Raw genomic sequence first — 576,716 nt, forward strand, 5'->3', positions numbered from 1 at the left:
TTTTCTAAGTAGTGCCGGTGTCACCTGGATTGGGGGTGGAAATAGTGATGGTGTCCCGGCCCAACTTCCTCGTGAGTAGGGGTCTGTGTTGAACCTGCAGAGTGTAGTGTGTGGGGATGCACGCGTGTACACATGGGAGGGCAAGTACTGCTGTCGTCCAGGAGACTCCAGGTGAACCTATTCTCATGGGGCACACATAGTTAGGGCTCCAGGGGAAAGCAGGCACAAGCTCCTGGCAACTAAAGGGCCGCAGCAAGCAATTAGGGGTTCACTAGAACCCAAAGCCAGGTGACAAACGCAGAAGTTCTTTGAGCTAAGTCAAAGACTGGGGCATCTATCTTTGATTTCCTCCCACTGCTCACTGCTCTGCAGTGTCCTGCTGTGCCATTCCTGCTTATGGGGACATCCACATTACACAGGGACTCAGAAAGCAGGACTAAGGATTGAGAGTAAGGCCAGGAGGAAGGTGCTGGTCCTGGGAAGAATTGGTCCCTGGATTCATATTCCCATCAGGGCTTAGAATGAAGCTGGCTTTCCAGGATAGGTGAGGCCCCAGGGCAGCTGCAGCATCAGGCTAGGCATAGGTGCTAGCAGAGAAGGAGCAGGCAGGCTTGATTAAGGATTCTGTGATTTCTTTATTGGGGCAGGGATGGACATCATTCTGTAGAGGTCTTTGTGCTGGCCTGTGTGCATTTCCACACAGATGTACATATGCATACACACCATGCCAGTGCTCTGGGGCCAAGGTCAAGCTCTTCTCACAGACAGGGATTAGAAAGAGGCTGCTTCTGGATTCTGAGGCTGTAGTCCGGACTCAGGAGAGAATCCATCGGTCCCAGGACAGAGTGTAGCTGACAGTGCTGGGGTCCAGGTGCTCTGCTGGGAGGAGCTGGGGCTGACAGAGCCAATACCGTCCCCCTCCCTACCCTGGCTGGTGGTTGGGTCCAGCCCTGCTGGAGGCAGGTTCTCAGGCTCTTTGTGGCCTCAGCTTAGAGACCCTGAGTGCTTCTTAGGCCACGAGGGCCCTTTTCCACGCTAGGCACATCAGAGGACAACCCTGCGGTCCAGGTGATCCCCTCGCCCACTGCGCTGGTGTCTTACTTCCAGGTGCTGTTGCTGGACTTTTTCAAAGTGCTGCAGCAGCTCTGTGTAGTCGATGCTGGGGGAGTCACCTTTCTGGGACTTGGGGGCAGCTTTCAGACAGTCTCTGGGAAAATGGACAGAAGTCAGAGTCAGTGTCTGCATCATGGTAGGTGCTGGTGGGGTTCAGTCTCTGGGCACCTGTGGGTCCCTGCCCAGCGACATCTTCCCAGCAGCCAGACCCATAGTGCTTAGGGTCCCATGTCCACCCCCTTTCCTGCAGCTGGTGGGAACAGCCAACCCGCTGCTTGGATGTCTCTCAGCCTGTGGGGCTGTTGATGGCGCCTGGAGCGGAGCAGGCATTGCATGGGGAAGCACTTCCTGTTTACCAGTGGCTCCCTTTGGGGTGAGAGCCAGGGCCAGCAGCCAGCCAGGAAGGCAGCTGGGGCCTGGAACAGGGTCTGGGGAGAAGGGGGAGGCGGTAGCCCAGCCCTTTCTCTGTGGTATGGCTGAGACTGCAGACAGCTGGGATCAGTGAAGTCTCTCTGTTGGACCTACAACTTGGCAGGCCTTGGGTCCCAAGGCCTGTGATCACTACCTGCTCCCAGAGAAGAGCTTATCTTACCACAGGACATGCTGACCAACCTACACTCCTTCCAATTGATGGACCAATCCTGTAGCCTCACATCAGCTGGGTTCAGCTTGCCACCCAGGGCCCAGTCCCATTCCTAACTGTCCCTCCAGCATATCCTTATTCTGTTCCCCACACTCCATTCTGCCTAGAGCCCTGGCAAAGGGTTTCATGAAGGCTGTGACCCACTCAGCTGAGCGGACTCCCTGGGACCTCTGGGTTGGTGAAGAGGCTGGCCGAAGCTAAGGAAATAGGATAGCAGACCTGGCCTAGACATCTGACCTTAAACAAAAATCTCCATCCTAGTCTGTAAAAGAGGTTGCCACAGGAGACATGTCACGTCCTGAGTGTAAGGTTCCCTCCGGCTGTGACATGACAGAAACTTGCCTGTGTCTAGCCCCAGCTCAGGTATGAGATGGGTAGCTACATACAGCTCTACCTCTCCTGGAGCAGGCAGCCCAAGGCCTGGTACACCTGGCTACTCTGTCTAGAGCTCCCACGATGGCACCTTCCCCAGTGAGGTTGGCCAAGTGAGAAAAACTAATGGCTTTAAGCCTGAAGGCACTGCTGTGGCCTGTTGAATTTCAGGCTAGGAGCAGGGCACAACTACTCCCAGATGCAGCTTTGGGAACCTGAGTGTACCTCCCACACCCTGGCCCACGCTGCTCCTTTCCTCTCTCTTGAGGAGGACACACACTGCCTGAAAACATCTTAGATAGCATCTGTGGCCAATGTTTTTTCCTGGGCCTCGAGCCACTGCCTCCTGAGCCAGGGCTTGATCACTGTTGGCTGGAGAGCGAAAGTGGCCTGGTGATGCCCACTTGGTTGTCACTTGGGGCTTCTGCTGCTGGCTGACTCCCCTGGGAATGAGGGAAGGGACCTCTCTGGCCCAGCAGCTACTGGTATAGGTGCCGCTGTCCTGGAGAACAACCAGACTCCTAAGGGGGCAGAGGGACTTAGAGCAGGTAGTCCTAGGTCCAGGGTGTGGCTAGCTGTTATCCAAGTCATTTAACCTGGGACGGGAGAGATTCGAGGCCACAGAGAGGACACCGGGGATAGGGTGGGATGTGTGCCCAAGAGTCTACATGCTGTCATAACACCACCATTAGCGAATGTGGGGACAAAGGTCCAGAGAAGGACTATTGTGAGGAATTGAGGGATGTTCTGATTAGTTTTGTCAACTTGGCACAAATGAGTTACTTGGGAAGAGGGAACCTCAATTAAGGAACTGCCTCTAGCACCTGGCCTATAGGTATGCATGTGGGGCACTTTTTTGATTAATGATTGATGTTAGGTTGTGCTACCCATAGGCAGGTGGTCCTGGGGCAGGCAGGCAAGCAAGCAAAACAAACCTACAGAGCAAATAAGTAAGCTACAATGGCCTTCTTTTTTTTTTTTTTTTGGTTTTTCGAGACAGGGTTTCTCTGTGTAGCCCTGGCTGTCCTGCACTCACTTTGTAGACCAGGCTGGCCTCGAACTCAGAAATCCGCCTGCCTCTGCCTCCCAAGTGCTGGGATTAAAGGCGTGCGCCACCATGCCCGGCTACAATGGCCTTCTTTACTTCAGTCCCTGCCCTGACTTCCCTCAGTGGCTGGACCATTACCCGGAAGTGTAAGATGAAATGAACCCCTTTCTTCCCAAGTTGCTTTTGGTTAGTGTTTTGTCATAGCCATAGAAAGCAACTTAGAACAAAAAGATACCGAGGCCGGGGAAACAGCTGTATCTTGCCCTCTGGAACCTCCTCCATGGTAGAGGGATTCTTCCCACCCATCATGACCAGCCTTGCTGCTTGCTCGGGACAGCATCTCATGTACCTCAGGCTGGCTTTTATAGCCAAGAACACCCTAACTGATGGTTCTCCTGCCTTCACCTCTCCAGTGCTGGGACTACAAGCATCATCTCCTCCCCCACCACAATGGCGTGCTTTCTTCCCCACGATACTCAGGTACTGGGTGACAGGGATACCTGGCGGCAGGGTGGAAGGTGGCACTCCCCTGCCACCCACCTGTCCGTCTACCATGAGCTTTTCTTTCAGAGGCTCCTTCTCTCCGTACTAAGGATGGTTAGAAAGCTTGAGGGTGGCCCATGGCCCCAACCTTTAGTAAGAACGCAGAGGGACGGGTGGTGAATGTGGAAATCTCCCCAGCTGTTCTGTTTGCAGGCGGCTGCCTGCCTGCCAGCTGCCTGCCCCACCCGGGGCTGGGGCTGCCCACAAACCCTTTCCAGAGTGTGAACTGGCCCTCTGCACCCCAACCCTGAAACCTGACTCCTCCTCCAGCTGTCTGATGTCCCTTCCCACCTACTGTATCCATGCCCAAGTCTACATTCAACTTTCTCAGGTCCCTGCAGAAGCCAGAAAGCTGAGACCCCTCCAACACCTCCTGCCCATTTAGTACACATATGCACAGACCAAGAAACTGGGAGCCCAGAAAGGGTATTGAATCTGTGTGAGGCCACATAGCAGATCCCATTCTAGGCCTGAAACCATCCACTGACCCACATTAGAGCCTTCTACATAGAAGACTCACTCACTCCTTAGACTCAAGATATTCCTGAGGAAACCCTTTTACCTAGTTTCTTTCTGGGGATTTATCTTGCCTTGACTCGGACAGCCTTCCCTACCTTCCTAAGACAAGATATTGCCAGAAGAGCCCTGAGAAACAGCTCTGGGAAGCTGCAGGGTTTCTGGCTTGGCCCGAGGCCTGCCCCAGGGCAGTGTCCTTCCAGGTGCCTTCTACCTTCCTCCTTCCTCCTTGCCTCAGTGCCTACCCGGATATTGTAGGGTCAATGTACAAATCAGGCTGAGGAGGTGTGTTGTCACCTTAAGATCTTCCTACTTTCAGAAGCAGGAGATATCCATTCGGGAGGGATCCAGACACCAGCCCAACCCCACAGTGGTGTCTCTGAACCCTGGGTGTATTCAACCCATCAAACACTTCACAGATTTCACTTGGTTGACACCCAGAGCTGACAAGACACAGTCAGCACAAGGCTGACTGGGAAAGCGGCAGGAAGGGGTGGACTGGGCAGCAGGCAGGGCAGCCTATAAGGTTGGTTTGGAAGACACAGGGTCACAGAGACCTGAGTGCAGCAGGCTGATCCTGAGGCTGTCTGCATCTACCCTAAAGGCAAATGCCCAAGGCCTTTGCTGCAGCGAGGCGCCAAGGCCTGCTGAGTGGCTCCAGTGGCCTAGGAGGGAATTCTAGACACACAGGGCAGCTGATGTAAGCTGGGTGCACTCCATTCAGCGTAAATCTTCTCAGTGGCTCTGCTTGTTTCCATGGTGACCTGACAAGTGAAATTTTCCATCTCCGATGCCAAATGCCTGTGGATGAGGCAAAGCCTCCAAGGGTTACCAAATATAGACACAGCCCAACAAGCTGTGGGGCCAGGGCCAGCAGAGGGTTCAGGGTGGGAGCTTGGAACCCCTTGCCTAGAGGGTGCCAGCTTGGGCAACTCAGCCATGTTCTTCCTGAGAGCAGGCTCCTGGTGGAGTAGAGCAGGTATATTCTTGTTTCCTAATCCTTTGGAATGATGGTGGGCAGGTCCTGATGATGTGGGAGATCTCAGAGGGCCAAGTTTGAGCATCTCATAGAATGGAATAGCAAGGCATCTAAGCCTGTGAGGTGCCCAACTCTGGACTTTTTTTTTTTTTTTTTTTTTGTTTTTTTGTTTTTTCGAGACAGGGTTTCTCTGTATAGCCCTGGCTGTCCTGGAACTCACTTTGTAGACCAGGCTGGCCTCGAACTCAGAAATCCGCCTGCCTCTGCCTCCCGAGTGCTGGGATTAAAGGCGTGCGCCACCACGCCCGGCCCAACTCTGGACTCTATCTGGCTGTCTGTGTCTGGGACCCTGACTTACTTGTCATCCCTAGAGCTCCTCTCTCCAGGGACTTCTGCTGGGCAAAGATCTCATACTTAGGCCTGGTCTCTCTAAGCTCCCCCTGCCTGCTTGGGAAAGCATGCCTATATATTTCTGACCTTTAAACACTCCCAGAACCTCCATTTTGGGATCTGCTGTGGATTTGAAGACAAGAGAAAGGTACTTGTGGAGTGAACAAGGTTAAACGACAGAGGGGTAAAGTAGGGCCCTTGGATCTCCCATGGAACGGGCCTGGAGGGCAGTGCCTGGGGCCCAGCACTCACTCAGTCTGCAGCAGCTCAGGGTTGGGCACACACTGGAGCCGGTGAGAGAGCAGCTGGAAGGCACTGCTCTGGGGCAACAGCATGAGCAGGCCGTACAGGGCCTTGATCAGGTATGGGTTGTTCTTCACGTCCAGCAGTTGCAGGCGTAGATCTGCAGCAGGGCAGAAGCCAGGGGTCAGGAATCCTGGGCCTGCTCTAGAATACACTGCCCAGATCCCCTGCCTCAGCCTAGCTGGGAAAGAACTGGAAGCACTGGACCCGGCCCTGCTAGGCTGAGACCTACCTGCCTAAGAGTTAAGTATTTGCTCCTCCACAGACAGCCAGGCCTGGGCCTCCTTCTCTCAGAGAATTTTAGCCATTTCTATGACCCAATTTCTTCCTACCCATCCATTTGACTGACGTATCTAGCAGGCCCTCAGCCTGAGATCCCCAAACCTGCTGTTGGGTTAAGCCTACCTTCCCTAGGCTCAGCTGCTTCCTTATAATGAGGGCTGGGGGCTTGTAGAGTAACAGATTCCCCAGTTGGTGCTGCACGTGCCAGCACGTGAGCTATAAATAGGATGAGCTAGAGAGAAAGAGTGGATTAGGGCTTTGCTAAGGGAGGGCGGATGGGAAAATGCCTTTGTGTGTAGTGAGGCGCACACCAAAGCTCAGAGTGTCCAGGAGGAGATTTGAATATCCAAGTTAGACATAGCCACTTACCACCTCAGCCCTTCAAGGGCACGACACTCTCATTCTCTGCCCAGCATCTATGTCAATCCTAGAAGTCTGAACCTGGTTCTGGCCAGCTGTACCTCATCGTGGCTATGGCCTGCCCGAGGCTGGGTAGGGAGACTGGATTGCAGAGAGGCTCTCCTTCCCCTCCTGGGCCTCTGTGGTAGCTCTGCCCACATCTTAAACCTTGGCAGACATTATTTGTAGACAATGAGGCAGAGAATAGACCTTTCAGAGAGGAGACCTGCATCTTGGAGTCTGGTCTTGCCTCCCAGTAGGACAAGGATGATGCTGGGAGCCTGAGCAGCCAGGCCCTGGTGCTAGGTGCCAGAAGACTGGATGGCTTCTTAGTGCCCCCTCTTAGCCCGAGGCAGAAGTCATAGCACCTATGAAACTGTAACATTCATATCTGATATTGACCCAAGTTTCCCAGCATAGAACTCCTACAGTCCTCAGTCTCTAAAACAGCCTTTCATGCTGATTGAGTTGAAGGTTGAGCTGATTGCCAATGGCCAAGGTAAATCACCCATGCTTAAATAATGAAGCTTCCATAAAAGCTCAGGACTGCGTTACAAGTACACTCTTCTCTTCCTCCATTCCCACCGTAGTGTATCGTAACAATTGCGGTTCCTAGAGCTCTGTGAGACACTCAAGCAAAGTAATCAAACCTAAGGTCGTGTGTGATCCCTGATGGATATAGCTGGGTGCTCAGAAGCCCAGGGCTGGTGAGATTGGATGCTGGCTCCAGGTAGGCTCTGAAGACTGAGCTGCACTGGAGGATGCTCAGCCAGCTGGAGGAACAAGGAGAAGCATCTGCTGGGGTTACAGACGAGTTAATCTGCAAGTGTGTGCGTAGGGAAACTTTTTGTTTTGTTGTTCAAGATAAGATTTCGCTGTGTAGCCTTGGGTCTGTAGAACAGGCTAGCCTCAAACTCAGAGATATATCTATCTGTGCCTCCTGAGTGCTGGGATTAAAGGTGTGTGTCTCCACTGCCCAGTTAGGAAAACTTTTTACTATGTACACAGCTGTGAAGAAGCCTGAACCTACTTGCAGTTCTTTCTTCCCGCTGGGCCTTGAGGAAGCTTGGTTTGCTTAGCATCTTTGCTGTCGTCGTCGGTGCCTCATCCATCTTATTCCTGAGTATGAGTTGCTTAGGGCTTCTTCTTGATTAGCTTAGACCTGCCTTCAAGTGAATCCTTCTACCCTGAGGGGCCCTCAGGCAGTGAGATGCTAGGCAAGGTAGGCTTTGGACAGGCTGAGGTCTTTCTCCTGTTCTGCTGTCTCCAGGGCCTGGGCCATGGCAGCACCAGTAGGTGCTTAGAGCAGCTGGTCCTTTAAATGTGAGGAAGCTGGGGGAGGGGGAAATTCTTGAGCCCCTGCATTTGTTTTTGGGTCCCAGGGTAAAGGCTCATCACTCAGGTCAGAGATGCTGCCAAGGAGCAAAGGCCCAGGTGGCCACCTAGGCTAGGAAGGTGGCTAGAGCCAGGGCTACCTCTGGCTTCTCCACTACACTGTAAACACACGTGTGTTATCTGGAGTGCTGCCTGCTTTGGGGAGCAGGCGCTGCATGTGTGGAGGCGCCAAGTGCTGTGCTTGCCCAGGCAGCCGCTGCTTCTGCACATTTAGCCTGGGTGTTACTCACCAGGCAGCGCTTGCCCAGTGGCTCCTGGCACATGGCGGCTCCTGGGCAAGCAGGGATCCCTATAGCCCCAGAGAGTCAGGGCAGAGGCAGCAGGCTGGGGAGGGCAGCGAGGGACAGCCCATGGCAGGCTCTGGCTTAACATTCTGATGGGTTTCATGTCAGCACTGGCCTGTGTGTATGTGACCCATTTTGAGGAAACAGACAAAACTAAGTTCTGATGCCACAGCCCTGTCCCACTGCAGCTGGCCCTTTATCACCAATTGGCACCTTCTCTGATACTACATTCTTGACCTTCTAGAAGACTGCTGGGCGCATCGCCCTCTTCCCCTCTCTGAGCTCAGTTAAGAGTGGTATCTGAAACTGGCTCCATACCTCCCCCTCTGCCTCCAGGCCAGCAGAAGGCAAGGTAGATCTATGGCCCTGACAGGATCTTACATGTAAAGATGGGGCACTCAATTAGCTGCACCAGTTTGTCCACCTCTGTGAGGAAATCCACTGTGACTTCCAGGTCCCCACTGAGTGGGCAGTCAAGGAAAGTCTCCTTATTAGAAGTGTCTTTGCCCAAGGAGTGGCAAAGGATGGATTCCAGGGAGTCTATTTGAGCTTGGGCTCAGAATTCCATGTGTCCCTTCTCCAGACCTGGTTTCCAGTCTTTCAAAGTTGGATTTAGCACATGAAGGACATAGATCCAATCTCTCTGTTTTTCTGTTCCTCTAAATGGGGTGTGGCCCAGCTGCTCCTTTTGCATGGGTGCTTGGATTCTGCTCCTGAAGTGGTCCTCTGTCTACCTGGGCCCAGGAAGACACTTACTGTGGCCCTGCAGCTTGGTTTCTGCCTGAGAGGACAACCCAGGGAAGCTTAGAACTGGCCAGTGGGTCTTAGTGTCTGGGTCACACAGTTGGCCAAGACAAACAGCCTCAGGCTGTGAAAGGGTGCCAGGCAAGAACACTTAACCCTTTCCTGAAGCCTTCCTGGCCCTAGCTTCTATCTCCTCACAGCAGGAAGGAAGTCTTACTCCCTGAACACTGTTCTGATCCTAGGTCATAAACAGGTTCAAAGGTGAGGTTGTTCTGACTCCCAGCGTAGATTAAAAAAACCCCTCTGACTATGGATGCCTTTTGGTGAGGCAGGTCATTATGCATCCTGTGTATGTGTGGTGGGCTCCTGCTCCTTCTTCAAGTTTCCAAAGTTAAGACATGTGAGCCAGCCCTGCCTGCAGGTTTTCCCAGTATATTCTTATACCGAGGCCTTTTCCATCCAAAAAAAAAAAAAAAAAAAAAAAAAAAAAAAGTTGTGGTGGAGGGGCTAGCAGGAGAGACCTGTCTCTTTCCTAAGGCAGGAGGTGGGCGGCACCTCAGCCAGTCTCCACTCCAGGCCTACCTCCCCTTCAGGAGGTCTAAAAGGGTCTTTAGAAGGAGTTGATGACAGCTCCTTCCTGAACACACCATACCACACCACACCACACCGCACAGCACTCCTGGTGGGAGGCCTTGGTGATGTCCCAAGCCCTGGAGGTGGTCACAGGAAATGGCAGCAAGGCCACTCTTGGCCCTCCCTGGGGGATGGATGACAATGAGAGGATACAACTTCTGGATGAGGTCATAGGCGTGGCGGTAGTTCTGGGTGAGGAAGCAGAGGGACACGGTGGTGACTGGGTTGTGGCACCAGGAGCGGTACAGGCAGCAGAAGAGGTTCTGGCTTTCCTGAGGGAGAGTCGAAGCAGTTAGAAGGCTTGGCTTCCTGTCACTGCATCCACACAGGACCTGAGGAGGAAGGACCTTGAGGGGCTGTGACATGGGGCTCTTGGGGGCCGCTGGGCTGCCAACTCAGCATTGGGCTGTGTTTGGCAGCCCAGCTGGGAACGAGCTGTCACAAAGGAAATGCTGACAGCTCCTTAGACCCTGTCATTACCTCCTGGCCTCACAGAGCCACGTGGTAGTGGCAGCAAAGGCCTAGTCAAAAGTGAGCCTACCCTTTGTAAGCTGGCATTTCTGCCACTGGCAAAATGACAGTAATTGTCTCTTGGAACTCTGTGGTCCCAGCACCCAGGCTGGGAAGAAGTTCTGTCCGGGCCCAGGCTCCTCTCTTAAACCCCAGCTTCCCCTCCTTTCCCCACCCAAGTCCACCCTGTGCTCTCAGTACCAGGAAACCCATCCTGCAGACCAGCCCACAATGAGGGAGCCCCGAGCCCCATCCTGCAGACCAGCCCGCACTGAGGGAGCCCCGAGCCTGAGGAAAATTCTTACGGCTTCTGTAAATGTCTGCAGGGAACCACAGGAGGAAGGCAGCGCTGTGGCCTGGATCATTGCAAACCACTTGGCCTCAGATGTCCTTATAGACATGGGCTTAAATGCCCTCGAGACTCCCAGAAAGAGGTTGAGGTAGGGTCATGCTAGGCAGGGGGCAGAGGGAGAGCGACCCACACCACGACTGGGAAGTAAGTCCCTGGCACCATGATGGCACTAGTCCCTGTAAGCTGAGGGAAGCCCAGAGTATTGGCTTTCTGGCAATTGCTCTGCTCTTTCTGACCAACCTTTGGGCACCCTTACCCAAAGCCTGGGACAGGAAGCAATGAGGTGTCATGCATTTTGATGCACTTATGATGATAGGCATTTTATGAGACAGATGCGTCCAGCTGGAAGAGGGGCCAGAGCAGGGAGGAACACAAGGAGAGCAATTAACCCTTTGTTTTCCAGGAATATTTCAATTTTTACCATGCGAAAGGGACTTTGCTGTTTCCAAAGGGACAGTGAATGGTGGGGGAGGAACTGGGAAGACCCTGTGGTGCTGGCCTTGAGCTGTGAAGACTCCCCGTTTACCAGTCTCCTGGGAGCGGCTGAGGGGTGAGCTGGCTGCCTAGCGCTGGGTGAGAGGGAGTACCGGGGTCTGCAGGTCCTTGAGCTGGTTCCTCAGCTGGAAGAGCTCGGTGGAGGTGAGCAGGATGGTGTTGAGTGTGTGCACCATGGTGGACGCGAACTTGAGGTCCTCCTCCCGAAGCAGGATGTCTGCCATTGAATGGAAGATGTTCTCCGCATTCAGCAGGAGGCAGAGCTGCCTGGAAAACAAGCCAGCAAAGGTTACACCCCGGAGGCTCTTCAGGGTCCTAGAGGAACCTGAGCTTTACTAGGACTGTAGGGGGCCTCAGGGCTGGGGTATGCTTGGGAAAAGGACCCCCCCAGGGGTTACGGCAACGCACTGAAGACCCCTTTACTTCCCAATATCACCTACCTTGACCTAGAAACCATGGCACACAAGCTCTATTTGTGCCCCTCCTCCCTCAGAAAACTGTCAGGCCTCTGGATAGTAGGAATGCCTTCCTGGGGTTTCACATACAGCAACAAGCCTGTAAGTTATATCATGAGTGTCTCCCGTATATATCAACAATGCCTCCCCACACCAAGGTGGTTCTGCCATCTTGGATCCTAATTCTCTCTAGACTCCATCTTCATCTGAGAATGTCTCCACACACAAGGAAGTCTCTTGGACTAAGTAAGAATGCGCTGATCACTTCTGGCCTTGCTTGAAGGGATGTGTGCAGGTTGTTGGGCCCAACGGCACTTGTGGGCTAAAGTAACCCTATGTCAACCAAGTGGCATAGGGAGGTAAAATGACTGGACCATAGTGGTGCCTGGCTCCCCCGGCCTCACACATTTCTTAGTAAGAGCTTGGGGTAAGAAGTGGGCTTTGAGAATGAGGCTCTGTTACAGAGAGGTTCCTAGAGAATGAGGAGAAGCAGGCTTCCCAGGGTTCCTGGGGCAAAGTGAAATAACAGCAGATTGAACACATCCTGGGGTCAGACTGCGAGGGGCAGTGAGCAGCAAAGTGTGCCTGCTTCTTATTGGATAGAGACTAGTGGTCAAAGTAACTTGTTCCCATGGTCTTTGGTGTGAGGCTGATATCTTCTGCCTGCCTGCCTGTCCTTGTACCAGGGAAGCAACACCACAGAACTAGACAAGGGGCAGAGGCTTCAAGGAGCTGTGTACTGAGCGACATGAACACCCTATGAGGCACCACCCTGTGAGACACCATGCCTCAGAGCTACCTCTTGTGTGGGACTTGATCAGGGCTGATTTCTTGTTTCACTGTGAACACCAGCCATGGCTTTGCAACTAGACTTGAGACAATTTTGCCATACCCCCCCCAGCCGCAGCCCCAGCCCCAAACCCCAGAGCACTTGGTAACAGAGAGACAAAACCATGAATCCCAAATGTGTTCAGCCTAGATCCCATGGACCCAGCAGGCTTGACCATGAAAGACAGATAAATGAGGTGGGGATGGAGGTGGGAGGAGGGAGGAGCCATGAACAAGGGGTTACTAAATCTCCACTGCATAGCCACCCAGGTGATCCATGGCCACTCCTATGTGGATGGGCAAAGGCCTTGGAGCCCTATAGTCTCAAACATAGCCAGGTGACCCCTATGTCAGCTTAGCAATTTATTCCTTAAATGGGGGCAATACCTGTCTAAAATGAGGGGAGCAGCCAGAAGGCAGCAGGCCAATGTTTGGTGTATGGCACCTGGGGAGAAGAGCCTCTGTGGTACAGATGACAGCCAGCATGCAGATGGGAGCCTCCTGTAGGACTCAGACAGCACTTCCTATCCCCGTTCACCCTGGAGGAGCCCCGTCTCCAAGGCCATGGGACAGAAATGTTCAAAAAGGGCAGGCTGGGAGGGAGTACTGACAAATGGCTGCAAGTGTCCATCGCCCACAGCTGCTGCCGCCGTTTCTATGACAGAGAGCAGCAGCTGAATGGCTGCCAGGCAGTGCTTCCCAAGGACCCCAGGTCAGCCTGGCTGGGATGTGCAGAAGCCGGAGTCCGGGGTGGCACTCATGTGTGCATGGGTTAGGGATGGTTTGGACAGGCAGGCACCGTGGTCTCCTGCTGTCCCAGAGAACCTGAGAATGCTGACGGTCGGTCGATTCTATAGGTCAGGGGGAGAGTTTTCTTGTTGTCACTTGTTCCTCCCTACCTCACCCAACAGCCATGTCCCTCTTCCTTTGGACTTTGTCTCCCAGCGGGTTCCAGTCCCATGAATATATGTTCAAAGTGGCCTAGAGTCAGTGACTTCCACATGAGCCTCATTGAAGGGACTCCAGAGGGGACAGTCCCTGTGGATGTCTCCCAGGCATTTGGAGCTTCACAGGGCCACAGTGCAACTCTTGGTGTCCCTGCAGATTTGCCTTCCTGCAGCAGTTAACACCATTACACTGCTGACCCAGCCTCATGGTCACCAGCTCCTCACCCCGGTCTGGCCATGCACTTGGGGCTTTGCCTTGGTATCCCACCTCAGCCTCATCTCCTCTGGGAATGGGCCACTGCCCAGGGAAAAAGTCAGCCATGTCTTGCTGGCTCAATCCTAACACACCTCTCAGTCTGACTTCCTGCTCATTAAAAAAAAATTAATTTTAAAAATACTTATTTTTATTATTTTTAATGATGTGTCTGTCTGTGACTTATTATAGATGCCCATCAAGGCTGGGGACCTCAGACTCCCCTGGAGTTGCAGATGGTTGTGAGATGCCTGCTGTGGGTGCTGGGAACCAAGCTTGGGTCCTCTGGAAAAGCAGTATGAATTCCCTTGGCATCACACACACCTGAAAATGTCAGCTGTGTGTGATAGCCTCAGAAGATGGAAATGAAATCCTGAGAGTACCTTGGCTAGACTAGTCATATCTGTAAGCTCTGGGTTTGATCAAAACACCGTGCCTTAATGAGTGTGATGGAAGAGCCACTGAGGACAGCACCCAACATCAACCGTGGACCCCACATGCATGTGTGCACACACGCACACCCACATGTGAAAAACAAGCCCCTCTACACATGAAAAATGGAAAACTCACAGACAGGCCTATGGAGACTACTGTCCCTACTTCTGACACTTCTCGGCTCACTCACAGGCAGGTCGAAGCATGCTGTAAATGCTCTGGCTGGCAGAGAACACATCTAGACTTGAACTTAACCCTTCACCAAGCATGCCAACCCAGAGCTGCCCCGCCCTGTCTCCTGACTCCCCTGGGAGGCCAGTCCATCCTAGGATGTCTCCAGAGCCTGTGCTTCCATGGCACCCTCCTCCCCAGCTTTGCTAATGTAATGAAACATCCAAATCAATAGCAAGAGTTTCTTTGGCTCATGATTCTGGAGGGTCCAGTGCAAGCCTGAAGGCTCCCTGCCGTTGGGTATTTGTCAAGGATGGACTCCCATGTTGGGAGTATGGGGGGTGGGGTGGTGGTGGTGGAGCAAAAACACTTCCATCAGAAGCCAGGAAGCAGAGAGAGACTGAGGTCCCACAATCCCCTCCAAGGGCATGTTCCCAGTGACCTTCCAACAGTACCACCCTGGGGACCAAGTCTTTATCTCTGGGAGGTACTACCTCTGTTCTAACTACAGTATCTTCTCACCAGGTGTGTCCTTTGTGAAAGGCCATAGTGGGGAGTGGGAAGCTGGGAAGTGGTCCCTAGAGGGCAACAGTGGAAGTCCTGCCAAGGCCTGACTTTCAGCCCTCCTGATGCTCTGGGCATCTGATGATAACCTGGGGGACTCTCTGGCCAGCAGCTCCCAGGACTCCTGCTGGGGGTGTTTCTAGTCCTTCAGCTAGGACTTGTGATAAGGGGAAGGAAGCAGAGGTGGAGCCACTGTGTCAGAAAGGCACAGATGGCAGGCAGGACCCTACAGGGCAGTGCAGGGCAGGGCAGGGCAGGAGGAGCAGCTTGTCTAGTCCACAGTGCTCAAATGGTAAAGTGCCTTAGGAAGCAAGCCTGCATGGGGGGTGGGGTGGGGGGGGAGGGAGAGAACACACACACAGAGAGCTTTAAGTCAGAACAGGATGCTTGTATCTCCTGTCAGGAAGTAGAGGAGGGATAACCTATCCCAGGACGGCACACACAGCCACAGATTCCATGTGCCTAGCCATGGAGTGTGAGCAAGGTCTTCCTGTGTGTGTGTGTGTGTGTGTGTGTGTTTTTCCTAATTTGCAGAGAATTGTTGTCTAAAGGGAGGACCTGTGCTGCTAGTGACACACATGATGGGGAGGGAAGGGAAAATGGAGACTTTAGAAGCAGCTTTCTGCCCTGAGTTTGTCCTCATCACTCGGCCTCTTGTGTGCCTGTCCCTGCCCACGGGCGGCCTGGCAGATGGCTGCCTTGCAGGGCTGCTGCGTCATCACTTCTCTGCTGAGTCCCAGCCCGGCTTGAGCTGCCTGCTTGGCTCTCAAGCATAGCGCCAATAATGGAACACAGCTTGCAAGCATTACACATTTGCCCATATTTTTTAATACCCATATTAAAGTGCTATTCATCATGAGACAATGGCCTGGAAAGTGCTTGGGGACAAGGCAGAGAGGGGGCAGGAGGGAACCTAAATAGGAGTGTGGAGGCCCTCCTATGCTCACCCAGACATGGGTCCATGTCTCTGTCTATCAGTAAGAAGCCATTCGTGTGGGGCTATGACCTAGGAAATGGCAGGAGGTAAGTGGCTAGGGTATGTGTGTGTTGTTTGGGAAGGAACTCTCTTGGAGGCAATGGGCTGTTGGTCCCCACTGGGGCTCTATGCCTATCAGGCATAGCCCAGAACCTTGTGGATGTGGTTTTCCCCTCACCATTTAGTGCCTCTGGGTGCTCTCTAGGTGGGTGATGGCTGCTTCCTGCTCCTCCATTGGAAGTCTCTAGGGCTTTCAAGGGAGCAACTGAACACCTCTGAAACCCACGAGAGGGGCTGTCACTTTCTGGTCAGAGTTGAGACAACACTGCTTTGTCCAGAGATCTCTGGAGGGCTGGCGTCTGCTGGAGGTGCTGTAGCATACCTGCCTGGCTGCTGTGAGCCTGTTTATCATTTTCATGTAAACCGCCACCTTGGTCAGACACCTGAGGGAAGCTCCATCCTTGGACTCTGGTGGAAGCTTGGGTGCCTAACACCCTACCCTAGGGGACCCACCCACTAGCTCCAACACTAGGGAATCCTGCCCCAAGGCAGCTGGGAGGAAGGTCTCACTGGCTTTGCAGTGCCTTGAGCCCTTGGGTGACTCTAGAGCCATCAGTTACTCTATGTGGCTAGGACAGACAGGAGAAAGCTTGATCTAGAGCTAGAGAGGAGCCAGGCAGCAACGGTGGTCTTCCTCTAGTGTGCCTTCCTCCTGCTGACTCCTCCCAGGCAAGCTGAACTCCGCATGTGGCATCAGGAATGTCCTGAAGGGCCCCACTCCTGTCTATCCTTCCAGTACAAGCTAGCATAGTTGCAAGGTCAAATGAGCCCTCCTGCTCCACGTATCCTTCCCAGGTGCCTTGGCCTCATGCTCCAGACATTCATGTCGGCCCCCTTCCTGGATTCTTCTGGCTTTGACTCTTGAGTCTTGTAAGGGCATGTTGCTACCCCATGGTTCCTGTGGCCTGATTTGTCTTATCACAGCATGAGGGGGTGGTGGCACTGACATATGACCTGAGGGCAGCAGGGGAGGGGGTTATGCCAATTACTGGGCAAGCAGACTGCTGTCTACCTCTCTCCTGTCTCACCCTCCTTCTTCAAGCCTGGCTTCTGACCTCCAGCAGGGATATTTGGTGTGTGTGGGGTGCTCTGCCTGGGAGGAAGGGAGAGGCTCCAGTCAATGTTCTCCCACCAGCTGGGCAGACGGTGCTAACCTGCAGGGCGTTGTCAGGAGCCAAGCCTGGGCGAGTGGGCACAGGTAGGGAAGGGTACCCAAGATGGGTAAAGGGAGGTTGGGGATGACTGATCTCCAGGCAGGAGTCTCAGACACTCTCGACTGTCTCAATGTCACCATACTAAAATGGCCACTGGCAGAGTGCTGACAGCTGGCCTGTGGGGGACACACTCAACTACAAACCTGCTGAGCAATGAGACAGCAGCTGGGCGCCCACCATCCTTCCACCACAGCCTCCCCCAGTGGCTATTAATAACGTGCATTCCTGCTTCCACTCTCACCTGCCTCCATGCTGGCCGGCCAGTGACAGGCAGAACACTCAGAGTAACCTTCAGCTGGCAGGTCTCAGGTGGAGGAGGGTGTCCCAGCTCTTGGAGAGCTCCCCTAACCCTGTCCTGGCTCCTGAGTGCCTTCCCTCTGTTACACGAGGAACAGGCTTTAGATAATTTCATTGGGTACTTCCTGTTACAAATGGCTCTGCTTGACACATCTCATACCTAAGCGGAAATCCCCGCACAGAGCACTGCCTTGCTTGGTTCTTTGTGCCTATTTTTATAGTCTGGCATCAGGGCTGTGGATTCTTTCTGCCTCTCACCTAGGTCCAGAGATCTCTAGTAGGTGCCCTCAAAGATAACCTGGGCTCAAAGTGATACCTTCAAGCCTGCCTCTGCAAGATGGGCAAGGGGCACAAGCTCCGGGGTCAGTGCCCTCACCTGAGGGCAGGGCAGAGCCCTCCATCTCTCCCTTCAGCTCAGCCTCCTATTCAGTGCTTTCCTTCTCCTCTGGCCCTTCATTCCCACCCACAGCAGAACCACACATGGAGGGGGATTCTTGCTTCTTCTCTACATTGGCCACTACCTGATTTTCATCTTCCTTTAAACAGCTTGAGACTGGGGGGTCTGGATACTTTCCTCCAGAGTCTCCAAGCCAACAAACCTGGGTGCAACCTAGCAGCAAGGCTAGAAAATGCAGAGGCCAGAGCCATCCCCAGAGAGCAGGGGCTATTCCCTCCCTGCCTAACAGCTGGGTTTCTTCAGGGTTTAAAGAGAAAGCGACTTCTAGTCAGAAGCCAGAAGCTTGGGTGGGAGGAGTGGGCTCTCAGCCGAGGTTCAGAAGGCTCTAGAGTCCCAGTGCTCCCTGCTCCTCCCCCATTTCCTTCCAACCCCCCCCACCCCGCTCCCCAAGTATGAAAACTGTAAATCTGTTTTATTTCCATCAGTCCTAGGCAGTGTGCCCCTCAGGGCAAAGGGAGCCGTGGTAACTCTGCCAACTCATGCCTTAAAAATCTATCGTGTTTAATGCAGTTGATGTGTCTGATACACTTAAGTTTCTCGGGAGGGGAAGGAGGAGGCAGCAGCATGAGGGCTTGTTTTTCTGGGTCTTGCTGGGAGTTGATGGAAAGGGGACAGAAGATGAAGTGAGAGGAAGAAAGGGGCCTTTTGTCCTCCGTGCTGTTTGTCCCTCAGTTCAATAGAAGCTCCTGCCAGGCCGGAGGAAGAGTTGTCATAGACACCTGGGTGGGCTTACCCCAGGATGGTCTCATGAGGGTGGGAGCTGTCACATGGAAGCTGACCTTTTGCTGAGGCAGCAGGTCCTTACTCTGAGCTTGCTCTAGGCACTGAAGTTACAGGGAACAGTGGCAGAGGTGACTTCTGTTTCTTCCACAGCACAGGTAGAGTTCAGGAGGCTCTGCCTTAGGAAAAGTTCCCCAGAACAGAAGTCATCTTGTGATGGCCAGGGACCTGCTGGGTCTTATTTTCCACATTTGTTAAATGCTTTTCAAGGCACACCCACAGGTACTACCTGAGCCTCTTTTGGGCTATATTCAGGCATCCTCTTCCTTGTTAGGATAGCTTCACTCTCTTCTTGTCTTGTTCCCAGCCTGTTCCTAGTATCCCTTCCCAGAGCTGTGGCTGGCCCTTCAAGATCAGTTCTAGCTCCTTCTTGGGCATACAGATTTCTCAGTCAAGAGAGGAGACTGGAATGAAGGAAAGGATACTTGTGAAACTGAAAAGCAACAGCTAGGAAGGTCCAGGAGCCTGGTGAGCTGGTGTGGAATTCAGCCTGCCTGTGGAGCTCCATGCTGAGAGGCTGTCTCAGCTGGAGTTTCTACTGCCATGACCATAAACAGCTCAGGCAGGAAACGGTTAATTTCTTCCTACAGCTCGTAGTTACTAACCAGGGAATTCAGGGCAGGAACCGAAAGCAGGAACCTACCCAGAGGCTGGAATGTGGAGGCCATGGAGGAGAACCACTTACTGGCTTGCTCCTGGTTTAATCTGTTTATACCACCTAGGAGCACTATCTCAAGAGTGGCATTGCCAACTGGTGAGCTGGGCCCTCCCACATCAATCACCAGTCAGGAAAATGCACCACAGGCTTGCCAACCTGGTAGGGGGCATTTTCTCAAGTGAGGTTCCTACTTGCAAAATGTCAAGTTGACATAAACCAGCCAGCACATAAACCTAGGGGTAAAATGGATCCAAGTGTGCTCAGGGAGTTTGTGAGGTACTTGGTTTTGGTGGTTATACTTTCAGAGGCTGCATAGGTGTCTGATTCAGCTAGGTTTGCGTTAGTGTCCCAGATAAGGTAGTACCTTATCTCTTATACAAAGATATCCCTCAGAATACAGATGGATGCAGGTCACAAAGTAGGGGCCTGAGGCAGGGAGAGATGGGAGATACCCTGGGCCTGGGCTGAGGGAGTGCCTTAGTGTTGAAGACAGAGGCAGCACACAGAGGACAAGGCTGGTGAGCAAGGAGAGGAAATGGGGCAGCTCTGGCTCCTGCCTGAAGAGCAGTATTCTTAACTCCTGCCTTCTGCCACTGTGGGCATTTTCTCTGCCACGTCCTGTCCTCCATTTCTTTCTCAGTGGCCATAAACAAAGGACAGCTGGTATATTCTTGACATCAGGCAGTATTCATGTGAAAATGCTTTTCCATGTACACAGGTGTCACTGCTACACTGCCCTTTCTACACGAGGATACAGATGTGGCACAGAGCAGAGGTCTCACCCTCATCCAGGTCCAGGTGGCCATTCTGCTAAGCACCAGTTCTTTCAGCTGCTACCTCACTACACAGCCAACCCACAGGCCCAGGTGGCACAAGGCACAACCTGAAACTTGGTTTACAAGGAGATACTAAGGATAGTTCTGCTATAGGAGCCACTGGAGCCCTTTTAATTATTATTAATAATTAATAATTAGTTAATTATCTTCAGGGCACTCTAGGCAAGAGCTCTACCACTAATCTGCCAGTCCACTGAGGCCTTCTGAGCCCAGGCTTCCCAGAAGCTCCTGCCCCACAGTCCCAAGGCCGTGTAACTGTGAGCCACACTGCACTGAGGACCTCCCCTGTGGCAGTGACCACATCCAGTTGCAGCAATGTTAGCCTGGGATCCATACTTGGCATCAGTTGCTGGGGCAATGGCTTGTGTTCAGGGGCCAGGAAAGGAGCAGGGCCTAGAAACTGTGTGCACAGCTCACAGCCAGGCTTGAACTCAGATCACAGGAGAGGTTAACAGAAGTGACTCCAACAGCAGGTTCCCAGAAACCTCTGTCAGGGGTCCCAGGCCAGCTGCTGCCTAAGATCCAGAGTGGGGGATTTTAGAATATTAACTTCTGGTCCCCAGGGAGATATGGTCAAAGTTGCCATTCTGCATCCAGGGCTGGTACTGCCAGGGAAACGGCACCCTGAGTCCTAAGTTCCCTGGAGTCTCCTTGGTGATTATCCGAGAGCCACTGACACAACTGCTTTCCCTCTGAAGCCCTCTGGGCTCTGACCTTAAGCAAGACTTTCTCCTGAGAACATGCTATGCCTTCCCCACAGAGGTGCTTGCTGTGAAGAGGCTACCCAGCCTGGCATGCTGCTTCTGGCCTCAGACCTTCCTGCTGAATATCTCTCTGTCACTCTCCAGCCTGGCTCACATGCTCCAACCCTTGCAGGACAGAAGAAACTTAAGTCCAGAACCACAGTGGGATCAGAATCTGGTCTCTGTTTGGCCAGACTGTATGGCAGCAGTAGAAAGAACCAGGCCACCTCTCTTCTCCACCTAAGGGCTCCATTCCTACATCTTGAAAGCCAGGGCAGAGATGGCCCTTCCCTTCATCTGCATCGCTTCCTCTCCAAGCTCAGGAGCAGGCTCTGGGAAGTAGGAACTGCAGTGCCCAGGGTAGAGTCGGGCTGTGCCACGATCCCCTTGAACGACTGGGGTGTCCCTTGCCCAACAGCATTTCTGTTCCCCCATTGTTCTGCTCAGCTTCTCTTTCTTCATCTAATCATTCCCAAGTGAGGCCTTTCGTTCTAGGCCACGGGACGGCTCGCCATTACTGTTTATAGATCCCCAACGTTTACAGATGGGTAGCACGCCCTTCCTTCTACCTTGCAGTGTGCAGCCAGACACCCAGCCCTTGGCAGGGCTTCCCTGGCTCCTCTGCTCTACAGTCTGAGCTGGTGTGGGTGCAGCAGCTCCAGTGTGCATGTGATCATGGACTGAGGTGACAATGCATCCCTTTAAACACTGGCCTTGTCGCTGTGGATCCAGACCAGGGATCCTGACAATTGCTCTGAATGTCTCCATACGACTCAATGTATTCCGAGAGTTCTAGTCTGGGCCTGCCATTCTGATTTCTGGAGGTACCTCTCAGTGTAAAGCTACCACGCCTGGTCCCATCAGTGACCTCACCTATCCATGTGGGCCCCCCTAAAGTTAGGGAGACGCCCTACTTGAGCAGCTCCTGGATCTTTGACTATGATGTTGGGTCCTGCACTGAGACCCCTTCTCTGGAGACTAGTGTTTTACCTTCCCAAGCTTCTTCCACAACAGGCCTGAGAGGTACTGTCCAACCTGCCCATTAGGGTGGCTGCTCCAGGCTCTGGCAATGACACCTTGGAGAATATGGGAGAGAATTTACCAGCACCTTCAGGAGCTGTGCAGCTAGAGTCTGGGCTCTGACTTGGAGATCTGGGCAGAAGGCTCCACCTTTACCTCCCTAGGCCCTTTGTCTTCACTTCTGCCTGGTATTATACCCTTCTCTTCCCTGCTGGTCTCTGCCTGCTGTGTATAGTCCTAACTTTCTCTAGTCACAAAGAAGGAAAAAGAGACCCAGGACTCTTCCTGGCATCCTCATCTCAGACAGCGGCTTCCTCTGGTAGCCTAGTGACATTCACAGACGATGACAGTGCTTCGTTCAGGAGCTGAAACAACCAGAGCATCTCTGGTCTTCACATCTTTAGTGAGATTTTATGAACTGAGATGGCTTTCTGTGGCTCTTTACAAGTGTCCACTTAAAGAGCACTGAGCTAAGCAGTGGGAAACAGAAGAGGAAGTTAAATGCTACTACCCACTCCTGGCATCAAAGAACAAACATCAGAGCAGCAGCACTGCAGAGCTTTCTGAAAAACGGTAACAAGCTCAGGGTCTACAGGGCAGATATGGTGAGAGAAGACGGCACAGGGAGAACTGGTGTCTGGAGGCAAACAGAAGGAGGTTTTGCTTTGTACCCTTCTTACTACTAACCCAGAAGGCTGTAAGTATCCCTTCTGTGATCATCTTTTCAGGGAATTTTAAGATATATGAAGTAGGCTTTGGTACAAATCTTTCTTTCCCAGGAAACCTACAATGGATTAAATGCATAAAAATAAGGAAGAGCCTTAGTCACGAGGTGTCCTTGAGAGTCACCCTGGAGGGTGCATCTGTCCCAGGACATGGTTACAGCTCAGGCTCCCTGTGAGCAGTGTCAGTGACCTTCCTCACCTCAGGATCCCACGGTAACACACTTGAGCAGAGATCAGTCATCCACACACCAAGAAATGAAGGATTTTAACACACACATGTTCTGGCCTTTGTAGAGAAGAGCTCCTCTGGCCCCAAACCACTGTGCTCCAGCTTAGAGTTCAGGGCCATGTCTAATAAGTTCAAGGCTGCCTGGGATCCCTAGTTCAAAGCTAGCTCAGGCAACTTAGGAAGAACTTGTAAAATGAAGACAGTTTAGTGGTAGAGGTCTTACAGGGCATGAGTTTGAAGGCTAGTGTGGTAGTAGGCAGGGGAGAAGCCATAGAGCAAGACTCAGGGAAGGTGGTACCTCATCAGTGGATGGCAGGACCCTGGCTGGGAGATATGGTGGCAGTGGAGGCAGGGCATAGGGACGGCTGCACATTTAACAATGGAAACAAGCATTTTACAAATGAGAGGATCAACAGCCGGGAAATGGTATTTTTAGCTACTGTGGTTCTTTGCTTCAAAGGCGTATGTTTCATCTAAAACCAGGCAAACCTCCTACAAAGTCTGCCTGTTTGCAAGGAGTGATTAGCATAATACGAGTGGGAAAAAAGGCTGGGCTCCTCATGGAGGCAAGAGAGCTACTATAGGGGAAGCTTTCTCCTGAAATAGAATTTAACAAGTGACAAAGTCTCATCAATGGAGCTGAAGCCCCTCTTCACTTGGAGCACTCACCCGGCCTCACACAAATGTCCTGGTTGGTACCATGTGTGATGCTTAAATGCAGTCAGAGGTTGGCCTGGCAGGTTCCGGTGGTGAGAGGGCTGGTGAGAGGGCTCAGCAGGTGGGGTGCTCGTTGCCTGAACTGACAACCTGAGATCTGTCTCCTGGACTTACACAGTGGAGGTGGACAACTGATTCCTGTAGCTGTTCTCCAACCTCTACACCCCATGCCTAACATATATAATATATGAACATAATAAACAACTGTGAAAAACTTAATAGTGCTTTTGTCTTATTCAATTTCCTCTAATTTTAAGCCTCAGGGGTCTTGGGTTGCCCATCCAGATGTCCTTTTTGAGGGGGTTGGTAAGAGTCAAGTCAAGGGTAACCAAGAATGGGTGGCAGGCAGAATAACCACGAGGTCACAGTTAGTGACACCTGAGGGAGGCAGTCCATTAAGGTCACAAACCATGGGTTGGATAGAGTTGCCTCTCATCTTTTTGCTCAACCTATGGCTACATCTTTAATGTCTGTCTTTCCTTAGCTGGACACTGGTCAGCAGCCTAGTTATACACTGTGAAAACCCTGAGACGGTCCTCAGAACACCACAGGAATGAGACAGGCTGTGACCTACCTTCCCAGAGCTTTAACTACAGAGACAGGGAACACTTGACAGCTGTTCCACAGGCCTCTCTCTGGCTGTGACCCTGGGCTGTTCCACTGTTCTGAGGGGCTGGGCTTCAGGTGGCAGCTTTGCTTTCTACATTACACAGAGCTGATGATGAGAATGAGACGGAATGGAGGGCAGTCATTTATCTACCTTGGGCTTCCCCCAGGGACAGGATAGACAGGCTTTCCTGTGGAGGGTCCAGAAGACGGGATCAGAAGCAGCAGGCGAGTGACTTGGGGCAGCCACACAGGCTTCAAGGGCAGGTGGGAGGAAGGGGACTCTGGGACTTGCCAACTGTGAGGGCTAGGCTTCCGACAGAGACGGGAGGGAGGGAGGGGTCTCTTTCAGGAAAGGAGAGGCAGGCAAGGAAGGGCTCAGCCCATGGCAGAGGAAGGAAATGGGCCTCCTCAGGAGAGATGACTGGGTGAAGAAAGTCTAAATTCAGAGGGACCTGAAGAGAACCGATGGAAGCAACATCCCTGAACAGTCAGTCACTTGACAGGGGCCGCATGTTTGGGGGCACAAAGGTCTATAACTTAGTTCATATGATCTGGTTACATCATCTTTCCCAAGAACACAGAACTGGCTACAGTGCAGCAAGATTCCTTGTCAAGCAAGCTGGCTGCATCACCTTCCTGAATAACCTTTGGAGTTTTCTGACCATAACAGCAGGAGTGGGGTGAAAGGCTACAGCTGTCACTGTGGCTGAGTGAGTCCCTTGATTTCTTTCAATTTTCTTTGGGCAGGCTCTGGGCCCCATATGCCTTCTGATCCACAAGTTCTAGAAACGTGGACGAGCCAAGTTTTCATTTCACCTCATGCATACCTGTAACTTAGAGCGGCTGTGACGAGACAGGTTCTCCTGGGGACTCAGGCACCCCATGAGCCAGCTCTGGCCCTTTAGTGGCTCACTGGGTTCTGCAGAGCCACCTGTGAAGCACGCAGCCTGTGTTCCCCTTCACTTCTGGGTCCCTGCTCCTCTCCGTCTCCTTTCAGCCCGTGGACTCGGAGCAGGGTCAGAAGCACCCTGCTCTCCCACTCCCACTGGGCTTAACCGACCTTTCATGCCTCAGCTTAGACAAAGTTTTTTTCTGGAAGTTTTCCTGGGTTCTTCCACCCCCTGAGCACCCTACCCCCACCCCATCTGCTCCCACATAGCACTATCATGCTGCGATGCTACTGCTTGTGACCATGACTAACCCTGGTGGGCAGGGCCTAGCTGCTCACTGCAGTGGGCACCAGGCCTGACACAGTGAGTACCCAGGCAGGCTTGCTAAGTGATGAATGGCTGCTTGGTGCTTTGTGGGCCAGCAGCAGCCACTTCACCCCGCCCAGTACTATACACCAGGTAGATTCTCAACCACCCTCACAGCTGGGGAGCCGATGACACCTGCTCCCAGCAGCTTCATTCTTAGACCGAGGGCTCTTGCCTGGCTTGACAGCTGTGGCCTAATTTCCAGGGCTATCGCAGGGCTCCTTATTTTTACCCACTTGGTATTTTTCATTACTGATGCATGGGGGGTGGTGAGAGATTAGAGGTGGGGGAAGGGTGTAGATGAATGAGAGACATGGCTGCTGGGGGGCTGGAGTCAATAGTCAGGTGGGATAGGAGGTGGGGATAGGAATGGGAGTGGGTTTGGACCAAATGATTTTCCTTTAAATTTATTAAAGCAATGCCCCACCATCACATTCCTAGATTCTCCCCAGTAAGCACTTTCAACAAGGTCACAAATGCACTGGCTCTATAGATTTTTGGCTCCAAACCACATTTCAAGCAGCCTTTAAAAGCCAATCTTGGCACAGCTTCACCCAAGCCTGAAGAGAGAAACTAGGGCACTTTTATGCTTTGAGAAAACATCAGATCCAGGTCACAGCTTCCTGGCTTTGTGGAAGCTGTGGGGCACCCTTTTCCTACTGGCCTGAAATTGCACACCCTGTCACCATCTCTGTACCAGAGAAGGATCACACACTGGATGGCACTTCTTTCTTGCCGCTTGTATACCTATGCTATAGGGCTACCTTGGAGCAGGCAAGCATTACAGTTCAGAGTTGGTCTGGGGCCTGGGGTATTCACAGAACACACTGCTATACTAAGGGAATCTCTGATCCGGCCTCCAGCTAGGTATGCACTCTTCAATTCTCCAGGCTTTGACTCCCTGGATGCTTGCACACATCTTTCTTGGGACTATGGGCTGTATGCGTCCATCCCAGCTACTACACAAAGGCAGCATAGGTAATTGGTTACTTAAAATATAACTGTAATCTCAGCCCTCCTATGGTGAGAGAGGAGATGGAGACAGGAGAATCCCCAGAAGCTCACAGGTCAGTCAGCTTGGCTTAAGAAGCACAGTGGAAAGCAAGGACTGATACCCAGGGTTGACCTCTGACCTCCATAGACACCATGGGATGCATGCACTTGCACACACACAGATTTACAAACAAGAACCCAGTTGACCTTTAAGGACTCTCTGGCTGCTGCTTGGGACTTGATGTGGGAAGGAGCATGAAGCTGGCTCTGCTAGGACCAGTTCCTCCATCTCTCTGGGTGTAGAGCTGCTAGGAAAAGGGAGGCACCAGCCTTGCATGTGTGCTGCCCACAGGCCCTGGCCACCTCCTCATTGCTTGTGAGTTTTAGATGACTGAGCTGTGTCTAGCTTACAGGGAATACCTCCCAAGCATAAACTGGAAATGGGCAGCTCTATGGTATGGTCTTAGGAGTCCCTCAACCCCTAATGAAAGCATGTAAATCACTAAGTATGCCAACTGTAAAGGACCTAGATGCTAAAAGGGTAAGGCATGCCACAGAATGAGTCACTGCCGTGTATGCATGTGGGGTAGGCAGACGAAGACCTTTCCACCAATCAGTAAGAAAAACACTGAAAAACCAATGGAAAAGTGACATGAACAGGCTCACCATAGGAAGATGTCCAGAAGGCAAGTGAGCTTTAAGTGTTCAGCTCCACCAGTCTCTAGGCAATGTGACTAAGAGTACAACTGTACCAGAAGAGAAGAAGTGGTGCAAGCACCCTACAGAGCATCTCCTAGAACTGTGATGTGTTCCCTTGAGACAGGGAGTGGGATGGGGCAGTGTGGATGGCCAGGGGTCTAGAAGACAGACTGGGAAAGACACATAGATCAACTGAGCATTTACTTCTGCCTGAAAGGATGGCAGCTAATAGAGCCAAGCAAGATAATGAAGAATCTGAAGATGTCAAGTCAAGAGGTCTTTATGTGGCTGCTCTATGGGCTGACAACCTGAAAGAAAGGGAGATGCTACCAGGGCAGAGAGCACAGTTGCTTCTGAAAAGAGTTAAGATCCTCCCAGGATCCTGGTGGAGTTCAGTGCCATGGTTCCTCCAGGTCAGGCCCACCAAAGGTCACTGTCAGCCATTCTCCAAGAAGCCTCTGCTCTGTGAAAAGGGGAACCAAACCAGCTGATATGGAGTCTGGTCCTGGTGTGGAAATGGTGAGATGTGGGCTTTCAGGCCTGCTTTGCCTACCATGTGGGAGAGCCACTACACTTCTCTGGGAGGAACAACAGGAACTTCCTGGCCCCTTCCATGTGTGCCTCCTGGGAAGAGTACTGAGGCAGCACGGTCTTTAAGCTTGCCTGCGAGTGTTCATGGCTGGTGCATGCAGATATCCCGCTCGTTATCCAGACAATCACTTTCCCTTTCTTGTACACAAGTTCCCACATCTCGGAAGAAACCTCAGCTCTGGGGTCCATACTCCTGCAGATCATACTCAAAGTCTGAGAGTGGAGGAAGTGGGGTCAATGCCTTACTGTTACAGGGACATTAAAATAAAATGCTGACAGTAATAACAGACCAAAGCCTACAATGTCCTCAGGGCTGAGGCAGTCAACTTTACAGAAAGTTCCATTGTCCACTTCAGATTCCAAGGACCTCTTTGGTGGGTTTTCTCACCTTGCATTATGAAGAGGCACTTGGCATGACCCTCCCTGTGGACTGCCTTCTATGGTCACTGTCTTGGCAGGGTCTGGCACAGCAGTTCCCCCAGGCCAAGTCCTTTCAAGGGCTATTGTCACCTATATTCTAAGATGGGGGCCTCTCCTTTTTTGCAGAGGCAGCTGGTCTGGAGGTCTTTCTCTCTCTCTCTCTCTCTCTCTCTCTCTCTCTCTCTCTCTCTCTCTCTCTCACAGACACACACACACACACACACTCATGGCGTAGGGGGCTCGGTGATAACCCTAAGAGCTAAGAACAATCATGAGAAGGATGAGAAGAACGAGCTTCATAAGGATATCAAAGGCAGCCCCAGGAAATGTGTGCAGACCTGATAGCAGGAGCAAAGGAAGGCATCTTAAGGAACGCACCACACAATGGACAGGATGCATCCGGACCTGTCTTTCCAGGAGTTTACAAGCACTTGGAAACTAAGGACCCCACTTATCTGTCCAGGCTCTCATGCAGAGGAAGGCAGAAGGGTGCAACATGGCTTCCAGCGGCCAATTCCAAACCTGCTGCTAATTTTTTTTAAAGGTTCTATATAAGAGTACACTTTTAGCTGGTTGCTAATTCACCAAGCTATCTGTGTTATCAATGTCAAAACTCTGTAAGTTTCCTGGTATACTTAGGCAACGTCTAAACAGACCCAGAGAATTTCTACGTCCATCTGGAAGCAAGCTCACAAGCTTCAGACTGAATTCGTTATCACGTTTTCAGCCCCTGAAAACCTTTCTCTATAATCACCCCCCAGTCTGCCAGCTGTCTGGGCTATGGGGCTGAGAGCTCAGGTGTATAGGCTTTAAAGCAGGTACTGTGTGAGAGGCTGGATGGGGGCCAGGCAGGTGCCACTTCCTGTGGTAAGGAGCTTAATACTACACACAGTGGGCTGAGCAATTTCCCACCTATCTGTTGCTGAATCTTTCTTTCCTCCAGTGCTTCCTGGGAACTGCAGCACGCAAGTTGGCTTACGGGGAGCTTCGAAGTGTGGGCTGTTTTAACCAGGGCTACCCTCAAGGACACATGGCTCCCTCTGCCTGTACACCTGTGCTCTTTAACACAGCCTTGTTCAGAGTGTATGGGGGTGCTGCTCTTGGAAGTCCCAGGCTCCCTCTGGACAGTGGCCTGCTCCTCCCACAGGCCTCAGGAGGACCTAATGAGCCCCAGCTTAACCTAACAAGGCCCATCACATGTGGTTTCCATTTCCAAAGACAAGACAGCCTTCTCAGAGGGAGTGCCAGCGCATGAGTATGCTGGGCATGTGGACTGCAAGGAGGAGGATGGCGGGCCCCAGCTCTAGAAAGTTCTAGGGATGCTGGGATGCTAATTTCTTGTCCTGGCTCAGGGTGCCTGCATTTTTGTCCTTTGTAAGGACACAGTTTTGCCTGTGTCAGACTGGACTCCTCCGACCACAGAGTTGTTTCCAGTTAGAGCTGAAGTGAGGGCTGGTAGCTTCTGCTGCACAGCCCAGATAAGAATCTCACGTCCCAGCCCCAGGGCCGGGCTGTGGCACATAGGGAAAGTTCTACAAGATTCATACAAGGAGCTGGGCAGACTTTAAAGCTGTCTAGAGATGTCTCTTCTGAGCAGGTGTTGGCCATTACAAGGTCTCCTCCTGTTTGGGCCAAAGTCTCCTTCCCTCAGCTGGGGACCCACTCAATATGGCCGCAAACTAAGAAAAGATCAAATCCCACTTGCAGTCCCAGTAGGACTATCAGGATGGCTCCTCCCAGACAGATTCAGATTGGTGTGTTTGCTGGGGCAATTTATTTGTTTTCAGTACATGAAGGCAATCCCTTAAAGGTGACCAGGAAGAGAGCTGACTGAAGTCCCTTACACCACTCTTGGAAGCAGGGACCTGAGAGCCAAGCATGGGTTTCTGAAATGACAGCGTAACCAGGGCAGGGATTCTTGACTCTCTGCTTTCTTTAGCTCAGCACAATGTTGGCTTTTGGGGGCCTGCTCCCTAACAGGTGAGGTGATAACTACAAAGATTTACAGGCCAGAGAGGAGGGTGTCCCCGGGAAAGAGGACTGCAGAGACTGGGGGAGTGCTTGGAGGATCCTGAGGGTATGAGGGAACTAAGCCTGGAGGGGTGGGGTGCTAACCCATACAGGCTGCTTGTGGAATTTCCCAATCATGGAACTAAAGAGTGGCTTCTCCTGACACTCTCCTCCCTTGCTCTACCACCTACCTCAATGGCCCATTCTACCCATGCCAGTCTTTATGACACAGGGCTTATATGCAAACCCAGGGCACTAGGAAGGGAGTGGTAATTCGTAGGAACTTGTATTAGGGATGTTCGGGAGGGGCTGCCATGCCTGTCTGCAATGAGGCCTCAGCCTGGGGTCTAGGAAGCCCCATGTCTCTGTTCCTTTCCTACTTGGGTCATGTCTCATTCTCTCAGGACACCCACCTCATCCTAGAAGTGCGCCTGCCCCTGGAAGTGTACTTGAGACTCATCTACCATCAACTGGGCGGTCAAGCTGCAGACCTCGCATTCACAGCACACAGTGGCTTGTTAAAAATGGAAGCATTCTCTGGCAAGTGCTCTCTGCAAGGCAGCAGGGAGGAAGAGGAGGGGAAAACGCACAGTTGATGGAGCCAAAGGACGCTGGCCAGAGGCCCTGTTGGCAGGCAGAGTGGAGTGTCTTCAGACTTGCTACTTCCCAGCACAGAAGCGGGCTTGTAAAGATCACAGCTGTTGGGTTACGCCAGGGTTCATATCACAGCTTATCAAAGAGGCTAGCTTTTCTCCCTCCTTTCCTTTTCTCCTGTGTATAAGTGGGGTGGTTCACAGGCAGACAAGGCCTGGGCTTGTTCAGCTAGCATTAGCATGAAGGGTGGGAAGAGACTGGAGGAGGGCAATGCACACCAACACCTACTTTAGACAGAGTTGGTTTAGTGGGGCTGGGCTGGGTGCTGGTGGGTGCCCTGGGCACTGGGGATGGTGACAAAGCTGGCTTTAGGACACAAAGTTCAATTATCCATCCTCCCATGAAACCTGCTCCCATTCTCCACGGACCACAGGGCAAGTGGAGGCCAAGCTCATGTCAGGGGCTGAAGAGCGGCTTCCTTTCATCTCAGAATGGCTAGACAGGCACTAATAACATTTGTGTTTTAGCTGGGTGGTGGTGGCACATGCCCCTAAAAATCCCAGCACTCAGGAGGCAGAGGCAGGTAGATCTCTGAGAGTACAAGGGCAGCCTGGTCTACAGAGTGAGTTCTAGGACAGCCAGGGCTACACAGAGAAACCCTGTCTTGAAAAACCAAACCAAACCAAAAACCAAACATTTTTTCTTTTATGGACAAAGCAAAAAAGACTTGGAAGTATGTCTTATGTTACAACTAAGAGAAATTGGGATTTGAACCTGCGCTAGCAGGCTAGTTTTTATGTCAACTTAACACAAGCCAGTAGGGCATTTTCTTAGTGATTGATGTAGGAGGGCCCAACCCATTATGGGTAAGCCACCCTGCGCTTGTGGTCCTGGGTTCCATAAGAAAGCAGGCTGAGCAAGCCACTTTTCTCATTTGTACCATCTTCTTCAAACTGTAGGCTGCGCCTTAACTTCCCTACAACCAAACCAACGGAAGGGCCTCGACCTAGATTCGGGCCTGTGAGGCTGGCTGGAATATGAGAGTTTGGCACCATCCTCATCTCAATTCGTGGTCTAAATGCCTATGTCCACAAGGTAAGGGGCTGGGTGGACATGAGGCCAAGCTGGAGTTCTGGCCTTCCACTCCTGACTCTGGTTCCACATCAAGATGGTGTTTCCCACTCTGGGAAACAGTATGGGGTGAGGAGACGGAAGAAAATGGTTCCTCTCTGTGGTGAGAATCCACCAGAATTTGTTTTCAAGAGCTCTGGTTGCCGTTGTCTTCCCACAGGAATGGCAGCTGCCCTGGGCCCTAAACACATCACTGCACCAATAATGGCTTCTAAGTTGCTCACAGGAACAACCATTTATCTTTCTCAGTGGGCAGAGTTAGGGACCAAGAGGAGCAACTAAGCAGCCAGAGGAGGGGGTGAAAACCATCCACTGTGTCCTCATCGGGCCTGTGGCTCCATCAGTGTGCGCACCATTAGATGCCCTTCATGCTGTTTTTCTTCGCCATGAAGAGGCCCAAGCTTAGTGTCCACTATCTTTTCTTGAGTGCTTTCCAGATTTATTTATTTATCTATCTATTGGTACCAGGTTTCTCATTGAAACAGAAGCTGATCAATTCATCCAGGCCAGATAGTCAGTGAGTTTCAGGGATCTACCCATGCCCCACTGCAAATGCTAGAGTAACATTGCCATGCCCTGATTTCATTCAAGTCAGCTTTGGGGATATGAATAAGTACTTGTGTTTGTGTAGCATGTACTTAACTGATTGAGCTAGTGTAGCTCAGGCTTGCTTGGTTCACTACGTAGCCTAGGCTGGCCTTGAACTCACTAAAAATCCTTTTACCTCGGTTTCTCCAATGCTGGGATAACAGCTGTGAATCACAATACCTAGTTCTAGTGTGTTCCCTCTTTAGAGTTAACAGCAGAAAAGAATTCTATAAGTGAAGGTGCAGGACAGCAGTTAACCACCGCACCTCACTAAAGCCTTCATCTCTTGTGCAATTATGGAAGCAGGAAGGAGCTGTGCATCTGTGATGCCAGATCTTGACCTGGGGAGCCTCAGAGCCCACACTGAGACAGACTAGGTGTGTCTGAGACAGACTAGGGAGCTGGCAGTGGCTGGGCACTGGCTTGGAAGGCAGCAGGCTCTCAGGGTACTGAAGGCTGTTTTTTGGGTATGGTGGCAGACAAGCGGATGGCTAGAGCAAAGGCCAAGGGGAAACTGTAGTGAAGGATTGTTGTGCCAGTCAGGGCTAACAGACCCTCTGTGGTTGTGCTGGGTAGGGTGAGGCCTGGCCTGCAGGCTGTGCTTAATGCCTTCTCAGAGGGAATTCTTGAGGGAATTCAGCTCTGGAACAGCAAGTGATTGTCATGCTGGATGAAGAGATGAAGGACCAAGGGATGACCTTTGGGACTGCTCTTGAGCCGTTGGAGGAGCTGGGACCAGGTAGTCCTGGCCCCAGTTCCCTACCTGTTCAGGAGTCCCAAGGGACAACATAGTGGATGCTAACTTAGCAGAGTGAGGAGTCTGCAGCCCAGCTCCATGCAATCCTAGTTGGCACACTGTTACTAAAGCACACTCTCCTTAAGCAAAAATGAGAATTCACTAAGGGGATATTGAGAAGACAGCAAAGTCTTACTGGCCTGAAGTCTGTAAATAGAAACATGGCAGTGGCCTGGTTACCAGCTTCATGGAGTATCAAGTAGGGAGGAGGCCCAAGCATGTCTGTGCCACCTGCTTTTCTGCTCTGTACAGTCTGGGGATGCTGGGTACCATCTTGAGCTCCCAAGGCTCTGGGCTGCAGCTGGCTACTTCTATCTTTTCCAAAGCCCCCTCTCTCCACTGGTTCATTCTGATGAGCCAGAGGAGGACTGCTCATCAAGAGTGCTGACACCTTTGTAGTCTGGAAAACCACCTGAAGTTAACTGTCACTCATGTGAGGGGATTCTATTGTTTTCATGTATGTGGGGGTCTCTTGAGCTGTATCTGATGTCTGCTTCCATCTCTTAACTGGAACTGTGCAGCTCCATGGGAAGAAAACCATAGTGATTTTCCTCTCGTAGCCAGTGAGCTCAAGGATCCATTTGTACTGTGCACTCACTGACTGCTGCCACTGCCACTTGAGCCATTTCTAGACTACAGTGGTTCTCAAATGGTACGCTCTTGGGTCTCCAGCACACTGGACAGATGCTCTACAGCTGAGCTGCCTGCCCAGCCCCTGAATATTGTTGATTGTCCAAAACAGGTGGGGGCAGGTGCTACTTGCACCTGGTGGGTATCGGTCAGGGATGCTGTTTAAGCATCCTAGAGCTCCACCACAAAGAATTACCTGGCTTCAAATGTCAGAGTGCTGAGACACCAGAAGCCCCTTCCTCCTGCTGCTCCGTCCCTTTTCATGGGTCAGTTCTTTGGCCCAGTTCCAGGGTGTCTTCAACTCCACTCTCTGACCGTAACATAGCCTGTGTTTTTCTCCATCAAGTTCCCTGTCTCTTCCTGTCCTGTCTCCATCTCCTGGGTTCACTCTGAGGCTGAGCAGGCTTCTGTGTCAGCTCCCAGATCTTCTTCAGGCTTCATCTTCCCTCCTCCCAGCTTCTCTCCCTTCCCCTCCCTCCCATCTTTCTGGTTCTTCTCAGCCTCTTCAACTAGCAAATACGAAGCTTCTTAGGGCTCAACCGCAGACTCCTTCCCTCACTTGGGATTCCTTACTCCCTAAGAATGAAAGCATAGAGCAGAAGCAACCAAAAACACACTTTGCACAGGGTTGGTGCTGAGCAGTTATCTGTTGACTGACTGCCTGCATTATCCATTTCCAGACTCTGCATCTTGGAACTAGGTTTCTCTCTGAAGCAACAGACTGCTGCATCAACATTTACTTTTGATGTTCTCAAAGCAACTCAAATTCAAGCATGTGACTGTCTTTACTCTGACAACTTGCTCAGGGCTCAGGACCTGAATGTTGTCTGGACTCTCCTTTCCTTTGTCCCTTCTGCAGTCCATGCACTTGACAATCAGCCAGTCTCACTAGACTACAGTCTCCTGACTGTCTATCCATCTTGGCCCTTCTAACCTGTTCTCCCAACACAACAATCTCTTAAATCAGGAGTCTGGTCACATCATTTCCCCAGCATGTAGCTCCTCACTGACCTCGGAGTATGGTTAAGAAGCCACTCAACTGGGCTCTTTGTGCCATACAAGGTTAAGAGATCCTCTCTATGTTGGGTGGAGTAAAGACTGGTCTGGAGGCTGGTCTCGATACCAGCTCAAACAGATAGCACAGTTCTTGAGGAGACTCAGCTCTGAACAACAGCAGCTCACCATGCTGAATATGCTGAATCCCCAGAGAGCAAAGAGGAAGGGTCCATGAGCCTGCTCAACTTTGTGTTCAGGTCACAGGGAAATGAACTCTTCATGTATGTTCCTGCCTTCAAGTTCTCTGTGTAGACTGCAGCTCTGCTGGAACCACCCAGCTCCTCCACCCTTGCTGCCACACCAATACAGTCTGACCCCCTAGCACCTTCACATTTAAGAACCCCACTACCTTGAGGCTTCGATTCCATTGGTCAAGAGGGAAGCCAGGAAATGGGGAGAGAGAAAGAAAGCAGGTGGCTGCTTTGTCACAATATACAGTGGGGGAGACACAGCACTGACCTGATGATGAACGGGCCTCTGGCCTCCAGGAGCTTCCGTTCACTGCTGAACGTCTGCAGGAGGTTGATCATGAACTTGTAAAAGTAGGAGTTCATGGTGGGAGTGGAGGGGGAGCCTTCTAAGCCTTTGGTACCTGTAGAGAAAGAAACAGCCAAGATTTAATCTGACTGTGTGTCTACAGGTAATGAGACAGAATACAACTGTAAATGCCAGAGGGCATGTCCCCCCCCCCCAGCACTCTCGTGTGTGTGTGTGTGTGTGTGTGTGTGTGTGCGTGCGCGCGTGTATGTGTGTAAAGAGATGAGAGAAAAGTCTCCAATCAAGGGTCACAGACTGGAAGCACGGATTTTATGCCCAAGCACATACAATTTATTGGTTTACTCCTAATGAACATCTCATGTGTAAGACCTCCATTAGGTGCTACAATAAAAGCAAAGTGGAGCCTGGAGGGATGGCTTCGTGATTACAGGCATGTATTACAGACTTGAGGTTGATTTTTAGCACCGGCATCAGGCAGCTCAAGACCACCTGCAAGTCCAGGGGATCTGACACCATCTTCTAGCCTCCATGGGAATCTGTACTCATGCACACACACCCACACATGGTTACACATACATATAATTCAAAATAAAATACATCTTAAAAATAAAAACAAATGAACACAATTCTCCCCATTATCCAAACAAATTAGATATCTGTGGGGTTTACTTTGCACAATTAAGGACAATGGCCAGTCAGAGCATAAAAAGGTTAGACAGACAGCTAGGCATGGTAGTGTATGCCTTTAATCTCAAACCTTGGGAGGCAAGAGCAGGACAGGCGGATCTCTATGAGTTTGAGGCTAGCCTGGTCTATGTAGTAAGTTCTAGGACAGAGCTATGTAGAGAGACCCTTTCTCAACAAACCAAAATGACAAAAACAAAAGAGAGGTTAGACAGGTGCAATTACTACATGGTCAACAAAGCTGGCAGCCCCTTGGGCATAAGACAAAATCCCTTCCCTAGTGCTGAGAAAAGAACTAAACGGTGCACACAGTGACTGGGCTAAGGACAACAGACCCAAAGCAGGACATATTTGGAGCCTTGCCTAGCACTGGGAACTAGGTGAAGGTGTTCTCAGGTGGAACTCCTCCAGCCTGCAGAGCCCTGGCTGGCTGTGATACAGCCTCAGCTGAAAGCCTCACACCACCCCTCCCTCCTTCGGCCTGCTCCTGCATATGTGCCCTTAGTGAAGCTTTTAGCACTGCGGGAACAAGGGGAAGGCTGACGGGATGGATGCTGTCTTATTCTGGTGTGGGCTACTCACATGTCCCACAGGATCAGCTTTCCTTTTTGCTGAAGTGTCAAGGATGGGGGGGGGGGGATTTCTCAGTCTGCCCAATGCAATATTGGGACATCTTTGTCAAAAAAATAACAGCTTTATTAGAGCCTCATTCTTGCCCCATTAAAGCTTGCCTTTTACAGATTCTCAGAATATTCTTAAAGTCGTACAGAATCCACCACTAACTGTAGAATACCTTAATTACCCCTCTACTGGAATCTGTACCTGTTACTTTCACTTCCCAGTCTCTCCTCCAAGCCCTGAGAACAAATCCTTCTCTCTATGGACTGGTCTATTCTGGACATTTTGCATGGATAAATGGAACCTAATAATGGCTTCTTTCATGCAGCATAAACTCAAGGCTCAGTTTGGCTGTATATATTTATTTTTCATTCTTTCTTATCACTGAACAATGGACACACCATATTGCATTTGTTAATTCATTAAGTGTCGAGTACTTAGTGGCTTCCACTCCGTGTCTTTATGAATGATGCTGGTGTAAGCAGCCATGAGTTCTGTGTGGACTGGCTTCCTTTCTCTTGGCTACACCTAGGAATAAAACTGTTCGGATCCTGGGGGATCCCTCACCAGGTCACTTTCCCCACTGGCTGAACTGGAGTTCTACCTTCTTGGCATCCATCCTCTCGGGCATGTTACCAGTCTTTCACTATAGCCTTCCTAGTGGATGGAAGGTGGTGTTACACTGTGGCTTTGTAGTTCTCTGGCGATACTATACACACACACACACACACACACACACACACATACATAGTACCTGTGTTTATCTTATAAATTCAGCTACTCAATTCCTTTGCCTATTTTCAAAATTGAAATACTTGTCTATTTATTGTTATTAGAGTTCTTCATACATGAGGTTCTTATCAGGTAGATGGTTTAGAAACATTTTTTCCTATTCTTCGGGTTTCTTCCCTCTTCTTGTCAGGAACGTGTTCCACTACAAGGCTACATCTCCAGTCTATGTTCTTGATACTATCCTCTGAAACAAAACTGTTTGGGCTGGGATAAATTTCAGTGGTAAGAACATTTGCCTACTGAGTTCAAGATCCTGGCTTAACTTGCAAAACAAAACTCTCGTGGTGCTGCACGGCCCCGTGCATGCATGCTAGGGGCTTCTGCCACTGAGATACAAACACTGCCAGTCCCACAAGACTGGGTAAGTCCAGTACCATCTTTTCCCTTTGGCTGCTCAAGTGTTTGAGACCGTAGGGTTAATTTAAACAGGGCCAACTGAGGCAGCACATGCCGTCCATTTCTGATCTGGCCTCTCTGGTTTGGAAGCCTCTTTTCCTGAAAGGGCAGGCAGGCACTCCAAAAGCATCAGGCTAAGTGCATAAAAACAGGTAAAAAACACCCAGGGCATGGCATTACGAGCCTCCCAAAGGAGCTCACGGTTGCCAGTGGCCACAGTGGCACTGAACCCCAGGAGTCCTGCGTTCTGTTTTCTCTTCACCATTAGAGGGAAGTGACTGGGAATCAGAAGGCATTTTTCGTTTTTTCTTCCCCTTTCCCCAGCTGCAGCTGCTGCATCCTTCAAACCTGTCATTCTCACTACAAACCCCTGTACCTCCAAATCCTGCTACCTTCAATCCCAAGATCTTTCTATACAACCCTGCACCCTTCCAAATCCTGCCATCGTGAATCCCAAGACTTTTCTAGACAACACCCTCCCAGACAACTGCATGGGAAGCCTGGAATGAAAAGCCAGCTTAAGGAGAGGCTGCATCCAACTTTCTGCTGTTTGTTCTGCACTGTCCTGGGTCCTGTTGAAGGCAGCCTGGCTGTCCTGGTCCTGAGTGACTTTGAAATGGCAAACAGTCTCTGCTCCCTGGCCCAGAGGGGCTGTTTGCATAACTGTGTCAAATTCTTACACATCAAGAAACTTCAGGCCCAGCTGGGGTTGATCTTAGAAGAAGTGGCTGAAGACACAGCTGTTGTGGCAGCCCTGCTTCCCCATCCTCACCCACAGGAGATAAATTAAGTGTCATGCCTGCCTACCTATCCCACACTCCTAGGGACATGTGGACAGGAATCCAGCAGACAGTAAGCTTGTCCTGGGTGTGTATCTCTGCATTATCTGGGTCTCTGTTTCCTTCCTGCTTTTCTATGAGTACTCCAGGGTCATCCCACTTCCAGGCCTAAGGCCACTAGGCTTCAAAGTACTTAAAAGGACAAAAGGACCAATGAATGGAGTAACCATAAATAAGTCCTCCCTGGCTGTGGCCACCTGGGAGCCCTAAGGAGCTAAGTATTCTGGGAACACTGCCGTTCCAGCCTCACAGAGCCATGGAAAGTCAAGCACCAAGCATGGTGCCTGGTCTCAGTTTCTTAATCTATAATAGGGGCAGTAAGAGTGCCCAGCAACGCATGCCACATGCCCTGCTCAATAAGTGGAGTGTGTGTGACATCAGCAAATGTCTCCTGGCCTGCAGCACTATGTGGAGCAGATTGCTTTCATTCCTTGTAGAACAGGCTGGACATGCAGGGAGAATTAGGATCTCAAACTCATAGAATTCTGCTGGGTGCTCAGGGAGAAAGAGAAGGAGTTATCTGTGACCTGCTCCATCTCAGCAAACAGACTGGCCCAAGACAACAGGAGAGATGGCTTGGAGTTACCCTGGACACATTTCTGTTCTTCTTAGGAAGGGCTCTCATTGGTCCAAATGGACTCAGTGCCTAGGCTAAATGGTAGTGGCCGTTAGTGGAGAGATAGAAAAGCACATGGGACAAGTGATTCTAGTTCTTAGGAGCAGTGTCCTCTGGGACACCTGTGAACTCAGTCCTTCAAGGAAGCCCGTTGTTCAAAGACCACAGACAGGAAAAAGCCAATGATCCCCAACTGGAGCTATGCACCTTTGCCAAGATTCAGCTGATGGGAAGCTTAGGTACGGCACGTTAGGGGGAGCCACCCAGAGCCCCAGCGGGGCCTGTACTGAGTGCGGCCATCAGGAGCAGGACTTCTGATCTTAGAACCTCACTTGCAGGAAGACAGTGCACCCATGCAAGGCACAAGTCCCAGGCAAGAAAGGCGAGCTGTTAGTGTTCGCTGGTGACAGCAGCAGGGTCTGTGAGAACTTCCTCCACCTTAGTTTTACCTTTTTGCCCAATCTCCTCTGACCTCAGCAGCCTTCAGGCCTGCTGTCTGGAGGACTCAAGAAAGAAGGCTCCGTAAGCCCGGTAGACTCTGGGCTCTGTTCAGGCCTCCCCTTTGAGATACAACAGACTTGAGATGGAACACTGTGCTTCCGGCAAGCCGACCTGCCCATGCCATCACATCTCACCTGGAAAGTGAGTTTAGATCAAAGAGAAGCCACACCCTGCTCTGCACGGCTTCCCTGCTGCTGTCTGGAAAGCCTAAGAGCTCGGGTACAGACTCTTGAGGTAAACTTGTCCCCCATCCTAAAAAGGCATAAAAAGAGTCTCCCTCTTTTGCCATGTGAACACCAACTTTCTTTAGAGAGCCTGCCATGCTGTCTCCTCTGATGCTGGGCCTTGCTCTCTCGCCGTGGAGTGCCCACCGTGTTGTTGCCTTTTCTGCCTCTTTTGTCTTTTGTGTTTAAGAAACAGCTAATACATTTTTCAGTTGCCAGTAATCTGGCTCAGTGTCCTTTTGAGTCACCTGTCCTATCCAGAACCTAAGGTTCTTAGCCAGGGCTGTGGGCTTGGGAGGGGGTGTGGGAAGAACAAACTGGCCCAGGAGTGCACTGATTTCCGCCTCACTGAGCCTGCACCTCCCAGGGGACAGCGCAAGCGCCTCCACCAGCCTCTTCTGCCCACCCCTGGCTCTTGCTCATCTGGTTGGCAGTCTGTAGTGGCTCTATCTCAACAACAGTTGGTGCTCTCCATGCCTGAGGATAGGTAGAGCTGGGCCTGGTTCAGTAGCCTGATTTAGGGCATGCCTTCTAGATCTGCACCTGGACAGAGGTGTACTAGCAAACTTCTCCCTCACCATTACCAACAGTGCAATTTTGTAGGTCCACTCAAATGGTGGACAAATTGCTTTGGTGAGAACCAGCAAGCGAGGAAGGAAAGAAGAGGGCTGTGTGTTTCAGGGGCTCTTCCTGAAGGGCTGACCCAAGGATGACAGGAATGTGAGGGAGAGTGCAGTCTCTTAGCCACACAGATCTGCCTTGTAGTTCTGGTTTGGGCAAGGAAGAAGCCTGTGGGGCTCTGGAAAGAAGCTCACGTGACTGACTAACTGCTCAGGGGCAGACAGATGCTGTGGGGAGCCCTCTGTATACAAAAGACAGGCCGGTGTGTGGTGGCTGGGGAGCCAGCCCTGCACATGTTGCTAAGTGAAACCTGATGTGGCGACATGAGAATCTGCAGAGCGTCTCACAAACAACCTTCCCTGGGATGTTTTGGATTGATTGAGTTTTGTGGCTATGACGTGAAGGAGCCTCACATGTCAGGATAAAAATAGCTCTGGCCTCAATAGACAGCCTGAGTTACAGTGCAACAGAACCAGATGCGAAAACATTAGCCACTGAGCGCAGACTCCACTTGCAAGGTTCCAGCTTCCTTCTCAACCCCATTCCCCGCTGTCCAACTGAAGATTTGCTGTCTGGAGGAGGCAGGGATGGCCAGAAGGGTAAGGGAACAGGTCAGACCTGAACTCGTGCAGGCCATGGAGACAGCTGGCCTGTCATCTGTGTCAGGGAAAGGAATACCGTCCACTCTTGGCACAGAAAGTGCTTCATGAAGCTGGGTGTGGAGGTGCACACCTTAAATCTCAGCATTCTGAATGCAGAGGCAGGAGGATCTCTTGAGAGTTCCAGGCCATTCTGGCCTATAGAGGGAGCTCTAAGACAGCCAGGGCTACCTAGGGAAACCCTGTCTCAAACAAAACAAGCAAACAACAATAACAACAAAAAGAAAGTACTTCATGGAAGGGGAATCGATTGGGAAGCTGGCCTAGGTCAAAGGGGATGAAGGGGAAGGAGCAACTTCCCCGCAGAATTGAGTGCTTGAAAGAGAAGGAAGCCAAGGTAGGTTTCTTTTTCCTTTGGAAAGAGGGAGTTGTGGGATTGGAGGCAGCACCTCTTCCATGGCTTCATGGATAAAAGGACACGACACCAACCCCTGCAACCTGGTCCTGGAAGTAACCACCCAAGATAGGAGCTGGAACCTCACCCATATCTGGGAGGCGTTCTGTTGTTTGGCTCATAAGACAAGATAATGGGTCAAAGAGGGAAGGGCTCAGGTAATTCCCAGCTTTTAGGGTAGTGGTGAGTCCACACTGCCACCTGCTCTCAGGAAGGGGCTGGCACTGAAGCAAGGGCTAAGGCCAAGGGTGGTGCTAAAGGGAGAGGGCTAGGACTGACAAGACTAACCAATAAGGAGTCTTGTTGCAGGACCAAGGGACATTCTTCCTGGACAATGGGCCTGGGGAACATCAGCTCACTCTTGGTGACCTGTTCCCAGCCATCCTTTATTTTGATCATCTCTCATCCTTGATGGGTACCTGCTGTTAGGGACTCATACGTGAATAAAACCTAGCTCTTGTAGCCTGAGATGTACATAGTGCATACAAGACATTTGGTAATCCTGATAAAATCTGAGTCTAGAAGCGGGGATGATCTGTGTGCTTGCATTTCTATGACCTGGGCGATTTCAGCTTTGGGACCTCTGCACCTTGAGCCAAGGTTTCCTCACAGCCAAGAGGAGACAGGCCAGTTCCACCATCCACCCTGACAAGCTGGAGGGGGGTAAAGGGAAGGCAGCTTGCAGAGGATGTCACCAGAACTGACCAGAGGGATCCAGTGATACTAAGGATGGATATCAGAGCAGTTTCTCACTACAGAGTATTGATTGATCTCAGCCCTGCCTATGGAGTAGCTTCCGGAGCCCCCAAGCACTCCAGCCTGGTTTAGAAGATAAGGAGGTAGTGCCTGAAGCAAGAACCCACTACAGGGCACAGGTGGCAGATGTTTCTGCTGCCTCTTAGAAGATTAAAGATGTATAGGCCTTTGAGGTTCAAAGAGCAAGAGGCAAGGCTCTTGGAGAAGCTGTGATACGGTCAAATGTGGTTATAGTAAGCGGAAGGGAGGACAGGAAATGAGGCTCTATGTAGTGAGAGGCCAGAATGGGGTCCTTGGAATCACTGTGAAGAACTACTTCTCTGGGAATTCTAGAGCAGGTTAGGGCCACAGCTGGGAAGAGGCCACAGCTGGGAAGACCAGCTCGGACTGCTAGCTAGGCTCCTATGCTCCTCCCCTTAGGAGAAGAAACCTTCAAGGGTTTTAAGTGGGATTAGCCAGGTACAAATGTGTGTCACCACCCTCCATCAAGGGACTAAAACATGCTCTCCTCTCACTGGATGGAGCTGGGGTGATCCAGGTGAACAGTCCTATAGAGGGGTTAGCTTAGTGCCAGTTTCAATCAGCACATGGCCAATGTTGGCAGCTATTGTGACCACTGTTACTACAGGGAGAAATGGCCTAGTTCCTGAAAGCCTCCTGGGTGTCTTACAGGTCTTGCTTGTCTGGTGACAGGAAGATACTGCTGACATCTGGTCATACTGGCCTGGGATGCAGGGAATGAAATGGAATTGAAAATTCTACCTTTGCCCTTTTCAGACCTAGAGATGGAGACATTTCAGTCAAGTGACCCCTGCAGGGTATGTTGCCATGGTTAGTTTTTAGCCATCAGTGGTGTTGGGAATCAGTGGTGTTGGGTGCTTGCTGAGCCTGTACAAAACCATCCCTAGTTCCTCCCTGGTGGTGGTGCATACCTGAAATCCCAGCACAGGGGAGGTGGAGGTTGGATGATTTAAAAATTAAGATTACCCTTGTCTACCTGATGAATTTAAGTCTAGCCTGGAATACATGAGACCCCACTTAAAAAAGAAAAGAAAAAGAAAAAGGAAAGGAAAGAAATGAAATGAAACGAATAGGCCACAACAAGAAGGCAGGTCATGGCAGCCTGGAATTTCAGGCCGACTTTCAGACCTTCCTTGACCCTTGGCTGAGGATTCAGAGAACAGACACCTGGGTCTCCCCAGGCTTTATACATAGCTGAGAGCAGAACTGTCTAAGGCCTTGGGAGAAAAGGAGATGCATGCTGGGAGCTCCTGGGTCCTACTAACTGTTTTGTGAATGCTCTGGGTCAAGGTGGGCCCACAGAGGCTTGCTTACTGCCCCTTCTTCCCACAGCCTGGCAATACACCTGCAGATTTCTTGAGTCAGGTATAGACGGTATATAGTGAGCTGAGCCTAGGAGCCCCCAGGGTAGGTGCTGGCTTTGCTCAGAGGCCCTTGCCTAGGCAGCTCTCCTGTTGCTCTGGAGGTAGTTCCTTTCTGGTCACGAATGAAGGAGGTGGGGCCCAGACCTGGGTCTCTGTGCTGGAGGGAGAGAGATGTTTATGCTAAGTCAGGCATGAGGAAAAATCCCATGTGGGCAACTCTGTCTCCTCCAGCACCCTAGGGACCACTGTAGTGGTGCATCTGGGCCAACATAGCACTCACCCAGGCGTGTGATGGGTCTTTCCCCCCACCACTGTGTGGGATCTGCACCATTTGAGTTTACAGATCTAATGTGAAGGAGGGGCCATTGATTTCCCTGCAGATGCCCTGACGTTGCCTTCTAGAAAGTTCCTGCCTGGAGGAGAGTGAAGTGACCTCCTCTCACAGGAAGGACCTAGCACTGCTGTCTCAGGCTCTCAGAGTCGTGTCCTAGAGAGGTATAAGACTTGAGGCAGGAAGGGCTGGCCTGGCATCCTCTGTCCATGCGCATGCGTGTACAGGAGGAGACAGAACCACAGTGAATGCCTGGGAAGTACTCTGGGAAGCGTGGCCAGCAGAAAAATGAGGACACTTCCTGCATGCTTTCTGACCTCAACACCACCCCATAAGGCAGCTGTGCCAGGAGAAGGCAGAGGACAGACTGGCTTCCTGCATTCCTTTATTACTGATTTGATCCTGACCTTCCAGAGCCAGGAACACACTTGTAAACTCTGATGCCAGCTGCAGATGTGCATGTATGAACACATCTGCCCAGGGGGTCTCATAGCTCTGAATTCCACAAATGGCTCAGGCTAACTTTGTGGCTCCCAGTATCATGGGTTTGTGAAAGAAATCACAGGACTGGATATAGGCACTTCCCCAGGATTCTTCCCAGGACTGACTTTTTTACCATCTGGGATTTTTGTTGTTGTTTTTCCTATGATTTCTCAGTGTCTCTGGCTGAGGTGAGTCATTCTGATAGTTTCTGCAGGCCAGGGTAAGAGTCTCTACCCTTTCAGCCTCATTAGCCGCCTACCCATTTTGGTGGGGTGAGGAGCTGAGATTCAGAGTTCTCTGCAGGGTAAATGTCCTCAGCTCTTGTCTCTAAGCAGTGGCTGATCTTGATATCCCAGTGTCCCAAGGAATCTTGCAGGACCCCAACTCTAAGGTGGGTGCCCAAAACAGTTTTTTTTTGGTTCATACCCTCAGTAGCATGAACCCACATTTCAGCTATCAACTTCTCTGTGCTTGGGAGGGAGAGAAAACATGCTAATAGATGAAGGGAAGGACCCCTGAGGGTTCTGGGAGCACTAGGTATCGCAGTCTGCTCAAGGATCCTGCTGCTGTCACTCTGAGGATGGAGAAGATGGTAGCATGCTGTCTCCTGGCAAGGAAGGACTGAGGGCCACTGCAGGACTCCTCTCTTCTGGGTTCCCTGTCCCCATCTCTCCTATCTGAGGAAAAGCCTCTCCCTACCTCACTTAGCTCCCACTGTTCTGTACCACCACACTTGATCTCTATCATCTGTCCCCAGTCTTGGGGTTGGCTCTTATATGCTGACTTAGAGACAGAGGGTACACAGTGAACTCCTCTGCTGAGGGACAGGAGGTGGGAGCCATAGCACGGGTCCTGGCATCAGGATATGGGGGCTGTTTCCTTGACCACAGCTAATGACTGCCCAGGGGAAGCTGGTCTCCTGAGTGAGGAAGTGATGGCATCCTGGGGAAACGGGAGGGAGAAAGCCAGGCTGGGCTAGAGTTCATCACTGTAACCCAGCAGAGAGAGCATGCAGCAGCAGAGCCTGAGGCCTGGGCTCCCATGTGCTTCCTGCTACAGGGCTCGAGTGACCCATGGCTTTCTTTGTCATGGATACGTGTCCTCAGCACACGGCCTGTGATCTGACTTGGCATATCCAGGGGTACATCAAAGCCTGTGGAGCTCAGAAAGTACTGCGAACTTCTCAGACACTGGGCATAGTGTCTGGCCAAAAATCAGGGAGCTTCTACTGGGGCAGTGCAGGTATAATATGGGCCTGGCTGGGGCTAGGGCCCAAAGTGCTACAGAGCTGCAGGAGGAACAATGTCACTGAAAGGTTGTGAGTCTATGGGAAGCTAATGAGGTCCTGGTGTCTGGATGGCATGAGGGGTTCAAGGGACAAAGACCTGGCAAACATCTAAGACCCACCAGGTAATTTGCTACCAACCTGTGTCCTTGGGCCTTTTTAAGGCTCACATGGCTGAGGGAGGTGGTCTCTGCCTGAGAAGAGGAGCGGGTGGACAGCGTGGCCGGGGAGAAGAGCTACCTGCCATTCCGAAGGAACCCAAAGAACAAGCACTATGAATGCCTTGGCTACCTTTGCTTGCAAGGACAGCCCGGAAACAGCATGTTTGAATTATCCTGTCTCTTGCCTGGGCTGCCTGCCATGCTGAGCTATTCTGAGCTTCAGTGAAGAGGAAATGGCTGCCTAGCTTTCTTCCACCTGTGAGACCCAAGACTGAAGGCCCTGGCTGGCTGCCTGCCTGTGGAGAAATTGTCTCAGAGGGTTTTGTGCTTAGTCAGTGGTTTAAAAACATCAAAAGAGCTGAAGATGAGGGCTGTGAGGGTCTCTTCAGGGGGCGAATGGAGAATGAGCCAGGAGGCAGAGGCTGCCTCTTGTGGTAGAAGACCATGGGCAGGCAAGCCACTGACCCTCATAAATGGCAGAACACATTTATAAATGACTTCCTGGGCTAGAATAAGACTCAGTACTCCTTAGGTCAAACACTTCAGGGAAATACTTACTGGGAGGGTTTAGTAGGTTGGCTCTGCCGGAGGTGGGCACCTGAAGCTCCGAGTGGTTGACTCGGAGGTCAGGGCCATCAGGTGCGCCTGGGTCATCCGTCTGGCCTGCAGGGGAGGAGGCAATTTCTGCCAACACTTCCAGATCCTTCAAGACAACCTGGGGAGACAAGCGGAGGATAAAGGACAAACTCCCTACTATGAGCTGAGCTGATGTGGTAGAGGTGAAGTCAGTGATGAGGGGTGGCTCACAGGGCAGGAGGCTCTGTAGACCATGTGCTGCTTGCCTGTCGTGAGAGCCACAGAGATTGTAGCTGTCAGAGTGCTTGGGAAAATGCGGTGAAGGTATGGATTAAGAGGCCACTGACGGCAATGCCTAGGAAAGGAAGCTGACCAGGGTGACGAGTCTTCCTCCCGCAGCTCTCCTCTCTGTATCTCCTCTCTGAACAAGGACTGCAGGGGGCTCCTTGAGATGCAGGTTCTAGGCAGTAAGGTGAGCCGTACATAGGATGCATCTCAGTTTCTATATTGTATGAGGCCTTGGCCCTGTCCATCCCTGTCCATAGAACAGCTGTCACTGCAGAGGTGACATCAGGCCACACAGAGTCCAAAGGGCCCTCTATGCTTTGGGTGCGATTCTGGCCTCCTTTGCTAAAAGGCTTCCTAACACCCAGTCAGGACTGTCTCTCAAGTGTTTCCACTTAGCCTTGGATGGACGAGGCAAGGCCTCTTCAGCTGCCTACCTGCCTACTGCACTCTTCTAAAGAGAGGCATGTTACTCTGGGCCAGGGCCCTGTGTTCCTCTTTCCTCTATGGCTGCTCTTAAAGGGCCAGTAGCCCTGGAAACTACACCATCTTCACTTGACACTAGAGCTGCAGGATGACAAAGCTCATCCCATTGTGGCACTAGAGAAAGGTCAGTGACATGCCCTGTTGGGAAGGCATCACCGTGGATACAAACCCCTTTGTTTAAGTGTCATCAGTCCCAAGACCTGCAGTCTACACTCCCTCCACAGGAAGTCCCTCCCACTGCAGGTCCTTCAAGCACTTTCTGCTTCCTGTTCTTCAGTTCTCAAGAACGCCTGCCTCTGCCTCACCCACAGGTATAGCCCTAGGACTAACCCTGGCACCCAGCACATGATCAGCAAACATCAGGTGACAATAGGGACAACTGTGCCTTTTACTGGGCTGCTCTACACCCAGGTCAAGAAAGAATTAACCACTGGGGGGGAAGGGGGGTGAGGGGGTGTGTGGGCAGGAAGAACCACAGTAGGTAAGGGACCAGTGGAAAAGCTTCAGAGCTCTGTGGGTGGGGCCGATAGGTTAGCTAGTGGAATATGGCAAATACAAGGTCAAGATAAGGCTAAGCTGAAGTTCCTTTTGGGGGTGATGAATGTTCTGGAATCAGTGACAATGGCTACTAAACCCTGTAAGTACAAATGTTTCCCAAGTGAAGACAGGGTTATATCCTAATATACAAACTGCAATTTGAAAATATCATGATCATGAATACACTCCACACACCCAATCTATGAACACTAGAGTTCAGCAAAACAGTATACTACAGAGGACAAACTGCTTCCTTTCAAGATCACAAGGCTAAGTAGGAACTGCCTGGCATCAAAGAGTCTAAAGAATGGTGTATACCAGCGACCTCGGCACTTGGGAGATACAGGTTGGATCAGTTTGGGGTTTGGCAGAGGGCTCTGTGGATACAATGCTTGCCACGCAAGCCAGAGGACCTGAGTTTGGATCTCTAGCATTCATGTAAAGTCAGGCACAGTGGTGTCCTATGCTGCAGTAGAGAGAGGAGACAGGCAAATCCAGGGGCCTTGTAGGCCAGTCAGTCCAGCTAAAATGGTGAGCTCTGGGTTCAGGGCAGGTGAGATGGCTTCTGAGCAGATAAAACCACTTGCCATCAAACCTGCCAACCTGAGATCAGTTTCCAGAACTCACAAGGTGGAAGGAAAGGCCCAGCCACCGCCATTGTCCTCTGACCTTCAGTAGATACTCATGCCATGGCATGTATGCATGCATGTAACAGTGGGAAGGATCTGGTGTCTGAGTATGACAGTGGTCCTATCAGTTCTGGTAACAAGCCAGTGTTGTATCCTATGCAACTGGGTTGTCACTTTTTTTAGTTTCTGCTGGCCAGCTTTCCTGTACCCTTGTTGAGGATCCCTTTGCATGCTGACCCCCCTATTTGGCTATATCACGTTTGGCACACGATCTTAACACCAGTATCTTGGCCTCCTCCAGGATGGTCCTGACATCACTCACACAGATGTCATCCCTACTGTTCCCTCACTATAGGCACTGAAACACTCTCTAGCCCTTCCTGAGCTTCTACCCTGCTGCATCAGAGCTGAGCTGCAGGAGGCACTGGGCTGTCGGAGGGAGTCAAAGGCACCCTCGCCTATGACTGGGTACAAGAAGCAACAAAGCTTTGCCAGAAGCTTACCGCTGACTGTCCTTCCATGCACTGGGATTTGGGTTTTAGTTGCTTTTGGAATGAGTTGCTGAGTTGTGGGGAATGGATCTGTAGTGGCTGGAAAACATGGCCCCACATAGCCCTGTCAGATGGCAGGAGTAAAACTTGGCCCCATGTCAGGCCAAGAACCAGAGGACCCTAGGTGGGTTTGGGTTGCAGGCCTAGGGCTCTGTTCCCTGAAGGGAGGAGTATCTGTCAGGTTCACTGCTCCAGGAATGGAAGAGACATAGGGAAGAGGATGTGGTGGGGAAGCAGATGGCACAGTTATGTAGAGTTTTAACTCCCCCCCTCCATTTCACAAGTAAGTCACAGGTCAGGGATGGTAAACTAGATCTAGGACTTGGAGTTGGGAGACAGTATGGGGTGACTCACCCAAAAATAAACAGCACGGCAAGAATGAAGCCAAGAGTTCTACAATAACTGAACAGTTTCCATCGGGGTGCTCCTACCCCTAGGCGTTACCAAGAGAACTGCCTGTGAACATTCACACTAGCTGAGCAATGTAAAGGTCCCTCTGCTGATAAACACAATGTGGTACATCCACTCCACAGAATATGACCTGGTCATAAAAATAAATGAGGAAGGGGGACATGGCTCCCTCAGTGGGTAAAAGTACTGGCTGTACAAACATGATAAGCTGTAGGACACATTTGTAATGCCAGTGCTCCTACAGTGAGATGGGAGACAGACAGCCGGGTATAAGCAGTATATCAGAGGTAACAGAGGCCCTGACTCAATAAGGCAGAAGGGAAGACTGACTTCTCAAAGTCATCCTTGATGTGCACACATCACACACACAAGTAACAAAGGACACTGGACTCTGCAGTCGTCCTTGATAATGGCATGTGCACACATCACATACACAGATAGATAAAAAATAAGGATACTGGACTCTAGCAACAGGAAGAGGCTTATAAACTCTTGTAAGTCAAAGAAGGTAGACATAGAAGGCTACAAACCACAACGATCACATGAAATGTCTACAAGAGACAAATCTGAAAAGATGAAGGTACATTTGTGGTTGCCAGTAGTTAGGGACGAGACTTCTAACGGGCAGAGTTATTTTCTTGGGGGGAAGGGTATGGAGATGAAAGGTCCTGGGACTAGGCAGCAGCGATGGTTGTGCAACCTTATAAAAACATATTAAAAAAACTGCTGAGTTTTGGTATATGTAAGAAAAAAATATAAGAACTAAGGCAAAGTTTCAAATTGGTAACCTAACTCCCATTCAGTGTTGCTTGCACCAGTGCCCAAGTGGTCGTTCTTTCTATGATCTGACAACTGATTCAGACTCAGGAGAGATGATGATGAAGAGAAGGTCACCCTGGTCTCCTAGAACTCTGTTTCTTCCAGTCATGCTGTCCTTCTCAGATCTGTCTGTGCAAGTGTACAGGGTCGTATGCCCTCTGAACAACAAATCCTTCTGGTCAAATGCTCCAAGAAAAGTATGACCCAGCAAGGCTAACTGGGGCATGGCACACATTATACCAGGCCAGCTCTTGCAAGAACCCTGGCACCAGTACAGGCACATAAGACACTAGATATCCAAAAGGCACCTCTTTCCAGCTGAAGTGATGATGCCTAGGAAGACCCAGTAGCATGCAAAAAGAATGGCCTGTACAAGAACGGAGCAGCTCAAGAACCAGGCTATAAGGGACAAGGAGACCAGAGGAGCAAGCTATAGTTGAGAACTAACACTCAATCACCATCAGTGTTACCTTATACTCGACCCAAGGAATCTGAGATTTGTACAGTCACCAGTTCAACAAAAATACAGAGTGTCTGCTTCATACACAGCTCTGGTTCAGAAACCCAAGCCTGCTAATCAAACTACTCAGGGTTTTGTGGTCAGACATTCCAGATTTGCAACTCCCATCCTACATCAGTTAATGCCGTTGAACACAGATCTCCTCTTCCTAACACCGACTGAGCAGCTCCCATGGTTCAGCTTTGACTATAGGAGACACAGGGCTACACAGGACACACGCACACACGCATGCACGCACGCACGCACGTGCGCGCATACACTGTAGGGTATACATCTGAAGCATTCTCTTAACTAGCATAAGCTGCTTATGGATACAGAGAATAAGGCGGTACATTCTTGTGGTGGTTTAGCTCCAGAGAAGGATGTGGGGTGGAGGGATATGTAGTCAGAAATCAGGCTCAAGTGGTAGCTAGGTTGGGCGTCCCAAGCTTATGACCCATACACAAGAATCTGGGTTCCATTTAGCGGGTAATAGCATCTGTTTCCCTGTATGTACAAATGGAAGCTTGATAATGCAAGGCTGCCCCGAAGGCTGTGAGGCAAGCTGGTCCTCTGTGCCGAAGGATTCAACCATCAACTGAAAGTATTAGGTGATGCACAGAACATATAAAGGTTTTTCCCTTTTCTTATTTTCTAAACATTGAAGCGTTAACAGTTATTGCCATAGTGTTTAATTGTATTAGGTATAATATATCACTGAGAGATGATTTAAAGTGCATGGGATGGGCTGGTGAGATGGCTCAGTGGGTAAGAGCACCCGACTGCTCTTCTGAAGGTCCAGAGTTCAAATCCCAGCAACCACATGGTGGCTCACAACCATCCGTAACGAGATCTGGTGCCCTCTTCTGGAGTGTCTGAAGACAGCTACAGTGTACTTACATATAATAAATAAATAAATCTTTAAAAAAAAAAAATAAAGTGCATGGGATAATTATGTAGGTTATATGCAAATACTGGCCCATTTTATAGAAACAATATGAGCATTTTCAGATTCTGGAATCCAGAGTGTCTCTGGAGTAATCCCCCATGGATACCAAAGAACAAGGGGACTTCAGTGCACAGCACAGAAAGCAAGCACAAAGTGTCCAACATCCCACTCTTTGTTGTTTTTGTTTTGTTTTTCGAGACAGGGTTTCTCTGTATAGCCCTGGCTGTCCTGAAACTCACTCTGTAGACCAGGCTGGCCTCGAACTCAGAAATCTGCCTGCCTCTGCCTCCTGAGTGCTGGGATTAAAGGCATGCACCACCACGCCCAGCCAACATCCCACTCTTATTACAAGATTTTTAATCCCAATACCAGGCTGTTAATGGCCCTGGCTTGGTGATGAGATGGGAATAGCTGTTCATACCGAGGGCTTTTCATGAGAATGTGCAGCATCCATCTCTGCACTGCTGCCTCCTGCCCACTGCTGGACAGGAGAGCAGAGCCAGGAAGGCGGCACTTTTTGCATTCAGAACTCTTTTATCCTAGAAAGTCTAATATCAAATGGCAAATGAATGCAAATTACACTTCAATTGCACAATTAAAGCCGGAAATGCTGTCTACAGGTTCCTTTGGTGATCCAGCCACTCTTCCTGTGCTTACAAAGCAAATGATTTGTTTCTAGTCCTAGGGATTGGCAAAAAGCCCACAGCCCTGCCTGGGGCACCATACATACACAGGTGCACACACAATGAACTGACCCTTCCTGCCCCTTAAATAGTTAGACCAGAATTGAAGGAGGGAGGGGACTGCTTGAGTGAAGGGCAGGAATGCTGTACGGTGGATACTGTGTACGGAAGGCACTGTGGGGCTGTAGTGGCTCTCTGACATTAGTTCAAGTGATCAAATCCCATTGCTAGCTGTTTCTCAACATAACCCAGCTAGGATCCTGAGCCTTTTGAAGCAACAATCAAACCGAAGATCTGGCCCAGGGAGGAGAGCAATCGCAGAGAAACGTCTAGTCAACAGAGCACTGAGAAAGATGAGCAGAGACCTGGCTTTGAGTCTCTATGCCCAGGCCAAGGCTGTGGTGCTCTACATTTCCCTGGAGACCCTACAGTGTGGGTAGGAAGCTATGGGACAAAGATCCCTGCTCAAGGACCCCACAAGGCCAGAAGGAAATGCCCCAGAACCACAGACATGTGGCCAACCTTGCTCCACCCCCAGAAACCCAAATCTAGTTCCTCTGCCAATGAGCAGGCTGTCTGGGCTCATGCCCGAGGCTGGCCTGGAGTCCTGGCTCCAAGGATGGGGACTAGCTCAAAGAAAGCAGGAGGAAGCCACACCAATTAGTATGCACTACACAGCATTTTTGCAAAATGAATATAAAACACTTGTGCTTTCTTTTTGTGTGAGAGAAAGAAGAGGGGAGGGGGAGGGAGGTTACAAGAAAGCAATATTCTGCAGGAATGGGAGCGCCTGCTGTTACCATGGCAGTGGGTGGGGGTGGGGAGGGCCCATCAGCTGGTCCCTGGTTCTGCAGTGCAATGTGCTGCCTTGACTCCTTGCTGGACTGTAAGGGTCAAGGTTGAAGACCATGAGTACAGACAGAATCTGCCAAGGTGTCTCCAAGGGAAGCCTCAGGAGTTGGCAGAAAAGGGCTTCATATTTCCCATGGGGTAGACAGCAGAGAGAAACCCAGGGATTCCTCAGATGATCCCCTTTGTTGGAGACAACTTTATAGCGTCAATTGGCTTTTTCCTTAGGATAAATGTAGATAATGACATCTGTCATACTCAAGGGGTGGCTCTCTCCTGGACAGTGCTGTTCTCTTTCACTGATCTAATGGGCATTCACTACCCTAATACCTGCCCTCTGCCCTTCCATGACACTGTGGTTGTTCCTCTGTCCCAGTTTATAATGCTACAGCCTGCAGACAAACACTACAAGTTCAAATCCCCACACAGGGGCGCCTGACCTTGTCTCCAACCAACACTGGCTCTGAAGGCCCAGGCAATCACTTAGCAGATAGAGGAAGATCTGCAGCATAGGGAAGAAAATAAAAGATGCATAGTTTGGAATAGCTGCTGCCAAAGGAATAGATGGACAAACATCCCACTGAGCTTTAGGAAGCATTAGGAAGCCCTAGGTTTACACAGCAAGCACTAGCTAAGGCTTTCGATGTCAAGTGGTGCAGCTCCTTTGAAGGGGAATCTTTCTTTCTATTGTCAGGATACTCCCAGACTGTGCTCTCCCCAGCGCCGGCTGGGAGGAAGCTGCAAGAATGTTCCCAAGAGGCATACTTTGTACTGGTGAAAGAGATGGATGCTGCTCCGGACTCTGGAGGCTGCACTCTGGCCAGTGTCAGCCAATGCCAAGGAATATCTGAAGTCTCTGTGCAGAACAGCTGACTGTCGTGCCCTGTAGGTGATCTGGGTCGGGTCAGGCTGCCCCTCATGCTGTGAAGCAAATCTGACAGGAAGGGCAGAGGCACGAGGCCTGGCTTCTACAGGATCCTTGGGTTTTCTGCTTCTGCCCACATAGAAACTAGTTCCTTTTGTTATAAAGGGTATAGCTCAGTGGCCAGGCCTCCTCCATCCCTGACCACATATAACTTGGCTCTTGCTGCCCTGGGGCTTGGGGAATCAGCCAGAGAATTCACCATAGAAGCCAGAATGAAGGCCAAGAGCAGTGGGAAATGCACCCACAGCAGCTGGCACTGGGGCTGAGGCCTCAGCCTTAGACACAAGGTAAACAGGAGCTGCGGAAGGCAGCAGGCAGGCTGGCATTCTGAGCAGAGCTGTGGTCTACATGGCATGAGAACCCTGCCTTCTGCAACTAGATGAGCAGTGCCCCAAGGAGAAAGGCCAGAGTTTGGGAGGTGAGCAGCTCTGTTCAGGTATGGACACATTTTCCTTCCCATTAGAAGGGCACTCAGGTTGCTTTTAGGTGTCTTGGCAAAGCAAGTTCTAGCTATACGCATACTCAGCACACAGGTAATGTTGGCTGACACTGAGCACCTGTCCTAGGGGATGTAGGCAGCTCCACGCCCCCAAAATGGACTTTGGAGATCTTTTCTATGGGATTGCACGAAGGCCCAGTACTTAATCCTGTTGTCATTTCCACCAAGTAATCATGTAGATTGATGAGGATGATGCTGGTGGTGCCCCTTTCAGGTACAGAGAGAAGAAAGACAGCTCAGGCTAGGATCAACGGAGAGACCAGACTGCTGTTCTCCAGCCCCTAGCCCCATAGGCTTTCCTTCCTGCTGACCCAGCCATTCCACGTGTACTGCCCTGAGTTCCTGGCTCTTAGAGTTGCAAATTCTGAGTGCACACACATATACATCCTTAGAGTTCTAGCACCAGGTGATGAGCTCCAGCACTGTGTGAGGGGAAGATTTCCTGACTACCCCCAGAGCTCTGCTTAACCATGGCTTCCTGGTAAGCTTCCCACAGCACCTGGCCTGAGAGATGGGGACAGGGCTGGGTGGGACCAGCACACTCTGTGCCAATTTGGTTGTTCACCTTCTTGTAAAATATTCCTGAGTCTAGACAGACTTCTCTTAAAGCCCACACTAACCTGCCATTATAAAGAGTGATAAGGGCTATGTGGGAATGGATATAAAGACAGATAGATGGGTTCTGGCCCAGTTTTAATGTACAGAAGAAGGTGGACTGGGGACAGAGACAGTCAGAAAGAGGACAGAGAGAGAGGGAGAGAAGTAAAGACGGAGGAGAAGAGAGAGGAGAGAAAGACGGAGGAGAGGAGAGAGGACAGAAAGACAGAGGAGAGGAGAGGAGAGGAGAGGAGAGGTGAGGAGAGGCAAGGTGAGGTCATACATTGGCTTCTGAGTGATTCAGGAAGCCATCTAGAGATCTTGACCAAATTCCTTAACTTCTCTGGGTTCTTTAGAATAATTGTCCTCTTGGGAGAAATGGAAACACCGAGTCCTATTGTGAGGCTGTCGGAAGGATGAAGATAGGTGCTGAGTTCAGGGTGCATGAGAAAGCCAATGAGAGGATTGACCTCTGTCACCTGTGGGGAGTAGTCCCCTTCTGGCCGAGAGCTGGGGGGCCTAGCTCCCACAGATCTCATGCTGGTCCACAGTTGTAGCTCCCAATCAGACATATGCACCACAGTCTCCTGGGATTTTGTGAAAAAAATTCTAATGCCCAGGCAGCAAGTCCCCGCTTGAGGGTACAGCTGGGAGAACCTGGGGTAAGGCCCAAGCAGCTGCCTCTGAACACTGCAGAGGGTTCTGACTGTAGCCTGGCTTGGATGGTGCTGCAGGGCTTTGATGACAAATGGCCTCTGAGAGTGATCACTGAAGATTCAAGGAGAGATGGGCACTGGGGGCCTGCAGTGTGAGCAGGGAGTTTACCCAGGCGTTTAAACAACTCAGTCCCTATTCTAGGAGGAAGCTGAACCAACAGAGCCCTCAGTTTATGTCTTCCTGCTGCTAGCAGGCCTGCTTTTTGGCCATCCTTCTCAGCCCACCCTCCACCTTCCATCAGGAGCCAGGCCTCGGCCTTCTTTTCCACTGCATTCATGGCAGTGACTGCCCTCAGGTCTGTCCCATGGAAGTGTCTAGACAGACATAAGCATGCAAACCCTCAGGGCCCACAGAGCTGGCTTTGTGCAGGGGGTGACTACATGCTCTGTGGTGACTGCGTCCCCTCAGTCTAGGGTGGCTAACTGAGAGCTGAGAACGTGAAATCTAGAATGAGAAGCAGAGGTTCTCTAGATAGACACAACTATTATTGGCCTGTCCTTGGCAAGGACTTGTTGACAAGGACTCACCTGAGAAGTGCTACAATCTCCCTAGGTGCCCAGCAGTGGCTTCTGGTACTTTTGCTGGGTTGTGGTGTATGTACAGTTGCTGAGGCGTTGGACCAGGGGTCCTGGCTGTCCCTAGGAGGAAGATGCTGGGACTGGGACAGGACTCCAGTGTCTTCTTGTTGGCTGTTACCATTTGGGAGAAGAGGGAAGTAGGAAGCTGCAGGGTCAGCTGTGGCAGAGTAGGGACACACAGCATACAGTGCTGTGGACAAGGCCCCTGTGGCACTGTGGGAGAGAACCCAGGACCTCCATCTTCCCACATGGAGCAGACTCCTGGCTGTAAGAACGAAGCTCCTGGCTACTGACGTTACCTTAGTGTTGTGGATGAAGATTCTAACCTTACTGGATGATCTGACTTTAAAGAAACCTGTGGACTTGAGGCAGGAGGGAGGGGTTGTTTTTGTTTGTTTTGGAGAGTAGACAGAATGAAAACTGGAGTGAAATAAAAATTGAGGCAAGGAACCGAGAAGGAAAATAAGCCCCATTCTTAGGGAAGACACCGCTTTAGAGCACACAGTATTAGTATTCCAGGGAGTGGAGTCAGGACCACACAGTCAGAGCTGGAAAGAACCAAGGACAATCCAGTCCAACTTCAGCATCTTAGAGAAGAAAATTGGTCCTGTAGAGAGCTGGGTGGCATTAAGACCAGAGGCCTCCTGAACTCTGAGACCTCTGTGATCTCAGCCATTGGCCTCAGCTTTTTAGAAGACCAGATGGAGGACAGAGAAGGCTTCTGGTCTGGGCCTGGAATGAAAGAGCTGCCGACTCCCTGTCCCATCTGTGAGTAGTCTAGAGGCAGCCAACTAAGTGAAGGGGCAAGGAAGCAAGGTTAAGGTCAAATGCTCAGAGGGAGAGGGCACATTCATAACTGAAGGCCAGCCAAGGACAAAATTCTATTAGGGTAACATGAGACCAGGCCTGCATGAAGCTGTATCCCAATGTGAGATGGCCCCCTGTTCATGGCAGAGCCTGTGTGGATTTTAGAGCACCTGGAATCAGATCGACCCAGGTCTCCATTCTAGCTCTTGGCTACATGATCTTGGGTAAGTTATCTTCCGTCTGCACAAACCTCCTCATAAGTCATGCTGGGAGAATTCAAACTATCCTAGCACTATTGGGCAGATTTGCTGAGACAATAGATGTTGTATGTTACTGACAAACCTAGCATCACCTGGGATACAGGCCTTTGGGTAGGCTTACAGGAGATTATCTTGCTTGTACTAATTGAGTTGGGAAGAGCAGCCCATTGTGGGTACCGTTCCTTGGGCAGCGAGTAAGGAAACTGCAGCATGCATTTGCTTTCTGGTTGTGGATGTGTTACTGGTTGCTTCAAGGTTCTGCTTGACTTATCCCACTCGGATGGGCTGTATGGGCTGTATGGGCTGTATGCACAGTTGAATGTTTGAGTGAACTCTTTCTCCCTTAAGTTGCCTTTGTCAGAGTATTTTACCACAGCAAAGTTCACAGGAAAAGGAACGAAGCCGTAAGATAGATGCAGTGGAACCGGCCTTGTGTATGTGCCCTGGCTTCTCACAGGCACACTGCGGCATGGTTCCTTACAAGCTTGCCAGTGAGGCTATCAGGAGGGCTATCACTGGCTCCTTAAGTTGCCTTTAATAGAAGTGCCTCTATCTAAGTACAAGTCCCCATATGGAGGCAGATCCTGAGAGATGGCCAATCTTCAACTGAAGGCCCTCCCTCTAGGGACAGAAGAACTCTGTCACCTGGGAATCTACAAAGACTACAGCCTTCTGATACTATTCATCATAGCTGTTGGTTGTGGGGCTTCCGTTTGAGGGAGACTTCATGTTAATGTCTCTCTTACCACTATACAGAGTAGGAACCCCCAAGCTCAGTTGGCCAACTCAGCAGACTGAGGTGGCAAGACTCCTTGACAATGGGGAAATCAAGGTGGTACTCAGGACGGTGACTAGGTGTACTGAGAAGAGACTCAATGGGATGACAGGGCTGCCTGGCCTTGAGACTGGGTCAAAGGTAGCCCCAGCTGGTGCTCACTGCATTATAAAGGCGGGAGGGGGACTTCCTGCCAGGCCAGATGACCTACATTTGATTTCTGGAACCCATTTGATAGAGGAAAAAACTGATTCCTACAAGCTATGCTCTGACAACACACACACACACACACACACACACACACACACACACACACACGCAGGGTAGGGTGGGGAATAGGTATAAAATCAAAATGTAAAAAACAAAGGTGGCCTTTTCTTAACCTGCTTGGGGCCCTAAAGGGGGCGCCTGCCTGGAGAGGCCTCATTTGTAGGATTGCTCCTTCAGTTACAAATGAGCCCTGAGAAGGCCTTTTGGCAGTTTGACTAGGCCGAGCAATGCCCTCTCTCTTGAGGGCCAAGAATTTCTTCAGCTTTTCTGTTCCTTTTCTCTAGAGTCCTGCACGATGAAAACAGGTTTAACTTCCTAACTCCTACCAGGGCAAACCCTTTCTCAGGTGAAGCCCAGGGCATAGCAGGCTCACCCATGAAGCCTCATCCTATTGGTGAGGAATCAAGAGGCCCAGAGTTGGAGAGTAGTGGGAGAGGCAGAGAGTACACCAGTGAGAAGTGCCAGCTGCTCGAGGATGCCCAATTTTGTTTCCCTCTGGGCTCAGTCTAGGCAGTGGGTGCTCATAGGTCTGGGTACTTCTGAGACATCCCATTGGGCTGATGACAGGAAAGGCAATGGTCTGTCTTAGATCAGGGCCTGTCACTGTACTTTCAGGGAACTCTGAGTGCCTTTATAAGAAGTCCTTTCTCAGGTGCCCTAAGCTATCCCTTATATCTACCCCATGGCTGCATTCAATGCCCATGGACTGCACCGAAGCTGTGAGCAACACTCCAGAATGCTACCTGGCAAACTTGCTAGGAGGGTGGAGCTCATTCTTTTTGCTGCTTCTGCACCACTCATGTCAGGCTATAGTCAGCCAGCAACTTCTCATGACAGTGACTTTGAAGTTAAACGAGGGGAAAAGCAAGGAGCATTTCCTGGGTTGGTAATCTTTGGAGACCTGAGATGCTGAGGCAGGGTCTGCTCAACAGGCCCCACTGCTGAGAAGACAGGTCCAAAGTAATGTGGGATCCAGCAGGGCCTACTTACTGGTCTCAAGGGTTTGATTCTGAGAGAAAGACATGGCTGCTGTGGTCCTGATGTCTCTGCCAATGATGATGTTCTTTCTGCTTCTCTCCCTGGACCTGAGGCAGCCAGCTGGAATCCTTTCTCAGCTAGTATGAAGGATGATGCTTCAACACTGTGGAACATGCTGACGACAGGGCTCTAAGGAGCAAGGCTGGCAGTGAAAGTCAGCTTCAATCCAGGGCTTCTGGGGAGGTTGAGGGAGAGGAAGAACATGCAGAGGCACTCTCCACTTTCCTACTACCCACTGCCTAGCTTCCTAGGACATACAGAACACAGGTTCCTTAGCCTGCTCTGTCCAGAGGCAGATGGGAGACAGAAACAGGAGTATCCGATGTTTAGGTGTTGGCTGGAGAAACTGAGGGGAGACATGAGGCTCATCTTGCTGAGGTCATGTGTATCTCTGAGGTCTTCTACAGAAATGACCTCCAGAATCTGAGGAGCCTAGAGTGGACTAGAGTCCTCCTGCGTACTGGGTTCTGTGCTGAGCGCCATGTGAAGAGACTGTTTACTAGAGTCCTCCTGCGTTCTGAGGAACTCACTCTGAGGAGCTCATTTAACCTTTACGACAAGCCTAGTGTGAGGAGCCTTTGTTATTTCTCCCTGAAGGGAGCGGGCTAGCTTTCTTGCTCCAGGTCATCCAACTATTAGGTGGCAGAACCTGGATGGACTGATCTTTAAGGCCCGTGTACTTAGCCACTAAGGTGCACTGTCACCCAGGAAGAAAACATTACCAGGAAGGGTTGCCATTCTAGATCACAACAAAATAAAAATGTTGTCACTTTCACTGATTGTGAATACGATCCTCATATAAAAGCCTGAGGTGTTACTGAAGGACAAGATGACTTCCTGGGTATAAAGCCTTGTTCCCGCGCAGAGAAGTCAACATTTTGAAAAAGTTAATTTCTCAATAGATGAACTTAGGACAGGAAGGTGGCTGTGGGCCAGGGTGTAGGGAGAGCTATGTCTCTGCATTCTTTCTGTAAGGTAAGTGTGGGTGGTACAAGCTTCAGCTCATGGGTTCAGGAAGGTTCTTATACAAGGCCACCATGCAGGATAGCCCAGAGGTAGGATTCTGACCTGAGGCTGGAGGCCAACTGTCCAGGCTGTCCACATTCACTCATAGGGAAAGGTATGTCCTTCCAGGCCCTTCTGAGACCGAGTGGTCCCCACTCCCATGAGAATTCTAAATGGTGGCTGGGAAGTACCTATGCACAAGAGGGAAGTGTCATCTGACGTCTCTGGACCCAGCTCATCAAGAAGGTAGAGAGGATCCTGTCTTAAGGCAGCTAACATTTGACACCTTCTGGGCAAAGGAAGCAGCAGACCCTAACATGGATCCATCAGGAAGCTCTGGGCATATGGCCTGTTGGGGAAATCAGGGTCACATTCCTCATAAAAAAGAAGTTATTGGATCTATAGCTAAAGGGAGGATTTCTACTTCAGTGACAAGAATATTAATCTGACACCTGCAAACTGTTTCTGACAAAAAAGGATTCAATAATGTCTACAAAGAGCAGACTGTAGGGAGGAAACAGCCACTTATTCTGAATAAAGGAAGAATAGACAAGGATTTTAGAAGGGTGTGGCCTACCAATCTGTCACTCTGGCAGAGCTAAGAAACAAAGGCAGACAAGACATTCTAGTGAGGCTACAGGCTAAAAAGACTGCAGATACAGTGTATGGGAGTGAGCCAGGTCTCTAAGCTCTGCCTTCCCCATGCTTGGCTCTTGCATCATCAACACCTGGTACACACTGTCTCCTGGGGTTAGTGGCTCTAAGCCACAGTGAGGAATATATGGATTTATCACAGTAGTACTGAGTGAGAAAAACATTTGTAACATATGTAACAAATAGAAGTCCTAAATATACAAAGAGTTTCCTCATATCAATAAGAAACGTGGACAAAGGATTTAGGGCTGAAGTGGGAGGGACTTTTTCAAAATATAAAAACATTCATACTGAATCGAGAATCTGCACAGAACAAAGGGCCAGTGATCCTTCTGGAGAACTCGGGATGAAGTGGGATGACACCATTAACCCAGTGCCCACCTCTCCAGGGGTTCTTTATGTGATGGGGCACAGGAGTGGCAGTGAAACAGCTGAGGAGATGGGGCTTGGCTTCAAACAGAACTCAGTTGAGTTTGGGCTCCAGCACCGCTTAGGTGTGGGTAAGTAACAGCTTTAGTTTTGTGTGTGTAAAAAATGGAAATAACAGACTACTTCCTCTCTCCCCAAAGGATTCTCTAATGCTAAGACCAGAGTCCAGCATGGTTTGTGAACCCCAGGAGGCTCCAGGAAGATCAGAGCAGCTTTTGTACAATTCACAAAAAACCCACCAGGGAACACTGCCTCGATACCCTACAGAGGACCCAGGAGTGGACTTCCACAGCCAAGTTCACAGTGTGTCCTCAAGGTCAAACAGAACAGGCTGGGGACACTCAGGAACAGGATCCCAGTGAATAATGAAAGTGTGGCATAAACCTGACTCACCAGTGATTATCAAGGTACCCAGGTCCAAAAGGCAGGAAAGGGAAGCCATTCTCTCATAGCACCCCTCCCCTCATCCACCACAAAACTGTCCCCAAGATCAGCTTTAATCTGTCCTCATGAGGCTCACAAGATGTGCCCCAAAGCCCTGACAACATTTAGCACTTCAGCAAATCGAGTTTCCACAGCCGCAACCTGAACAGAACAGTTTAATGGACTGCATCTCCTGTGCTCCCGCTAAACACACACACAAAAGCCAATTCCAAGCAAAGGAGGCTGGATGGGATTAAAGAACTCAATTTAAAGGACTGAAGACTCAGCTGCTTCCAGTGAAGCCCCACGGAAAGAGCCAATCAACAGAGTCTTCCCTTTCTTCTGGCTCTGAACTGTGGGCCCAGCTCCCTGGTGAGTCACTCCCAGCTCACAGGCAGAACGGGGCCACACATCCACCTGGGTTTCAAACCGCAAGGGGTTGTGGGAGGGAGAGAGGAGGTAGGTTGTATTTGTGCATGAGGAGCCAAGGGTATGCACAGACCACCGGTTTGGGATTTTCTGGAAAGGTAGAGAACCTGAGAGGTCCAGGAGGGTGACACCTGTTTGTTGGCTTCTTTCATCAGCTCAGGTTCAAGAAAGCAAGGTCAGGATGCAGGGCAGTTGCCAGGGCCCTAAGTGAGCCTCACACCAGCCCAGGAAAGACCAAGCTGCATCATTCCAAGGAAGTTAAGCAATGCCCTTGTCTCCCAACCCCAACCCTGTCTGCCCCCATGCTCCCATCGGGTAAGTCATAGGCAACTGCTATGTGAATACAAGGATAGTGACTCCCCAGAAAAGGGAGAGGGTTACACCGTGGCTTAGACCACCAATTAGCATTTAATACACAGCCAGAAGGATCCATCTGGACGGCGGAGGACTGTATCCCTGCAAACAGGCATGCCCTGCCTCTTGGCTGGGAGGCAGGGGAGCCCTGGCAAGAACCTTCTGTTCAAACTCTGGGGCAAGTGATGCTGACTGAGAATGAAGGCAGAGGGATGGTGAGCTGGAGAGTTCCATCTCCACCCAGGCCACCCTCTCCTTTTCACACTAGCAGCTTGTGAGCACCTCAATAAAGCAAGGCTTTGGGACCGATTTTAAGTTGGTGGCCCAAGTGGGCTGCAACTGAAACAATGCAACCACATAGCCCTTTCCACATGTCCACTTCATCCCAAAATGCAGGCATTACTGCTGTCCTCAGCAGACAGAGGGAACCGAGGCTGAGGAGTCTGGACAGGAAGGCAGGGTTATGCTTTGTCCTTAAGCAGGCTAACCACACTCACAACTACCTGCCAGGGACAACAAACTCAGGCACAGTTTGTTATAAACTCATGTCCTGTCACAAGTATTCCAGAAGGACCTACAGAAGAAACATCCTTCCTCAGAATGCTACATGCAGTTTTGGTTAAGAACACAGCGCCAAACAGTCAAGCATATCTAAGCAGTGAAAACTCCCATGGCTCACTAAAAGGAAGGCTGGATAACTGGTATTTCATACAGAAGGCTAGGATTGGGGACCTACCTCATCAGATTCGTCAGATAATGTCTGAAGTAGGATGGGGAAGAGGCTGTCTGTATGCCGGAACATCTGGAGAGCAGAGAAGGGGCACTCATGAGTTCCCTGACTCAGACTGGGCTCAGTAAGCTACTGGTCTGTCATCCCCCTGCTCCCTCCCTAGCCCCCCGAGCACCTGACACTCTTCTGCTTGCCAGGCTTTCCCTAGCTGGCCATAACCCCAACACTGAGCCTGGGCAGGACCTAGAAACCCAAAGTGGACCTTTAGATGACCACTGGCCCTCTGCGGAGCTGGGTCCAAGCTCACCTTTCGGGGAGTTTTGATGTAGAGATGGTAGAGCCACTTCAGAACAGCAATCCTGGTCATCATCCCAATGGTTGTGTCACTAAGGTGACAGTTCAGGACTTGAACAATCCCGTCCAGGTGCAGGGTCACTGGAGCCCTGTCAGTGCTGTAGAAAATGAAGCCTTGAGTCACTCTGTGCCCATGAGCCACAGGACCCTGGGGACTGGCAAGCAGCTAAGCAGATGGCAGTCACTTGGCTCAGTCCAGTGGCTCCAAGGAGGGCTTGCTTCTCTGCTTCCTTTTGCCCTTTGAAGGAGCAGAGTTTGGTGCAGCTATGCTGTCCCTGTGTGGGGAGGAGGAAGCCATGCGGCTGGACTCCTCGTCACGTCACTCTTCTGGACCAGCACAGCTTGACTCACGGGCAGAGTTGGCCCACATCGGACCTCTGACCACAACATTCTAGACACTTAGCATCCTCAGGGCACCAAGCCTGATGAAACCAAACTAATGTCTAACAGCACAAGGACAGGTCCCTGAAATACTCTATGGCATCCAAGACCGTTCACAAGCAAGTGAAGAACACTAGCTCCTCATTTTGCCACCCCTGCACCTGGCCCAGGACCTGTCCTAGAGAAGCTGGAGGGCTGCCTTCCAAGTAGGAATACTGTTTGGGACAGGGCATGAGGTAGGAGCCTCCTGAGAGAACACAAGACTGTTGAGGCAGTGCTATAGTGCAGCCAGGCTTGGAGCTCCCAAAAGCTGAAGCTCTCCGGTCTCTCCGAACAGACAGGGTGCAAGAAACCTGGGGAAGGCCAAGTGCTTGCTCAGTGACTGGGAAGCTCTGACCAAATCGGCTCTCCTGGAACTCAAGAGATCCTGCTTCTGCCCGAGTGCTGGGATTAGAGGCGTGTGGCACTCAGGTGAGGCCAGGTTCCAAGGCAGGGGCAGCACAGGCAGGAGACTTTGGGAGCTAGAAGCTCCTCTTCTAACATCACACTGCATCCCCCCAAGGTGACGGCAGTGCAGGCTGTATTTTCTGTGTACTGGAGCCAGGCAGCTCCACTGTGCGGCTATGCACAGTGGTCTTTCTTGGCCTTTCCAGCCACTCAATTATTCATCTGACCAAGAACTTGATGGCCATGCTTTCCTCATGCGCCTGCAGACTCTCTGAAGCTCATGACTTCTAGGGGGCGTGGCTCTATTACTACGAGGCAGAATTGCTGTTTAATACACACTGGCATTTCTCTGGTGCCTGTTTCAGGGATGAGTGTGGGCATTTCATTCTCAGGGGATAGGATGATCTCAGTATGTGACACAGTGACAGAACCCAGAATAGAGCCTTTGCACAGAGGAAGGCAGCCACTGTGCTATTCCAGGAGTCACATGGCTAGGAGTTCCTGATGGAATTTGAACATTTCAAACTGTCAAGGCTTTGGCAGCAAATGATAGGCAGAGCCAGGGTGGCAGATACAGTGGCCATTCAAGCCCTTTATCCTGCTCTCTGTCCAACAGAAACACAGTTGAAGCACAGATGGGCTTCGACAATTTTTAGTTTCCAAGCCAAAGTTAGCTTTCATGTTTTAACTAAGCCACGGCATTAGCATATCAACATACAATCTTATGGCTAGAACAGCTGTCTCAGTGGTAAAGGGGATGCTTGCCACAGTCCAGGGCCTTAACGAAGCAGGTGGATACTGAAGGGTAACTGCCCTTTCTCAGCCACTCTTTGATAGCCCTATGCCCTAGGGTCTACATTGGGTCCATTTTCCAGCAGGAGTCACAGGGCAGTTGGAATGCTGCATGTGCGTGCCAGCATGCATATGCGTGTGCCTGTAGACCACTGCTACACTTCAGCTGAACCAGCCCTGGCCATCCCTTCAGGTTGTTGGTGCCAAGTCAAGACCACACAGTAAAGAAAGAAGCTGGCAGCTCTGTAGATGATGACACTCTTCAATGACACCTCCTCCCCCAATCCCTAGCAAGGTGTTAGCTTCAACCAACAATCATGAGGTCATGGAAGGGACTTCAAGGTTCAGGCAATCTGCCAATGCACAGAGGAAGAACCCTGGGCCCAGAGGCAGAGTGAGATGCACCTAAGTCAAGAGGCCAAGGGCTAAGAACTCACTCTCTTAGCTGGAGACATGCTTCTGAGTTGTTTTCCCTCGGCTAGTTCAAGGTGAAGGTCATGGGAAGAGGGAAGCAGCTGCACAGTTATCTCTGTGGCCAGCACAGTGAGCTCCAGATCCCACCTGCCCTTGAGCATGCGGCTCCGGCTGCTCTGGTGGGTGGTGCTGGCTGCTGAGCTCTGCCTGTGCTTGTGGAGAACCAGAGCTGTGAGACCTTCCCAGAGTGGGGTGTGCTTGCCCAAAGTGGTCGGCTTCCCTCTACCGGGCCAAGCCTGAGATGCATGTCCTTGGTTCTGGCTAAGCTATCATGAACAGAATAGTACTCATAGGAGATTTAAAATACATTTCTATACCGGTTCCAATATGTCTAGACAAGCCACTCCTAAGAGATTCCGAGTTATTTCAAGGCATCTTCAGCAAATAATGAGTCTTACATGAACATATACTACAATATCCACATGCACTGCACTGCTGCCACTTAAAGCACAGAATCGCCCAGCCATGCTTTTGACGCCACAGCACCCAGTGAGCGGGTCTTTCTGGGAGGCAGCCCTGTATTTCTGAAGTGCATAACTTTCTCTTCCACTCACATTATAGCTGACATCAAACTGAAGAAAGGTAATTGTGAAGAGAGAGCTTAGGAATCCAGTGTTGCCTTTCTAAGACATCAGGTCAGTGCAATCTTTTTAATTGGTAGTGTCATTCAAAGTTGGGCAGCATCAGCTTCTAGACTTTTCTGCAGGTTGTGGCACAGGGAAGACAACCACACCAGGACAACAGTCCTGAATGGTCACTGGTGACACCATGGCTCTTGGCAAGGCCCTAGGTGTCAGGGGGGAGGTCTGCACAGTGACACCTGTCCAAAAACCTGCCAAATGTGTCAGAGAGGCCAATGAGCACCCTCCTAGAGCTCTCCAGCAATAATAATCCAGCAAGCTAAATGCTGGTGATATGGAGCCAGAAAGGCTCGGACCTTCACTTCATCACTAGTTAGCAGGGTGGCTTCCAACAAGAATTTAACCTCTCTGTCCCCTCTCCTCGTTTTCATTATGAGGATAAGGAGGTTCTTGTGATAACCAGGGTAGCCAGTGCAACCAAGTGCCAGGCACTGCTCCAGGCTTTTCACATATGTAACTCATTGACATCCCATTCCTCTCTGGGGTCAATGCTGTCACTACCCCAACAGTTTACACACAGCCCACAGGATGAGAACTCCAGAGGGCTTCTCTCCAAAGGAGAGGTGCACCTGGCATACAGACAGACAGCAGTGGTGAAATCCTCCCTCAGCTTTGTCTTGCTTTCTACCACACTTTCTCCATTCTGCTGTCTTCAACCTCCCATACAGCTCCAGCACTGTGGAGGGGAGAGGAGGTTAGACCCCTTTGACTGTCTATCCACTGAGACTCTCTGAGTGGCCGAGCCTGGGCCCCAGACAGGGGTAGAAGGCATCGTGGTTTTAGTGCGTTGACCCCCTGTACCCAGTTTGATCCCTGCCTGGCTATGGATTTGGAATTTTGTTTGGTGTGTATTTTCCTACACAGCTGTCATTAGACTTTCTGAAGGCTGGTGACCACTAAGAGGCCAGTGACCAGGAGCAACCTTCCCTCTAGCCACTGCTCGTAGTTGGCTATCTGGGTAGTGCTCTGGATAAGCAATGCATGAGAAGATGGGAGGGCATCTTGTTTTGTGACACCCTGAATGATGCCATCTGTGGGAGCTCAGTGGCCCTGGAGGGAGCAGGCCAGAGGCTCTGAGTGTCCGATCTGTTCTCACAACTCCTGTGGCTGCTGCTTCCAAGCACAGGCAAGGCTGCACATGACGAGGCTGCCACAAGATGGTCGTCCTGCACCAGTGAAGCACATGGGATAATCTTGTGTGTTGTTTCCCTGCGAGTGTTCTTAAAAGGTTAGGTTTAGCATTGTCTCCTGAGTGACAGGGATGGTGAATTAAACTGGCTCCAGCTCGCTGGTTTGACCTGTAGAGGAAATCAAGTCTCTGTAGGCCCGTCCAGCTGAGCATGCTTTCAAACTGAAAGAGAAGTGGTAGAAGGTCGTGCCACCCCTGCAGTCCATCAGTCACACCGTTTATGTTCCTCCATTTCACCGTCACCCCCTGAAGCATGACAGTCTCTGTAGCCCAGAGTACAGTGCTAAGTAAGCCACACAGGTTTTTTTTGGCTACAAGTGGGAGCTCATAAATCCCCTCACTGACTCTACCATTCTTCAGTGCATAGTGCTCAGACTTTCAGAGGACTCACATATGCCCTACATTTCTGCCCATTCCTCCAACCCTGAGTTCCAAAACCCAGTGTCCACACTGGGCTTCCTCCCTGAGGATGCCTTGCATGCCTGGGCGGAGTCTAGATAGTCTGAGTCACACTTCTTTTCTCCTTGCAGTCCAACTTAGGAATGAGCCAGCACAATCTGGTTTAGTGTTAGCTAACACCTAGAGGCTGCCCTTCCCATCCCTCTCATCTGTTCCATCCTGTCCATCAGAAAAGCTGCCAAAACTGCATGGTACTGGTACAGTCACAGACAGGTAGATCAATGGAAATTAATCCACACACCTATGGTTACTAGATCTTTGACAAGGGAGCTAAAACCATCTAATGGAAAAAGGACAGCATTTTCAACAAATGGTGCTGGCACAACTGGCGGTTATCATGTAGAAGAATGTGAACTGATCCATTCTTATCTCCTTATACAAAGCTCAAGTCTAAGTGGATCAAAGACCTCCACATAAGACCAGAGACACTGAAATTAATAGAGGAGAAAGTAGGGGAAAGCCTCGAAGATATGGGCACAGGAGAAAAATTCCTAAACAGAACAGCAATGGCTTGTGCTGTAAAATCAAGAATTGACAAATGGGACCTCATAAAATTGCAAAGCTTCTGTAAGGCAAAGGACACTGTCAATAAGACAAAAAGGCCACCAACAGATTGGGAAAGGATTTTTACCAATCCTAAATCTGATAGGGGACTAATATCCAATATATACAGAGAGCTCAAGAAGTTGGGCTCCAGAAATTCAAATAACCCCATTAAAAAATGAGGTTCAGAGCTAAACAAAGAATTCTCAACTGAGGAATACCGAATGGCTGACAAGCACCTGAAAACATGTTCAACATCCTTAATCATCAGGGAAATGCAAATCAAAACAACCTTGAGATTCCACCTCACACCAGTCAGAATGGCTAAGATCAAAAATTCAGGTGACAGCAGATGCTGGCGAGGATGTGCAGAAAGAGGAACACTCCTCCATTGCTGGTGGGATTGCAAGCTTGTACAACCACTCTGGAAGTCAATCTGGAGGTTCCTCAGAAAATTGGACATAATACTACCGGAAGATCCAGCAATACCTCTCCTGGGCATATACCCAAGAAGAAGTTTCAACTGGTAATAAGAACACATGCTCCACTATGTTTATAGCAGCCTTATTTATAATAGCCAGAAGCTGGAAAGAACCCAGATGTCCCTCAATAGAAGAATGAAGACAGAAAATGTGGTACATTTACACAATGGAGTACTACTCAGCTATTAAAAACAATGGATTTATGAAATTCTTGGACAAATGGATGTATCTGGAGAATATCATCCTGAGTGAGGTAACCTAATCACAAAAGAAGTCACTTGATATGCACTCACTGATAATGGATATTAGCCCAGAAACATAGAACACCCAAGAAACAATTTGCAAAACACAAGAAAGTCAAGAAAAGGAAAGACCAATGGGTGGATACTTCATTCCTCCTTAGAATAGGGAACAAAATACCCGTGAAAGGAGTTACAGAGACAAAGTTTGGAGCTAAGACGAAAGGATGGACTATCCAGAGACTGCCCCACCCGGGGATCCATTCCATAATCAGCCACCAAACCCAGATACTATTGCATATGTCAGAAAGATTTGCTGAAGGGACCCTGTTATAGCTGTCTTATATGAGGCTATGCTAGTGCCTGGCAAATACAGAAGTGGATGTTCACTGTCATCTATAAGATGGAACACAGGACCCCCCCAATGGAGAAGCTAGAGAAAGCACCCAAAGAGCTGAAGGGGGTCTGAAACCCTATAGGTGGAATAACAATATGAACTAACCAGTACCCCCAGAGCACGTGTCTCTAGCTGCATATGTAGCAGAAGATGGCCTAGTCGGCCATCATTGGGAAGAGAGGCCCCTTGGTATTGCAAACTTTATATGCCCCAGTGTAGGGGAATGCCAGGGCCAAGAAGCGGGAGTGGGTGGGTAGGGAAGCAGGGCGGAGGGAGGGTATAGGGAACTTTTGGGATAGCATTTGAAATGTATATAAAGAAAATATCTAATAAAAAATAAATAAAAAGACACGAGAAAACAAACAAACAAAAAACAAAACCAAAAGGAAAAGCTGCCAAGCCTCCTTCTCAAACACATCTTCCATCCTGCCAGCTTCTCAGTCCAAGCCGCTGTCCCTTCTTCCCAGCCACATGACCTTCCCCTAAATCCATTCTGTATAGAGTAGCCTATTTCCCCACTCTTCTTCATCCCTAAAATAGATATAATGGTTCTGTCAACCCTGGGACTAGCAGACCCAATGGTCTGACACAAGGTAAGCACAGAGCCCGGCTGTGGGAGTACTTCACCATTCACAGTGGCTTGGTCCCCTACCCCTTTACAGTTCTCCTGTCTCCTAGAAATCTGCTGGTTAATTTGTTGTCTGTCATTAAAGTGTATTGAAGTCAGGATCATATTTAAGGACTGACTCTTTACATTTTCTCCTTACGTGGACTGACTCCCCAGGCAATGGTTCAACGTAAAGTTCAGAGGAAATCACTGTAGAAATGTCATCCACTTTAGGCACAGGTGCTAATGCTTCAAAGAAGCAGCTTCAGCAGGCAGGTCAGCAGACACAGGCCAGGAGAGAACCATGACAGTTCTCTCCCAAGGGGTTGGCAAGGCAGGCTATGACTTTGCTCCCTGGCCTGCACTGCCCCCCTGTGGACGCCTGTCCTATGACACCCATCCCTGGGAGAAGGTGGGACCATTCTGGTGCCTGTGCCTGGATCACTCTCTTGCCTGCTGTGCCCTTCCTTCCTTCTTCCTCTCCATGCCTCCCCTGACCAGAGTCTGCCTTGCCTTGGATAAGGAAAAGATGCTGGGCAAAAGGACCTGCAGCCCCAAAGCCATCACCACACATGGCTGGGTTTCTAGGATGTGTATCTACAGACCTCCAGTGGCTTCCCATCTTTCCCAAAGGCCTTCTGTCCAGAGGCACTGGGGAGAGGGTGCCTGTGGCCCTTCAAGTTTCCTCAAATATCTCCTTTGTGTATCAGAAACTCCCCCAAAGAGTGGCCTCAGACAGTTTCCTTGGGTCTCTGCTGCAATCTCTTGCACCCAGAAAGACTTAGACCACTGGCTTTTCACAAAGCACTTACCTGGCTGAGGTGAAGACATTGATGCCACTTCCGAAGCTGGAGTCACAGGAACTTGGACCTCCTGTGGGAAGAAGAGGGACAAGGTGATGCTTCCTGAAGCCTGCCTACTTGTCTGTAGAGACAAGACCCTGCTCTTTCCTCCTCAGCACCAACTCCTCCACTTAGGCTCCTGAGAAGGAAGCCAAGGATCCAGCACTTTTGCAGGCCCCAGTGCTCAGCTAGGCTCAGGGCTCTCACAAGCTGGGGACACACTCATGATGAATACAAATGGGACATTTCAGAAAGGTCTGAAGGTCCAAGGGCAGTGGCTGTACATGACTTAAGTTATGCAACATCGTGGCCAGCAGGGAATGCAGGTCAAGTTCACAATATGACGAAACAGAAGAAAATGCGAGTGTTGGCTAGGTGCACATCACTGGCAGAAATGTGAAGTGGTGTTGCCACAGGCTGTACAACAGGCTGGAAGCTCCCCAGCAGTCCTGCTCTAAGAGCCCCACCCAAGAGCAATGCAAGTCTGCATCCTGCATCTTATGCTAGTGTGACCACCTACCATAGTCAAAAGGTGGACACAGCCCACATGCCTATGCATGGATAAACAAACTAAAATATTATTTAGCAATAAAGAGCAACAGGTTACATAGTAGATGAACTTTGACATGCTGAGTCAAAGAAGCCAATTCCAAAACTACACAGCAAGATTCCATTCACTGGAAACGATTAGAACAGGCGAGTCTGGAGACAGAAGGTAGGTTAGAGGTTACAGAGTACTGGAGAATTTTGGGAGTGTGGGGTGTGCTGGGCAAGGACTTTAGGTTGTTGATGATGTTCTAAAATTGGTTGTGATAATTATACACTCAGTGAATGAACAAAAGTTGCTAATTGTACATGTTCAGCTGGGTATGTAGAGTTTATAAAACCTCAATAAAAGGGTTAAAATGATTCTGGGAAAGAATTGTAGCCTTGAACTCTGCACAAGTCCCTTAGCATGTAGCCAATTCAAAACCTTTACTACACTTAGCTTTCTGCTGCAAAACTCAAGCAGGACAGGACTGAGATAATCCCAACCTTTTCCTTTGGCGCTTAATTAAGTTATCTAAAGAGCCAAGACTTTGTGCATCTGGAAGGCTGCCAGTGGGTTCTCTTCTAACCCCAGTACTGGCCAGGCAATGACCACTGCTCAGAGTATGAAGGAAAGGAGGAGGGGTCAGCAGCGTGAGGTGCTCAGATATGGGGTCATTACCACCAGTCAGTGCTGAGCCAATGCAGCCCCAACAGGATGCACTGCAGACAAAGGACTTCGATCGCATCTTTCCAAAGTGCTTAACTTCAGGATGCATGAGAGAAATGTGAGTCCAACTCGTGTGGAGAGGTGGTCAGCAAAGTGACCAGCCAGCCCTTCATAAGTGTCAAGACTGGAGGTGATTCAGAGGACAGCAATAGGTGTAGTGTGGAGTTTTACCTATAAAGGGACAGGAGGGGACAAATGGGGTCAGCAGTGTCCTAACATATTTCCAGACAGCTCAGAGAATATACATAAGGATCTCTTTTATTCATTTTCCGTACACTTAAAGTGATCTTCTAACCTGAGGAGAATAGTTAGACGATGGCGTGCCAGTCGTGGGGGCTGAGAAACCGAGGACACTTCCATGACGTGCTCTAAGCCAGACAGCAGCAGGAGCCTGCAATTTCCCAGAGTCTCACACACACACACATACACACACACACACACACTGAGAAAGAACAAGAGGAGGCAGGGGGCAGACAGAGACGGAGAAAAAATTGTCATAGTTTCTGCCTGGGATCTTTGTCACAGTCAGGCTTGAGTTCAAAATTTCTTGACAAGGGTGACAATTTCTCAACCAGGCCAACAGGCAAAAATTATAAAGGAAAAGACCTGAGAAGCTAATGGAAATTGAAACCTGATTTTAAAGTTGCTGGGAGAATACATTTATAATGCTTTCACTGTCAGAACCAACACAGAATCAACACAGCACACAGTTCCTCCAAGTCAAGCCAAGGAAAGTCACTTAGGGATGCACCTGCCTAACATGAATGAGGCCAAGGGTTTGGTTTCTGTTGCACACCCATGTGTACACATGTAACACACACACGCGCGCGCACACACATACACACACACACACGCACACACGCAAATAAAATTTAAAAAAAAAAAGGAAAGCAGCTGAAAGATGAATGTTCAAGTTCCTGACAAAGCATTTATTCATTTATGTAGCAAATGCTTCCATGGCTGTTGGGATGCATTGAGGAACACTTGTAAACAGGCAACAGATGTTAGCTCACTTACTGTGACAGGCTGACAGTGCCATGACTGTCAGAATAGAGGTGAAGAAGGGAGGCAAGGTCAGAAGATTGGCTCTAACAGGGGCTGGGTTCCAGACCCAGGGCTGGGTGTCACTGTGCAGCATTCTGAGGAGGGCAAGCTGCTCTAAGAGGCTAGGAACCGCAGGAAATTGTCTGACTGCAGAGTAAGATGTTTTCGCTCACTCACCAGGGCCTGAACATTTAAGAGATGCCTCACTGCCATGGAAGGCTGGGAGGGAGCTCAGGCATCTCCACGCTGGAAGTGCTTTTGCAGCCACTGGCCCTCCCAGGGTCAGTTCAGCACTATGGACTCACGTGGAAAGTGCCCCATTCTACAGGTTCCTGCACACGCTAAGCAAGTGTGCTATGACTAGAGCCACACCTCCAGTCACTCTTCCTGCTTTTAGCTGGAATTTTGTATAAGGAGGAGCTGTCCTTTCTTTGTCACTCGTTCATTCATTCAGCCATTTATATCAAACATTAGGGAGTTATAGATATTTCTTCTGTGTGGCTTTGTTTGCTTTATTCTGACTTTTTAAAGACAAGGTCTCATGTAGCCCAGGCTGACCTTGAATTCTCCATGTAGGGAGGATCAACTTTGATTTCTTAATCCTCCTGCCTCCATAGCCCAAGGACTACAGTGCAGCATCAATCCAGCTGTTCTGTTACAGATGACGACTACCATTGTCCCTACTGTCATTCAAAAGTTTTAAAGTTTACAAATAAAATATTTTCTAAAAATAACAAACCAAGTTTTTAGCCTATTCCAAAAATAGCCTATCGTCTTTCTTCCTCCTGGTAAAGGGGATCTTTATTTCTGTGTTAAGTAAGAGGCCCACATTGCCACCTGCCTTCTCTAGTCACAGGAGCGGAGGAGGGAAGGCTATGGCAGCAGGCCAAGCCTGTTGTGGCATTCACCCTACTTATGTCATGGTGCGCAGGGCCTGGAGGCAGGTGGAAAGAGGATGCAGTGAGTGATGGGAAGGGCAGGCTGACCCACAGCTAGGGTCCGTACCCTTGAAGTCCACCCTCCTTGTCTTATAGGAAGCCACACATCTGTGAATAAAATGTCAGGGTACCAAGCCTGAATCTCCAATCGCCTCAGCCAGAGCCTCTGTTTCCACCCAGTCCCCTTTCCATGAGCAACACAGACAGACACGACTCGGCAGGAATGGTGCTCGGCCAGAGGCTGACATGGGAGGATGCAGAGTTGAATCCTGGCTTGGGTGACACAGCAAGGACCTGTCTCAAGAAGAAAGAAGACAGGTGTAGGTAGAACTCACCATGAGGCAGTTCGCCACGGGATTACCTGCTGCAGGTCAGCTCCACCAATGGATGCTTTGGCCAGTCACTCACTGGGGAGGTGGCTTGTGGGGAAAACAGGACCTTTGTGTGATTTCCAGTATCTTCCCCAGGATAATTTTTTGCATAAGTATGTGTGTGTTGTGTGTATACATGTGTGTGAGTCCACTTTTGTGGACGACCCTGTGTGTGGAGGCCAGATTCGGATGTCAGGTGTCCTCCTTTTCATTTTCTATACTGAGATGTTTTCTGCTGAATATGGAGCCTGCTGATTAGACATGGCTAGCTAGCCACTTCCTCTGGGGATCCTGTTTCTACCTCCCTAGAACTGATGTGTGCCACTATGTCTACCTTTTATGTCAGTCCTGGGGATCCAAACTCTAGGCCTCAGGCTTTACCTACTGAGCCATCTCTTCAGCTCCGATCCGGTCTCTTAACATTTTGAGGGAGGAAATAAGACAGACAGTAATATAATGACCATTCAGTCAAGTGCACTGTATGTACCTTGTTCCTGGCTCTAAATGGAGAAAAAAACAAAACAAAACAAATCCAAAAGTCCAACAAAATAAATCACAAATCCACGGGGAACTATAAGCCCTGAATGGACACTGGATCACATTAGGGCAGGGGTCCTCAACCTTCATGTTGCTGGGGTTAGAGACTGGCATTCAGCAGCAAGCCTTAAAAATTTACAAATGTATCTTTAAGAAACAACCACAGATGTTTGTAAAAACTTTTTTTCTGCATGAAAGTTCTTTTTAGCAAGGATTACAGGATTAAGATGGAATTAGAAGTAGCTCAGTGATTTATGATAGATTGGTTAAACAGATTAGAGCTTTATCTATCTGATGGAATGATACAAGGTCAGTGCATTAATAGGAAGCACAGTTTAATGAATTGGGAGATGATGAACTACATCCTCAAAGACAAAAGACGTATTTGAATTACCAGTCCAGAGGCTGGCTTTATTAATATACCTAATTATACAATGCTGGCTAAGAGGGAAAGTCAGCATATACTGTGATTTAAAAAACTGTACAGAAACAGCCCCAATATCCACACAGTGGAAGAAATAACTCTAATATCTACTCACACAATGCAACAGTGTTCATCTATAAAGAGAAGTGAAGTACTAATGTATGCTAACATGAAGAAACTTTGAAAAGTGAAGTTAAGGTAGCTAGATATGATCGGGTACATATTGTATGATTCCATTATATGGAATGCTCATAACAGGCAGGCCCACAGGGCTGAAGGCAGCACAGGGCTGGGGAGGGTATGAGAATCTCACGGGGGGATGGTAGAAATGTTTTGGAAATGGATAGTATCAATGGTTGTACTACTTTGTGAAGATATTAAAACAAGTAAGTTGTACACTTTAAAATAATATCAATTAAAAAAATAAATTAGTGCAGATTAGTGCTGACTAACCTGGAAAGATGTGTACTATTGATGAAAAAAGTTCAAGCTGTAAGGATTCCATTTGTGTGTGTGTGTGTAAAAACAAAATGCAAGAGATACAAGTGTATATTCATACATTAAGACAAAACAGAAACACCAAGAAACAACCCATTTCCAGTCCACTTGCACACTGAGGCTGGCAGTGGGGAGTCCTGGGTGATGCACTTCAAGTGCAGTCCTTCTACCAGCTCTCCAGGAACATGCCTTTCCTTTACAATCCGAAGGTTTGAAACAAACACGCTGTTTCAAGACCTGGGAAGCTGCGCCTGCACACTGCCCATGCTCCCTGTCCTTTGTCCAGCACAGGCCTTGCGACCATCCCCCAGTGCCAGTGCAACCTTGCTCTGTAGCTGCTCTCACAGGCAGATCTGCGTCTGATTTGTCTGTACTTGCAACACCCATAGACAGAGCTGACAGATCCTGCCGAGTCAGATCTGCCAACAGGTGGATTTACTACAAGCACCCTGGAGCTGCCACAAGCCCGCTACTGGAATCCTCTGTATAGCCTCCCTTCTCGCTTGCTACTTATTCATTTAGAACTCAACAAAGAGAAACAAGACTGCAGAAGGCCCAGCAAGAGGGTTTTGCTATGGGAACACATATTTATGCTCTGACTTACAATGGTTCTTGATGTCCTAGGACTTAACTACCTCATGCTGCAAAGGAGGTATTCTTAGAACAACTGTGTTTTGCTTTCAATACAGAGTTTACAAAACACCACATAATGTCTCCAACAGGCTTTGTGATGGCTTTGGCCAGCTGAAAGTGCTCTAAACGTGTTCAAACGCATTGACTCCCAGTATTTTCAGCCAAAGGGTTTGTGGATCACAATTTAAGTCAACGAGCACCCATGTTTAAAAAAATACTACAGCATTTGTTGTGAAGAGTATTTGTTATACAAGCAAACATCTATTTTGGAACTCACAGCCAACCTTCAAATTAGGTGACAAGGGTTACCCCACTCAACAAGTAAGGAAACTAAGCTTTGGAAAGGCTAAAAGCATCAAGGCCAAGTGTGGAAGCTAGGACGGCTGAGATCAAAGGAGGCCAAGCAGTTTAAGGGCCAAACATGCCAGAATCAGTGCTGCAACACCCAAGACAAGTAGCAGATGACAGAGCTGGGTGGGTGGGTAGGTGAGGTGGTGGTGTAGTGGGATCAGGCCAGGCACATTGAATACCACAATGACAGTGTCAGGGAAAGGACTTTGCACTGCAATCCCATGATGGCAGGGCAATGGGGAGCTGCAGGTGGACGTGGCTTGGGGCAGAGAGTGCAGAGGAGGGGCTCTGTGGTTTGGGAGGAAGAATCAGCCCTGGAGAGTTAGAACTGTACATGTATGCTTGGATACATGCAGACATACAGAGGAGCATGCTGCATGTGTGGAGCATGCTGCATCAGCATCAGCTGAGCATGCAAGAGACTCAAAGAGGAAGACCAGACAGGAGGCACCTGTGACAGAGAGGTGGTTCTGGGCAGAATAGAAGGGGCAGATAAGGATGGGCCAAACTTGCCCATTTCCTGGCTGAGTCATCTGTCTACTAGCATGCTAGGACTCTGTCCTAGAAAAGAATGTGATTAGCTATAAGGTGAGCAAGGCTGAGAATAAATGTAAATTTTCTCTTTCCAGGAGATGTCAAAAAGTACACAAGCTACTGCACTGGCCAGGTCTCCCTCTTGCTGGTGAGAAATCTACCACAGAACCAACAGTGCTCCACCAATGCTCCTGCCATGTGTTTTATTGCTCTGGCTCTGGCACAGCTGTAACCTGGTACCCAACAGGTCCAGCAACGTAGCTCATTTTCTCTTCTACCAGCCAAACCCACAGGAGGCGGCCCTGTGACCTGGCAGAAGGCTGTCTGCTAATCCGTCAAGGAGTCAGCAAGCACAGCAAGCACGTGCCATGGCTATGGCGTTTCTCTTGCCCAAATGTAGGTTCCAGACCCTGCTCTGTCACCCTCAGCCATCTGCACAGGGCGTGCATCCATTTGCTCTCTGACTGAAAAGGAGGACTCCCCCTGAGGTGGTCAGAGACACCGAGGCAGAGGTCCAGGAGATAAGACCAGCAGGGCTTTAGAGGCAAAGTCTATCTCCAATCAGCATAAAAGAAAACCATGTCAAAAAGCATTGGAAGGACTGTTTAAAGGCAATGACTTGTGCAGTAGAAATTTCCAGTACTTAATAAACTAGCATTTTCCTGTCCTATCCTCCCTGAGAAAGGGCCAGATGCTAAGAATCAAACCAACTGTGCAGCTCGGTGCTCTTAGGTTCTTACCATGTTCCCAACAATGACTTGATGGTAGCTGATCCCAGTTGGAGATCAAGGGCAACGTGCCATGTCTTTTGAGGTGGCAAGGGTGAAGAGCATGGGCTCTGGGTGCAGCTGCCAGACACTAGTCAGCTGTCAGAGCCTGCAGGAGTGGACTAACAACAGTGCTGGGTACCACAACTAAACGAGTCAACATATGTAAATGATACTTTAAGTTTAGTCCCAGGACCTCTGTCTTCCCAGCAGCAGAAACGGGGACTCTGATGTCAGGGTACTCACCACTGGCTGTCCCCTCCTGCTTTGGCAGGGAATCCTCAGGGTTGGGTTCTGTCTGCTTCTGTGCTACCGACTTTGGCTCGTCGGGTTCATCATCCTCAGGGGTAACCAGCTTCATCAAGCTCTGGTTACACACATTGGCCACCTCCTTGATACCTGTCTACTGATGTAAGGATCACCCCTATGCAAAGACCTCCATAAGCCCAAGGCCACCAGTCTCCCTGGTCATATAGACTTAGTTCTCCCTAAGTCTCGTTCTTGTTACATGCACCCTTGTGAGATAGTCCTCTTTCTGCTCACAGGTGGCTCCTCCTCCATTTGGATATTTCTCACCCAAGACACAGAGGGATGAGCTCAGAAGGGTAGAACCTTGGTACATGAGATTGCTGCTCCATATCTGGAAGTAAGCAAGTGAGGACTGGGGACAGCCAGCATTAGTCTTGCATCTCTGGCTTTCCTAATCCACATTCAGCTTCATCTCTTGCTTCCTAGGAGTGAAGGAGCCTAAGGGAATCCTTCCCATTCACAGACCCACCACTTCAATCTCCTCTACAGAGTGAAGGATACTTTTTTTGCGGTCATCATAGGCCAAGCATGGCAGGACAGCAGTCAGGATCCCAGAGGAATAGGGCAGCATTACCCGGCCCGCCAGCTGGATGAATTCCCGCATCCAGCACATAGCCGTCAGCTGAATCAGGTCATCTGGAAGAGAAATTGGTGGCTTCTAGTGGGGCTGGCACATACACTGAGAGCTCCTCCTACCTCCCAAGCACAAAGGCTAGGCCTGGAGGCTTGACTGCTTCTAGCTATATGAATACAACATTTCCTGGGCTCCCTGCTCTCTACAGGGTTGTAAGGATAGGTTAAGAGTAAAAATCTTGCTCTGGATTTTGAAAACAGCAGCGATACCCTTCCTTCCCCAAATCTATGCCTGTTGTAATATGACACGCTTCCTTTCTAAGTGGAATTCATTTTCCTATCATTGGATCCAGAAAACTTGCTACTCTAGCCAACAGCATGTAGTCGTGTCTCTGGTTTAAGCATAGGAATCAAGAGTCCTGACAATGTCCGTGTCCTGTGTCTCTTGGAACCCTGCTGAGGCCATCCAACCTACTGGATACTGAGCTCCCATGTCAGATGTGGGTCACTGCACACCACACCTAGCTCCAACTAAGCCTGAAATCATTATGCCCAGCCTGGACATGGGAGCAAAGTCACCTAGCTGACCTGTAGGTTTTTGGCCAGTAACAAGCAGCCATTGCTGTGACTGTTTCATGTGGTTTGACAGCCAATAGATGCTGCGGGAAGGGCAATTCTGACCTCCACACGACCTATCTTTACCTAAGGCAAAGCACATCCAGGTGAAAGTGTATGCTTATCAGAGGAGAACACAGATCTCTTCTCACACCCACCACCCTACTGTTTCCAGATCCAGAGTCACATGCGGTGGCTAGGCCACATGGGTCCCCCTTCTGCCCCATACTGAAGTCTGGATATGAGAGACAGGGGCTTCTGAGGCGGCAGTTGTAGCTACAGGGCCTCCACACACTCACCTGTGGTCTGGCAGTGGATCACCAGGATGTTGGCCATCTCAGCAAACTTCACACTGGATGGGTTCTTCTTAATTTCTTTCAAGAACTCTCCAAGAACCACCTCACACCTACCAGTGAGAAAAGGAAGCATAAGCTAGCACGAAAGCCCATTTCTGCTCTGGATCAACCCTACACTCATCAGGAGGACACTGAGCAGGGGCTGGGAAGGTGAGCGTTCTACTCCTCCATGGGGAAGGATATAGGAAGAAGTTCCCACAGGGACTCGAGCGAGTGGCAGCTGCCTGCCGTTTCCCACAACTCACATTTTCCGAATCTCCTTGCCATTGTCACCCAGGATCTGGAAGAGCCCATCTAGGATCTCTGGCAGGTAATCCAGCAGGTTAATGTCTGGCACCGACACCAGAACCAGGATCTGATGGAGGGGAGTAGGAGAGGGAGAGCTGAGAGCTGGCCCGGGTGTAGCCTGGTCTCCTACTTTTCCCCTGAGACCAGCAGCAGAAGGACTAGGGTCCTGTGTCACAGCATTGCAGTATCTACATTGCAGTGCTGGCAGGAATTTTTCTGTTCAATGTGCAAGGAAGTGGGAGTTTGACTCCAGGAGGATTTGGGTGCTAGAGTAGAGGGCAACTAATAGAGAGGGCTGGATGAAGCTAGACGGTTCACAGAGGTGGAGCTGCTGGATGTGGCACTAGGGGTTTCTGAGATCCTGAGAAGTTTCAGGACAAGGAAAGAATCACATCCCTTCGGGGCAAACAGGACATACAGTAAGACAACTCTAGACAGAGTGCTTTTTGAAACAAGGTCTCACTGTGTGGTCTTAACTGGCCTGGAACTTGCTTTATTGACAAAGCTGGCCTTGAACTCACAGAGCTCTGCCTGTTTCTGCTTCCCAAGTGCTATGAATAAAGGCATGTGCCACTATGCCCAACCCACAGTGTTTTTGGTGATGAGGGTTTGAAGGTTATTAAGAGATAGAGACAAAGAGGTGTCTTTTAGTCAAAAGAATCACTGTATGTCCCCTAAGAGTCCACATGATTCCACTAGAAACTCTGGGTTGTTGGAAGAATCTACCAAGGACTGGGTCATACCCAGGAGATGATGAACTGTCGGGCGTATTGGTTGTTGGAGTAAATCCTCTCCCGCAAAAGGGGGATGAAGCCCACCAGGTCAAACTTGCTGCTTTCTGTCACAATGTCCTGTGGATTGAAGAGTGAGGGTTATGAAAAGCCAGCAGTGGGTTTGCTGTGCTGCTGGCCCTGGGCTCACTTGAGGGTCAGGTAACCATGGAGAGAAATGGCAGAGCCTAAGCCAGGTAGGAGAGGTCCCTGGAGAACCGGCATTGTGATAGGCCCAAAGCCTAACGAAATAATGGATGGTCAGCAGAGAAGTCAATAGACCTAAATGGATGGCAAAACCCTACTCTGAAGTCTGGGTCAAGGCTTGGCACCCTGTCTTGGAAGGCTGGGTCGAAGTTCAACTTAATCATTCTGAGTGGGGTAGGAAAATACGACTCTCAGCTGCTGGCCAGAAGTTATGGGCACTAAGCTGCTGTTCTTGAGGATCTGGGTTTGATTCTCAGCATCCCAGAGACTCACAACCAGCTGTAACTCTAGTTCTAGGGGATATGGCATCCTTCCCTTATCAGCTCTGCAGTGACCAGGCACACAGGTCATAGACATAGACATGCAAGCAGGAAAAGCACCTAGATATATAAAATAACAAAACAGATTCCCATCCAATCCCCACCCCAGACAGAAGATCTTCACTTAGGGGGACGGCCCAGCTCTGTACTTTGACTGTGGTAGTAACACAGCTTTACATATGTCACAGAAGCTGCATACCAAGCAGTGAGCTTTAATATGTGTATGCTATATATAAAAACAACTTACATGAGGAAAACCACCAGAATTTCTACTCTACACGCAGAGGGAATAAAGTCTAAAATACAAGAGGGATGGAGTGGGGTACCTTTAAGAGGCGGTCCAGGAGCTCAGATCCACTTTTCACATTGGGGTCTGGGTCAGCAGCCAACTATGAGGCACCAAAACAGAGAAACAGAGGCAATGTTCAGTCACAGTGAGACGCAAGCCTAGAGACCGAATGCAAAGCAACAGCCAAGGCCATGATGCAGATCAGCACAGCACGTGGTCTTTCCCAGTGTCTGACTGAGAAAGGTAGTCACAGCCAGGTACAGGAGAGTTCCCATTTGTTCAGGGGTAACCCAAGATCTGCTGGGGTTCCCAGGCCATGCTGGAACTGGGTCACACAGTTGTTCCCACTGGCTGCTCCCAGGGCACGCTTATCTTAAAAGGCTTGGTTCTCTCATGGGCCCCAGAGACAGCCGTGAGGGTGGCACTGAGAAATGGTCATGTTGTTCATTCTACAGGGGCCACTCTGCACAAGTGGGTAGGGCGACTGCCCCAGGCTGAGGAGAGAGCATCCCCACCAGGGTGAGGGAAAGGTAACCCACCAGGCTGAGAGCCAAGAAGGACAGCAATAGGGACCCTAAAGGTCTATAGGGGATCACTCTTTAGCACAGGGAACTTGTCATGACTGTCCTTCAAAGGGACAGCCTGTACTGTGGAGTCATCATTGTTACCTTTGCCTGGGAGGTTAGTGCTTCTCAAACTATGAGCCTTTCCGATAACGTGTACAGCAGGCAGACATTTCCACAGAGTGGAATGAAGGTGAACGGGGACTTAACGATACACTGATACAGGTCTATGAAAAACCAGACCTGGGCATTAAGTGGCCCCTGCAGCAGCATGCTTATCTGCTCCTGCTCCGCCTGCATCTGGGCAGTGCCCCAAGCTCTCTCTCAGGGTCCTAGAAAGTCAAGTCAGGTAGGTGGGCTGTTCTTAGCGGAATCAGAAGTTACCTTACTCAGTCCATCAAAGAGAACGTTGAAGTGCGGCAGCACGGCACCTCGGGCCACTTTGACGATGTTGTAGAGGGCCTCACAAGCGTAGTAGCGCAGCCTGCTATCTGCGTCATTAAAGCAGGTCAGCACAGGCTCTATCAGCTCCTTCAGGTAGAGCCCTGAGTCCTGTAACGAGCGAGCGGCCAGGACTAGTCAGAAGGGTTAGTCCCTCCCTTGGAGACGCTCAGGCCTCTGTGTGAGAGCTGAGCTAAAAACACTCATCCCAAGTCACCTTCTAGAAGTAGAACCACACTATGGGGACATGGCTGCCAGGCCACACGGTGATATTTGCTAGTAGTCTTAAATGCACAAGTCTGGATAAAATACACATTTGTAATGGTCCTGCTGAGGCTCAGGTAGGAAGGTACTTGGTCACCTCAATCAGAATGAAGACATACCTTCCCTAGGGCAATAGAGCAGGCTGCCAGACCGATGAGGCCCCCTTTCCGGCTGTGGGGGTGCTGGGACAGGGCAAACTCCTGAGACAGGGTCTGGATCACGTGCTTGATTTGCATGGTGTTGTTCTGGGCCACAAAGTCCCGCACCAGCCTGGAAAGAGGAAAGAGAAAGCATGGGACACACAAACCCGGGCTACTTCTGCCGTCTGGGCTCCAGGGCAGGTCCTCTCGGTTCTGCTGCTGGGTAGGTCCTAATCATTGACCTGCTCAGCGTTCAGTGAGGAGTAGTGGGGCCAGTTTACTTCTGGGAATCTGAGAGAATGTAAATTACTGTCTTAAAAAAAGCTAATACCCATTTTTATCAAACACTTGCTCAGTTCTACACTCGTGCATCTGAGGACTCCTCTGTATCTGTGTTGGGACACATGGCAAAATCAAATCACAAACAGAAAATTGTAGCAAAATAGAGTAGTGATGCCACAGAAACAGAATATGCTATCTATGTCCAGGAGACTGGTGACAGGGCAGTCCCATTTGAGATACTACTTTAAAGACATTAACAGGCAGCAATGCCTAGGTAAAGGAAGGTGGGTGTACTGCTCCATTTTGCCTACTGAAATGAAATGGGAAGGCAGGATCACGTACAGTAGAAAAGGACATCATTCAGATGACTCAAGGGCTTTTAAGGGGGAGGAGCTGTCAGATCACAGGCCCTGACTTCAGAAGCTTATAAAAAGGTTGGGAAAGAACCAATCCTGTGTGGTTTCCCAAACAGGACAAACCAGCCAGGTGAAGCCCAGTGTTTCTTCAATGAAACAGCCCTGAGAAGAGCTCTACAGACACCACACCAAACAGCTGGAGCATTGGTGGTTCAGTGGTAGAATTCTCGCCTGCCACGCGGGAGGCCCGGGTTCGATTCCCGGCCAATGCAGAGCTTGTTTTCTTTTCTTAAAAAAATTATGTTTTAAAATTTATTTGCTTTGTTACTGTTTATTTGTTTGGGGTGTGTGTGGGTCCCTTTCTGGTCAGTTTCCTCACAGAAATCATGCCAGAGGAGCCCGGTCCCTCAACCAAACAAGGCCTGAAGCAGCCCAAGGACTACAGATTTCTGCTCAGAGTTCTTAGGGAGTTGCTGGGCTCTTTGACAAGTGTGACTGGCTGCAGGAGTCTGGCTTCCTCGTCTCCACCTGAAAGAACTCCACAGTGCTGCCCTTGGTCTGGGCCAGTCGCCAGCAGGACGCAGTGTGAAAACTGAGAGCAGCACACCAGCTCCACAGCAGACGGGAGGCTAGCCCACAGTCTCCCTGTGTTTTGCTGCTGACTGAGGAGGAGGGAGTGGAGCTCTCTTTCCTGTCTCAAAGCCCAAAGGCAAATCTACTTCACATGCACACAGACCCACATTCACCCCTCACTTCCTTCTGGCTCTGGAGCTAGCTGCTCTTCTTGGAGCTAAGCTGATGTGGCAGTATCATAAACTGGACTATGACTCAACATATACACATGGAGGCCCAGGGATGAGGTTATAGGGAGGTGCCACACAGCTGCTCACAGCTGGAGCATTGGTGGTTCAGTGGTAGAATTCTCGCCTGCCACGCGGGAGGCCCGGGTTCGATTCCCGGCCAATGCAGTAGCAATCCTTTTAATTCTAAGAGATGAAAATTTCACACTGCCTAATAAAATTTTAAGTATTTTTTTTTAAAAAAGGAAATGACTTGGTTTTGGCCTGTTTTTAAATGTTCCTCATGGAAAAGCATTTTATAAATTCCACAAAGATCCAGAACCTGTGCGTCCTTCTTGAAGGATCAAGAACATGGGGCTACACCACAGTTACTGAGAGTGAGTAACTGTGCCTCCCACTCCTGCCCAGAAGCTGAGTTCTGCTTTTGCCTGCACAAGGCGCAGCAGCACCTGGAATGTGGATACCGTCCAGGCTAGGCCAGGACTCAAGAGGAGAGCCAGTCTCCCTCCCAGTCATCCCTGAGACAAGCTCCTCTTCTGTCCTTTACAGATTCCTGGACATTCATGGAGCAGATGTCAGCCCTGCACAGACTCATTCTCTGGCTTTGAAGGATGCTATGCTGGGGTAGGTGGAGGATGACAGTACAAACCCATCAAGAGTGGACAGCAAGGTGAGGAAGGCGGGAAAGCTGGGGTCTAATCGGCGAGATATGTTGTGGTCCTATGCAAGTATGCCTGGGAGAGGGTTCGGAAACATGAGGAGGTGTTCATTTGGGCTGAGGCGAGATGGGCAAACAGTTGGCAAGGCCAAGGTGGAGGAGAAAGGTTTGGAAAGGTGCAAGCAGTGGGCAGTCCTGAAGGCTTGGCAAAGCAATCCCATCTCCCTCTCGTGGCCATGAGGAGCCATGGAAAGTGGCCTGCAGGGGATGGATGGGAACCTGAAGAATGATCTGTAGTTGTGGGGGCTAGAAATTTGAGGCAGTAAGGAAGCTCTGAAGACAGCACAGGCTCCCACAAAGATCTACTGGAAAGGGGGAGAAGGCATGTGGCCTTGGTGCCAGAGCCACCACTTTCAATAACAGGAGGTTTTAAAGAAGATGGATGGTGGGGGCAATTCATGAGCTCAGTGGCACCTTTCTCCCACCAACTTGGAAACTTATCAGGGCTTAATTCGGTCACCCCAGGCCACAACAAAGGCCATTAAAGACCCATGGCCACAGGGACCATTACATTAAGTATACGTTTCTGTATCTTCTGGGAAAACAAGTGCAAAGCAATTGCACCCCCTGGAGGGGAAACTACTCTAGCACCTTCTCATCAGTATTATGAGCTCAAACAGCACGGGGGCAGCCTGGGGCCAATCTTGTTTCATGAATCAAGGCCACCCTTAGTCAAGACAGGCTGCATGACCTTCTAGCCTGCCCACTCTCCCTCTCCCACTTCCACCAGCTGCAGCTTCCTAGGGGGCCTAGTTCTCTCACATTCAGGTCTGTTCTCCTCAGATGCCCTGCCTCTACACCTTCCTGCACTTTCATGGTGTGAGGTGTTAGTCCTCCTTGGCACCCAGAAGCACTTAGTGCCCAGAAGTGTACTGATTGGTGCCACCTTCTACCTCCATAAAGCTTGACCAGGGCTTTGGGCACTGCCCCCTTTGCAATTCTAGTACCAGCTGTCTCCAGCCCAATTTTTTTGCAACCAACAGCTGGTCAATCAGTAAACACCCGCCAGTGGAGTCAGTCTTCAAAGGCTGGCAGAGATGATGAGGGCACAGCAAACATGGGTGAAGCCTTGTGCTGCCATGTTGCTTGCATGGGAAAACATGACCTGGGGGTTAACTGATGTAGCTTCCGACAGTGCTGAGGTCCTTCTAATCTTATCACAAGTTAGCACGTGCAAACGGCACCTTTCCTGCAAACTCAAAACACACACTGAGAAGAGCCCAGTCCTCCATAGCCACGTCTACTGACTGTAGAAACGTGTGTGTGTGCGCGCACACACACACACCACACACGTGACTTGAAGTGCTCCTGCTGAGGGTCAGCTGCACTCTAAAACTGTGCCTTCAGCCAGCCAGTGCCTCGGTCTCATGACTTCACAGGGACAGTGCAGAGAAGAAAAGCAACCACAAGGGGAGCAGAGTAAGTGAAGTTCAACAGCAGGTTCCCCAGCTTCAGGCTTAGTCTTCTTCAAAGACAACAGGCTGCCTCTGCTTTCATCTACTGCTTGGGAGACAGAAGTGGGGGGTCTTTGGCTGAACTCATTTTTGAAGTTAATATCTGGCCTAGAAACTCCCCTATCCCTGGGGTCCTTCAATGACACAAAGGACTCAGGATTTACTGTTCTATACTCCAAAGAAGAGATGCTGCTACTGCCTGGTTTCCCAATAAAGTATTGGGAAAAAAATGGTTCAACAAGCCGATTCCCTGGTAGCACTATGTCCTTTAGTGGCTTAAGAGCTTCTGCTTGCAATTGGCTGGAGGTATAGGGGGCTGGTAGAGACGCCCAAAAGACATAAGCACCAGGGTGGGCCAGCACCAAGTTTAACAACTGCCCATGATATCAAAGAGGCTGCTACATTGATTGCTCCCTTGGTAGAGGGAACTACAGCTCCATAGGATATTTTTGGATTGCTATCAGCCAAGAAAAAACCTGGAGCCACACTGTGTGCTACATAGTCCCAGCCTGCACTGACACCTTCAGGCTCTGGAACACAGTACGGTGACATCACAGGCTATACAAGGCTTGGTAAGTCAGCAAGCACTCTTGCGATGCTGCAGACTTCCCTGGTCAGTTACTGGAGCTACATCATCCTCAACTTCAAGATCTGAACAACCTTAGGGAGAGTAAGTCCACTTCTCAGGATCACAGAAGGTTTGAACCCTTGACATCAACAAGGTATTATGTCCTTTAAACTGTAACACAGTTTCCTCCTCCTCTCTCCTGAGGCCCTTTTAGCTGGAAAGTGACCATATTCTATAACAATTCTTGTGTAGACTCAGCCCATCAGGTGACTCAGTCAAAGGACTCAGGATTTACTACTGTTCTATACTCCAAAGAAGAGATGCTGCTACTGCCTGGTTTCCCTACATATTGGGAAAAAATGGCTCAACAAGCCCTTTCTGTAGGTCATCCCCCTGCTGCTCAGTGTTTAGACATCTCCCCTCCATACACACAGCGAGTGCAGACAAGCCACATCCTCAAGACATTCTGAATTAAGCCTTCTACTGTGGAGATAAAGAATTTACTATCCACCAGGCAAGCGCTGGCTGTTTACACTAGTGTACTGGCTACTTTTATATCAACTTGACACAAGCTTAGAGTCATCTGAGAGGAGGGAACCTTAGTTGAGAAAATACCTTCAGATGATCAAGCAGAAAGGGACCAGCCCATTGTGGGTGGGGACACCCCACCCCACCCCTGGTGGTCCTGGGTACTAGAACAAAGCAGGCTGAACAAGCCCCGAGGAGCAAGCCTGTATGCAGCACCCCTCCATGGTCTGAGTCAGCTCCAGATTCCTGCCCTGTTTGAGTTCCTGTTCTTACTTCCTTTGACGACGAACAGTGTCGTGGAAACTAAGCCAAATAACCCCTTTCCTCCCCAAGCTGCTTTGGTCATGGTATTTCACCACAGCAAATGATAATCCTAAGATAATGGGTAATCAAACTGAAACCTAAAAGTGCCGCCCAGTCTGGTACTTACTCTTTGATCTCGTTTACAGATGAAGAAGCTAAGCAACACAAGGCCACACAGCTTTGTGAAAGATTCACAAGGACTTCACTTTTAAAAAGAGAATTGGATAAGGAGCATCACATATTCTGCAGTGCAGAACCAGGAGATAATGCGCTCTACACACACCACCCAAGACAGTGCTCACTCAACACGCTGGCTGAGGAGAAAGGTAAGCCAGAGCTGACACTCATGCCTTTGTTGTGAAGCTTGCAGCCTATGCCTGGGGCAAACACAATTCTGTGTCTCAGCTCCCTGTGTGACTGACATCCGTATTCAGATGGCACATCCATGCAGCGATTTCCCAAAGAGAATCTGGGTAAGTATGTCTCCATCTGCTCCACCGAATGCTGGAGTAAGCTGGTTTCCATTTGCTTGCACATCACCAGAAAACTGAATGGAAATGAGCACAGGCCTCTGAGGCCAGGCCAACTGTCTTCTGACAAGGCCTGGGATTTAATTCACAGAACATACACTGAGTTAGGGGACAAAGCCAGGGGTGAGTAGAGTAAAAATACATGGTACACATGCATGAAATTATCAAGGAATAAAAATATTGTATTAAAGAAACCTAAGGGCTGGAGGGATGGCTCAGCAGTTAAGAGCAGTTGCTGCTCTTCCAGAGGACATGGGTTAGATTCCCACACTCAAACGGCAGCACACAACTGTAACTCCAGTTCCAGGCTATCTTATGGCCTCCATGGGCACTACACACACACGGTGCAGACATGCAGGGAAAACACTCATTAACACAATAAACAAAAAGTCTGATATTGCTCCCTAACCAAAAACCATACTGAGCACTCACTGGCTATGGCCGGGACAAAAGGGCACTTTGACTGTAGGTGACAACTGTGACCGTTAGTAAGTGCCCTCCCCAAATGATGTATCTATCTTCTTACTTTCAAAGATGAGATCTGATCTATAAGCCGCCAGTCTTACTTGCAAGTACACAGCCCAGTGATTTTTATCACGTGTAGACTTGTAGATCTCAATCACTTTAAAGCATTTCCATAAGCTCTAAAGAAACCCTGTGCCTTTGAGCTGTCACTCCATCTCTAGCTTTTTTCCTCTCAACCTCTGGCAACCACAATCTGCTGTCGCTAGAGATACAGTACTTCTGGCCTTTCGTGGCTGCCTGCTTCTCTCACCCAGCATGTTTTCAAGGCACATTAAAAATAAATAAATAAATAAATAAGAACAGTAAGCCAAGGCACAGAGACATTCAACCAGAAGTCACACATGTAATCTTTGCTGGGTGGCAAGAGTGCACACTTTTAATCCCAGCACTTGGGAAACAGGCAGGCAGATCTCTAAGTTTGAGGCCAACCTGGTCTACAGAATGAGTTCCAGGACAACCAGAGCTACAGAGTAACCCTGTTTCAAAAAAAACAAACAAAACAAAAGGCAATCTTCACAGTGGGTAGACAGGGGAGTCAAACAAAGCCAGTGGAGGTACTGGTGTGGGAAGCCTTGGTGAGCATGCCAGCAGGATAGGGGGTGTGGGGGGGGTTGGCTCTTGTTGAACAGGAATGTGGCACCCCCAGCCATAACTCTACAGAAACCCAAATTTCATTGTGAACTTGCTCTGAGATTCAGACCAAAACAGTCTGTAGGCTGAATGTAGTAACCACCAGCCTCTGACCCCAGGTCTAAGCAATGTGCTATGAACAGCAGAACTGAGCCCAAACTCCAAACTCCACAAATTGCCTCAAGCCACTCTAGGTCATGCCCAAGAACTCGAACTATGTGAACTATGCGAGTAACACTCAGAGCTCTGATCCCTAACTTTGCCTGGGTTCTCAAAGGGCGCCACATTGATAGGCTTTTAGAATCCCAAGTGCATGGAGTACTACTCAGCTATTAAAAATGATGACTTCAAGAAATTCTTAGGCAAATGGATGGAACTAGAAGATATCATCCTGAGTGAGGTAACCCAGTCACAAAAGAACACACATGGTATGCACTCACTGATAAGTGGATATTAGCCCAGAAGCTCGGAATACTCAAGATACAATTCACAGACCACATGAAGCTCAAGAAGGAGGACCAAAGTGTAGATGCTTCAGTCCTTCTGAGAAGGGAGAACAAAATACTCATGGGAGGAAATACAAAGTGTGGAGCAGAGCCTGAGGAAAGGCCATCCGGAGACTGCCCCACATGGGGATCCATCCCATATTCAGATACCAAACCCAGACACTACTGTGGATGCCAAGAAGTACTTGCAGACAGGAGCCTGATATAGTTGTCTCCTGAGAGGCTCTGCCAGAGCCTGACAAATACAGAGGCTGATGCTAACAGCCAACCACTGGACTGAGCACGGGATCCCCAATGGAGGACTTAGAGAAAGGACTGAAGGAGCTGAAGGGGTTTACAACCCCATAGGAAGAACAGCAATATTAACCAACCAAACACCCCAGAGCTCTGAGGGACTAAACCACCAATCAAGGAAAAATCTTGAGTGCCTTCGCCTTTGTGAAATTGTGGCACCATGCTGACAAAGGCAGTGGCAGAAAGTTCTTCAAGTCTAGTGCCCAGCGGGCACTCCATGTGTACTATTAGAGGCTGGTCACACCATGCTAGCAGAGTGGAACCACACATGCCTTTCTTGGACATTTAGCATCTGAGGACCTGCAATAACTATAAGACATCTTCCTTCCCACAGGAATACCAAATGCAGTACTGGCTGTCATATGAGAAGATGGCTTTGTAGAACTGAAAGCAGCAACTAATATCACTACAGAGATGTCCAAGGATGAAATTCATTTACACACATCCCCCCCTTTGGGTCGGGGAACCCACTAACAGGAGTGGGGTTTCTTGTCTGGAGATAGGGTTAACATACCCAGCTAGTGGGGATGCCCTTTAGGACAGATACACCCACCTGTAAATCTTGGAAAGATGATTTAAGAGGTCTCCATTTCCTCTTCTGTGAAATGGGTTAGCATCATCTGCTTCATAGGGCAGTGAGAGGCAGGGTGGGTAAACAATGGCTAACCACAGGGATGCTTCTCTCCATCCCTCTGTATCCCACTTCTACCCCAGGGATGGGGCAGATGGAACTTTACATTCTCGTGATCATAGTGACTGAGTACCCTTTAGGCTCCAAATTCACATGATGAGGTGCTAACCACACCCCTCCCCCACCCCCCACCTCCCTGCAAATACCTATGAAAAGGCCAGGCAGGCCCCTAGAACTGTGAGCAATAAATGGATATTACTGAAGCCACTAGCCTGTGGTATTTTGTTACAGCAGCAGGGGCAGACTGCGAGCAACAGGGGTTGAGAAAAGCTCACAATACACTTAACATCCCTCAGCTTTTCTCCACCCAATGGGCAGCACCTGCCAGAGCTAAGGAAGCCTGGGCCTCCCGCCGCCTCCGTGGAAACCGCAAAGCGCACGCCTGCTCTGCCTCTGAGACTTGAATCTTAGTCACTGAGGTGACTTAAACGGGCTCCTGATCCTATCTCACTCTGACGACTAGGCTCAGCTGTCTATGAGGCTGAGTGAGGGCTTCCTGCCTGGTTTGGGAAAGCCAGAGACAAACTACTGTCAGCCAGGCCTTCAGTCTCTTACTAAGAGACAGCATGGTATGAAGCGGAGTTAATGCTTCCACAGAGCTCAAGGCCTCAGACCGGCGGCAGATGGAGAACAACAGAGTGGTCTGGAGTTCTAGACAAACATTGTACCACTCAGAGTTTATCACTAGTCTCTCCCAGAGTTGTACCAGCTTTCTACTGGCTCCGGTTACAAATGGCCACAAACTTAGAGGCTTAGGACACAACTTATGGGCCTTACTGAACTAATCAGGGTGTGAGCAAGTTGCTGTATATTTGGAAGCTGTACAGCAGTGTGAGTGGAGAGGCCTTTGGGGGTTGCATATCAGATAACCTGCACATCAGACATTTACATTATGATTCATAACAGTAGCAAACTTACTGTTATGAAGTAGCAATGAAATAATTTTAAGGTTGGGGTCGCTACAACATGAGGAACTGTATTAGAGGGTCGCTGCATTCGAAAGGTTGGTTTTCCTGGAGAGCAGGAAAACCTTGCCAGCTTACAGATGACGCCCACATTCTCTTACTAGCTGCTCCTTACAACTTCAAAGCTAATGTAATGATGGCTGCTGGAGACTCTGATACTCTCCTTGCTTCCCTCTTTCACACTAAAGGATGCTTAGGGCTACACCAGGCCCACCTGGGTAATCTAGGCTAACCTCACCTCCCATTTAAAAATCACCCGAGGGGCTGGTGAGATGGCTCAGTGGGTAAGAGCACCCGACTGCTCTTCCGAAGGTCTGGAGTTCAAATCCCAGCAACCACATGGTGGCTCACAACCATCCGTAACGAGATCTGACTCCCTCTTCTGGAGTGTCTGAAGACAGCTACAGTGTACTTACATATAATAAATAAATAAATAAATCTTTAAAAAAAAAATAAAATAAAAATCACCCGATTAGCAACTTTGTTTGTACCTGCTATGTTTCTCCCTTCTTTGGCTCTGTGATGTAGAGTAGGAGCCTGCGCAGCTGTACTTGTATACACACGAGTGCATGTGGAGGCCAGAAGCCAACATCTGTCTCCTCCACAGGAAAGGTAAGTAGAACTTTACTTTTTGAGACAGGGTTTCTCACTGAACCTGCACTTCACTGTTTAGTTAGAATGACTGACTTAAGTCCAAGCACTTGGATTCCTAGGTGCAGGCTGCCAAGCCCAGGTTTTACATAAGAGCCTGGGGATCCAAATTCAGGTTCTCATGGTGTAGCGAGGATATTTGAATGCGAAACATCTCCCATAAGCTTGCAGACTGAAAACATTTGGTTGCCAACTGGTGGCACTGTTTGGGGGGAAGCTCTGGAACCTTAGGGGATGGAGTGTCACTGGAGGAAGACACAGTCTCCCGCACTTGCAGTTTGCTCTTCTGCTTTATATGAGTGGACAGAAATGAGCTCTCGGCTTCTTCTAAGCTGAGGGCTGCCGTGCATCCACTGCCAATGTGGGCTTGCTCTCTGAAACCATAAACTGAGACAGCTCTTCTCCTCCATAAGTTGATTTTGGCTTATGGGCATTTACTGCAGCAACAGAAAAATAAGTAATATTCCCACTGAGCCATTTCCTCAAGCTCATACCTGCTATCTTAAATCCAAACATTCACAGGTCCCAGGGATTAAGATATCTTTAGGAGGCCATTATTCTGATAACCAAAGAGTGTCAAGAGAAGTACTGATATAAAACAATTATAAATATTTAAAATAATTATGTAACAGCTGTTTGCACATTACATAACAGTTGCACTGTGTCTAGGGCTGCATTAGCCATGTCTGCATTAGCTCCAGTAATAAAATGAACACCATGCCCCAGTGAATACTGTTCTTAGTCTGCGGATGAGAACACTGAGGTTAATTCCCTTGCTCCGGCGCACCTCACTAGTGAATAGGAGGAGCTGGAATCCCAGCTCCCAGGCTTTAGTGCTCTTCACATGGAGTGTTGACTCTATGTGGCCTCTTAACTAAGAACAGGCGTCTTGGAGGGGTTCGCTCAACTAAGAACGGGGCAAGCATGTTCACTTTTGCAGCACACGAGCTGTCACACTACAGGCAACAGTCAATGCTCTAACTTTTCTTTGATGGGGTGTCTGTGGGGACCGATTAATAGGCGACTTGACCAAGGATTAGTCTGATGAAGAATATATGCAAATATCGAATATTCTATGCACAGAACAGAAGGTCTTTGAAGTTAGCACTTGCCAAGCTTTAACATATACAACAGTCATGCAGGAATCTTGTTCAAGGGCCAATTCTAACTCACACAAGGATGAAGCCAGAGTCTCTCTTCAGTAGCTGTCTGCAGGCCACTTTTGAGTAGCAAGTTCCTTAGGCTACAATGTTACTCTTCTATCAAAACTGCAAAGCTATTGTTCCTGTGTACAAGTGTCAAATGCCACTAGGCACTCACTGGGTTAAGAGAAGAGGATAAATCAAATGTTTTTTCTCTTAAGGAGGCCATAGTCCCTTACCACCCTAGGAATTTTCTCTGAATTTTACAAATCAAGAGCAACGTCTAATACAAAACAAACTGGGTTAAGGACTAAGCCCCTACACAACCACCTGCAGAGAAGTCTTCCACAGACTGAGCTGGAAGCAGCTATGCTGTGAACACCTCTGTTCAAGGACCTAACAGATGACTCAAGCCAGGATAAAAGCAGATACTTCTGTGACGCTGAGTGGGTGGCAAAAACTGGTGTCAGTGTGCCACTGTCTGAATCTTAACTGTTTCTCAAAGGCCCGTGTATGCATGGTGTAGGTAGCCCTCTGCCTGGTACATTCGGAGTTGACAGAGTTTGAGAGTTAGGCTTATTGAGAGCTCCTTTTGGTGTGTGCCCAAAAGCTACAGGACCAACTGACCACATACTACCCTGTCCATTTAACTCTCGAGTGTTTGATACAGCAATGAAAACCTGACTAATATACACTGCAACTTCACAAAACCAACAGAACTCACGGACACACAATCATACCTAGACACCATCTTTGGGTCACACTATTCAGCACGACAACAGAACTGTGCTAAGCACTGCAATGCAAGGCAGTAAACAGAAAAGAGGGGAAAAAAAAAAGGCGGCTGAGGAAAGAAACTGCTAGCGTGAGTACTGCAAACAAATGGAAGGGTCTTCTTTCCTAAGTCCAAAGCCATTAGTCTAGGGCAAAGCAATTGTTCTCAACTAGTGTGATTTTGACTGTTTAAGGGACATTTGGCAATGTCTGATGACAATTTGGGTTGTCACAACTGATGGAGTACTACTGGCATCTAGTGGGTAAAGGGCAGAGGTACTACTAAAAAAAAAAAAATCACACAAGCTACAGAACTGCCCATCACAACCAAGTATTATGCTTCCCAAATATCAACAGCACCGAGGTTAAAAAACTTTGTGTAAAGAGTCTATCCTAGTCAATGAGTGAGCACCACTCCATAGCTTAGGGCTGGCCATGTGACCATTGTGCAATGACTGAAATGTTCTCTAGTCTGCACTGTGCAGCTGTAGTGGTTGGCTCCTGAACACCTGGATTATGGGTAGTGAAACTGACGAGCTGAATTTACAATTTGTACTGATCTATTACTTTGTTGTTGAGACTGGATCTAGCCTCGTGACCAATGCTAATCTCAAACGAGTACAGTATTTCTGCCCAAGCCTTCCAAGTGCCAGAATCTCAAGCCTGTGTCACTACTCTGGTTAACTTAAATTTACATAGACACATATGGTCCGCTGTTACCATGTTGGATGTCTTAACTCCTAATGTTTTTCTAGTTTTACAGGCTGCTTCTTTCTACTCTTCTGAAACCACCTACTCAACTGACTGTTACTAAGATTTGGCTTGGGGGAAAAACACGTGCTCTCTCACATACTCAGCAAAACATTACCAAATTAAACATTCCCTATTTCGAACACCTGGAAACACCAGTGCACTATTACACACACACACACACACACACACGTATACTATCGCAGAAGCGGGGAAGGGCAAATCTTCCCATTTTCACTTGCAAGGGAGTGGTGTGACAATCTTCTGAGCATTGGATCACGTGCTTTGACCTAATTCTACACTTGGCCACTTCAGAAGCTGCAAAGAGAAGGCGGGACACCATAAGCAAATTCTCCACCTCCTCAGAGAGGCCACTCTCCGATCTAGCTGGTTTTTGACTGAGGCCACATTGAATGTGTCAGGTACTGTGCTAGGTTCTGCACATACCTTAAGTCAATTCATATTCACTGCTATCTGGGAGCACTAGGAGGTTAAGACTAGCAAAGATAGGGCTCTTGGATTTCCCGCTCTAAAGCAATGTGCTAAGAGCTGAAACCGGAGAGGTCAACACCGAACCCTCGCCGCGGGCAAGCAGAACCGCTAGGCGCTGCATAGCCAGGGCGGGGTCCCAGGAGCTCTTACTTCTCGATCTCCAGCGCTGCAACCTTCCGCTTTTCGTAGAGTTTATCATTCAGGGCCCTTACGATGTTGGGAGTGAGCGGCGCAAAATCCTTCTCTGGGTTCATGGTGGCAGCTCGCGCTGCGCCTGGGAGCCTCCAGACACCTTAGCCCGAGGCTGCCTGGGCCGTGCCAGGGCCGGGGGAGTGTGCGGCTCCGCGCGGACACCGGAGCCTGCTCATGGGCTATGCCGCCCAGGGCCCGCCTGCCTCGTCCCGCCGCCACGCGCCGCCTCGGGTCCCCCTGCTCCGACCCTGCTCTCCCACGCGCGACCCGGTCCGCCCCACCGCTCACGCGACCAGCTCCCGCCAGGAACCGGCAACGCTCACTGGGCCGCGGCCATGTTACTCAGGTCACGTGATGCCGCGAGCACTTCCGCCTTCCGCCGACCGAAGGTTCCGCCCCCCCCCCCGGCCACGCCCTCTCGTGCTTGCTGCAGCGGATTGGCCACACTTGTCAGGGATCCACCCCCTCTTCACCTGCTGCTGGTTTCGGTGCGGGTATTTGCTGAGAGTGAAGAGCAGGTGGTGGGAGCTGTTTCGTTCTCGCTGCCAGAGCTTTGCGCAGAGCCGGGGGGGGGGGGGGGGGGGCGGGGGGCCTATGGAAACAGTTTGCAGAGGGAGCCTAACTCAAATTTAATTTATGCATTAATTCTTTGGTCACTTAACAGTCACTTTCGCGTATGCCAACGTTTCCATCATTTTCACCATATCTTAACCATCTGTCTGATTTTACATTTTATTTGTGTGTGTGTGCATGGACCAACGTGCGCCTTTGGAGGCCATAGGACAACTTGGGGGGAGTCGGATCTCCCCACCCACTCACCATGTGGGGGTCCCAGAATCGAGCTCCAGTCTGCCAGGTTTGGCGGCAGATGCCTTTGTCTGCTGTGCCATCTCTCTAATCCAATTATTATTTTAGAGACAGGGTCTCAAACTCTCTCTATACCTGAGGATAGCCTTGAACTCTCGATTCTCATGCCTTCATCTGCTGAGTGCAGGGATTACAGGCAAGCGTCACTACAGCTGATCTTATGTGGTGCTGGGCGTGGAACCCCGGGTCTGGTCAAGTCTACCAACTGAGTCAAATACACGTGTGCTTCTCAGATGTGTGTGTACATATGTATGGAGATCCGAGGTCAGGTGTCCTCTTTTTTTTTTTTTTTTTTGGTTTTTTGTTTGTTTGTTTGTTTGTTTTTTTCGAGACAGGGTTTCTCTGTGTAGCCCCGGCTTTCCTGGAAGACCTGGCTGGCCGGGAACTCAGAAATCCGCCTGTCTCTGCCTCCCAAGTGCTGGGATTAAAGGCGTGCGCCCCCACACCCTGCAAGGTGTCCTCTTTTGCTCTTATTTTTTCACCCTTATTGAGACAGGGTCTTATGTGTCCTAGGCTGGACTCAAACTCTATGCATAGTGATTAAAAAAAAAAAAAGTCCTGGCTAATTTTTATGTCAACTTGTTACAAGCTAGAATCATCTGAGAGGAGGAAGTCTCAATTGAGAAAATGCCTCCATTAAGATTGGGCTGTAGGCGAGCCTGTAAGGCATTTTCCTAATTAGTGATTGATGTGAGAGGGCCCTGCCCACCATGGGTGGGGCCACACTGGGCAGAGGTTGCTAGATTCTATAAGAAAGTAGGCTGAGCAAGCTTTAAGGAGCAAGCTGGTAAGTAGCATTCCTCCATGGCCTCTGCATCAGCTCCTGCCTCTATGTTCTTATCTTGAATTCCCTCAGCGATATAAGCTATATAGTGAAATAAACCATTTCCTCCCCCAAGTTACTTTTGGTTTTGGTGTTTTTATCACAGTAGTAAAAACCTTAATAAGATAACTGAAAGATTAGGTTCCTCTGGTCTCCACCTTCCTTATTGCTGGGACTACAGGCGTATGCCACCACACTGGGTTTATGTGGTGCTGAGGACAGAGTGGGAGGCTCTGTGCAAGCTAGTCACTTAACTGAGCTACACGCCCAGTCCCGACCTTTTCCGTAATGAGATCTTTCACTGAACCTGAAACTCAATGGATTTGGCTAGGGGGCTAACCAGGGAGCCCTAACTGGCCCGTTTCCACCTCCCTCACCTCCCAGTGCTACAGTTAGAGACCACAAGCTCTGCCTCACCAGGTGTTTAAGTGGGTACAAGGAATTTCAAGACAGGTCTTTGGGCATGTGTGGCTTACACCCTACAGCTTAAACCAACTCTCTGGTCCCTCGAATCTATTTCCTTTTAGAAGAAATCTTAAACTTTCACCTCATCCTTGCTTGTGCCTTGAAGTGAAAGATTCAAATAGTTTTATGTTTCTTAAGACATATTAAAATATTAGCCATTTAAAAGTGGTATTATCACCCCCTTGGCAATGGGCAGAGAGATACCTTGTTGGTGTTGTTCTTATATTAGTCAGGGGGGCAGAACAGATGGCAGTTCCTTGTTCACCCTGGCTTGATCCTGGTTTGGTGTCCAAAGCCGTTTCAGTCCTCTGCGAGGTGGCTCAGGGGGCGTGATGCCTTCCCCCCACCTTGCCTCTTTGCCACCCTTGGCAACCGGAAGAGCTGGCCCAGCTAGGGTCATGAGAGCAAGTGACTTGATCCTATCCCTGGCCAGCTGCAGCGTACTTCACCCCCTGCCTCACCTTGGCAGCATAGTAGGGCTGGCCCTGGTCAAGGGATGTGGGTAAGCCAGCCCAAGGGTGCAAATTCAGGAGAGATGGCCCCATCACTCTGCCATGGCATGGGTGTGGGGGTGATGCCCCCCAACTCCTCAATCATCTGTGGTAGTAGAGGAGGTGAGATGGCCCTGCCCCTTGCCAGTTGTAGCACTTGTGAGAGTGGGCCTCGTATCGTACCTGGGCAACACAGTAGAACTGGTCCTGATGTTGAAGACATGGGTGAGCCAGCTCCAAGGGTGAGAGAGTGGAAGAGTCAGCCCATCTCCTCATGGGCTGCAGCACAAGGACCCTGTGTCTTGACTGGGCACAATAGAGCTGGCTCTGGAGGTATGCATGTAGGTGACCCCGCCCTGAGTGCACGGTAGAAGGAGAGCTGACTGTGTCTCCTGCTGATGGTGGCATTGGTTGGCCTAGCCAGAGCAGTGCTGGAGTTTGCCCTGTTGGTGCGGATAAGGGAGAGCTGGTGGGCTGGCCAGCTCTGCTACCACAGGGCTCAGATCCAGGGCTCTGAGATGCCCCACCCCAAAATCTTTATCATCTGCCAATGGTTGGGCTGCATGAAAGGGCCAGTCCTGCTGTCCTAAAGCTACAGGAACTTCATGACACAGGGCAACGACGGGCGGGATGACTGGGAGGAGTCCTGATGAGGATCCATTATTGATGGTGTCACAGAAGCCAGAAATCTTGAACCAGACTCATTATAGTGAACATTTGCAAATAAAGATGTATGGACAGAGGCATATTCTGTAGGACACACTGTGGCATGGTACAGTTTCCACAATGAGATGTTTCTATGCTTTTTTGGGGGGGGGTTGTATGTTTTTCATCTTGTACAAGGGTGAAGGGCAGATATGAGGGAACAGGGAGATGGGCAAGACTGGAGTACATGGTGTAAAACTAACAAAAAAATCAATAAAAAGCAAAAAAAAGTGATATTATCTTCTAAAGTTGCAAGTATTAACTGTAACAGACCCCTAGACCTTGGCACAATTGATACCATGGTGGAAGTACCACTCAGGCCATAAAACTCAGCTTGCACACAGCACCACCTGCCGAAATAAAAACAAAGGCCTAGGCCATCAAAATCCATAGTTCTGGAAAAGTCTCCAATTGTACTAACCTTGTTTTTGGCTTCTGTAGTTCCACTTCTGCCTAACTGTTCTTGCTAACTGAAGTCTGTCAACCTAGGACACTGGTTTTGTACTTAAAAGCTCATTCTGAGAAAGGCTCAGGGCTACACTGGGATTCCAAACACCCAGTGTAGTTGCTGACCAGCTAATGAAGACTTGGCTTAAACTGATGTCTAAGTAGTCTTCTCTGGTGGATGCCCCACAATGCTGACAGTGGCTACCAGCCCACCATGTGGGAGTCAAAGTGTGAGTCCATGCTCTGGTAACCAGGAGGGCCGGGTGACAGATAGCAGCCCCAAATTTGCTGAGGGCAGGTGCAGGTGCAGGTGCAGGTGCAGGTCTAGATGGAATTGCTGGAAAACAGCTGCTTTGGATTGTCACATTAAATGGTGGAGAACAGATACTGTATCTGTGTGATAAAATTAGGGGAGAGGGAATTATGGCTATAGAGTGATTAAAGATGCAGTTAACAGGGTGATGTATCTAAATTCATCAAAACTTCCAGAGTCAAAAACTTAGGACAAGGAAGACTAGCCTACCATTGAGTCCAGGGAGTACTGCATTTGTTGTTAGACCCAAGATGGTATGCTTTTTTAACAAGCAAAAAAGCACACACATAAACCTTACTATGATCTTGAAAGCAGAGCATCTGCTTCAGCTCACAGTTCCGAGACACAGTGAGTGGGGGGCTGTAACAGGCAAAGTCCTTGGATGTGAAAAATTCTTTTAAATATAACGAACTACAGAATTATTGTGTTGGAGAGCAGAAGAGATTTTGTGAGTGTAATAAATGTCTGTAACTGATGCTGAATTAAAGGGGAGGGAGGACTATTGTGGGTGGGGCTGATATAATCGGATGAGACCTCAAAGTGGCTTGAAGATTCTCCTGATGGCCACGGGAATCACGCTGTGAACAGCCGATGGCAGTGATGGCAGTGGTCTCTAGCTGCTGAGTGCAGTCCCCTGTCATCAGTTGCCAAGAAAGTACAGTTCCAGCCAAAGGCACAGGGAGATGAATTTTGACAATGCACAAGGGAAACTCAGAGGCGTATATTTTCCTATTCCAGTCTTTGTAGGCAGTTGAGGCAGGTCCTTGATTTAGCCTTGTGGCTCTCTGGACTGAGAACCCTGCCCAGTCCGAGTGGACTCTTGACCCACCTAAACTGAGAATGAAGAAACTTGGATTGATTTAAGCTTCTAGGCTGGCAGTCATATATTACATGTCCACAGTAAACCAATGCTGGGCCTAATCCAAAATTCATTAAGTCGAGGAGAAATTAACCAACAGGAATCCAAGACAGTGCTTTCTTACTAATAGGGTTTTACGTGTGCCAAAAAACCTTTCCCAACACAACCCAGGAACGGAGGAAGGAGCTCCTCCACTCCCAATCGGTACAAAAGCTTGGCTCAATGTGGACAGACTTATGCCCTAAGAAAACATGTTTTCTACTAGCTTCCTCCTTTTAGCTTGAATTAAGTACTTGTCAAGGACATTCCAAAATGCCGTGCAAGTTTACACGTTCAGGGCTGGATGATGGCTCATGCAATGATAAAATTAAACCAAGGTAATGGGGTGCTTTGGGTCTGTTTTCTCCAGGGTGCGTTTGTTTCCAGTGAAGCCATGTCTACTAGAATATTTCATCTGTTTCTATGCTTTTTGGAATTGGCTCCCTCATAAATATAAACTGAATTTCCCAAGGGTCGCACTATTCACAATATGATAAGGCCTTTAATAATTGAAGGTGCATAGGGTTTTATTTTATTTTTTTTTCCCTTTTCCAACCAGCAGGAGCTCTTTTCTCCTGATATTGCATTCTGAATCAGGTTGCTAAGAAACCAGTTTCTCCTTAAAGGCCAAACTAATGCTTTGTCCTTCCTTTAGGTCAGAAGTTTCTAGAAAGAAACTTCCCTGATATGTTAGCGATGTAGAGTAATTAAGGTCACTTATTCATACCGGGACTAGCCATGGTACTGTGAATGAAGGTCTGGGGCCATTTTTGCAGTCTCTGCCTGCCTTCCTCTTCTCTGACCCTGCTGGCCAGCACTCCCTACTCTGACTCTTCCAGGCTCCAGGGTAACTCATATGCCTGGCTGCAAGTTCACTGCTTTCTCATTGCGATGATTTGTCTTGCAGCCCCATTTTTGTCTGCTTGTCAAGATAGGCTTTGGAATGGTTCTCTAGCAACTGTTAGTAGTACACTGAATGTACAAGTGATGTCATAATGAGTTGAGAAGCCCCAGGTGATGTTGTACCCCAATCAAAGGGGTTTATTCAAAGACAAAGCAGTTTTCAGCTGGGGTGTCAAAGGAACAGCCCAGCAATCTGGTTTTGCAAGTCCTCCCCAGAGATTCTGACATGAAGGAAGATTGGGAAACTGCCGACTTTATAGAGCCTCTGTATCTGCCAGTCATAGCAGCTGCTCACTGATTTTCAACATCCTTCCAGATGGCTTAGTGTGGCCTTTGCTCAACGAAACCACCGGGGGGAAAAATTTGTCACCTAGGTTTTGGCTTTATCCATATTACTTGTATCTTTAAAAAAATTATTTTATGACATTATTGCATGTGCCTGTGTGTCTATAGCATGTATGTCATGATACACGTGGGAAGACAAAGGACAACTTTCAAGAGTCAGTTCTCTTCTCTCATGTGGGTCCTTGGGATTGAATTCAGGCTGTTAGGCCTGTTAAGCCATCCTGCTGGTCCCTATTAGTAGTATCTTTATTGGCTATGAAATGAATTGCTTATAAACTATAGTTTAAAAGCATTATAGGAAAAACTTAGCTTGGCACTCGTTGTGTGTAGCATGTATTGGCTGAGAGTTTGAGGTGGTACAAAAAAAAATGGAGGTTCCTTTTCCTGACTTTAAGCGCTTGGGAGACGCCTCAGTGGGCCAATCACTTGCTGCACACTAAGTTTGAATATAAGAACCTAACTAAAAACTGGAGACAATTCCAACATGCCCATGCTAGGAGATGGGAGGCTATTACAGGAGAAGCTCTGTATCTCGTGGGCCAGCTGGCCTGGCACAAGGGGAAATGAACAAGAGAGACCCTGTCTTTAGGTAGAAGGCAAGGACTGAGGCTCTCCTCTGACCCCAGTGCATATACACACACTCACATACACATACACACACACACACAAATGCACATTCATGTGTGAATGCAAACACACACACACACACACACCACCATTTAAGTCAGTGTGATATCACACAGTGTGATCCACTCACAAGGCTGAGGCAAGAGCAATGGAGTTCAAAGCTGACTTGAGCTATGTGTTGAGATCCCGTGTTAAAAGAGCCGAAACGGGCTGGAGAGATGGTTCAGCAGTTAAGAGCACTGACTGCTCTTCCAGAGGTCCTGAGTTCAATTTCCAGCAACCACATGATGGCTCACAACCATCTGAAATAGGATCTGATGCCCTCTTCTGGTGTGTCTGAAGACAGCAACATTGTACTCATATACATAAAATGGATAAGTAAATCTTAAAAAAAAAAAAAAAAAAAAAAAAAGAGCTGAAGCAAGCGAACCCCAACCAACCAACCAACCAACCAACCAACCAACCAAAGAGAACCCCTAAACTATCCCCTCCATGCCTATAATAAGTACTGGGCTTATTAAAAGACACATTGCTGGGTTGTAGCCCACAGTTTCTAACTCAACAAGTCTATGCTGGAGTGCAAGAATTTGGCTCTTTAGTAACTTCCCAGGTGCTGCCTCTGGGGATGGTCCAGGGACCATTTGGACATCCACTTCTTTAGAGCCTTCATTCCCGGTGGTCATCTGCTTTCATACATCCCCTCTCTCTTGCAGGGGGCTGCCTGGAATTAGAAAACCCGGAGAAGGCTGGGACACTTGGTGAGAGTTAGGCGTCTGTAGAAGCAAATCTACTCCAGGGCCAGTGTTTAATCATATTGATTTAACACATGGCCCCCACAGGACGGTGGTCCTATTAATAGACTCTATGAGGCCCTGGGGGAAAGAGATGGATGTGGAGTTAGGCCTCTGGAATGAGGCAGATGCTCCACATCTCTGTGTGGGTGGAACTTCCTGAGGGGCATACAGGAAAGACACTCACCTAGGCAGCCACCCTCTAAGAACATGTGACATAGTGGTAGTTTCAAACATAGAAAATTGAAGGAGGTCCTTACCATGGATAGGATTTGTGACTGAGATGAAGTCACACACATGAATGAACATGTTTGCTGTATGGTCCTTGTTCTCAACCTGCAATCTTATGTGTATATATGTATAAGAATATATGATAGCCATGTTCCTCTCCAGCTCAGTTCAATCGGAATTTGGGGAGGGTAGGTTTTGAGTGAGAAATAGATAGATGGGTGTGGACAGATGAGCTGAGAACCAGTGTCCTCCAGCTGACTGCTGTATTCATATCTGGGGAGGGGAGGAGGTGGAGGGGGGTCTCCATTAGCATTCTCCAGGATCCAAATTCCAATGAGGACTTACTTCCTGCAGGCAATAGACATCTGGAAGCTGATGATATAAAACACAAGAGAAACAGTGAGGGAGGTAGAGTGTGGGCCATACGCCCTCCTAGTGTGACCTGCTCATCACTCCAAAGATGCCACTTCTTTGGCTTTTATGAGAGAGCAAAAAAGGCATCACATCAAAATACAGTCATATCTGGGGGTGGTGACATTTAGGAAGAGGCAGCCGCTCCTTGCACTGGACACTTGTTAGTGCTGCGTGAAGGTCCTGAGTGGGGTTACCCGTGTCTCCTTACAAACTGGGATCACTTCAGCGTGCTTAGGTGTGGGGGAGCGAGCGCAGCTGTTGAGACCACCAGTGATTCATTTAGCCTGAATGTAGATCTGTTGTGTGCCACTATAAATTTTAATGTGGAACATAAATTTTACATCTGTATTTGTAAAATATAATATAGAAATCACTTCTCTTACAACTAAACACATACAAGAAAGTCCTTGGAAAATTCCCCTATTCTTTGTTGGGACAGCATGAGTGAGGCATGGCTCATAGGTTGAGTGGAAGGCCGCCAGTTGTTGACACAGTTGTAACCTAAGGGGTGATCCCCTTCAGATAATAAACCCATTTGATTCCAGATTCGGTGCCTTCACACTGAGGGCAGGTGACGATCAACTTAGAGGTGATCGGGGTTTTACTGCCCGACGGGTTCCCCTCAAAGTAGACTGTGATGTTGTTGATCTTCTTGGGCCGCACGGTCTCTGCAGCCCGGATGCTGAAGGCTGGGTTCTCCACAATGAAGGAGAAGCTTGTTGCGTGCAAGAAGACATTCTTGAAGGGGATGATGATGTTGTATCCGGCTCTGATTAGGAAGGGACCTTGGGGCTTGGGGGGCAGAGCAATTCCAAAGAGTGGGATGATATATTCCCCACCTATGAGTGACGACAGGCACAGGATGCCTTTAGTCTCACCCAGATGGCTGGGCTCAAAGAAGACTTCCACGCTGACTTCAGTGCCACCCTGGGCTCCTGGGGCTGCGTTAATAACTTTTTCTGTGTGGAAGTCAGGACAGTCAGTCTGAAAGGGAAACAAAGTACCTTGACTCACACAGGGTCCTAAAGAGACCATCGGGGAACCCAAGCTGAGTCCTTCCATTTTTAGATAGCAAAGAACTTGTGTTTGCGTGAGGCTAGGCAGGCTGCAATGTAATGTCCTATACATTGTGGGGCTGAGGTCTTTGCAGGTAAGTATTACTCATCATGACTCCAACTTTGCTACTAAGAAACTGAGGCCAAGAGACGTTAACAATGTGCTTCAAGACATATAGCCAGAGATAATGCTGCTGGTAGTGAGGGGACTGAAACTGTTCTCCATATCTAGTTTTTTTCTCCTTCCATTCACATGGAAGATGGGGCATTCTGGCTTGAACAGGACTGAAAGGCGCCATTTGTACCCTAGCACATTTAATTGTCCATGAGTTCCAGATGCTCTGACCAGAAGCATTTGGGGTAGGACTTGTTCTTTAGCAGGGTCCCCAAGTGACTGTGACAGTCCGACTCTCCCATTTGCTGTTATTTCCATTTTCCATCTTACACTCTAACTGCTATAATGGCCAAAGTATATGGAATGCTTGCTATGTGCTATGTGCTAAGGGGATGGCCTTGCAGATCTATATCATGCACACATGCACTTAAGTGCTCACAGTACCCCTGTGAGGCTGTGGGTCACAGGCTTCTATGGTTTGAATGTCATCACTAAAACTCATGTTGAAAATTAATCTCTGTGATGAGGTAATAAAGATGTGGGATCTCTTAGAGAAGATGGGTCATGATGGCAGCCTCTTGTATGAGTGAATCCCTGCACGAATTGTGCATATTGATTGGGCTAATGGTTTGAGAGTGTATCTGTTCATAAAAACCAGTCCTGTTTCACCCCACTCCCCTCCCCCACTTAGATTCACCCCTTATGAGTTTGGGACTCTTAGGGGAGCACTCACCAGCAAGAGGTCCTTTCCAGATGCAGTTCACTGATCTTAGATCACTCAGCTTCCAGAGTCGTGAGCTGAGTAAATCTCTCTCTCTCTCTCTCTCTCTCTCTCTCTCTCTCTCTCTCTCTCTCTCCCTAACCATTTTATAAATTAGCCAGTCTGTGGTTTTCATTTATAGTAACAGTAACAGGAAATGGCTGAGACAGGGCCATTATCTCCATTTATAGTTTAGGGAGATTAAGCAAATTACTCTTTCAGAGTGATGGATCAGGATTCAAATTCATGTCTGATCCCACAGCCTACATTCATAATGCCAAGTGATACACTGTCTTCCTTTATTACCCCTCGAACACCAGGTGGGAAGCAAAGTTTCCCTCCTCAACCCCAGCTTAACAGAGCAGGCAGTCTTCAGAAGAAGAGCCCAGGTTCTGGGGCCATCTGTTTCTAGGCGAGATTCAGTTCTCTAAGATTAAGGCCACTATGACAGTGTCTGGCTGTCTCTGGGTTTCACATCTCTGAACCCTTGGAGACACCCTTCTATATAGGCCAGGCACTGACCTAGAACTCACTATAAAGTCTAGAATGGTCTCAAATTCATGATCCCTTCCTGCCACCTCCTGTGAGCTGGAATTATAAGAATGTACCACAGTTCTCAGCCTCTCACTAGTTTTGAACCCAGACTTCTGACAAGGGAAGGGCCACTAACCCTGCAGTCCTCTCGCTTGCCCTGCATCCTGCTCGCCCTACAGTCTGCTCACCTTGCAGTAGTACTCTGTCTTCAGCCGGGTATAATTGGTGAACTTTGCTAAGATGCTCTGGTTGCTGCCAAGAACGGTCTGGAAGTGGACAGGTTTCTCGGGAGGTGCAGGCAAGGCCTTCAGAGCGAGCTCGTACTGGTAGTAACCCAAGTCACTGTTGTGCAAGGTCAGTCTCCCGCATAGTTCTCCAGCTTTCAGGGGCTGGAATTCAAATGAGAACGTTCCCTGGAAGAGAAGACGGAGGCTCTTGTCATGCTGGGGATTTGACCCATCCTCTCCCTCCAAATGACCTACCCGAGGTCTCACCGCAGGTGATGGCAAAAATGATGCTTCACATACAATACTGAAGCTGACCCTGAGCTGGAGAATTTCAGCCCAGGTTAGCCTATTCTCGCTCCCTTTCATCCCTCTCTAGCTTTCTCTGTTCCAGCTATTTTCCCATTCCCAATCTGAATCTAAGGAACAGGTATTGGCTCCTTCCTAGGGAAGCACATTTATGGGAAGCAACAGGAGGTTAAAGGTCACCCAGCCCCTTCTTTGCATATAGGCATTCTCAGAACAAAAGCTTTCTGGGCTCTATCTTTTCTGGAGGGGAAATAATCTCTTTCACTTATTCTTATAAAACTAAACAAGAACTAAAGGGCATTCTTTATAATAGCACAGAGAGAATGACTCAAATGCACTGCCAAAAAAGAAGGAGGTAGAATTGTAATGAAAGGTGTTGCTATGGTAAGGGAAAGAAAGGAGGTGTGATGGTTTGTATATGCTTGGTCCAGGGAGTGGCACTATTAGAAGGTGTGGCCCTGTTGGAGTAGGTGTGGCCTTGTTGGAGTGGGTGAGGCCTTACTGGAGTAGGTGTGTCACTGTGGGCATGGCCTTCAAGACCCTTATCCTAGTTGCCTGGAAGCCAGCGTTCTGCTAACAGCCTTCAGATGAAGATGTAGAACTCTCAGCTCTTCTCACACCATGCCTGCCTGGAAGCTGCCATGCTCCTGCCTTGATGATAATGGACTGAACCTCTCTGAACCTGTAAGCCAGCCCCAATTAAATGTTGTCCTTGTAAGAGTTGCCTTGGTCATGGTGTCTGTTCACAGCAGTAAAACCCTAAAAAGACAGGAGGTCTGAAAAAAAATGAATATAAAGCTCATACTAACTGATTCAAAATTAATTTATTGTTTGTGTGCACATGTGCACTGGTTAGAGGGGAGCTTTCTAGAACTGGTTCTCTGCTGGTTTGATCCTGGGATCCAAGGCCCAAAACTCAAGTTGTCAGGCCCGTGTGTAAGAGCTTCTACCAACTGAGCCACTTTGCTGGCCCATTTTTGTTGTCTGCTTGTCGAAAATAGTCTGTAAGAAGAGCTGGTTTTGGTGTTACATTTGGGGGAAATGTGTATGGGACTTTAAACTTTCTATTTTGTATACTTCTCTAAAGCTTGAAATGTTTTGCTGTGAGTAGCTATTGAGAAAAAAAAAAAAAACAAAACACAGACCAAACACAGGCTGGGGAGAGGGCTCATCAGCTCAGAACGCAAAGCATTTGTCCAGAGGACCAGGGTTCAAGTCTCAGAACCCACGTCTGGTGGCGCTTATCTCCTTAGGAATCCAACAGCTCTAACCTTTTCAGGCACCTGTACTTCTGTGCACATGCCCACATGCAGACACACATGTGCGCATCATTAAAATAATTAAGAAAGAAAAACAAATGACTCTTACTGAAAAAACAATCAGAATGAAAGGGGTATCACTAAAGCCACAGATGTTTATCAAAAAGAACATAATACAGAAATAATTTTACAAGACTTCTGGTGAGTGGAACACAGCTTCTGCTCCAAACCAATTGCGCGCGGGACCTGAGACTGCATTAGTTAGGGAAGCAGAAACCGGCCTGAGTAGGGCCACAAGCCTCATCCGGCCGGACCAGCACCGGGGAGGCTAGAGCGCAGGGTCGGCTGACACCCGCCAGCTACCCACGACCCCCGCCACAGGATTTTGAGACTGCTGGTAAGTGGAACACAGCTTCTGCTCCAGTCCAATCACGCGGGACCTGAGACTGCTCTGGTTGGGGAGGCAGAAATCCGGCCTACGTAGGGCCACAAGCCTCATCCGGGCAGAAAAGCACCGGGGTAGCTAGGGCGCAGGGTCGGCTGACACTCGCCAGCTACTCACAACACCCGCCACAGGATCTTAAGACTTCTGGTGAGTGGAACACAGCTTCTGCTCCAAACCAATTGCGTGCGGGACCTGAGACTGCATTAGTTAGGGAAGCAGAAACCGGCCTGAGTAGGGCCACAGGCCTCATCCGGCCTGACCAGCACCGGGGTAGCTAGAGCGCAGGGACGGCTGACACCTGCCAGCTACCCACGACCCCCGCCAAAGGATCTTAAGACTTCTGGTGAGTGGAACACAGCTTCTGCTCCAATCTTTAAACAGTGACAACGACAACAACTAACCCCAGAGATTACCAGATGGCGAAAGGTAAACGTAATAATCTTACTAACAGAAACCAAGACCACTCACCATCATCAGAACCCAGCACTCCCACTTCGCCCAGTCCAGGGCACCCCAACACACCGGAAAAGCTAGACACGGATCTAAAAGCATATCTCCTGATGATGGTAGAGGACTTCAAGAAGGACTTTAATAACACACTTAAAGAAATACAAAGGAACACTGATAAAAGGGTAGAAGACAGTAAAGAGGAAGCACAAAAATCCCTTAAAGAATTGCAGGAGAACACTGCTAAAGAGTTACAAATCCTTAAAGAAAAACAGGATAACATAATCAAACAGGTAGAAGTCCTTAATGAAAAACAGGAAAACACATCCAAACAGATGATGGAAATGAACAAAACCATACTAGACCTAAAAAGGGAAGTAGACACAATAAAGAAAACCCAAAATGAGGCAACACTGGAGATAGAAACCCTAGGAAAGAAATCTGGAACCATAGATACCAGCATCAGCAACAGAATACAAGAGATGGAAGAGAGAATCTCAGGTGCAGAAGATTCCATAGAGAACATCGGCACAACAATCAAGGAAAATGTAAAATGCAAAAAGATCCTAACTCAAAACATCCAAGAAATACAGGACACAATGAGAAGACCAAACCTACGGATAATAGGAGTGGATGAGAATGAAGATTTTCAACTCAAAGGACCAGCAAACATCTTCAACAAAATTATAGAAGAAAACTTCCCAAATCTAAAGAAAGAGATGCCCATGAACATACAAGAAGCCTACAGAACTCCAAATAGACTGGACCAGAAAAGAAATACCTCCCGACACATAATAATCAGAACAACAAATGCTCTAAATAAAGATAGAATACTAAAAGCAGTAAGAGAAAAAGGCCAAGTAACATATAAAGGCAAGCCTATCAGAATTACACCAGATTTTTCACCAGAGACTATGAAAGCCAGAAGATCCTGGACGGATGTTATACAGACACTAAAAGAACACAAATTCCAGCCCAGGCTACTATACCCAGCCAAACTCTCAATTAACAGAGATGGAGAAACCAAAGTATTCCACGACAAAACCAAATTCACACATTATCTCTCCACGAATCCAGCCCTTCAAAGGATAATAACAGAAAAAAACCAATACAAGGACAGGAACCACGCCCTAGAAACAACAAGAAGGTAATCCCTCAACAAACCTAAAAGAAGACAGCCACAAGAACAGAATGCCAACTTTAACAACAAAAATAACAGGAAACAACAATTACTTTTCCTTAATATCTCTTAATATCAATGGACTCAACTCCCCGATAAAAAGACATAGACTAACAAACTGGCTACACAAACAAGACCCAACATTTTGCTGCTTACAGGAAACTCATCTCAGAGAAAAAGATAGACACTACCTCAGAATGAAATGCTGGAAAACAATTTTCCAAGCAAATGGTATGAAGAAACAAGCTGGAGTAGCCATTCTAATATCTGATAAGATTGACTTCCAACCCAAAGTCATCAAAAAAGACAGGGAGGGACACTTCATACTCATCAAAGGTAAAATCCTCCAAGAGGAACTATCAATCCTGAATATCTATGCTCCAAATACAAAGGCAGCCACATTCATTAAAGAAACTTTAGTAAATCTCAAAGCACACATTGCACCTCATACAATAATAGTGGGAGACTTCAACACACCACTTTCACCAATGGACAGATCATGGAAACAGAAACTAAACAGGGACACAGTGAATCTAACAGAAGTTATGAATCAAATGGATCTGGCAGATATCTACAGAACATTCTATCCTAAAACAAAAGGATATACCTTCTTCTCAGCACCTCATGGTACCTTCTCCAAAATTGACCACATAATTGGTCACAAAACAGGCCTCAACAGATACAAAAATATTGAAATTGTCCCATGCATCCTATCAGATCACCATGGACTAAGGCTGATCTTCAATAACAAAATAAATAATAGAAAGCCAACCTTCACGTGGAAACTGAACAACACTCTTCTCAATGATACCTTGGTCAAGGAAGGAATAAAGAAAGAAATTAAGGACTTTTTAGAGTTCAGTGAAAATGAAGCCACAACATACCCAAACTTATGGGATGCAATGAAAGCATTTCTAAGAGGAAAACTCATAGCTCTGAGTGCCTCCAAAAGGAAACTAGAGAGAGCACACATTAGCAGCTTGACAACATACCTAAAAGCACTAGAACAAAAGGAAGCAAATTCACCCAAGAGGAGTAGACGGCAGGAAATAATCAAACTCAGGGGCGAAATCAACCAAGTGGAAACAAGAAGAACTATTCAAAGAATCAACCAATCAAGGAGCTGGTTCTTTGAGAAAATCAACAAGATAGATAAACCCTTAGCCAGACTCACTAGAGGGCACAGGGAAAGCATCCTAATTAACAAAATCAGAAATGAAAAAGGAGACATAACAACAGATCCTGAAGACATCCAAAACACCATCAGATCCTTCTATCAAAGGCTATACTCAACAAAACTGGAGAACCTGGATGAAATGGAGAAGTTCCTAGACAGATACCAGGTACCAAAGTTGAATCAAGATCAGGTTAATGATCTAAACAGCCCTATATCCTCCAAAGAAATAGAAGCAGTCATTAATAGTCTCCCAACTAAAAAAAGCCCAGGACCAGATGGGTTTAGTGCAGAGTTCTATCAGACCTTCAAAGAAGATCTAATCCCAGTTCTTCACAAACTATTCCACAAAATAGAAACAGAAGGTACTCTACCCAACTCATTCTATGAAGCCACAATTACTCTGATACCTAAACCACAAAAAGACCCAACAAAGATAGAAAACTTCAGACCAATATCCCTTATGAATATTGATGCAAAAATCCTCAATAAAGTTCTTGCTAACCGACTCCAAGAACACATCAAAACAATCATCCATCCTGACCAAGTAGGTTTCATCCCAGGGATGCAGGGATGGTTCAATATACGAAAATCCATCAACGTAATCCAGTATATAAACAAACTCAAAGACAAAAACCACATGGTCATCTCGTTAGATGCGGAAAAAGCATTTGACAAGATCCAACACCCATTCATGATAAAAGTCTTGGAAAGATCAGGAATTCAAGGCCCATACCTAAACATGATAAAAGCAATCTACAGCAAACCAGTAGCCAACATCAAAGTAAATGGTGAAAAGCTTGAAGCAATCCCTCTAAAATCAGGGACTAGACAAGGCTGTCCACTTTCTCCATACCTATTCAACATTGTACTTGAAGTCCTAGCCAGAGCAATTCGACAACAAAAGGAGATCAAAGGGATACAAATTGGAAAAGATGAAGTCAAAATATCACTTTTTGCAGATGATATGATAGTATATATAAGTGACCCTAAAAATTCCACCAGAGAACTCCTAAGCCTGATAAACAGCTTCGGCGAAGTAGCTGGATATAAAATTAACTCAAACAAATCAATGGCCTTTCTCTACACAAAGAATAAACAGGCTGAGAAAGAAATTAGGGAAACAACACCCTTCTCAATAGTCACAAATAATATAAAATATCTTGGCGTGACTCTAACTAAGGAAGTGAAAGATCTGTATAATAAAAACTTCAAGTCTCTGAAGAAAGAAATTATAGAAGATCTCAGAAGATGGAAAGATCTCCCATGCTCATGGATTGGCAGGATCAACATTGTAAAAATGGCTATCTTGCCAAAAGCAATCTACAGATTCAATGCAATCCCCATCAAAATTCCAAATCAATTCTTCAACGAATTAGAAAGTGCAATCTGCAAATTCATCTGGAATAACAAAAAACCTAGGATAGCAAAAACTCTTCTCAAGGATAAAAGAACCTCTGGTGGAATCACCATGCCGGACCTAAAGCTCTACTACAGAGCAATTGTGATAAAAACTGCATGGTACTGGTATAGTGACAGACAAATAGACCAATGGAATAGAATTGAAGACCCAGAAATGAACCCACACACCTACGGTCACTTGATCTTCGACAAGGGAGCTAAAAACATCCAGTGGAAGAAAGACAGCATTTTCAACAAATGGTGCTGGCACAACTGGTTGTTAACATGTAGAAGAATGCAAATCGATCCATTCCTATCTCCTTGTACTAAGGTCAGGTCTAAGTGGATCAAGGAACTTCACATAAAACCAGAGACACTGAAACTTATAGAGGAGAAAGTGGGGAAAAGCCTTGAAGATATGGGCACAGGGGAAAAATTCCTGAATAGAACAGTAATGGCTTGTGCTGTAAGATCAAGAATTGACAAGTGGGACCTCATGAAACTGCAAAGCTTCTGCAAGGCTAAAGACACCATCAATAAGACAAAAAAACCACCAACAGATTGGGAAAGGATCTTCACCTATCCTAAATCAGATAAGGGACTAATATCCAATATATATAAAGAACTCAAGAAGGTGGACTCCAGAAAGTCAAATAACCCCATTAAAAAATGGGGCTCAGAACTGAACAAAGAATTCTCACCTGAGGAATACCGAATGGCAGAGAAGCACCTGAAAAAAATGTTCAACATCCTTAATCATCAGGGAAATGCAAATCAAAACAACCCTGAGATTCCACCTCACACCAGTCAGAATGGCTAAGATCAAAAATTCAGGTGACAGCAGATGCTGGCGAGGATGTGGAGAAAGAGGAACACTCCTCCATTGTTGGTGGGATTGCAAGCTTGTACAACCACTCTGGAAATCAGTCTGGCGGTTCCTCAGAAAATTGGACATAGTACTACCGGAGGATCCAGCAATACCTCTCCTGGGCATATATCCAGAAGATGTCCCAACCGGTAAAAAGGACACATGCTCCACTATGTTCATAGCAGCCCTATTTATAATAGCCAGAAGCTGGAAAGAACCCAGATGTCCCTCAACAGAGGAATGGATACAGAAATTATGGTACATTTACACAATGGAGTACTACTCAGCTATTAAAAAGAATGAATTTATGAAATTCCTAGCCAAATGGATGGACCTGGAGGGCATGCATCATCTTGAGTGAAGTAACACAATCACAAAAGAACTCACACAATATGTATTCACTGATAAGTGGATATTAGCCCAAAACTTAGGATACCCAAGATATAAGATACAATTTGCTACACGCATGAAACTCAAGAAGAATGAAGACCAAAGTGTGGACACTGTGCACCTTCTTAGAATTGGGAACAAAACACCCAGGGAAGGAGTTACAGAGACAAAGTTCGTAGCTGTGATGAAAGGATGGACCATTTAGAGACTGCCGTATCCAGGGATCCATCCCATAATCAGCTTCTAAACGCTGACACCATTGCATACACTAGCAAGATTTTGCTGAAAGGACCCAAATATAGCTGTCTCTTGTGAGACGATGCCGGGGCCTAGCAAACACAGGAGTGGATGTTCACAGTCAGCTATTGGATGTGTCACAGGGCTCCCAATGGAGAAGCTAGAGAAAGTACCCAAGGAGCTAAAGGGATCTGCAACCCTATTGTTGGAACAACATGATGTACTAACCAGAACCCCAGAGCTCTTGTCTCTAGCTGCATATGTATCGAAAGATGGCCTAGTCGGCCATCACTGGAAAGGGAGGCCCATTGGACTTGCAAACTTTATATGCCCCAATATAGGGGAATGCCAGGGCCAAAAGAATGGGAATGGGTGGGTAGGGAAGTGGGGGGCGCTATGGGGGACTTTTGGGATAGCATTGGAAATGTAATTGAGGAAAAAATGTAATAAAAATATTAAAAATTAAAAAAAAGAAATAATTTTATAATACAAAGGGATGTGAAATAGACAAATGCAAAACAACAACAACAACAACAACACCCAAATATAGCTTACCCTGGCATGTCTGAGGCCCTGAATCGAATTTTCAGCATTAAAACTAAACAGCATAGTCAAACTTTCTTTGCTCTGGCTACCTGAGAGCCTGAGATACGGGGAGCACAAGATCAAAACCCGCCTGGGTTAGACAGTGACTTCCATCCAGGGCAGCCTGAGCAACTTAGAGAGACCCTGACTCAAAAAAGCAGAGGTGAGGTGCGATGGGGAAACGGGCCTGTAGCTCAGTAGGACAAAGCTTTCCAGGAATGCACAAGGCTTGGGGTAGAAACCCCAGAGCTTCTAATTGTTTTCCTCCTTAAAGAAATTCCAGGCCAGGGCTGAGTAGAGGGCTTAGTGGATAAAGCGCAAGCAGGGAGTGAAGGAGCATGCCTGCAAGCTTCTGTCTTGTCTACTCTCTTCTCTCTTGCAGGCTAGTCCTTTCCCTTACATCTTTCACTCTTCGGAAGTAGGCCATGTTGGAAAAGGCTCTAAGAAGAGGTCCACATGATGACTAATTGAGGCCCTAGCCAACTGCCCACAGGGAGCTAAAAGCCTTCCCAGAAACCACAAGTCCCAGTCTGGAAGCAGATTATCTAGTGTCAGGTGTGCGGGAGACTAGATATTTGGATGACTGCCTGACTCTAGCCTCCTGAGAGACCCTTGAGCAAAGACCACCCAGCCAGGCTGCCACCGTGCAGGGAGCAAGCGCTTGCTGCCTGACAAGATGCTAAGTTGGAGAGTAATGTGTTATGGATCACCAGATAACAGATAAGTGATTCTTAAGATGATCTGTAGGTTCGATGGAATTCCATTCAAAAATCCCTGAGTTCTTTTCTTTGGCTTTATTTTTTTTCTGAGCAAGTTGGCTTCAAGATTTGCATAGAAATAAAGAGTCAAGAATAGCTGACATAATCCTGAATAGTAATAAGGTATAAGCTATCATCAGAGTTAACGTTAATTCAGTGGCTGCAGCTTTACTTGCTGTCATCAAGCCCTTCTCTAAGCTGATGTGAATAAGACACATCAATTCCCTATTCCCAGAGATAGGAGATCAAGTAGGCTCAGAATAGCAAGAACAAGCTAACGTCTATAATGAAACAGAGAGTAAAGGCAGCTTCAAACTCAAACGTTGGGAGAGCCAAATGACATGAACCTGGTGTCATTCTAGCTCCTGCTTGGTTGGGATCATCAATACTGAGAGCCAGAGAACCCAGCTCACCCCTTAACTGAGGGGATCCCCGAAACCTGGAAACCTTGGTGGGATAATCTGACAAAGGCAGGGGAAGCTGGAGGACTGGTTTGTTTGACTCTGAGGTGCAGTCATAGAATTAGCCTAGTGGGGGCACTAGAGTACATTTGATTACTCAAAAACTGAGAGGCTAGGACAAAAATAGGAAGATCATGAGTTTGAGGCCATCCTGGGTGACCCAGGGAGACACTGTCTCAGAGAAGCCAACCCAAACCCAACTTAAAGCAAAACACCATGGACAAGAACTGACCAATGGCTGGATCCTACTTCTGAAACAGCCCAGCTGGAGAGAAATCTCTGAGTAGAGCTTACTTGACCACACCAAAGACAAAGGACAGAGATTAAACCCCACTGACAATGGGCAGGTGTGCAAAGAAAACTAAGTTAAATCCTGGAGGCAAAGGAAGAGGCTGAAGTAGTGAAGGGGACAAGGAAGAGCTGGACAAGAGCTGAGGAGGGACGTTAGAGCAGGGATTTCAATAACACTTAGTGATTTTTTTGGAATGATAAACTGATAGGAAAGTCCATTTTCTCCTGGCTCATGTTCTCCTAACCACAGTCAGAGGTTCTGTGTGCCTCTCCATAACATTCTGAGAATAAGCAAGTGTAGAAGCATGCGTGTGTGCTACATGTATATATGTGTGGGCACATGTATATATGTGTGTATATGTGTATGTATATGTATTTATGTGTGTGTACATGTATGCACATATAAAGATGTGTGTGGTGCATGTGTATATGCATGGGCATGTGTATATATGTATATGTGTGTACATTTGCATGCATGCATATAAATATGTGTATATGGTACATGTGTATAAAGTATGCATATGTATGTGTATATGTGTATGTTAATGTATGTATATGCCTGTTTATATGTGTGTGTGTATTTTATCCTGATATTTTTCACACCTTGTTTTCCTTTGCACACTAAGATCCATGCTCCTTTGTGTGTGTGTGTGTGTGTGGACTGGGATGGAACTCAGGATACCCGGTGCATGCTGGGCAAGTGCTCAGCCACTAAGGTCCACTTCTAGCTCTGTGCTACTTTTATAATTAGCAAAAAAAGATGTTTTCCCTTTGGTTTGAATAAGGTGAACAATCAATAGACAGAGTCATTTTATACAAGTCCATTGTACCTGTCCACACCAAAGCCACATGTCCCTAGTTCACATGAAGACTTTGGCTACAGAAGAAAGGAACACAAGGCTGCCTGTCCCTTGCCATTCTTCTTGCTCTCTACCAGGGCTGGTCCACACTCAAGCTAGGCAGAACACAGATCCAGAAGCCCCATGGGTAGAAGCCTCTGTCATAGCCCTTAAGGGTTCCCTGGCAGCCAGGGCCTACCTCAGAGTTTGGAGGCACCGCGAACTGGGAAGGCAGGCTAATGTCACTCAACTTGCATTCTGTTGAGAAGGTCACCGAGTAGGGCAGGGGGTTCTCCAACTTGATGGAGGCTGATACACTCTGGCGAACTGGGCTTGTCATCTGGATGGTTTTTATAATGCCAGAAGGGGTGACCCTGAAGCTCACAGTATAGTACAAGAACTCGTTGGTCACCTCGTTCCGGAAGATCACCTGCGTTCACAGGGTGAGTGGGAAGAAGCAGGGGAGAGCAGAGGTTAGCCCAGGGTCCTCTGTCCATACCCAGGCTCCCCTGCTGCCTGAGAGCCTTGCTGGGCACATGGTGTAAGGTAATAGGGTGGCATGACCTGCCAGTCTGATCCCTGCCAGGCAGCCTTTCTCTTTAGGGTCTGTAGTCCAGCTTTTTTTTTTTTTTTTTTTTTTTTCAGGCAAGAGATGATTTAAAAATCTTGGTTTGTGTCAGAAGACATTTTTTTTCCCCTCGAGACAGGGTTTCTCTGTATAGTCCTGGCTGTCCTGGAACTCACTCTGTAGACCAGCCTGGCCCCGAACTCAGAAATCCGTCTGCCTCTGCCTCCCAAGTGCTGGGATTAAAGGTGTGTGTCACCACGTCCGGCTTTAGAAGACACTTTGGAGCAGCTTGGCCCATTGTTAGCATTTTGCCAGTAGGGGCAGCTAGGCAACCCCAAAGAACAAGCAAGACCTCAGCCCTTCAAGCTGGGGTGAGCCTTACGCCTACTGCTGTTGCGCCCAGAGCTGTCAGTGAGAATGGCGTCACTGACAGACAGTGTCTGGTGCTTGCTGGGGGATTCGTGTTTGCCCAGATACACACAATTCCACAATGCATCTGCAACGCCATCGCCCTTTATAGACATGGGAATGGAAGCGTAGCAAAGCTTAGTGTCTCGGCCAAGATCACGTGTCCAAAGAAGTATCTTGCATGGAGAGATGTCAGGGCTCACCTGTGACTGCTCTATGCAGCCCTCTCCCCCTATGGCTGACTCTGGTCATCTGCCAAGAATCCTTTTCCCTGGAGAGAGGGGGAAGCTGGCCCTGTGTGCTTGTTGGTCATTCATAAAGAGAAACTTCAAACACATTTCTTTTGAGACGGGGTCTTATATAGCTCAGGTTAGTACCCAACTCTAGAGGCAGACCCCAAATGCCTACTCCTGCCTCTACCTCCTAAGTGCTGGGATTTCAGGTTTCATGCCTGGATTTTATGCAGTTGATTTTGTAAAGTAGAGTCTACTCAAGCTTTTGCTCTTTTTAACACATTGAATCATCAATCTTATTATTACTAGGTGGCAATTTTATTTATACAGTCTCGCTTTTACATTCTCTCTCTCTCTCTCTCTCTCTCTTTTAAAATGATTTATTTATTATTATACATAAGTACACTGTAGCTGACTTCAGATGCACCAGAAGAGGGCGTCAGATCTCATTACTGGTGGTTGTGAGCCACCATGTGGTTGCTGGAATTTGAACTCAGGACTTTTGGAGGAGCAGTCAGTGCTCTTACCCACTGAGCCATTTCACTAGCCCCCTTACATACACTCTTTTAAAGGCTTTAAGTGTATACTTTAAAATCTTTCACTTTGTGATTCCATCACTAATAATAGCTTCAAAAACTACATCTAAACAAACAAACAAACAAACAAACAAACAAACACTCAAGCCTCCAGGCCTGACTCCTGTGATTATGAATCTATACACACCTCTCTGCTTCAAAGCACTTCTCTCATTTGAAAGTTACACATTGATAGAATGAAGTCTGTCTCCTCCACTAGACTGTGCTTCTTGAGAACAGAGCTTGGCTTTGGCCATTGCTGTATTGCTAGCACATAGCACTGAACGTGGCTATGTGCTCAATGGATACCTAAATAAATGACTGGATTAGGCAACATAGAACATAGTCAACCCTATGGGGCACAGGCACTGTGCCTGGAGGACAGCATCTGCTGTTCTTTAACACCCCAGGACCAAACTTCCGTGTTTTGGGGAGGCGCCTTGGACGTGGCAATACCTTTGCAGTGTACAGTCCCTCCTTGTAGGAAAAGAAGTTCAGCTTGTAGTCTTTCTTGGAGCCAGACAGAACATCAATGTAATCAAGGCCCTTCAGGGTGACACTTAGGTCTGTCTTCTCTGGTTTCAATATTTCCACAATGACCCGGAATCTGGAGCAGTACAGGAGAGGAGAGAGGCAATGAGAAAGGACAAGAGACACTAAGAGACAGCGAAACTGTCGAAAGATGGGAGGGAAAGGGGCTGTGTCTACTTTTCCTTTCATGAAGATTGTGTGGGTCTGTGGTTCCAGTCTTTGTTCTGTCACTAAGAATGACAGCAACTGCCATTTATTGAGCCTGGTACCCAGCAGTCCCTCTCTCTGTTATTTACAGATATTCAGCTGACACAATGTCCAGAGGAGGTTTGCTTTATCAACACCTCTGCTTTATGGGAGAGGAACGAGAGGCTCAAAGAAGGAAGATAACACACTCGGACGACATGCGTAGCTACTGGCAAAACCAGGGTACAGACTTAGGTCTGAGCTCTGTCTACTATGCCAAGCAGGTGGCCTCGAGGGAGATGCACTTCTAGTCTCCTCTCTTTGGAAGGAAAGGATGAGGCTACTTGTCCGTGATCTCTTTCAGTCCCTGTATTCCTTTCTATCTCCTACTGTCAGCACACTTTGAGGGACCCTCTTCTCTGGCTAGTAGCTCGGGCTATAAGACACTCAACAACAACAAAGGTGTTGGCTGTTGGGACCATCAGAACTATTATTGGGCATGTATTTTGTGTGAGGCAGTGCTTTCGGATCTAGAAGATGTAGGATCTGTAAGAATCAACACTGAGCAAGAAGGCAAGGATTGCGTGTTCATGAGACACTCGGCTTTATTGAGGACTGTGTCTCTGACTCCCCCCCCAAATCTGATATTCTCTGTAGGTGAAGGACCAAGCTGGATGGTGGAAGCCATCTGCTCCCCCACCCCCTTACTGCTCACCCCACACTCTCACCTCTGGGGCTTGTTCAGCCAGTTGCTGATTGGCAGGAGCTCAGTATAGGGAGTCTTACATGGAACCTCACGGTAGATATTGGCAACAGCTTTGGGGAGTTCGGCAGTCCCGTGCAGGGCATATAGCCAGCCAGTCCCATCGGGGAGTGGGAAAAAGAGAGTGCCCTTGGAAGAAGAAGAGACAATAAGAATGACATAGTAGACCCTTTATTAATAGACATCTGCCTGACCTGGAGAAGAAAAGTAAGCCTAACACTTCTACTTTACCTTTGTGTGTGTGTGTGTTGCACACATGCATATGTAGATGAGTGCACCTGTGTATAACCATGGGAGTCCAGAGGACGACACTGTCTTCCTAGATTGTTTCCCATGTTATTCCTTTAAGACAGCGTCTCTCACAGAAACCGAAGCTTGCTGTATTGGACACATAGAGAAGACTGAAGAGAATACCATTTGCTGCTCAGAGCAAAGACTGGCTGCTTTCCTTTTCTGAATTTTAAAATCAGATTTTGAAAAGATTCATTTTTACTTTTGTGTCTGTGTGTGGATGTATACATGGGCGTGTAGGGCCTATAGAGGCCAGAGAGGGCATTGAATCCCCGCTGAAACTGGAATTACAGATGGCTATGAGCCTCTCAGCATAGGTATTGGGAACTGAACTCAGGTCTTCTGTAAGAATAGCAAGTACTCTTAACTGTTGAGCTATCTTTCCAGCCCTTAAATTACATTTTCATTCATTTGTTTGTTCATTCATTATATGAACACATATGACATTGCATATATGGAAATCAGAGAACAGTAAACTGAATAGGAACTGCTCGGGGCTTAGTCCTAGGGCTTCTTTTCAGAGCCGTGCCCCAGGATTCTAAGAGAAATGTAGGCAAGGGGGCAAGCTACTGCCTGCCAACTGTCATGGTTCCCTATCATCCATGATTATTATCATGCCATGATCTAGATACCCACTCCTTACTTGGGTATTCTTTTAACTCTGAGCTCTAAAATGGTTTTCTAGCCACTGCCCACCCAGCTCCTTGCTTCCCCTATGCTAAGAAAGCAGGCGGGGAGGCCTCAGTTTACCTGGTGCTTGCGGTTCTCCAGATTCATGGTTCGGGGCTTGTAGGTGATCTCATAGGGCTTGTTTTGCTGATGGGCCTCCAAGGTGATGAACTCGGGCCCCTCCCAGTGCTCACCCTCAAAAATGGGGTGCAGGTTCCAGGTCTGGTTGGAACGGTTTGAGAGCAGGATGGTCTGTGTGTGCCTGGAGCGCACTTGGCAGTTGAAATTCACCACCTAGAAGAAGCAGGAAAATTGCCTCCCATGTCATCTTCCCCGAGCTGTCTTCAGGGTCTGGAGCTACAATGTGTGTGTGTGTGTGTGTGTGTGTGTGTGTGTGTAGAGGTTTCAAGTGTTTCCCATAGTGAATTCCAATGCACAATCTCCCTCCCTCCCTATTCAGCCAAAAATATTTCCTAGGTATTTCATTTCTTATTTCGGGTGGTGTTGCATGCGTTTTCCTGCAAATGTCATGACTTCCCTTTTCCTTATAGCTGCACACAACTATACACAGCATTGTGTAGTGGTTACGGACACCATGTCAGTCAAATCGCTTCAGTGCAGAGATGAGGACCTGAGTTCAACCTAACATCCAGGTGTGCCTGGTGTGGCAGGGCGTATGTCTGCAACTCCAGCATGGTGGGGATGAAGACAGGTGGGTCCCTGAAACCCCTTGGCCAGCCAGCCCAGCTGAATTCATCAGCTGTACAATAGTCACCTCCTGCTCTCCCCTGCCATCCAAGTCACTGCCATGTCTCCCCTCATCTAGGGATAGTATTTCTAATTGGTCTCTCTTCCGCAGACACCTGTTAACATCTTGTTTGATTCCACTGAAGCGCAAATCAAACATTGTCATCCCTCTACTCAAGACTCAAAGTCTTCCTGCTCCATGAGGAGGAGAAGAATGCTCATATGGCCCAGCACTCGCTGACTGAGCTATGCTCCAGTCTGTGCTAACAGTTCTTACCACAGAATTTGATCTACACAGCCTCCTGGAGGATATAATGCTTGAATCAAAAGTTGAAGAAAGAACTGGATTAAGTAAACCAAGAGGGAAGAAAGATTATTCAAATAGTGGGCATGGTATATGCAAAGTCCTTGTGGCAGGGAGGAGCAGGATGGAAGGTTTGATGGGGTGTTGAGATTGAATTCTCTTGTTGGGCTTACCACCTGCCTTTGGTCCATCTCCATGCAATGCCTACTTGCCTCTTTTACTACAGGTGGTCCCACACAGGTTCCAGACAGGGTGAGGCACAGAGGATTTCCTCCTTGGATGAAGCAGAGAATGTTTTTATAGAGACTCTCCTTCCCTATCTCAGTGGGGTGGTATGTTACTTCTAGAGCAACCTCTGTGCCTGAGATGATGTAGCCTTCTTCGGGGCTAATGGAGAAGTGGGGCTTGAGTTTCTTGACATCCCATTTAAACCTTTTTTCAAGGGAAAAGAAGACAAGAGAGGGAGTGTGTTAATATTCTAAGGGTATGCAAAACCCAAACCAACCAACTAACCAACACAACAAAAACTAACAGAAAACCAACAAAACAAAAACAAAAACCTCACTGGGACTTTTGACAAGACAGTCCCTGCTTTGACTACTCCGTAGGCTGTCGGAGGAGGAAGTTCTGCCCGAGCAGAGCTGAGTTAGAGCAGAGGTGAGTTAGAGAGCCTAGATCCCTCTCTGGGGAAGGAGTTTCTGTTCCAGAACCTCTTAGAGTTGAACAGTGGTGCACTGGCTGGTTTTGTGTGTCAACTTGACACAAGCTGTAGTTATCACAGAGAAAGGAGCTCCCTTGAGGAACTGCCTGCATGAGATCCAGCTGTAAGGCATTTTCTCAATTAGTGATCATGGGTGGGAGGACCCATTGTGGGTGGTGCCATCTCTGGGCTGGTTCTATACAGAAGCAAGCCAGTCAGTAACATCCCTCCATGGCCTCTGCATCAGCCCCTGTTTCCTGACCTGCTTGAGTTCTAGTCCTGATTTCCTTTGATGATGAACAGCAATGTGGAAGTGTAAGCTGAATAAACCCTTTCCTTCCCAACTTGCTTCTTGGTCATGATGTTTCATGCAGCAATACAAACCCTGACTAAGACAAGGGGTGGGGGTGGGGGTGGGGGAGAAGTGACTGCATGTATCATCCATAGGTGACAAGCTAGGGAATGTATATATGAACACATACATATACATGTGTTCCCAAGATTGTATAGCTAGCAAGTGACTGGATTAGGGACCACAGTCTTTCCAGACGACAGCCTTAACTATGACTTTGCACTGCCTGTTTAGATCTTGGAGGGTGGTGACCCACCTTTCAGGTGAGAGTTAGGCCTGTTCTTGGTGGCACTGGGATCTTGATGGCTCCACGGGGCCATCCCTGTGGTTAGGCCCTTGGTATGGGCAGAAGGCTGAGGAAGATTGGCACACACTCGTATTTCCAAAACAGTGCTACCGTATAATTAATAACCCTCTTGGTGCTGTAACACCGAGTCTGTATGGTGAGAAGCCCTGGGGTGTGCAATGTGTAGCCTGGTCAGCCATGTTGATTCATGAGCAGCAAGAGGAGAGAGCCTGGGTTCTGGTACTGTCTTTGTATTTCTTGGCTGTGGTATCTCTGAGCCTCTTCTGTGAGGATCTCACTACACCTGTGAAGTGAGGTGGCTAAAGCACCTCTCCTAGAGACGGGGTTGGTCCCTTGTAAGCTGCCCAACCTTGCATCCACACTTCCTTGTTGCCTCGTGTGTGGTTTTGGGGGGAAAGTTACTCAATAATTTTTCAATTTATTTATTTATTTATTTTTAATTTATTTTTTACTCCTTCTTTCTTTATTTATTTGTATTTATTTCATGTATATGAGTACACTGTAGCTGTCTTCAGACACTCCAGAAGAGGGCATCAGATCTCATTACAGATGGTTGTGAGCCACCATGGGGTTGCTGGGAATTGAACTCAGGACCTCTGGAAGAGCAGTCAGTGCTTTTAACCGCTGAGTCATCTCTTGAGCCCTACTCTATCTTTCTATATGGCATTTATATTAAAACAGATTGAGAATTGGCTTACTGATATATTTTTCTTTCTAATTCTATCTGATAGGAATGATGCCTGGGGAGTACACTTTGTCCGAATTTTCCCTCTCTCTTTCTCCCTCTCCTTCCCCATCCCTCTCCTCTCCTCTCCTCTCCTCTCCTCTCCTCTCCTCTCCTCTCCTCTCCTCTCCTCTCCTCTCCTCTCTCTCCTCTCCTCTCTCTCCTCTCTCCTCTCCTCTCCTCTCCTCTTCTCTCTTCTCCCCTCCCCTCCCTCTGTGATGCTTGGAATTAAACTCAAGGCCTTGTACATGCTACCCAATTGCTCTACCATTGAGCAACATCCCCAGCAGCCCCCATCCCCTTTAACAAGGTTTCTTATAGTCCTGACTGACCTGGCCTTGAACATACAGAGCCAGAGCATGAATTCTTAATCCCCCCTCTGCTCCCACTTTCCAATCCCCAAACACTGGAATTATATAATTTGTACCACCACTATGCTCGGCCTTAGCTCTTTTTATTTATTTTTATTTTTATTTTTTATTTAAAGACAGGGTATCACTATGCATTTTAAAATCCTCCTGCCTCATTATCTCACAATCAATCACAGAGATTATATTATAGTATTAGCTGTCTGGAGTTATTGTTGAGAGATCAAGCTGGATGAGCTGTGTAATGGGCATATACCAGGCACACACCAATATTCTTTTTCATGCCATCATGGTAGTAGCTAACACTGTGATGTTTCATATGAGGTGAGGAGATGCAGCTGTCTGCTACAGCATCTGGTTGGAGACACCCTTGCTGGTCCTACCTTGCACCCACGTCGCCCGTGTTCATTATGAGAATGCGCCGCGTGGCTTGAGTTTGATACACAACGGGGCCAAAGGGAAGATGCTCTTGGTCCAGGGAAATCTCCAGGGCCTGACAACAGCCACTGAGGAGGAAGAGAGGACGCAGGAGCCCCATCCATTCCATGAAGACTTCCTCAGAGAAAGGAGGGACTCGCTTCTTGGGGGCAAAGGTAATCTCTAGTTTACAGACTTCTTTAGGCTTCATGGTGATCGTGTGGAAGGGCTCCAAGGTGATGACCTGGTCAGAAAGATAATTGGCTCAAAAGCTGATAGTAGGCAGGTTTCTTGGACCTCAGCAGCCTGAGGCCCTGCTGCCGGGACTGTCTCAGCCCAGGGGTCAAATCTCTTATGTCACCAGCTGGGTCATCTTTAATAAGTGGCTCAAACCATCCCCTTGACTCAGTGAAGGGCAGGATCATGTGTATAAAATATGTGGCAAAGGACAGGGATCCAGCAAATGTTAATTTCCTGTCCTGTCCCGCTTTTCAGCTCTTCATAGGCATTTATTCCCTCCTCCTCCTTCCGTGGGAGACAAAACAGCAGCAGGAAACACGAAACAAGAAACATCAATCCAGTCTTTCTCAAGAAGTGCTCACTGGCGGGAGAGCATTGGGTTAAGTGAATTAAGCCAGACACAGAAAGACAAGAATCATACTTCCTCTCATATGCAGAGTCTCAATTTGTATGTATGTATGTATGTATGTATGTATGTATGTATGTATGTGTATGTGTGCTATACAAGGAGCAGGAGGCCTATGTGCCATGAAGTAGAGGTCTAAGGAGTAGGGATGGGGAATAAGGCAGGATAATGGGAAGAAAGAAATTCAACTATTGCATGCTTTTTCTCATATGTCGCATCTAAATTTAATATGTAAAACACACAAATGCACACGCATGGGCATGAGGAGAAAGCAGAGGGATGACTTTCTGGGGAGGGGACGGGAAGAGCAGGAGTGGGTGAATGGGGACAGACGAGGGCAATTGGAGATGGGGAATAAGAACAAGGTACAGTCTCTCTCTCTCTCTCTCTCTCTCTCTCTCTCTCTCTCACACACACACACACACACACACACACAAATTTGTATAAAAAAGTCATAATGAAACCACTATTTTGTTTGCTAGTGAGAAATAAGAGTGATAGAGAGGAAGCACTGGGGAAATCAGGAACAGAAAAGCAGTCCCGGGGGTTTCCTGAATGTGGTGACTTTGGGAGCTAGCCTGAGGAGAATGGCTCAAGGTATCCTGAGGTAATGGCTCAAGACAGGTCACCGTAACCATCCGGGTTACTCTCCAAGGGGCAATCTGATAACAGGCGTCTGAGGGTAAAGCTGTCTGACAGAGGCACATGCATGCACATCAAATACAAAATAAAGAGACCCAGCAAGCACACACTCATATGGTTGGTCTGTGAAGAGCTGGGACCTGCTGGCACTGAGGGTTTTCCTTTTCAATTAATGAGGAAAGGGGAGCGAAGAGTTTTCCTTCTCATCCGGGTGAATTGGTCGGCAAAGTGAAGTCCCAGTGAGACAGTTGCTGGGTTTCATGCTCTGGCTAGCCAGCTTTTTTGCATCCTGCAACCCCCCCCTGCCATGATCCCCCCCCCCATTTCTCTACACTGACCTTGGCTTCCTGGAGCTCTGGAATAGAGAACAGGACCGAGTGATTAAAGGTGAGCTGGGCAAGGCTGTTGTTGACGAGGGAAACTGTTTTCCTCACAACCTGTCCTGGCAGGACAGCTCCTAACTTCACGATCCTGTTGGCTGGGTCTAGGACTAAAAGCTGAAGTGACCAGAGAGAGAGGAGGAAGGGTAGGGCTTGTCAGCGGGGAAACAAGAGTGAGGACGCCTGTGTCCTACAGGAGCAAGGGCAGCTCCCTCTCTCAGTGACCTATCTGCTTCAGGCTAGACACACCTTCATTTCATCACTAGCGTGCTTTGTGTTGACAAGACACACCAGGTGGCAATGTCCTCCCTGTGGCTTGAGGGGAGGTGGTCACACATTCCCCCCCCCCATATTCCCCTCTCCCCACTTGTTGGAATATCTTATGCATTCCTGAGAATCTTGGATTTCTTTTTTTCTTAAACCTTCTGTTATAATGCAAATACTGCCACCAGACAAATACCAGATGTAGTTATCAGGTATCAGGAAGACAGGGTGACTATCAGGACAGGACCATTTTCTACAGATTTGGGTCACCTGGCAGGAGAAGTTCCTGGGTAATCCGGGGAACTAAAATATTCACCACCGAGGGTAAGAAGGATGGATGGTTCACAGTTGAACCTTGTGTCTGAACAGGACATGCCCTCAAGCGGGATGTTGTACATCTGACGCTTCTCCAAGACGGTGTAGTGCATTTCCTTAGCGCTTGCTGTTTGTTAGTTGTCTGAGTTCACAACACAGTGAATCTGATTCTGAGTAGGAGCCGGGATTCACTTGAGCCCAGTTTAGAAATTCCTTCCCACTTGGTATGATTAGGGATCCTATCTTGGCAGGGCCAGATCTGGGATGGCACAGTTTTAGGAGCAGTGACGAGCAGGCTAGCGTGAGCAAGTGGGCTAGACTCCGGGAAGAGGAAAGAGGAGGGCTCTGAAGCCCCGCCTACTGTTGGGAAGAGGGAGGAGGGTCCTGAAGCCCCGCCCACTGCCTTTTACCTTCATTTCTGTGCCCTTCCCTTTGATCTCCACTGTCTGTTGAGAGAGTCCATTGATTTCGAAGGGGATGAGTTCTCGGTAGCTGATAGCTTCCCGAGGGTAAAAGGTGATTGGGATCTCCAGGGTCTTCCCTGGCTTTATCACGTCCACGTTGAAGTTCACCTCGATGTGTGGGGTGTTGGTGTACAAACAATCTAGGCTGAGGAACACCAAGAGGGATGGGTGTAAGCACCAAGAAGGCAGAATTGGAGGTTACTGATGGCTCTTCTATGCTTCTGGGCTGGAAGGTGACAGATTTCCTGCCCCGCTGTCCTAGAGTCAGCGGAGTCAGCCCAAGAGCTGGAAGGGATGTCAGCGCTGACCAGAGCGTGTTCTCCTAGGTCATATCCTGAGATGGAGGTGGGAGCAGGTCTCAGACCCAAAGGCTCACGCTTGCACTCTGCTGATGCTCTGTTTCCTAAAGACTGCCTCTCAGGGTTCTGCACTCTCTCACAGGGATGCTTCAGAAGTTACCGTGTGACAAGGCTCAGGGGAATGCAACTGTGTGTTCTAGAGTTGGGCAGACAGGAGTCTGGGTCGGGATCTGCCAATCACTAGCCATGCGACCTGTGACAATGCGCTCAGGACATTTGGATCTGCCCCCTTAGCTGTAAAATGGGATTAGTGGCAGCTGCTTCATAGGGTTGTTGTAGGGATTAAATGAGATAAAGTCAAGAAAGTGTTTTGTGCCGGAGGGTGTTCTATGCCCCAGTGTAGGGGAATGCCAGGGCGGGAAGATGGGAGTTGGGGGGGGGGTGGAGGAGCACCCTCATAGAGGCAGGGGGAGGGGGAATAGGATGGGAGGTTTTGAAGGGGAGACCTGGAAAGGGGAAAACATTTGAAATTTAAATAAAGAAAATATCCAATAAAAAAAAAGAATCAAAAAAAAAGAAGAAAGAAGTAAAGACAAAAAACTTATTTTATTTAAATAATTTTAAAAAGATTCGTTTTATCTTCATTTTTGAGCGTCTTGCCTGTGTGTGTGTGTGTGTATGCATGCACTGTGTATGCCTGGTGCCATTGGAGGTCAGAGGACAAATCATCCCCACTCTACTCCCATCCCACAGCTAAGAAGACACCTATATTTTTTAGCAGAACTTCCCCTCATTTTCCTGATGTATATTTAGAGAAGGAGCCCAGCTAAGTGGACACACAGAGCTCAAGGCCTTAATCGGACTAAAATGATATCAAATTGTGAAAGACTATAGGTAGAGAAGATTAAAATATTTATTTTTACTTTATATACTTGACTGCTTGCCTACATGTATGTATGCATGCCATGGTTGTGCCAGAGGTCAGAAGAGGGCGTTAGATCCTCTGGAACTGGAGTTACAGACTGGGTGCTGGGAATGGAATGTGGGTCTTCTGTAAGAGCAGAAAGTGCTCTTAACTACTGTCTCAGTGGCTTGAAACTAAATGACACTCTTGTGATTTACTATCTAGAATAATAATTGCAGCAGCAGCAGCAGCAGCAAACAGTAACCGAGCACCTCCTAAGTCCCAAGCACTGTTCTAAGTACTGATTCCAGGTGGGTGGTCCCACTTCTGTCAAAGAGACAGAGGCACAGAGAATTTAAAAAATCTAAATATGGGCTTAGCATGGTGGTACATATCCGCAATCCTAAAACTTAGGAGGCTGAGATGAGATGATCATGAGTTGAGGCCAGCCTGGGCTACACAGTGAGATTCCATCTCAAAACTAACAAGAGAATATGCACCCCTCCCTCAGACAACGAAAGCAAAGAGTAAGATAAAACAAATCTGCTCAGTGTCACAGCTAAGAAGGAGATGATATTTGAACTTAGATTTGTGCTATCTGATGTGCATGGTCATGACGGGACACATGAGGTAATTATAGTTAAAATTACAATTAAGTTAAATTAAAAGGAGTTCTTTGGTGTCACCAAGCCACTTAAAGGCCATCACACAGGTCGATACATATAACAATACTTTTTTCATTGTAGAATGTTCTCTGTAGGACCAATATAAAGATTTGTGCACGAACGCAGCAGGCCAGGGACTGAACTAGGTCCTCTCTCGTTAGGCGATCTGAAAAGCGATATAGAGACCTGGGCTGAATTGTTCCTTAGGGATGATGCAGGCAGGTTTGATCTGGGAGATCTAGGCTCAGTACAGACTTGCTATTTACTGCAGTATAATTCACTTTTTAGTGCCCTCAACCAGCAGTTCTCAACCTGTGAGTTGTGACCCCTTTTTTTGGGGGGGGGTTGGGGGCATTCCATATCAGATATCCTGTAAACCAAATATTTACATCATGCTCTGTAACAGTATGGACATCACGGTTATGACGTGGCAATTAAATAACGTTACGGCTGGAGATACCACAATGTGTTGAAAACCACTGCTTACGCTTCTTTCCAAATCTGCTGTGTGAGGAAACAAACGGAGGCTATGGGACTTTGCATTAGGTAGTCATCTGGCACAGCCCTCTACAAATCAAGAAGAAGATGTCTAGCAGGTAGCTCATGGATGCCCATGTATTCATATTAGTGGTGGGGGCAGGGACTCAGAATTCATGCCACATGTGTTAGATTCTTTTCTGTTATTTCTGTCTTGGTAAGGTGAACTAGTTAACAGTACTTGTTAACTTGACATAGCCTAGAATCACTGTGTGTGGGGGGGAAGATTTTTACTTGAGTAAGTGTCTTAAGCAGGTTGGTCGGTGGGTGTGTCTATGTCGGATTATCTTGATTGTAAACTGATACAGGAAGGCCCAACCCACTGTGGGTGGCACCATCCCTACCCAGGTGGTCCTGAGCTACCTAAGAGAGTGAGCTAAACGTGAGTCAGGGTAAGCCACGAAGCAGTGTTCGTCCGTGGCTTCTGCTGTACTTCCTTGGTTGTAAGTTCCCTGGTTGGAGGTAGTGCTGAATGTAGTAGTAGCAAGTAGTCCTGGCTTCAGGTTCCTGCCCCCGAGTTTGTACTCTGACTTTTCTCAATGATGGACTGAGACCTGGAAATGTCAGATGAAATACCCAACCTCATCCCCCTGCTAAGCTGCTTTTGATTAGAGTGCTTCATAACGGCAACAGAGATGAGACCAGAAGACCGGAAGACAGGACTTCAACCTGTAGAATTCTCACGTGGTTGTAGAATCATCTTGTGTCTCTGTGAAGACTACTTACCTCATAGATGTTTCTTCTTTGTTGGTGACAACGAGGGTTTGTTTATATGGGGGCATCCCAGCTTGGTAGATGAAGCAAGTCCCAAAGTTGTGGCTGGTGAAGGAGAAATGGACAGCTGGGCTCACAGCACAGCCTAAGATGTTGCAAACGAATGTTGGGCCATGGCTGATCTGCAAGGAGAGATGGGCCAGGGGACTGTAGTTAGAGGCAGGAAGACAGAGTAATTGCATCCCCAGGGCAAGAAAGAAAGGACGGTTTCAGTAGGTTTGAATTAATTTGCTTCCAATTAGCTACTCTAAGCAGAATCCACGCTGGCTCTTGTTTTGTTCCTACCGCAGTGGTTCATGAAGGCAGAGCAGTTGGCAGAAATGGCTAGTGATCATACAGGGTGGGACTGGGGTTGCCAAGGAGCCTGGGTGCAAGGCTTGATCATCTTCCATTATGTTTTGGGGCCGCCACTGGATATAGTTCTGCCATTGGTTGTTAATAAGGGATGAAAGGGAAGCTGGGTGGCGATGGTGCCCCCCTTTAATCCCAGCTCTTAGAGGTGGGCAGATCTCTCTGAGTTCAAGTTCTGTCTAGTCTACAGAGCTAGTTCCAGGAGAGCCAAGGCTATGCAACAAAAACCCTCTTAAAAAAACCAAATGAAGAGAAAAAAACCAAAAAAGAGAAAAGGGTGGTGGTGGTGTCTCCTATTCTGTCTGTCAATTCTCACTGACTCCATGTCCACCTGCCGGAACCCCTGATTCCCCACGGATTGAGAGAGGCCGACTGGGGCCCTTCCGTGGCCGTGGCATCCTATCTTGACTAAATGGGCAAAGTCATTACTTATTTATTTAATGTGTATGGGTTGGGGGTTGGGGGGTGGTGGTGAGGTGGGGTGTTTGATTCTTCATCTGATACCTTATCTTGGAAAGGGTTGTATGTATACATTCCCTGCCCCATCCAACTCTCTCACTTGTTGTAGTGTCTAGGTACTGTCACAGTGTGCAGATGTGAAAGATCCTGACAGAATGTAAAAGGTCACAGAAGCCCTGAAATTGGCAAAATAGATTTCATAGTTAGCAGAACTAGCTTCACTGATTTAGAAAAATAGAGGTGCACAATGCTCTGGCCACTCCTTGAACCTGTGTGTCTGCCAATGTTTTGGACCGTTCCTTGAACCCATGTGTATGCCCACTGATGAAGCCCATTGCCAGGTGTTTGTGATATTGGTTGCTGGGAAAGAGTCGGAAAATCTCCCCAGCAACCACAGCCAGGCTAATCTGGAGTTGCTACACCTGCACCAGACTCTTTCCTTGTACCCCTCCCATACCTATTTCTTGAGAATAGACATTGTTTAGATCTGGAAATCCCCTACTCCCCCTTCTACTTTTCCCCCTATAAAAACTGGGACCCCTTTCCCCTCGAGGTCGACTCCTCTACCCCTGTGTGGGATACGAGTTGTCCCCAGAGCTCTGGCTTTCCCCGAATAAAGCCTCGTGTGGTTTGCATCAAGCTTGGTCTCTCGTGAGTTCTTGGGGCTCTGCTATTATCCCGAGGCCTGAGTGAGGGGCTCCTCTAGGGGTCTTTCAGATGGTCCACTGCTTATCTTATGGTGCAGCCTCTGTTCCAGAAAGCCTGAGGGCCATTTCCAAGGCAACCACCCTGTTGGGGCTGCTGGAACTATCCAGCTGGGGCAACATTGCCATGGGTTCTTCTGGCGTTTGAAAACATTGAATGGTCTCACCTTGATTTTGAGTTCCAGGCCCTTCAAGACACACTTCTGATACGGTTGGAATGAAAGGCTGGCTGGTTCAGACTGACCCACGTCTACGCTACTGTCGGTGGGTGTAAAGTCCAAGTATTGCAACAGGAGTTTTGGTCCAGAGAGCTCTGCCTGGTAGCTGAAGTTGAACTTGCCCGTGTTGATGAAACTGAATTCACACTGAACACATTCATTCAACTCCACCTGAAAGACGGAGAGAACAGCATGGTGGATGAAAAAAAAAAGCCACAAATCCCTTGTTTAGGGAGAGATGTTCATTGGGAAGTAAGGGTAGAGAGTGACATTAATAAGCTGGGTGTCAGCTGAATGGGACTGGATATTCCCCAAAACCCCACCAAGTATTAGGGTCCTCTCATATTTCAAGTATAAGTTGGTAATTTAATTCTTAGATCTTTCTTGGCATAAAAATCTCTAGTGTTCATGTCTCTCCCATTCTCATCATAACTACATAACCCTGGGGATGGATTTATCTGGTGTCTCTAGTATTTGAGACAGGACAACTCAGCTCACACTCATTGTATCTATCACATTCCCTAGATAAGGGAAGAGCAATAGGTCTTGTCATCCATTACCTCATAGAAGTTAATGGTGTTGACCTGGGTGGATGTCAGGAGGATGGTGGTGCCCATTCTGTCTCTGCACTTGACCTCAGCATTCATAGTGTAGCCCTCGGCCTTGACGTTGAGTGTCAGAGGGTGAGCTTTCTTTTTTATATTGCAGATCAAATTGAAGTTCACATCTCCTTCTTGCTTTGGTGTGAAGAAAATATCAACTGGGAACCTGTTCGGGGAAACACAACAGCTGAGTAAGCCAGACTGTGACAACCTAACAAGACAAGAGTCCGCTGGATTTTTAGATACACTGTGAGCAAAAGACACCCAAACCAGCACTCCAAATTAGGTGAGTTTTAAGGATTTTCCAGGCAAAGCTAGATACTGCTTTGTGGGTTTATAGACACAAGACAAGGAAAAGGCTATGGACATAGAAAAGAAATATTGAGATAACGATTTAGATTAGGGCTGGAGAGATGGCTCAGCAGTTAAGAGGACTGGTTGCTCTTCCAGAGGGCCAAGGTTCAGTTCCTAGCACCCACATGCATGGTGGCTCACAACTGCCTGTAACTCTAGTCCTAGGGAATCTGATACCGGTTTTTGGCCTCATCAGGCACTATACATATATATGGTGCACAGACATAATACACACAGAACAGCCATGCAAACATTAAAAAAAAATTGGAATTCTCAATGCCACACAATTCAAGAAAATGAACACCAGGAAGCCAGGTGGATAGAGATGAAACTGTTTATATTTAAATCCTAGAGTTGGGAGAGGCTTTAATTTTTATTTCTTTAAGATTTTAAAAAACTCTCTCTCTGTGGGGTGTGTGTGAGTGTGTGTGTGTGTGTGTGTGTGTACCAATAGGATGTGTGTGGAGATCAGAGGACAAGTTTTGGGAGTCAGTTCTCTCCTCCTACTTGGTGGGTGCTGGAAATTGAACACAGGTTATCAGCCTTGGTGGCAAGTGCCTTTACCACTGAGTCATCTTGATGGCCTCTCCAATTGACTCTACTGTCTGGCAGGCCTGGGACCCTGCCATGCATCTGGAGGATTTCAGTTCAGTTTTACTCACCTGGACAGTGGCGGGATCCAGCCTTCCATGGGGCATACAATGAGGCTGTTGTTGAATCCTTCAGAATAGCGGGAGTTGTCCTGGAAGGCGAAATTGAACCCTTGCTCCTCCTTGTTGATGATCTTTACTGTCTCTCGGGCTTCTCTGCCTGGGGAGGAAACGCCATCCCTCAGCAAGGGCCTCTCTCGTGCTCAGTGAGGTGTTGTAGCAGACGGTGCCCCATGCAGAAGAGGAAGGCTTCACAGAACAATCTCAGCATCACCTCCCCCCAACTTTCACAGAACAATTTCAGGCAACCCCTGAATTCCTCAGCCACTGACCACTGCCTGCCTGCCTTCCTTCTTTTTGCCTTCCCAGCGACCTTCCTCCTGTAGGGGATTCCACATCATCTGCCCAGAATGTTTCTTCCCTAATTGACTGCTCCTTCTGGAAGGTGGGTTCTCTGACCTGGCCACAGCTCGGCTGGGATTCTGTTGACACCTTTCTTTTCCCATCAGTCAGGAGTTGTAAGGTCTTCCTGGGTCTCTAATGGGGAACCCCCCCACCCCAGCCCCTAACCCCTTTGATGGCTCACATCTCTATAGAGTTTCTATGTGGAGTTCTTTTGAACTTGACCTTGCATGGCCCTGGGCTCTCCTGTGGAGGGTCCTGACTCAGTATTTTGCTTTTCTCATTGGCTAATGTTAAAACATTTACTTCCCCACAAAACTTAGATTTGTCTTATCCAATTCTCTCCCTTCCTCAGCCCTATGGGATTTGAACCTATCAGGTTTAGCAAATAACTTTTATTAGCATAAATGTGACCCAACTATTTCTTGGGACATAGAGTGTGTGTGTGTGTTTGTGTTTGTATTTGTGTGTGTGTATTAACATTGAATCTATCTAAAATTAAATTTTAGCTGTGTATCCTGTATAACCCTAGCTGTAATTCTAAATGAAATTTGATTAAATTTATATTTAATTTTGGGAGAACTAACCAAATGTTTAGCCCCTATTTCGAAGCATTTTAATGTCACTTAACTCTTGACATATAGGTCTTAGGAACTGGATTTAACTTTGGATAGTGTACATTTGGTTAGCAGTAGAGTTTTTATTTTTGTTTTTGCTTCTAGGTGTTTACAGAAAAAGGGACACTTATCTTGTTCACTTTACTAAGTTATCTCGACTCTAGTAGTTTTTCTCTCTCATCTCTTGGGGATTTATGTGTACAAAGTGATCAGCTACAGCAAGTTAGATTATTACTTTCTCTCCACTAAGATTCATGCTCATCTATTATATATATACATATATATTTATTTATTTATGGGCTTATTATAGGACACTATTTGATTGCCTGCTGCTTTAGGTTAATATTCTTTATGTTTTCTCTTCAACTCTTGTTTTATTGTGGGAGGGTTTTTGAGGGTTGGAATAGGGATGAACTTTTGAAGAATTTAAGCAATGACTATATTTGGCACATTAACATGGTCATATGGTTCTTTATTGATTCAGTGATTATACTGAAATCTGCACCATTGAAGTCTTAGATTAAATCCTTCATATAGTTTGATTTACTGTCAAGAATATTATTATCTAAATAAACATCTAATGAATCACTTAAAAACTCTTTGGTCTTAGCTGGATTTTACAGTCCCACTCATATCCATATGAAAGATGCACAGAGCTATGCATTACCTGATGGTCACTTCCTTTACAGCACAGGTCTCTGCTGAATGTTACCTCCTTGGTGTGTGCCACATTTCTATTTTTCTTATCCTATGACATTCTTTCCTATAACACGTTATCAACCTCTGACTTACTATTTATTTTATTTAGTTTTTGTTAGTCTCCTTCCTATGATTGGAATCTATAACAAAGCTCCCAAGTATTTTAAGGTGTTAGGGTGTGGCTGCCAAAGACAGCCGATGGAAATGAGATCGAGAGGGAATTATCGCATGGCTCTCTGCTAAGTGACAGGGGCTTTCTGACATACTTCTGGAAGGTTCCAAGAAGAGTACCCCACTCCTGACTGCTCCTGGAGTCCTTGGTGACCCAGGGTCATGCCAATTCACAGTGAGAGAGTGACAGGGCCAGCCACCTTACCAATGAGGAGAGAGCTGAAATTGAGGTGAGACTTGTCAAGAGAGATAAGGGGGTCTGTGGTCTTGCCCACCAGCAGGAAGGGGACTGAGATGTTATGTTCTGGGATAGAGAAAGTCCAGAACTCTTCCGTGATGTCCAGGTGAGCCGGCAGGAACTGGAATATAATCTATGATGACAAGTCAGAAAAGGACAGTGAGAGGCATTTCTTCCTTGTCCTTTTGGAGACCTACTTGTATGAGGGCCATAAGAGGTGACATTTTCCCAGGTTTCCATTACCATCTAAAATGGGTGTGGCTCAATCCACATTGTCAATGTTTGCCCTGCCTTCTGGGGAGTGGGGCCATGTACCCCATTCACAGCTTCTGCTGATTATACAGCTGCATTCTGAGCCATTCTTTGGATGGCACAGCTGCAGCACAGTGAACTGAACTAGCAAAGCGACACAATGCACATATCTCTCAGCAGTCCGGCATGCAGCCCACTTCAATATTATTATCAGAGTAACCCGATCTCTCTCTCTCTCTCTTCTTTCTCTCTCTCTCTCCCTCTCCTCTCTCTCTCTCTCTCTCTCTCTCTCTCTCTCTCTCTCTCTCTCTCTGAGTGTGTGTGTGTGCATGTGTGCACACACATGTGGAGATCAGGGGACAGCTTGTGAAAGTCGGCTCTCACCTTACGTCATGTGTGTCTCAGGCTTGGCAGTAACCACCCCCTACCTGCTTAGCCATCTCACCAGCTTCCCGACGGTATCTAAATTCATAACTTTCAATTCGTGGATTTATTGCTACATATAAGATTCTCTGTAGAGCTTACTGGCCATGGAGCCCACACATATGCTTTGACTGGCAAGGCAAGTTCACATATAGATCTGACTGCCTCCTCTATGTTATTGTGGAGACATTTAGGACTAAGCCATAGACAGGATTTCATTCATACATTTTGCCTATTTCTCTGGGAAAGTAAAATCATATCCATTTGCTGTTGTCAATCTTTTAGATACAGATAGTTCTTTATGTCCTTATACTATGAGCCCAGGAAGCCCCAGATACTTATGTCTGGTCCTCTTTGGCTCTTTGAATATTCTTATGAAATCCCCACAAATACTAGAGCTTTCTCCAGAGCCAGCCAAGAGGGCCCAGGTCTATCTTGCTCACTGGGATTGTACATGTTGATGAACAATAATAAATACAGTCAATAAATACATGTTGACCATGGATCCTCGTCAATACTTTTCTCCCTTCACACTCTTGCTATGCAGAGATGGCTAGAGTTGTGGGGCTCCCCATCCACACACACCTCAGCTTTCTTCTCAGGGTGGATAATACCCTTTTCTGTAAGACACACAAAGGCCGGAGGGTGCTGGAGACTTTCCGTCTCTTCAGAGGTCCAGCAGAAAGAATAGGTGCTGTTGGTCGGGTTCAGAATTGTGAAGGTCCTGGCCGGGGAGGAAAGATGGACAGAAGAAAGTTAGGGGAGATATTGAAAAAAAAAATTCAAGAAAATATATGTAAACCCCAGAACTGTCACAGTCTCCCCATGGGGAACTAGAAATGACCAGAGAACTTCATTGCTGTAGAAATAAAAATGCCATCTCCCCAGGCGTCTAAGGGGTAATGAATGGTGCAGCTCTGGAGTTTGGAGTGATTAACTCTCCCAAGACCATATGGGTCAAGGAATGCTAGCAGCACTGTGCCAAGGTGGAGGTGAGGGAATTCCCATTTATATACATGCTAGAATTTCCCTACTGTCAAAAGCGATGCAATGGCTCGTGTATTAGTTAGTTCTCTGATGTTAAACCTCTACGGCACCCCTCGGGATGCCCAGTTTGCTTCTAGGCATCAGCACGGGTGGGTTTTTCTGGATTCTGCATCTGAATTCTTTGGAAGGACTGATTGGCTCGAATTCAAATGATACAACTCAGACTCACCGGAGATTCTTCCCACCGATGCCCACACTGGTGAACTCAATCACACGGGTATTAGGTTCGAGAGGCCCAGCGCCTGGTCCTCGGAGCTCTGGGTTGCGCCGATGACCACTGATGTAGTCCGACTCCTTCAGGTCAAAGTGACAGAATGGCAGGACGCTTCGCCCTTTTGTTATCAAAATAGGGCCTTGTTCTCCAAGTGGGAGGTTGGGAATTCTGAAATGAGAAGTTTATTTTTAATTTTGATTTTCTACTCCGTTGTCCCTTTCTTAGCTGGTTGGAAATAAATATTCTGTTTACCAAAATGTAAGTTCCATGTGAGCAGAGGGTGGGTTTGTCTTGGTCAGTCACACCACATTTTGCCTTGACTGGCACATTGTATATAGTAGCATAATAGGCACTAATGAATTTACTGTTAAATGGACAAGTGGGCTGACTCTGAGGAACCTGGATGTAAGTACCCTCTGTGTACTTACATGTGGCTGTAAGTTTTTTCATCCTATCAGTGGTTATGTAAACAAAGTGAACCCTTTGGGTTCACTCCTAGGCATCCAATAGATTATAGAAAAGGACCTGGAAACCCTAACAAAGTTATCCTAAGACCAGTGTAGAAGGTGATGCATGTGAACAGATTCAGCCTCGGGGTTGAGCTGAGGTGGCCCTAGTGTGGCAGAGGTCTCTCTGGTATAAGATCAGGGGTTCAGGGGAACTCTGGCAGGCCTCTGCCATCCTAGGGCAAGGCTTACAGAAGCTTCTACAAGGCAGGTATTCTTTCTGGAAAATTTCCTGGAAGAAGGTACCATACCTGGGACGGTCTCTGATACATGTATTTGTTTACTTTTTTTTTCTCTCTCTCACTGGACACCAGACCAGACCAGGTCCGCCAACCCAATATTCCTTCCTGTCTTTGTTTATTGAGTTTATTGTGGGCCAGGTATTGCTGCAGGGTCTTTGCTTAAACTAGGTCATTTAGCAGGCCAAATAATTCTACATGATAAGGATTACTGCTTGCATTTTATATATGAGGCAATGGAGGCTCAGAGAAGACAGAAGGAAGCTTTCCAAAGGGGTAGAAGCTGCTGGGCTACAAATTACTCTCTTATTTAGTGGAGTCCTGCATGTGGCCAGGAAGGGGGAAGTGGGCAGGTGGAAGGGCGGGAGAAGTTGGTGGGCGCGGCTTAGACTACATCCTCTTTGTTCTCCGAAGGTAGGCCCTTTTAGACTTCTGGGCTCTGTGAGGCATCTAGGGTATGGCGGAAGAGGAGGGTAAGGGAGGGGGAAGCTTGGAGAACACATCTCCTTACTGGCAGTATAGGGAGCTCTCGAACTCTCCGATGTCCATTGGTGAGAACTTCACTTTGAGCTTCTGAGTCTTTCCTACGGGCACAACGCCTGAGGGGGGTTCCACCGAGAAGGGTGATGGAGAGGCTTCGGTCCAGTGGTCCAGGGCGCTATCCAGGGAGCTTCCTGAGCCCTGACTTAGCTCTTTTTGACTTGAACCTGAGGGAGGATAGAGAAGAGATGATATTCCAATGGTGGTAATGGGATGGGCAAGCCGCTCCCAGGTCCCGAGGGACCTTCTGTGATATCTGTGGACTCATGCCTTACAGCAGGTATATTCCATGCTGGGCACAAGTAAAAAGGAATCAATTCATACTTCACAGGTGACTGTGAAAACACTTCTATTAATTCTATGGTGCTTTCAGATTGATTTCCTTTTGGCTCAGGGTGAGTAGGTCAAGAAAGGGTTTGCAGATATTCTGCAACAGGGTAATGGGCTATGAATAGAATTTGTGGTCAATCATTGATATAACATAGGGATTTACAAAGTGAGAGTCCATGGATAAGGGCCCGTCTGGAAAATCTGGGAGTCTCCACAACTGAAATAACAATGACTGCTTTATACACCCTCTAGGTGCTGGGCCCTTTGCTAGTGCTTCCTGCTAGTGTATATCACTACACACTTTGGCAGAGCTTTCTATTTCTTCTGGGAAAAATGGCCCATGTTTTTCTTTTAAAAAGACTTATTTTATTTGCACCTGTATGAGTGCTTTGTCTGCACGTATGTTTGTATACTACATGCATTTCTGATGCTGCAGAGATCAGAAGAGGGTGTCAAGACCCTGTGGGACTGGAACAATAGACAGTTTTAAGTTTCCATGTGGATGCCGGGGACTGAACCTGAGTCTCCTAATAAGAGGCACAAGTGCTCTTAACTGCTGGGGTATCTTTCCAGCCCCATCATAGGGTGTTTGTTTGTTTTGTGACCTGCAATCTTCCCGAAGGTTCAGAACTAGAAGACAAGATTCCTAGTGATAGATGACACGAGCCATCACTCTGGAGAGGAAGAGGGCAAGCTACTTATCGCTCAGGTCCATGTGGCTTTGTAAACCCATGAGGCCCATGCTCTGCTGTCCTTAGCTACTCAGAGACTGCAGGAGTAATGCTGGCCTCTAACGCTTGTCTGAGAACGGTGACTCAGGTCAGACCCTGGGGTTCACGTGGCACTGAGTTTACCTTGATGCTCGGGCATGGCAAAACTGACGGCCTTGGAGGCTTCTTCTGAGATCCAGCAGAATTCTAACAGCACCTGTCCTGTGTTAACGAGGTCAAACCTGTGGGTAGATCAGGAGCAGATTTCAGAATGGGTTGTCCATACTTTCTGCCCTACCCGAGTATTGGCTGTACTGTTTGTCAAAGACAAGTCACTTTGTTTCTTAGGTACTTTTTTTTTTTTTATGTCTGAGTTATATCCTGTTGTGCACACACATAAATATTCATATTTTCTTTATTCATTCTTCGACAGTGGACAGCTAGGCTGACGCTTTGCCTTGGCATCTTGGTGGCTATGAAGAGTCCACATGGGAGTGCAAACATTCCTTGACATATTGATTGGACTCCCCTTTGGATATACACCAGGAGGTGAGCTAGCTGGGTCACACAGTAGGTCTACTTTTAGTTTCCTTTTGAGAAACCTCCTTACTGTTCTCTATAATTCTGTCTTTTCCATCAAAATGGGTAGGACTGAAAGACATCACCCTGAACGAAACAAGCCAGATATGGAAAGACACATGTGTGTTCTCTCTCACGTGTGGAAGTCAATACATTTACTCTCATAGTGGAAGAACTTAGCATGACGATTACTGGAAGCTGGGACAGGTTGGGGGAGGCATGGGTAGAGAGATGTTGGGTAACAGTAATAAAACGCAGCACAGGGAGAACAGTAAGTGTGTTCTGCAGTTTATAGAAGCCTATGAGATAGTTTATGAAGAACTAGAAAAGAGGAATCTGGAGATTCTAACTCTAGATAAATGTTCAGGGATGGGAATGCTAACTATTCTGCTCCAACCATTTACAGGTAGATGCATCTATGCTGTAAATATGCATCATTATTACATGTTATCCAAAAGCAAATATAAAATAAAAGGATTAAAAAATACAGCTAGGTATAATGGTGCATACCTTTAATCTTAGCACTTGAGAGGCAATGGTAGGCTGGTCTCTGTGAGTCCGAAGCCAGCCTGGTCTACAGGGTGAGTTCCAGGGCAAGGAGGGCCACTTACTGATACCCTGTCTCAAAAAATGTTTGGAGACTTGAGTCTTGCTGTTATATAGGCTATTATGGATTGGCGCTCAAGATTATCTGGTTTCAGCCTCCTACAGAACGAACTACCATGCCTGAATGAGAACCTTTTTAAAAAGCAGTTTTTAAGCAATGCCATTGGAACCCATTTATTTGATGCAATTAAAAAAAAAAAAGATGCAATATATATGTAAAAAATTTAAACATGCAGTTGTTTGGTCCTTAAAGACAGTTTCCTTAGTTGGGTAAAAGCTCCCAGTCACTCACTCAAACACTCGGGTCTGGTAAACCAGTGTTTCCTTAAAGAACACTTCAGTTGTTTCACACTGATATGAAGCAAAATCCACATTGGCACTGAACTGGATCCGCAATTCTCGGTAATTTTCTTCTACCACCGAGTGGGCTGGCTCAGGGTCCGTCTCTATGACCTGGAACAAAGACAACCACGTCCTTAGCACTGCAAAGCCAGCCATGCACAGGAACACTGGGGAACAGCACACTGATTTACCACGGAAAGAAAGGCACATGAACCCAGACATACAGTTCTGGAAGACATGACTGTCAAATCTCTGATAGCTCTGAATGAAAGAGAAAAACTGGGTAGCAGGTAGTTAACCGAGAGGACGAGAGGATCAGGACCATGTGGGCATGCGTTTTGGATCAGACGGACTCTAAAGAAGATAGAAGAACTAGGCATGGTCATGCCTTTAATTCCAACAAATGGAAGGCAGAGGCAGGTTTGAGGCTAGCTTGATCTATATAGTGAGTTCCAGGATAGCCAGGGCTGTGCAGAGAGACTTTGTCTCAGAAACAAAAACAAAAACAAACCCAAAAAGATAGAGAAAAGATAACCATAGAGAAAAGATCAGGTATTGATTAAATAGAAAACAAGTTGCAAATGGAGAGGATCAAAAGAATTATTTAGTTGTGGAAGGATTTTAAAACTTTTTGCTAAGATGGATTAGGAAAAGTGCAAACAACAAGAATCATTCGTTAAAGGTGTGAATCACCGCCAACTCCATCTTTTTAGATCGACATGGAAATTTGGAGGGAGAAGAAAAGCAATTTAATAAAATTCATTCAAGAACAAATTTTAAAGACCCATCAAAATAACTGAACAGCAAAACATCTTAAAGTAAAAGAAACTGGATAAAAAACTGGAAAGCAATGGAATAGCTTTATTACTCCTAAAGAAACAGTTGCAAATCTTAGAGAAGGCCTAAAAAATAGAAATACCTTTTTTTTTAATAGGAAGCATGAGTTAATATTATAATTGTCAACTGTTTCCCAAATACTGTAATCAGTTCCATTACAGGTTTTGGTAATAATTGGCAAATGGATTCAGAAATTATACAGCAGAAGAAGGAGAAGGATCAAGAATGGCCAAAAGATTTAGAACAGAACAATGCAGACGAGGAACTTCCCTCAGACATCAGATTGATTATGAAGCTATAGAAATTAAGAAAACAGGCTCAGGGATGGACAAGCTGACACCAGAATGGAAGAGATCAGAAATGACCTAAGGACAGATAAAACTGAGATATGACACAGAGTCCTATCAGACCACTAGGGAACAGAAGGGCTCCAAATTTGGCAAGGGAGTTGTCTCAATAAAAAAAATATGAAATTAGAGCCTAGTTTCACGTCAGACGGAATTTCCAGATGTATCAAAGGCTTAGGTATCAAAGGCCAGGCTCATACTTAAAAAATATCTACTGAGGTGAATATATTTTGGGGAGGGAATGGTTTCAAAAATAAGATACAAAAATAATAAATGTAACAAAAAAGAAACTGATAACTTTGACTATATTAAAATTAAGAATATTTGGGGAGGGGTAGAGAGATGGCTCATTGGTTAAGAGCACTGGCCACTGTCCCAGAGGACCCAGGTTCACTTCCCAACACCCACATGGCAGCTAGCCACTTGTAACCACTTCATCTTCAGTTGATCTGATGGCCCCTCTGGCTTCTGTGGGCAGCGTAGGTATGCGGCACACATACATATATGCTGGCAAAACACCCATATACATAAATTAAAAAATAAATGAAACATCTTTTAGAAATTAAAAATAGCCTTTTGTTTATCAAAACATAGAGGGGATGGAGAGATATCTCAGTCCTTAAGAGCACATGTTGACCTGAGTTTGGTTGTTAGCACCCATGTAGGGTCGCTCACAACCACCTGTAACATGCCCTCTTCAGACCACTGAGGACATCTGCACCCATATGTACATACCCCGATTCCCTCATGCATATTAAGAGTTAAAATAAAGATAGATCTTAAAACGACAACAACAACAACAACAAAAACTGAGTAAAAAGTTAAGCTCTAGATTTTTTGAGAATGTGTGGACACATAATACAAATGGAATTTCTTAAAGATAAGAAACCTTAAACAAAGGATGAGCGTCATAACGGAAAAATGAGCAGAAGGCACAAAAAAGGCATCCATGTAAGAGGGAACCTGTGTGGCCAATGATAGTATGAAGTCACATCCAATCTCGTCAGTGACTAGAGAAGTACAATCAAGGTTCATCATGAGATAATACCCTAGTTGTTCAAATGATAAAAGCAAGACTGCCATGCCTAAGGCTGTGGGTTTCTCTTTAGTATCCCACAAACCAACCAACCAACCAACCAACCAGCCTCCCAAATGTCTGACAAAGTCAAATCAAATGTTGGAAAGGATGTGGCTCACAAGACTCCTTCATTGTAAAAGTAGAAATCAGTCTAGCAAGTTTGGAAAACACCTGGACATCAGCTTGGAAGGGCTGGATGTTCACAGGATTTAGTGAACATCAGCTTGGAAGGGCTGGATGTTCACAGGATTTAGTGACCCCACTTGTAGAAATGTAAACATGGATGCCAACATATACAGAAATGCTGTCCATAAGAGAACACCTTGAAATAACTTTCAGAGGAAGAGAGAAAAAGTCTGGACTGTAAACAACAGTGAAATGTATATACCATTATAGCCCACACAACTATGAACACATACCATAACCTTAAAAAAAAAAACAGTTGAAAACTACAGCTCTGCCTCAATCCTTTTAGAATGCTCAGATTAACAACAGTTGATCAAGGGAGTAACTTGGGATCATGATTACCTCTAGGAGAGAGACAAAGAGATGGAATGGCCAGAACTACACAGCATTTGGGGGCCTAGTTCCCTCATTGGGCATGGGTTAATTTATTATAGAATTTTAAAAAAAGATGCAAGGGGCACATATGTGCCAAAGATGAGATACCACTATGCACTGGGAGTTCTGACTACTCTAGTTCCAGACACCTGGTGGAAGCAGGAAACAACTAAATGACTAATGATGCCATATTTAAAGACGAGGAGGAGGAAGAGGAGGAAAAAGAGGAAGAAGATGGAAGAACTTGCTGAACCCTTTACAAAGACTGAAGCTAACCCTTGTCAACTAAGGTGGTGTGTGTCGTTTGTAAGGGTGGTGGGCATGGAAATACTTTGCCATTTTTGAAACCAAAGTCAGATGCAAACCTTTTCTGTTTTCCACAGCGAGACACTAAAATTGAGAGCAGTGGATACCGAGCAAGGCGGGCTGGATGAAGTCTGTGTTTCCTGTCCCTTGAATACTCACCTTTCGTTTTGTAGTCAAGGTCAGAGGTGTATTTCGGGGAGCATCCACCCACTTGACTGTGCGCATGCGGTCATCCCAGTCAGGGACCTGGTCTACAGGGAGCTGAAACATGATCTTGGAAAGCTTGCACTTGACACACATCTTCTTCAGGGTGATGGGTGATTCTGATTTCAAGGTCACCACCACGTCCTTGGAACAGCCAGGGTGCAGATGCCCAATCTAGGGAAAAATGGAGTATTTGTCTTTTGGGGAATTCAATCCTAAGGACCTTTGATGCCTGGTAGTGACTCAAAATATATCATCCAGGCCTGTATAGGTAGATTGACTTAAATCCATGTAAGAGACCCTTTAGAATGTTTCCTTAAGGCTAGGCACAGTGTTTCATGGAGGAGCACCAGCACTTGGAAGGGTGAGCGAGGTTTACCATGAGTTTGAGGCCAGCCAAGGCTACATAATAGGTTTTCAGGCACGTCTAGGTTACAGAGTGAGACCTTCTCTCAAAATACACACACACACACACACACACACACACACACACACACACACACACACACAGAGCAATAGTAATAGCTACCACTCTGTCACTTGTCTCAATAAGTCTCAACTCTTTAGCAATTTTCCTAATCCCTACAATATCCTCTGAGAAGTACAGAGTGATCGCTCCCCACTTTACAGATAAAAACAAAAACAAAAACAAAAACAAAAAACCAACAACCTGTAAATTGCTTAAAGTCTTTAACACTAGTGATCTGGGTTAAAGTTCAAGCAGTATGGCTCCAAATGCTACCTACAACCACCTGATACACATTATTATTCAAACATATAGGTCTCTCAACACAGTACAGTAGTTTCTAGAAAGTGATCCAATGACCCTTGCCATCTCCAAGACCTTTCCAGGGAACCTGGAGGACAAAACTTTCAATAACATCCTGAGATGCCACTTGATTCTTATACATTCCTTTTCTTACGAGTGACAGTGCAACTTCCTAGAAGTTAAAGATGATGGTGCATAGTTAGACTGAATAGAGTGAGCAGATAGCAGAAGCCACATGACCTTATTCAGTTATATGGTAAAGATGTATAAAGACATAAAATGGCTGGATGTGGTGGTGCACACCCATAACACAAGCCTGGGACAGGAGGGTAAGAAGCTCAAGGCTAGCCTGGGATACACAGGGACAGGAGGGTAAGAAGCTCAAGGCTAGCCTGGGATATACAGGGACAGGAGGGTAAGAAGCTCAAGGCTAGCCTGGGATATACAGGGACAGGAGGGTAAGAAGATCAAGGCTAGCCTGGGATACAAAGGAGACCCTATTTTTTTCCCTAAGTCAGGGTTTCTCTTTGTAACAGCCCTGGTTGTCTGGAACTTGCTCTGTAGACCAGGCTGGCCCTGAACCCACAAAGATTTGCCAGTGTCTGCTTCCTGCCTCTGCCCCCTGAGATTAAAGGCTTGAACCACTGTGCTCTTGCAGGAGACTCTATCTTAACAAGAAAGATGAAATGATTCTACACTGACCACATACATTTTTGAAAATACAGTTTTTAAAAATAAAATATGGTCTTTTATCTTATTTTATTTTATTGTTTGAGACAGGGCTTCTCTGTGTAGCCCTGGCTGTCCTGGAACTCAGTCTGTAGACCAGGCTGGCCTTGAACTCAGAAATCTGCCTGCCTCTGCCTCCCAAGTGCTGGGATTAAAGGCATGCACCACCACTTCCTGGCAAACTATGGTATTTTAATTAAAAGATAGTTGGCTTATTGTACTTTAAAACAAATATGTTTAAAGATATGGCTAAGACCACTGTCTGCTCTTCCAGAGGTCCTGAGTTCAATTCCCAGCTATCACATGGGGCCCCACAACCATCTGTAATGGGATCTGATGCCCTCTTCTGGGGTGCAGCTATACATGCAGATAGAGTACTCGCATACATAAAAATAACTTAAAAAATCATTTAAAAAGAATGCTTTAAAATATTCCAAATTTGAGGTCCTGGAGAGATGGCTCAGTAGTTAAGAGCACTGGTTGCTCTTCCAGAGGATGAAGGTTTGTTCCAAGCAGGCACATGGCAGCTCACAACCAGATCCAGGGGATCTGGTATCCTCTTCTGGTCTCTGTCGGGTACTGGGCATACATGTGGTGCACAGACATGCATGTAGGCAAACCATCATATCCATACAAATACAAAAAAGTATAAATCTAAACACATTCCTACTTTTAATTTCTAATAGGTTAATCATCAATAATTGTGATTCATACGGACCAAAGTTTTTTGAGGTTTCTTAACAATGCTTAAGTGTACGGAGGAAGCCTGGGATGGAAAAGGTTTAAATTGCTCAAATATACAAGATGTAAAGGAGATCCCATTTGGTTTGTAGAATAAAATGATTTGTAATTCATTGTAGTTAAAGATGTATGTACACACACCACCAGCATAGTCACTGTTCACATGATAGTCCTCTGGCAGAGAAGACAGCGACATCTTCTCTCCTTCCCCTGGACAGTGAAGGCGTATGACAGCCTTTAGATTGCTCAAGATAAATGCATGTGTTTCTATGTGCATATGGGTGTGCACAAATGTAAGCCAACTGCTGGAAGCCTGGCTCTGTCTTCTTTGACAACGTCAATTATCCGTTCACATCCATTCTATGCTTCCTGCATCCTCATAGGTCAAATGTTGATAACAAAGATTAAAGGAATTTAACAAGGCTTTGGAACTGGGTCTGGCAGATTTAGTTTTCTGTAGCTACTCCCCAGGGTTAGATTTGGGCTTGAGCTGGTGTTGGCCTGGGACTCACTCTATAGCTCAGGCTGGCCTTGAACTTGTGGGAGCATGAGCTTCCCATGTGTTAGGATTGCAGGGATGAAGCACCATTTTTTTTTTTTTTTTGGCTTGCGGTGCCACTTCTGAAGGCCATGCTTTGAAGAACACATGCACAGAGGGACACAGGCCTCCAGAGAATACCTCAGTTTCCTCCCCAAAGCAGTCTATGTTAATCTCCTCTTAGACCAGAGGCCCCCGAGCAGCACCCTCAAGTACTAGGTCTGAGTGTGGCGTGGTTGAGGGGAGGTTTCTTAGTTCAAGATGCATGCATCCCGTTCCACGTATCCACAGGATGGAGTGACAATCACACTGGGCTTGGCTTAGGCCCAAGGGGGTCTGGGACCCATTGAGTGACGTTTGCTTACCTGTGGGGAGAAGGACAGTGTAGCTAAAAGGGGCCACTCGAAGCGAATCACGTTCACTTGGCTGTGGTTGGTGATGGTGAAGCTCACATTGTAGCTGACTCCAATGTGACAGTACCCAAACTGGATGTGTTCCATCAGGGCGGCTAGGGGTCCGAAGCAGAAGGCTGGTAAGTGGTTCCTGGCCTCTCGGGAGAGTCTGCTATTTAACGGAGGCATGTCCTGATACACATTCCTATCTTATGCACATTTTGCCCTTTCTTTGGATAATTACATAGGAAAAACCTTGGGATTCTTGGGTAGAAGGATCTGCCTCTAAGGGGTATCCATCCATCCATCCATCCATCCATCCATCCATCCATCCATCCATCCATCTTCCCACCCACCCATATATCAGTTCTATCTGTATGCTGACCTTGGCTCTTGCGTTTGTTCAAGAGAAAATAAAGATTCTAATATCATTTGTTTCATGAGATAATACAACGAAATGTTAAGACTGCCAGATAAAATATAGGATTCTCGCTGGGCGTGGTGGTGCATGCCTTTAATCCCAGCACTTGGGAGGCAGAGGCAGGCGGATTTCTGAGTTCGAGGCCAGCCTGGTCTACAGAGTGAGTTCCAGGACAGCCAGGGCAATACAGAGAAACCATGCCTCAAAAAAAAAAATAGGATTCTCAATTAAATTAGAATTATAGACAAACAAGGAGTAATTTATATTTGATAAATATGTCCCATACAATACTTTGAGGACATACATATACTAAAAGTTATTGTTTATCTGGAACTTAATTTTTTTTTTGGAATACCTGAATTCATGTTTGCTAAACCTGAAAACCCTCTAATAGATATGGAATCTCTAACCTTGGATTACTGCTAAGCTCCTATTTTTTCCCTGATAAGAGTAATGCCATTGTATAGCTTCAAACAGGAGTGAAACACTGATTACAGAAAGAGTGTTGATTTCAGTCCCTGATTATACATTCTGGGACTGTAATTAAGCTCCTAGGGAAATTTTGAAGACGAATTTACAATTCACTTTAAAGCAATCAGTCATATGGTTACAGTACTTAACCAATGCTTTTTTGGCAATAATTATAATGTAAAATGTTTCCTTCCCAGGGTACCATCAAATGGAAGGTTCAGTGGTTGAGAGACTGCAGAGAGCCATGCCTTAAGCTTTAATATGCACGCTATCATGCAGGGATCTGGTTAAAATGTGGGTTATAATCCTGCAGGTTGGGGTGGGTCTCAAATTCTCATTTCTGACAAGAACCTAGGAGATGCTGATACTGTAGGCTGCTGGCCTGCTCACCAAGCAGTCAGCCTGTGAGGAGGAGGGCACAAGCCCATCCCTCTCCAGTGAGATGAGTCCACCATTTCACTTAGAAAGCCTGTTTCAGATGAAACTCTCAGTGGCGACACAAGCTAGCTACAAGACAGAGCCAGGGGGACTGCAGGGAAGCATGAGTTCGCTAAAGAACTGAGCAGGAACATCAGCATCAAACTGTATGTTCCCTAAAAATGGCGAAGGCTTTCTTATTAATCTGCAGGTCTAGGGCTCAGTGTAGCACTTGGCACTAAGAGTTCACTGTATGAACACACACATGAATGAAGGGTACAAAGAGTGACTGAGCCTGGTGTGGCAGAGCTCCTACTGATCAAGAGAGTGACTGGAGTCAACAGCTGTCAAGATTGCACTTCTCCCACCTGTCACCAAGTCCTCCATGGTGCTCTCCTCGGCGATCTCTATGACCTCAGACTTATCCGAGCTCTCCTGGCTGGTGGAACTGATCAGCCCATGGATGTTGTCCAAGGTGATGTCATCCTCGTAGCTTTCTCCAACCAGGTGGATCATGGTCTCCTCATACTGGTTGTTGATCACTGATAAGTGGATGGTGCCTGTCATTCTCCCAATCTTATTGGAGTGGAAAAAGACATCAAATTCAGCTGTGTCTCCAGGAGAAACAACCAGGGAGGCCGTGTGGGCTTTCTTGACTGTAAAGTGAAGACCAAAGTTATGATTTAGAAGAATGCATCTCTGGGAAGAACGAGGTTGGAAGGAGAGTAGCCCCTCTGCGGGGAACGAGCCTTTAGCTTCTGGTGATGCGACTGAGAGGTCCCTGGTAAAATAGCTTCTGAGTTCTCCATCGCCTACTGAGGCGCCTGCTCCCTCCACTCACCTTTTTCATTCGGTTTATTTTCCTCTATGATGTAGATGTAGGAGGTGGTGGGTCTCCCTTTCAGAGAGAAGACTCCTAGTTGGTCTCGCAGGTCCACATGCAGCTGGAAAGAAGAAAGTAGGGTTGAACATGGAACTTACAGGCTGCTCAAGAATTTGAGTCTGGGTTGTGATACTGCACTGTATTTTGGGTGGCAAGAATGTTCAGTCATTATATGCAGTATTCACTTTTTATTTTCTCCATTTTTGCCTGGTATGTGTGTGTTCTCATGTGTGTGTGTGGGGAGGGTACACATGTATGTGGAGGTGTGCATGCATGTGGAGGCCTGACGTTGACAGTATGCCTTCCTCAATAGTTCTTCTCTTTCTATATAAGCAGGGTTTCTTGCTGAACCTGAATTCACTGATTCAGACTTGTCTAGCTAGTCTCTGCCTGGTGAGTGCTGGGATTGCAGGTGACTGCCACCTCCTGTCCTGCTTTTACTTGGACTCTGGTGGGGGGGGGTGTCAGAACTTTGTACATCATATGTGTGTGTGTGTTTAACCATTGATCCATATCTCTAGCTCATGGTCTTGAGAGACTTAAGAGATCTATGTAGTAGACATTAGACCCAGATAGAAAAATGAGCATTCGGTTAGGAACCATTCTTAGTATCTTAGGAGCTGGAAGGTAATAGGTGACCTTCTGGACTATGCAGTTAGACAGTGTCAAAGGGGGCTTGCTAGTGCTTCTGTTACACAGAGAGGCAATGGAAAGGTGTATCTAGACTAATGAAAGGAAAGTGAATACCTACAGTTCTATGAAGCATTGCACAGCTATGACTTCTGGGAAGCCAGCATTTCCTAGAGTCATGGTAAATATCCTAGCAAGATGACAGGAAAAAAAAAAAAACAAAAAAAACAAAAACAAACCACAACTCAGACCGACTCTGGTCCACTGGGAAGCAGGCAGGGCTAAAAGCCAGACATTCGATTTTAGGTGTGAGAAATCTGATATTTTTTGAAAGTAGCATTGCTGACTATAAAGAATAAAAGATAAGGAAGGTACAGAGCCACTATACTGTCACCAGAGATTGTGGTATTTAGAAATAACCATAAGGGGAAACTCAATGGAGGGGAACCAAGATTGTTCAGTGGATTAAGACACTTGCTGTTCAGCTTGGCAACCTGAGTTCCTTCCCAGGGGCTCACAGGCTAGAAGGAGAGAATTGCCTGCTATGGTAATCCTCGGGCCTCTACACTCTTGTGTAGGCACACGTACACACAAAATAATAAATAAATGTCAAAAAGAGAAACTATAGAAAGGAACTTACTAATATTTTAGGAATATTGAGATAGAAATCTAAATGATGGAGAGGAATCCCAAACGTTACTCCCAGTGGACAGTTATTCTGAAACCAGGAATTCTCCCCTAGACAACTCATAGTCTTTAATTTTGATTCCAATGAGATTAAAACTTTTCTGGATGTATTTTATTGTATGTAAGTGGGTGTTTGCCTGCATGCATATCTGAGCACTGTATGTGTGCTTAATGCCTGCTGAGTCCAGGAGGGATGTTGGATTCCCTGGAACTGGAGTTACAGATGGTTTTGAGGCACCATGTGGGTTCTGGGAACCAAACCCAGGTCCTCTGCAAGAGCAGCCAGTGCTCTTAACCATTGAGCCATCTCTGCAGCTCCTTCCAATGAGATTTTAAATGGAACTTTAAAAAATGATTCTTAAGCTCACATATGAGCTGAATCTACAAAGATTCTTAAGGAAAGTTAAAAACAAACAAACAAACAAACAAACCAGGTAGTAGGTAGCAGGACCTCATTGAACTATACAAGAAGACAGTGGTTTTTAATCTGAGGGTTGTGACCCATCTCGGGGTCTCATGACCTTTTCACGGGGGTCGCCTAAGACTGGGAAAACAGATATTTACATTATGATTTACAACAGTAGAAAAATTACAGTTATGAAGTGGCAGCAAAAATAATTTTATGGCTGGGGGGTCACCACAACATGAGAAACTGTGTTAAGGGGTTACAGTATCAGGAGGGTTGAGCGCCACTGCTGTGGAAACATTTATACCATGATGAAGACCATGCAGGGTAGTGCTGCCATAATGTTCCTTCTCGCCATGGGCCTAAAATTGACAGAAGCCAGGACTGTGGTCCTAAAACCTCAGAAACTGTGAGGGATAAATAAGGCAGTGTGGTCTGACCAGCGTGTCACCGCAGGTAACCGTCTATGTCACCCTCGGCTGTCACCCCAGGTGACCGTCTATGTCACCCTCGGCTGTTACCTGGGCGGGGATGGTACCGTTATTCTTAAGGATGAGAGGCAGTTTCTCCGAATGACCAAGCAGAAGCCTCTTAAACAGGAGCAAGGGGTTTCCGTGCTGGTTATATAGAGTTGGCCGGATGACAGTCACTCGAGGGAGAGTCCCCTCACCAATAATATCAAACACAAGACCTCGGCTCCTGGCAATGTTGCTGCAGGGGACAGGAAGAGCAAGCAAGGTGGCTGAAACCGACCAGGCGGGGACACTTTCCTACACAGCATGTACACTGTTGTTCTGCCACAGGAGGAGGAGGAGAACGGGGAGGTACCTGGGCAGGCCATCCAAAGTGGCCTCGAAGATGCACTGGTAGGTCTGCATGGTCTGTGGTGTGAACAGCACTGTGACGAAGGCATGTGAGCGGCTCCCGATGCACATCTTGCTGGGTTCCACGTCAAAAATGTCAGTGATGCGGTTGGCCGACTGTGGAAGGGAGATGGGGTTGGGTACTTTGCGTTTCTGCTGGGGCTGACTGCTGATCTCTCTGCCCTGCTGTGAACTCTCCTAGACAAGCTCAATTACATGCTGGGTCACAGCCCCTGGACAGAGTGGCCCAGGGTCTGGGGACTTACATCTAGACGACATCTGGCTGTACTTGGCTAGACCATGAACTCTGACTCAAATAGACAAACCAAGCCAGTCAGCCAAATGTTCTAAACTACCGCCTTATATTGTGCCTAGCCAACTAAGTTAAGACAATTAATGTGGAGCTGAGCTGCAAGCTGGCTGAGATGCTGGTGCTCTGATATGTTTTGACCTGAGTCGGAGGTTCCTGGCTCACGGCTGGGATCCTTGTGTTGTCTGAGCTAACCCGAAGGAGCTTCTGTTCCTTGTAAGTCCAAGTACCACGGTTAGACACCTTCCCTTAGCACTCGACCTGTTACTCTCTGGTAAGTGGTTTGGAACCGCAGAGCCACCCAGCATAGCTTTGGAAGAGCCTTTTCTTTCTTACGAGTACTGGCAGAACACAACGCAAGCTACTCCTTCTCGTTCTTTAGCCAAAGGGCAGTAAGATTTTACTGCCTTTCCCTAGGGATTCCCTTCAAGTCTCAAACTGGAGAGGAAAATGTTGGCTGTTCCCAAGTCTACTGTCGTAAAACTTTTCTCTTTAGAAGCCAGGTTTTGGGCTGGAGAGATGATGACTCAGCTGTTAAGAGCACTCACTGCTCTTCCAGGGTCCTGAGTTCAATTCCCAGCATCCACGTGGTGATTCGTGACTACCTATAAAGGGATCTGATGCCCTCTTTTGACACGTAGGTGAAATGCAGCAGAACACTTATACTTAAAATAAATAAAGTAAACAGCAACAACAAAAAAATTAAGGACAAGCCACCATAATCCAGGTTCCCCGACTTTCTGGAGCTGCTCAGTCTCTACAATATGGTTAGAGAATAATGGCTGGAGGTTGATCTGCCTGTAGCTGATGCTCATCATGGCCTTCTCTTCCAGTGCTTGTATAGATCAGTTACACAGTGAGTTCAGACAAATTTGGACAGACAAATGAGTTGCCCATTAGTATGTACCAGTTTAGTACAAAGGTATGTACAGGACACAGAGACACAGACACAGACACAGACACAGACACAGACACAGACACAGACACAGACACAGACACACACACACACACACACACACACACACACACACACACAGAGTTCCTGGTCTAAGGTACATGGCCTTGCAACCTCACAGAACTTGTAATAAAGCCCGAGAGCCTCATGGTTCCCACCTAGGTGTAGGGGTCGACAGCAGGACCTTCCGAGAGCTCCTTCTATGGCTTTGTACCAACCATAGAGGGCTGGGGCAACAGAACCTCCTACCTTGTTGGAGATGGGCTTGACAACAATGTTGATGTCACAGGAGATCTTGCCCACGTTGCTGATCTTGAACCGAGCCTTGGCCTGATGACCCACCAGGACATTGCAGAAGATGAACTTGTTCTCATCCTCCACGAACAGCCCCCCACTCTGTATGGTCTGTAGGATGTGGTACAGGTTGGGGCTGGTGCAGATCTGATGCTCCTCAAATATCAAGATGTTGTTGTCGGTCACAAAGGCTAGGGGATGAAGGGGAGAATGCGAGGCTGCCTGGCTGCCAGGATCCTGGTTTCCTGTCATGTTAATTTGGATTAAAAACCTTAAAATATTACCCCCATCTCTCTCTCTCTCTCTCTCTGTGTGTGTATGTGTGTGTGTGTGTGTGTGTGTGTGTGTGTGTGAAAGAGAGAGAGAGAGAGAGAGAGAGAGAGAGAGAGAGAGAGAGAGAGAGAGAGAGAGAGAATATCCAATGTGGAGTTCATAGGACAACTTGCTCCTGCAATAGGAGTCTATTCTTTCCTACTGTGTGGATTCTATGGATTGTAATGTAATTGGGTCGTTAGTTTTGGTGGCAAGAACCCTTACCTTCTGAGCCATCTTGCCATTGTACGATATTTGGGTTTTGAAAAAGGAGAATCACAAGGCTAGGGATACAACTCAATGATACTGTACTTGCCAAGCATACAGAAGGCCTTGAGTTATATTTTTTGCATTGCAAATACAAATAAACAATGATAATCAAAAGCAAGTGTCATGGAGGACAGATAGGGACGTCCACACACCAGTATGTAAATGACAGATTGGACAAAATCTGTTGGCTTCCTCTTTTATACGATCTCTTCTGGTCGATCCATCTCTATCAGCCTTTTCCTTCCATTGGCAAAGAATGGTGAGAGCCAAGAGAGGAGAGAGTTGGCTTATAATTGTTTGAGGCTCTAAAGAGCTTAGAGCTCTAGCTGAGTTAAATGGTCAGTGTGCTCTGTGACTATGCTGTCTACAAGAAGTGACCTGAGCATGAGCAGACTTGATGCTCCTTAATCTTGGGCCACATCTCATGCCAGCTCATTCCTCAGAGAGCACTGCTCAATGGGGAATCTAGGAACAGACCCAGGAAGGCTAAGCATTGGAGAAGCAATTCTCTCCTACATGTGCTAAGGCTTTCAGGACAGATATGGCTGAAGACCCGAGAAGAGGCTCTAAGGTTCCAGATGAAGTGACCCCTCTGTGTCTGCTGGAAATCTCGAGAGAAGGATTTTTCTGCAGAGGGATGGGCTGGCAAATTAAGGGTGTTGCCAATCCAAGTTGCATTACCTGGCAGACATGCTTCAGCAAGCAGAGTGTAAGGGATGCCGGCAGGATTTTCTCTAGGGTCTCGGTCAGAGATATCGATGGCCAGAAACTCTTCACACCTCCCCACAGGGTCTGCAAAACACTCAATGGTGATCACCTGCTGTCCTCCAGAAGGGATGGAGCCAAATCCTGGGTATACAGTGAACATGCCATGGGTGAAGCGGGCCTGCAGGACAAAGGTGGAAAGGACAAATAGAAGGAACCAAAGTGGGTAACAGAGTAGGAGAGTTCCCAAGGGAGCCAAGAGATGATGAAATGGGGAGACGGTGGTGCGTCTCTCAGTTGGTGGCATCTCTTCTCCCCTTTGCCTGGAGGAAGAGGCTCGGGATGCTCAAGGTGGATGGGTTTTCAGTGTGTCCTTATCTGTACATCCCTTTTGATCAGACATGGTAGAAGCAGATAATATGTACATTATACAGTACTTATCTAGATGGGAGGGGGGAATCTCAAAACAGTGGGGTTGGGGTGGGGCACAGAATAGAATAGTGGTTGAGATGAGGATTTTTGAGTAACACTCTATAGGTTTGAATGATAATGGCCGTTGTAGGCTCATTGAATACATGTGTGGTCCTTAGTTGGTAGAACTCTTTGGGGAAAGGATTAGGAGGTACAGCCTGGTTGGAAGAGGTGTGACACTGGGGGGTGGACCTTATGGTTTTAAAAGCCCACATCAAGCCTGGCCTCATTCTCTGCCTCTGATCTGTGGATGGGGATGTAAGCTCTCAGCTACTCCTCCAGTGCCTTGCCCACCTGTCTGCCACCACACTTCCTGCTAATGATGACCATGGACTAACCTTTTGGAACTGTAAGCAACCTTTGCCCCCCCCCCCCCCATTAAATGTTTTCTTCTATAAGCTGACTTGGTCACGGTGTCTCTTCACAGCAATAGACTAGCAACAAGACAATCTGGGGCTTGAACTCAATCCCCAAATATCTTGTTTGGCCTTTGAAAAATGATTTCACCAAGTCTCGGCTTATGTACCTATAAATGTTCCTTGCATGATGGGTCAATGAAGGTTAAATGAGAGAACAGTCATGAGGCATGTACTGTAGCATGCAGTGCAGACTGACAGGGTTCCCATGGAAATATATATATACTGTATATAGCATGTAGTACAGAATTAGTGCTAAAATGAAAAGAATGTCATTATAAGAGACTTCTTGAATGTCCCTGCAGACACCAGCTCCCCTCCCCACTAGTACAGTTCTCAAGATAACTGTAGCATATACTTAGAACACAAAGTCCTATGAGAGAGAAAGATTGTCTTGAATACACCAGTTTCTGTCCTTACATTTCTATATGTTCTGTAGTGCTTTAGTTCAGAGACCCAAGTTTCTTCCAGGGCTGAAAACCCAGAGCAGAATGAGTTTGGGGATTGCAGTGTGAGGTTGGTATGCACATGTGAGACTCTGCTGCCTTGGGCAGCTTCTGGGATCTTAGAGGATGGGACCCAGATACATTGGCCATTGTTTCTTTGCTGCGTGAGTGATGTTTTGCATGCTGTAGGCTGACAGTGTCTAGTCTCAGTGGACCCATACTCTGGCAGCTAGCTGGGTCTCCCGCTAGATCTAAGAACCTCAGCAGGAGCTGGTGAAGTGGCTAGAATTCCCTCGCCAGGTGTGGTAACTGTGTGATGTTGGGGAGATGCTTGTAATCCCTCCCTGGGACTGACCACCAGTACACAACATGCCCTGCAGCGGGAATAACCTCAGAGCATCACCACACACATAGCATATGCTCCTGGTTCCTAGGCTTATCTGTACTCTTGATCAGCTTCACAAAGCCGCACGATGGCAGGCGATCTGACTTCTGATGTCTCGATGCCTCTGTTGTGCATCTTGGAATCTATCTAGCACAGGAGGTGGGTACTGGTGTGGGACAACTTTCAACCAAATTCCACTGTTCTTGCCCTTGGAGATGCGGGTTTTCTTACTTGTCCCCACTCTCACGCCCTCCAAATCTCTTTTGATGTGCTCCACAGAACCACTGCATCCGGGCATAATTTAGCCTGCATGGAAGGTTCTAGAGACTTAACTGGGTTGCTACCTACTAAAAATCTGTTGTCATGTGCTGGGAGCTGGACTGAGCCCTGGAGATTCCCAGGTAAGTAAGTCATCTGGACAGAGAAGGCTTTCTCTCTAGGTATCTGTTTTCTCTAAACAAATGATGTTTGATTTAAAACTGTATGAAGAATGAAGGCAGAAGTGATTCAGTGGAGGTTTTTTTTAAGCAGGAGAGGATGCCCAAATGAAAGGTTTTCACACCTCATCTCAAAAAGCGAGGATTTCAATGTAATTCAATATCTGAGCCACAGAACAGTCAGGTTCTGGGGCGGCTTGGTGGTTAGGGTCATGGACTATTCTAGCAAAGGACCTGAGTTTAGCTTTCAGAATTCCCATTAGGTGGCTTACAACTGCCTTGTGGTGGTCTGAGTGAAATGGCCCTCATAGGAGTGGCATTATTGGAGGTGTGGCCTTTTTGGAGGAAGTGTGCCACTGGAGGTGGGCTCTGAGGTCTCAGAAGCTCAAGCCATGCCTAGTGGCCGACTGTGTCTTCCTGTTGCTTGCAGACCTATACGTAGAGCTCTCAGCTCCTTCTCCAGCACCATGTCTTCCTGCATGCCACCATGCTTCCTGCCGTGATAATGGACCACACCTCTGAAACTGTAAGCCAGCCTCAATCAAATGTTTTCCTTCGTAAGAGTTGCTGTGGTCGTCATGTCTCTTCACAGGGATTAATCCCTAAGATATGCCTGTAACTGTAACCTCATGAGACCTGATGCCGTCTGTCTCTGCCTTCATTGGTACCTGCACTCATGTGCACAAATCCAAAATATATACAAAATTTAAAAAAGAGGAAAGTATAGGAGAAAAGTGTTTGCTGTTTCTGTGACTTACCTGGTTTGCTATGTTCGTGTCTTTCTGGACTGTGTCTGAGAACTTGGCCACTTTAGTTGCTCCAGGCTTGTAGAAGCTTTCACTTTCTCGGGTTCTTCCATGCCTCATGTGGCTGGTTCTGATCAGAGATGCAAGAGTACAGCCTCAGATTTTGATGAGGACATGAGACACTGCTTGAGTTCCTTTCTTCTAGGATGTGGGGATAAGAGAGGGCTTTCCTTTGTCTAGGAAGGGACCAGGGTGGCATTGAAACCTTGAATTCATAGGATAATTATTAAGAAAGTGACATGGGTAATCATACTTGTGAAGTATGAATCATAAGGATTTTAAAAATTACTTCATGCAAATTCCATGTGTTAAAAGGTTTGGTCCCCAAGACAACACCAGTGGGAGATTCTTAGTTCACTAATATTCCCTTCAAAGGGATTGTAGGACCCTAGCCCCCTCCTCTCCCTTTTGCTTCATGGTCTTAGAGGAACAGTTTTTCTTTGTTGTATACACTGGTCAGACTCAACTGAAGTCATGGTCTGGACTTCCAGAACTCGGAGCCTAAACAACCCTATTTTTCTTGTGAATTTATTATTTGAGGTCTTTTGTCACAGTGATGGAAATCTGGCTAACAACAGCAACCATAACACCACCACCCCAGCCCCATCCTCCACTTTTACCCAGGATTAGAGAGATGACTCAGTGGTTAAGAGCACCAGCTTCTCTTCCAGAGGACTTGGGTTCAATTCCTAGCACCCACATTGTCTGTAACTCCAGTTCCAGGGGCTCTGGCATCCTCACACAGGCAAAATGCTAATGCACATTAAGTAAATAAATCTTAAAAAAATAAACTCTTTTATCTGACTTTATTTTATGCATGAAGTGACATTTTTTTTTGTCTCCATTATTCATGTTTGTAGCCATGGTATGTATAAGGGCTAGTGTAAACAGTAGCTAGATATAAATTTTGGAAATTTACTTCACTTGAAACCAATGTAGCCAATTGTTTGCTTTCCAGAGACTACTGTACCTAGAGTGTGCAACTGTATTTGAGGCACATCAAAAGTATTTTTGAAAACCATATGTATTCATTCACTTGTCGGATGACCAGGACACGATGTCAGAGGAGTTTTGGAACTGGAACTGAAGTTACATAGAGTTGTGGGCCACCATGTGGGTGCTGGGAACTGAACCCCAGTCCTCTGTAAGGACAGTACGTGCTCTTAACCACTGAGCCATCTCTGCAGCCTACAAATGAGAATAACTTAAAATACAATGTAAGCTAGCCAGAAGCGTTACTAAGTCACTGCAGAAGAAACTGTGAGGAGGCTGAAATTAAATTTGGAAGAAAGAAATTCTAGGCAGTTTAATCCCAATTAAAAATTTTTTTATTAGATATTTTCTTCATTTACATTTCAAATGCTATCCTAAAAGTCTCCTATACTCTCTCCCTGCCCTGCTCTCCTACCCACTCACTCCCACTTCTTGGCCCTGGTGTTCCCCTGTACTGGGGCATAAAGTTTGCAAGACCAAGGGGCCTCTCTTCTCAGTGATGGCCGACTAGGCCATCTTCTGCTACATATGCAGCTAGAGACACAAGCTCCGGGGGTACTGGTTAGTTCATATTGTTGTTCCACCTATAGGGTTGCAGACCCCTTCAGCTCCTTGGGTACTTTCTCTAGCTCCTCCATTGGGGGTCCTGTGTTCCATCCTATAGATGACTGTGAGCATCCACTTCTGTATTTGCCAGGCACTGGCATAGCCTCACAAGAGACAGCTATATCAGGGTCCTGTCAGCAAAATCTTGCTGGCATATGTAATAGTGCCTGCATTTGGTGGCTGATTATGGGAAGGATCCCCGGGTGGGGCAGTCTCTGCATGGCCCATCCTTTCATCTTAGCTCCAAACTTTGTCTCTGAATCCCAAATTTCTTAATAAGTTCAAATTTTGCTAGTATAGAAAAATTAGAGCTGGAAAAAAAATACAAAGCTATAATAAGCAACGTGAGGAGAAGGTCTGTTTTAAAATGCCTAGAAAGTAAAAAAATCTAGGTAGGCACATCTTGGGAACTGGTCAAGCCATCTTTAAAATTTGCTTCCACGGAAAATGACAAACTTATGAGACAGGAGAGCTCAAAAGATCGGTCGTTTTTTGGTCTCCTGATGAGAGATGCCCTTTGAAGAAGACAGGATGGCTATTGTAACTACCGAGGCAACCATGGTGACCAGGTGACCAGGCAGGAGAGGCGCTTGCTGGGCTGAAGGCATCACTGTTTTCTCTTGCCTACATCTCCAGGGTGCCCTGTGCCACCCCACCCTCCATAGTGAGGCACGGCTTAAGCCTTCGCTAGAGTTAGTTTTTTTCTGTAATCATTCCTCAGTACCCAGAGGGATGCTAGAGAGAGCAATGACTTAACCAGAAACACCAGGCCAGAACACAGAATCCAAAATCTTCCCACCGAAGGCTTTACTCCTTCCTCTCTCCCTCCCTTTTACTTTCTTCTTATTCTCTCTCTCTCTCTCAATGTATCTCTCTCTCTATCTATATATGTATCTATCATCTATCTATAGATCATCTATGTATATATGTATGTATATATGTGTATCTCTACCTATCTATGTATATATATCTACATATTATGTATCTATTATCTATATATGTATGTATGTATGTATGTATGTATGTATGTATCTATCTATCTATCTATCTATCCATCCATTCATTCATTTGTGAGAGTCTCAAGTAGCCAAAGCTGGCCTAGAACTTGCTAGGAAGTCAAGGATGACACAATTCCTCATCCTTCTGCCTCTACCTTCTGAGTACTGGGATTATAGGTATGCACCATCATACTCATCCACAAGACTTTACATTTGTCTCAGTCAAAACCTAGCTTGTGTTTGATGGCAGCTAACCTGAAATCTGATCAGAAAACATGCTTCAGAACCAACCCCTCCTGGTGATTTCACAAGACAGTTCTAAACCTGAGGGTCTGCTTCATTCATGCAAGAGGACTGGGTGAATTTAGTTAGGTACAGTATAACACAGCTCTTTGTAGAATATAAAGCACCATGTCAATAGAACTTGGCTTACATCTTCTTTTGAAGAATTGGACTCTCCCCTGTCAGCCTGTAGAGGGCATATTTGAAGTCGATTATGCCTTGGTTTTCTATGGTAAAGGTGATGCTTTTCCTGGTACCGCAGATCAAAGCCCCAAAATTGATGATGGAGGAGGGGCTGATGGTGAATTTGGAGTATACTGCATTCACAGAAAACTTAATAGGGATGCTGGCAATGATCTCACCTTCTGGGAGAGTTGGCTCAATAATCTAGAGAGGGAAGGTTTAAGAAGATGTTAGCCAGGGGTACAGTCATGTTGCAGTGTCAAAGGTTGGACATCTATCTGCTGTCTTCTTGCCTGCTTCCATGATGGAGAAAAAGAGAGTAAGAGAGTCGTTACTTCATGCTTCATCTTAATGAATAAATAAAAACAGTAAAGGGTGCCAACACAGAGATTAATTTCTACTACGCATGTCGACATGCAGCAACCATGCCTGCTGCTTTTACTTGACGGTGGGACACAGATCCCTTGCTTCTTATGTACCCCAAAACCTTTCCCCTTTTTCTATTTCTGGTGACTCTGCACATCTCTGTTCTGACCTACCTGTGCTGGTTAGTTGGGACTGAACTCTGGTGTAGTTTCTTTGGTTGCCACAAAAGCTATCTCCCCTTCAGCCTTCTTTCTCTGCCCCCCCCCACCCCCCAATCAGGATGCCATTGAGTCAGCAGGCCTCTGGGCTCTCTCACCTGGCAGCGCAGGATGGGCTGGCAATCGATCTTCACCTCCTTTCTTGCTCGGAAGAACACCTGGACAGTTGTGGGCTTATCTATTGAGGTCAGTGTCCCCCTTTTGGGTTGGATTGAGATCATGGAACTTAAGTTTGTTGGCAAAACCCCTAAGGTGTCCACAGTGAAGCTGGAAGACAAGGATAAAGAATCCCTTTAAACAATTATCCAGGGATCCCACAAAGTCTGAGAGGACAGTTTGATCTGTTGAGGACCTGCCTGTCTCTGGCCCTTTGTAATTATCATACCAAGCAAAACCCACTATGCTTTTTTCCTGTGTATGTATGTGCATGCATGTGTATGTTCTTGTATGAACACACACACACACACACACACACACACACACACACACACACACACATCTGTGGATGTAAACACCAGAGGTCATTCCTGAGCTATTATCCATATTTCTTTCTTTCGTTTTTTCTTTTAGATAGGGCCTCTCAAATTTACCATGTAGCCAGGGATTACTCTGAACTTCTGGTCTTTTAGCGTCTACCTGATGAGGTACGTGCTACTACATGGTGTTGAAGAGATCAAACTAAAGACATACCAGGCAATCACTTCACCAACTGAGCTACACTCCTAGCCCCAGGCTTTTTATTTGTTTGTTTTGTATGTGTATTGTGTATGTGTGTGTGCATGTGCTGTGTGCCTGAACACTTGAGGCTGGAGGTCAATGTTAGGTGTCTTCCTTGATTGCTCCCCACCTTTTCAGACTGGATCTATTAGTGAAACCAGTGCTTACCAAGTAGGCTAACCTGGCTGGCCAGAGGGCTTCAGAAATTCACCTCCTGTGCCAGGGTTATGGATGCTTGGATTTTTAATGTGGGTGCTGGGGACCTAAACTCAGGTTCTCACACCAGCACAGCAGGCACTTTACTCACAGTACCAGTTTCTGGTTTCCCTTTAAAAAAAATTTCCCAGACATCCTCTTGTAGGGGGTGGTTTTGATGCTTTTTTGATTGTCGGGGAATCTGTGTGTGAATACTGAACTGACGGTCCTGCTCCCCAATTGGTTCTTGATTGAGCAATAAAGATGCTTGTGGCCAATGAGCTAGGTGGAGTAGGCGGGACTTCTAGTTTTCCTGCAGGCAGGCTAGCAGACTCAAGGGGGAGGAAATATTTGCTTTGGAGGGAGACAGAACCATCAGCCATGTGAGATCTCTGGTGGGGTGAGTGGCCTTGGGGTAGCAGGCAGGAGATTAGAGATCAAGTAAAGCTGAGGGCAGATTTAGGGTGCTGAGCTGGGAGTGAAAAGAAGGGTGTGATCGTTGAGGAAGGCTTAGAAGAGCCTGACCATTAAGCTAAAATATATATATATATAAAATAAGCTATGTACGAGTGTGTCTTTCATCCTCGGATTCGAGGGAACTGAGTGGGGTGGTTCACCTGGAGCTTCAGTCGAGGACACAAGACCTACATGTTTTATCCTCTTCTCTTCCTGAGTGCATAGGGGCAGTTGGCATGCATACATGCATACACGCACACACGCATCCCATGCAATTCAGGTTACCTGAATATGATCTCATATTTTCCACGGTTTTTCAGTTGAAGGGGCTGCTTTACCTCCTCCATGACCCTCAAAGTTCCAAAATCCAGACCTCCTTCAGTTCCTGCAGAGGCCAGGGCACGGGGTATGGGTGAGTGGGTAGGAGAGCCAGAGCAGGGGCCCTTGCACTGGCTCCCCTCTATAGATTACAAGGCAAATCATTCCACAATGATGACTTTAGGGAACTTCTTTTCTGGAAACTCTTTTGACTAAGCCTCAGAGAATACACAAAAGCCTCCTAGTATATCCGGACATCTCTCCCTTGAGATTCCACCACAAGGGACTACTATTGCATGACTACTGCTAGCTAAATTCTCTAGGATATTTATTTATTTATATTTGTTGTTATTATTATTTCTAATTATGTGTATATATGTGCATCTTCGTGTGTGTATATATGCAAGTGAGTGCAGAGGCCAGAGGAGTGGGATCTTTCTGGGGCTAGAATGACAGGTAGTTGTAAGAGGCCTGATATGGGTACTGGAAATCAAACAGACTTGGATTCTTTGGAGACCAACGTGTGTGTGTGTGTGTGTTTGATATGTTTTTCCTGTGTATCCCTGACTGTCCTGGAACTCACTTTGTAGATCAGGCTGGCCTCCAACTCAAAGAGATCTGTCTGCCTGTGCCTCCTGTGTGCTGGGATTAAAGGCCTGTTCCATCACTACCTGGCTGTGGGTGGGCTCTTAACTGAGGGACCATCTCTAGAGCTCTCTAAAATCTTTTTAAAACAGTCTATTTATTTTTATTTCACACGTGTCTGCATCATATTCATATATATATATACCATATACATACATACATACATACATACATACATACATACATACATACATACAGTGGACCCCTCAGAGGCCAGAAAGGGCATTGGATCCCCTGAGACTGGAATTACAGACAGCTGTGAGCTTCCAGACGGGTGCTGGGAACCAAACCCTGGGCTCTCTGAAAGTTAGTATCATTAATTAATTGCTAAGCCAAAATTTAGAAAATTTACCAAGTTGCACTCAAAAGGTCTAACTTTGTGTTGTTTTACTTAGTGTCTCAAGATAAGCATTCCCTCAGATTATTAAAACTCTTCATAAATACAATCTTAGTGGTCACTAAGGACAACTATTCTGTGATAAATGAAACCACAATAACATTATTTTATTTTTGATAGGCACTTTTCATCACAATGCTGCCTGTACGTTAAGACAACGGCATCTGATTAACATGTAGCCCTAATAATCTTGCTGAGGAAGAGGCCTGTCAGGGAGAGGCGGTGTCATGTAGAATCAGGTGCTCAGAGAGGGATACACAATTCATGTGTTATGGCAGAGTGCTCCATAGAACGTCTCAGGACACACATTCTAATTCCAGGGATCTGTGAATACATGACTAAGGGCACTCAAGGTATTGGATTGGCTGACATTAAATGTGAAGGCTGACATGGGTCATCCTAAAGGCCCAGTATAACCACAAGGGTCCTTATAAAAATAGAAGGGGACAGCAGAAGTGGGAGAGCCAGGGAGAGGGCAACATGAGAAGGACCTGGTGGGATATTGCTGGCTTCAAAGGTTTAGGAAGGGGACACAGACCAAGAAATGGGGTGGTCTCTTAGAGGCTGCAAAGCCTTTAGGGAAGAGTGCTTATCTGTCAGCACTTTGATATCAACTTAGTGAGACCCAGTAAGACCTGCTTTGAACTGACCTCAGGGCTATAATACATTGTGGGGGGTTCTCTTTTTTTTTGACTCCCCCCCTCCTTCCCTCTCTCCCTTTCTTCTCCCTCCTTTCCTTCCCATCCCCTTTGTTTGTTTGTTTGTTTCTCTTTTTTCTTCCCTTCCTTCCCCTCCCCTCCCTTCCCCCTCCTCCTTTCCTTTTTCCTTTCCTTTCCTTTCCTTTCCTTTCCTTTCCTTTCCTTTCCTTTCCTTTCCTTTCCTTTCCTTTCCTTTCCTTTCCTTTCCTTTCATCTCCTCTTCTTTCTCCTTTCCTTTCTCCTTTCTTCTTTCTCTCCTTTCTCCTTTATTCTTCTCCTTTCTCCTTTTTCTCCTCCTCTCCTTTTCTCCTCCTCTCCTTTTCTCCTCTTTCTCTCCTTTCTCTCCTTTCTCCTTTCCTTTTGCCTTGCCTTGCCATTTTCCTTTCCATTCCTTTCCTTTCTCCCTTTTTTCTCCTTTTTCTCCTTTTTCTCCCTTTTTTTCTCCTTTTTCTCTCTCTCCTTTTTCTCTCTCTCCTTTTTCTCTCTCCCCTTCTCCTTCTCTCCCCTTCTCCTTCTCTCCCCTTCTCCTTCTCTCCCCTTCTCCTTCTCTCCCCTTCTCCTTCTCTCCCCTTCTCCTTCTCTCCCCTTCTCCTTCTCTCCCCTTCTCCTTCTCTCCCCTTCTCCTTCTCTCCCCTTCTCCTTCTCTCCCCTTCTCCTTCTCTCCCCTTCTCCTTCTCTCCCCTTCTCCTTCTCTCCCCTTCTCCTTCTCTCCCCTTCTCCTTCTCTCCCCTTCTCCTTCTCTCCCCTTCTCCTTCTCTCCCCTTCTCCTTCTCTCCCCTTCTCCTTCTCTCCCCTTCTCCTTCTCTCCCCTTCTCCTTCTCTCCCCTTCTCCTTCTCTCCCCTTCTCCTTCTCTCCCCTTCTCCTTCTCTCCCCTTCTCCTTCTCTCCCCTTCTCCTTCTCTCCCCTTCTCCTTCTCTCCCCTTCTCCTTCTCTCCCCTTCTCCTTCTCTCCCCTTCTCCTTCTCTCCCCTTCTCCTTCTCTCCCCTTCTCCTTCTCTCCCTTCTTCTCTCCCTTTTCTCCCTTTTCTCCCTTTTCTCCTTCTCCTTTTCTCCTTCTCCTTTTCTCCTTCTCCTTTTCTCCTTCTCCTTTTCTCCTTCTCCTTTTCTCCTTCTCCTTCTCCTTCTCCTTCTCCTTCTCCTTCTCCTTCTCCTTCTCCTTCTCCTTCTTCCTTTCCTTTCCTTTCCTTTCCTTTCCTTTCCTTTCCTTTTTCCTCTTTTTCCCTTTTCCTTTCTTTCTGAGACCGGGTAACCCAGGTTGGCCTTGAACTCACCAAGGACCTCAGCTCCTTAAGTGCAGTTTGTATTAGGTCAGGAGGTTTGTGGAAATCTGTTACAATAGTGGTAAGAAACTAACATAGGCAAGAAGAGAAGCCTTGACTGTCAGCTTCTCAAAGAGGAGCCCTGAAGGTTTCATTCTGATGACAACCTCTTGTTTTCTGGGGACAGCATACAATGACAGAGACTGCCTGCAGTAGGCCCGGGTGGAAACATCTCAGAAGCTGGCGGCAGCTCCCTGTAAAAAACAGTTGTTCCCATTTCTCCTAACCCTGGCCCTGGGCAATGGCTGTATAGATTTCATTTGTGCGTGACTGCTTTTCAGTTGGCCTTGGTGTGCATAACTATTCTATTATATCTGACTTTCTTTTTTTTTATTATTATTTAAGACCTTTATAACAGGTGTTTGCAGTTTGTTGACTTTTTTGAAAAAAATCAAGTTGTAAACTTTATTACAAATTAAAAATGAAGTTCTTAAAAATCTCAACTTGACCAGATATGAAACAATTTAAAAACCGTTGTACTGGCTATTTTTGTGTCAACTTGACACAGCTGGAGTTATCACAGAGAAAGGAGCTTCAGTTGAGGAAATGCCTCCATGAGATCCAACTGTAAGGCATTTTCTCAATTAGTGATCAAGGGGGAAAGGCCCCTTGTGGGTGGGACCATCCCTGGGCTGGTAGTCTTGGGTTCTATAAGAGAGCAGGCTGAGCAAGCCAGGGGAGGCAAGCCAGTAAAGAACATCCCTCCATGGCCTCTGTATCAGCTCCTGCTCCCTGACCTGTCTGAGTTCCAGTCCTGACTTCCTTTGGTGATGAACAGCAGCATGGAAGTGTAAGCCGAATAAACCCTTTCCTCCCCAACTTGCTTCTTGGTCATGATGTTTGTGCAGGAATAGAAACCCTGACTAAGACAAATTGGTACCAGCAGAGTGGGGTATTCCTGTGACAACCTGACCATGTTTTGGGGAGGACTGTGGAAGGACTTTGGAACTTTGGGCTTGAAGATCCATTTGTTGTTAAGAGCTCTGTCAGATGTTGTGTAGGAGCTTGGAAGATAATATTGAGAACAGTGCAGAAGATGGAGGTCTGGTTTGTGAAATTTCAGAGGGAAAATTAAAGACTCTTTTCAGGGCCATTGCTGTTTTGATTGTGAAGATTTTGTAGTTCTGGTTAGCTGGGGCTGAAGAATCAGCTGTGATTAACAAGATACCAGAACTACTAAAGCAAACACTTTGCATTACTGGGACTATTGATGCTGGTTAGCTGGAGCTAAGAAATTAGCGGTGATTAAGAAGAGACCAGCATCGTTGAGGTGACATCTTCTGGGAAGTGTTTTCTGAAAGCACAAAGAGGCTGTGTTCCAGAGATAGGCAAGGTTGTACTCCTTCTGCAGCGGGACTTGGTAATGTGTAAGGGTCACCCAGGTGGTACTGGTTTTGAAGGCATGAAGGGGTCATGCAGAGGAGCTGAGGCTCGGCACTGTGAGAGGCCATGGAAGGCCATTGGTGAAGGTGCAGCCTCAGTTGCAATTGAAGGCCCAGGACTGAAGGGGTCATGCAGTGTTTTGGAGATGCCAGTACCATGAGATGACCACCAAGAGCAGCAGCAGCAGTGGAGTACAGGCATCTGGAGCCCAGAGGACGACGTGTGTGCTACAAAGGGCATGGCTGGAGAAGTGACCCAAGCCCTTGGAGGAGCCCAGAAGATCGTGAGTTGGATCCCAGACGTTGGACGGTTGGAGATTGATTTTTGCTTTGATTGTGACTGTGCCCTGATATTTTCCCTCTTGAAGGAAGAAACTGTTTTAGTGGAACCCACAGTTAAGAGACTTTTAATTGTAAAGAGACTTTGGATTTTAAAAGAGATGGATATTTTAAAGAGATTGAAAATTTAAGAATATGTAAAGACTGTGGGACTTTTAAAGTTATTTAGATCTTGGGGATGAATAAGAATGTAAGAGTTGAGGCTTACTAGTGATGTGTTTGTGTGTCAAGTTGACAAGGGGTCAATTGTACTGGCTATTTTTGTGTCAACTTGACACAGCTGGAGTTATCACAGAGAAAGGAGCTTCAGTTGAGGAAATGCCTCCATGAGATCCAACTGTAAGGCATTTTCTCAATTAGTGATCAAGGGGGAAAGGCCCCTTGTGGGTGGGACCATCCCTGGGCTGGTAGTCTTGGGTTCTATAAGAGAGCAGGCTGAGCAAGCCAGGGGAGGCAAGCCAGTAAAGAACATCCCTCCATGGCCTCTGTATCAGCTCCTGCTCCCTGACCTGTCTGAGTTCCAGTCCTGACTTCCTTTGGTGATGAACAGCAGCATGGAAGTGTAAGCCGAATAAACCCTTTCCTCCCCAACTTGCTTCTTGGTCATGATGTTTGTGCAGGAATAGAAACCCTGACTAAGACAACCGTTAAAGGTGTATTGAGAAAAACCAGACCTTTTTTTTTTCTTAAAAAACACGTTTGTCATTACCAAAAAGAGACATCTTTAGGTAAAAATAATAAAAACCCCATGCTGCATAGATAATGCAGATAGTTCTAATGTTATCTGGTCAGCGGGCAAAAAGCAAGCACTTAAGGTCTTCAGCTCCAATCTTCGTTCATTTCTTATTGCTGGAATTTCATATTCATTTCTTCTTGTTGGATGACCAAACCGGATGATGGTAGAGATGGTAAGCCGGCATTTACTCAGCCCCGCCCTGCTCAGCCTCGGGAGCGGACGAATTCTCAGCTGATGGATCGGCTGCTTTTGTCTCTTTGCCATCTTGTGGTTTAGGGTTCTCTGGGCGTCTGCGTCGGTAATTGAAGTTGCGGCGATACCGACGTTGAGGTGGCTGCTGACCTTGGGTATCATCTCCTTGATTTTCTTTGTCCTCTTCATTGCCATCCTCTCTAGGCTGTCTTTGGCGAGGAGGGCCCCTTCGGAATCGTGGTCTGTAACCCCGATACATATTCTGTCTCACTGGTCTACCTTGCTCTCCTGCACCCTGGTTGTCAGCACCCTCCATCACTTCTCCTTGCACAGGAGGGTTGGAATACTGTGGTCGACGCACATAGGGTCTCCGCATGTAGTAAGGTGGGAACCTTCGCCTGCGATAGGGCCGGCGTTGTTGGGCCTGGCCTTCAGGAGCGCTTTCCGATCCCTCGTTCTTTTCCCCACTCTCACTATTCTGGTAATTTTGCTGGTAATTGCGTGGAGGACCCCTACGACGTGGATAGCGTCTATAATGGTTACGGTCTGCTGCGTATTTACTGCCTTGAACTGGAACTCCACCAGGGCCTGTAACATTTGCTGCCTCCGCACCCTTTTCTCCTTCAACAACATCAAACTCCACAGTCTCTCCATCGCCTACACTGCGAAGGTACTTCCTGGGGTTATTCTTTATGGCAGTCTGGTGTACAAATACGTCTTCCTTGGTGTCATTCCTGTTGATGAAACCGTATCCGTTCCTTACATTGAACCATTTGACTGTTCCCAAAACCTTCGTTGCGATGACCTTCTTGTCCCCGCCGGCGGGCGCTGCCGAAGTGAGGCTGCCTGGGCCGCCACTACCCGCGCCGCTGCCCGTGGAGCCGGGCTTGGTGTCGGCAGCGCTGAGGGCGGCGGCGGGGGCGGCGGGCGGCTGCTGGGTCTCGGCCTCGCTGCTCATGGTTGCGGTGATGGTGACTGGGGCCGGCGGCGACGGCTGCGGCTCCTCCCGGGTGTGATGGTGACTAGGCCGGCGGCGGCGGTGGGGCTCTCAGGGCTCTCTGGGGTCCGCTCTCCGCTCCCGCTACCGATCGAACTCTATATCTGACTTTCTTATTTCTCCTTCTGCTCTAGCAAATTCTGTGAAACTAGATGTTCCTTGATGTAATGATTCTTAAACAATTAAAAAACTGAGGCATGGGGCACAGCACAGCACAGCACAGCACAGCACAAATGGCCCAGGTGTATGCTGTGTGCTCTCATCTTGGAAACACTGCAATAACTGCACAATGGTAGTTCCAAATTAATGCTTGACTTGCAAAGAAAGTATGAAGAAAGTATTAGAAAATGAATTAGAGCCAATATTGGGATCTCGAGAAAGGACAAAAAAACTATTAAAAGTTTGTTTTTTTTTAAATGAAACAAGTTTCATAAAAAGTTATGAAATAAAAAAAGAAACAAAAAAGAAAAAAGTTATGAAATAAGTTGTGTACAACATTTGAGAATGGGCCCTGGATAAACAAGTATAGAATATGTAAGATCTTATATTAGTAAAAACTAAGTCAAAACACTGGGACTCTTAAGAGAGTCATTGTGTGCAATGTGCAGAAGCAGAAAGCTAGCAGAACTGTTGAGTTAAGGGTTAACTTGATTCTTTCTGGCCACTGCCTGGCAGCTTTGCTCATGTCATTTATCATTAGAGCTTCACAAGAAAATGCAAGTAGCTGGTCAGAGCTATGAGCTCTGCACTCTGAAGTATAATAAGTTAAAGTTTAAATAATGATAACTTTGCAATTATTATTATTTTGGCTATAAGCCTGGAAATTGGGAAGCTTGAAACTTTGGGGAACAATTGCGATTCTTAATTCTTTGTGAGATGTGGTTATGCTTTTGAATTTGAATTGGCAATGATTATACAATGTCTTTTTTTTTTTTTAAACCTGCCTTTGGAATATCAATAAAAGACTGGGGCAAGAACAAGGTGAGCGAGCAAGAGAAGAGCGTGTCAAGAGTGAGTGAGGAGAGAATGTGAATAGTGAGTGAGGAGGGAATGTGAGGCATGTATGGAGAGAGTGTGTATGAGTGAAAGGAGAATGCATGTGGTGAGTGAGAGATATGTGTAAAGGGTGTGTGTGAGAGTGAAAGGAGAATGCACAGAGGTGTGTATGAGCATGAGAGTCCAAGAAAGGAAAAGCACACAAGAGAAAAGCAGAGAGCACAAGAGAATGCAGCCTCAGGCTGTGAGCAAATGAGCGAGAGAGAAAGAAAGCAGAGGATGAGAGAGAAGAGAGACAAGCTTTAAGTCTTGAAAAATTACCTGTCAGCTTGTACCCCAAAAGTAGTCTGTGTCTATTTATTATGCACCTTCCAGATATCCCTGCTTCCGTTGAGAACTCCGATCCTGTGTTGAGGCTGGACCCCAACCCTTGTTACCCTCCACTGAGGAGACTGCTTTGTGGTGATGTTACCAACATCACTCTAGGCTTGCATTCCTATTACCGAGATTGTTCCCTCCCCCACCAACCCCACCATCATGTGAACAACACAGTAGAGTCCCTCCACCCAGAACTCTAGAATACAAACAGAAACGACATATAAACACCCCCTTCCCAGGGGTCAGCTCACCTTTAGGGAAGGTGATGTCCAGAGCAATGTCATACGATTCTGCAAAGATCAAGATGTTTTCGATCTGAACGACACCAACAAGATTTTCTGCGTCCAAAACCTGCCGGGGAAAGTTCTTCAGCGAGAGCTCAGACCCACAAAGTGTCTGGAGTCTGAACCGTATAACATGCGGTGGGGACTGGGCAGCAGAGGTGACAGGGAAATGTTTCTGAGAACTTTGCTGTCACATTTTTCTAGTCTTACATTTTAAGTCGTCTTGCTCTGTTTGTTTTATAAATTGGAGCGACCCTATTCTGTGTGAGTCAAGGTGAAGAAAAGGGGCTGTTTTTTTTTGGGAGGGGGGGTTGTATTTGTTTTTAAGTAAAATACATGCTTGGTGTTTCTATTTTGGAAATTCACAGTCTTTTAGATGTGTAATCATTATGATCTTCAGGCCTGGTCTCTAGTAGTTCACTGAGCCTACTGCTATCACTGTTGGAGATCCTTCCTCACTGCCCCAAGCAGTCACTGAGCTGGTGCCAGCTGGCAGACCAGTCTAATTCTATCTAGTTGACTGTTGACCTTGGACACAAACCAGGAGCTGATTAAAGGGTCCATTAGTCATGACAAGAGCTTCTCAGGCAATCCAACACTCTGGCATCTAGGTGGAGACCTCTGCCATCTTGTTGAAGACTACAGTTGAAAAACAAAGTCACCTGTTTGCATTCCATGTGCTTTGGGATGCCAGGGGGGAAATTCATAGCTGTCACTAAACTTAAGATTAAAAAAAAAAAGTGTATGCTGGTGGGTATGTGCATGTGAGTGCAGATGCTCACAGAGGCCACAAGAGGGTGCTGCGTCCTTGGAGCTGGAGTTACAGGCTATTATGAGTCACCCAACATCGGTGCTATGAACCACAGTAAGAGTGGCAAGTGTTCCTAACCACCAAGTATCTCTTCAGCCCCCAAATCAAGTATTAATTCAGAATTTCTATCTCTTCTTTCAACAGGTATTTGCCAGTATGGTTGGATTTGTGGCTGGAGAACTCATGAGTATAGAGGACTTCCTGTGTCCCTCTGAAATAGTATAGGAGAAGACAGAGAAAAACCTTCGGAAGAAGGCAAAGGTTGGAGGACACAAGCCAAGGCACACACTCATAGGCCCCAGAAACTAGAAGCGACAAGGAAAGATTCTTTCCTGGGGCCTTCAGAGGTAGTGTGGTCCTGTTTATCTCCATTTTAGCTTTCTAGTCTTCAGAATTATGAGATACGAAAGGTCTGTTGTTTTGAGTCACCCAGTCTGACGTGATTTTGTCATAGTGGCCTAAGAACTAGTACAGATGGTGACTGGGTCAGGAGAGGTCCTGCTTGACAGAGTTCCCGCACCAAAGTTAGCAAATGGAACTATGGGGAGAAAGCAGCGGGGCTCTCAGGAAAATGCTGAGTGGTTACTGTCTTCGTAAGAGATCAGCTTAGAGTCATACTGCTTTTATTGAGCTTGTGTTTTGTGCAGAGTAAGATATCATGGGCTGGAGATAGGAAACAGATCAGATGAGGGATTTAATATCCCCCCCCCGTGTGTGTGTATGTGTGTATGCGTGTGTCATGCACGCATATTTTGATAATCAAGTCTACAGGGATGGTACATCTCACCTCAATCCGAATGGCCTTCTTGATGTTGACAGGTTTGGAGGGCTGGAAGTGCACTTGCAGCCCAAACTCTCCCTTGGGCAGCATGGTGCCCTGCATCATGGACACAGTAAAGTCCTCCCCTAGGTGTTCCAGGCTGGAGATCCGCCAGGCCACAGGAAGAGGAGTGACATTGCGGAGAATTACTATCTTGGTTTCTTTCCTGCAGAGACCAAAAGAAATTTGATCAAGCTCAAAGAATTAAAAATTTTTCCCCCATGAACAAGCTATGTCAAATGACCTCAAATTAACACCATCTACAACTTAGAGAAGAGTTGTAAGAAACCTCTTTATCCACTTGACTTTGCCTTCCTTGTGGCCATATAATCTCTCTTCCTCATCATTTTCCAGAGCCATTCAAAATGAAACTGTAGATCATTGCCCACCGCTTAACTTTTAAATCACTTGGTACACACTTTCTAAAAATGAGAACACCCAGTACACGAGGGTTTTCATTGTCATAAAGACTATTATTTGGTCTGCAGTCCACGTTTAACCTCTGCCTCTGTTCTGTTGCTACCTGAGCTCTCTTTATTTTTTTCCAGGTCAAGGAATCAACCCACAGTCATGTACTGCATGTAATTGTCATGCCTCTTTGGGAAACGGCTTCTACTCTTCTTTAGGTTTCTTGGCTTTGATGTTTTGAAGAGACAGTTGATCTATTGGCTCTTTCTTAAGTTGGACGGTCTGATGCTTTTTCATGCTTAACTATTTTGGAGGGAAATGAGTTGCAACCTGTGTCCTTTTCACTGTGCTGGGTCAGGAGATCTCTTTAGTGCTATGTGTTCTGGTTTTGGTGCTGCTACGATGTTTGATGACTTAGTTAAGGTGAGGCTCACCTGATCTCTCCATCACATATGTGCTTTTTTTTTTTCCTTTTTAGTTAATACTTTCCGGGGAGATGCTTTGAGTATATACCCTGTTTATTTTATTTTATCCATATAGGGCCTTATATTTTCCCAGACTGTTCCCAAATTCACTATTTAGTTGGGGATGACCTTGGACTCCAGATTCTTCTGTCTCTACTTGTCAATTACCAGGACTACAGGCTGTATCACCACACCTGGATCAATGCCCTATTCTTAACCAGTCAGACACTAGTTTTAGCATCCACTAATCAATTCCTAACACCATAAATCTTCCCATGTTTAGTTGGTATTCAGTTATCAAAACAGAATTTCCTTCTTTCATGTGTTTATTCATATACTTATGCCAGTGGAGTTATATTTCTCATTAAATACATCAGTGGTTCTCAGCCTGGAAAACATGACCCCTCTTGGGGTAGAAAGACCCTTCCACACAGGTCATCTAAGAGCTATTGGGAAACACAGATATTTATGTTATGATTCATAACAGTAGCACAGTTACAGTTATGAAGTAGTGACAAAAATAATTTTACGGTTGGTGTCACCACAACATGAGGAATTATATGAAAGGGCCACAGCATCAGGAAGGTTGAGAACCACTGTTATAGATCATTACATTATAATTTTTTTGCATAATTTTATTTTGACTTTCAAACTGTCTCAGATTTAGCTAGTGGGAGGTTGGGTCTTATGAATTGGTTCCTATGTCCTTTTATGTGCATATAGTTCTTTAAGTTCTTTATGGTACAACATCAACAACAAAAATTTCCAGCTTATCTGGAGTGTTTTTCCTCTACTTGCTTCAGGCCCAGAGAAATCCTTTCATCAAGGATCCTTGCCATTTATTGGAAAATGATGTTTAAATACCACGATCTGGAATGGAGTCCTCAGTGCTTCTGGTGTACCACTGTTTCCAAGCCCACGTAGATGGCAGAGCTTGGAAACACACACAAATCTCTATGCTTATCTGTATACTAAAACCCAGGAGTTTATACTGATTCTGCTAATTCCCTAACTCCAATTTAATAACAAGATACACTTAAAAAGGGGTGTGTGTGTGTGTGTGTGTGTGTGTGTGTGTGTGTGTATAGGTGCTTCTATGCAATAGCACCCATGTGGTGGTCATAGGACAACTTGTGAGAGTCTGTTCTCTCTTTCTACCATGTGGGACCTTGGGTTCAAACTCAGATTGTTAGGTTTGGTGATAAATGCCTTCATGTGTTGAGCCATCTTGCAGGCCCACCAGATGACATGTAAATCTCTTTTTCTCCAACAATGAGAAATCTGTCTACAATTTAATTATGCCATGGTTAGAAAATATACTCTAGGCAACGTCATTGGGTTGAAATTTAATGAGCCTTGTTTTATGACTTAGCGCTGTATGTTTTTATATGTGCTTGAAATAAATCTGCATTTTATAGTTGATAGACACCCAAACAACTCTAAAGAGGATATGGGAAGGAAGAATTAATTTGAAGAGAAGGATAAACACACTTAACACATCACATGGAGTAAATGAACAACACTAGACCTGCCAATCAAAGGCAATCTTGAGGAAACAACAAAGTTAAAAAAAAATCCAAGAATGAATACATATAGTTCAACAATAACTCTTAATATTAGTGGTTCAATTTCCTAATAAAGAGACAGAGACTAGCAGATTCGATTAGAAAACAGTATCCATCTCTTTGTTGTTTCCAAGAGACACACCTCATAATAAAAAGAGGCAGTACCTGAGAATTAAAGAATAGAAAAAGGTATTTCAAGGAAATGAAACAGAAACATGCAGGCATAGATATTCTAATATCTGACAAAACAGACTTCAAATCAAAGAAAAGGAAGATAAATTCATACTAATTAAAGGTAAAATCCACAAGGAGGGTATTATAATTCTGAATGTAATATCCATCAAAGACAAGCACACCCAACTTCACAAAAGATTTAAAGCTACAGATTACTTGAGCAACATAAAAAGACTCCCTGTGTTTGTCTTCTTATCTTTTTTTGTCTTACTGATTTTCTTATTCTTTGTTTCAATTTTTGTTTTTTTTTCTTTACTGTTTTTTTCTTTCTTTTAAAGAGAGGCAGAGGGAGAAAAAAACCAGAGAGGATGAAGGTGGGTGGGTAGAAAGGTGGGGATGGTCTGGGAGGAGTTGGAGGAGGGAAAAGAATATGATCAAAATATTTTGTATGAATTTAAAAAATATAAATATACAGATTAACTCTAACATGGTGACTATGGTTCACTTCAATACCCACTTTCACTGATAGGTTGTCTGAACTAAAAATAACAGAAACATCAGGGCTAGATGACATCATAAATCAAAAGGACCTATTGGACATCTACAGGACAAACAGTCCACCAAATCACTTAAAGTTGCACATCTTCTCAGGAGCCTGTGGAGCTGCCTCCAAAATTGACCATATATTAGGATGCAAAGCAAGTCTCAATGAACCAAGGAAAGCCGAAATAACACTCTGCATTGTAACTGAGCATAATGAAATGAAGCTGTGGAAACTACAGAAAGTACACAAACTCCTGGAAACTAAACCACACACCACCGAATGACAACTGGGTCAAGAAAGAAATCAACAAGAAAATTATTATTTCCTGGAATGGACTGAAAACAAAACCGTATCAATTAAGGTGGTCTCAAGAGAAAAGTTTATAGCACTGTCTATCTAAAAAGTCAAGAAGTCTTAAATTAATGGTGAATAACAACCAAAACAATAGCAGGGAAGAGAAGATAAAATCAGAAACAGGCTCTTCTCTCATTTCTATTTCTTGGCCCACAACTCCTGTGGAGGCCTACTGCTTTGCTAGGAACCACACTGTACCTAGAACCCCAGGTGGGATCCTGCCCACAGCTCACCAATGCTCTTAGAGCCTGCCTATCCCCCTGCGGTCCTCCTTCATGTCCTATTCTACAATTCCAGCAGAAGCCCACACTGGAACCTGAGGTGAGACCTTGCCTACAGCCCACCAATACTCCTCAGAGCCTGTCCAATTTCCCCAACAGCACCACCGCCCCTTGGCTTCATACTCTGGTCCACAACTCCAGCAGAAGCCCCATTGCTCTACTGAAGGATATGCTGGTACCCAGAACCCCAGAGACCATGCCAGCTCCTAGAACCCCAGAGTCCCAGAGGCAACACTGGCACCCAAAGCCCCAAAGTTCATGCAGGCCACTAAAACCCTTGCAGAGATACCCTACTAAACCTGAGAACTCACTGGTCACTAGAACCACAAGACCACTCTGGCTGGAAGACCAGAGAGGAAATGGGAACTGAGGGGGAAAAACCCATCCACACAACAAAAATAAACTCAGAAATTGGCACTTAAATCAGTAATTACCCCAAACCCAGATTCTTAGAGGCCAGTGTAAGAACATAATCCATGTAGTACCACCAGAGCCCAGCTATCCTAGTACAGCAAGCCCTGAATATTTCAACATAGATAAAGCATAAGAAAATGACCTTAAAGCCAATTCTATGAAGATGAGAGACCCTTAAAGAGGAAATGATTAAATCACTTAAAGAAATCCAGGAATATATAAATAATGGGAAGAAACAAATTAACCCCTTAAAGAAAGCCAGGAGAGTCAAGAAAAAACAAACACACCAGTGAAGGAAATGAATAAAACTGTTCAAGATCTGAAAATGGAAATACAAGCAATAAGAAAAATACAAACTGAGGGACTTCTTGAGATGGAAAACCTAGGTAAGTGAACAGGTACTATAGACGCAAGCATCACCAACAGAATATAAAGACAGGAGAGAGAATCTCAGGCATTGAAGATATGATAGAAAAAAATTAATGCATCAGTTCAAGGAAATGTTGAATCTAAAAAATTCCTGATAAAAAAAATCCAGGAAATCTGGAATACTACGAATAGACCAAATCTAAGAATAATAGGAACAGAAGAAGACCCAGAAAATATTTAACAAGATCACAGAAGAAAAATTTCCTAGCCTTAAGCAGGACATGCCTATAAAAGTATGAGAAGCTTATGGAACACCAAAAATATCAGACCAGAAAAGGAAGTCCTCCAGCCTAAACGAAAAGACGTTAAACATACAGAACAAAGAAAGCATATTAAAAGCTGCAAGGAAAAAAAGAAACAAGTAACATATAAAGGCAGACTACTACAACAACATCTGACTTCTCAATGGAGACTCTAAAAACCAGAAGATCCTGGACAGATGTGCTACAGACTTTAAGAGACCACAGATGCCAGCCCTTACTACTATACCCAGCAAAATGTTCCATCACCATAGATGGAGAAAACAAGATATTCCACGACAAAGTCAAATTCAAATAGTATCTATTCACAAATCCAGTCCTACAGAAGGTACAAGAAGGAAAACCCCACCCCAAGGAGGCTAACTGTACCCATAAAAATACAGGAAAATAATTATTTCATACCAACAAAAATAAATCAAGTGAAGCTTGAGCACACACACCATCAAAATAACAGGAATTAACAATCATGGGTCATTAATATCTCTTGTATCAATGGCCTCAGTTACCCAATGAAAAGACACAGGCTAAGAGAGTGGATGCAAAACCAGAATCCATTATTCTGCTGCACACAAGAAACACACCTCAACATCAAACATGGATATTACCTCAGAGATAAGGGTTGGAAAATAAATTTTTTTTCAAGCAAATGGACCCAAGAAGCAAGCTAGTATACTCATTCTAATATCTAGAAAAATAGACCAAACTTCATCAAAAGAGCTGAGGAAAGATGTTTTATACTCATCAAAGGAAAAAGTCACCAGGACAACATCTCAATGATGAACATCTATGCCCCAAATACAAGGGCATTCACATTTGTAAAAAACGTTACTAAAGTTTAAATCACAATTAAACCCCACACATTAATAGTGGGAGACTTTAGTACCCTACTCCCACTAATGAACAGGTCATCCAGACAAAAGCTAAACAGAAATAATAGAGCTAACAGACATTATGACTCGAACGGACCCAACAGATATCTATACAACATTTTATCCAAACACAAAAGAGAATATTTGCCTTCTTCTTAGCACCTTATACAACTTTCTTCAAAATTGACCACATATTTTGCCATTTAGCAAGTCTCAACAGATACAAGAAAATTAAAATAACCCACTACATCCTATCAGACCACTATGGATTAGAGCTGGATTTCAGCAACAACAGAAACAACAGAAAGCCTACACACTCATGGAAACTGAACAGCTCTCTACTGAGAGAAGTCAGGGCAGGAAGTCAAGGTGGGGACCGGGAGGGAAGCAGCAGAGACTATGGAGGGATGCTGCATACTCATTGATCCTCGTGGCTTGCTCTGGCTTTATTATTATTATTTTTTTTTCTTACAGATCCCAGGATCACTTGCCCACAGTGAGTTGTATCCTCCTCACATCAACCATCAATCAGGTAAATGTCCCACAGACTTGTGTATAGATCAGTGAGATATATGCATTTTCTCCATTGAGATGTCCTCCCAAATGACCTAGCTTGCATCAAAATGACAAAAGGCTAAGCAGAACACGAGTAAGGCTCGATGCTCCCGACTTGTGAGCAGTCTGATTTGGTGATCCGGCCTTGAGCGATGGTGCTGCTGCCATTCCTGAATTACACGTAATAAAGGAATTATGAAGAAAAATGACATCAGATAGAAATCCAGAGCCACAGAAAAAAAGAACATGAAAAATTCAACCAAATGGATCTAACAGATATCTATAGAACATTTCATCCTAAAGCAAAGGAATATACCTTCTTCTCAGCACCTCATGCTACCTTCTCCAAAACTGACCATATATGACATATGGTCACAAAACAGGCCTCAACAGATACAAAAAGATGGAAATAATCCCATGCACTCTATCAGACCACCACAGACTAAGACTGGTCCTAAATACCAACAAAAACAATGGAAGCTGAACAACTCTCTACTTAGTGATAACTTGGTTAAGGAAGAAATAAAGAAAGAAATTAAAGGCTTTTTAGAATTTAATAAAAATGAAGACACATCATACCAAAACTTATGGGACACAATGAAAGCAGTGGTAAGAGGAAAACTCAGAGCTCTAAGTGCCTCCAACAAGAAACTGGAGAGTTTACACTAGCAGCTCAACAGCACACCTGAAAGCTCTAGAACAGAAAGAAGCAAATACACCCAAGAGGAATAGAGGCAGGAAATAATCAAACTCAGGGCTGAAGTCAACCAAATAGAAACAAAAAGAACTATACAAAGAATCAACAAAACCAGGAGCTGGTTCTTCGAGAAAATCAACAAGATAGATAAACCCTTAGCCAGACTAACCAGAGAGCACAGAGACAGTATCCAAATTTAAAAATCAGAAATGAAAAGGGAGACATAACAATGAAATATGTCTTAAAATAATTATTCTGTCTGTTGAATATTAAGTTGAAAATGTTAAAATCATGTTCAAGAGAAAAATTCAGATATATTTATAGAAAGCCTTTGATTTTTCTTTTCTTGATTTAATGAAAAAACAAACTATGGGCTGGGAGAGGCATGGCAGCTCAGTGACAGAGTTACTTGCCTAGCATGCACAAGGCTCTGAGTTGAGTTCCGTTCCCAGTGATGTACACACAAATAGACAGTCAGACAGACAACAGTGAGCCCAGAAAATCTAAAGTAACTCAAGACCAGCTGATAACCTCAGACCTAAATGCTCTCAAAACTCCCCTCCTGTCCCTGACTTATCTGGAACTCTTACCTATGAAGCAAGAGCCGGTCAAAATGTAACTGCCTGGGCTCCACTTCAATTTCTGGGCGAATTCCTTGGCAGCTTAACTTAAAGATGGCTGGCTCTGGGTTCTCTTTGATGCAGCAGACAATGCTGTCTTCAAAGATACCGACTGCAGTAGGGTAGGCCCATACGTTTAGTGCCTGGTGAGAGAGTTATAAAGGATGGTCCATTTACATCGGGGATGTCAGGGCTTGACTCTCCTTGCCCCTGATTGAATTCCCCCCCACCCCGCCTTTGATTGTACCTGCTTTTCATTGGGTTTCAGAGTCATGTTGACCGGCTCTAGAAAGTAGGTGCTTGCTTTTATGTCATGCTGGAAACAGAAGTACGCCTCTACCACCATTGGAGAATCGTTCAGGATCGTCAGAGTCTCCATGTTGCCAGGGAACAAGGATGACTTATACCTGGAGATGAACGGGAATGGGCATGTGATTATAAGGAGAGAGAGAGAGAGAGAGAGAGAGAGAGAGGAGAGAGAGAGAGAGCGTTCAGGGGTAACAGGATCCTTTGAGGTGCAGTGTAATTTGAAAGGGCAATGTGACTGTGCTAAGGTGGTGGCAGGTTGACTGAGACCATGACATCTGTGGTTGTTTCACTTGCTTCTGAGACTACTGTACTGTGATGGGACTCTCCAGGCCTTGGTCTTCCTAGCTGTAAGATGGGGTGACAGTATCCCTTAGGATTGATTGGTATTAAGTGATATTGTGCACTCAAAGCTCATAGAACAAGTGGAAATATCAGATGTCCAACGAATGGTAGTTAGTTCTAGTTCTTTGAAAGAACTCCCGGGAATTCTTTAGGATAGTGATCACCTATCCTTGAGAGATTATCATTTGGGTCACCTGATACTTGACATCTGTCTTAGATCTCATTCACTTCCGCAACACTTTCATAGACTGTTACTGTTCTGACATGAATTTATCTGGCCTTGTTCATATGACAAGGTTGCTTCTGCTCCCTAATGTCCTTGGGATGGATCTGTAGAGGTAGGCCTCAGGGCTATTGGGAGACATTCTGTTTAAGGCAACGAACAGAAAAGGAACCACTGAAGAAGGCTGAAGGAATTAAGAGATGTACATCGTCAGAGATCACACCCCAGGCCAGGAAAGCTGAGACAGTCTGAGAAGAGCTTTGAGCAGTCTGTGATGGAGGATGAAGGAGAGAGAAAGACAGATTCAATTCAGAGTATCAGAGTCAGGCAATCCTGTGAGTAACTGGGAAAGGGGGAGGTGACCTCAGCATCTTACTCATCACCGTTGCAATTTGGCATGATGCTAAAGAGTTCTTGTTTGTTACCCAGTTGGTCCTTCCAACCTGTGAGGCAGACACTGTTGTCTTCCCATTATTTTTGTGGACAAGGTTCAAGGTTTAGAGTGAGTGAGTTAGTTTGCACTGGGTCTTTGGACCATGGTAATCACTGTTGTTAATCCCAGTGCTAATTTGGGCAGAATTTCCAGCACTCTCCCAGAAGGGCTCCTGCCCCCATTTCCCCATGAAATCCATGTTGTTGAACCCAGTAGATGTTTGTGCTTCCATCTTCCTGTAGCATTTGACAGAGTTGATCGTCCATTCTTCTCATGGGATTCTATGGCCCTCTTTCTGTGTCTACTGTGGACTCCTCTTGGGTAAGGAGAAGCTCTTGGTAGAACAGTCTCTTGTTTCACCTTCTCTTCTTGTGTCACACTGTCTGTATTGAAGATTCTTCTCATCTTGACAGAGCTCTCCTGTGAGAACCCAAACCATATATTCTGGTCTCTGATTTATGTGGTTCCTAGAGATATCTTCTAAACAACTTGGACTTGCTACATCCCAAAGTGAAGTCTTGATTTCATCTTTCCAAATCCTTGTCTTCTTCTAGGCTTTCCCACTAGGGAAAGTGGAACCCAAGTTGTCTGTGTGTCGGAGCAGAGACTTGGCACACATGAACTGAATTCTCCTGGTTCGGAGTTTGGCGCAGTGTCAATAGAAGCCACAAGTATATAAGAACTCTATTTGCAGTATTCATGAGTTCAACCCCAAAGTTTGCAGTTGACTTTGAAATAATGACATACTTACTTGTCTCTTGACTTTCCACAAAGCAGTGGCCCAAAGTAAAACTTCTCCATGCTCACAACATACTTCTTAACAACAACTTCTTTTAACTTCATGTCTTTCTTCCTCTGAGAAAACACAACTCTGAAATGGGGGAGAAAGGATACACAAATGGAGGTTCAGTGTCCTACAAACCCAGCATTCCCTGCTCAGTGAAGGCTCCCATGTCTGAAGACAGCTAATGTGGGAATCTCCATGGAAGCTTTATCCCCTGCTTTCTAAGAGAAGATGGAATGTCTTGAAAAAGGCTTCCAGGGCCGAGCTCGATAGTCTTCCCCAGAACACCGCAATAGAAAAAAGCCAGATGAATCTCTAGAAAAAAAACTATTAAATAGTTTCAGTGCATAATAGTCAGCTTCTCAGTTCCTTAGGAAAACAGGGCTCCTGGGCGAGAATTCCACAAAGGACAAGCTAAGAAAGCCCCTCCCTCCAGCAGGGAGTCACCTTTTCTAGTTTGCTCCCCTGAGGTGCGTTTATGTGAGACCTAAACTGCACAGGGAAGTTCAGTGGCTAAGAGAAAATCAAGGAGGTTCGTGTCACGGGAAGACACATCCTAGAGTAAAAGTGCTTTCAATCTGCTCAATCGTTAACTATGCAGACTCGCTTGCCACAAGAAGACCTTTCCTCTCTATCTTTTAACTTCATGTTTATTCTGTTTTAGTCTGGGGATCCCGGTGGTGTCATGCCAAATGTGTTGCCCTTATTTCAACCATGCACATGCACACGCACACTTGGAGGAATCACCTTTGCCCGCTGAGCATTCTCTTTGGTCCCCATCTTGTTCAAAGTGCTTTGGGGTGTGTGTGGAGTGACTCAAAAACACACTTTCCAACCTTTTCTTTCAAAAAATAAAATACACTTACTTGGGGTCTCTGCAGATGTATGGGTAGGTGCAGACTCCGCGGCAGTAGAGCTGGTATTGGCGGCGGGTCCCAAGGAGCTCGAAATTAAACGTCTGGTCATAGTTGCCAACATCTAGAGAGGAGAAGTGCACTCTCAAGGTTACCTCTCCGTTTGGAGGCACAATCCACCGGAAGTGATTCAGCCTGAAAGGACCGTACAGACTTTTAAAGTAAGTGTGTGAAGAGGACAGGAGAACTGCTTGGGACAGGTACTGCGCAGCTGCGGTTAGGTATGGCAGGCTATAAGCCCCCCTCCCTCACTATAGCCCTGCACTTCTCTGGTGTACTTGACAGCTGTGCTCCCAACTTGGGGCTTCATCCTCCTTCTCCCTTGTTCCTGCAAGGCCTACCTGATGAACTTCTCCTGGGAGTGTTCTCCATCAAAGCTGTTCTGGTCTATGTCAGACATCGGAACAATGCTCCCCGATGTCCCCCCAGGGAGGCCTTTCCTGCTGGAGTAAGTGCGACGTTGTTTTTCCTTCTGAGTTTCCCGCACTTGCACTTGTTCTGCTTTGTCTTTCAATTTCTGTTTGCTTCCCTTAGGTGGAGAGGGTTGTTCCTCTTGAGCCTGAATTCAAAACGGGCACAAAGGCTTAAATACTTCAGGCACACAGTAAAGACAGAGGTGCTTATAGCATGTCTGCAGTCTGGTTGGTGAGCAATGGTCGTAGGAAAGGGTAGGGCCAGCAGTTTCCTGAGTGAGTGACAAGATCAGTGATTCTATGGGTACTCTGTTCCCTCAAGGCGGAAGCAGAAACTCGACAGCAATTGTGGGGAGAGAGAGAGCATATGGGATGAGTTTCAGCTCCTGGCAGGTTCCCATCATAGACAGCTGGGCATTCAACTTCCTTGGCATTGCCTGGGCCAGGTTTTCCGGCCACCTGCCACATGATGGCTAACATTTTACTGGTATAGTCCACTCCCCATCATTTCCTTTCGCCTTCTCTTTGTTCTAAGGACTCAAAAGGCACTCAAAAGAATCTCTTACTATTTTGGGAAGGAGCACAAATACACACACACACACACACACACACACACCAAGGTTATAAGCTAGTTTGGGTTGAAAAAATAAATTAAAAAGACACTGGGAGCTGGGTGTGGTGGCGCACGCCTTTAATCCCAGCACTCGGGAGGCAGAGGCAGGCGGATTTCTGAGTTCGAGGCCAGCCTGGTCTACAAAGTGAGTTCCAGGACAGCCAGGGCTATACAGAGAAACCCTGTCTCAAAAAAAAAAAAAAAAAAAAAAAAAAAGGCACTGGGAAGACTTCTCATGCTCGTAGACTGTCAGAATTAATATTGTGACAATAGGCCACACTACCAAGAGCTATCTTTGGATTTAATGCAACCCCTCTCAAAACTCTGAGGACAACAGTCACGTGATAGAAGGACAATCCTAAGTTTATATGGAAGCACAAAGATCCTGGATTGCCAAAGCATTCATGAGGAAAAAGAGCAACGCTGCTGGTCAGTTAAACTAGAGAGCATGGTAACCAACCCATGTGACTCCAGTCACCTAACTTTGTTAAATATATAATGTAAGTTAAAACATCTATTGAGGGCTGGAGAGATGGCTCAATGGTTAAGAGGACGGACTGCTCTTCCAGAGGTCCTGAGTTTAATTCCCAGCCACCACATGGTGGCTCACAGCCATCTGTAATGGGATCCGATGCCCTCTTCTGGCATGTCTGAAGACAGCTACAGTGTACTCATATAAATGAAATAAATAAATCTTTAAAAAAAAAAGACCATCTATTGAGGAGAGACGGTGTCTTTACCAGACAGTGCTAAAAACCCCTGGATGCCCACGTGTAAAGGGATGAGACTACATCCATCTTTTTTATCAAAGCAATTCAAAATGAATTAAGAACCTCAATGCAAGAATTGAAATTCTGAAAGAGGGAAAGGGAAGGACAGACAGAACACTTTAAGATACTGACATAGGCAGGGGTGGAAAGAGACTCTAACAGCTCAGGAAATCATTTCAAGAACTAACAACTGGACCTCCTGAAACCCAGGAGCACTTGTTCAGCACAGGAAGCCATGAGCAGAGTGAAGACAGCTCATGGGACAAGAGGAAACTTTTTTTTTTTTTTGCCAGCTATGTATCTGACAATGGATTACTATCTAGAGTAGATGAAAAACCCAGAAATTAAAACACCTCCCACCAAACTCCAACCAATAAACAAGCAAATGAAATGGAAGTTTACTTCTCAAAAGACCAAGTACAAATGATCAATAGATGCGGTAAAAAACAAAACAAAACAAAATTCTCTTGTACTGGCTAGTTTTGTGTCAACTTGACACAGCTGGAGTTATCACATAGAAAGGAGCTTCAGTTGAGGAAATGCCTCCATGAGATCCAACTGTAAGGCATTTTTTCAATTAGTGATCAAGGGGGAAAGTCTCCTTGTGGGTGGGTCCATCTCTGGGCTGGTAGTCTTGGGTTCTATAAGAGAGCAGGCTGAGCAAGCCAGGGGAAGCAAGCCAGTAAAGAACATCCCTCCATGGCTTCTGCATCAGCTCCTGCTTCCTGACCTGCTTGAGTTCCAGTCCTGACTTGCTTGGTGATGAACAGCAGCATGGAAGTGTAAGCCGAATAAACCCTTTCCTCCCCTACTTGCTTCTTGGTCATGATGTTTGTGCAGGAATAGAAACCCTGACTAAGACACCTCTTATCAGGGAGATTCATTAAAACTACACAGCTGTCAGAAATGCAACCTATTGCAGCCATCACGGAAATCAGCATGGGTGTTCCTCAACACAAACAAACAAAAACACACAAACAACATAAAAAGCCACTACCCTATGATCCCACTCTACCACTCCTGGGAATGTACTCAAAGGAAGCTTATGTCAACACACCACAGAGGTACTTGCTCATGCATGTTTATGTTTACTCACAACAGCCAAGCCGTGTAGTCAGCCTAGGTGTTCAGCAACAGATGAACGGGAAAAGAAAATCACACACACATGCTCACATGCACGCGCGCGCGCAAACACACACACACACACACACACACAGTCTTATTCAGCTATAAAAATGAGTGAAATTGTGTCATTTTCAGGAAAATGAATGGAATCGATTAGAAACCATTATGTGGAAAAAAACCAGAACCAGAAAAACAAATACCTCAATGCGTACCTGTATGTATGCATTATCAACACACACACACACACACACACACACACACACACACACACACACACACACGGTATGGAAATGGAAAGGGAATTATTTGGGAGAGGAGGGGGATTAGTGGGAGAGGGCAGGAGGGACCATGGGGACCATAGTCAGAGCACACAATGCAACTGGACAGACGCTCACGATGAGCTCCATCACTTGGCACGACAAATGCACACTAATAATAAAAAAAAAAACAAAAACAGTTTTGCCTATTGTTTTGCATATGAGCTTCAAAACCATGTGACATATTTTCTAAACTGTCCCCTAGGGATTTGGGAAGGGACATGAGGAGTAGCAATCATTTTCAGTCCCCTCCTAGGTAGACACAGGGGAGACTCACTGAGAGGTTCGTGAAGGCTCCTTAGGCAGGAGGACCAGAGAAACAAGCCTTGTGCCTGACTCAGATTGTGTCCCCGTGGGGGTGGCTTTTCTTCCCCGTCCTGTGAACCCTGCCAAATTCAAGATCAGCTGCGGGTCCTCTACCTTGGTTATGATGGTGTTGAGGAAGATGTCTGAATCTCCTTCCGGGTCTTTTTTCTCGTCCATCAGGGGGATGTCATCGTTTGGTGGAATCACAAACACAAAGTGTTTTAGGATCTCAGTGGCGACCAAAGACTGCCGCTTTGCTGGGTAAGAGATGATGGAGAACAAGACAGGAGGAGGGATGGGTGGTCCTGAGGACCCCAGGCCTAGGATGTTCAGGATCTAAATGGAAAAGCTTTGCATTAATTTCCTGTGCAGATTGTGCACCAACTGTATACCCCTGTCAGAATGAACCTGGGGTACGTGTGTGTGTGTGTGTGTGTGTGTGTGCCCATGCAATCTTCCCTGCCCTCAGTGCTATCTGGAGACCCTAAGGGAAGGGTGGGTCTCCTCTGACTTGGCTCTGCCAGACCTGTCACATGGTCCTGGAGGCTCTTTGCTGTGGCATGTGTATGCTCTGTATTTCTCATAGCCAGTGTCACCCTTTATTGTGACCATTTGTCTGCCTTTGCAAATGGGGCTATAAATTCCATTCAGACAGGAACCAGGTTGATACAGGAGATGGTCTTTACCATCCACAAGACTGTTTAATTTCCACAAGACTGTTTAATTTAAACAGACCAGCTCCTAAGTTTCAGATGTCTGTAGCATAGATCTACTTCATCCATTCTCATAGTTCGAGTTTATTTATTTTTTTTCTTTAAATGTTCTTTCTATCCAAAGACAAGCAAACGCTGGGACTGGGGCAGGTTATATACGGCGAAGAGGGAAAACCTAGAAAACAAAGGTCAGTTTCTGGGGCTTTCTCTCCCTGTACTCTGGTACTCTGGTATAGACGCATGACTATAATACACGAGTCATCTTCAGAGCAAGGGCCTGCAGATTGGGCAGCAGGTTCTTTCTCAGCATACAGGAGTTCAGTGTCTAGACTGTCACCCACACCAGAGATGCCCATAGCCTGTACGGTGGACTCAGTGGCCTGGTAGGCCTACCAGGTCAAGACCTCCACATAACCTATGTATTCCATCCTGTGGACTGCCGAGCATCCTGACATGGAACTGGAGTTGCTTCCTAGGATTTACAATGTCCACGGAGAAAGCTGTAATTATTAAATTAACAACCAAATTTCATTACTACCGGTTATTAAACTAATAGTCTACTTGAGAGAGTCAGAAGGCTGCACAAGAGATGGCTCTGGATAAGGAGGGAAGGATTTCTTGAGTCCCCACTCCCCCAGTTCTTTACCTAAGCCTGGTCTGAAACAAAGCTTGTGAGCTGCGCTGTGTAGATAGAGGGAGGGTGTGGTGTGTTCGTTGGCTCCACCCTCCGACCTACTGTGGGTGAGGCTGTGAGACACTCATCAGGACCGCTTTCACCCTCCTCCTGCCATGCCTCCCTCTAGGGCTCTCGTCTGTTCTAACTGGTCTGTCTAATTTCTGATTGAGCCAGAGGTCAGTAGACTGTGGCCCTGCCTGCTCTTTGACAAATTTGGCCCGCTGTTTGCTTTTGTGAATAAAAGTTATTGGAACATGGCCAAGGCCCTTGTATCTTGTTAGTGGTTGTTGAAAAACTGTGTGACCTTTAGAGTAGAATTTTTACTTTCTAATGCTTTACAGAAAAAGTATATATAAAAATATGCACTGTGTATAAAACACACATATATATATATTACATATGTACGTACATATCTATCATAAAATCTTCCTTCCCCTAAACCACCAGTTGAGGTTACTTTATAAGGCACACAGCTTTTGTTGGTGGCAGTAAAAGGCTGCCTACCTAACAGATTAATTCCCATCCCAATGGAAAGCTTTCATAGGAAAAAATCTTGGAATAGAGAAGCCTTTTGATTGACTCCAAAGCATGTCTCTCATTTCCCTGGGGAACTAGTGTTGTCAATATTAAAGACCAGATGCAACGATGGCTTTTAATGAGGCCAGATAGATAGAATAGACTGGTGGAACTGTCTATGGATTGGAAAAGGTCCCTTTAGCTATTGTTGCCCTATACCCAAGGAGGTATCAGAGATGAATCAAAGGGCTTGTGGATTCTTCGATACGGAGCTGTATTTATGGTAGCGTGGTCCCTAGGTCTCACTTGTTACTTTACCCCACAGAAGCCTTTGTACCTGGTCTCCTTTGGGAAGCTTGTCACTCTCCAGAGCTTGCTTCCAGCTAATGCCTTCGAAGTCCGGAGACTGGATGTTGATAAAGGGCACCCCGAGATCCTTCTTTCCCTCATGCTCCTCTTCTCCTTCCCCTTCCACATCGCTCCGCTCCTCCAGGGCCTTCAGCTTCTCCAGCCGCTCCCTCTCAGCCTTCTCCCTTTCCAGCCGCTCCTTCTCAGCCCTCTCTTTCTCCAAGCGCTCCCTCTCCCGGTCCTTGCGGCCCTTGCGACCCCCGCCCCCTGAAGGCGCCTGGCGTTGGTCGTCAGCCTCATGTGACGTCTCATCCGTGCCTGTATGAGGTACCATCATTCCTTGTTTGCGGTCCCAATACGTGAGGATGTTTTGAACATCCTTCAGACACGTGTCGTAGACTTTAAACTTTTGTGCCAGGTTCTTGTCAGAGTCCTTCAGGAAGTCTCCTTCGCTGTCCTCTTGTTCCTGGGAAATTGGAATTCCGAGTGGGTATTCGGCCATGGCTTTCTTCTTCCTGGTAGTTTCTTCAAGTGTTGCATGCTCTCTGACAGAAACTTTCCTTTCTATCGATTCCATCTTTAATTCCATCTTGGCAACCGTGGCAAGCTAGAAAGCAAAACGAATAAATCACACGTCAAACAGCTTATTGAAGACAAGCAAAACCATATGCAGGACGAGAAACATCTTGATTCACCAGGAGGCCTAGGAGTCAGGAGCCTCCTTCGGTGCAGTCAGTTTGTGGAATTACTTTGTATGTAATGTGGGGAGCTTCAGTGAAATGTCTGTCTCATGGTTTTACATTGTAAACTGTAGCCTTGTGAATTTTGAGATAGATGCTCAATCACTTTAACACATGCTTCTGCGCCAGGGCTGTTGGTCTCAAGGACCAATATGGAAAGGCCAGCAAACCGCAGCAGTCTTCTGTGCCTGTTTTCAGATGTCCTGGGAGAGGGCAGAGAGAGGGGTTCAAGCCCAGCAGTATTGCAGCGTTGGGACCCTGCTGACAACTTAGCCCTTTCTCTGTATAGTGGGGATAGTAGAGCTAGAGAGATGGCTCAGAGGTTAAGGGCACTGACTGTTCTTCCAGAGGTCATTTCCCAGCAACTACTATGGTGGCTTACAGCGGGGAGAGTTAATAGGCACATCCAAGGATTGTTAATGAGTAAGTATGCACCCTGATATAAGGCATTTGTAACAGTGCCTTTCCTGGAGCATGAAGCTATTAGAACTACAGCATGAAGCTATTAGAACTACACAGCTTTGTGTTGTATTTCTAGGGACAAATGGGAGTTTAGAATCTGCTCACACTTTGGCTTTAAAAGAAACCGGGAAAGGGGATCACATTTGAAATGTAAATAAATAAAATATCAAGTAAAAATTTAAAAAGATACAAAAAAAGGTAAAGACTTTACTGGCAAGAAATTATACACACACACACACACACACATATTTATCGACCTTATTACAGTAAATAAAGATAAAAATTATGTGATTAAATAAAAGAAACCTTTAAAAATACTTATTTATGCAATGAATTTGATACACAGCAACCAACCCTCACCTCCTTTTCTTATTCTGCTTTAACACGTATTTTGTGGGCTTTGCTTTTTGTTGTTTGTTTTGTTTTGTTTTGTTTTGTTTGTTTGTTTGTCTTTTTGGCTTGGATGAAATCCTTAGCTCATTCCATCACTTTGTGGGGTGTTGTTAGGGGGCAGTAAGTTCAGTCCAATCTCATGCTAACACCCCTGCAAGACATAGCCCAGTGTCCTTCTTCCCAACTAAATTGAGGCCTGCTTCTGGTGTGGAGTCTTGAGTGACCAAGAACTGGCTTCCTCTCTCATCTCATCCAGTCTCTTATTCTACTTCATCTCAAACACAGCCCAGCGAGATGGCCCCGTGAACACACTTGTCAGAGCTGCCTTAAAAGTAAGGATCCCAGCACCCCACTAGGGCTCCTGTGAGAGGATGAGTCAGGTTGCAGAGCCATGTCTAACCCTGGGCTCGGCTCGGCCACCTTCTGCCCCGGGACAGTAGCCAGGCATAGCTGGTTAGTCAGCTTCTCGGTGAGGAGCAAGTAATGGCTGCTACCTGCTTGTTTGTGGCGCCTTGTGCTTTCTTTAGGGGTGGCTCCTCCTTAGCCGCAGGGCCTGCTTTGGGCCTTTTGATCTTCCGTTTCAGCTCATCCTCTTCCTTCTGCCTCTCCAGCTCCTGCTGCAGCTTCTTCTCCTGCATCTCCTTGGCGAGTCTTTCCAGCTCCCTGCAACAAGCCAGAGCCAGAAAGACAGAGATCAGCATCCCGTGTTCCACCCACCAAGCTGGAACTGCCAGGAGGAGGGACCCTGGACAGAGCTTTGATGGAAGGAAGGAGAGATGGAAGGAGGAAGAGGAGAGAGGGAAGGAGAAAAGGAGGGAGTGAATTAAAAATGAATGAATGAAACAAAGGGGCCAAAACTAACTTTGAAAGGTCACTCAGCAAATCTCTGATGAGTTAAACGCAATTAGATTAAAAAAAAAAAAAAAACTTATCTGTATTTCTAGTCCAGACTCTCTTCATGGGCGAGAAAGACAAAGGCTGAAAATAAGATTGATCACTGAGCAAGGATGTCCCAAGGCTGCTCTTGCTATGGTGTCGGGGCAGGCATGCTCTCCTACATGCTCATGTTTGATGTTCAGACAGGAAGGAATGCTGTGCTTTGAACGCTGGTCCCTACCACAGCTGGTTCAGAGCCATGATGGGGGCTCTGGAAAGCCACTCCTCTTTTTCTGTTTTTCTTGCCCTTTGTCCTATGCTATTAACCATGTCTGCCAGGGGTGTTAGTTGCACAGAGGCATCAAAGCAGACAGCATATATATATATATATATATATATATATACATATACATATATATATATATACATATACATATATATATATATAAATATATAATCAAGGAGATGGTACTTCTGAAGGTATATAATCCACAGCTTTTTAAAGGCTGAACACAAGATGGGGTTATGTAACAAAAATGCGGGGGTTGTGAAAAAATTGGCAACAGCCCAAGGTTTCTGGATGCGCAATAGTTAAAAATTAATTAAATATCAAATACCGTGTAGAATATAGGCTGGCTTGGAGCTCACAGAGATCTATCTGCCTCAGTCTCCAGGGTGCCAGGATTAAAGGTGGATGCCATTGTGCCTAGCATAGCTTTGGTTCCAAACATACAACACACCATGTGCTGTGCATGCTATCACACCATGCGTACAAAACCAATCAACACTGCCTGACATGCCCTGGCCCGGACTGGATGCTGTATGGTGTGAGCTGCAGGGTTTTAACTGTGTTGGGATTTCTGCCTTTATAGAAACAGAATGGCTTAACTATGGAACGGAAAAACTTCAAATATTTTCCTAGTCATGTGTTGGCACCAAAGTGTCAAGTTAGTATATCATTGAGCTAGAATGTTTGATTTTAAAAACTGCTGTTCTAGTTCTGACTTGAGTTTCATTTTTTTCTTAAAGCCTAAAATGAATTTTGACTTGAGATTAGGGCCGAATTTCCAGAATTTTGGGGAAACAAAAGCAAACAATCAGACTTTTGATATTTTGTCCTACATATTTATGTGAAGGCATGTTCCCAACATTTATGATTATAAAGGAAAAGTATTTACCAACTTTGAAATGTGCTGAAGATGCTCTTTGTCCTTCAGTATCAAAGATTTAATTCTTTACATAAAAATAAAGAAGCAACCGGTTGTGGTGGTGCACACCTTTAATCCCAACACTTGTGAGGCACAGGCTGGAGGATCTCTGGGAGTTTTGAGTTGGGGGCCAGCCTGGTCTATACAGTGAGACCCTGTCTCTAAAAAAAAAGTATATTCATCTCATTAGTTATGCAAATTCACTTCTGTATTTAATAAATTACTAAAACTATATGTATACCAAAGAATTATTTTAAAATAAATTTTATTCGGACTTATTCTGATACCAGAGGAGGTTTGTATATCAATTTATCTATATTTCCTGAGGTCATGTAACCATTTCTTTTCTTCTTCTTCATAATTATAATTTCGATTAATTGATCATTTTTCTCTGTGTAGCCCTGGCTGTCCTGGAACTCCGAGATCCACCTGCCTCTGCCTCTTCAGTGCTGGGATTAAAGGCATGTGCCACTCTGCCTAACCAGGTAAACATTTCTTAGGCAAAAAAAGAACTCAAGAACACAAAAAGCTTAGGAAGCTCTGATTTATCTCTTTTCATCTCTGTGAATCTGAAGTTGTTCCTGGCTGCTGTGACTCACTGCTCCCTAAGGCTCTGTCTACATCCTTTAGGGTACGCGTGTGTGTGTGTGTGTGTGTGTGTGTGTGTGTGTGTGTGTGCATTCATGTTACAAACAGCTTGGTGGTAAACTTTGGGGTGCAAACGTGCACTATGAAGTGCATGCGTGAAGGCAGTAGGCGCTGTAGCCTTGATGATAAAAGGGTGTTTCCTGGAGCCCCAAAGCTAAGCTTGCCATGCCTCTTGGTGAATAAACATTTCTCCTATTTATAGGCAAAGATGAAGGGGGGGGCAGGGGATGGACAATCTCTTTCAGAGTCCCAGAGAGGGGTCTGGAGGCAGAGGGAGAAGAGAAAATGGGCTTATATCATAGCTGAGTACCATAGCTCTGTGCCCTCTAAACCCCCGAGGTTACATGGGCACTGCCCAGGTCTGTGATGTCTGAAGACTGTGAAGTAGATAGCTTGAGCTTCCTGCTCCAGAAAACTGGATATGATGGATATGATATGGAGGGATCTAGTTCCTGTGCAGACCCTTGTGAGGACATTGACTGGCTGTACACTGTCACTGTGAGCTTGCCTTGAGTCTCCAGAGGAACTGCCTGGAGGTAGCCTGCCACATGCAGGCTTAAGAAGTGGGAGAAGAGTTAGGTCACTATACTCATGTCAACAGAGTGGCTCCTGGGTCACAAGCTGCAGACCCCTAGGCACATAGGACAACACGTCCTATGCAGAATTCATTTGCTAGGGCAGCCTGAGAGGACACAGGGATACGAAGTCCTTTTCGAGAACTAGCTATGACATTACAGAAGTTTCCTGATCCTCTCAAACGCTCCAGCAGAAAGGGAGCAGAGGACAACAGAAGACACTCTGAAAGTCTGCAGCAGCAGGAGGCCTGGATTAGCCACAAGGTTTTCTCCACCCTCCACTGATATCCCTTCAGGTGTTCTGTGGTTACTGCTGGTTTTTTTTTTTTTTTTTTTTTTGGAAGATGACTCAGAGCTGAACATGTACCCTACCAACCCTGGTCTCCCCTGTGAGTTCCTCCCCAGGGCACAGTGCTGCTCTGGCCTGCTGTTGGTCCCACCTCTTCTTTCTCTCCCGGAGAGCCTGCCGAACTTCACGGTCAAATGCGACTTTCTCTTCTGCTGTTAGGGCGTCATACTCGTCCTCGTCCAGTGTCTGGAGACGCTCCTTCTCCTTTTCAAGGGCTTCCTTGCGTTTGTTCTCTGTAGAGTCAACAGAGAGAAGACTTAGGAGCTTTGCCCACACAGCGACGGCAGGAGGTGGCATGGGGGTAGATGGCCGTCCCAGTCCCCGATGGTTTCCCTTCATTTCTATAGTGCCAAGTTTGGGTTCCATCTATGGTTGGCTGAGTGGTGGTCCCCAAAGATGCTCAGGTTTCAATCCTTACACTTGTGATTGTGGGGTAGGATTTTTTTTCAGATGCAATTGAATTAGGTTGTCTGGGTGGCTGAGTCCCATCAAAAGGTTCCTTCTAAGAGGGAGGCGAGACGAGTCGGAGGAGAGGGTTGACAGCAGAAGCAGAGAGATGTGACACAAGAAGCAGAGGTTCTACAATGAGGGCTTCAAGGAAGGGGCATGGAATTCAGGTAGCTTCTGAAAGCTATAAAAGGCAAGGGGAGGGATTCCTTCCCACCACGGCTTCTAAAGGCCCACAATACTGTTGACACTGGGACTTCAAGACCTTTGATCCCAGAACTATAACATAAGGAACGAACCCACGTTATTTCAAATCATCAAGTTCGTAATCTTGATGACTTCTCTGATGAGAGTGACCAGACACTGATTCTGTGACAGCGATACAGATTCAGCCCAACGACCATGTTGTGTGTGTGTGTGTGGAGGGGGCAGGGGAAGGGTGGCACATTTCTTTCACACTGACAATTATAGAAAAGTGTTCTAGCTATAACTAGGGGGTAGGAGGTTGGTCAAGCCATTAAGTTTGTGTCTCCCTAAATTCACGGTGGAAACTTAATCCCTCAATATGATACTGTGGTCTGAGGAGAGGAACAGGTCATGAGGGCGGGCCCCTCCTGAATGGGATTGGTGTCCGTTAAAATGAGGCCTGAGGGAGGAAGCCCTTCCTATCAGGTCAAGGTTCAGCAAGAAGACAGAGTCTGACCACAGGCTAGTCCTCACCAGATACTGACCCTGTGTCAGAGACACAGAATCAGCTCCAAGATCATCAAGGAAAATAAAAGCCGTTTTTTTTTTTTTCCAAGATGATCATTCTCGGAAAGTGTTCTAGGTTACCAGGAGGGAGGAGGTTCAGCTGTTTCCAGGGAAGCCTGGTTCCTGATCCTGGTGAGAAGCTGAGGAAGCAGACTCAGTCCTGTTCACGAATGAAGTCTGCTTTAAGGATTCCCCCACTTCAAGATTATGAGCTGTGTCGATGGTGCCAGGAGAGGAGAGCCCAAGCGATAGAAAGTAGTGTACCAGGACCCAAAGGTCCTCGAGGCATGGCTCTAACTTCTGGGGACAGTGTTGGCAGAGGTTCTCAAACCCTCCCCCACACGCTGTGCTTCGCTGCTCTGCTTCTGACTAAATTAATTAATAAGTGAGATTATTTCTATGTTGTTGTATCTATTTTCTCTTTTTAAAAATACATTTATTCTCTCTCTCCTTCTCTCTCTCCTTCTCTCTCTCTCTGTCTCTCTCTCTGTCTCTCTCTCTCTCTCTCTGAGGGTGTATGTGTGTTTATGCATGCCACGATCCAGGTATAGAGATCACAAGACAGCTTGTGGGAGCTGGTTCTCCCCTTCCATCACCTGGTGGCCAGGGATTAAACTCAGGCGATCAGGCTTGGTAGCAATCACCTTTGCCTGTGAACCATCTTTCTGGTCCTTGTTATCTATTTTTCAATCAAATCTTTCAATTACTAGTTAGTGGGTTTTTTTTTGTTGTTTGTTATTGTTTGCTTGTTTTTTTGCTGGCTACTGAGGTAATGATAGAAGCAGTTCTCCTCTGAATATACTATAGTGTATATATAGGCATAGTATAGTAATATAGTATACATAGTATATAGAATTTACTGTAGCCTTGCTATGCAGCCAGGTTAGCCTTGAGCTGACAAGCCTTCTGCCTACACCTACTGAGGGCCATCCCGTTTCTCTATGTGATCTTGAAGAGACCTTTCCTATCTTGGGGCTTCAATCTCTTCATCTGTAAAATGGGGACAATTATCTTCAGGGGTGAGGATGAGATGACCCAAAGGATATTGAGTAGTCCCATTAGTTTAAAGGAACAGCATGGTGGCCATAAACCAAACCAGCAAGCCAAGCATCTTAGGCCGGGATGTCCCCATATGTGTTCTCCTTAGCCTGCCTGTAATTAGAAATACATGACCAGGTCACTTCCCAGGACAGAGGTAGGGTGCCAGTGAGACACAAGGTAATGATGTCATTTGAAGCCATTGGATTGTTACACCAGAGGAACAAGTTGAAAGCTATGAGGGCTCCGTGGCCAGGAAAGCCCTATTGGGCATAGGAGGATCATCTAGGGAGGAGAGGGGCCTTGCCTTCTTGCTCCTTTTTAGCCTTCTCCTGGGCTTTCATGACGACATAATCCTGAGACATGTTGATGACATAGATGTGCTCCCGGCTGCCGATGGCCTTTAGCAGGCAGTGGAGGGCAGAGGGCGCATTCCGTGCAAAGAGCGTGTCCAGGCCATCGAACACCACGCCTCTGAAACAGTCGCTCAGCTGCGGGCAGAGAGAACGAACGAGATGATTATTTCAGCCTGGATCAACAGCTGTTCTCTGCAGAGAGGCCTTTTCTTCTGTTGGGTTTGGCATACTCACTGGGCTCCAAAAATAAACACCAGGAAACCAAAGTCCAGGCACTGACAGGAAATGAAGGAGGTCCTTTTTATGGAATGTACTGGCCTCCCACCCCTACCCCACCCCAGTGTAAAGACTAAATGCCTTAATGATGCATTTATGCAAGAGTGTAATGGCAGGTGATTGAAGAACAAAGGATTTATTCCATCTCTGTGTGTAGAATAAAGGAACAAAGAAGACATCAAAAGGTCTTGAAAGCTCCATGAGGTGTATGAAGATAAGATGGGAAGGAGAGAAAAGGGAAGGGTTCTCACAGTGAGTGGGGAATCCGGCAGCAAGAGCCCACCTGAGCTTTTCTTTTGGTGTATGTACATGCATGCACAGGTATGTGTGCATGTTTGTGTACAGGTGCACATGCATGCACATGCAAGTGGAAGCCAGAGGACAACCTTGGGTGTTATTCCATGACAGCTGTCCATCTCTCTTCTCTGTACCTCTGTCTGCCTGTCCTCTCTCTCTCTCTCTCTCTCTCTCTCTCTCTCTCTCTCTCTCTCTGTCTCTCTCTCTCAAAAAACCAAGGTGTCTCCTTAGGACTTGGGGATCACTGATATTCTGCTAGGCTGTCTGGCCAGTGAGTCTCAGGGATCCTCTGTCTGCCCAGATCTGGGATTGGAAATATATAAAGCCATGCCCAGATTTTTATGAGGTGCCTGCTGGGAGACACAATGCAGGCAAACCCTTTGCCACTAAGTTGTCTCCCAGGCCTGTAGTTTTCTTAGCAGCCCACTGCCTTGGAGTGGAATGACGTTGGCAATGTAACTGGACTGTAATGATCTTGGTGTTGCAACCACTGAAGAACGGTTTCTCCTGCAATGTGGTATTACTCCAGGATGAAGTTGAATGAAGGATGGAGTTGAATCCCCAGCACCCAAGAAGGTATCAGGCCTGTGGGGGCTGCTTGTAATCCCAGCACTTGGGAGGCCCAGAGGCCCTGTTCTTCACTTTTAATTTATGAAAATCAGGTCTGGGGCTGGTGAGATGGCTCAGTGGGTAAGAGCACCCGACTGCTCTTCCGAAGGTCCAGAGTTCAAATCCCAGCAACCACATGGGGGCTCACAACCATCCGTAACGAGATCTGGCGCCCTCTTCTGGAGTGTCTGAAGACAGCTAGAGTGTACTTACATATAATAAATAAATAAATCTTAAAAAAAAAAAAAGTGAAGAACAAATGAAGATGAGACTGATATCAGTTTCCAACCCATGGCTTCTAACCCATGTGCACACAGATATAAACATGCACACACACACACACACACACACACACACCCTATACACACAGACACATGAAAGAAATGTGCTTAATAGCTGCCCAGTGTGAGAAACTAAAGGAAACGCACAGCTCTGAGACCCCCCCAGGCCTTGCTTGTTGTGACTCCAGAGCATACGTAGTTTTTTTCATGTGTCCACATGGTGCTGGAGAGAAAACCAAGGCCTTGAGCAAGCCAGGCAGGCACTCTTTCACTGGACTGCAGCTCCAGTCCCCCCAAGTTCATAAAAAAAAAAATCACATTGGTTTTGACCTTAAAAGCAGTATGCCTTTAAGAAGAATTGAGAAAGATAAAAGGAGATGTAAAACCCATAGACCTACTAACCAGAGAGAGTAACACTGATCTCATACTGTACGAGGTTTGTGTCAATGCACGTGACATTATTTGCAAATATGTAAAATGTAAATTTGCTTTACATATTAATCTGTTTCACATTACGTTATGAAAACTTTTTTTTTAAAAAAAACTGCAATTTCCAGAGACCCATGTTTTATTTTTGAGACAGAAATCTCATTATGCAACCCAGCCTGGTCTGAGTCCCGAAATCCCATGCCCCAGCATCCGGAGCGCGGGGATTTCAGGTGCACACTACCATGCCAGGCAAGCTTGGACTTCCAGCGGCTCACATTATACTTTTTATCACATTGCTCTTTTTGCTTTATTTCTTTGGTGTGAAACCTGCTCCCTGGTTCTTTAAAAAGAAGAGTAGCTTCCAACTGGAGTACAGATAGAGGTCATGGGCTAGAGCTGACAAAAGGCAAGCAAGGGACCCTTTGAGTCCCGAGGGCTCTGAGCCACTGAGGAGGGTTGATGGCCTAGCATCTCAGCTCTCAGCATGGGTTCAGTGTGTGAGTTCCAAGCCTGCTGCTTTGTGTGGGTGGGATGCACACACCTGTATCCGCTCAGCCAGGATCTGAATGAGGAGGTCATCTGGGAGCACGCAGCTCATCAGCCCGGTCTCCCCGCCAATACTGGCGCTGACGCTGAGCCGCCGATGGGTGGGGCCGGGGAGGAGAGGGCTAGAGGAGATCTGATGAGTGGGAGAAGGGCAGGAAATCAGAAGCCAGCCTTATGTCTCAACAACTATACATACAGGCAATGTAGCCTACACACACACACACACACACACACACACACGCACACAATAATAATAATAATAATAATAATAATAATAATAATAAATAATAATAATAATGATAATAAATACCACACAACTCTTGCAGGCTCCTTAAATAATGAGGACTGTATTGCAAATGGCACGATTCCCTACTTCTCTCAGGAATGGTGGTAGCTTCAAGCTTCAAGGATATTGTGGGAGGTTCTCTGTATGTGTCCTGACCCGGATTTGACTGCCCATTCACCCAACAGATATTTACTGAGTTCCCATCATGCACCAGGCCCTCCTCGTGGACTAGGTAGGCATCCAACAACAAACAGGACCAGCAATTGATGCTGCCTCCATGGCTCTTACCACTCTCACGGGAGACACAGAAACTGAGCACATTACCCAGGAACTGGTAATATTCACGGCAGGGAGGTGTGTGGTGGGGAAGTGAGAGGGCAAGGGAATGACGGGGCAGTGAAGGGGTGGAGAATCACAGGAGGATCATATAAGCTCGGAACCATGGCAGACTGAGACAAGAACTTGAGAACCATCTCTGTGAGGGAGCTGTGTGCGTGAGCTGATTTAGGAGTACACGGGAGCTCAGCGTGTATGGAATCTGGTAAGCGATGGTGGCGGTGGAATATCGGAAGGCAGGTGGATGTCTGGATGGGACTGGTGAAGGAGATCAGGGGCGACTGAGACAGAGGAAGGGGTCCTTGGAGGAAACAATGAAGGGAATCTGAAGAGTGAGTTAGGAGCTGGAGGGGGTATGGTAGCACATGCCTTTAATCCCAGCACTCAGGAGGCAGAGGCAGGTGGATTTCTGAGTTCGAGGCCGGCCTGGTCTACAAAGTGAGTTCCAGGACAGCCAGGGCTATACAGAGAAACCCTGTCTCGAAAAAACCAAAAAAAAAAAAAAAAAAAAAAAAAAAAAAAAAAAAAAAAACCAACCCCCCCCCCCAAAAAAAAAAGGAAGAACACAATACAAAGGAAGAAGGGAGGGCAAGGACCATGGATTTAACCCCTGAATTGGATAAGAGGGAAAGGGATGGGGACCAGTGCACAGGTAGAGAGATCAGCTCAGAATCTGTCTCCAATTCATTTGGGTTTTGTCATGTTGAGCAGTACAGGATTGTATGTGCTTGTGTGTGCTAACGTGTGCACACACACATGTGGTATACAGGTTCTGATTTCTACTCTGACTTTTAGGGTTACTGTTTACAGAGAGAGAGAGAGAGAGAGAGAGAGAGAGAGAGAGATGGGGGGCGGCTAGAGTCAGAACTGGGATTTTCTGCTGTCCCCAAAACATTCTAAAAGTCTTTACTTCTAGATTGATAGAAGGAAAACAAGCAAAACTTACCATGACACCCTATTTTTAACAAATACGAGCATCGGTATAAAGAATGTCATAGCTTTCAGGGAAGAGGGTTAAAGGCTGGGGCTCCCAAAGAAAACGAGCCAGGGGCTCCAGCTCACAGGGTACTATGAACACAAAACACACTTATAGGGGAGGTGCAGATAAAAGACCTTGTTGGGCACCAGTTTAGCCCCTGAGATGCTCCGTCCGCCTGTGGGGAACACGAGTGCAGATGGCTTGGGAACACAGGCATTACCATGGGTGACAAGTCCCCTGGGGCTGCATTCACTTCAGACCTGCTTCCTACTTTTGCCTTTGTTTCTCTGCCAGTGACCACACGCTTGACCTTGGGTGTGGTCCCTGGCAAGTCCTTCCAGCCCTTCCGCTCACATCTTAAGGGCTGATATTCACTGGCCCTCACTCTCTACCCACTGCTTATTTCTCGATTTCATTGTATGTCTCTGCCTTTAGCACGGCTTTTTTGCCAAGATGGCGGTTTACATTCCTCAGCGTGTGGCTGGGGCCAAATGACTTCTTTATGACTTACTCCGACTTTCCCTACAGCCCTGCACCACTTATCTTAATAGGACAATTCTTTATGTTCCTCTTGTACTGTTTGAGTCATAGGAGATTATTATTACTATTATTATGAGATTCTAAAAGTTTCAACTGAATTTCTCTTGTGGCTATCTCCTGTCACCGTTTTGCTCCAGGCAATTTGTGAGCATGATCTACTCGTCACTACTTCGGCTTGAGTGGGAGACCTTGCTTTTGTCATTGTCATCCCTCTGGGATCCAGTGCGGTGCCAGTAATAGAATAGTGCTTACTGGGTACCAGGTAGCTGGGTACTAGTTTCTGAAGGAGTGGTGTAGGGCAGCCACGGGGTGCTGGCCTGGCCGCAGGATGCTGTGAAGGGGTAGGAAGGATTCCCAACTCTCTTTCCAGGGATCCCTGCGTACCTGCGGTGTTTCAGATTGGTGCTGGTGATGCTGCTTCTGAGACCCAGTAAAGTGGCTGTCCGCCTTGCCTTTGGGGAGCAACACGCTCCCGCGCACGGTCTTCGGAACTTTGTATTCCTGGGTTATTAGAGTGAGCTCTGAGGTAAACCTGCCCAAGTTCTCAGTGCTTAGTCGTGCTGGTGCCACAATATTTTGGGTCACTGAAGACTCATGAGCTGCTAGAAGAAGGTAGGGTTTCAGTAAAAGGCATCATATGAAGGAAAGGACAGTGGGGGACAATACACTGCAGCCTATGTTACTCTCTTACAGAATACTGAGCAATCTTCACATACAGCTGACTGACCTGGGTGGGAAGAAGAGGCTCCACCCACTGAGCATCAGAGGATGGCTCCCCTGGGGTTCTGAGCTCTTTTGTGCCTGCATCAGTTACTTTTATTTTTTAATAGTTGTGATAAAATACTATGACCAAAGGCAATTTTATAGACTTTTAGTTTTTATTTTGGTCCCTACCAGCTGGGACCAAATATTCAAATATTTGAGCTGTGTGTGTGTGTGTGTGTGTGTGTGTGTGTGTGTGTGTGTTAGGTCATTTCTCATTCAAACTACCATATTGTCCATCTTTTCTATAGCTCTTATAACCGTCTGTGCCCATTTTCTTTCCCAGCCCAGAAGCCAAGGGTTTCTTAAGTTGCTTGTGCACTAAGGCCTTGCCTTGACAATCTGACCCTTAACCTTCTGAGCTTTTGGGCAGTGGTAAGGTCGAGGAGCAGATAGGGCAGAGTTTTTTCTGCCCTCAGCAGAACCAACTCTAATGAAGAACGAATTAAACAAGAAGTGTGTGGTTATTAGCAAATGGGACCTTCACCCATGCAGTTAATTTCTCCGTTTTGTTCCTGACTCTCCTTCCAAGCAGACTGCTACCTTCTCAGCTCCCTCTTGAAATACTCCCCTTTCTAAAATTTCAGTTAAAGTCTACTTAGATAAGCACTTGTTAGAGTGCCTTTGTGCCAGCCCTGAGCCTCAGAGTCTTCTTGTGGCCCCCTTGCTTGACATATTTGCCCTGTCTCGTTGTGCCCCCTGGGATTCTGACTTCAAAGATGGACTAGGCACCCCTGAAGGAGACCAGGGGTGGAGGACACATTCTTTGTCTCATAAGCCAAGCAACATCAGTGGTCCTCTAGGTCTCGGGGAGACTCGGCCTCAAAGCTCCTGCCAATCATCTCAGCATATAACTCTCCAGGGCTCCCTCATAGCTACAGTTCCCTCAGCTTATCGTTTCCTGCAGTTCCCTCCTCCCCTCTCCCAGGATTTGGGGCTATGTACAGAGAAGCCACACTGCACTTGCTGGAGGACTAGGGACGCCTAACCCCCTAGTGGAAAAAGTCACAGCTGAGTTCTACAGCAGTTATGAAGGGTGCTAGTCTTCTAACTCACCAGACTCTCCACCAGGCCCCTCACCAGGCCCAACATCTCTGCTCTGCTCCCCTCAGCTTCCTCAGAAGCACTGGCCACTAGCATCTCCCCTCAGTCTCGACCATTTTTCACTATGGACTCTGGCTCTCCTGCCCACTCTGTGATTCACTGATACAGTCTCTTTACAGTGTCCACGAGCCTCTAGCTGTTTCTCTTCTGTCACACTCTCCATATTTCAATAAGAGCTTCTAGACACAACCTTAACAAAAGTTTTCATTTGATCTTCAACAAAATTATAGAAGAAAACTTCCCAAATCTAAAGAAAGAGATGCCCATGAACATACAAGAAGCCTACAGAACTCCAAATAGACTGGACCAGAAAAGAAATACCTCCCGACACATAATAATCAGAACAACAAATGCTCTAAATAAAGATAGAATACTAAAAGCAGTAAGAGAAAAAGGCCAAGTAACATATAAAGGCAAGCCTATCAGAATTACACCAGATTTTTTACCAGAGACTATGAAAGCCAGAAGATCCTGGACGGATGTTATACAGACACTAAAAGAACACAAATTCCAGCCCAGGCTACTATACCCAGCCAAACTCTCAATTAACATAGATGGAGAAACCAAAGTATTCCACGACAAAACCAAATTCACACATTATCTCTCCACGAATCCAGCCCTTCAAAGGATAATAACAGAAAAAAACCAATACAAGGACAGGAACCACGCCCTAGAAACAACAAGAAGGTAATCCCTCAACAAACCTAAAAGAAGACAGCCACAAGAACAGAATGCCAACTTTAACAACAAAAATAACAGGAAACAACAATTACTTTTCCTTAATATCTCTTAATATCAATGGACTCAACTCCCCGATAAAAAGACATAGACTAACAAACTGGCTACACAAACAAGACCCAACATTTTGCTGCTTACAGGAAACTCATCTCAGAGAAAAGGATAGACACTACCTCAGAATGAAAGGCTGGAAAACAATTTTCCAAGCAAATGGCATGAAGAAACAAGCTGGAGTAGCCATTCTAATATCTGATAAGATTGACTTCCAACCCAAAGTCATTAAAAAAGACAGGGAGGGACACTTCATACTCATCAAAGGTAAAATCCTCCAAGAGGAACTATCAATCCTGAATATCTATGCTCCTAATACAAAGGCAGCCACATTCATTAAAGAAACTTTAGTAAATCTCAAAGCACACATTGCACCTCATACAATAATAGTGGGAGACTTCAACACACCACTTTCACCAATGGACAGATCATGGAAACAGAAACTAAACAGGGACACAGAGAAACTAAGAGAAATTATGAATCAAATGGATCTGGCAGATATCTACAGAACATTCTATCCTAAAACAAAAGGATATACCTTCTTCTCAGCACCTCATGGTACCTTCTCCAAAATTGACCACATAATTGGTCACAAAACAGGCCTCAACAGATACAAAAATATTGAAATTGTCCCATGCATCCTATCAGATCACCATGGACTAAGGTTGATCTTCAATAACAAAATAAATAATAGAAAGCCAACCTTCACGTGGAAACTGAACAACACTCTTCTCAATGATACCTTGGTCAAGGAAGGAATAAAGAAAAAATTAAGGACTTTTTAGAGTTCAATGAAAATGAAGCCACAACATACCCAAACTTATGGGACGCAATGAAAGCATTTCTAAGAGGAAAACTCATAGCTCTGAGTGCCTCCAAAAGGAAACTAGAGAGAGCACACATTAGCAGCTTGACAACACACCTAAAAGCACTAGAACAAAAGGAAGCAAATTCACCCAAGAGGAGTAGACAGCAGGAAATAATCAAACTCAGGGGTGAAATCAACCAAGTGGAAACAAGAAAAACTATTCAAAGAATCAACCAATCAAGGAGCTGGTTCTTTGAGAAAATCAACAAGATAGATAAACCCTTAGCCAGACTCACTAGAGGGCACAGGGAAAGCATCCTAATTAACAAAATCAGAAATGAAAAAGGAGACATAACAACAGATCCTGAAGACATCCAAAACACCATCAGATCCTTCTACCAAAGGCTATACTCAACAAAACTGGAGAACCTGGATGAAATGGAGAAGTTCCTAGACAGATACCAGGTACCAAAGTTGAATCAAGATCAGGTCAATGATCTAAACAGCCCTATATCCCCCAAAGAAATAGAAGCAGTCATTAATAGTCTCCCAACTAAAAAAAGCCCAGGACCAGATGGGTTTAGTGCAGAGTTCTATCAGACCTTCAAAGAAGATCTAATCCCAGTTCTTCACAAACTATTCCACAAAATAGAAACAGAAGGTACTCTACCCAACTCATTCTATGAAGCCACAATTACTCTGATACCTAAACCACAAAAAGACCCAACAAAGATAGAAAACTTCAGACCAATATCCCTTATGAATATTGATGCAAAAATCCTCAATAAAGTTCTTGCTAACCGAATCCAAGAACACATCAAAACAATCATCCATCCTGACCAAGTAGGTTTCATCCCAGGGATGCAGGAATGGTTCAATATACGGAAATCCATCAACGTAATCCAGTATATAAACAAACTCAAAGACAAAAACTACATGGTCATCTCGTTAGATGCGGAAAAAGCATTTGACAAGATCCAACACCCATTCATGATAAAAGTCTTGGAAAGATCAGGAATTCAAGGCCCATACCTAAAGATGATAAAAGCAATCTACAGCAAACCAGTAGCCAACATCAAAGTAAATGGTGAGAAGCTTGAAGCAATCCCTCTAAAATCAGGGACTAGACAAGGCTGTCCACTTTCTCCATACCTATTCAACATTGTACTTGAAGTCCTAGCCAGAGCAATTCGACAACAAAAGGAGATCAAAGGGATACAAATTGGAAAAGATGAAGTCAAAATATCACTTTTTGCAGATGATATGATAGTATATATAAGTGACCCTAAAAATTCCACCAGAGAACTCCTAAGCCTGATAAACAGCTTCGGTGAAGTAGCTGGATATAAAATTAACTCAAACAAATCAATGGCCTTTCTCTACACAAAGAATAAACAGGCTGAGAAAGAAATTAGGGAAACAACACCCTTCTCAATAGTCACAAATAATATAAAATATCTTGGCGTGACTCTAACTAAGGAAGTGAAAGATCTGTATGATAAAAACTTCAAGTCTCTGAAGAAAGAAATTATAGAAGATCTCAGAAGATGGAAAGATCTCCCATGCTCATGGATTGGCAGGATCAACATTGTAAAAATGGCTATCTTGCCAAAAGCAATCTACAGATTCAATGCAATCCCCATCAAAATTCCAAATCAATTCTTCAACGAATTAGAAAGTGCAATCTGCAAATTCATCTGGAATAACAAAAAACCTAGGATAGCAAAAACTCTTCTCAAGGATAAAAGAACCTCTGGTGGAATCACCATGCTGGACCTAAAGCTCTACTACAGAGCAATTGTGATAAAAACTGCATGGTACTGGTATAGTGACAGACAAATAGACCAATGGAATAGAATTGAAGACCCAGAAATGAACCCACACACCTACGGTTACTTGATCTTCGACAAGGGAGCTAAAAACATCCAGTGGAAGAAAGACAGCATTTTCAACAAATGGTGCTGGCACAACTGGTTGTTAACATGTAGAAGAATGCGAATCGATCCATTCCTATCTCCTTGTACTAAGGTCAAGTCTAAGTGGATCAAGGAACTTCACATAAAACCAGAGACACTGAAACTTATAGAGGAGAAAGTGGGGAAAAGCCTTGAAGATATGGGCACAGGGGAAAAATTCCTGAATAGAACAGTAATGGCTTGTGCTGTAAGATCGAGAATTGACAAGTGGGACCTCATGAAACTGCAAAGCTTCTGCAAGGCTAAAGACACCATCAATAAGACAAAAAAACCACCAACAGATTGGGAAAGGATCTTCACCTATCCTAAATCAGATAAGGGACTAATATCCAATATATATAAAGAACTCAAGAAGGTGGACTCCAGAAAGTCAAATAACCCCATTAAAAAATGGGGCTCAAGAAGCTGGGCGTGGTGGCGCACGCCTTTAATCCCAGCACTCGGGAGGCAGAGGCAGGCGGATTTCTGAGTTCGAGGCCAGCCTGGTCTACAAAGTGAGTGTCAGGACAGCCAGGGCTACACAGAGAAACCCTGTCTCAAAAAAACCAAAAAAAAAAAAAAAAAAAAAACCAAAAAAAAAAATGGGGCTCAGAACTGAACAAAGAATTCTCACCTGAGGAATACCGAATGGCAGAGAAACACCTGAAAAAATGTTCAACATCCTTAATCATCAGGGAAATGCAAATCAAAACAACCCTGAGATTCCACCTTACACCAGTCAGAATGGCTAAGATCAAAAATTCAGGTGACAGCAGATGCTGGCGAGGATGTGGAGAAAGAGGAACACTCCTCCATTGTTGGTGGGATTGCAAGCTTGTACAACCACTCTGGAAATCAGTCTGGCGGTTCCTCAGAAAATTGGACATAGTACTACCGGAGGATCCAGCAATACCTCTCCTGGGCATATATCCAGAAGATGTCCCAACCGGTAAAAAGGACACATGCTCCACTATGTTCATAGCAGCCCTATTTATAATAGCCAGAAGCTGGAAAGAACCCAGATGTCCCTCAACAGAGGAATGGATACAGAAATTATGGTACATTTACACAATGGAGTACTACTCAGCTATTAAAAAGAATGAATTTATGAAATTCCTAGCCAAATGGATGGACCTGGAGGGCATCATCTTGAGTGAAATAACACAATCACAAAAGAACTCACACAATATGTATTCACTGATAAGTGGATATTAGCCCAAAACTTAGGATACCCAAGATATAAGATACAATTTGCTAAACGCATGAAACTCAAGAAGAATGAAGACCAAAGTGTGGACACTGTGCACCTTCTTAGAATTGGGAACAAAACACCCAGGGAAGGAGTTACAGAGACAAAGTTCGTAGCTGTGATGAAAGGATGGAGCATTTAGAGACTGCCGTATCCAGGGATCCATCCCATAATCAGCTTCTAAACGCTGACACCATTGCATACACTAGCAAGATTTTGCTGAAAGGACCCAAATATAGCTGTCTCTTGTGAGACGATGCCGGGGCCTAGCAAACACAGGAGTGGATGTTCACAGTCAGCTATTGGATGTATCACAGAGCTCCCAATGGAGAAGCTAGAGAAAGTACCCAAGGAGCTAAAGGGATCTGCAACCCTATTGTTGGAACAACATGATGTACTAACCAGAACCCCGGAGCTCTTGTCTCTAGCGGCATATGTATCGAAAGATGGCCTAGTCGGCCATCAATGGAAAGAGAGGCCCATTGGACTTGCAAACTTTATATGCCCCAATATAGGGGAATGCCAGGGCCAAAAGAATGGGAATGGGTGGGTAGGGAAGTGGGGGGCGCTATGGGGGACTTTTGGGATAGCATTGGAAATGTAATTGAGGAAAATATGTAATAAAAATATTAAAAATCAAAAAAAAGTTTTCATTTGAATACATAACTTCCTTCTTGTTTTCCCTTTCTCCCTGCGTTTTCCTTTCTTCTTTCTTTTGTCGTCATCCCCTTTCTGTGCCCTGTCATCATTTTGCCCCTGTCCCCTTCACTGCTCAATTTTTCTGAACAGTGAACCAAACCACTGCTGTCACAATGATGTATGTAATTAAAAAAAATTTCCAGTAGCACATAAAAATAAAACAAAATCAACTACAGTGGTATATTTTATTTAACCTGTTCCATGAGGATGGATAGGTCAATAGCTAAGCCAAGCATAAAAACTGTGAAATAGATGAATATAAATAAAGTGAGAACAGTATGTTTACTAGAGCAAAGGAGGGCAAGGAGAGCAGAGGCCACGGAAGCCTCACCTCTCTCCCCTTTCTCTCTCCTTTTTCCCTACTCCCTGCCCTGCTGAGTGTCTTCCTTTGGGGCCCTACCCGCATCTAACTGTCCTCCGACTTCTCTTCCAGTTCTTCCTGCTAACATGCAAGTCTTCTCGAGAGAGTTCCCTTCTTCTCTGGGACAACTGCATCTCTGCAGTGTCTGCAGCTCTCACTTCACTGATGGACTCCCCAAGGCCTGCCTTCAGCTTGATGGTACTCAGCTCAGAGGCTCAAACCTATCATTTCTCGGGATGCTAACATGATGGCATGGACCACTGGAATGCTAACACAATGTCTTAGACTACTGGGATGCTAATATGATGGAAAGAATCACTGGGAGGCTAACATGATGGCATGGACCACTGGGATGCTAACATGATGGCATGGACCACTGGGATGCTAACATGATGGCCTGGATCACTGGGAGGCTAACATGATCGCCTGGATCACTGGGAGGCTAACATGATCGCATGGACCATTGGAATGCTAACACAATGGCACGGACCACCGGTTTATTAGATACGGGAGCACATTTAAGAGAGAGTTATGATATTGCCTGGGATTTCCCCCAAGGAACCATTTCTCTTATCTGTCCAGTAAAGAACCTTGTTTTCCCAGGAGCATCCCAAGCGGAGGAACTGGGAGTTGATCAACTAGCAGGTGTGGGGTGCTGTCAGGAGCTGTGTCATGTTGTTAGGACTGTTCACAGAGAGAGGATCCAGCTCTACTCAGATCCCCTGCTTTGAACCCTGTGTCTCCGCTCTCCTGATCCATGGTCCTCAGGTGACTGGATGAAGCCAGAATTCTTGGCTTGTACTAGGAAGACCATACCAGGCTTCTCTATGCTGAGATCCAAAAGTTCAACCCATCTTCTTATGCTTCCTCCTCCCAGGAGTCCTTGCAGGGTAAATGACGTCACTCTCCTCGTTTCTGTGGCTAGAGGTCTCTGTGCTCATCCCTGAGTGTCCCTGCTCAGTCCTCCATCACGTATGTAACACAGAGCGAGCTGGACCAAGGCCATTTCTTCCTGCTTTTCTATTCCCTTTACATTATGAGAGTTACTTTTCTACTGTCGCTTTTGGACATCCAGGAGACAGACCACAGTCACCCCCAACTCTTTTTATTCAAGAGAATGAAAATCAAAGCTTATTACAATTGATCTGTTTATACAACCAGCCTTTCCACCTCTGATTTACTATCAACCTCTGTGATTTCTTGGTCTTGCCCTTGTCTCTAGTTTGCCTGTTAATATTTTCCCAATCTTCAAAGTCCATTTCCGCAAAGATTTCCCCAAATCACCTTTGCTGGAACCTTCTAGTTCCAAACTTACTCTCTCAAGGAAACCAAACACTTTATGGTTGTAAGTGTTTTCTCCTGTCGAGTGAACTCATTTTTGTCTCCCCTCCAAGTGTTACACCAACCTTAATAATATAATATATTAATAATATTATAATATATATAATATATTATAATAATATAACATATATAAAAATATAATATATAACAACATATAATATAAATATATATACACAATATATTTATATATTTATATTTATATATATTTATATATTTATATATAAATATATATAAATAAATATAAAAATATATAAAAATATAAAAATATAATATAATAATATAATAAATATTAATAGTATTAATAATATTAATAATATACGGGTTGTGGCTCTTCCTGGTCTGCTTTTCTACTATGTCACACACACACCTGCAATGGTCAGGGGATGACAGCTCTGCATGCATGCTGGATGAAGAGGAGAATCCTCTAGCTACATGTCATACGCCAGCCTCAGACCGGGCTATAGGAGAGGAAGCTCAGAGAGCTGCATAGAGGAAGAATGGCCTTCCCCGTAAAGGTCCCGAGGTGAGAGATTAGCTCAGAAGGTGCTTGCTATGCAAGTGTGAGGACCCGAGTTCGATCCCTAGAACCCACATAAACAGCAGGGCCTGTAGATCCAGTGCTGGGGAAAAGAAAGCAGATGGATTTTGGGGACTCACCGACCAGCTAGCTTAGTGCAACCAGTGAGCTCCAGACCAGGGAGAGACCCTGTCTCAATAAACCAGATGGGCAGCCTCTGAAGTAGGACACCCAAGGTTGTCCCCTGACTTTAACATGCACATGCCCTTACATGTGTACACACACACACACACCTGCAATCATGGACCTTACCTGACTCCTCTGCTTCCCTCATGGACTGCTCTATGGCAGCTCTGATGCACAGCTCCCGGGCCCGAATCCCTAGGATGTTGTTGGTGTCTGATAGGGCTTCTAAGACGATGGAGTCAATGTTCAGGCAGGCTGCGTTGTAGAACTTGGCCATGCTGATGGCATTGGCTGTCTTTCCTGTAAAAACATCCAGGGCATCGACTCTTAGGATTCTCATTTGCTCAAAAGTCTGCAGAACAAAGTACCCTATGGAGTGATTTCTGAGTGCTTCACCTTCAAGTCTCTGAAGTGGCCAGAGATAGCACCAGCGGAGACGAAGCAGCATCATGCTGTGAACATGAGCTGGGCATCTATTCCTAAGCACAGGGCCATGACAACCATTCCCCTCATTAGGCTTTGCTCCTCAGGTTGAAAAACAGGTCACAGTGGATGATCTCTAAAGTACTGTGTAGCCCCCACTGTCTCTGATTCTAATAGGAAGACATTGTCTTTTCTAACTGTGGTAAAGAAGACCCAAAAATTTAGATCTCTTTTTTGGTCTCTCCACCCCACCCCCCACCTCCTGCCCCCCACTCTGGGTATATGCCTGCGAGCATTGTAATGCTGTTCCTCAGATGAAACTCTTAGGATCTGCCCTGATCACAGCAGAGGTTGCCATGGTTCTGTATGGAGGAGTCGTGGCATCTCTGTTGACAGTCTCCCCTCAGGGATTGTTGCATACCTGACAAGGGCGTCCCATGGACGATAATGGCGATGCCCTTCCGGTTCTTGGCCAAGCGGCCTTCTGCAGAAATGTCAATGCCCAGGTGGCGTGCGATTGCCTTGCTCACTGGATTGCTCTCCACCTCTCCAACCTCCTCTACGGAGTGGCTGTCTGTGCTCTGCATCTTGTCGGCTGGGGATCCAAACCACAGTGAGTGTGTGCACAGGCGCACATCCGGGGATTTACATAGGGACACAGGCACCGATAGTGATGGGAATGAGTTTTTTCCTTTAAAATACTCTTATTTTTTAAAATGCCCACTGCTGCAGCAGTCCCTGCCATGGTGCATAAGAATGCTTCATTTGGCTATTACTTTGTGTCTATATTTTAAAGTGAAAAAAAAAAAAAAGGATATTCATTGACTTAAATTCCACTGGGAGGGATTTCTCTTGTTGAAACATAGAAAGGATGGCCATGTGGAAGAGTCTGGAGCTGGGTGTACGGGAGGAGCCAGGACTATGCAATGGGGAGAAAGTGCCACAAAAGGTCAGGGACTGATGCACAGGGGCAAGTGAGCTGAGTCAGGTTGGGCGCCAGGGAGGTTGGAAACCAGGGATTCTGCCTTTGTCTCGGGTTTATCACTGTGCCCCCAGCTTTAACTCAGATCTCAGAGAAAATAAAGGTCAGAAAAATGGATCCTAGATGCTGGGAGGTGAAATGGTTTCTTAATGGTTTGATTGGAGGGATGTCTAAAAGAATGTTCTCCACATCCTCAGGGTATTTTGTTTGTTTGTTTTGTTTTGTTTTGTTTTGTTTTGTTTTTTAACAGTTCCCATTTGGCCATACTCTTAGCATTAAGGCATTGGGTCTTCCTTAGCCAAGTTAAAATGCAAGTGACTGTGGCAAGGAGGACACATTCCACATTAAGCTGCTCTGCAGGCTTCCATGCTCATAGCACTGTGTGAGAAGATGGGTCAGTCTTCACCAGAGGGTACATGTGGTAGGTGGGAGGCCGCTGCCAGAAACCCAGAGTACCCCTTTATATGGAAAAAGATGCTTAGATCTTTCTTGAGCAGCTCTTTCATTTTTGCTCAGCCAGAGCTGTCCCGCCCCCAGCAGTGTCCCCCCCCAGCAGTGTTTTCCCCCCCAGCAGTGTTTCCCCCCCCCAGCAGTGTTTCCCCCCCATCCCCACCCCTCCCGCAGTGCTCAGTTACTTTGAAATGTTAATTTTTCCAGGCTTTCCTCATAGTCGTCCTCATCTAGGTAGTTTCTGGCTTCAGTTGTGAGATGCCGCTCTTCCAGGTTGGATGTGACTGAGACCCCTCGGCTAATTGATGTCCTCTTTGTGCTGGTGGTTCCTTGGTCAGACGTGTTCATTTCTTCCTCTTCTGCTGGGGAGGGGGTAGGAGGATGAAAACACACCAGAAGGGAGTTGGGAGGGGAGAAAGGGGAAGGGGGAAAGAGATTCGAGGAAAAAAGAAAACAGGAAATGGGGAGAGGCAGGGAGGAGGAACAAGGAAGGGTGGATGGAGCTTGGAGGAAGGGAGCTAGGAGTCAAGGGTAAATATCTTCAAAATAAGTTCTATGAAATTCTCAAAGAATTAATACAAACATATTATTTAATCATACTAATAAAGAATGGCTGCACTGGTAATCATCCTGTACCGACCCAATCCTAAAAATCAAGACCAACCATGAGCCTGCTCCAGTGCTTCTTCATGCGCAGTGTTTCAGCATTTAATCATGTTTAAATACCAAGAGTGTGCAGTTGACCCAGAAACTTGGAGAATTCCAAATAGCCCCAGAATATAAAGTTTAAAATCGTCACAAGTTACAGGGATTGAGATAGACAGAGGGTGACAGGAATTGAAGCTAGCTTTATAATCGCTGGAGCAGGAGAACTCTACTGTCCACATCTTTAATTCTCAGGCTTTCAGAATGATGTGGAGACCATTCTGTACACATCAGCTGGAGCCTGCTTCCACTCTCACTGCCTCGCCAACATTCTCAAGGTGCCTGACCCATGTCAGGCCGCCACCCACCTCACTGCTTGCTCTTTGCTCTTCCACAGTGTCTCAGTGGGTACAACAGCCTGTGACAATAGGTGATCTCTCACTGACCTAGGGAACTCCTGTGTTTTGTTTAGAACTGAGATGTGACTAGAGGCAGCCGCCCTCCCCTGGGTCATGGTCAGAGAAGGGAGAGTCCACAGCATGAAAGCAGTGTGAACCAGTGTCGAGAAAGGTATTGGTGAGCATCCAGCCTGGGTTGTTCCTGGACCCATCAGCTTGGATTCAGACCATCTTCTACTGGGACAAATGAAATACAAACAAAACAAAACGAAACCCAACCTGTAGTGGCTATTCCTGGTTGTCAACTTTTCTATATTTGGAATGAACTACAATCCAGAACTGGAAGGGTCACCAGTGACCCTAATCTGGAGGCTGGGAGATAGAAGTTTCTGACCTGGATCTTGGTATGGAGATCTTGAAGACAGGGAGATCTCCGAGTTCAAGGTCATCTGTGTGTGTGTGTCTGTGTATGTGTGTGTGTGTGTGTGTGTGTGTGCACATGAGGAGGTCAGAGGACAATCTTGAGTGTGGTCTTTAACCTTTACTCTTGTTTTAAGTCTCAGTAACCTCTGGACCTTAGTGAGAGCAGACTGTGCCCAGCCTCTGCATCCTTAACACAAAGACCACAGGACCTGAAAGAAAGAAAACTAAATTCAAGGCTTCAAAGCCCTAGCCAGAAGGTTTATTCAAGGCCCTAGTCAGAAGGTTTATAGACTTAAAGCCATAAAGATAAGAGTGTTGGGCCGACACAAAGGCTATAAAGTCATCCCAGGAACCAACTAGCCATTGAGATAAGAAAGACATCCAAGGACAATCTCTGGAAAAGCTCAGAGGAGTAATGGGTCACATGCTGATATGGTTTGAGCTTAGCCAGAAGACCTGCCAACCAAGATAAACACCCTCCCTTTAGAGTTACTGTCACAGACTGGTCACTGATGTTTAAACTGCCCACTTGTGTGTAACTGCGCCAATTTTCCCTATCCCCCTACCCCTTTCCTATATAAACCCCTAACTTTTGAGCCTTAGGGTCAACTCCCCTGTCTCCTGCGTGAGATACATGTTGGCCCGGAGCTTCGTTCATTAAACTGCCTCGTGTGTTTGCATCAAGACAGTCTCTCGTGATTCCTTGGGTGCGTGCTGCCTCAGGACTCGAGTAGGGGTTTCCCCGCTAGGTTCTTTCAGACCCATTTTGTAATGGTCTTAAACAGGATATATAAGGCTCCAGGTACCCGGCAGGTACTCAAGAGTGGGTTGGTCCCATGGCAAGGATAACTAGAAGAGAATGGGACAACGGCCCAGAGCTTGCTCAGCTCCATGCTGGGTTCTCACCATTCTCCAGGTTCTCCATGTACTTGGCCTTCATGAACTCCTCTTTTGATTTCTTCATCTCCTTAAAGTAATCATAGACTTCCTGTGGCAGCTTCTCCCCTGGGTTCCGGGGAGGCAGCAGCAGGGTGTTGTAGGAGTCATAGCCCTTCAGCTGTCGCAACATCTGCTCAAGGAGAGATTGAGAGCTACTGTTGGCCTCAATGGAGGTTTCCTCTTGCTTGCTGGCCTCACACACACACACACACACACACACAAACCCGAGGATGAGATTTGGAGAGATGCTTTATGGGTGTCACATGGTGGGGTCCTTCGGAGAGGTCTAAATATAGAGCTAAATCCTGAACGAACAAGGATTCAAAACCTTTATGTTTTTTGATATCCGCCCAAGCATTTCACATGTGGAGATGATTTTTTTCTTTGAAAATAGCACAATAGATTCTTCTAATAACAAACATATAGAATTACATTATCATTCTTTTAAAAAGTACAGTTACAAGTCAACTAAAGAGAGGGGTATGTTCTGAAACGTGAGATTGTGTTATTAGATGAATTTGTCACTGTTTTAAAACTGAGATGTCTATAATGTCACTAGATTAGCTAATCTTATGCAGTGAGGTGATGTTATGCATGCAGGGTATTGCTAAGGAAAGAATAAATGGGATTAGAAGTTACAATGGCAATATATATATGAGAATGTTATAATGAAACTCATTCTGTGTACTAGCTAAAAAATAATAATAAAAAAGTAGCCAGTAATGGATCTTTAAATGGAAAGGAAATGGTAAAAAAAAGAAGCACTGGAATATCAGAAAGAAAATGATGAATAATGGAAAGAGTAAATGGACAAATGCGTCTTCTTCTCTGTGGCTTTCTAACAAAACAACATGTAGTTACAATGTTATAAGGAAAGATTTAACAAAGTTACATTAAAATGAGGAGCTTGATCCCCCGTTGGTTATAATAAGTTAAGTAGACACAAGGTAACAGGTGTAGCAGTAACTAAAGAAGCTATATAAAGAAGCTAAAAAAATGCTCCAGATAAGTTGAAATAGAATGGTAAACAACATTGGAAGGACTGATAAGAAGGCAGCACAAAGTCTACAGAGGACAAAAAGCAAAACCAACAAAACAAAATGGCAGGTACAGTCCTCAGTATATCAACCATTACATTAAAAGTAAATGGTCTACATTATTCAAACTAAGGGCAGAGATTGTCATAGTTCATGCATTTTAAAATTATTTATGTGTGTGTGTGTGTGTGTCACATGCGGCGGATAGGTTGATTTTTCGCTATCTTCCTCAATCACTCTCTACTTTTTTGCTTTGATTCAGGGTCTTTCACTGAATTTGAAGCTTACTGATCCAGCTAGCATGGTTGATTCTGAGTGATCTTCAAAAAAAAAAAAAAAATACTACCTGTCTCTGCTCTCCCAGTGCTAGGATCACAACTATGCATTACTGTGACTGTTGGGGACTGGATGCAGGTCCTCATGCTTTAAAGATTGAACTTTACCAAGTCAGTAAGCACTATCCCCAGCCCATATTTCTTAAGTGCCCCAATTATAGGAAGTCTAAAAGAAAATCATTTTAAATATAATGCCAGGTTGTCACATGTAGTTCTTTACTGTGCAGATGTTGACCATAAACATGCATTGGATTTTTAATTTGTTTAAAAAAGCATATTGGAATTTTTTTTTTAAAGCAGTAAGTTCTCCTGTGGAGAGAAGAAGAAAGTGGGGAAAGGCTATGGAGGAGAGATTGATAAACTGACAAGGAGAGAGGAGGGGAAAGGCCAGAAGGAAGGTACTGCAGACACAAGGACGCATGCCAGGGGTGGGGCCTGTCATGTCAGGAAGGGGGTTTGGTTTTGTCTCTACTCACCTTCTCTTCTAAGAGATACTGCTGGTCAAATTCTAGGGAGTAAAACTCAATGGGGAAGTTGCAGGGGTTCCTCACAATCACCTCAGCCTCATCTCCTGATGCAAAAGGCAGGAGGGGCCCCAGTTCCAGAACTGAAGGGCTGAACTCCAGGCGTGGCTCCAGACCTTGACCCTGGGCTAGAAGTGTCAGCTTCTGAGAGCTCTGGCCAATTTGGAACAGCAGAGACTGGCTGTAAAGTTTCTAGAAAACATGGGGGAAAACAAAAACAACAAAACACAATGCAAAACTGAGAGCCACAAAAGGGACAAAACTTCTTGTCTCCAGATGAAAAGAGACATATTTCCTACAGAGCTGTGAAAGAGCAATCTCTGTGGTGGAGTATTTGCGTGCTGTGTATATCACATGCTAGGCACTCTGCCGGGGCTCGCTCAAATCGAGAAGGACTTCTAATGCTATTCTCATGCCTCTGAGTTTCCTCTGTGGGCATCACCCTGTCTGGTCCTGAGACTGTCAAATTCCCACAGGCAGCTGAGAGTACAACAGAAAAGCTAGGGAACTAATCTTGTCCAGCAGCCGCAGCCGCAGCAGCAACTTCCACCAATGACTACCAGGAACACGGCAAACATTCCATCTCCTCTGCTTTTTAGTGAGATCTCCCTCATTCAGAAGTGAAAAAATTTAAAACCAGGCTGACGATAGCTCAATTCCCAGTGCCACAAAGAAAAAGAAAATAACACCCAAATCTTGACTAAATCTTAAGACACACTTTTTTTTTTTTTAAAGATTTATTTATTTTATGTATTATGAGTAGTCTGCCTGCATGTACACCTACATACCACAAGAGGGCATCAGGTCCTGGTCTAGATGGTTGTGAGTCATCATGTGGTTGCTGGGAATTGAACTCAAGACTTCTGCAAGAGCAGACAGACAGTGCTCTTAACTATCCATGGAGTCATGGTGTGTGTGTGTGTGTGTGTGTGTGTGTGTGTGTGTACATGTACATGCCTATAATTCCAGTACTTGGAAGGCAGAGGATCAAGGGTTCAATGCCATCCTAGGTGCTATTTGGTGAGCTCCAGGCCATTCTGGGGTACACAAAACCCTGTCTTTGAAAACAATCAAAAGGAAAATATCACTCGGATATCTTAGGCTTTGAATAAACGTTGTCACGGTGGGGGTGGGGGTAGGGAGGACTTCTTGAGAGCCTCTCTGGTTCTAGGATTTTTGCAATGCTTGCCATGTTCTCCATGAGGAGTGACTTCACACTGATGACATTTGTGAGGTTCAGGGAGGCTTTCTGCCAGGAAATGCTGGCTGCCGTGATGACTTATGGTTCCTGCGTCACTCATGGTCATAGTCACTGGGTCATGGATGGCGCACCGAGCAGTGTGCTCTGTGCTCCAGTTGGTGTTATTAATCTTTAGAATGACCCAAAGAGAGCCATGGCTGCATCTCAGTACTCGCTTATCTGAACTTTCAGCTTCCAGCTGCTTTTATATGCTGACTTGCAAGGAGGTAAGCACAGAGGATAGAGGCTCTGTCACCTGATGCCCTGAGCCATCTCAGTGAGGTCTCCTGTGATGAAACCCATTAATATTTCTGTAGCTGCAATGCTTGGAAACTAAGTAGGACAAAGAAAGGCAAAAACAGTCGTGTCCGTTCAAATGAGATTTTTCTATTGAGTGAGTTTTAATATGAGACTTATGAAATTTCAACCCCCCACTTTTGGAAGCTTTATTGGGTTTCAGAATTGCAATAAGGGAGTTTTGATATGGGAGTATTATTGTTTCTTTATGTTACCTATGAACAAGCTGGGGCTTAGTCAGACAAGTGATTTTTTCAAAGATCCACAGCTTGTAAATACCCAAGCAGTATGCCACTAATTCCGTGCCACTGAGAAAGTTGATGTTACTCAGGTCTACTGAACCCAGCCCTCTGGGCCACACAGCAAATGGGTGAACTTGGAGGACAGGCCATATGGAAAATGGGCTTAAGACCTCAGAGAGACCCAGAAGGGAGATCTTTGCAAAGCCTCATTTCTCTTTTGAGCTCACCTCTTCCTTGGGCATGAATTTCACTTGCACATTAGCCCTCTCGCCGGGATCCAAGATGCCAGAAGTGGGTTGGATCTCAAAGATCCGAGACTTGGGAATCATCTCGGCTTGCAGCTTCCGCCGTAAATACTTTGGCATGTGTTTATCCAGCTGGGTTGTGAAGGTGAGACAGTTAGGTCTTATATGTGGAGAGCAGATCCATTCCATTCCCCACGCATAGGGGAGCTGCACTTCCTGAGTGGCATCAGGGAGTGTGCATGGGAGGCAAAAGGGAGTAAGACATTTTACCCAATGGCAAGGCACGGTTGACACTGAGAGTCTTCCAACGGGAAGTTAAGATGACGGGAGGAAGGGCTAGAGTCCCAACTCTGGTTCAAGTAGGAAAGGCGGGAAGGGGAACACAATTTACCTTGTTAGTAGACTTTGGGGTGTGGACGAACCATTCACAAGGGACTTGGAGATGGTTGGAAAGCTGGATCGTTTCCACCACGCACTGCCCACACTGAATCGTGGCAAACTCTATTTTGTTGCACGACAGGGTCATACTTGGGATGATCACCGTGGCCTGGAGGCAGAGGTGAATGGTTGGCCCTCCGTACACCTGGGACAGACAGGGAATTACAGTTACCTTGTGTTTCCCCTTGAGTTAGGGGAAAACCACAGCAAAACACTGTCTCCAGCTGGACATGTAGCTCGGTGATAAGAGGTCTTGCCTGGGAGGCTCAGAGCCCAGCTTTTGATCCCCAGTACTGCATCATCTTGGGGTTCTCAACCTGGATGACCTGGATGGCCATGGTAGGCAGGGGTGCACTGTACCTTGATGGGGAGAATGACTTCTTTGTTCCCCACAGGGAGATTAGCCCCTTGTGGGTCACACCTCACTTCAAATGTTTCTGTCTCACAGTAAGGCAGATTTTTCACACGGTCTAGCTCAGTGCTGAAGCCTGGACCAAGACAGAGGGGAAAAGAAAAATGTTTTTCATGAGCAAGGAAAACAGCACATAGAAGCTGCTATGACCTCTGCAATAGGCTGACGGAGGTATGGCAGAACAGCCTAGAAACCCCTTTAGCTGAGTGCAGAAGCAGCAGGGATGTCAGGGGGGTAGGCACCTGTCACAGGCCCTGGAAGGATGGGATATTCGGGTGGCTCCTGGTACCTGTTTCGTGAAGGACCTGTTTCTCTGCGTGGAAGGACACGGGGAAGTGGCTGGTGTTGGTGATCTTGATGATGTGGGTTCTGACGTCACCAAGTACAATGTAGCCGAAGTCCAGGATGTACTCTGGCAGCTGGACTCTGAAACAGTCAGGGGGATGTCCTAGTCACTGGTCACTTTCAAGCCCAGAAGGCCGCTCTTCACAAAGGGAGAGAGTGTATGTTCTCTCCTGGGTGCAACTATTGTGTGTGTGTGTGAGAGAGAGAGAGAGAGAGAGAGAGTGTGTGTGTGTGTATGGTGGAGGACAGCTAAGGACCACTAGATAAAGACTAGACACTCCGTGTATCCTTCACAAGTCCACATGTGTGTTTTGGTCATTATCTAGTGACATGTTCAGTATGAGATGGGGCCTGCCTACTGGCTGTGGTGCTCTGGCTTTAAGAGCCAGAGTTGCCTGGCTGGCTTGATGCTAGGGAGTGACTGCTAACGTGAGGCACGTGGCTTCCAGTCCCAGGGGATAAATCAGGATCTCAGGAGACACAAAGAACCGCTCGCTCCAACACACTCCAAAACAAAGGCAACACCGATGCAAGGGGGCCTCACTTGGTTAGTTTTCGGCAACTCCGCTGACTGAAGTAGATGTCCTCGGTGTTATTGGAGATGCTTCTCTGGTGTTCCAGGGCATAGTCTTGGACTATAAGTCGCTCTACTTCCATCTGGACATGAGCACTTATCTGAAGCGAGAGGGAGAGGGATTCGGAAGGACTGTTCTACAATGTGGATTCTCTCTACTCATTGTTGGTAGGATTTTTTCCCCCCCACTAAGAGCAACTTGATTCTTTACGTTTTCCTAGTTTTAAATGTGTACCAGGTAAAGGTTAATAATGAATAAATTTTCATGCACTTATAAATAAGGATTTTTTTTAAAAAAAGTTTTAGATTTGTTTATTTCACGTATATGAGTGTTTTGCCTACATATATGTATGTGTTCTGTATATGTGGCTGGTACCCATATAGTTCAGAAGAGAGGCACAGATTCCCTGAACTATAGTTAGGGATGATTGTGAGCCACTGTGTGGACGTTGGGGACTGAACTTGGATCCTCTGGAAGAGCCGCAAGTGCTCACAGATGCTCGCCCATCTCCCTGCCCCAAAACACTACAGTCTAAAAATGTTTTGACATGGGCTCAGCAGGTAAAGAGGCATTTGCTGCCAGTGTGTGAAGGACTGGGTTCACTCCCTACATTGGAAGGAAGAACTAACTCCTGAAAGCTGTCCTCTTACTCTCTCAGCTGCTCTGTGACGTCCGCACACTCCCCTGGCAAATACACATATAATAAATGTTTTTAAAAGTAAAAAATATTTTGACAAAAATTCTTAAGTACTGTAGACCTCCTGTGTGTTTTCTCTGCATGATTTCAGCTTCAATGGGCGTTTTTCTAGTCCCATGCAAGGACACCAAGTTAGGACGTTCCACCCCCAGTTTCTCCTTCAAAGTCTTACTTATGTGAAGATGTGTGTCTGTATTTAAATGCATTTGAGCCCAGAGGTCCACAGCGGCCAGAGCCACTGGCACTGGATCCCCTGAAGTTTGCGTTACAGGCAGAGAAGGTTTCCTATTGCAGAGGGTAGGGTTTAGAGCGGATTCAGGAGAGTCCTCAAGGCCGAGAGTAAGTGATTCTGAGCGCTCGGCTCTGGATGGTGCAACCATGTTCCTTTCTCCCCTCACAAAGGCTCAGGAGACATCTTGGAAGAGTGGGTTGAAAGGATGTGAGATCAGAGGAGGTTGGGGGGTTGCCATGAAGGGCTGGCTTCGGGACACAGGATGGATGCTCACACAGGAACACACAAGTTCTGTGATTACCTGTACAACTAGATCAAGCCAGTTAAAAAAATCCAGCAATGGGTGAGGAGGGATTCCCAGTGCCTCACCCCTCACTGAGCAGGCAATGGTGGTTGATGGCTGCCAATGGAGGGAGACTTTTCCTGGGAAGAGGTGGATCTTGGTAGGTTGTTCATGCCTCAGTAGATGATGTCATACATCTAAACATACAGACTGCTCTAACTGGACTTGGATGGTTTGAAAAAAGAGGGGGCATAAAGTTGGGAGACAGAGGGGAGATGGAAGGACTGAAAGGAGTGGGTGGGAGATGCATAGGTGACTAAGATACTTGTAGTAATGGACCATCTTGATTCATCTCCCCTCCTCCCTTTCCTACAAAAACTTGATTTCCCTCCAAAGTTTCCTCTCCCAATACACTCTTCTTTATGATACACGCAAGTGAAATATTGTCCCTACCTCGTTCCATGTCTAATCAATCCTGACCATCCCAGGTCTGGAATAGCCCTTGTCTCTGCTCAGCCCTCTCTTCCAGGGGCGTCATAATCACTACTACCTTTCACCTAGAATCATCCCAAGAGCTTGAAAAGGCCTCTATCGCCTCATATCTGCTCTGGTTCCATTAAGCCCTGTCCCCTCATAGCTCCACAAGAAGCTACAGGGATCTTTCAGAGATGCAAACTTAATTATGCCGTAGCACTTCCGGTTAGACCATTTTAGTGCCCTCCCTCTTGCCCTTTGGAAAAGTCCCAGACTCTCAATGGCTTCTCCAGATAGCTGCTCACCTCTTTGGGCTCATCTTGCTGTCTTTCCAAGGCTCCCTTTTACCTTGGCTATATCTTTCTCCACTTTGTTTCTGTGATAATCCGTGTCAATACCCTGCCCCGCCCTGCCCCGCCCCTTGCCCCGCCATGCCTGCCCCGCCCTGCCTTACTTCAATGGTCTCCTCCTCTGGGAGTTCCTCAGTCATCGCCTCATAGTGATTGACAGCCTCATATTTAGTGTACTCTTTTTCTACGTTTTTCTTTGCTTGTTCCAAGAAGTGTTCATACTTTTCATTGCCTGTGGAAGATGGGTGGAGGGGAGAGAAGCAACCTGATCAGACACAGAGATGAGTTTGGCTTCAAACCTCGACTCTCAGTTCAGGGGGGAGTGAGGAGGAGACGGAATGTTTTGACAGTTCACCTACCATATTTTCTCTCCCTTTGGAGGGGCAGGTCATTTGTGAGTGAGTAGAACTCGTACCTGAGACCTCACTGAGTTTAATGATACAGCCCATGAGCTACAAACTGGTCCTCAGGAGCACAAGGCATTAACAGGCTCCTGCAGGAAACTGCGGGTACAGAGAGCCAGATGTGAGGGTCAGGAAGGAGACCTTTGCCTCATGGTTGAAAATTGGGATCCCTTGCAGGTTCAGGATGTACAAATTGGAACTCTGCTCAGTTCTTAATTCTAAACCTTCTACTCTCCTGACAGTCCCCTTTGATGCTGACTGAACTGAGGTAGTGGTCAGTGGCTTTTCACAAGCTAAGTACCTCCCAGTTAACAGAGGGTGTGTTGGGGTCAAGTTACTTTAAGTCAAGTGAGTCACAATACCCTTAATGACAGTTGGCAGGGGGAACTTCAGATGCTTGGATTGGCCAAAAGTCACTGCAAATTCAAATGCGTTGAAGGTAAAGGTGGGCAAAGAATTAAAAAGCTTGCTATGAAAAAAAAAAAAAAAGAGAAATGCTGCAACTAGTCAACACCCATGCAGACCAACGATGTTCAGATCTGAGTAACTGAGAAATCTCCCTGGTAACCGCATCCTCTATCTCAGGATGCTGACTGGGATCATGCTGGGTTTCAACTGTGAGGCACAGGGCTCCCCTTCCTGACAGACCCTCACAGCTGTCTCTCTCTACCTGTAGGTTCAGGACCTTCACATTCAAACACTTATGGATGGCAAGTGTTTGGGAAAAAACAGTGCATCTGTTCTGAAGCTGTACAGATCTTTTCTTTTTATGTCCTGGCAATTGAGTGCAATCGCTGTTTATACACCACTGCTATTGTATTGGGCACTATGAGTCTAGAAGTGGTGGGCTGAGGTACATGGGAGGATGTGTGTAGGTTCCATGCAAATTCCATGCTATTTTATGTGTGGGTCTTGCACATGTGTGGATTTCAGTAGCCGAGGGCCTGGAGTCAGCCTTCAGCAGATCCTGATGACTGACGGCGTGTGTGGAGCTGGGTTACCCTCCTTTGACTGAAGTTCTAATGTTAGAGTATAATGTGGTCTTATCTCTATTCACAATCATGTCATATGAAATACAATATAACATGAAAGCATACCATGTTTCCAGGGGACTGATAGTTAGAATTTAATGGATGATGCTCAGTGGGTGAGTCTGTGGCTTTAGGAGAAGGAGGAGAAGGAGGAGAACTGGGAAGCGAGCTTTCATGTGAAACCCTGTAGGGAAAGCAGATCTGAGAAATGCAAAGAGGGGGCCATGAAGAGCAAGAGGTTTCCACTGATCTGGTGGGTAAGCTATTTGGTCCTGCCCTGTGGGACCTACCAAGCCGGAGTTACCAGCCTGGCACAGGAAGATGGCTCTGGGACCACATGGGGCTAGGCACACAGGCAAATAGCTAATAATATCTAATTTTCAGCCTTTAGGCATATAACCCTGGAGTAAAGTTCTAACGGCTAGGGCTGCTTTCCTGCGAAGGTTATATTTTGAGATTTCTACACCTGACAGTACACCAGACTCCAGCTCCAAAATGAAGATGCCAAACATGTTATCAGGAGAGGAGACTGGGAGAGACACTTTGGCTGAAGGAATACACACTTGGCCCAAATGTCACCACATTGGTGTTGGTGGGAGTTAATTGATGGCAAAATTGGCCAGCAGCCTTAGTTTGCAATGACCACAGTTTGAGTGAAATCTAACTCTTGTCCCCAGTCCCTGGCAACTGAGGCACAACATAGAATAATACTAGAGAAGATTTTTTTTTCTGGCAAATAAAATGACTAAACAAAGCGAGCAGCCACTGATCTTCAAAGATGAACATCAAAGAAAACACTAGAAGATTTTGTCCTCCACCCCCCACCCCCCAGGGGCGGATGAGTAACTTACTGCATTGGGGGTGGGTAAGCTATTGGAGAGGGTGGCGGTACCTTGGAGGTTCCTGTGTAGGTCAAGGCTGATTCGTGGAAAGATGCCCTCTCCGTACAGGGTGATGTTTTCTGGGACCAGGTGGGCGATCTGTATCTGGAAGTTTCTTTGAAAGACCTCAGGTATTCCAGGCAAGTAGTAAACTTTCAATACCTGCTCCTTATTCGACTGGATAAAACCCTGCATGAAAGAGAGACCAGAGAGAGCGTGATGGTGTGCCCCGGGTTCATGCTTCTGATGGGTGGTTAGACATAACCATGGTGCTGTAAGAAAAAACTCCAGGGAAGCAGGCAGCCTAGGGGTGGGCACTGGTAACCTGGGGGGAGGGGCACTGGTAGCCTAGGGGTGGGGACTGACAGCCTAGGGGCGGGCACTGCCTAAAGGAGGAATTCGAGGAACAAATAAAACATTTCTAAAGTAGCTTGATTCTTTCTTAATGCCTAGTTTTTTAGTTCTTTGTATATTCTATACCCTAGTCCTCTATGGCAACGAGTCACTAGCAGGGATGTCTTCCCGCTCTGTGGGCTGGCCATCCAATTACTTCACATTTTCTTTCTATGTACAGAAACTTGTAAGATTCAGAAAGCCCATTTGCCCACGGATGTTTTTACTTCCTGTGCTACTGGGGTCTTACTCAGAAAGCTCTCACCTGTACCTATGAGCTGAAATGAGCTTTCTCCTTTAGCAATTTAACAGTATTGGGATGGCCTTGAACTCACAGAGATCTGTCTGCCTCTGTCTCCCAGCGCTGGGATCAAAAGTGTGCGCCACTGCACCCTGCCAGACACTAGCAAGTTGTATGTTGAGGTCTTTGATCCATTTAGGGTTGAGTTTTGTGAAGGGTGAGAGGTAAGGATCTGGTTTTATTTTTCTACCTATTGAAATCCATCTTTCTTCACACCAGTTGTGGAAGGCACTATCTTTCCTCTCATGGTTTTTTTTTTTTTTTTTTTTTTTTTTTTGGCATCTTTGTATTAAAAAAAAAGTCAGGTAACTGTATTTGTGTGGATTTATACCTTGGCTATCAATTCTATTCTGCTGATCTCTGTTTCTGTTCTAATTTTTTCTTTGTCCCCGTGCCGCATTGCTTCTATCTCTCTGACTCTGTAGTATAATTTGAGATCAGGCTTGGTGACGCCACCTGCGGGATTATTTTGGTTCAGGACTAAAACAGGGAAAGTTCTCACCTTTGTAGGTCACAAAGGAAGAGCACACTAAGAAGACACAACATTTTTCCTTCTTAACCACAGGGCTGGTAAAGTTTACCAAGTTTTGGTGAGAACCTGCCTCACAGGAAACGCTTATACACCTCTGGTGGGACTTTAAGATCAGTGCGCAGACAGGGAAACTGTAGAGGTCGGTGTAGCGGCACAGGAACAGAATCCCAGCACCCAGTAGAGACAGGAGGATTTTATGATCAAGGCCATCCTGGGCCACCTAGTCTGAAAAGACTAAACTCAGCACAAGGAAACAGAACAAAACATTTTATGTCCTTACATAATGCAGACTGTAACATAGCCTGTGACTTAGCAACTCTTGGCAGAAGTCCCTAGGAAAACATCTACCACTGGGATGTGCAAGGGAAAATGCATAGCAGAATTGTTTCTATTGAGAAACTACTGCCTAACTCACTTTCTATAAGCAAATGTGGTTTCTGACCTGGGCGGGTTCACCCCTCCTTAGGCAACCTGGTGGTCCCCCGCTCCTGGGAGGTCACCATATTGATGCTAAACTTAGTGGACACCCAATCGGCAGAGCACACTACAGCCCAGAACTCAAGTGATCCTCCAGTCTCAGCCTCCCGAGTAGGTGGGAGACTACAGGCGTGTGCCATCATGCCCGGCATAAATGTGGTTTCAATGGGAGATGGGAAACTGCTTTTTAATATGGCTGGAAAAGGAACATTATTCAGTAATGAAAATGAATGGACTGTGGTTAAGGTGCAAGAATAGAGATGGATCTTAAAGATCATAATGTTGGGTATAAAAGCAAGCTGCATAGACTGCGTCTAACTGTACCATTTACATTGCTTTATGTGCACTGTAGGTATGCCTCATGCTGGTGGAGGCTAGAAGGCTGCATCAGAGTCCTTGGGGCAGGAATTACAGATGGTTGTGAGCCACCATGTGGATGCTGGCACTCAAAACTAGGTCCTCTGGAAGAGCAGCCAGTTCTCTTAACCCCCGAGCCACCTCTCTAGCCACAATTGTGCTGTTTTAAAATAAAGTTTGGGAGAGAGCAAACGGTCCAGGAGAGAAGCCCCAGGGGCATTTTTTATAGTTGGCTGCATGCATCCCAAACCATGGATCTGTACAAATGTATTAGCTACGGTCCAGATTTAACAACAGTAGCTCAGAGTTGTTGTACTTCTAGAGTCCAACGCTTGCTTCACAGATTCATTTTGTGCACATAAGACAGTTACTGAAGCATTAGGATTGTGGACGAGGTGAAAAAACGCCAGTAGATTAGCAGTCAGAAAGTGGGTATGAGTGTTGCATGGCTATAAATAATGGCACGGATGATGTTACAACGGTGGGTGGAACCTCACACGGGAAAGTCCTACTGGCCACATTCTAGCCACAGAAGTGTTTATGATTCCTTCTGCTTGATCTCTTCTCATTTATTTTTTGTTTTTGTTTTTAATTTTCGAGACAGGGTTTCTCTGTGTAGCCCTGGCTGTCCTGGAACTCAGGAGGATGTAGACCAGGCTGGCCTTGATCTCAGAAATCTGCCTGCCTCTGCCTCCCAAGTGCTGGAATTAAAGGCGTGCGCCACCACTGTCCAGCTCTTCTTAATTTTTTTATCTCCCCCTCTCTCCTCTTTTTCTATCTCTTCTCTCTGTCTCTGTCTGTTTCTCTCTCTCTCTCTCTCTCTCTCTCTCTCTCTCTCTCTCTCTCTCTGTGTGTGTGTGTGTGTGTGTGTGTGTGTACACGAGGGCAACCTGGGGTGTCATTCCTCACAGCATGCATGTTGGTTTTCGAGGCATGGTCTCTCACTGGCCTAGAACTCATTAAGTAGGCTAAGCCGGCTGGCCGGGAAGCACTAGGGATCTGCCTGTCTCCATTCCCCAGAGCTGGGATTAAAGTGTGTACACCACCATGCTTGTGCCCTGCCCCCAACCCCTGTATGTCAAAGCCCAGCCAGCTACAAAGGGTACCAGGCTTGTGTAGGTTTATCCTCACTTTCCTTCCCCTTCCTTCTCACTCCTCTCATGGGCAGTCTACAATATTCTCCTGTTTCCCCACTGAGCCATTCTTCCTGTGCTCAGTGACTGGGATGAGGGGAGCCTTAGCATCTATCTCCATTGCTTAGCAATGTATTTTCCCAGTAAAAACAGTTCTCACGCAAGCGTGAGCCTCATGCCGGGCAAATGACCTTATTTTGTTCTACACTAAATATGCACGGCCAATTCTGCATTCAGCAAACATTTGTTTTCATGATAAGAATTTGGCTTCATAATAGGATAGCTGGAATACAGGGGAAGAAAACCATACAGAGAAAAATCCCGTTCAGACATGAAAAGAAGTTCGAGATAGAGGGGGGTGGGTGGGTGGGTGGGTTAGCATAGCAGCTTCAAGGCCCTGGATCCCAGGAAGTCCTCTTGCAAGGCTGACTTTTGGTTAGTATCTGGGAGCCAAAGTTCTGGAAGGTTCTTGCCCATTCCCTGATGGGGCTTTCTTACCTTGCCTCACTTGTGCAAACAGTACAGTTTATGTCAACTCCTTGCTTGCTTTCTGAGGAAATTTTGTGATGTGACAGGCAGAAGCATCTATCTGACAAACTTCCAATAAAATCTTCCAGCAGTCTCTAGTGAGTCTCCCTGGTTTGTCTCAGGTTGGCAGAGTTTATTACTAGGGGTGGAGACTGGGAGGTGGGGGCTGTGATGATTAATCTTCATCGTCTACTTGACTGGCTTTGGAGTTACTGTGGAAAACAGCCTGCCTTGTGTGTCTGTGGAGGTGTTTTCAGAATAGACACAGCTTGAATGTGGGCAACAATGCCTTACAGGCTGGAGTCCCAGACAGAATAAAAAGGAGAAGGCAAGGTTAGTAACAGACAGCCATCTCTCCGATGCTTGTTGACCGTGGACACAATGTTACCAGCTGCCTCAGGCTACTGCTGCAATGTGGAGACTCAGAGGCCTTCCTACACCATGACCAACTATATTCTTAAATAAGCCCTTCCTTCCATCCTTCTGTCCTTCCTCCCTCTATCCCTCCCTCGCTCCTCCCCTTGACCTTCTGCCTGCTTCATTCCCTTGCTGCTTTTGCTTTGGGTCCTTTGGTGGTAATGAATCATAGCGTGGGAATGACTCTCTGGCTGAGTCCAAGGCATTATAGAAGGTGCATGCGGGATTTGGACAAGTTTGGCTGGTTGTTCAGGAGGCAGTCACTTTAGCTGACAAACCATCCCAGGTGACAGAAAAGAAAGAAACGCACTCACGTCTTACACTAGTCTTACACTAGTCTTACACTAGTGAAGCATAGCAGCACGAAGAGGGAGGGTTATGAACCAATTATCATGTGCTAACAAACAAACAAGAAGAGCTCTAGCTGATATTTATGAGCTGACCAGATCCAGATTATGCACACACACATGGGTTATATTTTAAGGTGTAGACAGCAGCATATAATGCAGTCTCCCCTCATTTCCTTTTCTCTTATACCCAGTAGGTATTAGACTCAACACCGCATTAGCGCATCTAGAATTGCAGCGTCCCTTGTAACTGCTGTATGTTATTCTGCCACAGTTTTTTTTTTTTTTTTTTTTGGTTTTTCGAGACAGGGTTTCTCTGTGTAGCCTTGGCTGTCCTGGAACTCACTTTGTAGACCAGGCTGGCCTCGAACTCAGAAATCCGCCTGCCTCTGCCTCCCGAGTGCTGGGATTAAAGGCGTGCGCCACCACGCCCGGCCTGCCACAGTTTTAATACCTTAGTATATTCAGTCTTAATGCCTTGGGAGATGTTTAGCTTGTTCCTGTTTCTATATTGGCATCGCACTCTATGCAGACAACAGTCTTATTCACATTTCATCTTGTAAATCTGGGAGCGTGTACTTATGATAATCAGATGAGAAAAAGTTAACCAAAGAGTCATCCTAATAGATTTCGACAATATTTTCTCCGCAGAGTTGCATCAGGTCACACTGACAGCAGCTTTGTACACCCAAAGGCTGACAAAGGGGAGCGGAAGAACGAGAGAAGAAAGAAATTAGAAAAAGATAGAAAAACCATTTGGCAAACTTTTATAGAGAAAACACGAGGAAGGCAACGATCCCACAGATCTCAGTTTGTAAACTCCCACGACGCTTTGTGAGCGAGCAACCTACAAAGAGGCTATGGCATAAGGAAAGGCGAGCAGAAAGTGTAATGGTGAGACTCCGAAGTGCGTTCAAAGCAGAAGCCATTAAAGATGAGAAGGAGACCACTTAAAATGGGCAAAATGTGCTCAGTGAAGAACATTTAATGGGAGTAAGGTCTTACGTGTCAACCCAGAAATGCACGTGTACACAGCAAAAAGTTTCCATATTTATAAATATTTAAAACCAATCCTTTGCGGATGCCACTTGAGGTATTTGGTCATATTTATCTCCCCTCCAGCAGTTGTTTGAATCTGTATGTGTGTGTGCTATGCACACATATGTGGATGCATGCTCACATGGGTGTGGGAGAACATGTGTACTCGTGTGTGCGTGTGCACACTGTGTGCATGTGCAAAAAGGCCAGAAGTTGACACTGGGTGTCTTCTTCCATCACTGCAGTCCTTACCTGGAGCTGGGTCTCTCCCCCGACCCCAGAACTCAGTGATTGGCTAGCCAGGCTGGGCAGCTCAATCCGGGGATTCTCTAGTCTCTGCCCACTTGGGCTGCCATGCCAACCTGCATTTACAGGCTAACGAAAAGTTGCTCCATTTTGTATAGTTGGTATGAGGGAAGCCCTGAGTTTGATGTACCAGTGGGACGCCCCCCTTTCCTGCCTCTCTTTAGAGAAAGTATCTCATTGTACAGCACAGGGTGGCCCTGAATGTAAAGTCCTACTTCCTGTGCCTCCAGAGTGCTGGGACTTGAAAGATGCACTAGCACACATGACTCAAATTTATTATCCTGAGGGACATCCTTAAGTTGTATGTCTCTAACTGGTTCATCATGTGTCTGATGTACCCGGAACGAGATAATGGAGGTCTTGGTAAATGTTTGCTTAATGACCGAGTATTCCTGAGTCTATCTATCTGTCTATCAATATATCCTCCCACCCATCAGTCCGTCCACCAGCATAGGCTCACACCACCTGGAATGGCCTTGAACTTGCCTAGTAGCAAAGGACCAGGGTTTCCCTGATTCTTCTGCCTCGCCCGCCCTCCTGAATGCTCTGGGACTACAGGTATGTGCCACCGTATCGGAGTCCCACTGGTCGTGCTGGCAGTGATGTCCCCTGCCCTGGGAGTGGCTTGTCTGTTTGGGGTGAGCCCTCTCAGTTTGGACTCACCGACAGAGGCAGGATAAGTGGTACTCCAGGGAGAAGGTTCCTTTGTGAAGACCGGTAGTTAGACAGTACATTGAACTCAAAGCCAACTTTCCCAGTGTTTTTCAGTGTGATTTCACGTTCTGTGACATGGTCAAACAGCTGGGGAGAGGATGAGAGGAAGGACCGTTACCTACCTGCGGGATTCTGCTCTCAGCCCGACAAAGGGGATCCCCAAATGTACCCTCCTCCGTTACATCAGGTACTGATCAAGCCACATCCAGCATCGTAAAAGGAGGCTTCCTGGAAAATCTAAATTTTCTAAAATAAGAGGATCCTAAAATAATAGGATCTGATCCTATTAAAACACAATATTTACATTCAGAATGTTCTAGAATTAATTTTCCTATTGGTACCATGAGCCATAGAGGTATAACATGCCAGTTGAGATTTGCTAGCATGCTTTATAGGCTCATATGGTAGGCTTAATACCCTCAAACTGAGGCCTACTTTAGGGGTTCCAAGGACAAAACAGAGCACACCTAGCTGCCTTAGGTAGGATCAGGTCCATTTAGGTGGCATAGCTCTAGAGATGAATTGAAACCAGTTTATCAGAGAGCCCTGGAGGTGAAGAAGAAAAGCCAATTCTATTTGAATAACAAGGCAGAGAAGATAGCAGTCAGTGCTGGATGACTCTGAATGCAGATGCAGCCTTCAATCTGCACACACATCTGCACACACACACAATTCAATAATTTCTACTTGCTATGTAGCTATGTGACAGCAATCAAATGAGGCAAACAATGCTAATAAGTAGAGTCTCTGAGTACACAGCACACAGAGAATCAGCCAACGGCCACCCCTACCCTGTGTTAGAAAGCATGTTGTGTCTGAGATGTGCCAAGAGCCAAGTGAAGGCAGGGTGGAAGGTTCTGGATGTGGATGCTCCTGGAAAGGAGCTGAGCTGTGGACGACTGGATGAACAGGTCTGGGGTGGGGGTGGGGCAGAGCGGGACATGAGAAGAATAGTGCATGAGAAAATATGGAGGCAGTGAGGGCTGGGGAGTATGAGAGACAGTAGGTAAACCTGCTTGGCCACAACTAAATGGATATCTTATAACGGGGGGGGGGGGATTATGGTCAACTCGATGTCTGCATACAGAGCATCGGTAAAAAGAAGAACTTAACAGCTGGGCATGGTGGTACATTCCTTTAATTCCAACAATCGGGCAGCAGAGGCAGGCAGGTCTCTATGAGTTTGAGGGCTAGCCTGGTCTACATAATGAGTTCCAGGGCTATACAGAGAGACCTCCCACTTAAAAAACTCCAATGCCCCCCAAAACAAAACCACAAAAGAGGAGAGCTTAACAATGGGGATCCCACAGACTCCCCAAATGTTACAGGCTATTATAGGTCACCTTCAAGAACTTGACAGTAAGACCCTATTGTTAAAGATACCACACTTTTGAGTCATGGGACATGAAGAGATCCAGCTGGTGCTCTACTGGGAGCTGCATCCCTGCTGGATAGCCTAGCTTTCAGACTGCTTGCTGGAAGGTGCCGTGGGAGCTACTGTGGAGAAAAGTGACCATGAGCTTCACCTAGCCGTGACTCCCGTGAACTTCAAGGACCTGCCTGGTGCGACAGGGACATAAGTGTTACAAACTACCTCTTGATTGGTTGTACCGTTCACCCCATAAGATGGCACAGCTACCTGCCGCCGAGGCCTGTGTCTACTTAAGCCATGGTCCCAGGGGAAAGCCTCGTACTAGCTAATTCTGCTAAAATCACATTCTATTAAACCGGCTTCTAATAAGGTAATGCCATTTATTAGCGCACCTCCCAACCCTCACGAGCAAAGCTGCTTCATGGAGTAGAGGACGATAGCACAGAGACCCAAGCTGCTCAAGTGTGGAGAACAGAGACGTCAAAGAGCTCGGTTCTAAGTGGGAGTCTACATTGCATCTCTCCTCTCAGGCTCGGAGATCTACGTGGAAGAGTGAAGCATCAGGGTGGCAAGATCCAGATGTGGCAGGTAACTTCCAGACCGAGCAGGGCAGCTGCATGGAGGGCAGGAGTGGGCATAGAGTCCCCAGCCCTAGCCAGGAGCTACTGGTATTGGTTTGCTGCTGGAGAGTGACCGTTCTCTTTACTGGTGTGACACCAGCTATACTGATCCCGCACTCAGGAGTAGTCGGCTGGTACAAACAGCCCTGAATGGGGGAGGGAGCATGAACTCGAGAGTAAGACAGAACACGGTGGGGAGGAGGCTGAGGAGGATCTGAGAGGAGATGGGTGAGGGGTGAATGGGATTAAAATACACTGTGTGAAATTAAGAATAAAACCATTATTAAAAAGACTCCAAGATTAAAAAAAAAAAGGCTTAGGACATCTTCAGTAAGTGATCTAATTGGGGACAGAGAAGAGAACTCTTGGTGACCGTCTACCTCGACCAGGGCAAAACACTGACCGGTGGGATGGCATTGCTGTCCACCCCCATCTCATAGATGAGAGATGCTGAGGCTCAGAGAGATGAAGCAGTATTCCTAAGGTAACGGTGGGAATCCAGACAGGATAAGAAAACAAAACAAAAACCAAAATAAAACCAAACAGAACAAAAAAACCCAGAACAACAACAACAACAAAATAGAAGTGTGCTCTTTTCTCAGTACTGCGCCACTGGGATGAGCTGCCCAGGGGATGATGGGATTGGTGGGATAAAGATACACTTTCGGGAAAACTTATCTGACAATGACGCCTAAATGGATCAGTACTGACTTGATCCCTTTCTTGGTATGTGTCTGTAGGCCAGAGGTACTGACGTCATGTGTCAGGGAGTCTGGTTTTGAAAAACTGAAACCCCAGGCCCAATGCTGGGCCCACTGAATCAGACCCCAGGTCCTTTATGTACTCCAGTATGGGCAGACTGCTGTAGTATTTAGGCATGGCAGCTGGGTGTCACTATGCATGCATGCAATCCTAGCCCTTGGGAGGCGTAGGTGGGAGGTTGAGGAGTTTGAGGTCGTCCCTTGACTACAACAGTGGGTTTGTGGAAAGCTGAGGGCTGCATGACACCCGGTCTTTCAAGATCAAAACCAAAAACATCGAAACAATTATCTAGGTAGGGCCTGTGGTGGGACTGGAGTGATTTGGAGTGGGACTGAGGTGGGTAACTTGGAAACACTGCCCGCTGAGGGTACGTGGGGTGTGCAGGATGGGGCAGCAAGAAAGCCTTGGAGCCTCTGACTGGATGGGTGTGAGAAGCTAGTGCTAATGAGAGAGACAGAAGGGAAAGTAAGCAACTTCGGATGCTGAAGTGGAGGAGGCACCGAGAGGAGCAAGAGAAAAAGACTGAGAACGGGGACTGGGGCAGAGGAGCTAAATGTGGATGAACAGCCAGAGTCCTGAGGACCACAAGCCACATTTAAGGCAAACCCAGGAACACCCCCCCAACCCGATGTCTGCAGTACCTGCAATCCATAGTTAATGTCCTTCGTGTCAAAGGAGTAGTTGACCAGGGACGCCTCCCCCTTCAGTAGTATTTCATAGGTGGGTCCTCCTTCCACCTCACACAGAGCTTTGGCCCGGGCGATGATGTCGCTGTGTCCATAGAAGGTAAACGATATCTGATGGCTGCTGTAGGGCCGCAGGACTCCGTAGAGGGGCAGAATGTCAAACACCTGCAGAGAAAGGCATCCCACAAGGGCCTGGCTGTCAGGGTGACGGGGCTGCGGTGGGTGAGTTAAAACTCATTATTGACTTGCATTCTTGTTTTTTATTAGATATTTTCTTCATTTACATTTCAAATGCTATCTCGAAAGTCCCCTATACTCCCCCCCCCTCAGCCCCGCTCCCAACCCACCCACTCCCACTTCCTGGCCCCGGCATTCCCCTGTACTGGGGCATATGATCTTCGAAAGACCAAGGGCCTCTCACCCCATTGATGGCCGACTAGGCCATCCTCTGCTACATATGCAACTAGATACATAGTTCTGGGGGTACTGGTTAGTTCATATTGTTGTTCCACCTATAGGGTTACAGACCCCTTCAACTCCTTGGGTACTTTCTTTAGCTCCTCCATTGGGGGCCCCGTGTTCCATCCAATAGCTGACTGTGAGCATCCACTTCTGTGTTTGCCAGGCACTGGCATAGCCTCACAAGAGACAGCTATCTCAGCTATCTTGCTGGCATATGCAATAGTGTCTGGGTTTGGTGGTTGTTTATGGGATGGACATTCTTGACTTTTGACTCCCACGCCCGCGTGAAGGTGACAGTGGAAACACTCCGGGTAGAAGGCAGTTTCCAATATGGAGAAGGTACTGGGAAGCATCCGTGCTGGGTAACTGAGGACCTTGGGGTTATCACTTACTTCTTCTATCCCAATAGACAGCATCTCATCCTGTTCATAGATCCACATGCATTCTGGGTAGTCCGGCTGGCTCTGGCTTCTTTCCGTTCCCGCGGAGCTGTATTTTATTGCCTGGAAGTGAAAGAGGGAAGGAAAGCTAGCAAGCACACGCCACGGCTCATCACTAATGCACACCTCTCCTTCCTTGCGAGAAGAAGGAAATACAGCGACTATGATGGTAAGAATGGAGTGTGTAGGAGATGGAGAGATAGCTCAGTGGCTAAGAGCAAAGGCTCCTAGTTTGGTCCCCAGCACCCTTGCTGAGCAGCTCATGGGCATCTGTAACTCCAGCTTGAGTGGATCTGACTCCCTCTTCTGGCCACCATGGGTACTGCATTCATATGCCCGCCCTAACACAAGACTAGGTAATTGAAAATACATTTTAAAAAACCTGGACATTTTTTTTCCTATGATGACACTTGGACAATGCTCAAAATGCATATATATGGATTTTATGGCAATCATTTTAACAGAGGAGTTCTGAAAGTAAGCTGTCTGCCCACCAGAAACAGCACACTTTAAACAGCGTGTGCATGGCACCTCTCTTTCCACAGAGGACGACTCAATGTGTATTTGTGGACCAGGATCAATGCATACAAAATGCCCTTGAGAGAAAAGGTGTGTTCCATTCATGTGAGAGAGTCAGGCTCTGAAGGCAGGAGTGGGTGGCTGTAAACTCACTCTGAGGCCTGAATGTGCAAAACCATTATCTGGGAGATTGCTAAGAATTTCAGTAGTATTTTCTTATGAATGGTGGGATTCAAAGGAGTCTTGTTCTGATATTTCTGTATTGCACGAATTTTCTGTGACAAGTGTCTCTGAAGATGGACACTGTTGAATATTCAGAAGACAAACGTGTGAAATGAAAAGATAGGGAAAGATGTAAGGAAAGAAATTTCAACTAATGAATAGTTTATAGTACTCACGCGTGCACATGCATCTCTGTCCTGTGCGTATGTGTCTGTCTGCACCTCATGTGGTAGAAGAGACTTCACAAGCATCATTTAAAGTATTGAAAGTAGTTGGCACATATTCATGATACAAAGTTAAGATAGTAAAAAGGGTGTATGTGTTACAAAATAATACTCCCAGCAATATTCCTTACTCTTCAGTTGCAAACAGGTAACCGCTGTTGCTTTATTTTTTTTGATAGATTCCATCTGATTATTGTCTTAATACGATGAACTTTTGAGAATTTATTTTAAACTATTTTCATGTGTATATGTGTGCATTTGAGAGTGGGTAAGTGTGCATGAGTGGAGGTTCCACAGAGGCTGGAGGACGGCGCCAGATGCTCTGCAGCTGGAGTGACAGGTGCTGTGAGCCTCCAGCTGTGGGAGCTGCTGGGCGTGTCCTCTGGAAGAGCAGGGTGAGCTTTTAACCTACTCTCCCGTCTTTACTTGACTAATGCTTACAGAAGACATACTATGGACTAGTTCCAGGTACGAGGGATAAAATGGTGGACAGAACAGGAGAAAGAAAACCTCTGCCCTCATGACCCTGGTGCTTTTTGGCTATTCTGTGCATAAGCAAACACACACACATACACACACGCACACGCACACACACACACACACACACATGCGTGCGCGTGCGCCACCATTTAAAAGACATAAGAGACTGCTGAGTCTGAGACCTGGACTGCTTGGCGCAGGCATCTCCTCACTGAAGTGGGAAAGGACAGTGGTTCCCACCACCAGAGACCGTGAGAATAAAGCTTACGAGTATGGGAAGTGTATTAGGTGCTCAGTATGCGCTAGCTTTTGGGGCTGGAGAGATGGTGGCTCAGAAAGAGCAATGGCTGTTCTTACAGGGATCTGGGTTCTATTCCCAGCACCTGCCAGAGTGCTCATTACCATTTTTCCAGTTCTAGAGAATCTGATGCCCTCTTCTGGCCTCTGTGGGTACTGCATACATATGGTGCACATTTGCACATGCAGGCAAAAATTCATATATATGAATATATATTCACATATATGTATATATATATATATATATATACACATACACACATACATACATAATATTAAAAAGTAACCATTAGTTGTTGTTTTTATGTACTTCTGCCTTGACAGGAATGGTAGAATACTATGTGTCCTTTTTTTTTTTAACTTAGCATTCTTTATTTAATACGGAAGAACCTCTTTGCTTTTTATAATAGAATTCCTAGCACTGCCTTGTGCAGATATAATTTGGTTTATTCAGTTAATCTCCTGTTGGCAGAATTGTTTCCAAAATGTTCATGCTCTTATAAACAAAGCGGTGATGTACAAGGCTAGTTATAGCTTCACATAAGTACAGAGGCATATCTGGAGAGTAATTTAGAAGAGGAAGTATGCATTTTAAATATTGATACACCTGCCAAGTTACATGTCAAAGAGGCGACACCAATTTGCTCCTGCCTTTATGTACGAAAATCTCTGCTCATGCCTATTTTTTTGGCCACAACTCAATCTTAGCTTGGATGTATAGTAATTTATTTAGCATTTTTTCTAATTTCCTTTTTTTTCCCTATTTCTAAGGTGCAAGAAGAAATATCTTTTTAGTGGAGAACTCTGTGTCTCCAATCTATATACTGTCTCAGTCTATTATCCTAGAGGAAGTATTTAAGGGTATGTATACTGTATAAGTGTGTGTGTAGGGTGTTACAGGTACGTGTGTGGATGGCAGTGAGAATGTGTGTGCACAGATGTATTGTGTACACATGTATTGTGCCTGTGCACATGTGTATACATGTATGTGGAGGCTAAATGTCAATGTTTACATCTTGATCACTCTCTACCTAATTCTTTAGAGATGGAGACTCCCACTGACCCTGGAGCTCAGCCATTCAGCTAGACTGTAGGGTTCTACCTGACTACACACACACACACACACACACACACACACAGAGAGAGAGAGAGAGAGAGAGAGAGAGAAAGAGAGAGAGAGAGAGAGAGAGCGCTACCAGTGCTGGGATTGCTATTGTTGTAACCCAGAGAACAGCCCTCACACGGGTGCAGGAGATCTGAACTCACGGACTCACACTTGCATAACAGCCACAGAGCCATGTCCCTAGCCCAGGGCTGTGAACTCGCCTGTGGCGTATACTGCGTAAACTGCGTTATTCCTGAGGAAGCTACTGCTCCGTTAGCCAGTGGCCTTTATGCTGGGAGTGGAAAGAACATGTGACCACCCAGGCCTGGAGATTACGTTTTTCACCTTTTGGAAATCTGTGTCCTGAGGCATCCTGGCCTCTCCCTGAGGTGCTCACTCTGGGGAGAAGCGACCTGGACACAGCTCCTCAGCCTCTCACACCAGCTCCCTCCCAGTGCTGGGCTTGGCGCTCAGCTCCTGGCTCCTCTCTGCTTTCCCTTGCTAACCCGGCCCAGGAGCAAAGAAAGAAATCATACTTCTGAGACCATGGTCGACGTCGCGGGCTTTTTGATTTCTTCGGGTCCAGCTTCATCGTCCATAAGGATCGTCCTGGGGAGTTTAAGGACACGTGAGTGTCACTGGGGCTGCAGATGTTGCCACCAGTCCAGTCCGCTGCAGCTGTGTCCAACCCCCAGTTGTCTCTTCCTCTCTGCCACATCCCACAGTAAGTGGAGTATTGCTCAAGCGACACTTTCTCTAAGAGGTTAGCTGGCGGTGCTCGGCTGTCCTCTGCCTTCACATGTACAGAGTGGGCCACGGCACTGCGCAGTCTCCCAGTAGCCACCCTTTCCTGGAGCACCAAGCTTGTGTCCAGCTTACAATGCATGCTGGGAAGCATGGGCAGTTCTCCAGACCATTCTCCGGTAAGTCCTTGATGCTCAATGTTCACCGTTATAATGTTTGACCTTGTTTTTGGGACTAGGTATCACTGTGTAGCCTAGGCTGGCCTCAAACTCATAATCCTCCTGCCTCAGGCTCCTGAGTACTCCATGTGCTATCATACCTAGCTGAATTTCCTAATTACTCAGAGCATCTTATTGTGAGGATGCGGCATTTGATGGACGGATCATGTTATTTTCTGCTTTCTACCTTGAGTCCCATACTGCAGAGCTTCGCTCTGTGAGGGAGTGAAGGGGAAGGAAGGAAGGTCTCCATGCCCCGGAATTAAGAGCTCTGGCCCTGCTCTGAGAGCAGAGATGGTTCTCAGCTCTCTAACTCAGGTCCCATGGTGGGCTGAACACCTAGAATCCTCTCATGCAACTGTTGGCTAGTGTATGGCTGAACGGACAGGGAGGGATGGAGGGTGTTAAGCTCGGTGAGAGGAAAGAATGCAGCTAAGGACAGGCCCACGGAGTTTTGCCTCCTTACTTGATCGAATCACTGAAGTCCATCTCCGTATACTCTACGGTGTGTGGGGCTGCCAGAGAGCTGGCAGTGACCGAGGTGGCTGCGATGGACTCCATCTGGGACAAGAAGGCGCTGTAGGGCTTCATACATGGCGCAAACCTACCAGGACAAAGAGGCGCTGTAAATTAGAGATTGTTGGCTCCTGGGCTCGATCCTCAGATTTTTCAGGGATCACCCAGCTCAGCCTGGATCCAGAGTCTCCTCCTCTGAGCATACACAGACTCCTGGGATTCCCCCTCTCCCATTTTCCTTCTCATTCCCGGTTGATGGTGAGCTCCCCCGGGACTTGATTCTGACAGAGCACCAGATACAGAGCACTGCCCAGACTGAACTGCCAACCATGCATGGGAGCAAATGAGGGTCTGCTCCCAGAGATGCAGAAGGCAGAGCTGGGGTTGGGGGGGGGGTATGTGAAGCTTGCCCTGCTGGGATCACGAAAAAGAAGAACAGAACAAGATCTGTCTCTTATAACGCTGAGTCCTCTGCATCTTGCTCAACACAGCCCAATGCTGGCCCCATTGGCGAGCTTTGCTGTCACTCAAGTTCTGACTAAACAAGCTCAGAGGAAGACAGGTGGCTGCACAGGCTGGCACTCCAGTGCTCAGGTTTCACTCATTATATTAAGAAAAGCCTTTGGTTGCCACCAAGGTCAGGGCTCACCCTTAATCCTCTTTTCTTTCTGGGCACAGGTGACTTGGCTCTGGACTCCTTTGCTTCTTCCCCTATATCTCCCTGTAGTTTCAGCCCAGTTCACTTATTTAATTATCCCGGACCCATTTGAAGTCAGCAGAAGTTCTTGGCAGGGTCCTCGCTTCCCTCTGGAGTGGGAAAGTCTCCCCGGCTTATCACAGCTTCACATTCACGGTTCAGGATGGCGTCCACTTCCCATGAGGCTAGGAGTACTGTTTCCCGAATCTCAGGCACCCCGTTCCCACCTTCTGATTTCTGCCTCCCCAGCATTACCCAATAAAACGATTTTATTGGGGTTCGGTTTGCTTGCCTATTTGATGAAATTTAACAGATACCCAAGTATCTGCTGCCATGTTTGTGGACAGACGGTTCCTCTCGTTCCTTTAGAAGTTACGTCTCATCCTTGTGGGTTTGTGCTTCATGGCACATCGGGTAAGTTCCACCCACAGCTTCATAGAAATGGAACCCGGTATCAGTACTGACTGGCTCTGACTTCTCTGGTTCAACATGAACATTTTACTGTTAGTCTTGTTACATGGGGCACTGAGTAGCTTTTCCACAGTGTGGATACTGATCTATCATCTTGGTGATGAACACCCAAGTTGTTTCCAGCTTTTGGATTCTGCTCATAAAGCTGCTATGAGCTTTGGTGTATAAGTCTCTATGTGGACACATGTTTGTTCTCTGCTTTGATTTGGATCTGATATACTCCCCGCCAAGGCTCCTGTGTTAGGGCTTAATCTGCAGCTTGGTGCCAGTCACGGGTGATGGAGGTCTTGGGAGGCAAAGCCTTGAGGTCCCTGGGGAGATAGCATTAAAGGACATAGCATGACACTGCTTTCTCCTTCTGCTCTTTGCTCTCTGGCTCACAATGAGGTGATGGTTTCACTGTTTTCTATTCCTGAATTGCTTTGTCACAGGCCCAAAGGAAACAAGACACAACCAATGTATGAACGGAAGCCCTTAGGGCTGTGAGCTGAAATAAACCTTTGGCTTCATGATTGGCTCAGGGGTTTGTTATAGTAGTAGAAACGGAGTCACTCATTCTTTTTGGACAAATTCCTTTGTAGGAAGCTGCTGAATTCTATGACCTCTGCATGTCTTAGGGGCCGCTCCGAAAAGCCACGCTTGGCATTTAGATTAATTTAAGCCATTTACAGCTTACGTAGTGGCGGTTCCTATAGTATCATTAGTAGGCTTATTTTAAGGGAATGTATTTATAGGATTACTACAAATGAAATCCTGGTCTTAATTCATTTCAAAACTCAACAGGGGGAAATACATCAATGCTATTTATCTGCCCGATAGATAAAGGCTCTGAGTGGAGCGCTGCCTGCTGTTTTATGAAGGAGGATCAGTTGGCTTCCCCTGGAGGAAACCCGAGGTTGGCGTCATCTGTAACTGGGCTCACTACGGAACCATGGGCTCTGGGAGGGTCAGGCTCTTTTCAGCCCTGCAGCACAGAGGCTATTACACAGAGACAGTGGATGTTTGATTAGCTGGCTAGCTGGCAGGGTAGGCAGTTAAATGAGAGCAGGTGAGGAGTAGGCTGTACTCACACCCCCACCAAGGACGGCATTATCTTACTTGAGCTTCCACTGGGCTTGTTCTAGATCAGATTAGTTGACTCTGGTTTCTTGGCAGACCCTCTCGGTTGGAGGGGATGGGAGGAGATACAAGAAGATCTCCAGAGAGAAACTTAATACAATAAAGACTCTTGGCTCCATCCTTGGGCAGAGTCAGGTCTTGGGTAGGGAGGGCCCAGGACTTGGTTTTTAAGTCGGTCCCAGATGCTTCAAGTGATGAGCAGCCACCATGGGTGGGAAGTCACTGTGGTAGCTCAGGACAGAGCTGATAATTAATGTGGGGTTAACACCGTAGCCTTACCAGCTAGGGACAGTGAAAAACAGCGTTAGACAATTCTGAGCACTTATTAAATCACCCCAGGTCAGCACAGATACCTGGGGAGACCCTCTGCTGGGCCATTGTGCATATAATAGCAATCTCTCCTCCAACATTGGCACCTCCCTCTCCCCCCCCCCGCCCCCCGGGATGTCTTCCAGATTAAAAACAGAGCATGTGGGGAATGTCTGTCAAGGAAGAACACAATGCTGCTGGTGTCTGCACACCCGGGGAAAAACAACACCTCAGCTGGGAAGCAGGAGGTCTCTGGAAACAAACAAGGGAGTTCAATGCAACGAGGCCTTAAGCAGAATAGAGGCTTTAACTTGTTAAAACCTGATGCCCTTCAAACCCAACCCTCCCACACCCCCATCCCCACCTGCAAAGATTCATTTTTCCCTTCAGGTATAGATCAGATTCATTTCCTCTTACACATAGATTATTACTTTCCTGTCCTTCTGGCTCTCACGGGATTGGATCCTGTTATTTTTAAAAGAGAGTAGGCAGCAATCAAGGAAAATCAATAGTGCTCCAATTCTAGAAGGTTCGCTGGAGACACCAGGGAAGGACACTTATTGGGCTGCGACAGCATCTTCTGAATGTCCAACACAGGCTGATGAACAGCACCGGGTCAGGCTCAAGAATCCCTCTCTTCGTGTTTCATTGTAAACACTGGGGTTAAGGATCAATACGAACCTTTGTGCTATACACGGTGAAAACTACAACAGTAACAGCAAAGTCCACCTCTCTCATTTCCTGTCCCCGCCCCCACCCTTGCCCACCACGGCAAGCTCTAACACAACAAGACAAGCTTGTACTTTAGAGGCGTGTTGGAGTTCTCAGGGTGTCTGTAGACTGGAAGGTGTGAAGGTCACACACACTCAGGTCTGGGCAGTAAGGTCCGGGTGGTGGGGACAGTTGGCTTTGCAGTGGACACAGTGACTGCCAGTTTGCTTATTCAGTACATTTGGGTTCCAGAAATGTCCCTTATTGAGGGTCAGAATAGCCTTTGGCTTTATGCAAGGGGCCTGAAGATGGGCTTTATCTGGCTCGACAAAGACAATCGGCTTGTGTTATTTCCCAAATGAATGCTTAGGTGCTTGTCGAGATCACCCTGCTAGGAGGATGCGCTCATCACAGACACTGTGGGTGCTGGGAGCACCTTTCTCTGAAGCATTGCTCTGCTCTGACAGAAACTGCCCCTCATACCAAGGATTTCTCAGGAGGTTATGAGCCTTTCTGTAGGAAGGGCTCACAGGCAGGCAGAAGACTGGTTGATGGGTGTGAGGCTCTAAGAGCCCAGCCTCCTCCACAGTGAGAGGGACAAACTCTGGAGCCTGATCCATTCTCCAGAGTTCCCTCGTGGGATGGGACTGAGGTCAGAGTTACTTTTGCAACCACAGCTCTCGGTTCCCCTTCATTCTCTCTGGCTTCCCTCTTCTCTTCTCCTGGGGCTCTTTCCTCAATGCAGCAACTGTCCTGGCCTCGTCCTGGAGGGAACCGACATTACTTCTGTACAGTTCCAGAGAGGAGAGATGCTGGCTTTCAGCAACCCCAAGGCCAGCAGACAGAGACAGACATAGGAGTGGCTATAACTGAGCATGCAGTGCTCTGACAAAGCTCTTCATGGCCAGACTTTCTACTCTTGTCTACCCAGGAAGCCCTGAGTCTCCCAATCCCCACACTCCTCATTTGTTCAGTTCTCAGTGAAATTCTCCAAGTACCAAGAAGGATTTTTCTCATGGTCTGTGGAACATCCTCTGCCTAAGACAACTCTACGTCTTTACTCAGTCCACACTGATGTGACTTCCAAGCCTTAGCTTCACTGTTTCCATTGGGGGCATAGTCCCTGACCCCGAGGCCATGCTATGGGGTCATATTCATGGACTGTTGTGATCTACTCAGCAGCCTGGCCTGGCTCCACCACCACTGTCCCTAGCTAGTGATGCCGTATCGAGTTTCAAGATGACACTCACTCAACATTTATTGAAGAAGGAATTCTATCCAAAAATCCCACGAGGCTGGAGATGGCTCGGCAGTTAGAGGGCTTGCTATGCCAACGTGAGGACCGGAATTCAGGTCCCCAGAACCCACATGAATGCTGGCTGGGGTTGGGGGATGCTTGACTGTGTAATTTCAGTGCTTAGAAGGCACAAGTGGGATTCCTTAGAGCAAAGCTGGCTAGTTAGGCTAGCGGAACCAGTGAGCTGTGGGTTTATGTAGAGGACCTGCTTCAAAAAGTAAGGAAGACAGGGACAGAGGAAGCTGTCTGCAGGTGTCCTCTGGCTCCCCCGCACACATACACGCCGATGACCACACATAGACAACACACACATGCACACAGAATCTTGTTTTGTCTAAGCACTGCATTGGATGGCATAAAAACGACCACAGTGATCTCTCCCATTCCTGTAAGCACAGATTGCAGAAGATGTTGCCTCCCCCAACCCCACCACCAAGTAGAGCCTATTTCCTTCAGACCCAAAGTCTGGTCTTGGCTAATGATACTGCGTTAGAAAATGTGATGCAAACAGCCCGTATATCATCTAGTGCCATGCTTAATATATATTTATTGTATCTTAGGGTTAAAAAAAGGCAATTTCTCTTCTTTCTCTTGTTTCTAATTATCTCGTTTTGAACAGCACTCCCTCTTTCCCCTCCTCTCTCTTTTGTTCCCCCCACTTCTCTCCATCCCCATCCTTCTCTCCCTTCCTCCTTTCTCTGAACCCCTGTGTCACAACCTGTTCTTCCTTCCTGTTTCTAAAGGGAGCAGATGGAAACCATTGCTTTTAACCATACTTCTAGATGGCACATTCTCCTGTGTCCTAAACTCAAAGTCCCTGCCGTGCTCCCACATTTACTGGGAAGGATGTGTGTGGTCTGCCTACCTTGGTAAGCAAGTGATAGAAGCAGATGAAGCTGCTGGGACCTTCCTTGCTAGCGTTTACTCCAGCTGTGCCATAAGAGGAGGAGGGGAAGCCAATGGGAAAGCAGCCTGCCTCAGCCTTCTGACGTCATCGTGTTTCCAGTGCCTCCGATTGGCCGTTTGTGCCAAGGGGAAGGCTGTGAGAGCTGAGGAGCTGAAGCTCAAACCTCTCAAGTCTTAGAGATGGAGCCGCTTAGGAGGAGTTCTCACAAGTGACTGCCCTTTGGGGCCACCCGTGGGATCTTAAAAGACCTAGGCCCTAGATACAACAGGAGAGATTGGGTTTACTTGGCATCGGGCTGTTCGAAAGCCCCTGCCATGGTTCCAGTGTGCATTCAAGGCTGAGAGGCCATGACCCCATCACTGTGGGGGAGAAAGTCACAAAGAAGGTATGTGTGCCAGTGGGAGCCTGCATTCAGTAACCACAGCCAACGCTGTACACCAGCATCCTGCCAGGTACTTACTTAATAAACACTGCCCAATTTGATCTCCACACCAGGATGCCACAAGCTTTTCAAATGACAAAATGGAGGCGAACAATTTGCTGAGCTGTGCTAAACTGACCCCAAAGCTTTGCTGGCAACCCTCCTAAGCCACTGGTGTGGGTGGGTGTCCCTGGATCGCTTCTGGCCAGGCCACTCTCTTGGTGGCAAGTCACGGAACAGGCCTTCCTCTGTCTAAAGACACCACGATCCCCATTACAAGGAACTTGTATTGACTCATCTTGAGCCTTCTCTTGTAATCTAAGGAAAAGAAGACCTCACTGGCCTGGCCCTTGAGGAGACACCTTGGGAGCTTAGCTCTGAGGGGAGTAGGGGAAGACAGTTAACAGAATCTACCTTGAAGCTCTCTAGAGAGATTTCAGTGAGACTTGGCCATTTCTGTGAAGCTCCAGAAGGTGTCCCCACTGCTACACACTCTCGGAAGGGCCGCTGAACAGGTAGCCTGAAATCTCATAAATGTGTTCAGCTTCAAAGCACTTGAAAAAATACTTTCAAAACAGGAAGGCTTTAAAAGTCAGTTTCTTTGAGTGTCTAGCCTCCCGTAGCGGTAGCTTACTTTGGGAGACTTCTAATTAATGTGAATATGTAGATGCACGAACTCCTTATGAATTCTACCACTAAAGGAGCCAAGCAAGCATAATCTGGCCTGAGATCAGATCTGCTCCGATTCGTTCCACCGGCTTCTTTCGAAGCTGACTGAGCTCACATTGAGTCTCCCTGAGGCTGATGTCTGCGGCTGATATTAAAGACACTCAGAAAATTCTTTAAAAAGAGTGAACCTGTAACAAGGTGACCAGGAGTCTTTTATAATAACATGAAAGCAGGGACAAAAAAAAAGTTTTATAACCCTCAAAACTGAAATGAAAAAAATAAACCAAAACAAGAAAACCACCCTTACTGGTTCATCTGTGGGGAAATAAGAGCTGGCACTTCAGGAAACAGGAGTATACTGAGTTACAAATAGACCCGGACGGCAGAGACGCACAGCATCAGGACCGCTTTCAGCTTTCATGTTCTATACAGAGAGGGCTAAAGGCTTCCCTGATCCAGGGACCTCCCTCTGCTTGAAACCTTGGGTCTTGCAGGTGGGTCACAAAGACTGCAGGTTTGTTTCTGGAAGCTCAGATGTGAGTGATGTTTGCAGTTCTCTCAGGCTCTGAGGTGAATCTGACCCCCCTGTTTGGACCCCTCACAGCAGAGGAGAGGAGATTTTTGGAAGATGGATCTACCCGAAGTCTGGGGCCTTCCCAGAGGGCTCTGAGGACAGCAAAGCTGGACTGATGCGTTTTCTTTTACAGTGGACCCCAATTTACTAATAACTGCATATTTGTAACAGGATGCTAACACATGATTGCATATAGCTTGTGATTCCTCCAGGAAGGAGAGAGTGGGGCAACTGAGGGTGGTGGTGAGGGGTGGTAGGGTGGGGTTGGTGAGGGATGGACAGACAGACAGATGATGATGATCACAGAATGACAGGGCTTTGCCTGGCTAAAATTTCATGATTCAAAGCACCTAAGTTTGGCTTGGGGAGTTTGTAGGACAGACACATTTATTCCATTTCCTTCTACTGTCTGTGACAGAATCAGTGGCTGACCGAAGAGGAACAAGAGAAAGAAGGGCTAAGACGTGGCGCTGTCATGTTGAGAGCAAAGGACAGAGAATGTGAGGCTATGAGGAGCCAGAGGAAGTTCCTGATGGAGAGGAACAGATGGGAAGGCTGGTTTGGCAGAGCGGCAGATGCTGTTTTCTGGATATTAGAAAACATTTTGCATATTTTCCATACACTGAGAGGGAAAGAGATGAACTAATGAGAGGCTAGGGAGATGTTCAGGTGGTAAAGTTCTTGCCTTGCAAACAGGAGGGCCGGAGTTCAGATGCCCAGCCCCTATGTAAAAATCTGGGTGTGCTGGCACAAGTCTGTAATCCCAGGACTAGGCAAGTGCAGACAGCCAGATGCCTGAAGCTCACAGGCCAGCCAGTCATGCTGAACTGATAGGCTCAGGGAGACAGCCTTCCTCCAAAAATGAGGTGAAAAGTGATTGGGGACATCTGACATTGATCTCTGCCCTCTACGTGTATAATATGTACATGTCCGTAGGCATGCACATGTGCACACATGCGACATGTATTGTACATCTGACTCTCCATGCAGAAATTGAGGATCAAAGTGAACCTGGATGGTCCCCAGTGGGATTCGATGCAGGATGAAGGTGTGGCGGGCCAGAAGGAAGATCAACCCAGGAAGCACGGTGGAGGAGAACTGTACTAACCAAGTAGGTCTTAGGAAGGAGAAGCAGACTTGTGAAAGAGGTGACCCAGAGGCAGACAGGCTACAGAGCAGGGTGGGGCCTTGGGAACTCTCCCATCAGCTTGACCAGTTGCTCTTCAGTGTGGCTGAAACTCCCGGCAGACAGAATCTACTCTAAAGTGACCATAATGTAGACTTCCTCCAGCCGAGTCTGAGCCTGCCTCATCTACCTCCCAATGGTGTGTTGGGGGCCCTGCCTTAGTTTATCCAACATGGCGGTTGTGCAAAAGCATCTTCCTTCTGTTTCAGTTGCCATAGTTCTCGATCGCCAATGATGTGGAACAGCTTTTGATTCTTCGTGGGTCACTTGTATTTCAGCTTCAGTGAACTTCCTGGCTGCCACGTTCTCTCATTTCTAAATTTAATTCTGCCATTTCCTTCAAAGCTATTCTTTATTATGGATACTAATCATTTGAAGATAATATGCGTGCCAAAAGTCTCCCTCAGCTTGTGACCCCGTCTTTGCACTCCTTCTGTGTCTCTTTGATAAATAAACGCTCTCAAGTCTAATGCTGAATTCATGAATAGCTTCATAAAGTCTTGTACCTTGAGAAATTCTCCATTATTTAGAGATCACCATTCAATTTCTTACTTTTTCGCCACTCGCACATCATTCAAATTTAAAAATATTTGCACCTTCTCATTTGCGTTGTTGACCCCTATGAAATTTGAAATTATTTTCTTTATAGTGTAAATTTAGGAACGCAGTTTGGGCTTTCAGTTCTGTTTAGAACACATCACTCTGAGGACTCTTGTTGAACAGAGCCCTTCTATTCTTCTGGGTTCAACAATTTCAATTTTGTCATGGCTTTATGAATTTGCTGTTCTGTTTCTTGGCTCTCTATTCCATTTGCCTCTCTGTACACAAAGACACTCATTACTATTATGCTCTTAGGTTCAAAGGGGCTTGGCTAGTCTCAAACTTTAGCAATTTCATGTAAATCTTAAGATCAACTTGTCAGCCTTCTGATTGAAACTGCATTGTGGATATAGGTAATTTTGGGGAAAATGATGCTTATTACTAAGTTGAATCTTTAAAGTCAATGAAAAAGTCATGCTCACCTTTATCTTTAGTGTTTTTTTTTTTATATATAAAGATTATGGGAGAGGTAGGTTTATTGGAAAGTTGTGCAAGGGTGAGTTCACTGGACCCAAGGATTATGGTCAGGGGAGTCGCCATGGGGAGAGAAAAAGTGGGGGTGGGGGTGGGGAAGAAAGGGCACATGTGCTGAGAGAGAAGAGAGAGCATTTTAGTGATTTTTAAAAAAATGTTAAATTTGTATGTGTGTGTCTTTGTAGCCTCTCTCTCCCTCCTTCCCACTTTCCCTCCCTGCCACCTTCCCCAACCCCCATATGTGTCTATCTGTGCGCATCCACAATCTATGGTATAAGACTGTGGAGGTCAGAAGACAACTTATGAGACTCGATTGATTCTCTCCTTCTACCATGTGGGGTTCTGGGGATCGAACTCAGGTCATTGTGCTCAGTGGCAAGGGCCTTTATCTGCGGAGCCCTCTTGCTGGCCCTGATACACCATTTTCTTAATTAAGAATTCTTTAATGCTTAATTTCCTTCCAGACACTATGCCTAGGCACATTTTCCCTCTCCTTCAGGACAGCAGTGGACTGCTCTTTGTGGAGGGTTGATGGGATGCCCGGGGCGGTTTTGTTGGTAAAGCTTGTTTCTGCTGAGTAGTTCCTGGCTGCTTACACTTCTCTTAATTAAAGCCCTCCTGTAGCTTGTGACATTTTGAAACTAAATCAAACTTTCCAGCATGGTTCACAGCCCTCTGCCCTATAGAGCTTTCTAGCTAAACAGTTCTCCTTTGCTGATGCTAGGCTTTGAGGTCTACAGTCTAATTTAATCAATTGTTTCCTCCTTTGCTTCATGTTTTTTTAAAATAGAAACTGTCATAGGTCAGACTTGTCTCCCCGAAATTCTTATGTTGACCTCCTAATTTGTAGTAACGCAGAAAACGACAGTATTTAGAGAGAGCATCTTGCCAGAGGTCATTAAGTCAAAGCAAAGCTCTAATCCTACATGGCTTGAGTATTTCCAGGAAGGGGAAAGTAGCCTCGGTGCCTGCAGAGGGAAGGTGTCCTGAAGATACAGGAAAGCTGGTGGTCTGCCAGCCAAGAAAGTCAGGAAGTATATCCTTCCCTCAGGGTCCTCAGAGGGAACCAACCAGGCAAACATCCTTGGTTCTTGTATGAAGCAGGACTGTGGTCAGTTGAGGGTATGACTGTTGTCACTAAGTGTATCCTATAGGACAGATACATTTAGAGGCTGTAGAGCCCTGCCCAGAGTTTGCAGAGCAGTAAGCATCATCTCTTCTCTCTGGAGACAACCAACCAATCGCTGACCCCATGCCAGAGACTCTGAGCATCCTCACAGGGTTTCTACACTGACTGGGATTTGCAACGTGCAGAGTGAAGAACAAAGTAATTCCAGACTGTGGAGCACACTGTAACTGTGGGATTTTATGATCCATATCTATACAAGCAAAGACTGCTCTCTCTCTCTCTCTCTCTCTCTCTCTCTCTCTCTCTCTCTCCCCCCCTCCCTCCTTCCTTTCCCATCCCCTCCCTGCCTTTTACCTCCTTCTAAATCCCCTCCCATCCCAATGCTGTTATTTTGGTGACTCGTCTGTGTTGCTTGGGCTTTACTGTTAAAACCATGGCAATAATACTTCCTAAATAAGCCTCATGTGAACAAGTCTGATGGGAAAAGGGGATGCTATCATCTTTACATGGGCTTGGGGGTCCCATGCGCAGTTTCCATGTTTGTCTTTACAGAGACCAGGATGAGTCAATCTTCGCATTCCCACAGTACATGGTACAATGTCTGGGCAGAGTTTCCACAGAAGGCCTGTTCAAATGAAGGGTGGACATGCTGTAATTAAATATATAGAACAAAGAACTGTGATGTGTTAGCAGGACACGGTGTCTAAGGCCAGGGCCGTATGGTTAGTGGCATCCATTGTGGTGGCCTCAGTGTTGGGGGGTGGGTGACACACGTGGTGGCTGTATGCCATGTGAGAGTGTTGCCCAGCACATGGGAAGTAGTTCTATTTATTGCTTTTGGTCAGAATTCTGGAACCGTCTTCTCTTTGTTCCTAATATCACCACATTGAGGCTTTGACTTCATTCAGCTGTCTAAAGGAAATATTTTTTGACTCAAGACATTTTCTTTGTGCTCTGGAAAGCTGTTAAAAGAGCTTTTTCTCATAATAGAGATGTGAATTTATTCCTGCTGGACTGGTGGTCTTGCCCTGTGGCCTCGGAAGCAGGCATGCTGTATTTCATGGGAAAGAGCAAAACTACAGAGCCAGCAGATGTGACAGTGCCTTAGCAGTGCCCAAGGCTCCATGGTGACAGAGCTGTTTCGGGGCTGGGTAGCATCCTCAGTGTGAGAAGAGACCTCCAGCTTGTGGTGAATCCAGAACACTAGTAAGGTGGTCTTGCACCTCGGCAAGGAAGGGTATTCTACCCTTCCAAGTAGGTGGCAACTAATTTTAGAACCAGATGTTCATGTGGCATAGGACTGGTAAGGAGGAAACACCTTGTCTTGGGTCTTGTCAGTCATTGCGTAGGAAGTCTTTGTTCTCTTCTGCCTGGTATCCATCCTCCCCTTCTCCTGTCAGGTGCCTTCCGTATCTTTCCACCCAGTTTGCAATTTGCTAAGGCAGCAATAGCAGAAAAACACATTAAGGGAAGATTCTATCCCCCCATACCCATTGAACTCATCTTTGGATATTTCAAAATCCATTAACCTGCTCTAGAAACCAGCCAGAGTTAGGCAGAAGGGCCTGGAGAAGCATAAATACCACCCTCAAATGTTGCCCAACACAAGCTGCCTGCTTTTCTGTTTGCCCTTTGGGAAAGCATTCATTCCTCCTTAGAGGTTATCTTCCTAGAGCCCCAGAGCTGACTGTTTATTATTGTGTTCGACCCAAACTATTCTCTGGGAGATAAGAGAAGAGTATACAAACTTGCAGAAGCGTAAAGGGTCCTGAGAAGTGACACACTGGTAGGAAAAGAGAAATATTAATGGAAGGAACAGAAGTTTAAGTCAGCAAGAGGTCCCTGAAGCCCTCCAACTCTGTGGGGCTTCTGTGTGTCCCAGAATGGCCTCAGATTGATTTCAGGGGGAAAATATCTCAGAGCTACTTCTGGGGTGCTACTTATCAAATGTGACTTGGTGTCAACATGACAAAGTGCCCTTCTTGTTGTCTTCTATGAAGACATGGCTGCTAATGGCCAGCTTTTGCTGAAGGTGGATGATGGGGGAAGATATTGTTCTGAAAGCATGCTGGGTACTGACTGACTCGGTATTCATCCAGTCTCTGGATGGAAGGACCTTCATTATTCTCATTTAACTCATAAAAGATGATGTTTAGGGACAATCAGCCAGTGGCTAAGGTTGTATGGGCCAGGTGGGGCTGGAGGTGTAGCTCACTGGTCCAGCATGTCTTTTCCATACATGAGTTTGGGTTCAGCACCAGCATCACCACTCCATGCCAAACAACACATCACATTGATGCAGGGGCCAAGTACCAGTCAGACTCACAGTTGGCTTTTAACTAGCACACTGAATTGCTTTGGAGTTGCTGAAGTCTAGGCATTGCCCCTGAGGGATTCAATAAAGGTCAAGTTGAGCCCTTGGACAGAACAAGGAACTGCTTTTAATCATGGACCTGGCTCATTTAACTACAAAAGAATGTTGGGGAGGTCAAGGAAGCCTCACACTGACTATGGCCTATATATATTTTTGGCTAAGATCTGATGTAATGGATGATCTTCCTTGATTTTTAGAATCACCCAGGAGACACACTTCCGAGTGTGCCAAGGAAAGTGTTTCTATTTCACGGAGGAGGAGGGAAGACTCACCCTAGATGTGAGTTTCACCACCCGAGTAAGTAGGAAAAAGGGAGGGCAGCAAGATGACTCAGCACATAAAGGTGCTTGCCTCTCAGCCTGATAACTTGAGTCTGGTTCCTGGGACCTCATGGTAGGAGTAGGGAACTCTAGAAAGATGTCCTTGGATTTCCACATGTGTTCCCCATGGCACGTGCATGCCCAGGCATGTGTGAGTTTATGCACACACATATATGTGTACATACAATACATTGATGTAATTTTTTTTTTTTTTAAAAGGCAAAAACGGAGAAGGTGAGCTTGGTACTAACACTCATCTCTTCCTCCTCTCTGACTTCAGATGCAATCTGACTAATTAATCGCTTGGACTTCTGCTCACTATACCTTCCCTGCCATGATGGACTGTGTCCCTTCAAACTGTGAGCTCAGATGAGCTCTTCCTCAGTCAAGTTGTTTCTGGGAGGTGTCATGTAACAACATGTGCAAAAAAGTAATTAGTGTAGAAACTGGTACCAGGAGTAGGGTTGCTAATGTAAAACATCTGTCTGTGAGGCCAAGGAATGTGTTAGATAGTTGAAAGGAAGTCCTGAAGGTCCATGTTTGAAGCTGTGAAAATGAAGTGTCGTGTAGATCCCAGGATGGTAGAGAAGGGCAGCACTATGGGATATCTGCCAAGGAAATGGAAGTTATGGAGGAGAGCTGGCCCAAGAAAGAGATGACATATACTGTAGTCAGCAGAACTAGAGGGATTGCCCAGGCACCCTGGAGCTCAGATGACATCATCATGAGCCCCAGATGTTAGACACAGAGCTGCAGGACTTGTTGTTTGCAATGTTGGGTTTCGGTCTTATTTTGGGCTAATCTTTCCTTGGTATTTTCCCATTCTTCCTCTTGTGAATGGGAATGTTTATTAAATGCTATTGCATATTGAAAACATGTAGTTTTTAATTTTTATTTTATAGTATGGGCTCACAGTTAAGAGTTTGACTTGAATATCAGGAGAGATTTTGGACTTTGAATTTTAGGACAGTGTTGGGAGTGTTAAATGCCAGGGACTGACTACATGAATTTTGCATTAAGAGGCAAATAAGAGATTTTGATGGCCAGGGATGGGATGTTATGATTCAAAGTAGTGTGTTTGGGTATCACACTGAAAAGGGATGTGGTGTTTAATCTTGTGATGGCTAATTTTCATTGTAAAATTCACTGGTTTTAGAATCATCTATGACACACACATCTCTGGTATATTTGAGAAGATAGTTCCAGAGAAGTTTGACCAAAGAGGGAAGACCCACAGTGTGGGTGGCATAGTCCTATGGGCTAGGGTTATGTGATAATGTGATGGTCCTATGGGCTAGGGTTCTAGACTAACCAATAGGGGGAAAATGAAAAACATACTTAGCAGCAGCAATCACTTCACTTTGATTTTCTTCTCCTCCTCCTCCCTTTCTTTCTTCTTTCTTTCTTTCTTTCTTTCTTTCTTTCTTTCTTTCTTTCTTTCTTTCTTTCTTTCTTTCTTTCCCCCTCCCTTTCCCCTTCTTCTTCCTTCCCCTTCTTCTTTCTTCTTCTTTCCCCTTTCCCTTCTTCTTCCTTCTTCTTTCCCTTCCCCCTTTTCTCCTTCCCCCTTCCCTTCTTCCACCTTCTTCCCCCTTTTCCCCTTCCCCCTTTTACCTCTTCCCCCTTTTATCCCTTCCCCCTTTTACCCCTTCCCTCTTTTACCCCTTCCCCTTCCTTCCCCCTTCCTTCCCTCTTCCTTCCCCCTTCCCCCTTCTTTCTTACCCCTTCCTTCCCCTTCTTACCCCCTTTTACTCCCTTTTACCCCCTTTTACTCTCTTTTACCCTTTCTTCTTCCCCCTTCTTCCCCCTTTTCCCTTTCCCCTTCTCCTTCTTTCCCCTTCCCCTTCTTCTTTCCCCTTCTCCTTCTTCTTCTTCTTTCCCCTTCCCCTTCTTCTTCTTTTTCCCCTTCTTCCCCTTCTTCCCCTTCTTTCCCCTTTCCCTCTCCCTTCTTCTTCCCCCTTCCCCTTCTTCTTTCCCCTTTCCCTTTCCCCTTCTTTCCCCTTTTCCTTCTTCTTTCCCCTTCTCCTTCTTTCCCCTTCCCCTTCTTCTTCTTTTTCCCCCTTCTTCTTCTTTTTCCCCTTCCCCTTCCTTCCCCTTTACCTCCCCCTTCTTTTTCTTTCCCCTTCCCTTTCTTCTTCTTTCCCTTTCCCCTTCTTCTTCTTTCCCTTTCCCCCCTTTTCCCTTTCCCCCTTTTTCCCTTTCCCCTTCTTTCCCCTTCTTTCCCATTCCCCTTCTTTCCCCTTCCCCTTTTTTCCCCTTCCCCTTCCCTTTCTTCCCCTTCTTCCTCTTCCATTTCTTCCCCTTCTTCCCCTTCCTCTTCTTCCTAAGGCTTCTCTGTGTAATCCTGGCTGTCCTAGGACTCACTCTGTGACCAGGCTGGCCTTGAACTCAGAGATCTGCCTGTCTCTGCCTCCCAAGTGCTGGGATTAAAGGCATGTGCCATCACTGCCCAGCCCCTCTCTTTGATTCTTGACTGAATGTGTATGTGACCAGCAGCTTCACAGGACCAGGGGGCCATGATTGACTGTACCCCCTCAAAGTATGAAACAAGATAAATACTTCCTTCTTTAAGCTGCCTTTGTCACAGCACTGAGAACATTAATATACTTTGCTGTGGCCTTGATGAGACCAGTCTGGTATAAGAAAAGGGTTTTCTATGCCTTCCCAAGAGATGAGAGATTCTGGGTTTATCATCTTGGTGTCTGAGGGCTTTTTGGCTCCCATATTTTAAGATTCTGGGATGGGGTTGTACTTGCTACAAGACCATAGAAGAGTAGAAGGGGCCCTTGGTGAGCCTGAAAACAGTTACTAAGGCAGGAGAGCTCAGTATGTCCTATGGACATGTATGTTGTATGAAGAACACTTGCTTTAATTATGAAACTTCCATTAGGACTAGAAATTACCTCCATTATAGGGGCTAAGAGTTCAGGGCATGGGGTTATAAGGGTTAGACGGACAGAGCCTGGACTCCAATGGGCTTAGTCTGGCTCTATAGCTCAGGACCCCCAACACCATGAATTCAGTACATGTTAGAAAAGTTCTATTTTCTCAAGCAAAAGAATTAGAGGAATGATGAAGACAGAAAATCAGATTTCCTCTCTCCTCCCCCCTCCTTGCAGAGCTTCCATTTCTCTCCCAGTTATGCTGAGTGACTGGTGCTCACTCCACAATTGAACGAGAAAACAATGTGCTCTGTTTCAGCGGGCACTTGGCTCCCTCGGGCTCTCATGTTTGATTTATCCGTAATCTAATTTGGAAATGAAAAGCCCAAGTGGTCTGTGGAGACCACTCAGGCCCCTTGCTTGGAGTCTTAACGCTGGGCTCAGCTTTGTAGCTGTGAGTAGCTGTGAGACCAGGCAGAGCTGTACCCTGCATAGGACCCCCACCTGGCGCCTGCTTCTGTAGTCTGGTTTCTTAAAAGCAAAGGACACTTCAAGGGCAGACATTTCCTCCATCCATTCTTATAAGCTCTGCTGAAGCATCTTGAGATGTTCAGATAGATTGAAGGGACAAACCCAATGAAAGACCCATCCTCCCAAGGGAGGGTAAGGGCCCTAGCCCTTTAACAATACCCTTGTTATATGCATATGTGTGATGTACATATGTATATGTGAAGGGCTACCATTATGCACAGGCAATCTAGATTACTGTCATGGGATCAGCACATGCCTAACGCAGAGACTGGCACTTTCTGATTCTGAGTACTTATTTAGCATACTTGTCCATTTTGCTTATTTGGTTTATTTTTAAATTTTTAAAACAACATCACCCATGATAATTTGTGGTGGTGGTGGTGGTGGCAGTGACGGCGGTGGGGGGGGGGGCAATGGTGTGTGCGCATGTGCACATGAACGTGGATATGGAGGTCAGAGGACAGCTTTCAGAGCTTTGTTCTCTCCTGGCACTGTGTCACCTGGAGCTCATCAGGCCTGCTTGGCAAGTGCTTTCTTCTCCCCTGAGCCCTCTCACCAAACCTTTCTGTCTTTATTCTTATGCGTGACATGGGGGCTAACTTAGAAGGAAATGTATCCTCAAATAGGAGAGATACTTTAAATGAGTAAGAATTATTTATAAAATCATGCACACGCACACCTGTACACATCTGTCTAGGGACCTTCATACTTGTCTATGCAGGACCAAAAAAAAAAAAAAAAAAAAAAAAGGCCTATATTTTTGCTTTCATTCCTCTCCAGCCACAAAGCTCAGAAGAATTCTAACTAGAAAGGAAAGGTTAGCGTTGATATGTCTGATAAAATGACCTTTAACCAGTGTTTTTCTGTTTTTCTGATGGCACACATAGAGACTTTCTGGAGGGCAGGTGGCATTTTTGGTTGTTATATGTGACATTTATGCCATGAGGTTTTTTATTTGGCGGGTGCCAGGAAGCTGACAGAAGAGATCCTTAAACAAGTTATGAAAAAACCATCTTCCTCTTGCCACAGTAACCAGGAGGAGATGCTGACTAGCTCAGGGTACTGCCAGGCTTTGGGGCTCCAGAGATACCAGGGAGGATGCACTGGCCAGCCTCATGGGGATTAAGAGCCGACTGGAAGGATGGATGCTGAGCTTTAAGTACAGGTGTGACATACACCAAGAAAGTCAAGGTACCGGGGCTCACAGGATGGGCTCTGCCCAGGGCAGGAGCCTCAGAGGAGACTCTCCTGAGGAAGAACACTGAACCTAAGACTAGAGGATTGACCAGGAGGAAGCTAGCAGAGAGTGGGGAAGAGCTTGCAGCAGAGAGGAGACAGTTACACAGGAACAGCTCTGGATGGGGCAGGAGCCAATAGTGAAAGAAGCAGAAGATGTTCTTATGGTGTATATTGAGAGGAAACCAGCTAGGAAGAATGCAGGGACCAGGCTGGCCAAGGATCACTGAATAGCACCCCAGGTATCTCGCACTCGATTCTGAAGAGCATAGGTAGTGTGAATCATTACAGACGTAAGCCAGGGGAGACACATGCATGCTCTTTACTAGGACCCTGAGCAGAAATGAGACTGCAGTGCACGTGTGGAAGCAGAGGACACAGGAAGGGCTGTCACAACCACCCACATCACAGGTGACGGTGAATAAAATAGTCAGAGCAGTGGAGACAAAGAAGAGGCTTTTATAAGGTACAGCAGGTGGGTTTGATGCAGTAGGTGGAGTTTGGATGAGAGAGGATTCTGGTCCTTCCTGGGGAATAGTGATGTCACTTGCTGGGACAAGGAGCCCTGGAGGAGAGGGCAAGGAAGGAAGAAACAGGGGTGGGGTGGGGGCAAGAATTGCCAAATGTTGTTGGCCATGAGTCACTTGGGAGACAGCCAAGGGAGGAAGACATGGAAGAGTGCAGTGAACTTAGAGCTGTAGTAGCGGGGACCAGAGTCTCAGCAGCAGAGGTGGGCTGAAGCTATTAGGAGGCTCAGTCACTGAGAAGAAGGGATGATAACTGGCAGAGCTGAGAAGGAAGGGCAGAGTGGCGGGAAGAACAGCAGGGGGCATGGAAAGGGTGGCCAGCTACTGCTATCAAGGTATTGTTCTGAACACCTCTGACTCTGTTCCTCTCTTGATGACAACACACGTCTCCACCGCTCTAGGTGTTTAAATTCTGTGTGGCACACTGCGCTGTTACACGCAACATCCTCCATTATCTCTTCTCACCCAAGGAAGGCCAAGCTCTCGCCATGCTGGCAGATCCACTTTGCCTCTTCTCTGAGTCCATTCTTGGCCTAGGCCAGTGACCCTCCCTATCCTCAGCTTCTCAGCCTCAGTGGCGCACAAGTGTGGCCAGGACGGTAACTACTAGCACATCATCTTCCTGGTTGAGGACAGGGCGGGAGGGTGGGACAGGAAACGTAACTAAATAGGTCTGATCAGAGTGAATCTTCCCCAGGGATTTAGAGTCTGGAAGAACACAGTCCAGGGAATCCTGGTAGCCATTTGGAGACTGGGAGAAAAGCTGATCTAGGAATAAGGTCAATCCTTGATGGCAGCGGAGCCAAAGGACAGAGGGCTCATCTGTGGTGATGGCGTTATACAAATTTGCCTTAAGCCAGGGTGGGGTTAGACCTATTCTGGCTCCATCTTTTGAGTTCGGCTCAAGGTCCAGGTCTCTTCGACTTACAAGTCCAGCTTACATCCATGCCCAGTTCCTGTGATTAGGAACGCTCCCTTGCTTCTGCTCTGGGACATGTGTCTGTGACATCATAGGGTATGGTTACTTCCTTCCTCAGATCCTGTCATTACAGTGTGTCTTCTAGGGTTTCCACATCTGCTTCCCCAACTAGCCTCCGGGCAGGGCCGGCCGGTCTTGTTCATGTTCACATCCCTGATGCCACATCTGAATAACTTATCAACCCTTTGATTGAATGAACAAATGCATTATAAGCAAAGACTCTATATAAAGAGACAGGAAGATACTGAAGAGAGAAAGAAAATGGCTAAATATATGCATGAACTGATGAAAAATTAAATGTATCATATTCAGCACTGGCCAAGTACATTCTCAAAATGTCATTATTTTAATTATGGAAATGGCCTCTCAAAAAGTAAAAAAATAAATAAGGCGTGCCCTTGCTCCCAGATGAAATAAGCTCATTTAGCTGTGCTGCATCAGAATAATTTCACAAAATCTGGTATGCAGAGTGCATTAGGTCAGGTTGGCTGATTCTTTCCATAATTATTTTAAATGCTCATCTACAGAATTTTACTCCAAACCCAAACAGTCCATGGCATTTAATGAGCAGGCTCCAAGGCTCAGGCCCAGGACTGGCTGCCAGCTTCGATGAGACACTGGGTCATCGCTAGATGTCTACCGAAGACGTCCAGAGCAAGCCATCGTTACCATGGTAACAAGCACAGGCAAGAAAAGGGCCGTTGTCTTGTATAAGATGGGATTATGTACTGGAAGCACTGACAAGCCACTAAGGACATAATAAGAGGTCTCCTCATTGAGAGTGGCTGTGCACCCTCCACGGCTGTCAAAACATGCAGGGAGTAAGTGTACATTACTTCATCAGTCCTTGTCACAGACTAAGAAAATGGTCACCATCTTCTACTGTTTTCTAGTTCTGTGCATGTCTAGACATAAAGAAGGTATGGTCCAGAAACAGAAACCCACACAAATGTTCAGAACAAGCAATATGAAGCGCAACGGGCTTGGACACTCAGAGCATACTCCGTAATGTTGGGTTTGACGTGCTTATTAGGAAAACTAAGATGGCCCATCAGTTAAAGGGACCTGCTGCTAAGTCCTGACGACCTGAGTTTGATCCCCGGGACTCACGTAGAAGGAATGAACCAACTCCTGTAAGTTATACCCTGACCTCCACGTGCATGCCATAGCCTCCACCCCACCCCAAAACTAAATAAAGTGAAACATCAAACTGTAGAGGCAGAGGAGGAAAGCTCGGCTGGTAAAGTGTTTGCTGTAAGAGCATGAAGACACAGATCACACCCAGAAAGCATGGTATGGTGTGGCACATGCCTGCAATCCCAGCACAGGGAAGGTGGCACATTCCAGAGGTTCACTGGCCAGTCAGCCTAGCTTCTTTGAAAAGCTCCAGGCTAGTGAGAGACTATCTTAGAAACCACAGATGCCTGCAGAAGAGGGAAATTAGATCCATGTCGCATCCTGTACAGAAATCAGTTCAAGCTGGAGCAGAGATGTTAATTTGAAACTTGAGACAATGACAGTACAGGCATGGGTCTAGGTTACAGATTTCTGAATGGACACCTACTAGCACAGGCAACTGCTCTGAGAACTGACAAAGGGACTGACTGTATGAAGGGGGAAAAAGCTTCTGCATAGCATCTCTCCCCCTGCACCCCCCATCGCAGCCAAACCATCAATGTAGATTAAGGAGACAGAAAGGCAGGGAGACTGGGGGCGGGAGTAAGGAAGAAGAGGAACCAAGTATGTATGGAAATGCTACCAGGAAACCTATTGGAAGTGAATTCTTTTGAATACAAAATGTCATATAATCTCATATTTTCCCACATTTATCCATTGCCGATACATTTTTGAGATTATAATACAATCTCCCTTTCCTTCAAAAATAATATTTCCCCCTTTCCTTGTAAGCTAATTTAAAAAATTACAAACTAATTTTAAAAACCATGGTGGGTGGTGCTGGAAAAATAGCACTCAAGGCTGTCCTCTGGCTTCTACACGCATGTGCACATATGTGCATACATGTGCACAAGCACCTGTACATACAGACACACACAGACACACAGACACACACAGACACACACAGACACACAGACACACACACACAGACACACACACACAGACACACACACAGACACACACACACACACGCAGCTGTAGACACATGAGCATGCACATACACAGAAAACTCTGTAGCCAATGAAACCAAAGCAAAGACAGACAGAGCTGCGACCAACTGAAAAGGCTCTTCACAGCACAGGAAAAGGTGAACAGGCTGAAAAGCCCACTTTCAGAGAGGGCTGGAGCTCACCAGCTACACAACTGACCAGGGGCTAAGTTCCACAGCAGACAGGCAACCCCTGCAACTCAACAGCCAATCCAAATCCCCAAAGGCACACAAGTAAGGGACCCATTTAAAGATGGGTTAATGAGCTGAATAGACATCTCTATGAAAATGTACACATAGCTAACATTTGCATCCAAACCCTTTGACATCATCAGTCATCATAGAAATGTAAATCACAACCACAGTGAGAGAGCCAGCCCCTCACAGCTCTTAGCATGGACCATATTCCATAGACCACCATAGACCAAGTGTTAGTGTGCCAAGCACAGTGTTCTCCTGCCAGGGCGCACCATGGGGCAGCTGCTATGAAACTGAGTGCAGAAGCCTTGTAAATTAAAAAACAAAACAAAACAAAAAAACCCCAAAACCAAAAACAGATCTAGGAAACTATCAGCTCTGTGCTAAAGCACTGTGTAGCACATATGGAACTTTGGCTTCTATCCTTGGCAGTAAAAATAAACATATTTATCAAACCACTGTTTGATTCTGCAACCTCACTCTTGGATCTTCATGCAGTAGACTAAAATCAAGATCTCCAAGAGAGCTGAGCTTTGCAGCGATGTTCCCTGAAGATAAGACTTTTAAACACTCCAGATGCCAAGACAAACGTATAAATAAAACGGAGCATTTACATACAGCAGAGAAGAGTATCAGTCCACTTTTATGGATGGGGATTCTACAGTATGTGACGACACGGGGAGAACTCAGGACATTATGTTTTATCACTCGGCTGCAACCCAGAGCTAGGTTTTAACTTCCTTCAGGAGCCTCTATATGGCTTTCCACAGTGACGAAGTCAATTTGCCTTTGCCCAGAGTTCCAGTTTCTCCATATCTCATCAATGCTATCAATTTTTCTTTTATAAACAGCTATCCTATGATTTATCAAAAATAATCACATTCATAAATCAAAGAGAGGAAATGGGGGTTGCCGACAGGAGAAGAGAGTGGGTACCAACAGGCATAAATTAGGCTTCGGTTAGGTAAGAAACAGCAATGTTCGAACATGGAAGTCTGCTTATAGAGCAGAAATGGTGAAATGGCCAGCTAAAAACCACAATGACTTCATTTTTGGTGATGAACTTTTAGTGAGCTAGCCACTAGAGTCCAACAGGAAGTAAATGTTTGCATAGTCCTTCTCAACTTTGGGGTGATGGGGTTTTCCAAAATAGGTTCACTTTTCTGTTTGGAAATTTGAGTTTTAGATTCTGTTCTTTTCAGTCAGTGATGACTCATCAGACTGAGGATACTCACGAAAGGCTAGTGCAAAGAGCACAGTTAACCCCGAGGAAAGCTACAAAGGAACTAAGTGAGCAGAACAGGTCTACGGGCCTCCTGGAGATGGTGGGGGAGGGGGAGAGGGGGAGAGAGGGGCGTGGCATGACGTGACGTGGCGTGACGTGGCATACCTGATCTGATTTTCCTCGTCGTCCACCAAGAAGAACCAGCGGAATTTCACAACCAAGGGGCTGCAGTTGGTGATCATGATGTAGCGAATGACCTCGGTATCGTTCAGGATGCAGCCGAAATCTATGTCCATCACCTCAAAGCTGAGGTTGGGGTAATGCACTTCAGCACGCAAGCCCAGGTTGTCCACCTGAGGGTGTTCTAGATACTTAATTGACAGAACCTCTTCTGCCACCCAGTTGTTCAGGTCGTTTCTGTAGGAGGGATCAAACTTGATCAGCAGGTGTTTCTCCTCATCAACCTCCAGTTTTATAGGCTGTAAACAAGATAATATGATGTTACCAACTCATATATATATATATATATATATATATATATATATATATATATATATATATATATATTCTGTATTTCGCTGTCTTCAGACGCACCAGAAGAGGGCATCAGATCCCATTACAGATGGTCGTGAGCCACCATGTGGTTGCTGGGAATTGAACTCAGAACCTCTGGAAGAGCAGTCGGTGCTCTTAACTGCTGAGCCATCTCAGCAGTCCCCAGTTAACAACATTTGCACTTTGAAAGTTTGACATGATATACAACACAGGAGAGTCAAAATTTTGCACATCTACAACACATGCTTGTGACCTGCAGAACTCTGAACCCAAACAAATCTCATTTCCTTATAATATATTCAGCCCAGACAAACTGTTGAGCCGTTAGCACACAGATCTAGATAGCTACAAATATGTGTGTGTTTGTGCATGTGCATGTGCACGTGTGTGTATGTGTACATGTGTGAGAAACACAGAGAGACACAGAGAGTGGGGAGAAGGAGGGATGGATGGAGGGGGTGGGGGGAGAGAGGAGAGTGAGTGACAGCAGAAGCACTTCACTGTCTAACCCTGTCTCAGAGTCATCCCTGCCTTTCCGTGGTCACCTTCATCTGGCACACATGTACCTGGGTACCATCTAGATAGAGACGCCTCCACACATCTCTGCAGATCTGTCTTTGAAGATTGATTCTAAATTGTTTTGAGAAGCAAGATTTTGTAGCAACTAGGCACATTTACAAAGTCTAAAGTTTTTATGAAAAAGCAGGAAAATTAAATTAGAGATCCTTCACCATGCTGTTTCTCAGAGTTAATATTTTCGGTAAATGTTAGTTTTAGGCATGATGGGTAAAGAGTTGGATTCTATAAAAAATAGGATTTCATTATATCATCTTATTAAAAAATATTGTGAACTTTAAAGAACTGATGATAGGGGCCCCGAGAGTCGGCCTGTGGTTAAGAACATTTATTGCTCTCGCAGAGGATTCAAACTAAGTATTGAGCACCCATGCTGAGTGCGTACAACAACCTGTAACTCCAGCTCCAGGGGATATGAGGCCCTCTTCAGGTCTCTGTGTCCACCAGCACTCGTGTGTGTGTGTGTGTGTGTGTGTGTGTGTGTGTGTGTGCGTGTGCGCACGCGCGCTAATCTTAAGCCAGGAGAGATTTTTTTCCCCTGTAAAGGAGGGACTTAATCTCAAGAAGAAAGACTCTGGAGTCAGGATATTTGGAGGATCTGGTTTCTCCCAGTTCCTAGCTGTATGACTCTGGAAAGAGAGGAAAGCTCAGTTTTCATATCTATAAAATGGGGTAATGGTAGTACCTCCCTTCATGCCTGTTCTGAAGATGGTGGGATGAACGTAAGTGATAATATATATTATTCATATAGCGTGTAGTGTATAAACATCACCATCTCTTCTCAATAAAAATGATGGCTAAATGTTTATCAGTTTTTATTGAAGTCTGACCATAACAAAGGGGTGGGAACCTCATCAAGGAAAAGTCTGGATGCCACAGGCATAGACTGCTACAGAAACCCACAACCAATCAATATGCAGTGTTGTGGAGCCTGCTCTCAGTGGATACCTACAAAATACTCCGCACCCAAGGCTTAGGGAGCATTGCAAGAGACAGGGTGGAAAGACCGTAAAAGCTGGAGGATCAGGGACTGCCTCCTAGCCATGTCACACGCTGCATGCATAAAGTCTCACCAACATGACTCCCCAAATGTGAGCTGGGAAAGGGTGGTATGTAGACTAAGCAGGTGATATTTGGGGATATATATGCACATGAAAGTGCACATATGCAATAACAGCTGATGAGATAAAGGGGCCAGGGTTAAGGGAGAGACAGATGACGGGTCTATGGGAGGGCTTGGGGGAGAAGGGAAAGGAGAACTGTAATTAAAATACAATCTCAGAAATGAACAAAAAGGGGGGTGGAAAGGCTGAACAACACACTAGACCCTACTTCCCCTTTTCCTTTGGGTGCCGGGGAGTCAACCTCAGTCTTCATGAATTGCTACCCAGAGCTATACTCCCGGCTTCTGTTTCTGAATTTTACTGGCTGTGATGAAATTTTTAAAAAGTCATGGTTTAAAATGATCTGATGCAAAAATCCCAGCTGCCAAAGTTGCATGGTTTCTGTTAGATGGACAGAGTGTTGTGGGTCAGTGTTACAGTGGTCTATGGTCCCCTGTGCTGCATGGATGAATCTCTTCCTTGTCGATTCTTTAAACAAGGGGATGTGAATGCTCAATCATTCCTTGCATCCAGAGAGCATCTTTCTGCTACCTTTCTTTTCAGAGGATATTATAGCTGGCTATAAAATCCATGCATCACAATTTCTATTAAAACTCTAGTCATTTTCCTGATAACATTAAGTTCTTGTGGAGAAGTCTTAGGCCACTATAACAAAAACCTTCTTATAATAGTTCTCTTCCTTTCTGCTTAGAGACTCTTACCGATGAATCTTGTGACTTCATTGGATGTCTCATTGCTGCATAACCTATATCATTCTGTCTCAGGACAAGTAGTGACCTTATTTTAAAAGAACTTTCAGATGATTTCACTTGTATTAGAGGAACTGGAACAATGAAACTCAGCTCATTTCTCCAGTCATCTTTACTTCGACCCTAGTTTCCCTTGAGTTAGGCAGCTAGCTTTACAAGTATCTTATCTATCCTTGTAGACACCCCACATGCATGTAGTCACATTCATGCATGCTTACTATTTATATATGATGGCACATTATTCGTACTTGTCTGCATTTTACTTTTCTCTACATAAGATCATCCAATATCTGCATTTTGAGGATATTTTATTTTTAAATTATGTGTATATTTATATGTCTGTCTGTTTACCTATCTATCTATCCCTCTATCTATCTATCTATCCCTCTATCTATCTATCTATCTATCTATCTATCTATCTATCTATCTATATCTATTTATCTATGAAAATACCTTTTGAGGCCAGAGAAGGAGTCATAGCTCCCAGAGCTGGAGTTACAGGCAATTGTAAACCACCTGATGTGAGCACTGGGAACCAAACCCCAGTGCTCTGGAAGAGCACTAGGTTCTCTTAACTACTGAGCTATCTTTCCATCCCAACTCATTTTTTTAAAGCTTCATAGTTTTATATTCCTGTTATCATTCACTCAATCAATCACTCAAGTCTTTTTTGGTCCTAAACCTTGACATTTATAAACAGTGGCCTGATGAATACCCTTGCACCTTGCATGTGTGTCATCTTATATCTTGTGTCTGTAGGAGAAATCCCTAAGTATGGAGAGTCCTAGGTCAAAGGACACTGCTATTTAAAATCTTGGTAACTATTGGCATATTGCCTTCCACTATACTCTGCTCAGCATCACAGAGAGAGTATGCTTCTGCACACCCTGCCTAAGCTAAGTGCCATCTATTGTTTGCTCTTTGCTAATCAGAAGGCTTTAGTCCATGCTGTGTGGTCTCTGTTTTCCTCAGTGTTTAAGAGTCATTTTCTTCCTGTGAACTCTGCTCTCTCCTGACTTTCTATTGGGCTATGGTTTGTGTTCCTGTCGATTCATGGAAGTTCTCTATTTTTAACAAATTTCAATGTTTTATTAAGGTTATATGAATAAAGATATTTTAAAATATCTATGGAGTGTGTGTGTGTGTGTGTGTGTGTGTGTGTGTGTGCTGAGTTTCTAAGTACCCCATGTGTATGTGTGAATTCATGAAGGCCAGAAGATGGCATCAGGTCCCTTGGAACAGGGGTTACAGTGGTTACGAGCTCCCATACTGGTGCTGGGAACTGAACTCAGGTCCTCTGCAATAGGAACCAGTGATCTTGACCATGGAACCATGGAACTAATTATTGTCCTGGAGTTGGTCCACTATATACTTTTCTGAGGCCAGTATATCTGAGGATGAGCAGGCTGTGGGCTCAGTTGGGCACTGGAATGAGGAAATGGGTGAGGACAGCCTTGACCCCACTTGAATATTTTGGCCCAGGTGTCTGGAGAAGAGTACTATTTTTGTTTTGTCTGTGTTTTCTGGATGGGGTTTGGTACATATGGAACCCCCATCTTCAGAGTTCTTCTCTTATGTATGTCTCTCATCTCAGAGATGCTCTGGCACCATTGGGCACAACAGCTTCTCTCTTCAAACATCATGGCAACATTTTCTAGAATGCAGATTTTTGTGGCATTTCCCTCCCCCAATTTGCCATAAAAGCCATCTATCTAAGTCAGCTCATTCTTTAGTTACATTTATCTTCTATCCGTTTGTTTATTGCTATGAGCTCTTCATTTTTGGAGGGGGAGAAGATTCTGCTTTTATCCCATTAGAACCACAAGAACAACAACAGTGGGCCTGGGGTTGGCGCTCATGCCTGAATCTTCATACCCTCCCATCCATCTGCTCTGTGCTCTGTAATGTCACCTACCATCTCTTCTTTAAGCACCAATGCTTCATCATGGTGGTTTCTTCAGAGCTGAGTCATATCAGCTGACTCTCTCTGAGGCTCTCGAGAGCTAACGGCCTGCCTGTACCACTGGCTTTCCTCAGCCAAGTCCCACTGCGGTCTATTTTCTCCCGTGTCTCACTTGGGGCTTACCTCTTCTCTATATTTCCGTGTTGAGGAATCTTAGCTGGTCGTCCCTGTCCTTTGGTTGGAGGAGACCATCTGGGCATTGTCTGACCAACCATCTCCCAAGTACTCTGCCCCACCCACTTCCGAGGTCCATCTTGCAGAGTGTGGCATATAGCAAATCTCCTTAAGTCACAGGCTCCCTCTGCTGAGGTCTGGTGACTGTTTCCTGCCTTTGTTTCTACTTCTCCATTGGTAGGCTCTCTTGAAGGGAAGGCTGAGCTCTTAAAAGTGTGTGTGGTCTTGATTTCTCCTTCAACCCTCCTCTTCCGCAGCTCTGTAGCATCACCTGCCCATGGCCTTCTATTCTATTGTAATCCTCACGCCCAGCCAAGAGCCATGGGGACATTCGCAGTAAGCTGTTGCTGCTTCCTGCTTCAGATCTGCAGCAGGGACAGGCTCACAGCCTTTCCTTTCAGCTTGCATCAATTTTGTTAGCATTTGAAGCATTTGTTAGCATTTGGCTCATTCTCTGGGAGACTGGACTTGACGAGTTCCTCATGTAAGGGACTTTGGTTAGATTTCCCTAGTAGGAAGTCATTCGTTGCCTTGTATAAATTACCTTCATTATGCTGGGCAAGAGATAATGGGCTAGCCTACTGGGCTGGAAGGTCTTATACTATGCACGAGTCTTCCCACTGACTGACACTTGTAATAATCTATTGATTATTATTTGTAATTATCTGTATTTTCTTTCCTATTAGTTTCCTGGCTCCTTTTGTATTTCCTTTTCTGGACTGAGATTAGGCAACATATTTTTATCCCCTTCCTTTTCACAGAAGCTCCTTGCCAAGTTACCTTAGGGGTTGCAGGCAGTAGGGACTTATCAGTCTCACATATGAAGAAGGGTCCGGTTGTGGAGAGAAGCATGTTCACAGGCAGGGTGGTGATGTTCTTTATCACCAAGGACTGGTAATCAGACTCCAGGTTAGTGTTCGGCTTCTGGGTAAGAGGAGAGGGGAAAAGAAGGAACAAAACCAAGTCCCAGTAAGTACAGTGATCCCAAGGAACAAAACCCTCAACACACACACACACACACACACACACACACATAGACACACACACAGACACACACACAGACACACACAGACACACAAACACACACAGACACACACACACAGACACACACACAGACACACACACAGAGACACACACACACACAGACACACACACACACAGACACACACACACTCACACACACAGACACACACACACACAGACACACACACACTCACACACACAGACACACACAGACACAGACACAGACACACAGACACACAGACACACACAGACACACAGACACAGACACAGACACACACACACACACAGACACACACACACAGACACACACACACACACACACCCTCACCACCCCAACCTCACAGAGATGTTTATTTCCCTGGATGGAGGTTTACAGAAGTGGAGCAGAAGGAGGGATGCTAGGACTCTGAAACATGAGCTTATATAACCCAGGAAACAGAGATTTCTGAGAGGTTCTTGTTGCTTAATTTAAAACAAAATAAACCCAGAAACCCAGCCACTCGATCAAACTGTCACTACCCACATTGACATGTCACCATGGAACAAAGTCTAATAAATCTGATATCTTATGAAAGACACGAGGAATTGATATAACAAATAAAACATTTTGCTCTTATGTGATGTTTCCCCTTATGCTTAAAATAGCCACTTTGCAGACATGCTTATCTTGTTTTATTGGCATATACTCATACATTTTTCCCTGTGAATTTTCCCCAGTTGAGGAAGAGGTGACAGAGCCGTCTAGCTCTGTGAGGCCTGCTGGACCGCACTGTTCCACAGAGAAAGGCCTGGAATGGATCTCAAGTGAGATGTTTTGCTCAGAGTGGAGTTTCCACATTCTGATGTTGGGAGGCTGCATTAATCTTTGGGTGACCTGAGAAGGGGGACCTTTAGCATCATCAGCAGGAGGTGGTCAGAAGCCTCAGTCTTAAGTCTCTAAAAAGTTTGATCATTTTGGCTATAACAACAACAACAACAACAATAATGATGTAGCCCTTTAAAAGGTCTCCACATTTTGACTTGTGTTTCCTCCTCACTCAGTTTGATTGCCCCCAATCCCACTTTCATATTTTGATTTGACTGCATCTTCCAGCTGTTCTTCCAACACTGTTTTCCTCCCGTTATGATTCTTGGGTTTCCTGAGCCCTGAGTGGGCTTGGCTGCCTTAGTATCTTTGGGCTCAGGCTTCTGCTTTGGTGATACTCCACCAGCTCCTATGTCCTTCCAAGGTTATGTCAGAAGTCTGGCCTGGGACTTGTCCCACGATGCCAGCCTTTGGTTCTCTTCCTCTAAGAATGAACACAGACATTGACTCCCTTTGTAGTACGAGTTCCTGGAGGGGGAAAGCAGCATATTCAGGCCCACTGACTAGCAGGCCTCACAGAGAACCATCCATGTGGTGACCTTCCCTGAAGGCTGCTGTATCACTGCAGATGGCTCTGAAGTGAAGAAGCCACACTTGGTTGGTTTTGGCACAAGGCCATTTGGAGGTTAGTGATGAGAAGAAACCGAAGTCCAGAGAAGCCAATCTATATTAAAATGACCCCTTCTCTCTGGGCTGTTTGTCTCCCCAGATAGCAGTAGACAGAATCTGCTGCTGGAACTTGGTGAAGCAAGGAGACTGAAAGTTTCAGCTGGCATCTTCAATCCCACAGAGATGCTGTTTCGTATCTATGGTGTATGAACGATACAAACGGCATAGAGCTGATGGAGTGAGAAGAGAGAACCCCCTTTCCACAGGCAGGGTTGATATCTTTATATTCTAAGGTACCACACTAGACACACAGCCCTGTGCCAACAGCATACAGTCAGAATGCTTGCAGGCCGGACAATTCAATCTGCGTACCCAACCCTCACGGGCCTCTTGTGCATGTTGTATTTCTTCATCATTACTGATAAATTCTAACGATGGTCAGGGGATGAGCGGTGGAAAACATGGCAGAAGAGAACTTAAGCTTCTGAAATTTAGGGAGAAGGAAAGATGGGCAGAAACCAACAGCAGGGAAAAAAGCAAGAATATGTTAGCCTGCTTCTGCCATGAGGCAGGACAGAGATGAAGAGGTACACTGACTGCATATGCTATGAGTGTTTAATGGGCTTAGAAAAATTGAGTAAGAAACTGGGCTGCATATTTGACATATAATGTCTTGCACAGAACAGCTTTCAATAAATCCTTGCCGAAGCCCTCCGAATAATTGTTTCCAGGGAAAAGATGAAGCCACAAAATTCAGGGTAGCTATTTGCCAATAGATAAACATGTTTTCTGATTACAACGAAGAGACAGCAGTGAGTTCCCAGGCTCTCTTCGAGCCTGGCCATGTTCAGTGTGTTGTGGGGTTTGTCAGCCTCATGGGTAGCTCCGCTGCCACCCAAACCCTCACTTAACACCCATGTGGTCTGCAAGCTGGCAAAGCCAGAATCTTTTCTCCTCTCTATGCGCTCTAAGTGCCTAGTACGTGATAGGCATTCAAAACTTTGCTTTGAATTGAACCTGTACATCTCTCCGAGCCCCTGGACTTTGTAATGTTCCTTTATTCACATCCTAACACAGCACCTTGCCCATGGGGTGTTCAACATGTTTACTGAACTACATATGATGTGATGTATTACTGCAATAAATGGTCTTGAGTGACCTCCTGTAAACTTTGAGGTGATGAAAAGAAGCCCAGCTGATCCCCCTGTGATGGGTAAGGCACAGTCATACACAATAGTTTCCTAGGACAGCAAGAGATCATGGGTCAATGCTTGGTCTTCTCAGTAGGCTGTGAGCTTCACCAGGGAAGAGCTATCCTCACAGCTGTACTGCTAGCATCTGACAGTGTCTGCCATGTGAGGAGGTCTGAATAAATAAATAAATAAATAAACAAATAAATAAATAAATGTCTTGCTGCGCATTCAACATTCTAATTATTTATTCTAATGAATAAACTTGACCACGCTTGTCTTCTCGTTTGAAGCCCTTTAACAGCTTCCCAGAATGAACCCCAAAGTCCCGAACAGGTCTAGCAGGCATGCCTAGGGTATCTGACCTCTACCCCTTCTCCAAGAGACCTCCATCATCCTTGGAATAACCTCTTTCCAGGATGACTTTGGACGTTCTTGACAGGTTCTTTGTCTGGGGTCACCTTTCAATTCTCATATGCTCCTAGGGCTTTTCCCCAACAGAGAGGCCTCTCCACCTGGAGTTCTTTCCTCTTCTCTTGTGATCAGACTCACTTCTGCCTTTACTTCAATCTCAACTTGGGGCACTCACTCAAGGAAGTAAACTCGGAATGAACACACGTGCAACCCGGCTACTGCTGGGATTAAAACCGTGATATTCCCTAACTTGTGTACTGTCCGTCACCTCAACCAGTCTCTCAGCTTTGACTGTGTCTGCCTAGTTCACCAGATTTTCAACACCAATGCAGCCATCAGCTTAGGACAGATGATCTACTCATTGGTTACTTATTCCGTAGCAATCTTAGGGGCTGTGTCAGCTTCCTTAAGTGTATCACAAGAACGGTAATGGAACCTCTCATGGTGGGATTGTTTTTGTGAAGGACACCTGGAAAGATGTAGGTCATTGAGCATGGATGCCTAGCAATCGTAATCAGTAGGGGGTAGTCACTATTACTAATTATTATAATTGTCGCTGATTCTATTCCAACCCTTTCTCTGCAGTGATATTTACTCTACCTAAGACAAAATGGTGGAGCATCTGCATGCTTTCATGCATCGTCTGCACCGATGTACCCTTTCCCCCTTGGTCTTAGACACCAGGAAGGATGGAAACAGGATTTCCATTTCAGAGAATGGAATTACATTTGAATGTGAAGAAATGGCTTACATTTGGAATTTTCAGTTAAATGTGTACTGGCCTCTGAAGCTTGAGAAGAAAAACAACACTGTCTTGGTGACAGGTGTTAACAGGATGCCAGTTAATTAAGCTTCTAACATGAAAGCATGGCCATGTTGGCTCTGGCTAGAACATCCAGCCCTCTGCAGCCCAGCCCCACTGACCTTTTCCAGTCGATATAGTAGCTGCTTGGCGGAGAGCTGGATGATTGGAGCTATAAACTCGCAGATGATGTTCACAGACATCAGCAAGCTTTTGCCCTTCTGGGCTCCGACAATGGCCTGGCACACCAGCTTCTCTTTGACTTTCTGTGTACAACACACACCAGCAGTTGTGAAACAACCATCCTTCAGCAAACTTAATGACTTAACAATAGAATATGTCTTTGGGTCCAAGATGGCCAGAGCTTTATAACACAGAAAGGACCAAAGAGTAAATCTATGCCATAAACAGATTGGACTGATGAGCCCTCACGATTGGGCTGTTAACGAACTCAACATCCTAACCATTTGCAAGCCCATTTTTGGGATACTTTCACCAAAGCTCCAAGTGGATTCAGTTCCCTGGTGAGCCAGATTTAAAGTTTCTTAAAAACATGCTTACTCTTGGTAATTACATTAGAAATATGCTCCTATATACTACAGACTATGTCTTACGATTAGAGCGTGTATTACATTCATCCTTACATCTGTAGTGCCCAGAAGTGTTTATCTCATGGTACACTCTCAGTCAAAATAATGAGAAAAGGGACACAGTGTGTAAGACTCCCCAGGCAGAGGTTCCCTCTACCTCGATTCCCTTCATGCTGGGAAGATGTGTTCTACCTGAAAATACTTTGTGAAGAAATGATATAAAGGAAATAAGGTGGGATCTGTGACCCTAAAGACGCTGGCCGATGGACTAGGTGGCTCGCATTATCTCCAGAAGACAATTTCTTATTGCTTCTTGTTATAAAGAGAAAATTCAGTGTCTCCCCAAAAGCCTCCTACGGAGGGGCTTAAGCAAACATCATATCTCACCTGGAGAGTCTGTGTTTCTAGGATGGGGAAAACTCCTGGGTCATTTCAATTTTTTTTAAAAAGGTATTTGATGATTTCTAAATGCCACAAGGGACTGTAATAAAGAGATACACATTGCCAATATGGTTATGGGTTCTAGGTTGAATGTGTGGCACTGATGTATACAAAAGTAGAAGGCCTGTTGCTGGAGAGTAACGTGGCTATTTCATCTACACAAAATTGTGTGTCTATGAATACTTTGCCTGCATGTGTATATGTGTATGATGTATGTGGCCCGGTGCCTGAAAGGGTCAAAAGAGGGTGTTCGGTTTTCTGGAAATGGAATTCTATAGCTGATTGTGAGCTGCCATATGGGTATTGGGAACTGAAACACAGATCCTCTGCAAGAGCAGCCAGTGCCTTTTAACTACTGCACCATCTCTTCAGTCCCCCCAAACATGCTGTTTTTAAATGGGGTGTCACTTAGTCAGGCAAGGTTGCAAAACAAACAAACAAAGGAGCAAAATCAAATCAAATCAAACCAAACCAAACCAATCAAACAAACAAACAAGCAAAAAGCAAAGAAAGAGAAGAAAAGGAAAGGAAAGAAAAGAAGAGAAAAGAAGAGAAAAGAAAAGAAGAGAAATCAGGGATGTTCAGTCAGAACATCTATAAAAGCATGCTATTGTCAGAGAGAGAGAGAAAAAAAAAGATTGCTAAGAGTTAATAAGAAAATTTGCTTGCAATGAAAACTGGGCGTTTTCCTACCGGGGATTAGCTGGCTGCTTAGTCTTGACTGCTGTAATGAGGACATGCTTTAGATGGTCCTTTAAGGTTGGGGTTATGGTAGCTATAGAAACAAAGGGAAAACTGTGTGGAGCTGAACCTTGAAAGCAATGAATGCTGTCATGGTAACCAAGGGCTGTGTGTAGCCTTTGAGAAACCACATCCCTTGTCATCCTTTGATTGCCAAGGGACCTTCCCAAGAAACACATAGGGTACAGCAGGGACTTATTTGGGAGAAAACCAGCTTTCGAACACACTTTCCTCTCACCTTGGGCGTGGCGGAATAGCCTTCGAGGATCACGTCAATCGTCTGCCCCGGGTACAACTCCATCCTGACGGGGTAAAGCTGGAACACAGGGTTCCCGTTATCTGTGGGTTCCTGGGAGGCCTTGGACTGGCGACGGCTACTAGAAGTAGAGCCCCTTTTCCCCGGTTCCTTCTTGCTCTGCTTTTCCTTGGGGCGGAAGTCATCATTCATCCAGAACAGTTGCTGGACTCGGCGTCCTTTGTTGGTCAGCTTGAAGCGGTAATAGTGGGTATCCAGGCTGGAAAGGAAGGGCAGGTGCTGAGTGGCTGTTGGGTTTGACTCTATACTCTTTAGATTTATTCTGTTGGAAATACTTACAGAATGGGCACCCAAAGAAGACATTCCTTTAAAGCAAAAACAAAAGCAACCATTCGGGGAGTCTAGGTCACAAGATTGCTAAGAACTCGTAGTGTGATTCAAGGGCTCCCAATCCCAGAATTACCACTTCTAGGTAAGGGCCACAGGAATGTGGCCCACCAATTCTTTGTCTCCCCCATCAGGTCGGGCCCACTGTAGGATACACAGACAGCATTAATGAGAAATGGTACCGAGGTAAGGGAAGGAAAGCACACTAGCTGGAGGAGAAATCTGCTTTTGAAACATGTTGAATACATTTTTCCTGATTGAGATATGTGTGGTGATGGTGGGTTTATTTGAAGTTCAATGTGATCAATGCATCCCTATTAAGCATTGGCAGGATGGAGGGGCCGGACTGAAGTAGAACAGAACACCAACTAGGCTAGACACTTTTCTCAGACTTTTTTTTTCCCCTCGTTTCTTTACGCCTTCAAGTTGTAACTATTTCATTCAATAATTCATTTTTTCTCTATTTCATGGGTACTTATTAAAGATGTTATTATTTGCTTAGCTCTTTATGAAGGATCTGGGGTTTCTAAGATATAATGGAAGAAGTTAAAGTGGTGTGTTCGTGTGTGTGTGTGTGTGTATGTGTGTACACGCATACGTGTGGGTGTCCATCCATTTTATAGACTTAATCAAAATATTTTTCTTTAAGGAAAAGAAGCTCATCCAAGGACAGGCAAGGTACTGCATGCCTGTAATATCATCATTTGCAATGTTGAGATAGGAGGATCACCATAAATTCAAGGTTAACCTGGCCTACATAGGGAGTTTTAGGTCAACCAGGGTTATACAGTGAGACCGTCTCTGACAAACAGCAGCAACAACAACGAAAACAAACACCCAACTTTATCTTATAACTGCTAATTTTTCTTTTAAGATTTTATTAGGCTTTGAGATTTCACCCCATTTGCTTGACTTCAGGAAATGATATATCTCACAAGTAAGTTGCGACATCAAATAAATAATCAGGAGAAGTAATTTCAGTCGTCAGGTAAAAATGTTTGTCTCTAAGAATTTGTGTTCATGGGGCAGAGTCAACAGAATAGACTCCACCCAACAATTTAACTTTATGACCAATGGTAAGTTTTGGGGAGAAAAAGTAAACATATATAATATTAATAAGCTAGCTTGGCCTTTGTTACTTGTTTACAGTATGATTTTAATAATCCCAGAAACCATCCACCAGAACCATATTAACTTCCATATTAAGATGGGAGGGAAAAAAAACTCCAAATATCTAAGAGATTTGCCCCAAAATTTGCAACTACAAAGGGGTGGCATATAGGCATTCCTTTAGTACAGGTTTTGGCCAACTTCCTCTGTAAAGGGCTAAAGGATATCATGTTAGACCTTTGGGCCATCCAATCTCAGGCATAACTACCTGCCTCTATACACTCTTCTGAAAAGAGCCAGAGACATCCTGGCTGCAAGCTAACAGAACCTTCTTCATAGAGACCGGCAGTGGCTTCGGTGGACCTGTCAAGGCTTTTGCTGGTTCTTTCGGCTTGTTTACACATTCATAAAAACTGTTAGCTAGCCCTCATATTTCCAGGCAAGGGTTGGCATATCCTTTGGGTAGGGGATACTTGATGCTACTTATAGATTCAGAAGAATCTCAAGCAATTAGACATGGTGTGAAGAATATTGTTTTCTATAGTTAGATTTGTGATCACATAAGGAATTCATGGAGAAGCATTAGTATACAATGACAAGTGCCTTTCCTTATGGCCAAGAGATAAAGTAGAAAGGAAAGTTTTGATATTTACCCAACCAAAACATACAACTGGACATGTGCAAAAAACACACAGTTCTCAACTCTCTGGGTTGTTACTTATGTTGCTCTTGCCTGTCGCACTTTTCAGTTAAGAGCCATGTTTAATAGCTAAAGCAGAGGAAAAGAGGGGTAGATGGGGCTGTGGGAAGGACTTCTCAGAACATAATGCCTGTAAGTTGGGTTCAGGACTGGTACATCAGAAGGCCAGAGTGGCAACCATAGGTGTGTTCTCAGCACAGCAGCTGAGAACCACAAACCAGCCAAGCCCTGGGAGTCAATGACTGATAACTCCATACTGCCCTTGCGGAACCAGGAATGAATCTCCACACATATCCTCCGCCCATTGCACTCAAACCTCAGGGGTTGTATAGCCATACTGGATCACCCTGCTCAAAGGGGGGTCTCTGCTGCACTGCCTATTGTTGAAATAGTCAGACCCTATAGCTTTTCCTGGGTGGTCAGGGGACCATTGGTGCTGTGATAGGAAGGCAAGTAGAAGAAATATGATGTCTAAAATGACTGCTCTGCAATGTCTGCTACTTTGGCAAAGACTTACCTCTCTAGGTAGACTCAAAGGTTACACTAAGATGAGTCCATATTTTCTCCATTTGTGGAGAGGGATGAACGGTGTGTTGAAATCAGAGAGGGAAGATTATGCAGAAATTCTGAATCTAACATAAAGTAGTCACTACCCCCCTTTTTTTAGCCTGGAGAATATCACCTAACATCAAAAGTCAACTTTACACAGCCTAGAATCTTAGGACAAACAAAAAGCAACAAGACAGAAAGTCATTAAAAAAAAAAAAAAAGCAGAGTCTCAAATAATAGTTTTTTTTCCTGGCAGTTCTGCAACTTTATTTGACATTCAGCAGGTTCATTCTTATCCACATTGACTGACTGTAGATTTTTGAATGTGGTAGCAAGCACGCAAGTTATCAATGTGTAGAGCTTGTTTGGTGACTCCTTATCCTCATTATGTTTTCTGAACAAACATACTCAGATGTGATATGGAATATTCTTTATGCCCTTGGCCCAGACGGCTTTATTGAGCCTGGTATCAATGCACATATCTGGAGTCCCCATTTCCTTCATGGCAAATTTCCAAATTTCTTTGAGTGCCCAAGGAACATGCTTCTTGAAGCCTACTCCATGGATGCGCTTGTGAATGTTGATGGTATATTCTCCAGTCACCACATCGTTGATGGCAGAATGGCCCTCCTTCCCTTCTTCTTCTCGCCACCCGTCTTTGTGGGAGCCATTTTGCTGGGCCCAAGTTGGAAAGACTTAAATAATAGCTTTGATCATGTTAGTCTACGGGCATGTGTCTAGGAGATCTACTCTTGATTAAGTAATGGATGTCAGAGGTCCAGCCCACTGTGGGTGTTACTATTCCCTAGGCAAGGTATTCTTGAGATGTTTAAGGAAATTGGTTAAGCAAGAGTCTGAGTGTGAGTAAGCAAGCAGCATTTCTCCATGTTCTGACTTGAGTTCTGACTTCTCTCAAATGATATACAGTGACAGGGAAGTGTCAAGGAGAAATTAACCCTCCCCTAAGTTGTTTTACCGCAGTAACAGAAAGGGAACTAGAGCATGGGATGACAGTGTGGAAATGTCTTCTTGTAGCAGATGTAACCAAGCTGTGACTATCCGGTACATTCACCAAGGAAGGAAAGAGTGGGGGCGGGGCTAGGAGAGGGATAGAGGGGGCTTAGTTCCATTTAATTAAGACTGAGACATGTGTAATTACCTATACGATTGCCCCATGGTATTCCCCTACCTAAAATGCGCTCCCAAGTTGAGTTCTGGAGCAAACGGTTTGTCGGAAACAATGGTAGAACCAATCCCGGTGGCCTGGATGGGGATCCGATAGGTGTTACTATGCTTAATCTCCAGGATGACCGTGTCTTTGAATGTCACTATGTCGTCCAGGTTGGCAGTCAGCGTCAGTGGGATGTCATCTTCTGCAGGAACTGCGCCCTCACTGGGTTTAACCGTCCAAAGGGATTTCTTGTTTGCCTGCAACAGAAGACTACAAGTTAATGGATATGTCTTGGATATGTCAAAACCCTCGGCTTCAAATGGCCCGCACTGCAGAACTCAACTTCAGAGACAAACATTATCGTTTTATTTTAATTTTTTAAGAACCTAAGAAGCTGGATGTTTGTTAATTTCCCTTTTCAAATAGCGGCCCGAGTCTGAAGAGCAGGGCGGCCCGTCAGCTTCGGACTGCTGCGTCAAGATTCGCTGTGTCTCCTCCCCATGACGACAACTTGGGGCTCTGGCCAGCTTTCTTACTAATTAGCTGCTCTAACCTCGTGAGTCTGAGATACCAATGGGAGGGACCAGCCTTCCTTCTGGAATTTTCAAAGAAATGTTTCTCTGAGGAGAAGTTTGTGGAATTTAAGTGAAGATGAATGGCTTTTTAAATAAACATGATGGGAAGTCACCCCAGCTTTTACCGTGTTTTTATCAGAATTGAAAGAATTTCATTAAATAAATAAATATTCATATTAAAAAAGAATTTCATTAGCTAAAATTTTAAGCTTCTTTTTGAAACCCATTACAAGGCCGATTCAGAGTTGGAAGTGACTTTGAGCAAACCTCTTCTGACCATCACGTTGGAAATGGCTAACCCACCATTGGCATCTCCGGCCGCTTTCACCTTGTTCTAGATTTTTCTCCTCATCAACTTCCTGTCTTCTAACATAGTACACGCTTGACTTATCATACTCATGGTCTCCCCCCTGCAGTGGAATATAAGCTATACACAGGAGGGGTTTTCCATTGGTTTGTGTCTTTAACCTTTTTTTTTAAAACAAATATATCCTAAGTATCTTTAGTAGGATATAGTAATAGCTACACTGCATGTACAAGACAGTGTCTGCAGCAGACACCTCATTAATATTTGACAAATGAAGTTGGCTATGGTGGTGTATACCTATACTCTCACCATGTGGAAGTTGGAGGCAGGGGGAGCCAGAGTTCAAGGCCAGCTTGAACTGAATAACAAGATCCTGTTTCAAAAAGTAAACTAAAAATCGGTGACTGCATTTATCAGTCTTTTATTCAGACTCTTTGACATTAGCGGATTCACTCTTGTGTGGGGTAATTTATTTACTTCTGGTTCTCACAGCTCAGATTATTTGATGCTTCTTCCTTGTATTAGGTGGAGGTTTGTCTCATTTTGACCCACTATACGTTGTTTTTGGTCCCTTCTCTGGAGTTATGTAGGGTAAAGGGAATGCAGTTCTTGTGCTTACTGGTCCTTCACATCCTGCATCCCAGCATTAGAGGAAAACCTTAGATGTCAAAGTGAGGTCAAGATGCCAATTAAAAAAAAAAAAAAAGAGAGACTCGAGTTGTAAACAGTAATTAAAATACGATTTCTGCTTCTGGTGGTAATCTACATCTTACTTTTAGAACTTGCCCTTGTCTTTGAAAACCTGTAGTGCCTTCTGCTTGGAATTTGATCTCTTTCTAGAGTCCTTGGTTTTATTTATTCATTTATTTTGACAATTATCGATATGTTTATATTTAAATATTCTTTCTGCCTCATCCTTCATCTCTTATCATTTTAGAACTTCCTAATTACCTCTCAGTTGGGCCTAGAGTGTCCCCTGGGGACTCACGAAGACCTGACACCTGGGTGGTGGTGCCCTTGGGATGCAGGAGAAACTGTCAGAGGTGGGGCCAAGTCAGAAGAAGTGAGGTCAGAGGTGGGGCCAAGTTAGAGGAAGTGAGGTCAGAGGTGGGGCCAAGTTAGAGGAAGTGAGGTCAGAGGTGGGGCCAAGTCAGAGGAAGTGAGGTCAGAGGTGGGGCCAAGTTAGAGGAAGTGAGGTCGCTAGCGTTCCTTGACGGTGATCCTGAGACCTGAACATGTCTTTATTGCACGCTGCCTCCTGACTGTCATAAAATGAGAGGGTCTGCATCACCATGCACTGACAGTCACAAGGACAAAGGACACAAGTGGTCATAGATTGGAAATTTCGGAAACCAGGAGCCAAAGGTAAGCCTTTCTCTGTTTAAGTTGTATATCTTGGTTTTTTTGTCACAGAGAGGCTTAGCTAATTGATATGCCACCTCATAGCCTCTTAATTACATTTGTTTGCTTTTACTCCCTGACTTATTTTGGGTGACTTCTGCTCAGTTTTTTGTCCAGCTCACTGAGTCTCTCTTCGGCTGAGTGTAATGTGCAGTTAACAAACCTATCGAATTCTTCATTTTGAATTTCAAAACTAGGTCTTAAGAGTTGATATTTATGTTTGTTAGACTTTCAGCCTTTGGGGGGAGGCTGCTAAAATTATGATTCTGATAGCCAACTGACCAGCTGCTCCTCCTGGTCACCTGCAAATCGGGTGAGCACCATGGCTTTGAAACTTTTTACCAAGTACAGCACATATATATATATATTCAACAGACCTGATGTTCAGTTATTGTGGGAAAAACAAAAATACCCAAAGTACGCTCCCCCCACCCCCCCACCCCCCCGAGGAGCTGATGTGATATTCAGAGAAGCCAGGTAAATAACTGTAATAAAATGCAAGCCAGGAGGAGGCTGGGGAGAAAGTGCCTGAGAAAATCTAAAGAACACCTTGCTGCTCCAGGGGAGGGCAGGTTCAAATCCCCTGACTGTGACAAATGGATTATTCCACTAAGTGTGAAATCAGACCTAATTAACAACCGGTGTGTTCCTAATTATATTACTATTGATTAAAAAAGCCTAACCTACTCTCTCTAATTGTACATATAGGCAATTATTTCAAAATTAATAAAAAGCATCTTCTCCCTATTTTGGTAGCTATTTCCTTGCATTTAACCCTGATTCTATTTCAGGGAAGATATTACTTATGCAAAATATTTAGTTATTGCTAGCAATATACTGAGAAAAGGCTACAAAAAGAAAAGCCAGGGAGATGGTTCGTAAGCGTCCAGAATAACGAGGCAAACTCTCCAGGTAACTAGATAAGAATGTGGTTGTTTGCTTGAAAACTTTCCCTGGCTTCCTAGGCTTCTCTGAGACATGGGCTCAGGAGAAGGCCCCAAAACAAAATCAAGCATAAGGAGGAAAACAATGTATTTAAAAATGAATGTAAACCGGGTGGCGCATGCCTTTAATCCCAGCACAGCACTCAGGAGGCAGAGGCAGGTGGATTTCTGAGTTCGAGGCCAGCCTGGTCTACAAAGTGAGTTCCAGGACAGTCAGGGCTACACAGAAAAACCCTGTCTCAAAAAAAAAAAAAAAAAAAAGAAAAAAAAGAAAAGAAAAAGAAAAAAAAAGTGAATGTAAAATTCACTCTCTGTGCCCACTAGCTTTGGAGGCTCTTCCAGTCTAAAGTCATCCTCTTGAGATGGTGATGTGGTTAGTAGCACATACTGTGCTCTCTGAGGACCCAGGTTTGATTCCCAGCACCTACATGGAAGCTCACCACCACATGTAACCCTATTGCCAGGGATCTGATGCCCTTTTCTGACCTCTATGGGATCTAGACACACAGACTGGTGCACATACATACCTGTAGCCAAAACACTCCTCCATATAAAATTAAAAAAAAAATAGATAAATTAAAAAAAAATAAACCTACCCTTCCATTTAATTTCCAGGGTGCATTTCTAATAAAAAAGGAGGAATGTAAAGGTATGTGTGACTCTTGAGACTCGCAATACAGTGGTGCCCACCAGTCAGAAATGTCCTGACAAACTTGTGGAGGGTTTAAAACAGTACTAATAGTTGTTGCAAATGAGAAAAAGTACAGACTATGAGCACAAGTTAAGTAAGAGTCAGCCACCGGGCGATGTCTCACAGGATGACATTCCAAATCCAGCCTAGTTCCAGTGCAGAATGGGAGGCTGGACCTGGTCAGTGGGATCCACCAGCCACTCTCTTAAGAACCGACTCACGGTACTCGTGCAAGGAAAACCTAATGTTCAAACCCACATGCTCACTTTCCAATTTGAAATTGAGGATAGGTCCTGTTAGACAGGCCAGAAAGCTAGTTACATTTCCCTGTGCTTTTTTTTTTTTTGCAAGCCCACGTGGGAAACAAGTAAGTTGCACATGAAAACGTAAACGAATTAAATGAATCCCAGAAGAACATTTTTTTTTCAGATTTATGAATGGTGAGTAATGACTGGTGCCCAGAAAAATTTACTTCAATGTTGGAATTAATAGAAATCATAGATTTGACTCTAAGTCAAAAGCCTTAGCATTCCTTATAATCTCTGAATGTATAACATTTTGGAGACACAGAAGTAGAGGAAAACAATGAGACATTAAGAATTGATGTAGACACACTGGGACTTGGACAGGGATATTTGACACACGTGGGGTGGGGAGCCAAATCTTGCATGACGCACTCTGTTTCCCCAAATCTCTCTGAACCGTCATTACTCACATTCACCCCACTCTAATAGAGTATCAGAATCCGTCAGTCCCTGCTTCTCCAGCATTCAGATACAATTGTTTGCCATTTTACATTTCTTAGACTGAGGAGATGGCTCAATGGGTAAAAGCTTTGCTGTGTAAGCATGAAGACCTGAGTTCAAGTCCCCAGGACCCATGTAAAAAGTTAGGTGTAGTCACTCCTGTGTGAGTGTTACTCCAGCTGTGGGCTGGGTGGTGATAGAATTTCCGGGGCTCACTGGTCAGCAGTGTAGTTCTAGGTTTAGTGGGAGATCTGAGACAAGGCAGAGAGTGACGGAGCAGGACGCATGACATCACCCTTTGCCTTCATGTAATAACATGGGCCCCCACACCTTCCCATACACATGGGCCCCTACACTCTTCTCACACATATAGCTAAAAAAGATATTCCTGTACATGTAACTTTCAGGAGTGTAGATGAACTGTTATTGATAGGGGGAATGGCATGGCACAGTATTATATTCATACTTGGGTTCAAAGAAATACTTCCTGACATGCCTTGCTAATTTATGCCCCAAAGTTTTTTGTTTTTTTTTTTTTTTTTTTTTTAAGCAGTGGTAGAGTGAAAACAGAACAATCCTCTAAGACATAAATCACAAAGATGGCATCAAAGTGAGTTCCCAAAGAACTATAAATGCAAATTCCACCTTCTATAGCCATTTAAAAGTGGACCGAGGTGGCTTTGTTTCTGGAGGTTGAATGAAGCCTTTGAATGAGATCATTCCAGCGTGACCTACACAGTTAAAGCAATAGCTGGAAATGAATATTTCATCCTGCGCTAAGCAGTCCTTCTCCTCTCTTGGCGTTTTTACAGTTCCAATTTTGAGATTCTGGACGGCTACTTTTTAGATAAGGAATTGGTAGCTGCTATAACAGACCCCTAAGGCTCAACGGGTTAACACAGTATTAGCTTGTTTCCAAGTTGGGACAGAGGTGAGGACTGGCTTCTATTCTACGCAGTCACTCCATACACACACCTCAGCTGAGCCAATTGTGACACATTCGGACACTAAGGCCATTGGCAAATCACTAGATAGCAACACCAGCAGGAGGGAGGCTTGGATGCCAGGATTCATACACCAAGAAGGCAAGTGCACATCTCTTCTGCCCACTTCCGCGCCGGCTGGAACTCCCATGTACAGCCACACCTAACCTAGGAGGAGTCTGGGAAATGTAGTCCAGGTCTGGGTCCCCAGCAAAGGGAGACGAACATGGGGAGCTATTGATAAAAGTACTTTGTTAGTTTAGACCACGGCCACTGCGCGCAGGTGTGCCACCAGTTCCAAGTTCTCTCAAATCTCAGGTCTGGAAAGGTAAAGGGCTCCAGTGAGAGACTGACTTGGCAGTTCAAACCTGAGGGCCATGGGCTCAGAAGACTTCACAGTCATTTGCTATTAGGAAAATATACAGAGGCAGTGGGTGGGGGGGGGAGAAGATAAGAAAGTGCTGGGTGAAAAAATATTACTCTGCTGACCTCTCTTTCCAATTTGTGGCTTTAAAGCATTCTATATAGTTTTGCTCATCTACGAGACTTGGCTTACAATGCAGACATAAATCACTGCCATTTAAAAAAAAAAAAAAGAATCAAAAAGCACGGCAGTTCTCAGAGAGGGTACTGTCAAAGTCATTTGGCTCACTCTGACTATTTATATTCCTCCTCTGACCACACTACACACAAGGAGGTGAGGCTGTGGCCGGTGGGAGTGCTATTTCAGGTCAGGGGACATCAGTTTTCGATGGATGTATGCCGTCTCTATTCGATTCCTGCTGACATGGATTGGAGGCTCTGGGAGCAAGACTGAAGTTGCTTTCCAGGGCTGAATCAGTGAGTTTTCTTTTTGATGAAGCTTATTAATCAATGCCTGGCATAAAACCAGACAGCAAAATACATCACAGAATCTAAGGACAAGGTACAATCAAAGTGCCAGCTGCTAAGATCCTGGGCCGCTCTCAAGGCTAAGTCAGAGTGGTCTGATGTGCCTGTGTAGTCTGATGCTTGACTTTCAGGGGTGCCCTTGCATTTGTGGGCAGGTCTAGTCAGCGAGGCATTTTCTGTTGGAGGAGGGAAAAGTAGGTTAACAAAAGACCCCGGTACAGTAAGACAGCAATGGATGGAGAAAGGTTAGGAAGGAAGGCTCTGAGGGAAAACAGATGTGGGCTTGAGTCCCCTGCTTAGCTGGTCTCTAGGTGTTGGGCTTGAGGAATGTCACTTGTCATGGTTTGAATGAGATCCCCCTACCCATAGGAAGTGAGTATTTGAACACGTGGTTCCTACCCGGTTGGCTGTTTGGGGAGGATTAGGAGGGCTGGTCTTGCTGGCAGCAGGCTTTAAGTATTCAAAAGATTCTCTTAGCTTCTGGTTTGTGGTTTAAGATGTGAGCTTGTAGTCTGCTCCCACAGACTGTTAACCCTACAGAACTGTAAGCCAAATAAACCATTTTTCTCCTACAAACTGCATGGATTATGCTGATAAAGTAGCAATAGAAAAGTAAGACATCACCCATGTAGCCTATCGACCTAATTAGTTTTGAGTTCTAACTGTGCCTCCCATGTGATGATGGTTAACCGCAGCCATGTGTGTGCAGTGTAAGTTACTATACCACAATGTAAATTACCATAAACCATGATTGCTCCTGTTATTTTACTCAAATCTGAGCTGCTCTCACAAGTATGGGCTTAATAGTGGTTTTGCTGGGAAAAAAAAGTAGATTATGACATTGGGAAAATAAAGATGGATTCTAAGAAAGAATTTAAGATTTAAGATTCTTACCAGAGGCCGGGCATGGTGGCGCACGCCTTTAATCCCAGCACTCGGGAGGCAGAGGCAGGCGGATTTCTGAGTTCGAGGCCAGCCTGGTCTACAAAGTGAGTGCCAGGACAGCCAGAGCTACACAGAGAAACCCTGTCTCAAAAAAAAAAAAACAAAACAAAAAAAAAAAACCAAAAAAAACAAAAACAAAAACAAAACCCCAAAAAACCAAGATTCTTACCAGAAAGGAGTGTTTGTGGAGACTTGTGGTTGAAAGAATTCTAAGATGGACCCTAAGATGTCCATCTCCTGGGGGATACAGTTACCGTCTCTGTTATTTTTTTTTTGATTTTTAACATTTTTATTACATATTTTCCTCAATTACATTTCCAATGCTATCCCAAAAGTCCCCCATAGCACCCCCCACTTCCCTACCCACCCTTTCCCATTCTTTTGGCCCTGGCATTCCCCTATATTGGGGCATATAAAGTTTGCAAGTCCAATGGGCCTCTCTTTCCATTGATGGCCGACTAGGCCATCTTTCGATACATATGCAGCTAGAGACAAGAGCTCCGGGGTTCTGGTTAGTACATCATGTTGTTCCAACAATAGGGTTGCAGATCCCTTTAGCTCCTTGGGTACTTTCTCTAGCTTCTCCATTGGGAGCCCTGTGATACATCCAATAGCTGACTGTGAACATCCACTCCTGTGTTTGCTAGGCCCCGGCATCGTCTCACAAGAGACAGCTATATTTGGGTCCTTTCAGCAAAATCTTGCTAGTGTATGCAATGGTGTCAGCGTTTAGAAGCTGATTATGGGACGGATCCCTGGATACGGCAGTCTCTAAATGGTCCATCCTTTCATCACAGCTACGAACTTTGTCTCTGTAACTCCTTCCCTGGGTGTTTTGTTCCCAATTCTAAGAAGGTGCACAGTGTCCACACTTTGGTCTTCATTCTTCTTGAGTTTCATGCGTTTATCAAATTGTATCTTATATCTTGGGTATCCTAAGTTTTGGGCTAATATCCACTTATCAATGAATACATATTGTGTGAGTTCTTTTGTGATTGTGTTACTTCACTCAAGATGATGCCCTCCAGGTCCATCCATTTGGCTAGGAATTTCATAAATTCATTCTTTTTAATAGCTGAGTAGTACTCCATTGTGTAAATGTACCATAATTTCTGTATCCATTCCTCTGTTGAGGGACATCTGGGTTCTTTCCAGCTTCTGGCTATTATAAATAGGGCTGCTATGAACATAGTGGAGCATGTGTCCTTTTTACCGGTTGGGACATCTTCTGGATATATGCCCAGGAGAGGTATTGCTGGATCCTCCGGTAGTACTATGTCCAATTTTCTGAGGAACCGCCAGACTGATTTCCAGAGTGGTTGTACAAGCTTGCAATCCCACCAACAATGGAGGAGTGTTCCTCTTTATCCACATCCTCGCCAGCATCTGCTGTCACCTGAATTTTTGATCCTAGCCATTCTGACTGGTGTGAGGTGGAATCTCAGGGTTGTTTTGATTTGCATTTCCCTGATGATTAAGGATGTTGAACATTTTTTCAGGTGTTTCTCTGCCATTTGGTATTCCTCAGGTGAGAATTCTTTGTTCAGTTCTGAGCCCCATTTTTTAATGGGGTTATTTGACTTTCTGGAGTCCACCTTCTTGAGTTCTTTATATATATTGGATATTAGTCCCTTATCTGATTTAGGATAGGTGAAGATCCTTTCCCAATCTGTTGGTGGTTTTTTTGTCTTATTGATGGTGTCTTTAGCCTTGCAGAAGCTTTGTAGTTTCATGAGGTCCCACTTGTCAATTCTCGATCTTACAGCACAAGCCATTACTGTTCTATTCAGGAATTTTTCCCCTATGCCCATATCTTCAAGGCTTTTCCCCACTTTCTCCTCTATAAGTTTCAGTGTCTCTGGTTTTATGTGAAGTTCCTTGATCCACTTAGACTTGACCTTAGTACAAGGAGATAGGAATGGATCGATTCGCATTCTTCTACATGTTAACAACCAGTTGTGCCAGCACCATTTGTTGAAAATGCTGTCTTTCTTCCACTGGATGTTTTTAGCTCCCTTGTCGAAGATCAAGTGACCATAGGTGTGTGGGTTCATTTCTGGGTCTTCAATTCTATTCCATTGGTCTATTTGTCTGTCACTATACCAGTACCAGGCAGTTTTTATCACAATTGCTCTGTAGTAGAGCTTTAGGTCCGGCATGGTGATTCCACCAGAGGTTCTTTTATCCTTGAGAAGAGTTTTTGCTATCCTAGGTTTTTTGTTATTCCAGATTAGTTTGCAGATTGCACTTTCTAATTCGTTGAAGAATTGATTTGGAATTTTGATGGGGATTGCATTGAATCTGTAGATTGCTTTTGGCAAGATAGCCATTTTTACAATGTTGATCCTGCCAATCCATGAGCATGGGAGATCTTTCCATCTTCTGAGATCTTCTATAATTTCTTTCTTCAGAGACTTGAAGTTTTTATTATACAGATCTTTCACTTCCTTAGTTAGAGACACGCCAAGATATTTAATATTATTTGTGACTATTGAGAAGGGTGTTGTTTCCCTAATTTCTTTCTCAGCCTGTTTATTCTTTGTGTAGAGAAAGGCCATTGATTTGTTTGAGTTAATTTTATATCCAGCTACTTCACCGAAGCTGTTTATCAGGCTTAGGAGTTCTCTGGTGGAATTTTTAGGGTCACTTATATATACTATCATATCATCTGCAAAAAGTGATATTTTGACTTCATCTTTTCCAATTTGTATCCCTTTGATCTCCTTTTGTTGTCGAATTGCTCTGGCTAGGACTTCAAGTACAATGTTGAATAGGTATGGAGAAAGTGGACAGCCTTGTCTAGTCCCTGATTTTAGAGGGATTGCTTCAAGCTTCTCACCATTTACTTTGATGTTGGCTACTGGTTTGCTGTAGATTGCTTTTATCATGTTTAGGTATGGGCCTTGAATTCCTGATCTTTCCAAGACTTTTATCATGAATGGGTGTTGGATCTTGTCAAATGCTTTTTCCGCATCTAACGAGATGACCATGTGGTTTTTGTCTTTGAGTTTGTTTATATACTGGATTACGTTGATGGATTTCCGTATACTGAACCATCCCTGCATCCCTGGGATGAAACCTACTTGGTCAGGATGGATGATTGTTTTGATGTGTTCTTGGATTCGGTTAGCAAGAACTTTATTGAGGATTTTTGCATCAATATTCATAAGGGATATTGGTCTGAAGTTTTCTATCTTTGTTGGGTCTTTTTGTGGTTTAGGTATCAGAGTAATTGTGGCTTCATAGAATGAGTTGGGTAGAGTACCTTCTGTTTCTATTTTGTGGAATAGTTTGTGAAGAACTGGGATTAGATCTTCTTTGAAGGTCTGATAGAACTCTGCACTAAACCCATCTGGTCCTGGGCTTTTTTTAGTTGGGAGACTATTAATGACTGCTTCTATTTCTTTGGGGGATATAGGGCTGTTTAGATCATTAACCTGATCTTGATTCAACTTTGGTACCTGGTATCTGTCTAGGAACTTCTCCATTTCATCCAGGTTCTCCAGTTTTGTTGAGTATAGCCTTTGGTAGAAGGATCTGATGGTGTTTTGGATGTCTTCAGGATCTGTTGTTATGTCTCCTTTTTCATTTCTGATTTTGTTAATTAGGATGCTTTCCCTGTGCCCTCTAGTGAGTCTGGCTAAGGGTTTATCTATCTTGTTGATTTTCTCAAAGAACCAGCTCCTTGATTGGTTGATTCTTTGAATAGTTTTTCTTGTTTCCACTTGGTTGATTTCACCCCTGAGTTTGATTATTTCCTGCCGTCTACTCCTCTTGGGTGAATTTGCTTCCTTTTGTTCTAGTGCTTTTAGGTGTGTTGTCAAGCTGCTAATGTGTGCTCTCTCTAGTTTCCTTTTGGAGGCACTCAGAGCTATGAGTTTTCCTCTTAGAAATGCTTTCATTGCGTCCCATAAGTTTGGGTATGTTGTGGCTTCATTTTCATTGAACTCTAAAAAGTCCTTAATTTCTTTCTTTATTCCTTCCTTGACCAAGGTATCATTGAGAAGAGTGTTGTTCAGTTTCCATGTGAAGGTTGGCTTTCTATTATTTATTTTGTTATGGAAGATCAGCCTTAGTCCATGGTGATCTGATAGGATGCATGGGACAATTTCAATATTTTTGTATCTGTTGAGGCCTGTTTTGTGACCAATTATGTGGTCAATTTTGGAGAAGGTACCATGAGGTGCTGAGAAGAAGGTATATCCTTTTGTTTTAGGATAGAATGTTCTGTAGATATCTGCCAGATCCATTTGATTCACAATTTCTCTTAGTTTCTCTGTGTCCCTGTTTAGTTTCTGTTTCCATGATCTGTCCATTGGTGAAAGTGGTGTGTTGAAGTCTCCCACTATTATTGTATGAGGTGCAATGTGTGCTTTGAGCTTTACTAAAGTTTCTTTAATGAATGTGGCTGCCTTTGTATTTGGAGCATAGATATTCAGGATTGATAGTTCCTCTTGGAGGATTTTACCTTTGATGAGTATGAAGTGTCCCTCCCTGTCTTTTTTAATGACTTTGGGTTGGAAGTCAATCTTATCAGATATTAGAATGGCTACTCCAGCTTGTTTCTTCATGCCATTTGCTTGGAAAATTGTTTTCCAGCCTTTCATTCTGAGGTAGTGTCTATCCTTTTCTCTGAGATGAGTTTCCTGTAAGCAGCAAAATGTTGGGTCTTGTTTGTGTAGCCAGTTTGTTAGTCTATGTCTTTTTATCGGGGAGTTGAGTCCATTGATATTAAGAGATATTAAGGAAAAGTAATTGTTGTTTCCTGTTATTTTTGTTGTTAAAGTTGGCATTTTGTTCTTGTGGCTGTCTTCTTTTAGGTTTGTTGAGGGATTACCTTCTTGTTGTTTCTAGGGCGTGGTTCCTGTCCTTGTATTGGTTTTTTTCTGTTATTATCCTTTGAAGGGCTGGATTCGTGGAGAGATAATGTGTGAATTTGGTTTTGTCGTGGAATACTTTGGTTTCTCCATCTATGTTAATTGAGAGTTTGGCTGGGTATAGTAGCCTGGGCTGGAATTTGTGTTCTTTTAGTGTCTGTATAACATCTGTCCAGGATCTTCTGGCTTTCATAGTCTCTGGTGAAAAGTCTGGTGTAATTCTGATAGGCTTGCCTTTATATGTTACTTGGCCTTTTTCTCTTACTGCTTTTAGTATTCTATCTTTATTTAGAGCATTTGTTGCTCTGATTATTATGTGTCGGGAGGTATTTCTTTTCTGGTCCAGTCTATTTGGAGTTCTGTAGGCTTCTTGTATGTTCATGGGCATCTCTTTCTTTAGATTTGGGAAGTTTTCTTCTATAATTTTGTTGAAGATGTTTGCTGGTCCTTTGAGTTGAAAATCTTCATTCTCATCCACTCCTATTATCCGTAGGTTTGGTCTTCTCATTGTGTCCTGTATTTCTTGGATGTTTTGAGTTAGGATCTTTTTGCATTTTACATTTTCCTTGATTGTTGTGCCGATGTTCTCTATGGAATCTTCTGCACCTGAGATTCTCTCTTCCATCTCTTGTATTCTGTTGCTGATGCTCGTATCTATGGTTCCAGATTTCTTTCCTAGGGTTTCTATCTCCAGTGTTGCCTCATTTTGGGTTTTCTTTATTGTGTCTACTTCCCTTTTTAGGTCTAGTATGGTTTTGTTCATTTCCATCATCTGTTTGGATGTGTTTTCCTGTTTTTCTTTAAGGACTTCTACCTGTTTGATTATGTTATCCTGTTTTTCTTTAAGGATTTGTAACTCTTTAGCAGTGTTCTCCTGCAATTCTTTAAGGGATTTTTGTGCTTCCTCTTTCGTGTCTTCTGCCTGTTTAGCAGTGTTCTCCTGTATTTCTTTAAGTGTGTTATTAAAGTCCTTCTTGAAGTCCTCTACCATCATCAGGAGATATGCTTTTAAATCCGTGTCTAGCTTTTCCGGTGTGTTGGGGTGCCCTGGACTGGGCGAAGTGGGGGTGCTGGGTTCTGATGATGGTGAGTGGTCTTGGTTTCTGTTAGTAAGATTATTACGTTTACCTTTCGCCATCTGGTAATCTCTGGGGTTAGTTGTTATCGTTGTCACTGTTTAAAGATTGGAGCAGAAGCTGTGTTCCACTCACCAGCAGTCTCTAAATCCTGCGGCGGGGGTCGTGGGTAGCTGACGGTACCCCGGTGCTGGTCCAGCCGGAAGAGGCCTGTGGTCCTACTCAGGCCGGTTTTCTGCTTCCCTAACTAATGCAGTCTCTGGTCCCGCGTGCAATTGGATTGGAGCAGAAGCTGTGTTCCACTCTCCAGAAGTCTTAAGATCCTGTGGCGGGTGTTGTGGGTAGCTGGCGAGTGTCAGCAGACCCTGCGCCCCAGCTGCCCCGGTGCTTTTCTGACCGGAAGAGGGTTGTGGCCCTATGTAGGCCGGATTTCTCTCTCCCCAACCAGAGCAATCTCAGGTCCCGCGTGACTGGACTGGAGCAGAAGCTGTGTTCCACTCACCAGCAGTCCCAAAATCCTGCGGCGGGGGTCGTGGGTAGCTGGCGGGTGTCAGGCAACCCTGCGCTCCTGCTACCCCGGCGCTGATCGGGCCGGATGAGGCCTGTGGCCCTACTCAGGCTGGTTTCTGCTTCCCTAACTAATCCGTCTCTGTTATTCAGTCAAATGCTGATGTTGATGGTCCCAGGAAGGGATTTTGCAGATGCAGTTAAAAGTCCTAAAACAGTTCACCTTCAGATGGGAGATCTTCTTCAGTAGGCCCAAAGGAGACTGAACCCTTCTTACCACAGAAATGTTGAGCCTGAGAGACGTTAAGGAATTGCCATGTAATAGGGTAGCTATGGTGGCCCGGTAACTATTGAGAGCAGTCCATGCTGATAACAAGTGAGACTGGAGAGTACTGTCAGCCATTCAACTGCAAGCAAAAGTCTGCCAGCAAAGTAGGGATCCAAGCTGTGGCTCCTTCCTCTGAGGATCCTTCCTCCACCACTGGTCAGAGGAAGAATCCACCCTAGCCAACGACCCCTCCACCCCCCAAGAAATGTAGGTCGGCTAACATACTTATTCCAGCCCTCGGTGACCCTATGAGAAGGAAGCCACGCCTGGATTCTTGACACATAAGAACAGATTACAAATTAGTAATGTTTTAAACCAGTAGGCTTATGAGAATTTGAAACCTAGCAATAGAAGGTGAATATGAGCTTCCATACATTTCTTTCAAAGATGCTGAGAGCAAGCCCTCTACAAAGTTTCCCATTAAGACTTCAGTTGGAGCTGGGGAGCTGACTCTGTGGTTAAGTGGTCAGTATAAGTGGAGTGCTTATGACTAGTGTGTGATAAGTACAGTCCTAGATGAACAAATACTATGCAAGAGCATGGGCTTGTGCTCTCACGGAGTATGGAGTTCCAATCCTAGCACTCACATCTGGCAGCTCACAAACCACCTTCAACTCTAGATCCATGGGTCTGATCTCTTCTGGTCCCTGAAGGCATCCTCTACCCCAAGCACATACACAAATAAAAAATAATCTTATAAAAACTAGACAGTCAGTAATGGCTGTCTCTGTTTTTTTGTTTGTTTGTTTGTTTGTTTGTTTTTCTCCAGCAAATTAGGGCTTGGGAGTCAGCCATTTCCACAGCCCATAGCTAGCATATATAGGAACTGCATGCTAATGTGCAAGTGTGTGTGGTGGCTGTGGGAAGGATGGAGGATTTGTGATGGTTTACAGTTCAGAATTCCATGCCCTCTGGTGATTAGGGATGAGCCCTCCTTGCAAGGTCCCACATACCTAATGTTACCATTTGCCTTTGATCTGTGAAGATGGGCTATATCCCTGAGCTTCTGTATGTAGGTTCGGCTCCCAAGGTAAATCAGACAGGGCTTTTAAAAATAAGTTTCCTTATCATGTGTTTAATATTTCTCCATAAAAGGCAGAAGTGGTTGCTATTGTTTGCACATGTCACTTTGGCAATATATGCTTTGGTGGGCCTGCTGTTATGCAGAGCTAATGACTATGATGCCTGTAGAAAATAACACTGTGAACTGGAGAACAGCTCCTTTGCCATTTGAGACCCATGAGGCTTCCTCCCGTGAAGTAAGGGGAAGCAGAGAACAACAGGAACCCACGTGTGGATCAAGGGACTGTGGTAGACTTCTATTATCTCAGCAGACAGTCCTTTCTCTGTGGGGCAAGAACAATGGAGTCTCACTGAGGGCCGCCACCCCCTTTTCATCATCTAAATGGCAACTGGAGTTATAGACCCTTCGCCCTTGAAGTGAGTCATTTTGCTGCTTTAAACAATTAACTGGGGGTTAAGAGGGAGATGCAGAAGGACTGATGTTAGGCTTTCCAAGGGAGGACGTGTAGGGTCATGACTGGAAGTGTGGGCTGTGGAGTCATGCGGCTTAGTGGCCAATCCTGAAGTCTGTCATCTGCAGCTGGGTGACCTTGGGCTGATTTTACAGTCTAGGTTACAGGTTCTCCATCTGTTAACTGTGCTTTCTCTTTTTCTTTTGGAACCAGGGCTTGCTCTCTCTCTGTATCAAGGAACACCCCCCCCCCCGACATACACTGGGGACTCTAGGTGTATACTGTCACATTGTGCTGGATGAAATGGGTGCTGTCTCCCACCTTGTCCACTCAAGAAGCAGAGAGCTTTACTCGTGTCACTTTCTAATCCATGTCACCGAGGGTGCTATATTATACAGACCTGAGCCTGGTCATCTTCTGTGAAATATTCTGGCTCCTTACTGTCTAGATCGGTCCCCTGAGCCCCCTTTAGACATCTATGTATCTCCCCCATAAAATTACCCCAATTCACTCAAAAGCTTTTCATACAAGCCTCGGAGTACACAAACTGCAAATGTGGTTGAGCTTTGTCATAATTTTGTTCTGTTTGGTTCATGTCTAAGCCCTCGCCCTACCCCACCTCCCACTTTATGACTGGGAACTTAGGGTTTGGAGTGATCTTAGTGGGACCTCAGGTCCTTCTGAGGCCTTCTGCAAACATGGCGACCTGCCATCAGGATTGGTACCCTACACACGACCTCTGGTCTGGAGATTAGTCCCAGCTCTACTAAGAGGTCCCCAATGCCTTTTCTAGACTTCTTGCATGGAGCAGAAGGTCACCTGCTATAAACCAAGCACAGTCATTATATATAAATGCATGCCCAGTTTTGTCTTCCTGGTGTCTAGCCTTAAAGCTTCTGGTCCATTCTTTTGACTGGTAACAGGCTTCCCTTTGGCAGAAGAACTGGCCACTTCCTCCTCCGAGCTTACATTGTATCATCTGGCTGTGTTGCTGGCCTGCTTCTTCTGTGCAATTGTGAATTCTGAAGAAATGAGCCTTTCTATTTCTGGTTTGTTTCTCCCCTTGGCCATCAGAGTGCCAGCAATGGGTCAAGGCTCAAAAATAATATCTACTTCACGGTCAACAGGTACATGAAAAAAATGTCCTGTCTCACTGGACAGTCTTTGGAAGACCAAAGAAACGCAAACTTAGAATGAACACTAAAAGCAGATCTGTTGGATTTGGCCAAAGTGACAGCGTTCCTAAGAGCATGGGAGGGAGTATCACGCTTTACATCTGGTGAGGGGCTGGCTAGAAACTGGTACAAAATTTCTGACTGATGCCGATATGTCGGACATGAAAAGAGCTGGCAACAAAAGTTACCTCACAGGGTGGGGGAAGGGAGAACAGAGGCCTCAGGGGTGAAATGCTGGAGAGTAAACATCCAAAGTTTAGCGGTAGTCACCTGCATGGTGGGGTGATGAATGGTCCCCTCCCCATCTTTAGCTGTTCTAGAAGGAAGCAATTTGTGGAAGGGCAGGACAAGGGTGGTGCACACTCACTTTTCAGTGAACAAGTGTCTCCTAAAAAGTGATCTAGTAATTCTCTTTCTCTGCCTCTCCAGTTTACAGAGCTGGGCCTTGTACATGCTACATCCATGCTTTGCCACCGAGCTCTTCCCCAGCATCCTTTCTCTGTAGAGCTCATTCTCCCTCCTCCGTCCTTCTTCTCCTTCTTCCCTCCTTCCTTCCTCTCTACCCTTACATACAGGAAGTTCCTGGCCATCATCTGCAGAGGTAGCCATCATTAGTAATTTTCTGTGTCTTTGCAGATTTATTTTTTGACTGAAAGAAAACCCCCTTTTGTTTGCATCCAAATTTATAAATGGCGTCACATCATATATATAGTATTTTCTGTGTCGTGGGGGTGGGGTTTTGTTTCTGTTCTTATCATATGTATACACAGACATATGTGGCGAGACAAATGGTTCTAGAGAAAGTGTACGGTAAGAAAAAACTAGTCCTCTGAGTCCTCTTTCCCACCTTTCCTAGTTACTCCAATTCTCGGCCACAGGCAAGCCCAGCCTGTTCTTAGGTCATCGGCTCTCAGTCCCTGTTTTGAGATCCATTGGGGGTGATATGGGAGCACCCTCTAGTTTGCTCGCTCTGTGAGGGTGAGAACAGCTCTACTCCCTCACCACGCTTCTCTCTCACTTTCTTCTCTCCATCCTCCAAGCTGGGATGACTTCATGGTGAGAAAAAAACATTTTTTGTATTTAGACCAAACAAACTCTGCTCACAGCTGAGCTATGGGTCTTTTGAATCCAGTATTCATCTTCCTAGGAGCAGCCCCCTTTCTTCACTTAGGCTTCTGACATAGCAAGCACAGGCTTTACCTACAGACGTACAGCCATGGGTGGGGATGGGCTCTTAAATGGTCCATCAGTTTTATTTCTCAGAGACTAATCGCCGCACCCCCCACCCCCAGGCACCTATCCTGAGCTCACAGTCCTTCACTGAGGGAAGTCAGGGCAAGCAGATCAATGCCCAACACACAGCCTAGGAATTTGACTGGGTTTTAATTCTATCAGTGTTTATATCTGTGGTCCACAATTGCTCAAAAATGTATCTCACTAGACCATAAGTCTTTTGAAAGCTCCTTCCAACCTTCCAACCTCTCCTAGACTCAATTGCAGAGCCGGATGTTTCTCTTGCTTTCCTTTTCTATTTTGGGTTGTGACTACGTTGGTTGCTCCCTCGCTTCCCAGACAAGATGTACTTATTTTGTTGGGCTTTTCTCTGGGTAGACAAAATAGGAGAGATTTGGTTGCTGATGAGAGATTCCCTGTCACTCAAGCCGTGGCTCTGCATGCTTGTGGAGGGGGGAAGACTGAGAATTATAAGGCCAATTGACTTTGTACTAAGGGACTGAGTATATGCGATTTTCATTGTTCTTAAGTAATATGGACCAGTAATCTGTTAGAGAGAGGCTGACCACACTGTTCTTGAGTGGCTCCTCCTTTTAAAGACTTGGTGAAAGGTGTCAGCTTGAACACACAGCACACGGAGAGGTACATGCAAGCAAACAGGATAGCTCCTGAGCGTACGAGTGCGCGCACGTGCACACACCACACATACACACACACACACCACACACACACACCACACACACACACCACACATACACACCACACACACACCACATACACACACCACATACACACACACACACACACACCACACATACATACACACACACACCACACACACATACACATACCACACACATGCACACACACACACACACAATTTGCATGGTTCTGGGGCAGTTGTTCGAGTAAGGATGTCCTGAGAGAAAGACAGCATTTCTAAAGAGCTGTCTGCTAAGAAGTCTGTTTCCCTTGGTCCTCTGCAGTGAGAGGATGCTCGCCCACCAATACTGATGCTCCAAAGCCTCTCACAAGAGGACTCCTCTCTCAAAAATTTAGAGAAATGGGAGAAAAGTGAGGACAAGGCAGCATTAGAGCCTCTGTTCTCCAGAGCGCTGCATGACATCAGAGCTGACTCGGAACTTTAGGGCTTCTTTTGCTGTCCCTCACTACGACTGCCGCCACCACTATGTCATCCGCCTCCTCTTCCTCCTTCTCCAGCTCCTCCTCCTCTTATTATTAAGACAAAAATAAGACTGTTGGGCTCCATTTTGACCCTGGTTTGGGCCTTCAGGACAAACCCAAGCCTGGCTCAAGTTTTGAGACCTGTCTCAGTCACTTTCATGTTGAGGTGACTCAGCAAGACTTGTTTGAAATCCCTCTCCCTATGTTCTGAACTTATATCGAGAGGCTGATGCCATAAAGTTGAGTTCCTGCTTCAACAAGACTCTCTTCTTTTGGGCCATTGACACTTGCCATTCCACTCAGCCCCAGAGACACCCGGGTGGGATCGGGACCTCTCTCTTCTCTCCTGGGCCTGCTGGTAAGGAGTTGGAACAAGATCTTGGGATACAGTTACCAGAAAATATTTATCTTTCCACGTGCTGTTTTCCCTCCCCTGGCTCTTTTTGTCTGTCAAGTAGCAATTAAAGCTACCATTTACCAAATTCTTAACTTTCCAGCAGGTGCTTCCTCTGTATATCATCCTGCATAACTTTCTAGATAGCACTGCCATCGTTCCATCAAAAGAGAAAGAACCACGGGGTGGAAAGGGTTAAATAATATAGCCAGCATGTGAAGAATTAGGATTGGTTCCTCCACGTGGACACTCTACAGCTCTTCTGAGTGACCGAGATGCGTCGAGAAGCTGTGCTTGGGGCGTGACCCTGCCACCCCTAGGTAGTGTCTTCCCTGCCAGATGCAAACGGATTTAATGTGCTATCTCACAGAGACAGGTTTTCTTTTGTCTTCTAAAGCATGTGATTTAGTGTGTGTACAGCAATATCATTACAGCTACTCTTTACAAAAGATATATTCCAAGTGGACTCCTGCAGACAATTCTGCCCTGGCAAACACCACATCTGTCCAGTCTCTGTGTTCTTGCTCATGACAGAGGACAGGAAGAGGAACTAAAGAAGAGGGTGACTTTCTCTCCGATGAAGATCCCCTGAGGAGTCCACAGCACACCTTGAACCTTGTATTTTTTTCTTGATTACAGACAGGTGCTAATTTCATTTTGTTACCAACTCTGCATTTAACTGTGGTGGTTTAGCATCAGTGCACAGAATGAGAGGGCTGAATGCTTTAGCTGACAGGGACAGCAAAGATCATCTCTCAAACGTGACATGAGTTGGGTGGCTGCTGCTGATTACCAGGAAGAAGCTAAACCTTTTCACAGAGAAGGAAATGGTGATATAAGGGAGGAAAAAAAAAAAAAACCCAAAAACCCGACTTCATACTTCCTCTGGATGATAGCTACTACATCTGCACACCTGAATAGCAATTAGTAGAAAAAGCAATTTTCCAAAACCAATTAAGAGTCAGGACAAGTAGAATGGAGCTGGACAAGCCTGCCAACAAAGATGTATTTTTTCTTTTTTTGGACATCTCCCTTTCATTTGCAAATGCTCTCCGTTCATTTCAGATTTAACTTATACGCAAACTAATCGTATTTGACTGGTAGCCTTGTCATCCTAGGCTCAGAGAAGGTGCTGACCCAACTCGTTACCTGATGTCTAATCAATCGTTTCCTCCTGTCAGTGTAGTTTAGATCATCAGTGGGACCTGCTGGACTCTTGACTTCTGTCTTCCACTTTCAGTTTTGAGAACGTGAACTCCATCTCAGGTTGGAATGGGGTGGGGGTGGGGGTGGGGGATGAGAAGTTCTCTGTGGAGCTCAAATCTTTGCTCCTAGAACTCTCGATCTTATGGCCACTGGGACCCTCTTGTCACTTGGGGATGATGGCTCAGGAGGAGCCCAACTCATGTTGGGATGACCATGACAGCCATTCATGTACAAAAAGAAAAAAAGAGAGAGAGAGAGAGAGAGAGAGAGAGACAGTCCTCATCATAGGTTAGAAACTCATTCTTTTCCTGTCTCTTTATTCCTAGTTTGTTTTGTTTTGTTTTTGGTTTTTTTCCAGACAGGGTTTCTGTGTAGCTCTGACTGTCCTGGAGCTCACTCTGTAGACCAGGCTGGCCTTGAACTAAGAAATCTATCTGCTTTTGCCTCCCAAATGCTGGGATTACAGGCATGTGCCAGCACTGCCCGGCTCCGAGTTTTTTTTTTTTTTTAATAGATTTTCACAAATAAAGTCAAGACCAACCAAATAAAATACAACCAAAAAAAAACAAAAAAAAAAAAACAAAAAAACCAGTGCCCCCAACTCCTCTTCTTTCTTATTTCCATTGAAGACATATTCTACTATTCTCTTGAAATGGATTGCGTATTAGCACCTTCAAAGGGCTAAAACACAAGAGGACAGTCTGTCAGCTAATGAGTTTAAGATTTAAAACATTTATTTCACTTTAGCCTATCAGAAAATGAGATAAAGTTTTGGGGAAGAAAAGGTGCTAAGCATAGCTATATTCAAAATCAAGATAAACATATGAGTCACACATGAAACAGAAACAATGAGGGCTTGAGAGTCATGGATCTACCAGGCTCTGGACTCTGAACATTAGTAGAGGTGGATTGAAGAAGAAAACTAGAAACTGAAAAACACAGGATGGGATGCGGGCTGAGGTCTCTAGGTAAGGCAGCTTCTCTGCGAGTGACAAAAAGGCTGTAATGTTCCTGAAGCTGCAGTCTACACATGCATGTGGCCTGGTGGAGGGGGAGGGAAGTGGAGACTGATTGTTGGGAGGGCTGACTGTTGGGCAGGCCAACTGTTGGGCAGGCCGACTGTTAGGCAGGCTATTGGGCAGGCTGACTATTGGGCAAGCTGACTGTTGGACAGGTTGACTGTTGGACAGGCTGACTGTCAGGCAGGCCAACTGTTAGGCAGGTTGACTGCTGGACAGACTGACTGTTGGGCAGGTTGATTGTTGGGAAGGCTGACTGTCAGGCAGGCCAACTGTTAGGCAGGCTGACTGCTGGACAAACTGACTGTTGGGCAGGTTAACTGTTGGGAAGGTTGACTGTTGGACAGGTTGACTGTTGGACAGGTTGACTGTTGGACAGGCTGACTAAAGGTTGACTGTTGGACAGGTTGACTGCTGGACAGACTGACTCTTGGGCAGGTTGACTGTTGGGAAGGTTGACTGTTTGACAGGTTGATTGTTGGGCAGGCTGATTGTTGGACAGGTCACCAGTCAACTGGAAACTGACTTTTCCAGTATCTCACGGGAAGGCAGGCACAAGACTTGATTCTAGGCTGCTGATCACTGTCCAGAGTGAAGGTAAATGTGAGACTACCAGAAAGGGAGGCGTGAGTTGAGCACTAAGAATGAGGCACATATGTACTCATGCCAGACTGACTTATTTAAAATGCCGAACATCTGGAAGAACAGCTGCAGACAATCAGGCAATTGATTCGCTCTTGAACAATCAATAGTGCCAGCTGAGATTGATTAGAAAATACCTCTGAGCTCCTCAGAGAGCTGCAGAATGGGGTAATACAACCAAAACAAAGCCTGTGAAATGAGGACAGGGAGATTGGACTCAGGAACAAGCACTTATAAATAACCAGTTATAAATCTTGGAAGTGAAAAATACAGTCACTAAAGATGGGTTAAGTCTCAGATTTGCCAAAAACCAAAGCCAGACTTTGTAATTTAGAGCATACCACTGAGACAAAGAGGAGGAAGGATGAGCAAGAAGTAAAATAAGAATATCTATGTAGAATAGTACAAGGAAAATTCTAGAAACATTCATGTATATGTGTGTGTACATGTGTGTATATGAATATGTGTGTGTATCTATGAGTGCATGTATATGTGTGTACATGTGTGTGGGTATATGTATGTGTGTTTGTATAAGTGTGTGAGTATATATGTATATGGGTTATATGTGAAGGTATGTATATATATATATATGTGTGTGTATATGTATGTGTGTGTGGGTTATATGTATGGGTGTGTGTGTGTATGTGTTTTTTTTTTTTTTAAGTAGTGTACTGACTGGTTTGTGTATCAACTTGACATAAGCTAGACTCATCAGAGAGAAAGGAGCCTCAGTTGAGGAAATGCCCCCATGAGATCCAGCTGTAGGGCAGTTTCTCAATAAGTGATCAATGGGGAAGAGCCCAGACCATTGTAGTAGTGCCATCCCTGAGCTGATGGTCCTGGGTTCTACAAGAGAGCAGGCTGAGCAAGCCATGTGGACAAGCCCGTAATCAGCATCCCTCCATGGCCTCTGCCTCAGCTCCTGCTTCCAGGCTCCTGCTCCATTTGAGTTCCTGTCCTGACTTCCTTCAATAATGAACAATGATATGGAAGCCTAAGCTTAATAAACCCTTTCCTCCCCAAGTTGCTTTTGGTCGTGGTGTTTTGTCAACGCAACAGAAACCCTGAGACAAGCAGGAAACAGAAGCAGCAGCAAAGAAACACTTTCCAGATTTTAAGTCTCAAATCTTCTCATACATGAATCAGAAATTTAAGAAAATGAAAGGATTAAAAAAGTTTTAAAATCAAGGAGTTAAAAAATGACAAGTTGCTCTTTTTTTTTTTTTGGTTTTTTCGAGACAGGGTTTCTCTGTATAGCCCTGGCTGTCCTGGAGCTCACTTTGTAGACCAGGCTGGCCTCGAACTCAGAAATCTGCCTGCCTCCGCCTCCTGAGTGCTGGGATTAAAGGTGTGCGCCACCACGCCCGGCCGACAAGTTGCTCTTGAATGAACAATTATGCAACTGACAGAAATGACCAGCACCAGTAAGGCAAAGGAGCAACCTTCAGAGGAAGGACCGGAAGAACCCGACGAACGGAAGGAGGAGCTATTGAAGAATTTAGAAAGCTGTAACTTTTCGAAGAGAAAGACAAACTAGGCTGGGCTGAATGGTGCTGATCTATAGTAACAGCAGCTTGGGAGAATGAGGTGCGAAACCTGTTTGTGCTAACAAGAACTCAATCAGCCCGGGCAAGAGACCCTACCTCAAGCTAAACCAACAAGCCACGCCAAGCCAAACCAATTGACCATACAAAACACAGCATGGGAAGAAAAGGGGAAATGACACAGAATACAAGAGGGGCAGGCTACCAGGGAGCTACATTCATATCCAGTGAATGGTTAATCACAGCCTCACAAAAGTTGAAATTCCCATGGTCAAGAAGAGAGGATTCATGGTCTACACAAAATGTAAAAAACAACGAGGTCACAAAAAGGTCACCGTACAGTGGCTGTGCAGACTGTCCTTATTCTTGAGGAAGACTAAAATACTAAGTCTGTTCATTGTTGTTAGGGAGAGAGTTGATTTGCTGAGAAAGTAAATGTGGCCACTTAAAGAAATGACATGAATAGCATCTACAGTGTCCAGATAAATCAAAGGAAACGGGATATAGAGTGGTAGTGTTTTTTTTTTTTTTTTTTTGGGGGGGGTGTCACATGGTGAAAGTAAAGCCCAGTGCAGAGTGAGAATGAGGAGGGAGAGAGACAACTGTAGACATGATCCGTTGTAAACTATTAGTTTGGGTGTGGAAGGTTGGACAATGGTCTTCACAAAATGTCCAGATCTTTTTTTTTTTTTTTTTTTTTGGTTTTTCAAGACAGAGTTTCTCTGTGTAGCCTTGGCTGTCCTGGAACTCACTCTGTAGACCAGGCTGGCCTTGAACCCAGAAATCTGCCTGCCTCTGCCTCCCAAGTGCTGGGATTAAAGGCATGTGCCACCACCTCCCGGCAATGTCCAGTTCCTAATCTTTGATGTCTATGAAGTGTTTACCAGCCTGATAAGAGAGTGATTACCAGCCTGGAGATAAAGAGACTAACCTCGACTATTGGTCTGGCTCAGTGCAATCCGAGTGGAGATGGGGTGAGGTGGGGGAGGAGCTGTGGGATGTGGAGCAGTAGGAGGGTGGATGGGGGCAGGGAATGCAATATGGAGTGTAAAAAATAAGTTAAAAATAAAATCAGAAGTTATAATAACCTCCACTTGACTAGTCAAACACCAAGAACTTAAACTAAGTGTTAAAGTATAATTGCGTCAGAATATAGAATAAAGCTGTCATCAAGGAATGTGTTTGCTCCTGTCCACTGGACTCTCTGTACTGCTTAAGTAATATTCTAAAACTCATGGATTGTCTTTGCCTCTTTGGTGTTTGTATAATTCAATATCAGTTTCATAACAATCTGTCCAAATAGCCTGCTTGTTTGTATATATATATATATATATATATATATATATATATATATATCCTTTAAGAGAGACACAGAAGGAGCAGAACCAGAAAGAGAGAGAGAGAGAGAGAGAGAGAGACTTAGATGCTGCTGGCTCTGGAGATGGAGGAAGGAACCATGAGGAAGTGTTCCAGGTGATAGGAAAACACATTCTCTCCTAAAGTCTCAAAGGGAACTAAGCCTTATTTTAGACCATGACCTCTGGAACTGTTAATTAACAAATTCATTCCATCAGCAACAGGGCATTAATATGCTTTCTGATTTAAATGCAGAGTCTATCATTGGCTAGCTAGGAATCCAAATCAGGGCTGGAGAGTTGGTTCAGTGGTTAAGAGCCCTGCTGCCCTTGAGAAGACCTAGGTTTGGTTCCCAGTATCCACAATGTGTGGCTCACAGCTGCCTGTAACTCAGCTGCAGGGACTCTGATACCTGCACACATGTCACTCACTCACACACACACACACACAAATTAAAAACTCAATTCTATACTATTCTAAATAAATCACAAAATGAAGTTAAAGGAATAAAAAGATATACCAGGTAGATAGCAATTAAAATTATTCTCAGGAAAAATAGAATTTAACCCAGAAACGATAAACAGAAATTAGAATGAATAATTACTATGAAAGAGGAATAATAGGGATAATAATAAAATTCATCATTTGGCTTTGAAATACATGGGGTGAAAATTGATGCTAGGGAAATGAAAAGAGAGAGCCTTTGATGAAGTCCTATCAGAATTTGGGCAAATGGTAATACTGTAGGAGATATGAACAATATATTTAATGATATTGAGTTGATAATACAAATACTTAATACATGGTCCAGTGCACTTAATAATTAGGTAATCTATAATTGTCCTGGGGTCATATGGAGTAGCTATAAAAACTAACCACATGCTGTCTACCAAAGACCATATTTAGAGTATGTGTTATTCAAGCCGTGTGTTCTAACTTTAATCTAATTAACATTCATAAGGAGGAAAACTGTTAAGAGTTAAAACTACAGATCTGTATGTAATTCACAAAGAGAAAACCGTAACAACCCTCTCAGACTTAGAATAACAAACACTGAAAATAAGAACATGCATGACGCTATATGTACCATGTGCCATGTAAAGCAAACACTAACAATCTCTGGTGCCCCGTCAGATTGAAGTAGAAAGTGACGCTAGTTCGGATGAAGGTGCTTGAAAAAGAGCAAAATGGTGGTAAAGAAATGAGGTGGAAGAACATAAGGTGAGCAGCAGAAATTAGCAAATGAACCTTTCCAATCAACAAAGTTTAGAGGTGTTTCACAGTCATAGCAAAGCTGAGTAGAGAATCTCAGAACCCCAGTGTGGCTGTGTCCCCAGACAGACAGGGAAGGAATGGGGAGGGCAGATGGGGGAGGGGGGCGGCGAATGGGGAGGGCAGAGTGTGCTGGGGGAAGAGAGTGGGGTGGACAGAAGGGGATGGCGGAGGGGGAGGGTAGAAGTGGGGGGGAGGTGAAGGGGGAGGGCAGAAGTGGGCAGCGAATGGGATGCTAATGTGTGGGACTCTAGCGCAGCACCCCGGGAGACCTGCTGTCTATATGGTCAGTTGTGGCTTTTGACTTTCTCTGTGAGTGTTCCTGTGTTCCTACTACTCTTCTCTGTCAGTAGCTTCGAATCCATTTCATGTCTCATTCAAGCCATCCCTGCAGTTTCTTCAATCTCTCGGCAGCCTGCCCTGGTGCCTCAACATGGCCAGGTCATGAGAAAGACAATGTACTCATCAGTGAAAGGACAAGTCACTTTCTTCATGGATACTATTTCACATTCACACTGGCAAGAGCTTAGGAATCTGGCTGCACTGCATTTTAGGTCTTGGAGAGAAAGCTCAAGTACTTCCCGAAGGGCACACTGTTTGATAAAATTGCTTTGGACTCAACAACTCTACACCTAGGTATTTGTCCACGCTGCATAAACTCCACATTATCACTTGCATATACAAAGTGACAAGGATTTCATGCTGCTGTTACACTAACCCAATTATCAACTCGTAGGAAAAGAAGATAGCCATAATATCAGTAAAGTGAATACATGCAGCAGCTGAGCTGAGCAGACAGACATGTGTGTGTAAATGTGGGTGGGTTTTGAAACACAACACTGAGTGTGAACAGTAAGTTACAAGGTGTCACATGCAGTCACTCGACTTAGATATAGTACTTACAGATATTATGTATTAATATAAAAGCATGACTTGGGTTCACATTAAATTCATTACACGGTTTGTCTTGGAGCAGAGGGCAAGGAAATAGCATTGTCCAGGATAATGTCCATTCTCTTACTTAATATAAATCAAAATCCTTCTGCCATTTTGATGCCCACTGACTGGTCAGCAAAGTTCAACAGTACAGAACCAGGGAAGAAGGGCGTGTATCTGGGGTCAAACCACCAGGGACAGTGCTAGGTTGCCACTTAACTCCACAGTAACTTAACCAGCCCTTATCGCTGTTTCTGCTATATTATGGTGATCACGATAGGTTTGTATTGTATCTATACAATAGGGGCCATAAATAAACAACCATTTGTCACAGTGGACTTCATTTTACTGTCACCATTGTGACTACCACACCTGTTGCTAGGTGCTGGAAATGAAGTGCAGAGACTGTTATCAATGGAATGAGACAGATACATAAAGAGATAAGAGAAGAAAAGCTGACCTTGTAGAGGTGAGGGAGTGTCCCAGGGCCTGGAGGTCTGAGATGTGAACACCGGGGTCCCCTCTGCTGTGTCACCGTGTGGCTCAGTGCACAGTCAACAAAAAGATCCATGCTTGGATGAGGCATCAGAATTTCCTTTCCTGGGCTCCAGGAATTCTAAATATCAAACCACAGTGGCTTCTCACTTGAGTCACGGAGGCAAGAGGCCGCTGCAAAGACATCTATCTCAGTGCCACCCGACTCCCAAGGTCTTACTGAAATCGGAACAGAAGGCTTTGCGCTGTCGCCAGGGCCAAATTAGTATTGGGAGTGTAAGGAAGAGGGTTCCAGATGCTTCCGAGCAAGTGCTAAGCAATGTCCTTGTCTGCCCAGCCAGGGACACCCATGAAGAGATCGCATGTGTCCTCCGAATTCGTGCTGATGACCTCAGGGTCCTGAGGATGCTTCCCCAGGCCCACATCATTTCTGCTGCTCCAAGTGAACAGACTCTGTGTTCCTGAACTAGCTCTGTCAGGACAACCTACATCCTGTCCAAAGAGCCTTCCTATACTTGAGATTCTCACATTTCAGAACCTTTTATTCTTCAAAACCTGAAGCAATTTATTCTAGTCTGTTGCCCCAAATAAGACTCCTCCCTGGCTGCCCTCTAGATATGTGTGTGTGTGTGTGTGTGTGTGTGTGTGGTATTCCAAGAGTTGTGTTTTGAACATTCAGTGTGCCCCACATATCCTGTGTGAACACCTGAGCTGGTGCTGGTCTTTGGGAAGGTTATGGAATCTTTAGGAGGCGGAGTCTTACTGGAGGATGTTTTATAGCCTTGCTATCAACTCCTCTGATTCCTGTGTGCTATATGGTGTGATCAGGCAGCTGGCTGCTCCTGTTGCTGTGTGCTCCCTGCCTGTTATCAAGTCTTTCTCACCATGGTGGACTCTAGCTTTCTGGATTTCCAGAAGAAATCCTTTCTCCCTGTCTTAGTTAAGGTTTCATTGCTGTGAAGAGACACTATGACCATGGCATCTCTCATAAGGGTAAACATTTAATTGGGGCTGGCTTACAGTTTCAGAGGTTTAGCCTAAAGTCATCATGGTGGGAAGCATGGACAGGCAGACATGGTGCTGGAGGGGCCAAGAGTTCTATATCTTGATCCACAGGCAGCCAGGAGGAGACTCTCTTCCTCAGGCAGCCAGGAGAAGACTCTAATTCTACTGGCCAGGCTTGAGCATATATGTGAGACCTCCACAGGGACATACTTACTCCAACAAAGCCACACCTACTCCAATAAGGCCACACCCATTCCAACAAGGCCACACCCACTCCAACAAGGCCACTCCTACTCCAACAAGGCCACACCCACTCCCAAAAGGCCACTCATACTCCAACAAGACCACACTTCCTAATAGAGCCACTTCCCATGGGCCAAACATATTCAAATCACCACACTCTCCTCAAATTGCTTTCCCTGGGGATTTTAGCAACAGAAATAAAACCAATACACAATTTACTCTAAAGAAATAGAGATCCATTCATGGGACATCAGCTAAGGATAAGTTAAAATTTTACAGATCTAAACATAATATACACATATACCATGCATATGTTCTTTTATTCTAAACTTTTAAAAGAGGTCTCATCTTTATCTCTTTTTAAAAACTAGTATGCATTTTTAAGACATTAAACTTTAAACTGTCTTTAAAGTTCCTGACATCACCTTGAGGGAGGGCTTTCCACTTCCTGTCTTCTGGCCCCTTCAGCTGTATGTTTCTTGCTAAGGGAGACTTTGATCACAGTGGTGGCCGTGATGCATGTGGCCCTGCATGATACAGATTGCAGCAGACTGCTGACGGCAGGGAGCATCTGGGGAAGGATGGCATTTTCTGACAGCCAAGAGAGGAGAGAGAGTGACCCCTCCTATCAGGACAGCCAGCAAGAAGAGGCTGTGGGGCTCTGGATCTGTGGTAGGCTTGGTAAGAGAGCAAGTGAGCATTAGTCAAGACTCGTCCCTAATGCTTGGCAGCCTAGGAATTCTGTTTCTATAACATTAATGCATATTTATCAGGAAATTCACAAAACCCCAGCTACCACATAAAAGAAGTTCAGTTTTCAACTAAGATAACTTCAGTGGAGACTATTTCACACTTGCCTAAACTCCACCAACACTCCAGGAGCAGATGGAGGCCAAACACAGTCAGAAGTGTATTGCTTGTGTTACATACGTGGCTCTGATGTAAGGAAATATCTCTGTTGGGACATGGGATCATAAAAATCTTTGTGGGAAGGAAGAAAAGCACTGTTTTAGTAAGCCGGCTGGATCATTCACTGTATACTCCATATTAATAAAAAGATCCTTGATGTACTTTCTGTGTTTTGAAATATATCAAAAATTGCCATTAAAAGTGAAATCTGGGGGATAGAGGGATGGCTCTATGGGTAACAGCATGTGCTATTCTTGCAAAGGACCTGAGTTCCCAGCACCCACATTGGGTTGGCTTACAACTACCTATAACTCCAGCTCCAGGGACCTGCTCTTCTAGTTTCTTCAGGCATTTGCATGCATGTGCAGTGCACATATCTCCACCACCACCACCATCACCACCCCACCACTATCCCCATCACTACCACAGCCTCCACTAACACCACTATCACCACCACCATCACCAGTAGGAGTAGCAGCAGCAGCAGCAACAACACCCCACCCCCCACCATCATCATCACCACCACCATCAGCAGTATCATCAGCAGCAACAACACCCCCCACCCCCCCCCACCAGCAACAGTAAAAATAAAACTTTTTGAAAGAAAAGTAAAACTTAGAGATTTGTGAATGGGGGGGGGAACAGCTGCTATGTGTGTTTGGAGGTTCTCTGGGTTGCCTGTGTCTTCCCTCTGTTGTCCCCAGGCCCAGCTGAGTCCCCTAGGTTCTTGATGAGGGTCACTGACTCCTTTCTTTTCCTAGGGCCAGTTTCATACTGGACCACAAAGCAACATTTCCTAGGCAAGACTTCACAATTTCTACCAAGTGCAGCCATGAATGTAAATAGTACATTTTTTTCTCGACAGGACTTTCTTCTATCAATTATTAAATAATGTTCTCTAGACAAAAAAAAAAAAAAATTAGATCTTGGGGCCTCATGTTGAAAAGAGCAGTGAGTGCTCGCTTCGGCAGCACATATACTAAAATTGGAACAATACAGAGAAGATTAGCATGGCCCCTGCGCAAGGACGACACGCAAATTCGTGAAGCGTTCCATAATTTTGAGCTCGTGTCTCTAGCTACATATGTAGCAGAAGATGGCCTAGTCGGCCATCAATGGGAAGAGAGGCCCCTTGGTCTTGCAAACTTTATATGCCCCAGTACAGGGGAACGCCAGGGCCAAGAAGTGGGAGTGGGTGGGTAGGGGAGCAGGGTTGGGGGAGGGTATAGGGGACTTTCGGGATAGCATTTGAAATGTAAATGAAGAAAATATCTAATAAAAATTGAAAAAAAAATTTTAAAAGGAAAAGAGCAGTGAATGTCGCTATATGACATGGCTTGACGAAGAATAAGGAAAATGATGATAAAGATGAATCAGGATGAGGGATAAAGGCTGCTAAATGGGACCAGTGTCTGGTGAGTCAGGAGAAAATGTTAATTTTATTCCTTTCAATAGTGATTGCTATGAGAATAATAATATTTCATTCTTCAGAAATATTGACAGCTCCTAACCAGATGACAATAATCCGGAGATAGGAAGACAACAATACCGGTTATAATTTTATGTTTAAATTTGGAAAACCAGTTTTAAAGTTAATGGTACTTTTAATGACTAGAGTAGAAATTCTTAAATTTGACAAGCAAACAAACAAGCAAAAAAACCCAACCAACATAACAAATACCCAAGTTAAAAAAATGTGTGCCATACCCCCCCCAACCAACACAATATTATCTCTTTTTTGAACAAATAAATTAAATAAGTAAATAAATAAGGGCTTGTATGTGTGTCTTAATCAGGGTTTCTATTCCTGCACAAATATCATGACCAAGAAGCAAATTGGGGAGGAAAGAATTTATTTGGCTTACACTTCCATACTGCTGTTCATCACCAAGGAAGTCAGGACTGGAACTCAAGCAGGTCAGGAAGCAGGAGCTGATGCAGAGGCCATGGAGGGATGTTCTTTACTGGCTTGCCTCCCCTGGCTTGCTCAGCCTGCTCTCTTATAGAACCCAAGACTACCAGCCTAGAGATGGTCCCACCCACAAGGGGCCTTTCCCCCTTGATCACTAATTGAGAAAATGCCTTACAGTTGGATCTCATGGAGGCATTTCCTCAAATGAAGCTCCTTTCTCTGTGATAACTCCAGCTGTATCAAGTTGATACAAAACTAGCCAGTACATATGTGGCTAGCAGATCTAAATCATACTCATGAGTTATGCAGGTCTGAGACAGACTCATTTTAACATGTATACTTTGCCTTGTTGTTTTCTTTAATTTCCATTTTTGGCATATAGTATCTTGTGTGATCCGTCCTTATAAGAATTATTTTATTTTTAATTTGCGTGTTTCTGTGTGTATGTGTATTCATGAGTGCAATTGCCTGTGGAGGCTAGAAGGGGGTGCTGGATCACTTGGAGCTGGAGTTAGCCATCCAATATAGGTACTGAGAACTGAGTTCAGCAAGGACTCTAAACTGTGTAACCGTCTCTCTGGCCTTGATACATCCTTATAAATTGCATTGAAATAGTCTCTGAAGAAAGGGGAGAACAAAATCAAACAAAACCAAACCACCAAATGAACCACCACCAACAACAACAAAAAGCAAACTAAGAAATGTATATCCAACAGGAATCAAAGAGACAATGTTCTTCAGAGGGCTTGGAGCTAACGTCTTCAGTGAGAGCTAAAGCTGGTTGCTTCTCAAACATCTTCCCAAATGAGATTATATGAACTGTATCTGCTTGCTTACCAAATATGTATATTGTGCTTCTTGGTTAACAAAAGGACTATAATAAAGAGAACTAAGGATGAAAGCCACACAGTTTCCTACTGCTTAGCCATGAGAATCTCTGCTCTGGCAACTCATTTTTAAACACATGTTGCTAAAAATAGGAACACTGGACACAAGCCAAAGCTGTGATAGCCCAGGACTTACTCACCATGCGAGCCCGAAATACTGCAGGGATGAAGGATTGGTTAGAGAGCTGGAGAATTCTGGAGGTGTCCTTCAGGACGTAGATATTGCCAAAGTCGATTTGAGTGGGATGTATGAAGATCACGGGGCCTTCTCCAATACTTTGTATGTTACATGCCTGCGTTCCACAAGAGGAAGAACAAAGGATCAGGTGAGGGTGCTGGTATGAGCTCACATCCCTTCCCGCTGGTTCTCTGTGGTCCGAGGGACACAGAGAGGAACACATGTGGTCAGACCTGTTTGTCTAGCCTGGCACGCCTCCCTGGGGTGATCAACTTCCCTGGGCTAGCCCAGGGTCACAGAGTAGAGAAAATCAGATCCTGGGAGCTGTCTGTCCCATTCAGCCATCTGTTCTCGAGAACACCCGAAGTTATGTGTTGCTGTATGTGTCTGAATTTAATACACAGCTTTTCCATTCCGGTAATGGCTGACAGGCAAAGCTACCACACAGGTTGGTGGCTGAAATCCACACTTTGAACTGCACAGGCCCTTTTCTTTCCTAAAGCACTAGCTGCCTTCTTCAACCAATAGTATGTGTGCAGGGCGTGAAGGAGGGTGGTCACAGTGAGCCATGCGGGAGATGCTGGCCTGCTGTTGATCACCTATAGCATCTTACACAGAAGTGGTCAAAGCAAACACTGAGCTCATCGTGCTCCGTAGCTGATCAGAATCCACTCAACGGACACTAACCAGCTTCTAAGGAAACTGAATGCCCAGGAAAACAAACTTCATTAAGACTTAAGATTTATCAGTTCAGCCTAAGCAGCAGTTTTCAGTGGTTTTCCCCTACCTTGCCTGGAGAGACTCTTAACAGCTCCAGTAGGTAAACTTGGGTGACTGTTTATGTAGTTGCTCTACAGGAGAAGATCTGGGGAACAGCCCGTTGGTGACCGAGTGATGGCCAAGCTTAGCTTTGCTCTAGGAGCAAACTAGGAGCTTGTTAGCAACAACTAGGAGCTTGTTGAACATACAGATATGCTGACCGTGGAGAGGCACCAACCATGTATACATGTGTTGTGTTTGTGTGTGCGTGTGCATGTGTGTGTGTGCATGTGTGTGCACGAATATGAAATATGCATATGAAAATAGTGCTACTCAAGTTAGGCTTAAGAACAATCCCTTTCTATACTACCTTACAAGTTCTGGATGCATCTGCATGCAGTTTCCCCAGGTAATATGACACACGTGTTTTACTTCTGCAGAATGAAAACATAAAGCCTTGTAACTGTAGAAACCAAAGGATATATGATGACGACACACCCCTCCAAGGAAGAAGCTAAAAGCCTCTACGGTAGGGAGCATGTGACCTTGACGATTCTGAAAACTGACTCACCAGAGGGGCTTCCTGGCTCCCGAAGACCGAGATGTAAACTATGGATCGATGTGCACCAGTGACCTGCGTCTCCAAGGCTAGTGGTATGCTCACAGTGCTGTGGGGGGAGATGACCCCACAGGGGGAGGGGCTGGAGAGCAGCACAGGGGGTGAATTCTCATACAGCTGCAGAGAGACAAACCAGGGGAGGCAAGCCATGCTTAGAGGAGAACAAACGCCATAATGGTTTATCTTGAAGCAAGTGTTGTTCAGAGTCCATGGAGAGTTATTAGGAATATCTCATCATTTAGAGAAGCCTATGGGACAAAGACCTTGATTCAGCCAATAGGACATTAGGTTAAGTGGAGTGTGGGGGGAAAAAAAATCCCAGGCTCCTAGAAGAGTGGGATGCAGGGAGTGAGCACAGCAGGCATTCAGGACAATCACCATTCATGGCCAAGGTCTACAGCTGGGTCCTTGGTGCCTTCATGCTTCATTTCCCACTGCCTTTGACCTCTGCACTCCATTAACCCAGGTCACGCCACCAGCACTTTCTGAGCATGTGGTCCCCGCCCCACCTGCAGTCCTTTACTCTTGTGATCCCCTTCTTAGCCTGCTGTTCTTGACCTGCCACAGACACTTTTTTCTTGATTTTGCTCTACTTAGCTCCACCCCCACCCCCGGAAAGCTTCTTGGGGTGGCTTGCTCCGAGGGCATCCAGTGAAGTCCTTTTCTACTGCATGTGACCACCTGCATGCCCGATGGATAGATTTTGGAGCCTGGCTTCTCCTTTTTCCAAGTTCACTTTCTGGCCCAAAGCTGACACTGTAGGTCGGGGTAATTCTGAAAACCTTCCTGAGGGACTTCCTGTGCCAGCAGCAAGGCACAGCCTATGGCTTTCACCCTTCTGGAACATCCCTACCCTTTCTGCATCTGGCCTGGCCTAACATAGCTTCACAACGCTCTATCATTCTATATCACTCTTTGGCTGAGCCCCCTGGAGCCTGAGACAAAAGGGAAAAGTCTATAATGTGACCTTTTATCCAGATACTGATATTTTGTCCACTATAGTTTTTAAAAATTATTTTAATATCTTAGAACATGTGGTGAAAAAATACTAAGTATCTTGATGCAAGCTTCCCCTTCAATACTTCACCCAAGGCAGGTTCCCAGCTCCCATTCGTTGAACATACTTCCCCTATCCCTGGATGGAGGCTCTGCTCTGAGTTCTTGAGATGACCGTGCACATCGTAGGGCCCCCTCTTCTGCTCCTGAGTATGTGTTAGATGTGTTCTGTAGCTTGGTTCCCGATTTCTGCTTATGTCAAGAGAAGCCCACATAATAATTTCAACTTCCTCTCCTTTGTAATATCCCTTTGGCTAGTGAGAGGTGGCCATCTGGTCCTGGCTTAGCCTTCTTTGTTCATTTTAAACACCTGAGTTGGCTCTTCTCAAGACTTAGGTTTGGAGATGACATGGGCCACATTTTGGTTACTCCAAACATACTGGCCCCCTCCCTTCCAAGTTTTCATTACAAAAGATGACAAGAGCTGAAGAGAAGAGTCTGGTCATGTTTTGACCAGTGGTTACCATCTTCCTTTGGCTGTATTTCTCAGATGCAGCCCAAATCTTTATTCTGTGTCCCTGCAAAACACTTGACTTGGGACCAAATAAGCCTCTGTAGTGGTTTGAATGATGTTTCCCGTCAGCTCGGGTATGAGAACATTTGGTCCCTAGTTGGTTGTGCTATTGTAGGATGTGCAACCTTGCTTGAAGAAGTACACAACTGAGGGGTTGTAGCCCCTCTCCACTCCAGTTTGCCCTCTCTGCTATCTGCATGTTGAAATGTACTCAACTAACTTCTTGCTACATTTGATTGTTGCCACGCCTTCCTGTCATGATGGGCCCCTAACCTATTTCTTCATAAGCTCTTCTGTGTCACATCTTATCATAGCAACAGGAAAGTAACTAAACATCCAAATTACTCCTTACCTCTACCCCACCCCCATGAGTTTATATTGTAGTCTATACTCACAGACCCAAAGTTGAAGCCCAAATGCATTCTTTGTAAATCATATGTCATTAGTGACCTTCCATTGCTCTATATAAATATTTCTGAATTTTCTGCACATGTGACCTGTTAGGTCCCCCACATAGCCAGGTGTAGTGATGTGTGGAAGGGGTGTATTTCATGGGAATTAAGACACAGTCTCTCTTTCTGTGTAACCTCTAGATTTCTGGTCCAAAGGGTCCATTTATAAACATTTCATCATCGTATCTTGGTGATGCTGTTCAACTCTGGCCATGGGTACAAGTGAGATCTCCCAGCTCATTTCCCAAGCATGCTTAATTCACAGGCAATTATCTGCAGGTGCACTTCTGCATGTTGGTTTAATTGACACTTTCTCTTCTTTATCAAGGACAATTTCCTTGGGAAATTAACAATCGTTTACACCTGCAGCCGCTCGGTCACACAGACAGCAATCCAGCTGTGGCTCTCTAAGCATGCACCCCACTCGTCTGAGGGCTAAAACTAAGAAGCACAGGAGGTCATGGGCCCAGGGCCACCACAGCTTCTCAGAGGGATGCCTCTTTTTTACTGAGGGAGTCCACAGGAAGAGAGGTCAACATGGAAGAAGGACAGGGTAACCCACCTGAGGCAGGACCTTATAGCATCCAGGAAGGTCATCATGATTGACAAGCTGGATGGTCTTCTCATATGGGTACTTCAGGAAGCAGCGCCCAAAGTCCACCTCTGTAGTCACCAACTGGAGCTTGGGTACCACACACCTGCTCGAAGGAGCCCATTAAACAGTTCAAAATGGAGAGCTTGCTACATCCCAAAGGGCAGAGTGCTAAGCTAAATGCATCCATAACTGTTACATAGTGGGTTTTCTCTTATAATAAGAGGGGGCACCCTGGGGAACAAGTAACTGTTTCTACCCTTCTGTCCTGTTATCTCTCTCTTTTAGCCCCCATTTACCATTAATTAATCAGAAAGAACTAGAGGTAGACTTCCTTAAATAGCTGCCTGTGCTGTGTAGCGACAACCCTTCCCATTGATTCTTTTCACTGTGTTCTTCCTTTGTGAAGGGCCCCATAGCTAAGTTCTTTAGGGTAGTGGGTCTGCGTCTGTGTCAAATCGAGCCAAGGCCAACTGCACAGAAGCTTAACTGGCTGTACTGCTTGGGTGGGCTAGAAAGCCCCCAAGGTCAAAGCTTGGATCATTTAAATAACAATAACAATTCTAATTCTTGTGCAGAGTTGTTGTCTCCTGCAGCTGCGTGTAGCCCTGTCGGTGGCTTGGGTTCTATGCCACCTCTCTGCTCTCAGTGTCTCACCCGCTCTATGCCCCTCACAGTCCTGGCATGCAGCACAAAGAGGAAGAGAACTTCTTTTTTTTTTTTTTTTTTTTAATTCTGTGGAGTCCAGTTTAATGCTGACCTCACAAAGTCCAGCCTATGTCCCTTTGAGTCACCTGCTTTCTGTCTCACATCTCACCCCCTAGGGAGAAAAGTGAAAGTCATTCAGGAGGTTGGATGACATTGTTTAGTTACTCTTAGGGTGGCAGCCAGGAGGGTGTAAGTGCACAGCCAAAGGGGATGAGCCTGGGGCGAGGGCGCGGCAAGTCACTGCTGGCTTTCTGAGTGGGTACTGTTGGGCACAAGTTCTAAGAGACGCTCTTCTGGTGGGAGTCAGCAAGCAGTTCCCACAGACGACATAGGACATGATAACAAAAGGATCTCCCTTTAACCCTATGTCTGTTTCTGACCAGGGATGAATGCTTATTTTTAGTTGGCATGGAAGTTGCCAGTTGACCCAAATGACTTCCTCAAAGCTATTCCTTTGCTCCCCAAGCCCGCGTGGCCAAGGTAGTGGACAATGTTTTACAGGGGTCATAGAAAACCTTAGCAGGAAACTCATGGCCCCTTTAGGCATTATTATTATTACTATTATTTACAATTCAGAATAGCTGCAGGGAGAGGAGGCTGAAGAGAACCAGAAAGAGCCAGTATAGAAATCAAGCGCAAGATCAAAGCCAAAGCAAAAAGCAGAGCCCACAAAGGTACAGACTGAACCAAAGAGCCTTTCCTCTTTTCAGCAAGACAAAGTTGGATTGTAGTGACATTTAAGCAGGCTGAGGCAGCAAGAGTTCTAGTTCCTTCCAGGTTGATATCTGTCTACATTCAAGCGTCCAACACAAGGTTGTTATCCCCGCCCCCCCCCAATCAGCATGTCTATATCCTCTTTAAGGTGTGTCTTTCTAAGACTCATAAGACCTAACTCCCAGATAATGATGCACCAGCTCTGCCATGCCCTTTCTGTCCACAGCCATCTGCTTCCATGCAGTTCTGAAGCCTGTCTGCTGTGGAAAGTATGCAGCTCCTCTTTAAACCTAACTTCAGGGATCCTGACTGACTCACTGAAAAAGAGGGAGAAGCTGGGTGCCTGGGAGATGGAGCTGTAGATAAAGTGCTTGCTCTGCAAGCGTGAAGAGCTGAGTTAGGATCTCCTGTACTCGGATAAAAGCTTCAAGTGTCGGGGCAGAGACAAGTGGATTCCGGATGCTCCAGCGGCAGCTACTCTAGGGAAAACAGTGAGCTCTGGGTTCAGTGAGAGGCCCTGCCTCAAGAATGAGGTGGAGATTGACGAGGAAAGAACACACAGGATCAATCTCTGATCTCTACATGTGCACACTGGAGTGGGCGCCTCCCTACACTCATGTGCACACACATACATGTACAGCACACAGAGTGAAGATGATGAGTTTATATGATTAGAGACTGACAGCAGCACCTTTTCCTACCTGACCTTGATATAGATCACATTAAAAAAAAACCTCAAAATAAAACTTAGCAACTCGTTACCTACCTGATGAATCCTTTCAATTCCTTTACTTTGAAAGGCTCATCAGAGAGCAGTATGGGGCACACATAAAGCCTTTTGGTCCTTGGTATCTCGGCCAGAGGTCCTTTATAAACATTCCCTGTTCTAAAACTTTGCTCTTTGCACCCCTGATTCCATTTCCCATCCCCAGGAAGGCAAGAGGAATCCAGTACTCAGGTTTAGCAGGCCAATTGCCTTGTGTGTGTGGGGGGGGGGGCGGGGGGGGGCAGCCTGACCTGGGCCCATGGGGAAGGGAGGACACTGGCAGAGAAGAACAGATGTATGCTACCTGGCTGTAATTAAGAGTGCCAGCACTTCTTCTCCGATGCCCTCCACGTCTACCACCAGCGCCAGCTCGTATTTCTGCACGGTGTTGGAACACAAGGTCACCTGGGAAGAAAAAGGTGACACATTGCTGTTCTGAAAGGCTAGCTTTCTGCATGGGGGAGCCGGGAGCCAGGGGAGAACACTTGTGTCAGCACCAGTGTGGCTTCTTAAGTGGCCTGTTTCATTAGATGGATGGTGGTTCACACTGAACACATTACACGATGGGTTCAGGGCATGGTGGATGCTTTCGTATGCTGGGTTAGAGACTCAGTGTTAGCATTATAGGCTGACTCATTTCTGGGGTGACATTTCTCATGGGGACTACATACCTATTACACAAAGGAGAGGATGACCACAGATGGTGAGAGACTTCAAACATATCAGACAGACTTTAATTATTGCTGTTTAAATTGTTCCTTATGCTACTGGGGGCTAACTAAATGACTGAACTTCAATATAATGGAAGAAACAGTATAGTGAATTTTCTCTTATATCAAAGGGAAATGAAAATAACTATGTATACTTTAGAAACTTGCAGGGGCAATCTGTTTTTCAAACTAAAAATTTGCCTCCCCTTTCCATTTTTAGCAGAAAAATAGGAAGGTCCAAAGCCAGGTCCACCCGAGGACAATCTCTCCCCAGAACACTCTCCCCTATGTTTGTATTTACTGCTGTGAAACTTTGTCTTTAGGCCCTCTGAAAGCCTCGTTACAACTTTTAATTGCTTCAAAATGTTTTCGACTGGAAACGATACTTGTTAGTTTGGAAAACAGCTTCTGGCATGGGCGAAGGGTTTTCTGTCTATAAATTATGTATTGGGTACTAATTAAAATCTTGTTGGTTGCAGAGGGAATTGCTGCATGCAAATTTGAGTCCACACAGACCTGGCTGAAAGTGCAGATCAGGAGGGAAAGCTGAAGCTCGGAGGAGGTTTTTTGCCAAAAATACAGAAAAAAAATTAAAAGGAAGGCATTGATTTGGAAAGGGAAATTGTCTGGCTCAGAGAGAAGCAGAGGTGCCGGCGCCGGCATAGTTGAGCCCCTTTGTTTATGCATTGGGATGGAGGTAGGAAGAGAGCTAAGGGGGTCCGGCAGTAGGCCGGTGGGGAGACACTGTCTTTCCACACTCCTGTGGTATCTCCAGGGGTAAAAGGACAGATAGATCGTAGGGAGGTTGAGGACCAAGTGAAAAATAAAGCCACCAGAGCTGAGCTTCTTCCAGGGAAAGTCAGTTAGCCATCTCTAGAGAGAATGTAACAACAGAGCGAGTTTCTCTAGACCCCTGGAGAAGCCCTTGGGATGGCTGAACATTCCAGGAAAAGGAGAGTTGAAATGAATAGATTTGAGGTGAGATATTGAAAAGCATCTCAAACAAACCTGGGGATGAGACAGTGACTGGATTGAATAAATATTCAATGATAATATCTACAGAATTAGCCATTCTAGCTGTGAGGTCTTTCCTTCCCAGAAACCACTTGGATTTAGCAGCTTTCCCTTTTGCAAGATCCTGGTGTCTGGAGAAGCAAAGGTGAAGAGAGAAGACTGAAGCCTTTCTCGGTTAACTATGAAGTAACCCTGGTGGGGGCACCACCACTATGGCCACCGTACTGTTCTGATTTCAGACCAAGTAGGGTGCTGGGCACCCTTCGTATCTCTCTTCCCGTGGACTTAAATACAAAGCTCTAGTGGAAAGGCACATGGCACTCACATTTGCCAGGATCCAGATTTATACTGCAAACCTGATTGGCCTAGCTGTCAGCTTGGCATAAGGCCGGATGTGTATGGCTGTGGAGGACCTGAATCTGAAGCCAGACTCTGAGTTCTTCCACTCTTCTATTAGAGTCAGTGGGTGTATTGTCGGTACTAGAAATAACTAGAAGCCCCAGCTCCTATGAAGATACTGGTTCTGCATTCATGTTAGACCCAGTGGATATCCATTTAACAGGGGTGTGACTGGTCTGGTGAGAACAAGGTTATTCTAAAGACACTTGGGATCTCCTTTTGGCTATTAGATTAGTGAAACAATAGTCCCCAAGATACTGGAGTCCCTCTCCCCATCAGCTCCTGGAATCTCAAGCTGGAGAAAGAGAAGGCTCTTTTTGCCTGGAAAGAGGTCTTAACTGGTTCCAACAATTGGTCAGACTACCTCTGAGGAGAGGCTAGGGCTGAGATCGTGATGATGAGTGGGGCCATATCCAGGCCAGAAGCAAATCTCATGCCAGGACCCCAAGAGGACTGGGGAGTGGGAGCCACTGGATATCTTTGTTCCTCTTTCCATGGAAATTTGTCTCTCTACTCGGCTAATTGAGGACTGTCTTGCTAGAATTGGCTGAACACTGCCTCCAACCTTAGCGATTCCAGTAACCTGAGCAGTATGAATTTCTTTGCCCAACCTATTTGCATCTAGTTCTGTGATCTCAGAGGCTTATTCCCTACATGGCCCAGTTTTGCGTGTGATTTCCCCATGGCATTCCCTATCACTGTCCTTGGACAGAAACCCCTAGGTGACATATCAGTGGCTATCTGAACGGTGGTGGGTATTCGGCTGTGTATGCTGACAGCTGCACACCTTACCTTGATGGCAGTAAAGCCCTGGGCACGGATGGTGCCACTGTTGGGAGAGATGGTGAATTCTTTGGGTTTTGTGGTGGGTATTTCTGTATTAATCCAGGACCATTGCTTGCTGTCTGACTCCTGAGAGTAACTTGGGATGCTACTCATGCCTTCGCCATCGCCACGGACACGCAGTTTGAAGGTCATGGGGACCAAAGATGTATTATTGAGGGAACACATCAAGGTATGGGGAAATCCTGGAAGATAAAATTTGAGGTGAGAAAGGCTTCTTTCCCCCAGTAGCCTCCCTTGATCAACAAGTCCTAAGGCAATGACTTAGGATTGTGTATATAATTCATTACTATGTCTCATTACTTTCTAACTTGTCTTAAGTAAGTAAATAAGTATGTATGTATATGTATGTATGTGTATGCATGTGCATGCACGTGTATGTGTTTTATTTATTTATTTATTTATTTATTTAATGTGGGGGGTGTATGTGTACAGGTCGGAGATCAATATCAGGTGTCTTCCTCTATACACTTTAGTTTTTTGATTCAGGATCTTTCACTGAGCCTGGGGTTTCCTGGTTGGGGGAAACTGGATATGCAGCAAAACTCAAGGATCCCTGTCTCTCCCTCTCCAAATTTGGTATCTTAAGTATGCCCCACTGCATCCAGATAGTTCACGTGGGTTCCGGTCGATCAATCTCAGGTTCCATTGCCCTCCTGGCACTTCAGTGTCTCAGCCTCATCCCTAGGCCCTCTTTAAAACTATGTTTAATGTATATACAAATTAGGGTTTCACTGTGACATCTTTATTTTCACAGATGTGAGTCATTCCCTCTGCTTATATCTATTCCCTGTTAGCTCCTTAAATTCCCCAGTAATACACCAACACATACACTTCATGCATTCATGACTTAACTAAAGTATTTATCATGCATTTAGTCGTGCAGGTTAAACAGCAAGATAAAACAAGGCCCTCGGTTGTCACCCGGGCCCATCTAAAGAAGCAGCCTTGACTGTTCATTATTGTAAGTTGTCTTGTAGAAGTGTATTTTGCCTTTAATCTCTGTGTCAAACACAGATTTTTAAAATGTAGAATTGTACTAGTCCTGTCTGCCAGTGTGTGAAAGGAAAAGGCTGCTGTTTGATCCAGAGCTGTGCCAAGAGGTGACAAAATTCGTACTGTTCCTTTCTGAGAACCATGCTCTCGGGGATGTTGACATAGGATGTGATAATAGCCCCTCTCAGGAAAGACTTGGTGATCTGAGTTAGATCCAGCCAGAGAAGAAGACTAGTGCACCACCCCAGAGTCCTGTGTCAGGGTATATCTAGCCCCACTGGCTTCCATTTGGTGAGACTCACATTCCTTTTGTAAGAGATGTAGGTCTCCTTTGCTGGGAAAGCAATAAATAGACTTTTGGCTGGATTTCTTGGGTGGCTTTTAAGTTGCTGTCACTTTTAGATCAAGCATAACCACAGGGCAGTTGGCATGCTTCTTCTAGATGCAGCCTTGAGTTCTCTGCCTCAAACCACCTTCTCTTAGGAATCCCAGAGAAACGGGTGAAGCATCATCTTCACTGCCATGTAATTGCTATGTTGGACTCTTCAGATCTTGCCCAGTGATGACTCTGAAAAGTATACTTACCCTACATGTCCGTTAATTAGTTAGGTGGTCTACTAGAATAGGGTATTAAGAAAAGTGGATGTCACAGTCACACGGTCCTCCAAACACCTGCCCAGACCAATTCCCTTAGCCAGAAGTTTTTCACAGGATAAAACTTTTTAAAACTTACTCAAAACAGTTCTTCCTACTAGAGTCTGTGTTGCCCCATATCCTTCACAGAGCCTCAGCAGGGGTTGTTGGCTTGTTAAAGACTGAATGGTTGTTGGTGTGAATGCTATGCCTAGCCTCCTGCTCCCCAAACCCATTCCATCTCCAGTCTGTTCTATCCACAGTCCTACCTGAATGAAAGTATTTTACAGTGCTCAACATCCTTATTCTTTCCAGTTAGCATCTGTAGGTCAGTCTTAGGATAATTAATCAAAAGCAATTGGACAGAATGCCTAGGGAATCAGAGAGGTAACTTAGGCTTCTTCCTATATTCAAACGGTGATTTGAAGGAGAACGTTCTCAAAAGATTTAATTCTCCTTCAACATTTATATTTTTATCTGACCCCCAAAAGCCCATGAAGAAGTTCATTCTAAAAAACAAAACAAAACAAAACAAAACAAACAACAAAAAACACAGCACTTTCTTGGGGTTAAGATGGCTCAGTGGTTAAGATCACTGATTACTTTTGCAGAGGACCCAAGTTTGATTCCCAGCACCTACAAGGCAGCTCACAACCCTCTGTAACTCCAGGTCCAGGGGCTCTGATGCCCTCTTCTGGCCTTCACTGCACACTGTATGCACATGGTATGCTTACATACATGCAGGCAAAACACCTATACAAATAAAATAAAAACAAATAAAGGTGAATAAAGGTGTCTGTCTGTCTGTCTGTCTGTCTGTCTGTCTGTCTGTATCACTGTCACTAGAACTGGGATCCAGGGCCTCGAGCATGCTAAACAAGCACTCTACTACTGTGCAGAATCTTCACCCATAAGATCTCTTGAAGAATCAGGAAGCTGTAGGATCACAGGACACAGAAGCAGCAGCAGAGTCTTCAAAAACTTGATGTATGGGGAACACAATTTCACTACTAAACAATGGGCCCTCGTAATGAAGATACTACACCGATTCAGTAATGTGCGTGACCAATAATTAAATGACATTGGAGAGACTTCTGGGAGTTTGTCGGCAACTCTAGAACACAGACTCGAGAATCCCAGCGCTCCTAGTAAGCCAAGAATCTTCACAGAGCAGAGGGAAATACGTGGGTAGGTCACTTTGCAAATGAGGTGGTACTTCTGTAGTTATTCACAGAAAGCATTCAGAACACAGGAGCTCCATAATCTGCGGAAAGTCTATAGACCTAGATCATGTGCTTTATGCAGTATGATGCATGTGGGGGCCATCATAGAATGTTTTCTGAATAATTGAGATTCTCCTATCACCAGATACAAAGCAGCCGACAAACACATTACAAATAGGCCTTTGCCTGAAGAACTATGTTTCCCCACAGTAGGTGGGTTCATTCAACCTGAAGCAAGACAAACAGGAAACAGTGAAACGGACTGTGAAGAATGAGGATATGGAGTTAAACACTCACTTCTCAATCCGGGCTTTTCTTATTATCACCTAGATAGAAGGGCTAAATTAATTTCAAATCAAAGCAGATTAACCTACTAAATACACTTGTAATTCTCTTTCTCCAGAGAAACTCTATACTAAGGAATACGATTTGGTTACACAGGCTAGGACACAGGCTAGGACATAGGCTAGGACACAGAGAGATCACACATGCTGAGTTTCTTTTTGTAATCAGCCAAGGCCCAAATTTTGCCTCACTGGGGCAAGATCCCAGTTGAAAGCAGTTCTCCGAACAAATAGCAATTCTGTCAATATTGCATGTTTTTGACAAATCATTTGGCAGTCTCAAAGCTCCACTTCTGATTAACTACAGTAACTGCACCTCCGGGAAGGATTGCTGGGTTCAAGCACAGTACTGCACTCCATGGACCCAGCAGTGAAAAGCCACAAGAAACAAGGCAGAGAGATATTATTGCGACTGCTGCTGTTTCTGCTTCTGCTACTTCAGTTGACAATTTTTTATCAGTGGATAAATATAGACAGGGAGAAATGCCATGGGACAGATACCAGATGAGATGACAATACAGATGGAACATCCTTCAACCTGGAGCAAGGGAACCCAGGAGCTACACGGCCTCAGTTCAACCCCAAAGCATCTCTCTAAGGAGGCTGCTGTGCAGCCAGCTGGGCAAATCAGAATTTGCATTTAGATACAGTGCAGGTCTGGGAGTTTTGTGCACTGATAGAGGACTTGCCTGCTACGCACAAAGCCCTGGGTTTGATACCCAGCACTGTCAGAGAGCAAAACAAAATTGCCAACATGTCACCACTACGACCACGACCTCCAAATCCCAAGTACAAAGAGTACAGAATGTCTAGACAGTGACATGATGCATGAGTTTGCTAGTGCCACTGCTGGAAAAAGAACAACATCCATAGCTTTGCAGCTCTTAGTACCCAGGGCCTAGCTATTACTTTACATATCATTTAGAAACAGCACCAAAATGACCCTGCCACAGAAGAAGGGATCCTCTTGGCTATCTAGCTATTAGAAATGGCAAGCGACTTTGTAAACCTTCCTTCTCCCGGGTAGAGACCTAGTAGTACAGTATCCAATGTCTAAACTTACAATGGGGGAGTTGCTTAGTTGGTGTGTTAATTTGCATTCGATTGCTGTGGCAAACATCATGACCAAAAGCAATGTGGGGAGGACAGGGTTTATTTGACTTATACGTCCAGGTAATAGCCCATCATGGAAGGAAGTCGGGGCAGGAACTCAAGGGGGTATCTGGAGGCAGGCACTGAAGCAGAGAGCATGGTAGGATGCTTCTTACTGGTTTGCTCTCTATGGCTCACTCAGCCTGCTCTTTTATACACCCAGGGTCGTCTGCCTAGGGGATGGCACCACTGGGCTCTCCCATGCCAATAATTAACCAAGGAAAATTCCCCAGAGGCTTATCTACAGGCCAATCCGATGGGAACATTTTCTCAATTGAGGTTCCCTCTTCCAAGATGACCTCAACTTATGTCAAGTTAATATAAAACTAGTCAGAACACGTTGCAAGCATGAGGAACTGAGATTGACCCCTGCCTGGCACTTCATGAAAAGACAGGTGCGTGTACTTGTAATCCCAAGTGCTGGGGAGACAGGGTCAGGAGGGTCCCTGGATGTCTTAGAGTTTTATTGCTGTGGAGACACTATGACCATAGCAACTCTTACAAAGGAAAACATTCAATTGGGGCTGGTTTATAGCTCAGAGTTTTAGTTCATTATCATCATGGCGGGAAGCATGGTGGCATGCAGGCAGGCATGGTGCTGGAGAAGAAGCTAAGAATTCTATGTCTGGATCCACAGGCAGTAGGAAGAGAATATGATCCACTAGGCTTGGATTGAGCTTCCAAGACCTCAAAGCCTACTCCTTGGAGACAAACTTCCTCCAACAAAGCCATACCTACTATAACAAGGCTATGCCTCCTAATAGTGCCACTTCCTATGGACCATGCATTCAAACACACGAGTCTATATGTGGGCCATTCCTATTATCAGGATAGATTTATAGAGACAGGTTGAAGAGAGAACAAGCTAGACACAAGTGAAGATAGAACGAGCCAGAGAATGAGAAGAAACCAGAAGATTACCACACTGGGGCTGACTGGTCAGCAGCCTAGTCTAATTGGTGAGCTCCAGGCCAGTAGAAGAGACAGTCTAGTCTCAAGGAGGAAGATGGTATTTCTAGGGTTGACATTCAAGATTGTCCTACAGATTCTGTTGCAGGATATTTGATCATGTCATGAACCCCAAGATCGTGTTACTTACTGGAAAAAAAAAACCAACCCTGTTTCTAGTTGTGGTGTGGCTCAGCCCTTAGCACACACCTTTAATTCCTCTGGCTGGAATACAGACACACCCTTAATACAGTCCTTTAATCCAAAACAATGAAGGTAAAGTTAAATTTGTAGAAAGAAGCACCCATGTTTAAAAGTGATGCCTAATTGAGAAGCAGACAAAGTGATGAATCAGAGAAAGATTAGACAAAGTAGGAAAGCTACTTAAGAGAGCAGTGTGGGGGGGGGGGAGGGAGGGAGGAAGAGAGGGAGGGGGGAGAGGAGTTTGAGCCAGAACAGCTGAGTTGAACAACTCTGAAGCCAGAGTTCAGAAAGAGCTAGAAAGGGTAGGCTTATTCATCAGTAAGTCCCTGAGGCAGACAACATTCTAGGCCCAGGCCTAGATTAGATTGTAAAGAGGCTAGAAGCTTCCGGAACTAGGCCTAGGTTAGCAGACAGAGGCAGTAAGCCTTGGAGACGACATTTACATCAGGCAAATAAAATATACAATTACAAGATCCCACATGTACACACACACACAGAACAAAGAAAAAGTTACTCACCATAGGAAACATCCCCAAAGTTCAGAGCAGGGATATTAAAATGGAACGTAGGTCCAATTACACAGCCTCTGAAAGTCAGACACAAATTGGGGAAATGTAATGATCAGAACCGGGAAGGGAATATATATACACAATAAGCAAACTTTGGTATGAGGTCAATGGCAGAGTCTAAGAAGCCGTGATAGGAAAAGCCATCACAGTAGCCATTACAATCATTTTTCAGAGTGTGTGTGGTATATCTCAGTGGGCACAGGGCCTGTGTGCAAGCGTTTGCATGGGGGCATGGAACCCTAGCCCCTTTATAAAAGCTGAGCAAGCATGGGGGTCTCCTGTAATACCAGCACTCAGGAGGCAGAGACAGGGAGTCTCTGGGGCATGATGTCTAGCTGGACTAACCAGAGCAGGTGAGCTTCAGGTTCAGTGAGGGACCCTGACTTATCAAATAAAGCAGAGAGTAATTGAGAAACACACCGACTGTCTCAATGGGCCTCCACATACATGTGTTCATGTGTGTTCACACACATGTGGACATGAAGGCATATACATGTGCACTACACACTCATGCACAAAAAAGGTTTCCAGGTGGCAAACTCTAGGGTTTAGGAAATGACTGTGGTTAGTGTGTATAACCTTGTCCTTACCAGTGACCAGGGAATAGGCAGCCAGTTCACCAAGCTAGTGCTACAAAATGTAGTTAACCTTGATGAGTCATATACTCTGAACTCAACTCCTTGAGAAACAACAATCGGGAGAGATGGCTCAGTGAGTAAGAGCATGTACTGACGGCTCTTGCAGAGGACTGGAATCTCGCTCCCAGCGAGCACCCACATACGGTGGCTCACACTGCCTGTAACTTCAGGCCCAGGGAATCAGATGCCTTCTTATGACTTCTGGGCACCTACACTCATGTGTGCACGGGTCCTCCATCCCATATATACATAATTAAAGGTAAAATAAATAATTAAGAAATAAATAAAATGTGCATTGGTTCTTTGGCAATGTCTTCCCTGTGAGCTAGCTAGCTTTCAGAGTGTTGGAAAGTGCTTCACAGGCTGCTAGGGAAGAAGAATTATCAGTCTTCTTACTCAGCAGTGAACCCTGTTTAAAAAAAAAAAACAAAAACCTAACCTGACAGGCAAGATATGCTCACTGGTACAGTAGCGGCATGACTGTTAGGGAGGCAACCAGTGAGTCTTTGGTTGGATTTTAAGCTAGTTCCATAGGAGAAAATTCATACCTGGTAGTGTAACTTCATTTTAAAAAAATGCCATGGTTGGAGAGATCATAGGCAATAGGTAAGAACCAGTTACTGTGGTTTTACTCAATAGAGACGTCATCAAACTACCTCCTAAATATTTGTACTTATACCCATAGATCAGTGCTGCCACCAACATTGGCCAGAGAGAAGGGACAGCCTGAAGAAGCTATAAAAGCTTGGGAAATGGATTCCTTTCTGGGGCTTCTAGAAAGACCCATAGATCTACCATCACCTTTAATTTGGCTCCATTAACACCGGTGTGGAGCTTCTAGTCTATTGATCTCCAAAATAATAATTTTAGGTCTCTATATTGTTTTAATCTACTAAATTTGTGGTCATCGTTTACCACAGCCAAAGAACACTTCTATGGCAGGCCTTCTGTTTGCTGGCTAGGCAGTAATCACTGTTCTCCATAATCAATATCTTTTAAAGTAATAGTAAAGGTAAGGGCTGAATGTTCCATACACAGAGACCTGCTATGTCACATGCACCATGCTGGAAGCTTAGTAACACTGGTGGCTGCTGGAGAAGTGGCTCTGCCAGGCTGAGGCTCCTGTGGAGAAGTAGAGGGTGACCACGGCCAAGAATCATTGTGACAAGCTGCAAGTCTAAACTCTCGTGACTCCATGTCATGCTGATGATTTGAGATGATTTCCAAAAGCCTGTCTGGTACCTGGCAGTCCGTGAGGATTCAGCTGAGAATGAAGCCAAAGAGGCTGACAACTTAGCGACGTGAGTTGGAAGAGATAGTTTTGGGGGCCAGAGGAACAAGTAGACCAGAAAGTATATGAAATGAACAGGGATAAAAGGAAGAAGGAAAAGAGCACGGGAAACTGCATAAGGTCGTTTAATCAGTGCAGAAGCTGAAAGGCACGGAGATAAATCACATGCAATCAAAGGCTCTGGTCACCGAGAGAACAGTCACTAAATGATGCCACCTGGACTTGGATGTGGTCATGTGAATTCTAACAGGATATTACCGGGCCATCCAGCAAAGCGATAACCTGCTAATGGGATCATTTCAAAGACTCAGACTGATTGGATTAGCATGCAAGTGAGAGGCAATTTAAAGTGCCAAGCACATCTGTGCAATAGTTAAAACTTTATAAAATTACATATGCCAGAAGAGAAAGAGGGGAGAGAGAGAGAGAGAGAGGGAGAGAGGGAGAGAGAGAGAGAGAGAGAGAGAGAGAGAGAGAGAGAGAGAGAGAGAGAGAGAGAGAACAAGATTGCTCGTGGGATATGATTGAAAGTCACATTGATTTCATATCATAGTTTATTCAATCATTTAAAATACTGTGTCATGTAATTAAAAGATCACTAGGGACAGCAAACATCTATTTGTTCTTTTATAACGTATACCAGCCCCAAATACGTGGGATCCAGGGCAGGGCACCTAAAAATAAAAGAATAAGAAAAATTCTAGAATTCACACTATTAACTTCATAGGTATTTCTTGAGACAGGGACCCCAAGAAAAGTTTATCCCTCCAAATAATATGTGAAGTCATAATAATAACAACACAGGGCTGGAAACATGACCTTATGTGTATTATTTTCATATAACTAGACACTTTTATATTGGCTGCAGTGTCTTACATTTCTATCTGTATTCAATTGTGTTCCGGTTGCCGTGACACAGTATCTGTATGAAAGGTAACTTAAGAAAGGGAAGGGTTCTTTTGGTTCACAGTTTAAGGGCGCGGCCCACCATGGTGAGGAAGGCATGGCAGCAGGGACATGAGGCCTCTGGTCACGTGACATCTGCAGTTAGGGATCTTTCTCCTTCTCACTCAGTCTGAGATCCCAGCCCAGTTAGATTAGGTCTTCTCACCCAAATAGACGCAGTCTAGAAACTCTACCACAGACAAGTCCAGAGGTTTGCCTCCTAGGTAGTTCTAGGTCCTGTCAAGTTGACAGGCAATACTGACCATCACACCATCATCAATACGTGTCTACTCTGATTGCTCCAAATCCTTACCAGTGTTCATTTTGCATTTTGCTGCCTAGGGCCAACTACAGGATGGCATGGTAGACTTTCTTGATATACACCTCCTGAACCATGATATTGCTCAGACCTCTATCCTTTTGAGATAAGTGTCTTAAAAGCTCAGTCTAGTTCTAAATGTCATTATTTATCTTCTTCTTAATGCATTGTCTCTGTATATGTTAGTTAGAAGTCCCTTATGAGATACGTGAATTGCAAATACAATCTCCCACTCAGCTTGGTTAGTACACTTTGAAGCACAAATCTTCTTACCTTTTGACAAAGTCTACTTTATGTCTTTGCCTTTGCTTGCTCTGTGCTTAGGTGTCTCGTCTGAGACACCACTGTCTAATCCAAAGCCATGCATATTTCTATGTGTGCTTGCTGTGAACAGTCTCATAGCACTGGCCTTACGTTCGGGCCGCTGATTTAAGTTGAGGAAATTTCTGTGCATGAGTCAGCCCTTGATCTCGTTTCATTTTGAAGTCATGGAGGACTGATGGGCTTTGGCAAATGCCTTTCGGTATATGCTCAGATAACTCTTCAGATTTCCCTTTTATTCTGTGATATTGCATGGCCCTAACGTTCTGTCACACTGGCTTATTTTCCTAGGTGATCCAGCCTTGACTTTCTGGGGTAAAACCCATCTGATCCTGGTGTTTAATCCTTTTACAGGTTGGTTTGGTGGTTTATTGTTAAGGATTATTGCTATCTATATTCGAAAGGCTCTCCTCTGTCTTAAGCCCACAACAGAGTAGATCTGTAAGCACCTGCGGCACAGTTTTGTGTGGAAGCAGGGTGGTTTCCGGATGTGGTTCAAGGGTATGATTCTTGACAACACATAAGGATATCAAGAAGTCAGAAAGTTTGACCCAAATACTTGGGAGAGTTGACCTGCTGAGGGAGATACAGGACTCTCAAGGGACCAGAGGAGCAGCTTGGCATGCGGTGCGAGATGTGAGTTACTAGGGACACAAGAAATGGGCAGATTGCTCATTCTGTGGGGAGGTGTCGTGTCCCCACCCCGCCACACCTCATACGGTACAGATGCTGAAGGATGTGAATCAGTCTCCGCATCCTCTGGGGGACTCTGCGCTTTCAACTATTTGGGAAGCAACTCTAATTTTTAATAGTTTTTTAAAGATAGGGTCTCATGGAGCCCAGGTTAACCTTAAACTTGCCATGTAGCGTAAGATGATCTTGAACTCTAACCCCCCTGCCTCTGCCTCCCAAGTGCTGGGATGACAGACGTGCAACACCATGCCTGAATGGATTTTTAAATATTATAACAAACATGGATGTTTGAGGGGAAAATTATAGATGTCTTGAGTGTGTTTCAGGTAAGCCTTGAGATTTTAAGAAAATCCTAATTATGGTGGGGTAAGTCCCTAGGCATGGTATGAGGTACTCATTTGCCCTCCTAAGTTATTAGTGACTTTCTGCAACCACCACCACCACCACCAACAACAACAACAACTGAACAGTAAATGATGTTCATTTCTATCCTTGGAAGGGTGGGCCTTAGCAATGGTTGTTTTTTAACAAGGGCTTCTGCCTTTAGCTGTAGATGGCATGTCTACTTTGTGTCTTTTTCCCTATATCTATGCCTAATCTTCATTTCTAATCTACTTCTAGTGGATTACACTCCACCCCTATGACCTCATCTTAATTACCTACTTAAGGGTCTCATCTCCAAGGACAGTAACATTCCAAGATGCTAAGACTCAGTATCTGAAAGTCTGCGGACACAGCCTAGGCAATAGCAGCAGTTCTTGAGATGAGTTTGAGAAAAACCAAAAGCCTTTGAGCTGATCTTGAGAGTCTAAATTTCTAGTAGATACGAGATCAATACTTTTTTATTTCTTTAAAGACAAAACAAAACTAAACAAAACAAAACCATCATGCCTTTCCTTGCTGTGCCATCCCAGGCTCCAAGAGACACATCAGTTTGTAGAAGGATGGGACCTGTTATCAGTAACCATAAAAGAGACTTTCATGTATTTAAAGAACCTCTTGCGGCTGGCATCCAGAGTCAGGGTGATATGTTTTGAAGATGTGATTTTTCTATTTGGGAGAAATGGTCTTTTTAAGCAGCAGTGGTCAATATTATCCTGATGGGTTGTAAAAACAGATTTTTTTTTTCAAAATCCATGAACAAATTCTATTAGTAACTATCAGTTGCCACAAACAGTGGGGAAAGCCCTCAAAAGACTTCTATCATAAAAGCTTTAAGTGTCTATTCTTGGCAAACAGACTAATAAGTGGTCACCTTTGCAGTGTTTGAGGGCATTGTAAATAAGGCTGTTTATAGAATTTTCATATGATAAAAACAAATGACACAAGTTCAGAGAAACTGAAAATAGACAAAGCTCATTTTCTCCAAACAGCTTAACACATAGGGTGAGGTCTACACAATGTGCCCAATATCATCTGGTCTCAGAAGCCCGAAGGGTCTGGCCTGATTAGCCACTTGGATAGGAAACCCCAGAGAGTAACTCGGAGTCAGTATTTAAGCCAGTGGTTCCCAGCCTTCCTAACGCTGTGGCCTTTTAATAAATACTCATGTCGTGGTGACCCCCCCCACCATAAAATTATTTCATTGCTACTTTATAAGTATAATTTTGCTACTGTTATGAATTGTGATGTAAATATTTGGTATGCAGGATACCTGGTATGCCACCCTCAAAGGGGTCCTGACCCACAGGTTGAGAACCACTGATTGAAGTCCTTCTTTGATAGGCTACAATTTATAGGAAAACCAGATGTCAACATAGCATATTTGCATCCATATTACAAGGACATCCAATATGGAAAGAAACACTGGTGGGCATTTAAAACATTCTACTGTGCGGAAAGGTTCATATCAACAGACAGCTGTGAACATCTAAGATACGATCTACCTTTTGAGGCTCTAGAAGGCAGAAGGGAAAACACCAGTCAGTTTCTACCTTAGTTACGAGTGTACCGTACCTAATGGTCATTTTCACGGGCTCTGGGGACCCGTTGACATCGATCAGGAACTCTTCTTCGAAGTACCCCAGGATGGTAGAACTGAAGGAGATTTGGACAGCTTGGACCCCACTCGGTTCAATGATGCCTTCTTTAGGGTTGAAGACAAAGCAGGCCCCCAAGGCTGAAGTTGGGGGGATGACGTTAAAGAGGGCGTCGATGCTGCCCTTGTTGGACAGGATTGCCTGCGTTGGGCAAAGTCAAACACGGTCAGGTCAAGGGAACTGCGGTCAGTTTCCCTGTAAATACATGATGTATTACTCAGCGTCAGGGAAAATCGAGGGAATTATGACCACCGGAAACTCTTGGGAGATCTGAATTGTCTGATGTTCTAAATGCTTGAAGACTGGACTCCTAAGCTGCAAGGTCATTTTATGCTTTTGGTGTTTGCTTTAAGATTAAGCTAGTTGGGGCTGGAGTGATGGCTCAGAGGCTTAGGGTGCATACCGTTCTTGCAGAGGACCCCAGTTCCGTTCATGGAACCCATGTTGGGTGGCTCCTGACTACATGAACTCCAGCTCTACTGACCTCACAAGCACCTGCACTCACATGCACCCCCCCCACACATATACATAGCTAAAAATTAAAAACTCTTTAAATTAGTCATTTGAATTATACTTATACCACTAAGAGACTGGCTGTAGTTATGTTTATGAATGAGGACTCAGACTATCTTTTAAATATTCTCTATAGAGTAACCACAAAAGGGCAGACAATTCTCTCACGTGCATGAGGAACCTGAGATTAAGTGTGGCCGTGAAAGAAGAAAGCAAGTCAGGGTGGGGCAGCACCAACTGCCTCAGCCTGCACCTGTCACGGGGCTTGGAGACTGCATGTCACATGTCACCAAGGACTCTGGATGATGAGGGTACACTCTGGGGGGCTGCGAGAATTCATCCTCCTGGGATGTGCTCATCTCTAACACCACTGGATGACGGGCTGCCTGGGGATTCGTAGGCAAACAGTCCTTTTAGCACAGGTGTTCTATTCCTGTAAGCTAACGCCCTGGTACCATGCTAGTGCACATATCTGAGTGCACCGTAGCTCTGAGTATGCATGTGAGGAGCTCACGCCTGGCATGCAGAGTCCTCCACAGCTGGCCTGCATTTGCTGTTCCCACCCACACCGCCCCATTTGTGTGCATGAACCTGCACTACAGTCATGCTGTTCTATTCTGCCTGCAAAGACATTGTTCTTTATTCCTTGACAATTCTGCCTTTTTACACCTAGAAGGGTGACTAGCTTCCTCCCCTGATTTATAGGAATATCCCTTAATCTACACCCAAGACACTGGAGGTTAGTTAAAGCGAGTTAGTTATCATGGAGACCGGTCATGATTTTATCTATGGATGGAGACTCTTAGAATACCCCTTAAATGTTCTCCATAAGCAAGCAAAGAGGTGCATGTGCACGAGGAGGCTTAGGTTAAGTGGAAACTGAGAAGCGTCCAAAGACATCCAGAAACTTAGTAGGAAAAATGTGAGGCACCCAAGAGAATGCCACAGTGAGGAATTCCAGAACATGCTGGATACCAAGGAAGGAGTCCCATAAACGTGAAATGTGGACAGAGGTCAGCAGAAGGGGCAGAGGAAATGAGTCTGGGGTCTTATGTATAACCAGAGGTCGCCCTGACCTTGAAGAGAGTGACTGTGATGGGGTGTGGCTACAGAACCCAGAGGACAGATGTCCAGGGAGGGAGAGGTGGAGATGAGGTATGGTTGGTTATCTCCTGCTTTGGGATAAGTGCTGAAGGGCTTGGATGGGGATGGCAGGAGGAGGGGGCTGTCTCAGAGTTGGGGAGAGTGTCTGTAGTAATGTGAACCCAGCACCCTGTCCAGAGGAAGCCCCTACCACACCACATGGTTCCTATTGTCTTATCAGGACAGTGCTTTAGGTGGCCAAGGAGATCAGCTGTGGTTAGAGGTCGAGGAGACTAAGCTCGGAGGCTCAGGCTGCTCTGGACAGAAAGCTGTGTCCTCTGCAGAGGAACACAGCGCTTCTGCCAACCGCAGATAACCAGTGCACCAAAACAAAACCATAAATAAGGTTGCTCACTGCCTGGCTCACCGTTTTATGTCTATTTCCAAACTTCCCTGTTCTAAGGTTCCCGGTAGTCCAAATTGTGCTCCCATCTTTTTCTCTTTTAAAGAGACCGCATAGAAAAATGATTATTTTTGGACTCAGGAGCCACGCAGCCTGGATTCAAAACCTAGATTTGCATTCAACTTCCTAGCTAAGCAATTTTAGACAAACTCTTTAATTGCTCTAGGCCCCAACTTCCCCATCTGCCCTCTTCCACTTCCTGTATTGTTAGGAGAGTAAATGTATTAATTCGTGTAATTGTAAAAACCTGGCAACAGAGTTTACAAATGAAAGATACACTCGCATCTCTATAGCCCAGCACTGTGGGCACAGAATTTAACTGCATTCAAAGAGGAGCTCAGGTATGCTAGTGGTAACTTGTAGGCTACTCTGTTGTTGTTGTTTTAAATATTTTTATTGATTCTTGGAAATGTTCATGCACATATACAATATACCTTGATTATATAAACAACCCTGAAAGCAGAGGTTCTCAACCTGTGGGTCGCCTTTTCGGGAATCTAACAACCTTTTCACGGGAGTCTACTAAGACCATTAAAAAATACAGATATTTATATTATGATTCACAACAGTAGCAAAATTACAGTTACTAAATAGCAAGAAAAATAATTGTATGGGTAGGGGAGTCACCATGTAACACATGGAACTGTATTCAAGGGTCGCAGCACTAGGAAGGTTGAGGACCTAAGGCATTCATAGCCCTTTTTTGTTCTCTCTAGACACAAGCACAAATCCCTTTTGTTTATTCCTTTTATTATTTGGGTAACATGGCTATCTTTCCCAGGTTTTCTGAACAGTGACACTCTCTCTCTCTCTCTCTCTCTCTCTCTCTCTCTCTCTCTCTGTGTGTGTGTGTGTGTGTGTATTTTCCTGTGGGTATGTACCTGTATATGCAGATGCATGCATGTCTATGTGCCTGTGCATGTGGAGGCCAGAGGTCACATCCAGTGCCTTCCTTGATTAATCTCCACCATATTCTTAGGCTCAGAGTCTCTCACTAAGCCTGGCACTCACTGATTTACCAAGACTAGCTGGCTTGCCCTGGGATCTTTCTGTCTCCATCTCCCTAGCACTAGGACTACAGGGAAGTGCCATCATGCCCAGAGTTTTACATGGGTTCTAGGGGATCTGACCTCAGTTCTTCATGCTTGCACAGCAAGCACTTTACTGACAGAGGCATCTCCCAGCCTGTCCCTCTACCTTGGAGAATATGATATCATTCTCTTACTCCTGACAAAGAAACATCTATTTGGGAATACTGAATCCAGCCAATATTTGGGACATGGTCCTGAGGCTCTTACCCCTGAGGTCCAACCCTTGGGAGAGGGGATCACTTGTAATAGATTTTGACCTCCTGTTGGTTTGCCCCTGGATTGCACTGGAGAATTCTGCATTCTCTTGGGATTATAGTTTTTTTCCTTATGCATCTGCTGAGCTCAGCAGTGACTAAGGTCAGTAGCTAGTCATTCAAATTTCTCAAGGAGGTAATATAATAAATTAAGAGGTGCAGTGGAGCATCAGCATTGAAGATTCAGCATTGAAGATGCCGAGAGTGCAAAATCTCCCCGTAGACGAGCCTCACCACCCCCCTCTGCTGCTTTCACCTTTGTCCAATCTGATACCTCACCTCACTGCACACTTTGGCTGGCTGGGGTTTGCTCTGCAGTTAAAATCTGGGCATGCCTAGTCAGTTGCTAAGAGAAAAAAATTATTATTATTATATGCAGGGAAACCATCTCCCTTTTGCATCAGAACTAAATGTCTCTTCCTGGCGTGGCATCCATAAAGATCAATCTGTAAGGTGTAAGGAGAATTCACGTGGGATAAATTACACAAGCAACATCAATGAATAAGATGTCATTTTTCCCCCTCAAGACCGCACAACATAGAATAATGTAGACGTTAGCTGTGTATGTAGCTTTTCATGTTTTAATATTACTCAGGCGGTGTGCCTTTGTAGATCATTGATCCTGATGTTAACATCTGTGTGCCTTTGTTTTGCCTCATTCGGCTCGGTTACCCCGGTGAGTGTGGGAAGGAGATGCCCTGTCTCCACGTCAATGTAGGCACTTCTCCTTGTAGATGGGATCGACTTGGTGTGGAAAGATGGGTTGCTGGGAACCACAGGACTCAAAGACCAGTAAAACACCCCCAATTCCCAGAGAGTGTGATGCTCTCAAGCCGAGTGACTTGGCCAAGTTTCTTACACCTATGGCCCCTCAGGGTTGCCACCCATTCCTTCTATACTGCTGTCATGACTAGATTCTCTGTCCACCCTTGTAGACCCATACAGGTAATAGACCGTGAGGGTAACATGCTATCTGTAAGGCCATCTCCTATAAAAGCCTCATGCATTTCTTAGAGCTTTCTCCTTCAGCCAGCATGCTACAGGGGAGGCGTCAGGCTTGCAGCCCTGTGCTAGAAGTGACTGCTGTGGCTCCAGCACTCTGCGCTGGAGGAGAGTGTCTGCTGAGCCTCCACTCCATGCTTTTGCTATCATTAACCTAAGTAGGAGAATCTTCTCTAAGCCCCAGCTTACTCGGCCAGAAGTGGGAGGAGCAACTGTCCCTGCTCCATAGGCTTTCTGCAAGGACTGAGTAGAGACTATAGCCAAAGTACCAGCACTTTACCAACGATCCCTGAGGGTAGTCAAAGTACCAGCACTTTATCAACGATCCCTGAGGGTAGTCAAAGTACCAGCACTTTACCAACGATCCCTGAGGGTAGCCAAAGTACCAGCACTTTACCAACGATCCCTGAGGGTAGTCAAAGTACCAGCACTTTATCAACGATCCCTGAGGGTAGTCAAAGTAGCAGCACTTTACCAACGATCCCTGAGGGTAGTCAAAGTAGCAGCACTTTATCAACGATCCCTGAGGGTAGTCAAAGTAGCAGCACTTTACCAACGATCCCTGAGGGCAATACTGTAGAAGAACTGATCATGTGCACCTGGTATTTCTCATGACAGAAGGATAATAAATCTTACCTTTCACAGTTCTGTAAGGATTGTAAATTAAATACACACACACACACACACAAAGTCCCAGAGCCTGACAGCTACTTATCACTTATTAAATAACTGCTTGCATTACCTCGCTAAGATACAAACATTTATAATCCAGGAGCACCCTAAAACCAAGTTTCCATGGAAGCCACTTGTATATATGTGTCATATATATGAGGGCATGTAATAGTGGTGTGTAAGTGTAAGCTGATCCATGAGGTGACACTGGAGTGACTTTGACTCTGAAGGACCAAAAGTTCCTGTTGGAAAATTCCAGTTTCTGCTTAATTGGGAAGACAGAACACAACACACTCCTTCAGAACAGTGAAGATTGGTTATTAAAACCCAGATCGGGGGAGAGAGAGAGAGTCAAGAGGAGACCCTAAAGTGTGAAAATCGCTATCCTCATTAGGACACTCTCAAAAATGCAAAAAAGCTCTCTCTCCTCTGATCTGTAGGATTTATGCTCTCCCGGAACAAGCACTACACAGATGGGGAGCTGTATTTATGGTTTTTCCCTCTGCGGTCTACAAATTGAGAAGGATAAAGCCAATTAAATCACAGTGCTCAAGAGCTTTAGCGATTGACAAAATAAAAGAATGGGAAAAGACATTCTGCTTTGACTAGGAGAGAAGTTAGAATTGAGGCAGAAAATGCAAAAGGAGGCAACTGAACCAAGTTTCTATCAAATAAACACACACACACAACACACACACACACAACACACACATATATACACACCACACACACACACACACACACACACACACACACACACATCAAAAGAAGCAGAGGGAAAAAGCCAGGTACTGTTGGAAGCCTCAGTGAACAGCGGTGGTGCCCACCTCGTAACAGTGAGCAGATCCAATGAAAACTTTGCCAATGTCCAGTAATTCGAAGTTGAAGTGAAGCTTGGGCCCCATTCCTTCTCCTCTGATTCGGAGGGGCAAGCGGATCTCTCGGCCTATGAAAGCAATTCTGACTTTAGTACACCAGTCAGTGCTTTATTATCCCAAACCATCCACAGCTTCTTATTACCAATGTAAAGCACGAAGCTTCTTGAATAACCCCTCCGGTACTGTTCGGTACCGAGGGAACTACAAATTAACTAAGGTGGAGGTCATCTCTCGTCTTTAGGAAACAGTAATATTGCTGGGTTCTTACCTTTAACGAACAGCTTACAGAGCAATTTGGGCTGACATTTTATCAGGGAAAAGACAATTAAGAAAGTTGACCTCCAGGTACAGAAAGGCAAATGCTACGTGTTCTCACTCCTGTGCAAACGCTAAAGCTGGCCCCACTGCAGCTAAGGGTAGAGGAATGGTAGAGCAGGGCAGAGAGCAGGAAGGGTGGCGAATGCGCTCAGATAGGGTGGGGCTACAGCTCAGTGGAAGAGGGCAAGAAAGGTCAGCAAAAGACCCTGTGTAACATCTCCAGCACACATCCCTCCCTCTCTCCCTCTCTCCTCTCTCTCTCTCTCTCTCTCTCTCTCTCTCTCTCTCTCTCTCTCTCTCACACACACACACACACACACACACACACACACTTGTTCTAGTGTTCCCTGGCACAGAGGAGAAGCCAGAATACATTGGATATTTCAAAATGCTAGAAGACACAAATGATAAATGGCTGAGACAATGGAAGAACTTATACCTCGATTTGATCATAACATTGCATTTATGTATCCAGATATCATATTGTACAATGTAGTTATTATACCTGCAATTATTGCATTTCTGTATCCAGATATCATATTGTACAATGTAGTTATTATATATGCAATTATTGCATTTATGTATCCAGATATCATATTGTACAATGTAGTTATTATACATGCAATTATTGCATTTATATATCCATGTCCAGATATCATATTGTGCAATGTAGTTATTGTATATACAATTATTGCATCAATTAAAACAATTTATTTAACCAAGTCTTAGCATTATTTTGAAGTTTTAAATAAATCTAGGTAGTTACTCTGAATCTGAGGGGGTGACCAATGATTGATGCCACTCACCAAGTGGAAGCCACCACTGTACACTAAGGGACACTGTTTTGACCTAGATTCAGGAAGAACCAGAGAACTAGCTGTCTAACTTTGTGGATCTGACTTGGACTCCTCCATTTTACAGAACGTTTTCTCCCTCATTCCATGGAGGTCATAGAATGATCTCAGGTGTATGTGTCTTAACAAATTCCCAATAGACCCAGAGTTAACAAAGGGCACATAGCCCACCTCTCTCGTGTCTTCTCCTCTTTTAGAATGTGGAAATATCCTCACTAGATAATATAAGATTAAATAGAAATTGCCAGATAGATAGAAAGTCTCTCATAACGCCACCTTCTTAAAATAATTATTGTCAACATTAGGGTGCCTATTGTCTGTGCTTAATTATACATCAAAGCAACTGTTGATATAAATAAGTGTGAGCATAAATTACATATTACTTTGTACCTGATTTTTTTTTTCATTTAAAATATTGCTGAATAGGGCTGCATAATTGCTTCCCTCCCTGAGCAGTTTGCATGGTATTTCCTAGTACCATTTCTGAGTGGCAGGAAGGAGGCTTTTCAAGTCAAATTCAGCTCTAGTCATCTGAATCCTGTGTCCTGAGCATGCTGTGTCTTTGGCAACAGATGCCCATGCCCAACTCCTGAGAGGCAATCAAGGGGCTACACTGATAGTCTATATTGGTTTGGGAGTCACAAGAGGATGTTTCTTGTGACTGATGCTGAAAGTTTTTCAGTGCGTACACAACACACACACACACACACACACATTTACACTGTGAATAATTACAGTTTTAGGTAGATATAAAAATAATGATGCCTTGGAGCTTTATCAAACAACTGTGGTGGTATTTGTCCCTCATCCCGCCTTCTCTGTATTGAGTGACTGCTTTTCTCCCGTTGAAGCCCCTGCCACTTTCCATTCCTCACTTTATATCACCTTGCCACTACCTGTCTATAGTATACTACCTTGGTTTCCATGGTTATCCCATGTTGTATACTCACACCTGAGCATATGGAGCTGGGAACCACAGATGAAAGAGCACATTCGGCGTTTGTCTTTCTAGGTCTTGGATGCCTCATTCAAGATGATCTATTCTAGGTCCATCCAATTGCCTTTAAACTTCAGGATCTAACTTTTCCTTATAGCTGAGTATTATTCCATTGGGTATATATGACCTTTTCATTGTCCATTCATCTGTTGAAGGACATGTAGGTTGTCTCCATGGCTAGCTCTTGTGAACAGAGTTGGCAATGAACATCTGTGAAGTAGGCTGCTGAGTCCTCTGGCCAGACGACAAGGAATGATACATATGGGTCATGCGGTGGGTTTATTTTTACTTTTTTTTTTTTTTTTTTTTTTTTTTTTTTTTTTTTTTTTTTAGAATTCTCCGTACTGATTTTCAGAATGGAAGCACCAATTTGAATTCCTGCCAACAGTGAATAAAAGTTCCTATACCACAACCTCGCCAGCAAAACCACCAGCTGTTTTGTTGATCCTAGCCATTCTGGTCTTGTTTATTTGTTTGTTCGTTCAGTTGGTTGGTTGGGATTCTGTGTTTGTTGTTGCTGTTCTTTTGAGATAGGGTTTCTTTGCCTGGCCCTGGCTATCCTGGGACTTGCTCTGTAGACCAGGCTGGCCTTGAACTCACAGAGATCCACCTGCCTCTGCCTCTTGAGTGCTGGGATTAAAGGCGTGCACCCACCACCACCTGGCTCAATCCTAGCCATTCTGACTGGGGGGTAAATGAGGCCTCAAGGCTGTCTTAATGTGCATTCCCCTGATTGCTAAAGATGATTGATACTTACTGAGGTATTTCTTAGCCATTTTTATTTCTTCCATTGAGAACTCTGTTTAGATCTCTAGCACATATTCTAAAATTGGGTCATTTGTTTTCCTGACTGCTCTCTGAGTTCTTTGTATACTATGGATATTAATGGTGCCTGTCAGATGTGCGGCTGACACGTTTTCTCTTGCTCTGGGGATTTCTTCTTCAATGACTGGTTGTTTCTTTAGCTGTACAGAAGCTTTTTAGTTTCGTGAGGTCCCAGTTGTCAAACACTGGCCCTAATTCCTGGGCAGAAGGCTATATTTGCTCTGTATATAACTTGGAATACTCAAAACACTTTTGATGGCCTGTTAGGTTTAGTTTTTATTGTTATAGTAAACACGTTAATAACTACCAAGTGACAGCAAGTGACAGTTCTCATTCACTGTTGCCACCATTAATTATAATGCCTTGTGACATCCTACTGTCTTCTGTTGCCCTTTAGCTTTTTATCATCACTGTCTTTCAGAGAGAGGAACACTGTCCTTTTGTGCATCTTGTGCTAGGCAATACCATGGCCAGTAGGCAGTTACATCTTTGATTGTAAGAAACGAGACTGATTTTTACAATGTTTGGGACAACTAATCTCTGCAGAGGGTTTCTTCACGCTGCTCAACTCCTGGAAGACAGGCATCAGTGATGCCAAATACTCCAGGATCAGTGATTCTCAACCTTCCTAACACTGGGACCCTTTAGTACAGCTCCACATGTTGTGGTGACCCCCAACCCTGAAATTATTTTCTTTTTTTGTTTTGTTTTGTTTTGTTTTTTTTGAGACAGGGTTTCTCTGTGTAGCCCTGGCTGTCCTGGAACTCACTCTGTAGACCAGGCTGGCCTCGAACTCAGAAATCCATCTGCCTCTACCTCCCAAGTGCTGGGATTAAAGGTGTGCGCCACCATGCCCGACCTGAAATTATTTTCATTGCTACTTCATAGCCATAATTTCACTACTATCGTGAATCATAATATAAATATAAATATATTAATATGCAGGATATTCGATATGTGACCCTCCCCAAAAGGGTTGTGACCCACAGGCTGAGAAACACTGCTCTCTGAAAAAAGAGGGACTTTCAGAACATCCAAATACTGTTGCCTTTCTCTGTTCCTCTAGAATTCCAGTCTCTGGGCAATGACTTGTACTCTGTGGTCAGGAGAAATGGCTTTTTGATTGAGATTCCAAATCACAGAATAGTCAAGGGAGAAGGCTGCTAATGTATCATGGGATAAAGAGCGGGGCTATTTATAACTGTCAGGCCTAAACCTTCTCCATATGTTACCTTGACTGCCTTCTGTTAAAACAAAAGAAAAAGAAAACAAACAAACAAACAAAACCAAACCCGTGTTGTAATAAGCAGTGGGCCCCTGTTTCTTTGGGGATTATTTATTATTTAAAGGAGCTGGCCCTGTTTGTAGCTAGGCACTTCCTGTGGCCAAATGCGTGTAAGAATCCAATACCCCTTCGTTCCGGGGGGCTTGTTGAAATCTTAGGGTCACAGCTACAAATACTCCTTCTGCACAGGATTTTCTAAGCAGATATTTTTCTTGTTTTAGCAAAAAAGCATCAAGAGGAGCAAATGCAGGGGGGGGGGGAGGCGAGGTCATAAACTGCAAGGGCAGCAAGGGCAGGCTTCTTACTGGACGAGAGCGCTCTTAAAGCATTAAAAAAAAAAAGCTTATGTACATTTGGAATAAGCTGGCTGCACACAACAGGGATGAAGGAAGGCTCATCAGAGCACATTTGATGAGCCTGGAATCCCTGAAGGTGATGGGCATCATTGCATTAAATACTGGAAGATGCAGAGCACCGGCCTTTGACAGCTTGTTATCTGCCGTGTCTCTGCAGGCCTGCACTCAGGTTCATGCATTAAAAATCTCAGTTCCCAAGGTTGTGGGATTAAAATGTGGACATTGGGGAAGAGGAATAAATGAGGGCAGAACATTTCTGAATGAGGTTGGTGTCCCTACAGAGGAGCCCAGATGGAGCTCCTCTGCCCCTCCCATGGGGTAGGAACCCAACCAAGATGGCACTGGGAGAAATGGGCCCTTATAAGACATTGAGTCTGCTGCCACACTTCTCAGCCTCCATAAAACCTCCCTTGTTTATAAACTACCGAGCCCATGGTATTTTCTCATAGCCCCAACTACAATGTGTTCAAAGATATGCTGATTAACTTGAGGTACTGAAAGGGAATTTAAAACAAAGTATAAAAACTATACAACAAATTGTTAAATTTGGAGCACTGGGAAGAAGAAGAAGAAGAAGAAGAAGAAGAAGAAGAAGAAGAAGAAGAAGAAGAAGAAGAAGAAGAAGAAGAAGAAGAAGCAGAAGCAGCAAAAAGCACCCCTGGACTGAACAAATTAGCAAGCCATGCATCCAGCCCCTGTATTCCCCTGAGCTGCCATGTGTAACACAGATACAGGGTTCCTCAGGCAGGCAGCTCATCTGAGTTTTCTACATTATAACTTTCTCATCTGTAAAATAGTAGCAGTGTCCAGGCACCCCAGTGAGCCACTGAGCCTCAAATGATACTTGCTGGAAGTCTTTATGCTTATAGGTGGGTGTATTTATAAATACCCAAACAAGAACATTGTATTAGTTTGATTGTTGGCAGTGAAGGTGCCAGGTATCTGTAAGGGAAGAACTGCAGGTGACAGGAGCAAAGACCACTGGACACTCTATAGAGTCTGTGACAGGCTAAAGAAGGGCATCAAAGGTATGCATGTCCTAGTTCCTGAACCTCTGAACATTTGGGTAATCCATGTTCTCTGTGATTCTACACATACACACAGAGAGCAGACAGACAGAAACACACACACACACAAGACAGGGAGAGGAGGGGGAGAGGGAAATGAAGAGGGAAGGGGAGGTGAAGGGGGAAGGGGGAGAGCTCCCATGACTGCCAGCAGATGCCAGAGGTGACAAGCCTCCCTGGAGCTGGGGTTACAGGCATCGTGAGCCACCTGGCCTGGCGCTGGGAACTGAACTCAGGTTCTCTGTAAGAGAAGCCAGTACTCCTGACCACAGAGCCATCTCTCCAGGCCCTCCACAGAAGTTTCCGAATCAGCTTGTATATTCCTATTTTAAAAAGCAGTTGAGATTTTTTTTTTTTACTTTGATTGCACCAAATCTACACATAACTGGGGGTGGGTGGCAGTTTAACCTCATTAAATCACTGGTTCCAGGCAGTGTGGACTTCTCCAAGTGTACAGGTCTGTAATTACAGCTATCTTTATACATTTCACTACACAGAGCTTGCATTTTGTCCAGTTATCTCTGAGTACTTTATATTCATAATGCTATTTAAACAATATTGCTTTCTGAAATTTCATTTTCCCACTATTCACTGTTAGGATATAGAAATACAACCCATTTCCTTGTATGTGAATCTTTAATTCTGCAACTTTGTTATAATTACTTCTTGGTCCTCATTTTAAATACATATTCTCCAGCAATGCTTTCTTGGAATTTTGCTTCAATAAAATATAGATGAGGCCCAATAATCTACATTTTTAATGTAACCAGAGTTGAGACCAGTGCGGATTCTCTAAGGACAGTAACTTGAGAAACATAAGAAAATTGTTTAATCTGTGAACTGACAAGGCAAAGTTAGCTAACTCAGATCAATCTTGCACTTCATATGTAAAGAGTAAATAAGGCAATTAAAAACAGATAAATATACATTTTAGTTCTTATCTAAGCTCATAATAAAGGCAGGACAATACCAGATCATAGAAGTGAAGGGGGGATGCACCTAAGCCTAGTAAAATAGTGAAGTGAGTCTAAGAAGGCCCGGTAATTTGCAGAGCAGGCACAGGTGTATGGTCTCCTGGTTCCTGTTTACCCGTACACTAAGAAGATGTAAACTTGCCCTTATCTGGGAACAGAAAAATTAAAGCAAAATTTTTCCATAAACCAAGAACCATGAAAAATCTACCTCTAAAAACAACACTCTGCCAGGCGTGGTGGTGCACACCTTTAATCCCAGCACTTGGGAGGCAGAGGCAGGCGGATTTCTGAGTTCGAGGCCAGCCTGGTCTACAAAGTGAGTTCCAGGACAGCCAGGACTACACAGAGAAACCCTGTCTGGAAAAAAACAAAAAAACAAAACAAAAAAAAATCAAAAACAAAAACAAAAAAATAAAAACAATAGCAACAGAAACAGCCCAGGAAGTTTCTACCTACTGGCCTAGGACGAAGCGATGAGGGCTGTGATATAGCTAACAGGCTGATGAGGGGAAGAGGCTCCTGGGAGATGTCAACATCCCATGGACAGGCTTGTGGTCCAAACGTACACACCATTAGATAGGCTGCAGAAGCCTGCAGCAGCTTGGCAGATGAGCTAATAAAAATCCACACCTGAAGGACTGTGTCCAAAATCTCATATCCTTGTTAAAGGACTTTACAATAGAAACGTTTCCAACTCTCTGAGGGAACAGTCTACTTCCAGAGGAAAATCAGTAGTTTGCACAAACAACCCCAGAGGTACATAATAGAAAATTCTTAGAGAAACCCTAATGTGGCATCCCCCAAAGATTTGAAGAGGTGCAGTAAGAAACAGAAGGCACAATGCAGGAAGAAAATATGAAAATATGAAATTACACGATTTCTAAAAACTAAATCACTGAAAATGTAATGTGGAGTAGATGAGTACACCACGAATAGATAAAGCTAAAGAAATCATCAGTAGAAGAAGTAACTTAAAATAAAATAAAATAGTCAGAATAGAGGCCGGCAAGGTGGCTCAGTGGGTAAAAACAGTTGCTGCCAAGACCGATGGCCAGAGTTCAATCCCCAGGACCCACACGGTGGACGGAGAGAACTGGCTCCCAGTAGTCCTCTGACCACCACCCATGTGCTGTGCTGAGTGCACAGGTACACAAGCAGACATATGCAATAAAAATACATAAATTACGGGGAGACAAGGAGGTTGAAGGAGAGGTTACTTTTGAAGTAATTTTGAGAATCGAGAAGAAAGGGAAGCAAAAAGAATGAAGACGAGAATTTCCCACGATGGATAAAACATGCACAGTCTGAAAAAAAACCTAGCAAGTGCCAAACCCAGGGCTGGCAACGGCAAGCCCACTCCAGTGGAACCACTGGGTACCAAAGCACAAGGCAATTCTTAACACTAACGTGAAGGCAAAGAGAGATAAATGTAGCAATTAACGTCCACTGGCACCTTTGTCGAAATGGCAGCAGGTAAGAACACTGACTGCTCTTACACACACACACACACACACACACACACACACACACACACACACACACAGAGAGAGGAGATAAATCTTTTCTTTTAAAAAAAGGTGTGAAGAATCAGAGCTCTATGCACTTACTTCTATGAACATAGAGACCTTTTATGGTTTGAATGTGAAATGTCCCCCATAGACTCACAAGTTCAAATACTTGGTCCCCAACTGGCAGAGCTATTTTTGGTGACTTTAGAATGGTCAGGAAGTTCCCGGCTGGAGGAAGTGATGCTTGAGGAGCAGGCCTTGAGGGTTACAGCACAGCTCCACTTCCAGCCCAAGTATTTTGCTTCCTACTCTGTTGAGATGTAAAGGATTTTGGCAATACTGCTACATATCTGGTACCATGAAGTCCTGGACTCTTCCTAATTGAGAGACAAACTAAGCCCTTTCTCCCTTAAGTTGCTTCTGTCAAGTATTTAGCATCAAGATGAAAGAAACAAACTGCTACAGTATTTTAAAGCCAATGCAAACAAAAAGGAAGACAGCCAGGAAGGAACTTTTCTACCCACTTAACAGGCGTTCCCTAGAGAGGTAGGACCAGGGGGTTTTGCCAGCTGGTTGATGATAATAGCCAGCAATCATCAACAGCCCTCCAAAGGACACAGAATTGCAGGGAACTTACAGGAATGATAATATGGAATCACCACATGAACAGAGCCCCTCCTTGGCAACTGAGTCTTTGAATAAATAACTAACAAAATAAAGAAGACCGACACACAGATGGAGAAAACATTACATTTCAGGCTACCCAGGATAAGAGATCTGCAGGGAGAATTTGAGAGCACAAAGGAAACAATGGGTGAATACAGCTCATGGTGTATTGTTTGGGAACCTCCTGGAGAGCAGCCGGCCCCCTGGAATAACGCCCAGCACAGTGTCCCCGTGGAGCTGGAGGAGGTTGCACCACCTGTGGCATGGGGGCCACTGGCGCACTTCCAGGCTGTGTCTGAACACTGCCACCCTGCCAAACATTTCCTGCACAGCCCCCGAAGATGTCTGGTGTCCTGGATGCTGGTCTGCATTATGGAAAGGTAATATATTCCTCTCCTAAACTCCTCGTCCATTCTGCATTCATCCTGGGGCCACCGTGAGAATCTCACCTCCATGTGCGAGGAGAACCACCAGCCAAACCGACTGCAGTCGCCCATCTGGGTGAACTTTTATTTCAATCGTTTGGCTCTTTCATTGAATATTTATTGAACAGCTTTATGTTCTTGGGCTTGCGGCATAGGCTCTGCACAGCATGGTTCCCACACAGAACTTTCAAAAATCCGGGAAGTCAAGACCATTTTGCTTAGGGATGAATACAGAGACGTTAAGGTTCTATATGGGAAAGCAGGAGAACCATCCCCATGACATGGACAATGATAGGTGTGTTGAAGGGGAGGCTAGCACGGTCTCCGGTTCTCAGCCCAAGGCTGACTGAGAGGTGTGGTTTCTTGGGTGTGGGAGAACGGTGGGGTTTGGGCAATTGGTGAGACTCGGGTGACTGTGGACTCATCATTCATCCTCCCAGTCTAAATAATCAGAGCATCCATGCTACCCTGTGCAACCTACCGATGAAACAGCAGAGGTAGGCAGCACGGCTATTGATGGTTATTAAGGAGGAGACTCCTTGGCATAGGCCTTAGGGACATATCTTCTTGGGGTGACAACATCTATATAAATAGCAGGTTTAACTACGGTTCTTAGTAATGAGCTTATTAAAGAACTGGGAAAACCCACAGAAGGCAGAAGGGTAGGGTGGCAGAATATCGATGAGAAGGTTGGGTATACCAGTATCCTTACATGCCAAGAGACATTATAAGGTCCAGGGAACAAAACCATTAGGGTTTAATATACAATTTAAAGCTATAAATGAAACTCATGAAATAAATACAGTAAGAATGACCAGCTTGTGAGAGTGAGATAGGGGCTTAGTGCTACCAGCAAAGGAGGGCATAAAGGAACTTTGCAAGGTGATGGGGGATTTTCTCTATCTTGATTTGGGTAGGGCGATACTACGACTCAGGCTTGTCAGAATACACAGAACCAGGGTGAATTTTACTGTCTGTAAATTACAACTCCATGAAGGAAAGAAGAAGGAAAGAGAAGATAAAGGTAAATTAAATGTATTTCTCTCATATCAAGGACCAAAGAGAATCATGTGAAGTTAGTAAATCAACAAACAGTAATACAGAGTTAGCCAGGATTCCCAAGAAACCGCCGAACCCGCTTCTCGATAGAATTCCAGGAGAGAAAGGCTACCTTTTGGCTTTATAATTTTGCTATCTACCTACTTTTCTTATGGGCATTTTAAAAGAATTGGTAGGGTTTAAAAAGACAGAAGTTGGATGTGGTGGCTCACATCTGTAATCCCAGCATTAGGGAGGCCGAGGTAGGAGCTCTGAGAGTTTGAGATCTGTCTGGATTACACAGTGAGTTTCAGGTTTGCCCAGGGCATGAAGTGAGAGACTGTCTTACCAGACAATGACTGACTCAATGGGTGGATAAGGAAAATGGTCAAATTTCCCTAGAAGGATAAGAACTTCCTTGTCTCTTCCCTGTGGGTGCTCTTTGCAGCAACACGGCCAGTCTAGATCACGTCACCGCTCTCTCGAGTCTCTCTTGGACAGCTTGCCCATCCTCCCTTGACTTTCATGACACTGAAGTTTGTGACAATCCAGGCTGGACCTCGCAGTTTGTGCTTCAGTTGGTTTGCCTGAAGCATTCTCTGGGTCAGACCGGAGGATGTGGTAGACTGGTCCTGATGTTGTTGACAGGATGCTGTGTCCTAGTTGCATCCTATTGGAGTGGTCCTAGGGGGCCACCTGTTCCATAACTAAGATGCTATCTTCTGTGCTCCTCACTGTAAAGCCGAGTTTTCTCTGCTTATAACTGGTATTTTGATGGACGACATTTTGAGACCACACGAGATCCTTTCTCACTCTCACTTTGCTCCATTACGTTTTACCCAGATTGGATATAGCTTTGAAGCTTTGCCAAGGGGCAGACTTTAATGAAGTGGATTCAGAGATGCCTTTTTGGACATAGATCCTTCTATTGGTATCATGTAGCACCAAATGGCTTGAATATCTGCTCATTCTTATATACACACACACTCACACATGTATACATACACATGCACACATGTACACACACACATGCACACACACACACACACACACACACACACACACGGTCTGAGCACTTGGTAACCTGGTGACCGCACAGAACAAGTCCATACCTGAAATGTCACAGTAAACCGTCTGCTGGTAGAGCTTGGCCTCTAGAGGGTTAAAGTACACAGTGATTTCAGCTGATGAGTTGGGCCAGACATCACCTTCCTGAAACAGGAATGAGAAAGAAAGGTATTGCATTCAAATGATAATTCCATGACTTCTTCCCCATATGTTTAAGGAGTACGGGAAGTTTTGACACACGTATAGATAGTGAAATGGTCCCTGTGGGCAAGTAGGTTAGCACCTGCATTTCCTAAGCAGTTCTTTGTTGTGTCACGGGAGCATCTCGGGTCTATCCATATGTGTTATCAGCTGCAGGTGCTGAGCTATGCTCTGGCTCTCCAGGACTCACAGCTGTTTGACCAGCATCTTCCCATTGGCCCATAATCACCCTCTGAGCCTGGCATCTGCCTTTCTCCTCGTGTTTGTACCAGCTCTCTTTTTTTATAGCCTACATATGCCTGAGAACATGAGCTCTGGTGCTGGGTCTAGCCTGATTCAACCGATTAATGTTGTTGCAAATGCTGGGGGACACCCACACACCCACACATTAGAGGGTTTTGCATTTATTTATTGTGTGTCTAACCCCTTGCAGATTTGTGCATGCAACAATGTGGCTATGAAGATCAGAAGAAAGCCTGGAATCCGTTCTCTCCTTCCACCATGTGGCTTCCAAGAATTAGACTCTGGATGCCGGACTTGGTAGCCTTTACCCACTGAGCATCTTGTAAGGTATCCCTTTTAAGGCTGAACAATATTCCGTTGTATGTTTATGTCACATTTCTTTCTGTCTTTGCCCATGAAGGGCTCTAGCAGGCCTGAGCATTGGAACACATGGTGGCAGGCTTTTCCCTTCCACACTTACCGCTCTCCCTTGTAAACCATAGGTTACATTCCTAAAGCTAGCCACCAAGGTCTATTCCTTTATTTGGCCACTTCCTCCTCCCGAGTCTGGCCACCAAAGTCCAGTTATCAAAGTTCTCAAGTCCAGCAGTCAAAAGTCCCCTTTTTGGCAACCTTAAATAACATGCCTAATCAAAACAAACCAAGTCATCTTATCCCAGGTTTCCTCTTCTCCCTTTATAAACGATCGTTTGCCTTTGGACCACATCTATTTCTTCTCTCCAGAGGTGGCTCTTTGTCCCTCCAGGGCAAATATCCCTCCTCCATCCTTCCCCTCTCTCCTCCCTCCTTCCTTCTTCCCCCTCCCTCTTCTTCCCTTTTCCCTCTTTCCCCCTCCCTCCATTGTTCCCTTCCCCTTCTTCCTGTACTCTGCCTCCTGTCACTGTCTCTTATTCCCTGCCTTTTGTTCCTCTGGAAAAAATAAATCTCCTTTGTACTGAGAACTTGGTCTTGGGGGTCCTGTGCCAATGACGACGCAGGTCCTACACAACCTGTCCATGGACATTTAAGTCGTCCCGAGGGGTGGCTATTTAAATCGTGCTGCAGAGAACACAGAACTGAGACTGTGCCATACGAAGTTCCATTTCTTGGGGTATGCAGCAAGAAGAGAGACTCTGGGTGACATGGTAGCTCTATGTTAATTTCTTTGGGAACCTTTATATTGTTTTCTATGGTGGCCGAACCAATTCACATTCTCACTAGACCACACATAAAGGCTGAAATCCTGGGAACCTGAAGGAAACTCTCTTGCAGTCCATGAGAAAACACTGTCTTACCTGGCAGATGTGACTTACACGGCTTGGTAACTTATTAAGTGGCACAAAGTTTGAACAAGTTTAAAAGATAACATCATTGAGTTTATGACTATGAAATACATTAAAGAAGAAAATGGGGGAGATAAGTTTTTTTTTTTTCTTTAAAATGGAGTTTTACTATGTAGCCAAGGCTGACCTCAAACTCACAATCCTCCGTCTCCTTCTCTGAGATTGCAGGAGTGTGTTACTATGCTTTGTGAAACCAAGCATTTTTTAAGATATATGTATTCAATGAGCATCTGCTGTCTGCCCCATGCATGCCCAGCACTGGGATGTCAGAGGAAACAGGGTGGGCCAAGATGGCAGGGAGCTTAGCCATTAGCAGGGTATATGTGGTTCATAGGGACCACGGAGAGAGGAGTGCCCGGCTCCCTATGCAGAGGCACTACCTTCCTAACTTTTGAGTGACAGCAACTAGAAATGCCTCTGCTCTATGGAGCCATAGCAATGGCCCAAGGGAGGGTAGTGCCCAGCTCAGAGTGTTCCTGTCATTTAACTCACAAACTCCTCCCCCTGAAAACCATAGTAAGAAACCCAAGTTTTGCTACTATGTTGGAATAAGCCATCTACCAGAATTTGCCTACTAGGGAAAATTGATTTAAAATATTGTATTGACCACATTAATCTGGTATTACTTCACTAACTTCTCAGGCTGCTAGAGTGTCAATTGAACCAGATTTCAAGAGCCCCCCCAAGGTCTGGAAACAATATGCATTCAGTAAGAGTTCCCTAGATGTTTGTTGACCACCATGCATGTTACTTCTTAGAAGGATAAGCTGAAAGGTTGAAGAGACAGTGGGGAGAATATATGTGCCCTTTCCTGAGGTTTTTGTAAATAGGGCCAAACGAGCAGAAGTACTAAACACATTGAGAAATCTATACACGGCTCAATAGAAAACTGAGGCAAGGCAACTTAATAAATCATCAGGCTCTGGTTTCAGACAGTCCCCAAAGCATAGCAGATCCAGTCTGGCTGGAAGGAAAAATACTCCTGGAAAGAATGGAGAAGAGCACAGATGGCTGACATCATCGCCTCACAGAGGTAAGGTCCTCCATTCAACCCCACCACTGGGAGAAAAGGCAACGTCAGGGAAAGAGTGGAGAACAGGAAACTAGATGCAGTTTTGACCTACTCATGAGAGCAATCACCCTGATCTGTGACCTTCTCAGGCAGTGTCCCTCCTGACTTCAGAGTAAGGGGAGGACACCAAGGCTCCAAGAAGCAACAGCAAGGCTGCCAAGGTCGTGACGTGGTTTTGCATCCCCAGCTAAGTTCAAGAGAAGAGAGGTAAGCACTCAGCCCTCTGTCTCCAGCACCCAAGCAGAGGTGGCTCTTGGTAGGTGCTTGCTGATCACAGAGTCAGCTGTCCGTTTGCACCTCAGGTAGTTATTATCAGACATGGATTCACGTCTGAAGCTGCTTTCTGCCCTTTTCATTGCATCAGGGATGGCCCTCAAAACCATACAACCATAGTGCCCAGAAAGGCCCCTGAGATCCCAGAGGGGACAGAGGAATTCAAAGCACCCTGACAGGCTTGGTCATTTCACTGCAGAATTTTCTTTGCAAGAGCTTAAAATAAATATTTGTTCCCTTCTGATAAATGGCAAATACCTGGCCCTTGGGTAGAGTTTAAGGGCAATGATGGAGTGTTCAGACCTATAAAAGGAGACAGGCTAAGCAGATATGGCTCAGCCATTCAGTTGAGTCTTCAGCTAAGGGAAGACATGCCCATGGGTATCCTTCCTAAGAATGACTGAGGATTTGGGCTTCATTTTAATCCATGTGATGAGTGTGAATCTGCCAGAGGGTTTAGACCCTGCTCTGACCAGACTTTGAGTAGAAGCAGCTAACTTGTTCCAACACAAACTGGCCAAAGCACCAAAGGATGTTCTAGATCCTGAGAGAATCCATGCTAGAAAAAATGTCAGTGAGTCTTGAGAAGTGGTCTCCAAAGGATGGCCTGCAAATCAGATGATCTCAGAACACGTGAAAAAAAAAGTCTTATTGTTTGGGGTAAGCAAGACCATTTTCATGGCCCCCATGCCCCAGGGTCCAGGGTGTATACACAGACAAAGGGACAGCATGGCTTAAGCCTCTTAGTACTCTTGATGAACTTGCCCTGGGTAAATAAGTCTGCTATGTGGAAATGAGGGTTGGGAAGGGGGTAGACTGGCCCTAACCAACAAAGGGATACTGGCACCATGGTGAGAGGGTTCTCTGGTGACAGGAGGCGAATGTAAGAAGATAGCCTACAGGGCTCAGACTGAATGGGGATCAGAGCTGGGGTGCTCTCGTGCAGAACAGCCACTGCCCTGCTGAGTCCACAGCATCCACTGGTAACTTGAATCTTTTTGGGAACACGGGAGATAATCCAAGGACAAATGCTACCCAAAAGTCCTCTCCTGGGTCAGGGTGTGTGTCGGTGAACTAACAGGACTGCAGAGGTCACAGCCAAAGTATGGTCCTCCTGTTTCCTCTCTCAGAGGGATGTGGTGGTGTGGTGTCATTATTTCCTTTCAGCTGGGTGCTACCGAAAAGTAAACTTCTATTTCTTTCTAGCAAAATGTTGGAGAAAAAAAAACCAACCAAACAAACAAAACAACCCCAAAGCTATGCATTTCCTAGCAGATCAAAGAACAAACCTTATAAACAGGCAATATGTCTAAGATGGCTGCATGGTACTCTCTGCTTTCCAATCTTCCCACCTTACATCTTACCAACCCAGATGAAATTAACTCCCAGCTTGCTTGTGCTCCTGGAAATACCTTTCCTCTTTTTATTGCTCAGCTCTGACATTTCAGAAAAATCAAAATATTCAGGAATTTCCCCACTGGCTCTAGCATCAATATCCTGTCTCTATATCCTGTCTTTATGAACTCCTGGACTTGCCTCCTCACTCGGATCTCTGCTGCTCCGTTTTCCTTCTATCTCAAAGACTCTCTTTCCCTTCTCTAACCATTCTCCCCACTCCTCATCTGAGTTCTAGTACTATTAGAGTATGACTACTCTGATGTAATAATAATAATAATAATTTCAGCTGCCCTCAGTTCTACTACAACCATCCCCCCTTTTCTCTGATGCTCTGTCTTTCCCAGATCTAAGGTGAGTAGAACAACCCTATTTCACTTACCAGTCAAGGGACCTACTAGTTAAAGGAACTGGCTTTGAATCTTTTTAAGTCTATTGCTATATGCTAATTGGCTCAATGTTATATTACTACTCTTGGAGCTTTCTAGTTCCTTCTGTATAAGAACAGTGAATCAAACAACACCGTGGCTGGTGTTGAGCCTCTCTGGATGCTTTGAGCGTGCAGCTGCTGGTCCATGACAGGTGACAAACACAGGGAGAGGGGTGTCCTTAAAGGTGACTGACTTTTTTTTTTAAAGGAAGGGTTTCTTTTGGCTCACAGTTTGAGGGTACAATCCATCATGGCAGGGACATCAGGGGCTTGGGGTGGCTGGTCGCATTGTGTTCATGGTCAGGGAGCAGAGAAAGATGGCTGCTGTCTAGTTTGTTTTCTCACTTTTATTCAGTCTGGTTGTGGAGAGGTGCAGCCCACAGTTAAGATGCGTCTTTCAGCCTCAATTAACCGACAGATGTCATCTGAAGCTGCTATAGTTCTTTTATGCTCAATGTCCGGCACACACATAAAAATAATTAGTGCCAATAAGATCATTCCCCAGAAACCTTGCTAAGTGGGCCTGTAACATGCAAGAGCAGAGTTACATGTGTATTTAACATGTAACATGCAAGAGCAGAGTTACATGTGTATTTTAACATGTAACATGCAAGAGCAGAGTTACATGTGTATTTTAACATGTAACATGCAAGAGCAGAGTTACATGTGTATTTAACATGTAACATGCAAGAGCAGAGTTACATGTGTATTTTAACATGTAACATGCAAGAGCAGAGTTACATGTGTATTTAACATGTAACATGCAAGAGCAGAGTTACATGTGTATTTTAACATGTAACATGCAAGAGCAGAGTTACATGTGTATTTAACATTCTTGACTGATCTGGAAGGTGGGAAGACTCGATGTCTACAATGTGAATTCCTATGTGTGTTAAATAAAAGTATTGCATTTTGATTCTCTGGTTGCATGTATAAGGGTGACTCACGCACTCAGCTTCCCAGTCAATCTTTAACTTGCAAAAAAAAAAAAAAAAAAAAAAGGCAAGGGTGTCTAACTCAGAGTCACAAGTTTACAAGTGTTTCCTGAGAGCCGGCAAAGATTGCTCAGTTCCATCAGCTGAGACACTGATAGTCAAGGAAAGTTGTGATGCTCAAAATAATGTCCCTAAAAGCTGCTAAGAGGGAGCCCTGTGATCTGTCCATTTGACAGAGGAAGCTTCACAATAGGCACTTTCTGTCTTGATTTTATCTTCAACCCAAATATACCGAACTCCATGGGGTTCTTAGCTGGTGGAGGTGGCCATGTGTGATGTCTCTCTTTTTCCCAGGAAGGAAAGGTGTTGGCCAATTTAATGGGCAGCCTTGCTGCTTCTAAGGCTCCCCTGGGCTTCTTTCCACCCACACTGGTTCTTCAACACAATAGTGAATGTTCTGGTGCAATGGCCAAAACGTGGGCCTTAGCACAAAGACTGGAAAGGAGAATCCTAATGAGCAAGGCTGAAGGATGGCTGACCGATCGGGCAGAGCTTGTCAAGGGCAGTCCCATCTCATCAGATCCACGTCCTTGGGCTCCTTCCTGGTGTCCATTTCCAAGGAGTCAGCACCCACGTGTTCGCCTTGTGAGTCACAGCTAATGACTGGAGCAGAGGAAGGGCTGCGCAGGACAAAAAGCGCTGCATCTTCTTGTTAGCCATCTGGACTTGCACCCAACCTGCTTCTGCTGAGCTCACCCTCTATGCCAAAAGAGGAAAAGGATACAGTAAACTGAATTTGAGCTGTGCTCTCCATGTCCGAATTGCTAGGGCAGCAAGTTTCTCAGAGGCTTAAGTAACATCGGAGCGAGGGTTACTATTACTTGTGTGGTAATGAAGAAACGAGCTATCCTTTTGATAGCTCAGTTAGAAGAAGCCTAGGCTTCCCTAGGGTTGCTGGGTTAGGTCTACTCTGAGGGAGATGTGGGTGGGGTAGGAGGAGCAGAAACGTTGGGTTGGCTCAAATACTTTAGCCAGCTAGTTGGAAAAATACCTTTAAATATTCAGACCTTTCTTTTGGAGAGAATTCCAAGCGTTCCATGTTCAGAAAATTGTTTTGTCTTCAAAGCGTGACCTGAGCCAGCCTCACTACAGTTCCGAGACGGGATGCTTACATCTGTGCTGAGGTCTTGGAGGTTCACTAGACGCCCATGGGAAGCAAAACCTTAATTCCTTCTTTTTGCCTTGTGATATTCTCTCACCTCGCAATTTTCAGAGCTGAGTTTTTTGTATCCTTGTATTTCTCTCTTTCAAGGGGACCCAGGAGACTCAAGTGGAGGGAACAACAGAATGAGACCATCAAAGTTCAGCCCAGACATGGTCCACCTGGCACAAGTGAATATTGTATTTATGAAACAGTTCCATTTGCTTTCTGGAAGGCAAAAAACAAAACAAAAACAAAAACAAAAACAAAAAAAAACAAACAACAACAACAAAGCACCAAAAACCAAAACCAAAACCAAAACCAAACCAAAACCAAAACCAAAAAAACCCATGCATCATAGACTCAGTTTGGCAGGTTCCTTCTGAAGATGGGGAAAGATCTCAAATGGAAGCAGGCAGCTTGACACATTATCTGTAGTCTACTTGTCTCTATGCCTTCCCTGGTAAGCAATAAATGGAGAAAGCCAAGCTAATGACATTAAGATATTATCAAGGTATCTTATGCCAAGATATTATCAAATAATTGGTATATGGGAAACTTGAAGTCAATAGTTATGTCTCATATACTCTAATGAGTCCACAGTAATCCTAATTGCCTTGGAAATATCAATAGATAATTAACTACCATTTTTACAAAGTTCCTTTTGGTCTTCTGTCTCCTGGTCATTCTGGGTCCTCGATGCCCCCTTTTGGACTCAAGATACCTGAATATAACTCCTGAAAGCTCACAAGCTGCAGACCTGATGACCACGGTTATGGCCATGTTTCATAAAGAAGGATGCTTGCTAAGACTCGCGGCCTGTCTGCGCGAGTCTTTTCTATTGCTGTGGCAGAGCGCCATGACCAAAGCAACTTGTGAAAGAAAGCGTTTGATTTGGCTAGTGACAGAGGACTAGTGTCCATGACAGCCCAGCAAAGCTATGGCAGATGGGACAGCCGAAAGCATCAGCAGGAGGCAGACAGCTAACTGGGAATGACAAGAGTCTTTGAAAACCTCAAAGCCCACCTACAATGGCACACCTCCTCCAATAAGATCACACTTCCTAATTCTTCCCAAAAAGTTTCACCAACCATGGACCAAGTATCCAAACATGAGCCTCTGGGGGCTTTCTCATAAAACCACCAAAGGGCCAAATGGAGAGTGGGTGTTGGGACAGTAAGAGCTTGCTACTGTAGAGTTTGGGGCCTTTCATTCCTCCAGGATTGAGCCAAACAGCTCCTCATAGGATAATATCAATAAAATGAGATTTAAATTCAAACCCATCATCACCTTTGGGCAATTTAGGGACAGGATGGCTTTCCTCATCTTGAATCTCCTTGCTTTAAGTGGGAAGAGCCTCTGAAACTGGAACAATGTTCTTATAAAATACTCAGTATGCAGGGCATACAGCCCACATGCAGGACTCAGCAAAACTTCAGTATTAGCTGATTTGGTTGAAGAATGAAACTATACAGATGTAGACCTGATAAAATAAACTGATGTTTCTTACTTCTATTCAGACCCTATGGTATTAGAGTTTTTAAAATTTTGTAGCTTGTTTGCTGCTTTTTTTTTTTTTTTTTTTTTTTGTCTTTCCTTTATGTTTACCTCACTTGAACATGCTCTCCTTCCTCCATGGCCAGAGGCGGAGCAGCCAGCCCATCGGAAGGGAAGGTGGTGCCTGGACCTCTGCTGATGACCGTTTATTTTGGTTATTTGGATAGAATGTGGCTGAGATTGGTTATTAATTCATTTGACAACACTGCTTGCTCTAAATCTTTTCTGCTTCTGCTGCAGCATCAGCTCTGAGCAGGAAGCTGCTTAACTGAGATCAAATCATAGGATAAAGCCAACCTCTAACGTGTAGTTAAGCCTTCAGAGAACAACTAGCAGCCGTTTGATATAGGAGACCCGAAAGGTGAGCAGTATTCAGAGAAGTTCAGTAGACAGCAGTGCAGATGCCCTAGACATAGGGAAAGCTCTCAGTGGGTCTTCTCTTCTTCCTCCCTCTCTGAGGTCCCAGCGTCTTTGATCAAGACCTCTACAGCATCCTCACAAATCTTTTGTCTCATCCTGAATTCTTTGAATCCATTCCAGCAGCAATTTTAGTTCTACATTTCTGAAGCTCCCTAGACATCTGTAGTAATCTCAAATTTGACATGTTCGGAGCCAAACTCATTAGTATTTTCTGAATGCCATCGTCTGTCCATCCATCCATCCATCCATCCATCTATCCATCCATCCATCCATCCACCCATCCATCCATCTATTAGCATTGGGCCAGGTACTCCAGTGAGTACCCTTGAGGTATCTCAATCGCAATGATCAATCAAAAAGCATGTTGCGCCTTCCTTTTAACCATGCCTTGTATCTGCCACTGGACTGTTCTGGGTCACTATTGCCCTCATGAAATCACCCTAATCTTAGCTGCTGACCTGTTTACTCTGCCCCTGGTCTTTCATCACCTTCCATCCACTGACCCAGACTACCCACCTCTCCTGCTACCCACCCTCCTCCAATACAAGCCACACATGGTTATCAGGGTACACTTTCCAACTCCCTTTGAACACACTGCTCTCCTGCAATGTATCTCAGATCCTCATCAGCACGGGGTAAGCTGGGACCTTCAGAATGTCAGCCCCAGCAGGTGTTTGGTGGGAGGGAGTCGGTCATGGGCACGAGCTGTTTGAACTCTGCCATTTGGACAAGTACATTCTCTTTTCACATTTTCCCCCAAAATTTGTTTGATTCCAAAACTGCTTTTGCAAAGAATGCACATTGCCATCTCTCAGGTCCAGTGTCTCCAGAAAATCACAGTGAGTGACAAGGAGCTGTAGGCTGCACATGATAGGCCACCTTACCTCTGCTTACCTCCCCAGGCAGAAACCCAGTCCAGCTCACCGTTATTCAGTCCGCTGTGAACAGAATGCTCCCTCTACCCCCAGCTTCCATGACTTCTCTAGCTGGGAGCACTTTCCTCCCTTTCCACTTAATTAAACCTTAGGCCTTCTCCAATGTCCAGTTCCAGTCCCTTCACCTGTGAATCCTTTCCAAAGCTCCCAGCTGAGATTATCGTAGCTCATTTACCAGCCTCGGAAAGCCAGGCTCTCTACAGGAAGAGACCCATGTGCCATGAAGCTGGAGAACTGGCAGGATTTTCTCAGAAAATAGCTTCAAAAGTAATTTAAAGATTACATATGTTACAAGCACTACATACAACATACATGATATCCAGAATGACCCTGAGAGCTGCCGACTGGTCAGAGTTACTGCAGGAAGACGCTGGCGGGGTTCCGTGCCTTCATACACATTTGTTAAAGAAACTGTTAAGAGCTTACCAATGAAAACTGTAAAGAGAAGAAAAATCCAAACACTCTATGGCAAGGGCAAACAGCATCATGGATTCCACAAAGTCCACTTACACGGTACATGGATTTTTCCAGAGTTTCATTATGGTATTATTTTCTACATAATATAAATAAATTGGCTTATTTACTTGAAGAGTCCCACTTCTGTGCGTTACCACTTAAAGAAAATGGGTTTCTTCCCAATGGCAATAAGATGCCCCAGGATGGGAATGCCAACTCAACGCCTCACCAAGATTCAAAAGTACATCAAAGACCACGCCTTAACACGCCCTCATCTTTGGCTTAGGCAAGGAAGCCCAGGAGAAAGTCAGAGGTCATTCTGGCACTCCTACTTCCGACCTAGGTATGGACAGGATTTTTCCGTGGTCTGCACCCATCTTCTGTCAACCACACATTTCCAATCCTGCTGCCATCTGCTCTCACATACTCGCAAGAGTCGAGCAGAGCAGCCGCCATGCTGGCTCTCCGCTGCTGGCTAGGAAGAACACTGAATCCTGAGGACCTTGGTAAGCCTGAAATTGCCTCCACAGGCTGCTGGCTCTTCTCACTCAGCACAGTCACTCGCTTGCCTGCCCCAGTCATTCATCCCTGGCCCTTTCCATGTCTCCGGACTTTACCTGCTTTTAGTTTTGTTTCTTATCCTGACATAACCTCTTGCTGGCCTCACCCCCCCAAATGTCTGGAGAGCCCTTTGTTGTTCTGTGCCTTGGAGAAGTTTCCAGTTGACAGAAGGTTCAGCCTTGACCTGTCTCTCCAGCTCTATTTCTCTCCTGGCTTTTTACCGCCAGCAAAGTGGCTGGCTCTAACCATCCTGGATTAAACATTCCATGTACACTCACCATTTTGTTCTTAGAGCCCAAGACTCGCTCAAGAGTTCTGCCAAGAGGCTCTCTTTAACTTGTGGACTGTGGGAATGTCATACCTCTCACCCAGGGTACCATTCCCGTGGTTCCCAGTGACTCCCATGGTGGGTCACACAAAATACCACCCAGGAGAAAGCGCTTTTTTGGAGATTCATAGCATATATGGAGCCTATTGTTTCTCAAACCTATTCAGCCATGGAAGCACAGATGGAAGGAAGGACAATGATATGCTCAGACAGCGACACTTCCTACAAGTCTTTTCTCCACCTGGCTTAAATAGCAACAGCGAACCAATTAGACTGAGCCTTGGACTGTCTCTATTCCTTTTGTAGTTGCTGTCCTGAAACCATTCTATGCCTGTTAAGTGGGATGTATTGAGCAGGAAGTGGGTAGCTTAATACACAGCATTCAGCAAATAGAAAAGCTGTTAGCAGGGCTGGGGGTGGGGGGGATGGATCACTTGGCAAGTGTGTATGCTATTCATGAAAATCTGAGTTCAAATCCCTAGCGCCTGTATAAGAAACCTGGGCCTGACCATGTGTGCCTGTAACACCAGCACTAGGGAGCAGAGACTGGTGGCTCCCCCGCAGCTCCCTAGCCAGCTGTTCTAGCTGGAACCCTGAGCCTCAGGTATGGTTAGCAATCCTGTCTTAACGGGATAAAATGGAGAGCAATAGAGAAGACATCTAATAATGTCTGACATCTATAGGGCTATGCATCGAGTGCACACTGACAAATATATGAGGCACACAAATATGCACCAGATGTGTGTGTGTGCGCGCACACACACACACACACACACACACACAAAGCTGCTAGAAACTTCTTCTATAAAAAGACTTATTATTTTTATCTATGGTATGTATGTATTACCATCATGTATGAACGCATACCACATGCATACAGGTGCCTATGAAGCCAGATGAGGGAATAGAATCCTCTGGGACTATGGTCACAGGTAGTTGGGAACAAACTTGAGTCCTTTGTGAAACCTGCATGTGCTCTTAACCCCTCAACCATCTCTCCGGGTCCACTCCTTCCACACTGAGGCAATAGAGCAGAGCTGCGTTTGGTCTATAGAATCAGTGAACTGTAGACAGCACTGAATAGGCTGTAAAGTCACGGACTGGATCTGCTCTGTTCCTGGGCACCTGGTGCACATGGTGCCTGGTACAGACCATACAATCGGCAACTATTTATGCTGAGTGGATCGAGGACAAAGTCATTTTAAGTCCTGGGTGATCTTTGCCTACATGGGAACATCTAGAAGTGTCTGAAGACAGCCTTGGTGATCACGGGGGCAAATATCATCACATAAATGCGTTGGATGAAGAATTACACATCTGCAAGAGCAGTGTTGCTAAGATTGACAAGTCCTGCTCCATACATAGTCAGACTGATCAGGGCTAAATCTACAACTATCACCAGCTGTTTGGCCTTAGGCAAACGAGGGGAGTCATTTCTTTATTTGCATATTGGGGTTTTCACTCTATCTTTCAGGGTTGTTGTGAGATGATATACACAAACCACACATCCTGTGCAACTCCGAGGAAGCAGGGACGGTGGCACAGAAAGTGTGACCTACTGGCATTCTTCCCATCAGCCTTCATGCAGTGTCTCATGCCAATCATTGTCCTCAGAACTTGCTATGCCAGTCCCAGAGTGGAGAATCTAGCTGAAGCATCTCTGTAGCCCAGTTCTACTGCTCCCCCAGCCCTGGCCCCAGCCCTGTACCCCCAGTCTGTACCCCAGCCCTGTCCCCAGCCCTATACTCTAAGCTCTGTACCCCAAGTCCTGCCCCCCAGCCCTGTGAACCCCCTAGCCCCGCACCCCCTCAGCCCTGCACACCCCCAGCCCTTTACCCTGCAGCCCCATACCCCCCCAGCCCTGCACCCCTATCCCTGCAGCCCCATATCCCCCAGCCCTGTACCCCCTAGCCCTGCACCCCCTCGGCCCTGTGCACCCCCAGCCCTGCAGCCCCTCAGCCCTGTGCACCCCCAGCCCTGCACCTTCCCAGCCTTGCACGGCCCCAGCCCTGTGCACCCCCAGCCCTGCACACCCCAGCCCTGCAACCCCCAGCCCTGCACCTTCCCAGCCCTGCACGCCCCCAGCCCCGCACCCTCACTGTGTTCACTAGATAGCTGGTTGTTATTCAGGCGCTCACCGGGGGCTCGATCGTGAAAACGTGGTCCAGAAAGAGCATGCTGTCTCCTTGGACCAGTTTCCTCTGATTCTCGAAGGTCCGGGAGATGATGGAGAGGCGCTCTCGGAGGGAGGGATCCAAGATGCTGTCTTCAAGGATCATGCTGGTTTCCTGCTTTTCCTCCTTGTTCAGACCATCACAGATCCTAAAGAAAGTGAGGAAAGGTGAGGGTCACTGTGGGACTCTGAGCCCTCAATGTACGGGCTGGTGATCTTGTTTTTGCCTTCTCAGAACTTTCAGAGTTTGGTGATCTTTTGTCGCCTCCTTCCAGAAGTCCCCGGGATTTCTTTCCAGCATGTATCTGGACAAATATTTCCTTTTAGGTAATTATGTTTTCCAGGCTTATTTTTAAATTATTTAGCACCTGCCCTGCCTCTCACGCAGCAAGGATGATTCTGTTCCTGTTAAGGTTGCCTCGCTTTAATTCTTTCCTGGCCATTGGTTATCTAGGGAATAGAATGTGGAGCTGGCAAGGGCTGGGGTTTAGATACTGATTTTACGATCTATTTCCTAGCTCCAGGACTCTGGGAGCTGCCCAGTTGCTCTAAGCCTGAGTGCTTGTTCCCATAAAATAGTGTTGATGGGAACAGAGCTCCTAATCTAAGAAACAGGAGTTTAAAGGTGATCTGGGTCCTGGTTTAGCTCCTGGCACCTTTTTGGCTATGTCAAGCATTTTCATTGCCTAAGACGTCAAACTTGTAAGATGCTTGAGCCATGTCTGAGGATGTCTCTTGTGCTCACTTCCTAGTTCTTGATGTCCGCTGCTGTTGATGAGAGAACAGCCTCTCTCAACCCTCTCCTCACTGCCCTCTGCCTTCTAAGACCACCTTTCACCTGGACTCTGCAGACTGCTCTGCACTCCCACTGGGCCCTTGCCCCTGTCCTCAGGGACCCCAGTGACCACACATACCTAGGGAGGGAGGGCTGTGTGACCCCAGGCCACCAAGATCCTGTCTTTGCTCTGACCTTCTAGATGACCTCATATGACCAGAGGATCCATTTTGTCAAATGGTTCTTTTAAATAACTTATGTGTTCAGAGCCCTTTGACTGTATAGCACAGGGGAATCAGATGAATGGATCGAGTGTCCTGGATCCAAGGAAGAAAGCAGCGTGCCCTTCCCTTCTACTTCTAAGGAAGTAGGAAACAGTATCCAAGGTAACAAGCAGTACCTCCCCTATGCCACTGGCCATATCAGCTTGGAAAGAGAGGAACCCAGTTCTTTCTACTTCCTAGGTTGATGGCTTTCTGGGATGCTTACAAACGGCACATCATTTGTGTGGTGATCTGAATGAGAATGGCTCCCATAGACACACATACTTAAATACTTGGTCCCTGGCTGGTGAGACTGTTTGGGAAGGATTAGGAGGTGTGGCCTTGTTGGAGGAGGTGTGGCCACCACTGGAGGTGGGTGGGGCAGGATTCGTGACTTGTGCCATTCCCAGTGTGCTCTCTGCCTCCTGGTTGTCGGGTGGGCTGTGAGCACACAGCTCTTCATCCGCTCCCCCATGCCTTTGTTCCACCATCATGAACTTTGACCCTCTGGAACTATAAGCCAATTAAAACTAGCTTGTTAGTAAGTTGCTTTGTTTGTGGTGTTCTGTTACAGCAATAGAGAAGTAACTCATATAACTTGGAACAGAAAACTCCACTTGCAGTAATAGATTCTAAAGCAATCCCGGACGGAAGCAAAGAACGATGGTGACCTGCTTTAAAGTATGAGGAAGTAAAGTGGGTAAATCATATGTAAGGGCCTCAGACACCCTAGAACTAGGGTTATAGATAGCAGTAAACTTCCATGTGGATTCTGGGAACTGGACCTTAGTCCTCTACAAGAGGAGTGAGGCCATTTAACCATGGTGACATCTTTCCAGTCTTATTAGCAAGGTTTTATGAAGATAAAGAATCAAGCTACAAAATATTCTATACATAGAAACCTGCCTTTTTATAAAAGAAGAAGAAGAAGAAGAAGAAGAAGAAGAAGAAGAAGAAGAAGAAGAAGGAGGAGGAGGAGGAGGAGGAGGAGGAGGAGGAGGAGGAGGAGGAGGAAGAAGAAGAAGAAGAAGAAGAAGAAGAAGAAGAAGAAGAAGAAGAAGAAGAAGAAGAAGAAGAAGAAGAAGAAGTAAAAGAATGGGGGAAGTATTTTCATTTTGCAAAGGAATGCACTTAATAGATACTAAACTATTCCTTAGGCTTTTCTCTGGGTCATAAGATTGAAAGTGAGTTTTATCTTAACCACTGGTGTAATTTTTTTTTTAAAAAAATCAAATTTTATATATTCATTATTGAGTGTTTCCTTTACATTAAAAAAAAACAGGTAGAGTTAAAAGTTCTGTGTGAATCAGTTTTCAGATTGAAGCATAGAGGACTTTTCCATGGTTGCCTAACATGCAAACACTGGCATGAATGAGCCTGGGGCTCCATCACCAGAAGAGGCCTGGGGAAAGGACAGGATATGGTAGGTCATCAAGATCAATGGGTTAGACTCACACAGAGCACCAGGAAGGGCCTTAACACGCGGTCTAGTACAAAAGGAGAAAATGGAGCGCAAAATAATCACATCTAGCCATGGAAATGCCTATTTTTCTGAAACAACACATACTTCATTAGACTAGATGCACATAAAAAGACACATATGAACACGTTAGTGTCCTGTCCAGGAGAGTTTTCGGGAATGGGGTATGGGGCGTAAGAGATTGCATGCAATGTCTTGTGTCAGTGAGGATGATGATGATGATCAGAAGGAGGCAATGAGCTCAGCTCTCCCCCTGGAAAATGAGACAAAAAATTCCCATATAAACAAAAATTTCCTTTTCTACGGACGCTGGATCAGGAACAGCCAGAACAAGGCAGAAAGCAAATCCAGATGTCCTTTCTGTCCTCAAGGAGGAATTGGAGGCATTGCTGAGAGTCTGCAGAGGGGAAATGCAACAATCCTGAGACACGCTGATGCCTACAGGGCGCGGCACGTCTGCGCATGGCTTCGCCGACCGTCACTCTTGTTGATGATCATAGTATCTTGCCTCAGAGGTGGCTCCGTTTTATAGATGAGGAGATGTCTCACAAGAGAGCACTTTTGAAAAGGTCATCCTTGTTTCTCTGTGAGTATAAGAATCTCACCTGTTTTACAAGTGAAATTGTGACCCATGGTGGCTGCTAACTCATGGCCTTCAGAGAGCGGTGCTAGTCTATGGGGTGGGGCCCTGGACTGAAGTAAAAGGGAAAAGTAAGAGGAACCCAAGAAAAAGTCACTGTTTGCCTCCTGACTGGATGCAGTTGGAACCAGCTGCCTCATACTTCTGTTTCCATGACTACCCTGTCGTGATGGACTAGACCCTTGAGTTGGGAGCCAGAATAGTTGATTTTGTCAGCTATTGTGTTGCAGTGAGAGACGTGATTAATAGAGTTGGCAATTGGATGTTGAAAAGTTGCTTGGCCTTCAGAGCTGGGAGAAGCGCTTCCAGGTCCTCCTATAACAGGAACAGAATAAATGGAGCCAACAGCGCCATGGTTACCTTCAAATGGACTGCATGACCCTAGACAATGGTAGACGACTCTTCTTCTTCTTCTTTCTTCTTCTTCTTCTTCTTCTTCTTCTTCTTCTTCTTCTTCTTCTTCTTCTTCTTCTTCTTCTTCTTCTTCTTCTTCTTCTTTTGTACGACACCAGGGAAGTAGCTCCTGAACATAACTGAAATCAAACCTATTACAGTAGCCCAGGTGGCAGGCTCAAATATCAATTAAGATTGAATTAACTAGAGAGATGTGCCATTTCCTGCACCTGAATGTTGGGAAATAAACATGCCAACCACAGTGCAGGCTGTCCACTGAGGAAGCTGTGGGGTCTTGAGCAAATTTAGAATTAGAGCCACCTGCTCCTGAAATAATGCCTGTGACCCTGCTGGGGACACTGGGAGCAAAAGTCCATAAAAGCCCACACCAAGCCACTGAATGTGAGGAGAGAAAGTTTGACAGAATTTCACAGAGTGCAACTGACTGTACACCGCTGAGGAAGGAAGGAAGGAAGGAAGGAAGGAAGGAAGGAAGGAAGGAAGGAAGGAAGGAAGGAAGCAGCCTCTTCTGACAAGACTAGTGCTTTTTTCTAGCTCCAGAGAAAACATCAAGAAATAGAACAAAAAGGTGGTTTTTATAAGGGTCCTTGATTTAAAGGGTTTGTTTTGGGAGGGGAGGGGTGCTTTTTTTTTTTTTTTTTGAGAAGAACAATTGTAACAGAACTTCTTCCCAGAAGAGGGGTATCTTCCTGTTCAGAACCTGGGGCCTGGGAATAGCCCTGTGTTTCTCTGCCCAGACATTTGTCTCAAGGTTCCAACACAGTAAAATGTACAGAGAGCAAGGCTGTCCTTCCCAGAAAAGGAAGGATAAACTATTTCTTGGAGCTGAAATTCTTCTACTGGGAAAAGAGACAGCCACATCTTGGCTCGCCAAGATTTTATGGGCAAGACACCATGATGGATGGAAGGGAAGTCAAGGCCATTTGTTACCGTGCTAGCATTTTCGTAGAGACCTTTGGATACGCTTCTGTGCTCATAGATGGATGCCCCAGGATGAGGTGGAAGGCATTTTGCAAATAGACAGCGGAGGAAAGAAAACCAAGTCTCATATATGACATTACACTCTCATTATACCTTAGGTCCTTGGGATGCCGAGAAAGGGAAGTTTGAATCTCTGGAAACGTGTCTCCGACTAAAGACAGGTTCTCTCCATGTCAAGCTTAGGAACAAGGTCAACCTTTTTCTCTGCAGCAGTGGTTCTCAATCTTCCTAAACGCTTTGACCCTTTAATACAGTTCCTTGTGTTATAGTGACCCCCAACTACAAGATTATTTAGTTGCTACTCCATATCTGTAATTCTGCTACTGTTGTGAATCATGATGTAAATATCTGACCTGATGCAGTATATCTGATGTGTAATCCCCAGGTGGGTCATGACCCACGGGCTGAGAACTGCCGCTGTACAGGTTTAACTAGAGATGCTGATGGAGGAATGGGAGATGAGCGAGAAGTGGCTGTGCTCCTTATTGGGAGCAGGAGCATCCTGTATATAAAGAATGATGTCAGGGACACTGCACAGGCCTTGCCACAGAATATCAGAGGGCATTGCACTGCTGGTTAATGATCTCACTATGTTTTTTTTCAGGGGGAGGGGATGGACAGAGATATCTCTTCTGTATGCTACTCATGTGTGACCTTGGACATAACCCAAGAATGTGCGACAGAGGAGACCATGGCCATTGCAAAGTGCTGCCACCCACATGCACTGCTTAGGAAGACATACAGAGCTCCGAGCTTGCCTTGTTTTGGTAAGAATGGGCATATGTTGGCAATTATATCTGGGACAAGAATCCAAGGTGAGAATAAGCATATGAAAGTTGAGGAATGCATCAAAGAACAAGGAAGGGAAAAGGAAGAAGGTGATCAGGCAGAGCAGAGTTTAGTCCACTCCCCGCTCTAGCTCTTGGCATCTGGTGCTTAGAAGAGGAGGGGAAGAAGACAGGGTGGCATTCTGTAGACTCTTTACTTAGGTAAACCAACCTACTTGAGGGAAACATAAGTGACATTCATATAAGTCACCCAAAGAGAAAGTGAAGATGATCCTACTCAGAGATCTAAAGCCACTTCTCTAGTTCTGTGTTTAAAAGTGAGGCTCTGTAATAATAAATAATACCTCAAATAGGGCTGTGATAAATGAGATACACAGATACTGCTATGGAGAGCTGACTGACTTCTCTGGCCAGAAGTAGTGAGGACAGACGATAGGGATGGATGAAGTGTGGTGGTATGCATGCAGTGGAGCCTCATTCAGCCATAAGGAAGGAAGCAATTATGACAACTTCAGGAACATAGATGGGCCTGGCAAGTGAAATATGTCACCCCACAAACACAAGCATTAGTATCTTCTCTCATATGTGGACACTAGACAAAGGAAAAAAACAAAGGACATGAAACTAAAATGGCGACTACTGGGATGTTGAAGGGGGGATGGGAAAAATGTAAGATCCACAGAGGGTGAATACAATCAAAGTTCACTGTATACATGGGTGGGATACAAATGTTATAAGAAAACTTGTTTTATACACTAGACATAATGAGGAAGAGTGGCATTGAGGGGAGATGGCTCAGTTGATAAAGTGCTTGCCATGCACATGTGAGGTCTAGAGACCATTTCCACAGAGCCTATGTAAAAAGCTAGGAGCAGGATGCATGTTAATAATTCCAGATGTGGGGATATGGAAATAGGAGAGTCCCTGGGGATGGCTGGTCACTCCAGCCAAACCAGCGTGCTCCAAGTTCAGTGAAAGATCCTGTCATTAAAAGTTAGTTATGGAGTGATTGGGAAAGATGACCACCATCAACCTCTGGCTTCTGCGTATGCATGGACACACATACAGACAGACGCATAGACATACAATCACACACACACACAGACATACTCATGTACACACAAACACACACAGATGCACATGCATCACACATATATGTGCACACAACATACACACAGACACATACATACACATGCACACATGCAAATACACATGCACACATACACGCAGACACATACATGTACATACACACACAAAGCCAAGGATGTAGCTCAGTTGGGAGAGTGCTTGCCTAGCATCTACAAAGCCCTAAGTTGAATCCCCAGAACTTGATAAATCAGGCAACCCTGCTATGAGGAGGCTAGAGGCAGGAGACTTAGGAATTCTAGGTCATCCTTGACTACGTAGTGAGCTTGAGGCTGGCCTGGGATACATGAGGTCTCATCTCAAAGCAAGACAAAAAAACCCACCCAACCAGCCAATCAAACAAACAAAAATAATAAAACAGATAAAAATATTAAAATAATAATGGTATAGGTATCAGGTGAAGTGACATGGAGACAGAACTTGGGTCTGAAGTCCTATTCTGGATAGTCTGGCACCTTCTATACATGCCCTTCCTTCCTTCCTTCCTTCCTTCCTTCCTTCCTTCCTTCCTTCCATCCATAATTATTTCCTCTCTTCCTCCTCCTCTTCCCCCTCCTCCTCTTCCTTTTTCTTCTTTCCTCCTCCTCCTCCTTCTTCTTTCCTCCTCCTCCTCTTCCTTCTTCTTCTTTCCTTCTCCTCTTCCTCCTCCTCCTTTTCTTCCTCCTCTCTTCCTCCTCCTCCTTTTCTACATACTTTTTGGACGTTGGCCTGGTACTGGTACCATGCCATACCTATAGCCAGCTTCATGGAGACACGGTTGAAGTTAAAGCTGCATTTTCTCCTCCTCTCCAAAAGGCTCTACCGTGGGGGCAGCTGCAGATACCATGGGGGCAGCTGTGGATACCATGGGGGCAGCTGTGGATACCATGGGGGCAGCTGCGGATACCATGGGGCAGCTGCGGATACCATGGGGCAGCTGTGCATACCATGGGGGCAGCTGTGCATACCATGGGGGCAGCTGCGGATACCATGGGGCAGCTGTGGATACCATGGGGCAGCTGTGGATACCATGGGGGCAGCCGTGGATACCATGGGGGCAGCTGTGGATACCATGGGGCAGCTGCGGATACCATGGGGCAGCTGCGGATACCATGGGGCAGCTGTGCATACCATGGGGGCAGCTGTGCATACCATGGGGGCAGCTGTGGATACCATGGGGCAGCTGCGGATACCATGGGGCAGCTGTGGATACCATGGGGCAGCTGTGGATACCATGGGGCAGCTGTGGATACCATGGGACAGCTGTGGATACCATGGGGCAGCTGTGGAATTACTGCACAACTCCCCCTCACCACCTTCCTCTGTCCTCACTCTGACGCTAGCTTCAGATGTGCTTGGGCCTTTCCAGTTGCTGCTCGGCCTCCATCGCCAAGCTGCAGGATCTGGGCAGGTGGAGCAAGGGAGACACTATTCCCTCTGCACTTTCAAATGCTGCATTTCCGCTTAAAACTTCTGCCCTTTTTATTAGCATGTATTAACTGTACATACGAATGGGCTTCACTATGATACTTCATACAGTTCTAAAAAGTATTAATAACTAAGGATAAAAAGCAGCTCGTTAACATTTCTAAGCCATGAGGCCCAGTGAGGTTTGTAGGCAGGGATGAGGCCCAGTGAGGTTTGTAGGCAGGGATGAGGCCCAGTGAGGTTTGTAGGCAGGAATGAGGCCCAGTGAGGTTTGTAGGCAGGGATGAGGCCCAGTGAGGTTTGTAGGCAAGGCAAGCTTCTGTCGGCAGGCACAGTGGCGATCCTGTGATTGAAGCTCAGCGCCTAGACAGCCAGTCTTCGGCCCACTGTGTCCTGTCACTGTCCTGGATCCTTCTGATTCAATTAGGGACAGTGCTCTGGGGGACTTCTTCTAGGGACTTTTAGTTTTATTCCACACTAACTTGGTTTCAAACAAAGCCTTGAGGCTTCCCAGGGCTAATCTTTCATGCAAATGGAAATGAAAGCAATAGAAGTGTCCTTTCAGAGAGGCCTGAGGGACAGAAAATGAAAGCCCAGCTTTGACAGGCAAGGATGGGGCCACTGGAAAGAAACATCCAGAATATAACCATTAGGCCAGAAGCTAAAAGCCAGCCGGTTTTACATTTTTCTAAGCTCTGCTGCTATCTGAAGTATCATTAAAAATAAAAGCAGACTATTAAATATCCCAAAGAAATCATTATTAAATTACATGGTCCAGAGAAACTAGGTAGTGTTGTGGAAAACCAAGAGTATAAAAATCATTACATTTAAACCTATCTTTTCCCTCATTCTTCCTGTTTTCTGGGAACATCTTTACACAAACATACACACACACACACACACACACTCACACTCACACACACACACACACTCACACTCACACACACACACACACACTCACAGAGAGAGGGGGGGTGACATTGATGCCAGCCCAAAACAAACAGTTTGGGGACTCACTGTAAGAGATGATAAACTTAGGGCTATGAAAAGGAATACATACATGTATATTAGTGCTTTAAAAACAGCAAAGAATGTCATTTTAACACCCATTCATGATAAAAGTCTTGGAAAGATCAGGAATTCAAGGCCCATACCTAAACATAATAAAAGCAATCTACAGCAAACCAGTAGCCAACATCAAAGTAAATGGAGAAAAGCTGGAAGCAATCCCACTAAAATCAGGGACTAGACAAGGCTGTCCACTTTCTCCATACCTATTCAACATTGTACTTGAAGTCCTAGCCAGAGCAATTAGACAACAAAAGGAGGTCAAGGGGATACAAATTGGAAAGGAAGAAGTCAAAATATCACTATTTGCAGATGATATGATAGTATATATAAATGACCCTAAAAATTCCACCAGAGACTCCTAAACTTGATAAACAGCTTCAGTGAAGTAGCTGGATATAAAATTAACTCAGACAAATCAATGGCCTTTCTCTACACAAAGGATAAACAGGCTGAGAAAGAAATTAGGGAAACAACACGATGTGGGGAGCGGGTGTGGCGGCAGTCCCAAAGGCGCCAGGGACTGCAGCTAAGTCATATGACTTGCACCTGACTTCCTCATATAAGCCACAAACATCGTGAGAGCTGCGAAAGTGTACCAGGTTACTGGCGAAGCCATTTTGGTGGAGATATGCCCCTGCTGCCCTGATTAGCTGAAGCTGCGTACCTGGTGAGGTGATGTGGCCTGTTGTGAGTGGATGGGAACTGATAGTAAGTATATAAGAGTGAGAGGCCCAGGGCTCGGGGTCTTTCGCCTACACAGTCAATGCTCTCCCAATAAACGTGTGCAGAAGGATCCTATTGTGGTGTCTTTCTTGCTGGCGAGTCAGGCGTCCCACAACACCCTTCACAATAGTCACAAGTAATATAAAATACTTTGGTGTGACTCTAACTAAGGAAGTGAAAGATCTGTATGATAAGAACTTCAAGTCTCTGAAGAAAGAAATCAAAGAAGATCTCAGAAGATGGAAAGATCTCCCATGCTTTGGCAGGATCAATATAGTGAAAATGGCCATCTTGTCGAAAGCAATCTACAGATTCAATGCAATCCCCATCAAAATTCCAACTCAAATTTTCAAGGATTTAGAAAGGGCAATTTGCAAATTCATCTGGAATAACAAAAAACCTAGGATAGCAAAAAATCTTCTCAATGATAGAATCTCTGGTGGAATCACCATGCCTGACCTCAAGCTGTACTACAGAGCAATTCTGATTAAAAACAAACAAACAAACAAACAAACAAACAAAACCTGCATGGTACTGGTATAGCAACAGACAGGTAGACAAATGCAATAGAATTGAAGACTCAGAAATGAACCCACACACCTATGGTCACTTGATTTTTGACAAGGGAGTTAAAAACCATCCAGTGGAAAAAAGACAGCATTTTCAACAAATGGTGCTGGCACAACTGGCGGTTATCATGTAGAAGAATGTGAACTGATCCATTCTTATCTCCTTGTACTAAGGTCAAGTCTAAGAGAATGTCATTTTAAAACCGATTAAATCTTTAATTATTGCTACTGTATAACCAGGTTAAGTTTAACTGATTAGCTACAGCATCTGATGTTCCAAAGGGCACCCTGCAGCAGAGCCAGTGTCTCAGTTTGTGGTTAAGAATGGGATCCCCTTCCCCTACCTGGACTGCTGGGCCTCGGTGGGAGAGAGTATACCTAGTCCTGCTGAGACTAGATGTTCCAGCATGGGGTGCTAGCTAAGCGGGACTTCCCCTTCTCTGAGGAGAAGGAGAAGTATGGGTGGGGGGCTATAAGTGTGGGACTAGAAGGGGTAATGTGAATTTTTAAAAAAATATTATGAAAAAAAGAATGCACTGTAAAAACACTGCTTCCTGCCCCTCCCCACCATATTAACTTGATTTACCCCCACCATACTTGTATTTTTCTTTGTCTTCCTCTTCTTCGGTAGCAAACACCTTCCACTGGAAGTGGGCAATTATATTAGTGCGATTGTGAATGGTTATAGACCGCTGGTTGGCCAGAGATATGTAGGTTTTCTCCATGATCAAAGAATTCTTGTCCAGTCTTATATTCACATCTACGGCAACTCCATAGAGACATACAAATACCATTTCACCTGGAAATTAATAAGGTAGAAAGACACTTTAAGATTTATCCTAGGATGGGGAGAAGGCTCACTTAATAAAGTACTTCCCATGCAAGCCTGAAGAACTGAGTTTGATTTCTCAGAACCTCACAAAAAGCCAAGCATGCACCACCCAGAGTTTCGGTGCTGGGGAAGAGGAGACCAATGGATTCCTGAGGGTTCACTGGTCAGCCAATCTAGACAAAGGTGACCTTGTCTCAAATAACAAGGTGGATTGAGGCCTGACACTGATCTCTGGCCTGCACAGGCATGTACACATACATGTGTAAACACATAAAAGACTAATTCTAGAATGATACTTCTGGCCTTAAAAAAAAATCAAGATGAGGTTAGGGAATGTGGACCATCCATTTTATATTTTATATGTCCTCCAGACCATCAACCCAGAGTCAGACATGATCAGAAAACTTAATTATCACCCTTTGTTGAAATTACAGGAAATGAAACTATCTTCTCTAGTCATTTTTAAAAATATATAAGCCACATAAAATATGAATTGTTATGAAATGTTCTCTGGGGATATTTTTCTTCATAAATATTCTTCAGGCTTACAACTTGGCCAGGAGGACCAGGCACTTCAGAATTTAAACACAAGCCTTGTCTTTGGTTCCAGCATGAGCTAGTGTCTGGTTCTGAAAAGATCCAGTCAAATACACTTGGGACTAGCTGCTCAGCACCAAGGATTTTAAGTTCCCCCAGGGGTCAGAAATCAGATTCAGTAAGTTCAAAACTAGAATCACATATCCAAACAATGACAGCAACACACAGTATACTGTGCCTGGGTAGCAGAGACATAGAAAGAACTAAAAACAAAAACCATGAGTTAATCTTTAAAAGCATCTTAATCTCAGGATCACCCGCTCTTGGCAAAACAACAGTCACGGACTAGTGCAGACTCACGGTTATCTTGACTCTAGGCATGGGAGGCCACTGGGCATTCAAGAAGATGCACACCCCAAAACTATAGTTTTCTTGACTCTGTGGGGGCTACAGTGAGTGTATCACTCTAGTGTTAAAACAGAAAAGGGCCCGGAGAGATAGCTCAGGAGATAAGAGCACTGGCTGCCTTCCCAGAGGACCTAGGTTTGATTCCTACCACCCACATGGTGGCTCACAACCAACTGGAGCTCCAGTTACCGGGAATGTGACTCCTCCTTTTGGCCTCTGAGGGTATCAGACATGCACATGGCACATAGACATAGATGCAGAAAACACACATACATAAGGAAAATTTAAAAAGAGAAAGGGTAGACTTAAATACTTTGCATACTTTGCGTATCTGTGCTGTACAAGTTTTAACTAGAATTGCAAAAGCATGGTAATTCACCCTTTGTTTTCAGCAATAGTTTCTTAGCTTTAACAGTCGCATAGGAGCCAAATAGCCACCTGAGTTAAATCAATAACCTGAGTTCCAAGACGATGCTTTGGGCTAGGACACTCCCATGCAGCTGCTCAATGGATCCAGGTGGAACCGACTGCTCTTATCCCCGGGTAATCTGGACCTGGTTGCAATTTAGTGGTAATTTAGATTTTAAAGGTCAAATACATCATTCTTCACCATTTTTAAACACTAATCTACATGTCCGTGTTCCTGTTCATAGCCCTAGCCAAGCGGATAAGATTTCGCAGGTTCCCTTTAACTTTATCACAGCTTGAAGAAAAAGCAAGCGCCAAACCTTTGAGTCTAAAGTTTAAAGATTGTAGGAAGATAGATGATAGATAGATAGATAGATAGATAGATAGATAGATAGATAGATAGATAGATAGATATGTACATACATAGATACATACATACATACATAGATGATAGATAGATAGATAGATAGATAGGTGGATGGATGGATAGATAGATAGATGGATGATAGATAGATAAATGTAGACCAACAGATGATAGATAGATTGATAGACAATCAAATTTAAGCACTATAAAGCCATGCACAAAGAAACTGAAATGCCTCATTCTCCTCACAAAAGCCTAGGCCTGCAGTTTAGAGGTAAGAATTACTCATATTTCCATGGACATCCTTCATTAAAAAAAAAAAAGAATTCAGACTTTCTGGGGAGGGAAATGTGATAATTGAAAACTCACTGTTTGAATTTGCATATTTAAGTGTGGATGACATTGGGCTCCATTTATGAGTTAGTAGACAAGATAAAAAGAAGACCTTCCCTATAAATTCTGTTACTAAAAGAACTGCATCCCCAAAATGAGGGTAAACCGGATGGAGATGGCCCTCCATCTCCTCGGTTTACTGTCAGACTGTCTTGCTGAAATCGCCTACACTTTACAGAACACTTCAAGCTTCGAGTTTATGTCACTCACTGATTTTGACCTCGGACAAAACGGAGAAACAACTCATTTTTCTCTAGAGCAGGGGTTCTCAACCTTCCTTTTTAATACATTTCCTCATGTTGCAGTGATCCTCTCCCCACCCCCATAAGATTCTTGCTACTTCTGTAATTTTGCTACTGTTATGCGTTAATGTAAACATTCGTACTTTCTGATGGTCTTAGGCAGTCTCTGTGAAAGGGATGTTTGACTCCTAAAGGGGTTGCATCTGCCATAAGTTGAGAACTACTACTTTAGCAAAAGGCATCTACAACCACAATTTTAAATTTTCCAACAGTACACAGTCAAATATAATGCTTGCAAAGAACCGAAGCCTCATATTAGAACTACTAACACGTGAACAACAGAAGTGGGCTCGCCAAGAACAGACACCAGGCACCATCAGAGAGAGGCCACACACCAATCACACTTAGCATGTTCATAAAAAAAAAATGGATGATGTGAAAGCTGATGTGATGATGGGAGACTAAGAAAGAATCTAAAATGTGAAGAACAGTCATACTTGAGGACTTACAGATGAAAAAACGAAATAAAATAAAGGCCTAAAATTTAACAAGAAAAAAAGACTGCAAAGGAGGATAAGAACCTTTAAAGGATACACATAATAAGAGAATTTCTATTTTTATGAGAGAAATCAGTGAAATGAAAACTAGTTCAAAAAGTATAAAAGCATAAGAAAATAACACGAGTGTAGGGGACTCTTGGGGACCTCGGGATGGAGATGGTCACATCTAGCCAAGGTAATATTTCAAGAGATGATGGCTAAGAGTTTCCTGGAATTAGGGACATCAGTTGATAGTTCCAAAACCCAGAGGAATTAAAATGGGGTAGACTAGAGGAAATATATACCTAAATATATTACAATAAAAACCACAGGAAATTGACGACAAAATCCTGAAAGCAGAGAAAGACAAAACACTGCCTTGAAGAATAGACCTATTCTCAAAACCTTTAGCCCAAAATTTGTCCTGCTTTTAACATGCACAGGGATAAAGATGGAGCAGAGGTTGAGGGAATGACCAGACAATGATTAGCCCAACTTGAAACACATCCCATGTGAGAGCGCCTGCCCCTGACACTATTAATGCTACTCTGCTATGCTATGGTTGAGCCTAGCATAACTGTCTCCTGAGAGGCTTCATCCAGCAGCTGATGGAAACAGATGCAGAGACCCACAGCCACACATCAGGCAGAGCTTAGGCAGTTTTGTAGAAGAGTAGGGGATAGGATTGAGTGAGCCAGAGGGGTCAAGGACACCCCAAGAAGACCTACAGAGTCAACAAGCCTGGGCCCATGAGGACTCACACAGACTGAACCACCGACCAAAGAGCAAGCAAAGGCTGGACCTAGGCCCCCTCCCTGCACATCTGTAGCACATGTGTAAGCTTGATTTTCATTTTTAACAATTCTTAACAATTGGAGTGGAGGCTGTGTCTGACTCGGTTGCCTACCTGGAGTACCTAGTTGGGCCTTAGTGGGAGAGGATGCGCTTAGGCCTACTGCAACTGGATGTCCTAGGGATGGGTGGTACCCGAGGGTGACTTCCCCTTCTCCTCAGAGAAAGGGAGGAGGTAATGGGGGAGGGGCTTGTAAGGGCAGGACAGGGAGGAGAGAAGGGGGGGGGGTGATCAGGATGTAAAGTGAATAATTAATGCATCTTTTGATTAAAAGAATAGAGCTATATCTGATGTGTTAACTGAAATAGCAGCAATTTAAAGATAATGGAATGTAATCTTCACCCTGACCAAGGGGAAATATAACAACAGGAAATCTATAGAATTTTTTCAGGTTTTAATTTTTTGTCTGAAAATGTCGTTATTTTGTTTTTACCTTCCAAGGATACTGGAATGCTAAAAATGGCCCAGTTTGACCTCGTTTTCCCTCAGCACTTTAACGATGCCCTTCTCCAGCCTCCAGTTCTCCTAATTTCAGCTGAAGAGTTTGCCACCAGGAGTAAGAGCATTCCTTTAAAGGCAGAGCATCTTTCACTTTCTGGGTCCTTTCATAATGCTCTCCTTGCTTTTAAACAATAGCATGTCTACGTTTGGTTTAAATCTATCGTGACTCAAAGGAAGAAATGATATGTCCTTCATTGATGCTGGAAACAAATTTGCAAAATTGAAAACACAGTTTGAAAAGTCTATAAAGCCTGATGCCCTGGATCTGGTAGAGGACAGGGTAGGGACTGGATTTGAACTCACTGGCACAGGAAAGGGCTTCCTGAACAGGACCATAGGAGCATAGGCGTAAAGAAGAGAAATTAATAAACGGGGTCTCATGAAACTACAAAGCAAAGACACCATCATTTGAGTGAAGAGGCATCTCACAGAACAGAAAAATCTTTGCTAGTTATGCATCTGATGGAGAGTATCCGAATGTAGAGAAACTATGGATGGGTAGGTCATAGACCCCAGTAGGAACCTGCTACTATTACTCTAAGTGGTCATAGTATTAAACCGACTTCTAATGACTTAACTGGAGCTCTACCTATTGATCTGTGCACCTCTCTTCCCTCCTCAGAGAAGCTTCTTTTTAGTAGATGGTGATTAACAGAGATTTGCACCTGGCCAAAGAATAAATGAGAGGTTGTGGAATTCTTGGCCCTAAATGGTGCATCTATGTCATATTGCCTCCTTATCCCAAGGCTGCAGAAGAAAGGACAGAAAGATCGTAAGGCCAGAGGTGGCGGATGGCTACAATGAGACTCAGCAGGGCAGTTGCACATATAAATTAACAGTTATGGCAGCACATACAAGGCTTGCACTAGCTGGTGCCAGACAACATCCAGGGTTTGGAGAGGTGGGGAGTCCTAGATAAGGATCTACTGGCAGCTGGTTGCTGCTTGGGAAGGAGAGTCAGTCTACATTTAGGGATATGGCCCCTAGTAGAACTAACACACACCGGTAGGCGACAACACGTGCCTGAGCACACTGGTAGCACGAACTGTGTATGATGGATTTTGTTTTAAGAGGACACAAAGTTGGGTGGGTAGGGAAGAGGAGGGTCTGAAAGGGGAGGGAGGAGATGCTGAATATGATCAAAACACATTGTGTGGAAAATCTTAAACACTATTAAAAAGAAAAAATTACAACTTCAAAAATCAAGACGACGGTTCAATAGATTGGGATAAGGCTGCAAAGCTAGAAATGTAAAAAAGATGCTACGTATGCTGAAAAGATGCACACATTTGCTCTAATGAAAGACATACAAATAAAAATGAGCTTATGTTAGGACCCTCAAAGCACAAATAAATATAGACACTAAATTGGTTATAAATTTTTAAAAAAATGTTTGAAAATGCAGTTTCTTGTCAGAGGGGAAGGAAACATGAAATGGTCTATCCTTTTCCATTCCCGGCGTTGAGTTTGGTAATGTGGAGCAAAATTCAACCAACATTGCCATACTGTCGGCTCTGTGTCTCACTCCTGGGAATGTGTCCTGAGATAAACTGGGTGTTTAAAATGGTGCTGTTCTTAGGAAGCACGGAGTGAGAATGTGACTTATGGGTCAGAAGAACACCGTCCCTCTGAAAGCAGTGCTCAGTGTGTGTATAAAACGCACACAGGCTTGAGGAAGGATCCACGGATGCAGTAGTAGATGGAAAAGTATGCAGAACAATTTATATTGTATTTTATATTCTGTGTGCGGAAGGAAGATGCTGTGCATTCACATTTGCATTTATTTGCATAAAAACTGTTCAAGAAACTCATAAAATGGTAGCGGGCTGGGTAAATGGGAACATATGAAAGCAATATATACTTTGGCAATGTTTCAGTTTTTTAAACATATGACTATCCCATCTAAAATCTTTTGTGAATTATTATTATTATTATTATTATTATAGAGATTACAATAAATATGTAAAACTGCCCAATAATATAATGAATGTAAACTGAGATGCCTTCCCATAATCAAGCATGTTAATAAAAATTAAACAGTTTCACAGTACCCTGTTGGTACTAGATTGGTAAAGATGTGGAAAACAAAACTTCTCATGTTTGCTGAGGAAAATATAAATTGGTAGAGTTGCTTGAGTCATTTAACTACCCAAGAAAATGTCATATAAAATGTCTTTGTCACCCAGCAATTGTACCTGTAGGAATTTAGCACACCTTTAATCCCAGCACTCAGGAGGCAGAGGCAGGCGGATTTCTGAGTTCGAGGCCAGCCTGGTCTACAAAGTGAGTGCCAGAACAGCCAGGGCTACACAGAGAAACCCTGTCTGGAAAAACCAAAAAAAAAAAAAAAGAAAAGAAAAAGAAAATCTCACCCAGCTGTAGAACATTGTGCAAGGATGCTCAGGACAGCACTGTCTGTAATAACAGAAAAAACAGAAAGGGCCTAAGTGTCCTGTAGGAGAATAGATAACTTACGGCATTTTGGGAGCCTGAGGAGTGGGCTTACTCAGTAAAGTGCCTTTTGTACAGCTACGAGAAGCTAAGTTCAGGATCCGTGTACAAGCCAAGCATGGTGGTATGCATCTGCAACCTTAGCACTGGTGGTGCAGAGACAGGTAGACTCCCAGCACTCACGGCCAGCCAGTCTAGGCAACTGGTGCCTCTAGGGTCAATGAGAGAACCTGTCTCAAATAATAATAGGCAGGGTAACAGACAGACACCCAACATTGACTTCTGGCCTCTATATACAGGCACATATATACATGCAAAATTAAAAATCCCATACTATACTATATAATGTGTGTCTATACATTTAAATCTGTAAATCACATCTGAGTGAATAAATCAAGTTGGAGAATGGTATGCATCATATACTGTGACATTTAAAGATGGAGTTAGGGTTAATGCAAATCTATAGGAATAACATAAAGTCCCCTACACTAGATGTGGACAGTAGATTAGAAAAGGTAACAAGGTGACTTCAAACTTATATTTTGGTTACAAGGAATAAAAAATAGAGCCCTTCAAAGGAACTTGTGTGGAAACCTGCTGAGGTGAGTTAAAGCTAATATGTACTATATAACATGGCTTTACTTGTTCTGTTTCTGTGGCTATTTGAGGTGTTTTGTTGTATTAAAAAAATAATCAAAGGATAAAAGACTGAAGGGCCTATCTCACACCAATCCACAAATCCCACAAATGAGTGTGATCAGGTTGGCTTGCTCACTGCAACAATGTGCCTGGCCAGCAATACAATAACTACTATATCTTTTTCCTAGAACTTTTTTACCCCCGCTACTTTCCAAAATCCATCTGATCCATAGAAGAGGAGTGCGGTGGTTAGAATGAGAATGGGCCCCAGATGCTCAGATACTGAAATGCTTAGTCCCTAATTAGTGTTGAAGGATTAGGAGGTGTGGCCTTTGGAGGAAGTGTGTTATTGGGAGGTGGGCTTTGAATTTTCAAAAGCCTACACATCATTTTCAGTTAGCATGCTCTCTCTCTCTCTCTCTCTCTCTCTCTGTATGAGTGTGTGTACCTCAAGCTTGTGTCTCAGGATGTGAGCTCTCTGCTGTTACTCCAGCATCATCCCTACTTGCCTGCTGCTGCCGTGCTCCCTGCCATGATGGTCATGGCACTGTATGATGGTCTGAAACTGTAAGCCGCCAATGAAGGCTTTCTTCTACAAATTGCTTTGGTGATGGTGTCTCATCACAGCAATAGAAGAGTAACTAAGACAAGGAGGGAGTGACAGCTCTTCTTTTTGTCCCCAAGTATTTTAGGATACTTGTTTTGATATGCATTAGCCTAAAGGCAACCTTTAAAGGGTTCTCCATACCCTAGCTATCTAAGAGGCACAGGATAGAGGTGGTGAGGTGGTGGCGTGCTTGTGCGGATGCAGAGGCTGTGTGTGTCTATGCTGGCACTTCTCTGTGTCCTTGGACTCCCTGTTCCCACTCTGCTTCAGTTTCCGGCATTGGGTGCAGCAGTGCAAGAATCATTTATTATGTCCCAGGAAAAAATAAATTTCGTGGAAGGTATCATATTACATTTTGCCAGATTTACTACTATCAATCAAACAAAGCCAAACATGAGCAAAACTAATTTCCCCACACTAAATGTGAAGCTAGCTGTGTGCACAATACATCCCCCACTGTGGCTTTAGAACTTGGAGATAACAGAGGACGTGGGTATGTGAAATAAGATGGATGCGGGGAGCTATGGAGTCTCAAGGGAACAAGCTGTTGGGGAGGGTGAATGAACGTTGCTCATATCTTGACCACAGCGGAGTCAAATTTAGCACCGTCATATGCATACCACTCAGTGCAAATTCCTCATCCCTTTCCTTATGAAGCTAAAATGGGGCAATCTGAGTTCACCAGCTATGCGAGCTACTTTGCTTGTCACTATGATGAATAACTGGCAGGACATAACTGAAGTGTGGAAGGGTTTATTTAGAGTTTGAGGGGATATAGTCCACGTGGTCGGGGAGGCATAGAAGCAGGAGATTGAAACAATTGACATATTACATCCACAGTCAGGAATCAGAGAACAGACAGGAAGTGAGGCTGGGTCATAAAACCTCAAGACCTGCCTCCCAGCGGCCATCTCCCTCTAGGGAATCTCTGTCTCCTAACAGTTCTACAGCCTTCCCAAACACCAGCTGGGCACCATGAGCCTATGGGGGAATTTCAAATTCAAACCACAATCCAGCATGTCAGCGACAAGACTAAAATTGTCACTGGTCTGAACCAAAGGCAGTGCAGGTTTGTAAATGGGACCTAGCTTAGAGCATGCCAGGAACTTGGGTTCAAGCTCCATCTCTACCTGGGCACAGTCATTAATGTGCCCGGGGTTTGTACACTCAGTCCTTTCCGAGACGGAAAGAGGTAAAGGCATGTCCTCTAGCTCCCACATTCTTCCCCAGGGTGTAGCCCTTTCAATGGGGGAACTAGAAAAAAAATGGTATTGAGTGAAGTAACCCAAACCCAGAAAGACAAGAATCAAATGTCACTCCAAATGTTAACATATGAGTATATACTCAGGAATGACTACAGAAGTCAAGAAAGTGAAAGAAGGAAAGAAGGAGGAGGAAGAAAAGGAAGAGGGGAAGGGGAAGAGGAAGAGAAAGAGGAGGAGGGGAGGGAGAGGGAGAAAAAGAAGAAAGGAGGAGGAGAAGGAGAAGAGTGAAAGGGAGTGGGAGAGGGAGAAGAAGGAGGAGGAGGAAGAAAGGAAGGAAGGAAGAAGAAAGAAAGAAAGAAAGAAAGAAAGAAAGAAAGAAAGAAAGAAAAGAGAGAGAAAGGAAGGAAGGAAGAAAGAGAGAGGAAGGAAGGAAGGAAGGAAGGAAGGAAGAAAGAAAGAAAGAAAGAAAGAAAGAAAGAAAGAAAGAAAGAAAGAAAGAAAGAAAGAAAGAAAGAAAGAAAGAGAGAGAAAGACCATTGCCATGGTAGGGTTGGGAAAAAATAGAGAGGACATAGCAGGGTACAAGTGTAAAATGGGAAATGGAAAAAGGGGATCTAATAAAGAAGTGGGGAGAAGATACAGGAGAAAAGTAGGAATGCATGAAAAACTTATCTACCTAAAGTAACATACTATATGTATAGTAAATATGCATGTATAGTTTAAATGAAATTCTGTCATCTGAGCTGACAATGCTCCCTTTAAGAGCTAAAGACAATCTAACAAAACCCCCAACACGGGGACACTCAAAAGTCCCCCTTTGAGTTATTGATCAGAGTGGTCCAATAGATCCCCAAACACTATAGACTGTCAGTATTGCCCTTGGTTGCCCCCTCCCAGAAGTAGAATGCTTCTATTGTTGAAGACCGATGTACTTCAGATGCAGGGGCCAGAGGCCCTGAGCTGGATCTGACCTGAAGGCTACCTCCCTGAGGACTAGCTTTGGTGGTACCAGAGGGCTCCATGCCGGTCTCTAAAAGAGAGGGGCAAGCAAAAGTCCTACCCAGCTATGATGTCTCTGAACCACAACGATGCCCAGCAATGGCATGATAACCTTCCGGGTAAAGCAGTGGCATGCATCTATTAATGGTCACCAACAGCTCTTTAATTACTGAAGAGTCACTCAACAGGAGGGAAGTCATGCCTGGTACCGGTTACCTAGACAACTGCCCAGGACTAGTAGTAAGAAGACCTGACAACTGACGCTTTGCCAAACCAGCATAATCCCTAACCCCATTCTATATATTTGTCTCTATACCCGCAGCTATGTGCAGTCCTCGCGCCTCATCAAGGAAACTTCTTTTTGCAGGAGACAGAGACCATTACGCAAAACCATGACAAATCAAAAGGCAGGAGTCCAGTCCCAGTGGATGCATTTATAAATCAACTTCCACAGCTAAGGTTCAGGGAACATCATGGAAGGAGAGGACAGACAGACTGTAAAATCCAGAGGATAGGGGATCTGTTGTGAGACTGTGTCGCCTAGTAATAATGTCAGAAGCTACACACATAAAGTCTCACAAACATGACTGCCTAAAGGGGAGTTGAGCCAGAACAACAGTGGGCATGTTACCACGGACAGGGGCAAGACCAAGAGGTCTCAACCCTACACAAAGAACTACAGGCAACTAAGGAATGCTGAGAGCAAGGGTGGGGGTGTGGGGAATAGTCCTCCCCAGGGAGGAGCACACCAACTGGTTATCCAATACCAAATGGTCAGCCCTGAAAACATACACACACTTAATAGACAGACTGAGCTGGTTATATTTAGGGCACACACACGCACACATGCGTGTAGAAATAATTAAAGGGGAAAAGGCCATGAATTTGAAAGAGAGCAAGAGGGGGTATACAGGAGGGTGTGGAGGGAGGAAAGGAAACTGGGAAATGATGTAATTATAATCTCAAAATAAAAAGAAATTAAAGAAAAAGAAACCCTCTAGGCTGGCGATAGAGTTCAGTAGCAAGTCTTGTCTGGACCCCTCTCTGTCCCTGGGGCAAAATCCTCTACTGTCCCTTTAAATGCTAACACCCAATGATGTGAGACTCTTCCCCATAAAACATCTCTGACAACCAAAGATTCCTATCTTAAACCATGGAATGAGGAATAGAGAAAGGGGCTGGCCAGTGGTGGCATAAGCCTTCAATCCCAGCACTTGGGAGGCAGAGGCAGGCAGATTTCTGAGTTCGAGGCCAGCCTGGTCTACAGAGTGAGTTCCAGGCCAGCCAGGGCTACACAGAGAAACCCTGTCTCGAATAAAGAAAAAAAAAAAGGGAATAGCGAAAGGAAAACTAGGTCTGAGAAAGCTTCCCTTGACTCTTCAGCCATGTTAAAATGTTTGTTTTACAGTGACGTCTCTAAACATTCTAATTATAATAGTGTAACATAATTCTGACAGACACACAGTGGAAAGGGAATGCACACAGGCGAGTTTGCAGAGATGCTCAGGACGGGAGCCTCCCTGAGCTCTGTCTAACATTTGGCTAACATTTACACGTTCCGCTTGCAGAGAGTATTGGGCTCCACTGCTCACCGTATTACTTTCCAGGATTCCTTTATCAGCCTTCATGGGGATGAAAAAGAATTCCTTTGTATCTTTAGAAAGTAGAACAAAATGAAACATGCAAATGACCAGTAAGCCGCCCTGTGAAGAACCAGCATTATGATCATTGGATGCATTTATGTATCTAACAATAACCCATCCATCATCTTGCGTTTGGTACGGACCAATGTTTGGCTCCCAAACTGAAATATCTCCTCTGTAACAAGAGATGTAATGCTATAAAATGCTGAGCAGGCCCACAGCTCCACTTCCCGACTCTGACAGTGGTTAATGTCACCTTTATGGGGACAACCACCTCACCTGGCATTGGTTCCTGTTTCTCTGGCTCATCCAAGTAACCAAATGTTCAGCAAAAATGTCCTTTTTTTATGTACAATGAAATTGTCTCGTGAATACTCAGGAAGGACATTTAATATGGGCTAGTGATGAATGTCTTTTTTTCCCATTTATTTATTTATTTAATTTTATTTATTCATTCACTTTACATCCTGATTGCAGCTCCCCCAGTTACCCCCTCACACAGCTCCTCCCCCTTTCTCTTCTAAGAAAGAGGATGCACCCATGGGTACCAACACAACCTGGTATATTAAGTCACTACAGGACTAGGTACATCCTCTCCTACTGAGGCCATTAGGGGAACGGGATCCACAGGCAGGCAACAGAGTCAGGGACAGCCCCCACTCCAGTTGTTAGGAGGCCAGCATGAAGACCAAGCTGCACATCTGCTACATATATGCAGGGAGGCCTAGGTCCAGCCCATGTATGCATGCTCTTTGGTTGGTGGCTCCGTCTCTGGGAGCCCCAAGGATCTAGGTCAGTTGACTCTGTTGGTCTTTTTATGGAGCCCCTCTTTCCAGGTCCCTCAGTTCTTCCCTTGAACACTTCCACAAGCCTCCCTGAGCTCTGTCTAACATTTGGCTATGGATCTCTGAATCTGTTTTGATCAGCTGCTGGGTGGAGCCTCTCAGAGGACACTTATACTAGGCTCCAGGCTGCAAGCATAACAGAGTATCATTAATATAGTGTCAGGGATGGGTGCTTACCCATGGGATGGGTCTCAAGTCGGGCCAGACATTGGTTGTTGGTGCCCTCAGACTCCACTCCATCTTTGTCTCTGCACATCTTGTAGTCAGGACAAATTTTGGATGGAAGGTTTTGTGAGGGAGTTGGTATCCTTTTCCCTCCCCTGGGAGATTCCAGGATGTCTGTGATGGTGACTCTAGCTGAGACTCCTAACAGTGGGGGATATGGACTGTCCTGGAGCCGTGCAGAACGTCTTCTCTAACTGTTTCTTCACACTACTCGTCTCTAGGAGCCCTCGGGTTACATAAAGTTCCTCAGCACCCAGCTGAAGGTTTCAGGACTTGAGCCGCTGAGCTGTCTGTCTGTCCTGCAGGTCTCAGGTGCTGTTTCCATCTCTCAGTTTTAATTTGACAGAAATCTGAGACTTTCACATGTGTATATAACGTGTTTTGATCAAATCCTCCCTCAATTTCCTCCCTCCAAGTTCTCTCCTTACCACTTTCCCCTCCCAACGTCATGTGCTCATTTTTTTTTTAAAACCCACTGAATTCTCTTGGTGCTGCCTGCATACACATGTGTGTAGGACATCTACTGGAGCACGGATAGACTCTCAGAGGCTGCATCCCTGAAGGGGGAAAAAAAAAGGAATCTTTTTCCCTGACCCCCAGCAGGTATCATTGACAATGGCTCCTCGACTAGGGTTGGGAATTAACACAGAGATCCACAACTGGTCATGCAGAGAATAAGAGACAGTGGAGTGCTAAGGTTTAAATGAGACTCTATACTGCACCCCTCCACCAAAGGATCAGGGGCCATCTCAGAAAAGCCAGAGGTAGTGGATGGCCCCAGCAGATGAGTGTGTGTCATATATGCAACGACACTATTACACATGTGTCAGATATGCAATGACACTATTGTACATGACTCAGGCATGCAATGACACTATTACACATGTATCAGACATACAATGACAGTATTGTACATGAGTCAGGCATGCAATGTCACTGTTGAACATGTCTTGCTTTTGTCGCATTCTTCCAGGTTTAGAAGATGGAGCCTAGATTGGCCTTGAACCTCCCATGTGGCCAGGGCCACCACATGTTGCTTACTTTGTTTTGCTCTTATCAGTATAACTTTGAGAAATTCAATGTGTAATCTCTTCTGCAGGACAGAGTGTGCAGTTAAAGGTAACTTATAGCTGAGAAAAAGCAGCTGCCTGAGCAAACTCAATTTTACTATGTATTAACACTCCAAGGACAAAGAGGGGGAAGAGAGGTGGAGAGAAATCTGGTTCAGGCAAATGTGAGTGGGCAAATGCCAGGCATTTGCGAAGCTCTACATTTGACGCCCTTAAGTACCAGGGCACTGGCTCAAACCCCTGTCACAGAAAGCACAGAACTGAAAGCTGTGGTTTATCAAGAATTCGTCCAGGGGGAGGACGCAGCTGGCGGGACAAATACAACTGTTGGAAATATGACTGAGCACTTCCCGCTGAGGAGAATTCAGTGAGCTTTCTTCTAGAACCTTGTTTGAGGAAGCATAAAGAAAAGCCATTCATCAACAGCCCATATTAAATGTCCTTCCTGAAATCAATCCATAGTTCAAGCAGCTGCAGAGGGCTCAGTCTCGTGATTACGAGGTGACACGGGAAGACAAAGACCACTGCTGTCTGGAAGGGCTGCATGAGGCCTGAGCTTAGGCAGTCATTACTGCTCTCCACTAATGTAAGGTTCTGGCCATTGATAACCTACCACACAGACGAGAGCATAGTCTTATCGACAGCTCATTTTATGCAAGCAATACTGTCTTTAGTCTTCAGAACGATCATTCATTTTCCACAGTTGGCAGAAGCACTCAGAGCAGGGACATGAACTTCTCCGAGACTAGCAAAGCTTCAATACACAAAATATTCACTGTGGTTCAAACTGCCTGTCCTTCAGCACAGGATAGCAGTGTAAGTATAGGTATCACTCCAGATACTTCTAGGAAGGGAAACCGGAATCCAGGCCCTCTGTGAGAATGACTTGCGTTTCAAAGCCCGCAAATCAAAGAGGAAAGTGGTTGTATAGTAAGTAATACAAGGGGTTAGGGAGACGGCCCTGACGGCCCTGGGGTGGGAGTGGGGGTGGGAGAGGACAGTTCTCGGGGCTCAGAGTCCACATCTGAGTTTTAATTGGATGTTGGATGAGATATGTAGCCTTCAGGAAGCCACTCAATGTCACAGGGCTCCAGTTTCCCCTTAAAATCTGGACTGGGTTGCCTGTGACTGGCTTACATTATGACTGGATTAGATTGTGACTAGATCTGATTGTGACTGATATGATTGTGACTAGATTAGACTGTGACTGGAATGGATCTTGACTGGGTCAGATTATGACTGGCTTTTCAAGCTTTGACTCTATCATGTGAATACCTAAAATGACTGATCTCAAAACTTAGCAAAACTTTTCTAAATTATACTGCAACCCATTAAGACTCATTTACTCATAAATTATACTCCAAAATTAGAGCATTTTATGTTAGATATGTTTAAATACATTAACATATTACAAGCATGAGTTAAAAATGAAATGAGCAGTATTTTGAAAGTAAGTTTTTAATAAACTAATAATTTTGTGAGGACAAAAGCCCATGTTATTCCCTTTCAGACTCCTGGCTTAAAATTTTGTGTGTTGTGACTAAAAGGTAATTCTTAGGGCAACATTTTTTCCCCTGATACATTAGTTTTACGGGCTGACAAAACCAAAATTGATATTGTATAAACCTGTGGATATCAAGATGGGAAAAATACATCATTGATTGAGTATATAAGCACTCATTTCTAAATGTCACTACCTAACGACACCAATAGCTAATAATAGGAAGGCGGCAGTTAAAATTCAATTTATCATTTTTCCCACAGTGCTTATAATAACAGTGGTCAGCAACTTCAATCCAAATATGTCATGTGTCAGGAATCTCATTCAACATAAAAGGGCCAAATGGAAAGATTTAATAATAATATAAAATAATAACGATAAAAGGATGATTTTCAGAGTCAATTAAAAAATATCCACCTGGGGATTGATTCTTCTAAATGTCAAACTTTAAATAAGAAGACGTGGGAAAGTTGAAAGCGAAGGATTAGAAAGAGCATTGCACATCCACATGAATCAAAAGGAAGCTTTTCTACTCCACAAATGCCAGGACTCTCACTAACAGTAAGCTACCATCATAATAAAATGGTTAATTCAACAGGAAGTTACATCAATACAACATGTATACATAGCAAGCATTAGGGTTTTAAAATGCCAATGTGAAAATTGGTGGCACAAAAGTTGAAATGCTAAATCCATAATTATACTTGTGATTTTTAGTAACTTTCACCAGCTGTCCAAAAGAGATAAAACGTTAGTAGAGCTATAGGCTGACTGCCATGGTTATTAGTAATTAGTAACTAATTGTCATTTATGAAGCATGTAACCTGCTCCCAATACAGGAAACATTTACCAAGCTCGAACACATTCTGGGCCATAATGTTAGTTTCAGTAGGGTTCCAGGACTAAAATCATTTTGAATTCATTTTCTGTCACTGGTAGAATTAAAGACGAAACCAAAAACAAATAAACAAACAAAAAATACAAAGTAACTAGCTATAAAATTCCCAAGAGTTTGATGATTATTCATTGTTTTGCTAAATACCTTTTGGGCCTAAGGAAAACTAAAACCGGCAGATTTTAAATCCTTAACTTCCCAGGAAAATGAGGCCTACTAAAATATATGCATTGAAGATAAAGCCAGCTTTCGATAAAAGAATTTTGTCTAAAGTGTACATCTTATAAAATGCTGAAAGAGAACATGTTAAACGTCAGTGTTTTAAGCACTCCCCCTAAGCCTGAGAACCACCACAAGAAGCTGGGGAAATAATAAAGAAGAAAAATAAATAAGGTTTGAAAAATGTGAAGCGTAAAGAAAAATCAAAGGAAAGCTGGCCCTCTGAGCACGTGAACAAAACTAATACAGCCGCAGCGATAGACCACACGGCTAAGGAGGAAGGAGGGCAGCCAGCCGGCTTACGAGCATCACAAAGACAGAAGTGCCTGTTCTGAACAATCCTGAACTTGGAACTTAAGATCTCAAAGGATGGCAAAATATCCTTAAAGTTGGCTTAGGAAATGGGAGCCAGTGATTAGGAATCTGCACCTCTTTTGCAAAAGAAAAGCATGGTTTGGACAGAGAACTTCGTAGCCATTTAAGGAAGTCACAACACAAGCCTTCTCTCAAAGAATAAAAGAAGATGATAACTCCTGTACGCTCAAAATGTGTGTTCTGGTTTTTTTTTTAAAGACTAATTTGTTTCATCCGGCTAAAATCTGAGATAGCTATTTACATAAAAAGAAAATTAGAGTATAGTTTTTTTTTTTCCTTACAAATTTGAATACTGCCTTAATCAGGGTTTCTATTGCTGCCGTGAAACACCATGACCCAAAAGAACATTTGGGGAGGAAAGGGTTTTTCAGCTTACACTTCCACATTGCTGTTCATCACCAAAGGAAGTCTGGACAGGAGCTCAAACAGAGGAGGAACCTGGAGGCAGGCACTGATGCAGAGGCCATAGAGGGGTGCAGCTTACTGGCTTGCTTCCTCATGGCTTGCTCAGCTTGCTTTTCTACAGAACCCAGGACCACCAGCTCAGGGATGGCTCCACCCACAAGGGGCTGGTCCCTCCTCCACTGACCACTAATTGAGAAAATGCCTTACAGCTGGATCTCATGGAGGCTTTTCCTCGGCTGAGGCTCCGTTCTCTAGCTTGTGTCAAGTTGACACACAAAAACGGCCAGAGCAAACACTAACCTCTTAAACAAACCATTAGCAAATCTATGTCAATGATTTATCAGAAGTGAACATTTGTATTTATATCAGAAAGCAGCACTTTCAATCAATCATCATACAAGAAGGATAAAGACCAGTTAGTCTTTGGTAATGTCAATAAAGGCATCTGATAGAAACCCAATGTCCACCCAAGACTGAGAGTCATAGAGAGCCAGGGAGTGAAGGAAATTGTTTTAATCTCACAGGGTGTCCACTAGGGAACAGTGATTAAGAGCAAGGTAATGAGAGCGGGGGAGGCTGACAGTGTGCATAAGAAAGTGATGCCTCTCACAGAAAGTCAAGTCAAAGTTGGATCTTTCGCCTACACATAGGAGCTAAAACTATATTGCTCATATACACAAACATGGGATATATTCACGACCACAGAATAGAAAAGGCTGACTTCTTAGCAGGGAGAAAACAAAAATTTATCTGAAAAGAAAAACAAGATGGCAACAGATTTTTATTAAAATTGAAACTCATGACTCATCAAGAACTGTCAGTGGAGAAATTAAAAGGCATGCTGTATCCTGGGAGAAAAGAACCTTACATCTTTCTGGTGAGTAACTTTAGATTGTTTACTTAGGTTACTTAAATGCATAATAAAAGAAAAACAAGCAGAAGATCTAAACAAACAGAAACGATACAGGAATGGCCAGTTATCCCTGAAAAGATGTCTTATATCATAAATTAGAGAAATGAAAATTGAAGCCGTTCTTTTGATTCCAGTCTACAGGTCTAGTGTATTGAAGGCGAACACAGTGGCAGGCAGTGCTGAGAACGGGAGGAGGCAGCTGCAACTCTCAGCCTTTGCTGGCGGACTCCATGTAAAACCTGCCCAGATGCTTTGGAAAGTCATGTCCTGCTGTGCTATGACAAGTGTTTTTACCTGTGTGGGTCAAAAGGGTCCTCTTTTGTTTAAGCTGGGTCACCTTGGGTTGGCAGCCAGTGAATTGCAGCTGACAGAAACAGGTAAGACATTCCGCCATGCCACTGGCTGTGTGAGGCTGTGTGAGGCTGTTGTGTTGGCCAAGGTCGAGCCAGGACCATTTAACCACGGGTCGTAAGGGAAGGGCTGGAATTGTCCTGCTCTGACACAAAGGTACAAAGCCACCAACTCTGACCTGTGACCTAGATGTTATGGCTGGCTGTGTACATCTACATCTGCATATTTCAAATGACAGCAGTCTACATGGCTGCAAGTGAAACATTAGAAAAATACCACAAAAAACAAAACAACCAAAACCCAATGTAATTCCCGGATGTGATCGTTAGTGGCAACACATACAGTCCAGGATTTATGCAAGATGCTAATTAGGGACAACACTTGCTTGATGCAAGGATTAAGACCACTGAATTTTTAAGTAGAGTATTGGGTACAGACACTAATATTTTGAACTGGGATTTACATGCATTTTAAAAGCAGACAAACGGAGCTACGCATCAAACAGAAAGCACACAGGGGTTGAGGGACACTACCTTCAAGTTTGCAAACACATATTCATAACCTCTGCCCATCATTGTGAGTTTCTAGTGTAGGTTCCACCCTGAGTCCCGAATTCCTCGGGCTTTCAGTGTCGGGCAGCCAATTGGATGGGAATTCTACAAGACTTGGCATCATTTCTGGTGGGAACATTCATATGTGGTTGGCCCTTCACTTTTCAGATCTTATAAGCTCATGCCACCAAAAGGGATCCTAGCTTCCTCATGTGTTTCCATTTGCCCCTTCTTACTATGTAGAACTGAAGTGAAAAGGAAAAAAAGAAAGAAAAAGCATACCTGTGTCATAAGTCACAATGAGTTTTCCATCGTGACTGCCCACAGTCTGTGGCTCAAAATCCACTTCCAGTTGCATGGATTCGCCCACGTTGAGAATCCCGCCCGTTGGCTCTACTGAGTATGGACTGCAAAATATATGGAGACACTGTCAGAGCCCATTTCTCACGAGCTCTGCACGAGGAGAGGAGACGCAAGTTCTAGATCTTTGTACAGCTCACAGCTACCTTCCCAGTCTAGGAGTGTCGTATGATTTTCCTGCCGATGTGAAAGGAGTAATTTTAATGTCAAAATAACAGCAATCGACCAGCAAGATAAGAGCCAGACCATGCTCCTGTTTGTATTCTTGTCTTTCAGATCTTTTTTTTTTTTTTTTTTTTTTTTTTTTTAAATTCGGGGTGGGGGACAGGGTGATAGTCCTGCTGGGAATAAAATGGTAAGTATAGACGGAAACCTGTATGCAAATACTGTTGTTTGCAAAAGAATACTTCTTTCCAGGGGTTGAAAGTCAGGTATAGCAAGAGCTCAGAGGAGAGAGTGTCTTAGTAGTGGAAAATTGTATCGGAGTCCCAAGAGCAGAGTAGAGGCACTGGGAAAGCGTAACAAGGTTCTGTTGTAGAGATTGGGAGGAGTGCAGGGACCTTAACATGTTTAAAAGTCTGTAATGGTTCCTACTGTCTATAGGCCCAAGAAGTCACGAGAAAGGGGTTGGGGGACTTAGAAACCTGCACAGGAATCCCAGGATATGGCTGCCTAGTGAGCAAAAGGAGGCAGGCAGTCTAGGAAGCTGCGTAAAGCAAACCATACCATGACTGCTAATCTTATTGTCAAGTTGGCCGAGGCTTTAAATGGCCTATGAGATTACTGGGGTACACTTCTAGGTAAGTCTGAGAGGATACTTCTGCAGAGGATGGACTAAAGGCGAAATCCTAAATGCAGGTGGTACCACCCTGTGGGCTAGGTACCTGGGTGGAATACAGAGGAGAGAAGGAAAAGGCCACCAAAGTGTCCACCGTGCTGGGGAGTATCTTGCTCTTCCCTACCCTCACTGCTATGATGGATTTGAGGCAAAATTAATAGCCAAAAGACCTATTAAGCCACACCATAGAGGTCAGCTCCCTGTATATGCACAAGGCAAGGAAAGGTAGGGGATGCATAGAGAGAATGCTGCATCTTGAGACACAGGGGGACACCTGAGCAGTGGGAGATAGTTTCTCTTGGTGGCCCTGGAAGAGAATAGCAAGCTGGACCGGATCATGAAGCACCTCGAACGACTCACAGAGCTCTTGCTTCTAAACAGGAAATCCAGACCATTTAATTATTTTCATGGTCAACTGCACATCATTAAATTGCTAGTTTTTCAAAGTAATGTGTTGGGCAGTGTGGCGGCAGGCTGAGCTGTTTCCCGGGACTTGCATCTATCTACTGTCACGGCATTTAGAATCATCATCCCTTAAGTCTGCCTGTATATAATGGACTCAGCTCCTGAGAACCCAAGCTTTCTGCCACAGGGGTACAGAGCAGATACAAGGGTCACATTAGGTACCCCGATTACTTACTAGGACCTCTGTGGCCTCCAGAGAAAATGCCTGTTCGCTTTCTCTGCTGCCCCCTGTTTGGATCTCTTCTTCCGTTCCTTGATCTTCTTTCTTCCTTCCTCTCTCCTTTCCTGGTACTCACGATACCAACTCTCCAGTGGGCCCTCTGCACTACTGTTGGGTGCCCTGGAGTTGTTTGCTTCTAAACTAACCTCTGGCGATGGCTGAATGAGCCCAAAGTCTGGCTGGCCCATGACCTTGGACGAGTCATTTAGAAATCAGTTTTCTCAACTAGAAATGGGTCAAGTCAGAATCTGCCTCATAAGGTTACAGTGAGCAGTAAAGGGTCAACAGAGGTAAAATGTTTGGGATAATAATGTCTGGCACATAGAGGTATTGTATGATGCAAATGTTTGCTGTTATTGCTATTTTATCCTCCTGCACTGGCATTCTAGGGATGCTGAAGAAGGAACCCAACGACACACCTGGCTGTTTAGTTAAGTTCAACCTTGTATCCCTGCCCTTTCTCCCTCTCCCTCATTCAGCTCTGGGGAGAGTGTAACACACACACACACACACACACCATGTGCAACATGACTTAAGAGTCTCCCGCTCAGAGACCATCACTGGGCCTTGTGATCTATCCGATTATACAGTTCAAACCCTCAGCATCCAAAGTCACATGCCATCTGTTCCTGCCCAGGTCCTGCGTCCTGGTTACACATGTTCACATGTGTCTAGCCCCCTGTATGCTTTGCCACACTCCCAGTCAGCTGGGGTAGGGTAGGTGGTGAGGCTTTGCTCTCTTTACCCACAAGCACTGCTCCTGCTCTGTCCAAGCACACTGTGCCTCCTATATAGACAGCCTGGGACTGTGGGGATCCTCTCAGACAATCCCTCATGCGATGCTTGCTCCTTTTGCTATCACTGACCTCAACTTTGATTAAAAGTCACCACTCGCAGAGAAGGCTACGTGTGTGGAGCACCTGTGTGGGTCTGCACATAGAGTAGTGCTCTTGAAAATTCCAGTTTCCTCCCATCCTCTGAAGGGTTCTTAGCTACTGAGAGAAGGAGCCATGAAAGCAAATTCTGGTACAAGGTGAAGTGCAGGAAGAGACAGGAAGGACCCAGAGGAAGGACCTGGCGGTGGGCGGGCAGGGTGAGGGCTTGGACACTCTATCATGGGGCTGTTCTACACATAACACACTTCTGAATCATTCAACATACCTTGGGTAAGTAGTAACACACTTGACTTTTAAACATGACCAGAACAGGTTCCCCTAAGAGTGAGTAATTTGCCTAAAGTTGTCCAGTTGTGGCAGAAATAGAGGGGAGGGGGAGAGCGAGATTTGCCCCCAGGCTGGGTACTTCCTGCCCTCCCCAGGCCTCTTCTGCTTGTGGGAGTCCTGTGTGCATGTTGACAATTGGGTCTCTGCCATCCGCACCACCCTCTAACTACAGGAGCATACAGCAGAGGCGGTTGGATGGAATTATGGTAAAATATTGTGGGAGTCAAACCCAGGACCTTGAACACGCTAGACTCATGCTCTGCCACCGAGCTGCACCCCTTAGCCCACAGTCAAATCACAAAAGCCAATAAAACATTTGCCATCGTTCATTAATTTTTTTTTATAGTGTCTTGGGATAGAAAAGGAGTAAACATTCGGTAGCCAAGGAGACCTTCCTTTGTGGAAGATGATGAGCCTTCCAAGTCTGAGGTCCTTTCCTCCCTTCTGGTTCAGGAAGACTCTGACACCCCGAGGATGGGGCCCAGTTTCCTGGCTTTGACAATAACATGGCGGTAAGGTCTCCTATCTTTGCCTCTCCACTTGATAATATCTTTTTTATTGAACCTCTATTTTCCTCTCAAATACACCTTGGTAGCAAGAGAACATTTTGAAATGAATTGGAGGTTATCTTATCGCAGAACCTCAGCTAATCTTCTCTAGAGAAGGTGACACCAGGGTCGGGCCTGTAGGACTGACCTGCAGGAGTTCCAAATTCTATAAAGTGGTAATGGATGCTTTCCCTGCACACTAATTGTTAGTTTTAGATTACACTAAACTTCTTCAGCAGTGAGGGAAGTCACCTGGGATGGCCCTAGCCGGCCTCTTGCAGTTCCCAGAGCTCTCCCGCTAAATCAGATGCTAATTGGATAGAGTGCATTAGGCACTAGTGCTTGCTTAAACACGGCCTGTAATTTGATTTTGCACTTCATTTTACTAGGGGCCTTCAGGCTGAGCTGCCTGCAAACTATCAAGTGTCAGGAAACTCACTCACAAAGAAGTGAGAAGTGGCGATCCTCTGGGGGGGGGGGGCGGGGCAAGGCGGGCTTTGTCTATTAAACTGTTTGGTTTTGATATGACACCCTCATGAATATCAAATTCTTAGTTATGGAAGGAACTTGGTCTTCTGAAAAACCATGAGTCTAGCCTTGGAATATTAAATGATGCAGATCAGCCGGGTGTGGTGGCGCACGCCTTTAATCCCAGCACTTGGGAGGCAGAGGCAGGCGGATTTCTGAGTTCGAGGCCAGCCTGGTCTACAAAGTGAGTTCCAGGACAGCCAGGACTACACAGAGAAACCCTGTCTCAGAAAAAAAAAAAAAAAAAAAAAAAGATGAAGATCATATTTTTACCTTTTCTCCCCAACGCTATTTTACTTCTTACTTGAGCTTTTAGATCTTTAAGTCGCTTCTCTATCCTCTCTGATCCACTTCCGTGTATTAATCCCACTTTAGTAGCCAAAGTTATTGTGTGACCTGCTAGAGTTCTAGGTCACATTCGTAATAAAGCTGAATGGTAATTGTTGATGTTCTGTGTATAGTTTATAGCACAGCGCGTGGCTCCCTGTATTACTGAAGAAACCATTACGCCCATTTTATAGTCTTTGGAACATGTATTTTTAGTTTAAGTGATTGTGGAGGTTTACAATTGCAGCTTTGCCTGTGTGATATATTGTTGGGGAGGCATCCTATAAACATTTATTGAGCACTTATTTATTCTAGACATTTGCTAGGTGCTGAGCACACACAGATGAGAGAGCCAGATACAACTCTTGCATCTGAGAAGCCCACAGATGCATGAGGGAAATTTTTTTCTTATAAACCTAATCATCTTAGAAATGAGTTAGATCGTCATTTACGTGAGAACAAAACCAAGATTCTGTTTTTAACAGAATTTTCCATGGGCTGTTTCTCATTGTATCCAGAGCCTCAGGGTGTTCAGACTAAGAGATGAGGCGTTGGATGTGAAAGTCCTCAACTGTCACCCCCCTCCACCTTTGTTGTCTTTATTAAGAATCATGTTGACAGGAGTCCTCTGTCTAGGAGGCAGAACTACCTGAGTGGTTTTTCAGAAAGGATACCTATTGGGGGGGGGGTCTCTGCAGAGATTCTGATCCACAGATCCAACAAGTTACCAATCCATCCACATCCCTGCTCACTGCCGTTGAGAGGAGTCTCAGTTGCAAACAGCAGAAGCTGAGTGTAGCTAATTCAGAAAAAGGGATTGCTGGAAGAGAAGCTGGGAGGATTTGGGGTATTCACTGCACTGGCAATGTGGCTGGAGACCATCGGCTTCACAAAGCAGGTAAAGAGGAAAACAGCAGGCTTTGCAAAGTGGGGATTTGAGACTTGGCTACACAAAAGATGGGCAAAATGAGAAACGTAGCTTAGCGTATCCAGGGATGGCTAGCAGCAGCTAGACATTCCCAGCCTTAGTTGGAAGCAAAAGGAAGGAGGTACCAGTGTTATCAGATCCTGGGAGTCAGGAAAAGTTTAAACAGTGGCAGGCCAGTCTGATGGCAGGCCAGTCTGATGGCAGGCCAGTCTGATGGCAGGCCAGTCTGATGGCAGGCCAGTCTGATGGCAGGCTAGATGGGGATTCAGCTGAAGATGGAGAGGGACTAGAAACACCCCAGCTCCAAGTCCCCTAGTCTCCTTCTGGTGACCCATGGTCAGACACAATTGAGTCCAATGATGTAGGAGGCTAAGAACACCATGGGCTACACAGGAAAGAAAGCCACACAGAAGAACCATGAACAACCTCTGAGCCAGCCGATGTGTGCTAACACAGCCTCAGTGTTAACCTCATGAGAGAATGTGATACGTCAGTTCTTTCTCGCACCTTCAGCTATTAAGTGGGAATGCCGGACCAGGATCTCTAATGCCTGTGACTCCACACTGGTCCCTGAGTTTACTCTTTGTTTTAACTCAGGATTGCTATGTTAAGAATATAGGATGATTTGTGCAAGCTACCTGGCTAAATGAAAAGACATGCCTTAGATCTGTTTCAGCAATCTTGCACTGTTGGATGTGAGTTTGTTTTGTTTTATTTTGGTTTGGGTTTTGGACTTTTGGCTTAGCATTTACAGGTTTCTAGTATGTAAGAAACTGACAGGTGAAAAATGTAAGAATCAGCCAACTGGTCCAGGAAGATAGTCTGCCTGTATTTGTCTTTCCATATTGGATGACTTCTCTTATATATAAAAATATCAATCTACTGCTTTAAATATTTTTATTTGTATACATATATGTATGCCTGCAGGAGTTTAGATGCACTGTGAGTGTGCAAGAGGCCACAGAGGCCAGAAGAAGGTGATAAACCCCTTTCGAAATGGAGTTAGAGGTAGATCTGAGCCTGATGAAAGAAACACTAATTCCTCTGGAGACCTGTATCCTTCAAGCAGGAAAAGGACTCTACAGAGAAAGTCCTTCTTCAAAAATGAGCTCACACATCAAAAGTCATAGAAAACCACTTGATCTCCTGCCTCAGCTTGATCTTCTGCCTTCTCTCTGGGTCATCATCTTTGCTAAGACCCCACTGGTGACCGCCACTGCAGATGTACTTTAAATTGTATAAATATGTGTGTCGAGGGAGGAATAGATAATGTGCACATATAAGTGCGGTGTCCACAGAGACCAGCAGAGGGCATCGGATGCTCTGGATCTGTAGTTACATGTGGTGGTGATCCTCCCACAGTGGGAACTGGGAACTGAACCTGGGTCCTCTGCAAGAGTAGCATACATTTCTAACCCTGGAGCCTTCTCACCAACTCCATAACCACCATTCATGTGCCCATAACAAATGGTTCTTTTTACTCCCTAAAGTAGTTATGCGTATGCTTGTTTATTATTACTAGTGTATGCATGTGTGCATGTCTGTCATGGTATTCATATGGAAGATAGAGGACGACTATGTACAATAGATTTTCTTCAACCTCGTTCACATATAAGTTCCAGGGATTAAAAGCAGGTTACCAGGTTTGCATGGCATGAGAAAGCAGAGATGGTCTTGCTTTATACTATTCCACAGAGTTCAGAACACTGTAGAAATGCAATAAAATGTCAAATTGAAACCAACCCAACTCCATCACTTATTACCCTTGTGTCCTTGATACAACCTCTCTCACATAAACTTTCTCATTGTCAAAGCCAGTTGTAGCAGGTGGAGTTCTCTTCCCATACATAACTCTGAACTCTGTTTTATTTTCCTAGAATTCTGGTGTTTATATTGGGACCATCAATGAACTTATATTGATCTGCCCCATTTCTATTTGTTTGATTGTTTGTTTGTTTGTTTGGTTGTTTTGAGACATGGTCTCACTCCATAGCCCTGGCTGTCCTGGAACTCACTTTGCAGACACGATTGGCCTCAAACACACAGAGATCTGTCTACCTCTGCCTCTAGGACGGCCCGATCTATCACATTTTAAGGTCAGATATTGAGCAGTCTTATTTGTATCTATAAACTCAGTCCCTTCTCACCATGTAACATTACAGAGTCACAGGCACTGAGTATTGTCAGAGCATGGACTTGTACCTTTAAGCCTGATCACATATCCTGAATGAAGCCACGCCTCCCTGAAGCTCGCGCACACGCGCTCTCTCTCTCTCTCTCTCTCTCTCTCTCTCTCTCTCTCTCTCTCTCTCTCTCTCTCTCTCTCTTGGACAGAGTTAAGAAGCAGTCTGTTCTATGACTTGACAGATGCTTGGCTCTTCCATGCTCCTTGCAATATATGCTATGCAGAACTAAATCACGTAATGTGAAACTTCCTGCAACCTCTGAAAACATTTTCAAAGTCAGACTTTGCCTCTGTTTTGGGGGGGTAGGTAGAAGACTCTTTAGGAAGTTGGTCTGAATCTCTTTGAAGACTGCCTGGGGATTTGGTCCAGGGATGAAGGCTGCTTTTTGAGGCAGCTCCTCTAGCTTCTCCCTACCATACCTATCTTTCTCTCTCTCCCTCCCCTTAGCTCCCCCCCCATGCAAAAATTGAGGATCGAAAGTCAAGGGATATTGATAACTCTGTAGAAGATGAAGAGCTAAGGGGTCTGTTCTCCTCACAGGCTTCCAGAAAGGCTAACAGCCTGCTGACACCCATGGCAACATGAGATTATCTACAGCAGCATGGGACTATTGATTTATATTGCTTGAAGTTACTGAATGTATGATAATCTGACGCATCACCAATGGCAAACTAATCCAGCCAAAAGCCTATGTCAAAAACTAACCCTTATACATTCCCAAGGGTTATCTTCTGTATTAAAGAAGGTAAAATTTGGTAAGAAATGGATAGTAAACCTGGAATGTTCAGGATAAGGAGACAGCCTTATCTGCATCAACAAGGTCTCCTAGCTGAAGCAGTAACAAGCAACAGCCACCCACCCCACCCCCCGCCAACTCCCACCAACCCACTCCAACCCAGTGCTATATTCAAACTTGTGCCAGCCAGAGTTGGCTGTAATCAATCAAAGTCAGGAGCTGCAGGAATGCGTACCTGCGAGTTTTGAGGTGGAACATGGAGTCTTTGTTGCCAATGTTTCGGACCAGCAGAACCTTCTGGGTGTTGTACTTTACAGGGCAAGTGGAGAAATTCAGCTCGTCGGGAAAGTCCAGGATGGCTCGAGCCCCTCTGGCTTTCACCGGCACAATGAACTTTTCTCTTTCAGTGATGCAGGTCAACATGTGGGCGTAATCCTGCCGGGGGAGGGCACAATCATTAGCTGTGGGGGACGCCAGAGTGGTGACCATGTTCACCATAAAAGGAGAAACAGGGGCTATGGCAGGCATCGTGCCAACCAACGCATTGTATTTCACTCCAAACCTCTCAGGACAAGCAGAGGTGTGCTTTCACTGATGTTCTTCTTGCTGAAAGGGAAGGGCAGGCCAAATGTCAAAACCTATCAGGCAGTACAGAATCTTGGAGTTCAGGTGTCTCCAATGGTTGGGAGGTGAGGTGGCACTGGGGAGTGGGGGGCACTGGGAGTGGGGGGATGAAAGTCAAGGCAGTGTATTCTTTAGATGCAAAGATTGCTACTCGTCCCTCACGTCCTCCTTCTACAAGGGGTGTCCAAACTTCTGGCATTACAAGCTGACACTGCGGTCTCAGCATGTGCTGGAGTGCACATAGTGTTGTAGAATATGGTCTTCTATGTGAGACAGCCAGCATACTCAGTGGATCACTGGTGCCTGCTTGCAAGAGACCAGCACTATCAAGTCAGGCTTGTTGAGAGTTGATAATGTTGCTGTCATAGGAGGAGGAGCTGGAGAGAGAGGCCAGACCTCAACTGAGATTCCAGCTGTTTCTCCCAGACATTAGGCCCTAACTGCACATCTATGGCCTCAGAGGTCCCTCAGAAAGGAGCTAGAGTATCTAGACTAGGTAAGATTAACAGAAGGGGAAGCCACCATCCATGCAGGGCCAAGACTTTCCAGTTCAGCTGTGTTGGGGTTACCTATGCTCTTGTGGGCAACCCATCTTTAAAAACTCATTGGTTCCTTGGGTTATCTTCGGTGGAATTGTATTTGGATTTGCTGTTGTGATCTCATGTGGATCAGGGAGCCCTTGTTTTTGTCTCCCCAGGAAAGGACCTCTCCCAACATATATTCATTCTGGGCTATGAAGGCCACTGGCTGTGGGCTGAACACACCTGCATCCAAACCCCATTCATCCTTCTACCTCATGTGTTTGGATGGATGATTCTGATGACGGGTCTCTTTACATACATTCTTTACAATATGATTCTGCACCTCCATCAGGAGTGAAGGGTAGGCTGCACCTCTTGTTTTGAATAGCATAAAGTACCGTGTATTGTGCTAGTTTTATATGGAAGTTTACAGAAGTTTTGGTAGTTCTAGTCTTGTTCTTGAGACCCCACCACTGTTATGTGAGCAAGTCTACTCTAGCCTACCACTGGATGAGAGTCCCACCCACCACACCCACGGTCAAACAAAATTAACATCAGGCAGTGGATCCCAGACAATGAGAGAGAACTCAGCCTGCCTTGAGGAAATATTCTGGGGGCTGGAGAGATGACTCAGCAGTTAAGAGCACTGGCTGCTCTTCTAGAAGACCTGGATTCAAGTCCCAGCACCCACATAGCAGCTCACAACTGTCTGTAACTCCTGTTCTAGGCGATCTGTTCTAGAACTCTCATACACACAAAATATGTGGGCAAAGCATTACTATACATAAAATAAATTTAAACAAAGAAATATTCTGCGTCCAACACGTCTTGCCATCCTCCTCCTGGCACTGCGGGTTTTCCTGGGCTAATGGGACCCTCCCTATTTAAAGCCCGTTTCCATCTAAGGGCCAGAGGGACCCAGATAAATTATAAGTCACTTCAGATAGTGTCTCCCCCAAGACTGGACAGGCTGAGGGCTTCCGTGCTCTCCAGGACTCCCCAGTGAGGCCTCTGGCCTTTCCTCAGCCACATCTCCTCCTGTCCTGCTGGCTCACCTCTGCAGCTACAACCCCTTCTTTCCCGCTCAGAGCCTCCACACGCAACATTTGTTCGCTCATACCTGGCTTCTCTCTGGTTATGCTTGGTGTTTTTTTCCTTCATCTTCTCAGGATCTGCACAGCGGTCCACCCTCTCACAGAGACCTTACTGTCTGTGCCATCTAAACTTAGCTCTCCCATCTCACTGACTACACCATAGCCCGGACTTAGCAAAAATTTGACAAATATTTATTGAATGAAGGGCAATCTGGAATACAGCATTGGAGAACGCCGAATGGAAAATAAGCAAGCAACCAAGGAAACAAACAAGGTGAGATTAAAACAGTGCTCAGAGAAAGGAGGCTGCAAAGGGCTCTACATATCAGCCAAGACCAGAGTGAGAAATGAAGCTATGCGTCTGGGATGGCTCTCTGGGGGAGCATGACTCAGAGCCTGTGGCCAGAGAGAAATGAGGCAGGAGGAGTAGTTAGAGACCTAGGAGAGGTGGGGGCAGGCAGGGTGACCACGGGGCATCTTTTTTTTTTCTTTTAAACAATTTTTTATTAGTTATTTTCTTCATTTATATTTCAAATGCTATCCTGAAAGTCCCCTATACACTCCCCCTGCCCTGCTCCCCAACCTACCCACTCCTGCTTCCTGGCCCTGGCATTCCCCTGTACTGGGACATATAATCTTCACAAGACCAAAGTCGTCTCCTCCCAATGATGGCCGACTAGGCCATCTTCTGCTACATATGCAGCTAAAGACATGAGCTCTGGGGGTACTGGTTAATTCATATTGTTGTTCCTCTTATAGGGTTGCAGACCCCTTCAGCTCCTTGGGTCCTTTCTCTAGCTCCTCCATTGGGGGCCCTGTGTTCCATCCAATAGATGACTGTGAGCATCCACTTCTGTATTTGCCAGGCACTGGCATAGCCTCACAAGAGACAGTTATATCAGGGCCCTGTCAGCAAAATCTTGCTGGCTGAAACTTAGAATACCCAAGATACAATTTGCAAAACACATGAAAATCAAGAAGAAGGAAGACCAAAGTGTGGATACTTCATTCCTCAGAATGGGGAGCAAAATACCCATGGAAGGAGTTAAAGAGACAAAGTTTGGAGCTGAGATGGAAGGAAAGACCATCCAGAAACTGCCCTACCCGGGGATCCATCCCATAATCGGCATCTTTTAAGCCAGTGGCAGGACTTGAGGATGACAGGAAGCATTCACACCGTGGACAGCTGATCGCAACACAACCCAATTTATAGTTTCGGAAAGGTGCTGGTGACCATGAGGGTGGCAGACTGTGCGGGGACTTCAGTAGAGAAAGACAAGCCAGCTAGTAGGTCACCACAGTAGTCCCCAGCAGGAGATGATGCTGATCTCAACTGTGGACTAATGTGCTCGCTTAGTTTAGCATCTTTCGGGGAGGAAGGTCTCAATAAATATGGTCTGTCACGGTTACTCTCACATACTAAATATGGTGACAGGTGAACAGTCAATATGTGCTTACTCATGTTGTGGATGTAATGATGGTGGCAGTACGAAAAATGTCCCTATGCTAGGGCAAGGTGAGCTCAGAGCATGGTGGGGGCTTTGAGAAAATAATAATATGTCAAAAGCCCTAGTGGATCCCATAGTCTCGGGCATTTGAACACTTGGTCTCAAGTTGATGGTGTTATTTGGGGGCACATAGAAGGTGTGGCTTTGCCGGAAGAAGGATGCCACTGCGGGTTGGCATTGAGATCTCACAGCCTCACCCTGCTACCAGTTTGCTATCTCTCCCTGCTTTGTGCTTGCTGTTTGAGATGTGACCTCTTGGCTTTCTGCTCCAGTGGCCATGCCTGCCTGCCCAGGTGCCTCTGTGCTGGCTGTGCCTGCCTAATGGTGACTGTGATGGACTCTTATCCCTCTGGCACAATGATCTCCAATAAGCCTTCCCTTCGATAAGTTGCCTTGATCATGGTATTCTATCACAGTAGAATAGTAAGTAAGGCAAACGCTGCTGTGAGAAGGGGCTACTTAGTCTTAAATAACCAGGGACGCCTCCCGGAGGAGGTGACCTTTGGATGCAGAGCTGAAATGCAAAAGGAACTAACCAGGAGAGATCCAGGAACAGAGAGTTCCTGGCAAGGGAGACTTCGAACATAAAGTCTTTGGGTAGGCGTGAGCAATAAAAATTAATGAACAGTACTCCCAAGATGTATTAAAGTTAAGTTGTTGGGCTCTTAGCCTTGCAATTGATTTTGCTTTTCAGATAGCAAAGCCAAGCTTGGGACTGATGACACCCGGACAGAAGGAGGTACAAACTGCACCAGAGTATCCGATCCTAGGAAAACCCCTAGAATTCAATCTCAAGGATTGTTTCCTGGGATGACAGCCAAGCCTTAAAGAGGCAGAACACTGCTTTCACTTTCTCTCCCTTAGGTACTCAAACCCAGCCAGCAAAGGGTTTGTTGGGAATTACAAACTGGAAAGCAGTCAGGCTAGTAGTGCTAATTAAGGCACGGAGGGGGTCCTGCAGAGTGGGGCTCTCAGGCCAACCTGGGGTGTTTTGTTTTTAGTTCCAGGCTCCTGTCTTATGTCTTGCTCCAAGGGTTTAAGGCAGCTAGAGATAGCAGAGAAGGCCGACTGATGTGATAGCAGGGATGGTGTGGAATCTTCTCAAATTCCCAAACAGAGGTTAGGCATGAAGTCGCAATTTGTTTGGTTTTTTGTTTTTCCTTACTTGATTCCTACATCCAGGAAAGACCATGAAGACAATTTTTAAACACTTCCTTTAAGGCACACTCTAATCCCCAAAGGTAGGTGTATGAGTATGTTAAATTATGCAATATATAGATTATGTTATACAGTGCTTTACTGGTGAGTCAGGAGCAACTACCCATGCTGACGGAATCCCTTTCCCTGCCCTGAGATGCAGAGGAATCAGGTCACCATTCAAAGGCAGGACATTGGCTCCAAGCGCTGTCCCTTCTACTATGACAGGCTCAGTCATGAGTCACTCTCCATCCTAAAAGGCTACCCCAGTAGCAGTACTGTCCAGACAGCCTTTTTCCTGAACCCTACCACCCAACCCCATCCTCCAGACATACTTCAATCCTTAAAAACAGAAGAAAAATATGAGCAGAAAAGATCTGACTCTGGGAGTGAAAAGAGCGAGTCTTGATTTTGACATTAGTCCCTTGGTAGAAGGCAAGTACAGTCAGAATTCTTTCCTTTGGAGACATGGCAGAGGGAAATGGTGTCTTCTACTCCAATAAATGGCTGTATGTCAAAGCCAAGGCCAATGTGCTTAAAACCTCACTTCCCTTCTCTCCCTTTTCTTCACTCCTAAGCCTGTTACAGGAAATGGCAAACAAGAGACACCAGATCTGACAGGGAATTAGGGAAGTCCGCCCTTGGCACCCCAGATAACCTGCTGAATTCCTCGACCAGTGAGAAGTCTCTGTTATATCATAGCTTCTCAGTCTCAGAGTCACTCTCAGAAGGAATTCCTTGGTATAGAAAGTCCAGTGAGTTTAAAAGTGGGATTGGCCAGACGTCTTGGGTTTGGCCTGTGGTCCAGCTGAGGTCTCAGCATCCTGGGGACAGCTACATTTCTCCATAAAAATGTCATTAAGAGAATGACTTTTGACCTTGCATATGGAAAGAGAGATGAGATATAGGAAATTTATTTTAACCATTTGGTATTTACTATAAAGTGATAATGTGAATTTACTTATAATTCATATGTATTATGATGTTATCCACTAGGACAAGTGATTTCTTCTTACACCACCTGCCAGTAATGGGTACTTGTTCCTTCACCTGCATGCCATCTGCTTTCATCTTGTTCCAAGGACCAACCTCTCTCCTACACACTAGACACCAGCCTCTCTGTCATTTCAACGCTGCCCCGAATCTCTAGACTTCCCTCTTTGAGGAATAAGCACGTCAGCTTACAATCACATTTGAAAAGCTTCATGTTATATATTTTATATATAAACTGCACCTCTAGCTATCCCCCCTCCCACTTTTTTCAATGACTTTGTAGCAAAACTCCTTCCTGGTGTTAATTTGGACCCAGTGTCACCACCCCCTCACCTTCCGTTCTCTCTGAAGCATCTTGGCTTCTGTACACAGCATTTCATAAAATGTCTTCGAGCCAAGATCACTAATATCTTTTCCAAGTCCAAGAGACAATTCAACATTTAACTCCTGAGTCCCAGCCTTGCAAGCCTGCTTTTCCATCCTTGTCCCACTCTGCAAACGGTGCCTTCATTTTTTTCAGTTACTGACCACAATTTTCTGAGTTTCACTAGCTCCATTCTTTAATTCACTTCCTTATCCAGATCCTGGTGGCTTTAATAAGACCTCTTAACTCCCCTTCAGTGTCACTACTCTAGTTCAAACAGTCCTTGTCACCTGCCTGAACTACTGCAAACCTCTACCCTTGGCTTTGTCACAGTTCCAGTCTATTATAGACAGCAGGAAAACAAAACACAGGGTTATGCGGGCCATACTGATGGGGCGTCTAAACGTCTGGTGGGACACAGCTTCCAATTCTTTTCTGCCAGTCTGTCTCACAGCTCTTTCCTCAAAGTCACCTCATGGGCTAGAGCGACCCCGGGGATGCAGTGCTTCCAGTCAAGCTGGAGGCCAGAAGGACAGCAGGGGACAGAGGGGAGAACCCCCTGCTGCACTGTCTGCCTCCAAGTAGAAACCTTGGGAATCCTGCTGCCTTCACTCATTGGCCAGTTCTTACACATACACTGCAGCAAAGCAGGCTGGGAAATGTAACAGACAGCAGGGAATCGAGTTAGAATGCCAACTCCTTTGTTGACTGTTGGCAGAGATGCAAATTAGCACAGTCATTGTCGAAAACATCATGGACATTCTTCAAAAAAGTTAAAAATAGCCAGGCGTTGGTAGCATGTTGATCCCAGCACTTGGAAGGCAGATCTTTGTGAGTTCAAGGCCAACCTAATCTGTAGCGTTAGTTCTGGGACATCCAAGGCTACACACAAAGAAAACCTGTTCCAAAACTTTGATAGATAGATAGATAGATAGATAGATAGATAGATAGATAGATAGATATTGAGCCACCACATAACCCAAGGATTTTATGTCTGAGTTTTTATCCAAAAGAAATGAAATCAGTGTACAAAAGAGCTCTACATGTTCACAGTGCCAAACAGCCAAGTCAGGGAATCAGCACATGTGTAGATCAAGGAGTGCACAAATACAGAAAATATAACAAGACATGCACATGCATATACATACTACAGAATACTATGCAAGGAAGAAAAGTCTGTTATTCACGACAATACATCTAACTCCAGAGGACATTGCATTAAATGAAATACAATAGGTACAGAAAGACAAACGTATGATTTCGTGTATCTAGAGGAGCTAAGTCAGTCAAACTCAGAGAAAAAAAAAAAAGAGTAGAGTAGTGGTTTTCAGAAGCTGGAGAGATGTTGGTCCATACTCAGCCGGGTCTCTGTGGTCAGTAACTATGTATGGGACAGCAAGTCGCCATGGTTTCCATGTGTTTGGGTGTGCCCCTCATCAAGGGTTCATGTGTTGATCTTTAATCCCCATTCTATGATTGCAGGATAATTGAAATCCAACTCAGGTGCTTACAGTTTGGGACTTTGGAAGGCATCTAATACCAGAGAAGGTCTAGAGCCCCCATGGTTGCATTTCTGGTGGATTTGTAAGAAGAGAGGGACCTAAACACCCAGATATCTGCCTCAGGACTCCCCCCTGTAAGAACATCAGGGCCAAATTGGCTCTTCACCCCAGGACCAGAATGAGGATCAAAAATAAAATTTTCTTTTGAATAGCTTATTTGCTCTGTGGTATTGTATTACTGGCAAGAGATGATCACAGTGCTTAAAAACCACTAAGCCATATTTTTATATGGTTTCGCACAAAAGGGATGGCTATGCTGAAGTGATATGTGTGTGTGTGTGTGTCTATTAAAAGTTGTCAGGGGTAGAGGTACAAGCCTTTCACCCCAGTACTCAGAAGGCAGAGGCAGAAGGATCCTTATGAGTTTGAGGTCAGCCTGATTTACACAGTGAGACCTGGATGATGAGGGATGACCCTCACTGAGTCACCATAGAAACAGATACAGACACTGTACACTTCCTGAAGTGATGCAGCAGGAAGCGCACACAACAGGCTCCCAGAAGAAGTCATGAACCTAATCAAGGCTCTGACCTACCCAAGAGTTTATAAACCACAGAGGACAGACGATCATTCTAAATAAGTCAGTGAGGGTCAATGGACAAACTTCACTTGCTCCCTGATTGAAACAACCTGACTCAGCAGGGGAACCCTGAATACCCACTGGGTTATTGGAGGTCTTAAGGGACCATGGTTTGTTTACATTTACTGGTGATCTTATTAACATCTTAAAAGGTCCTTATCTTTAGAGACAAATATTGAAGTATTTGTAGTTGAAATGATATGGTATATGGATTCAAAATCCACTGTGGCAAGGAGCAGACAGATAAAGCCAGAGTAGTCATGCAGTGGTCGATTGAAATCTGTGATGTGAAACAGTTCTTTAAATTCTCAAGCTTTACAGATGGTACACGCTTCCATAAAAAAAAAAAAAGGTCTTGAAGAGTTCATTGCAACTTCCCATCTTATGTTACACGACCTCCCAACACCTCCATCCTCTCACTCCTATGACCTCATCCCCTTTGGTTCTCCATTCTCTCACTCCTATGACCTCATCCCCTTTGGTTCTCCATCCTCTCACTCCTATGACCTCGCCCCCTTTGGTTTTCCCAGCAGCTTCCTCTGCTGCAGCCCCACTAGCCTCTGGCACTCTCCTGAGCTCCTGGCCAGCATAGTTTTGCCACTGGGCTTTTATAGTCTCTGCCCCTTCTCCCAGAAGGCTCTTCCCGTAGGCATTTGCATGGCTGATGTTAACTTGGCACCCAAATGTCACCTCAACTGAGAACCCTTCCCTCACCCTCCTACTGAAGGAAAAGAATCCCCAGCATTGTCTCTTCTGTAGCACGTCAGCAGTTGACACTGATTTACATCGCAGCATGTCCTCTTACTGTGGATCACAAGATCCATGAAGCCTTGTTTCATTAGCCACAGTGCTCTAGCTCAAAGAATGGAACCCCAGATGAAACAAGCCACTGAGTGAGTGAAAGAACATTATTTTCCTTTCAGATATTTGCTTCAATCCTGAACTATGAAGAGAATCCCTGAGATTCTTATCAGGCTAATGATCAAATGATGCCCTAGTAGTCCGGAAGGTTTAAAGGCAGAGAGATGGCTCATGGGAGACACAAAAGCAAACGCAGACAGCGTCCTTCCCAGAACAGAGTCCTTAGACATTGTTCTCCTGGTTAAAACAACCAGAAAGGATGCTAATTTATAGTATAGGCAGAAAAGAAAAACCTTCTTACATGCTTCTGCCTTTATGATCTATAAGACACACTCAGATTGAAAGAAAAACTGCTTTATATTTTCTTGAAGTTAGTTCTTAACGCTCTGTTTCATTGTGGCTGGCACGATGTTAGGCGGTGGGCTTATAGGAAGGACCCAGACAGATCTAGGAAGAGCTAAATTTAATCAAGAAAAAAAAGCCCGAAACAAAGAAAATTACTGATTGGGAGAGTCAGAAATGATGGAAATGCCTGTAATTCCAGTGCCAAGCTGGAGAGCCAGCAGTCACAGTGATTCTCAGCTTCTCATTGACTTCAAGGCTGGTCTAGTTGACATGAGACCTCATACCCTAAACCCCAGAAGATTTTATGGTATCTACTCTTCAAAGTGTTAGAAATATGTTATTATACATTATTATTATCATTATTATATACCTAGAGCACATAAAATATGATTTTCTCCTGTCCTTCTTGAGACACTTATTAAATTTCATATGAAAGCCATTTTAACAACTAATTGGATATTTGCCCTAGAAACATCACAGAGAAGACAGAATAGCATAACAAATGCCAATATACCTAGACTTAGCTGTAATTAATGTGCCTTCTTCATTCTGGTTCCATCAAAACTTGATTATTAAATCCCCACCCTGCATTTCCTCCTCCAAATGCTGCTACAGTCTCACATTGCAGCGCTATACAAACATGCTTGCTTGACTCTAAGTCAGTGTTCCGTGTTTTCCTCTTACCAAAGCTTATTATTTCCCCCAACTCAATTTAGGAATGAAGATTACAATCTAAGAGGTCAGGAAAATTAGTGACAGGCTCCAGAATTCCTTAGTACGATTCGATAAGAGCACTGACGGTTACACTTCCATGGTGCATTATACACACAATGGTATTACTAGACTGATCCAGTGTTTTGGGGTTTTTTTTAAGTCCGTGTGGGAGGAGATAGGGAAAGTCACAGTGAATTGACTGCACCTGTTATCTGGACATTTGGCATTCTTAGCAAGTGTCATGCCCAGGAAACCGATCAATACATGACAGGGAAGAAATTGCATTATCATCTTCAGCGTGCTAACATACACAGGTGCTGATGATCCAGCTGAAAGGGGATGAGCTTATTAAATGTGACACGCTGCAATTTACATATCTCACCCTCCAGATGTGAGGGTCGTGGAGTGAGGGGCACAGCAGGGGACACAGCTGCAAAAAAATGGTGGCGTCAACCCTTTGACTGTCAGTCTGGTCCGCTGAACAAAGAGGGATGCCCAGCTAGCATGACTGACTGCTTCCTAAAGCAGACCTGGCTTCACTTTACTCCTCTGCTGCCTTCTGGAACTGCATTGGATGGCGAGTGCCTGAACCTAGCTGGTCATGCTGTGCACTGGCCCTGTCAGCTTCCCAACAGTGAGGATGAGTGGGATACTGAATACTGGATCCTTCCTGCTCGAAGCAGCAAAAGAAACTGACTCTGTCTTCAGAAAGAAGAGTGTAAACCAGAGTATCACCTACAGCCAATCCCAACACAAAATCAGGAAGGCCTTGACCTTGGAGACTGGTCTGCTTCATCCTTCAGGTAGTTAGGATTGGGAGCCTAGGCTACCGGGCCTGTTTATTAAATTTTAACGGAATCTAAAATTGGGAAATTGTATTTCTCCTAGGTAGCCATTAGTCTCATCATGCCTCCTTATACATATTTGTCAACTTCCATGACATTAAATACCCAGAGGAAGTAACAGTATAACATTTAACTTGTCTTAAACTAGGGGTTCCTAATAGATATACAGTGTTGGAGGAATGAAATGTCAAGGGGGTAATTCAACATCTGGAGTCGGACAAACAGTAAAAAACAATACAGCCAAGCACGTGAATCCTTGACGTGAATGAATATTAGGATCTCACACCTATAAAGTGAATGCCAAGAGACATAGGATACCTTCCAACCATTGCTTGTGATGTACACAGGCAGGAGAGTGTCAGCTTTTGCTTAGGGGAACCTTAACACCCAGAAGCCAATGGGACAGTGTGACAGACTCCAGCCTACCTTACATCACCCAGACTCCCCTGCAAGTGACAGCCCTTCAGTCTAGCTCCATCCTACCTCCACCCACTCACCGCTCTGCCATCGTACCGCTTCTAAGTCAGATATTCATGGGCGTTGGAAAGCAGAAATATTTAATACACAGTTCTGATGATTGAAACCTTGTAATGCACACACTTAAGACTATTCTGTCTCCTCGAGTACACTGTACTGTATCCCATCGCCTCTGAGCCCCATATAGAGCTCTCTCAGTCAGAGTTCCTGAGGGTGGACCAACATTTCTGGGGGAATATGTGTTTTCCTCAGAAAACACATATTCTCCTGCAAAGGAAGAAGACAAAAAAAAAAAAAAAGAGAGAACTATGAGTCCCCAAATCAAACATGCTCTGTAGTTCAGACCACACAGAGGCCTACAATCTGCTGTCCACAAAACAATGGTGCCAGAATATGACACCCCAGTCCCAGCCAAACCCAGGCTCTTTTTCTTCACAGATAGCCTTTGGCTAGAGAGCCCGGCGGGGGAAGGGAGGGATTGATTCACCAATCCACAGCGAAAAAAACCTCACATCCGATTCATTTTCTCACTTGTTCTAGTGATTGCCAAGTACATCCACATTCCACAAACACAATCCAAGAGATAGGCAACACTATGACCAGTGACATGTCAGGAAACCAGCCAAGAGAGACTGTGGCCCTGCCCTGCAGAAAAGGAGTCACGGCCACATTAGTAGTGAGACTGCTGGTAATGATATTAACAGTGCACAATAAGTATTAGTGCAGAGAGGCAGTTCAGAGCTATCTTGTCTGGCTCATCTATTGATTCCAGCTATAACGGCATAATATGGATATGGATGTGTATATGTATGCCAGCTGCTAACATTATACTCAGTCTATATCTTTTTATTCTAGGGCTTTCTTTGTTTTTTAAGAATTTCATTCATGTATAGAAGGAAATATGATCATATCTATCCCTCACACATCTCTTCCAGGTCCCCTCACCCTTTTTTGATAGCTCATTGTTTATCACTACCCCTGGAACACAGGAAGCCTATGGGTGGCCATATCCTCAAAAGTGTGTGGTTATCCCTCCCCCGGCAATGGCCACTCAGAAAGGGATGATACCTGGAGATCATTCCCCCATCGCCACCTATGCTGTCACCTATGCCATCACCTAAGCAGTCACCTATGCTGCCACCTAAGCAGTCACCTATGCTGCCACCTAAGCTGCCACCTAAGCAGTCCCCTATGCTGCCACCTATGCTGACAGCCAACTGAGCTTGCTGCTCATGTCCAGTTACGTGATATTTTCTGTTCTACCTCCTTCGTAAGGTAGTGGATCCCTTCCCTCCCTCTCCTCAGCCCCAGTTGGGCTCCCAAAGTGGGAAGTAAACCCAGCCAACAACCCTGCCCAGACGGGGAGCTACTCTCTGACTCCTGCATCCTTGCTTCTTCCCTCCAAGGCAAACCTTGGGTTCCTGTGACCCAGAAGAACCTTCGGGTGGTGCTGAGGCAGGAAACGGCCTTATCTTTTAGTGTGCCGGCTCTTCCTTGGCTGTTTGTGTGCAGACGGGGTTCAGTTGACCAGGCAGATCTCTGGCGTTAGCTCTTCCTTCCCTGCTGTGTTTGAGGGGGACTCTAAGGTACTTCAGTCCTCTATGGAGAACCTCCTCTCAGCCTTGAGCCTTGGCCATGTTTTTGCTATGAAGGCTGAATGTGATCAATATTTGAATTTAGGCCTCTTTTTCAGCTAGGTTGGAATTCTGGGAGGAGAGATATATGACCCACCAACCAAAGACATGGTCTTTATTCTTTTTCTCAGCTTACTGCATGCAGATTGTACCTCTTCTTTATTGGTGGCCCTTTGACGGGATATAGTAGAAACCTGTTGGGTTAGAGGCTAGCAGGGAGTGTCCAGCAGGGTCAGGCTCTCTCACAGCCTAGTGACTTAGGGCTCAAAGACACAATAGCTCTCTGCTTATCACTAGTATAACAGCACCCCTCTCTCCTATCTCCCTTCCTCCTCTCTCCTCTCACCACCATCGTATCTAATAACAATGCCACACACAGAGCCACCAATACCAGCTCCGCTGCTATGTTTTGTTCATGGCTTGAACTCTGGGATTCATAGGCAGACGGATTGGTCTTCAGCATAATGATGTTGGTAGGTGGTGTCCCTTTAAGAGGTGGAGCCTGGCAGAGTGTGTGGAGGAAGCTCTTGCTGGTCCTTCTGTAAGTTGTAGCTTCCTTGATCACCATCCCACCTCTCCTTTGTAAATGATGTCATCTACCGTGAGGTGACTCAGCTATGACAGAGGTGGGGCTTGCTGGAGTTAGACCTGTGCTATATGGAGTGTCAGCCTCTAAGACTGGGAGCTAGATGCATCTCTTCTTTCCACATGCTCACCCTCAGGTATTCTGCCACAATAACAAAACCACCAACAAAACCCCAGACTAATACAGCTACCACACTAACAAAACACCATCACGGGTTAACTGCCAATATCAAGAGCTATCAAAATGACCCTCGTGACCACTGCCACCACCACAGCCCACTTCAAATACCACGGACGCTCCCATGAACACTGGCAGCCCCGTGAGTGTTTGGAGTCGAACTACAGAGCGCTAGAGACACATAATCAATCTTTTGCTGGTGTTGGGATTACCTTGTTCTCCTCTGGAGTGAAGAGGATTCGGAATACAGATGGCACACCAGGGGCTACCTTGTGGCCGATGTCTTTGGGGCTGATGATTTTAAAGTAAGGTGAGCTTTCTTCAACAACTTTTACCATCCGTGGGATCTGCAGGAGAAACACGAGATGGTGATATTATGTATGAGAGAAAGGCAGAGGAGAAGCACAAACTTCAGAGTCGAGCACAGTAAGGGCTCCGTCTACTCTTTGCTGGGTCTATGGCCTTGATCAGGATTTCAGTTGCTTCAATGCAAAGGGAAATCATATTTACCCTTGTCCTAAGGGCTTGACAGTCGGTCTTTACGACACATTAACTCTACTTTTACTAACATTATTATTCATGTTTGTTAGGGCTCAAAGTCTGTGTTCATTTTATAGCTGAAACTGTCTTCTAAAACAGACTACTCAATACACACACTCACACACACACACACACACACACACACACACACACACTCACACACACACACACTTCACCTCCCGCCGCTGGCACACAGCAGAGTTAAGCTGCCTGTCTCAACATTTGGCAAGTGCTTGGGGAAACCACATCCCATGACCATCGCCCCCCCCCCCCCGCCCCTCCCCGCTACCCCTTCACTCCCAACATGGGCTCTCAAGACCATCCCCCAACACACCCCGGGACATGATGTGCCATTCCATTCTCACAATGGCTTTTGAGCTTTGACACAATTCCCTGGGCCACAGAGGAGGAAAGTGCGTCAGCTCCACACAGCCATGGGCATTGGAAGGGCTGATTCCACCCACCCTCTTCACGGGAACCTCAGCAAGAAGCAAGAACAAAAAGCAGACAGATAACCCTTAGCTGATCTCAGGGCAGCTTCAAGCAGTTTTGTTTGTTTAAGGTCTTAGCCTCTGCTCCCCTAGTCTTGCCCAGAGATATGTAGCTCTATCCCAGATTTAAGAAACACAATTACAAGGCAAAAGGGAGTGGTCAGGGGTGGAGTGTCTATACACACAGAAACATACACACAGACAGGCACACGCACAGCAGGGGAATGGTTTGCTTGGATTTTTCTGGTTTTAGAGACAAGATTTTCCTATGTAACTCAAATGGCCTCCATCACACGGTCCTCCTACGTCAGACTAGGACTGGGACCTTACCTGCTAAAGAGTATTTGTTAATGACTCAAAATGGGTAGGGGGAATGTGTAGATTTCATCTTCCACTTCTTGTTTAGGGTCAGGCAGAATTACCAAGGGACCTTTAGCCTAGTACCTCTTCATCCTTACCAGCCTGATAAAACCCCAAACAGTGTAAACCAGTAGTAAGAGGGGAAAGGGAAATTCTACATAAAAAAATGACTTGTTGGCAGCCCCATGTGAAAAGTCCTAATGTCTATATCATGTGACTCATCCCAAGGCCTGGCGATGTGACCCTGGTCACCTTCAGTTCTTTCTCATCTCTCTACCAAGCCTTGAGTTTCTGTCCTGAGCTTCTCTTGCTAATGACACTGTAGCCAGAGACAAAGGCGCTAACCCAGGCCATGTACCATTGTCCACAGAGTGGCTTTGCTGGCATTCAATCACCTTATTGATCTCTGAAAGGCATCGCTGAGTCCTTTAATGAGCTACTGCGCTGAATATACCTCCAAGCCTTCCTGCTCGCCTTGGTTCCTGCACAGACTTATCTCCTAGTTTTTCTTGTGGCTCAGCTCTCTGCGTCCATATTCCTCCATTCCTATTTGCCTTCCCCCTGGAGTTTAGGGCTGCACTGATGCTCTCCCTTCACACAGCATCTGGTTATTTCTGCACTCAACTGTGCTCAAAGCTTCCACACAACCCTTCTCCTGTTACTGCCAGGTGTCAAGGAAAGCCTCTGGCATAGAATTCTTTCCTTTGAAACAAACCTTAGTTTATCTTTAAAGAAGAAGACATAAGGCTGGGCAAGAAACCCTCAGTTGTAATTACAAAGGAACAGGGCATGGATACTGAGAGAAGCCTTCTGGACACAATCCCGAAGGCTGTTTCATATAACAGGGAGAAGACCACAAAAGGAGAGAGATTCACAAGGTAGAGAAGGTTTTTAGAAATACAATGTGAGGACTATGAGTATACATACTCACATTTGCTAGTCCTCTGAGCAGATAATCCCTTCAACTGGGGTAACGGGGTCTACAATTCAGAGGATGTCTGCACGAGTCTCGATGGAATCCTAGCCCAGCTGGTCAGACACAAGCACTCCCCGCCACTCATCAAATCCACACTTTTTGCACCTGAAGTTGGGGCGTGTAGCTGAAGAGATGGCTCAGCCGTTAAGAGCACTGGCTGCTCTTCCAAAGGACCTGACTTGGATTTTAAGCACTCTCATGGTGGCTCACAACCATCTGTAACTCCAGTTCTAGGAGATCTGACGCCTTCTTTGGGTCTCTGTTGGCCGTGTACATGCATACACGTAGGCAAAACACCCACATACATAAAATAAAAATAAATAAATAGTTTTTAAAAAGGAATTTAGAGCGCATGTTGGGAGCTTGCCATCTGTCGGGCACTGCCCTGGATGGTACAGGTAACAACAATCAGACCGAGCTTTGTGTTTCTGAAACTTGAAGTCAAAGAGCACGTTTGCACATTATTTCCCTATGTCCATCATGTTTAAAGAGGGTAGCTAAGACCCCGAAGAATCTAGCTTACTGAACCCTTCCTCCCATGTCCTGGAAAAGCTTGCCCATACCAGCGAACATACTTACTTTGTCGTTGTTCCTTAAAACCAATGGCACCTCATAGACTTCACAGGGAGAGTAGTTCTGGAATATGATTTCAGACGGAAAGGGCTGGAACAAGGCCTGATCCAAGTCAACTCTGGAAAACTGCAGTTGGGAGACAAAATTATGCATCCTATGGATTAGTGGTGAAGGTGACTAGGGTAAGTAATGCAAAGACCGATTAAAATAAAAAACACAAGGGCCACTCAAAAGGGGAATCATCATAATAGTTAAAATTAGTGAAACTGTATTAATCAACTTTACTACAAAAGAAGGTAGAAAATTTGGGAGCTGGCCCTGTCAGTATCGAGCTTACAGCACAAGCCTGAGGACCTGAGTTCTGATCCCAGGATCCACTTAAGAAGCCAGGCATGGTAGTGCATGCCTGTCATGCCAAGATTGGGGAGGCAAAAGCAGGTGGATCTCTGGAGCACACTGGCCATCCAGAATTGCCTATTCAGCTACTTTCAGAGAGCCTTAAAAAACAAGTTGGATGGTTTCTCAGAAGCAAGAGCTAAGGTTGACCTTGGGACTGCACTCTCCTGTGTGCAAACAGGCTCATGCACATACATGTGTACACACACACACACACACACACACAAAAATGTCTATTTAGTTTTCTGCTAAAACAGAAGATAAGTGAATAAGACTACTAACCCAGACTTTGAGATCCAAAACATGGTAAATGGGATCTTTTGAGCCAGTTACCCTATGATAATAACTCAAGAGTTTGATCAACAAAGATCTGCTCAGCCACACAGCTAACAAGATCACAAGGAATTGCTAGCTACAAGAGAAAGCAGATAGATGGGTGTTGAGAGCATGGTGGGTGGAGACAACTGGATCACACCTGCCTCCGTGCATTAGACTGGACAGGGCTGAGATATGTACTCTTGAACCTGCAGCAAGACTAGAGAGACAAGAGATTGGAGTTCCAATGCATGTCAAGGAAGATTAAGACTCTAATGGGCTTTGCTCTCATTGACCCATGGCTAGATGCCCCACAGAATAAGGATAGACTAGGTCTCCTCAGTCCTTGAGTGCTAGTGGTCATTGAAGTCTGGCACAAATAACCCGATCCCCTCTGAAAGGAGAGAGAGTCTCCGCAGGATCTGGATAATTTATGCCATCTCCCATTTGTGAAATTTTCCAGTGTACAACCAAGGATGCTTTGTAAGCTGCAACATATTTGCAGATTGTAATTCTATCAACCAGCTATAAATGCAAGGAAGCAGGATGCCATAAATGAAAGCCAGCTCGGACAAGAGGCAGTGGCAGCAGCGGTGTGACCCACTCTTTGAAAAAACAAGGCAGGGTCAGAAATGGTAAGGAAGCAAATGAAAATCCTACACCTTAGATACTAATAGGAACTCGAGGGCTGGGGGAGGGGGTCGCTGGGGGGACTCTGCAGAGGGGCCACCACTGAAGTGTTACTGGCATAGAGACGGCTTAAAAGGACATTCAGACCAAGAGGGCAGGTTGCGACAATAGAAAATTCAGAAGAGAAGTAAGATTGGCAGGCAACAGATCAAAAGGCCTAAAATGGGTGCATTTGGAACAAGTGGGGAGGAGGCATTAATGATAGATCAATGGCAGGGAGGTCTCTACAGCTGATGATGGAGACAAGGCAAACATACAGGAGGCCCTGTGAACTCAAGTTAGGTTAAAAAGAAATCCATACCTAGGTAGATAAGTGTTAAGCCATTGAAAGCAGGGGCAAAATGTGCAAGAGATGCAAACAGGAAAAGGAGAGGATGCTTTTGAAGCAAGAAACAAGAAGTGTTGACTGATAAACATAATTAACAAAGGGTAAAAGATATGAAAATAACATCATTCAAAGTCCAGAAAACAAGCCCAGGCCAGCTAGCCACCCAACCAAGCAAAGCCTTCTACAGAAATAATATTCTCTACCCTTGAAAACATCCTTAAACAAAGAAGTTAAAACATTTTTAGAAAGGCAAAAAATTATAATTTTAACAATTTTCAAAGGAAAACATTTAAGGGTGTTCTCAGAGAGGGGAAAATTATTTTAGATCTTCAGATGCAGGGGAAGGAGGGAAGGATGATGAAGGAGTAGGTGACTAGCAGGGCAATCTCAATGAACGTGGGCCAGACAGACAATAATAGTAAGAACTTGCTTATCAGTGGGATGTGTGCACCAGCTGGGCATCCCACAGCAGACCCAGGCTGGGCACAGCCTGATCATTCCCTGTACTACAGTGAGGTTCACTGAGTCCTTGGTTTCTCTCAGAGAGACTCCCAACATCATCATATGAGGGAAATTAAGCAGAAATGAAAGGGCGCATTCAACACCTCCACTCACAGAAAGGAAAAGCTAATCTACAGTGTGAAGGGAGGGTTAGTGATCTTTGGAGGAAAGAGGAGAGGCTGTGGTCCAAAAAATGGGCATAAGGAACCTTCCAGGGGGGCAGTAGCTATATGAACATGCTTACATCCATAATATATACAAATACACAGATGCAACACAAGTTTTTTTTAAACTATCCTTCCAAATACATACACAAGCTTATATGCTCTTCATAAAACTTCACAGAGAATCATGGAGAAGCGCCACCGTTCAAGGACATCACTCAGGGTTAACAGAGAAAACAGCAAGGCTAGGCAGAATCCCCTTCCTTCAAAGATGGGTAGCAATAACAATCATAACGATAATACATGTCTATACATATATATGTATATGTTATAATACTTGAGAAAGAAGAAGAAAAATATAACCAATGAAGAATTTTTAATTTTATGTGCGTGTGTGTGTGTGTGTGTGTGTGTGTGTGAGTGTGCATATATGTGTATGTCCTGGCTCACAGGCCAGAGGTCAATGTTGAGTGTCTTCCTCCATCACTCCCCAGGGTTTCCTACTGAAGCTGGACCAAGTGGGTAGACTGTCTGGCCAACGAGCTCCATTCATCCCCCTGCCTCTGCCTCCTCAGCTCTCGGCTACAGATGCATGTTACTGTACCTGGCTTTTACATGACTGTAGGGGATGGGAATTCAGGTCCCCAGGGCTTCCATGGCAACCACTTTACCCACTGAGCCATCTCCTCAGCTCTTGAATAAAGAACGTGTGTCAGAAGATTATTGCCAATGAGGAATGAAAATTCTATGTGTTTGTTCCTGTGGTGCTGGGGACTGGCCCTAGGCCTAGAGCAGGCTAGGCTAGTGCTCTACCCGTGACCTCAGCCCCACAAAGCAGTGAAAATCTCAACCATACCACTTCACCAAACTTTCAAATGTATCATAGGGAAACAGTTATCAAAAAGCACACATACACAAAAAATACTCAAGCATACAGGGGAAGCAGAGCAGCTAGAGGAGATGAAAGGACAATTTGCTTTCCAATAAACTCCGAGTTTCCAACGTGTCAAGTGTTCCTTTCCACGTGCTGAGCACAGTGTCGTGAACAGAGCCACCAACAGCCCTGTCCCCACAAGGCTGAGGTGTAACCCGGGCTTTACCCTTACTCGCCCTTCTTCTCACTGGGATGCCCTTTTCCAAATCTTTGCGTGAGACAGGCTTCAGACATCTGCCTAGCTCAGGGAGGCTTTGCCACACCCAGCTTCCTATGTAACTAACTAGGCAACCAATCGCCCCATTCTCTCATGAGAACTTCACACTTCGTGTGAAGAGGGGGGTCTTAGTTAGTTAGTTTGTTGTTGTTGTTGTTGTTTTAATTGCTGTGGCAAGACACCATGACCACAGCAACTCTTATAAAAGAAAACATTTCATTAGGCCTGGCTTACAGTTAGGAGGTTCAATCCATTATCGTCATGATGGGAAGCATGGCGGCATGCATGGCATGCAGACAGACACAGTGCTGGAGAAGTGGCTAAGAGTTCTACATCAGGATCCACAGGCAGCAGGAAGAGCATGCCACACTGGTCATCAACTCCCCCCCCCCCCCCGCAAGTGCCATACTTCCTCAAACAGAGACACATCCACTCCAACAAGATCAGACCTCTTAAGAGTGCCAGTCCCTATAGCCCTATGGGGGGGGCATTTTTATTCAGACTACCCATAAGGAGTAAGAAGGAAGGGTAGTTAGGAGGTAATGGCCACATATCAGAGGAAAGAGAGGGAGACATGAGGAAGACAGGGTAGATGAAGTCAGGCCTTAGTTGGGTCCAGAGGTCAAGATTAGATTTTGTGAGAATAATAGAAGTCATTGGTAGTATTAAGTATGGAAGTAACATGATCTCATTTACATTTTAATTACATTTATAGTGTGTGTGTGTGTGTGTGTGAGATTTGTCATGGGGGCCTGACAATGGCTTGTGGGAGCTGGTTCTCTCCTACCTGAGAGTTGAACCAAGGTCATCGGGCTTGGTGGCAAGCTCCTTTACACACTGATCCCTCTTGCCAGTTTTGAACCTCACACATGCCATCCTATGGATTGCTGTAATGGAGGAATAAGATTGAAACAGAGAAGTAGAGGGTGGTGGTGGAGGAGAAGGCTCAGAGGATCAAGCACTTGTTACTCATTGGGCAGACATGGTATCGCCAGCACTCAGAAGGCAGAGAGAGAGAAGTGGTCCCAAGAATAAGCTGGCTGTCTAGACTAACTAAATCTGGGAGTTCTGGGTTCAAGAGAGAAGCCCTGCCTTGATGAATAAGTAAGGTGGGGAGTCAAGAACCCATGTCAATCTCTACATACATGAACACACATGTGCACATGCAATGCATACCACACATAAGGCACAGACATGGACATGTGTACCACACATACACATGCCAGAGAGAGAGAGAGAAAGAAGAAGAAGAAGAAGAAGAAGAAGAAGAAGAAGAAGAAGAAGAAGAAGAAGAAGAAAAAGAAGAAGAAAGAGGAGGAGGAGGGAGAGGAGGAAGGGAGAGGAGAGGAAGAGGGAGGGAAAGAGGGAGCGAGGGAGAGGGAGAGAGAGATCAGAGATAACTGAAGCTCTTGGAGAACAAGGTATGTAGTTACTATCTGCAGGAGGTAAAAGGCAAAAGAAGAAACACAGCCTTTGAGAGGCTTGAATCTGCATTTGGATCTCCAACATAACACGTTTGAGCATGAGATATAAATATGAAGATCAGACTCAAAACATGTGGGCTAGAAATGGAACAGAGGAAACAACACAGTTGCCTAGCAGACGGGAGGCACCCCCACCCCCACCCCGTGCACCTCTCCAGCACCGGCAACATTAAATACGTAAATAACAAACAATAGAAGAGAATCAAAGATGCCATTCCCCTAGAAAGGGTCACCTAAGGTACAGTTTCTTAACCTGTGGGTCGTGACCTCATATGTGGGGTCACGTAACTGAATATTGGGGGTCATGGAAAACTTGTGCTCAGTAAAAGTTTTCTGAGCACAGGACCCCAAATTAATTCAAAATCAAATGCATAATGAACCCAAGGTGTCTCAGGCAGCAATGGCCTGTGCTGTACCTCGTGACTTTACTGCAGCCTCAGCTCTAAACACGCCACACATACTAATGAGATGGATGCACATGTGTCACACCGTGGCTGCTGTTATACCTTGCTAAAACAACAAAGGCGGCCTAAAAACACTATTCTACTACGCTATGAATTACAATGCCTTTATTGGGCATACAGTGTTTTCTGTCCCTTTAGAAATAGTTACTTACAGAAAAGGAAGACCTGTAATATTTTCTTGCAATATGACTCCTCAGCACAGAATTAGTGCCTTTCTGAACCGGACTGCGTGATTTTAAAATCTGTCTTTCTGTTGCTGATTTGAGTCTCATTTAAAAAAATAGTTAAATGAATTTTGGCTTAGAATTCATATAGAATTTCCAGCAGTTTTTGAATGGCCCTAAACAGGTCTCTGCCATCTTGTGTTTCATATTTCTGAAAAGCGGCATCTGAACACGGGGGATTATGATACCAAAATCTCAATCAGCTCTGAAAAAGGTTGATGATGCTCTCCATCCACAGTGTATTTAACCAAGATTAATTCTTAATGAAAAATAAGCAAGCACAGCCATCTCATTAGCATGCAAATTTGCTTCCATATTTAATAAACGATTAAAATTGGGGGCCAGCAAGATGGCTTAATGGGTAAAGGCCCTTGTTGCCAAGTCTGGGATCTACGTCTGACTTCAGGGACCCACACGTTGGAAGGAGAGAGCCGACTCCCACCAGTTGCCCTCTGACCTCCACACACGTGCTGTGGTATTTATTAGGCATGCACATGTGCACACACAATAAATAAATAAGATGCAATAAAAATTAAAGGAAATGATAAAATGGCAAATGCTTGTTTTATAAGTCATTCTTTATCATTTATTATCAGATATTTGTTTTGTATACCTATCTTTTCTAAAAGTATTTGATTAAAAAAATTTTTTTTAGTATGTGGAAAGGGACACAGTGTGTGTGTGTGTGTGTGTGTGTGTGTGTGTGTGTGTGTGTGTCTGATGTTTGCTTGCATGTGCATGGCACATGTGTAGACACGAGAAGAAATTCTGGGGTATCAGTTCTTGTCTTCCACCGTGTTTCCGGCAGAGGGGGTTGCTGGTTTGTTCATGTATGTTCCAAGTTAGCTGGACCATGGCTTCTGGGGACCATTGTGTCTCTGCTCCTAACCCCAGTAGGAACACTGGGAATATAGACTGTGCTACCATGCCTGCCTTTACATGGGCACTGGGAACTAGAACTCGGGTCCTCATGGTTGTGCTGCAAGCATGTTACTCACAGAGCCATCTCCCCGGGTCTGTTTCACAGATCTATCTTCTATGCCTACATGAGCATGGTCAACTTAATATTTTTTCAGACAAAAGGGGTCACATGTCAGAAAGCATGTTTCAGAGGCTCTGATCTAGGAATGAATTTAGGAGAGAGGGAGGAGAGTTTCAGGGAAAGAAGGAATATTCCAGAAGTAAAGATGGATAAAAGCAGTCAGTGTAATCGATCCTACACTGATGGATTACAAGGTTCACAAGGGAGACATGGCTTCAGATGACTGGAGCTGAGCAGAGTCCACTGGACTGGACTTAAGCGAGGCAGACGCAGAAGGCAAAGGAAGGGACAGGGAGGACAGCCTGCTCGGTGTCATTTCAATGAAGCAGAAGAGCACAAAGTGAAAACTGGGTTGGAGAGGGACCGCCAGCAGAAGAGGGGCAGACAAGGAAGGCCCGATGGATACATCCATAATTGATGCTCCTGAAGCGGGAGAACCCTCAGAGGAACATCAAAACGGCTGAAATGTTAGGAAAGAGACTTCCCGCAGATAAAACAAGGAACATGGTGACATGGGAAAACCCAAGTCACGTCTGAGCAAAGTCCTGAGCGTGAATGAAGGGCACACTGTCCAAGTGTGCAGACTGGAATGTGGCTGTGCCCGTGGGGGTGAGGGCTGAGCCAGCCTTTGAGCCTCCGTGAGCATCATCTGATGCCTGGAGATCATGAAGTAAAATAGCCATGGAGCTGTTGAAGGGAAAACCCCCAACTTTAGAATTGGGTGGGGAAGAAACCTGCAGTTAAATTAAGAGGGCCATATGCAAACAGGATCAGGGACATGGAAACCAGATCTGTAAGTTCATCTAGAAGGAGTTAAAGAGGCTGATGGCCCTGGCCTCTCTCCAGAGAGATGGTTCAAACCCAGAGCACACACGGAAATAACCAAGAGGGCTGAAGGGAGTGAGAGGGAATATAAGGCAACCGGGTGGGTACTCTAGTCCTTCACAGCAGGGCTCAGTGCAGCTCACTAAACAGGGCTACCTTAACCTTACCAGTCTGCTCTGCCAGTCCCTTGGAAGAGAGGAAAGAAACCAAAGGAGGAGAAGGAGGAGGAGGAGGAGGAGGAGGAGGAGGAGGAGGAGGAGGAGGAGGAGTCAGCTTTGGGAAACGCTGTTCCTGCTCAGAGGCAAAGGTGCTTGATGTGGGGGAAATGCCACCAGCAAATAAAGAGAGCAATGCTAAGAACTGTGGGACCCTGTAGGTCCTAAGACAGTAGGAACAAAGGCTTCAGAGACCCGGTCCCATGGGGAATGTAGCTCAGACAACTCAGGAGGAGCTGGGATTTTGAGGGGGCCACCTGCAGTAGTCCAATCAGTGGAGACTCATAATTAAAAAGTAGGAAATAAGATCTTTAAAAACAACAATTAGTTTTAATTTTATGTGTATGAGTGTTTTGCCTGCATGTGTGTATGTGAACTATGTGTGTGCAATGTCTGCAGAGGTCAGAAGAGGGCAGGGGATCTCTGGAACTGTAGATGGTTATGAGCCACCTTGTGGGTGCCAAGAAGTGAACCTGTTTCTGCAAAAGAAATAAGTACTCTTAACTGCTGGGCCATCTCTTCAGTCCCAAGTTCTTCTTTTTTTCTTTTTCTTCTAAATAACTATTTGCCCCTAAAGGCGAGAACATATAGCCTAACACTAAAATACAAAAATATGAAACATCACTATTTTTCAGTCTGAACGTTTCTTGGAAATGGGCCAAAACCAGGCAGCAGATGCCCTTTGCCTCTCTCCTTTCTTTATTCATGGGCAGTCCAGGTAAGGAAGGATGGCTTGTGACTCGAAGGACATAACCTAATCCGGCTTGGCTGATATACACCTTGGAATTACTCAGCCTGTAAACAGTTGTATCAAATGCTGATCAGAAGTAACTAAGTAGGGAGTAGAATTAGTCAAAAGTGATTTTAAGTAAGGTTGGCTTTTATTAAGTATAATGACTTTACTGCCATGTCATAGAGATCAACAGATAGGAAGGGAAGCAACATGGGATGGGATTGGTTAGCCCAGAAACACTACTTTCTACTTCACATCTGTTGTTCTGGATGCTGACACGGTCTATGTTCAGTTTGATGTGCTTTTTAAAAAGACTGTATTTTGGTTTTTAATTTCGTGCATATGGGGTAGGGGGTGCAATGCCTGCAGAGGCCAGAAGAGGGCATTAGACCTCTTGGAGCTGAAGTTACAGGCAGTTGGGAGCCGCCTGACATGGTGGATGCTGGGAACTGAATCTGGGTCCTCTACAGGAGCCGCAATCCCTCTTAACCACAGAGCCATCTCTCCAGCCTTTGATGTACCTTTTGATGTGTTGTTTCTCCCATATCTAAGAGTTCCGTGATCTGCGGTCGACATATAATTCTTGTACTTGCCAATTTCTGCTCCGTGGTGAGGGACATCTCCTTCAGGAACTCTGAGGGTGTCAGCTGGAATGCAAATAAGAGACCCGTTCAAACGTGGCTAAGCTGAGGAAGTGTTCCCCTAAGCACCGGCAATGAATAATTTGTGTGTGCAGCTTTCAGGATAATTGTGGGATGCCACTGAGTTCCCTTATAAAATATTGACGGTAACTAAATTATACAAGAGAAATCCCATGCACTCCTGAGGTCTTTGTACAGCAACAGAAAGCGACATATACGAGCACATCTCTTTTGGTTTGGAAGGAAGCACACAATGGAACCCTAGAGAAAATGAGTCAAGGAACTGCACAAGAATCTGTTCAAAGAACAACCCCCCCCCCCAAAAAAAAAAAACCCAAACCAACCAACCAGACAAAAACAGGCCAGACAAGCATAGCACGGGAGTGCTTAAGGAGACTACATCATGACTGAGTTAATTTTTCTAATTAGAGCTAGAGGTATAAGCCGATCACTTAGAAACGTGTGACATGTTCAGAAGCAAGCTCTGTGTCGGGTCTGGATCTTGCAGCCAATCACGATCACACACCTGAATCAGATGCTTCAGTACTTACCGATTTTATGAGAAAATACATGTATTTGGTCACTTAGATAAGACTAGCCCCGCAGAGATTAGCTACCCCATGCCTGTCACTGTTGTGCACTGGTTGTTGTTCTAGAAAGTTCTTGTTGTTCCAGGCCTACTTTTCGTGAGAGGAAGGATGTGATCATTAGCAGAGTGGAAGCCAAGGCTGATTATTAACAGCTCGGGGCACATAACTCGGCTCATCTGGGTTTTAGTCTAGAACTCGTCAATAACGACCGAGCTCTGGAACTGAGCACACCCAAATGAAGAGTCATTTCTAACATAGCTTTCAACTTGGCTTTAACTTCTCTTTGACCGGAATACAGATGAGAGTAACTGGGTTATTGAGAGGTAGGTAGTGTCATTGCCAGCATCAGGCCGTTTTTGTAACTGGTTTCTACAGCATGTGGTTCATAATCTAGTCCCTAGCGCATCCTTGTTTTCATGTTAGAAATCTTTATTTTAAAAGACACCTTTTTATTTTCTCAGACACTTTTTAAAAAAAAATGCTCTGTGTTCTAAAAAATATATTAAAAAAACTTCTTGCCAATGCACGAGTAACAGATTATTACGATGAACCTTGTGGGAATCTGTCATTTGACTGTAACTGAATGGTAGTTCACGGGGCTCTACCTACCACCCAGAGAGGTTTAGTAAGCTTATTCACACAGTTCCATGATTTGGGTGTGTCCCTGCAAGTATCAGAGCTAGTGGATGAATGAATGCTTCTCTTGGAGGTTAGCTCCCTTCTCTCCACACGTGGGTGCTTTAGGCATGGAGCCATTACCAGCACCGGACTTCCCAAGCTCCACAACCGCAAGATAAAACAACCCTTTCCAAGGTGTCCAGTTTCTAACTTTCTGCTACAGGCACAGAAAATGGACTAAGACGGAAACTCTTACTGTAATTGATTACCCAATGCAACCCTGCCCTGTGAAGTACATATGCAATATAAGAACTTCTCTGGCTGTGGGAGGCGTTTATGCGCTCCAACATGCTAGAGGCTGGCATGATATCAATCAGCGATTCTCTAATATCCTGGAAGAACAAAAGCAGCATCATTGCAAGGATACTGCGCTAAGCATCTTAACGTAGAAACTCTATGGTACCTTACCATCCGGTTCACTTCCTCCTCTGTGACCACCTTCGGGCTCATGGGTGGTAAGACTTTGCTCTGCAGTCCTGAGATTACTTTGGCCATCTTCCGATGCACGGCCCCCATGGACTCCTCAAGCCTTTTATTTGTCTGTTTGAAATATTTTCTTTGCTCACCTAAGGATAAGGAAATCAGAGTAGATACCTGTTACTTCCTGCATATGGGCCATACATTTTTTTAAACATGTTGTGGTGTTTTGTCTGGATGTATATCTGTGCACCATATCCATGCAGTGCCCACAGAGGCTATAACAGAGCCTTGGATCCCCTGGAACTGAAGTCGCAGATGGTTATTAGCTACCATGTAGGTACTGGATCTGAACCTGAATCCTATAGAAGAATACCTGTTGTCCCTAACCACTGAGCTATCTCTTTCCAGCTCCAGCTCATACATTATTTATAGGTTTGTCATACATGGGAAAGCTTAGAAAATCATATTTAAAATTTTATGTCAAATGTTTGGAATAAAAGCACATTAAACAAGGAATTGTATTCCATTTGACCAGATGTATTCTTACTCATTTCAGGCCAACTCTGGATATTTCAGCTCAGGAAGGACATGGGCACACAAGCCACTCCCTCAGTTTACCATGCTTAACTTCCAAACAAGATAAACAGATGCTGCTCGCTAAGGACCCTGTGTCATCTGCTGCTTGACTAAATTGAAAGTGCCTCCTCATGACAATCAACTCTACCAGCAGATTAAACATGAGGCTTCTGATCAACCCAGCTGGACAGAGACAGGCGGAAGGAAGGAAGGAAGGAAGGAAGGAAGGAAGGAAGGAAGGAAGGAAGGAAGGAAGGAAGGAAGGAAGGAAGAGGAAGGAAGGAAGGTAGATGGTCCTGGGAAAGATTTAAAAGTCACTAAGCACATGCCGTCTCCAAATCCACGTGCTATAATCTCTCTCCCTTTGTCTTCACACCTTTGGGGAAGTCAGCTTAGCTCTTGTGATCACTGTCTGTCCCAGGGTGTGCTTGTCAAAGAGATCTTCTGTCATACCAGATTTGGGGATTCCTATCTTGTGCAAGCTGATTAGGTGGTCATTCAGTTCTTGGGTGGATTTCGCCTGTGCCTTCAGTAATGAGTCTTGATAAAGTCACACACTCAGAGCTCCTTTGTGTGTGTTAGTCCAGTAGTCTAATGTAGTCACCAGACTTCCTTAGAGTGACTTATTAACTAAGGCAACAGTGAGCCATCATCTTTGTCTGCCTGTTTATTAGTTCTAACACTTTCACACAGCCTATGTGACATGCTCCCCCCCCCCAAAGAAAACAAAATAAAACATAAAAAACAATGGCTCTGCTCTAAACAAATTATGGTCAAAATATATGAAGAGTTCAAAATGACATCAGTCCCATTTGTCTCCAGTCCTGGCATCCAGTCCAGGGATGACAGGCAGCAGCCAGTTATGATGACAGGTGATAGATGCGAGGTAATTGCCCAACTTGTTAGCGTGTTTTCCATCTCTAGGCCACTCTTAAAGGAAATCATGATGGGATCAAACATGCTCATGGTAGTCTCAAAGAGCAGCTGTGCTGTCTGGATCCAGATTCTCACCAATAAAAACGCTGGTAGTTATTAAAATTCTGAAGGCCCCATCAGAAAAGATTTTATTCTTTCTGGTCTCTGTCCTTCAAGTCTGCCTTTGAGCAAATTTTGTGCAATCATTATATATCTCTTACATGATGCTGGCTTCCTTTATGTGACTGCTCAAGACAGTGTCAACACTACCCAGTTCTACTCTTTTGAGATGTTTGTTCTCCGGTCTTTGGTGGAAGCATTTCCACTGTGTCTCTTTCAGTACTCCAAACCATCTTTATTCCCAGGTTCCCATAGCCAGAGGTCTCCTGGGTCTTGTGTCAGAGAGCAGCTCTTCATGGCAGGTGAGGTCCATGGCAGGTGGAGAGAGGTGGCAGTGGCTCTGAGAGGGATCCCTGAGCCAGGATCCCTGAGCCAGGATCCCTGAGCCAGGAGCCTGGAGCCAGGAGCCCGGAGCCCAGAGCCCAGAGCCAGAACAAGTGCTGAAGGACTAGAAGGAAGAAAGAACAATTGGGGAAGCTCCTCACAATTTTTTTAAAAAGCAAGTTAAAGATTTTACATGAAGCAAGCTCTTAAATTGTTGAGGATACAGAAAAATATTTGATTATGGAAAAACCCAGGGAAGCTTGTAGGCAGGATCCCTTCTGTATTAGTCAGGGTTCTCTAAAGGAACAGTTCCAATATATATATTATACACATACACACACATTCATACATTCATATATACATACATGTATATACATTCATATATACATATATGCATTCATATATATATGCACATATATATTTATACGTACATATATATTCATACACACACACATACACACACACAAGGAAGATTTATTAGACAAAATGAAGTTGAAGACTCCAGACCAAGTATGTAGACATTTTCTAAGTAAACAGAACAGAAGTTAAGAATGAAAGAGGAAACACAAAGCAAGAGGTAGCCTAAGACCATCAAGTGCTGTATACATCATAGGCAGGCATCAAACTGGCCAGTCAGTATGGAGGGTTATTATGGAAAGCCTATAGGACTGATGTCAGTAATATCTGTTTCCTGGAATTTCTGTATTTGTATCACTTCTCTCTTTGAACACAGCTATGCTTAGGCACTTCTGAAGACATAATACAGTCAAAATGGTGGGGTGCTATGCTGAGATTAGATTATAAAGCACTGTAGGTTCATCATGGTCTCTCTCTCTCTCTCTCTCTCTCTCTCTCTCTCTCTCTCTCTCTCTCTCTCTCTCTCTCCCTCTCCCTCCCTCCCTTCTTCCCCCTCTCTCTGTCTCTCTCTCTGTGTCTCCATCTTTATCTGTCTCTGTCTCTCTGTGTCTCTGTTTCTGTGTCTCTCTGTCTCTATCTCTGACTCTGTCTCCACCCTACCCACCAGATCACCAGCTGCCTTAATGTTGGGTAGTCCAGAAACCTACATAGAAAACCATACAGTGAAGAGCCTATGCCTACAGCAACGTGTGACTGTGCTTTAAAATGGGTCTTCTGAGGCCCACTGGCAGATGCTGAATGGGTTGAAAATGGTTTCCAGACAGAGTTGAGTCCAGGTAGCTTCATGCCTGGAGCTACACGAAGGACCCAGATAGGAGGCATCCAGTAGTGTCCCGACTCAGATTCGTAAGATGAGAACTGGGAGGAAAATAAATAACTGCTGTTGTAAACTACTACAGGGGCACTTTGTTATGCAGCCATAGCTAAATAATAGAGACATTATAAAGGACTTAATATAAATAGAACCACTGGACCATAAAGGCTTGCGGTCTGCACATCTCTCCCAGGGAGCTCCATCGTGTAGGTAATAAACCTTTCATATCTTCTTATTGGTTCATGAGTGTCTTTCGCTGGCCTGAACATCCTTCAGGATTTATTCAGTGAGGGTATTCTGGTTTTGAGAGGTAACACTGCCAGAATCAATAAAAAGAAAAAAGAAAAAAACCAAGCAGAGATACCATAGTGAGATCTAACACCGTATTCATCCACTGTTGATTAGAAGTAGGGATTACAGCTCTCCCTTAAGAGTGGAATGCATTTAAAGGACTAAATCAACTCATACAGTGCTAAAAGTCATGCTTCATACTTAAAAACAAAGATGTAATAAAGATGGCGATAGCTATGAAATAATGCAAAAACATCTATCAATAAAAGCAGAAATCACAGGAGATGTACAGAGACATATAAGCACAAATTATAGATTTTTGATACTCTACTTGCAGGAAAAGGTATATTAGCTGGACAAACTATAAGTGGTATTTATCAGATTTGAGCAATATAATTTGTTAGTTTCGAGAACGTAGACCTCAATGATATAAAATATCCTTTTTCAGGGGCAAAGGAAACAGTCACAAAATTTTTAATCATATATTAGGAATAAAAATGGCAGTGGGGGGGGGTGCTGGTGAGATGGCTCAGTGGTTAAGAGCACTGACTGCTCTTCGGAAGGTCCTGAGTTCAAATCCCAGCAACCACATGGTGGCTCACAACCACCTGTAACGAGATATGACTCCCTCTTCTGGTGTGTCTGAAGACAGCTACAGTGTACTTACATATAATAAATAAATCTTTTTTTAAAAAATGGCAGTAGGTTCCACAATCTACAGATGTTATAATTAATAAATGTTCCAGTTATAATTCGATAAAACTCAAAATTAAAACCCAATCTCAGAAAAAAATTTAAAACTTTCTATCCTGAGTTGGATGTGTTAGCTCCCACCTTCAGTGCCACTTCACTGGGCACTGAGGCAGGGAGAGTTCCGTGAGTGTGGGACCAGACTGGAACACAGTGAACACCAGCCAAACCGGGCTACAGAGTGAGACCTTGTCACAACAATATACATGGAGGGAGCCATGGCTCCACATACACATGTAGCAGAGATGACCTTTTTTGACATCAATGGGAGAGGAGGCCCTTGGTACTATTGAGGCTCCATGACCCAGCGTAGGGGGAATGCTAGGGCGGTGAGGTGAGAGTGGGTAGGGTGGGTGGAGGAGCACCCTCATAGAGGCAAGGGGGAGGGGGGAATGGAATGGGTTTTGTGGAGTGGTAACAGGGAAGGGAGATATCATTTGAAATGTAAATGAATAAAATGATTAAGAAAAAAGAGAGCCGGGCGTGGTGGCGCACGCCTTTAATCCCAGTACTCGGGAGGCAGAGGCAGGCGGATTTCTGAGTTCGAGGCCAGCCTGGTCTACAAAGTGAGTGCCAGGACAGCCAGGGCTACACAGAGAAACCCTGTCTTGAAAAACCAAAAAAAAAAAAAAGAAAAAAAGAAAAAAAAAGAAAAAAGGAGAAAAAACGAACAAATAAAAACCCTCTTATTAGTGAACAGCAAGAATTAAGACTATGGAAGAAACTACTTTCTGCTTACACAATTGTAGTAACAAAGTTAAAATGGTGTTATGAAATACACCACAAAATTAAATGTTATGGCTGCAAAATTCTAAATTTATGTGTTATGTATTTATATTACTAATATGGCCAACACTATATATATATATCAGGGTTTGTGTATATGCATGTACATGTGCCCAGCACCTCTATTCTAGGAACTTGTTCAAATGATATATTGATTAAGATATGAGATCGTATACAAAACAATGATGCTGGTGATCTACAGAGAGATTTGCAGGGCATGGTAGGGCAGACAGAAGGGAGAGCCGTGAAAAGGTTTTGCATACCAGTGAGAAACAAGAAAGAGGAAAATCAATTCTTAAAAATTGAAAACAAACCAAAAGCAAATGAACCTTTCTGAAGAGCAAGCTGGTGTTACAAACTCAAGAGAAATCAACTCTGGCTGACCTTAGAACTATCTCTGGATTGTTCTATTTTTCTTGGGATTTGCTAGGAAAACATAGAAGGCAGCACAGAAATCTTACCATCCACCCAATGGCTGTTTATTGTCATTAGTGATACTATTTTATGTCAGCATTGTTCTGAACCAAGTTATCTCAGCATGAAAACAACAAATTATAAAATGTTCTTACATTAGAAAGCTCTATATCTCTTCATAGATAAATATTTTGGGTGCTGAGGACCAAGTTCAGAGCACATGCATGCTAAGCATATATTATAGCCTCGAGTTAATGATCAGTCCTGGAGAGCCCATTGGCTGACTTTCCAATTGAAAGCCCGTGGTGGCTTTCTCTTCATAATAAGCTGCCCACTGGAGCAATGGAACACCAGCAAAATGACAGTCCACAGACTGAGAGTGTGAAATGCCATTAAGTGCCTCCCCATTGCTTCTAGGAGAGATGGTTCATTTGAAGTTGGGAACGCACGCACACTGTGAGATGAACCTGGAACATCCTATTCTACCATACAAGGAAACTATCAAAGGCTGCCAGGATGGTGTCAAAGACTTGGGGGGCAATCTTAACAGTGAAAGACTCCTAGGCAGGTAGATAGATATGCAGCTTCATGTATTCCACAACACCACTGAGAAGCTACCGTTAAAAAAGCCCGGACCTAGTTCTCACTAAGCTTAAGACTCTCCAGCCAGGCAGCAGGAAAGGGGCGGGTAGATGGACAAGACCTCCTTTAAGAATACAGTTAGGCCAAATTCAGAATGTAGGAAAAGTTATGAGAAACAAGAACAACGTAGTCAAGTAGTAAACTGCTTGGAGAGAGAAAGAGAGGAGACAGACAGACAGAGAGAGAGAGAGAGAGAGAGAGAACTTTTAACTAAGCACAAGGGACAGACCCCTTATGAAGGCCCAAATAAATAATAATAAAGGGGAAGAACTATCACTGTTCGATGAATTAAGTATTTGTAAACTAATTAAGATCCCATCAAACCCTATCCACTCTCAAAGTTTAGTGGTCCTGTTGGCATTAGTACCTACTATTTATGTCAACAAACTTAAACTATGCTTTAAAACTTGTTAGATAAATTATACGAGGGTCAACCTAATTGTAAGGAAGTTGTTATCTATTAGTAATATTTAGGTAAAGTTTGTAGGTAAACAGGAATCATTTCTGAGACTGAGCTTAAAAGAACACTCCAGGAAAAAAGTGTGTTTATTTGTGCTTGTGTGTGTGTGTATGTGTGTGTTTGTGTTTATGTATATATATGTGTGTGTTTCTGTGTATGTTTGTGTGCGTGTGTGTATATGTATGTGTGTTTATATATGTGTGTATGTGTGTGTATGTATATATCTGTATGTATATATATGTGTGTGTGTGTATGTGTGTGCATGTGTGTGTGTGAGAGAGATGAAATAAAAACAGGGAATGTTGTGAATACTGAAGTTGGCTCATAATATACTTTCTGATATGTGCATATTTTCAGTTTTTTATATTTAAAAGTAGCAATAAGGATGATGTCTTAGTCACTGTTCTATTGCTGGAAGAGACACCATGACCAAGGCAGCTCTTATAAAAGGAAAGCATTTAAATGGGGATTGGCTTACAGTTTCATAGGTTTAGTCCATTGTCATCATGGCAGTGAACATGGCCACATACAGGCAGGTGCTGCAGGTGCTGCAGGTGCTGGGGCAGTAGCTGTGAACTACATCATGATCCATAGGGAGGGGAGGGGGAAGGGGGAGGTGGAGGAGGTGGGGAAAGGAGGGGAGGAGAGGGGAGAAGGAAGGGGAGGGGAGGGGAGGAGTGGAGAGGAGAGAGATTGAGAAAGATGAGATGAGAGAGGGGGGAGAGGGGAGAGAGAGAGAGAGAGAGAGAGAGAGAGAGAGAGAGAGAGACTTTAAAGCTCTCCCCCAGAGACACACTTCCTTCAACAACATCTCCAAACCTTTATAATCCTTTCAAAAAGTGTCACTTCCTGGTGACTAAGCATTCAAATACATGGACCTGTGGGAGCCAAAATTATTCAAACCACCGCAGGTGGGGAAATGGCTGAGTCACTGAAGAGTGTGTTCTAAGAGCCTGGGGCCTGAGCTTAATCTCCAGAAACCACATAAAAATTTTAAACAAACAAACAAAGGAACAAATAAATAAGCAGCAGGCACAATGGCGCACACCTGACACCCCAGCGCTGCGCAAGTGGACACAGGTGGAGCACATGAAGACAAGGTACACACTCCTCATACGGAGTGGCAGGGCACAGAGTAAGCATTCCCATTCTAAAGGAGCGGTAGGGCAACAGCAAGGGAAAGCTGGACCCAGCGGAAAACCAGACGCCACAGCTCAAACTCCAAACTCATCTGGTATCTGAGGCTGGCGGTGGCATCCTTGGGGCTCCATCGTTATCTCCTCCTCTCCAGTTCGGCCTCTCTCCTGGATCTGCCCCTCTCCGTGATCTCCTTGGCTGCCAATTGCCAGTGGCTTTCGGGGACCTTGGCGCAAGCCTGCACGATGCAAGCCTGCGTGGCATCCTAACTCTCCCATGCAGCAGCGTGCCCCTAAGCAGCACATGCATGGCACTGGTAGATTCTGCTGCTGGATCAAGGCATAGCCGAGCCCTCTTCTAGCACACCAGGGGCTTCTGTTTGCCTTCATGGCTGAGCCTGGGGGAAGGGCTCCATCGGTGGTGATTGCCTTTGAGCAGGGAAACCCTTCGCAGCATCCCCACTTCCGCCTAACCCTGCGAATGCATTCTCTTTTTTGCTGTTGGGAGCTTTCGTAGATGTGGCTTTAACTTCAAGGCAGCTTTCCTATTGTCCCAGCCACCAAAGTTCTCTTTAGTAACACCTATCTCTTTAAAAATGACAGCTGTCTCTCCTACACCTACCTTATTTGCAGCCTTATACTCACGTGTGCACCCTTTCTCACTGAACAGCACATTTTTGATATCTTTCTGCTGGGCCGCTGTAGGTCAGACTATGAGCAATGATGAGCAACCACATCATGGTCTGGATATTCCACTGTCTGGAGATCTCCACTAAACAACTCAAGCTATTCCTTCTGAATTCAGCCTCATGAAAGATCTCATGGCGTGGGCAGAGCAATGCCAAATATTTTATGCCAGGATGTTACATAAATCTCTCAAGCACAGCTTCTAATAAATCTTTGTTCCCCTCTGAAACTCCATGAGCTAGACCAGCATGGTCCATGTAGCTCTCAGAATTCTGGTCTTCTCAACTCCTCCCCAATGGCCTATTGATCCCCACTCTGGCATTCTGGGGCTTCTCTAGCCTACAGCTCCAGACATTCCACATGCCTCTTACAAACCTGCTCCAAAAGCCTGAGAACCAAGGAGCATTAGGGCAATAGCAAGGGAAAGCTGGACCCAGCGGGGGAAAAAAACCAAACGCCACAGAGCAAACTCCAAACCCTGCTCTGCATCTGGTATCTGAGGCCAGTGGTGGCATCAGAGGTGGTCAGGTTTATCACAGCAACTTTTTTATATGAATTTCTTTTGTCATTTATTTGAGTTGTTGCTGTTACCAAAACCTATAAGAAACACCTTATAGGAAGGCAGCCTTATTTTGGCTCATGGTCTAAAGGGATGTAGTCTGTCATGATTGGGAAGGCATGGTGGTGGGGACAGATAGGTGTGCCTGCAAGATAGATGCTTACATTTACATCGTGTTGGCAGCTGAGGAATCAGAGAGGGCCTTTGGGTATCTGCCTGCTTTTTCTCCTTCAGACCAGGATCACATCCCATGGTGCTGTACAACTCACGCTATAAGTGAGTGAATTCTCTCTCAAAGCATCTTCATAGACATGCCCAGAGTGTGCCTCCCAGGAGAATCGGAATCCAGTCAATTTGACTGTGGTGATTAACCAGCAAAATACTTTTATATCAGATCAACTATTTCCTTTCATAGCCATATTCCCATCTACCTAGCGAACTTCAAGTTAGGAACAAAGCCTTTCCTTGGTAGATTTAAAGAGTATAAATTAATCTGTCCTGCATATATATACCACAATTATTACAGGCACTAAATGAAATTATTAACTGCACTGTATTGAGTTTATTTGCTTAAGGACATGTCTATGGCTCTGGAATATATGCTCTCTCTGGAGACCACATAACACTGGCGGCACCTAGAAGGGATTCAGTAGATGGCTTTCCCACTGGATGGGTATTAAATTGTACCCACTCAAAGAATTTTCATGAGGCTCAGACATCTCTCAGAGTAAACATTTCAACCTTTTGCTTTGTCTTTCTTAACTTAAATGTCAACTTTCGCCTCCTAGCATTTCTGCCGAACAGAGTTCGGGTTGAGTAAGTGCTCACTTTCTGTGACTTAATAGCTTCTTTTCAGAGAATAACGCAGAGATGGGGAAACGTAGTCCCAACTAACCCTTAGGAACTGGGACTTGGGATTTTCTACTGGAGCTCTGCCACCTTTGTATAATTGTACCACTGGATTCTGTTATTTCATTTTTTTTTTTTTATTTTTGTGATGGTTGAGAATAGATAGATACTCTTAAGCACAAAATCCATTTTCTACAGGGCGTTATATCCTCTTTACTCCTAGGAACTCTCGATAGAGTCGAGTCTACAAGAGTTCAGTATCAGAGTGGATGGCCGCCTGGGAAAGCAGAACTTCATGATGTGTGTTATTAAATTGGTGAATGTCTCCAGATGCTACTCGGCTGTGTGCTTGTCACATTAATAACCATCACGATCACCATAATCACGCCTTCATCCGTCATCTCTGTGGCTTCTCTTTCCTCCTAACTGCCTCAGAGAGCGTTGCCTTCTGCCTTTCCTGTATCATCCTTCATTTCCAAACCCCATATCTTCTCGGAAAAAGAGAAACAGAAAATGGTAAATTTCCTCCCAAATTAAATCTCAGGAATGTTAAAATATCCCTTCTAGCCAGCGAGAAGTATATGGAGTGTAAACAAATTTGAGACATGTTTGGTGCCAAGCACTGCCTTTCACATTTATATTATATTTCCCTAGCCCACACCCTTTTAGCACATTTTAACAAACAGAAGCTTTGACTGGCAAAAATGCTTCTCTCTAGTCAGAAGTTATTTTTTTTCTTTTCAGAAATAAAAAATAACTGTTACCAATGATAAACCAAATTCCCGATGAAATCTCATTTCTACTAGGCCCAAAGTTCCTGGAGTCCTTAAACCTGGCAGGTAATCTCCTTGGACCCTGGTGAGGACAATGACAACAGAATCTACTCCGATAGCTACCAGCTGCCACATAACAGACCGCTCCCAGACACAGGACAAAACAACACTGCTTACATGACTCTTAACTAGGTTTGTCACCAATGCCCAAGTCTCAGTGATCTAAAAGGTTTTGTAGAAGTTCGAGTGATTTTTGACGTGGGTTCTCTTGTGATGTTGTAGTCAAGGACGGCTCTAAGGTCGCATAATCTGAAGGCTTCACTAGGGTTGGAAAATCCAAGATGGCTGACTCATAAGGCTAGAAGGTCAGGCCTGGCTATCACTACCAGGCAGCAAACCCTATCTCTCATGGACCTCTCATTGGGACTGCACGAAGGTCCCCCAAAGCACACACACTGGCTAGAACCAAAGGAAGCAATGTAGGAGGTCACACAGAAGCATAAATACAATGTCATTTTCAATCTGAATGGTACCCAATCATTTACATATCTACTGGCAACGAAGATGATACCATTTCACTGAGGGAAAGATCACAGCACTCGGGAGGCAGAGGCAGGAGGATTTCTGAGTTCGAGGCCAGCCTGGTCTACAGAGTAATAATAGCCAGGGCTATACAGAGAAACCTTGTCTTGAAAAAAACCAAAAAAAAAAAAAAAAAAAAAGAAAGAAAGAAAAAGAAAAAAGAAAGAAAGAAAAGAAAGATCACATCTGTACATCAATATCAGGATTCTGGGAAAATGAGCACGATTTTGGAAATGACCTAGCTACCTCAGGTAATTATTAAAAAGATTAAGTGTGATAACATTTGTAAAGTACTCTTTTCTCAGAACCTGGCATATAATTCTTCTTGGCCCTACCATTGTCAGACAGTTTGGTTAAAGCCAAAACAAGAAGAAGAAAATCTAAAGGGAAGAAAATTCTGTTCGACGTGCTTGCTGGATGTAAACGTGGGAGTTGACCCATGCTCCCACATCTTCAGCCTCTGCTCCCTATGCAGTGGGGGCGGGGCTGTCCCACAGCGGGATGTGATGCTGGGTCCTGTTAGCAGCAAAGTGTCACGTGGAAAATACTGAAGTCAATACGACATGGCATTTGCTGGGAGTTGGGCACTCACTGAGTAAGAAGATTAATTTCCTGTTATAATCCTGCTTCATCTCCTGCTATTCTGACATCTCTAAAGCTGCTTTGCTTCTTGGTTTTCTATCAGTTTGATCTCTTTAAAAATTGGATTATTTCACGCGTTACCAGTTTTGTGTTGGCCTCTGCTCTCTTCCCCTTGAAATAATTCTTGAAAACACCGTGTCTCTGCGGGATGTGTGACTTCTTGCATCTCAGGTGGATCAAAGAGAGAACTTTTGGAAGGAATCCTCTTATTTGACCCCACGTGGGAGAAAAGTGAGATTCGGATGTACAAGAAAAAGCAACTTTTCCAAGGTCAAATTACAGAGAAGAACTACCGTTTCATAGGACAATATCAAGTGTTGAAAACTTGTTCAAACTGTGCAAGCTTCTAGACCTGACCCAGTGGGAAAGTCAAACAGCAAACTAAAAGTCGCATAGGAAGAAAGTAACTACAGGAAGACAGAAAGGAAGCTGCCAAACCGGTTTCTTGCGCTCTGTGACCCCATCTGCATCATTTAGAAATTTTGTATTTTATTAACTGTATAAGGTAATCTGTTTCATTCTGGTGTTTTCATTTCATGCATATAATTTAATGGCTAATACCGTGATGATAAGAACTGTAGTTCTAGGACTGGGCAGACGGCTCTGTCCATAAAGTACCTGCAGCACAATCATAAGGATCTACGTTTGGGTCCCAGCAGCCGTGTAAGAGCCAAGCATGGTGATGAGGACCTGTAACCCCAGCACTGGGAAGGGAGCAGCACCTAACACACTGAGGGTTTCAGTTGAATAAAAATCTTGTGGAGAAAGAACCCACCTGCTCCCTCAGACTGACTCTCTGACCTGGCACGCCGATCCTCTCTCTTCCCATTGGTACTTTTGGTTTTCGGACTTTCAGATGTACACTGGAATGGATCCCACTGGAATGGATGCCCAGTATTCTGCTTCCAAGGCACACCTTCTTAGACTTGCAGTTTGCAGGGGGCTAATTTTGGGACACCTGACCTTCTACAGTTCCCGATGCCTGCCCTATAGGAGGGAATGCTTGCCTGTACTGTCAGGTCAGAGCATGCATGTAAGCCAGTTTTCTGCACATGGGCGCAGTCGCACACACCACTCACCTATTCTTTAAGAGTCTTGTGAATTTACATCATATTTGTTGAAAATAAAATCTACCACAATGAAGAGATATTCAAACTACCATTCGCTGACACTCAAACTTCTCTGGATCCAAATATCAAACCAAGGCTAGCTTCTTCATATCTTACCATCAACAGCAGATACAAAAACTATCATCTGCTAGGTTAGCAAAAGCCATTTCTTAGTTTTTCACATTTATTGTCTGTGCATGTATACCTACATACATATATATCACATGTGGTATTCGGAGGACAACTTGCAACAACCAGTTCTCTTCTTACATCTTGTGGGGATTAAATTTGAGTTGTCAGGCTTGGCAACAAACACCTTTGTCCTCTGAGCCATCTTGCTAGCCCTGGCCTAATATTTCTTAGTGGCTTTGAGGGGAAAAATATCTAAGCAAAGGTATCTTAATTCCCTTCTTCCAATACTTACATTGGTCCTTCATTAACCTATTCTCTTTTGCATCTAGTTGCTGTATACATTCTTATAATTGGTAGCACTTTCTAACCTAAGGGGAAATACCTTTTCCTATGCTGAAAAGAGTTTACAATAATTTTCTTTACTCTATTTTACTTGGATTCAAAATTGCACTCTCAGTTGAAATACTGTATAGCAGCTTTTAAAGATTTTGTTGGGAGGGTGTGTGTGTATTTACTCGTGTGCAAGTATGTGCATGCATGTTGTTTGTGCATGCATGTTTGTGCATGCATGTTTGTGCATGCATGTTTGTGCATGCATGTTTGTGCATGGAGAGGCTAAAGAACACTGGGTGTGTTCCCCTACAGCTCTCCACCGAACTTAAGGACACAGGGTCTTTTTCTGAGCTAGCATGCCAGCCATTGTAGTGAAACTGCTAGTTCAAAGTTTGAACAGTTCAAAGTAGTAAACTGCTAGTTCAGAGGAGTAACCTGAACTGCTATCTCCCAAGCAAGTTGAAAATGATTATCAATTAGGAGAGAGTAAGCTTATACCTTATTGGAACTATATGAAATTCCAAGATCAATCAACCTGTGTTAAGGGTGCCAGGTGCATCTTACAATGACCAGAAACCTGGAACTTGGGAGAAACTAAGTATCTGCATTACATGACCCAGAACTGTTAACCCTGCACATCACATGAATTCTTCTGTTTTTATGAAGCCCACATCTGAGTATAACCAGCACTCGAAAGGTGCTTGCAGAAGGTCACAGGGGTCCAGAGATTTCTGGTCTTTGGATGGGTGAGTTCAAGTTCATGGACTGTGTGAGCCTAGAGAGAAACGCTTCATTTCCAGATGCTAAAGATCAGAAAGCTCATACATTTTACATATGTTTCTCTCAAAGAACTCATAACTCAACCTGCGAACATTATTAAAAAGTGATCTTGTCATAGCCCCCAAAGTGCCTGACAATCAGAATTCCTTCCACAGAATGTATGGCAGAAGACTGTGTTTGTACAGAAAAGCAAACTCAGATCTACTCTTTGACCCTGCCTATGGCTCCCACTGACATCAGCAGAGAAAGAGACCAGTGCTTTCATCAGCCCTCCCCAGCCACTGGGACTGTTGGTCAACAATTCCCAGAAGCAAGTGGACAGCAAGCTCATTTGACCCCTCTCTGTTGAGTGCTTTCTGCTCATCCCCGCTAGCTGCTACTTGGTAAATGTAGCGTTTCTATCTTTTATTAAAATGTCAAATGCAATTCTTTTAATTCATATTGGATGGCTGTCACGGCAGAGTTCAGTAATGAAACCCAGTGACAGAGATTGGTTACACACTATGTAACACTATACCCAAGTTGTCTGGAAAGGCAATGGGGTCATTTTTCTTCTCTTTGTTATCAGACTAGTGAATATTGACTAAGAAATTCTTATTGTGGCTCCTTCATGGGGTTTGGCTAGATTGATCCTATTTGGAAAGCATGAAAAATATTTGTATCCATCCTATGTGCCTAGCAAGAACAACAATAAAATACCTTGAATTTAAAGGAAACTTTGATTCCCAGTAATGGTATATATAAGCCATTAGCTGACCCAACCATCTATATGAGCACAATCAAGTGCTCCCAATGAAAAAAATCTCATCACCCAAAAGCATTCAAGACAGGAAAGCAACTGCCCAAGAAAACCAAGCACTAGAGAAGGAGACAAAGTACTGGAACATTACAGCAATGTGTGCCCTCGGGATGCTCGATAATCCAGAAACACACACACACACAGAGACACTACAAAGATAATAAAACGATATCTTGAAAAGAAAATCAGATTGCTTCCAAAGGGACATTTTAAAAAAGAAAAGGACAAAAAGGCCCTGTCATCCTTGTAATTTTAAAGGCAATAAAAATGTCTTTTAAGAGCAAGGGCAACTTCAAGACAGTTTAAAGCAGTGGGTCTAGGAAGTCTCACCCTAGCAGCCTCTCACTGAAGGAAAGTCTAACGGAAAGAAAGTGGTCTCAAATGAAAAACTCATGATGGAGGAAGAAATGGGGGGACACGGTGGTGGTCTGTGTGCGGGGCTTTGAATGAGCTGAATGAGCATGCGCGGAAGATCAGTAGCTCTCTGACCCGCGTAGCCCCCACACCAGCACAGCTGGGAAGTGTGAAAGGCGACAGACCTTGGCAGAGAGACATGCTGGTGCACAAAGCCTGCCTCTACTCTTTCAGCCTCCAGGCTGACAATCTCCAGGTACCTTGTAACAGGCCTTTCAGATGATCTCTGTGAGACCATTCTTGACAACACACTGCGAAACTGGTTTTATTTCCTTCCCTAAATCACATTTCAGCCTGGTTGCTATCCCTTAAGATTGTTAACTAAAAAATAAAATAGTAACCACAAGGTTCTAGACTCAGGCCCTGTCTCTGGAGGGAATCCAAGAGAACAGTGTAGGGTGTCCTGCCCGATCAGACATGAACACGTATTGTAGAGCCATGCCTGGGTCAAGAAATCAATAAGCTAAGTTTAACACATTTACTCATGACTGAAAGTCAGAAAGCCATCAGGAGCTATGGAGAATGGAGGGGTGGGGGTGGGGGGATAGACTATCACCACTGCCTGTCTTAGTTAAGGTTTCTAGTGTTATGTTGAACCACGGTGTCCACTAGCAACTTGGAGGGGAGGGCATTTATTTCATTTTACAGTTTCAAATCATAGTCCATCATCAAAGGAAGTCAGGGCAGGCCAGGAACCTGGAGGCAGAAAATGAAGCAGAGACTGTGGAGGGGTGCTGCTTACTGGCTTGCTCCCCATGGCTTGCTCAGTGTGCTTTCTCATAGAACCCAGGACCACCTGCCCAGGGGTGGCACCGCCCACCCTAGGCTGTCCCTCCCCACCGATCCCTAATTAAGGGCGATTCCTCCATAGGCTTTCCTTCAGGCTAATCTCACGGAGACATTTTCTCAACTGTGGCTCCTTCCTCTCAGATAACTAACTCTAGCTTGTGTCAAGTTGACAAAAAGTCAACCAGGACACTGTCTAAATAAGCCCTGAACAGTGACAACAGCCATGGACATGCTAACACAGAAGGGGTGCTCTCAGGGGCCCCCACCTCTAGACAAAGAGCTATAGACAAATAACTGCTGGGAGAGAGGTAATCAATCCTCTCCAAGGATAAGCTGCCTAACTTGTTATCCAATCGCAGTGATCAGCCCTGGAGACATATAAATACAAATGACAGCCAGGGGACTCGGCAGCTTGCGTTTATGTGTAACGCACATATATGTAATGATAACTATTAGAGAAAGGGGAGCAAAAGAGAGGGCATTAGAGTGACTAGAGGCAAGGGAAAGGGGAAATGATCTAATTATATTTTAACTTTGAAAAATTGCAGGAGCTGCAGAGACATCGCTCAGTAATTAAAATCAGATATTGCTCTTGCAGGAGATGAAAGTTCAGTTCTCAGCACCCACGTTGTGGGGCTCAAAAGCCACCTGTAACTGCAGCCTCAGGGGATCCAATGCTCTCTTCTAGTCTCCGTTGGCATCTTCAGACAGATATAAATGATAAAATAAAAGTATAAAACTGCAACAACAACAACAACCACTCAAAGGGGCATTGAGGTCAACCTGACTTAGATTCAGGTTCACAAAGAAACTAAGCTCCTAAGTGTGTGCAGGAAAGACAAAGACAGACAGGGAGCCAGGAACTCATTACTTTCATCCTGTTGGCATATATTTCATAGAGGGAACATAGTAAATGAGAAAAAAAAAGTCATTTTATATAGAAAATTCTAGTGAAATGCCCAAGAACTGGTATCACAGTACACTCCCACCAGACTCATGGAAACCCTTCTGCCAAAGCCATTGGATGAAATCATGAAGGAAACACGTCACAACCAGGCTGGTAACACTCGAGCCCCATAATCGATCTTAAGATCATTAATATGATGTGAGCAGATGGGAGGTAAACATGTCAGATTATTCTGGGAAAAAAAAAAGGCCAACTGGAAATTTGATAGAGCCTTTAAATCAAACCCCAGTTTTCAGAAAGCACAGTGAAGTGTTACATTGTAGTTACACCAAAGGCAAAAACCAATGGAAATCTGTTTATGGAGTCTCAATGGGAAAATGACTGGACTCCTTACACGACTTAAAGGGAAACTAAGCAATAAATTTGAATGAGAAGCCAGTGGGCTCTGAGAGGTAACTAATGTAACGCATGAATCATACCTTGTACAGAGCTTTATAGAGAACCAGTTGTTAAAGAGGGAGTCAGAGCTTGCTAGGTGGTGACTGACACGTGATGGAGCTGAGAAATTGATGTATATTTCAGGGGTGTGGGTGTGGGCGTGGGCGTGTGCACACTCTCGTGCAAGCTTATGGAAGCCACAAGCTAATATTTTTTTTTTTTTTTGAGACAGGGTTTCAACAACCTCTTAAACTGTATGTGTAACTCATGGTAGAACAAAACATTAAAGGGGAAAGGCCACACGGAAACTGTTGGGAAGGTGATGTGGAAGGAGTTCTTCGTTAACTATGAGGAGCTGTAAACACGTATCATAAGCAGCAGTAACACAGAGGAGCATCCCCAGAGCTCTATGGCTTCCACTCGGTTAAATCCCATCTTACCAAAGACTCTGCATAAGGATGGGAAGTCAGGCCTCCTCAAATGGGAAGTGTTTGCAACACATAACAACACAACCTCCCTCAGGTCCAGAATGCTTAAAGAGCTCCCATAAAAGAGCATTTTAAAAAATACATCCAGGAGGGGGTAAGGCAGGCAAAAGACCAATCCAAATGACCAATAAATATATGAAACATGATGGACTTTATCAGTCATCAGAAAAATACAACTAGAATTATAATATGCCACTACATATTTACTAGGGCAGCAAAATTTGAGTCTGATGATTTTGAAACACAACCAGAGAAAGTGAATAAGAATCACAAGGTAGAATGCAACCACAGGATGGGCAAAATTTGAGACTGGTAACTGTTGAGTATTGACCACTCTGTGTTGTAGTAAACCGTACTAAATACTTGTTGGTGGGACTGCACCTGAACGAGACAATGTCCAAAACTAGCATTTTATTACCTAGTAAATTTAAGGGTTTTATGACCCAGGGATTTCGCCCTGATCCATAATCCAGTGAAATATATGTATATGCTACAGATGCTGAACAAATCTGCCCGCAGCAGTACTTCTTTTATCCTGATGGACTGGGAACAACCTGTTCTTTTATGACAAAACACAGAACAATGTGTGGCGCTCCTGGACCACATTAATCCATAGAGAAGATGCAGCTGATCAACAAATGCAGGAATTTTACAGGAAGTTGAAAAAAAGAAGAATCAACCAAAAATACACATACACACCGTGACTCCGGTTTACATAATGCTCAAGGGGAGGGAAAATGGAACCCTGTTCTCAAGAACTGTATACATAAGAGGAAAGTCATAAGAGAGATCAACAGTAGCAGGCATATGGGTCAGGAGAGCAGTGATCTCTGAGGGAAAGAGAGGGAAATATCTCTGGACTACGTGCGTTGGAGAGATGGCTGCGAACATAGTGACTGCAGTGGTTTGGATAAGAGCGGTCCTCGTAGGCCCTCATGATGTAATGTGTGTTCGGCAGTTGGTAGAATTGTTTGGGAAGGATTGGAAGGTGTGGCCGTGACGGAGGAGGTGAGTCACTGGGGGTGGGCTTTGAGGTTTTCAAAAGACTTGTGCCATTCCTGGTTAGCACTCTCTGCTTAGTGCTGGTGAGATGTGAGCTCTCTCAGCTGCTCTTCCGACTGCCTGCCACCACAGCTCCACTCTGTCATGGACTCCCTAATCATCTGAAACTGTAAACCCCAATTAACACTTTTCTTCTGTTAGTTACCTCAGCCATGGCTTTTTATTACAGCAATGAAAGAGTAACTAGGACAGTGGTCAGGGTGCTTGCCGCTTTCCCAGAGGACCTCAGTTTGGTTCCCATCACCCACATCTGCCATCTTACAACCACCTGCAACTCCAGCTCACAGGAATACCATCCCCGCCTTTGGACCTCTATGGGAATTGCATGCCCATGGTACACATTAAAATAAATAAATTATTTTTTTTAAAAAATAACCATATTTCTGGGATAATATCAACTTAATTTAGGACCAGGTGAAAGCTGCACCTTTGAGCCCTTCTTGACTGTTGTCAAGTTATGCATGATGTCACGTATATGCATATATTCACGCATGCGTGTGTCTGTATCTATGAATGATTCATATGCTCACATGTAGTATTTCACAACTGAAATTCTAAAGAGAATTCATATTAAAATTAAACCTTTCTCAGAACTTAGAACACACCCTAGAAATTATGTAACTTACTTTGTCCTAAGGTGGCCTTACTTCAAGAGCCCCAATTCCTACCCTAGATGCTAATTCATTAGGGTCTAAAGTGGGTCCCTGGTGGAAATATTTCAAATAGGTATGCTAGTTTCGGAAGAACTGGAGTCCAGACTCCATGGGCAGGTAAGATCTTTTCCCCCAAGAGCACACTGGGGCAGAAATGCCCCAGAATCACAGTGAAGGCTTACAGATTAAATGATGCAGTGGGTTCAATTGACAGATTCTTGTAAGTCTCCAGTTAAATGACACTTGCTATCCATGGATCAGCGCTGGCTGTTAATTTGATCTGTGATAAACCTGAGAGTTCTCCTTGCCAATATTCGGCTGTTAACCCTTCAATCTTAATAAGTCACAAGAATAACGGACAAAGGTTCCCGCAAGTGCCATAGAACTTGGTGGGACACACAAACTGACCCCATTTTAAGTGTTGCTCCAGGTTGCCCTCAAACAAGTCCAGGGCTACCCACACCTATAACTACTCTCCAAAGCGAGACCCCATAAGGTAGACTGAGCAGCAGGGTTCTCCTTTGTTCTTGGCTGATAACTGCTGACCTCTCCTACTGTTCTGTGTTAACCGCTCTACCCAAAACCAGAATCCCACGGCCCACATTTGAATCTCACCTCAGATGGAAACACAATGACACCTTGTGTGTGGTGATCTCTGGGGGACCTGGTTAAATTTAAAGATTCATTGTTAAAGGTCAGTGTCCTTTGCTGTGAATACAGTTCCTGTGCAGATGAGAAGCTGAACCTGCCCCGTGGCACTGAGCATCATTAGCCAGCTGCACCCTGATAATAAAGTGCAGATGGTTAATTGCCCTGGCAAATGACTGCTTACCAGTAGGCACAAAAGCCTGTACCTAAAAGTATCGATAGTATGCTTGGGCGTGTTTATGCACAGGCAAACAAAACACATTTCCAAAATTTCATCTGTGAATAGACCCTGGCAGCCTCCAACTGCAGGGCTTTGTGGTTCACATTGCCAAGGTCGAGTTCAAGGGAGGGACCAGGGGCCACATCTCAACTGCTTAAATACTTTTTGGGGGTGAGGAATCTTTTCTGGAAAAAAAAAACCCTAATTAATTGTGGTAGGGTTCAATAAATAAGGTGAGAATTTCATCACACATTCCTGAGCTGTACCACTGAAGACCAAAGCAACAAGTCATGGTTCTGTCATGGACTGAAACCTCCAAAACCATAGGTCAAAAACAACAATAATAACAACAACAACAATGAACCTTTCTACATTTTAAGATGATTTACCCCAAGCATTAGTTATAGTAATGAAAAAATAACACACTGAGAAATGAAAGGTTTCCCTTCCCCTACCCCCTTTAAAGCAAAGAGACATCCATATTAGTTTTCTAAGTAAGAAAAACAGGGGGACGGCTTTTCCCATACCCCTGAGGACTTCCATGTAAGTCACGTACTGGCGGAGCTCCCAGAGTTCAGCTGTCATAAACACAATGCACTCAATGGTTGTGAGACTTCCTAAGTTTCCATTTTGAAATATAGTCATGAATCCATGCATGGCAGGGATAAGATCTGAGGAGAAAGCAGAGGAGGGGGGTGACCCATGTTTGCTTGAAAGCCCTCTCTGCCAGCTGCAAAGAGCTGTAAGAGGTCAAGATGCCAGGACTTGGGATAGAGCACTAATCTTGTGCCCATGAAGACCCTTTCTTCTGAAGAAGCCCTGGGTGATGTGATTCTATTCAGTGTAATTGTATATTAGGGGGAGGAAGAAGCGGCTTGCTGTGGTTTTAATTATCAAGGACACACTAGCTTTTTCAAAACCATCTGTTTAATTGTGATGACAAACAGCTTTGTAAAAACACAAGTGATTAGCCAACACCAAGTTCCCTGTCACCAACAGTTCCAACGTAACGAGCCACATTGTGGAAGAGCGTGGCGCCCCTTCTCTCTCGGCAACATTTCATGGTTTAGCAACTGACAGCCTACAATTTATTGCAGAACCTCATTCAGGAAGAGCTCAAATTATTAATTAGTGTTCTTCGATTACATCCTCTGGTTATTCCTTTTTATTAAAGCTGAATTCCCTGAGAGTAAAGGGGATTAGAGGAGCGATGAGGCGGGTGGGAGCCCCTTCTTTCCACTTCCCACCAAATCCTGGCAGCTTCCCAAGACACGCGCCACCCATAATTAACTACAGGGCGCATTCCATAGTGCAGTGAGACTTGTCTTTGGCGTTCACAAATGCCGACTTCTGCTTTCCTGGTATTGGTTGTCATGTTTGTCTTGCTGTCATTATTTTAAAAGCTATGAATGCTGGGAATTGTTTTCAGGTGTGAAAACAGCTTAACCTTGACGTTTATTTTAATTAGAGATTTTTTTTTCACGCCACTGCCGAAAATTTAGGTGGTTTTTTATTAATAATAATAATAATGAGGAGGAGGAGGAAGAGGGAAGGAGGTAGCATCATCATCAACATGGCACTAAACTTGGAACCAGGCAAAGGTGCCCAGGATATCAGATTAAGCAAATAAACACAAGATGCCAACAGAGTCAGATCACCGTCCTGTCTTCTTCTACCCAGGACGTTTTAGATTCTAATTAAAACCGCTTTCAAAGAAAAATGTCAGGGTTTATGATCTGCGGGTGACATCGCAAGAGATTTCTCCAGTCATTTCACACAGATTTCTTTCTTTTTTTTTTTTTTTCCTCACACACAACCCAGTGGCCCCTTTGGTAATGGATTTAAGCTGAAGACCACCACGTGAATAATATCACAGACTTCCCCACAAGCTTTTTAATCAGAGCAGAGCACTTTCAAGTCCACTTCCCTTTCCCACTATCTTCAGCGATAAATATGAGCCTTAAAAAAAAAAAATCAAAGGACTAAAGAACCTAAATCCTCAAAGAAATGAAAGGGCTGCACGGTTTGGTTTTTCAAATTAAACCAGCGGAGTCCTGCACCAGATCAATTCCTTCCGTCTCCTCCTCTGTGCAACCTGAAATCTCCCCGCCATGATCCTACAATTCCTCCTGCCTCATTTCAAACCCCATCTCTATGAAGAGCTGGATGCTGAGGCTAATGAGGAAGCAGAGGAAGAGTTTGCTCCCAGGAAACAGCCATCACTCCTTCACTTTTGGTGACGGTGATGTGGCTGATGGGGTGGGTTATGGTCCGCTGCATTCCAGAGTAGGGAAAGCGATGATCTTTAACCTCGGTGGTCCAAGCTCCAGTGAGAATCCGATGAAGGAGGCTAGGGACGCTAACCCCCTTAAAGAGGCATGTGAAGCTAGAATCCATATAAAGAGTCCCTAAACATTCCCAAATGTGGACCAATTAAAACATCCCCTCAAAAGCTAACCAGCCATGAGGGCTGCTTTCAAGCGAAAGGAAAGTTTTCATATTTTGCGTGGTGCCCATGACGCTAACAGAGTGTTCAGTGACATTACTTCTTCCTGCTGATGAGTGCGTGGACCGTTCTCACACAACCAGAGATACTACTCTAACGTCACCAAACAATGATGTAAGACTGTCCACACTGTGTACCCTCCAAGCACCGCTGTTTGAAGAGCTTTTCGGGCAAGCTTTTTGTGTTCAGGCTGCTAAGTGTGACAGTGGAGAGAGTATACCCATTTTACACGCGCAGAAAACAGCTCCCTGTGTACGCACGTCTATTTCCCAGCTGGCATTTGGAAACCCTTCGTGTTTCCAGCTTCATTGCACGTGAAAATGCTCAATGCATCCAAATGTGAGACGGGCTCTGAAACTAGAGAGTCCATCTCACATTTGTTAATACAGCACACGGGAGGCGGAGGCATGTGACCCGCTGTGAGTGCAGGTTATTCTGGTCTCCTTTCTGAGTTCAAGGTCAGCTGGGGCTACACAGAAGGACCCTGTCTCAAAAAACAAACAAACAAACAACTCTTACTCAGATGCTTTCAATAAGTCATACAAGACTCCCGATTGGTTACTCCCAGGGGCTGGGCTTGAGAGCTGGAGGGGGAAGTCTTTCATGTTTTATGTTTCTGTAGCATTTTTTCACAAAACATTTAAGCTACAGTGCTAAAAGACAAAGGTAATGCTAAGCCTAACGCTCATGGCAGCTCCCAACCATCAGTAACTCCAGTTCCAGGGCATCCAACATCTCTCCCCTGACCTCCACAAGCATTAAGCATTGTGCATGGTATACTGATATACACGCAGGAAAAGACCCACTCACATACACACAAACTACAAAAAAATTAAAATAAAACATTCTTTTGAATGCTAGCCTAGCTTATTGAAGGATGCCAGGATGCCTACATTCAGGAGGTGTGGACAAGAAAGATGAAGAGTTCAAGGGTTAGGCTCAGTACAGAGTTAGTTCTGGGATAGCAGGATTACTTGTCTCAGGTAGAAACAAAGCAAGACCTTTTTAATCCTCCCTCGAGTGTCAGAGAGGAAAAAAAAAACCCACAAGGAATAAACCAGGCCACCATGTAACTAACGCACTACAGGTAAGGAGGCCTTGCAGATACTGCTACGGGATCATATGTTAGACACGGGGACACTGAGCTCTGTTGGTGGCTGCCTTGCAGGGCTCAGGGAAGGCTTTAAGGCTGAGTCCCATCCAAAGCATGCAGACTGACAGGAGAGCTCGCCTCAAAGGTGGACTAGGACAAGAGTCAACCTGTTCTGCCTTACCATCCACAACTGAACACAAATGACATCTCAGTGGCACCGATGAGAGGAGAGAGGTTGAAAAATAAATGTGCCTGGGACACTGGAGTCACCAGCAAATCATACCACCTGTATCCGGGTCTCTCTCTTCCTTCCTCCCTTCCTTCCTTTCTTTCTTTCTTTCTTTCTTTCTTTCTTTCTTTCTTTCTTTCTTTTTTTCTCTCTTTCTCTCTTTCTCTCTCTCTTTCTCTCTTTCCTTCCTTCCTTCCTTCCTTCCTTCCTTGCTTTCTTGCTTTCTTTACAGGGAATCTGGACAGGTCATTCCTCCAGGTGCCAAGCACAGACAGATGCAAATCCCTCTGGACATCTGCCCTATCTCAGTCACCAAAGAACTCCCATAAATACTTTTTCTGTGGAAATGAAGTGGCTTGCTGTCAACATGAACAGTTCATGAAGAGAGCTACCATGCCCTGAGACGAGCCAGTGAAACTCAGCACAGAAAGGGAGTCCTGCAGGTTAAAATTAAACAAATCATAATCAAAACCCAAACAACAAGAAAGAAGTCCTAACCACAATAAGAATGTCTAGAAGTCCAATGTGCTATCCATTGTGCCCCACACGGTGGCTCATGACCATCTATAATGGGATCTGATGCCCTCTTCTGGTACACAGGCATACATGCAAATAGAGTACTCATACATTAATAAATAAATGTTTTAATGAATGCATTTGGTATGTATTTACCAGCAGTGGCACTTTAAACACAAACACATGGCCTGGAGAGCAATTAGCAGTTAGGATGTTTTTTGCTCTTGCAAAGGACTGGAGTTCGGTTCCCAGCACCCACGTCAGGTGGCTTACAACCACTGTGACTCCTGTTCTAACTCTGGCCTCCAAGGGTACGCACACATAATCAGGGTCTCTTCTTTATTTGGTTGGACACCTTTCCATAGGTATCCCATTCTCCCCAGGAGCTTTTGATCCTGCTTAGCCCTCCCAAGGGCTGAGTTCACAAGTACATTTCTGTATTAGTTAGGGTTTTACTGCTGTGAACAGACACTATGACCAAGGCAAGTCTTATAAAAAAACATTTAATTGGGGCTGGCTTACAGGTTCATAGGTTCAGTCCATTATCATCAAGGTGAGAGCATGGCAGTATCCAGGCAGGCATGGCACAGGAGAAGCTGAGAGTTCTATGTCTTCATCCAAAGGCTGCTAGTGGAAGACCGACTTCCAGGCAACTAGGGTGAGGATCTTATACCCACACCCACAGTGACACACCCATTCCAACCAGGTCACACCTATTCCAACAAGGCCACACCTTCAGATGGTGCCACTCCCTGGTCCAAGGATATACAAACCATCACAATCTCCCACACCCAGCCCGAGGACTCCTGTTTTTAAAGATGTAGAGCTCTGTCCTACCATGTGGTACAGAAAAGGGATCCTTAAACATTTTCCACTCGCAAACCCTTTTCACCAGGGAAATTTCCACACAATCGTATGCATGTGGGTACAAGAGATAAACACACAGATGGCTGATAATGAATTGTAAGGAAACTTGCTTCACAATAACTCCTTGACATGCATCTAGCTTTACCATTTATTAAAGGCGAAAGCAGTGTTGGTGGCAATGCAGTGGGTGTGGTTTTTTATTTCCAGAGCGGGAAGGCATGCAGAGGTGCTCAAGGCTGATTGATGGCCTCGTTTCCTAGGTGCCAATGCTAAGAAAAAGACCCTTTGTACAAATATGGAGCTCAACATAGATTTAGGGCCATTCCAGGAATTGTTGGAAATTCTGTCTGAATCTCAAGCTGAAAATCAGTTGTTAAAGCACAGAGGCATGTGCTCCAGTGGGTGACCCCACGCCCCTGCACTTATGGGCAGCACTATCTAGTGGGTTATCAAGATAGATAGATAGATAGATAGATAGATAGATAGATAGATAGATAAGCAAGCTGCAGGAGGAGATGGGGAACTCATATATATGACCATATAATTTATTGTATACATGTATAAAATTCTCAAAACTAAAGAAAAATTTTAATGATTAAAATAAAAGAATGATGCTTAAGAGATGTGTAGGTGACTTCAGAAAGGCCTCAGACATGCCATTGACATTCTGGAGAGGAAAGGAGAGAGGCCGAGGCAGAAGTGGTATTTGAAGATAAGACAAACATACAAACCGGTGGCAATCAGTCATAGAGAAATGTATTTTACGGTAACTCCTCGACATGCATCTAGCTTCCCAAACCAGCACAGGACATCACCCCAAGGACAGGATCCTGCTAAAAGAATTGTGAGAAGTACACATGATAAATAAAATGAGAAAGGGGGGGAGGGATCCAGTAAGCCCCAGGAATTTCAAGGAGGGTCCATCTAGGTGTCCCACAGGAAAACTGAAGACTACAGGATAATACAGTTAGCGTACTTGAAGCTGTTCCTAAAGGTGTATTGCAGGTAGAAAAAAAGGTGGGGTGGGGGGAGGGGAAATGGTATAGCTCCAGGTGGAAAGATACAAAAAGGAACAAGAGTGTGGAAGTTGTTAAATATAAAAGTAAGTCCAGGGCAGGAGAGAAGGCCCAGCCTAGGGCAGGAGAAATGGCCCAGCCTAGGGCAGGAGAGATGGCCCAGTCTAGGGTAGGAGAGAAGGCTAAGAGCACTAGGTACCGTTCTGCAGGATCTGGGTCTACTATAACAGTGATTTAAAGACATTCCATGATTAAAGCTTAGGGTTACAGTTCATGATTGATGGCTGTCCATTTGGAGACACTTGCTTTGTGACAGTATCAACCCTGAAGAGCACCCAATGCGGTGGACCAAAAGCCTCTCACTCTTCTACACCATTATGTAAATATTTTTAAAAGAAATTATTCTATCTCCAAATCTACTAACTCTGAGTTAACAAAGTTTAAAGCACCAAGTTGATAACCAGCCATGAAAAATTAGAAACTGGACATCTTAAATTATCAAAGGCCAGTGAGATGGCTCAATAGGTAAAGGAGCTTGCCACCAAGTCTGATGACCTGAGTTCGATTCCCAGGACTCACATGGTAGAAGGAAAGAACTGACTCCTGTCATCACACACACTCACACGGAGGAGCAGGAGGGGAAAGAGAGAAAGAGACAGAGAGAGGAGAGAGAGAGGGGGCACCCAGTGGCTTCAAGCCCTAGTGTTTTTGCTTATTTACAGGAAAATAAACACCAGAAGTGCTTACAAACCTGAGTTTAAGGAACCTACCATTTGATAATGCCCCCCAACCCCATCTGTCTCAAATAGATTGGGAAGAGCTAACATCTTGGCAATATTGCCTCCTCCAACAAAGTCTCTCTGTTTCTCTCTGTCTCTCTGTCTCTCTGTCTCTGTCTCTGTCTCTGTCTCTCTCTCTCTCTGTCTCTCTCTCTCTCTGTCTCCCTCTTACTCCCTCTCCCCCTCTTACTCCTCCTTCCCCTCCTTCTCTCTCTCTGTGCCTGGCCTACTTTGAGTAAAGGAGCCTTCAGTCCACCAGCCAGCCAAACTTCCCTGTCCCATCCCCAGCCATATGGAGCACATCATGCCTGCCTTGAGATAACCATAGAAATGACTGCAGTGCATGATCCTGGCTCCTGAGGACACAGACCCAGGCAGGGCTGTTGGAAACCCTTCCTACAGGGCTCTTGACTATGACACAAGAATGGCCCTGGAACCATTTCAGCCTTGCCTGGGTGAGGAGCACTTCCTATCGTGAGGGCTATCATGTCAGGTTGCTAAGAGATAAGGCCGCTGTTGGTCCCAAACCTAAGACTTTTTATGGTTGGTGCTAAAAAGCAAGGCTGGTAGTTGATATAAGTGTGGTTGATAAAATAAACCAATGGTTCAAAGAGATGGCTGTGATTGGTCTGAACACCCCTTCCCTGGCTGTATTAGTTTAGGTTCATCCTGGGAGTTGGTTGGATACACAATCACACACACACACACACACACAGAGTCTAGAAAAATTCTGAACCAAAATCCTATTTACATATATCAATACATAAAATCATATTCTTACGAGTCTATTAAAAAAGAAAGTAAATAAAATGTGGGCTAATCATATGAACCAAAGGAGGTCAGTGAACATCTTTATCAGTGGTTTAACAGCAGGTAAGTGTATGTTGTTCAGTGTCGTGGACCTCGAAGAATGCCAACTGAAACTAGAACAGGAAAATTGATGAGATGGATCAGCCAGGTAGAGCCATGGGAGCCTGAGTATCTGGGTTTAGTGACCAGAAGCCAAGGCAGAAGACCAGAAGTGACTCCTGAAAGCTCTTGTCTGGCCTCCACGCACATGCTGTGCATGCATATCCCACCTGCAGGGATGGCTGAAAGTAACCAAATCATCCCGGCCCTCAAGGCTGTAGAACACATGAACCTCAAACTCTATACTGGTGTAAATGCAAAACAGTATGTTCACTTTAAGAGCCACATGGCTAGAAACCTTGTAAAATTGACATATTTACAGTATAACCCAGAAACCCTCCAATTATTTACTAAAACATTAATAATATGCAGCAACCCAGAGACCCATGGATGACTGATTGTGACAGACTCACGTAAGTGAGTAATCATAATGGTCAGATACCTGGAGCAAACCAAATGCCCATCATCTGCTGGTATATCCAATTCAACAGAGCAGTATTCAGCAATAAAAAGGAATAGCCTACTGTTACAACAACGCGGGTAAACCTCAGACACAGTGAGCTAAATGAAGCAAGTCAGACAGAAGGTTTTACATATTTTATGATTCCATTATTTGGAGAGTACAGAATCAGAAATCAGATCATTGTCACAAAGAGGGCCAACTAGAACAAGAAGCAAGAGAACTGTCTGAGCTACTAAAAATAATTATATATACTTACTGTGGTGGGTTGAGTTGTCACACGGACCTTATCTTTTTGAAGCCAGCTTATGGAATTGTACAGACAAATGGAAGACGTTTTAAGAGTACAAGCTACGTGTCAATAAACCTGGTTTTAAAAATGTGTGACATAATTACTAGTGTTTTATAGGCCCACAAAGAACAGTTATCATTTATGGGTTATTTATGTCAAACACAGCTTCCTGGAAAAACAAGAGCAAGAAGAGTGTCCTAGCATGATTTCTGTGGCTGTGATAAAATATTATCACCCAAAGGAACTTCGGGGACACAAAAGGTGTATTTGGCCTATAGGCTAAAGTCTGTCATCAAGGAATACTGGGTAGGGACTGAAAAGAGGAACCACAGAGAAAGCTGTCAACTGGCTTGCTCAGCTAGCTTTCTTTACAGCCAGGGCCTGCATGACTATTAGGGATAGCACTGCCCACATGGGGATTAGGCCCCACCCACATCAATTTGTGATTAAGAAAATGCCCCACAGGCCAATCTGATCAAGGCAATTCTTCTGCTGAGGTTCCCTCTTCCCAGATAAATGAAGATCTGTGTCAAATTGACAGCTGAAGCTAGCTATGATCAATGTACAGGGAGGAAATACTAATTTTATCTCAATGCAACATACAGTGAATTAGTATCCTGCGTATGGACAATGGCCCCAGTGCACCATTTTCTTTTTCTGATGCTTTGACAATACCATGACCAAAAGCAACTTACAGGGGGAGGGTTTCATTTCAGTTTATAGGTTATAGCCCATCGCTGAGAGAAGTCAGACGGATAATTGAAGGAGAATCCATACAAGAACATTGCTTGCTGGCTCACTGGCAGGTTCATGCCTAGCTAGCTTTCTTATACAGCCCAGGACCCCCTGCCAAGGGAATGGTGCTGCCCACAGTGGGCTCAAGATGATTCCCCACAGATATTCCCACAAGCCAATCGTGAGACTCTCTTCTTAGGTGATTCTAGGCTGTGTCAAGTTGACACTAGAACTAAATGGATATCTAGAAATCAATATGAAAAAGGGCATCTGCATTTTAAAAGGCAGCGGATTCACATTAGAGCCGTTGTCAATAATGAACAATCAGAGACTACTCTATCGGACTAGCAATCAGGGAAACACAAATAAAGTGATCGCCATTCTTTTCCCATCAGGATAATAAAAGTTTTAAAGAACGGGCATTTCAAGCATTCACCAGTATCCAGGGCAAGCCGCACAAACTGAGACAATGAAGCTCACTATACTCAGGAGTGTCGGAAAACGAAACAGGTAACTTTAAAAATAGTTGGATGGTTGTCGTTGCAGGCCCACTAATGCGTGAGCCTGGGCCCGAAAGCAAGATCAATGGTCCCAATTGTGCTGGAGAATATTAGTGCAGGGACAGCTGTGCAAACTGTAGAAATCACAGGGGTGTGAGTGTGTGATGGTAAGAAGGGAACCTCCCAGCCCCCAGCCAAGTAAGGTGTGATTCCCCACATGATCGATGCCCTCCAGGAAGAAACTGGTGTGAACTTGGGATCCCCAAAACACAGAAGAACAATGACTCAGTGGGTGGGCGCATATACCCTCTAGTGATTTCTGAGGATGACTGGGAAAATGTCTAATGCATTTTATAAAATGTCCTTAAGGAGTCCCATATTGAAAGCTTTTTGGTGTTTCTGTGACTGTCTGGGGTTTTTTTTGTTGTTGTTGTTGTTGTTTTTTTAACTCATTATCCTGCATGAGTTTGGATTTTTTTTTTAAACTAGTTTCGAATTTGATCTTAATTAAGGTCTGAGTTCTAACACGGACGCCCATGACTCCACTGTTTATGTTCATTTAAAATAGAACTCTTGTTCTACAATCTTCCAGACAAGCTCCAGGTGGTACTAGACATGAAGTGGGGCCCAAATTGCTTTAAGTAAAGATAAGAGCTAAAACACAATGGTCTAATTAACACTCGGGCGCCTGTAATGTTCCGAAATAAAAAACGAAACAACCCCAAGCAGAGTCAGGATTCCAGAAATTCAAGCACACACAGAACCCAAGGGCCCCGAGGACAGCACAGACCTACACAGCGCTGATCCCCAGCTCCAATCCTGGGGCACTCTCTGAGCCCTAACTGCGCACACTCACAGAGAGGCACAGGGGCGGTTAACTGTTGCAGGGTCTTGCTTCAGGGTCGCATAAGAGCACGTTTGGGAATTTTTATATATATAATTAGCCACACATTTGATCTTCAGGGTCATTTTGACAACGGGGCAGGAACAGCTGAAGAAAGGGCATGGGACCTGCCATCCATTTTCCTAGGGAAGACTGAAAGCGATTTGCCCAAAGCTGAAGTGAGAAGCGAGCTTTTAGGCGGGAATCCCAAGTACAGAAATCCAAGATCCCCTAAATTCAGTGGGGTGAACAGTAGGGGCCATCTCATCAGTCCCCATAAGCTCACTCTTTCACCCCGAGACCATTGAGAGATCCGGTAACCTCTGTACACTCAGAATCCCAGGGCAAACTCCACACCGCGCTCCCTGACGAAACTGGGTTTCAACTCACAGTCTCTGCACTTTTTGCGCGCCACTTTTTGCTGCACTGCCGAGTCCATCTTGTTACCATCTGTTGCCACAGCAACCGCAGAGTGTGGCTCACACTCTAGTAAGAGGAACGATGATTGGAGGAGGCGGGCGTCCCTAGCAACCGCCAGGTAATGAACCAACAGATTTCCTTTACAGTTTCCTGAACCACAAGCTTCTCTCCCATCCCAACGCCTTCCTTAGCCAGACCTTTCCTGGGTCTTCAAAGCCACTTCACACATGATCTCCGCGATCACCTGCCTCTTGGTGATTCAATCGGGATCCCCATTTCCACAGGAATGTTTAGCCTGTGGTCCTTTGACTTCCTCCAGGGGTCCAGAAATGCTCTTCAGTTAAGTGCTGAAGGAACTGGAAGCAATTCCTAGGACACTGGATGCCCATAGCATCCCCAAAGAGTAACTTTTAGATGGATTAGCCCGTCTTCCTTTTCGGAGACAGAAAATAAAGTGGTGTTCTTCCCAGAGTTCGTTTACAAGTATTTAAATCAGCCCTTAAAACACCTCCCAAAGATTTTTACTAGTGATCTTTCTTTACTCATTCGGGAAAAAAAGAAAAAAGAAAAAAAAAAAGAAAAAAAACCCACATAGCTAATGATCAGTGATTATTGGCTAAATATTAGTCACCAAAGGAATATTCTAGGCACTAAAATATTACAACTGCCAAGAGGGCTTCACCAAGAGTTTACTTCCGGTATGCACACGGTCATAGATGGTGTTGTGCATGTTGTCAACAGAGTTATAGCGGGGGAGGGGTGGGGCGTGGCGCTGGACAAGGTTGTCAGGGATGGCTCTTTTGAGAAGACAGCCCAGAAGCTGAAACACGGGAAGATAAAAGTGACAGGCGGACCAAAGAGAGAGCAGGACACAGCAGAAGCAGGAAGTTAAGGGCAGAGCTGAGATTGAGTTTGTCTAGAAGAGAGAGGTCAGTAAGGCTTCAGCAGAGAGGGCAGGAGGACTGTGATGAGATATAAGGAGATGGCTCTTTGCAGAACTGGCCCCTTTTCCTCCAGTACCCAGTGCTCCTATCCCCTGTCACACCCTATCATGTCACCCAATTTATTTCCCTCACAGACCTTCGTTAGCTTCTTTTCGCCCTGTGGGCTCCATCAACACAGACTGCATTATTTCCATCCCTGCACTTAAAATAGTAACTGGTCTGAGACGAACACCGCATAAATACTTGTTGGCTGCATGAAGTGGCACACGGAAATGCCAGGGACCAGGGGTAACTGCGGGGGTGTGAAAGAGAGTTAAGACAGAAAAGCCTCTGTCTTCAGGAACTTTGGATGCCTGTGGAAGAAATGAATTACAAACCGTACTGGCAAGCCATGTGCAGAACTGGGTGGTTTCGTTTCTGAGTGTTATGCGAAGTCATTCTGCAACACCCCCCCCCAAAGGTTCCTTTATTCTTTCTATTGCATCTCAATTCAAGGTTGCACATGTAAAATGCCTCCTGTATACCAACCACTGATAAGGAGCCATCAAGACAGACATCAACTCTGTCTGTGGAGCTTATGCCCTGTGAACAGCGTGCCCAGCACAGCTGACACTGGTGGCCATCTATGGCCTCCTATGGCCACTGAGTTCTTGACTTGTGTCTGCTCCTAACTAGAAGGTGGGATAGATGTGAACTTGGGTCATAAAGACTTTGAGGAAAAGAAGAATGAAAAAATACCTCTTTGCTAATTTAAAAAATATTGATTTCACACTGAAATGACGAAGTTTTAGATATGCTAGGTTGGACGTTTTGTTATTAAAAACCAATCTTCAATTTTCTACTGCTTAATATGGCTGTTAAAATACATATGTGCCTAGTCTTAGATATGCACTTGACAGTGCCTCACTACCAGGAGCCTGATGCCGACTGAGTGCACAAATGAATTCTCAACATGATGTTAAAGTGGTCACTGGGGCTTGGCACATGGAATAGCAAATTCCAACAGATGAAGCAGACCAATATTTGTTCAAAGAAACAAGGCAGACATCTCTCGCAGGCTCTTTGCACATACTGAGCATGTTCAGGGTCAGAAGGGAGCCACTAGGGAAGATTTCCTCAGACATGGCTGAGAACTGACATCCTTGAACCCTCCAGACAAAAGAACAGGCCTTTGAGGAGAACTCCTTTTCCAAGAAGGTTTTCAGTGTTCTTTATGGTGGGAAAATGAAACAGCTCTTCTTAGACAATACTCCATAAAATAACAGCTCTTTCTATTCAGGGGTAAGAAGGGCTATATAAACTTTGAGGAGTGGTAGGATTGGGTAGGAGAGAGTATACATTGTTGGCTCAGGCTGAGGTGCCAGGAATGCTTTATTTTGCCTGTAAATGGATTCCAGGTGCTTCCACCTGTAATTTGGTCTAGAGGCTACTTGACTCTCCCAAGAAGGACAGAGGTAGGGGGTCATTGGGCAGGCAGAATTGGGAGGGAGTGGTCCTTACTCCTGCTGGTCTCCAGATGAGATTCTGGTCTCAAGAGAAGATTTTCATAGTTTCGGATGCGTCTTGACCACACTCTTGTTCTAGATCTGTTCTCCCCAGTTGCACTCCTCCACCCCTGAGGCCATTCCTTCACTGGCGTTAGAGACTACTTCTTCAGGATTCCAGCTCATCCTGAAGACCAGCTGGGATATCCAACCTTGTGGACTGAACAACTACTGGATTCTTAGACTTCCAATCAGTAGAAAGCCATTACCAGACTAGCTGGACCATAGTCTGTAAGTCTTTCTAATAAATCCCTTCACACACACACACACACACACACACATACACACACACAGAGAGAGAGAGAGAGAGAGAGAGAGAGAGAGAGAGAGTCAGTTCTGTTCCTCTAGAGAGCCCTGACTAATGATACGTTTCTTTCCCCTCTGTACACTTCCTGTCTTCAACAGGTTCAAGGTCAGAGAGAAGTCACACATTTTTGTTTGCTTATTTCCTGTTTTCTTTGGGTTTGATTCTTTTAAGGGGGCTAGAGGGGGAGGGGTCTCATATGGCCCAGGCTTGTCTTGCACTCACTATGTAGCAAAGGATGTCCTTGAACTTCTTCTGATTCTTCTGCATCTACTTCTCAATAGCTGGAATTACAGGCACGCACCACCACTCCTGGCTCACAACTTTCAATTAACTGCTATTGGGACTTTTTTGACACCTAAGAGGGTCCAGAGATGTCTTGGCCTCTGACTGTGTTTATCCACAGGAGGGAAATAATTTGATTCACAAAGAAGTCTTAAAGAGAGACTAAATGGCAAAAATAAAGTTGTTTTATGAATACAGGTCACAAGTCATATGAATTTGACTTAAAGGTTACATAAGAAATGTGAGATGGGCTTTAAACACGGGCAGAACTGTGTTCATCCTGAAGGATACAGTGGATGTGCAATGTTAGAGATTGAACTGAAGCGCCTATTCTTCCTCCAGCAAGGAGATGAGTTATGTAAAGTTGCAAGACACCTCAGCCTCAGACCTAAGACAATCCCCTGTCCCCCGAGGGCTTTCTGCGTCTGCTAGGAGGAGCAGGCAGTGGCACTCAGTGGCTCTGGCTCTTCGGGGGCCATCTGCAGCTGATGCACAAGCACAATCAGAGAAGCCTGAAATGAATGATGTTCTTAGTACCAGATAGGCAGGCAGGCAGGCAGGCAGGCAGGCAGGCAGGCAGGCAGGCAGGGAGGGAGGGAAGCAGGCAGGGAGGCAGGCAGAGAGGGAGGCAGGCAGGCAGGCAGGCAGGCAGGCAGACAGGCAGGGAGAACGAAACAAGCACAAAACCAAATAGCCACTCAGATGGAAGCAAACATCTCACCAAAGGCTGACGGTGGTATTCAAAATTAGATCAAATCTGTGAATGGTTTTTATTCACTTGTATCTCCCCTAGGTAAAGAGTGCAGTGGGAAGGATACAGTCTTTATCCTTAAGCAGACTCCTACTAAAAGAACAGCATGCTTGGATTGGACACATTATTTCTAAGGTGTTTTAATATATAAATGAGCCAGTACACAGTGAAGTCTACAGGCTGCGCCATCTTCAGACTAGAAAGTGTTAAGCAAGCCAGAGGGGCCTCCATCCCACAAAGCCTACTAAAGCAGAAGAGGGATCCAGGAGAGAACTTTGGAGGTAAGCAAGAAGAAAACCATACCAAGCATCATAGAGATGAATATGTACAGCACCCTAAGAGCACAGCAGTTACTCAGTACAGGAACAGTGGCCATCCTTACTATCAGAGATGGTGTAGAGTCTACCATGTGGCACCGCTCAGAACATGCCACTGCAACTCTCTGTTCTTGCCTGCAGTCCTCACTTCTGTAAAAGTTGGGGTAACAGCCATCAGAGGGTTCTTAAAGGAGATGGGAGGTTTGCAATGACGAGCCAGATGTCTGTACCCCTTTGGATGTTCTGGTTTTTCTTAATATTTTTAGCTGGAAAGTAGAGGGGCCCATTTAAACTATCAGATTAATTTGCTGAAGAGCTTGACTGCATTGCAGAATGAAGGGCAGCCATGGCTCTGGAAGACTGATACCAAGATGCAAAAAGTCATTGCATAGGAACCAATTTCTCCATCTCTCTTGACTGTAAAAGCATAAGGACCAAATTAAATCCTCAGCCTCCACATAAAAAGTCAGACATGGTCACATGAGCCTGTAACCTAAGCACTGTTAGAATCAGAGATGGGGAGACCACTGGAGTTTGCTAATTTCAGATCCAGTGAGTGGCAGACCCCGTATCAAGAAGATAAAGTGGAGAGGAATTGAACATGTTGCTGTATAGAAGATCAGAGGAGGATGTCTGGTGATGTGGAAAGAGGTGTATTATTATATATGCAGGTAGGTGTGTACAAGTGTGTGTATTCAGGTAGGTATGTGCTAGTGTGTATGCAGGTAGGTGGGAACGTGTGTGTGTATGTACACGGGTAGGTGTGTAAAAGTGTGTGTGCAGGTAAGTGTTCTAGTGTGTGTGTGCAGGTAGGTGTATATAATTATGTGTGCATGTAGGTGTATACAAATGTGTGTGCAGGTAGGTGTATACAAATGTGTGTGCAGGTAGGTGTATACAAGTGAGTGTGCAGGTAGGTGTGTACAAGTGTGTTTATGGGTAGGTGTATACTAGAGTGTGTGGAGGTAGGTGTATACAAGTGTGTGCGGATAGGTGTGTACAAGTGTGTATGCAGGTCGGCATGTACTTGTGTGTGTGTGTGTGTGCGCGTGTGCAGGTAGGTGTGTACAAGTGTGTGTGCAGGTAGATGTACTAGTGTGTGTGTGTGCAGGTAGGGGTATATAATTGTGTGTGCATGTAGGTGTATACTAGTGTATGTGGAGGTAGGTGTGTACAAGTGTATTTGCAGGTAGGTGTATGCTAGTGTGTGTGCAGATAGGTATGTGCAAATGTTGTGCAGGTAAATGTGTACTAGTGTGTGTACGAGGTGTGTACATGTGTGTGGATACACATGGAGGCCAGAGGTCACCACAGGTGCCCTATGTTCCTCTGATGTTGCCTATCCTTTTTGCTTTGTGAGAGACAGTCTCTAACTGGTCTAGAACTTCCCCACGAGGCTATGCTGGATGGCCAGAGAGCCCCAGTGGTCCATCTGTGCCTCTCTCTTCAGCACCGGTGTCACAAGCACATATCGTAATGTCTTGGTTTTTCATAAGGGTTCTGAGGCACAAACTTGGGTGCAGAGCAAGGTCTCCCTCTGAGCTATCCCTCCTACCCCTTGATCAACATTTTCAAATGAGTCCTGTCTGCTTTCAATATTTCAACTTGAAACATTGTCTCAGAATTTAACATGCCTCTCCAATTACTCAACACAGTTCTACCACAAGGTAATATCATGGCATGTCTTGGTCTGCTACCACTGTTCCCAAACTGTCCTGGACATCCCAGATTGTTCATTGGGATAGGTCAAGATTTTAAGGGCATCATAGCAACATCTGCTGGGTCCTACAAACTAGTAACTAACTTAAGGTGGCTCACAATTTCAACATCAGAGCATTATACTTCATCTCACAACATCAAATCTACTCAAAGCTGGGTTCTCAGCAATTGTGGTGATAAAAGGCAGGCATCTCTAAAAATCGTCAGGAAATAAGAAATAGGAGAGGGAGGGCCAATAAAAACCCAAGGCTCAAGAGGGTTACAGGACCCAATGGGCCCCAGATTGTACATGAATAGTTATCAAAGCCGTTAGTAAATGGAGTTGGTAGTATTTTCTTTCAGCCCTCTGATGCTGCGAGACATGAAGACACTGGGAATTATATTGCCCACCACCCACCTTGATTTTGCCTTGAGAAGGAGATGGAAGTCATCTCCACACTGATGATGAGCCACGTCTAACGCATCATTTATGCTCTCCGAGGAAGAAGATTAGCTGGCTCTTCCGAATGAAATGACTTTCTGAGATCATTTGCTGTTTCCCATAGAAAAATATGCTTCCTTTACTTCCTCTTGTGGGACTGTCTAATACATTCCAGTCAATTCAAGAAGCATACGGTGGAAATTTGAGGAGTAGCTGGAAATAAAACAAACACAGGACTCGATGAATAGGTTAGGGATTCGGCTCTACTGTCTATTAACTTGGTGGTCCAGGGTCAGTCACTTCAGCTCTCTGCTCTTGAGCATCTGCAGCTAATAAGTATGCTACAGTCGTTAAGAGATGTTATTTATGGGCCTACTGTGTGCTGGGGCCTATTCTATGATGTAATACAGTCTCTTCAACCCTTATTTCCTTACAGCTCCCCTTGCTCCCCTAAGGAAGCTTTAGATGTTCTCATCCCCATTGAGATCTCTAAATTCTAATTCCATGCCACTATTTACTAAGTGCATATTTATACCTCCATTGTACATGTGACTGCATACGGACATGTGCTTGCTAGTTTTATGTCAGCTTGACACAAGCTAGAGTCTATTAGAGATGGGGAAGCCTCAAGTCAGAAAACACCTCCATAAAAGTGGAGTTATACATAGGCAAGGTCATTTATCTTAATTAGTGATTGGTGTGGTAGTCCCACCCTGGGCTGGTGGTCCTGGGCTCTATAGGAAAGAAGGCTGAGCAAGCCCTAAGGAGCAAGCTGATAAACAGCACCCGCCATAGTCTCCACATCAGCTCCTGCCCCCAGGTTCCTCCCCGTTGGAGTTCCTGCTCTGACTGCCTTCAATGATGGACTATGAAGTGTAAGAGACATAAATCCTGCCCTCTTCAAATTGTTTTTTAAAAGGAATATTTTATTAATTAAGTTACTTATCTGGATTGTGGGTTCCTCTCTCAGTCCCTCCCTCTCTCCCCATAACCACCTCTCCTCCCTACCTTCTCAGAAAAGAGGAGGCCTCTCATGAATATCAACCAGTCTTGGAGTACCACATTGCAGTAAGACTAGATGCATCTTCGATTGAGACTAGAAAAGACAAACCACATAGGGGAAAGGGATCCAAAGACAGACAACAGAGTCAGAGACAGCCCCTGTGCCTACTGTTAGGAATTCTATATGAAGACCCAACTGTTACATATGTGCAAAGGGCCTAGGTCAGTTCCCTGAATGATCTCTCTGGTTGGTACTTCAGTCTCTGTGAACCCCTTTGGGGCCAGATTAGATTATTCTGTAAGTTTTTTTTTTTGTGATGTCCTTGACCCCTCTGGTCCCTTCAATCCTTCCTCCCCCTATTCCACAGGATCCCTAAGCTCTGCCTAATGTTTGGCTGTGGATCTCGGCATCCGTTTCCATCAGTACTTGGATGAAGCTTCTCCAATGACAAGTTATGCTAGGCTCTTGTATGTAAGTATAACAGAAGATTATTAACAGTGTCAGGAGTGGGCTTCTCTCATGGTATGGGTCTCAAATGGGACCAGTCATTGGTTGGTCCTTCTCTCAAATTGTACTCCATCTTTTACCCCTGCACATCATGTATTCAGTACAAATTGTGGGTCAAGGCAGTAAAAATTGTGGCTCAGTTGTTATCCAAATCCCTCTATTGGAAGTCTTGCCTGGTTACAGGAGATGGCCATTTCAGGCTCTGTATCCCCCATCGCTAGGAGTCTTAGTTAGGGTCACTTTTATATTTGCTTTTGGTCATGGTGTTTTACCACAGAAACAATAACATGTATGTATGCATGTAAGTGTAAAAATATGTGTGTATGGTGTGTGTGCCCATTGAGGAGGGTGTGCACACCAAGGTGCACATATATGTGGGCCACACAGAAATGTCAGCTATCCTGCTCTGTGGCTGTCTTATTGCCTCTAGACGGTCTCTCACTGAACCTGGAGCAAGGCTGGCAGCCAGTAAGCAGCGGGCATCCTCCTGTCTCTGCCCCACACATTGCTGGGGTTAGAGGCATGGATGACTACAGCTTTTTATCCGGGTGCTGGGATCTGAACTCAGCTCTGCATTCTTGCACAGCCAGGGCTCGTATGCACTGATCCAGCTCACCCTTTATCTATGGCGTTTTTCACATCTATATTTATAAAGATTCTCCTCACTGTCAAGGACTAACTTTGTCTATTTTTTAGGACGTTATCACCTCATATTGGGAATTTAAAGGAGATAAAGTGGATTGTATTTCTGACCTCACAATGCTTGGATTCCAGGGTGAGCATCGGTATAACACGTAAGAAAGACTGACAGTGAATTCCCATGAAATGGTAGCATACAGGATGATCATTGTCCAAGGCCTCTCTGAAGACCCTGACGGTGGGGTCCGTCTTCAGGGAAAACCAGGGGCCCATTATTGATAAAGGTGAGCCTCACTGATAGGGAGCCACTTGTAGGGAGGCTATTATCTGAACAAAATGGGCCAGAGACGGGTCAGAAAGGAAGAGCCCAGCCAGCCCACTGGACACTGCCACCAGAGAAAGAACACTTAGTAAATAATAGATGGCGAGTTATTGTGTGCAAGATGCTTCCCTCCTGCTCCTGCTTGCTATAAGCAGAAAATAACCAAGCTCTGGCCCTGGAGAAACAGCTCAACAGGCTAAATTCTGGAATACGTTAATTCAACCAAAGATACCAGGGATCTACATAGGCCTAGAAGGGAAAGGAATGTTCAGAGGGTGGGGTTTTCTTTTTTTTTTTTTTTTTTTTTTTTCTTTTTTGGTTTTTTGAGACAGGGTTTCTCTGTATAGTCCTGGCTGTCCTGGAACTCACTTTGTAGACCAGGCTGGCCTCAAACTCAGAAATCTGCCTGCCTCTGCCTCCCGAGTGCTGGGATTAAAGGCTTGTGCCACCACCGCCCGGCTGGGTGGGGTTTTCTTAAGCGCATGTGTGTGGAGAGCTCTGTTGCTCACAAGTCCTCACAAACTCACAGAGTTCTTCTTACCACTTTGCAAATGAGGAACTAAGGCTCAGAAAGCACAAGGGACCTGCCCCCCAAAGCACACCACTGCCCAGTAGCCCCACTGAGCATGTGCCCGACTATGGCTAAGTTCTTAGCCGAGATTGCACAACCCCAGCTCCCCTGACCCCTTTGGAGATCTGTCTTCAAGCCTCATCTTCCTGTGAGATGTGTTCATTCAATTTGCAGAGCTGGGTATCCAGCTTAAGACTAATGATAACTTAGAAGATTAGTTATAAGCTTTTATGAGGCCTAAGAATAAATGCCAGGTACAGCACATCCAACTACCTGTTATTTTACTTTTAACAGGAAAACATACCTCACTGCACGACCTGATTGGTATGACGTAACACATGTCTAGATTGTAAGCGAATACAAAAGCAGGTTTTGTGCTAGTTTTAGATGCATTTAAAATGTGATTCTAAGGCCTTCCAACAGGACTACATCCTACTGATTAGCTGTCAAGGCAATAGCCAGAAAGACACACTTGTTGGGAGCTCCCAGGCAATTACTACATCCAACTGCAGTGAGATAGCAACAGACATCTGCATCCAGGGTGGGGCACTGATTCACGATATGATGGCATCATAAGAGTCTGGACCAGAAGCATGTCAGAGAAGACTGGAAAGAGGATGGGGGACTGGCAAGAAGGCTTAACAGATAGAAGAGCTTGCCACTGAGCATGACAACCCAAGTTTAATCCTCAGGACTCAGAGGCTAAGAGAGCTGAATCCTGCAAGTTGTCCTCTGACCTCCCCACCGACACACCCTATAGTGACAATTTTAGTTTCTTTAAAAAGAAAACAGAACTACTATAAGACTGTGTTCTCATTCTAACCCCAGGTTTGGGGATGTGAGGCTGCTTCAGACTGCTTCAGGTTGCTTCAGGCTGCTGAAGCACCTGAGTGATTTGCCTAGTGCTCTAACAGGGGTGTGGTTTTGCCATCTGCAGATAGTTCCTGCAACTGTGTGATGTCTGGACTCTGGGAACTTTTCAGAGGGTATATAAATGCTAGGGCCCCAAGAGGTGGGGTAAGGATGGGGGACTGTTGGTCATTTAGGGAGTTTTATTGTGCTTTGTTAGTAGCTGTGGTCAAAGAAGAAACAAAAGGGAAAAAATTAGATTCAGGGATTTTTCTAATTCTTCTTTCCCCTCTATCCTTGTTTCTCTCCTATCTAGTGTTGGGGGGGGGGACCTGGGACCAGATGAAGGGTAGGGAAAAGAACCCACAAAGTTGCAAAGACCAGCTACAGCATTGCTCGCCCCCCAACAAATGCATGAACAGATGTCTTAGCTAGTGTTTCTGTTGCTATGATAAAACACCATGACCCAAAGCAACTAGGGGGAGAAAGGGTTTATTTTGTCTTATACTTCCAGCTGATAATCTGTCATGACAGGAAGTTAAGGCAGAAATCTGGAAGCAAGACTGAAGCAGAGCCATGGAGAAGTGCTACTTACTATCCTTGTGGCTTGCTCAGCCTGCTTGTCTGCCTGCCTGCCTGCCTGCCTGCCCACCTGCTTGCCTTGTCCCGCCTCCCCACACCCACCTCACCTGCCCACCTACCGGCCTGCCTGCTTGCTTCCCCCTCCTCCCACCTTAAAGTTCTTAGGATCTTTACTTTTATTGAAAATAAATTTCTTTCATAACATACATTCTGATCACAGTCTCTCTTTCCCTCTCTCCTCACAGATCCCCTCCCTTGAACAAACTGTAGCCTTTTTTGATAGGGCATCTCAGCGTGGAGTCTATGGGATGCTCCCAGAAGTCTAGTCTCCTCCTTTAAAAACTCTCTGAACCCTGATGGCCATAAGCGATCTCTCACAGCCTGATTAATGGGGTTGCTTATAATTCATTAAATAGAGCCATGTCCCACATGTGGGTAAGCACTAACTCTGCCTTTTAAGCTACAGAAACTGGGGCCTTTCCTCAGTAATGGAAACAACAACAACAACAACAAAAACAACAAACAGGTAATAAACAACACTAGGGAGAGAGTGGTCACCAACTGAGATGAGGGGTAGGGACAGTGTTCAGCAGTATGCTTGCCTAGCCTGTGCACGATCTTGGACTCAGTATGAACTCCTGAATTTTTAAATAATTGAGATTTAAAAAATGAAAGCATTCTAGGGAAAAAAATAATTCATGACTCTCTCTCTCTTCATGATTGAATTAAATGGACCCAGCCTGCTCTGGAACCAAGCCACTGGTGAGGGACCAATCTACCCTCAGAGGGTGTATTTCTGCACAGATGAAGATGCCATAGGCAGATTCCATTGCCAGATAGAGAAAATGGAAGAATCCCGGTACTTGCTGCAGGGCTTGATGGCTTTCAAAGGGATGCTTCGATATGTTTCAAGTCTCTCTGGAACAACCCTGAGGAGGGCCTGAGTTATCAGAATATCATGATTTCTTGCACTCAGCTGAAGTTATCTGAGTACCATTCAAGGGCCCTGAAAACATGAAGAGTAGCAAGACATGGGCCCTTTCCCCAGAGGCCATGATGCAATGGAGTCAGTCTTAGTGTCTGAAGTCCAGGTCCAATACTCACAGATCTGATCATTCTGAATACATCTTGTGTCCCCCTCGGCCATCAGTCCTGAAGTCTGAAAAACACATCCGATCGCACATGCCTCTCCCATTCCAAAATACTCATGAGTTCATGGAGGTCATGGGCATGAAAGTACTTACTCATAGGCTACAAAATTCTCACCAGCAATCTTGACCCAAACTGGAGTGTGGGATCACGTATGATGATATGGAAGAGCCAAATCTTTAAGAAGCAGAGGGACTGAAACTGCGGCAGGCTCTGAGTCTGTGGTCTTCCGTACTTTACTGGACTGAATATCATAGGAAACCAGAAAGTCAAAGTTAAAAGCATCCTTGTCGCCATCAGCTAGCCACTAGATTAACTTGGAGGTTTGGGAGAGTCCTCAGGCCCCTGGGCTCATTAGCAGAGCAGATGGGGGAGGCAGTAATAGAAGCTGGTGACGACCCAGTCAGAGCACCACCAGTTCTCTAGAGGTGGCTATGACTTTGAAAGTGTAAGTAAGGATAAGCTTTTGAAGGGGCAAGAACAATGAGGGGTAATCTAAAACGATGTTAGGATGCAAGGAAGTCGTTCATAGTTATATGGATGCGGGAGGGGAGAAATAAAGGGACAGTGAAATAAAATAACATTGCAGGGCTACTTGCTAAGTCAAATATCATCTGCTTAGCCTAATAAAGGTAGTCATGGCACTGATAATGCGCACACACCCAAAAGGAATGTTTCAGTGCTGTCTTAAATGTTCAATTAATGAGGATTAAACTGAGTGGAGAATGTGTCTGGCTTATGCATGATTGGACAGTGCAGGGTGTATTTGTGTGAGTAAGTGTGTGTGTGTGTGTGTGTGTGTGTGTGTGCATGTGTGTGTGTACACCTTTGCACATGCATATTCCTTGATAGACACAATGAAGATAAAGACATAAACTCAAAGCCATTGGGGAATTACATGGCATGGATTCCAAGAGCATAATCTGTGTTCTTCAGCGTTCTAACCGATAGTCTCTCTCTTCCCCCCCCGCCCCGCCCCTCTCTCTCTCTTTGTCCAATGTCTGCCCTCAACACTCAGCTCTTCATAAGCCAATTTTACACTGGTGCTGGCAAGCCTCACCTTCAGAGTCATCCAGAACCAGGTGAGAATGAACCATGCACTCCGCACGGCGGGGGTAGGGGATTCCAAAAGACCACACAAACGCCCATGGTTTGGTTGTAGCTGCCCCTGTATCAGATGTTCTGAGGATGTTTTCCATTCTGAACTAACGTTTCCTGTTCCACTATCAGAAAATCATTTGTAATACAGGAGCTCAAGAAATCAGAGTATCTCTAAGTCTATGTCTACATAGTCTCTGTTTCTCCTCTAGCTAGCCCCGTGTCACTGAGATGCTAATGGCTTGGTAATCATACGCATGCAAAGATGGCGTCAACCTCCCAGATTAGCTAAGCCTGTGACGTGTTCAAATTCTTGACGGTGTGCACGCCTGGACCTGTGGCTCCTGTTCCTTCCACTACTGCTCTCCCACATTCCTAGCTTCTCCCCATCTAGTACTAGAAAGCAGATGATGAAAACAGTCTCTGGTCCACACTGTTCTTCCAGCCCTCAGCAGGCTGTCTGCACTCTTGTGACCCTTTAAACTTTAATAACGAAGCCTGGATCTGTGTGGACAAGTGGCAGATGGAATTTGAAGGACAATTTATTCTTTGTTCATTAGAATGTAGCACGGCCCTCTCAGACCTCTGAGCACAAGGGGTGCTTCTCCCACCTAATGAAACAGACAGCAGCTATCCCAGGCAAGGAAGAATTCAATTTTACATTTAAATGCCATCCCTAGAGTGTGACTGGGGCTTTCTGTGTTATAAAAGTTTAAAGAAAGTGAGGTTTAGCTGGCAGATCTTTTGAAGATGTGATCAAAATGAGAAAATGAATGGAGAAGCTGTCACCTAGATGATGAGGAGCCTGGGAGAAGTCCTCAGGCAGAGGAGGCAGGAAGCTGCACCAGGTTTCCTGACCCACAGAAACAGTGAGATAAAAGATGCTCTCTGTTAAGCCACTGAAAGGAGAAGCACCCACACACGCTTCCAGACACTGGTATCATCTTTTCCCCCTGTATCTTTTCTAATCTGATGCTGCGGGTTGGCAGGCACCAAACTAGGGCATGAGTAGTTCCTTTTCCCAACCAAAAGCCATGGCCTGCAGAGAGACTCATCCCCAGGAAGGCCTGCACACCACACATGTGCATACGCCATTTTATTGACTCTTCCGGACAAAGTTTGTTCTTAAAAAAATGCCAATTCATGCTTGAGATAAATAGACTCCATAAGCCACTTACTACAAAACTCGGAAACTAGTACTGGTCACTGCAAACAAGGGAATTTGGAACTAATGCCCAAAGACTCTTGAATTCTGCACTAAGTACCTGGAACATTGCTTTCTAGGTAACCAGAACCATCCCAAAACTTAGGAAGACAGGCTTGATGTTAGACAACAACAACAAAAATAGTTACCTGAGGGTTTCTGAAGGATGGAGAGGAGTGGAGAGAATCGGGGGAACGAACTGAGAGTCTGTGATAATTGTTAATGGGGAAAAGTAAACATAGGATTATCCAGAAGTAGGATGGATGAGAAAAAGGAGAAAATACCAAAGTTCCTGGGGCAAGAAATTTTAGAAATGAACAGCAGAGGAGGAGGAGGTAGAGGAGGAGAGGAGGAGGGAGAGGAGGAAGAGGAGGAGAGGAAGGAGGAGGAGGCCTCCACCACCACCAACAACAATGAAGAGAAAGAAGAAGAAAAAGGAAAAGAAAGAAAGAGAGGAAGGGAAGGGAAGGGAAGGGAAGGGAAGGGAGAAGGGAGAAGGGAGAAGGGAGAAGGGAGAAGGGAGAAGGGAGAAGGGAGAAGGGAGAAGGGAGAAGGGAGAAGGGAGAAGGGAGAAGGGAGAAGGGAGAAGGGAGAAGGGAGAAGGGAGAAGGGAGAAGGGAGAAGGGAGAAGGGAGAAGGGAGAAGGGAGAAGGGAGAAGGGAGAAGGGAGAAGGGAGAAGGGAGAAGGGAGAAGGGAGAAGGGAGAAGGGAGAAGGGAGAAGGGAGAAGGGAGAAGGGAGAAGGGAGAAAAGGGAAAAGGGAAAAGGGAAAAGGGAAAAGGGAAAAGGGAAAAGGGAAGGGAAGAAGGGAAGGGAGAAGGGAAGGGAAGGGAAGGGAGAAGGGAAGGGAAAAGGGGGAAGGGAGAAGGGAAGGGAAGGGAAGGGAGAAGGGAAGGGAAGGGAAGGGAAGGGAAGGGAAGGGAAGGGAAGGGAAGGGAAGGGAAGGGAAGGGAAGGGAAGGGAAGGGAGAAGGGAAGGGAGAAGGGAAGGGAGAAGGGAAGGGAGAAGGGAAGGGAAGGGAGAAGGGAAAAGGGAAAAGGGAAAAGGGAAAAGGGAAAAAAAGGGAAAAGGGAAAAGGGAAAAGGGAAAAAAAGGGAAAAGGGAAAAGGGAAAAAAAGGGAAAAGGGAAAAGGGAAAAGGGAAAAGGGAAAAGGGAAAAGGGAAAAGGGAAAAGGGAAAAGGGAAAAGGGAAAAGGGAAAAGGGAAAAGGGAAAAGGGAAAAGGGAAAAGGGAAAAGGGAAGGGAAGGGAAGGGAAGGGAAGGGAAGGGAGAAGGGAAGGGAAAAGGGAAAAGGGAAAAGGGAAAAGGGAAAAGGGAAAAGGGAAGGGAAGAAGGGAAGGGAGAAGGGAAGGGAAGGGAAGGGAAGGGAGAAGGGAAGGGAAAAGGGGGAAGGGAGAAGGGAAGGGAAGGGAAGGGAGAAGGGAAGGGAAGGGAAGGGAAGGGAAGGGAAGGGAAGGGAAGGGAAGGGAAGGGAAGGGAAGGGAAGGGAAGGGAAGGGAAGGGAAGGGAAGGGAAGGGAAGGGAAGGGAAGGGAAGGGAAGGGAAGGGAAGGGAAGGGAAGGGAAGGGAAGGGAAGGGAAGGGAAGGGAAGGGAAGGGAAGGGAAAGGGAAGGGAGAAGGGAGAAGGGAGAAGGGAGAAGGGAAAGGGAAAAGGGAAAAGGGAAAAGGGAAAAGGGAAAAGGGAAAAGGGAAAAGGGAAAAGGGAAAAGGGAAAAGGGAAAAGGGAAAAGGGAAAAGGGAAAAGGGAAAAGGGAAAAGGGAAAAGGGAAAAGGGAAAAGGGAAAAGGGAAAAGGGAAAAGGGAAAAGGGAAAAGGGAAAAGGGAAAAGGGAAAAGGGAAAAGGGAAAAGGGAAAAGGGAAAAGGGAAAAGGGAAAAGGGAAAAGGGAAAAGGGAAAAGGGAAAAGGGAAAAGGGAAAAGGGAAAAGGGAAAAGGGAAAAGGGAAAAGGGAAAAGGGAAAAGGGAAAAGGGAAAAGGGAAAAGGGAAAAGGGAAAAGGGAAAAGGGAAAAGGGAAAAGGGAAAAGGGAAAAGGGAAGGGAAGGGAAGGGAAGGGAAGGGAAGGGAAGGGAAGGGAAGGGAAGGGAAAGGGAAAGCAAGTAAGATTTATTGCCATTGATTGAGACTGGGAATGTAGATGCAACATAAATTTGAAGATGTTGCTATTTAAATATCTGCTTATTCTGATGTTGTCTAGGATAGGCTACGCTATCTAGGATAGCAGGTGGTCTTCCTGGAGGTGGCCCATCATTTTTTCATGGTCTGTGATGGGTGAGCTCGCTGCAAGGTCCCGAAGAGACTTCATCTCAGGATTGCTTCTTGCAGGTGATATGCCTTTCCTGTCATTATTAAATTAATATAATAATCCCTGGGCATTAGCCTACCTTATTGATCTGATTTCCTGCTTATCAACAGAAAAATGAACTTTCATGAACTGATGCTGTTTAGACGAATTAATGATTCTATAGAGTTCCTAATTATTTCAAATAATTTTAGGAAGAAAGCTTTAAAGAGATGGTCTAGGTGCTTTGCTAGAAAGATGTAATAAAGTTGGAATCAAGAATAGAATGTGCCCCCTCATATAGTAAGTACAGGCTGCATTATAAGAAATACAATGAGTTTCCATAATCACACTAAAAAAAGAAATAGACTGGGGAAAAACCTGTTCAAAGAGAAGCATTCTCAGGTCTAAGGATAAAATCACAGGTGTGTAATATGATAAGCCAAGGCCATCTAAACACTGTTGCTTTGAGCTTATGACAAGCATATAGAATGAAGCAGTGCTTTGAACTTAATATCAGCATCCTCTGTGATGCCCATTTTATGTAACATTTTGTCTCTGCAGTAATTTTCTAAAGAACTTTTTGTCTAAGAAGGTATCAAAAGGCTAGAGAAATGAAATAAAATTGTTGGTTGAACGCTTTGGCTTGGGGAGCTCTGCCCCTCCCATCCATCCAAATATATGTTCCTATGTACATATGTATGCATATATGTGTATATAAGCATACATGAATACTTGCAGAGTGTATGAGACAGGTGGTTGGACCCAACAAAAATGTGGCTGTGTTAATGTGTAAATGAAAATGTAAATGTATGAATGTATATGTGCCTGTGCATACCTGCCTGTATAAAGCATCTTAATTCTTTTTCTTTCCTTCCTCTCTGGCTCACAAAGAGTTAACCAGCCCAGCCAGAGAGACTTCTGGCTGCCTGGACCAAGAAGAGAGTGATAGTAGTAAATTCTTTACTTAAATCCCTGCTGCTAGGCAACGGGTGTTAATCACCCAAGCCATTCTATGGGTTTTAACCATAGAATAAGCAAGAAAGTTTTTAGGATTTTTTTTTAGACATTATCAGCAAGCATTCAATATAGGTTAGAGAGATAGAAGGCCAGAAACCATCTGTCCTTAAAGCTACCTCTGCATCTGATGCTCTGTCCAGCTTCAAATGGGCTGGCTCCCGGCATGATGTTCTGATGGTCGACCCTGGGACCTCCTGTCACCAACCCCTAACCTCAGTGTCATCATGAAAAAGGTATCAGACCAATTCAGTGAGATGGTTTTCTACATTATACTTGACTGGCACGCCTCACGACGTTCAAGGCGAACATGGAAAATCTGAAATATCATGACAGCAGGGAAGGGAGCCTCAGGGAGATGGGACCATTAAAGAATGCTGGAATAGAAAAGAAGACATTAGAAGACTACAGAAGTCTGCATGGGGAGACAGGAGAAAGGATGGATGGGCTATGACAGAAAAGGATGGATGGGCTATGACAGAAAAAGGATGGATGGGCTATGACAGAAAAAGGATGGATGGGCTATGACAGAAAAAGGATGGATGGGCTATGACAGAAAAGGGGAGCACCCACTGCACTATCTTCCCAATTGTTCTGCAAACCGGAGACAGTTGTGAACCTTCTGAAAGCAAGCAGTTGCTATGTATCTATTGGCCCATCCCTGGAGTCCCCTGGTCAAAGTTTCTTCCTGTCACTTGGATACCATCACCTTTCCAACACCTGCCTGGAGAAGGCTTAGCTGGAGCACAGCACTCAGCCAGCTGCTACCTGTAGGATCTGGAGTTTCTGTACTGATGCTGAACTGACAAGAGGCACATTTGGGTGTGACAATGAATAATAGGGCCACAGAGGGAGGATGTGGGCCTGAGAAGAGAGTCACTTCTCATGCATGTGTGTGCGCGTGTGTGTGTCGTAGCATACTTATGGAGGTCAGGGGATAACTCTGAGGAGTCCGTTCTCATCTTCCGCTCTGATTCTTAGGCGGAGACTCATGCTAGCTGTATGACTTTAAACAAATCCCTCTTCATATTAGTTGGCTATTTATAAAAATGGCCCTAGGGGTCAGTATCTGAGGGAAAGGGCCATTGTGAAGATTCAACATTCCACTCTGGGTAGTGTCAATGCACACAGCCTGACATATGGTGTCTAAGTTAGCTGACAGACTCCCCTGCAGGGAGAAGCTTGCACCAGCTCCACCATGCCCACACCCTTGGGAATGTCACGCTGAGAGATCACACATAAGTGCCTGCTGCTCCCAAGGCCAGAAGCTGAGGGCCAGGATACCTGGAGCTAAGAAGAGTCAGGGTCTGAGTCCCAGCTGCGGGACTTCCTACTTGCCTTGCCTTGGACAAGTAACATCCTCTTTGGGCCCCTTTTATTCCTTTGTAAAATGAAGGCAAATAGTAGAAACCACACTGTAGACCTACTGTGAGGACTCAGGGGGACTCATCCACAATGTCATATGTAAAACGGTCCATCCTCATTCTGTGTTCTGGTCAACATCATAGATGTAAGGGGATTTGCTTATCCATTCTACTGTTGGTGACAGATCAAACTGCTTCCAGCTGTGGGGCTATGAAAAGTTCTGGTAGTTTCTTGTGAGCCTATGTATGCAATTTCTAGGCCAAGTGGAAGTTCTTGGCCAGAGGATATTGGTGTTAGTAGACTCTGGCAGTTTGCTAAGCCTCCTGCTCCATTTGAAACCCTTCTAGCAGTGCTGGGACAGTGGACTTGTTCCACACACTCAGCAGCACTTGGTATTTTCCAAAGTTTTCATTTTTAGCTTTTTGACTGTGTGTAGGGCTGATATCACGTAGTTTCCATGCACACTTCCCGAGCAACCAGTAAACATAATCACCTAGTCACGTGTACACTAAACGCAGCGTGTGGCATGTAGTTGGCATCTGATAAATGTTCGCTATTGTCTTCATTACTGGTCTTTGAAGCATAATTTTTCAAGATGGGATACAGGCAGAAACTTTTAGAAGCTTTTAACTTGCTAAACTCCTTTGGCCTGGCTTGTGTTTTCCACATACATCTTTGTACCTTTTCCCTTGGCCATCGGTCCCAACTCCTGACAGGTCCAGACATGCTAAATGAGAGGACTGGAAAAACCAAGGGAAATGTCTGACCTCTGCCACAAACAGGGTTCCACCTTTGCTCAACTGTGCCACTTCCAAGAGACTCTAGCTGCTGAGACTCTCCAGACTACCCCCCAGTCTCCTCCTTTGGCCCCAGCTTCCCCCGTTCCTTCCTGATGAATGGCTTTGACAACTTTCTCATTATTATGGCCGCTGGTCCAAATCTGACTTGAATCTTTAATGTTTTCTGTTAGGAAAGATGCATGCCTTGGTTTTTAAGACACTCACACAATTCCCCTTGTAAAGCCAGTATGTTTCCTGAGGGGTTTGTTAATGCATCAAACCACAGACCTCTGAGGAAAATTCCATGATGTCCCCAAAATAAGAAAGCAGTTAAGCTCTTAGCACACCACCCACCCCCTCCAACCCCTCCCCAGTTTAGTTCCTAATGGTGACCTCTAAGAGAACAGAAGAAAATGCCATCGTGTAATGGATGGTAGACTCGTATCTTTCTGGTTCTTGGGAAAAGGAGAAAATGAAGGCAGGCTTAAAATGTTCTAAACCAGGTCAAGTGTTTTCATCTGTGTTTATATAAAAGTCTCCATTATGTAATGTGAGAGAAATAATTTATTCTCTAAGTATCTGGTTAAGAACTCCTTTCAGATGAGACACATCTCTACCTTGGAATACTCGCATGGACTCAAATGTGAGACCTTCCCACCCACCGGAAATGTGAGAGGCAGAAACAGTCTGACAGACCAGTGAGATCAAGCCACGCCCTGCTCTAGGCTACTCCATTATGTGAAAGTGTTTTTTCAAGATGGGACCAGCCTTGAGAGATTCCATTTTATGAGGAATTTGTGACTTTATTTTGGGAAAAAGGGATGACTGTAGCCCCCTGGGTGGACTCACAAACCCAGGGGGCTACAGTCATCCCTTTCAGGTGCCACCTGTCCAATATAAAGGGACAAATGACTTTTTTTTTTTTTTTTTTTTTTGGTTTTTCAAGACAGGGTTTCTCTGTGTAGCCCTGGCTGTCCTGGAACTCACTCTGTAGACCAGGCTGGCCTCAGACTTAGATATCCTCCTGCCTCTGCCTTTCAAGTGCTGGGATTAAAGGTGTGTACCACCACTGCCTGGCCAAATGACTTATTCTTAGGAGTTGAAAGGGAGCCAGTCTCTAAATTTATCGGGGTGAACTGAGGATATAGGGAGGGTTGCATGGATGTATTAAAATTGTATCAGGGAGAAAAGGCTCAACAAAACTTCCCATACACATCAGACAAAGAAAAGGCTGAAACGCCCACATCTGGATCCTATAAAGTGACGGACACCTAATTATTACGGTGACATAACCACATAACAATCTATCATTTGACACCTGGTGTATATGTCAAGGACCAACAAGCAGAGGACGTCCTGCCCACCTCCCAGGCCTTCCCCTCACCTCAGTACCCTGCTTCTGACACCGTGTACTCGCCTGCCTGACCATGCACTATCTTGCCCACCTGGACCTCAACCAGGCATTTCCTACTCTCAGATCCCGGTCTCCCCTGTCACCCCTCAGCTGGACTCCACAGCTTTCCTCTGCGCCTTCCTGCTGCTGGTCTGTCTGTTACCAATACAGAATCTTCCTCAGCCTACTACAGACCCTTGGCTACAGCCCCTTTAACTTGTCTTTGTCTGTAAACCACATACACCGGTACAGATATGCAGACATGAGATGTTGAGACAAGAGTTAACATTTTTTAATAATTTAAGATTTGAATAAAATAACCTTCAGGGGCCTCAGCCAGATTACAAGGGTAGGTGGAATTATCTATAAATAAATAAATAAATAAATAAATAAATAGCCAGGCTGTTTGAAATTAGCTAAAATTCCAGCAAGAGCTCTGAATTCATAGAGGTTCCGAATGATCAGCCTGTTGGTTTGTGCAGGGCTTGTCCAAAACTTGTCATTGAAATTCTCACATGTCAGGAAACCCCTTTCTTTTACTTTTACTGTACAAGTAAGTTGTACAGTGAAGGATCCAAACCAGGTTTACCTAAATTTTTTAGGGCCATGAAGGCTTCAGATGATGACACACTTAAAAATAAAAAAAAAACATGTATTCTGTTCAACATTGGCATCCTGAATATGAAAATCTCTTCTATTATACACACACACACACACACACACACACACACACACACACACACACACTTTTCAGAGCTTTGTTTAAGGCTGTGCAGACCTGCTGGTCAAGACAACACTTCTTTGCCATGGTTTGAGAGCTTGCTTTTTTTATGTGTGTTTTAAAAACCAAGGTATTGGTTGTCAGTTAAACTGCTTAAACTCCCAAACTCAGCAGCCTCTCTACTGTAAAGCAACTGTTCTGATCCTGACCTCTGAAAGAGCCAAGAGACTCTTCTTTGGGATCTTGCTACCCAGAGATCTTCATTTGCATACAGCTTGGGAGAAATGTCTAGGGAAAATGTAGATCATGAGTCTGGGTCTATAGATCTCAGCTACAGTTTAAAGGTAATCAATAAATTTAATTCAGATCTCTAATTTTTATAGTCTTAAAAATCAGAGGAAATAAACACAAACGGAATGCCGTTTCTGTGTGGGGAGATAGCTCAGCTGGGAAAGCAATTGCCAGGCAAGTGTGAAGAGTTTGAGCCCTGGCACTTACCTAAAACAAACAAAAAACAACATAGCAGTACACACGTGTAACTCTTTCTCCATCACTGCAGAAGACATCGATGGACAACGCTGGGCTTTCGGGATAGCTAGCCCAGCCTAATCAGAGATCCCCACTTTCCAGTAAGAGACCCTGTCTCAAAAGCAAACAAACAAACAAAAAATTCCCCAAAGCTATAAAGACAGCTCAGTGGATCTTGGAATTTCCCACCATACCTGACAACTCTTACAACATGCACTTGAGGAGGAGAACCAACTCCACGCTGCCTTCTGAATGTCACACTCTCTCTGTGTACAGAACTAAAGCAGGAACCAGGAAGGCATGCTGCTTACTAGCTTGCTCACTCTCCAGACCACTCCCCACTAGCTTTCTTATACAGCCAAGACTACCTGCCCAGGATGACACTGCCCACAATGGGCTGAACCCCGCCACATCAATTAGCAATTAAGATAATTCCTCGGGGATGTGGCCTTGGATCAATCTGATCTGAGAAATCCTTCAACTGAGACCCCCTCAAATAATGCTGGGATATGTCTGTTGACAGCTGGAGCTTAGTCGAACTAGCTGTTGTAATAAAAATGCTATGGATGGAGTAGATACATCTATCTCCCTCAGTCTGGAGGCCAGGAGTCTAAGAGCAAAGTCCCCAAACACCGTGTCTGATGGAGACCTTCTTCCTGGCTCATAGATGTCTGTCTTCTTGCTTTGTTTGCACAAGGCAAAGGGGGCTAGGGAGCCCTCTGGGGTCCATTTCATTAGGATATTGAATGCCTAATATATACCAAATCACTTCCTAATGTCCCTAATTACCTTTCCCAAAGCTTCACGGCTGACTCGCTCGACATATGAAGACAACCAACCATTCCAGAAGGGAGGGAAGGGAGCAGAGTGAGGAAATGCTGAGCCAAAGAAAGACCAAAACCCAGTGGGACTGAAAGACCCACAACGTGAGGACTCCCTCACGTTCTGACTCAGGAGAGGCGACACCCCAAAATCACCCACAAGAAACGATCTTGCTGCAACTGCAAGAGGATTTTTATTCGAGAGCGTTCTCGGGCCCATGGTCATACACCACGCAGGGGTAGAGGACTATGGCGCCCCGAGTAGCTGAGTAAGGGGGTATTTAAAGGAAGAAACCACAATTCATGGAGGTGGGGAGGGCGTTGTTGGAAAATACCAAAAATACCAGTTAAGAGTCACAAGGAAGTATAAAGTCACAAGTGTCAGGTTATCTCTCAAGACAGTTTCTAAGAGCCCCTAACAATCTAAGAGCCCCTAAAGATAGCACATTTGCATTGCAGGTTCCAGTAATGGTCAGGGTGCCATTCTTTGAATTGAACCCAGGAAGCGGGTAGGTGGAGGAATGTCGCTATCTGTTTTATGACCAGTACCTGGAGCACTAAGCCACAAAGGCTACACTCCCAAGCCTGGGCCCAAAAGCCTCGAATTTTGTTTTTACTTTGCTATACTTTTTTAATACTTCTTCAGGACAAACTCCAAAGCCTGTATCTCCATGTCAGATGTCAAAGTCTTCTTCAGGTCGTCAATTCCTTTCAACTTTGTTTATGGTAACACACTTCTCTCTCGTGGGCTGGTTCTGTGCCTAGCCTGCAGCTCTCTTGGCAATTATCTCCAACATCCTGGGATCACCAGTGTAATCCAGGATTGACTTTCACAGCCTTGTGCAATAGCCTCTCTGGGCCTCCATGCCCAGGAGTGGCTCTCCTTAATCCTGGAGATTCCTTAACCCTTCCTGTATCATTTCTGACTCTAAATTCAAAACCATGTGACCAGATTCTGCTGCTAGTTGGGGATGGAAGCTGGACCTCCCTCTCCCCCTCCCCACCCCGACTTGTATTTGCATAATTGGTTGTTGATGGTTTCCTTTGCTATTTATGCTTTCCTCTAATTCCTTTGCGGGGGGGGGGGGGGGGGGGGGGGGGGGGGTTGGAAGCTTAGCTGGGTGGGGTCTTGTCTTGAGGTCCCCACTCCCTTTATTCCATTTAGCATCAGGCTTTTTATCTCCTTAAAGCACAGAGCTGGGCTCCAACATTGCATTTCTTGGCTCTCCTTTTCTCCTCAAACTGTACATTTTGCTTGCTCTTTTCCATTGTAGATCTGTGTGAGAGTGACTAGTAACAACCATGTGACACAGTCCATATTAGGCTGTCTTGACAACAACAACATTAATTTAAAACTCTTCAACTTAGCCTCCAGCATGTCATTAGGACAAGGGCAGAAAGCAGCCACATTCTTAGCCAAAATACCACAGTGGTCTCCAGGTCACTTCCCTCTGACACCTCTTGAACTGGAACTGCGCAGTCTCAGTGCCCTACACTGTCTTCCGTGCTCTTACCAGGAAGGCCCATTAACCCCTGCTTAAAACCTTCAACTGCTCTTCTGGTATAAAGTCCCAGGGTCTTCCATACTCCTTCAAATGACAGCATAGATGAGGCTGTCACAGCAATATTCTCTGGTACCAGCTTCTGTCTCAGTCATGGTTCTATTGCTGTGAAGAGACACCATGACCAATGCAACTTTATAAGAAAAGGCATTTCATTGTGGGCTTGCTTACAGTGCCATTTGCATCATGTCAAGAAACAAATGGCGATGGTACTGGAGCGGTAGGTGAGAGCTTTGTAGCCTGATCCACAGGCAGCAGGTGAAGTGAGAGACACACTGTGCCTGAGTGGGCTTTGGAAAACTCAGATCCCAGGCAGTGATGGACTTCCTCCAATAAGGCCACACCTACTCCAATTTGGCCACACCTCCTACTCCTTCTAATTTTTCTTAAACAGTGCCAGCCCCTGGTGACTAAGCATTGATCTATATGAGCTTACAGAGGCTATTCTCATTCAAAGCAGCACAAATGTGTGTCTGTGACGGATCAAGTAAAGAAAACATGTTGCACGCATACTCTGGAATGCCAGATATTAAATGCATTAGGAAGTTTTATATATGCTGACATCCTGTTTCTCGGTATACTAAAGTTATTAAGTGGGCCAGTGAGATGGATCAGCGGGTGGAGACTCTTCCTGCCAGGTTTGATCTCTGGGACTCAGATGATGGAGAGAGAAAAGTGAATCCTGAAAGTTGTTCTCTGTGGTGTGTGTGTGTGTGTATGTGTGTGTGTGTGTGTGTGTGTGTGTGTGTGTGCCTGTGTCTGTGAGTACGGCTGACAGTATATATTTCCATCTTTCATGTGTTATATATTCTTTTTTTTTTTAAGATTTATTTATTTATTATATATAAGTACACTGCAGCTGTCTTCAGACACTCCAGAAGAGGGCGCCAGATCTCGTTACAGATGGTTGTGAGCCACCATGTGGTTGCTGGGATTTGAACTCTGGACCTTTGGAAGAGCAGTCAGGTGCTCTTACCCACTGAGCCATCTCACCAGCCCCCGTGTTATATATTCTTATTACATATTCTGATAACTTTGTAGCAAAAACAAACAACAATAACAACAACAAACTACAAGGATCTATACCATATGTCAAGAGTAGTTGTTCCAGACACTCTGTGTAGCCTCAAGATCCATTCCCCTCTAGGGGTTGCAACTGCTATTGGGAAGAATGACATCACTCCTTCGGGCATTCATGGAAGTCTCATAACAAACAAAAGACCTTTTTGTTTGTTTGTCAAGACAAAGGATATTTTAAAGATATGCTACACTAATCCCTAGGGCTGGAGGGCCAGGAAGGATATGCCCAAGTCCCAAATAGTATCTGTTGGGTTCCAACTTCATTTCAGTTCTGCAAGCCAGAGTGGCCTTCCCATCCACCCATGGGGTCACAGAGGAACGGCAATCCTGCAAGGGGGAAAACACAGGCCTCAAAAGAAGCACACGAGGAAGAGAAGAGAAAATCCAAATGTCTCCTGAAAGCAGATGGTGTCTGGAAGAGAAAGCCTTGTTTGGCAACAAGGAGGGAATCAGAATGAGATCGCAAGGGAAGTGAAGGAAGCAGCAGCTAAAGGAGGTGGTAATTAAGTGAGAAGCCAGAGATTTCCAAGGGAGTTTTCAGCATTGGCAGAAGGTGAGCCCTGAATGGTTCTGAGGCTGTGCTCTGCCAGCATTGTTTTTCATTGCCTTTCTTTATTGAAAGGAATTGCTCCGGCTTGAGCTCTGAACCCAGTCCAGACACCAGCTTATCAGCCATGTTCAAAGTACTGCAATTTTCACATCATTTCCTCTGAGTGAAACAAGAGTCTGGGGTGAGCCCTCCCACTCCTTGGGGGTCCTAGTACGCTCCCAGCATTGGTTGGGTGGGCAGGACAATCATCAGGTTAATACACCCAGAGCTATCAAGACATATTTCATTCCCAGGACCCTTCAATGCATTAACCAAGGCCCAAGCATCTAGAATGTCCAATAACAAAGAAATTAATTGATGGATTATTTTGCACTAAATTGCTTGCTGTTGCAGCTGCTTCTGCACATTAATGAGCCCCAGCAAGCTATGGCTGCTCCAGCAGTGAACAGCTGTGGAGGCTGCAGGCCAGCTCCCTATCTGGTGAGTGACACCTGTCACTATGTCTGCACTAGCCCCTTTGGCCATTCCAGCAACAGTTCAGGAAGACTGGGTTTTGTATGTGGGTCCTACATAACATTTAAATGTCACATCACTGTCACGAAAAATGTTCTTGATTTCTTAATACTCGCTCTCAAGCTGAAGGCAGGGAGACAATTCTCCAGACAGAAGAGTCAAACCTTCCCAGACCTCATGAAACAGGACTTCCGGTACAAGTCTATTTTAACCGGGAGCTTTTGGGTTAAATGGGCTCTAAACATTGCATGTTGGAGATGGGTAGTCTAGATATTTATATACAAGGCTTCGATTGAGTCTCAAAAAGCAAATACATACATGGGATTGGAGAGATGGGTGAGCAAATAAGAATACTGACTACTCTTGCACAGGACCCAGATTTGGTTCCCAGCACCCACAACAGGCAACTTGCAACCAACAACCTGTAACTGCAGCTCTGGGGAATTTACCTGGCTTCAACAGGAACCTTTTACACACACAGAACAGACACAGAGACACATATATACAAACACATTAAATAAATAAGTAAATAAATTTGTACGTTTCTTTGTGGAATAGTAAATTAGATAGTCTCCCTACCTATGGTGGTCATTTGTCTGTCTGTTTCCTCTCTCTGAAAGGATTTGTCAATGTAAGTATAATATCTTTATCCCACATAACAAAATTTGCCTTTAAAGTCACCTAATTCTCAGCTTATTCTGGACCCAGAAGCCAGACTGATTGATAAGGCATCAGGGATTCTAATTAATCTAAGATATTTGGCAATCAAAATAAATAATGATAGTAACGGATGACACATAGCTCGTTGACTAGCATGAGAACCCATGAGTCCAGGTCATAGATTAAATAAATGAATCAAATGAATGTTTGATGAAGAGCAAGGCATTTAAATATTCTCAAAGTACGTGCTCATAAAATACCTACTAATTAGGAAGAGAATGGCTTCGCAATGAAGAAGCCTGACAGATGCCACCTTATCAAGTGACTGCAGAGAACATCATCAGCAATGGGGCACATCAAAATTCTCCACCATTGATAAGATGCTCAACAGACAACACAGCTTGGCTCTATGATGTTCTAAGCATGAGACAATATCAAGGGGCTGAGGAGATGGCTCAGTGAGAAACAGTACTTGCTATGTAAGCATGTGGACCTGACTTAAAATCCCTTACACTCATAAGGGGCTGTAGTCCCAGTGCTGTGGTGGGCAGAGATAGGAGGACCAGTGAGAAGTCCAGGTTCAGGGAGGGACTCCGTCTCAAGGGATAAAGTAGACAGAGTGATAGAGCAGGACACTCTAGAGCCAGACAGTCATCTCTATGTCTGCTCCAGTTCCCAAATAAAGGCATGAAAGACCCACAACGTGAGGACTCCCCCACGTTCTGACTCAGGAGAGGCGACACCCTAAAATCACCCACAAGAAACAGTCTTGCTGCAAACTGCAAGAGGATTTTTATTCAAGAGCGCTCTCGAGCCCACGGTTATACACCACGCAGGGGTAGAGGACCGTGGCGCCCCGAGTAGCTGGGTAAGGGGGTATTTAAAGGAAGAAACCACAACTCAAGGAGGTGGGGAGGGCGTTGTTGGAAAATACCAAAAATACCAGTTAAGAGTCACAAGGAAGTACAAAGTCACAAGGTCACAAGGAATACCCGGTAATTGTTAACTCTCAAGACAGTTTCTAAGAGCCCCTAACAATAGCACATTTGCATTGCAGGTTCTGGTAATGGCCAGGGTGACTTTCTTTGAATGAACACTCTTTGAACCCAGGAAGTGGGTGGGTGGAGGAATGTCACTATCTGTTTTATGATTAGCATACCTTGGAGCATTGAGTCACAAAGGCCACATTCCCAAGCTTGGGCCTAAAGGCCTAGAATTTTGTTTTTATGTTTTACTTCTTCAGGCACAGAGGTTAATTTATTCATGAATTAATGCCCAGTCCTTAAACTAGGACTAGGGTTGGTCTTTAACTAGCTTGTAACTCAATTAACCTGTTAAACTATTCTCTATCTATGTCTGCCACATGGCTAGTTATCTTTCCTCAGTTTCATACGCCCAACTTCTCTGCATTGGAGGAAAATCTCCTGCGCCTGACTCCTTCTCAGAATTCCTATCTCTTCCCAGGAGTCCCTCCTATTCTCTCCTGCCTTGCTATAGGCCGTCCAGCTCTTTATTGACAGGCGATGCTTTTACACAGTGCACAAGAGATTATTCCAAAACACTCAATATCCTCTTCTGGTCCCCATGCACACCTGCACTCATGCACAAGTATACAATACACACCCCTCCCCCACATCAAACAAACCCAGATGTGGCCAGCGTTCATCAAACATGCCAAGGTCAGAGCCAGAGATTAAAAACAAAAGACTAGAGAACATTAATGATGAAATGTAACTTGTGGTTCTAGACTAGCTGGAACTGGTTCACCACTGTTTTCTGTTTTTGATCACAGCATGGTTACTTGCTGGTAACGCGATCCATTTGTCATGGTTACTTAAGAAGTCAGTTGTCTTAGTTTGTAGGGAATTCACACCAAAGCATTCAGGTATGCAGGGGCCTCAGGTTAGTGACTGGGCTCTCCATGTGTCAAGGAAATGTGCTTTCTCTAGGTTACTGCACCTGACTGGTACTTTCAGTAAGTTTGAAGTTGTTGTAAGTGCTTTTGGTCTTTGTTTTATAGGCGAGGGAGGGGAGGAGAGAGAGGGGGGAGGGAGGAAGAAAGAATGGAGATGGGTGGCTGGGTAAAAAGGTGAGAAGATCTGGGAAGAAATGAGGGAGAGAAAGGAATATGATTAAAATATATCACATATAAAAAACATTTCAAATAAAAATTGTTAATATTCACAATATACAATTCACAGAATTCCTCATAGGCAATTCCATGAATATGGTTCATGGAAGAAAAGAAAGTAACTGCTTGGTTCTGAACTTTTAGGTTTTTTTTTTTTTTTGAGTAATTCATGGGTACCAGAGTAATGCCCAATGATAATTTTTCATCCTTATCATGTATTAAAATTAATTTTAATTTTTATTTTTAATAAATAAAATTAATATTTAATATTATTAATATAATATGTTATATACTATATTGTATAATATAATGTTTACTATTAAATTAATATTTAATAAATAAAATATTATTTTTAATTATATTTTAATTTTTTTGAGTAATTCATGGGTACCAGAGAACGCCCAATGATAATTTTTTTTATCATTTATCATGTATTACATTTATTATTAATTAATACATTTATCATGTATTACTATGAACACAGATATGTTCATGTTTGATGCGCTTCAATTTCTGTAACTATTCTGACTCCCAAATTGTTTCTCTATCCATCTGCCAAAACTCCCTCAAACATCCCTCCCTCCCTCCCTCCCTCCCTCCCTCCCTCCCTCCCTCCCTCCCTCCCTCCCTCCCTCTCTCCCTCCCTCCCTTCCTTCCTTCCTTCTCCCCTCCCCTCCCCTCCCTCCTGCCTTCTCGTTCCTTCTTTCTTTGTATAATAAAAGGTTTTTAAGTTCACTGTTTATATTTGTTGCCTCAAGCCTGGAATCACGTTTTAGAACTTTAACATTTTCGTGATCACTTGATTCATTCTGAGAAATATCGCTGCCGCTGTCGACTTGCAACTGCCTACTTCTCAGTGTGAGACAAGACAGAAGCCAAGGGATGACCCACTCAGAACTCAAGCATACTGATTAAATTGGATGTCGACTCTCCTCATTGCAGATCTCAACCAGCTGAATTTACCTGCTTATCTCATTTCTCAAGCAGAAACGCGTACACACTTAAGTCAGCGAGCGGATCCAATTTCTAGAATCCTCTCATGTTGCAATGGAGCTGGCTACTGCTAAATTGTTCATTTCGGCCTCCCAAAGTTCAAGTTTGATCTTAATTCTTTTGATGTAAGAGAGTGGTATAACTTGAATATGAAACACGGGTCGTGTTCTGAATGACGGGTCTAAATCTCGTGGCACTATCACCGGAGGTGGTGGATCGAGGTGGGTTGTGAACTCCGCGGAGGAAGCGGATCCAGGAAGGGAGGTCCTTGAGGGAATGGGATCCTCCCCCACTGGCTTCCTGGCCCTGGTGAGGTGACAGAGTCCCTCCTCCTCATGTTCCCAGCACCCGTACTGCAAGCTCTGTCTAAACACAGGGGCTTAGCAACCACAAACTGAACCCTCTGCCACACACACACACACTGAAAACCAAAACTCGCCTCAAATCAATTATGCCAGTTACTTTATTTTTTTTAAAGATTCACTTATTATTGTATGTAAGTACACTGTCCCTATCTTCAGACACACACCAGAAGAGGGCATCAGATCTCATTACGGATGGTTGGTTGTGAGCCACCATGTGGTTGTTGAGATTTGAACTCAGGACCTTCGGAAGAGCAGTCAGTGCTCTTAGCCACCGAGCCATCTCTCCAGCCCACTTTATTATGACAAAAGGCTGATAGCGCAGATAACTAATCCACAAATCTCTCAGCAATGCTAGAGAGCTGATAACTTCGGTCCAGATAAGCACTCCTTGTATTGAGTGCCTACAGGGCAAACTCTATCCTTGATACAAAGATAAGCACTGGACACAGCAGAATAAGCACTTGACTTTGATTGAGGAGTTCACTTCCTAACTAACTGGTGGGAAGTGAACCCGGACACAACAAATAATTAAATTATGAAATACAAGAAAAACAAACTGGAAGAGGGCCGTGCAGTCGTGGTTTATTTTAATTAAAAGTCCTTGGGGCATATCCCACCTAGAAGATGACATGTGAGCAAACACTTGGGAGAGAGGCGAGTACTCGGGAATCCATGTGATTTTTCTCAGGGCGGAGTGAGGGAGATTTCCAGACAGGATGAAGGCGCTGGTGTGAAGATCTTGAGGTGTGAACAAGCCCTGAATGTTTGTGAAGTAGTAAGGTGGCTACTATGGCTGAGGGAAATGAGCTGGGTGAAGAGAAAAGAGGGGGATACTAGGGGAGAGGGAGAGAGACAGAGACAGAGACAGTGACAGAGACAGAGAATGAAGTAGTGATGGGAAGCAGGGGGTGGGGGAGGGGCAACCAAAACTAAGTATGCACGAGAGTGCAGTAAAAAACTTGTTACTTTGTTAACATAATAATAATAATAATAACAACAACAACAATGATGTGAGGTAATAGGAGAGGAGCTCCTGGGCCTTTTGTTTTATTCTAACATTAGGAAATATGGGGATCATCTAAATAGGAGATGGTAGCCACCAAGGCAAAGAGGGTGGCAGTGAAGGAGTTGCAAAAATCATAATGTTGTGGTTATCTTCCAAAACTAGAACTTGATGAAGCTGAAAAAAAATCCCCCCAAGCCCCCTAGAGAGGAGCCAAGGGTAATCAGGGCCTGGAGTTTGGGCCACAGCATCTAAAAGGCAGAGGTTCCATTACCTGGGGTGGTAGGAGATGTGAGAGAAGCAGGTTTGGGGAAAGATGCTCAAGAGCTCAGCCTTGGGCAAACGCATGTTGGAGAGGTCTGTTAAATGACCAAATGGACCAAATGGAGATGTGCATGATGGAATACCCAGTTCTGCAGTTCAGAGGAGCTGACAGGGAGGAATTAGATATCTAGACACAGTAATGATAGTGACTATGATAGGCATACTAATGTTCTCCAAAGCCGCCCTTGCCCCAGTCCTCAGCACTGCGAATAGATTGCTTCAAGCGGCAAAAGGGACTTTGCAGATGTGACTGAGGGTCTAGACTCTGGGGTGGAGAGATTATCTGTGTGGTCCCGATCTGATCATATGGGCCCTTGGAAGTGAAGACTTTTTCTTACTATAATTAAAAGAAGGGTAAGAGAGAGAAGACTTTGCTGACAGCAGGGTGGGGCTACCTGCTAGGGAAGACAGGGAACCTTTAGAAGGCGGAAAGGGCAACAAGACGGAGTCTCCCTCAGAACCCCCATGTGATGGTTTGTATATGCCGGGCCCTGGGAGTGGCACTATTAGGAGGTGTGGCCTTGTTGGAGTTGGTGTGTCACTGTGGGGGTGAGCTTAAGATCCTCATCCTAGCTGCCTGAAGTCAGTCTTCCACTAGCAGCCTTCAGATGTAGAATCTGAAGATGTAGAACTCTCAGCTCCCCCTGCACCATGCCTGACTGGATACTACTACCATGTTCCTGCCTCGATGATAATGGACTGAACCTCTGAACCTGTAAGCCAGCCCCAATTAAATGTTGTCCATATGAGAGTGGTCATGGTGTCTGTTCACAGCAGTAAAACCCTAACTAAGACACCCCACAAGGGAATGCTGCCCTGGGGACAGCTGGTGACACCAATGCCAGACTGGCAACCTATAGAAATGTGAGATCCCAGTTAGTATTGTCTTCAGTCACTAAGTCTGTAGTCATTTGTTACAGTATACAGTGATAGAAAACAGGGCAAACCGATGGCTCAGCCACTAAGAGCATCTACTGCTCCTGCAGAGGAGCCACGTGGCAGCTCGCAGCCAGCATAATATCAATTCCAGGGTGTCCAGGGTGCTCTTCTCACCTTTGTGGGCACATAAGCAAAACACATTATACATAAAAATAAGAATAAGCCAACCTTTGGAAATAAATGTTGGTATCATCGGTATGTTAAAAAAAATATCTAAATTCACTTTTAAAAAGCAATTTAGGAAGGAAAGAGTTTATTTGGATTACAATTCTATATTGCTGTTTATCATCAGAGGAAGTCAGGACAGGAACTCCAACAGGACAAGAATCTAGAGGCAGGAGCTGATGCAGAGGGATGCTGCTTACTGACTTGCTCCCTGTGATTTGCTCAGCCTGCTTCTTGTAGAACCCAGGACCACCACCCCACAGACACCATCCACTAGGAGCTGGGCCCTCCCCCGTCAATTACTAACTAAGCGAATGCCTTACATCTGGATCTCATGGAAGCATTTTCTCAATTGAGGTTCCTTCCTTTCATATAACTCCAGCTTGTGTCAAGCTGACACAAGACCAGCCAGGACAATTAACCTTTTACCAACTTGACACACAAACACATCACTATTAAAACACAACCTTTCCTTTCTTATTCGACCCCCTAGATCTCACATTAGAATCATACATAACTTTAAAAGTCCCACAGTCTATACAAATTCAAACGCATTAAAATTTAGTCCCTTTGAAATAGCCAATCTCAGCTAGGCGGTGGTGGCACACGCCTTTAATCCCAGTACTTGGGAGGCAGAGGCAGGCGGATTTCTGAGTTTGAGGCCAGCCTGGTCTACAGAGTGAGTTCCAGGACAGCCAGGGCTACACAGAGAAACCCTGTCTCAAAAAAAAAAAAAAAAGAAAAAGAAAAAGAAATAGCCAATCTCTTAGAATTCAAAGTTTCATGGAGCTCTAGTAAAATAAAAATAAATGAAATACTTTCTTACTTCAAGAGAGAAGAGCCAGGCACAGTCACAAATAAATCAAAGCAAAACCCAACTCCAACAGTGTAAATAACTCAGTTTCCAATACCAGAATCAACTCACAATCCTCTGGGCTCTTGGTCTTGCGTCACCTTTCCAGAGGTGCTCTGTCCTCTGCTGCTGCTGCTGCGGCTGCTGATGCTCTTGGTGGTTATCCTATGGCACTTGCATCTCCAAAATTCTGGGGTCTTCTACTGCAACTAGACTGCACTTTTACCAATAGTCCCTCCTAAGCTTTCTTCACAGTACCAAACTTCAACTTCTTTGTATGACCCCTTCAGCCCTGGGCTTTCAGCTGCACCTTGACTAATGGCCTCTCCTGTCTTTTTCAGTGTCAAGCCTCAGCTACTCTCCATGACCCCTTTATGCCTTCAGAAGCAGTACCACCTGGGTGACTCTTACATATTACCAAGTCCAAGGGGCCAGCACCAGATACAACCTCGGCTAGAACTTTCTAGAAGATTTCACCTCAGTGATGCTGGTCTCTTCTTAATCATCCCTGATTTCTTAGCTCCAGCTGACCAGCATCAACTGTCCCAGGAATCCAACAATTTCACTTCAACAGCGCTGCTCTTCTGTTAATCACGGCTAATCCCTCAGCCCCAGGTGACCAGAACCACAGCAACTTAATTCAAAATAACAAATGCCCCCACTAGAGCCTTTAAACTCCCCTCTGAAACTTCACAAGCCAGGCCTCCATCGTCTGCATTGCCCTCAACATTACCTTCCAATCTCCTATAAAACATCCCACTGAGCTCTCAACACTCAATGGCTCTTCTTGACCAAAGTTCTAAAGTCCTTCCATAATCTTCCCCCAAACAACATGGTCAGGTCCGTCACAGAAATACCCGATACTGGGACAAACTTCTCTTAGTCAGGGTTTCTATTGCTGCAACAAAGCACCATGACTAAAAAGCAAATCGAGAGGAAAGGTATTGTTTGGTTTAGACTTCTATACTGCTGTTCATGATCAAAGCCAGACAGTGAGCAGCTCCCCTCCATGGCCTCTGCATCAGCTCCTGCCTCCAGGTTCCTGTGCTGTGTGAGTTCCTGTCTTGACTTCCTCTGATAATGACCAATGATGTGGAAGTGGAAGTCAAATAAATCTTTTCCTCCCCAACCATGGTCACCAATAAACACAATCCCCTGGACATCTTGGGATGTGGATAATCAGATGAGCTCTGTTTCTTCCCTGAGATGGGAGGCTGTGAGAATCAGGAGGAGGAGGAGAAGGAGGAGGAGGAGGAGGGGGAGGAGGAGGAGAAGGAGGAGGAGGAGGAGGAGAAGGAAGAGGAGGAGGAGAAGGAAGAGGAGGAGGAGGGGGAGGAGGAGGAGGAGGAGGAGGAGGGTGTGGGGGGTGGGGGAGGAACTTCCAACTTTGTCCAAACACCTACCTGATCATCTCCTTTTACCACTCAATTCCACAAATGTATAAAGTGCTAACTTGTTAAATTACATATGCTCTAAGACCCAGAAAATTAAACAGTATTTCAAGACTAGGAGATTCCTTTTTTTATTCTTTAGTGAAGGCAGGACCTCAGCAATATTAAAATACATGACCTTCTAGTACCTGACATTTCTTGGCCGCAGTAGCTTCAGGAAACCTTTGCTTTGCCTCCTGTGATGGCTATTCTTGGTTGTCAAGACAAGACATCTGGAATTAACCAAAGCCCAAGTGGCCGGGCATACCCGTGAAGGAATTTTTTTTTTCCTGATTAAATCAGTTGAAGTGGGAAGATCCACCTTGAATCCAGATCGTTTGTGGTAGGAAGTTTCACTTTTAATCTGGACCATGCTTTCTGCGAGGCCACCTTTACTAATGACATGGAAAAAGGAAGCTTGCTCTCTTTTTACCTTGCTTGCTATTGCTCTGGCTAACAAGTCCATCCCTTCACCGACATTAAAACCTACTCTGAATTCTTCTGATACAGAATGCCAGCTGAGACATCCAACCTCGTAGACTGAACAACTACTGGATTCTCTGACCTTTCGTTGGTAGACAGCCATCGTTGAGCGAGCTGGACCACAGCCTGTAAACCACTCTAATAAGTCTCCTTTCCATATGAATCAAGACAGGTTCATTCTTTAAATTCTGTTCCTTGAAGAACCTTGACTAATACACCTTCTCATTCTTGGAGTTTCTTGTGGCCTGAGACAAATATGGCGCTCATCACAGCCCTTCACGTGGATGCATGGTTATCTGTTTGCCTGCCCATCTTCTCCACTAGACTTGGAAGTCCTCAAAGGACTGAGGACACGTGCTTTTGTGATGGAAGTTTCCCATTCACTGAACCCCTACATGCATCAGATAGCACCATGGGTAGCATTTACTCCATTTTGCAGATAAGAAAGTTGAGGTTCCAGAAGGCTAAGATATTTAATCGCTGGTATCCAGCCAGAGAGCAACAGGATAGTTCACAGTCCAAATCTGTGACTAGCAAACACCTAAAAGGACCCCATCCTCGTTGCTGGATGCTGTGAGTTAGGCGGGAAGCGGGTCTTTGCCAATTTGATTAAGGATTTTGAGGTGGTCTGAATTTAATCATAAGAATCTTTTTAAGAGAGGCTGGCAGTTACTGAGGAGTTACAGAAGAAGGTGACGCAAGGACAGAAGTGATAGCAAAGGGGCTCTGAGCCAAGAAACACAGATTGTGTCTTAAGTCTGAAAAAAAAACAAAAACAAAACCTCAAAACAAAAAGCAGATTTTCCTTAGACCTTCCAGGAAGAGACACAGCCAGCCCTGCCAACCCTGTGACCTTACATTACTATCTTCAGAACAGGAAGCTATCCTCCACTGGGGACTGTTAAGCTGCAGAGCCCACAGGGACCCGTCACAGCATCCACAGGAACTGCCTTAGAGGGCTGCTTCCATGCGTCTGTGGTCTTTACATTCCAGGACTAAGGCAGTGCCCATCACAGGCACAGGGCACTCCATGGATGTTTGCCAAGTGAATAACAGGAGGAGGAGGTAGGGAGATTTTTGCTCTAAAGCCTCTTCTACCTGCCCCACCTGCATTTCTGACCAAGACAACGGAGCACCCCAGGAGTAGTTGGGGTGACAAGTATTTCCTTATTTCTGAGTTGGGTATATGATCTAGTTATTAGCTGAAGGCTATTCAGTGCAGATCAGAGCACTTCTGAAGACCAGATAAAATGTGTGCCCCACCTTACAGCTGTGACTTAAGAGTTAGGAGCTAACCAGGCGTGGTGGCGCACGCCTTTAATCCCAGCACTTGGGAGGCAGAGACAGGTGGATTTCTGAGTTCGAGATCAGCCTGGTCTACAGAGTGAGTTCCAGGACAGCCAGGGATACACTGAGAAACCCTGTTGCAAAATAAATAAATAAATAAATAAATAAATAAATAAATAAATAAATAAATAATAAAATAAAATAAAAATTAGGAGCTGGCGGCAGCGAGCAGAAGCAGAACGGCTTTAACATCAACAATTTAAGGTTGTTTTGCCAATTTCCTACAGCGGTACTTTAAGCATCCCAAAAGAGCCAGCTGAAATTATCAGCGGCACTAGCAAAATGATCAGCCATCACACGCTACAGTCTAGTTACTGTATGTAATTATGTCACGGCAAGTGGAGCAACTAACATGAGGAGGCACACTGGACTTGCATAACTCTACTTCCCTTCTCATGAAACCACCACAATCCACCGTCGTCGGGGATGGTGGCATTTCCCGTAAGTGTATCAATCAAAAGAAAGCTTTCCAAGCCGGGCGTGGTGGCTCAAGCCTTTAATCCCAGCACTTGGGAGGCAGAGGCAGGCGGATTTCTGAGCTTTCAGTATCCCTTCCCTCTTGCCAGTTAAACACATCCATACTAAGGAATTAGAACGCTGAGGGTATAGCTCGGTTGGCAGAACACTTGCCTACCATACATAGTCCTGGGTTCAACCCCCAGCGCGGCATAAATTGGGTGTGGTGGTCCACAGAAGGGGATCAGAACCTCAAGATGATCCATCCTCAGCTACACCGGAAGTCAGAGAGCAGCTGGGCTGCGTTACAGGACCCTATCTCAAATGAAGAAAAAGAAATACGAGTCAAAACGGCATCTGTTCTTTTAAGAACGTGTACTACAAGGGCAGAATGGATAGTTAACACTCAGTTGAAAACAGCCACTTAGAACTACATCTCAAAACCATGTACGTCTGAGGTCTATATCAATTTGCAGTTGACCATGAAGGTAATGTAATTCACTGCGTAGACTTAAGCAGAGAGCAGTCACGACCCTTCTGGGAAGGCTGGCAACTGGAAAGGTATTCTCAGCTTGCCCAGTATGGCAGCCCCAGCTCCTAGTGGCCATGAATTGCTCTAGAATGTAGACAAATCACGCACACTGAGGGTCTATCAAGACCACCAGAAACTCAATTTATCTGTGACCCGAGACAGGGTTTTATTGCTTTTCAGATTATCAATTTAAAGTGTTTTGCTTTTCAGCCTCCGGGGTATTAGTTTGATGTATGAGGCAGGAAGATTATTAAATCGCCAGGACCTTCCAAAGATGTAAATTAAGCCACCTCACCTCCTTAGACACCTTCCTGGTACAAGCTGGGATTTATTATTAACCTGTCAGTCCTGCACGCTCATCAAAACAATCGGGACAATGATTAACTGTCCCTGTAGACTTCAGGCTACTTGTCATTCCACCGCGTGGTGGACAGGATATTACAGACTCTCCTGATTGTTTCTGCAGAAAAGTAGCAGCAAGACCTTTAGACGACCGGTGTTTCTATGGTGTCTAGCTGTAACTATATACGGTGGTATATGGTCTGTAATATACAGTGCTCTGTACGTTTTCAGTGAAAGTGTGCTGTATTTTGTGTCCCCTCCCTTTCCTGATCATGTCACTTTGGATGCCTCTGTTTATTTGGATCCCCCACCCCCTGCCCCAAAGCAGTTTGAAGAGGTATGACATTTAATGAGCCGCAAACATTAAAATCTTCCTCTCAATTCAGTTAAAATTCAGTGTAAGTGAAACAGCATTTATTAGATTCCACCTATCTGGCAGGCAGGAAATTTGAATATATCTGTCCATTTCCTCATATAGTAATACCATGCAGGAGATGTTCAATAAAGAAAAAAAAAACATATGTATCTCTCTTCACCTTTTTTGTATTTGAATATTTTAAAACATACCCTTTCTTCAGCCTTGAGAACCCGTGATTAGATGAACCCTGGTAAAACAACGTAAGGGGGAGATTTGTTTTGCTGACACACATTTGAGTCCACAGCTTCTCTGTCCCACTCCTGGGCAGAACATCTTAGCAACAAGAGCGGGGCAGACAGGAAGCACAGAGGGACAGTAAAGGGCTAGAGACAAGACACCCCCAAGGACACAGCACCAACTTTCTTCAGTTAAGCCTCACCCCCTAAAGTTTCCAGAATTTTCCAAAACAATGCCATCAGCTGAGAACCAAGAGTTTAGCACGGAAGTCTTGGGGAGGGCATTTTATATTCAAACCATAACAACCCCAAATACATCAGAATGTGTCTCTAAGAAGCAAAAAAAACCCTAAACTATCATCATAGTAGCTAACAAAATAACAACCCTTTAGTGTTTAGCCCATGTTCAAATACCACTCGTGATCTAAACATTTTAAATATATATTTAAATAATATATTTAATATTTAAATAATATTCAATATCAAATATTGAATGTTATTTTATATTTAAGATATAAAGCATATCAGCTATGATAAATATTTAATTCAATTGTGTAATTTAATGTAATTTAATTGAATAATATCTGAAATAAAATATATGATATTACATTACTATACATTATAGCATGTCATATATTAATATATCATATCTATGATATATATGATATACATATGTGTATGTATGTGTGTGTGAATATATGTGTGTGTGTATATATATATATATATATATATGCATATATATGCATATATAAACATTACCTTGGACTGAATGAAGGACATCAAGGTCACACAGGTATTTATGTGTTTGTCAGTTACACTTTCCTCTCCCAGCTCCAAAATGATCTTTAGCAGTTGATTTTTATTCAGAGTACACTCTGTTCGAACCTGACATAGGCTCTTGTTGAATCCTTACCAGGTTCTGTTTTCAAATGCCCAGTAGTGTGACCACAAAATGTATTGTTCTAACACAGACAGTCTCAGTTGAGGGTGGGGAGGCTGATCGGATCCCAGCTGACCAAGACACTGAAGGTAAAGGGCGTGCTCGTTCCGGTCTCTGAATTCACTAGAAAACTGCTAGGAACAATGGTATCCTACCGTTTAAAAACTAAAAAAAAACTAAAAACTAAAAACAACTAAAAACTAAAAACTAAAAACTAAAAAAACCTAAAAACTATAAAAACTAAAAACTAAAAAAACTAAAAACTAAAAACAACTAAAAACTAAAAAAACTAAAAACTAAAAATAAATCAAACAAATTATATGTTAACAGCTTTTTTTTTAGAGTAAAAACCAACTCACCTAAATCTGAGGAGAGACAAGGGACAGGGAGGCATGACGTACAGGCTTGTCAGTCCTTAGGGACAGACAGCTGAGGAGTCGCCTATAATCATAACAGACAGACAGAGGCTGAGTATGCAGTTACAGGGTTTGTCTTCCCCTCAGGCTTCACTCTCAAACAACATGGCTGGAGTCCTGGAGACACACGGGCAGAAGAGGCACAGCTGCTATAGGAAGGGCAGGGACCCCACTCTCCTCATCTCCCTGATTTAAAAATGTCCCAGGGGAGTAGAAGTAAAAGGTTCCTTTAGGACAGAGCGGAGCACACACTTAGTGGGAAGAAAACAGTTAAACCCTTCCACAGCTCAAGAAGAGGCAGGCAGCCATGCGTGGCCCAAACTGCCATTGGGTTAGGACAAGAACACGAATATAATCACCACCTTGAGCTCCAAATACACAGACCTCCTCCTCCTCTTCCTCTTCCTGTTCCTCCTCTTCCTTCTCCTCTTTCTTCTCCTCCTCTTCCACCACCACCATAAGGTGTCAGAGCACTGTTGTGAGGGGGACCAGGGAGAAACCAAAGCATACAGACAAGTTTCCTTCCAAACTTGCTTTTTGAGCATACATGACACCACAGTCTCTGCATCGGCTCCTGCCTCCAGGTTCCTGCCCTGCTTGAGTTCCTGTCTTGACTTCCTCCAAGTGTGAGCCAAATAATAAACCCTTTCCCTCCTGACCTGCTTTTTGTGTTTGTGTTGCAGCAATAAAAACCCTAAGACAATCTATGATACCGATTTGAAAACATCAGACAGAAACCTGGAAACTTATTTTAAAAATAAATGTCAAAGCCGCCTATGAAATAATTAAGCGGCAGTGCTGGATGTCCTGATGGGTGCTTTTGTTAAGATGAAAACTGTATTTAAAAAAAAAAATCAAGTGAAAGTCTGTATGTTTCCACACTAACACAAGACAGTAGATTCTATTTTATCATTCATGAGCTAATGGTCAAACTTTGTGAAAACTCAAGTGGGCAAACCAGCAGATGTCTTAGCATGTACTCATGGGGAGGGAACATTTTTACTTAAATGTTCCCCGCAAACACACCTTGAATATTCCTGGGTGCTGGGTCTTGAGCACAAACCCTGAGTTTACAGCAAGCCCTTTATTAGCTGATCATCTCAGCCCCAAGTTACGCATTTTCACAGGGTAGACTCGAGTGTCTGGCAGACATTTTCTCAAAAATGGATAAAGTAAGCTGTCATCCCAAGGAAAGTGTCCGCATTTGTCGCCATGGTAACAATCTGAGCATCCGGGTGAAAAAACCCGAGAATTTTAGAAAGCTAATGCTTGCCATCCCTAAGTGCTGCTCAGATTTTTCTGATGAGATCACTGGTGATTGCTTGAAAATGGAAATTTTGACACTGTGAAATTAAATATGTCAACATTTTCAAGCTCTGCCTCACTTAGGAAACCAGTATTTTCAAAAAGACAAATTCGGCGTTCAAAAATAAAAATCACACACGGGCAAAATGTCCATCCAAAGGGTGAGATAGACAAACGGGTTTGAGTAGCAGAATGAAAAACATCCCTTAACCATCCGAGATTCCTTTCAACACATACTGAAGAAGCTGCCATCTGTCAAGTTTTGATGTAGCGAAGACTATCCACCATGACCTAAAGAAGTTATTAGGATTACACTTGGTCTTCCAGCCTGCTCTGTTGGGAAAAGCCTGTAATCCCAGCTGTTCGGGAGGCTGAGGCAAGAAGATCGAAAGTTCAAGGAAAACATGAAATATAGGGAGATCCTGTCATTAAGAGAGAGAGAGAATGAGAGAGAGAGAGAGAGAGAGAGAGAGAGAGAGAGAGAGAGAGAGATGGGGACCAGAGACAGCTTAGCTCAGTGATAGAGTATTTATAAAGCAGATACAAGGTCCTAGACTCCATTGTCAGCAAACAACAAAAAAAAATACTCCTCACTTCCCAATGATATATAAGGATATTCTTAATTTTATGTGTATGGATGTTTTGCCTGTGTGCTCCGTCTACATGCCTGGTGCCCATATGTCAGAAGAGGGTGTCCGATCTCCTGCAACTGGAGTTACAGATGGTTGTCAGCTGCTCCGTGGATGCTGAGAATTGAACTTAGGTCCTGTGCAAGAGCAACGAACACTCTTAACCACTGAGCCACGTCTCCAGGCCCTGGGAGGGAGGTTTTTTGTTTGTTTGTTTGTTTGTTTGTTTGTTTGTTTGTTTTTAATACATATGTATTCATGCTGAGGGTGGGGGTGGGACTTCGAGAAGGGAGTAACTTTGGGTGCTATCCTCAGGATCACCAAGGCAGGGTCTCTCATTAATCTAGCTCTCCCTGACTAGGCTGGACTGGTGGGCGGACTGGCAGTCCCCAGGGTTTTCATGTCTCCTCCCCCTAGTGCTAGGATTACAAGCACTCTGGGACAGGCATTTTAAGTGAGTTCTGAAGATGAAATTAAAGTGATACAGAGTGAACCATTCCCCCATACATAAGAGCAGTTTTCATAAGTATTTCAGCGCCCCCCCAAAAGTATTGCAACAAACGCAGTGTGATCATCAGATAAAAGTCTAGCTGTCTCCTATCACAATGGAAAAACAATTTGCAAAATTAATAATACTATCTTTGTAGTTTATTTTGAAAGTAGATGCCCTTCATTTACAGCCCCAAACCAAAATTGGACCATTTGGACATCAAAAATGTGCAGGGGCTGGTGAGATAGCTACTCTTGCAGAGGACCTGGGTTCAGTTCCCAGCACCCCACACAGAGACTAACAACCATCCCTAACTCCTGTTCCAGGAGATGTGACACCTCCCTGTGGCCTCCACTGGCATCAGGTATGCACATAGTGCACATATATGCATGCAGGTAAGCACACACACACACACATAGAGTAAAAACAAATAAATCCTTTAAAAAGAGCAATAGTGAAATGATTTAAGAGGAACTATCAAGAGTAATACTTGGCTAAAATATAACCAATATATACTTGTGGGACTATGATAGGCAGCCTAATTTGGTTGAATGAGGCGACCCGGTAGAAAACTCTACAAGGGATGGGAAATCAAGCCACATTCCCAGAGTCAGGTGCCTGACACCACAGAGCCCCCAACTCCATGATTCTGTGACTATAAGTCACACAATGTCCCAAGCTTCTGGCTAGACTCCATCCCCCGAGTTACCTGACTATAGCCAGGTATGCTCCTCCCCACAGTTACCTGATAGCCCAGCCAGATAAAAGGACCAGCTGCAGGTCAGTGAGCATGGGGGAATAAAGGAAGTGGGCAAGAGTCCGCATCCCACCAGAGTTCCAGTGCGCTGGGTGGGTGGACACGAAAGGACTGTCACAAGGGCGAGAGTCCTGGGTTTGGTCCACGGCTGGAATGCAGGAAGGTCTTCAGGCAGGAGGTTAGACAGCTCCTTAGGGGAAAGCCTATCCCATTGTTCAAGCACAGTGGTCCTTGATGATCTGAGACAGTCTATGGTTTTAGAGCTATATTGTAGAAAGGCAAGGGGAAAGAGAGAAGGTAGAAAGAGAAAGGCTGGCCATGGCCATGTGGAGAGAGGAGGGAAGGGAGAGAGAGGAGGAGGGCTACAGAGGAGAGTAAGAAAAGGTGAGAGCTTAAAGAGAGTGAGGAGGGGCCAAGCAACTCCTTTTATAGTGACCTGTCACAGCAGGAAGCATGGGTTGGAGCTCATGTCTATGGCAAGCAAGAAGCAGAGGGCATATTGGGAATGGCACATTTTTATAACTTGAAAGCCCGCCCCTCAGTGAGGCCCTTTCTCCAGTAAGGCCAAATCTCCTAGACCTGCCCAGACAGCACCACTACCTGGGAATCAAGTGCTCAATGCGAGCCTATGGAAGACATTTTCCTTCAACTCCCCTTATCATGCTAAAAATGATAGACTATTTAAGCATGTTCAAATGTTCGATATTGCAATACAGATTAGTATTTTGAAAAATTCAATCTTTGATGGTCTTAGAAAGTAAGTTTTGGGGACTCAGAAGTTAAGAGCATTTGCTGTTCTTGCAGAGGACTGGAAGTTAGTTCCCAGAAGGCACATCAAGTGGCTTACAACCACCTACAACTCCAGGTCCAAGTGATCCACAGTCTTCTGGCCTCCAGGACCTCAAAGTACATGTACATACTAACACATATGTATGTACACACCCACACACACCCACACACCCACCCCCACCCCCCCCATAACCACACCCACCCACCCACACACACAGAGAAAAGCAAGTTTCACTTTGTCCTAAACTCAAATTTCCATCTATATCCTAGTTAAATGGGTTAAATAAGTTTAAAAAAAAAAAAAAGCCAAACAAAACCCAACCCATTGTTACTAAGGCGGCAGCAAACCCGTTCCCAGTTCCCAGGAGCAGTTTCTCTCCTGGTAGACTGCAGCTAACCAGACCCACCGTCATCAAGTCACTGGTAGGAAAGGAAGCTCCTTCAGAGAGAAACCACCTCAGACTTTCACCACCAGACCATGCCCCCCCAGCCCAGCCCCTGACGTGTACAAATTCTCTCCTGAAGATTTCCCATGAATATAACATTGAAGGAGTACATTCTCATGAATGCAAATGAAAGGAAATGAAACATTAATTCTCAATCAACCTTCCTTTGGAAGTTTCCAAACTTATATCTTTCAACTTCCACTATGATTATCTTTTAATGAAACAAACATAAAACACACCTGCTGAAGACTTTATTTGTGGCTTGTAATGGAACTCAGAAATAGCAGAGCATGAACTATTTGTTAATTGGATACATGACAGAATATTTCTATTTTTTTTTTAAGTAACAAAAAAGTAACTAAAAATTTATATGAGGTCTAATTATGTACCTTATAAAATTTCAAAATAATGACAAATTAACACCGTGGTAGAAAAGTTCATTATTTATTAAATACATATTTCTCAATGAAATCAAATGAAATTGATAAAAATGTCTATCTCATGGATAATCTTAGTAAGGTACTATTTTCATACTAAAAAACAAAAACAAACAATAAAGATACAAAGTTTGTTTAGCCATCATTCTGGAAGGGTTACATTTCGCCATCACACTCCGGTGTAACCCACAGGAGACTGCATACCAAGCCTTAAAACCATCTTTTCTTAAAAATGCCAACATTGCTGAAGGAAGCGTTTCATGACAAAGGAGTACTAGACACAGTTTTTCACTGTACAAAAATAACTTTTGGTTTTGGCTTAAAGCTGCTCTTTCTTATTAGTTGTAGTAGTTATAGCTAGCAAAAGTCATACAAAAAAAAATCTGTATTTCATTTCAATTCAAAGAAAATGAAGCCACCAATCAAAAGGCAATAATTGGCACATATCAAACAATCTGGTATGAAGATCCCTGAAATCCACAGACATGTCAAGTGCTTCCAGGTAAATAGTGAAGCCAGAGAGTGACTCACTTCCTGTCATGAATAATAACCATGATCATTAAAAGCATCAGCCTAAGAGAGGAATCAGTTGGGGGAAAAGTCTGAATGAAGGCACAGGATATAAGTCTGCAGCAGATAAGACTGACTCAACTGTATATGCAAGCAAACGTGTAGTCACTCGAACACATACAGATGTCACATGATTAGGGGTTAAATACCATCAATCAGTACACGGCTCCTACCACAGAAACTCTTGTGCCTATGAGTCATATATCCTTCACATCAGAACAAGCTACAACTTTCCACAATTAATGTCCTTTAATACACAAATTGGTGTCTCTCCAAAATGAAAAGTATTAAATAAATAGGGCAGGTAAAATGAAATCGGAAACTGTAAGTCACAAAATGGCTGCATGTCATCAATGCCATGCTCAATTTTATAACTCAAGGCTGCTGATGGCTTGGTCTCGCTCTCCTTGAATAATCAAATGCAGATGCCTTTTAGCAATGGCAGCGTTCAAATCCCACAAAAAGTCAAGCAGCGTCCCCTGAAGGAGCACCTCCATTGGCAGGAACTGTAAAACCTGCCGAGGGGCACTGGGGTGCAGCAGCTTGCTCAAGAGGTCGTGAACATTCTGTAGAAACTGGAAAACTGCATCTGGAAGGTTCTGATAACCAATGCACAGCAAGACGGCACAGGTCCTGAGGGGCTCCAGGGACGTGGGACAAGAGAATGTGATAAATCTAAAACAGCCGTGGAGGACAAAGGTCAGGCCAGCCATAAATCTTGTGAAGCAAGAAAGGATGGGCAAAATCATGACATCTCCCGTGTGAAGCCGTCTCAGTGAGTGCAGCAGGCAGTCCAAGAACAAATGCTGGTAGGCTGGGTCACCATCGTGAAGCAAGGAACAGCTGAAGGCTGTGAGCTCGACGGACTCCAGAAGCTGGACTTCCAGTGGCGCAGGCATCTGGAGATCACAGACAGCCGGTGAGCCCACCAGCAGGCACTTGACTGGGCCACTGGGTTCCGCACCCTGTTCGTCCGGAAGGCACTTGGTAAGGCTCAACAACTCGGATAATACGGACTCTTCCGAAAAGACGGGACAACAGCGGTATTGCTGCTTGGAACTGACCTTGGAATCCACGCTCAAAGCTTCACCCAAGGACTTCTCGATGGCTTCATTGAGAGTCTTTAAAATTTCCCCATCGCAGAAAGGGGAACACTTTACCTTCGGCAGTTTCTTTCCTTCTAAGACTTGCCACGAGTGGTACTCAAGACTGGAAGCAGTCCCTTCCAGGAGGGAATTCTGCCCGGGATGATAGACGGTGTGTTCCTCTGCCCAGCTATTGAAGTATCCTTTGGCTACTTTATCTTTCCATGAAAGGGTTTCCAGCATCTTCCGTTCATTATAGGTTTTAAAATACTTGTTTCTCTGTCCAAACCATTTCGTGTTCGTACTACAACCAATATTGGACTTTTTAACGAGCCAGTGATTTCTTGAAAGAGGCTTCAGTTGAAATTTTTGCATAAAATATTGTACAGCGCAATCCCTTAGATTATTCAGTCTTTCTTGCTCCCCCGTTCCCATGCTCTCAAAAAGACGAATGTTTTCAGATATAGTCTCTAACTGGTATCTATGAAAGAACGTACAACACTCTTCGTGTCGCTCAAGGAAGGATTTGGGGATCACATGATGGGGAAAGAGTGCCTTCCTGGTCATCTCAGTGCCGAAGTTCAATACCATCCTAGATAGCAGAGGCTGAACGGCCTCTCTTCCCTTATAGCGGAGACACACCACATAGACTTCTGAGTTCCCCGCCTTGCTAGTCGCAGGTTTGAAAACATGAACTTGGTCAAAGGTACAATTTAGCAGGTACATGAGGTTCACAGAACAATGTTCAAACAGCGTAAACATCTTTAGGACAAAAGAGCCGCCGTCTCCAAGAGTGATCAGAGCAGTGACAGCTTCGCAGTAATGCAAAGAAGACACTAAGGCTTCCTGCTCACCTGGGTTTCCTTGGCAATCGAAGCTGCCATCAGCCGTGACCAAGTGAATGGGAGACATGCCGCTGAGGAAGTCCTGAAGCCCGGTCAGATATTTCAGGGTCATGATATCACCCGTATTATCTGGGCCGAAGTACCAGCAGTGCAAGGTATTTGCCATCAGCCGGTCATCCGTAATCATCCTAAGATTGTCGTTTGCCTCGTGGTATGGATTCAGGCTGTTCGCCACCCAGCTCCATTCACAGGGGAACCGGTGAGATTTTAAGTAATGGTTGAGGCTAGCGATGAAGGCACCCGGAGCTTCACACAGGTGCAGAGAATTCAGTCTTCCACTCTGAAAAGCTTCCTGCGGAATGAGGGGGAAACTGCACAGGATCTCCTGGAATTTGCACCAGGCCTGAGTGCAGAGTTCCGCGTTCACGGCCTTTTTGACATGAGAGATGATTTTGCCTGCCTTGTTGGTGAAGGCCGTGTGCCTGTGCCACTCGTCCAGCTTCTTATCGCTCAGGAGGTTCTTCACTTCGTTCAGGGAGTTCTTCAAGTCTAGAAAAGCCCTGAACTCGAGGTGCCCGCAGGTGAAGCTCTCCGTGGGAGCTGGTAACTGCCACTCATTATCGAGTGGCTTACGGTAGGAAAAGCTCTTGGCAAAGAGCTCAGACACGTCATTGAGGATGTCTGGGCTGAAGGTCTCCAAGCAAGCTGGCTGCTGAGCCGGAAGCTTTCTGCGCTTGCTCATTGTCAAACTGAGTTAAAAATCTGAGAAGACAAAATGGAAGGTTACAAGGGTCACCTTTATAGTGAGTGAAACAGCATTGCAGAAAATCTGATCACACTTCAACAAACCCAGTACAATGCGAAGGCTGATGTCAGCACACTGTTACAAAGCAAAGCAACACGGAATAAAGGGGAGAGGCCTAGACAGTCAGCAGTCCTCAGCATAAATTCCAGCTCTGCTCCTTACAGTTTAATCAATGTCCTGGAAAATATGTTTTATTCTGGGGCTCAATGTTTTTCTTATTTTCAAATACTGGTCTTTCAAATGATTTTTTAAGAGGTGGCACCTAACAGTATTTAGCAGCGAGTGGCAGCTTTTGCCATAGCAACTCACCTGGCTCCTCCCCAAAGTTCTCTGTTCTCAGATTAGACACAACACACATACCGTAAACTCATGAACATGCTTCCACTTCATCCTCAAACGTGACTTCAAATCAAACTCCTTTTGGCACTTATAATTAATTCCCTTTGTAACCCACCTTCCAGGCTGGAGGGTGTCTGATCATCTGAGACTAGCCTGGCCAAGCCTCTCTGTTGCCAGCAACTTAGCCTCTTACAAGGTTTGCTTTATACACTTTGATGACATTTCACTGAGACAGGTACCTTGGTGGTATCAATCATCGAAGTAAGCCATCACCTACTATTCAAAGCTAGAGTTTGGATCTGAAGTGCTGCCCCAAAACCCTCTAGAGGAAAGTTTGGTTCCCAGTTCATGATGCTACTTGGAGCAGGGGACCCTTTAAGAGGTGGAGCCTAATGGAAGGAAGTTAGGTTACTGAGTAGCTATTAGGACCCCTGTCCTCCATGTCCTTTCTGTCCTTTCCTGGCTGCCACCAGGTGAAAAGCCCTTTTTCTGCGTGCACTCTCCATCATGTCCTGCCTCACCATAGGGCCAACGGCAATGAGCTAATTGACCACCAACTGAAACTTCTGAAACCATAAGCCAGAATAAACCCTTCTCTTACTACATTGCTTATTGTAGGGGTTTTGTTAGAGCGATGTAGAGCTAATAAATAAATGTAGACAAAACAAAAACCCTAACGACAGCATCAACTACAACAAAACCCCTAACTGCCTAGGAAACTAGAAACATCTATCTTGGAGAAAAGAAAGATGGCACTGCTGGAGAGCTCTAAATTCCACCACGTGGAACGCTGAGTGTCACACGTCACCCGATGGTGAACTGAGAAGTGCTTAAGTTTTCAGTTCATGCTCGGCAATGATGTCATAGTCAATTCATCCAATAAATGGTTAGACATAAAACTTGTTAGACATAAAAAAACTGACAACTAAATCCCCATCCTACAGAAAGCAGACATTCAAGGTGAAAATCGTGAGTCGGGCGCGCTCCTTTGTACGCTGAGCAAGATGAACTCAAAGGAAATCTAAACTGAGAAATAAAGGTTAGCTATGACCATAATGACATCATGACATTGGTGCTTCCTGAGTCCTGTCCTCTTAGCAAACCTTCCCATCCCTTTTCATCCTGTATTTTATTCTGTGTTCATCTGGTGTACAGGTTGGTAAGCTCCTTAAAGCAGTGGGTACCTTTTTTAATCATCTTGTTTGCCACAACTACTTACGAGTCCCACGTGAGTAGAGATTTACTGTCACAAACAGCAACATCATTTAACAGTTAGAAACTGTATTTAGAAAAGCTCCTAGGGGGAGGCAAAAGCAGGGCATTTCTGCACGCACAAAAACCCTACGTAGGAGCAAACAGAAAATTTACTACAATGAGCTCATCTGTCTTGATCTACGCTGTGCTTACTGGGAACCGCAGCTACATTTAGACCTCCAATAAATTCTATTTTGGAAAAAAAAAAGTCTACTTTTAGTCATTAACTTCACATACTAATTAGTGGCTGTGGTTAAGCTGTGAAATCTTACCGAAATTAAGTAGATAATTACCTTCACTTGCAAACAACTAAAAGGATTCAAACGCTCCAAGGTTCCTGACTGTACTTGAGCCTTGCTGCCAACTCATTCTTAATATCACCGCCCCTTTATCCATTCCACTCCAGCCACACAAGCCTGATGTTCAATGAAGACCCAGGCCACTCCACGTTGGAACACTTTGCTCAATAGGAAGAGGCAAGCTCTACCTGGGCTTTACTCCCCCAAGTATCTATCTAGTTAATCCCCTCAGCTCCTCCTGGTATTTGCTGAAGGCACTTTACTCTGTGAAGCCTATCCTAACACACTTATTTTGAAATTGCATCTCGGGCTCCCCATTGCCCTTACCTCACTTTCTCCCACGGCATTCACGTTTATCACTTATTTCTTTTCCCCTGTGTTCTGTTTGTGACTTGTCGTTCTCAACTTCGTCAAACCAGAATGTAAGCTCCGCACTTCTGCAGGACAGATATCTTTTATTTTGCTCACTTACATGCCACCCCAAAAGGTTCCAACAGTGGCTGGTGGGCACTTAAGTACACTAACATTAACTGGATAAATGGACGAATATTACACTTAGCCCAAAAGACAAAGCTCTGAACAGAATAATGCATTTCAATTTCACCCCAGCACTTCAATGAACGACTTAAAAACAAAAACAAACAAATTTTCAATTAAATGCATAATTTTTTTCAACAAAATGCATGCCGTTTCCAAAGTGCATGTGAGGCTGATGAGTATCAACTGTATTATTTTGCAGGCTCCAGGAGGAAGACAGGAAGTTTCCTGTCCAAAGCCACAAGGAAATGATTATAAAATTTGTAAGTCCAACACCAAAGCCTTTAAGTTCTCAACAGTTGTCAGGTCTAAGTGAGCATCAGGGAGTGTTGGCAATGGTCCCACCAACTTTTCCTAGGAAATAAAAACACTGGGGCATGTGCAGTGCTCACACTGGGTCCTGGGACAGCCACCTCTCTGACACTCAATCGAGCAGCCCCGCCCCTTGCCCGCAGCGAACGGTCCAGGAACTGTCACTCACCGAGAAGACGGGTCCGCATTCCTTCAGCCCACGCCCACCAGAGCCGCTCGAGCAGGAGCAGAGAAGCAACGCACACGCGGTCCTCACTCTAACGAGCCACCTGCCACTTCCGCTCCCAGGAACAGCTTCCGGGGGTGGCGTCTCCTCTGCGTACTTGGCAACCGGGTCGCGGACAAAGAGGAGGGAGCGCCTGGAAGACCGCCTGGACCTGCGCACGCGCAACTGGAGCCAGATCCTCCTCCAGACCACGCCCCCAGCAGCGGCAAGGCTCTGACAGCCACACTGCGCAGGCGCCTTCCGGGAGGCCTGGCTGCACGCGCATCCTGGAGCTGAGCTCTTGTGCGGAGAAACTTGTCAGTCTCTGCGGGTCGCCATGGCAACGGAACTGGGCTTTGGAACCCGAAGGTTTACCCTGGATAGATAGATGCTAGTTCCTAGGAGAGACTGCATTAAAATTGAAGCTCAATGGATAACTTGAGTGCAAAACCAAATTAAAGAAACGGAAGTATCAGCCGGGCGTGGTGGCGCACGCCTTTAATCCCAGCACTCGGGAGGCAGAGGCAGGCGGATTTCTGAGTTCGAGGCCAGCCTGGTCTACAAAGTGAGTGCCAGGACAGCCAGGGCTACACAGAGAAACCCTGTCTCGAAAAACCAAAAAAAAAAAAAAAAAAGAAACGGAAGTATCATCACTTGGTGTGTTTACATATTAATAAGCCAAGGAAAAAGAAAACCACCCGGTGTAGTGCCACAAGCCTTTGATCCCAGCTCTCATGAGCCAGAGGGAAGCAGATCTCTGAGTTCAAAGTCACTCTGGTCTACATAGAGAGTTCCAGGTCAGCCAGGGCTACCAGAGGACGGTCTCTCAGGCCTGGGACTCTCTAGTTAGGTTAGACTGTCCAGCTAGTCACTGGTATCCACCTGTCTCCACCTCCCCAGATGTGGGGTAGCCACAGCTGCTGTGCGTTTATAAGTGTAACAGCCATCCTTGTCTTGTTTAGAGGACAGCGCTTCACAGCACTTCCCTCGTCCTCCAGCTCTCCCGCACTTTTCACCCCCTCTCCTGCAACGTTCCCTGAGCCCAAGAGAGCAGGTGTTACGTAGATGGCCTGTCTATGGATGAGCTCTCAGTCACTTCTCAGAACTTTGACAGAGATGAGGGAAGAGCACCGATCTACGGGTATAAGTATAAATATCCAGAAGGCAGTTTGGCAACTTGATCATTTAGGAAAAAAAAAAAAAAATCAGTGGACTCTCCCTTAGAGCCCACAATTTGTTAGTTATGGGTTTGGGCCATAACTAATACGAGGCATGAATTCCTCTTGTGGAGCAGGCAAATACCTACTGAATATTTTAGAAAAGCTCCCTCAAGTTCCTTCCTAGTCTTCCACCCTCGAGAAGCAGCTATCAATGTATTTCCCATCACCCTAATTTAGATGATCTGGTCTAGAATTTCACATAATTCAGTCATTACACTTTGACTCTTCTCAGCCTCTTCCTGTTCAATTTATTATTTAAAATGTTTTCATCCGTATTGTCTTATGTCTTTAAAATTTATATTGCAAGGGGTTTGTCATTCTGTGGGTTGACTTTAATCAGTTCTTCTACTGAAGGCTGACTGTTTAGTTTCTAGACTGATGATATTACGAATGGACCTGTTTGGGGACTTTCTAATATGTTGTTGGAAGCATATGTTTTCATTATTCTTGTGTGACTTAGGTGTGGAGGAACTAAGTCATCCAGCAGGCATAACAACCAAGAGGAGAGAATCATCGCAGCTGCTGTGTGTGTGTAACTTCTTAAATCTTCCCCAGAGTTCTGAGTGTGTGTAACTTCTTAAGACTTCCCCAGATTTCTGAAGTGTTCCACCGTTTTGTAGTCCTACCCATAATGCAACTTTTCAGCAATGTCTTTTCATTTTAGCCATTGGAGAGACTCTGTTGCTTTTTAAATGGGATTCTTTTTTTTTTTTTTTTTTTTTTTTTTTGGTTTTTCGAGACAGGGTTTCTCTGTATAGCCCTGGCTGTCCTGGAACTCACTTTGTAGACCAGGCTGGCCTCGAACTCAGAAATCCGCCTGCCTCTGCCTCCCGAGTGCTGGGATTAAAGGCGTGCGCCACCACGCCCGGCTGGGATTCTTTTTAAATTTAATTTATTCTTTGAGACTTTCATACATATGTACATATGTTTTGATCACCCTCCTCCTCTTCCAACTCCCCCCTCCCGATTTCATACAATGTTCTTTACTTCTTTTTTTTTTTTTTTTTTTTTTTTTGTAGCTCACTGATTCCAATTAGAGCAGATAGTATGTGCATAGGACCATCCACTAGAGCATGGGTGACCTACAAGGTGTCACCTTCCTGATAATAAGTATTAGTTTAAAATGTCAATATATGAATGTTGTTCTTTTGTGGAACCCAGGAGTATGTGAGGAATTTGTGATCTGTTAGATGAAATTACCGTGTTTATAAAGACTGTCAGGAACACTCCAAACAGCAAAGGATGTAGGGAGTCTTCCCTGGGTAAAATGGTCACTACACAAACGGTGACCATAAAACCTGTGCTGAAGAACTGTGGGGCTTTTACACTGTTAGTTCTCTTAATTACATGACATAAATACATTCTGTTTAGGAACAAAATGCAGGCTGAGAACAATCTGACAATTCGCTGAAAGTTATGTCATCACCAGGCAGCAGAGTCAGGGTGTGAACTTGAGTCTGCCTGAATCCAAATTGCTGCCAGCTGTGTCAAGCCATCTCCATCATTCCCATTCAGACTCAGAAAGGTGTGTCGGCAGCGGCAATAGTTGTTAAAGGAAGATGAATGGCATGCGTGTTAGAAAAGCAAGAGAGTGGGCTGTTGAAAAGGTTTTAGGAAAGACGAAGTGATCCAGATGTGTGAAGCGGATACATGATGCCTGCCTCTCACTGCACCGCCTGCCTCTCACTACACTGCCTGCCTCTGACTTACTGCAGCATCTGCCTCTGACTGCACTGCCTGCCTCTGGAGCCCTTACCCCTAACTGGACTGCCTTGTCTAGCCTCAATAGAAGAGGATGCACCTAGTCTTACTGCAGTTTGCTATAACAAGGCTGATTGCTATCCATGGGAGGCCTCCTCTTTTCTGAGGAGAGAGGGAGAAGGGGTGGATGGAGGGAGGGGAGAATGAGGGACTGGGAGGAGAGAAGGGAGGGGAAGCTTCAATCCAGATGTAAAGTAAATAAATAACTTAATTAATTTTTTTAAAAAGAAAAGTAACACACAAAAGGAAATTAGAGTAAAACTAATAACCAACTTGGCTCCTGTAACATTGGGTAAAATGTCTACAATGTAATACTCAGTGCAAATAGGATCTTGAAGCTGTTTGCATACTGTTTAGAAACAAATATTACAAAAAAGTTAATTTTAAGCATAAATATAAAAATTGCACACATCGATCATAAGAGCAATTTTTGTCTATTTTATTACCATATCATATAGTTAAACTTTACTCTACATTTTAACATATATTAGGACTAAAACTCAGTATGAACTGTCTTCTTAAAAAATATTTCAGCCAGGTATGGTGGCGCACGCCTTTAATCCCAGCACTTGGGAGGCAGAGGCAGAAGGATTTCTGAGTTTGGGACCAGCCTGGTCTACAAACTGAGTTCCAGGGCAGCCAGGGCTATACAGAGAAACCCTGTCTCAAAAAAAAAAAAAAAATCACAGCAATTCATGCTTGTTCTGACTAAATGGTGTTGAATTACTTACCAAGTAAAGAAAAGTTGAGATGTATTTTGTAGGTTATAAATTTCATTAAAATAATTTTAAATTAACCTTAAAACAAGAGTTTGATATTGTCATTAATAACATGCTAGCCTAAGATATGTCTTTTTAATTAAAATAACTTTGTGGTTCATTCTCCAGCATAGAAAAAAGGTAAAAATAAAAAATGAAAAACAAGATATAGATATAGATAGATAGATAGATAGATAGACAATTACATTGTTATAGATTGAGTTGTGTCTCCTCAAAACAAATTTGCATGTTGAAGCCTTAAAACTCTTGTGACTTCTTTTGGAGACAGGGATTAAGGTTGAATAAGGCCATAAGGGAGGGGTAATAATCTAATAGAACTAGCGTTATTTTTATTTTATTTTGAGTGTGTGTGTGTGTGTGTGTGTGTAAGGCAAATGACCTAGACATTGCAGAACCAGTGGGAGGAATATTTATCCCTCTAGTGCAGTGGTTCCCAACTTTCCAATGCTACAAGACTTTAAAACCATTCCTTATGTTGTGGTGACCCACAACCATAAAATTAGTTCATTGCTACTTTGTTACTGTAATTTTGCTACTGTTGAGAACTGTAATGTAAAGATCTAATATGCATGATATCTGGCGTATGACCCTCAGAGGGGTCGGGATCCACAGGTTGAGAAGCTCTGCTCTAGCACGATGATGCACTTTCTCTCCCCCACCCCCCCACAGCCCCCTCCTCTGGAAGTCTCGCCCTTTGTACAGTTGTTCACTGAGTTGTAATCAGAGAAAATAGTGAGGAGCCAGGATACAGAGGACCATGGGAATTAGATTTCCACACCCACTCTGCCACAACAGGAAATCCTCAAGAGAGAAAGAGGTAACCATTTTTGTTCTTAAAGATTTAGGGCCAATAGTGAAAGAGTCCAACAAATTTCCCAAAGGAAGTTGTAAATTAAAAGATGGTTAAATATCATGTCAGAAAGCTAAACTAATTCCCCACCCTGTGAATTTGTAAGCGATGGTTTCATTATTATTTATTATTAGGAATCATCGGGGTGCTTTATTTTTAACTGGATTCAATGCCCAACTTGTTAAAGCACTAGCCTTGGAGAGTTGTAGTGTTAAGAGCTCACTTAACACTATGGCCCACTGGGATGAATGACTCCTCTTGGTGAGTGGTGGAGCACACCAGCCCTTGCAGCTGAGTGCCTGAGCTGAACTCTCCACAGCCTTGCTTTGTAACCTTGGGCAAGGAAAGACCTGCAAGGTGGTGTTAGGATTAGCAAAGGAACACCAAGTGCTTACTTGATAGGTGCTAGCTACCTAGAAAATGCTAGGAGGAGGAGGGGCAGGGAAGGAGGAGGAGGGGCAGGGAAGGAGGAGGAGGAGGAGGAGGAGGAAGAGGAGGAGGAGGAAGATTTGGAAGCTAGAGTGTTAAATTCAGATCCCCTTTGCAGAGTTTGCCCTCTGCTGCTTCTCCTTAATGCATTCACAATCATCAGTAGATCAGGGAAGGGAAGGAAGGTAGGGGAGAAAAGAAAGAAGCAAAGGAGCTAGAAGGGAGGAGTGAGAAGATGATGGAGGCCAAATGGTTTTGTACCTGCCACCGAGACTCTGTCAGCTCTATCTGCAGGCTGCCTTCAACAGTTTGGACTGATTTCAGGGGCAGCTGGACAGGCTGTAAGATGCAGAACAAGTATATTCTCACCTTGGAGGCATTCACCAACTGAGCATTGAGGGAGGAGAGCCACAACGCAGCCTTGCTTTGTATGATCAGTTAATGTGATTTGAAAAGCCCAGGAAGTAATTCTGTTCAGTGTGTTTTGTTCCAAATAGAAAAAGACTTGTTACCCAGTCATAAGTGAGGAAGACAGCGACCAAGCTTGAGAGAAGAGTGTCTTTGGGGGAAAGTTCAGGGACTCGGGCATAGAAAAGGGGACAAAGGGCATCAGTTGGATCTGTAATGTCTTATTCCTTTTATTAAGCCCCAAACCAATAGAAATGTCAGTACTTTAAAATTTTGGGTAGTGGATACAGTAGTGTTATATTTTTCTCTTTACTCTGTATATAAAATACCTCCTAAAGCTTTGAAATGTGATCAGAAAGAGCATCTCCTCCATGCCTAAATCCATCTGCACTCCAGTCCCTTGTAGAAATGTCTTCTTTGTTCAGCTAAACCACACATGCACACACATGCACACACACACACACACACTAATAATTTTCAGGAATGTGCATCCATCTCATATCCAACTAAAAAAGAGATCTTATGACTCTTAAAAGGGACTCTACCGTTGTGAATGTTCACCAAAATACACTTCAAATTCTGAACCGTTTGTCTTGAACTGGGTTTGTACTTCATGTCATTAATGAGTAACATTCATACTACATCAGATTCGGGGGAAGCGTTTTGAGGTTAGCGCATTGCTAGAATATATGCTGACAATAGACAAGCAAATGGTTTCACTTCAGAGGCCAAGTCCCACTGGTAGATGGTGTCTGCCTAGGGAACCTTGGGGGAAAGACTGTGAAGGCAAATATGGGCGTAGCAAGCAGCAGAGGTTGGCTAGGGAGCAGGTCAAGGGCAGGGTAGGAGAGTGGTAGGCTAGATGTCTTGCATAGCCCTAACAGACTTTTTATTCTCTCTCTACCACTCTCTCTGATCCCTTGCTATCTTCTACCTATGCCATCTATCTTGTGCCTGCCAAGATTTTAGTCTCACTCATGGTGAGTCCACGTGCTGAGGAGACATTCCCACCCTGACCGGGTCAGATGTGACTCCTCTTTCTCCTTACAGTGGGTACATGACATTTGTCTCTACGTATTCAAATTCTTTGTTTCCCATCTATTAGGCTGCAGTGAGACCATGTGCTTTGGAAGGACACAGTGGGTATTGATCTAAGCACTCCTGGCTTGTGGCGCATGGTAAGTAATCAATAAATGTTTGTTAAATGAAGGAAGGATTTAAGCACTGGTGTCCTTGTTTGGAAGACAAGGAAACAAGCCCAGAAGTTGAGACTTGTCTCAAGGTACCTTTCCTTCAGAGGGAGGATTGGCAGACAGGTGCTTGACCTCAGCATCTCAGCCAGCTTCCTTACCCTTCTTTACTTGTTTGCAGCAAAACTTCTTCTATCTCTCCACATTGTCCCAATTCCTCTCTTAACTCTTTCTCTGAAGGCTCCTCCAATCAGCTGTACACCTCTACTGTTTACTGTTGCCGTGGCGTCTGCACATCTAAGTATAGTGGGTGAGCCTTGGGACTCAACTTCCCTTGATCCTTCCATTGCATTTGATATAGTTGATCTCTTGCTTGTCACAAGCCACTCCTGGCTTGTGACGCACTTTACATGGAGTCCCAAACACTAGCCCTAAGTCTCTCCTCCTCCTCCTCCTCCTCACTGATTCTCTAGTCCAGTCTGACCTCTCTCTATGCAGCCCAGACTAACCTAAAACTTGCTAAGTAGCCTAGGCTTGTTTCAAACTCTTGGTCCTCCTGCTTCAGCCTCCTGAGTGTTGGGGGCATAGAGGTATACCATATACCTGGTTCTGATTTCTTAGTATTGGAGTAAACCAGTGCACATTCCTTGGCCCTTGTCTTAGGGATTTTACTGCTATGATAAAACAGTATGACCAAAATCTATTTATAGAGAAAAGAGTTTATTTCAGCTTATCACAATCCATCACTGAAGGAAGTCAGGGCAGGAACTCAAATAGGGCAAGAAGCCAGAGGCAGAAGCCAATGCAGAGACCATGGACCAGGGTTGTTTACTGGCTTGCCCATACTGCTTTCTCAGAGTACCACCCGCACTGGCACAGATACAGCACTGTCCGCCATGAGCTGGTGGCCCCTCCCACACAAATCATCAATCAAGAAAATGTACTACAGGCCAATGTGGTGGGGAAATTTTCTCAATTAAGGTCCCCTCTTCCAAAATGACTGTAGCTTGTGTCAAGTTAACATCAAACTAGACAACACAGCCCTCTTCTCTGTGCCTTCCCTGAGAGACCTCATCCACTCACAAGCCTTAAAAACTACACATCAATGACCTCAAAGTGTGTCATTATCTTGGATCTGTCTTTTAACCTCTAGTCTCTTCTTGTAGTATCCAACTTCCTACTCAGTATCTTCATTAGGATGCTTTCTTGGTCTGTTTGTGTTGCTATAAAAGAACAGCTGGAACTGGGTAATTATAGTCTAAGACCGGGGTAATGGTACCTACTTGGCTTTTGGTGAGGGTCTCATACTGCCTTAACTCATGGTGGAAAGCAGAGGGGGGCATGTAAGAAAAACATGAAAGATGAATTTTCTTTATCACAATCCTGAAGTTATTAATACAAGTCCACAAGAATAAGAAATCATTTGTGTAAGAAAAGCATGGATCCATTCATGACCCATGTTCCATTGGGTCTGTGGTAGATTGAATGAGAGTTGTCTCTCACGATCTCCTGCATTTGAATACTTGGTCCACAATTGGTGATGCTGTTTGGGGAGGCTCAGGCTGGATGGCCTCGATGGAGGAAATACATCACTTGGAGTGGGCTCTGAGGTTTCAAAGCCTCCTGCCATCCCCAGTTCATTCTTTCTGCTCTCTGTTTGTTGTTCAAGATGAGATCGCTCAGCTTCTGCTGTAACGCCCCTGCCTTTCTTTTCACCTTTTGGCTCATGAAATCCACCCCTGAACTTTTCTGCTTTTGCTTCCTTGTGTTTTCGCCGTGTCTCACTGAGCTCATGTTCTTAGGAATTTCCTCTAAAGCCCTGGCAGCACTCTTCCGAGGCTCCTTGGGTTCCTTCTCCTCTGTCTTCCATCTTTTTTTGGTCTGCTCTGCTCTGTTTTTTAGTCTGCTGTTTCACTTGGTCCCCCTGCGGAATGCATGCCTGAGCACCACATTGTTCTGTTCATCCTGCTTGTGTTTCATCCCAACAGCTCTGCTGCTCAGTTCTTTTTACTCCATCAAGGGATAAACAGTGAATTCTTATTCTCACCTTCCAGCCTTTGGCTCAGACTTTTATTCCTTTCCAGTGGGTATTTTGATGCCGGGAGATTACTTTATAGCTAACTCTTACAGCCCAAAGGCAGAACCTTGGGAAGAGCTCAGCAAACACCCCGAGGCCTTTGGCTTACTTTACCCTTGCTGCCTCCTCTAAGACAATAATAATGCCTAGTTTGAGGTTTCTCCTTGTCCTAGTGACATGAGACAAAGGAGTCTCAATTGCAGGATTGTGCATGTCTGCAAAGGACTGTCATGATTGTTAATAGATGCAGGAGAGCCAGCCCACTGTGGGAGTTTCTAATCCCTGGGTGGTCCTGTGTTGTAGAAGAAAGCTAGCTAAAGCCTGCAACTGAGCCCATAAGCAGTGTTTTTGCATGGTTTCTGCTTCAGGTTCCTACCCAGACTCTCCTCAGTGATGGACAATGATCTATAATTTGTAAGCTAAATAAGCCCTTTCTCCCTTAAATTGATTTCTGCCAAGGGATTTTATCGTAGCAACAAAAATGAAACTGGGATCCTTAGCAACACTGTAGATAGCTTATACAAGTGTACTACTTCATGATGTTCACACAAGGATGCCATAACTTAACGATGGAATTTGTTAGAATGTATCACTTTTATATGACTGCATATATGCATATACATAAATACAAACATATACATACACGGATATATGGATGGCAACTTCTAGCATTCTTAGGGACATGAGAAGGGGATGAAAAGATGGATTGCGGTGGCCCCACAATGGCAACTACACACAATGGCAGGACTTGCTAAGCAAGCTTTGGATTTTTTGGATGAAGAGTAAGGTATCTCACCCATGCTTTTCTGACTTTTTCTCTACTGTTTTCTCAGCAAACAGTACCAGCATCCTTAACCCAGAGAGGCTTGTGTTGTGCTTGGCATTGGCATTGGCTCAGGACGCTGTCCCCATTCAGCAAGCAAGGAAGGTGCTCACTGGGATGAATGAACCAAGAAGCGGGGCAGGTAGACTGAGCCACGGATGTGTGTAGGGTGGTAGGAGGATGTGGGGAAGCTTATAATAGAGCCACGGCTCTGGAAAGTAAGAAATGTGGGCTTGAGCAGTGGCCTCAGGATGCAGGACGGAAAAGATGGAGGTGAGGTGAGGTGAGGTAGGAAAGTCTGCACATCTCCCTCCACCGGGGAGATTTGCAGCTCCTGGAGGAAGGAAAGCATTGTCCCGGGGAAGAGTGCAAACACGCTCGCTGCGTGTTTGTGTTTCCATGGAACTGCTGACATCACGGGCTTTGCCCTCAGAAGGCAGAGACCTTTAAAGCACTGCTGATTACCCTCCTGAGCTCTGTCTCCGGCCTCCGTCTTTGTGATGGATTGCCACCTGCACGGTGCCCTGGCATTTCAACCCACAGAATAATTGGCTGTGGAAGGTTGTTGGATGCCTTTCTGTGGAAGGAAACTGCAGAAACAAGTTCAATTCTATCAACTCAAATATATATTTGAGCTCTTGAATCTGAAAGCACCGGTTCTGTTTTTAGTCAACTTCTCTGTGATATAAAAATTATGCTTTACTATAATATCTAAAATGAAAATAATTCACTGTTGTGTAGTTTAGTAGCTATTTGCCTCATGTGGATCACTCGATATTTTATGTTCTTTTCTAGATCATATCTGGAAGGGGCATAGTGTTCTCTAGATATCTCTAAGAGGAAGTCAGGGTACCAATGACCCATGTGAGCAGGCTTAACAGACATGGGAAGGCTCTTTAAGATTCCTTTATGTCTTTAAGGTGTATTTATGTGTTTGTGTGTAGGCCTCTGTATATGTGCACGGGTATGCAGGTACATGAGGAGGCCAGGAGAGGGCGTTGGATATTCTGGAGCTGGAGTTACAGAGAGCTATGAGCTGTACACAGAATAGGGGCTGGAAACTGAACCAGACCAGTACACAGGTTCAACCGCTGAGGTGGATCAGTGCACACTCAACCCCTGAGCTAGATCAGTGCCCACTCCTAACAACCAGCTAGATCAGTGCACACTCTTAGCCCCTGAGCTAGATCAGCATACTCTTAGCTCCTGAGCTAGGTCAGTACACGTTCTTAATCACTGAGTCAGCCCTCCAGTTCCTGAAAAGTCAGGCAGGCATCTAACCAAACCTCATTGACCCTGTAAATGTTAACTTATAATAGCTAATTAATTAATATTAGTCTGTTGAGTCATTTTGTAGAGCTTTGCTAACTGCATTCTCTGGGCTCACACTATCTCCTTTAGCCTTACAAAACCAATACGCGTTACTATTATCTGTCTTACAGGTGACAGTATGGCTTGAGGGTCTGTAACTCCTGCAAACATTTTATAACACAAGCTGGCATGTTGTTATAAAGTAAGAACAAGATGACAGCTCAGACCTCGGGCGGGGCTCTTGCGACTGCAGAAATCCTACACTAGCCATCTTGGGCTGCATAATTAACTACCTGCCCTAAATCTTAGTCCTTTAAACTTGTAGAAGGATGGGAGTCAAAGTGGTTTAAAACAGCATCTGCCTTCCAGGAGTTTCTGTGGCTCAGGGACCAACACATGACTTGACAGGGTGCCTCTGTTTAAGGTCCCTCCAAGGGTTACAAACAAGGAGCCAGAGAGGGCTGCAGACATCTCTGGGCTTGAGTGGGGAGGATCTACTTGCGGGATCTTTTGACTGGGTGTTGACCGGAGAGTTCCCTGCTGACATTTGACCAGAAGCCATCCTCAGATCTTTGCCACACAGATTTTGCCAGGGGGCACATGTGATAGCTTCCTTTGTCAGAGCCAGCAAAGGTAAGCCAAGAGGAGTGTGAATAGGATGCAGGGCCTAGTCTAACGTTAGAGATGTCATCTCACCAGTTATTCCCATCTATATACTAGAGGCAAGTCTCTAAGCCCAGCCCTTATTTAAGAGCTGATGGCCTAAATGCATGTCACCAGGAATACGCTATCCTGGGGGGAGGGGGGAATTTCAGAAGCCACCCACAACAGTACCCTTCTCAAATAACTGCCCACATTGTCACTTACAGGGTCACACTGAATGTGTTTATACTTACTTACATCGTGTGCCTATAACCTTCTAAACATAGTGGCTGAACCAGAGACAGACGCCACTCTTCACTAACTCGTGAGACTCTCCCCTGCAAGAACTCTAAATTGTAGTTCAGAAACGTGAATTGCTCTTTGCCATTGGCTTGAAATAAAATTAATTGGGAGCTATGGGGAAACCACCATCTTCGCTGTGGACCGGTGAGTGGAGATGACTGGATGAGAAAGAGAAAATGAGAGACAAGAGACACGCAGAAAGATTGGCTGTGGTTCCTCCCCTTGGGTTTGGAGAAATTCAATAAAAGCAGTAGGATTCTGTCACTCTGAAGCCAGGGATGAAATCCATAATATTTAACAACCAATAATGTCCAAATACCAAACAATCCAGGGGGAACTCTCCACAAATAACCGGTGTGTGTGTGTGTGTGTGTGTGTGTGTGTGTATGTGTGTGTGTTTGTGTGTGTGTGTGTTTGTGTGTGTGTGTGTGTGTGTGTGTGTGTGACATCAGATGCTGGTACCTAACAGCCCAGCTACCCCCCCCCAAGGTGAATATGAACTGCCAAAGCACAGTGTCCATCTTGGGGGGCTGCACTGTGGGAAGAGTGAGGCCAAAGAACCTCAAATCAGCAGGAGAGAGGAGAAGCCTCTCTCAGTAACCTTGGTGTGCTCACAGTTTTTTTTCTGCAGCCCTTTGGAAGCTAGGGGAGCTGCAGACCACCGACAGGTGAGGCTTCTGTGTTGACGGTCAGTGCTTTCAGGCTCTTCTCTGGAATCCTTTGAAGCACACACACAAGTGTCCTCATCACGGACACAAAGCCCAAGCTGTGGGAAAGGAGATGAGAACAGTCTATACTTAGAAAATGGGAGTTGGTAAACGTGCTACTGTTCTGCAAATAGAACCCACAATCTGGAACTTCGTGGAGTTCTCTAGAGGACCCAGGGACTGTGAATCCCTCCATCCTGTGTGCAGAGTTCCATGAACATAGAACATGGAAATCTCAGGTATTAAGCCTTTACCACATATTCCTGTGATGTAACCAAAAGGAAACAAGAAAGAAAACCCAAGAATCAGTTTGGGGAAAAGAAAAAAATATATATATATGTATAATGTTTTTAAATTAACATACATGATACTAGATATCAGCATGACATTTTGTCAAGTATATTCTTATTTTTAATGAAATCAGCAAGAGACAGCAAGATTAGTGGATGTTCACAAAGTCTAAATCTGCTCAGAGAGACATTGATGGGACAGTCGTCTCTAAACTCAGCAGAATTTCCACCTCACTGTCTCCATCACAGTGCTGTGTATGTGTGTGTGTGTGTGTGTGTGTGTGTGTGTGTGCACATGTATGCCCATGCATACAGAGGCCAGAGGTACATATCTGGTGTCTTCCTCAAGTTTTCTCTATCTCATGGTTTGGTTGATTTTTTTTTTTCCTGAGACAGAGCATCACTGGGTCTGGAGATCAATTATTCAAATAACTCTTCCTGTCTCGATCTCAACAGCAAGGGCTACTGTGTCTAGCTTTTTCATGTGGGTTCCCAGGAATTGAACTCAGGCATTTATGCTTATATGACAAACACTTTACCGACAGAGCCATCTCCCCAGACCCCTTTCTTCCCTGACCAGGACAAACACCATTAAATATAGTGTAAGAGCCAGCAAGGAAGGGAATCCTGGAGTTTCACTGTGAACTTTACCCTGCGGCTGCTTGTCTTTCCAGCGCTTCTGTTTGGATAAACCTTTTCATAAGAGGACACTGGCAGTGGCTTATTCTTCTCACTTTGGCTATGGTGGACAATTGTTTTGCTTCTTAGTTTAACAAAAGACAGAGTGAATAGTTACACTCAGAAAAAAGATGTATTCCCCTGCCTACATGGCAGTTTCCCTTTTAGAAAATAACATTGATTTTAGTACACTAGAGCTCATTACTCACAATTATAAATTATAACTCATAATCCGAAAGATTCTTTAATCAAGCAGTTTGCCCTAGGAGGTACTTTGAGTTACAATGCATTGTAGATATTACTTTTAAAAAAAGAATCATTTGGGTGCAGCCCTGTAATTCTTGCTACTTGAGCGTCTGAGACTATTCTGAGGCAGGAGGATCACATATTGGAAGCCTGTTTGAGCTTCACCGTGAGTTCAAGACCAGCATAGGAAACTTAGCAAGATTTTATTTCAAAATAAAAAAGGCAGAGAGGTATGTCTCAGTACCAGAATGGTTGTCTAATAGTGCAAAGCACTAAGTTCTATCCCAAGTACTACAAAAACATGTGTGCACATGCATGCATGTGTATGTGTATTATAATTCCACTTTCAAAATCTTAGATGAATTGTGACACTGTAGAGTACCAGTCCAACCTATGACAACCACAGGGTCATATAGAGAGCTAGCCTTTGGCTACTCATTGCTCCAGTCCTTGCTGGAATGAGAATGGCCTCCATAGTTCCACATGGTTCAATACTTGGCCTGAAGTTGGTGGAACTATTTGGGCAGGATTAAGAGGTGTGGCCTCATTGGGGGAGGAGTGTCTTTGGGCACCGGGCTATAAGGTTTCAAAAAGACTCACTCTATTCCAGATCTCTCTCTCTCTCTCTCTCTCTCTCCCTCTCACTCATGCATCAAGATGTAAGCTCTCAGCGGTTCCTGCTACAGTGGCTTTGCTCTGTCATCATGGACTCTAACCCTCAGGAACCATAAGCTCAACTGAACACTTTCTTTTATAAGTTATCTTTGTCATGATGTTTTGTCACCACAATAGAAAAGTAACTAAGATAGCGACTGATAATGCTTGGTGCTTATTGGCTGTGCCATCATGCACCAGGTACCACACGGACACACCCCACACTGATTAGGCTACTTTGATGCTCATCAGTATCCTCATCTTACAGAAAAGGAAATCAGTGCAAAAACAGATTCAGAAATCCCATCCGGGATGGAATAGGGCATTGGAACTGGTCTGACTGACTCCGGTGTCTTCTCTGAGCCACTCTGTGTCAACTGCTAGATTTACATCTTAAAGTCACCACTGTCATTTTTAGAATATGGCCATACAGTTAGTAACTTTGTAAATCATCCCTCCATGCTCCTGCCTCATCCCTCAGTGAGTCTGTGTTTAAGTTGTTAGCAACTCACCAAGGATGACCAAGTGCCCCTTCCCGGCAGCATTAGTTAGTAAGTGAGATTGCTCATGCTTCGCTAAGGGTCAGCTTAGTAATTTCTCTCCTGGGAATTCTTGTGGTCCTGAGGTCAGCAGCGGGTTAGGAATGGGTTTCTGTTGATCTCATGTATTCTGGAATCTAATGGCTTGTCCTGGTCTGATGGTCTCAGGAAACTGCCCTCCCCCCCGTCCCCCCCCCCCCCAGTGATTCTCCTCCTCCTGCAGTCAGGACTGAACTTCCACTGACGACAGATGCAAAACTCCACAGGTACATGGAAGCTAGGGATAGGAGGCATGCACCTTTAAACCCAGCCTTTGAGAAGCAGAGGCAGATGGATCCCTGTGAGTTCCCAGCCAGTAGGGGTCACATGACAAACTTCATATGGTGGTGCTCGCCTGTAATCCCAGCATTTGGTAAACAGAGGCAGGAAGACAAGAAGTTCAGGGATATCCTCAGCTATATAGGGAATTCAAAGTCAGCCCAGGGTCAGAGGGGAGAGAATCAAAAAAAAAAAAAGAGTGTGGCAAACCTCCTGTTTGGAGCAGTGCTGATGACTGAGTGCAGTTTGTGGTGAGCTCTTCTACTCCCCTGGAGTCATCCCTCCAGAGCCACAGTCACCCCTCATGGAAGTTTAGAGAACTTTCCTCACAGCCCCACATTTCAACACTGCATATAGTATTTGCTAGCACAGTCCAGCCAACTGGTCCCGAGCCAGGAACGCTGGTGGCTTCTGTCCTTAAAAATCACAGAGACAGATCTGTTTCCTTCTGCTCCTAAGAGTATGCAGAGCCCTTAGAGTCTAAGGCTTAGCTTTTTCATCCTTTGGGCCAAGGGTCTTATAAAATGTATAGGAACCCTGAGCCCTTGCATCTGAGGAAGTCCCTTCCCTGTTTATTGCTATGGAAGCTTTTGTTGTGACTTGAAAGGGTGTGTGGTACCCTGGGGTTCGGGAGAGCCATCTTTGCAGTGATAAACACTATAACCCTTGGCAGTCAGCCTGTAATGACACTGGAACAGGGCCGAGGGACCAGGAACCGCTTTAGGCCTGTTTCTTGATCTGCACAATAATCCATATTTAGCCTGATCTGTCTCTCAGAAAATACTTCAGAGGATCCAAGGAGGCAGTGGGTGTCCACATGCTTTACAGAGGTAAAAGGTGAGGAATGCTGACCCACAACAGAGCAAGCAATGGGTGGAAGGAAAGAGGAACGCATTGGAGACAGGCAGAAGAGAACAGGACTCCAAAGAAAAGTAAAGAGGTGGGGCTATCCTCAGAACGTGCACAAACAGGTACAGTTTTACGCCCCAGAAACGTTCCAGGACCCTCGGCTGAGGAGCAGACAGCCCCTCACTCACAGTGGGCCATTGGCTACACTGCCCTCTGCTGACCATCATGTGACAGCACAGCCGCCGAGGAGCCACTGAAAACAATGAACCTGGGCTTTCCAGATGTCTGCGGACTCAGTTTCAGGACTCAATTATCAGCCCTAGGAGAGCAGAGGCATCCTCTCTCCCTCACCTTTTCTCCCCGAGACCTAGAAAACCCTTTAGTTTCCTTTCCCTTGGGCACTGCAACCATCCGTTCTATAATTCAGGATTGTGGCGCTGGACAGATGGCCCAATGGCTGAGAGCAACTGCTGCAATTCCAGAGGGCTGGGTTCAAATCCCAGCACCACACCACATGGTTCACAACTCCCTGTGATTCCATCTCCAGGACATCCCCTTTCATATTCTTCCTCCATTTTCACTCCTGAGCTCTCCTCCATGTGATGGAAGGGCCTCTTCTAACTACCCCAGGCCACCTGACGCTCGTCCCGGTTTCCAAGAACTCACTTATGCCACGGTTCCGTTCCCAGTGCCTTCCCCGCTGCAACAGTGGCAGACACTCAGTAGCCCTCTGCTTACACCAGAACGTCCCAGGGAGAAACATCGATGCCTTGGGCACTCTGAAGAGAAGGGTCGCTTGGGGGCTGCAGGCTTTTTTGGAATAAGAGTGAATGGGATTCGTCTGGATTCAAGTAAAACATAAAGCCCAGCAAACCTCTTTCGAGCCTCTGTTCTGGGCTAAGCTTTCACGCGCCCGCGGTCTTTGCCATATCCCATTCTCTTGGTGATAGAGATATTTACCGAATGCTTCCTGTGATGAGCACTGTTCTAAACTGCATATGTGAAGTCAGCAACCCTGGGAACTAGAATCTGTTGTTATTATCCTCTATTTATAGAGCAGAGGCAGAGGCAATGAGAAGTTGCTGAGGCCTCTTGCCCAAGGTCATAGGGTTCTGAAGCAAGAACTGGGGCTGGAACGAAGTCTTCCTAGGTTCAAAACCCACCTATTCAGCCACAGAATCCCCAGCTCCTCACTGCCAGTAACAGCACTGATCTGGGTGGTTTGCTGGTTTGGACTGGCTTGGGTGTTAAGCTTGTGCCTCTTACTCTGTCATTAACTGTGTGTGGATACGAGCAGTGTCCTCTGATGTCGCTTGATGTGCATGGGGGGTGTGGGCAGTATCCTTTGATCCTTACAGCTGCGTCTTTCCCATCTGTCACATGCAATGAGGAATGATTGACTGTACCTGGGATGATTACAGCAGAATGAAATGGCGCAATTAATGGGGTGAGACGGAGCCTGGGAAAGAAACAAGCTCTGCTCACTTCTTTTTATGGTTCTCAACTGTATTTAATCCATTTGTTGTTGGAAAGAGATTGAAATTTTTGCTCCATTTGATCACTGCAAAACCTCTTTCTGAGCCATGCCTCCTTCTTCCTCCTCACCATCCTATGAGCTGTTTTTCTCAGACAGGTAAACTATGCCCTTAAAACTAAGTATCCCACTTTCTTCCCTGCTTAAATCTTCTCAATGGTTTCTGATGCACAATACACACACACACACACACACACACACACACACACACGATGCCTCAGCTGGTAAAAGTGCCTTCCACCAAACCTGACAACCTATCCCACTTTCTTCCCTGCTTAAATCTTCTCAATGGTTTCTGATGCACAATGCACACACACACACACACACACACACACACACACACACACACACACACATACACACACACACACACACGATGCCTCAGCTGGTAAAAGTGCCTTCCACCAAACCTGACAACCTATCCCACTTTCTTCCCTGCTTAAATCTTCTCAATGGTTTCTGATGCACAATACACACACACACACACACACACACACACACACACACGATGCCTTCCACCAAACCTGACAACCTGGGTTTGATGCTCCCTGCATCTCACGTGGTGGAAGGAGAAGAGGACCAACTCTGACCACCACACGCACTCCATGACATAAATCCACCCATCCATGCATCTACCCACCTAAATTTTATATTACATACAAAATAAATAGATATAGTAAAACTGGAATCCCCCATCTCCCAAACACCTCCCTTACTCTCGGGGCCTTTCTCTCCCCAGAGCCACTGTCCCATGGTAACAGAGTTCCTAGACATTACTATTTAAAATATAAATTGATTAATTCATACACAAACAGATTTCTTTTCCAGGTCTAGCTCCCTATAAGAAATACTATTCCAAGCTTGAAGATGACTCCCAGAATCCACAGCACCTGGAGCAAGGACAGGCTCTCAGCTATGTCCCTGGAGTGTGCACAGCCAAATCTACATGTGTGCTTTTCCTGGCTTTTGCTCTATTCTTTGTGTGAAGTGTAATGGTGGGCAAGGTAGCAATAGGCACTAACTCTACCTGGCTTGGGTCCATACTATAAATAAACCCACCTTTCCTTTTATACATTTTATATCATTTCCTCCTAATGAAAGCAAGAAGTCAGACCCAAAGCCAGGCTACATGGTCGGGGACTTTGCTCACATATGTTGTCTTGCCTTCAAGGCATTCGCCACTCTGAAACTACCCCATGCATCTTTCTACTGGAGCCTTTTGTCTTCTGTGTTACCCATATGGAGAATGTAGCAAGGGATACTTTAAGAGACAGGGGCTCAGAGCCTGGCACCCAGTAGGTCTTCAGTAACATAGATACTAAGTTAATTAATGAAAGGATTCCATTAGCCTAAGAACCATTTGTAAAATCTTGTTATTTGTGTATATTTCTAAAACTTGGGGAGCATCCTGAGGTCCTGATTCCAATAGTGAAAGGAGAAAGAGGTCTGGGCTGTGACATTCTGTGACATGCTATGCACAGTTAATGCGTGCCAGGTCTAGAGACAAGTCATTGCCCATGGAAATAAGGGCATATTGTCAAAGTATCTTCCACACTTCTCTCATTGTAACATTTACAACCCTTTCTTAGGCTTAGCTGTCTTCAAAGTCACACCACACCATAAAGGAAAGGGAACCATCAGAAAAGATTGGTGGTGATTTTCCTGTTGCTGTAGTGATAAACACCAACCTTACCTAACTTGGATAGGAAAGGGTTTATCATGGAGTTTGAGGCAGAGATCATAGACTATGGAACATTGAAGAACATTGCTTATGAGGTCACTCACTATGGCTATGTCACTTAGACAGCCCAGGCTCACCTTCCCAGGGTTGGCACAGTCCACAGTGGGTTGTGTCCTCCTACATAAATCAACAATAATAAAAGTGACCCCCTACAGATCAGTCTGGTAGAGGTGATTCATCGACTAATGTTCCTTCTTCCAGAGCAACTCTAGTTTGTGCCAAGTTAACAAAAACTAACCAGCCAGTATGGCTTTAACCCTGATACACAGATTATATGGACTCATATGAATTTCCCCCTGGGAAGGTTTCATCTTACACTGTGTAGGTTCATAGATGGGCTTGGTTTTATTTAACATCTCAACACTAAACTGTCATTTGGGTACCTGCTACTTCATTTTTTAAATTATTTCAACAAACGTGTTCATCTCCACCGTGAGCAGTCAAGGGATAATCAAAGGCGATATTAGTACTTCTATAGGTTGTCAATTGACCAGACACCAAAATGGTGGCTATTTGTCAACCATCTTAAAGACAGTGGCAGGAATATTTCTGGCGAGAGGCATTGATTTTTATTCTGTCATAGGTAAGATGGAGTTGTGAGGGCAGAGCAAATTCTTGCTGATGAGGCACAAAGACTGAAACACCAAGCTGAAACTGAGTGGGGTTGAGAATAGCTCTTTGCAGTCCTCCTGGCTGAAACCACCCTCTTCTCGGCCATGGCTTGTTCGTGAGGTTCTAATTAGCATGTTTGATGGGAAGTCAAGAAACCATGGGGAGAAAAATCCATCGCTTGCTTCTATACAGCACAAACTGGCTTCCTTAGCACGCGGATGGTATCATGCCCCCGTCTCCAGTACACACATTAATTTGTGTTTATCCCTGGGGAGAGAAAGGAGGAGTTTGCAAAAAAAGGAAAGGTAGAGCCGCAGGCAATGTACAAAGCCCTGTAATAGGCAGTTCTGGGAGGGAGGAGGTTGTTGCATCAGCTTCAAATAGCAGATGAGTCTTATTTTTCCTTTGCTCCTAGAACCAGGAACTCTATAAATGGCAGGCGGAGGCTGGGAAGCAGTAAACAGTTTATTATAAAAGAAGAAGGTGGCATCTGATTCCTGCCAGTTGTTTAGATTACAAGTTCAGGTGACCTTGGGGATAGTGGGACTCGTGCAATGTGGAGCATTTGTGTAGCTATAGTAAACACCAGTGAAGGCTTGAGAGTGTAGTTACAGTGACTGCAGACCCAGGAGCCCTTTAAACACATCTGTTCTCTACCTGCTCTCTTGAGTTGGCTCTGTTCTCTGTGGATGTAATCTGTTCTAAGCCAGCCTAGAGGCATCTAGAAGGTAGGATTCCTGCAATAAAGGGTCTTCTGTGCTTAAAGACCCCTCAAAAGTAAGAGAAGTGGTTTTTTTTTGTTTTTTTTTGTTTGTTTGTTTGTTTTTAGATAGTGGGGCCCTTGGAGCTCAGAAGAATGTGTTTCTGGCTGTCAGCAAGGCTCGGTCAGCAGTGGTGGCCAGTCACCTGCGCTGAACATCACATGCAGTTGTAATCTGTGACCGTCCACCAGCAGCCACAGTCCTGGGGTGGATGCTGTTATTCATACAGAAAAGCAAGACCTTCTGTGACAAGTAAACAGTATGCTCTAGAATTGATCAAAATCAGTCAGCCTCCAGACTTAACACATCTAAAGAAAATTTTTCATTTAAAATTGCTTGAAGTCAGAATATTTAAACCTCAAGTCCACCTCTACAATAACTGTGTGTCCTTGAACCGGTTATGCAACTCCCGTTGTCATCAGGTTATTATTTATCTAGAGAGTGGGGGGGATATCTAGGGAGTGCCAGAACTAAGAGAGACTTCATTCAATGTGTGCAGGGAAGGGCTGATGGCTAGTAAAGATGCTTTTGTCGGATGCATCTCTGCATCGACACATCCAGAACTATAACAACAACAACAACAGAAATGTTTGGGAGGCAGGAAGGAGGAAAATCAGTAAGAATGCATCTCTCCTTGCAGCCCATTCAAAAAGCCATTAAGATCTTTTTCCTTATGTAACCTAGTCAATTTTGCAGACAAAAATCAGCACTGCGGACAGCTCCGTGCGCAGCGGAGAGAGCTGCTGGCTTTTCATAAGCAGGGGAGCAAAGAGGGGGACCCTGGAGGGTCCATTCCTGACAAGTGTCCAATCATAGTTATATTCCAGAGAGTCCTTGGTTCTGCCTGACATGGTCCTCCAACCTCCAAGAAGCCTGTGTCCCTTCCATTGTATCACCATTCACATACCTTAACTTAAAAATTTAAGGACAGTGTTAAAAATATTTAACAGCTGAATTACCTGAACCAATAATGTGCTGGGATAGTGCCAGCCACGACACTGATGTGTTTGTTCTAGTGTGTGTGGAATAAATATCAGTGGTCCAACAAGAGAGCACAATTAGAATTCAATACTCAGGGCCCCAAAGAAAGCACAGGGTGGGAAACTGCTAGACTCAGAATAGAGATTTGGTCAACTTCGAGTCAATGGACAATTAACGAGCTAACAGTTTTCCAGAGAAAGAATGGTGAGCTTGACCTGTCGGCATCCAGGGCTATAAATCCTTTCCTTTCCTTTCCTTTCCTTTCCTTACAGACAGATTTAGGTCTAAATATCTTCCATCAGTGGTGAGCAAGATAAGTGTAACCCACACATAGCCATTGACAAAGCTGTAATAGTTATGTAACTTATATTACACCTTATAGTTGTTTTCTATCCTATGGTAAGTAATGTGTGTTTTTGATTAATAATGGGGCAAACTTTTCGTATGAGATTATTAAGTTAATTTTTGCTCACTCTCTCAAATGTAAATAATAGTGTAGCTGGCACAAATATATAACATGACTCATGGAAATAAGAAAACACCCAGGGTCAGAAAGGTGGTGACCCAGTAGATAAAAAAAGCACCCACCACACTAGCATGATCATTCTTGAGTCTTAGAATGGGAGAAGAGAACTCACACCCCAAAGTGGTCCTCTGACCTCCATGTGGGTGCTGTGGGACTGCCACGCACACATGAACAGAAACATACACAAATTAATAACATCAAAAATCATAATTTTAAATAAATAATAAGACCTGGCACCTAGTGTTGTATCCAACATGATAAACAAACTAACATAAAGACTCAAGCCATGATTTACTTCCTCATGGGCCCTCTAAACAGCCTCCCTCCCTCTGCCTGTGTCTCTATACCATGTAACCAGGGGATGGCGATACTAGTATTAAGAGATGCCATTAAAGCCCAGCTACGGAATGGCAGAGGAAACCTGGCTCTTCCAGCCAGCTGAGTCCCCAAGTCCCTCGCACAGGCCCCTGAACAGATGCTGATGCTCACACGGTGCGGTTTTGCCTTGGGCTGGATTCGGTTCAGTGACCTAGACAAGGTGGACTGTGCATGCCCCAGTTCCAAGTGTCTGAGCTGTGTATCCCATCCCTCTGTTTTCAACCCTCATAGCAAAGTCAATCCCAAAAGCCCCAAGAGTTTTCCCCTAATCCATTTCTTTCTGAGGTTTTCATAAGCAATGTGGCCTTTAAAAAATACAGGTAGCATTTAGAGCTTAATATCCACTGGGCTCAGTCTAAGTGTATGCATATTCATATATTCTTTAGATACAGTCAATAGCCACAAAGGATATTTCAGAGGGACTGATATTTGAAGGACTGGGATACAAAATTAAAAAATTTTTAAAGCGCAATGCAGATGGTGTTAAATAGTAGTTTGCTTATTAATTGGGTAAACATAGAACCGCCATGCTTACTTAACGGATTACCATGAAGCAAACTTTGCAAACCACCCGTAAATTGGATCAGCCTTATAAATGGAGGAGAGAGATATAGGAAGGCAAGGAAAGGGTTTATAAAAATCAATTGCCCACGACTTAAAATTGAGAGCCTTCGTGTGCAGGTGTTCGTTGTTCTGTTTTCCTTTTGAGAAAGTGCGCTCTTTGCCAACTCTGTGGTTCAGGATGCTGCCTCAGTTTGGGAAGTGAGTGTCCCTGTTAGGTAAACCTCAGATGTTACAGTCAACCACACTCTCCTCTTGCTTGCACTTTAGTATACCCAACCCTCTTGCCTCACTTTTATTACCTACTGTGATGGTTAGGGTTTTTTTTTTTTTTTTTTTTGTCAACTTGATATAGACTGGAGTAATCTTGAAAGAGGGAACCTCAATTGAGAAAATGCCGTCCTCAGACTGGTCTGTTGGCAAGTTTCTAGGGCATTTTCTTGATTAATGATTGATATAGCATAGCTGATACTAGCCCAGGTCCTGGTCCTGGGTTGTATAAGAAAGCAGGTTGAGTAAAGCATCAAGCAGTATTCCTTCATGGTTTCTGCATCAGTTCCTGCCTAGACCTCCCTCCCACCCCCGCCAACACACACACCTAATAGAATAATGGGCTGCAAGCTGTAAGCTAAAATAAACCCTCTCCTCCCCGAATTGCTTTGGTCAGTATTTTATCACAGCAACAAAAACCCAACTAAGACATTGTCTGAGACCAGAGGACAGTCATAAGTCATTGTCACTTCCTGTCAGAGAATCGGCCATCTATATCCAGAGTACTCAGAGTCTTGAGAAGGAGACCAAAGTTCACAAGCATAGGCATGCACCATGTCCCCTTTGTCACAAGCATAGGCATGCACCATGTCCCCTTTGTCACAAGCATAGGCATGCACCATGTCCCCTTTGTCACAAGCATAGGCATGCACCATGTCCCCTTTGTGTTTCATTGTGCTCTAAGCATTTGCCAGATGCACACTGTACTTCTGGGATGGGTGGATGGATGGATGGATGGATGGATGGATGGATGGATGGAGAGATAGGCGGGTGGGTGGATGGTTGGTTGGGTGAATGGACAGGTGGATGGATGGGTAAGGGGAAACAGTGACGTGTAGGGAATAATGAGCCTCATTATGGCACTGTCATGCACAGACACAATGTGCTGTGGTGTATCCACACCTACTCATTCCCTTCTCTCCTCTCACCCCCAAGCAGATGCCCTTCTTTCCTCCTTTCCACTCCCAGAACATCTTAAACAGATCCTACAAATGTGAGGACACTTGTGACACTGTATTATTTTTGTTTGGCTCATTTCAACTAAAATGATATGCTTCACTTCCATCCACTTTCTAGAAAACTACATTTTGTTCTTCTTTATAGCTAAGACATATATATTTACATATTTATATGTTACATGAAATTCGATATTGTGGGATGGCATTGCAATAAACACGGTGTGCAGGTATCTGAAAGAGAAATATCTTAATAATAAACATCGTCATTATTATCCCCTCTTTTCACTAAACTATTTGTGGTTTTACTTCTCTGTGGATTATTCTCATAAATATAAATGCACTGCAATCAACTCCATTATAAAAAGACTAATTAGAGGCCAGAGATGGCGGTGCACATCATTAATCTCAGCATTAAGCAGGCAGAAGCAGGCTGGTTTCTTTAAGTTTAAGGCCTGCTTGGTCAATATAGTGAGTCCTTGTGTAGAAGGAAAGAAAGAAAGAAAGAAAGAAAGAAAGAAAGAAAGAAAGAAAGAAAGAAAGAAAGAAAGAAAATAAAGGAAAGAGGAAAGAAAGGAAGGAAAGAGAGGGGGAGGGAGGGAGAGAGAGAGAGACAGAGACAGAGACAGAGAGAGACAGAGAGAGAAAGGAAAGGAAAGGAAAGGAAAGGAAAGGAAAGGAAAGGAAAGGAAAGGAAAGGAAAGGAAAGGAAAGGAAAGGAAAGGAAAGGAAAGGAAAGGAAGGAAGATTATGTCTCTGTCAAGCTACAAGCCCTAAGTTTTCTTTAGAGAAAAACTTCTCCAAAAAAGTCACCTAAGCCAAGCACACACCCACATCCCAGCTCTTAGAAGGTAGAAACAAGAAGTTCAAGAGGTCAAGGCCAGAGCATTCACATAAAGTACTTTATGTGAATTCTCTGCCGTGAAAGAGGCAGCACACTCTTTAAGGAGAGCTGCTGCGTGATGGGACTCCTCTCAGAAATCTCAGCACACAAACGAGGTGAAAGCAACGTTGTACCTCAGACACCTGGGAAACTTTATGAGCATAAAGGTCATGCTGACAGAACGCAGTCTTGAGAGGATAGGGAGGGAAAGGCATTGTGTCTCCAGGGTCTTCCTCTTCAAAGTCTATAAACCTCTCCTGAGAAAACAGCAGACAGATCCTAACTGACTGGCGGTCTACAAAATGTTTGATCAGCACTTTCCAAACTTTCAAGGACATCAGAAGTGGGGTAAAAGCCTGAGCAACTGTCACAGGAGGAACCTAAAGAGACATGACACCTACTGTCAAATGGTAGCCTGGGTGTGGTGCTGGAGATGAGCAGGGACTGCGGGCAGAAACTAAGGAGGTAGAAGGTGTATTGACTCTAGTTAAGAAGAGTCTGTTGGTGTCTATCCATTCACTGTGACAAATGCGTTAAGGATTGGTGACCTGGTTTATGGGAGTGGTTGCTGTTGCTTTACAAGTCACAGCTTGGTGGCTTACTCTGCTCATCTACATAAGAACTGTACACTTGCAATGGGGACTAATGTCATGTTGAAGATGGTGGCACCCTTCCCAATCCTGAGAATGTGTGGGCATGACACTTCCTGTCACAGGAGGTCAATTAGTTCCCGAAAACTAAGTCAAAGAATTTTAGGTGGAAGAATGACCCTAAGTTATCTAGGAGGGCCTCATGGTCATTATAAGATATAGTATCATGTATCTGGTTTGAAGACAAAGGAAGAGGCCACAGCTACGGGGTGGAAGCAACATCTAGAGACTGGGAACAAAGAGGAACAAGGCATTGGATCCTCCCTACTGGGCCTTCCAATGGGACTCTCTCTGCTGACATGTTGGTTTTTAGTCCAGTCAAAATGATTTTGGACTTCTTTTTTTTTTTTTTTTTCCTAGAACTGCAACATCTATTGAAGCCACTAGCCTTATAGTATTCTGTTATAGCTACAACAGGAAACTTATGCAGACACCAGTATGAGTGACCACTACTACTTGGCACTGTTCCATGTGCCTTATTCCTTACCACCCCTACATCACTATGCCCCCCCCCAAATAATTCCTTCTGCCACCTTCCTGAGAAGCCCGTTGTTCCCACTCCCATCCTTTTGCCATGAGGTAATATGCCTAACTTAGTTCAGTCCTGGGTGTTCTGCCAGGTTTTTGGTGGTTGGTCATGAAAGACCATTCTAGTATCTAAACAACTGATTTACCCTTTGTGTCTTCCAGCACCAAATCTCACCACCTTGATGATCATAGACCCCAAAACTAAATAAAACCAATTTGTGAATAGTAAGTCACTATTACTAAGTACTCCCCAACAAGCAGGATGGAAGAGAATATTTTAACATCATGTGTCAGACAGGCTAAGGTAGTCAAACTCATTTATGGAGGTGGGGGGAACAATCATTTATTTTCTTCATTTCTTATTTTTGAGTCATTCCAAAAGTCCCATAAGCCTTTTATTCTTATAGAAGTTATACAGAGAGAGAGAGAGAGAGACAGACAGACAGACAGATATACAGACAGACAGATATACAGAGATTAATGAGAAAATTGCAATTTAAAAGATAAAGCAGAAGAAATAAGATGTCTCAGTGGCTATAAGCACTTGCTGGTCAAGCTTGCTGACCTGCGTTCAATCCCCAGAACCTACAGTGGAAGAAGAGAACCAACTCCAGAAACTTGTCCTCTGACCTAACAGGCATTCTGTGGCGTGAATATACATGCACGCATATGGGAATTGGGAGGCAACTATTTCAGAACAAGTTGTTGTTTTGTTTTGTTTTGTTTTGAAGATGAAGAAATTTGTATGAGGTCAAACAGCTGACAGGTCGCAGCGTTTGAACTCATATTTGTCAGATGCTAAATCTCCTGGTCTGGACCATTCGAATCCATGAAACCCATCTGCAGTGGGCAAGGGTTAGTGTTCTGAACTAGCACTTAGAAGGGGGCACACTGGGACACCTAGGGATTCGCTCCTTGAGTTTAGCGGTCCTCAGTTCTTTATAGCGGATGGCTAAATCCAAACTCCCAGAGTCCTCCACAGGACTTCAGGCCCCTATTACTAATTACTGAGGCAACAGTTCACTCAATCAGTGCTTGTTCATGTGGGAGCCTGGCTGTGCTGAGGCAGGACACAAACCCCTCTACTCAATTCTGCACAGCTGGAAACTATTCCCCAATAGGTCTGGCTCAATCTGGAGCCCCAAGAGTGATGACTAACTCCCTTGTAGCTTTGGGCCTGGGGTTCCCTAACCCTTCAGGTGGCTAGTAAGCCCCTCCTTGTCGCGCTCTGATTCTGTCTGCTCAGGGGGAGACTGGCAGAAGAAATGTTAAACCCAGAAGCTGCATAACACCCCAGAAACACAATCACCCTAAATTCTTAGCTGGTTCAAGTCAGTGCTCATCCCTTGAACTGGGGCTGTGGAGTCTTGAAATAGCCTGACTTTGCTCCCTGTGGTGTCTCCCGGCAGCTTTCGTAGGGTCTAGTTGACATTTGCAGTAAAGACCTATTAAATCCAGGCCTCCTTCCTACAGCTGAGACTGGAGGGCAGCTGCAGCTGCCAAACAGTGGGGAAGAGCTATTGAAATCACACGTGGGACAAACACACACACACACACACACACACACACAGAAGCTTGTTTGGCACTCACAGAAAGAAAAGTCTCCTTGATGCCTGCTTTCTGTGGAGGTGGCTGAGGGAGAATTCTAGAGGGAGTCACAACGCTGCTGGGGGACAGCAGCAAATCCAAGAGCCCCACCATAGCAGTGGCAAGCCAGTCAGGGACAGACTTCCTCACCTGTAACTCATTTACTCTTATTGATCTTCAGATCAAAGGGGATCAGTTCACAAATCAAAAGATGCTGCTCCTTACCTCCTGCTAAGTCTGCAGCCTGCCTCACCTGCTTCGAAAAACCGCTCCTTGGCTCTTGATTAGCCTAGACATCTCCAGGTTGGGAGTTGTGTGGGGGCAGGGACTTAGGGGTGATCTGTCTGGCATCCAACAGCTCAGCATGCTTGAACTCAGATGTCCCAGGCATTAGCTCAGAGATGAGAAGCCTGGGGGCCCTGAGTCCTGCCGCTTCTGCCACCATCCACTTAGTTTATAATCTTTATTAGGTCACCTCCTAGGGCATCTTTTTCTCAGCTAGGGAGCAGGGGTGTCGGAAACAAAAGGATTGGCTTCAAATCCCAACTGTGGACCTAGGGAGATGGATGGCTTAGTGGATAAGATCATTTGCTCTGCAAGCAGACAGACTGAGTTTAAATCCCCAGCACCCATGTGTGTGTGTGTGTGCCTGCATGTGGGTATGCACCCATGAGTGCAGGTGCCCATGGAGGTCATAGGTCATACCTTAGAGATGCTGGAGCCGGAGTTACAGGTGGTTGTGGGCTGCAGGTGTGGGTGCTGGGGACTGGACTCGAGTTCTCCAGAAGAGCAGCCAGGGTAACTGCTGAGCCATCTCTCCAACCCTCAAAGATCATCTCCTTAACCACTAAGCTTAACTCCCATAAAGATCCCCTCCAAAGAGTTGACAACAGATACCTTTAGAGGGGCAGTCACAGAGGGATATCTTCTATTTTGAGGTTGTTGGGTTTTTTTTAATCTACTTTATCATTTTGTTTATTTTCTAGTATATGATTTTACATTTATGTCATAAAATGCATAGCACTTTAAATGATTTTTTTTTAATTTGTATGTTCCGTCTGTGTTTTGCCCGAATGTAGCTCATGCACCTCATGTATGCAGTGACTGTGGAGGCCAGAAGTGAGAGGATCCCTAGTTATAGATGCTTGTGGCTGTCACCCAGGTCTTCTGTAAAAGTCGCAAGTGCTCTTGGCCACTGAGCACAATGCATTTAAAAACGCATCTTAAGGCCTGGTTGTGGTGCCAACCCTACTACTTGAGAAGGAGAAGCAGAGGCAGGAGGAGCTCTGTGAGTTCCAAGCCTGGCCTAGTCTACATAGCAAGTTCCAGACTAGCCAAGGCCACCGAGTACGATCTTGTCTCCTTTCCCCAGTGTTCCTCTCCCTTCAAAAGAGGCATTTCAGGGCTGGAGAGATGGCCTGGTGGTTAACAGCATTCACTGCTCAGACAGAGAACCCAGCACCTATACGGCAGCTCAGTCAGCTGCAACTCCAGTTCCAGGGGACCCTCTTCTGACCTCCGAGGGCACCAGGCACAAACGTGGTGCACAGGCATACATGCAGGCAAAACACTAATACACAATAAAATAAAATACTTAAAATAAGAAGACATCCTTAAGACATAAATTTGTGGCTAAGTAAACCAAAGGACAAACTCCATGCAACTATCACCGTGCCAGCACTCCAGGGTTCTGTGAGATCTTAGCTCCCTTGTCCCTCGGTCACTGCCGAGCCTCTATGAAACTTCCTTATCCCATTACATTATGCTGTTTTTATAGTCCGTGTAATACGCTCTAACATAGTCTGTATTTTGTCAGAGTTGACTCTTTTCGGTCAATGCTTCATTGTCAAGGACATTTGTAGGCTGGGCATACAGTTCAGTTGATTGAGTGCTTATCTGGTGTCTACAAAGCCCTGGGTTCTATCACTGTTAACTCATAAACTGGGTGTGGTGGTACCTGCCTGTCATTTCAGGACTCAGAAGACAGAGGAAGGATGGAAGTTCAAGGTGAGTCTTGGGTAGAATGGACTGCCAGCAATGAGAGAGAGAGAGAGAGAGAGAGAGAGAGAGAGAGAGAGAGAGAGAGAGAGAGAGATATTTTCTCATAGATGGAAAATTCCAGAATGTTTTAAGCTTGACATTTCATAAAGGCCTACAGAGACTGACTTCACCCATGCCTACATGGTTGAAACCCTCTGAGTCATGGCCCACCTTCAAGGGGAGCTGGAGCCACTCCCTCTAAAAGCCATGGCCAGGATCGAGGGGACTGAGAGCCCACAGGTGACCCACTTCCTCCTCCACACAGCCACGTCAGGCTCAAGCTGCCCTCCCACCAACCCAGCTCAGCCAGCTGTTTGGGAATAAATTCTCCAACTCAATGCCACAGTTTTTGAATCACTTCCTGGGTCTTGTGTTTCTCTGCCTTGTGGATATCGTGACCCTTGGGGTGGAGGGATATGGCTGTCCTTTGTGGAACTGCCTGGGCTTCTTCCTTCTGCCAGGGAGACCCACGGAGTGCCTCTTAATCCCTGTCTCTTCCTTTTCATTCTAGTTAAAAATATTGTGATGGACGTTTTCAACTATATGCTAATCTACAGAAGATGGCACAACACCTGTGTTAGCATTACCCAGTTTCAGTGCTGACTGGCACTGCCGTCTTTTCCTCCCATGTTCATTCAATGTGGTCCCCTTCCAACTGGACCATTTTGAAGAGAAGACTGCAGCACGTATCTTAAACACATAATGCACCTTTAAATCACAGTCAAATCCCAGCACTCGGGAGGCAGAGGCAGGGGGATTTCTGAGTTTGAGGCCAGCCTGGTCCACAGAGTGAGTTCCAGGACAGCCAGGGCTACACAGAGAAACCCTGTCTCGAAAAATCAAAAAAAAGAAAAAAAATCACAGTCAAAATCTGGTCACCATCATCCCCCTGCCATCCCATTGGTCTTCCAAGTCTCCCTGTCATTTCATAAACAGCTCTTTATAGCTGTTCATTCAGATCAGGATCGAAATGAGCTACACACATTCCGCTTAGTGGAAATGAGACCTTCGTGGGGGAACGGTGCTTAGAGGATATAAACTGAATTCCGGGCTCCTTGTTGCTATGGAGCTGTTCATTACTTCTAAGCCTTTCTGGAGGAGATACAATCTTCTCTCTCTCTCTCTCTCTCTCTCTCTCTCTCTCTCTCTCTCTCTCTCTCTCTCCTTCCCAATTTCTGCTCTGTGTATGCATATACATGTGTGGGTGTGTACATGTTCATGTGATATGTGTAAAATAATAATAAAAGTATTCTATGTTTAGGTGTGGTTTGTCTCCCAGAAGTTCCTGTGTGACTGTTGACAGTCTCCAGTTTCAGATATTTTGTTATTGTTAAAGAAAATAGACTAGTAGAAATATTAATGTTATTTCTAATGGATTTTTTTCTGAAAACAGTTTGGTTTTATTTATTTTGTTCTTGGAATATATTGTACTACAAGTGTGCAGTTTAGATTGCTGTGTGGGGCGGGGAGTTCATGCGCCTTTGTGGCATGTGTGCATGCGTGCCCCAGCGTGCACAAGCATGTACGTGTGCATATGGGCATGATGTTAGTTATACAGATACACCAGGCTGACTAGCCAGCTTGTTGACAGGGCCCCTTTCTGGGCACTGGAGTTGCAGATGTGCAGATGTGCACTTCCGGGTAGAGTCATGTGGTTTCTGTTCCTTGTGTTGACACAGCACACCCTTTACTTGCTTGTGAGCCAACCCCTAAATGACTGTGTTTTTAAAAAAACAACCTCATTTGAAATCATCTTGTTTAGTGTTCCCAACTTGGCACACAGGGCCATTCCCCTGTGTCACATGTCTCTCCTGTTTCCCTGAATGATTCTCATTTTTTGAGTAAATTGTGTGGTACTCAAGTCAAACATTTAGACGGCTGCAAAGTCAGATCTGCAGACGAGGCAATCAGAAGTCCACAGCTGTCCCTGTCTCCCCACCCCCACCCCACATTTCTCTCCACCACCTACAGAGAATTCGAGTTTTAATAGTTATAGGTACATTGCTTCATTTGTTAATACAATCAATACAAGTAAGCCTATAGCAAAAGACACAGAATTTAAAGTGTATTGGCAAAGAAAGGCATGCCCCTTTATTCTGTAATGGAGATTTCTTTTAGGAGCCTTCCTTCAGAGTCATTTACATGAGAGGGATTTGACTCACTTAGTGCCCAAAGACATAGGAAGAGAGAGGAGCCTTCTTCCCAGAGCACGTGGCAAAGGCAAAGCCACTCTGTGATGACCTGAATGTTAAATTCCCACAAAGTCATAGCTCCTGGTTGGCTTTTCCATGAGGAGGTTAAGGGGTAGGTGGAGTTGAAGTAAATAAATCCTTGGGTGTGTTCTTGAGGGTTAAATTCAGATCCTTCTTTCTCCCTTCCAGCCCTCCCTTCCTCCCTCCCTGCCTGCATCCCTCTCTCATCCCTCCATCCAGCCCTCTCCTTTCTGGCCCTCCTTCCCTCTATCCAGTCCTGGCCACCATGAAATAATCCTATCCCTCTGCCATGTGCATTTGCCCTGGCATCCTGTGTCTCCACAGGCCCAAAGCAACAGGGCTAGACAAACATGGACTGAAACTGAAAGCAATGGTCTATAAATCCTCCATCCTTTTGAGCTGATTTTCCTCAAGAACTTTGTCCCAGTGACAAAAAGCTAACATAGCCTCAACCCATCCAGCCGAAGGCACAGGACTGCCTGAGAACACTGATTTCTCTTGAGTCTGGAAGAAGAGTCGGTCCCATAGACAAGCGGAATAAGCATTCGGCTAAGCTGCAGTCAAGTGTGGATGAAGTCCGGCTCAGGCTGTGCACAGGAGCGAAAACGTGACAGAAAGCAGAGCCATCCACCCGGGATTTTTTTGCAAAGCTCTCAGGGGTAGCAGCCCTGATGGCTCAAACAACATAAACTAACAACACTCAATCTGTTTTCTTTTTGGAGACTCTTAAAGCAATTTGTTGTGGGAATAAATCTTGCCTTCAAGATACACAGCTACAAGAAACATGACCTTATTTTTCTTTTTAATACAACTTAATCTCTATTCTGATCCCTCACCACACCAGAGAAAAGATGCTAAATCTTGGTGGAAATAAGGACATCCAAACTTCTCTTCCCTGCAATGTGACTGTAGCATCCAAGGAGCATCGAGGCTTCTGAATATACATAATCTGGTGTTTGTTATCACCTCCTCTGACTTAACAATCACCTGTCCTTCTCGTTGCTGCTCTTATAGAAGGCTGCTAAGCGAGGTGCACTGCTGTCTCGCCAAGCGCGGCGCGTCCTGACCACAGGTTGTTCAGGGTCAGTAGCTCTCCAACTGGCTCTGACACCAGATAGATGCACAGCCTTGACTTCACCAGGGCCACGGAGGCTTCAGTGACTTTCTCTCAGGGCAGCTAAGGCGTTTGGCCACACCCACTACCTTTGGCCACACCCCTTGCCCTTTCCCAGACTTGGCCCAGGGAGCGGCGGGTAAGATGCTCTTTCCAGTGAATGGATAACTTTTATACAGGTGCTGCGTCTCCCTCCAACAGCCCGAGAAAGCTTTATTTAGACTGATCAGTCCTAATCAACATTCACCCATCCTTTCATGGATACCACCAGTCTCTTTTGTTCACTAAGACCAGCGGGTTTTTGAGTGAGAAGTTGGGAGCGTTATCCATTTCCTGTGGTGTGTAATTCCGGGAAGCTCTGTGCGTGTGTGCCCTGCATGGACTTAGTGCACAACCTGAACAACTGTACGTTTGTATATAGTTCTTTGTAAGCAATGAGAAGCAACAACAAAACTGTCCTCCATAGAGCTCCAGAGGGTGAGACTGGATGGCTACTTGGAAATTTTATGAACGGATGTCAAAAGCGGGGCTGATTTTCCACTCTCTGCTTTAGCTTCAATCTTATCGCCTCGGCACACCAAAGAAAACCTGGACCTCCTTTGTCTGAGCCTGAATCACTTAGAATCTAAGAGGGGAAGCTGGAGATATGACCAGGAAGAGCCTTAATCCCTTCCTAGATTAGAGTGCACCCAGTGCTGGTGGGGGCTAAGGGGAACCTTGGGCAAAGTTAGCCATCTCTGGTAAGCTCCGGAAACCTGCAGAATCAGAAAAGAGTCTCTTAAAAATGTACCTGGCCCAGCCTGGGCTCAGTCCCCCAACTTCTAAACTGTATCAGTTGCCATGGCAGCCGCTGTCCAATTGAAATTCTTAACCACAGAGATGCTGCTTCCATGGACACAAAGGCTGCTTTGTCCAGAAGCCATCCACAGGACCTGGCCTGAGAATGGAGCTTAGATCCTGGCAGCAAGGTACCAGGTAACAATGAACAGACAAGCTGCCCAGAAGATGTTCACACCGATGCTCAGTCCCCCATGTACCACCGTTGATCCTCCCACCGGACAATAGCAAGCCCTTCTCCCTGTGCCAAGCAAGGCCCTGATAGACTGCCAAGTCCCTGTGGTCACCAATGTATTTAGTCAAGGAGGCTGATTAGGAAGCAGAATTAGAAAGCAACTTAATAAAAAAAAGATGAGAGCAGGCATGTGCGGGCTGCAGAGGCACCAGACTGGGGAGGAGGACTCTGGGTGTGGAGACTGGAGGCTTACAGCTTCTCATGCAAAGCTCATTCATTACAAAAACTTTCCACTTATAAGTAGGGTAAAGGTCGAGTGATGGGCTTACCACTGGTATGGTCCATGAGTGAGGCTGTGAAGGAAGAACAAGGGCAGAACAGGGAGGGGACCGGGTCAGTGAGGGGACAGGGAGTCATGTCATTATTATACCATTTGTTGCATCTCACATCACAGACTTTCTATGAGACATCCAGTGTCCTACATTATTTCTGGACCAAACTGGGTTCCAAACACTTACAGTGTCTTAAGAGAGTTCTGTAGAGCGGCTGCAGATACTTCTGACTTCCCCAAGCTTACCCCACACCCACGTTCCACAGGAGAAAAATGTAAAGGAGCTGGGGTAGAAACAGCTTCTCTGTTCATATTAGAAATGGGTGCAAATGGCCCGTGCCTGAAAATAATAGACACAATAGCTTCTCCCTTGTGACAGGAGACTGGCAGAAGAGAGAAAGTCAGAAACACAGATTGTCTGGCGCTTTTAAAAAGCCCTCATAGGACAGTATGACCAGGCATGGGAAGACCGTCCACCGATGTCATCGAACCTTAGCAAATTCATATGACCATAGATATGGAGATATGCACAGAGTGAAGAAAATTAAGGAGGAGGATGGAGGACAGAAATGTGGCTAAAGATCACGGGAAGCTTTTGTTGTTTAATAGCATTTACTACAATGATTAGAAAGGATTTACTCCAAGGCCTGAATGTGTGTTTCTATGTGTGAGCACACAGACCTGGCCAGAAAGCCCCGAGGTTAGTGGGTCGCTGGATTTGGAGGGGGCCTGGATTCCTTAGTCCCTCAACATGGGCAGAAAGGTAGGTTTTGTTTTTCAGCCCCATCCAAGTCAAGTTTAGGTTGGAGGCTATACCAGGGCAGCTCCCTGTCCCAAGCTTGGGAAATTCAAGGCCCACTGATGCCTCCCTCCCATTCCAACACAGACTTCATATGGAGAGCTGGGGGTGATGGGGACTCTTTGTGTACAAAAGCAGAGCATTGACCAGGGTACCAAAGCGTCGGGGGTAATCAACACCACGCTTGCCAAAGGACCTGGTGCTGTTTTTAGAATCTTTCCAACACATCAGCCTAGGAAAGGATTCCAGGAGTCCCACCAGGTCTCCCAGCACGGAACCATCCAGAACTTTAGAGGAAGCTGCCCATCACCCATCTCTATGCAATCTTTCTTTCTGAAAAAATGGGGGTGGGGATGAATCAGCTAGAACACTTCCCCTGTTGTGATTCTAATGTAAAATATTTCCCCAAAGTTCCAGCATTTGGTGCTCCAGCTGTGGGTGGGCCTTGTGGTTTGACCCAGCAGAAGGAATTAGTCCAGTGGAGATATGTACGCCTTGAAGTTTCACTACAGCACTTCCTGCCTCCTGACTGCAGATACAATGTGACCAGCCATCCCTGCCAGTATGGACTGGATACCCTCAAAAAGTCCAAATAAACCCTTTCTCTCTTAAGCTGCTGCCTGCCAAGTGTGTGATCACAATGATGAGGAAAGTTAACCAACACAGCTCCCCTTCTTTGACACCCAGAACCATTGACTGAGCCTGACTGGACAGAGGTTTACCTCTACTTGCAGGGGACATTCCAGTATGGTGGCTTCAAAGCTTCCGGTCTTGCCACTCATGAGTGTGTGGCCTTTCGATACCTCCATTTCCTCATATGTGAGCAGAGGGGTGTATTCGATCAGCAGGCTTCTACAAAAGGCTATTGTCTTCAGCTGAAGGCTAAATCTGGCCCTCGTCGTGTTTCTACGAATAAAGTTTTATTGAAAAAAAAACCATCTAGGCACATTCATTCACATCATGGCTTCCACTTTAATCGACAGTGGCAGAACTGGGTCATTCTGACAGAGACCACAAAATGGCCCATCGATCCTGTGATGTTGATTATCTGGCCCTTGACAGAAAGCCTAAATAACCCACCTTAGCTCAGGTTCTTCCAGAAGCAGAACCTGAGAGGATGACTTGGGTGCAAGCAACTTATCAAGGAAACAAGTAAGGGAGAGAGGGAAGCAGACAAAGAAAGTAGGGCAAGCAAGCTGATGGTTTCAGGCTCTTAAACTCTCCAGTCTGACCCCCCCGAGAACCATCACCACATCTCTGAAGAGACTCAGGCAGTCTGGGAAGGAGGTAGCAGTATACGTTAGCAGATCAAAACTCACAAATCTAGGCCATGGTGGGGTCTGGAGAGGACCTGGGCAAAACTCACATGGAGTTTGCTCTGAATGTTTGTAGCTGTTCTCATGAATGAAGCTCATGAGGAAGGAGTCAGGGTGCCAAGCACTTTAGTGTCTTGCTGTGTACGCTCCCTGCCATCCTCCTGGAAGTGGGAAGTAGGAGATGCTCATGTTACATCTGAGAAGTAAGTGGGATGATGCTGGCCAGGCGCTGGGTACCAACCTCACAGGAAGCACTCGCTAAGACTCTGCCAGGGGACGCCTGAGGAAGGGGAACCTGGTCAAGAACAGGCTTCAGAGAAAGGAGTGCCGATTTTCCATAGGGGCCTCTGCAGTTGGGTTGGCGTTGTGTAAAGTCCACCCTAAGCTTTGGTTGGAATCCACTTGGGGAGTACAGACCAGAGGTGGGCATCTGCCCAGCCAACTGGAGTCAGAAAGGCTGACCATCTAAGACTGAGCATCAACCCCAGACTTGAAAGAAAAGAAAATGACAACCTGGGACTGCTGCCCAAAGTCAAGCAGCACACCTGAGACCTGCAAGACAAGGCAAAGCCACTAGAAGCACAACAATGACTGCCACCAGGCCTCAAGGCCAAGGGCAGGGGTGGGCTGACCTCCTGTGTAATGGCTATCCAGACAGTGGTACCTTATTGCTGTGACTTGGTCACCAACCCCCACATCCCGCCAGCACAATCTGGTTTCTCCAAGAAGCCTGATGATACAGAGGGGTCTTGAGTTTACATCAATCTGTCCTGGGTGCCTGGGTCCCCAAAGAACCTCTCTGTCACCGGGCAGTGGTGACATTCAACTTTAATCCCAGCACTCAGGGGACAGAGATAGGAGGATCTAGAGTCCAAGGCCAGCCTGGTCTACAGAGTGAGTTCTAGAACAGCTGGGGCTACACAGAGAAATTCTGTTTCAAAAAACGATAAGCAACAACAACAATAAAAACCTAACCTATTTGTCTTTTTCTTTTAGGTCTTAGGCCCAGAAGAATCTAGCCTTTAACCTTTGAGACTATCACACACACACACACACACACACACACACACACACACACACACACACACACACTCTACAGGTTTTCAATCTCTGCCACTCAAAGCCTCATTCCTTTAGTCCAACCTCCTGGGAGAAAGAGGGTGCGATGCAATGCGATGCATTAAGTCACCAACACCTCTGTGTGAATTTATTAGCCAGATTCTTCCCGCTGCATTAGCCGGGTGTTAAGAAACTCCCAAACACTGAGACAGATTGAAAAGAGATGGGTGTGGGGAGAATAGCAGGGAGCGGGAGCCAGTCCTCCTCAGTCTGATGCTCTGGAGAACATCTGGAAAGGGCTCAAGACCCTTCGAAGCTCATTTGCAAGCACCCATTCCCCAGGCCGGGCTTCTCCTGGGGTGCTCTTTGTCCACGGTCCCTGGGGATCTGCTTCCCAGTGCGGAGGTGGTGACAGGGTGACAGATGCACTGCTGTGCAAACAGTCACTGCAGGCAGAAGGCCACTGCTGCAGAGTTCACACCAGGTGGCTGAGAAGCAAGCCCAGGTGGCTTCTACCTGTCTACACTTCCCCAGTCCATACCTGACACACGATGGCCTATGGGGTCCATCTGTCCTGCTTCCAAGGTACCTCTCCCAGATCACTAGGGTATTCATTATCATTACCACTGACTTAGACATAACAGCCATTGATAAACTGAACAACACTCACATCGTCATACCAGGTACTTAGTCTTTCCCAGGCACTATGTATACTTGCCATAGCTGCCATTCGCCAAGCAAGGCCTGGCATGCATTAACTACTACAGTGCCATCACCCACCTCAGACTTAGGCATGCGAACGCTGTGAGCAGAGGAGCTGGTGACACTTGAGGCCACCGAGCAGAACACGCGGGTCTGCGTGGCTCTGGGGCTGGTTTCTCTGCTGCCTTCCACACTGACTCTCCCTGTCTCAAAAGGTCCCTGCAAGTACAGACAAGGACCTTTTTTTTTTTTTTTCCTGATGTGCTGAAGATGAAGAAATAGAAACCCTGAGAGCGAGGGCCCAGGTCTAGGTAAGAAACGGGGGTGGTGACAAGCTTTGCTGATGTGCCTGCCATTCACAAGCAACCAGCTAGGGCTGCCTGTCTGCCATAAGAACGTGTGTGTGTGTGTGTGTGTGTGTGCGCGCGTGTGCGTGTGCGTGTGTGTGTGTGTGTGTGATTCTGACTGCCCCCAGAAACAAAGGTCCCAGTCTGAAGGGCTGGGCTCTAATGAGAGGTAAGAGATCTTAGTCACCTCTAACAGCAGAGCCTAAGACAGGATCTCTTGTGTCAGGAGGAAGGCTCCCAGGGATACCTAGAAGGAGGAAGAGGATGATGGACTGGGGAGAGGCAGGGGGGTGGGGGTGGGGGAGACGGACAAGAGGAAGTCTGGTCTTTCCCTGATCCCAATGGAGACTCTGCCTCATGAGACAAGGGGTTAACCCTTAACCTCTCAGATCTGTCAATCATTCGCTGTGGGCTTTTCCCACATGGGTGGTGGTGGGAAGAGCATTTTGGGCTCCGTGACAGTTCCCTAGAGAATGGTACAGCTGCAAGCCTCAGCACCCAGCATGCACCGCAGCTGGGGAGTGCTGGGAGCCTTTGAAGAGCCCGGGCAGGATGCCACAGGCATCTGCGGGAAGCAGGGGACACACAAGGCAGGGTCAGCACTGACTGATTTCAACCACTACAAGGCATGTAACCATCTCTTCCCTCTTTCCCTTCTTCCTTCCAGATCTTGTCTTTCTGCGCCCTCATTGCTCGCGTTTCTGATTCATCTATCTGACCACCATCAGCAGATCTGAAGAGGACAGGAAGCACCCAGTTCGAACTCTTCCAAGTCGGGGCCTGCTCACCCCCCCTCCCCACCCCCTTCCTGGAGTCTGTCTGGGAGGGGATCCCCAATGACGCACTCCGGGAAGGCAGCACAGAGCCCCATGCCAGGCCCGGGGATCATGAATGAGGGCAGAGAGAAGGCCAGGCTCTTCCTCCTCACCAGCCGGAGCTTTGGCCCCCAGCAGGGTGAGCAGCTGCCCTCCTGAGGCAGCCCAGGCAGGCTCAATGCCCAGCCCTTGTTGGCCAGAAGACAAGCTGGCTGGGTCCCCGCGAGAGAGGTCGTTTCAATAGCTTTCACCCTGCATTCCGCACACCACCCCAGCCCCGGCCCCACATGCTGTAACCTCTTCATCCTCCACCCTTCATTTGTTCAAGGTTATTCCCTAAGCACAGATGGGCTACAAAGTGCTGAGAACCGGGAAAGGGCAAAGAGTAAGGTGAGCGCGCGCGCGCGCGCGCGCGCGCACGCACGCACACACACACACACACACACACACACACACACACACACAAAACGGTCCTTCCCTCTGTTGTAGATAAGGAGGGGTCTAAGACCAGGGCACAGCATGCTCTTAAAAGTGTCTGGTGCACAAGGAAACAGATTCCTCTGTTTTCTCATAGGTCTGATTCCCTCTGGGGTCATCACCCTACCTGGGCAGGGGCAACTTACCCACCTTAAGAAAAACTCCTCTCTCCCCTGGTGAGGTCAGAGACCCTGGAGCAGTCTCTGTTCTTCCAAGGGAGGGGAGACCACTAGAGGAACCTCAAAGCAGAAAAAAGCACACACACACACCCCTCCCCCGAGTGAGAGGGTAGCCCCAGTATACCTGGCCACATCCTCAAGGTTTTGGATTTCTAAACTTGTTTCTCACACCCAGAACCCTCCCCCAAGCTCTGAACCTGTAAGACTTCCTGAGTGGCTCACCCTTTCTATTAGACAATATCTTCATCAAAAACTCATGTGCGGTTGTCGTGTTTGGATCGGTCAAACAACAGAAATGTATCTCTCCCCATTCTGGAGACTAGGAAGTTTAAGATCAATGTGTCACTAGATGAGTCTGCTGGGAACCTCCATCCTGGTTTGCAACAACACTCTTGTGTCCTCACGTGGCAGAGGAGAAAGAGAGGTCTGTGCACTCACATTATGAGAACATTAATCCCCTTACAGGGGTTCTACCTTCATGACCTCATCACCTTCCAAAGTCCCAACCTCCAATCAGGAAGCTGGCAGAGATTAAGCGCAATGTAAAAGTTTGAAAAGGGTCACCAATGTTTAGTCCATAGCGATGTAAATTCAGCATAAACTCAAACAACCCATTCAGTGTGACTGGGACTCCTCCTCCCAAATAGGGCTACCCAATAATGATGGGGGCATTTCCTTCTCCCCAGCCTCTGATGTCCAGTTCAGTGCTGGTTCCCATTTGCTTGCTCTGTAGACCAGGCTAGCCTCAAACTTACAGCCTGAGCTAAAAGACCTACCTGTCTCTACCTCCTGATGGCTGGAATTAAAGGTGTGTGTCACTGCCACCAGTAATGCCAGGCTCAGCTAGTTCCCATTTGCTGCCTAAACAGATCCTGACTTCTTCAGCCAACACCAGCAACTGTCCAAGTCCAAAGCATAGCTGCTCCCCAAGACAGCAGAAAGGGGTCATCTGTAGGTTGCATTTATGCAGAGGGAGCCTTTACGAAGGGAACTGCCAGGTGGTTCCTGACAGAAAACCCTTGGACAATTCAGTCCCCTAGAATCTGGCCCTACCTCTCTCTCTGGGGTCACCCTCTCTAGGGTTGGGACATGCCACATACTCTGTGCCTTACAGGAGTCCAGTCCCTCTGACTCACCTGTGTCTGTCCCTGCCTGGGGCCTCTGTTCCCAGGGTCAAACCCCCAGAATTCTCATACCCCTCCCTTCTAGTTAATTTACTCTCAGGGTAGCTTGTAGATCTGAACTGAGGTAAAATCCCGCTGTGCACCATTCCGTTCAGTAGTCTGGTTTGGTCAGTGTCTCCCCCATTGGACTCCCATCTGTTTATTTGTAAACAAATATAGTGTTGCACTTTGTAGCTCAGGCTGGCCTTGAACTCACGATTCTCCTATCTCAGCCTCTCAAGCGATGGGATCACTGGGCTTTAGCTTCCTGAAGGGAACATCAGTTTCTGTTTCATTAACCTAAATTAAACCTCAAAATTCTAGTATATTGCCTGGCACAAGGTAGATGATAACTAATTTTTTTTTGTATAGCCTGAGCTAATAAAATCTTAAATGAATTCATGGAATGAATAAAACATAGCTCGCATCTTTTAGTGTCTCGTTCTAGTATCCCTATTGCTTCCTGGAGAATTCTGGAAGTGGGACACTGCCCCTCTAGGGACTTTTTTTTTTTTTCCATCCTGAGTATACAGGTCCAAATTTTCAGCTACCAGGAAGTTCCATTCTGGCAGGAAGTGGAACAAATTTGTTTGCAAATCAAGCCAGGTGCTCCCCGCCGGGTCCCCCAAGCAGAGCCAAGGCAGCCACACTAGTGCACTGACCCTGTCTCCTGATCTGCAGAGAAGCTATCAGCTACAGGCCAAGGGAGACAGGGAGGCTCTCAGACTGATGAGTTAAGTCAGTGGACATGGAATTCAGCAGTGCTGAGATCCTGCCCGGAGGAAAGAGCGGGAAGCTCTCCTGCTTTCTCTGTGCTGGTCACTGCGCTGGGCTCTCTGTAGACACCCACATTGCCCTGGGAGGACAATGGTTCTCCCAGGTGTCTTCTCCTAGTGTTGCCTGCCTGGAGGAAGAGGAGGCCTGGAGAGATTACTGGGGACCAAAATTCCTTTAGGTGATTCAGTGTCAGCTGATTATAACCTGCAAGCCAAATACAGGTCACAACATGGTGGCGAGAAAGCATTGTTAATACAGATTGGTGTTCTTAGTTTACTCATTTGCCTATGGCCATTTTTTGTGCTACAGTGACAAAATCCCTATATTTTAAAAGCCATATATACATGCATATATGTATATATATGAATATATGTACCATAATCTGACCCTTTACATTTATTTTTTATGATTTATTTGTATGTCTGCATGTCTGTATAAAGTATGTGCATGTGAGGACAGTGCCCACAGAGGCCATGAGAGGGCGTTGGCTCCCCTGTAGCTGATATTACAGGAAACTGTGAACCACCCACATGGGTGCTGGGAACTGAACTCAGGTCCTCTGCAAGAGCAGCAAGCCCTCTTAACCGCTGAGCCATCTCTCCAGCCCCTTGACCAAAGAATCCTTGCCGGGTTCACCAGAGGTTACAATCACAGGCTGCGTGAAGGACAGGAACATAAACTCATTCAACCCTCAGAACCAGTCTCTGCAAGAGCAACAAGGGCTCTCAACAGCTGAGCCATCCCCAATCCTTAAAAACAAAAAACAAAAACAAACAAACAAACAAACAAAACCCTGCCAACCCCTGTATCTATGCCCCTGCCTCTGCTTTTATACTTGGCGTCCTGTGGCAGAGTAGTTTTGACCCACTGCCTGTTGGACAGTTCAGCACATGGACGCCTCCCACAGAAAGGTGAGCTCCGCCCAGCTGGTTCACCCCTGGGGAATTTGGACTTAGGAAACCAAGAGGTCCCATCTATTGGGGAAATGGAAGCTGTGGGTATTGAGGTTGGTGTCTGTGACAGGAGAGGTTGTGAGAACAGGAGTTCCTTACTGGAGGGAAAAGTAGGGTCTGTGAAGGGCTGGCTCTGTCTGGCTCTCTAAGAGGAAGGAAAAGGAAGCTTTGGTTCCTAAATGTTTCCCAGTGCCAGCTCCCATGGGGAGGAGAAAAGAAGGAAGAAAGGAAAGAAAGAAAGAAAGAAAGAAAGAAAGAAAGAAAGAAAGAAAGAAAGAAAGAAAGAAAGAGGGAGGGAGGGAGAGAGAGAGAGAGAGAGATGGAGGATGGAAGGAAGGAAGGAAGGAAGGAAGGAAGGAAGGAAGGAAGGAAGGAAGGAAGGAAGGGGAAGAGAGAAAAGAAGGAGGGAGGGAGGGAGGGAAGGAGAGAAGGAGGGAGGAGGCATGGAAGCAAGCTGCCATGAGAAGTCTTCATGGCTATGTGTATTGACTAGTGTAACTAAGTCCTAAGATGCTTCAGGCTCAGCTTGATCCAGCAGCTCAAGTGATGGCACCTGGGGCCCCTCTATCCTGCCTTTTGTAAGAATGGCTTGATCCTCAGTGTCTTCTCTCTCTCTCTCTCTCTCTCTCTCTCTCTCTCTCTCTCTCTCTCTCTCTCTCTCTCTCTCTCTCTCTTCCACTCACGGCCACTCTGGAGTCTTCACTTGGATAATCAAGATGGCTGCTGCAATTCCAGACCTCCCAGTTTCCTGCCAACCAGCAAATCAAGATGCAGTCCCTGCAGCTCTGTCCACTTTGGGACTTGATATCTTCACCAAAGCGGTGACCTGGACTGGTGGGGATAACGGTGCCCTTTAGATGAGACTCTCTGTTGCTTGCCTCCATTTTCCTACTTGCAATAGCATCTGCTTATCATGCCCCAGGTCGTGCAAGGTTCATCCCACATGTTACCTCCCCTAAAACTCATCACACCTTCCAAGGCTTTACCAGGGCTGAGAGTGTGGCCACCTCACCTGGGGTCGCACGGCTGGCACCTGACAGTGCTGTTGGCATCCAGGAGTCAAAACAGGAGTGTGATTCAGGACTCTGAGCTTCTGACCCCTGTGTGTCTGCATTTTGCAACAGGAGGTCACTTAGCAATCACCGACCTCCTCCCATCCCTGCTCTTCTGACACGGGTCACTATGCTCTGACCGAGGTCCCTTGTGCACAGGGAGATGTTTTTTGTTTTTGTTTTTGTTTTTGTTTTTTTCCCCAAAGATCCCAAGCTTAAGACTGGGTTACTCAAAAGTCCTGTTCCCATCTCTGGGTTCCTCTGGACTCTATTCTCACCACCACCTCGAGCCGTTTCCATGGAAACTGCTGGGCTCCTGCATCCCTTTCATCCTCCTTTCTGGGAAGCCAGGCCAGCTCTCTGGCACCCTGGTAGCCAGGCCTGACCATTATAAAGACCAAAGAAGCAATATCTGGAAGAGGCATTTGCAGGCAGAGGGAGGTCCCAGGATGCGCTCCCGAATCTCCTTTGAAGTGTTCCAAAATAACACCAGGTGCTCGGAGGGACACTGCCAGTCAGTGCTGCCCACCATGGGCTGCCAGGTGTTTGCCGGCCCATCTCTGGCATCTCAGAGTTGGTTTCTTCACTTCCTGAGGACCTGGGAGAGAGGCATCATGGGGGAAATCTGTTCACTGTACCCCCTTGTGTCAGCAACAGCCCTCAGAGGGCACAGTCAGAGGACTGGGGATGGCCGAACAAAAAGCCAGACCCAATCTGGTTCTTTTGGAAAAGAAAGAATCTAGTCACTGGTCAACTGGGAGACGCTGGGAGACACTATACAGGGCACTGGTAGCCGGGGGCCTAGGGAGTACTTTCTAGATATTGCCTAGGAACATGGCCTCTGACATTCAAAGATCTTGGTTCCCAAAGGAGACAAAGTGACCTTAGCATCCCACTCTGCTAGGCCCTGCTTGGGTATTGTTTCCTCCGAGCCTTGGTTTCCTTATCTTGAAGATAAATCTAAATCTTATATAGAACGTCTAAGAGGGTAGCTGTGAGGGCCAACAAACGTTACAACCACTGGTGAAGGCACATACAGACACCAACATCCACCACCACCACAGCCACAGCCACCACCACCACCACCACCACCATCATCACCACCACCACCACCATCACCACCACCATCATCATCACAGCTGTCAGAAGACTCAGACAGAAGTCCTGGAGGAGCAACGAAACCTCAGACATTTGAAACCATGTGCTACTTTCACAGTCGGTGGCCTCAGCTGGAGGTTGGGCAAGCTAAGCAGACAAGAGGAATCTGGCTCCCACGTTGCCAGGTGTGGGCTAGGGCCAGTCTCTCAGAACGTCAGGAAAAGTTCCTATTGCTCATGTTGGTACCAGCATCTACTCTTTCATTTAGCCCTGACCACACACAGGACCCTTGACTACATCATTTGTGGTCCTTTGTGAGACTACTGGAGCTCTCAGAGACTGAACCACCAACCAAAGAACATGCACAGGCTGGACCTAGGCCTCCCTGCACATATGTAGCAGAAGTGTAGCTTGGTCTTCATATGGGTCCTGATCAACTGGAGGAGAGATTACCCCAAAAGCCATTGCCTGCATACGGAAAAAAATTTTTTTAAGCTGGGCTGCTTTGTCTGGCCTCAGTGGGAGAGGATGAGCCTAGCCTCACAGAGACTTCATGTGACAAGGTGAGGGGGTACCCAGGGGGCCCCCACCTGCTCAGATGAGAAGGGGACAGTGAATGGGGGAAGAATTGTGGGAGGGGGTGGCTAGGAGGGGGCAGTGAACAGTATGTAAAGTGAATAAGTAAAATAATAATAATAATATTCATTATATAATTACAATAATTAATTATACAATTATTATATGATAATAATATATATAATAATATATAATATATAATATATAATATATAATAATAATTAGAATAAAAAGAGACTATTTTATTATTACCAACATCTTTATTTTTACTAAGGTTCAAAGAAGTTAAACCTCCTGCCCAAAGCCTTCTAATTAGTTATTTGGCTTTAAACTCACCGATATCTCACTCCAAGGCAGGGACTTCTAATACCTAAGTGACTTTTGCAGGACTGAATTTGAGTATAAAGGAGCTTGTTTAAACCCTTTGGTCCCCCATGAGGGCACACGACCGAGACAAGCAAAGATGGCCCCCAGAAACGGACTCTCTTGGTGCCTCCAAAGTAAACAACGGAGACTGTCCTGATGCATCATTTGGGGTCCACAGTGATCAGTCCTTTGCAGTCATACCCCGAGCCATCTTTCCCTGGCTTCAGCAGCCCTGGGAAGGAAGACTCAGGCACTGCCTTGGATGTTTACAGACCCAGCAAACAGCTTCTGCCTGCATACCCAGGCTGGGAGGGAGCCAGAGGCAGCTCCAAGGAACCCCGATTGCAGATGCCAGAGCCAGGAGGTCTGAGGCTAGCCCCTTGGGTGCCTAGGAGTTTAAAAGCTGGAATTCCGGAAACAGCACCTGTCTCATCTGCCCCTGGACCTCACCCTGGCATTCGCCCTTCTAGGAACTTCCGGTTCCTAGTAGCAACTTCCGGGTGGGGTGGTGGGGGTTGCAGAAAGCTAAGAGTTTGAATCTGGAACAAACTCCAAAGGCTTCCGTGTTGAAGGCTTGGCTTCTAGTGGGCTGGGTGTTCAGAGGTGGGATTTGGGGAAGGGAAAGTGGATGGATGGTTAGGGCTTTGACTTCCTCTCTGGATTAATCCATTGACAGGTCCATAACTGAATACACTGAAGGCGGTAGGACTAACTGGGAGGTAACAAGTCACTCGAATGTCTATGGAGGCTGTGTCTTCTTCTCTTGTCTTCCTCCTCTCCTTTCAACTCCCTCCCTCTTTCTCACTTCCTGGCCACAAGATAAGGAGCCTTCTTCCCCCACAGGCCCCCACCATGACATTCTGCCTATGACTGCACCCTTGAACAATGAACCAAATTTGCCCACAGACTGAAACCTCTAATAAACATTTTTACTCCTTAAACTTGACCTCCTCTGGTATTTTGCCATGGCGATGGAAAGCTGACCAGTGCTCCCTCCGATCAAAGAATCCTTTCCAAGCTCACCAGAGAGCACAAGCATAAAGGACAGGAACACAGACTCATGTAACCCCCAGAACAATCCAATATGTCAATACCCATACACCCATTTTACAGACTAGGAAAGCCAAGGCACAGACAGGCTGTGTAAGCCAAACAACGTTGTGGAGGTTTTGTTGTTGTTTGTTTAGGAACTAGAGCCAAGGAGTTTGATTCTATTGCAACTGTTCTTTAGGACTGAGCCTTCTTGCCTTCTCGAAGGCAAGACTCAGGCTGGGGGACTCTAGCTTAGTAATTTCTCAGCCCTGGCAGCAAGGAATGCTGGGTTACAGAAGCCCCAACAGTTAGCCTATTTTGCTGCGTCTTTCCTAGTCTGTTCTTGTAAACAACCTCAAACTCAGTGTGCCTGGGCAACACACCAGCAGTTTTGGAACTTGGACTCCATGTTGCCCTTTGAGGTTAGCTCCGAGCTACCTCAACCTGACCCCAGGAAACAGCCTGCTCCTTCTCCGCCCCCCACCCCCACCCCGGGTTCTCCTCTTCCCTAGCGACCTGCTTTAGATTCTCACCTCCTTCTCTTTTGCTCTCCCTTCGAAGGCAGCTCAGCTAACACTCATTAGCACATGTTAATGAGCAGCAATTCAAGTCTCTGGCCTTCTTTTTAGGGGCAGGGTGCTTGCTGTTGCTCTGAAGGTAAGGTGTCCAAGAAGCTAGCACACACTACAGACCTTTAGAGTAGGGAGGCTATGGGACTGAGGCTGGCTCTCTGATTGAGGAGACCCCACTGTGTGGTGTGCTTGCTGTCTGTTTTGTCTAACAGAAGTTCAGCACATCTTTGGGTCAGAGTTTAACGCCATTTACCCACGGGACTACGGGAGACTCCAGTCTGCTACTACCTGGATAAAGGTCTAAAAGTCTGCAGGATGTGACAGATACCGGAGGGAAGTGGGTTACTGAACAGTGGAGTAGTTCCTTTATTCCCATCTGAATCCTCATTGCATCTTGTCGATTCCAGTTGTCCACCTACGGTAAAACCTTGAGAACCCTGCTTTCCTGCAATCCTGGTACCCCTCGGGGGAGTCACAAGGACAGGAAGAGTTCTGGGCTCAAATCTTAGCTTTGCTACTTGTTAGTAATGCTACTGCTGCGGCTAGAAACTGGGTGTGCTCAAGATGGACAGAGGGAAGGGAAGGCAGGAGCTGCCTCTCCCCATTTCCAGCTAAAAGCCTGCGGTGTCCCCAGGGGCACCCAGGAGTCTCATTGAACACTCTCTCCTGGTCCCCAAGAACCCTGGCAGAGAAGAGCCCCCGCCCGTGCAGCGCCGCGCCCTGCGCGATTCCCTGAGTGTGCGCGCCCCCTTCCGGCGGCCCGACGCGGCGCAGCTCCGGGCTGCATATAAAGGCAGCGTGGCGCGCAGCCCCAGCGCGAGAACCAGAGCCAAGCGGCACCGAGTGACAGCGCTGAGAGAGAGGCTTAAGATCTCCGAAGCGGCTCGCCATGGCTGGCCCGCAGCAGCAGCCCCCTTACCTGCACCTGGCCGAGCTGACTGCATCCCAGTTCCTGGAAATCTGGAAGCACTTTGATGCTGACGGTCAGTAAAGCTCCCAACTTCTGGGCCCCTTGACCCTCGGGGACCTGAGCTTGGCAAAGGGGTCAGGGGCATGGCTCGATGCGGGTAGGTATGCTTCGCCCCCAAGTGGTTTGTTCTGTGGCAGAGCCTGCTGGGGTCTTGAGTTCAGGGAAACGCCCGGGTGCCCTGGTGGCAACTGTCAGTAAGTTTTCCCAATGCAGGGTGGCCAGGGCCCAGGTTCTGAGCAAGTCCGAGCGTTCCCAGAGAGGAGGCCTAGGCAAAAAAAGGCTCCCATGACACATTCCCCTGCCTCCTTCCTCACCTTTTCCTTCAAGCTAACGCCCTGCCTCCAGCCCCGTAGCCACAGGTCTCCAAACCTCACTCTCCCTTCTTGCTTCTTACCCCCATCACCAGTTTCAGAGGCTCGAGAAAGCTGAGCGTCCTGAAGGGAACCTGGGGGGAGGGGGCGGCTCCCCTAGCCTGGTTGGCCAGGAGCAGGAGTAGAGGATGCATTGGGGGCTTTTTTTTTTTTAAAAAAAAAAACAAACCAAGATTTTCTTTATCTATTTTTTTAACCCTACCAGTATGTGGGTTTCCCAACTATAGCAGCAGCGGATGTGGTGGGGAAGGTCCTGGCATTAGCCCCCAACCTGCTACCTGGTAATATAGATTCCTGGGTACCCTGAGAGCCTGTGGATGGGGGTGGAGGGGAGTGGTGTCACACCCCAGTGACCAACACTCCTCTACATGGTCTTGACAATGACCAACCCAAAAAGTGAGGTCCAGGTGAATGGTTTTGGAGGTAGGTGGCTTCCAGACCTGGGATTCCAAGTGTCTACAGTCTTATCTGACTCAAGTATAAAAGAGCACACACACCACCCCGTCCCTCACCTCTCCTCTGTCCCCACTCCCCAGCTTCTGATATTGCCCAAGACTTTTCTATCACTCAAGAAAAGAAAAGGAAAAAAAAAATTCAATTCACCCTCCAACGCCTGGCTAAGATGAACACCCAGAATGCACTGGCATCTCAGACCTGTTGGCAGGGTGGTGGCTCAGCGGCAGTGTTTATCCTGGGACTGAGAGGGAGGGGGCAGGAAATAGTCTTATCAGTTAACAGCTCCCTACATTCTCTCCTTCCTCTCTGAATCCCCTTGGTAGGGTATGAAAGTGGGTGCACAGAGGTCCTCTGCTCCCAGTGTCTGCCTTGGCAAGGAAAGGGTTAGTGTGTGAGGATGCCAGTGGGTGAAGTTTCCTTGGAGGCAACTGAGAAAGCTGGAGGGGTTGAGGACTAGGTATCTGGATATTGGGGGGTGGGATGGTGATCTGCCCGAGAACTACTTATACTGAAGGTGGTGCCTCAGTTGCTCAGTCTGAAAAATGGGGCCAAGGAGAGGCTGCCTTTCCACTTCCCTGCTTCTGGTGCCCAGTTCCCTGATGGAAGGGGCTCTGACAGGAGCCTCACGGCCTCTCATCACTGCGTTGCACACAGGACATGCTTTGGCCAGTGTATCTGCACCAGAGACTTGGCACGAGGCAAGGAAAGTTACCAAGCTGTCAAGGTTATACCACTGGCCTCCTGCTACATGAGTCAGCTAGAAACAGCCGACTCCATGTCTACTTTTCCCTGGGGGCCATCAGTGGTCCTTTCAGTCATTATGAAAACCTTATGTTTAGTCTGTTCTGAGATACCGAGTTTTCTAAAAGAAAAACAAACAATTGCACCCTTTTGGTCCCACCCTGAGATGTTTCCTGGCAGAGTCCCCTTATGCAGTTGAAGATGATGCAGGGCTTGGTTGGTGGCGCTGGTTCCCGGCTGGGGCTTGCATCCATTCAAGTGGACTCCTACTAGCATAGGAAGAGGGTTTTTTTCTAGGACTAGCCCACAAAAGATCCTCAGCCCTGCTTTGGAGGTGGTGGGTGATTGATTCATTTTTATCCTAGAAAGGGACCCCCCCGCATACACACCCTCAAGGAAGTCCCAAAGTGGGCCCAGAACTGAAATCGGTATGAAACGAAAAGGGATAGATGGACAAACTGGGATTCCACTGAGGGATCTAGATATAAGCCTGGGACTGCCTTTCTCTGTTCTTTGGTGGCTGACCCTCACCTTGGCCTCTTGAACACCCCAAGGCTGCAGATGAACCCAGCCCCTCATCACCTGCCCTGCCCTGGCTCTGTCTGAGCTTCTCTCTCTTTTTTTGGCTTCTGTTTGCAACGTAGGGATCTGTTGTAGGTTTGTTACTCCACTACCTTAAAGACCTCTGGGAGACTCTCCACAGCTCCCAGAGTCCCTGGAGGAAGCTCACTGGAGCCCAGTTAATCATAGGCACCAGGGAGAGGAGCCACCTCGCTCATGGACTCTTGTAAACAAAGGAGACTTTAGAAAAGATTTTGGTCCGGTGAGAGGAGGGCTGGGGGCTGAGGCTGGGTATGGTGACCCTTACTCAGCCCCTTTCAAGTCAGAAAGAAGAGGTGCTACCTGGTCCTTCCATCCAAAAAGACTGTTCTCAAAGAGGTCACTAGCAGTGGGGATGGAGAGCAGGTATTTGAAAAGTCAGAAGCTAAGCAGGAAAGAGCCAGGGATCTCTCCTAGCCTCCTAGACCACCCAACTCTTTCTCATAGGTCACCAAGAGTGGGCAGTGGGAGCCATCAGTCTCTCTGATGCAATATCAGGACCCAGTGAGGCGGCAGCCAAGTCTCCCTATGCCTTAGTGGGCTCTGAGGATTTTCTACATGTCACCTCCATGCTCAGGGTGACACAGTATCTGAAGCCATCATGCTGTTGCTTCCTGGTCACTTTGTCAGCAGTTCTTTGACTCTATAAGATCCAAGTGGCTGTCAGGCCTGGTAGCACAGGCCTATACCTGGCAGCTTGGGAAGACTGCAGACTCAAGCACTGCCTGCATCACAGAATGAGTTTCAGGCCAGCCTGGGCAACTTGGTGAGAATCTTGTCTCAAAATAAAAAGGAAGAAGAGGGCTGGAGATGAAGCTCTGTTCATCTAAATGTTTATCTTCCGCGTAGCAGGGTTTAGTTTCAGTCATCAACAGCACAGTGAGAAAGGGGAGAGAGGGAGACAGAGAGGGGAAGACAGACAGACAGACGGATGGAGGGAGGGAGGGAGGGAGGGAGGGAGGGAGGGAGAGAAAGGGGAAGGGAGGAGAAGAGGGAGGGAAAGAGAGAGAGAGAGAGAGAGAGAGAGAGAGAGAGAGAGAGAGAGAGAGAGAGAGAGAGAGAGAGAGAGAGAGATTCAGGTGGCTGAGCTATGGATGCCCAAGTCAGAGTTTACATACCATCTCTGTGTGGTTCTGACAGACATTACTCAGGCTCCTAGTCCACTGATAACCTGTGAGGAGCCACATTGTGGCTCAGCAGAGAAATAGATGTGTTTCCTGTCAGCCTTCCAGAAGCAATCAGAATGCAGAAGAGAAAGAGGAGCAAGCAGACATTCATGGGCCAAGAGAGGCAGCATTTGATCCGGGCTCTTGTCCTAAATACGTAGAAAGGTGCACAAGCAAGAGAGCCTACGAAAGGAGTTACTTGAAAGTAAACAACAACAACAAAAAGTGGATTCTAGTCAGCTCCACTGAAGGACAGCACAGAGCCATCAAAGTGAGATGGAGTTGATGCCACTTAAGCCGATAGCAAGGCACGAGGTGAGCTGAGTTTACTATGTAAGAAGGAGAATAGTTGTATGGACGCTTCCTTTCCCAGGAAGAATGTACAGCTCGCTACAGGCAACCCACAGGGGCCCGTCAGAGTCTTCTGGGCCCTGTCCGCTTTCCAATAGCCTTGGTGGGTGAGCTTCTCAAAGCCCTTTAGAAGGACTAGACCTTGTTCCTTATCTGTTTGGGACTCGGATCCCCCACCCCATACACTGAGGACTTTGAAAGTTAATAATAAAAACGGACCATTCCATATCGAGGGGGGCTCTGCCAGGATCTTCTCTCCCTAGCCCCAGTGGTTCTAACTGGGTGTCCTGCAAATGACATAGCACCAGGGAGCCAGAACCAGGTGTCCAGGCCTTCCCAGAGTCCTGTACATTGCTAGTTCTGTTTCTAGTAGAGGGAAGACGGGTCGTGGGTGAGGCCCTGAGTTCCATACTTAGCAACACACACATATGTACACGTGTGCACACCACACCATACGCACACATACCACCCATACACCACACTCCACACATACCACATATACACATACACCACACACATAAACACATACTGCACACACCACACCACACACCATACATATATATATACTTCATACCACACATCACACACATACAGAGGCATATATGCGCATGCCCCACACACATACCACACTACACCACACACCATACATATACACCCAATATCACACATCACACACACATACACACCATACCACACACACCACAATATACCACATACCACAAATACACACATACACACACACACCACACCATACCACACACATAAACACATACCATACACACACACACACACACACACACCGCACTACACACACAAACACATACCACACATACACACACACACACACACCCCACACACAAGCAGCACACACACATGCCTACTTACACAGGCACACATGTACATGCATGCACACACACACACACACACACACACACACTAAATGGCAGCTCATGGGACCTTAAGTGAAAGACTTGTAAAATCAAGAGTACAAGACACAGTAGGTGCTACGTATTGCACTACTTTGTGTGTGTGTGTGTGTGTGTGCACCCGCGTGCACGTATTACATGTAGACTAACTACGCTGACTGCAGTTCACCAGAACTACTATCATAAGCCCATCCTAGACTCAGAAACCGCAGGGAGCGGTTCGGTGCAGATGACTCCCTGTAAATCACTGGCTTTGCAAACAGGAGGACCTGAGCTTGATCCTTAGGAAGCATACTTAAAAACAAATCAAAGAGCTTTGATACACACTTGCAATCCCGAGGTGGTGAGAGAAAGGTGGGTCCCTGGAGCTCACTGACCTACCCCAGGTCAGCAAGAGACCCTATCTAAAAGAAAAACAAACAGACAAACAAAACCCCACAAGCCAACACCACCACCACCAAAAAGATGGATGGCACCTGAGGGGTGACACCTGAGCTTGACCTCTGACCTCAGCAGCACACATACGTTGGGGTCTCAGTTCATTACAGTCAGGGGGGCTCTAGGTCTGGGAGCAAGGTGTTATATGCATGAAGATGGCTTTCTTCTAATCCAGTAGTCAAACTAGTCCTGTCGCCATCTCGGCCCCAGCTTGGCATCCGTGATAAAGGCTCGCTGGGAAAGCCTCCTGGCTCACGTAGGGTAGGGCAGCTCCTAGAATCTGCCTGCTCCCCCTAGTCTCCTTCACCACTACACTGATTATTCCACTAACGTTTCCCTTTGGTGTGGCGTGTACTCGGTCTATCGACTCGGAGCCGTGGAACCTCTGGGTAGCCATCACCTCACTTCTTGGACTGTGATTGCACCAGCCAGAAGTAGGGAAGCTGGGTCTGTGAAGAGCAGGGGGAGGAGGGCTCCCTGGAGAGGCAGTCAGGGGCAGGGCTGAGGTACTGTGTTTATACTGACAAGATACTTCAGCTTGCCCTTCCCCAGGCAGCCACCAACCCAGGTGTTCTATGTCCCCACCCCCTGCTTGTTCAGACACAGGAGCTTTTATGAGCTAAGGCCTTTGGGGAGGTTGCTGGGGCTTAGGAGACCCCATAGGGAAATCTTCCCCAATTCCCACGGAGCCAGAATTAATAGAGCAGGCACTAGACTCTTCAAGAACAGAGCCTCTGCAGCACCCGGCCGGCTGGCATCTCTCCTGGCGGATTGCATCAGATGCCCTCCTGTGCCCAGCCAGCCCCATCTGGACCCTCAGGCTCTGGCCTCCTCCCCTCCTATTTGGCTCTCTGCAGTCTTACCTCTCTGGCTCAATCTGCCCCTTCCTTCTGGCCTCCCCATGCCTGGGACTCAGCCCAGGGTCAGGCTGCCAGCTGTCCACAGGTTCGGGGGACCCAGCCCAGCTCCCAAGCCCCATTACAGAAGTAGCAGGTTAAAAAACGGGAGTAGCCAAATGTTCTTCCATGAGCTGCAGATCTGGGGCATTTTTTAAACCCAGGAGCCACTAGGAGAGAGGTGTGGAGAGCGTACATAGACATGTGATGGACAGAGAAATCCAGACAAGTCGAGCTGTAGACAAACCTTATCCCTAAGATGGACAAAAGGAGATTGTGATCTGTTAGCCATGTGACGGAAACATCCACCAGGCCTCTTTTCCAGGCTAGGATTATAACATCAATGTGTTTGTGTAGCAGAAACCTAAGGAGAACAGGGCAGAAATGGAAGGGCTTTGGAACTGGCCAGTGCCTGCTACGCAAAGTAATATAAACACTAGCAAGCTTCCCGAGCACAGGGATGTTGCCACCACAGGAAACGAGAGAAACCCTGAGATGTAGTTAAAAAGATCCATGGGTGCCACACCCGGTGAGAGATTCAGAATGTTGAGAGAGGGGACCTATGATTCTGCCCTTTTGAGAGGTCAGGGTTAGGAATTAAGCCTGAGCTGGACTCTGTGTTTCTAACCAGCTCCCAGGTTACGGCCAGTCCACATAACCACGCAGCATGAGCCAGCTCTTCTGTGGTACTCTAAAGTTACCAAACTAAACTTTTTTTTTTTTTTTTACTTTAACAAGATCCCTAGGTGATGGCTGTATACCTTCCTGCTTGAGATGTACTGCCAGCCTGGGGAGCTGGGAAGACAGGAGCACCTCGTCAATTAAGTCAGAGAGCCTAGCATGGGGCGCAGGCAGTGGCATTGCTGTTTAGCTTCCCAGGGCTCTGGTTGAGAATGGGCACTCTAAAGAGACCAGAAGTTGTCAGAAACCCTTAGGGTTGAAGAGGTGAGGGAGGGAAAAAGGATGCTCTATTTATAGGCTATGTTACATTTTCCCGAACGTTACTTTGTATGGCTCTCCTGATGACTTATCAGGCAGAAAGGGTTTAAGCAGTTTTGCTCACTTGAGAGAGAAATGGGGGCCCAAGAGGAACTGGTTTGTTCTGGAGCAAGGGACAGTCGTGAAACTGGAGGCACAGGTACTGGAGGTACCTTTTGTCTGCTCACCTTGTAAAATCTGCACATACGAACCTCAGGGAGAAACAAATAAAACCTTTCTGGGGTACAGACTCCTTCCATCAAGGACTTCCAATCCTCTGTGCTCAGATTAATGACAACAAAATGCTCTCTGTCCTTAGCTTTGGGGTACGCAGTGGTGAAATATGGAAGCAAAAACAGGCTCAGGAAGGATGCAAGCCTCCCACTCCCCCAGCCCGCTCCCTCTCAGCCCCCTCTCCCTAATGTTCATGGTTTGAAGGAGGTTAGCAATGATGGTTACTATGGTAACCACATCTTTTATAAATGCCCATTCACATGAGATATCCTTGGTGCCCCCCAACTCCCTGAACTGTAACAAGGTCACAGAAAAAACAAACCATTCCCTCAGCACTTAACTCTTCCTAGAAGGATGTTGGCTAACGGCTTCTGTATCCCAGCCTTACATGAAAGGGCCTGTTAAATGATGGCTGTGGTGGCCTTGGAAGGAACACCTGTCCCCTCAGGGGTGACAGCCCTTCTTCTGGACCTGTGTGTCTATTTGCCACTTCTTGCTCTCCACCTTCAGTAGCCTGTCTGGCCTTTTCAATGGCTGGTCACAGGCTTTTGGACCACTCTGTGATTTGTCGGAACAGGGCCATGCCTACAGCCCGGAACGACTGTTCCCTTCGAAGAAAAAGCTCATTGCACGGAGCTAAATTTTCTCCTTCTGTTCAGGAAGGCACACGGGGATTTTTATCACGCCCCCATGGGTGTGTGTGGGAACCCCCTTGCTGCTCGATGTATCCAAGAAGGGGACCATCTCAGCTCCTGATCCCCTCTCCCTGCCTCTAAGTTTCTTCTTCCTTCTCTTTCTTCCTCCCATTGCCTGGGACTGTTCACTGAGGCCTTTCTTGTCCATCCTGCCCAAAGGTCCTTGGAGGGAAAAACACCTCTATTTCATTACATCATCATTTAGCAGTCCAAGGCCAAAGTGTTCCTAATATGGGGCGGGAGGCAGGAGCCACAGTGGTGATGATCAATGCCTATAGCACGGGCATTGTTGAGGCTTGTGTGGGCTCTGTAAGTTCACTGTTCTTCAGTTGCCTCTCTCCAGTGGTCACAGGAGGAGGAACTCCCCTTGGTCCCCTTTTACAGTTAAAGAAACTGAGGTTTAGAGAGATGATGCTCAAAGTCTGCGTGTCC

At 45.7% G+C, this 576,716-nt stretch overlaps 4 protein-coding genes, 4 non-coding genes and 2 pseudogenes across 8 annotated transcripts in view; 4 read left to right on the top strand and 6 right to left on the bottom strand.

Annotated features, from left to right (window-relative positions):
- Positions 1 to 925: 925 nt before the first annotated feature.
- Vac14 (VAC14 component of PIKFYVE complex) lies at positions 926 to 97,587 on the bottom strand. The gene is made up of 19 exons (XM_021169610.3): positions 97,193 to 97,587; positions 84,063 to 84,213; positions 83,623 to 83,790; positions 82,713 to 82,775; positions 81,833 to 81,940; positions 81,047 to 81,156; positions 80,745 to 80,851; positions 79,759 to 79,893; positions 79,195 to 79,347; positions 71,564 to 71,624; positions 64,054 to 64,198; positions 63,753 to 63,818; positions 46,541 to 46,697; positions 35,199 to 35,331; positions 11,094 to 11,268; positions 9,798 to 9,916; positions 8,649 to 8,728; positions 5,857 to 6,007; positions 926 to 1,207 (listed from the first exon to the last, which is right to left on the bottom strand). Exons 1-19 carry the CDS (start codon positions 97,294 to 97,296, stop codon positions 1,045 to 1,047), a joined length of 2,349 nt encoding a protein of 782 aa, XP_021025269.1. The 5' UTR covers positions 97,297 to 97,587; the 3' UTR covers positions 926 to 1,044.
- Positions 84,923 to 84,993, top strand: Trnag-gcc (transfer RNA glycine (anticodon GCC)). Its single transcript has one exon. It is a non-coding gene; the product is annotated as a tRNA-Gly (tRNA).
- Positions 85,619 to 85,689, top strand: Trnag-gcc (transfer RNA glycine (anticodon GCC)). Its single transcript has one exon. It is a non-coding gene; the product is annotated as a tRNA-Gly (tRNA).
- An 8,279-nt stretch (positions 97,588 to 105,866) lies between the features above and the next one.
- Positions 105,867 to 467,560, bottom strand: Hydin (HYDIN axonemal central pair apparatus protein). The gene is made up of 86 exons (XM_085843582.1): positions 467,506 to 467,560; positions 435,810 to 435,967; positions 434,014 to 434,139; positions 424,967 to 425,086; positions 422,233 to 422,367; positions 408,174 to 408,373; positions 399,862 to 399,986; positions 380,206 to 380,407; positions 369,317 to 369,500; positions 355,894 to 355,993; positions 344,418 to 344,536; positions 338,430 to 338,653; positions 332,216 to 332,283; positions 326,147 to 326,382; positions 323,536 to 323,636; positions 321,014 to 321,149; positions 318,382 to 318,546; positions 317,014 to 317,166; positions 283,733 to 283,971; positions 279,780 to 280,056; positions 277,892 to 278,035; positions 273,647 to 273,790; positions 267,891 to 268,204; positions 244,679 to 244,816; positions 243,787 to 243,859; positions 240,356 to 240,466; positions 239,457 to 239,666; positions 236,011 to 236,148; positions 229,530 to 229,707; positions 227,307 to 227,434; positions 225,136 to 225,266; positions 224,536 to 224,672; positions 224,195 to 224,322; positions 223,788 to 223,979; positions 223,379 to 223,528; positions 221,325 to 221,564; positions 219,444 to 219,606; positions 217,257 to 217,430; positions 216,061 to 216,234; positions 215,343 to 215,516; positions 205,830 to 206,044; positions 203,300 to 203,437; positions 200,818 to 201,001; positions 198,364 to 198,505; positions 195,111 to 195,279; positions 193,011 to 193,628; positions 190,883 to 191,104; positions 187,566 to 187,783; positions 187,177 to 187,359; positions 186,278 to 186,397; positions 184,467 to 184,626; positions 184,190 to 184,362; positions 176,553 to 176,751; positions 174,922 to 175,021; positions 166,559 to 166,658; positions 165,004 to 165,172; positions 164,290 to 164,525; positions 161,212 to 161,329; positions 158,275 to 158,479; positions 156,967 to 157,202; positions 155,418 to 155,569; positions 155,111 to 155,300; positions 152,825 to 152,927; positions 152,352 to 152,639; positions 150,648 to 150,790; positions 147,461 to 147,679; positions 144,123 to 144,283; positions 142,790 to 142,887; positions 141,577 to 141,772; positions 140,276 to 140,488; positions 139,645 to 139,783; positions 138,352 to 138,517; positions 136,270 to 136,417; positions 135,212 to 135,419; positions 134,601 to 134,822; positions 132,872 to 133,041; positions 129,687 to 129,885; positions 128,656 to 128,814; positions 126,996 to 127,273; positions 124,374 to 124,593; positions 123,192 to 123,404; positions 122,116 to 122,279; positions 121,127 to 121,277; positions 119,086 to 119,316; positions 108,207 to 108,431; positions 105,867 to 106,538 (listed from the first exon to the last, which is right to left on the bottom strand). Exons 1-86 carry the CDS (start codon positions 467,552 to 467,554, stop codon positions 106,056 to 106,058), a joined length of 15,402 nt encoding a protein of 5,133 aa, XP_085699708.1. The 5' UTR covers positions 467,555 to 467,560; the 3' UTR covers positions 105,867 to 106,055.
- Positions 172,238 to 173,388, bottom strand: LOC147002341 (Y-box-binding protein 1 pseudogene; annotated as a pseudogene).
- Positions 231,079 to 231,371, bottom strand: LOC147002342 (signal recognition particle RNA). Its single transcript, XR_015048877.1, has one exon.
- LOC147002343 (large ribosomal subunit protein eL31 pseudogene) lies at positions 280,315 to 283,518 on the bottom strand (annotated as a pseudogene).
- On the top strand, positions 315,030 to 315,136 carry LOC115031869 (U6 spliceosomal RNA). Its single transcript, XR_003837505.1, has one exon. It is a non-coding gene; the product is annotated as a U6 spliceosomal RNA (small nuclear RNA).
- A 45,607-nt stretch (positions 467,561 to 513,167) lies between the features above and the next one.
- Positions 513,168 to 519,525, bottom strand: Cmtr2 (cap methyltransferase 2). Its single transcript, XM_021170562.2, has 2 exons — positions 519,392 to 519,525; positions 513,168 to 516,438 (listed from the first exon to the last, which is right to left on the bottom strand). Exon 2 carries the CDS (start codon positions 516,416 to 516,418, stop codon positions 514,115 to 514,117), a length of 2,304 nt encoding a protein of 767 aa, XP_021026221.1. The 5' UTR covers positions 516,419 to 516,438; positions 519,392 to 519,525; the 3' UTR covers positions 513,168 to 514,114.
- A 48,706-nt stretch (positions 519,526 to 568,231) lies between these two features.
- The window catches only part of Calb2 (calbindin 2), a 26,557-nt gene continuing 18,072 nt past the window's right edge, over positions 568,232 to 576,716 (top strand). The window contains exon 1 of the mRNA XM_021170541.3: positions 568,232 to 568,445. Within this exon, the coding sequence (XP_021026200.1) occupies positions 568,352 to 568,445 (94 nt within the window). The 5' untranslated portion in view covers positions 568,232 to 568,351. The remainder of the gene's footprint in view (positions 568,446 to 576,716) is intronic.

Source organism: Mus caroli, unplaced genomic scaffold (assembly GCF_978045245.1).
Source record: "Mus caroli unplaced genomic scaffold, Mus_caroli_1 scaffold_10, whole genome shotgun sequence".
Taxonomy (NCBI): Eukaryota; Metazoa; Chordata; class Mammalia; order Rodentia; family Muridae; genus Mus; species Mus caroli.

Excerpts from the sequence above, each read along its gene's own strand:
- Vac14 (XM_021169610.3), bottom strand. The coding sequence starts at position 97,296 with ATGAACCCAGAGAAGGATTTTGCGCCGCTCACTCCCAACATCGTAAGG. Across the intron at positions 79,348-79,758 it reads CTATGATGACCGCAAAAAAA|GTATCAAGGAGGTGGCCAAT; the intron begins GTATCCTTCACT and ends ATCAGTAGACAG. Across the intron at positions 35,332-46,540 it reads CAACCTACTAAACCCTCCCA|GTACCAAAGGCTTAGAAGGC; the intron begins GTAAGTATTTCC and ends CTTTCTCTACAG.
- Hydin (XM_085843582.1), bottom strand. The coding sequence starts at position 467,554 with ATGGACTCGGCAGTGCAGCAAAAAGTGGCGCGCAAAAAGTGCAGAGAC. Across the intron at positions 240,467-243,786 it reads CGTCGACCATGGTCTCAGAA|GCAATAAAATACAGCTCCGC; the intron begins GTATGATTTCTT and ends TTTCACTTCCAG. Across the intron at positions 136,418-138,351 it reads TTTCAGCTCTCTCCTCATTG|GCAGAGAAGCCCGAGAGACA; the intron begins GTAAGGTGGCTG and ends TTTCCTCCCCAG.
- Cmtr2 (XM_021170562.2), bottom strand. The coding sequence starts at position 516,418 with ATGAGCAAGCGCAGAAAGCTTCCGGCTCAGCAGCCAGCTTGCTTGGAG.